The sequence below is a fragment of the Pseudorasbora parva genome, chromosome 23 (assembly GCF_024679245.1).
Source record: "Pseudorasbora parva isolate DD20220531a chromosome 23, ASM2467924v1, whole genome shotgun sequence".
NCBI lineage: Eukaryota > Metazoa > Chordata > Actinopteri > Cypriniformes > Gobionidae > Pseudorasbora > Pseudorasbora parva.
In genome coordinates, this window is record NC_090194.1 from 17,852,825 (window position 1) to 18,406,811 (window position 553,987).

A 553,987-nucleotide genomic window follows, 5' to 3' on the forward strand; every position below is an offset into this window, starting at 1 on the left:
CTAGCCCAAAACAATAGCTTCTCGGGGGGTTCTCTGGAAAAGGAACGGCATTTGGGGGGTAAAATATGTGTTATGTTGACATGGTTGCCTGCTAAAATTCGCATTCATGGGTCTATATCACATAATAGTCGCTTCAACCCGCAGACATGGAAAACAACCCACGGAAAACAACGCAGACTTGGCAACACAGTGCAGTGCAATCATTGCTCTGATTGGTTGTTGGTCTATCCAATTGATGTCTTTCCTGGTTCGGTTGAAACACATCCCATAATCACAGCCCAATGGAATGGTATCAGACTCATATTCTGACTAGATTTGAGTATGTTAATAAGCAGGGAATAAAAAATAACCATATGAAATGTAATAAAATGTAAAAAAATAAAAAAATAAAAAGACCACGCAATCATCAATACTGGATATATATATATATATATATATATATATATATATATATATATATATATATATATATATATATATATATATATATATATATATATATATATATATATATATACACCAGCACAGCAGCCCAGAGATCACAGCTCCACAGGCTATGACAGGATTGACATTGTATTTGGCATGCGATTAGGGGTGATGTGTCGGGTTTAAATGTCAGGGCTATTGGCTGTATTTGTGCATGGCCGCGTGCCATGTGCGCTGTAGCATGGGTGCTAATCTGAGAGATCTGTGATACGACTGGATTGATGGAGGGAATTAGTGTCAGGAGGGGTCTTGGATGCAAGACTTTAATTACAGGATAGGACCTCAGAGTTTGTGTGTGTCAGTATAAAGACTGGAGCCTTTGTGGAAAACTGATTGAGATTTTATCTTTGTATGTTCAGACACATTTAGGGCTGGGTGATATATTGAATATTCATGAAATATGCGTGATCATTTAGCTAGAAATATAAAATTCGACATCATCATGAATATCACAAGTGATTTAAATGCAAACTTTTTATTTGGTCATTAAGATTCTTAAAGGCGTTTCATTACAAGTTTCTCAGTCATTTCTGGCCTTGTAACTATGATTATGACTGACTACTATAAACCAAGATGCTTTAATGGAGTATCTGATTTGAACCAATTTAAAGTTGTAAAAAGGGCATTAAAGTTGGTAAGATTAAACAATTTTTGTTTATCGTTGTGACTTGTGAATTTAAATTGATGCACATCTAAAAATGCTTGCATTTGTTTTCTGTTTCAATAGCGATAAACGCAAAATATGCAATATGAGGATATATCAATGACTTTAGGTGCACTCTAATTACTTGTGAATGGGAAAACGATGGGGGAAAAATGGGAGTTGCATGGCAAATAAGCCTCACCTACTAAATTAAAGAGCAAATTATGGCTGCAATATTAATCAAATTTGTAATCGTGATTACAATTACGGATGTCTCAATAATGTAATCGTTCAATAAAATGTAATCGCAATTACAACAAAAAAAGTCCACTTCTGTGCTTAATGGGTCCTGCACACTGTGTGATTTTTCAAAATCCTTTGTGAATGTCCCTTGTCAGACTGTACGAACATGATCGCCGTGTGGAGACTGCACGATGGTGGAGGCGCGCTAAAAACGGACGCGCACAAGAAAACTCGTCCGGCGTTTTATATCATCAATGAATGACGCGTTCGGTGACAGTGAGCTGCATTACACGCTGGACTGAAATGCTGGCTACAAAGAAATCTCTAGCTCTCGTTTTGGTCATAGTTTGTCTTGAAAAACTAAGATATTTGACTGCTGTCGTAGGAGAAGTCACACTGCAGGATTGTGTGCCAAATCTTCTGACACTGCCCGAATTTCATCTGAGGTTAAATTTGATCGCAGCGCTCATTAATCGGCTGCCGGTGAACATGTCAAACTAACGACCAAAGACGTCAGATTTTAGCCTAGGATCAGAGGAATCTTTTAGGATTTGCTAAATTTGTCTCAGACAGCCAAATCGTGGCCAAAATCGCACGGTGTGCACCCCCCACCCCCCCTGCCCCATTGTTTAATTTTCATATTTTACTTTTTTTTATTTAAAGAAAAAAACCAAACCAATGGACTGTTTTCAGCTTGTTTCTTTTGATATAACAATATGGCATTCAGTCGCTTCAAACTGTTATAGAGCTATTTAAAACTTCATTCAATGCAAATTGTGATCATCGTAATTTATAATCGCAATTACAATTACAGGGGAATAATCGACAATTATGATTTTTGTCATAATCGTGCAGCCCTAGAGCCAATAATTAAAACGTATCGCATTAATGCAGCTGCCATTAGAAGCTCCGGTTCCTATAGAAACAGTCAGTGTTACTGAGTCACTGAGACAGGTTTATGACTGAATATGCACATTAGCTTTGTACCTGCCAGCTTTGTTTTTGTCATGATTCAAGCATGCAGAAACAAAATTTATGAGACCGTTGTCGTCAGATTTCATTGGTGATTTCAAATAGGAAATGTAATCGTAAGCTTGGTAAACGGTTTTGGAAAATTAAATGAAGTTTCCCCATTTAAAGAGATAGGAGCTGTACTTATATGCACAAGAGGCGTTTCAAAGATGGCCGCTGAGTGAAATGACTTGTCTTAAAGGGATTTTGGATTTATATACTATATACTAACAATAAAAAACAATACATTTTTAAAAGTTTAAAATGAATTAAAGCACATACCTTATTCTGAAACTGATTTTTCAGTATAAAACTTTTTAATATTGGTCGAAAATAAAACTCCATACATGTACATGGTGAGCTGTTTAAGCTAAATGCTTTATGTATCATCTTTGCCACTCTAGGGAGACAGCATTTGCTGCTAGAAAGCATTGATATTCTACTGAAGATTTTCAGAGTTCAATGCCATTGGCACTGCTATTTGTATTCAACATGTAGACCAATCCCCATATCCTTTAGGCCACATTGATTCATATTGGAGAATGCTTTTGCAAGTTGAGAGATTTTTGAAGGTAAAGTATAAAAAAAAAATACAGATAATAAAAAGTCTGAAATTTCCGTTCATCTGAGAGCAAAAGGTTTGGTGGAATTTTACTGGCTGGTACGTTTTTGTGATACTTCATACCTTCTTTGCGAGCATTCAGTTCAGGCTTTCCAATTTAAATGCAAATTTTACAGGACATCACAAGGAACCTGAGATGGGTGCAAAAAAAAAAAAAAAAAAATCATTCAGCACCAACGATAAATTATACATTTTAATTAACCAGTGAGAGAAATGCGTCTATTCAGCAGCAATGGCCATAAATAAGAAATGAATAAATAAATAAGACGGGAGATAAAGGCAAGCAAAATGGGTCTCATTGAGCAACATTATTATAAAATCTGCAGTGCCATGGGATGTCATTAAGAGAAGGATCCTGAGCTGTCAGATATCAAATGTATTGTTCACGAGTTTGATAGGCTAAATGCTACTTATGGCCGCTAGAAAAAGGAGGAATTCTGAAGAACTGACAGAGAGATACAATTTTAATTTCACTCCTGTCAGTCCATTTTTTTTCTCCCGAGTGCTGTAATAAATATGAAGTGTCAGTCAACAGACTGAAGAATTTCTCTGCTTTACTCAAGAATCTCAACTGAATAGAGGAAAGCTTTGGTTTGTAAGCAGTGGTAATTGAAAAATGCACTTTCAAATACTCATTTACATACTTTTAATTTGGACATACTAAGTTGAATGTGAAAGGTTTATCTACTTATAAATGTATACAACTCCGTAAGCAGTGCTGTGCAACAACATGTGAGTAATATCTGGACAGATTGTCATCCGTATGTAAATGATGACCTCATGCAATGTTTATGATGGATTTTTGATGAACGACACGGAGACAAACAAACGCGAAGACATTATTCGGCGAGAATGTAGAATATTGACTTTAGTCCGCAACATTGATCAAACAAAGAAAATAGTTTGCTCTCTCGTCTTCACACTTGTGTGTATGTGAACCTTGTGTTTAGTGAGTGACGAATGCTGGGTAAATATAGCATATGTTGATAAAAGACAAGCTAAGTATGCAGACCCATGAATCAGAACATAATAAGTAGCTGACAAAAAGCTAAATATCCACAATATTAAACACCCACATCAATAAAAGCAAATAGTATATGCACAGCACTCCCACTTACGTGTTCGACGGCAGCCAAGACGAGCATGTGCTTGCCAGCAAAAACAATCAAGAACTTTTGCTACAAGTGCGCTAGGTTCTCCACAATTAGCGAGACGGTGTTGTGATTACAATGTTAAATATATAAATAAAGTGTGTATACATTTCGTTTAGCGAGTTAACCATCCTGATAATGGGGTGTTGTTATAATTTCCTGTTTACCTTTAATGAATAACTACCGTTGGGAGCATGGGAGACAATTAAACAAGTGAGTCTACAATAAAATAATGCTCGTATGCCATCCATGGCTTTATGTGTGCATTCATCTAGGATTTTTTTAATAAAAAAAAAAAAAATGTTTTATTATTCTCGGTTATGAATATTCCCTGTCTCACTCTGATGAATGCCTCTCTTTGTGTTTGTTTTAACCGTGGGCTCTTTTTAATGTTTTAAATGGTGGTGTGCTTAGGGAGACAAATTGGTATCCTGACCCTACAATGTGTTGTTTTTGGTCTGGATTTCAAATGTTTCACTGTGAAGTCTTCCCATAGGAAAGAAAACCACTAACATTATTCTGTTAATATCTCAATTATTTCTCCTGGACGTAAATGAGATTGCATTGAGATCAAATTTTGTTTAAGTAGGCTATCCTGCTTCTCAGATTTTCCTAGACTCACATTTCCTGGTAATCTCACATACTACCTCTATTGTTTCAGAAGTGATCTTTGCAATGTCTCAAACTGATTTTCTAAGATCAAATATTAATCATTTGTGTAGTTCCGTTTGGCTCCACTTGTAGTGCATAAATTACACGCTGTATATTTAAATGAAACTGGAGCTCCATTAAAGTAGCTTTCAGCAAACTTTTGCTTAGTTCAACCACATGCCCTTTTTCCAAAACTCTGCCCACCAAAGACACACTAGTGGCCATTGTCTTTCAAAAATACTCAAAATGATTGATGGGCCTCGAGTTTTTTCCTGATTGGTTAAAGAAGTGTATTGTTTTGCTGTTCGCAGAGTCTAGGGCTGTCACTGAGACAGTTATGATTGATCAGTAGACCTGTTTCAGTGATATCTGTCAGGTAGTGGGAAAATTTTAAGTGAGTGTGTTTTGTGCCATTGTTGACACTAAATGGAACTGAAGGCTGCTTGTTTAAATGGCCCAGCTAAGTCAGCCATAACAGCAGCGGCTCAACCGATGGTGTGAGTCTGAAGCAAGACTACCTGTCAGGTGTTGGAGGTCACTCTAAGACTCGAAATGTGTGTGGGAAACACTATACTGAGTTATGAGTTATGAAATAGCAATCAATGCTAAAACAGCATTTCCACTGGTTTTAAAAAATAATTTGAAAGAAAGAGAGCAAGAAAATAAATAGAAGGTCAGATGAAGAGAGACTGAGAAGGTCTTTTTGATGGTGAATACTGGATCCAAACAATCTGGCATTGTCTTTCCTTCTTCCTATTTCTCATATAGGTCTGTCTATCCCACAGCCAGTTGGCCAGAGAGAATATCAGTTCCCGAGGACATTGTTCCACTGATTAGACGCTATAAAGTAGAGAGAGAGAGAGAGAGAGAGAGAGAGAGAGAGAGAGAGAGAGAGAGAGAGAGAGAGAGAGAGAGAGAGAGAGAGAGAGAGAGAGAGAGAGAGAGAGAGAGAGACAGACAGACAGACAGGCAGGCAGGCAGACATAGAGAGAAGTGGGGCGGGGAATCAGCAGGCAGATACATTGGAAGAAAGAAAATGCAATAGAGAGAGAGAGAGAGAGAGAGAGAGAGAGAGAGAGAGAGAGAGAGAGAGAGAGAGAGAGAGAGAGAGAGAGAGAGAGAGAGAGGGAAGGAAGGAAGGAAGGAAGGAGGAAACTGTCCTCCTCATGCTGTCTTGGCATCAGTGCCACCCAGTTTCTCTCGGGCAGGCCAGAAGCCTCACGATCTACCTCTGTGTGTGTCTCTGCAGATGGCCAACATTGTGACGTCCTTCTGCTGTGTGGTTCTTGCAGCCGTGGTGGTGGTTTATGCCCAAAGGCGCAGCCAGCAAGGTAAGTCCACATTTCGGATACTTCCTCCATCTGTTGTGGGTCTCCGGTGTGTGTCTGTGTGTGTGTTTGCTCAGGAACAAGACAATTTCTTAACAATGCTACAGCTACATCTTTTCTAGATTAGGGATCAGTTGGTTCTTTTCTGGTTATGTGTCTTGACTTTCTTTTTACTTGTCGTTTTCTTTGCGTCCCTCCTTGAATCTGTCTGTTGGAGTGGAACAGAGAAGTCACATTGTGAGCAGAGGGTCAGTATCACCTGACTGTGGGGAGGGGTGTGTGTATGTGTGTGTGAATGCTGTTTAACGCATGGCCTGGCTGCCTGGAGACACAGAGACTAGCCTGTCACTGGGTCAAAAACTAGAGTTCCAGAACAAAGCAATCCTCGTAGTGTGTATGAATGTGTCTAAGTTTGGACTAGACATGTTATCTTGCTGACTGTGATGGGTTCTCTCATGCTTGGGTGAATAAGCAACTATGTCATTTCTGCATTCCAATTCAGTGTCATTTTGCGAGACAGCGGGGTGGAAATGCTACCGAGGCATCCTTGATTCTTTGGAAGCTAATATAAATCTATTGTCATTTTTTCAGTTATTATTCAAGCTGGATGCAACAGCATATTGCGCCTTTTCCTAACCAGGTGCAACTCAAGTTTCCATCAACAAGTAATGTGTCTGTTTTCAGTAAAGGCAAAAATGCAACGCCACACAGCCAATCAGAACATATTTCATGGAGCTTGCACACTAGAGAAAACTAAGGGTTTGATGGAAAGGAATGCATGTAATACAATTTAGGGTTTGGAAAGAATGAGTTTGAAGGAAGGAACAGAATTGGATGAACACTTCAGCAGACCTTTTGAGTTGTTCCCTCTATGTCAAGAGTGTATAGTCCTGCTCCTAAAGGGTTACATTCCATCCAAGTTTATCTCCAACCTCTATTAAAAAGACCTGAATACATGAACCAGCTAATCAAGGTCTTCAGGATAAGTTATAAATGTCCTGGCAGGTGTGTTGGAGTTAAAATATTCATGGATAGTTGCCCTCCAGAAGAAAAGTAATAAATATAGGCCTAGAGTGCATACAGTTTTGTCAGACTACTCTAGATGAACATGCTTCTCCCAAACCTTTCACCGTTTATTACTAAAGGTTGAGAATGGGATGAGATGTAATGGTTAAATAGATAGAGTAACCCCTCCTGTTCGCACCGCCCGCCCCAAGCCGAGTCGGACGCTCTAACAAGGAGGTTAAAGGCTGTAACCTCTAGTGTCAGTCACTAGAGTATCTCATGAGGACAGAGGAGTGAAGTTGACTTGCAAAGTGACTACAAGCTGGCCTCCGTTACACTCACCCCCTTAAACCTCACTTCCACCAAGGTCACGGCACCAATGTAACCCCTCCTGTTTGCATCGCCCGCTCCAAGTGGGACTCGAACCCGGGTCAGCCGGCATGAGAGTCGTACGCTCTAACAAGGAGGCTAAAGGCCTCTGTTACACTAGGCTCATAATCAAAACCTTGTAGGTTCAAAACCAGGGCTGTCCAATCCTCCTCCTGGGGAGCCAACGTCCTGCATGATTTAGCTCCAACACTCATTAAACACACTTGACCCAGCTAATCAAGTTCTGTAGTATAGAGGGTATGCATCGCCGTCACTTTCCCAGTGGAACACGCTCCCTCAGCCTGGACTGAGGGCAGAAGAGCTGCTGCATGACTGGAGTTAATAGGTGAAAATGTGAGTAAACAAACGGTTATCATTTTAAACTAAAGGTTGGACTCAATATTGTGCTTCTTACAACTTGGCAAAGATCCAGTGATCTATGGATATTGACATGCAGCCAGGAACCATGTTTTCCTGACATTTATATGAGCCTGATTTCGATACATAAATATTTATCACTGTCAGTCATCACAATTTTGCAAGGGAATCCCCATGTATATGCGGACGGGCATATGTATTGAAGCGGTTATGTGGCCCCTTGTCAAGAATGGAAAACAAAAGTTTTATTAAAATTCTGATATATATATATATATATATATATATATATATATATATATATATATATATATATATATATATATATATATATATATATATATAGGATTAGTGCACGTGCTGAACTCAGGGCTGGACAAAAACTTGTTGTTGTAAAAAACTCTTATAGAAATCAACAAACATGTCTGTGATTGGCTACATTACTCACCGAAGCGAAAACACCTTGAAAATGTAATCATTTGATGAGCGCAAATACTGATACTCACTGGCTTTTTTGACAACTCTTTTATTGCTAAAAATAAGCTATTATTACGAAGAAAACAGATCCTAGACCATAAGTTATGGGCAGCTTTTCCCTCTGAAAGCAACCAGTAGCAGAATCAGCTGGCGGCAGTGGTTTGAGTGAGGAAATTACATGCTATTATCAAGTCTGTTTCCCTCGGTCCGGAGGGGGGCACAGGGATATCCATGGGGTCCATGGCCAAGCCTCCCACAACCAAAGGTTTTGTGTGTTTTCCACGGCATTCACGGTGAAAATCAATGCTGCCTCTCTTTTTGCCACTCTGTAGGCATAACCGCAGTCACTCCACCCATACAAACCCTCTGTTACTAGAAAGTTCCAGGCAGGTTTGTTGGCGCAAGTGTTAGCTAAACTCTGTAGGATGCTCACCCGCCAGGAGCCAGTTTGGACACTTCTGATCTAGAACCTCTACATGAAAGTGTTACTCATTTGTACTATATAGTGTACTTTAGGTCACTTATAATGAGAGTAGCCACTAAATGATTACAGACTATAAAAGGAATCCTATGCTAGCCAAAGCTGCATATGCCAGTTCAATTGGGAACACTTTTTTTGAGAGTGATAAGGGATCTTCTTGGATGTCTCATGCTGTTGTCATCCCCCCCACACCCCTGCGGCGGCCCACGTTTTGTTGAAGCGAGGCTCTCACTAAAGCTGATTACATCGCTATAATGCCAAGTCATTGGCATGTGTTTCTTTGGCAGGGCAGTAGCACTGATACAGTGATGTCATAGTGGGGTGACATCACCACGTCATCCATCAGCAGTGTTTTTTATCTGTTGCCACACTTGTTCTGATTGGTCAGCTGATGGTGTTTAATCTAGACAGCAGTCATCACAAACCACGTAATTCCCACTTGTTCCAGGGTTCCAGGGTTATTGGTCTTATCGGTTTATTTAAAGTCCTCATGAAATCCAAATTGACCCTCTTTACTTTGTTAGCACATATTACAGGTTTTAGGGTGAACAATTAATCCGTGCAAGTTAATACACAGAAAAAAATGTGTTTGCATTGCTAATCTTTAATAAAAATCTGAAAATTTACTTCAGGTCTGGAAATGATGTTTCCTTCTCGGATGACGGCAGTTTGACGCTTAGGTTTGAAATAGCTTAAAGGGATAGTTCACTTTGAAATTAAATGTTGATATGTTTTAGTTTACCTTATGGGCATCCGGGATGTAGGAGTATTTGTTTTCCCAGTAGTTTCAATTTTGATCATTTTGGGTCAAACCGTTCTTGTCTGTGCCTCACATAATGCAGGTCTATGGTCACCACCTCAAAGAGCATACACAGAGAAGTCCAAATAAAAAAAACGATATAAATACTGTTTGTTTTCTCACACAAACCGCTCGTTTCGTGTCTTAGGCCATCAGTGTGTACTTACGATGGGGGATTGTTTAATTTGGACTTCTCTGTGTATGCTCTTTGAGGTGGTGACCATAGACCTGCATTATGTGAGGCACAGACAAGAACGGTTTGACCTAAAATGATCAAAATTGAAACTTCTGGGGAAACAAATACTCCTACATCTCGGATGCCCATGAGGTAAGCTAAAACTTATCAAAATTTAATTTCAAAGTGAACTATCCCTTTCCCTCCAATCGTTAGTCAGCTATGAGCGAGGGGTGGAAAGGAAGAGCGCTGAAGTAAAACCCTGCCCTCTATTCAATATTCCGTTTCACTTGGAAATACAGCACAGCACTGAAAAAAAAAACTCACTCGCTACGGTTCACTTTGGGACTCAATATCACTGACTGATGACATAAAACAAGGCTTTGTCTGTCTTTTGTTTCTGATGGAAGGATGGGGTCGGGTAATGTTCTTAGTTCTAACTTAAAAATACCCCTAGACTTGATCTATTATTGAGAATTTAAAGGATTTAAATTATTAAAAGATTATGAGGGAATTTAAGGAAATAAAGAAAGAGAAATAAAAACAGTAAAAGTTCCAGTTCTACTGTAATTACTCTATGAAGTAAACTATTTGCAAGCAATTATATATATATATATATATATATATATATATATATATATATATATATATATATATATATATGCACACATTCACTCTTATTTTCATCTGCCTAATACTTAATGCAAAATGTAAAAAAGTTGATAAATAATGTCATATTTTCAATTAAAATAAGTAGTTTGCATCACTTGATATTACTGTTGGTTGCTGAATGTTTTTTCTTGTAAAACAGTTGGCAAATATTAAATGTCTAGCTACTAATATTAAGACGCGCTCTGCCAAAACTGTATAAGTGTTGGAATTTGCACAAACAGTAAGCCCCGCCTACTTTTATTTGATTGGCTATGTCACACATTCTTACAGTGACGACCGCTGAGGCAGACCAACCTAAAAATATAACATTTTACTTTGGTCCCCCTAATGTCTATAGTGGTTACGGCCCTGCATTCCATAAACATGCCCATCACAAACATAGATACCAATTAAAGCCCTGCATTTATGCCTGAGCCCGACAGGCCCCGACTTTTTTACGCCCCTCGGGCCGGGCTTCGGGCCAATTTTCACGTCATACCTAAAACGCGGGCCGGGTTTCGGGCCTTTTTTTAGGCTTCTCCTTCGTTTTATATTTATTTTATCAAATAAAAGGAACAATGAGATGTTCTGCGCTGGTGGAAACAACATGAGACCATAATAGCTAACGCGACTGTCAAGATGGCTCGCACAGTGTTCAGAGCATAGGTTCAGAGTCCGCGCCAGCAGCAGCGGCGCGCGTTTCTTCAGCGCAGCTGCTAGAGTTAAGGCCGGAGACACACTGCAAGCGTGGTGTGAGCGTGGCGTTTCTGTTGCGTGTCATCCGCGGGGCGTCTGCTGCTATTAATAAACAGGGAAGCCCTATACTTCATGTTAAATATAAATATATTGCCTATTGATACAGCAAAGACAACGTCGGCAGTAGCCGGCCCATACCATAGGCTATCAATGGTATTGACGGCAAAAGGCTACAGAATATTTCGTTCTGTATTGACTGGTTTAATATTTCAAAATCGATAATTATGTTGTTTTTTATTATTACAATTAGGCTAGGCCTATATCTGCATTTATGTTAACCTACAGACTTTTAAACATGAAATATGTTGTAGTCAGATAGATATGATGGTGCTGCAACACGCATCGCAGCAAATGACTAATGCAAGCCAACGCAAATAGCCGTAAATGAAATTTAAAATAAGTCTTATATGCTCAAAAACACAATCATCTTCAATAAAAATGAATGAGACTAAATGATCTTACCAGTGCGCTTAGGTCGCGCTCTCTCTTATGTGGTCTTTGAATTTGAAATAAGCTGCTGAATAAAATGCATCTTGACTCTTTTGCTTCCGTTGCTGTAAACTCTGTTAAATGAGCATACCCCGGAAATTGAAGATCGAATTTATATTCATTTGTGTAGGTGTAAGGTAAGCTATAAGACAACCTGCATGTTCTTTTTTTATTTCTTTTTTTATTTTTAGATTGTTTAGCTCCGTTTGCGAGAGCCGCGAGCAGAATCAGCTTGCCTCAGCTCGTCAAAAATGCCTTTTAGGCTACTGGTGGTAATAGTTGGCAAAATTAACTAACATTGTGATGCTTGAAGTGTATATGGATTATTCAAATTATATCTATGGATTTTATTATAGGCAAGACAAGTCAAGAGTTGATTTGAGAGACTAAATCGATTAAATATGCGGTTAACTCACTGTCGGCCGCTGGTCACTTAAAAAAATAAAAACTTTAATTTAACAAACAAAAAAATGCTCTAAACATTTTTCTAAATTAACTTAATAAAGAAACAAAACGAAATATGACTACTTTGATATTAAAATCAAAACAGAACTATTTTAATGGCTGCAACAATGTAAAAAAACAAAAAACAAAAAACAAAAAAAAACACGGGCTCCAGTCGGACTCGTGCCGAGAATTTTGATAAGCTGTCGGACACGGGCCTCAGCGTCTCGGGCCAGGGCCGGGCTAGGGCCTAGATTTGAGGCCCGTGCAGGGCTCTAATACCCATCACAAACAACTTTCTACATTTTTACATAAAAAAATAAAATAAAAATAAAAACATCACACACACACACACACACACACACACACACACACACACACACACACACACACACACACACACACACACACACACACACACACACACACACACACACACACACACACACACACACTTAAAAGTATGGAAACAAAAAGATGGACAAAAACAATACACAGATGCAGAATCCCGAGCATTTAATTACAATACACAAACATAGAGAAATGTGTGTTAATGTGATAATTAACCTTCTATTCACAAAGTCACAGAAGATTTGTGTTTAATGCATCATTAGGGTGGGTATAATTATTGTTGAATATCTTTAAAAATTAACCAAGACAAATGCAAAGAGTTGGTGACTATTTTTTTTTTTTTTTTTTTTTTTTTGGACATCTTTGTAAGCCTTTATTAGAATTCTGCCATTCATTTACTATTCGTAGATTTAATGTTATACCACTTTTTCTCAGGAATCTCTGTTTTATTTTCAGGCAAAGCTTGATACTGCACCATATGTCTGTTCTAGTGACAAACTGCCAAAGCATCCTAATTCAGTTGCAGGTGGATCTCTTCTCCTGACAGTGCAAATGTCAGTAATTGCATCTGAGCTCTGTAAACCTTCCAAGTTTGGTTATAGCGTAAGCAGGGCCTGTTGCTCTATGAGTTGAAGTTGACGACCAAATAATGTTCCTAACAAATATTCCAGGTCCATATAATTCTGTCAATCACAAGGATAAGGGTGTAAACCCTGTTTTTGCCCAGAAGGAAGTGTTCCTGCATCAACATCTTTTGTTAGTCCATGAATAACATTCCAGGCTAACAAGTTTTAACCCTATCTTTAACCCCATTTCCAAACAATATACAAAAGCTAAAAGCAGATCGAAATGATTGGATATGAATGTCATTCAAATGCCATCCCTTGCTGCATTCCATCGAAAATTGAATTTTGGTATATTCTTACTTAAAATGTCTGGCATTACACTAATGGATGCTCATGAATGCCTACTATTGTTATCTTTGCAGGTGTTTCCTCCCAGGTGTTTCAAGCTTCCTGCCATCCAAATTACATGGGATAAACAGTGATATATAATGTTATGTTCTGCAGGTGTATGATTATAAACATAGATAATAATTTAGAGTGTTTACCTCACCTGCCTCCGCACATCATGCTAAATAGGTTTAAAAACCACACTGTGTAGGAGCTTATGGTTTGCAGCCAAATACACCCACATCTCACAAGTTTTCAAGTTTCAAGTTCCGTTTCAAGTAGTATTTTATTAAAATAATTCCAAGTTTCCAAGTTAAATTGAACACAGCATAAGCCTAAACCCAATATGTGATCGGTTGATCAAGGCCAACATTATTGACAGGAAAGCCTGGGGCGTGCTTCATTTTTCCATCTGCCGTTACTCCACTGATCATAAATGTATGTGTCTGATGCTTCTGTACGCACAGAATGTGTGGACCCTATGCTTATGTATACACTGTGACATATATTAATGTGCCACAAGATGTAGCACTGCTATTTTCGTTTTATTATGGTTTTAAACCTTTTTTTATTCAATTTTATTTTCATGTTTTTTTGTTTTTTTTTAAAGGCCCACTGAAATCATATATTTTTTTTAGCTTTTAGTATGACAATGTCAGCCTTAAAGGTGCCCTAGAATGATTTCTAGAATGATTTGAGTTTCGACGGACCGATTATACTGGAACACCAACTAGCATTCACGAGTCACGACAACAACAAACCATAGTGAACATGAACGAAGGAGCTGATGAGACCGCTTTGCTTGGTCCCGTGGATGGGAAATTTTGTTTTAAAAAACAAAAGGATGGAAGCGTCGACAAGAGCATGGTTGTGTGCAAGAACATTGCACTAGTCTGCTGGACTGAAAAAAATAAACAGTAGTTTTTCAAGCACCATATTGTGTCGTATATTTACGTTTTAAAGTCATGCGCCCTCTAGCCGGCGTAAAAATAATGACAGTTTTGTGTTACGTCTGACGTCATGAAATGACATGACTGTCATTACCAATCATAATGCGTCTTCATTTTAATGCAATGTGTGACCTTTTTACAACCATTTGTCAAAATTCTATTTAGCAAAAATATATTTATTTAATTTACAACTACACCTACCCCATCCCTAAACCTACCCAGTGATTTATAGTGCATACACACTTTATGAGCACGTGTTCCCTGGGATCGAACTCACGATCGCATGATCACATGTTGCTGTTATATAGTTTAATGCTTTACCAACTGAGCTATGCAAAACATGAGATATTATGCAGATAAAAGGGAAAATGCTTTCAAATGATAGTGTCCTGCTGTCAATTGGGGCACAACTTTAGTAAACGCTCCTATGAGTTGTATTTCAATGAAGTGACAAACGACCTACAGTGTATAGGTGTATTGGTTGGAGAACATGTCGAGTGAATGAGTGCGCTCGATAACGTCCACTATGGATTCTGACACCTCTACAAATGACTGTCCCTTCAAATAATGCCTTTTTGAGGGTATAGGGGGCAATTTCAGGTTCAGCAACTCATATATCATTGGAAAATTCAGTGATGTATTAATTTGAAGTGTTTTGATTGGTCCGTTTTTCTATAATCGCTGAGTTTAAGGGGCGGGGCTTATAATGAGCGAGCAATTCAAACAAGGAATCGAGCGAGTTAAGAAATTTGAGTGAGAACTCGCTCTTAACTTTCAAACATAAAATATTTGATTTCAGCTGGCCACTACCCTGCTTCTGAGATGTTTTGTGCGCACTGTTAAGGTATTATATATTTGCTTATTTGTATAAAATCTCTTGTGTGTAAAGAGAGAGACATGGCTAATCGCAATTAGCATATTAGCATCCTCACACCCTTGTTGTAAGTATGTGTATTTATATTGCCCCTTCTTTTTCTTGGTGGAGAGTACACTGATTCTTTTCCCCCATCTCATTAGTAAATACTGAAACCATTTTTGCTAAAAGACATCTAAACCTTTATATTTTGAGCACACTCATACAGTATATATGTAGTTGATAACCACATGGAGGCAGTAGCCTATTAATAAAGCAAATATGCATTTTGCACCTATGTTTTTGCAGTCAATGTGTATTTATTTTGATCCAAGAGCCTTTTAACAATAAGGAATAAAGGTTTATATTATAATGACATGTAAACTGATAAAAAAAGTGGTTTCAAAACACATTTGCCTAAGACAGTGGTAGGATTTTATGCAAATGGTATGTTTGTTAGAATGTAAAGTAACTGGAAATAGTTCATGTGCATGTGTGTGCCAAATGGCTTGGCTTTTTCTTCTAAATCTGACACCTTTGATTTCTAATACCTTATAATTGGTTAATAACAGACTGTCCTCATTAAATACACATTTTACACATAACAGACAAAGGAATAAACGGTAGAAGTGTAAGCAGTATGCTTGTGAGCTGAAATAATAGAGCAAGTCTAGCAGTATTTTTAAGCTAGAACTAAGAACATTACCCGACCCCATCCTTCCATCAGAAAAAAAGACAGACAAAGCCTTGTTTTATGTCATCAGTCAGTGAGATTGAGTCCGAACAAGCCCATCTCTGGCGGTTTAATTATTCATGCGACCCTAAGTGAAAATGAGAGCAAATATATTTCAGAGCATCCATTGTCCTGGTCAGTTCCAATCCGGCTCAGTGTGGAGATGCTGTTGAATTCAATCTATCACTTGTTTGTCTCTAGTGGCCTAAAGGGCCTCATAATACACAAGTACCCTGTTTGATGACGGCATCTTGATCGAGTATAGCAATGTGGAATGAATAATGTTGGTGAGTGATGTGTCTCATGTCCAGACTTGCTGGATTATACAATTGGCACACAGATCTAAGGCAAATGGACAGCTTTCGGATATTTGCATTTCGACATGCGTGGTTTTAAAACCAGGATTAAGGCTTTGTCTTTAGTTGGTGAGCTGCGATTGGATCTGGCATTTCTCTGCTGGCTCTCTTTGGTAATAGGCGAGTGATTTGGAAGCTGTCTACTAGCCGTACTCCCTAAATAGAAAAAAAAAGCAGCATCCCTTTGAGATGCAAGTGTGAATTTTATCAACTCCAACTTTGCCTGTGTTAGAGGTGTGAGAATATGAACGTATTGCATCCTCAGAGAATTTGCATGGATTTTGTGGCACAATTGCACATGTATGTTTACTTCTAGAGTGGTGACGTTAAAGCTGGGAAGTGTGAACCGTCTCTAATGCCCGTACTTTGAATCAGCGTGGGGGTTAGAATGAAAGCAAAGGCAGTGCTGTTTTATTTTTTTTAAACACGTCCTTTTTCACAAAAAGAGCATGTGAAAGAAGTCAGGTGCATGAACTTCTCACACTGTCAGCGCCCTTCAAAATTCATATCTCTTTTACTACCCTTTTCAAGGTGCTCAAGCGTCGCTTCAAGGATTTATTCTAAACACTGCTTACGTTGGGTGTTAAATGATAAAGCCTTATTCAGGAAAACCAGCCTCAGCTTTACCATGTGCTTGTTGAGCGTCTGAAGGACTGTTTACCCTCGAAGATGTGCAAAAATAAACGTCTTACTACAGTGTATAAATCATTCAAACTCTCCGCTGTCAATAAAGTTCCTTTTCCCAGCATCAATCAATGCGTAAGATGTTCTCCTTGGAAATCCCAACACGGAAAGCATAAAATTGGCATGGCTACACACAGCGCTGAGGAAACAGCTGTTTTGTGTGAAGCTACAGATGTAGGCCGTGTACTTCCCTTCCGTGGTTGCAGTGTTATCCTCTTTTAATTAAACTGTGGAAATGAGGCAACAAAGATGAATCTTATAAATCCTGGCAGGGACATGTCCGGGGCATATTTCATTCTAATATCACAAGAAAAAAAAAAAAAAAAGAAAAAAAAAAGATGAAGCATGTTTTTAATCATTTTGTTTGTTTGATGTTTGGTTGCTTGGCTTTTAGTGGTGAAATATTACAGACATTTTATATTCTTTGTGAATTAATCTCACAAAAAAATGTTCCTTAACAGGGATTATTTATTTATTTATTTATTTATTTATTTATTTATTTATTTATTTATTTATTTATTTATTTATTTATTTATTTTATTTTATTTATTTTATCATAGTCAACCCTAATGTTGTTCCAAAACTGTATGACTTTCTGTTTTATGGAACATTGAAATATTTTGAGAAGTTTTTTTATTATGATGATTTTTTTTTAGGATACAAACAATTTACAAACAAAAGTCAATGCACAACAAATCTATTTAGTTACCCGATTCTTCACTGTAAATTTTTTGTATGTGTGTTCCATAAACTTTTATTTTTGGATGAACTAAAGGAGACTTGTTATGTCCCTTTTCTAAGCCTTGATTTTGTTTTTGGGGTCTTGTAGAATAGATTTCCATGCCTGAATTTTGAAAAAAAAAAAAAAAGTTTTCATATATTTGACATTGTTGCACCACCTCTCTGTCAGTAATGATCTGGGGTGCAAAAGCATCATTAGCCGAGTCAGTGTTTCCTGAAACCATCGTTCAAACAAACTTTCGGAAACAGCATCGGAAACGTGTGGTTGCAACATCAGCTATCGGCCTGTGGTTAAAAGCAGAATTTCTTGTTTGCATGACATGTGGACTTAATAAATCCTTATCTTGAGCAAAATAAGCAAGTTGATATTTTGTACAATCTATATGTTTTATTTCGAATACATACAAATGTCATTTAAGTCTTGTTTGTCAAGAGATTTAAAGCTCTTTTTTGAAGATTGATCATGTGCGGACATGCTGTAGTACGTAAGAACGGTTGATGATTGAAAATAATAATTAGTCCTCAAGTGTCATGTCTGTAATTTATAGCACAAAATTGATAGCATGAATTAAATCTTAAAATATTTAATTAAAAGCAGTTATTACTCCATGTGACATCATTACCAATATGGTTGAACGACAGATTTGCAACAATACGGTTTTGGAAACAGTTGTGACTAGTTGATTAAGAACAATAAAACATACTATAGTAGTTAAGCAATGAGTTATGTCGTTGTTCGGGAAACTGATTAGTTGGCTTGTGGTTTGAATACAGTAAAGTTTAAGTTAGCATGTTACAAACTTTAAACTAGGGCTGCCCCTGACTAAAGATTAGTGTAGTTGGCTACTAGTAGTTAATTTAGGTAATTTGTTGACTAATAACAATTTTATATTAATTTATTGCATATTAACTCTTCCCCGCCAAACACGGAATATTCCGTTATTTGTGCGAAAACGCTTCCCCGCCAATCACATAATTTTTTCAGGGTTTCCGTGTTTTCACTGTTAGACGTTAGGGGGCGCTATTACACACCTTCTGAATGAGTACTGAATCTCCTGAATAAAAACACACATAAAACAAGCAGTTGTATGTAAGCAGATTAGCAACATTAAACATCATTATAAATCAAAACTATCTAACGTTACTGAATGAAATGTGGACCCAGGAGCTACAGGATTGTGCAAGCATTAGCGGTGTTGGGAGACTCGATCGACTCCATCTGTGTTTGATCATCGCTCTGAATCTGATCTGGATGTAGTCTTTCAAATATATATATATATATATATATATATATATATATATATATATATATATATATATATATATATATATATTCTCAGCTTTTTGTTCAAAATGTTACTTTTTTATGAAACTTACCCATACCCAACAAGTGTTAATCAAAAAGGAATGCATTAAGCTGGAATTAAAAGGTTTTATTGTTTGTTTTTGTTTTTCAAGGAAGAGGGTCAGTTCTTTCTTTTGATATATTGTACGCTCAGATATTCATAAAACAAAATATTCTATAGGCTATAAAAATTTTGTCAAAATTGTCAAAACCCCTGGCGATTCATTTTTTGTAAATAACCGTCGTAAACAATTTTGGTGAACATAGCCTTTTCTAGTCGACTAATGTTTAGTCGCCTATTAGGGGGCAGCCCTAATTTACACAACCCGTCCCTAAACACACACACACACACACACACACACACACACACACACACACACACACACACACACACACACACACACACACACACACACACACACACACACACACACACACACACACACACACACACACACACAGTCGTGTTTTCATGTTTAATGGGGACTTTCCATAGGCGTAATGGATTTCATACTGTACAAATTGTACATCCTATCCCCCTACACTGCCCCTGCCCCTAAACCTACCCATCACAGGAGACATTCTGCATTTTTACTTTCTCAAAAAAACTCCTTCTGTGTGATTTATAAGATGTTTTCCTCATGGGGACCTAAAAATGTCCCCACAAGGACAAGGATTTCGGATATTGCCATCTTTGTGGGGACATTTTGTCCCCATAACGTAGGGATTACCAGGTCACACACACACACACACACACACACACACACACACACACACACACACACACACACACACACACACACACACACACACACACACACACACACACTAAGCTTGTTGCAATGCATTCTGGGATAGTTTTACTCTAAAACATTTGCTACCTTAGAATTAAATACCGTTGGATTAAAAATATGCCTCCTACCATTTTGGAACAACCTCTGAGTCTGGAGCATGTCTAAAAGGCCGTAAAATACAGTTTTGCTAGGGTGCTCACTAGGTTTTGGAGCAGAGCATAAGTATCCATCCCCTTGGTCATGAGCCAAATAGCATGGCCATTCTAGGATTTTGCGAGCTCGATAATGGGTAATGTTTACCCGTGGAGGTCAGCACAGTTCTTAATATGTATTCGGGCAGTGGGCTGGAAGACTTAATGGACTTGCACAATGCATTGCAGCTTCAGCATTCTGCTGTGCGTAAATTCATCTAATTGGCAAGGCAGAGTTGAACTCTGGATCAGACTGCTGGATTTGTGTTCGCTCATGCGTGGTTTTCTTGTTCAGTACAGTGAGCATCGCTTAACAAGAGAAAGTCTTAGCATTATTTCACCTTAGTGAGATCAGGAGAGTATCCAAGATATGAAGAGGTTTACTCTTGTAGTGTTCTTTAAATGATCTTGTGAAGACTTAAAATATGTACGTGTTTCCCCTAGTTATCCTGCTTGTTAGTGTGTGTAGAAAAAAAAAAAAATGGCGTTATAATTTAAACATGGTCTTCAAAGAATATTCATTCTCATAGTGGGTGTAGACTTTAAACTTTATTCAAAATGTAGAGTTCCCTGTGCTAAGGCAATCTAACTGCCCGGCTGGCAAAATGATCAAAGCTCTAACAGAAAAAAAAAAAAAAAAAGCTCTGAAATGTTAATGAACTACATAAAGTAAAGCACACCTAATGCTGGGCTAGCAGTGGTTATGTTTGGTTCAGACAGCTCTTAATGATTGTGCCTGGAGAATAAGGAATACAACTGTGCCTAGCCATGACTTTATTAGACTATACAATGAACTGCTAAATCTTTCCAAGAGCAAAAATAATTATCTCCTAACTTGTGTATAGATGAAGAGTATTAACTCTATTTTCTTGTTCATTATTCTCCTACCCCCTATAAACTCTTGGCAGCTTCCTTCGGGGAGCCTCTATCCAGTACTGCGCGTCTTGGCATTGGAATTTCTGCCCATTCCTCTTGGCAAAATTTCTTAGCTGCCATCATGTTGGATGAAGACAGTTTGTGAACAGCAGTTTTTGAGTCATTGCACACATGCTCAATTGGACTGAGGTCTGGGCTTTCACTGGGTTTAAGCCACACCACTGTAGCTTTTGCCCAATGTTTTGGGTCATCACCCTGTTGGAAGATGAATAGTCTTGCAGCTCTTGCAGATAGCGACACATTTTCCTTATAGGATTTTTCCATTATTAGTTTCATCCAGGGTTTCTTGTCTTTAAAGTTTTCCCAGCCGCAGAGTAGCATCACAAACATACAAAGCTACCACCAGTATGTGATGAATATGATGTGCTGTCTTTGGTTTGTACCTTTAATGTAAAAATTTTGCAGTAAAATATCCAAATACCATGGGCAGTGTTATATATTTAGTTCAGTTGAGTTCTTACAATATCCCAAATGTTTCTAACTATTTGTAAATTGTGAGAAAATTGCTATTTTAACCAAGGAGCCGGGACGTCTGAGGGAGTCACCTGTCAATTGCGTAATTACTGCGTCATCCCTTGTTTTTTTATTGTATTTATTTATTTTTATTTAATACAAGTGTCACAGCAGCCTGTGCGAACGCACAGAGTAACGTCATAACATAATTTTAAACACACTTAAATGTATCTAATATGTATCTAATAAGACAGAGCTGCGTTACCTCATACTCATGACCTGAAATGACGCTGGCGACCCATAATAATACATTTATATAGCACTTTTCTAGGCACTCAAAGCACTTTACATAAAAGGGGGAATTTCCTCAACCACCACCAATGTGCAGCATCCACCTGGATGATGCGACGGCAGCCATATTGTGCCAGAACGCTCACCACACACCAGCTTATGGTGGAGAGGAGACAGAGTTGTTAAGCCAATCATTATATTGTGATTATTAGGAGGCCATGATGGACAGAGGCCAAAGGCCAAATTTGGCCAGGATGCCGGGGTTACACTTTATCGAAGGACATCCTGGGATTTTTAACGACCAAAGAGAGTCAGGACCTCAGTTTAACGTCTCATCCGAAAGACGGTAAATAAAATAAAAGAAAAAGTCCCACTGCTCGCGAGGTGTGTGTTTGCATAACAATCGCTCCAGCAGACTTGCTCAGCTCCTCAACACTCGGTCCTGCTCTGCTTCATACTACAGTAATGTTAATAACAGCATCCATGAACATGATTTCTGCCTGAGTCCTATTTTCCACCGGCTGCGAGATAAAGACCACTGTAACGCAGTTCATAAATATGGGAAGGAAGGAGGCGGGAACCGTCGAACGTTCAACATCTTTTATTAAGTAAATAAACAAAACGAAAGTAAACCGCAGGCAGCCCCTCACGGACGATTGCACGCACCAACTTAACAAAACATAAACAAAACATAACATAAATCCAGGCCTGGTCCTCTCTCCTCCTTGACTGGTGTCGCTCGTCCTTATATGCCTCCGAGCTTTCTCATGAGAGGACTGGGGACCGGAGTGCCTCGCAGGTGATGCTCTTTTGCAATTATATCTGCGGTCTCGCTCGCTCCTCCCATGTCTCTCGCTAGTTGACCTTGCCACATACCCTCATCGCTCCTCGCAGGCCAGGGGGTCTGCTCCTCGCTTTCACAATCACGTCACCGGTCTTGCTTGCTCCTCCCATGTCTCTCACTCGTTCACCTCGCCACATACTCTCATCGCTCCTCGCAGGCCAGGGGTACACCCGAGACAGCGCCTATCAGCCAGACAGCCCCACCCCCCCCATGCATGAGACATGTAGGGCAATAGAAGCGGGAGATGGAAACTAAGCGACAGGATGAGACAGTGGAGGGAGGAATTTTTTTTATTTTTTATTCTGGTCCGGTTCCTGGAGACACTGCCGCTCGGTCCTCACCAGCCGAGAGGCTCTTTCTCACGGTGCCATGCGACGGTGCTGGAAGTCCCGATCCTCCTCTGCTCCCATCATGGCGGATGGCAGCAGGCTCCAGCCCATAGCGAACACCGGCGACTCCTCCACTCCCTCCAGGATGGCCGCCACCCCACCTCGACCCAGGGGCACAGCAGCAAGCTCTCCGTCCCACCGGTCTTCACCAGCTCCAGCACCATTGCCTCGGGCAGCAACTCGCGGCCCTTCTCCATCCGCGCCGCCCGAACTCCTCAGCACAGCAATCCCCCTTAGCCGCAAGGTCTCTTCGACAGCATGTCCCTCCTTCCTCCCGGGTTTCACCTTTCTTTCCCTTTCGGCTCTCCTCCTTGACTGGTGTCGCTCTTCATTATATGCCTCCAAGCTCCCTCATGAGACCGGTGTGCCTCGCAGGTGATGCTCTTTCGCAATTACATCCGTGGTCTCGCTCGCTCCTCCCATGTCTCTCACTCGTTCTCCCCACATGTGCCAAGATTCTGAGCTCTAACTTTCCGTTACTAAACTACGCCTTTGTTTTGTTTAGGCGAAATCTAGCGGACAGAAAAATGACATGTTTTGTTTTAAAGTCCTTATTTTGGTCTCAAAGAACATGTAATTTTTCTCCAAATTGTTCACACATCTCACATTCCTTTGGAATTACTTTGCGTGACAGTTGTCCAACCTAGTTGCAATACAATACAATTATTATTATATATTTTTTATGATTAATTAAATAAAATGTTGTTTGTGATAGCTCCTATATTGAAAAGTGCTCGTACACAATGGCTGAGATCTTGGCCATGTAAGTAATTTATCTCAAAGTGGAATGTATATGCAGATAGAGATTCTGCTGAGATCAAATTCAATCTTTATTGAATTTTTAAGGAGTGCCTGTGTCATTTTTCTCACTCCCTTAAAACAATGTCTATAGCGGCACATCAGTGCATCTCCCAAGGGTACTTCACGGACTGTCCAGACAGCTGTTTAAATCACACACGCTTCCACACAGATGTTTTTGTTTGTGAATAGAACCTAATGGGGATGAAAGTCTTATGCAGAACATGAGTAAAGCATTTCTGGTGTGGATGGAAGACTTTCCTCTGTTATTTTCCTTTTGCTGGTTTACTGTGTGTGCGTGCACCTTTAGTGGCAAAATAAATGTCTATAGGCCTATAAGAGATGCAAATGGGGAAATAAAAATATGGGATCGGTATTGCAACATTACAAGAAGGTTTTTGAAGGTTGCACATGCAGTGTTTTCATTACCGTACTGGGACAATCACTCGCATACAAAATAATTCTGTTCATCTTGCCTTAATTTGTATGTACAAATAAAACTCTGTGTGTGCTAGGTAAAATGTAACTTGAAACCATTTAATTGCTTTCTGTTTAAATGTGTTTTTATAGAGGAATCACATTTCCTTAGCCTTAACCTGGAGTTGGTTCACTCTCCGCCTTTGGTTAGGCGATAGAATATACAGTTTGTACAGTAAAAGGATCTTTATGTCTATGGAAAGACCATTGAACAACAGTGTTTTGTGTCTCCACAGGTGCATACTTCGTTTTAAAGTATATATTGAATATTTAAGATGTAAATATAAAATGTGTATTTTTTTTTTTGTGCCAATAGCAGCAAAAACGATTGTAGAATAGTAAAAGTAACTGTTGTTTCCCAAATATACTTAGAGTCCCGTATGTCCTGACCAACAGACCTGCCCCAAACTCACACCACACTCTCCACAAAAGTCTGTAAAATATGGCTCAATTTAATGCTTTAATGAATGGATACTGCTCTGGCAATAAACTAACCTGTATCTTTTCTGTTTTATTCTGTACTGGGAAAAAAAAATGGAGTAAAAACAATTTTGTCGCTTTACAGCGCTGGCCTCGTTGTGTTCCGTCTTCCCATTTGTATTTTCCCAGTATGAAGGTAAGATCTTACTGATTTAGGAATGAGCCGCTAGTTTTAAAATATACTCTGTCTATGACATCCGCTTCAAACATTACAGTGCTTATAATAAAAAATAAAAAAAACGCTACAATAAGTAAATCCCCATCACCAGCTATTTACTCTTCGACAGTGAAGCAAAATGTAGATAGTTACTCTAGAGATGGCTGTATGCTTGTTTCTGTGGCACATATATATTACTATAAATGGAAGAAAGTGCAATATGGCAGAATAAGTCATACCTTTTAAGTAAAAGAGCCAATCACAGATTGGTAAAGTCATCGCATTACTGCAGCTGCCGTTAGAAGCTCCGGTTGCTATACAAACAGTCATTGTTTTGAGACTCAAACTTTGAAACTCAAATTTGGCTAGTCCAGCCTATTTTTTTTTTTTTTGTGTGTGTGTTTGTTGTTTGTTTAGAAACAACATTTATGAGACAGTATTTGTTAAATATTGCTGATTTCAAATTAGAAATTTAATCATAAACTTGGTGAGCAAAAAGATAATGAGCGGTACTTGCAGGATAGAAGATTTCAAAGATGGCCGCCGAGTAAAATAGTTTTCCTTAAAGGGACCTGGGTTTATGCTAACTAATGAATGTAAAATAATTGAGTCTTTTTGAAAAGTGTTACTGAACAATATAAAACAAATCTGAATACTTTAAATCAATATCCAGGGCATGTTGTAGTCCAGATTAAAATGAAAACATTGGGGGAAAAAACAACTAAAAATTTTAAAAAAAGTTTTGTCCAGAAACAGAAAGTAGCTCAGCTGATTGGTTTACAGGGTTACCGGGGTAACGACTGCATTTCTGCTGTTCCCTGAGCGCCATCTGCTGTCAAAGAGGGAATGTGCATTTTCCTTCATTGCGTATCCTTCACTTTTTTCGCCCATGCTACTCATTCATGTTGGATTTATTTACATCATAGTGCACGTGCCTCCTTAACTCAGCAGAGACACAGTGTTGTACTTTTTAATCGGTTTATGGAAAAATATTCTTAAAATAAATTATACAAATCTGAGTAATCCATAATAAATAATTATTCTTTCGCTGTAAAAATAATAATAATAATAATAATAAAAATTCTCCAATTGAACATTTTCTAGTAACTGATCACATCTAAATTTTTCAGTTGGCCGAATTGAAATTGAAATTCTGTGAATTGATGCAATTTAATTCACAGAAATTAAATTCAACCAACTGAAAAATTTAGATGTGATCAGTCACTTGACAATTTTCAATTGGAGACCTGTTTTTTTTTTTTTACAGTGTAGTATTTTGAAATGGCCACAATACCAATTATGTGCTTGTTCATTAACGGCACATGTCTACAACTTATAAATATACTTATGGCTTACTCATAGATGCCTTTGCACATTACACTGGGAGAAGAGAAATACATTCTAAGACTAAAAATATTACACAATTTACCTTTTAAGGTGCAAATCTGCCCAAACCTTTTGATCCCATTTTGTGTATTACTGCTTTACTCCATGCACACATACCCAAACAAACCTAACAAAACATTATAAGCAGGTCCCCAGATGCCAAAAAAGAAGAGTATTAAAAAGGATTTTAGAATTTTAATCCCTAGTGTCCTGAATAATCTACCAGGTATTTTTCAACCCCTGGCCTTGCAGTCATTTTCCATATGCTTTTTTTTTTTTGTAATTGCATGATTAACTTTCCTCTGCCCTGCTTGGATATGAGTGTTTTTCCGGCTGTTGTACTCGGAGCACCACTTTAAAATATGCAGATTAACTACCTGTCAGATGTCAAGTGGTATTACAGAAATGAAATATATGCGGAAGCGGTCCAAATGTACAGTGTTGTACTATAAATCTAAAGTTGCAATTCCAGGACATTTTGTGCACCATATGAATAAGACGACACTGACTAGAACTTGAACCCGAGCCATGCGCAAATAGAAATACTGCAAAGCTCTGGGAGTTCTTGCACAAGGAGCGGAGCTCTTTCAAGATTTGCTGCAATTGATTTGCAGTGATATTCTCTGTCCTCTATGTTAGCTATCAGAGTAAAAAAAACACCCTCGTGCTCTGTCTGTAACCTTTTCAGCCAAAAGTGATTCAAGCTAGGAAATTGGTTCAAAGGAAGGTGGAATTGGATTTCCAAACTATAGCACCCTGGATGGATTGATACTGCTTCTTTAGGGCTAAAGAGATTTCTGAGACGTACAGACAAGACCTCTAGCAGGTAAAACCAGTTCAGCTCAAACATTTCACCAATAAACCATCTGCTATTAACAGCTGAAGTAAAATAGTTTGAGGTAACCAGCTAGACTTTCTTGGTCAATCAGCTTTACAAGTGATACACTTCTGGTCAACAAGATTTTTTGAACAGCAATTCTGCGCTAGTGTCTGGGCTCAACAATAAGGTTGTCCCACTGGCCTAAGACCAGCGTGAGAGAGTATAGGGCCAGGTGACAGAACAGTGACTTTCCCTTGTCGGGCCAGTGATGCATTGTCAGTGATCCTATATCATGTAGCTAGCATACAAGCGTTTGGGGTCAGTGAGATGTTTTTGCTGTTGAAAGAAATGGTTACACTTTATTTTGATGGTCCACTTTAGAAATTGTACTAACTATGTTTAAACTTTTCAAGCTTTTAGAGAAGGATGGATTCCGATTGGCAGTCAATTTGTATCGTTTATCAGCAGGAAAATCATTCTGAAAGTGATTCTACCGATATAATTTCTCGTTGCTTTATATTATAGTTGTAGCCTTGCTATTATTTTATATTTAGAATGATTATTATAACTATATCTATATCATTCTTCATGGTTTTCGTCCTTGATGTGAACAAGCATTTAGGCCACAGGTTAGTAGAATAAGTTGGCATGTAGTTTTCCACAAATATATTAAGCAGAACTGTTTTCTTAAGAATCAAATCGTCATATTAGAATGATTTCTGAAGGATCATTTGACACTGAATACTTTGGAGTGATGATGTTGAAAATTCAGCTTCTGTCACGTCACATACAATGGAAAAGGGTGCGAGGACTCAAGTGCAGAAAATGATCATTTATTATAAAATAAAACATAAACTCAAAACAACAACCCACGAGGGGGAAAAACACATAATAGAATAATATAAATACAAACTTAAACAAACCAACAGAATCACAGGGAGGACGGAAGACGCAGACATTACACAAGGATCCAACCCAGACTGACAAACACAAGGAGATTATAAAGGGAACAAACAAGGCAGATAATGAGGGAGAACAGGTGGGGCAAATAAACCAATAATCAGATAACAAGAAGGGCGGGGTTGACAGTAGACTGGAGACATGACAAAACCCACATGTGCACACAAGACAGGACAGGCATGTGACATTACCCCCTCCTTAAGGAGCGGCTACCAGACGCTCCACTAGGGACGGGCGGGACAGACCAGGGGGGCACGGGCGGGACTGACCAGGGGGGCACGGGCGGGACTGACCAGGGGGGCACGGGCGGGACTGACCAGGGGGGCACGGGCGGGACTGACCAGGGGGGCACGGGCGGGACTGACCAGGGGGGCACGGGAGGGACTGACCAGGGAGGCACGGGAGGGACTGACCAGGGGGGCACGGGAGGGACTGACCAGGGGGGCACGGGAGGGACTGACCAGGGGGGCACGGGAGGGACTGACCAGGGGGGCACGGGAGGGACTGACCAGGGGGGCACGGGAGGGACTGACCAGGGGGGCACGGGAGGGACTGACCAGGGGGGCACGGGAGGGACAGACCAGGGCCGGACGGGAGGGACAGACCAGGGCGGGACGGGAGGGACAGACCAGGGCGGGACGGGAGGGACAGACCAGGGCGGGACGGGAGGGACAGACCAGGGCGGGACGGGAGGGACAGACCAGGGCAGGACGGGAGGGACAGGGGAAACAGAGAAGGAAGGAACAAACAAGGGAAGGGTCAACAAGGAGGGAATAGGGAAAACAAAATTTTCAGGAGGCCATGGTGGCCCACAAAGTTCAGGCACCCAGGGCGGCGTGGTCAGAGCAGGGTGCTGGTTTTGCGCGGGCAGGCCAGTGCGCCGGGGCGGCGCAGTCAGAGCAGGACGCCTCAGCGGCGCACGGAGAGCAGGGCGCCTCAGCGGCGCACGGAGAGCAGGGCGCCTCAGCGGCGCACGGAGAGCAGGGCGCCTCAGCGGCGCACGGAGAGCAGGGCGCCTCAGCGGCGCACTGGGAGCAGGGCGCCTCAGCGGCGCACGGAGAGCAGGACGCCTCAGCGGCGCACGGAGAGCAGGACGCCTCAGCGGCGCACGGAGAGCAGGACGCCTCAGCGGCGCACGGAGAGCAGGACGCCTCAGCGGCGCACGGAGAGCAGGACGCCTCAGCGGCGCACGGAGAGCAGGACGCCTCAGCGGCGCACGGAGAGCAGGACGCCTCAGCGGCGCACGGAGAGCAGGACGCCTCAGCGGCGCACGGAGAGCAGGACGCCTCAGCGGCGCACGGAGAGCAGGACGCCTCAGCGGCGCACGGAGAGCAGGAAGCCTCAGCGGCGCAGGCAGAGCAGGAAGCCTCAGCGGCGCGGTGAGAGCTGGACGCCTGGGAGGCGCGGTGAGAGCTGGACGCCTGGGAGGCGCGGTGAGAGCTGGACGCCTGGGAGGCGCGGTGAGAGCTGGACGCCTGGGAGGCGCGGTGAGAGCAGGACGCCTGGGAGGCGCGGTGAGAGCAGGACGCCTGGGAGGCGCGGTGAGAGCAGGACGCCTGGGAGGCGCGGTGAGAGCCGGACGCCTGGGAGGCGCGGTGAGAGCCGGACGCCTGGGAGGCGCGGTGAGAGCCGGACGCCTGGGAGGCGCGGTGAGAGCCGGACGCCTGGGAGGCGCGGTGAGAGCCGGACGCCTGGGAGGCGCGGTGAGAGCCGGACGCCTGGGAGGCGCGGTGAGAGCCGGACGCCTGGGAGGCGCGGTGAGAGCCGGACGCCTGGGAGGCGCGGTGAGAGCCGGACGCCTGGGAGGCGTGGTGAGAGCTGGACGCCTGGGACGCGAGGTGAGAGCAGGACGCCTGGGAGGCGCGGTGAGAGCAGGACGCCTGGGAGGCATCTCCGGCCCAGCGGCGTCCACCGGAATGCGATCCACCAGCACAGGGACCACCGGAACACTATCCACCGGAACAGAGACCACCGGCATCGGGACCACCGGAACACGATCCACCGGTACAGGGACCTCCGGAACACGATCCACCGGTACAGGGACCTCCGGAACACGATCCACCGGTACAGGGACCTCCGGAACACGATCCACCGGAATAGAGACCACCGGAACACGATCTACCGGTACAGGGACCTCCGGAACACGATCCACCGGAATACGATCCACCGGCACTGGGACCACCGGAATACGACCTGCCAGTATTGGGACCACCGGAACACGATCCGCCGGCACTGGGACCACCGGAATACGATCCGCCAGCATTGGGACCACCGGAACACGAGCCGCTGGCACTGGGACCACCGGCACAGGGACCACCGGCACAGGCACGGAGGGAGACTTCCTTCTCCTCCTCCGTTTCAGGACCACCGGAACACGATCCGCCGGCATCGGGACCACCGGAACACGATCCGCCGGCATCGGGACCACCGGAACACGATCCACCGGCACAGGGTCCACCGGAAGTGGATCCACAGGTACCACCGGACTCCGGAGAGGGGCCCTCCTCCGCTGTCCAATGAAATAATCCACAGTCACCTCGAATGTTGCCCCCTCCAGTGCCCTCATTACAGTCCAATCGAATGGTTTGTCGAGGGCATAATTGAAGAGCTCCTTAAGAGTCTCATCTCTGTATCCCAGTCCCTCTGCAGCCCTCTTAAACTCCTGTGCAAATTCCCTCAGATCAGTTCCTTGTTGCCGCATAGCTCTAAGGGAGCTAAACTGGACTATACGGTCCCAGAGGGGACAGGAGATAGCAGAGGGAGGGGATTGCGGTGACCTCTTTCTCCGCTGAGTCCTCATTGTATGGTTGGATCCTTCTGTCACGTCACATACAATGGAAAAGGGTGCGAGGACTCAAGTGCAGAAAATGATCATTTATTATAAAATAAAACATAAACTCAAAACAACAACCCACGAGGGGGAAAAACACATAATAGAATAATATAAATACAAACTTAAACAAACCAACAGAATCACAGGGAGGACGGAAGACGCAGACATTACACAAGGATCCAACCCAGACTGACAAACACAAGGAGATTATAAAGGGAACAAACAAGGCAGATAATGAGGGAGAACAGGTGGGGCAAATAAACCAATAATCAGATAACAAGAAGGGCGGGGTTGACAGTAGACTGGAGACATGACAAAACCCACATGTGCACACAAGACAGGACAGGCATGTGACAGCTTCACCTCAGAGGAATAGTTATTTAAAATTGTAATAATACTTCACAGTATTGCTGTTTTTATGCAGTTAATACCATCATTTTTCAGCAAAAGGGCTTATTAATTTATGGCTGCCTTGGTGTTATATTACAGCTATATAATTGTCAACTATTATTGCATATTTTCTTTGTAAATGAAATAATTATGAAAGGGGTAAAATCTGATCATTTAAATGTATAAATTATACATTTAAACTATATACATTTAGGGCAGTTGGGTAAAAAAAAAAAAAAAAAAGGCTTGAAAATCCAGACCAGCACGAAACCACCATAAACATGGAAATTAATACTATTCCAATCTGGCATTTCCGGAAGAATAATCTAAATTGTCAGGTTGCCTTGTTTCTTCGAAATCCCAAACATTATACTGTGGAAACCTCTACTAAGTAAAGTCTAGCTTGCTCAGCAGTCATTAGCTCCGTTTCCACCTAAATTACCTGGAACAATTTGTCCCAGGAACTCCCAGACCTGTTGCTGTCTGCCTTTCCATAGCGGTCTAAAGTACCATGAAGATTAATCAGACAACGTAGGACATAAAGACTGAACCTTGTCCTCGGTTCATCGTTCGTAATTTTTTAACTTCATTGTTGATAAAAATTTTTTTTGATTGATTGATTTTTTTAAAAGTTGCGTGAAGTCAACCAATCAGTTCAGCGCCCAAGTCCCATTCCCAAAAGCTCCTGAACTTTAAAAAAGTACTACCTCGCGAGCAGGGTTGTTTTGAGGGGGGATATTTAGCAAGAACTTCATTTAGACCCGGGTTTCTGCAGTCGAAACACAGAGTACCACCTCAAAGTACTTAGTTCCTGGGGAATGTTCCTGCAGTGAAAATGAGGCTATTGTCAACTACCTTCCTCTGTTTGGGATTCAGGTTCCTATTCAACTGTAGTCCCAACAATGAATCTTTAGCCAATCCATTAGTTTGTAAGTTTTTTTTTTTTTTTTTTTTTTTTTTTTTTATCAAGGAATGAGTACCAACATAATGGTAGCACCTTCCATACATTGGGTGGTCTTAAGGTGGGGTTAGCACATTGTTGGGTACACAATGTCTTAGATTGCTTGCCTGCCATAATCTGATGGGACTTACGTTTATTCTTGTGTCTTCTGTACTGCATAATGACCTGGCCATTGTCTCACAGCTTACCAATATTATTTTATACTAATTAACTACTTAATGAATATCCCGAGGGGCTGCTTGGGTAGCTCATTTAATCAGCACACCATTATCTCAATTTCTACCCAGGGGACAAGATTTACTTTTGGATCCTTCTGACCGTGTGACATTCCCCATTTCAGCTTACTTGTCCTGTCTTGACCTGTCTTCAACTTGTCACACATGTCCTCAAGCTCTCTGTCCATGCTTTTATACAACGGGACCTCTTAACGTCTGCACGCACCTCCAGCTGTGCTACACTGCCTTGGTCTTTGGCACTGTTGCTTTTCCAAGACCTTAATGGCTTGAAGGTTAATGATGTGTCCATCTTCTTGCCAGAGGAGAGGCTCCTTTCTTTCAGCAGGTTCTTCTTTTGGATTCTTCTTTTCAGGTTTTTTTTGTTTTTACCAAAGATTTTATCATATCCTAAATAGTTAGTACACTCTAAAAAATGCAATTGGGTTATTTTAACCCAGCGATTGGGTTGTTTTAATCTTGCAGTTGGGTTCAATATTTGCTTAATACAACCCATTTGCTGGGTTAAAACAACCCAACTGCTGGGTTAGTCCATATTTGACCCAACATTGGGTTGTTTTTTAGAGTGTAATAGTTAAAGGACAGCAAAAATGGCACATTGGACAGGGGACAGGAAACGAAACAGGGTAAAATGCAAACTGAAATTCCCATTAATAAAACACCACATGTGACACAAAGCCAGGCATAATGATGTAACTCTAATTTGGTGAAAATAGGGCAAAGAGTCAAAAATTCTAAAAGGTAGGACAATTTTGACAAAAGTAGAACCAAGAAGAAGAAGAAGACTAGAAATCACAATAGGTTCCTATGTACTTGTGGTGCTTGGTCCCTAATTATTTTAGATTAGTGTAAATTTGAAGCATGAAGAAACATGTCAAAATACTGGGATATTGGAAGCTAAAGCCTCTCTCCAGTCTATTTAATGTCCTAACGGTCTTTGAGAAACAATAGAGATATTAAAGAGTTGTCTTATTGTGATTATGACTCAATTATGAATGAAGCATTTCCTGAGAACAAGACAATAACAAAAGCAAACGACTCATAACACCAGGTAACCACGCCGGTTTAAGAGTCCTAATATGGATACATCTTCACCTGCTGCAATATGAGCTCAGGATGAGTTCTATGTGGAGTGCACTGTCTCCTGAAGTCCTGAGTGGATCTCATGTTTAGTGATTCAGTGTCTGATTTCAGGTGATGGGGACTTATTATCTGAAACAGTTCAAGTTGGCTGCTTATCCTCTGGGGTGTATCGATCCAGCAAGCTCTCTGGGACAGCTAGACCATTCTATTCTTACTGATGCATTCTCTCTCTCTCTCTCTCTCTCTCTCTCTCTCTCTCTCTCTCTCTCTCTCTCTCTCTCTCTCTCTCTCTCTCTCTCTCTCTCTCTCTCTCTCTCTCTCTCTCTCTCTCTCTCTCTCTCTCTCTCTCTCTCTCTCTCTCTCTCTAGCCCCGCACGTTCTGCCTTTGTGCTTTCTTCATCCTTGAGAGCATTATTTTACCAACATTGACTGTGGAAAGCATCAGTGTGACAGCTCTTACTGTCACGTCTCTCAGAACAATGCATACATTTAGAGATGCACCAGTCGACCGGCCGTCGATCAGAACCGGATTTTTTTGGGGGCAATCTCTGTTCCGGCACAGACCGCATTGCAATAATTTCCCAAAATGACATTTGTGTGGAAATGTTACGAAGACTGTAAACAGGACATAGACGGCACATGTTGGACGGAAAGTGGAGAGAAGAACACAGGCGCGCCAGCAGAGCAAATACTGTCCTAGCTCACTTTTTGCAAAACTCGAAATATTGGAAAAAATATATAAATATTGAACTGGGGGTAAAGGTTTATGTGGATACGTCTCTGAAGGGAGCTGACTGTCTTCAGGGAAGTTTCGATGGCATTTTCTGTTCCTAACTGAATTAAACTAGTGTTTTTTGCTTCTGTACCTTTAATACTACTTTGTCTAATGTTTTTCACACTGTTGTTCACAAGGTTTGGCCAATTTACTCATGGTTAGGACATCAATACCAAGATTTCGGAATTACCTATATTTGCAATTTATAATAAAATAGTGTTGGGTGCGAGTGTGTGTGAGTGTACTTACATTAGTACAGAAACAGAAAAATAAAATAACAATTAATATAGACTATTTATTCACCCTTGACAAAGAATTGCACAGCAATGACTCAAGCTGTGAATCACAGTGTGAATGTGATTTCCTGAATTAAAGTTCAACAAGGATCAGTTCACTCATTCTATCTGTAAATTACTAGAAAACAAAGAAACAATACCTCAGTGGTATGTTCAATATTCATTCATTATTAAAACTGACACTGTACAAGCAGAATAGACTGAAGGTAATTTCACTTCACAGTTTTTTTTTATGCGAGAGTTTTGTTAAGGTCATGTTGTTGGCTGTAAAATTGTGCAAAATTGTAAATGCACTTTTGGTTTGACTAATACGTTTGCTAAATATTGTCATGTTATTAATAAAGACATGTTTGTACAATATCTATAACATTTTACCATAAGTTTTAAAAGGTTAGCATTTGTTTATTTTTACTGCAATTAAAAAAGCATTTATTAATATTAGTTAATGTTAGCATATATGATATAACATCAGTTATACCATTGGCTGTTTAAAAACTCTATTCTGATTGGCTGGAAGGTGTGCAGTAAAACCGTTTAATGCACAGGTAGTTCCAGTGTTTGATTACAGTTCAAAATTAATCCGCCACTATAAACATTGGTAACCATAGTATCACAGTTACGCTTGCAGACAAAGTGACAGTGGCAGTATCAACCATAGATATGTATACGCATACATATCTGTGGTATTAACATTAAGTGACATGACATATGACACAGAAGCCAATGGCACGTCACTATGCGTATACGTATGCATATCCATGACTATGCGCGCATTGGCACATCAGTGGCACATGCGGTCTTCATTGGCATGTGTCACTGACATTATTGCGACACACACTGACACACATGACACCTGAATGACACCGAGTTGTGTTTTTACAGTCTGGTCGTGACGCCCCCAGTAGACTGACAGATTACTCGAGCGCCTATACTGACATGACACAAAACTTTTAGATGTATTATTTAAGATGTCAATAAAACGCATTAAAGTCATTCATATTTTTTTTTTCAAACTTTTTTCATACATTTGTCCCCACAATGTAATATAAACAAGTACTATAAAAGTATAAAAAGAAAGTATTATACAGAAGTTTTAATACAGTTTTTGGTTTAAACTTCATTAGAAAATAGCTTTAGATTTGATTTTAGATTCAATTATGTTAATCTGTCATTTCAGCTTTTCAGTTAATAGATTCAAAACTCTGAAAGACTTTTGAGTATAAATATATACTAAAGATAAAGATAATTTTCTGCATACACAAACTTCTGTGTCATTATGCGCACAGAAGTTTCTGCACAATAGTTTTTTTTATTTAAAATGTTTTAGTATTTTATTTTATTTATTTTTGTATTTCTATGCGAGTACTTTTATTTAGGTGCATATAAATAAACATGATGCAACTGTCTCTTTTTTGTTAAACAGTTCTTAATTTTAACCATACATTTTTACTATATTTTAATACTTGCGCTAAATATCCTAAATATCTGCAAACATATTATGGCATTTGTATGCTTTAGTACATCAAACACCTACATACAGCACCTTTAATATGGCTAGAATATATCTTCCAGCCAATTAGTAGCCAAAGATAATGAGTCATTTACCCTTTATGCATTTCTCATCTACAGATCTCAGAAACCGTTTTCAGTGAGAATAGCTTGCGTTTGACACGTTTCTTTGAATGCATATTGCTGACTAATGTGAGTGTGATGTGTGTTTGTGTAAAAGCAAAGGGACAAAAACATATTTTCAAACCGGCCGTTCCAAGCGGGATTTGAACATGGGTCCATCAGCATGAGAGTCGGACGCTCTAACAAGGAGGCTAAAGGCTGCAACCTCTGGCATCAGTCGCTAGAGCGTCTCTTGAGGTCAGAGGACTGAGGTTTTACTCACACAGCAACTACTAGTGCCTCCGTTACACTCACCCCCATAAACCTCACTTCCATCCGGGTCACGGAACCAATGTAACCCCGCCTGTTTGAACCTCCCACTCCAAGCGGGACTCGAACACGGGCCCGCTGGCATGAGAGTCGGACGCTCTAACAAGGAGGATAAAGGCTGCAACCTCTTACATCAGTCGCTAGAGCATCTCTTGAGGTCAGAGGAGTGAGGTTTTACTCGCACAGCAGCTACTAGTGTCTCCGTTGCACTCACCCCCATTAACATCACTCCCATTCAGGTCACGGCACCAATGTAACCCCACCTGTTTGAATCTCCCGCTCCAAGCGGGACTCAAACCTGGGCCCGCTGGCATGAGAGTCGGACGCTCTAACAAGGAGGCTAAAGGCTGCAACCTCTAGCATCAGTCGCTAGAGCGTCTCTTGAGGTCAGAGGACTGAGGTTTTACTCACACAGAAACTACTAGTGCCTCCACTACACTCACCCCCGTAAACCTCACTCCCATCCGGGTCAAGGAACCAATGTAACCCCGCCTGTTTGAACCTCCCGCTCCAAGCGGGACTCAAACCCGGGCCCACTGGCATGAGAGTCGGACGCTCTAACAAGGAGGATAAAGGCTGCAACCTCTAGCGTCAGTCGCTAGAGTGTCTCTTGAGGTCAGAGGAGTGAGGTTTTACTTGCACAGCAGCTACTAGTGTCTCCGTTACACTCACCCCCATAAACCTCACTCCCATCCGGGTCACGGCACCAATATAACCCCACCTGTTTGAACCTCCCACTCCAAGCGGGACTCGAACTCGGGCCCGCTGGCATGAAAGTCGGACGCTCTAACAAGGAGGATAAAGGCTGCAACCTCTTACATCAGTTGCTAGAGTGTCTCTTGAGGTCAGAGGAGTGAGGTTTTACGCGCACAGCAACTACTAGCGGACCTCCGTTACATTGGCATCTTCCACTCCTGAATTGTTACAGTGGTGCACGGTTAATGCTTTTTATGATGCTCACAATGATGACACAAACATAAAGGAGAGGGGGCGATAAAACATTGGCAAGTGTGAAGGTACCCTGTGAGTGACTCTTACTGTTTTTCACACGGTTTCCATTCCTTCTTTTTTTTTCTGTTGACTCTCTATGAGCTCATTAAGACGAACAGATTAAATGAAGCATTTGTGATCCGTCTGGTGATAGTTTCTATTTCTGCCCTTCATTAATCCTTCAAAAGATGTTGACGGTGACAAAAACATTCCCCAAACGACTTTGAGCTTTGCACTCTGTTCACCAAGTGTATCGTCAAATTAGTTATGCGAAACAGGCGTAACTCGATGCTGAACTTGATGAAAGTGCTAGACTTTCATTGTCTTATAATGCATTATTGAGGGGAAAAAATGCTATTTGTGGTCCATTGAGGATTAAAGCTGCTGACAAGTGGATTCATCGGAGAATTAAATGTGGGTTGCAGCTTGCATGTTGTGTAAACGGGAGCATTCTTGCAGAGTTGATTCTGAAAGCGTACGCAGGTGTGCTAATGTGTCAGCGACATGACACTCATTGTTTTGACTTAATTGCCTTAATTTATTCCAAAAATGCATTAAAATGTCACTTTATGCATACACTGACTTGAATAGACCTTTTTTATTTAATGTCCGTATTACAATTCAGCCTAAAGTTGTGACATTCGTATATCTTATCTTCTTTTTGAAGACCATTATTCAAACCGATATATTAAAACTTTTCCTTCACATTTTTGTAGGTAAGCTATTAGGTTTAAACGTTTCTTTAAAATGGTATATTATAATGTGACATTTGATGTGTTAAGAGAGCTTTGGGTCTAGTCAGGCAAAAAGAGCTTGGCCAATGATGGAAAAGCAGCTTGAACCAATTAAGAGTGGTTCAAGTGGCTCTTCTCAGCATGGCAGGCCTGAACATAAACTGTAAAAACACTAGGGGTGTGTAACGACACGTCGTTAATCAATATATCTTGATATGAAAATGCGATATGTATCTGTCATAAATTATATTAAAAAATAAGTTTTATCCAAGGCTCACCATGCTGTATTTATATGGTATAATTCACATTAAAATCTAAATGCTGTCATCATGTAGGTTACTCCCCCTCATGCCGTTTCATTTAACTTTAAACCAAACTGTAGATTTTTGATTGGATTATTGAATGTAAAAAGGTTGACATTAAACAAAATATAAATCAAATGTCAGGTCAATTAGTATGAGCAACTCACATTATTAAATGGCAATAAATTATGATGTCAAGTTTGGTGGTGAGGTTCCAATTTACAAGCTGCTGACCACGCTTTAATCACTACACTCTAAAAAATGCTGGGTTAAAAACAACCCAAGTTGGGTTGAAAATGCACCGACCCAGCAATTGAGTTGTTTTAACCCAATGGTTGAGTTGTTTTAACCCAGTGGTTGGGTTAAATGTTGCTTAAGACAACCCAATTGCTGGGTAAGAACAACTCAAACATTGGGTTAAAACAACCCAATTGTTGGGTCGGTGCATTTTCAACCCAACTTGGGTTGTTTTTAACCCAGCATTTTTTAGAGTGTAATAATGATTATATATTATATACTTGTATAGCAGTTGCTCTATTTAACCTTTTCAGTTTGTTGATATACAAGTTAAGAAAGCTCTACATCACTATTATTGTAGTGTTTACTGTATAGAAAATACTGTATTTTGTTTAATGAAAACACAAACCAACTTTAATTGTTAATTTAAGTTATGTATTTATTTTTCATAAGTTCAGTATACTCAAATTCCTGAAACTGGTTGCCTCAAGTATTTTGAGATTCCCTTCTTTCTTTTACAGTGTACAGCCAGAGCATTCTTTCTCTATTCAGCGGAGTGCATCTGCTTGTTCAGCTTCAGCTGCCCCTATACCAGTCACTAAGGCATTCAAATTGAGCCCAGTGACCCAAATGATGACAACAAAAGTATGCATGCCATCTGTTTCAGACTCCATTTGATGTATCATGCCCTATTCACTACACATACAAGCATAGAAACTCAGAGCGGCTCATCAGATTCGGTGCTGATATATGTATAATACACCCTCACTGTTTTTGTAACCCCACTTTTTCTCATAACTTGCAGTTATAGGTGCGTTCTCCTATAAAGAAACTAAAGAGTCTCTTACCTAAACATTTCTGTTTTTCATTCCCATCTAGCCATGCTAATTCATCAAAGTGAAGCTAGCATTGTGTCCGCATGAGGCCTAGCTTGAAAAGAGTGTATTGGCGGACGCGAAAGAACAGAGAGCCCACATATGTCAAATGGCAAAGTCTGGGCATTAATCTTCACGCCTCCATCTGCATGAACTCTCTGAGAGGTGTATGTTGGAGAAATTGGGTCAGGAAATTCACGGCTGTTAAAATTAACCTTTGTTATCAGCTCTCACTCCTCTTACAACTCTGAGTCAACTATATGCAATTAATAGCTTTTTTTCAGTGCTATTATACCAAATGCAAAACAATGCATATTGCAACATAAAAAACAAAAAAACAGAGCAACTTTAGAGGTCAATAGCCAACCTTCAGACTGATAGATGATGCAGCTTTTGCTAAGTATACACAATTAGCAGTTTCTAAATGAGCCTTTGAAGGTCACATTCAATGTCAAGTCCATATTAATATTTTGTATGCTGTATTTATGAATGTCATCACAATTAATGTATGTTGCTTGAATTATGCTCATCAGGAGATGTGCCATGCATAAAAAAAAGAATTGTCATTCTGAGCCTCTGCAATTTAGTATGGAAATAAAGTATACGTTGAGATAAATCGTGTAAAGATAATTACGTTTTAATATCACCATAAATGCCATGACTGTATATGTAGTCCTAATATTAGTGCAATTACTGTACATGATCTAATGTCTCTGTTTGCATGTGTGGCAGCAGTGGTAAATCTACTGATAGATTGCCCTCTTAGATTCCGAGCTGCGTGTGTGCTCGGGTTGTGCACGATGAAACAAACACTGAAGTGAAATGGTTGTTTCCAAAAACTAATGCTTGCAATAAGTTTTAATTTCCTGTGTGGTTTAGCAGCTGTCTGGTGACCCTTAAAACAGAAGCTCAAAACGAAACTCTTAAAATGTAATGAGTGTTTCCCCAAAAGAAGAGAGAAGTCAAAGACATTTCTGAAAGTCTGAGATACAATTCTTCCCAGTTCTTCTCAGTTAATGATTGTGATGCCCCTATAGCATATCATTAAATGTTACCTATATGTTGTCTGAAGGTGTCCAATCATGGTCATGAAGGGCCACTGTTCAATAGAGTGTGTAGCCAATTTCAAATAAACACATCTTAACCAGCTAATCGAGTGGTTCAGAATGAGAATGAACTTCAATGAAAAATTCAACAGCGATTATAACTAACACGTTTTAGTTATCTTTACTTAATGTCTTCACTTAATTATAAAAATCTAGTAATATGTACTGTTTGCATACTATTCCTTGTTTACTAAGAAAACCCAAGCTAAGATCAACTGATTCTCTTGAGTGCCATTTTGTCAAGAAAAAAAAAAAATCACCATTATGGTGATCAGTGTGCTCTTTGGTTGGGCACATGGAACATTCATATCATTGTAAATCTTTTCCTATTGATGCAGCGATGCAACAAAACAAACCACAGTTTAAAGGAAGATAAGTTTAAAAAGGTTTAAAAGGAAGATAAGTAATACATAGGTTTATTTTAAAATCTCAACTAGCTTCTGACTGAATAATAAACTATAGTTAATAATTTAGTAAGAAATCACCTTTTAAAAGTAATGTCTGTAATACTTAACTGTGTGTTGTATACTGATCGTTTATGATTTATATTGTTAACACTTACATCATAAACACCTTGATTTAAAAAAAAAACGTATAATTAAAAAAGAATATAAAAACGTATTATTTGGTTGCTAATATCCATTTATATTTGTAAGAATATCTTGCAGTTGACCATGCTTAAGTCACACACAGACTTCAACATTCAGCATGCAAAACACAACAATGGTAACAACAATGGTAGCTATAATAAGTCAAGAGTAAATCAAAGGAAATTATCAAGTACTCTCTGCAGTTCTTTTTTTTTACTTGTGAAAAAGAATCCTTCTGAAATCCTTGCTTGATAAAACCACCTGTGTTGGTGCAGTCTTTTTGGATCTAAAGAAGGCGTTCAATACAGTAGATCATCAAGCCCTTCTGTCTAAACTGACTCACTTCAATTTCGAGGAAAATGCGCTAGTTTGGTTTCAATCTTATTTGTCCAATAGAAGACAATCTGTGAGAGTTAGTGACATTAAATCATCTTACCTTGAATGCTCGGCAGGGGTCCCACAAGGCTCTATTCTGGGACCAGTATTGTTCTCTGTCTATATAAATGATTTGCCAAATTTCCGTCAAAAAGTCAACAAGATGATTGTCATTTTTACACCTGCTAAAAGCACACAGGAAGCATCATTTATCCTTACATCAGAACTGGAGAATATACAACATTGGCTGTCTAAATCTTGCCTATTATTGAACAAAAAGAAAACTGTAGTTATGATTTTCACTAAAAATCCCATAAAACTGGAGTGGTTCAATGTGTTCCTGGGGGGAATGGAACTTGACATTGTAGAGGAGTTCAAGTACCTCGGTGTCACACTGGACCAAACACTCTCATTTAAAAAACACATTAAAGTTACAGCGAACAGAATCAAATTCAATTTACAAAACTTTAAAACAAATTAGACCATCAATGACTATTACTTCTGCTAAAATGTTTTTACATTCAATGATATTTTCACATATAGATTATTGCATTACAACTTGGTCACTCACTGGAAATACAAATTTAAAACCCATAGAAATGTTATTCAAAAAATCTATAGAAATATTGGATCAAAAACCTTTGTCATTTCATCAGTGTAATATTCTTGGAAAATACAATATGCACAATTTTGAAAATGTTATTCATTTTAAAAACAGTTGCTTAATTTATAAAGTTTTTCATGGACTTTCTATCACTTTCTACATACCCCTATCAGTATCTACACTTTCTACATAAACCAAGACCTGACAGAGGTTATTGTACCAGAGCTTTACTCAGAGGAGATATAGGGATCCCGCTTGGAAAAACTACCTTTGGACAAACTGTACTTACTATCAGAGGAGGAACATTTTGGAACAGTATCCCAACAAACATTAGAGAATGTCCAACGTATTTGACTTTTAAAACCCATCTTAAACAATTTCTTAAAAGTTCCCAGCTCCGTCATCACTTTAACTAGTCTTACTGAAGTAATATAATCTATGTCTAAAGTCTAAATGTGTGTTAATTTGATTCTTGTTTGATTGTATATTGTTATATTCTGTCGTGATGCACTATTTTGTATGTTGTTGTTTTCCTGCCTCGGGACTACAGGTGAAAAATAGCATTTATGCTATAACCTGGCTCATTTACAGTCTTTACAGTAATGTTAGACTGTTCATTAATGTGCACTGTCCCGACTAAATAAAGAAATAAATAAAATACAAAATAAAAAATAGTTATTAGAACTCTTTTGTAAGTGAAGTATACTAACTAACAATTTGTTAACGCAACATACTATTCCTATTTCACTTTAGTTTTTTTTAGTTTTTTTTTTTTAGTTTTTTTACAGCAATCGGTTTGCGTGTTATTATTATTATTATTATTATTATTATTATTATTATTATTATTATTATTATTATTATTATTATTTTAATGTAAGTCTAACAAATTAGATTTTACAGTGTTCCAGGCAGGTGTGTCAGAGCAAGTATGAGCTAAAATCTGAAGGGCATTGGCAATATTGGACACCCTTGCATCTGGTAGTCCTCAAATTTTCCTTCACATGGCGCAAGGAAAAGATGAGGTGGAGATTGTAATGTCTGCTCATGCAGAACCAATCGAGATCAAACCTGAATGAGAGGAACTCAAAACTTAGTGGAGCTAGTCATGCTTTACAGATGATGTGTATGGAATACTTGCAAAAGGTGGCTGCAATACCCTGCAAGGTAACATCTATCATCCAAAATCACTATACCAATGGAAAAATTCTCTGGTGTTATGTCATTAGTAGTTGGAGAAAACACCCACATTTTCCTTTCTTCAAACAGACCTGTTATTCCAGTGACACTCACGAACAGGCCCTCCTTTTCCGGACAGATTAGCCCTGAGTGTTATCCAAACAGGACTTGCACGTTGTTTTCCTTGCGAGTGGCAGTGTCTGGTGAGTAGCGTGCCACCTGTGGGAGCAAGGAGAAGGGCCACTAAGCAGGGCAATCACGCCAGGATTACCCTGAGGTAACAGGAGAATTTGGATGAAGTCACGGCAGGTTTTGGTTGCCCTGTAGTGAGAGGATCCATCCCAGGGTGTGAGCTTAGGGAAGTGTTGTTAGGAGAAAGGAATTGGAGAGATGAATACAATAGAGGAAAAGTCGATGGGAAAGGAGGTAGGATAGAAAAGGGATAAGCATGAGATAACACAAGAGCATAAGACTGTGTTATGAAAGGTTTTCTCATGGGGAGTAATAGTGTGGAATACAAAGCAGGCTTGTCATAGTAGAGCCTGTTGGCCTGCCAGAATGTGTACCCTTTGCAAACGAGAGCATCCCGAAGCAAACAGTTGCAGTTTCCTGTCTGCTGTCACTCCGCAACCCCTGTTACCTCAACTGCTCTCTCTAGAGAATCTCTAGTAAAGGTATGAAGTCTTCATCAAATGGTTTTGCATCATGAATGAGTTGTAACCTCATAAGACCCAGGGGGAAAAAAGTCTTTTGAATTTAGTATGGTTTGCATGTCATTACATTGTTTAGAGCACAATAAACAACTGGGGGATTTAAAAAAAAAAAAAAAATGAACTAAACTTTGTTTAAAGATGATTCTCAACTATGTTATAAAAGATATCATGGAATGAATTTATATATTTTATTTTATGCAATATGTTGGTAAAATGGCCATACATGGGTTTTCCCATTTCCTTGTCCCGGTGTCCTCTATTGAGGACATGTATTAAATCAATGCCAGAAAGTCATCTTTTGATTAGAAAACCCACAACATTGTCCTGAGATGTTGATTCATATCGAACCATTTGAAAATTAGTCCGATTTAAATAATAATTGCAAAATACTCCAAAATATTATATTGCCATTATAGTGTTAAATTTTACAATTCAGGATTTTTTTTAAGACCAAGGACAAATTGTTGTCCTGGTGAAACCGAAAAAGTGTGTCTCTGAAAAGCCCTGAATGTGCTCTTTACAGGAAATCCAGGCTTAAAACTGTATAATGTATGGTGTCTGATAAATTCGCTCAAATATAATGTCCTCGTACGAGGACAGTGGTGTAAACTCACAATCAACAGACACCCCAAAATATGAAAATACAACAGTCAAATCCAAATTATACATTTATCAGCCAAAACCTCAAATTAACAAGATATTGTTACCAGAACATACGACTGACAATATTGTATTAGATTGCTCTCTTCTTCTTTTTTTGTATTATTGGAAATATGATTGTGGCAAGCAGTGCGAGGCAGAAAGCTGTGGGAACGGAGCGAGCATCACTTGTGTGCCACATTGGCCTCAAGTCTAACAGAGAAGCTATGACAGGATGAAAGGAGCAGTGATGACAGCAAGGGAGGAGAGAGGATCAAGCCTGGATTATTTATGTTGGAGTTTTTTATTTTTTTATTTTTTAGTTTAATTAGCAGTTGTCCATGAAGGGCTGTCACTTTACTTTCATTTTGTTGTTTTGGTTTATTAAAGTTAAATTTATTTGTATTTTAAATGAGTGTAATTGAATTTCATTAAAGTTTTATGTGCAATATTAAAGGTTCAGGGAGGAAGAAGGTGGGATAATAGTCCACGCCTGGTCATCTATTTTCTTAGCCTAGAAATCTAGACACACCCTAGTAGCAGAAAATGTAATTTGCAGCCAGGGTCATCGAGCAACTCTCCGTTGTCTTGCAAGCTCTAAGAACCAAACTCTAGTCAGGCCAATCACATCGAGTATACAGTCAGTAGGTGGGCTTAACATAATGACGGCAGAGTTGCAATGGTTCCGCGTACTCATTATGTTATTATAATGCTCATAAGTCATTATGTTTAGCCCACCCACTGCCTCTATACACGATGTGATTGGCCTGACTAGAGTTTGGTTCTTGAAGCTCACAAGACAACGGAGAGTTGCTAGACGACCCTTTGCTGCAAATAAAATTTGCTGCTGCTAGGGTGTGTCTGGATTTCTAGGCTAAGAAAATAGATGACCAGCTGGAGAAGAGCATCCTTTTGAATCGACTTTGGCTGTGACTCTGAAAGACTTGGAGTTTCTTTAAGAAAAGAACAAAGAACGGCACTGAAGTCATTCTTAAAAAGAAAGATGTGTTCGGAGTTTTGCTGACAGGATAAGGCAAAAGTTTAAGCTCCGTTTTACCTTCTCTGTTGCTCTGGTTGGTTGTAGCACTATTCTATTGTGTGCAGAGGAAATTTGAAAGACAACCATTTATCCCGCCTCTCGGATTGAACCCTGCCAATGGTGTGTTCCCAGACCCAACATCTTGATGTGGATCTGGCTTGTCAGGCTACTCTTGTGAGACTCGAGGCCACCGGCCTCGCTCCGTTCCCACAGCTCTCGGCCCAACTCCTGCTTGCCACAATGATTTATAGCACTTTTTTTGTCAGTAAATGAATATTAGAATTAGAAAAGTAGGGATGTGTTCACATGACTGACTATTCTTCTAGTCAGTCGTGCGGACCCATCCCTACTTTTCAAATTCTAATATTCATTTACTGACAAAAAAGTGCTAATCGTAATAGTTGTAGTACAGTATATATTAATCTTATAGTTGACCAATGTGGTCAACTATTACATTGTATTGGGTTTGTAAATCTAGCTGATATTTTTTTTTAGATTAGGGAGTGTACTGTTTACTAGCATGTTAATTGTCTAATCGTAATTTGCACAGTGTAGGCGAGCAAAATCTTCAATAATAATCAAAGATGCTCTTTACACTGCAAACATGCAATGCTGCACTTGCAGTGTAGACAAGCTGTGAAACTGTCAGGATATTTAATATATCCCTCTGAGAAGTCTTTAATTTCATCCCCTTTAAAGCACAACGTCTGCATCATCAAAGCAGTGCTTTTGTTAACAATTTACCCCTTTCAACAAAAAAATTAAGACAATCACCATCAGACTTCAGAGTCCCTGCTGTGAACAATGTTCTTGTTATTATTCATAATCCATTTTTATGAGGGCTATGACAGTGCAATTAATGACTTTGGTTTTGGATATTGCCCTCAGCCCTGATACATCTGATTGGTGTTACCCAAAATCAGACTAAATGTAGAAGTTGTCCTTAAGATCAACAAATGAAGCAATGGTTTACACAACCTAGTGACTAATCACCTTTTAAAAGTTGTTTTTTTTTCATCCCTTGTGTTCCCTTGTTTCTTTTTATGGGGGATATATAGGAATATTCTTGATTGCAGTATATCATCTTCTGGTCTAGAGAAAATTTATAAACCCTGGTCAAAAGGATTTTTTTCTTATAAGAAAAAAAAAAAAAAAAACTTTTTTTGGAGACATGCCTAGGCCTGACATGATAAATGATCTAAAAGTGCTACTTTGGCTGGCACCCTGGCATCATTTCAAACATGCTTTGTGATCCCTTCAGCATAGCAACGTTTTTAAATCAGAGTACATCGTTTGCACCAAGTCATCAAATTCCAGTCGCAAGCATTTCCCCTTTTGACATAAACACATCAGCATCTCAAAAAGACCCTATGCCTCGAGATTGATTGGGGAAATGATAACAACGGCTGAGCAAATGGAGACAAATTACGGCCAGCGTTGTTGGTGCTCTGAGTGGCTGTCAAAACAGACGTAAAAAACGAGCGTTAGGATTCTTTCTGACCCCTGCCGGAGCTCGTTCATCCCCTCTCCCTCCTGCTGCCACCCTGCGAGGAGAATGGGAACAGAGAAGGAGCGACTGTTGGTTTTAGGCCTCAGTGTACTTCCTGTAAACTATGGGAGTGCTTTGTAATGACATCCAGGTATGTTTGCTCTTCATTTTGCACGGCTCATCTGTGATCAGTGCTGGAGGACATGTGTGCTGGTAGAGATGGAGTAAGAGAGGGAGGCGTACAGCAAGCAGATTTCGATCCTTCCTGATGAAGAGGACAGGGGGCCGCAGACACAGGGCTGCCACGGGATGTTTACATTCCACCAGCAAGGCCACGCAATTCCCTCATTCAAAGCAGAGCCGAGGTAAAGCGGCGGAATAAATGTGCAAGTAATCTGGGTATAAAGGAGTGTTTTCTCCAAGGGCCTGGGGGTCAATGCAGCAGGTTCTTGCTTAATTCATACTAAGAATGAATTAGATATTAGAAAATAATTGCAAAGTGGTCTTGGAACTTATTTTACAATCCGTTTATTTCTGCCACAATATATTTTATGGGGCACATCAGTTGTTAGTCTGTGTTTACAAATATTTATAAGCTAGAAGACTTCATAACATGCCATTGGCACTACAGGAATAAGCTTAGTGACTTGAAGGCTCCAAAACATCATCAGTCAACTGTGAATGCTTTTTGATTTGGCTTGTTACCAATGAACATTGCACTCTGGAATATCTTGGCCCAAGGTCATCCATCAAATATGAATGAAACCTAGTTTTTGAATATGTCTGTTTTTACGCTGTGCATTTACACTGTGCTTATTAAGTTGCTCTGCGTAATTTTTGCCTTGCAGGAAAGCACATCCCACTGAAATATTAGTTACACTGCAGTGTTCAGCATTTGTTTTTTTTCTCCTTCCATGCCACGATCTTCACAGAAGTTAAGTAATAGTAATAAAGCAACAAGCAAATCATCGTATTTCTCCAGCTACATCTGCTAAATTTGTCGCACGTTTGGTTTTAGTTGGACCACTCTTGTCAGTGCAAAATCTCATTGGTTCAAAATCTCAAAGACCAAAAACAAAGATAGCCGTGTCACTTCCCACTTGAAAAAAATACTGTAGAACATCACTTAAACTCAGACATCCAACTTGTAAAGCGATTAGGAGATTCAGAACTCCGGGATGCACAAGCATGCAAACATGACAGCACTTAGTTAGATGTACATGGTCATTCATATTTTGTATCATTCACACATATGTATCCCTGAGCCTGTTTAGCTAAATATTTGCAGAGACAGGTAATGCTTGCATTTATCCTCTGCAGTTTGGTTACTGAGAGATCTTTCACTTGCTAAGTTAACAATAATTTTGCTATTTCGTTTCCTTATACTAGGCTTACTGCGATAGTTGGTGTTACCGGTGTTCAGCTGAAACACCAGTTACACCACTTGCCCACCGCGGCACCACACCATTGTCATTTTAATGTTTTATAGTAGTACAAATATTTATTTATTTTTCAGTTAGAGAACAGATATTAGAATTCAAAACTGAATGTGTCTGCTTAACTCGTTCCCCGCCAGCATTTAAAAAAAAAGTTGCCAGCCACTGCCAGGGCTTTTGACCATTTTCATAAAAATTTTATAGCCCAAAGAATATTTTGTTTTATGAATATCCAAGCATAAAATATATCAAAAGAAAGAGATGACCCTCTTCTTTAAAAAAAAAAAAAAAATCATGCATATCTTCTTTATCAACACTTAAATATGGGTAAATTTCATAAAAAAAAGGAACATTTTGAACATAAAGCTGAGAAAATCACGTTTTTGTGAGAGACTGTATCCAGATCAGATTCAGAGCGATGATTAAACACAGATGGAGTAGCTCAAGTCCATCAACACCCCTAATGCTTGCACAGTCCTGTAGCTTGTTCTGGGTCAATATTTCATTCACTAACATTAGATAGTTTTGATTTATATGATGATTAATGTTGATGATCACGTTATTTTACATATGTATTTGCTTACATAGGATCGCTTGTTTTACTCCGTCTTCCTTGTATGTGTTTTGATTAGCAGATTATGTATAGTACTTATTCAGAAAATACGTAATAGCACCCCTTTGCAAAAATTCTGTGTTTGGCAGGGAAGCGTTTTCTCACCAATAACAGAAACTTCTGTGTTTGGCGGGGAAAAAGTTAATACAGTGTGAGCAAAACGAGAGTGGCAGCACAGACTAGCAGCAAGAGTCAGATTTAATTTAGTGGATGGCGGAAGATTTGGTTTCAAAGTGAAATATAAAAGTGCATATTTAAGCGAGTTTTGTTGTTGTAGTTTCCGTTAAGAATAATAATAAACCTACCATTCAAGCAATTGCCATCCCCGAAATGGCACTAATTGTAAAGCAGAAGTAAAATGTGTACAGCCATTCATAATGGTGCATATCCACTGGCAAGGATCACGAGCGTTTTCAGATCATTCCTATGAAAGCTCAACTTTCAAAGAAAATAATTGAAAACAGTAGCTTTCCTCCGCACCGTTATGAATGCCCGTGCGGCCGCCAGTATTAGCAGTGGGAAAATGTCCTCACTGCCACATCCCTACATTATACATAATCTTTTGAGTATCAACACTTACAGTATATTGACCAATTGAACCAAGATAAATATTTCATATGAATGAAACGCATTAAACATTAAATGTCCTGATTGTCTGTTGCATAAAAACTTTAAGTGAAGACCTGACATCGGAATCACCCGGTTGATTGGGACACGGTGTAAGACTAGACCAGCTCCCTGCATACTTCGCAATCATGATAATCACAGCATAGCATCAATACTACCATGATAACATACGGTCCAGTGGCTGCAATAGTGTTATTCTCTTACAGTGTATGATAGTGCTTCTGGCTCCAATTCTGTAATACACAATCTACCTACTTGATAGGCTGAAATTCACAAACTTGCACCAAATCAATGACATGTACACAGCAAGCACAGCCCCATATATCTCCACAGACTGTCAGCAGCAGCTAGATTTCCATTCCACATGTGGAATGCTAAGGATGTATGTTACTGTGTATTAGCAAATGAAGGGGGTTGCTATTGCTGTGGAGTGCATTTCTGAGATTAGGATCCAGTTCAATCAGGGTTGCTTTTGTGTATTAGGGCTTTGGGTGCGAGTGGGATGGGGTGCTTTAATCTCCTCTGGTGCCGATTTGCATTGGAGCGTTGCCTCATGCTGCTCTCCATCACAAGGGGCTGTTGAGTTGTACATCCTGTTTCATCTCCTCTGGCAGGCTGCTCGTGTGTCTGGGGAAACAAAGTGAGACTGAGTTTCTGTCAAAAGTTCCATTGTGCATTGAATTGGGAAAATAATAAGCCTTTATTAAAAATATTTAAAAAAAACTATTTCAAACGATGCAAGGCCCACATCATTACATCCTTGTATCTTTTCTTCTGACTAGTGGAGATATTACATTAAAAAAAAAAAAACTATCTCTCTCCAAAAAATTATCTGAACAAATGAGATATAGGGATTTGTTGCAGAGATTTTACAGTTGAAGGACATTGTTAGACATAGCACTAAGCAGAATAATATGACCAATATTATAGATAGAAAAACATGATCTGAATCTTGAACTGGGATAAAAATAAATTTAAAAAAAAACACATCAATTCATTCCCCTCTCATCAGTAACCCTGTATGTATGTATTATAATATTCATTGTGGTCAGTTTATGCTTTGTTCTCAAGAAATGCATCCGATAACGATCAATTTATGATATTTGCATAAAATTCAACTGGTGGGCGTAAAGTAGTGATTTTACAAAGACTTTGAACTTGGCTCCAGCTGTAATTCTGTAACTCGTAGGCATGGATCGACCATTGGCTTTGAACGTGGTTTGAGCAATAGTTCCATCTCTAAAATTTGACTGGAAAATTATTCATTTGACTTAGTATGCTTAGTATATACCCATTTAGGGGTCTTCGTAGGTCACAAGCTAAAGTAAAACTTGTAGAAAGAGTGTTGGTCTTCAACTAGATAGTCTTTGAAGCATGTGGTGCATCACAGGAGGTCTGGGAGGAGAGAGAAAATCAGGAACAGCGCCAGTGGCTTGGAGTAAGCAAGCACCCCCGACAAGTGTAAGAAAATAAACCAAGTAGCCAAACCCACATTCCCAATGTAGAGCGTCTAAGCCCAGGAGCCCAATGATGAAGCTGTCTGATCCATGTAGTATCAATCTGATACTTTCTAATCCTATTGACCTTTGCAGACTATGTAGCATTTCATGACCTTTGTTTGTATGAAAATCCCTCTGTGTTACAATACAATATCAGCCAGGGAGGGAAAACTTCCATATGCCGCAGTACTACCCAGCCCACCCGCAGCCTGGAGGCTCGAGTCCGATGAGTCCTTGTAAACTCTGGCAGCTCTGAAAGCATACTGATGCCATGAAACCAAGGATGTAACAAAATATTCATGATTTGGGGGAATCAAATCTAGAATTTTAAGACTGAGTCAATGGAAGTCATTGAACTTTTTGCATAGTGGTGTTGATTAAAGTCTTTTTTCAAGCTGATTTATTCTGGTAGCAGGTAAAGCTGGTTGGGGAAGTTTGGCTGGTTAAGTTAGTTAGGAACTCTCTTGGGACAGCAGCACACCAGAATCCCATACTGGGCACCAGTACATCCCAAACTTTCACAAGACAACATCCTGAGATTGTGAATCATAAATTGTATATTTCATTGTCGTTGTAATGGTAATAAATGTATACACATGTACTGCACTCTTATGTACTGTCTTTTCTCTGAGAGTTTGAGAACAAAGGACACTCAGAGGTGGACAAAGTACACGACTTCATAACTTGAGTAAAAGTAAAAGTACTACAGGTCAAATATTACAAGTGAAAGTTGTAAAATCAGATTATTACTTGAGTAAAAGTAAAGAAGTATTTGTATCAAAAGTAAATTTCCTTTTTTTATGTCAACGCATTATTTTATGATTGTTGTATAAATGCACATTATGCCATCATGGTTTAAGCCAGTCAGTGATGCTCCATCCGACATACTAGCATACGACTAACTTTAATTTAAATACTTGTATAATAGTTACAAAGCCCTTTACAAAGCTGCTGTCACTTTAAGGCCAAATGCATGGATCCAATACACTGATACACATCGATTTGACAACTTTGTTTATGTGAATACTTGCCAAAATGAACATTTTGACATCTGTCTACTTCCATTTTGCTATAAACTATAAATCAGTGTTCAAAAAATGCTGAGAAATCTTTAATCTTCACGTGACCCTACAAGAGTGATTCCTGCACTCTAAAAAGTGCTGGGTTAAAAACAAACCCAAAAGTTGGGTTGAAAATGGACAAACCCAGAAATTGGGTAGTTTGAATTGGTCGGTCCATTTACTGAGTTCCAACAACCCATTTTCTGGGTTTGTCCATATTCACCCCAACTTGGGTTGTTTTTAACCCAGCACTTTTTAGAGTGTCTACAAAAACTGAAATACATTTTAAAGAAGAAGAAAACAACCACTGACTTTCAAAGCTGCTACAGAAACGACTTTCAACTTTGAGGATCTTGATAGAAATGTAGTGGAGTAAAAAGTACGATATTTGTCTTTCAAATGTAGTAAAGTTAAGGTCATAAGTTTCCCAAAAAAAAAATAAAAAAATTGAATCAAAGAAAAATAACAGATACTCAAAAAGTGTACTTAAGTAGAGTACTCAAGTACATTTACTTGGTTTCTGTCCACCTCTGCTCATTTACATAGACAGCTTCTGTTCGTGCAGCCAATTAACTGCTTTGTAATTTTGCCGCATGTTTCAGAAGGACAGCTGTTCCTCATCTAGCTAGGAGTTCTTGTTGTCCGTCCGGTCCTCTGTTGGCCGGCCTAGAATTCCCTCCACAAGCAACACTGCATATGCCCTGCTCATAAACCTTTAGCACTTCCATGTGGGTGTAAAGTCCCTCTCCTCTCATCTCTACATGACGCCTCCGCTAACCTCTGCGGCCAGTTTACATCTACATTATTAAGTGTCAGTTTGACAACTGCTTTAAACTCCAACCGCATTTTCCCCTTCCACCCTATTCCTAACGGGACCTTCAAACTCATTGCCCTTGAAGCTGCACGTTCACAGCAAATGTATCGGAAGTTGTATGACTTGTAGTTGGATTTGTTTAAAGTACTGTAATATGCATGTTTAGAGATTTTGAGACGTTGAGGCATGATGTTATTGTGGGTAGTGAAAGTTTGAGGTCTGATCCTGCAATCAGACTAGCTTTTTCAAACTAATTTCCTATCCTAAAGAATAAATGCAGTTATGGTGTATTAACATAGAATTGCCAAGTCCATGCCACCCTGTGGGAATACTTGAAAGGAAGCAAACCTAAGATCTGATATGGCCATAAAATAAGTAGCTTCTAATTGCATAATGGGAATTAGGCATTCTGAGCTATTCTGAGATATGAGGAATTGTTCCAGGGCTTTGTTTTGTTGTGCCAATGCGCCACCATTTACGCGCCCTATCGCTGCCTGCCCACAGCTTCAACAGATAAGCAGGCAGGAAACAAGAAAAGGATTTATTTGATGCTCCGTAATAGCACAGTCTGGAAAAAGTGGGCAGACAAGTGAGAGGAAACCCCTTAATGAGAATCCTCAAAGGGAACAAGGCAGAGGGCAAAGCAATGACTCCCATACTAAAGATATTTAGAGAGGAGATATTTCACAGGCTTACACAACTGAGATTCCTCACAAAGCATCGTCTTCTGAGGGTATCTCAAACAAATAGAGCTATAAAATGAGCATTTGAGAAGTCCAGCTTGAATTCAGCATTACAATTATTCTTTTTTTTAAATATTTAACACATGTCTGAGAATGATAATCAACGGTTACAGGGTACAAAGAAATGATAGGGTACACTCAGAATAAAAGGTTCTATAACCTTAAAAGGTTATATCGGCACTAGGTATTTGGAACCCCTAAAAGGTTATATATAGAACCCTTTTTATATAGATCTTTCAATCTTTGTAACCAGAAAAAAGGTTCTATATGGAACCTTTTAGGGGTTCATTCATTATCATTTGTTTTGTCCTTTCCGGATGAAATACTTCATATTATTGACAAACATTTCACTGCATTATTCAGTGTATTCAAATGAATTTATAAATGCTTGTGAATTATCACAAAATTCAAGATATGGGGGTTAGAAAATGAATATATTTGTTTCGTTTTATGTAGTTAATCAATATCACACGAAGAGTGCCATTTCCGTTTTTCTCCTGCAAAAATCAGCATGATTAAAGTGTGATATTAAGTTACTACAACAGTTTACATTTACATTTATGCATTTAGCAGACACTTTTATCCAAAGCGACTTACAACTGAGGAGTACAGGAAGCGATCTGTCATGAAGAGGTGAAGAAACGCAAAAACTGCCCTATACACGCAAAGATTTCGATATTACTCTGAGTAGCAAAAACTAGAATAGAGAGGGAAAAGAGAAAAAAAATAGAGGAGTTAGATTATTAAACAATTTAATAACAACTACAGAATGTTGCAGAAGGATGTAAAATATGAATGAATAATAGCCTAATGAACCTTTGTGCCAAAAAGGGTTATTTCTTGTCATTATAAAACCTTTTTAGCATAAAAGGTTCTTTGGAGTTGAGTAAAGAACCCTATGGTTCTATATAGATCCCCAATGAAACATTTTTTTCTAAGAGGGTATGGAGGAGTTCTGTTGAATACAAAACACTACAAATGCATGCTAAATGACATACTAATTGTCAGTTTAAAGTCAAGAGAATATAATCACCCTTATTTTTAAAGTTGAAAAAAAAAAAAAAAAAAAAAAAAAATCTATAGCGTGATAATTAGGATGATGAAATCAGCAGACATTCAAGTTAGTTCAAAGCACAAGGTGACCGGAGATTTTTCTTTGAGCTAAGACTAACGGAAGTGATACATAACTTATTCGAAAAGTTACTCCCGTTCTGTCATTTAAAAATGATAGATCACATTATAAAATATTCTGTTTGGATTTAAAAGTGAGGTTAAGGTTTCGGTTGCTTGGCAGACATCAAATTGACTAATAGGATACTATTATCTGCAGGGAAAGTTTCCCTGTAGCAACATCAGCGCTATGCTCCTATCTCAAATATTTTGTCATTGCTTATAGGCTTATAAGTTATTATCTGTAAAGATAGAAATATGTTTTCTGTAAGCAGAAAATTTGCAGTCAAATTTCCACCTGCATAGCACTCTATCTGTACTGCCTAATGGGCATTTCTGTGTTATAGCAAACAGTTGCCACTGTCACCATCCTCCTCTCTTGAATGCAACGGCCTTTTGCTTTCCATTCTACTCAACACTGCTGCATCACAGGCTTTGACATCGGAGTAAATGTAAAATTCATGGATTTGGTTTGCCCAGAGCGTGTGGATCAAGCTACAGGGGTAGTTAGTCAGGTCAGTGGAAGGAAGAGAGATTGCTTTTTCCGACCCCTGTGCATTGTGGGAGTCACGACGCCGTAATGAAAGTCAAAGAGGAGCATTGATGTGTTCTGAGTTTTGTTTGTTTGCCTGTTTGTGTATTCCGAACCTTCTTTTTTTTCTTATGTTTCTTTCATTGTTGCAGCTGTCGCATGACGGCGGACATCTATAGGGCATTACTCGTGGTTGCGACATGAAGAAATGCATTTTCGTTTGATGTCAAAGCCCATAACAACATGCCTTAGGGTGTGAATAAAGATTCTGTAGAAAAACAACTACATCTTCCTTTTCTTGTGAAAAACACAGTAATGACCGAACTGATTTTAAGTAGAAAAATAAACAGACCCAGTATTTTCTCATCACAGGCAAACCAAAAAACCAACTGTGTTCGATAGTCTTAGCCAAAATACATTCATTCATAAAAAATAAAATAAAAATGTTTGCAGACTTTGCACTCAATCTAAGATATTCTCAGACAAGCTTTCAAGAGAATCTCCTCACATTTTGTCATGCATCTGGAGTGGAAAACACAGCGGATGTCCATCTAGTGCATGTTTTTTTTTACAAAACAATGGAATTCAGCACAGTAGAATACAAAAATGTGATCTGTATTGTACTTGAATGTTGCTGGGTTCGACAGTGTAAGCATTTCATTCGCATTTGGAATCATTGTGGAATACGGGACGGATTCCCCCTGGGAATTTTGGAAATTATTTTTTGATACAGCCAGAGAACCACTAATATTACACAGTCAAGGTTAAAGAGTCCAACTAAAGCAAACATTTATCACCATCATGGTGACTTCCAACAAAACTATTATTTTCATTAAAACAGAAATAAAGTCAATCTGGTTAGTTATAAGTTAGTTTACATATTATTGTTAGGTTTAGTAATTTACACATTTTTATTTACCAAATTTAAGGTTGCACACAATGAAAAAGTCTCCATCTTGATCTGAATCATCAACAAGCAGCAGACGAGGCGAAAAAGACTGCCTTTTGTAAATGTCCTCCAATCAGTGAATTAGTTATCTTGTTGCCAGACAGAACTCCTTGCATGGCCAATCGCATTAAAGCAAGACCAGAGTGGGCTATTTTAATTCTTTATGATTTTGAGTTCATACAACTTGAAATCTTAAGTTTATGTATTTTGTAGGTTAATAAGTTATACTAACTTATATGTTTGAGTTTCTGGACTAAACTAGTAATATTTAGTCAAGATTACTTGACTTATTTAAGTAATGACAACATTAGGGTTTACAGTGTGTAAACTGAATGTCTCTTTGAATCCCTCTTTGATTTTCATTGTGCCTCCTTTAGTTCTTTAAATTTGCTCCTAATTATGTCAAGCCATGTGTTGCAATCATGATGACGTTAACTCTCTGTTCTTTTTTCTCAGGTGCCAGGATTCAATATGAAAGAATAGGAAGTGATGTCACTATGCAGTGCGGCTCGCTGGACAACGATGCCTCTGTAACATGGAAGGTGAATGGCACGGACGTGAAGGCCCGTCGGCGAGAAGAAGGACCACGGCTCATCCTGATGGAGGTGAACATGAGTAGCAACGGCTTATACAGCTGCTTCCAAAACCCCGACGGCCAGCGCCGCGACCAGATCAATCTCCGCGTCGGACGTAAGTAGTGACTGTTTATCCCGATTTCATCTTTCTCATGTTCACTACATCCTTCCCAGAACTTTGAATAACCCTGGACTGTGTTTACCCCGACACTTCTTTTTCTAAACAAGCACTGCGCACGTTTCCGCCGCTTGCTAGCCGGTCATCTCATAAAGGCCAGTAACCTCTTGTTTGGATGTCTCCACTGTGTATTTGAAGAGTCTAATTATTAACAACAAACGTCATTGTTTGACCCTGACTGCTCCTTGGTTCTCCTTCGGCCCCTGATCCCAAACCGTGTCTTCTTTAGCAAGCAGCTGCTTCCATCTGTGTGGGAGTCACTGGGGTGCAAGTTTTATGTCTGTTCTATTTGTCAATTGGATTAAATTGTCGTACTGGATCTTTTTTATGAGGATGTACAACATGATGTGAGAGAAGATAGTAGGCCTAGTCCAGATGTGCACAACACAACAGGGTCATTTTTTTAGGACTTCTGAGTGGCCCCCATAAAACTATTGGGACATTCAATCACTCTAAGCTGTATATAAAAGGAACACTCCACTTTTTTGAAAATAGGCTCATTTTTCAACTCTCCCTAGAGTTAAACAGTTGAGTTTTACCATTTTCGGTCTGGGGCCGGATTCACAAAAATGTTCTTAAGAAGGAGGTTCTCGTCCACTATTGTCTTGCCAGTTGGTGCGAGCTATGCTGGTTTTATACTCGTCCATATGGTATAGTTATTAATATTATATTTTGCTAGCTACTGTTATGTTGTGATGCTTAATATTTGAAACAACCCAATAAATTGGTTAAACATCTTACATTTGGGTATTTAAGATAGGTTGGAGGTTATCCTAACTTTAAGAAGTTATTTACGATGATTTTTAAGAACATTCTTTTCGTGACTTTGAATAATTCTTAAATTTTATCTTAAGAACAATCATAAGAAAAAAGATAAGAACATTTTTAAGAATTTTTTTTAGGAATGCAAAACATTCTTATATGTTTTCTTAAGTTAGAAAATAAGAAGAAATTGCAGTTAAGTAGAATTTTATTCTTAAGAATGTTTTGCGAATCCGGCCCCTGGTGGTAGAACTTTTAGCATAGCTTAGCATAGATAAGAATCTGAATCTGATTAGACCATTAGCATTTCACGCAAAAATGAGCAAAGACTTTTTTTCCCTTTTTAAAACTTAACTCTTCTTTAGTTACATTGTATACTAAGACCGACGGAAAATTGAAAGTTGAGATTTTCTATGCTGATATGGCTTGGGACTATACTCTCATTCCTGTGTAATAATCAAGGAACTTTGTTGCCGTACCATGGGTGCAGCCGGCGCAATGATATTATACAGCGCCTGAAAATAGGCTAACTTCCGCAAACATAACCAACGTGACAACCTGCTTACAAAGGGAGCGTGCTGGGAACTATTTTCAGGCACTGTGTGTAATACCATGGTGTCTGCTACAACCATGGTATGGCAGCAAAGTTCCTTTCAATATTACACAGGAATGAGAGCCATGTTTCTAGCCATAGTGGACTAGAAAATCGCAACTTTTCATTTTCTGTCGGTCTTAGTACATTATGTAACTACAGAAGAGTCAAGTTTTAAACAGGCTAAATATCAATACTTTTTGGTCATTTTTGAGCAAGATGCTAACGGTCTAATTAGATTCAATGATCTATGCTAAGCTATGCTAAAAGTATTACCGCCAGATCCAAAGATCACCTGAATGGATCTGAAAACGGTAAAACGCAACTGTTTGGCAGTTGGAAAATGAGCCTTTTTTCAAAGAATGTGGAGTGTCCCTTTAAATATCTGTATAGCTGTTTATTAATCATCAAATTTGTTCAGATAGGCTGTGGATTTTATGAGCGTTTAGAAAAAAGGTGGGCGACTTGGTAGAATTGTAGATTCTTTTTCCATAACTATAACCCCACAGCTAAATTCAGAACAGCTATGCTGTAGCAAATGTGCGAAGCACTGCAATCAATATTATGTGACAAGATGCTACCCGTAACGCCGCCTGACAGCAATTTCATTGACTAATCAAATTAGACGAATGAAGAGGGGAAAAGTGGAGATGAGTCCTCTTATGAGAACATGATGAGGAATACGCTTCATCACCCGCCTCTGCGTACTTCCACGGCCCCTGAAAATGTATGCAACATCACATGATCAATAAAAATAGTCTAATTTCTCTAAAGGAATTTCATATTACATGCATTAAAATGCAACATTTCAAAGAGCTCATTACCATTTTTACATGGCAAAAGCTCACAAATGTTCTATCTCTGCAAGAAAAAAATGTGAACTAAATCTCGATTGTTTTCCCTAAGACAAAATGGAGAGCAGATTAAGACTTGTGTTTACTTAGCTACATGTCGTTCCAAACCTCAATCACTTTCAAACTGGTTTTGGAAAGAAATGATGGTGACTCAACGATGACAGAACTTACATTTTGGCATAAACTATCCCTTTAAGACATTAATCTCACGTGTCTCCGCTGTTTACTTCTGGTATTAACATCTGTTCCAGGTGATCTAAACACAAGTGTTCAACCGAGACAGATTGCCATTTACACCTGGAAGTAACATCTTAAATGCGTCTCCTGTGACCTCTTGTGATCAGATTTCATAACCACATTCTTCACAGTGTGTTACTGCATTGTTGATAAAGCACAAACTGTTAAGAAAAAAAAAAAGTCAGCACACTGACACACTGCATTTTAAGTGGGCTACAGGGTGTTTTCTGTTCAGCAGATGCCGTTAAATTGTTCGCGTCTTAAAATTCTTGAACCAAGCGAAGGTGAGAACAGTATTTCATTGTGTGGCTTTGCTCCGCGAAAACAGATTGTGAGCTTATGTCTGGTGGGCTAGTGGCCGTGTGGCCGCACTTCCTCTCTCACAGCGGCTGGATCACGGGCAATGCGGCTCAGCTAACAAGATAAGTTCTGCAGCTAAGTGTCTGAATGAGAATGGCATGGTCCCAATCCCACAGACAGGGAGAGGCCCCTCCGCAAGTACGTCAAACACTCGGCCTATCTGTGACAGGAACGCTTGCCAGGAATTAGAGGGGAAGAATTGGGTCTGGCCATTTACAAGGATTCCTGTAGCTCCTCTAAACAGTCTTTAGTGGTCTGGCATAACCAAAACAGCTTGTAGGTCAACTTTCACTGAGAAACCATAGGAAATAAGTTATGGTTTCCTTGATAATTACGCTGGTTTCGTTTGTGCCCACGGACGGTTCAAGATAGCCACTGCTTTTGTAATGTATTAGCATCGCCTCTCTTTCTCCATCACTGTCCTAGGTATCCGTTAAATCCCTCAATGTATATTAAATATGTTATTATTGTCTGTGATTTTGTTGCACTGCACGGCATTTCCATTTTCAGTGTGGACCTGTAGCAGGAAACCAAAATTTTTTATGAAGAAAGACAAGGATTGGAATTAGTAAACACCATAAACTTGATGGGAAGCTATATCCTCCACACAAGCACTATGGATAAACGTCTCAAGCGTATTAAAGGGATAGTTCACCCAAAAATGAACACTCATCCTAGGTCATCCTAGGTGTAAATGGCATTCTTCTTTCAGACAATAAGAGTTATATTAAAAAATGTACTGGCTCTTCCAAGCTTTATAATGGCAGCGACCAAAATTGCATCCATCCATTATAGTGCATCCATCCATTATAAAAGTACTCCACACAGCTCCGGGGAGTTAATAAAGGCCTTCTGAAGAGAAACGATGGGATTTTGTAAGAACAATATCCATATTTAACACGTTATAAAAGAAAATATCTAGCTTCCAGCCTTCTGTATTCAGCTTATGGAGAAAGTGTTGCACCTCTGGCAGTTTAAAATGCTTACGCTACGTCCAATGTCATTTACAGTTACACTTTTTCCGTAACTTGAATACGGAAGGCCTTTATTAACCCCCCTGACCAACACCAGCCGTGTTGATTGCTTTTATGATGGGCGGATGCACTTTTTTGAGCTGCCATTCACAGCCATTATAATGCTTGGAAGAGCCAGGACATTTTTAAATATAACTCCTATTGTATTCATCTAAAAAAATAATGTATAATATACACCTAGGATGACTTGAGGGTGAGTAAATTATGGGCAAATTTTCATTTTTGGGTGAACTATCCCTTTAACGTTACTCCAAGATTTAGAGTTTCAGTACATTTAGTAAAAGTAAATAATCTTCAAGAATCCAAGTACCTTTGAAAAGATCCGCAACAACCAGATTTTCTAGATATCTTTATAAACAACGTGCTAGATTGTAACTTTTGTAATGAATGAGTATATGAAGCCCCATGATTTTGGAATAAATAATGACCTCATCTATCATACTTCCATAAAGCTGTCTTGAAACACTCAGTATGATTAATACAGTCCTCTGTAGCATTATTGGTTGGCAGGAAATATGATGCATAAGCATAACAATGTTTACTAATAATGCTAAACTTCTGTGAGCGTGTTTGCTTCCTAAATTAGCTTTTTTTTTTTTTCATTTGCTCTTTCTGAAAGTTGTCCAACACAAATTTCTCACATGCACCAAATAGATCCATGAATTGAAATCGCTGACGGGTCAAATTCTCCTGTTATCCATTGGAGAAAAGTAATGACTACCTGCCAAGAACTTATCTATTCATAAGATGAAGAAACAGACAGGCATTGGCCTTCACTGACAACTAAAGTATAAAATCACACAGAAAGTAATGCCAGCCTAAGGGCATGAAAAAAACATTCGCCAGCAAGTTACCTCTTGTAAAGTTCAAAACTTGCACCATCCTTTTCCCTGCTGTTGATTTTCGGTTGCTTGTGGTCTGTCTCAATTTAGCTGTAAGAAACAAGAGAAAGCCATTAAAGTGGCATGTTTTGTCTGCCCTGGGAAAAAGCTGCTTTCCTGCAGGATAAAGTGCTGGGTCTACAGTAAGCAACGCTGAGGGTTCAGGCAGGACCGCAAAGTATGCAAAGGGAAGCGAGCTGTGCCTTTGTCAGAGATAGCATGCTCGTGTTGGGCTGCTTTGCGGTGGTTGTCAGGGAGGAGGTTGGAGAGAAGACATATGTCGAGGTCATCACCGCTTTACTTGAGTGCTCACAACGCCGTAACTATTAAACTTTTATTACAGCAAGCAGAGGCAAACAAAAACATTAAACTAGTTGCTACAGCACCTTTGTGATGTGAATCCTGGTGAAGATAACAAGGGATCATCAAAAAGTATCTTAAGTCTGAGTGAATCCATACAATGGAAGAATATTGTCTCTCTAAAATGAAAGCCAAAAAAAAACAACAACAAAAAAAACAACAACATTAAGGCCCATACATGTCAAGGACGATAACTATAACTGTAAAGTTAGTCCACAGCTATAATGATAACAGCACAAAGGAATGATATCAAATTCAGATGTTTCGCAAGCTGAGGAATGATAAAAAACATTGATAGCCAATCAGAATCCTTTCAGAATCCAAAGAAACTTTAAAGGGATATTTCATGCAAAAAAAATTCTACTGAAAATGCAGCATTTTATTATCCTAAAGAGCGCAATGCAAAACAATTGTGCCACAATTAATGCATTACAGAAAGTGAAAATCGGGCTGATCTTATATCTTCCAAATAATCAAAGTAGTTTCATACACCATTTGAATTTCTTACATGCTTGCATATTTTTGCTCAACAAAAATTTTGGCAGATTCTGTATCATTAGCAAAACATGCAAAATGGCTTTCCTTTCCCCCCTAAGGGACAGGAAAAGAAATCGCTTTCAACTACAAGCCCCCATTAAAAAGTCTGAATTACCATGTGCTGACCACTTCTGATCATTGCCTTGGCCAACAAAAATTGTTGGTCAATTTCTTTGAGAGATGGCCCCAGTTCTTATTTGTATTTTGTTAAGGCTGAGCTCCTTTTCCCTGCCAGCTTTATTGTCTGTGATTGATATTTTGTTTACCATTGGGATCCTCTGGGATTGTGGAGAACGGGTCGGCCAAATGTAGCATACAGTAATTACATCAGAGCTGGAGAGAAACGCTCTTTGAGACAAACCTAGACAAGACTCACCAGCATTGAGAGGCTAATATTTGCATCTGTTTTTAAAGGTTTTAAAATGGTTTGACAATAAGTTGGCTAAATTGTGCTTTATAATGTAAAAGGAAACCGGCAATATAACAGTTTGTATTTGCTAAATTATGTATATCTGTTCTATTTGGTTGCTATAATACTATAAAAATAAAAATACACTTTATTACCAAGACGCCTTTAGATTAACTTTCTTAATCTGCAGGGTTTAATATAAAGTTGGCCCACCCTTTACTGCTATAACAGCTTCAACTATTCTGGGAAGGCTTTCCACAAGGTTTAGGAGTGTTTTTATGGGAATTTTTGACCATTCTTCTAGAAGCGCATATATGAGGTCAGGCACTGATGTTGGACGAAAAGGCCTGGCTTGCAGTCTCCGCTCTAATTCATCCCAAAGGTGTTCTATCGGGTTAAGGTCAGGACTATGTGCAGGCCAGTCAAGTTCCTCCACACCAAACTTGCTCATCCATGTCTTTATGGACCTTGCTGTGTGCACTGGTGCACAGTCATGTTGACGCAGGAAGGGGCCATCTCCAAACTGTTCCAACCAAGTTGGAAACATGAAATTGTCCAAAATGTATTGGTATGCTGAAGCATTAAGACTTCCTTTCATTGGAGGCCATGTTCCAAGGGCCAAGTCCAACCACTAAAAAAACATCCCCACACCAAAAATCCCCCCTCCACAAAACTTTACACTTGACACAATGCAGCCAGGCAAGTACCGTTGGCAAAAGCAAAACCCAGACTCAACCATAGGATTTTTAGACAGAGAACTGTGATTCGACACTCCAGAGAACATGTCTCGGCTACTCAAGAGTCCAGTGGCGGCGTGCTTTACAGCACTGCATCCAACGCTTTGCATCGCACTTGGTGATATAAGGCTTGGAAGCAGCTGCTCGTCCATGGAAACCCATTCCATGAAGCTCTCTACACACTGTCCTTGAGCTAATCTTAATGCCAAATGAAGTTTAGAGGTCTGTAGCTATTGACTGTGCAGAAAATTGCAGACTTCTGCGCACTGTGTGCCTCTGCATGCACTAACCCTACTCTGTGATTTTACGTGGCCTACCACTTCATGGCTGAGTTGCTGTTCCCAATTGCTTCCACTTTGTTATAATACCACTGACAGTTGACCATGGAATATTTAGTATTGAGGAAATTACACGAATTGATGTATTGCACAGGTGGCAACCCATCACAGTACAACACTTGAATTCACTGAGCTCCCGAGAGCGACCCATTCTTTCACAAATGTTTGTAGAAGCAGCATGCATGCCTAGGTGCTTGAATTTATACATCACTGGCCATAGAAGTGATTGTAACACCTGCATTTAATGATTTGGATGGGATGTCCCTATACTTTTGGCAATATAGTGTATATTAATCTAAATTTTTAAAGTTCCAAGATAAATGGGGTACATTTCATTATCAGATTTGCTGTTGAAATTTCCCATGATGATCAATTATTCAGGGCTTTACACTAAGCAGGAGTGAGAGGAAAAGTAAAGAGAATTATAGAGATGTGATGTGCTGAAGTTCTCTTGAGCAGATTTATGCCGTTTAGCAGCCTGTCTCATCCTCTGGGAGGAAGGATTGCTGAACTTTAGCTGTAATTTACAAGCTTCTTTCTCCAGGATTTTCTCTCTAATCAAATTTTCCCCATTCTTTCCATACTGTCTGCATGTTCTCAAAGAGAAAGACAGATGCAGGGAGAAAAGGGGAAAAGAAAGAGAACATATTGCTAAATACTTACCCGTTCCAGACCATCGGTATATTTTAGCAAAGCGTTTCCATGTTGTTCAGCGTGAATATGGTTACTGTCAAATATATTTTCAAACCTAAGATGGATGTGGGTCTGAAAAGCACGAAAATCAATAACTAATTTGCATTTTTTTGTGGCTCATTTCCTCAGTCATAACCTTAGTCCCTAGTAACATAATAGCGTTGTTATTTATAGCTGAAGTAGATAATATCAGTATAGACCGAACACGGTCGGGGCATCTGGAGATTTCTGGATACCTTGGAATTTGGAATCTATGTTTTTAATCAGAGTTGTGATTGTACTGGGGAATTGCGGCAGTCAGTCTAAGGAAATTAATAAAAGAATACACTGTAAAAGATGTAGCAGAAGAGCTAGTGTAAAACGAGACAAAAAGAAATCTGCAAAATCTCCACCAAAACATCTGCATCCACTCAAACCATCAGAACATTTTCGGGACAGGCTTGAAAACAGTAGCTGAGCTTTAAACATTACATAACACTTGGTGTGCCACCAAGATGAGCCGTGTCAGATTAGCAACTGCTTTACTGGACTGTATATTCTTAACAGAGAAACAATGGGAACCGATGGACTTATGCCCTATTTTTCTTCAAACAAACAACAAGAACTCGGCCCTTCAGAACCCACGCACAAGTACCCAGGCTAAATAAAATAAATGAAACATTACAAAACACAAGAGCTTCTTTTGGATGAGCCTGTTTTATTGCAGAATAACACATCACTATTGATCTTGGCTCGATTGGAATCCTAAATGGTGGGCGCTCGCTTTTTTTCCATCCACCGTCAACATGGAGTGTGTCCCACGTAGAGTTAGCTCATCACTTTGAAAACCTGGTGAAGCTGTTTATCTGTGAAGGCTTAACTTCAAAAGACAGCCCACACACATGCATGCAAACACACTCAGGTTGGAGTTATGAGTGTATTTGTGTCTCTGTGTGTATGTTTATACTGTATGTAGTGGAAGGTTCAGATACCTCAGGCACCTGTCACAACTGAACATCTTCGAAATGCAAATAGGGATACTACAGCACATCCAACGTTGATGACTTTATTATTATGAAAAAAAAAAAAAAAGTTTTATTTGTAACTAAATAACATTTTCAGTACAGATTTCCTGGATTCTGTCTCGAATCAAAACTTTTTCAGCTTCCTAAAGGCATTGACTTTTAAAGCAGCTTTACAAGTAACACACCCTTACAAATTCCCCAGTTAGCAAGCCAAATATGACCTATTACCTATAAACCTATTACTACCTACCAGACCTAAGCTTACCAAACCATCCACAAATCTCCCTATCCTAATTTATTTCTGCATACATGTGATTTCAGCAGTTTGGCAGTTTGTCACGTGTTCCAAACTGCTGAAATCACGTGACATTGGCGATCCGAATCATTGATCGATTCACTGATTCATGGCCGTTTGAATCTTTATTTGAGGTTTGAAAATAAATGCAGAAGAGAAGATTGCATGATGCTACATACAATTTTAGTTTTTGTTATTTTTTGGACCAAAATGTATTTTCGATGCTTCAAGAGATTCTAATCAACCAACTGATGTCACATATGGACTACTTTAAATGTTTGTATTAGCTTTCTGGACATGGACAGTACAGTGTGCATAGACTGCATAGGCCCTTGTACTGAAATATAAAATATCTTAAACTGTGTTCCGAATATCTTACGGGTGTGGAACGACATTAGGGTGAGTCATTAATGACATCAATTTCATTTTTTCCCAAATGCATTGTTAGCCAACTATGGTCGCAAGTTCCGTCATTATCAACGTAGTTCAACCAGTCAGTGTTTCCCGAAACCATAGTTCCAACGGGTTTGGACAAAAATGGGCTAAAAATGGGCAAAGAGGCAGGACGTGGGTGGAGCTAAGGTACATGGTTGCTGAAACCACGCCCACCTAGTTTGACCATAACGACAATCCACCTATCACTCAAGTAGCCATACGTAATAAAATTTAAATGGATGAGTTACTGAACCTAATCTAACTTCCACCCATGCATATATTTGCCCACCCTGCCCACTGACCTATCAACTCTACATAAAAGCACCCACTCAACCACCCTACACTGCCAACTACCTTCCCACCTACCCTACCCCTCTCCCACATTTCCTTGCCTAACCAACTAATTTAACCTACCTACCAAAAGTTGAAAATCCACCTATCAACTGACATACTATACCTACCCAATAATACTGTATAGACCAACCCCCAAGCCTAACCAATACGAAAAATTAGTATACAAAATGAGTTTTGGCGTGCATATGCTACGCAGTTTTTCAAGTGCTTAAAATACGCACTTTATGGCGTGTATATGACACGCTCTTGGGTAGGATGGGGTACTGGGGTGATTTGTGCGTATAATACGCCAAAAAGGGCATATCATATGCATGTGAAAATCCACGAGATTGCACATTTTCAGATTTGCTAATTTTCTCAAAAATTCAGAATCACAAAAAGGAAAATATTATTTGTTCCCCAGCTGAAAAAGGCACTTGAACAATTGCGGCTTATTCGGGCCATAGCGATGGGAACAGGATACACTTTCTTACACCCAACAGAACCGTGAGCCAGAAATAAAAGTGAAATTTCTTACAAAAACGTTTAATTATTCAGATGCCTTTACCTTGATCATATGTTCAGTAAGACTGTCTCTTGTCAACATTTTTGCTCTGATGAATTAATAATTTTAGAAAGAGCCTTAACAAAAGCCACCTGCCTGCATCTAAATTGACGACGTGCGGCTACCTCTGAGGAAACATCTCATTCTGAGCAAGATAGAAGTGCCAGCACTCATTTCCTGTTCCCTTCAGTATGGCACATGCCTCGGGTGTGCCCTCTGCTCAAATCTGGAATTAAACAGCAGTAAAGTGTGTGAAGACTAAGTTTGATGATAAGATAAGTCTAACAACTCTCACACTGTGAAACACTCTTGAAATTCTTTTGAAGTTCAACAAGATAAAAGCAAGCTGTGTGCAATGTTTTCTCTGTGTAGCACTTTCAGTTTTTTTTCTTTCATCTGAAATATTTAAAGACCCCATGAAATGCCTCAGTGAGCAATGGGTCAATAAACAATGAGTATATGTTTTTACTGTTGTGATGTAAATTCTATTAACAGTTTTAGGAAGTTCATATAGAATAACAACAGTCTTTTAAACAGAGCCTACTGTAGCCTTTTGTTTAGTTAGTCGTGAACCATGATTTGCTGCTAGCTGTATTTAACCCTTTAAGCACTACTGTCGAGTGCGAGTACTACTGTTGAGCTGGTGTGCGAGTGAGACGTTTTTATCAGAGCATTGTCAACATCAGCGAGTATTTGCATTAGATTATTATTACTAGGCTGTTATTATTTTCTAATGGCATCAATAAAGCTTACCCGCAATGAAGTGGTGGGTCTTCTATTCGTGGACCCTGATTCTGAAGGGAAATATGAGATGAGTGATTCTGAAAGTGAAACTAACCCTAACGCTACACTAAGCACAAACAGTGATTCCTTTGCCTATTGTAGATGGTCCTTTGCCTAATGTCAGTGGTAGGAACAATGTTTCCCGGGGTCAGCGTGTTCATTGCGCAGTTAGCAGGTGTGTTAGAGTTGGGAACGAGGCGCTCGCCATGACGCGCACGTCTTCTGACTGTGCGTCTGTCTTCAACCGCGGCAACAGTATTGTGGTTGGAGACTTTATCTAATGCCACTGGGTATGTTAGACGAGGTCGAAGTATTCATAGGACAGTTCGGGGACAAACTGGAGGCAGGGTTGGAAGTCAAAATGACATTGACAGTGGTCTGAGCTGTGCACACTCGGCGCGCTCGCAAGGCAGATCTGGGCGCACTGCTCATAGCAGGAGCAGACACGGTGTGCACGGGACAGGGGCTATTACGCATAATATATAATATATATTGTTTCTACCATTTATTATTAATGATTTACACAGTTTGTTTATTATTTACTATTTACCTGAACATTCATTATTGTGCAATATAGGATACAGATGGTGAGGGACATTTTGGGGGGAAAGAAGTGCTGCATTTTATCATTTAAACATGTGGCTTTTCATGAAAATTCTATAATCCAAGATTGCCACCACCATATGATGTCATAATATGCAATTTAGATGGGAAAACCTATTCCCTACATAACCTTTGGGTCATCTTTAATATTTCTCTAATTTACAGAAAGTATCTGTCTTTTATCACTTTTAAGATATAGCCTTTTGAAATTAAGCCTTTTGATGTCAAAATCGAACGTTTTAGGAAAAAACTTCTGGCGCCTAAAGGGTTAAAGGAGTACTTCAGTGCTGGGAAGATGAATATGTATTTAAACTGGGTCATTTATGTAGTAAAAATGTTACATTATTTTTGAATTTGGTGCCTTCTAGACTGAGAAAAGCCAGGAAATGTTTTTTGGCTCATGTAGATGAAAACAACAACTCCCAAACAACAAAAGTAATAAACCTTTTAGTTCAGTTAGAGAACAGAAACCACAAATAAAAACTGAATGTGTCTGTTCAATATAATGTGAGTAACCAGAGTGAGTGTCGAGGCCAAACGCAGCAGGAGTCAGATTACATTCATCACGAGAGCGGAGAGCTGAGATGAGCTGAGGTAAGCGCGGGAGCGGGCGCAGCATACATTCACAGCATGTGTTCAGTCTGATGCAGTTTCAGTTCATGCCTATGGAAGCTTAACTTTCATAGGAATTCCTTTCAACTGTTGAAACATTCACTTTGCTTCTGCACTGCTCCGTTTACATGAATGCCCGCAGCTGCCCGAGCCGAGTGCTGTGAGTGCGATCCCACTCCTCATTGGGCGAGTTGAAAACATGCAGAACTAGCTCCTTCTGGCTGTAGTCTTTAGCCTCTGGCCAAAAAATCCCGGAGGACGATCATTCGAGTATACTGCCGGGGTAGGGTCAGCTATCTCATTCTTGAAGGAATTTAATTGGCAACACTTTACAATTTCAAGAGATGACTAATCATGTACTGTCAAGGGTTGCTGGAGCAATTGTTGCCGGACACGCTGCTCGCGAGCAGCAGGACTTTTCTTATGACATAGTCGCCGGCGCCATTTCCGCTTTTCCGAGTATGAGGTAACGCAGCTCTGTTTATCATATCAGATATATTTAAGTGTGTTTAAATGATGTTATGTCATTACTCTGTGTGTTCGCTCAGCGGCTGCCGTGACACTGGTTGCACACTGCTAAGAGTAAAGCGCTTCTGATAAATAAAACCAAGGGTAACTCTGATATGACGCATATGACAAAATAGCAATTTTCTCACAATTTACAAATAGTTGGACACATTTGGGGTATTGTAAGAACTCAACTGAACAAAATATATAACAATGGCCTGGTGGTTTTTGTATATTTTACTGCAAAAATACTAAATAGTGCACATTTATTCTAATAGTCTTAATTAAGGATAACACTTTATTGGTTCATGATTAGTTTATATCTTCACTAATTATGAGTTCATGATGAAATAACTATTAATTCATGTAGTAGTATGTGATTATTTATGTCCTGCTATTGTAAAGTGTTATGGTCATAATGTGACCAAGCACCTGAGTGATCAGTTAAATCATCAGTATTTTTTTTATTTATTTTTTGTAATTTGTATTTGTATAGCTTATAGATGACTTCAGAGTTAACATACAGTTCAGGGTTTCTCTGTTTGTAAAATAGTTCCAAAATAGTTTACCTTTTCACTGAATATGGAGTACAGCTGGATTAAATTATGAATAATTCAATTATTCAAGCTGCCCAACCTAAAAAAAAAAAAAAAGTACAGGTGTAGCAGCTAAGGCTCTTAGTGTTATTGCGTTTCCAAAAGGAAAAATGATTTCAGAGCATTTCCACTGGGAATCTCTTTCGTCTCGCCTCACTGCCTCATCAGAGATGGAATAATGGACCGCCGTGACACACTCTGGCGGCTCGCTTTACAACACCTTCTTCACGCACAAAAGATTAATCATGTGCTGAATACTAAACTGTTTAACAAATATAATCTCTACAAACCCTAAATCTGGATTAAGTCCATTTCCAAGGGCCATCATCGTAATCATAACCTAGTAGTCATTACACTAGTCCTCTCCAGAAATTTGAAAGCCGTTTCAGTTTAGATGGTGTGATTTTCATTCCGATAAAAGGGGCTTTCATTTATAGATGAAAAATAAACAGTGTTCATTATGATTAGGATCTTAGCCAAGTGTATAAATAATGTAGGAATAATGCTGTACAGCCTATCTCTACTCCCCCTAGAGGTCTTTCACCTCAGTTATAATGAGGGCAGTGCTGGACCCATACTGTGAATTATTAAAACCCAGAGCAATTACAAAAATTACACTACATGCCATAGAAAGGCTATTAACATGAGCCGTATTGGCACTGGCTCCCTCTGATTGTGTTTGAAATGTGCCAAGATTGAGCATTTGCTGCACATAGATTGGCTCGCCAGTTAACTTTTGATTTCTCATCATGAATTATTCTTGTTCACTGAATTTCGCACTTGAACTCCGTTTTGCATTTTTGAACTGCATTTTGCACACCCTATATTCTTGTTAACCAGGTCATATGAGGATCTCTGTTTGCGTGGCGCACATGAGTGAAATGGAGGTACATATCTAGGTAGGCGGTTGATAGCTCACTAAGTTTTGGAACAGTGCGATGTGCATATTGAAGTGCAAGAAGAGGTCAACTTGTTGTTTGTCTCAATGGTTGTCATTTTCCTATGCCAAGACTTCCATGCTTAGCAGCTAGATGTGCACATTATGTGGTTTGACCTAACAGGTCTGTGTTAGTTTGTTGGAGTTAGATTTCCAATGAAATTCTTAGTAGACAGTTGCAAAACGAGGAAAGAATGTGTCTTTGATTTGTGTACAGTAACGGCATAAAGGTTAGAGTTCCCTCTCTTCTGAGACACAAGCATACACAAACTCACTTTATATGGTTACGGAAAGCTTTAACGCAAGAGTGGCAGTTTTGATGAGTTGCTTCGACTTGATGCCCAAAATGAGGGCTCGAAATTGGCCAAGCTTTTAAAACGCAGAGTTCAAAGTACACACACCCTCTTCAACTTTCGAGAGAATTACCCCAACATCCCACTCTGTAGTTAAACTTCTTCAGCTTGTTATTTTTCATACTAAACACCAGCATGCAGCTCAGGACAAGCAGTAATAAGTAGTTAGACGTTTCCTGAGTCTGTCTGGCTCCATGTGATCCAACCTCATAAACCAGCATGGAAGTCAAATCAGGTCCGGATGAAAGATTATAAACGCAGAGCAGCGCATGACTGAGCCAACATGTAAGTGATCTATCTGAAATCTCGCCGTATCCACCACCGTACAAGAGCAAGACTACTTATTTTCAGAACAGAGCTAGGGCACTCCATTATGTTGTATCCCTTTCGCAATCGTAATCATTAAAGAAAAGGCTGCCGATTGATTTGCTAATCAAATTAACTGCTTATCAATGAGCAGGTAATTAAAAAACATTGCATATTTGTGCCAGACAAAAACATTGAATAGACATTACAAAACGTAGCTTTAGAAGTCTATATATCGTTATTTCTTTCATTAACACAAGCCTATCAGTCCACAGCAATCCATTGTGCCATATGTAAGTAGTTCAACACTGAAAACGTGCTTTGGAACCTTACAGACATTTTAACTAATCACACTAAATTAATTATATCCTGTTTTACAGCCCTATTTAATCGGCCTATGTAGATTCATGACTCAAACATCCAGGTTATAAAATGTTTAAACAAACTCTTTATTTAAAAATCACTGGACTACACACATAGAAGCAGGGAATGCCATCAGCTCTGGCAAGCATACTGTGGCTGTGTCCCAATTCAAAGGCTGCATCCTTCCAAGGATTCGGACTTCAAGCGCCACACGTTTAAAGGTCGCAAAGTTCAGATCGTGTGTTGTTAAATTGGACGGTATAGCCTATGGAGGATTCATCTTTTCGTCTAAGCATCTGTGACAGCTGCCATTGATGAGTGACAGTAAAGTTTGTACTGGACTTTCTACTATATTAAACTGTCTGAAAACAAACTAGGTTCAAAATTTGGTTTAAACATATTTACCATGGTCCATTTCTGTATAATATATAAACTATCTTAGTCAGATTCAGCTTTTTAACGACTTTAAAGTTTTTATTTTTTGGTTCCGTTAGACGTTTGAATAAGTTGAAACCTAATACTTATGTTTAAAATCTGCAATTTCACTCAAAATAATTATGTTGTCACTGCCGCGCCATGAATTCTGGGGGAGGGAAGGCCTCTAAGGATCCATCTGTTGCATCATTCATTTCACGGGAAACGTAGAATTTTTTTTGGGGAGGAATTTAATTGAAGGAGCCGTCGAATGTGCCCTTTGAAGGATGCAGCCTCTGAATCGGGACACAGCAACACGATCACATGAGAATGCGTATCAACAGTATGAGTGTGCAATGTCATGGAATGTATATTGTATTTGGTGCATGTTGTACGCAATATTTGCCAGCAGATCAGACTGGGTTTACTACACTTTCATGAACAATGAAACCTCAAATGAAGAGTTTGTTTGTACAGCCCTTGTTTTGAAAGATATCACACTTGGTCTCAACTTTTTATGAAAAATCTTTGTAAAAACTGAAAAAAAAACTCTATTTTCTCATGTGAGTCTAGTCATATTGATTGTATACCTCCAACACAAGCGGACAAGTGGACTCTGCTCTGTGATATTCACAAGTGATTCAGTTGGAGATTTGATTAATTGCCGTCAATAAATCAATCAATGCAAGTTGAGTATGCAAGTAACGCACGCACAGGGCAATGACGGTTCAGTGTTATTTGTAACTTTGATTGTTTGTGTGTGTGTGCTTTAATTACTCCAAAATGTGGCTGTATATTCATACAGCTAACTGTAAATTAGATCTATGAGGTTACAAGGGATACAAATTGGCTCGGTCTGAACAAACAGGGCTGGCAGGTTTGATTGGCAGCAGAGAACATAATTATGTGAAGGAGAGAAAACGAAGAGCAATCGGCTGTCCTCTGCACACGAGCAATTCAATTAGTGGCCTTGTAGCCAGAAGACAATCCTAGAGTGTGAAGCCGTGAATGAATATTCATTATGTGAAAGTTCATTACGAATACAATTATGAGGCAAGGACCTTGAAATAGAGTCTGTGTTTGCCCGAATTATCAAATATACTGTACTGGGGAGGGGGGTAATCTTGTTAGTTTAAGTGAAAGCTAGTTTGGTTTACTTATTATACCACAACAACAACAACAAAATGCTGAAAGTGAGCATCTGTTTTGAATGCCACACGTTTTGATATTGACAGACAGGGTAATTGATGAGACTGACCAGTAAATACAATGCTGTCACCACTTGGTGACAATTTAGAAAGTCACTCTAATCGAATGGAAGTTCACTGAGATTTTATCGCAAATTGCTTCGACTGCTCCCTGTTTGATCTTAATTTAGTTTGCAATTTCAAGGAGTTTTGTATTAACTGAAATCTTAGATGAAGCTTGACTTCATTTAATTTAGTTTACAGGCTAAAGTTTGATTCTTTAAGTAAACAGACGTTTGGATATAAAATAGTAAATATTTCACTGCTAGCCAATGAATATGAAATAGTTTAAATGTTTAGTGTATTATATTTGAAGTTTCTGCTGGCTAAGAATAGAACATAGCCAGGAACGCGTGCGTCTGCTTAGTTGCGATTTCCGTTTGAAGCTTCACACTCTTAGGGTAAACTTTGTAGTTGTACCACTTTTACGAATATATGACGTTTGATGTGTAAATCAATTCTCTTGGAAGCACCGACATGCTAATTATATGTTATTCAAAAAACACATGGCCATTAAATAAGTAAATATTTCTCAGTTTAACCTAATTAAAAATCCTATTTGTCAGACTAATGTTTATTCAGATGTAACCCCTCACTATGCCGTATATTGTGTTTCTCATTAGGGTTTGGCAGCGATCTAGCAGGGGAGTGATGATTATGTGGTCAGATTGTTTTCTCAATAGATCCTTGATGGTACTTTAATGAGGAAACTGTTCCGTGTGCTCATAATGTCTGTGATTAGGAAAATGGCAATAGACCCTTGACAATGGAGGAAGTCATTGAAGTATTGGTCATTTTGATGACATCATCATGCGCAATACACAGCACACACACACACACATGGAAACATTAATCGGTCAGTGACCTCGGTACTTGCTATTTAGCAAATGATGTTAGACCGAAGTGACAGTAAAATCTATTAGGAAAATGTTTCCCGGGGTTAAGTGGCTGCTCAGTGATAATAAAGCAGAATTGTGATATCAATAATTCTTCACTGCGGAATCATGCAATTGCCGATAAACCTAAAACTATTGTGTGGGCACCACAGATCTTAAACTATTATCTTACATCCTCCCCTTAAACTTTAGACAATAGCAAAAATAGTTATAACTTTGCTTTTAAATAATTGTCTATAAATAAACTATGCTTTATAAGTACTAATAAAGTATTTTATATATATATATATATATATATATATATATATATATATATATATATATATATATATATATATATATATATATATATATATATATATATATATATATATATATATATATATATATATATATATATATATATATATATATATATATATATACACACACACACACACACACACACACACACATTCTGAAGATTTGAAAAGCAAAATTGGTAACACTTCAGTTTAGGGTCCAATTCTTATTATAACTAGTTGCTTATTAGCATGCATATTACTATGATATATGATATGTTTATTAGTACTTATAAAGCATAGTTAATGCCTTACTCTGCATTGCCATGTTTTATATCCCTTAATCCAGTCACACTTTAGATTAGTGTTTTAGATTTTCACTATTAACTATGACTTTTTCCCGAATAAACTCATGATTACTACTTATTAATGGTTAGTAAGTTAGTTGTTAATATTAGGTATTAGTCATTCAGAATAAGGCATTAATATGTGCTTTATAAGTAATAAACAGACAATATCCTAAAAATATGCATGCTAATAGTGAGACCTAAATTAAAGTTTTATCTTACCCTATCTAAACTTAACAACAACCTTACTAACTGTTAATAATTAATAATCCGTAATTAGGAGTTCATTGAGGCAAAATGTATTGTTAATAGTTAGGTAATAATGAGAACTGGACCCTAAACAAAAGTGTATTTAGATTTTTATTTTTTATGCATTTTTTATGTATTTTAAAACTGAAATATAATGAACATTATTGGATTTTATGCCTAAAAATGAACTTTATTAATTAATAATATTGTCTCTGAAAACAACTTTTAATATTTTATTTAGCAATTTTATGTTTGAAGAATATTTAAACATTTCATTATGAACATTTTACACTTTATTAAGAAGATGGCAGTCTAACTTTATTACATGCACTTTATTGAACTACTTTCTTCCATTCTGCATGCATTTATATTTATTAAAAAGCTTTACTGGGGCGTTTAGCAAAATATGAACACATGTGGACAGCATACAGTGTAAATCATCAGGCACATGCCTGAATGATGAATATTTCATAAGAGAGCTTTTTTCCGTTTTCAAGATCTTATGTTACCCCACTCACAGTAATAACCCAGAATACAGAAACAGACTATTTTTGAGATGAAAGATACTAGTAGATAGAAACATCTGCATGAAAGATGACTCAAGTCCCAACGCTTTGTGTTGTATTTTATCGGTGATACATTTAATACCTTCATTTAAGCTTTAATTTAAAACTGGGAGGACTTAATTAGTGTAATGACAAGGGAACTAGATTATATTAGCAACAGCGATTGGCAAACCAAAGTATGTGTTGTCTTGAATACAGTTAGGTCACATGAGGACACAACCCTGTTTAATTAAACAAGTTTAAAAAAAATTAGCCGTTGCTTTTCCGTGCTTAGCATGCAAAATCAGCCATCAGTGGATGTGATGATCATAAAAAAACATATTTCTTTATTTTTTTTACTTTTTGAAACAACAGCATACTGGTACGTTTGGAATGATGTTAGGTTGAGTAAGCAATGCCATAATTGTCTTTTAACTATTCTTTACGGAAAACAATTTCATGTTTGGACACAAGCAGATCTGTCATCTTTCCAAAATGTTTGCGGTCATTGTAGCCAACTATGTGGCAAAACCTGTCCTTTCAGACTCGATGCTCGGACAAATCATGGCGATTCCTGGCTGTAGCGCACATTCATGTCCTTTGATTACGCTCCACAAAGGCATGATGATGTGCGCTCAAAAGATTCAGTCAGTGGTTGTCTTTAAGTGTCCAAAGAATAGAAGAGAAACCAGAGGAGACACAGCATGGCAGAGTTGCGAGTGAATAAACTCGGCTCTGCAGGACAGCATTCATGACTTCATCCCAACAGAACAGTACGCTCCATGTAGAGCTTCTCCGACATGTTGGTGATCATCTCCCTCTGGTTTTGTACCTCATTTCTTTCTGTTTGTTGCTCTTTGAATATATGGCGCCATTGATGCGGCTCTTTCTGCCGTCTCGCTGTATCTTTCTGTAAGTTCCAACTGCGAAGCCTTCAAAAAACGTTAGTTTTTTTTTTTTTTTTTGCGGGGTGTTTATGTCTTTCAGTTGCCCTTTCTCTTGCGGTTTCTTATGATTAAAAATCCAACCTAGCTTCATTAGAAAAACATACCTCTATTTACTTCAAAACGTCCCTATGCAAGCTGAAATTAAAGGATAAGTTCATTTTAAAATGAAATTATCCCATGATTTACTCACCCTCAAGCCATCCTAGGTGTATATGACTTTCTTCTTTCTAAATGAACACAATTGGAGATATACTCATGAATATCCTGACGCTTCCAAGCACTGTAATGGCAGTGAATGGGGCCAACGAGTTTAAAGCTCAAAAAAGTGCATTCATCCATCAGAAACATATTTCACACGGCTTCAGGGTGTTAATAGAGTCCTTCTGAAGCGAAGCAATGCATCTGTGTAAAAAAATAATCCATATTTATAACTTTATAATGTAAAATATCTAGCTTTTGCCAGACCGCCTTCCGTATTCAACGTATGGGGGAAAAAAAGTATCGCTTTTAAAGGTATCACAGGAGGTATGTAGAAGAATGTTAACTCTTTCCCCACCAGCCACAACCAGGATTTTTGATCATTTCAATGACTACATCCAGATTGGATTCAGGACGATAATCAAAATATAAGACAGAGGAGATTGAGTCCATCAACACTCACAAAACTTGCACAGTCCTATACCTCATCCTGCGTAAACATTTTGTTTAGTAAATTTAGGCAGTTTTGATTTAGATACTGTCTAAGGTTGATGTCATTTAAAGCTACACTGTGTGATGTTTTCCCCCATCTAGTGGTGCAAAGGTATATGACCATCCAGTGAATATTAGTTTCTGATCCTCTCAATTCTGATTTCATTTGAACTCCTACGGTGGCCGATTTGGAACCAAGATTAGCATGGCAATCCCCCTCTTTACATTCGACACGGTGCTTTTGAGTCTTAAAACGTGAAAGTCGAAGCTTGAATTTACGGATATGTCCCTCTTTGGCTAATGTACTTTCAAGATGGAGGGGCAACATGGCGACCAGCATTCGAACCCCTCACCCGTATGTATTTTCAATGGCATATTATAAACTTATGAGAATACTTTATTACTTGAAAGAAGTACATATACATTAATGAGCACATATATTTTTGACAGAACTAAGTGTTTTTAGCTAAGAATAAACTAAAAAAGTTACACAGTGTAGCTTTAACATATGCATCTGCTTACATATTATATCGCTTGTTTCTGCATCTTCTTTTCCTGTTCAGTATCAGAAAATGCGTAATAGCACCACATACTGTATAACAGTAAAACCACAAAAAGCCAGAAAATTCCGTCATTGAGGTAAATGCCTCAGGGAACCCCTAGTGGATAAAACAGGTACTGTGCATTATTTAAAAAAAACGACAGAGCATTAAAGGGTTAGTTTACCCCAAAATTTAATTTCTGAATTAATTATTCACCCTCATGTCGTTCCATACCCTTAAGACTTTCATTCGTCTTAAGAACACAAATGAAGATATTTTATGTAACCCGAGAGCTCTCTGACCCCTCCATAGACGGCAATATAATTAACACTTTCAACTTCCAGAAAGGTAGTAAAGACATTGTTAAAATAGTCCATGTGACTCCAGTGGGGCATCCTTATTTTTATAAATCAACGAGAATACATGTTATGTGCAAAAAAACAAACAAAAGTAACAACTTTATTCAACAATTTCTTCTTGCCTGTGTCAGTCTCCTAAGTGGTTTACATTGGCCAGCTTCTGCGTCAGCATCACACACATGCATCGTGGAGCTCACGAGAACAGCATGGGCCAATGGACGTAGCTCTGACATAACTCGGAAATGCTGCTCTATATTTATTACATCAACAGCATAGGAGACTGACACAGATGTGAAGAAATATTTGAATAAAGTCGTTATTTTTGTTTTGGATTTTTGCACAGAAAAAGTATTCTTGACAATTCATAAAGCTTGAACCGCTTGAGTCACATGGACTATTTTATCGATGTCTTTACTACCTTTCTGGACCTTGAAAGTGTTAATTGAATCGCTATCTATGGAGGGGTCAGAGAGTTCTCGGATTGCATCAAAAATCTCTTCATTTGTGTTCTGAAGATGAACGAAGGTCTGACGGGTTTGGAATGTCATGAGGGTGAGAAATTAATGACAGAATTTTCCTTTTTGGTTGAACTAGCCCTTCAACCTTTTAAAGCCTTTCACCAGACATTTCATTTCTGTCCTGCCACGACACATACAACCACCAACCCTCGCCAGAGTCACGTTCATCACGTTCATCCATCTTGACAGACATTTTTAAGTTCCTTTTATTGTTTGTTCGACATTGATTAAAAAATATTTTTGCTTCAAAAACAAAGAAAAAGGTTGCTTATTTATTGAACGAAAAGAATGTCGGAGGGGTTTTCACACTAGTGACTCTAGAAGGCGCTTTTGAAAGGAAAAGACTTCTATTATCAGGTGGAGTTGTGGTTTGTGTAGCTTTGCACACAATAATTAGCATTGTCACATTCCATCCCCATCCACAGACCAGCGCGGCGTCTTTTGATTCCCCTAAACCCTCCCTCAATTTCTCGGCCGAAATTAGAATTGTAACACGCATTGAGAAGTTGCTTTTATGTGTGTGGAAAAGTACGAGAAGAAATGTGGTGAGGTAATCCCCTTTGTGCCTCATTCATTTAAGAGATGTCCGGCTACATATAGTGCTTTCAGACAGACTTTTTCCTCCCATTCTCTGCCTATTAGCATGCTAGTGCATAACACAGCGACAAGCTGGCATTTTCATGGCTGCGTTTTTTTTATGTTTTTTTTTTGTCTTGACTTCTTTTTAACATATTCTCTGGAGTTAACGTTTGAGAGCTCTGCATGCATTAAAACTGATAAGTAATAGCAGAAGACATGAATGTGCCAAGCTCTGTTAGTGTGGGAAAACTGTTTTATTTGATTCATTTAGTAGTCCTTTACCCTTTGGCCTACTACTTTATTATATTTGTGAAATTTCATCAGCACAATGTCATTTTTGTGTGTGCACAATGTACATTAACGTACACTAACCTTGGAGGCAGGAAGATTTTTGTTTAAACATTTTTGAAAGTGCTCACCAAGGCTGCATTTATTTGATCAAAAAGACTTTAAACATAGTAATATTTAAATATTATTACAATTTTAAAACACTGTTTTAGTTATTGCTGTATTCAAAGCTGAATTTTCAGCATCATTAACATCAGTCTTTAGTGTCTCCTGATCCTTCAGAAATCATTCTAATTTGCTCATTTGGTGTTTTAGAACTTATGATCAGTGTTGAAAACAGTTGTTATGGTTAATATGTTTATGTAAATTATGAGAGTGCTCAGCATGTTTTTTGGGGAAATATAACATTGTAAATGCCTTTACTGTCAATTTTGATCAATTAAATGCATTCTTGCTTAACCTGTACTTACTTTTGCACAGCAATATATACAATTTTACGGTAACACTTTAGTATGGGGAACACATATTCTTTATTAACTACGACTTTTGCCTCAATAAACTCCTAATTTAATTCATATTAATAGTTAGTAAGATAGTTTTGTAGCATTTAAGTTTAGGTATTGTGTAGGATTAAGGGATGTAGAATAAAGTTATGCAGAATAAGGCATTAATATGTGCTTTATAAGTACTAATAAACAGAAAATATCCTAGTAATATGAAGTGCTACCATTTTTTCATATGAGAATTTGCTTGTTTAAAGATGTTCACTTGATATCTCTTTACACAAAAATGGTCCTTGAACAAATTTTGAGTTCAATACAAGTTAAGTTATATTGACAGCATATGTGGCATAATGTTCATTACTTATTTCAACCATTAAAAAGGTACATTCACAGTAAGGCATTTACACTGGAAGTGAATGCTGCAATGCAAGAGACATTTCTGTTCCTTACAAATCATACGTGTTAACTTGAGACTGATGTGATAAAAGATTTTATACAAATCTCTTATGTCAAGGTCAACTCCATGACCATGTGATTTGCCGACACCAGGAAAGTGTGTAAAAAATAAACAAAAAATACTGACAACATTTTTTTTTGGGCTTTTCTTAACTTTGGTATGAGTCTTAATACTTTTCTATGGTAAATGGCTTTACGCCACAAGAGCTGTCTTGTATTAAACCCGAACATTCATTTAAAATTGGTTTCCAGATGGTGCACTCCTCTTGGCTATGTACATGTTCTTATGGGTTTTGTGTCAGTGTACAGGTACTAAATACTAGTTTTGATTATGCTAGCTTTTATAATTGCAGCTGTTGAGTATATTTGAACTTGTGACTTTAGGAATTTCTTCTATCATACTGATAATCATTAACTCTTCTTAGTGATTCCACTAAGGAAATACAAACTGGGCCATTATCAATGATCTGTTACCAACATATTTGTAATTTCTGCTCTTACATTGACTGATTTATTTACTTTTTTGTCCCATGAAATTTGTCAACAATGCTTTAAGGTTGAATGCTTTAATGCTGAATTGTTCATCCTTGTTTCCTGTCTGTTTGCATTGAGTTCCTCGCATCTAAAGACTGGCGCCTATTGCCCAGAATAAGACGTTGCTCTAACACAGGGGCACACAGCGACGAGATCATGCCGTAAGATAAGTGTAGAGACAGTACAGGCGGTACGGCCCTAGGCACAGATTGGAAGAGCGCTTTGTAATCTCCTAATCCCATTAATTATTACATACTGTCATTATGGGGAGCGACATAATCCCCCACAAGACTCATCTTTTTGGAGACACGACAGCGCTTAAAAGAGAAGCAAGCCATTCGTTCCTTTCCTTTTTGTGATCTTGTTCAAAAACAAATATGTGATCCTGGACAAAAAGCGTCAAAATGCGATTTATACAACATATGAAAACTGAGTAAATAAGCTTTCCATTAATGTATGGTTTGTTAGAATATGAAACAGGATCTGGACTCTGAGGGTGCAAATTTAAATACTGAGAAAATCCCCTTTAAAGTTGTCCAAATGAAGTCCTTAGCAATGCATATTACTACTAATAATACATCTTTGATACATATACAGTTGGAAATTTACAAAATAAATGCATGGAACATGATCTTAACTTAATATCCTAATGATCTTTGGCGTAAAAGAAAAATCGATAATTTGACACATACAATGTATTGTTGGCAATTGCCGCAAATACCCGTGTGACTTATGACTGTTTTTGTGGTCCAGGGTCACATATAAAGCATCAGTCTCTTAAACAACTATTTTCTGAGGTATCCCCCTTCTCTGAATCAGTTTCTAGATCAAGAATCAACATTTTAGGACTGTAAAACCTTCTATTTTTGCTAGTCTGACCTTTTAAGCATCTCGAGAGCAATACAGATCAATGTACTTACTAACTAATGTGCATAGCCTGAGGGCAACATAACTAGAAATTGTAGCAGTTGTAGTGAGTGTTCTCACAAATAAAGAATCCTTTCGATGGGAGATGTTACTCAATAGACTGAGTATACTAACATTTATTGTTGACAGTTATTACTTATTAAATTTGGCATAAAACCAGTAATTGTGGTTGTTGTTGTTATTGTTTTCCATTATACAAATGTAGGCCAGTTAAATCATTTATAATAGCGACTACAAAATCCATTAAAAAAATGAATTTTGCTTTGGATTTCATCGTCTTTGTCTTCTGTGGAACACAAACGTTTTTTTTATTTTTTATTATTTCTCTTTTTTTATACAACAAATGCGTTGTTTGGATCCAAACGTCCATTAAAATATCTTCTTCATACATGCAGATGAAGTTCATACAAATTCATACAGATTTTTTTTTTTTAAATACCCATCTAAAGTTCAGAGTAAGAACCCTCACGGTCCCCCCAAAAATGTGCATAAACCAAAAAAGCATTGGCAAATATTGGGTGAATCTATAAAACGTAAATTATGATGTTACAGATGGTTTAGTCTTCTTCTCTCCAGAGTCTCATTAATTCAAAACTTTACGGCCCGGCTTTATGCGGAAGGCTGTTTTTATTTACTCAAGGATTAAAGGCAGCTCTTTTAAAAGAGCTTTGTTACATGGGGAAAGGGTAATTGAAATAGCAATGCAACATTTAATAAAAGAAGCAAAATTTCGCTCAAAATAACAAGCTTGTATTTTATAGATTGTCTTTTTCTCTTGCTTCTGGTAAACAATATTAATTATGGGCCAGACACACAGAAGTGCAGAGGGGAATTTGGTTTGATTCCTGTAGAATCTTCAGTCTGCACAAAATTCTCTCTTGATGTTTCTTTTTTTTCTTCTTACTCAAATTGCATTTTCCAATTTGTAAATGGACCAGATGTCTGCAAGTGAATCTGTCCGACTCTTCGGAGATGGAAGCCGACTGTCTGGAGACCCCAGGTGATTTGTTCTCATTGTGGACGTCGTTGCCATTAATTGAGACAGAGGACTCTGGGTCTGGCTAGCCCATAACGCCAGACCCTAATGAGAATTGCATATTTTGCCCAAATCACATGATGCCTTGCAAATCCAGACAGTCCTTAGCTTTGTGCGGGGTGAGGCAGACTGCAGAGGCTTTAGTGAAATATGTTAGCACATGTATTAAGATAATGTTGGTTTAAGCATTTCGGGGCAGTGGTTGTGCTTGTATGCGTCTTCTTGACTTCAGGGATTGTAATTTTCCTTACGAAATTGCGGTGTTCATGATGAAATATAAAAACGGCGCTAATGCGCACTATGCTACGCAATTAACAGTGTATCGCAAATTGCACTAGAACAATGTGCAGATAGAACAGAACAATTTTACATTTGTCGAGTTTGTTCTAGTTATCTTTCCATACAATTATATGTTCATATATGTTTTTGCATTCGCTGCGTGTGTTGACCAACCATTTGAACTGAGACATCCTCTCCTCCTTAAGATCCCCGGCAACCTCTTGATCTCATCAGGATAGGAATGCCTGTATGTGTGGGGATAACATGCCTTGAATACAGATACAAGATGCCATAATCCATTCTTAACGTCTGTATAATGTTCCCTACATTTCCCGTTCAGCTTCTGAATGTCACTGGTGGTTGGCTGCCTTGAATTCAAAAAGTGTTTTAAGGCAAGACATGGAAGGTGAAAAGATCGTTCTTTCATGCAGTGGTCAATTTTGAGGTTTTGGGCCAGTTTGCTCCCTTAACATGTAAGATTTCATGTCAAAATAAAAAAAGTAAATATTACACATTAACTCTTTCCCCGGCAAACACATAATTTTCTGTTATTTTTGAGAAAACTAGCCTGACAAGCCAGACCCACATCAAGATGTTTGGTCTGGGAACTCACCATAGACAGGGCTCAATCCGAGGGGCGGGATAAATGGTTGTCTTTCAAACTCCATCTGCACGCGATAGGATAGCGCTACAACCACCCAGAGCAACGAAGGTGAAGCGGAGCTAGTTGACAGATTAAATATTCGCTCTATCCGGTCGGCAAAACTCAGAACACATCTTCCCTTTTCAAGAATGACTTCACTGCCGTTCTTTGTTCTTTTCTCAGAGAAAAGCTTAACTCCAAGTCTTCCAGAGTCGCGGTCAAAGCTGATTCGAAAGACCGCTGTTCGCCAGCTTCTGTGTTCACTAGTAGCACGCAAGCGCAACTCTGCTGTCATTATGTTAAGCCCTGCCCACCGACTCTATACATGATGTGATTGGCCTGATGAAAGTTTGTTTTCTACAGCTCAGACGTGTATTGAGAGTTGCTAGACGACACTCGCAACAGATTAGATTTGCTGCCGCTAGGGTGCATCTAGATTTATAGGCTATGAGAAAACGTATCCAGGCCAAAAGCGGAATGTTCCGGGTTTCCGTGTTTTTTACTGTTATATGCTAGGGGGCGCTATTACGCATCTCCTGAATGAGCGCTGAATCTCCTGATCAAAACACACGCGAGTAAGACGGAGTAAAACAAGCGATCGTATGTAATCATATGCATATGGAAAATAACGTGATCATCATCAATAAACAGCATATGAATCAAAACTGCCTAATGTTACTGAATGAAATGTGGATCCAGGATGAGCTACATGACTGTGCAAGCATTAGGGGTGTTGATGGACTCGATCTACTCCATCTGTGTTTGATCATCGCTCTGAATCTGATCTGGAAACAGTATTGCACAAAAATGGGATTTCCTCAGCTTTTTGTTAAAAATTTGCCTTTTTTATGAAACTTACCCATATTCAAGTGTTGATAAAAAAAGGAATGCAAGAAGCTAGAATAAATCTGTGTTTTTTGGTTTATAAGAAGAGGGTCAACTATTTCTTTTGATATATTGCATTGCTGAAGGCTTTTACAGAGGGATTTGTTGATGTATCATTCCTATCCTGAGTTATAGGGCCTTGTACACCAATATATATATATATATATATATATATATATATATATATATATATATATATATATATATATATATATATATATATATATATATATATATATATATTGAAAATACAAATAATTTGGCAAACATTGATTTGTTCTGATTATATTGATTAACCCTCAGGAGTCTGAGCTGTTTTGGGGCCCTTTAGAAGTTTTGACATGCTCTGATGTGTGTGCTTTTTTACGTTGCTTATAAACACATTAATGGAAATTTGTAATTACACTGTATTCAACACAAACTGTGCTACCATAATATGAGAGTAATATGTATGTACATGCTTGTATTTTTGAGAGAATAATGTTTATGCATGGGTTTTGAAAAAAAAAAAAACTAAAACAAATTGTTTTGAAATTAAGGTCTCAAAACCCACAATAGATATTCTCTAATTTACTAAAGCATAAAATAAGATATCGATAATCCCCTATATAAAAGCCCTCTCATCTAACATGTCAACAAATAGAACCAATGATTTTGAACCTGGCCCTTTCCAATTTTCATATTTTGTTTTTGGAAATGTATGCAAATGATCATATATTTAAGTATATAAGGCCTCATTTGCATATCATATTCGTATGTTTATGCCAGTAACAAACTGGAGAAGTTTCGCCATAATATCTTTTTTTTTTTTTTTTTAAATCTATTCACCTGTAGTGTCTCGCCTTAAGCCCAACACAGAAATTACACAAATTTCACAACATTTTCAATAATTTCAGTGGTTATCAGTTGTTTGCTGCCATTACTTAAATTAATTTCTGTATGCATTAGTCCTAAAAATGTTGTAAAAATCTGTGCAAAAAACTGCAAATGTGGACTGTGGGTGCATGGAAGGAGAGGGTGCTTAACTCAAAAGGAAGTTTGGGTGCAAAGCGGCCGTGGTGGTGGTGGGGTGGGGTGGGGGGGGGGTTAAACTCTCTGAAGTCCATTCATGGTCCAGTGAATCAATGGAATTCATTCTTTCTTACGTCTGGAGCACCCGGAGCAACCCTGGTACACATTCCCAAATGGCCACTGTCTCCCGGCTAAGTGTGTGATTTGTCATTTGGGACGAACCCCTGAATTCTTTGCAATCGAGAATGTAGACTAAGCACAGCATCCTCCGCTTTTTGCCCTTTGCGGGAGGGAATGTTTTCGTTGGGTCTGAAGCTGGCTTGAAAACCTTTACTTAACTTAAATATCCTTTTTACAGAAATTACAGACATCTGTTGAACTGTGACTAATTTTCACTTGGCCCAAGCGTGTTCCAAAGTTACAACAGAGTCTTGATATCTAATTATAAGCAGAGGGATCATTTATGCTGTCGTTGCGATGCAGAAATTAAGTCCCCGATGTGATTCCTGCAGGGATTCTTGGCTTACCCATCAGAAATGTTAATCTGCCTGATATTTTCACAAGAACACCGCAGAGGAAAATGTCAGGCGAAACGGTAAATATTAAGGGGAACCATTCAACTTAACCTGTCATTTTCCTCTCAAAGAAAATTAGACTGAAATTAGAGAGTACTTTGTGCTTCTGCTGCCCCCATTAGAACTATTTCCACCCATTTTTTTAACCCTTGTATCACTTTTCATCTGGCGAGTGTTTCTCGGCTGAAGACGTCGTTCTGAGGCAAACCACAACTCTGGGGTTGCCCTTGTAGTAACAGAATCTTTATCCCACAGCCCTGGAGCAGTCAGACCTATTAAAATTCTGAGTGAAATGAAGGCATTCCATCTTTGGGGAGAAGTGTCCATCTAACAGACTGATAAATTAAGCTGTCAGGCATTGTTCGTGTCAGGAATCTGCCTGCCGAACACCACCGTGAGGCTTGCCATCCATTTGCATGCCAACATCCGTAAGAACTGCCCATCCTTAAATGATTGCCTGAAATGACACCTTTCTGGGTTTCTTTCTCCACATCGAGATGAACTCTGCCATGCATTTAAAGCCTTGAATCTATTCCCAAACCCAGGCTGGTATTTTGGACTAATCCTCTCTCTATGACTTCTAATCCCTGGTTTAAACTTTTAACTTTTAACAGTTACTAATTACACACAGAGTGGTAAGTCCTGAGACCAACTTTGTGCCGGGATTAAATTTGCCAGACAGGAACTGAGCCGTCTACAAATAGGCTTTTTTGGCCAAATGACTTTCCTTATAGGCATATTAGAAGCTATTACTCCACCTCACCTCACTGAAGATGTTAAACTCTTAGCAACCTTCTCCATTATCTAGTGGACTGATGGGCCAAAACAGGATGAAAACTATCCCGCACAACCATAGGTTTCTGAAGCACCCATGTGCCGTTAAATTCCAATTGCTTTTGGTCCCGTCAGAGTAGATTACCTTGGTATTTTAAGCTGATTCACTCTCATCCCTGCTCGACACGTATGGCTTTAAACTGTCTTGGCGTACCAATTTTCAGCTCAATTGCTCAGTCTGCTTGTATAATGAGGCTGCCGCCACACTGTACACATCTGCAGGTGTCTATGGAATATCTGGGCAGCTAAACATCTGTAGGTTCAAAATGCTTAGCCCTGCTGTCATTTTCAATGGATCAAACTCAACGGTCTTCTACCACAAGTCCTCAGGACACATATTGAAATGTCTTCCTCTTTTTTTCAGTCAAAGAGGGCTTTGCATTAGCAAATTCCTGACTGATCAGAAACAATGGCTAGTGATCAGCAGGGGTAGAGTGAATGTGGGCCAGTGTATGAGCTTAGTCGTCTCAGGCAGAAACCCATCATCCTCCCCTCACAACACCCGTCTTTAACCCCCAAACCACTGCCCCTCCTAACGCAAACCCTAATAGCTGGAGAAGCCTGTATGACAAAGGGAACAAACAGGCATGTAATGCCGCCCGCTCCTTGCGGATGACACGGGGGACAGGAATGTGAAGGGGCTGGAGGTAGAGGGGGGACGTCAGGAAAAGGCAAGGAGCAAAGAGCCGACTGCCAGAGCCCACTGTCAGATTAGAACCATTAGCATGACTGTGAAATGACAGGGAGCTCCGTCCACACAATGAGCACCATTTATCCCCTGCCTCTCTTCGGAATATTAGACTTGCCGTCCACTATTACCCACCCTACTGTAGACTGGATCAAACTTCCCAGCTGTTCACAGACATTCATAAAAACCTTCAGCACTGTTCTGTGGGATTTAAGGGGAATATTGGATCTTTGAACAGCTTGATATTTCATTGAGGTATGTCCATCCTCACCGCCAGATAATCCTTGACTAATTGGAGGGCTGTGAGACATTGGAGATGATATGGTCTGTGAGTTACAGCCGGATGCTTACCTCTATCCTTATTATATATCTTAGTTTATTTATTATTATATAAAATATTATATTTATTATTATATATCTTAGTTCTCTGGTTAGGTCGTTCTGTTTGGGTTGTTTTTGGAAATTGCCAAACAGACCTGCTGACCAATCAGCAAAACCAGTTGAATAGCAATTAAACCAGGTTGGGACTTGTGCTAGACTTGCTTGCAACCAAATTAATCAGTCTATGAGATTGTCAAAACCAGCTAAAAACAGATTTTCTAAGCTAGGATACCAATCAAACAATTGTTATATGCTGGTATAAGCTATATTTCTTTAGCTAGTTAGCTAGTTTGTTAAATGCATATGTCATAATTTTTGTGATTTCACCTTTCACTCTAGTTTTGAAGAAGCTATTTTTACCATTTGAAGAATTTTCTAGACTCTCATTAGTGTTTGACTTTCATGCATTCAGATGATATGCAATGTGTGTGTTTTTTTGCATTTGACTTGCTAATATATTTGAGTAAGTGCAAACACATTGCCCAGTGCTCTCGATTAATAACACCCCTGTCAAGACCCATCTATTATAAATACAGACACAGGTATTACCTTACTTGTTTCCTAGTAAGGCATACATGATAATGATTGAACTCTACAAAAGAAACACGCACACTCGCAGGCCGCGCACACACACACACACACACACACACACACACACACACACACACACACACACACACACACACACACACACACACACACACAAACATACACATGTTTGTTTTTGTGAAATGTGGGGAAATTCCATAGGCGTAATGGTTTTTATACTGTATAAACCGTATTTTCTATCCCCCTACACTGCCCCTACCCCTAAACCTACCCATCACAGGAAACATTCTGCATTTTTACTCTCGCAAAAAAACTCATTCTGTATGATTTATAAGCATTTTGAAAAATGGCGAAATGGGTAAGTCCTCATATTTCACCCTCGCCTTGTATTACCTATGTCAAACCCATGTGATTATACACATTGTGTCCTGATATTTCACAAAAACAAGCGCACAAACACACACACACACACACACACACACACACACACACACACACACACACACACACACACACACACACACACACACATACACAGTAAGAGATATTTCGTTTTCCTTGCATTTCAGGGTATTGTACAGACAGAGCTACGAAACACTCCCAGGAAGAGACAGTTTTCTCATGAAAGTACACCATGGCTCAAAGACCACCCAAACACTGCTAAGTTCAGGCTTCACTCTGTCCGCTGTTGTCTACCAGGGCTGTCCATTTACCTCTCCCACCCCTCCTTCATCCATCAGCCCCTCCCTCTTTGTTTTTCAGCCACATGCTCAGCGATCATCAGTCTTCCTCCCCGCATTTCTGTCAAATTAGCCCCTCATGATGGCCCACTTTAGAGGCTAACTCCCCCTGATGACTTACGCCCCCTCCCTGTCCCCATCAGATATGTGTCTACAGTATTGGGTTCTTTAACTTGGTTACTGAACGGAAGGAAGAGATAAAAATAATATCCAATACAATTCTATGAACAAAAAGCTTAAAGTTTCAGAACACAAAGTCACCATAACTATACTTATCACATGATCATAAAACAATACTTTAACTTTGTGTGATTAACATACTTCAAAGTTCACATATCATTGCACTCTGAGGTCATTTTGTAGCTTGACAGCGGCAGTAATACCTCAGTGGTCAGGATATTCTCCATAAATTCTTCTTAAGTGTTCCAACGAAAAAAAGTTATATAACATTTAAGTAGGGGTGTCCATTCCTATTCATGGTGGGCCACCTTCCAGCGGAGTTAAGCTCTAATCTTAATTAAACACACCTGAACCAGCAAATCAAGGTCTTCAAGATCACTAGAAACTTCCAGGTAGGTATGTTGAAGATAAAATCTGCAGGAAAGTTGCCCCTTGGTCGCAGAATTGAACAGCATTGCCTTTAAGGAAGGACACAGTGTAAAAAGCATTTTGAATAACATATAGCCAGGAAGCTGTAAACCATGATTACAACTGTTTACTTTTAAGTGTAAAATGTTGACTGGTAAAATTGCAACATGTCCTCCAACCAATACGCCTATATAGGCCGTTTGTCATGTCCTTGAAATATGACCCATGGGAGTGTTTACTAAAGTTGCGCCTCTATCGACAATAATTTATTTAATGAAATACAAAGCATTGAAGCGTTTTCTAAAGTTGTGCTACTACTGACAGCAGGACACTTTCATTTTAAAGCATTGTCCCCTTTTATCTGCTTAATATTTCAGGTTTTGCATAGCTCAGTTGGTAAAGTATTGCACCATATAATAGCATGTGATCATGCGATCGTGAGTTCGATCCCAGGGAACACGTGTGCTCATAAAGTGTGTATGCACTATAAATCACTGAGTAGGTTTAGGGATGGGGTGAGTGTAGTTGTAAATTAAAAAAACAACAACATATTTTTCTAAATGGAAATATGACAAATGGTAAAAATTCCACACATTGCATTAAAATGAACAGGCATTTTGATTGGTAACGACAGTCATACGTCATTTCATGACGTCAGACGTAACACGACACTGTCATTATTTTACACCAGCTCTAGGGCACCAGGGCGCATGACTTTAAAACGTAAATATAGGTCATAATAAGGTGCAAGAAAAACGACCTATAGAGTCATATTTTTTTGGAGGACAGGTTGTAAAATTCAGTGGCAGAAAAATATTTCTGGAAGTCCTGAAAATACAATGACAGGGATAAAGAATGTCGTCTACTCTGTCAATCTAAACCATGTCCATTTTCAGATACTGCACTGTGAAGTATTCCTGAATAGTCAGATTTACTCTAGAGCTAAGTCACAGTACCAACCCTTATCCGAATAACTCCCTGAGGAGTGAACAGAACTTTTTACGTCCTCAAAATCTCTCAAACATCCCTTTGTCTCAATGATAATCGGATAGTTAAGGGACAGAGCAGGAGAGGGTCTGTGGCAACAGAACTGCTATTTATTTATTTTCACCGCACGCTAATGGCTTCGTTATAAAAATACTGTCTTGAGGTTTAGAGAGTATTATTCATGTATTCCACCCATGTGCAGATGATCCCTGCTCTAGTCGCTGAATATGTACAACTTGTGTTGCTACCTTTGAAATTCACCTTAGAGGATTTTGGATTGCTGTAACAACTTTATTACTTAGTTTCTACTTATAGCGGTTAACAAATATGGGAACATGTCATGCTAAATGGGTTAGAGAATAGTATAAATCTAGTGATCTGAAGCTGTCAATAGCTGGTTTACATTACTAGACCACCCTGACTGAACACACGTTGAGTGAAAACAACATCACCTACCCTGACAAAGCCATTGAGACCAGGCCTTTTTAAAACAAAGTATATGCCATGTTTTTCTACGACTTTCACTGTTAAATGGATTGCTAACCCCAAAGACTGTTAACACTGCACAGTATTTTGCTCTCAGATTTATTGTCACGTACCGTGGTGTATTTTGCTCGTGTGATGCTTTGAAATTGTTTTGCTAAAGATTGCTGACTGGCTTTTTCCTCTCCCATTTGCTCAGCTCTTTCTGTCTCCAAGGTGTGTCGAAACATACGGTCAAGAGGAGAAATGTTTTACCATCAAAACACAGCATGAGTTAAGTTCCACCTTGATTTGTTCATGGAAGGAGGGGAGGACCAAGACAAACCCTGCCGCTTGTGCTCAATTGATGCAATACATACTCAGAAGAGATTGATGATTTATTGGCACTTGCGAGAGAACAATTCATTTAGCTGGTCTATAGCCGTGGTCTTCTATAGGCTTCACCCTCACTCCGATTCATGCACCTCTGTCGAGGATTTATGGGCCTTTTTTTATATTGGACTTTCGATTAGGATCCGAGGCATAAGATGAATTTTCATGCATGCACAGACGGAGCAAAGCTGTTCCTTGAAAAGATGCCAGCCAGGCACTTTCTGCACAGGACGAGCACTGTGACTAATTTATGATGATGGTTTTGCCTGTTTGAAGACTCCGCCTCCCATAACCTGATCTTCTAGACACGATGCAAAAATAAAAGCACAGTTTAGGGTAACTAAAATATGGAAAAATTGGATTTGCAAACCTTAAATCCTACACCAAGCAAGAACATAAAAATGAATCTCTAAATGAACAAATATCTATGTTATATATATATATATATATATATATATATATATATATAAATGTGAAGTTATTGAACAGTGTGGTGTAACATGCAAACGTGAATTACAGATCTAGTAATAACTACTTTATAACATAGTTATAATACAGTAATAGAATGTGTAAAGAACGCTTTATTTTACAGTGTCCTTGGTACATGTACTTGCCATATTAATAACAGTATATTATGCATAATTACATGTAACTATCCCTCAACCAAACCCTAATCCTACTCTAACCTTTAGTAAGTACATGTTGTTAAAGAGTTAGTTCACCAAAAAAATGAAAATTCCCTCATTAATTACTTACCCTCATGTTATTCAACACCCATAAGACCTCCGTTCATCTTCGGAAACACAAATGAAGATATTTTTGTTGAAATCCGATGCTTCAGAAAGGCCTTCATTGACACCAATGTCATTTCCTCTCTCAATAACCATAATTGGCACTAAAGATGTCATTAAAAGTCCAACTCACTACAGTGGCTCTATAATAATTTTATGAAACAACGAGAATCGGTTTTGTGCGCAACACCCATGCAATCCCCCCCCCCCCCCCCCCATATAGTATAGTAATGGGCTGATTTCAAAACAAAGCTTTGAACGGATATGAATCAACGTATCGATTTGTGATTCGGAACGCGTGTCAAACTGCTGAAATCACGTGACTTTGGCGATCCGAATCATGAATCGATATACTGATTCATAACCGTTTGAAGCTTTGTCTTGAAATCGGCCCATCACTATATAAGTCGTTATTTAGTTGTTGTTGTTTTTTGCGCACAAAAACTACTCTTGTCCCTTAATAAAATGATTATAGAGCCACTGTAGTGAGATGGGCTTTGTAACGACGTCTTTAGTGCCTTTTATGGGTCTTGAGAGAAGAAATTACATTGGTGTCAATGAAGGCCTTTTTGAGCCATCGGATTTCATCCGATTTGAACATAAATATCTTCATTTGTGTTCCGAAGATGAGGTCTTACGGGTGTCGAACGACATGAGCGTAAGTAATTAATGACAGAATGTTCATTTATGGGTGAACTAACCCTTTAACTAATTTTACTCATTACTTAAATATATAATTACACTATAAGAGGCAATTTATAAATTCTTTATGAATCTGAAAATATATAAAATGTTGCATGTGTAATCTTGATTTTACAGGCCAAGTGTTGTATAGAATTCCCACACGTTAAAGCAAATACAATAAAAATGCTCCATTTATCATTGTAAAGCACATTTTTGTTTAGAGATATTGTATTCAAATGAAATAAGTATGGCTCTGCAAGCATATAATCATCCACAGCATACTTCCAGATTAAGAACTGCTTGTCCGCTGTGCTTGTCTGACGGCACATTAGGTGCTGGGTTAGACAACATTAGGTTCTTCCTGATCTCCACTTTTTTTGCTGGAAGAGGCCTTCCATGCAACTTGACCCCCTGTCCCCCTCCCCGCATTGCTCTCGCTACTGCTTCCAATTGCCGAGCACATAGCCCACATTCCAGACATGTCATGGAGGGGGGCTCAGAGCCAGCTTTGACAGATCAGCAGTTAGTGATGATAGTGGCGGTCGCCTGGGATTCACTCACTCGCCTTTCATGTGGCCTGGCGATTTGACGTTTGTCAACTGACCCCTGCAACCGTGTCTTTCATTGCGCTGGCCTTTTAATGGCCTCAGATTAGGGAGCAGACAGCCAACAATGCAGGGGGCCAATAGCACAGCCTTCCCTTTTGGGTTTTGTATGACCAGCTGGATTTGTTGAGTGTGTGAAAGTGTTTACCTGATGCGTCTAAGGTCGTAGACACGGTCGGAATCACCCGTGATGCCTTCAGCACGTTGAAAGACAAGTAGGATTCGGATTTAAAGTGGGGTTAAAGAATAAGCAGCCAAGGTCAAAAGCAAATGTTTTCGTATGTTTCATTTAAATTGCATCAATATAGAAAAACAAGACTCCGGAAGACCGAGAAAGACTTTTTTTCACTAGTAAGTATACTACGCCTGACAGCTAAATTGCACCTCTTCATTGGCTTCTCCAATTATCAGCTTTTATTCCAAATAGTACTGAAGTTTCTCTTTTTGTACCAGGAGTTTGGAAGGTATCATTTGCAGGGCCTGCATATGATATGACAGCTCGCTTAAGGGTTATGGCTGCATAAAGCGAGGTCTTGCTGACCATGCTGAGATCACAGAGGTTGGAAAAAAAACTTGTTGGCCTTGTCCCGCCCTAGTTTTTCACATTCTTGCATTCAAATGCAGTCCAGATAAAAAAAAAAGGAGAGGCCTGAGAAATACAAGAAAAAAGCAAGTCTCATTACAAGTCTCATGACAAAACTGGTCATTAGGGTACATTTTTTTGACATTAAGATTTATACATCTTCTGAAAACGAAATAAATAACCTTTCCATTGTGTGTTAGGGTAGGGCAATATATAGCCGAGATATAACTATTTGAAAATGTGGAATCTGACGGTGCAGAAAAGTCTAAATACTGAGAAAATCGCTTTTTAAATTCTCCAAATGAAGTCCTTAGCAATGCATATTACTAATAACAAAACATGTTTGTTGTTTTATATTTACGGTAGGAAATGTACTAAATATCTTCATGGAACATGATATTTAATGAGTTTTGGCATTAAAAGTAAAATTGAACATTTTTGCCCTATACAATGTTGGTTATTGCCCCACATATACCCGTGCAACGTATGGTTTTGTGCTCCAGGGTCAAATATGAGGCAAACCGTTCCAAGCATTTTGCTTTGACTGTGTTGCTAGAGAGCACTTAATATTAACGGGAAATGAGACAAAAGGGGTGATTCTCATAAAAACTGTCAAGAAAATAGTTAGGTCATAACCAGCATATAATCAAGAGAGAGAAATTAGAAATTGTGTTTTTTTCATGAAGAAGATAAAGCCTATCTCCTTTTTTTTTATTGAGATACTAAATAATAATAAGTACAATTTCAAAATAAGCACATTAATTTACTAATAAGTTAATATACATTATGGTGTTTGTGAGTTTGTTTAATCTGAATTTAATGCATGGCAATTGTAGAAGATATCCATCACTGCAATGCAGTTTTGAATTTTTTATTTTTTATAACAAATAACCCAGAAAAATACTTTCTTTGTGAGAATTACCCTCCAAACTCTAACATTTGAAATAACTTTCCCATTTGTTCCTAACAACACTAGTGTAATCAATATGGCTTAAGTGACACTTTTGTGTAGTTTCCCTACATCTCCGGCTAATGCTGTTCCTGGTAGCCCAGATGAAATCACTTGTAAGGAAGAACGCTGAGATATGTCTTTGTTGTCAATTCAACAACATTCTGTCCTACAAAAAGGGTGGGAAAGAAAGAAAAAAGAATAAAGGAAACAATAGAGGTGTTGCTAGGTTGCAAATTCTCTCAGAAAAGCAACCTTCTTTTGTTTTGCCGCTTTTGCCTCTTTGAGATCTTCCACTGTGCGGATGGCCATGCACTTTCTTTTGGGAAGGGTGGGGAAGTAAAGGGGAGGGTTCCGGTGTTTTTTAGTAGCCGGGGATGAGGGTCCGTGAGCTGTCAGTGTGCCCATTTGTCCTGAGGGTGAGGAAGGCCTCCTGCAGGCCGAACTCTAAGGAGGAATGCACTTCCTAAGGAGAAGCTGTCTAAGCACTGAGCTAGCAGCTCATGGTTGGAATGCCAGGTCAAACGCATCATGCTCTGGACCCCTCCTCTCCTTTAACAAGTGTTGTACTATCTCCTGCATTCATATTTTTCTACAAAGCTAATATCAAACGTCTTTTTGTTTAGATTTAACTCCAGCAGTGAACTATGTAACACCGGTCTGTTTAGGTGTGGGTTGCAATTTCTGATCAGTATTCTTGTTTACTTCTTAACAAAGGAGTAAAACTCAATTGGCAATTGATTTCTTCATTGCGGACTGATGACTTGGACAAGATGTTTCAAGTAAGAGCAGAGTCTTTGAAAAAACGAAATAAAAGATGTTTTCACAGCTGTCTGTTTTCTACAGTTCTGTCCTCATTAAAGTAAAATATAACATCATTTTGACAAAGTAAAAATTTGGAGGCATCGATTGAGAGGTTATTGAAGGATGAATTATTAGGTAAATTGTACTTTTTGTTGAATTTTGTTTTTATAGTAAAGATATCTAAGCATGATTTATTTACCTAATGTTAAGGCTTGTTGTCTATCTAGAATGCAGGTCTAATTTGTCTTGTTAGCACTGGCAGATTTGTTTCATTTGTATTTTAAATTTAAATTGGTACCTCATTTAATGTGCATATATTTTTACTGGACTTTTTTGTCCATTTTATCATCTGCCAAGTTGATCATCTAAATGAATTGTATATCATTTGAGGTATCATTCATGTCTGTTACACAAAAAAGTTTTAATAACCACTAAACAAATTGCTCAGTAAAAGGTTTAGTCACTTTCAAATGTTCTTCAGTCAGTGCATTTTATATAAGGCCTTAAAGGGATAGTTCACCTAAAAATTAAAATTTGATGTTTATCTGCTTAGCCAGGGCATCCTTGATGTTGGTGTGTTTGTTTCTTACACACGTAGAACACACGTGAAGATTTTTAACTCCAAACCATGCTCGTATAATGCATGTCAATGGGGTGTATTTCTACGAGAGCCACTATGAGAGTAAAAAACACATAGACATACGAATCCATATTAAACCATGCGGCTTGTGACTATACATTGATGTCTGATGTCTTGTGGATCTGACCATTTTATTTTATTTTATATTTTATATTATTATTATTATTATTATTTTTTTTTTTTATTTTTTTATTTATTATTATTATTTTTTTTTTTAATTACTATATCTTTACGACTGTTTTAACTATGCTTGTTTTTAATTCTTTATTCGTCCATATGGTATTCTTTTTTTTTCTCATGCATTTGCTACCACTGTTTTAATTAATTTCTATGTAAAGCACTTTGAATTGCCATTGGGTATGAAATGTGCTATACAAATAAACTTGCCTTGCCTTGCCTTGCCTCTTAAGACATGAAACAATCGGGTTGTGTGAGAAACCAAACAGTATTTATATACATATATTTTACCTCAAATACAACAATATGTACAAAAGCCACGAGCAAGCCTTCACTTCCGGGAAGCGAGATCAAATGTAGAAGGTACGGCATTTCTCAATGGGATACAATCGGCAGAAGTGATCTCTTGCGCGTATATCTACGTCATATCGTGTAATTTGACCTTACTTGCCGGAAGTGAAGGCACACTTGCGGCTTTTGTACATAATGTTGTATTTGAGGTAAAAATGATAAAAACACTGTTCGGTTTCTCACACAAACAGATCGTTTCATGTCTTAAGACATCGATCACGAGCCACAGGGTTTAATATGGATTCATATGCCTGTGTGTTTTTAACTCTCATAGAAGTACACCCCATTGACATGCATTATACGAGCAACAGTTGGAGTTAAAAATCTTAATTTGTGTTCTACTGAAGAAACAATCACACCTACATCTTGGATCCCCTGGGGGTAAGCAGATACACATCAAATCTCCATTCTTGGGTCAACTATCCCTTTAAGAGCATTGCAAGTTCCCATAAGAACAAAGATACAAGGACCTGCAGCAGAAATCCCCATCAGAAATCTCGAATCCAGCCTCATCGCAATCATATACAGAAAGAAAGTGTGTAAGCTGACAGCTTAGTGCGATGTTTAGCGCAATCAAAGCCAAAAGGGAAGCCCAGAGGTGAGCGTTAGACGTGAATTTGTTTCTTGTGGGCTCTAGTTTGTCAGGCCCCCGGGGGCCGATGGAGATGAGGAAGGAGAAGGCGGCGCTCTACAGCCAACGGAGCTTAAATCACTCTCCATTTCACACACAGGAACACATGGGAAGGGGTAATATTATGCGTAACCCTGGCAACCGGTCCAAGTCATCAGTTTCAATTCTTGCAGTGGTAGGCACGGTCCAGTGGCGCTGTAAGAAAGGACTCTAATCTGGAAGGAGGGCATGGGCGGTTATTACATTTCCTTTCCCACTTGATGCTTGGAATGGGGGAGGTTCAAGGGGTTACACAGCCAAAGAAGCAGGGGATATCGTAATAGCCTCCTGGGACTTGTATTTTGGACCACTGATGGATTTCTGAAGGTGTTGTAGCTGACAAAGTACTTACATTCCCACCCTTCTGCTTTTTCCACAGTTCCTCCGAAGGAACCGCAGGTGACTTGTCGATCAAACACCTATCCCAAAGGCTTCTACTGCAGTTGGCACCTTCAGCATCCGACGTACATCCCTACAGACTTCGAAGTCAATGTCCAGTAAGATATTGTCCTGTCTCCCTTTCCTATTGTTTGCAACTCCATCTGTCAACCCTCGATTTCCGCTCAGCCCCAACTTCCTTCTGCTTTCCTCTCGCTCCGTCTGTCATGCCATGCCCTCTCGTGTTCAGCAGAGGCTTTGAGACACACTGAGCTCATCTGAATCAGTGATCTATGCGGTCAGACGCTGTCTGCCGAGAGCTGATTAGGCCTGTCTGACTCTGAGTGCTGGAACTCAAGGCAGTATAAGTGGACTCTCAACTGAAAGCCCCTGCGGAATAACGCTACACAGCTCTCTCTCTCTCAGTCTCTCTCTCTCAGTCTCTCTCTCTCTCTCTCTCTCTCTCTCTCTCTCTCTCTCTCTCTCTCTCTCTCTCTCTCTCTCTCTCTCTCTCTCTCTCTCTCTCTCTCTCTCTCTCTCCCCCTTCTTCTGTCCACATCTGTCTGGACAACCATAAGGTAGCTTTTTCCACATCAGTCAGAAAATGGGAAACGTCTGAATCCACTAGTATTTAATCTTAATTTTAAAATAGCTACATATAAAAATTAAATTCTTTAAGGGTACATAATCAGTGTCCAGTGATATTATTCTAATATATGAGCATCTGTAGCAATAACCATGCTGTCTAATCAGTATCTTGATATATGCCAAACCTGTGAGGTAGATGGGTTATCTCGGCAAAGGAGAAGTGCTCACTAACACAGGTTCAGACATATTTGTGAACAATTTTTGAGAAATCGGCCTTTTCCATATTTATGCATGTTAAACCATGTGCACGTCTGATCTTGGAAGCTAATGTTTGATTTGGTTGATACTTGGATAGGAGACCACCTGGGCATAGCAGAACCTAATTTCACCAAGTACAACATGTGCCTGGATCCACATTTTTATTGATCCTGGAACAAAATTCCAGATAAGATTTAAGGACAATTTTACAGTTTATGTTAAGCTTAGGCTTACAACCAGGGTTTGGTACTTCTATATCCGTGTTATTCACCTATCATATTCCTCTGACTTTAGGGATAAGTTAGGTTTGGGGGTAAAGATAGATTTTGTGTAAATTTTCAGACAGAAATGTTTTTCCAGGATCAATAAAATATTACTTGGCAAACACACAGTGACCCTTCAGTACAAGTTCTGTAAACCTTTTGATGGATAAAATATTCTTAAAAGCATATTTATAATGAAACATTAATGCCCCAAATTAGACATTTTTCATTATAGTGTTGCTGGCCTCTATAACAGTTTTTTTTTTTTCCCCTTTCAGAAACGGTCAGCCCAAAAGTTTAGAATTGAACTTCCCTGACAATATTTTTTTATGATCCTACCACAAGAAAATGATTCCAGTTTTAATGGAATATGTTTACATTTGTCAGCAAGAAATAAGTTTTTAAGTAAGTTTTCAAACAGTCCCTAAACTTATGCTTAAAATTGAGTGTTGTATAGTTTATTATTATTATTATTATTATTATTATTATTATTATTATTATTATTATTATTATTATTATTATTATTATTATTATTACAAATTGTCAGTACAGTGGACAATAGCTATTAAATATATAAATGAATCACGCAAAACTTTAAAAAAAAAATTATAATAATTATGTGGCTAATGTGTCATATTTTATTTTAAAAAAATTATAAATAACCACTGCTCCAAAAGAGCTAAGTGTTTGACTAAAATATAACTGAAAACTTGACTTTAATCAAATAGCATTGACCTTGTTTTACCTCTATTAATAACAACTTAATAATCCATTAAGTCTCATAAATTGTGCAGTTTAGGTCATTATACAAGAACATAATGTCAGGACTAGACATCTACAAGACAAGTGATTTATGCATGAAAATATGCTGCAAGGGTTGCGACGTATAACCTCAATAAAGCTTATCCCAACCCAATAAATTGTTTTTGCGATGCTCATGCAGAGCTGATATCACGAGGTTTAAAGGTCAGCAACAGGCCTCTGCCCAGATGGTACCCTGGGGGCAAGCAAATGGCAGCCCCTAATTAAACATATCTGCTGTTCTTGTGCCATGCGGTACCACTGCAAAACATCAAAATAGAATAATGATGTTTGTTTGTTTCTTCCGGAAATTATGGACATTTATTCCATACAACAATAACTTAGCATTGCTGTTAAAGGGATAGTTCACCCAAAAATGAAAATTCTGTCATCATTCATTCACCCTAAAGTGTATCTAAACCAGTATTCATTTCTTACTTGTGCTGTAAACAAAATACGATAGTTTGAATAATGTGGGTAACAAAACAGTTTCTGGTCTCCATTGACTTCTTTTGAATTTTTTTGTTTATTTTTATTTTTTATATATACTATAGAAGTAATTAGGGTCCAGTAACTGTTTATACCATGCTTGTTTAGGACAATTTAGGGTTATTAAATGAAATAATTTTAATTTTTAAAGGACTAGTTTGATAAATATGTTGTCTTTTACTGACCAAACATTCTTTTTAATGCCTTAAAATAGTTATTTTTTAATTAACTATTCTTTGTAAAGTAATCAAGCATCAGTTCTGGTAGGTCACACCAGTCATGCTTGCATCAGCTGACTCTCAGGCCCTTTTACACCTGGTATTAAGATGTGTTTAAGTCAATCAGATTTCAAGTGGACGCTCGTGAATACAAGTTTAAACGGGATCTAAAATGTTTTGACCTTGTCCACTTTTAAAACGTCCAGAGATAACCGAAAGGAAAGCAGAACAGAAGTGGCCAAAAGTGGACAAATGTGACGGATTAAAATGCCAGGTGTAAACACCGCCGTGGGTCTCCCTCGTCCACTTGTGATCCGATCAACCAAAACAAATCTTGATAATGAAAACAGGGCCTCAGCTGATCCCTCCTCCATCCCCAGCTCCTCCTCTCATCCAGTCAGGAATTGGCTTTCGTATAGTCATTTATCTTCATTCATATTGTCACATTAAATTACTGTCATTAAGAACATTAATGATTACCCTAAGGGGGTTTTTATTGCCGCTCTCTCTGTTCTTATCAATGCTAGGCTAAATGGATGGGTGGCCGCAACTCAGTCTGGAAAGCTGTACATTCATTTCTTCAGCTTCTGTTACAGTTTTGCGTGAACCAATGACAGACTGGCTTATCTACCTGTCGCGCTATTAGCAGGTTTAACACGATGACGGATAGAGAAGCAATGGTTTGTTGCCCGTTGACCATGCCTCTTGTGGTCTGATTGGTTGAAGGGCTATTCAATTGCGGACAGAGACATTTGAATAATGCTCTTTTATCGTGCCCCTTGTGCAGTAGAAAATACAGAGCAGACTCCCCAGACCAATGTTCAATCTTAAATTGAGCTTGGTCTGGTGATACCCAGACTAGCCTAGAACAGAACCATTCTGCCAATCCAAACGTTACACTAAATGGTAATCATTGTTGACGATACTGGTTGTGACAGAATTTATGTCATGATGTAAGACTGCTTCAGAAGAAGATTTTTTCTTCACCCTTTTCAGACACAACCAGAGGCCCTTAGAGGTAACGAGGGATGAAGTTCATAAGAACAGGTGTCACGTGAAGTTTCCAGAACTCTTCTCCATCTATCCTTACCGGGTCAACGTCACGGCAGTGAACTCGCTGGGTCGAGCTTCCAGCGCCATCAGCTTTGAGGAGTCTTCAATAGGTACAGTTTATATTACTAGTTTACCATCTTATCGGAAAAGGTGTTTTTTATTTTTTTTTTTTTTTTTTTTTAGCTTAAAGTAACTATATGTAAGAAATGTATTTAAATTAATCATAAAATGGCCCTGATATGTCACTAAACATTAAGAAATAATGTTAATGTCAAATACTTATATCACTGACGAAAGTAGTTCAGGGAGGATATTGTCATTTAAAAATTGTTGTTGCAGCCCTCAACTGATGTTGACATGTTGTGTTTTGGCCTGAAGCTCCACCATCCGTCTATCTACCAATCACAAAGTCAGTAGTGTTTTGGCATTCCGGGTTGCCAGATCTGCTCTAGTTACCACAGCTGCAGCTACAGACGTTCCTGCTTGATCCTGCAGCTTGTCTGGCAACCTCGAGTAAGGGGGAGGGGGAGAGGGGATACGCCGCTCTACAGTCATTTGAAAGTGATTGCAGCACCAGTTTTGGCCACAATCTTACACAGACTTCCTTTAAATGTCGACATAAGGAATTTTGTGTGTAGTTTACCCAACAGACACCATCATGAAGTCAGTGTTTGATAGAAACACATTAAAATGAGTCATTTAGTAAATTAATATTCATTGGATAGTTTGCTAGGGATGAGCAAACGAACCTCGCCAAAACATAAAGCGCTAATTTTCCAGACACTCTAGTAACCTACAATCATTTTCAATGCAGACCAACAAAAGTGAAGAAAATGACTTCAGTATATCGGCTGGCTGTTGGTAGTGTTTGTTGAAGTGGCTTCTGGCAACTAAACAGAATACTTACATGCATGGCTACATGTGTGCTTGATAGTAATAAAAATGCTAATGCCGTCTGGATCACTGGATTGACACGAAAATATTTTCCCTCCGGTTCTAGTGTATATTTTATGGAAAGTAGAATCCTTTTAAAATGCATTTCACATGCAACAGCTATTTGATTTCATTTGAAAAAGCAACTTATGATTAGCATACATTTCAGTGACAAGTAGGGAACATATTGATGACAGTATCAAATAAATAAATTGCCTTACAATGGAACTAAAACATGCAGACCATAACATTTGGCACAGGAGAACTAAATCTAATGCATTTTCTTTCATCTACACTGCAAAAAAAATAATTTTCTTAATCAGCATTTTTGTATGATTTTTTTTTTTTTTTTAGAAATATCCAAAATGCATGATATAAGACTTGCTAAACTGCCAAATAGTTTATTCCTTGTTTAGAGCACAAATCTAACTAAATTTCAATGAGGTTTCTGCTTAAAACTAGGCAAAAAAAAAAAAAAAAAAAAAGACAGAAAGATTGTTTGCTTCTAAGTGAGCAATTTATCTCGTCTACAGGATGTTTAGATATTTCATTGGGGGGAAAAAATACCAGAATACTGATTAAGAAAATGAATTTTTGCAGTCTAGTCCTCCATCTCAGCATGCCAAGACGTATAAAAAAAAATTAGCATCCGAATAGCTGACATCTAAACAACATCAACAGTGTTTGAAAGTCGTAAAGAGTGTTTCGCTCAAGCCAGGTCAAGGCCTGAGCTATAAATCCTGAACCCACTATGTGTCTGCTATGAATAGTAAAGGGAACGAGGCTCAGAAACATCTCTTTGTCCTCGTGTGTATGTGTTTGTGTGTGAGTGAAGCTAAAACCGCAGAGCAAACAGAATGATCCTTGGATGCCGCAGCTTGAGAAGAAGAGAAAGGCCACTCTGTTGCTCTCTGCTTATTTCCCATAAACCTCAGGATCTCCTGATATTCAGGGGACGCCTTCGCTCAAAAGACATCTCGAGAAATGTCACAGTGTGGCTTCTTTAAAAGACGTGTGTGTTATGTCAAACTGATTTTCTGCTCAGAGGGACGAGCTGGGGATCATAAAAGGAAATCTCAACGCTATTCATCATTCATCTCTTTTTCCATTGTAGAGTTATGCTAGTGGCATTCGTCATGAGTGCTTCTTTCTGTTCAGCCACTCAAAATGTGTTCTTCTTGTATCGAGCCTTGTCAAAGCTCGTTTACCTTTAGCATCTCAACATTACATGTATTTTCACACTTCCAAGCCATGTTAATTGAGTAGTTCTCTTATTTTCTTACTCTTGTGACATTGCTTCTTCTCTTCCACCGTAATACCAGTTACAGCGCAAAATAAACATGAATGAGATCATGAATGATCTGAAAGTGTGTTAAAAGATATGAGTAAAACTTACCAAAATCCATATTGCCTCATGGAATTGCTCAATCTGTGTTTCAACCGTAGAAATAAGTCAATAAAACAGCTTGTAAACAATGTGTCACGTAAGTTTACATTTACCTCAGAAAAACAATATCCAGTGTCCATAAATTTGTTAGGCAGCAAGAAAAAGAGTTCCAGAGAGAAGCATTTTGATAAATATATGCACCACACTACATACACTCACTGAAAGGATTATTAGGAACACCTGATCAATTTCTCATTAATGCAATTATATAATCAAACAATCACATGGCAGTTTCTTCAATGCATTTAGTGGTGTGTTCATGGTCAAGACAATCTCCTAAACTCCAAACTGAATGTCAGAATGAGTATTTTACAATCTGCTCAGTTAGTGTGATTTTCACGCACAACCATTTCTAAGGTTTACAAAGAATGGTGTGAAAAGAGAAAAAAACATCCAGTATGCAGCAGTCCTGCGGGTGAAAATGCCTTTTTGATGCTAGAGGTCAGAGGGGAATGGGCCGACTGATTCAAGCTAGAAGAGCAACATTGACTGAAATAAACTGTCGTTATAAACGAGGTATGCAGCAAAGCATTTGTGAAGCCACAACACGCACAACCTTGAGGAGGATGGGCTACAACAGCAGAAGACCCCACCGGGTACCACTCATCTCCACTTCAAATAGGGAAAAGAGGCTACAATTTGCACAGGCTCACCAAAATTGGACAGTTGAAGACTGGAAAAATGTTGCCTGGTCTGATGAGTTCTCGATTTCTGTTGAGACATTCAGATGGTACAGTCAGAATTTAGCGTAAACAGAATGAGAACATGAATCCATCATGCCTTGTTACCACTGTGCAGGCTGGTGGTGGTGGTGTAATGGTGTGGGGGATGTTTTCTTGGCACACTTTAGACCCCTTAGTGCCATAGTTTACAGCATTAAGAGATTTGTTTTTCTTAAGACAATTTGGCATATTGTGGATCTATATTTCCAAAATTGAATTTTGGAATCGAAATCGAAATCGAATCGAATCGGAAGCATGTGAAGAAAGAGAAAATTGTGTCAATACTCAGCCCTATTGTTAAACCTATATGATTAACTTAATAGGAAACCCCAAATTAGAAATTTAGCACAATGTTCAAGCTGCCCTTTTCCATATAATGCACAGGGGCTTTCAAGCTTAAAGAAGATAAAGTACCTTAACTCTTTCCCTGCCAAATACAGAATTTGCCTTTATTTGTGAGAAAATGCTTCCCCGCCAAACACAGAATTTTCTGTGTTTCCGTCTGTGTCTCCCGACAATAGAGAGCGCTATTACGCATCTTTTGAAAACTCTGAATCTCTGAATCTACTTTATCTCCTGATCAAAACACACGTAAGGAAGACCAGTAAAACAAGCGATCGAATGCAAGCAAATGCTTACTTAATCTACTCCATCTGTGTTTGATCAGCTCTCTGAATCTGAACTGGATACAAAAAAATGTGATGTTCAAAATGTTGCTTTTGTTATGAACCTTACCCATATTCAAGTGTTGATAAAAAAAGAAATGCATGAAGCTAGAATAATTTTGTTTGTTTGTTTGTTTGTTCAAAAGAAGAGGGTCAGCTGATATATTGCATGCTCAGATATTCATTAAACAAAATATTCTATAGGCTATTACATTTTTGTAAAAATTGTCAAAAAACCTGGCGGTAGCTGGCAACTTATTTTTTAAACACTGGCGGGGAAAAAGTTAAAAGAAACCTAAAAGTTTTCCAGATTCTCTTAAGTAAAGACACTATGTAGACACTGTCTATATTCTGGAGGTTTTCAGACCATATCATTCACCTGGTTTATATAAAATGTTATTCCTAAGAACATTGTGATTATTTATTTTTTTCTGATAAAAAACAAAACACAAAAAAAACAAATCTTAATTTATTAAAAATAACTCTAACATGTCAACAAAATGAAACAAGAATGTTGAACCTTTTCATATTTGTGCTCTGGAAATGTATGCAAGTGTGTGCATATTTTATTAGATCATTCGCATATTTAAACATACCATTTTGGTAAACGATTGTCTTAAAGTACTGCAATTAATCAACTGGGGTTAAATCTATTAGTTTAATCCTGCACCTGCAGTGTCTTGCCGTAAACATTATAATTGTGTGAGTAAAAGACTAAAATATTTTTTTTTTGCATATTGTTGCATATTTTGCTCATTGTTAAGAACAAAACCTGGTTGATAACATCAAACCTGGCAAGAAAAGTTTGTATAAGACTCAATTGAATATGATCGTGTGCGAATACAATTTGAGAACTTTTCTCCATCTTCAAAAGAAGAAATTCAATTCTGATGACAGAATTCATTCGAGGGGATTTATTCCGTTAAATATGATACCTTTCATAGGTCCTGAGCTTAAATCGAGGTCTCTTTGGTCCAACAGTGAAACCTGACCCCCCTGAGAAGGTGGTGGCCAAACCCATAGCCAACAATGCACGAAGACTAGAGGTGACCTGGAACAGTCCCACTACGTGGCCCGATGTGGACACCTTCCCGCTGAAGTACTTCCTACGCTACCGGCCGCTGATCCGAGACCAGTGGCAGCACGTAAGTGTGGATCACCTCTAGCTTCTTGTCTATCTCCACTGCATCTTTAACATTTATGCAAAGCACTTATGCCTAGATTATTATTGATAGCATTTTTTTAAAAACCCGACCAGCTGGTATTTTTAGCAAGTTGGACAGAGAACAGATTCTTGCTGGTCAACTAACAAGCTCCAACTTGTTTAAATGTTTCAACAAGCCCGTTGTTTGTGTCTCAGCATCCCAAAAGCCAAGCACACCTAACTTGTCAGCGTGCAAAATATAACGTGACCAGCTGGGTTAGACTTTTCTGCAGGGTTTTGAGTAGTGTTGCGACCATGTGTCATTTTTTTTTTAACAAGAATACAGCATCCTTTGGGGTCAAAGTGGGCTGGTGTGATTTGGTTCCATTGTCGGGTCTCTGCATGAGTCCAATTGTGTCCCTCATGCTCTACAGAATGAGACCAGGCATGTTCTTTGGAAAATGATTTGCTCACTAAGACGTCAGTCAGAGTTTTGAAGACAGCTGAAAGTAGGTGATTTATATCCCATAGTTTCATTTGTTCTAGACTGCTGAATGTGAGCACGTTACACCAGCCAGTCAAATACTATTTCTTAAGAAGCCCCTTGGGTTTCTTGTATTTATTCCTCTTACATATCAAGGCTGAAAGTAGATGTTGCGTCATGCTTATTTCCATTAAGCTCTTTAAGTAGATGAGCACATCTTACTCTATAATCTAGTTACTGCCTTGCACAAGAAAATGGAGTGTTTCAGAACTACTTCAAATTGATTTGTTTGAGAATCTTAAAATTGTACTACCTTGCTCTGGATGAGTGCAGTACAGAGGAGTGTTGTCATGATACAGGAATGTATAACTTCAATATACAGTAGCTTGAAAAATATCAATATTCCATACCACTTTTGATAACATGTCATAGTATCTAAGTTATAATTGCGGCCAGTCATTCCTACTATCCGCTTTGGCGGGTTGAATTATATATAATATATACATATTTCAGTTGAAGTCTTTTAAAAATGAATCTGAAATAATAAACTAAGTACAATAGTGTTAATGAAAATACTGAAATATCTGAAACGATTCCAATACAAATTTTTTCACAGATACACAATATCAGCTGCGCTTTCTCGCTCTCTCTTCTCTCCAACAGAAAGTTGACACACAAACCTCCCCTTCCCAAAAGTTGACCTCCCCTCACTCGCTTGTTTCATTTGCGCGGGATGAATATTGTTTGGCGTTACTGAGTTTGAATTTTGCATTCCCACAGATTCTGTGCTCACTCCCAAAGTGTGTGCACATAAAGCCGCCTTTCAGTACCAAATTGAGTTCTTTTTGTGCTGCTTATTGCACCTAAACAGTCAAATAGACACAATATAATGTCAAAATATCGGTCTTGGCAATATTCACGTAAACACAGTCAGTTAGGTTTTTAAGTGAACATAAACAGTTGAGAAAGAAAACGCATAAGGGTTCCGAGCATCAAGTATTAAAGAGATAGATCACCCAAAAATGAAAATGATTTCATCATTTACAAACCCTCAAGTTTTTTTTTCCAAACCTGTATGAGTTTCTTTCTTCTGCTAAACACACACACACAAAAAAAGATATTTTGAAGAATTTTTGTAACAAAGCAGATAGAGCAACCATTCACTACCATAGTAAGGGGGGGGGGGGGATACTATGGTAGTCAATGGTTGCTCTATCTGCTTTGTTACAAACATTCTTCAAAATATCTTTTTTTGTGTTCAGCAGAACAAAGAAACTCATACAGGTTTAAAACAACTTGATGGTGAGTAAATTATGATTTTTTTTTTTTAAATGTATGGGCTTATCCCTTTAAAGTGACAGCAGCCTAATATACCCACTGCCAAATTATGAGGTAATATTAAAAATATTGATATGGTAGGTTTTCAGCTTGGTATTATTGTCAGAATTGTGGCCAGTGAAAATGCGAATGGCTAGTTACTTTAGAAAACCATAACCTGATTGTGGCCATAGTCAAATCATTTTCTTATCAACTGAAACTCTGCTGTCTGAGATTCCTTAAAGGTGGGGTAAGTGTTATTTCAAAACCGTTTTAGAAAAAGGACTCAGGCCGAGTGGAATAGCAAACTTGTAGCCAATCAGCAGGTAAGGGGCGTGTCTACTAATGATGGTGAGACGAGCTCTCACTCTGTGCACGTCATTATTCAGAGTCACACATGACGGACAATAGGCGAGAACTAGCCTAATATATGCTGACTTTTGCTTCACTATGCTCTTGTGTCATGTTCACTTGTCCATTTGCGATCATATTGTGTCTCACTGCAGCGATGATAAAGACCCGTTAATTTCCACACCGAATGGAGCATCTAAATCTCCTCCCTGTGTGCTTCAAGCATCAGCTCACAAAATGTGTCCGACAAGTAAGATACTATACTCCTAATACATGTTTGTTGCCTCTTTTTTTATAATCTATATAACCCTCATCTGGTCATAATTGTAATATACCGTCATGCTTGTGTTCTATAGAGTTGTTAATGAGAAAAGTTTGTGTTTTTGTGATCGCTATAACTCTAATCTGGTGATAATTGTAATATGTAGTTAGTTTTACTGTCGTGCTTGTGTTCTATTGAGTTGTTCATGAGAAAGGTTTGTGTTGTGATGGAAGGGGTGACTTTTTCATTGAAAATTCGACCTGGATTAGTAACACAGATTCTGCTAAAGTTGTTGCCTGGGTTTACGTATGTGTGGTGCGGAGCTATCAAAATAGGGCGAGACCCTTTTGGGGGTAGGGGCGTGTTTGTTTTGGTGATTTGAAATATCAACAACGGTTACCAGATAGCACTTAGCTTTAAGCTTGCTAGCTCTGGCATCATATAATAATGACGCATTTGCATATTTAATAAAATATCAATACTTCATAAGCGTATTCCTTATTCCACTCTCCAGTTGTAACTTCACAATACTTATGACTTAATAAATTCATTTGCAAGAATTAAAGCTTGTATTCTGATACGAAACTGCAGGGAAACCTTTATGTTACAGGTTTATAAACACTTCTGATTACAAGTCTAATGAAATGCACGAACGCTTAAAATGCTGTAATGAACTGTCTACAAAAATATGAATTAATGCAAATGTGAAAATAAGCCATAAGTGGTGCATGTTAAACTCTCGGAGATGGAGTTCACGACTTTTACTGTAAACCACGCCACTCTGAGATGCGAAACGCACCGGATTATGAGCTGTGCGCATGAAGGAACAGCTTCACTCTGACACATGCAGAGCAATTATATACTTATTTAATTAAAATACACGCTGCTGTATGTTTGAAAGAAGTGAGAAAGTGCAGCTGGTAGCAAATTATCAATACTGTGGAAAGTGAGCATTGAAACAAATATTCAGAATCGACATTTATATTTTTGAAAACACTACTATTCCTGCTATTGGGCATAAACTACAAAGAATTAATTGTTCTGCTTATGGCATTATTTGATTTCATACATTGTTTTAGCATCCAATTAAATATGCAATGCAAATAATGGGGCAAGCACACACAAATATAAGTACTGAACAAAACTCAACACGATCCTTCATGTAGCAGGTCAGTTCTAAATTAGTTTTTTTTACAGCGTACAGTGAAATTCCACAGGCAAAATGTATTGATATCAATTACTTTTTAGTAAGCAAGCATGTGTTACTAGTGTTGTGTAATAGTAGTCGTGGATGATGTCATACTTCACTACAGAGCACAACTCATCCCTCCTTACACAGATCCCAACTAAATTTCCAAAACAACTATTACTCAGTGCCATACGAATCTTATTTGAGTTCCCGGGACCACTACTCCCCTGAAACAAACCCTATCAACCCGTACACAAGCTCATATCAGCTTGCAGCAAAGACCATATTGAGCTCCATCACGACAAGGTGGAAACCTCATCAGTCTTCTGCGGGGCCGCATTTCAGCTGCGCCTCATATGTGTACTCACGTAGTGCATCACGGCGAGAGGGCTTCAGAGAGATGAAAGAGCCAGTTCGGCACGGGGAGCGTGGTGTAGGGAAGCCATTCATTCTGCTGAGGAATGAGAGGATGGCAGCTGGAACAGTCCTCGCTGAGCGATGGGTGCCTCAAAGCTGCCTGGGATCTGACAGCAAAATGTGGCATGGAAACAATCAAATGCTCACGGCTAGCGGACAATGTCCCTGGGTTTAAGAAGTGGAGCTTTTTAAGTATTATTAAACTGGCTTCCAGTTGTATTTAGGTACAGGTATACAAACATAACTTCGATTTTAGTATCTTCAATTTGTCTAAAAACACATCTGAAGGCCACAATATACTCACAGCAGTGATATTTTAAAAGCAATTATTACACCATACCAGTTTTTCCTTCATTTTTGGCTTCAAGTATATCGGGGCATTCAGACACCCTTTTATCTATTCTTCGTAGTGCAACTTTTTTTCGTTCAGATTTACAGTTTGAACACACACACACGTTTGTTGTTGTGAAATGTGGGGAAATTCCATAGGCGTAATGGTTTTTATACTGTACAAACCGTATTTTCTATTCCCTTACACTGCCCCTACCCCTAAACCTACCCATCACAGGAAACATTCTGCATTTTTACTTTCTAAAAAAAACTCATCCTGTATGATTTATAAGCATTTTGAAAAATGGGGACATGGCTAATGTCCTTGTATTTTACCCTCTCCTTGTAAATACCTATGTCATACCCATGTCATTATACATACATATATATATATATATATATATATATATATATATATATATATATATATATATATATATATATATATATATATATATATATATATATATATATATATATATTTGTGTCCTAATATGTCACAAAAACATCCCCCCCCCACACACACACACACACAGACAAAACTTTTTCTTTTTGAGTTTGAGTATTGACAGCTAGACAGACTGGTATATTAAGGCACAAATTCAAAGTACTTTATAGACAAAACAACCAGTTAATTTAGGTTCCATGATGTAAATAGTCTGATAAATAGGTATTAGTATAGTTTTTGTGTGTGTGTGTGTGTGTGTGTGTGTGTGTGTGTGTGTGTGTGTGTGTGTGTGTGTGTGTGTGTGTGTGTGTGTGTGTGTGTGTGTGTGTGTGTGTGTGTGTGTGTGTGTGTGTGTGTGTGTGTGTGGAGGGGGGTGGGGGGGTCTTCCAGAGGAAAGAACAAAAAATAGTCAGGCATCTATTCTGAAATCCAGCATTAAAGTAACACAGTTAAACATCTAAATTAAGACTCATTTGGATACACTCAGGACTGCTTTGGCACAGAAGATGTTTAATGAATTTAAAGGAATAATTCACCCGAAAAGTTCTGAATGGTCGTTCCAAACCTATTTGATTTTCTTCAGTGGAACACAAAAGTAGAGAATTTGCTTCCAAAGTATCCAAAAATGTAAGTAATTGGGGTCCAAAACAGCATTGGACCCCGGTGAATTTTATTGTATGGATGAAACAAATTTATTCCAAATAACTTATTATATATTCCACGGAAGAAAGAACTGCTATAAACGTTATGAAGGTTAGTAAACGCTTTAAACAATGACCCATAATATATCACAGCTATATTACAAGATCAGAAAAACAAACACTACTTACAAAACATCCCTTCTGTACCTCAAATAATAGTTTGGTATTGATGTATTTATTGAAACCTAACATTAGAAATAATGTTCAAACCAAATTGTGTGGCCTCACATTTACATAATTATAGAGTAGAAATGTCATTTTTGTTGAACAGCTCAAATAAATGACTGGACTGAGAAGTTCAATGGATCAATGTTTCTGCTTGTAATTGATGGAGCTGAGATGAAGAGACATATGGTGCAGCGGAGCTTTAAAAAGCACTGACATTTAACGGACGACTCTAAGAGCAACGGAAGTCTGGAGCAATTATAAACGAAATATGCATACATTCACACCCACTGAAGGATGATCTTTGAAAGTTGTCATTCCCTGGAAGGTGTGAAGGAGAGATTTACTTAAAGTGGGAATATATTTGGTGGCTTTCTCTTTCTTAACTAGAAAATATACAGGGCTGGGGATTGTTTGCATGTTCTGTCTGCCATGTATTTTGTACAATAATTTTGCTTGTGAAAAAATGAAAAATTCTTAATGAACTTTGAATTTGTAAGATGCTTTGGATAACAGAATGCTGTATTGATGACGTTGATCGCTTAAATGCTGCGTTTTATGAGGATTGCATTGATGAATCCCACTTTTACATTCATCCCCCTTGGGATAGTTCACCCAAAAATGAAAATTATCCTATTATTTACTAGCCGTCCTAGGTGTATATGATATTCTGCTTTGAGGCAATTACAATATGAGTTATATTAAAGGTGTCATGAACTGGCTTTTAAAAAAAAAAATGTATACTGTTATTTGAGGTCAAATAATGATGTTCGTGTGGTTTTTACATTCAAAAACATCATAACTAATAAGTAATAGGCTATTTTCTACACTGGTTTTGAGGCTGTCTCCAAAACGCTGGGTTTTGATGAGCGTGCCGCACTGGAGACTTGGAAGTAAATGCCCACGGCTAAGATTGGATAATATTTGCATATTTAATAAGGAAAATTAGCTAAAAAATGCATTCATCCATTATAAAAGGTATAATGGATGGATGCATTTTGGAAAAGGTGGCACAGCTCTGGTAAACCCTTACAAAAATGAACCTTGGCTTTACTACAAATAAAACCAAAAAAAAAAAAAAAAAACATGATCATTGTAGTTAAACCATGGTAACCACAAATTAACCATGGTTTTGCTACTCTAACCACAGTTTAACCATGAACTGTTTTTGTGGTATTTGTGGTAAAACTGTGGTTACATAAATGGTAATTAGTTAGCTAAAAAAACATGGTTACACTTTTATTATAATAAAACCATGGTTATTTTTCATAAGGGAAGGCCTTCTGAAGCGAATCAATGGGTTTTTCTAAGAAAAATATCCATAGTTAAAACTTTATAAAGGACCAGCTTCCATATATTCAACTTACTACTAGGATGGTGAGTAAATCATGGGGTAATTTACATTTTTTGGGTGAACTATCCCTTTAATTGGTAAGAAATCCTTCCTTTAATTGGTTTGTGTAAGAAAAATATCCATGTTTAAAACTTTATTGACTAAAATAACTTCTGGCAGATTTCTGTACATATCGATTTACGACAACAGAGTAACCCTTGAACCTTAAACCTGTGATGCATGAGGAACGAAGCGCAGAGGATAGAGCAAAACAAAACACTGGCCATGAATTAGTGTCTAAAACGAGAATTTTTTTTGGAGAGAATTGGCAGAGGATTTCGATATAAGAGAAGCGGGATTTGCTGCCCAGCAAGAGGCGTGAGGCGTCAAATCTTCAGAAAGCTTCAGAAGGCCTTTATTAACCCCCGGAGCTGTGTGGAGCAGTTATATGATGCATAGCTTCACTTTTGTCGACTTCATAAATGAGGCAACAATTCACTGCCATTATAATGCTTTGATTAGCAAGAACTTTTTTTTTTTTTTTATATAACTCCAATTTTATTCGTCTGAAAGAAGAATGTTAAATACACCCAGGATGTCTTGAGGGTGAGTAAAACATGGGCTAATTTTCCTTTGTGGGCGAACTAAGGCAGTAAGCTGGACAATGGCTTTCTTCTAGAGCTGCTGTACAGCCAAAAAAAAACAAAAAGCCTTTGTTGCATTCATTTCTGTAAAGCTGACTTGAAACAATCTGTATTGTAAAAAGCACCTATTGCGCATGCATTTCATTAGCACATGTATTAGAGAACAGGTGAAATCCTGTTAATCGCAAGTTATTCTGGAGAGAGATGTGAATGATGGATTGAAATAGATGGGAACGTCCAAAAGACACGAGACAGCTGTGAAATGACTGCATATGTTTCACGCTCTGTCTTTTGTCCAGGAAAGCAGCAGCAGCAGCATGGAGCGTGAAAAAAAGAAACGGGGCTGGGGGTGTGGGTGTGGAGGGGGAAAAAATGGTGTGGCGGGCCATTTTTCTTCTTTGCCCCTTTCATTCCCAGAAATGATGTATTTAAACCAGAGCTTTAACAAGCCGCTGTGGTGCCACTCAGCCAAATGAGAAACAATCTGCTCTTGACCAGCGGGGGCTCACAGGAGTCGGCACACCGAATGAATGTGCTGCTTTAGAGGCCAAGCTTCATAGAGCACATCCAGTTTCAGGTGACTGATATGGGCCTGTAGATCTAATGGGGTTTGGCCTACTGTTGCTTTAGGAAACCACAATGATGGACAAGATTGAAGCTATAGGGAAGGAGTGACAAAAAGGGAGTATAGGTTTAAAAGAATAATGGAATTTGCATGAGATTTAGATCATTATTTGACTGAAAATGTGTAGTAGAATAGCTAACCTTTTGACTGTTGGCATAAAGGTGACCCTGGATCACAAAACCAGTCATAAGTCGCGCGGGTATATTTGTGGCAATAGCCAACAATACATTGTATGGGTCAAAATGATCGATTTTCATTTTATGCCATAAATCATTAAAGATCATATTCCATGAAGATATTTTGTACATTTCCTACCGTAAATATACCACAAATGTATTACTATTAGCAATATGCCCTGCTAAGGACTTAATTTGGTCAACTTTAAAGGCGATTTTCTCAATATTTAGACTTGTTTGCACCCTCAGATTCCAGATTTTCAAGAAGTTGTATCTCAGCCAGAAAAAAAACATAAATCAATGGAAAATACATTATTTAGCTTTCAGGTGATGTATAAAGACTGGTTATGAACCTTATGACTGGTTTTGTGGTCCAGGGTCACAAATGTGGCCCACATCATAGTTTATTCTAGCCAAGTGTCGCACACTAAAGGCGTTTTCACACCTGAAAGTCATTGTATTCATTTGGTTAGTTTTGGTTTACTTTCACATTGCAGTTATGCCTGCGCACTAAATAACTTTACATGATGCACTGGCGTCCTGTCGTCATCATCTATGTGGGCTAATCTTATCATTGATTGGTTTGTTAGCAGACCTGTGTCTGACGTCGGTGTTGTCAATTCAGCGGGTAACTTTGACAAGAATGAATGAACAGATGCATATCGTTGCCAATACTGTTAATATTATGGGATTACTATCTGCAGCAACAACTATACTCGAGGTTAGTTCAAATTCACCAAATTAACGTCCTGGTTGTGCAAACATTTTATCGGCGCTGACAGGAAAGTAGGAGAAGACTAGGATATACTTTTTTAGCCAAACAGTGTATTTTGTTTTATAGTTATTTTTAAATATTATAATGTTATTTTTAAATTTCATCTAGGCTATATTGATTATGAAACGTGCACAGATGTGCAATAAATGTCAAAGACATCTGGTCAGAAATGATTTTGATCACTTCATTAAGTTTTGTTTTGTAGAAAGCTTTTTATAAATTGTATCTTAATTGTAATAAATGTTTCATCATTTGCCTGAATTTAATAAATAAGCTTTAATAAATAATATAGCAGACAAACCGTGACGGAGCGATCATTTGCGTTGCACATGAACTGGAATGGTCTCATAAATAAACCGAAACTCAGCATGTAGGCTACTTCTCACAGACATGAGAAATATAACTTCATATATATATATATATATATATATATATATATATATATATATATATATATATATATATATATATATATATATATATATATATATATATATATATATATATATATATATATATATATATAAGGGTGGTTTCATGCCTGTAATTTTGAACCGGACTAAACTGAAAAGTCCGAAAATCCAGACCAAACAAGGTAGGTGTGAAAGCACCCTAAGGTGTCAAGTTTTTGCTGGTTAGCATAGCCTTGTTAGCTTTTGCTAGATGATGCCATAACTACACCATTAGGGTTGCGTCCCACTCCACTTTTAAACATGCACTTGCAAACTTCCCTAAGCACTGTGGGGTATCCCTGCCTTCATTTTGAAGTGTGCTCCACTTCGTGTAGTGGATGAGGGAAGTTCATATGGACAGACCCTCATTCCCTCGATTTGGACTGAGGTAGTGAGTCTACTTCATATGTACAATTCAGGCAGCTCCATATGCCACAATGCAACACGAGTGTGAAGTCACCGCTTATTGCGTTTAATTTATTTCACTACAAACAACTTTTTGATATTGTAATCATTTTTTTAAACATTTAAAACAACCCAAACACACCTATATACATAAATAATGCTACCAATGTTTTGGTTGATCTTTATTGAACTGGGGTGGGTAAGCGATCTCAATAGCTCCAAATATTATACAAAATAAGCATTTATTAGGAAACTGATATAACTTCAGTCGTTTTCTCATGTGAGTGGTTTTACCTATGCTTTTGAGAGTAATGTTCTTTTGAAGTTTCTATTACAGTTTCCACAAAAGTAAATATTAAACAACACAACTGTTGCAATAAATAAATGTTTCTTAAGCTTCAAATCAACATACATATTAGAATGATTTCTGAAGGAATGGGACACTGACGACTGGAGTAAAGATGCTAAAAATTCTGCTTTAATCACTGGAAAAATACAGTTTAATATACTGTATATATTAACATAGAAAACAGTTCTTTTAAATTGTAATATTTCACAATATTACTGTTTTTGATCTAATAAATTCAGCCTTAGTGAGCATAAGAGACTTCTTTTGAAAACATTACTATTATTACAACTTAACAACCCCCAAACTTTTGAACGGTAGTGTATCTACTGTAGACTAGCATCTATGCCCATTCATAATTAATAACTAACTATTATTTTATGGACAAACAAAATCGTGCTTGTTACTAGACAAAAGTCTAGAATATCTTTTAAAGATTTGATGCCATAGTCCTTGCAAACTTGAGCAAACCCAGCTCCGGTTTCTTGTAAACAAAACATTATTTGATTTCACACTGCAATATACATGTGTCCTTGAATGGTGCTGATAACACAGCATTCTCCTCTCTACAGCTTCCTGTTTATTTTTAAAATAATTATTTTAGCTTGCGTTTACGAATAAATTGCAAAACGGTTTTCTTTCATATCTTATTTCATGAAGAAACTGCAAGATTACACAACAGAGTGGTGCAATAATTGCCTTGTTCTTATTTTTCCTTTGTTGTTCTTTTTTCTTTTTTTAATGGAGAGACAGGTTCAAATAACAGTGCACTTATGCTGATTTATTGACTACTAGACCGTGTTTCATAGGACCCATTAGCCATTAGCGTGTGATGTCAGTTAGCAGTCACAGTTATGATATCACTCCACAGCTGGAGATGTCAAACGCCAGTGAGTCACGGCTTTACTCCGGGGAAAATGAGATGGCTGCACAGTTGTCTTGCATGTTCGGGTGTGTGTATGTGTGTGTGAGCCATTATAAACTTCAAAAAAACCTAACTGAGAACTCGGGACTTAATAGCACATGGGTGGCTTCCTGCAAATTAAGCTGCAGCGTGGAGGGAAAAAAGGTACCTCCACACTGTACCTATATATAATGTGTGTTTGGGGCAGTGGGAGACTCTGAGATGTATATGTCTTATGAAAATATGCTCAGTCACGTTGTGGCGTGGCCGCAGGGGCTGTCGTTTTGTTTGTCGAGGCGAGAGCAGGTGGAACGCTATCCTGACCTGCCCCTTCTCACGGCCCCATCGGCCACAGCTTTCATACCCCTTCTTTATTATAAATCTCTTCAGAATTCAGGGTTTAACATGTACGTTCCCTCTGCCCTAGAAGACACATATCCACTGAGGTGTACTGCATGCCAGCAAATACATTGGCTTCTGCTGAGTACATAACAATATTTTGTTGGATTAGCATTTTGCTCATCTCACTTGAAAATGTTATTTTGTATGCTGTTTGAGTCACAGTTTAATGTGTTCTTCAGTTGTGTGAACCATTCCGCACCTTTCATATTTGGGTTAAATGAGAATATTACACTACTGAACATAAACAATACATGAATCTAATGAAACCTGTTAGTTTTCACAGCAGAACCAAATAAGGATATATACTATTAAGATGGAACACTTCTAACTACTGTAAAAAATAATTGATTGTTTATAAATGTATATATGTATTATACTATTGTTCAAAGCTTTGAAGTTTGCAGTTTCTCACCAAGGCTACACTTAAGTACATGATAAAAAAATACAGTTAAAAAAAAAAAAAAAATCTTGTGATGAAAGCTTAATTCACAGCATCATTACTCCAGTCTTCAGTGTCACATGACCATATGGAAATCATTCTAATACTCTGATTAGATGCTCAAGAAACATCTCTGATTATGATCAATGTTGAAAACAGTGCTGTTTAATATTTTTGTGGAACCCACGATGGGTTTTATATATAGGACAGCCCTGATATATATATATATATATATATATATATATATATATATATATATATATATATATATATATATATATATATATATATATATATATATATATATATATATATATATATATATATATATATATATATATATATATATATATATATATATATATATATATATTATTTTATTCAAAAGAACAGCATTTATTTAAAATATATTTTATTATCTATATTATTCATTGGGCCATTGCTAAGCAAAAGTATTAAATTGTCTCTCTCTCAAAAAAAATGGACTCATGAGTATTTATGCATCATCGTAATATTTGTTGCACTGCCTTACATAATATAAAAGCAGAATAAATTAATTAAATAATTAAATTGTATCCAGACAGAATGATTTTCATTAGTGTATTACAGTAATGCGAATATAATGACAATCAAAAGAGAATAAGAAAATTTATAATAATATGCCATTCAAGAAGAAGAATGTGCGAGTCACTGTATTCCATTAAAATCAGAATTTTAAGCTTTAAAAAGAATGCAAACACACCATAAAAGTATCATAACATGCTACATCGTGTGCACTATAATGTAAGTCGTCATTTTAAAGTCGATGAATTCATTTGACTCATTTATGAATTAGACTGATCTGTTCAATCACCTGACTCAATGATCAGTTCGCAGTGCGAGATGATTCGTGAATAACAACATTTCTTTTTTTTTTTTTACACAAACCTTTTGCGCCACTTGAAATTTGGAATGTAATGCACAAGTCTGATGGACAACATTTAGGACGCTTAGTTTGTGTCCTTTTTGAAGCTTCCTTCCCCACTCCACGACATAGTCTTGGGGATTCCTGTTGCGTTTCACTCAAAAAGAAAGTCATAGGGGATTGAAACAACATGAGGGTGAATAAATGATGACAGCATTTTCATTTTGGGTGTGAACAATCCCTTCGCAACAGTTTCGATCCTCCTGAGGATTGTCGAATTCAGGAAAGAACAGCCGTTATCGTTGTCTCGCTTACCATGTGCTTGTTTCCCCACAATTCCCTTCTTTCTTTCATTCATTCACCCCTTGATTTCTCTCTCCCCTTCCCTGACACGCTGCATTCCCCGTCTCCCCTCCGGCCGCCCTGCGTTTAATGGCCTTTTGTGCATCTGCCAAAAGAGTCTCTCATCCTCCAGCCCGCACTTAGATTAATCAATAGCGCCGGCATTGCAGTACCATTAGCATGGTAAAGGATATTAAGGGGAGAAAAAGGGGTATTCAGCCATATTTCATGAAAGTCCCGTGCTCCACCCTAAGCCAGCCCCCATCTGCATCACTCTTGTGGAGGGATGGGCAGTATTTCAGAAACATGTGTTTAAAATATGTATTCGAAATAAAAATATATATCTTGATTTTAAAGGTGATAGTTCACCCAAAAAATGAAAATGTGATGTTTATCTGCTTACACCCAATGCATCCAACATGTAGGTGTGTTTGTTTATTCAGTAGAACACAAATGAAGATTTTTAACTCCAGCAACAACCGTTGCTGTGTGCCAGTCATATAATGGGGTGAATAGGTAACAGTGGTGGAGGAAGTCTCAGTACTTAAAGGGATACTTCACTGCCTTTTCATATTAAACTGTTATTCCCTTAACTTAAACGAGTTGATACATACCTCTCTCGTCTCAGTGCGTGCACTTAATCTCTCTGACGGGCAGTGATGATCTGATAGCATTTAGCTTAGCTCCCTAAGCCCAGTTCATTCACTATGGAACCAAACAGAGATCAAGTTAGAAGTACCAAACACCTCCACGTTTCCCATATTTAAATACAGTTACACGAGTAGTTGAACGATCAAGTATGGTGACAAAATAAAACGTGGCGCGTTTCTAATCGGATTAAAAAGGAGATCTATATTGTATGCCGGAATAGCACTTCTGATAGTACTTCGGCTCGGCGCAGTAAAAAGTCCCGGCCGAAACATCTTCCCTCACATCTTCCTATTGACAGAAATGAGAGAGTGAGGGGGAGGTGTGAGGAAAGATGTTTCGGCCGGGACTTTTTACTGCGCCGAGCCGAAGTACTCTCAGAAGTGCTAATCCGCCATACATTATAGTTCTCCTTTTTAATCCGATTAGAGAAGTACCACATTTTATTTTGTCACCATACTTGATCGTTCAACTATTCGTGTAACTGTATTTAAATAGGGAAAAGATGGAGGTGTTTGGTACTTCTAACTTGATCTCTGTTTGGTTCCATAGTGAATGAACTGGGCTTAGGGAGCTAAGCTAAATGCTATCAGATCATCACTGCGTGTCAGAGAGATTAAGTGCACGCACTGAGTAACAATATTCAGAAGTAACATTTTCATCAGCTTTGATGTATTTAAATATTCATATTTATGAGGATTAATCTTAAATATAGGATATGCTTCAGCTTTTCTTTTATATTCTTAATTTTGATCAGTAAATTAAATTAGAAGAACTGAAAAACTGATAAAATTATTTACACTGACAAATTACAACTGCATTAAATAATGTTATGAGATTGTTATGTTATATTTTTAATACAATAAGAAACGTTGGAAAGAATGTTTAAACATGAAACTAAACTACCAGTAGCTGGCGGCAGGTCTTAATGAGTGAGTCATTGAGTTGGTTCATTCAAGCGGCTGATTCGTTTATGTAGCTCTATTTATTAGCAATTACATCCCCTATACTTCCGTCCGATAAGGTCAAACTGGTGTGATCATATATATATATTAGGGGTGACTCCAAATAGTCAAAGATTCGATGCATCGATATGCGGAGCCTGATTCGACCACCGATCTAACGGTCGAATCTTCACGGGTGTTATGAAACGAGGATCATACCATTTTGGCAATATGGGGGTGCTCAATATTTTAAAGACGTGTCGCGGCGCTGAGCTTCGCACCGCACCTTTAAAATTAGAACACGTTCAATGAGTGTACACCAAGCGGCAACCTCTCGCGATTTCTCTTGAAGCCAATACGGAAGTAATGTAAACTTCAATTCCTCAACTGGCCACTAGGGACAGGCTCTCATTGAGCCCCATGTTAAAATTCTAACTAACATGTAAAAAGAGAGAGAGAGAGAGAGAGAGAGAGAGAGAGAGAGAGAGAGAGAGAGAGAGAGAGAGAGAGAGATAGAGAGAGAGAGAGAGAGAGAGAGAACATCCTCATTTGTGCCTAAGGCATCTACATATATATCTATGATAGTATATATCTATGATCACACCAGTTTGATCTTATCGGAAGGAAGTAATAGGGGATGTGAACACTACATGAGAATCGTCGTGATATGAGGTAAAAAAACCAAAACATAAATACTGTTCGGTTTCTCACAGAAACCGATCGGTTCGTGTCTTAAGACATCAATGTGTTGTCACGAGCCGCAGGGTTTTTGTGCACGATGTCTAGGCATGTTTTTTTGTTTGTTCGTTTTGCTCTCATAGAATTGTTACCTATTCACATTCACATGCATTGCATGACTCACACAACAACGGTTGGAGTTACAAATCTTCATTTGTGTTCTACTGCAGAAACAAACACACCTACATTTTGGATGCCCTGGGAGTAGATAAACATCAAATTACCTAGTTCAGGCCCCCAAACCCGAACTTTCATGCACATGAGTGAATTTTCTGCATTAATAAGGAATGAGATTAAGTGCGGATGTCACGGTCGATTCTACTTGTTGATTAAGGTTCAAACCGAACCTCATTCAGAACCGCCTCCAGTACTCTTTACGTGCCAGCCATACCTACCTTATTGCATTACCTGGGAGTTTTTTCCAGGAGTCTCCCGTATTTCCCACCCATCTCCAGCCCCCTGCCGTATTGTTATTTCTCTCTGGAAACTCACATAGTTTTAATGGCCTAACTTTAACTTTTTCTATGAGTAATCAATTTATGATTCCAAGGTTGTCCAGTTGCCAGATCTCGTATTGAGAGTATCCTACTCACACAATCGACACATTATACAAATTTTAAACCTTCTGTGTCCCCAACCTGGCAACCTACAACCAAGTTTTGCTGTTGATATCTGCACAGGTATTAGACATGGGTACAGGGTGCGAACTATAGGGAAGCTCGGCTCCCCTTAATAAGACATGGGCTCCCCTGAAAACCTGATTTGTGAATTTTTGGGGGGTCTCAAAAAATATTGGCCATGTGTTATTTTCACGTACAATTTCAGTTTTATGTAATGCTATCATTGTGGATTATGGCGATTTAAGCCTAAATACTTCAATAAAGATGTGCTATATGCTGTTCTTGTCATGAGCATCAAGGTGTGGTGCCACTGCAGAGCAAATTCCACTCATGATTAGTAATGCAAAGATTCTTCAAAAAATAAAATAAAAAAATAAACATATATTATTTCTATTTAATGTATTATTTTTTTATCAACACTTCAATGTGGGTAAGTTTCATAAAACAGAAGAGAAAAAAAAATAAGCAAAAAGCTGTGAAAATCACATTTTTGTCAAAGACTACATTAAGAACGGATTCAGAATAATGATTAAAACACAGATGGCGTAGATCGAGTCCATCAACACCCCAAAAGCTTCAGTCCTATAGCTCGTTTTGAGTTGACATTTCATTCAGCAACATTAGATAGCTTTGATTTATATGCTGTTTAAACCTGATAACCGTCACGAGGACGAGGACGCACTGAAGGTCTCTTTGTTTAAATTAGCTCAAAATTACTATCAGATGTAAGTAATTACCTTGACAAACTATACATCATTAAAAAGATCTAAGACTAAAGTTTAATTTTTTTACCTCTGTTTTATTCTCAAAGTCTTATAGTGACCGTAATGTGTTAATATGTTCCAGGAGTTATGAATATGATCTTGGGCGTCGCTACCTTTTGATTGTAATATGCGCGTCATTTGCTCCCATTCATAAAAAAATCCTCCTTGGTCGTCATGAAGACACTCGACAAAACAACTTCCCTCAGGGCTTTTACTTCAAAAGTGTGCAGATGTGGAGAAATATTGATAGATTCTCACACGTTTGAGTCAAATTTCTATACAGAGAAGTATTATTTATTCAATCTTTATCCAAAATCCGCGGATGTGTGATTATGAGAGCAGTAGGCTGTGATATGCTGTGTTTTCAATTCATTCTGGCAGCCGGAGGGCGCTGGAAAGCTGTACTACTGAAAATTCACCCCATGGGGAACACATGAAGAACAGACACACCATGTGACATTCAGGAAGTATCTGACATATGGACATATCCACACAGCTCCCTGGGATCGTCAGATCGCTATTTTATGCAGATAAACACGTTTTAAGACAATAAACACACAATCGCGGCAATATATGGTTGGTCTGTGTTCTTTATGCCATGTTGGGTGGTTTCATAATAGATGATATTTATAATGCAATGCTATTCCACATAGCTTTTAGCATTGTATATTTTCTGTCAGATTTTTTGACCCGAAGCTATATGAGATCACATATTGTTATATAAAACACTCGACTTATAAATTATAAAGTGATATGAAGCAAGTTTTGAATAAAACATGATTTTAATCGTATAAATTGTTGTTTTGCTGGTGTGCTAAGCTAACATGCTAGCTTGCCCTAGATGCACCTGCCACTGAGTAAATACTTTATTTTTATGAACATTTTCTAAATGTAAAACTACTGAAATGCTTATTTGGACGAAATGCATTCAATAGAGTCTCAGTGAGGGTAAAGTGATAGGTTTGATTTAGAAATGAGGTTTGAATAGAACAGTTTGAATAGAGAATCGTTAGTAATTATAATGCAGACAAAAGAATAATAATTGGAGCCATAACCAGTCCGCAGAAGTGTGAATGCCGGGGAGACAAACTGAATGGGACAGTTTGCACCTCTAAACAATAGAGGCAATACAGCGACTGAAAGCTGAGAAGATGTGGCAATAAACATCAGTTGATATTTCAGCGATATCTCAAAATAAAATCACATGAAACGATCTTGTAAAACGTTTAATAAAATGCAGAGTTTTAGACTGATCATCTTCAGATCTGAAATATAACATGGTCAGACTTGTGGCTTTAGCTGTAGTGCATTTCTAGATTTCTCCAAGGCCCACTTCAATTTTATTTTCATAAAGATATATCATACAAATAAATTTCTAATAACTTTACAAAACTTTGAAGCTTATTATAGCTTTTTTTTATTATAAAAAATATTATCATTTTGACTTTACAGTAAACTGCCAGGTGTCTGCTTTCAAATGAGACCATAATTATGCTTTTAGTGCAAAGGATTCACAAACTGTATTTGTTTTAGTCTGAGTATACATTTCTTAGGATTTTTTCAAAATTTAGAAATCAGCTTAACAGGTTAATGTTGATAATCGTGTTATTTCACATATGCATGTTTCATGTGAGATCGCTTGTTTCTGCATCTTATTCCCATGTGTTTTGATCTGGAGATTCTGTATTCTTTCAGAAGAGGTGTAATAGCTCCTATAGTGATGGCTAGGTTTAGGGTTGGACCTTCATGCATGCTTTTAATTATATATTTATTTTTTATCTTAAGTTTTTGTACAAATGTTTTTGTTTTTTTTTGTAATAGGTTTAAAATCTAATTCCAAAATATGCTACTCTCTTTATTTTGCAAGTGTGCGCAATCTGAAATCAAGTTCACTGTACCTTCATATTTTTAAACCCTAAATTTTCGGTCCAGTAGTCTGTCTTTTCTGTAAATGTAGACAGCTTTGTTGATCATCACAGGTCTGTTTTAGTTCTATCATGTCACTCGCTCTCAGTGTAAATGGACTATGTTGTCTTACACACATTCTTACATGCATGTGACACTCCAGGCTCTGGCCGACAGAGGCTCATATCACTGTAATTGCCCTATTGCAGCCCTGTCACCAGAGATGCTGGACTATTTCAGAGACAAGTGATATTGTGCATCATTATCTATCATCAGGATGGTGATGGCACTAGTGTGCAAATGGAAACACATTCATATACACACAATTAAGTGCTGATGGGTCAACCTCTTGAGCTGCTCCTCCTCAGTGCTAGGTTGAATACATCTGCACCCAAAACCATTATTCCCACTCCACAAACATTCTCTCCTTGTACCTTTCCCCCTCTATTAAAGAGAACATATTATCATGACCATGAAACTGCTTTGAACATTTTTGAAAATACTTTATGTCCATTTCATGCATGCAAAAATAGGCTACTGTACACACATACAAAAAAAAAAAAGATGCATACTTACATAAATACATACAAATACATACACCAATACACCACTGAATCCATACACCAATCAGGCAGCACTGACAGGTGAAGTGAATAACATTGATTATCAGTTAATCAACACCAACACCAACATTTTGTCCTCAAAGTTGATGTGTTAGAAGCAGGACAAATGGGCAAGTGTGTGGATTTGAAGAAGTTTGACAAGGGCCAAATTGTGATGGCTAGACGAATAAGTCCGAGCATCTCCAAAACTGCAGCTCTTATCGGGTGTTTCCGGCCTGCAGTGGTCAGGATCTATTAAAAGTGGTCCAAGGAAGGAACAGTGGTGATCCGGCGACAAGACTCATTTATGCATGTGGGGAGTGAAGGCTGGCCAGTGTGGTCCGATCAAAACAGACGAACTACTGTAGCTCAAATTGCTCCAGAAGTTAATGCTGGTTCTGATAGAAAAGTGTCAGAATACACAGTGCATCGCAGTTTGATGTGCATGGGGCTGCAAAGCTGCAGACCGGTCAGTGCCCATGCTGACCCCTGTCCACTGTCAAAAGCATCAACAGAGGGCATGTGAGCATCAGAACTGTTCATGAGCAACGGAAGAAGATGGCCTGGTCTGATGAATCACGTTTTCTTTTACATCACATGGATGGTCGGGTGTGTGTGTGTTGTTTACCTGGAGAAGACACTGGGGATCCAATATAGGCAGAAGGCAAGAGGGCAGAGGCAGTGTGATGCTTTGGGCAATGTTATGCTGGGAAACTTTGGGTCCTGCCATCCATGTGACTTTGACACGTACAACCTATCTAAGCATTGTTGCAGACCATGTTCACTTTTTCATGGAAATGGTATTCCCTGGTGGCAGTGACCTATTTCAGCAGGAAAATGGTTCAGGAACAAGTTTGAGGTATTGACTTGTCCTCCAAATTCCCCAGATGTTTTATATTTAGTCTGAGAGCTTTTCTGTTCCTCCAAAGAAAGTGTATGCACACTATACTGTCTATGTCCAGAAAGGTAATAAAAACATCATCAAAGTAGTCCATATGTGACATCTCTTGAAGCATTGAAAATACATTTTGGTCCAAAAATAACAATAACTACGACTTTATTCAGCATTGTCTTCCAAGTTTTTTTCAATCCTCAAAGATTAGAACTGTTATGAATCAGCGAATTGATTCATGATTCGGATCGCATGTCAGACTGCCAAACTGCTGAAATCACGTAACATTGGCGATCCGAATCATGAATCGATACGCTGATTCATAACCGTTTTAATCTTTGTTTGAGGATTGAAAACAATCCCGGATGAGAAAACGATGAAAACAATAAAGTCGTCGTTTTTGTTATTTTTGGACCAAAACGTATTTCCGATGCTTTAAGAGATTCTAATTAACTAACTGATGTCACATATGGACTACTTTGATGATGTGTTTATTTCCTTTCTAAAAGGCACAGTATAGTGTGCATACACTTGCATACGCTCTTGGACTAATTATAAAATATCTTAAACTGTGTTCCGAAGATGAACAGAGGTCTTAGAGGTGTGGAACAACATTAGGGTGTCATTAATGACATACATTTCATTTTTGGGTGAACTAACACTTTAAAAGATCTACTGCTAACATCTTGGTGCCAGATACCACAGCAGACCTTCAGGGGTCTGTATTGGCAGCAAAAGGGGGACCAACACAATATTAGGAATATTAAAATCAACAAACGCCTGTGGGTATATGTGTCAGTCGCCAGTTGGCAAATAACAATTATTTGAATCTTAACAATACAATGTTTTGACAAAATGAACGTGAACAAACGTGAACGCCGCTCTGTATACCCGACAAGTTAGTGCTCTATCATCACAAAAGTTTCACACTTTCTAATGTAAATATTGAAGCACTGGAACACACTAAAGTAAATTCATTACTCACACGCTGTGTGGAAAGTTTAACCATCCGAAGCACGTGCCCTGAAAGATGTGTCTTAGCATACAAAGTTGAGCTCTCTTGTATTCCTCTTTCACACTTTAATGGATAAATTCACTCAAAATGATGTCAAAAGGTATCCTTCTTGGCAAGTATCCTAGTAAACGTAGTTATCTTTGTCTTAAGTGAATGTAAACAGAAAACGCATTGATCCCTGTATGCATTCGGTCTTAAAGTGACTAATAATCCAGCTACTGTCTGTATTTGTAATGATATTCAAATAACAAAGGACAAAGGGAAAAGGGCTCACTGCTCTTGAACTTTAAAAAGGATATTTGATTAGTCTACTTTATTACATTTCTGTACTTGAAAACTATTATACCTTCCTTAAAAGGCACTGTTTATTTCATTTGTATGCCCCACTTTATATTAGGTGGCCTTATCTACTATGTACTTACAACTACAAAAAAATAGTAAGTACAATGTGCTTATTGTGTCACATTGCAATGGTGGTGGTGTGGGTCAGTTTAAGGGTAGGGTTCGGTTTAAGGGAAGTGTCAGCAGTGTTATTAAATGTAACTAATTACAGAAGTAATTACATGCTGTTCATTTTAAAAAAAAGTAAGTAGAATGTAAAAAAAGTGTACACAATAAGTGCATTGTATCAAATTATTAATTTAAATGTTAGTACATAGTAGTTAAGGCCACCTAATATAAAATGGGTCCCAATTGTATCTTTTTGTATTGTAATTATGTGTGCTCGTTTGTCCTTTTTTCATTATTTACTGTTTACATGTCTTTACAAATGTAGACTATTACATTTATATTATTTAAGCTAATAGTTGTGGTATGGAAATTAGAATAGAGGATTGTGAACTTTCAAGTGTATCTAAAATGCTTTTGTCATAACTGCCTGTTTTTGGCATGCCACAAATGCAAGCACATACATAAATAAATAAAATGACATGCAGGACAAAAGCAGGACACTTAAGCCTCTCTTTGCTCTTCATTAATTTCATATCCAGGAGAAAAACTGAGATATTAAAGAGATTTCACTTCAGATTCTATGTATTTTTTTCCTGTAGGATTCAACGTAAGCCTTGGGTTAAGAAATCGATTTCATCATTTATAATAAAGGAAAGCCATGAATAACTCATAACCGAGATTTTACAGTGTTACCTACAGATTCATCAAATACTTGCATGTCAGTGATTCAAACGGATGCATGGGCCAATGGCAGGATTATACCTCTTCAGTCATCCTTGCATGTCTCTCCTATTGTATTATAGTGCATTAGACATTAAAATTCACCTCTGACAGCTTGAACACTATGATTAAGTAGTTTGTTCAGCTCTAAGGTTATTTTTCCTTGGGGCGCTGTAAGCTGTTTCTTGATGCTCAGAGCGTGGAGATTGAAAAATGCACCTTGGCTTCAACTCTGCCGCCCATATTGATTCTCAGATCAGCCGGGGCATCCTCGAGATGTCGATGGATAAAGGTTTGTGTATTTGCACGCCTTATTCAGTGTCACAGCCCCCTAAGGACTAGTGTCTTGTGATCTGAGACTGTACAGCGTGGGGAACATCTGTCTGGGGCATGGATCGCTTTATCAGTGTGTGTGAGAGATTGAAAGAGGCATAATACAAATTCCTCTCATTGTGTGTGTGTGTGTGGACATGAGGACACGTGTATAATGACATGGGTATGACATAGGTATTACAAGGAGAGGGTGAATGAGGACATTGGCCGTTTTTCAAAATGCTTATAAATCATACAGAATTAGTTTTTTTGAGAAAGTAAAAATGCAGAAGGTTTCCTGTGATGGGTTTAGGGTTAGGGGCAGTGTAGGGGTAGAAAATACTTTGTACAGTATAAAAACCGTTACGCCTATAAAATGTCCCCACATTTTAAAAAAACAAACAAACAAAGATTAGGGTATTGGTTCATGATTTGGATCACGTGTCAAACTGCCAAACTGCTGAAATCACATGACAATGGCCATATTTGAGGTTTGAAAACAAACGCGGGAGAGAAGACAATGCTGAATAAAGTCGTAGTTTTTGCTTTTTTTGGACCAAAATGTATTTTCGATGCTTCAGGAGATTCTAATGAACTAACTGATGTCACATATGGACTACTTTGATGATTTTTTATTCCCTTTCTGGACATGGACATTATAGTGTGCATACACTTAGATACGCTGTCGGGCTAAATATAAAATATCTTAAACTGTGTTCCGAAGATAAACGGAGGTCTTACGGATGTGGAACGACATTAGGGTGAGTCATTAATGACATAAATTTCATTTTTGGGTGAACTAACCTTTTAAGAAAACGGCGTTCTTTTTCAGTTCAAAAACGTATGAGCTATCGAGTTTCCTAAGACGATACAGAACATACAAGACTGGTAAAGCTGTTATTCCATCAGGCCAAACTGTTCTTCTTGTTTGGTAAACGTTCCATTCCGTCACAATCCGAACCGGCCAGTGCACTGTAAAAAAAAAAATTGTTGGTTTTTGTTGGTTTAACTTAAAAAAGTAAGTAACCTGGTTGCCTTAAAATTTTGAGTTTATTGAAATTAAAAATTTGAGTTGATACAATGAAGGAAATTTGTTTAATAAATAGAAACTCAACATATTATTGTATCTGAACTACTGCATCATCAGAAATAAAACACACACAATTACCCAATATGCTTACAAAATCTTTTAATACTCTTTTAATAAAAGTTGTCGAATCTCAATTTTTTTTTTCATTGTATTAACTCAAATTTTTAATTTCAATGAACTCAAAATTTTAAGGCAACCAGGTAACTTTTTTTCGAAATATTTTTTTACAGTGTACAGATATGGTTTCGTTTTCTACTGTAGCGCCGCAATAACATAACTCTTTGCAATGTAATACAAACGAGTCAGTCGTTGCCTTGGAGACACAAGAGTTTACAGATGATAGGCTACATGATAGAAATATCATCTGCATTATGAAGGATGAGCAGTTTTTTATTTCTCTTTTTAACTGAATTATTACTTTTTTTATTTATTAGTTCACATCACTCAAATGGTTGTCTATGGAGAAACTGGCATCCAGGCAACACATAAGTATTCGATCCAAAGTGGCATCCTCACTACACGCATTCTAGCAGCCTGTAGTCAGCGTATGCAGGGAAATTCATCATACTGCTTTGTTCGAAGTGTGGTCCTGAAAAATCTTCGTTTGAAGGGCTATCTGTCCCTTACCCCTACCACTTCAGCCAAAAGAAAATCGAGACACCCCTACCCCTTCACGCGAACGAGCAAAACGAAGGGGTAGGGGAAAGTGCTAAGGGGTAGAAGTGGGATTGTGCCTTAACCAATGAGAACATGACAGCACAGAACACCTGACAAGGGAGCACATGGCAGGATCGCATGACAAAACCAAAAAACATGGCTGAATCCGAAATCGCCCCCCTAAACCCTCATTCACTATTCCCTACACTAGTTAGTCCACTGATATAGTTCACTTGAAGGAGTGAATGAAAACGAGTGTGTGAATTCGGAAAGCCGTTGTGTGTACATCGGCTGCACTAAATCCACTACGGTTTCGGACATCACTGCAAATAGCTGTCCCCCCAAATAATGCCATGTTTAGGGTAAAAGATTAACCCTTGACACATGTGCAACCCCTCCTGTTCAAACGCGCGCTCCAAGCGAGACTCGAACCCAGTTCTGCCGGCATGAGAGTCGGATGTCTAACAAGGAGGTTAAAGCCTGCAACCTCTAATGTCAGTCGCTGGAACGTCTCTTGAGGTCAGAGGAGTGAGGTTTACTCACACAGCAACTCCTAGCTGGCCTCCATTACACATGCATATTGATGAACGCGGAAGCGCAGAGGATAGAGCTAAACAAATCACCGGTCATCAATTTTTTTAAAAGAGAAATTTTGGGCTTGAATTTTGTTGCCCAGCTCTATCTGTGAGAGACATCAAAGCTTGCGATGCTCCTATACATCACGTTTGGGGTTACTCTTTTCCGACTTGCGTACGGCTTTCCGCCGGAAGTTAGTCATTTTAGTCTAGAAAGTTTTAAATATGGATATTTAAAGGTGCACTATGCAACTTTCCATCCACTGGAGGGCGCCTATTCAAAACAAATGCGTAGTTTGATGACGCAAAGTGTGAGCGCAGCATCTTGGGAGATGTGGTCTTCATATCACAGCCGGTGGAAAATAGGACAATAGCAGAAATCACGTTCATGCATGCGGTTATTAACGTTACTGTAGTGTAAAGCAGAGCAGGACCGAGTGTTGTGGACCTGAGCACAGCTGCTGGTGCGATTGTTAAACAAATACCCGCCTCGCGAATACCGGGACTTTTATTATGACGGGACGGGACACAAAAAAAAAGAAAGTCGCCGGGCGCCTGCACTGATCCGCTTTTCCGGTTATGATTTTGAGGTAATGCAGCTCTGTTTATCATATTAGATACATTTAAGTGTGTTTAAAATGATGCTATGACGTTACTCCGTGCGTTCACTTGTTCACACTGTTAAGAGTAAAGCGCTCCTGCCAAATAAAAGCCGAAACCAAGGGTAGCGCAGATATGACGTGATTGACAGGCGACTTCCTCAAACGCAACGCTGAAACATCCCTGTCCTTAGTTAAAATAGCAATTTTCTCACAATTTACAAATAGTTGGAAACATCTGGCATTTTACTCAACTGAACAAAATATATAACACCGGCCTAGTGGTTTTTGGATATTTTACTGCAAAAATACTACATAGTGCACCTTTAAGCATTGGAGCACTTTTATGATGGATAGATGCACTATTATGGACTTCAAAAACTAAACTCAAAACTCGTCTGAAAGAAGAATGCCATAGTCTAGGATGACTTGAGGGTGAGTAAATCATGGGATAATTGAAATTTTTGGGTGAACTAACCCTTTAACCCCCTTATTTACACCAATCAACCACATTGAAAACACAGTAATCAGTGTTGACAGTGTTATGAGAAAATTAGTGATGTACACACTACTTTTGTAATATTTTTGTTTTCTTATCCCCATTTTTTTTTTTGACGAAGCCCTGCCTCCAGTGCCTCTTCAGGTTATTTGTTTACGCGTATGTATTTTCCGAAGGCAGTCTATCTCTTTTGTTGACATTCAACCCATTAAAGAAACACATCTCATTAGCAACTGCTTTGCATGAGTCTCTCTTAAAACGCATAAAACGGTTCACGCACTCAACACAGGCATGCTGAATGAATTCCTGTAGTTTCACAGTCAGTTCTTTGTGATAAGCGCTAAGGTGTTTCCACTACCTTTGATATTAATTGCACCGCTGTTGGTTGGGCATCAAAGGGGGTCTAAAACCGTGGACAATTATCTATTAAACCTGTTGGTCAGCAGTAGTGATCCCGCAGAAGGGGGACTGAGGGAATAGCTCTCATTAGCTTGAGTGACAGAACTTGCGCTGCCAGCTTCTTTTATCCCGTCAGTAGAAAGTCAAACGTGAATTTTGGAAGTGGCACATAATTGGTTTTTCTCTCCACAACAGTAGACACGCTCTCAAACTGGGCTGCCTGGCGTATTTATATTCCCTGACGGGAGGGCGAGGAGGAGTATACGGTGCTATACACTCGAATGAGAGCTTCCTTATCTACTGTAGCCTTAAGTATGCTAATAGCCCTGTGCATGTGTATGTGACTTGTGTTTGTCTAAAGAAGTGGTCCTCAAGTGTTTTTTCCTCAGGACACTGATTTATTTAATGGAAATCAAGTGGCGACCAATAATTGTACACAATTATTAACTCTGCATATTGAGCGTTTTGGTTTATAATAACAAAAAAGGACATGGAAAGCATTTTCAATGAAAACTATATATATATATATATATATATATATATATATATATATATATATATATATATATATATATATATATATATATATATATATATATATATATATATATATATATATATATAATATTTATTTATTTATTTATATTTATATATATAAATCCTGGTCTCATTGTTTATATGTAGGTATTAGTATGTAACATTTACAGGTACAAAATGTACATTTCGGGGGTCGCACTTTATTGTACAGTCCTGTCCCCCATATACATATGAACTTATTATAGTTATTACAATAACTGGGTTATAACTAGGTACTAACCCTGAACCTGTCCTTAAACCTAACCATAACACTTTCTAACCATCTCACCTGCAACTTTGTATTTCATATATAATTTTGTAATGCGATTTTATATCTCAAAGACTTTTTCCACAATTGATACTTTATCTCACTGCATGATTTTATATGTTGCAATGTGACTATCTGGCAACAGTGATTTGATATCTCACAATGTAGTATCTTGTAGTGTGTCTATATCTCACAGTTGCAAGTTTATATATTACAATGCAACTTTAAAACTCACCTGCGACTTTATATATCAGGATGCGACTTTACACAAATGAGACTTTTTCACACTCTATAAGATTTTATAAGGTTTGATTTATCACATTATCTCTCATTATGACTTTGTATTCATATTTTCTCTCATTATGACTTTTCATTGTAAACTTTAGACACAATTTACCTCACCTTTTATTTTTTGGGGTAAAAACAGGCTTCCATAGTTTTCTTTGTCCTTTTTGCCTATGATTTGCATTAGTTGCTTTTTATTTGTAGCTTTAGCATTTTTTTTTTCTTCGCCTAATCCTATCAGAACAGAACTCTTTTTTTTGGGTTGTGTCCCACCAGTTGAGAACTATTGATCTTAAAGATGAAAAAAAAAAACATTAAAAGTTGCCTTTCCCCCCTGCTAGGATACTTGTATTGAATTGTCCTTGGATACACAACGGCAAGTTAAAAGCCCAAGAATTTCAGGCCCCGATAAAAGAATCCACATCCCTTAAAGCCATGATTTCCATACCAAAAGCCTTAAGTCAGGACAGGGTGTAATAGTTAAATGGGACAGGATACTGAAGGGAGAAAGGGGTCACCATGCCCTCCCTTACGTAATCTCTCAAGAATGTTCAAATCTCCCATTCCTCCGGGCCTCCCCTCTGCTCACTGTATAGGCTAAGCTGTTTTTGACAGCCATCTTTGAAGCTAAGATGAAAATACTGTAGATAATACACAATGAGCGGAAGATCTGAGCGCTGCTGCTTTGAGCACCTTTTAGAAATGGCATGAATTTATAATGTCCCCAATGATATAGCTCAACAGATGAGGAAGGTGTTATTGTGTATAGCTTTCAATGCCAGAGGGAACTTGAAAGCTGGAGCAATCACATGCAATTAGTAGATCAAGAGATGATGTTATATTCAAAGAATTATCAAGCACAGGCTTTATTGAGGCGTGAGTAATAACACAATACTGGTATCTATTGGGAAAGGGCTGGTTCACACAGAACTCGCTATTGCTTTGAAAAACGCGAGAGACGCGGACAGTGTCATGTGACGCTGCAAAAGCGCCAAGAAAGGAAGACACGAGCGAAATGCACACGTCCGGAAATTTAGCGCATTGGAATGGAAAAATGCTCTCTGTGTCAACGGTCCCTTACTTAGTGGTAACTGGTAACACTGTTCATTTAAAGGGATAGTTCCCCACAAAATGAAAATTCTGCCTAGCCTGACAAGCCAGACCCACATCAAGATGTTTGGTCTGGAAACTCACCACTGACAGGGCTCAGTCCGAGGGGCGGGATAAACGGTTGTCTTTCAAACTCCCTCTGCACGCGATAGGATAGCGGTACACCAACCGGAGCAACGACGGTGAAGGGGAGCTCGCTGACTGATTAAACATTCGCCGTATCCGTTCGGCTAAACTCCGAACACATCTTCCCTTTTTAAGAATGACTTCAGTGCCGCTCTTTGTTCTTTTCTCAGAGGAAAGCTTAACTCCAAGTCTTCCGGAGGCGCGGGCAGAGCTGATTCGAAAGACCGCCGCCGTTCGCCAGTTTCTGTGTTACTAGAAGCACGCAAACGCAACTCGGCCGTCGTCATTATGGCCCCGCCCGCCGACTCTATAGCCTACCTACACGATGTGATTGGGCCGTCCAGATTCTGAGGAATACAGCTCAGATAGGAATTGAGAGTTGCTAGACCACACTTGCGGGCAAATTAAATTTGCTGCCGCTAGGGTGCGTCTAGATTTCTAGTCTAAATTCTGCCATCTTTTGCGTCCAAATTGGAGATATTGTTCAAAACATCTTTCATTTTCCACAGATAAAAAGTACAGGATATTGTCATATAGGTTTGCAACGATAGTCAGACCAAGTTAATAATTTTAGTATTCCCATTCATATGAATTTAATGCAATTAATAATGTGCATAAAAGTATAGGTTATTGATGGATTGTTTTCTAAGCAATTAGTCATTTGTACTGGATTTTTTTTAAACACTCCAATCTTTGCTTTTAGTTAATATAGCCATGCAAAAATACATAAAATAACACGTTTACCTATAAAATAGCATTTACTCTCTTTTGATTTGGCCATATGCAAAGCATACTGGGAACTAACAAGCCCCGACCAGTTTTAGTCAATGCAAGTCAAGTCACCTTTATTTATATAGCGCTTTTTTACAATGCAGATTGTTTCAAAGCAGCTTCACAGTGTAAACACGAAATGGAATGTTATCTGTAACATATAGTGACAATGCGGGCATATCAGTAAAGTAGTTGAATTGTCCCCAACTAAGCAAGCCAAAAGCCAAAGGCAACACAAATCATGCATGTAATCTCAACACAAAGTACATTTAAATTTGACTTTTATATTTAATTGGATTGAACACAATCAAATTAAGTTAGGACAAAGTGTATAGCAATTGTGTTGCTTTAGCTCATTTTAAATAAGCAATTTGACCAAGCAGTTAACTTTTTTTTTTTCTGTGTATTGCTACAAATAACTCTTTCCCTACCAGCATTTATTTATTTAGTTGCCAGACAACTTGGTTTTATTCTAGCTTATATATTTTTTTTTATCCACACTTGAATGTACCTAAGTTTATTAAAAAAGCTAAATTTTGATTTCTTCGGATCTTGGTCGGATTCAGAAAGAGTCCATCAAAACCCCTAATGCTTGCACAGTCCTTTACCTAATTCTGGGTTTCATTCAGTAACATTAGGCAGTTTAGATTTTTAGATTTTTATTTTATTTTACCTGCTAACATATGATATTTCTTGTTTCTGCTTCTTTTTTCCCTGTGTTTTGATCAGGAGATTCAGTAATCTTTCAGAAGATGCTTAATAGTGCCCCCCCAAAAAAACAGAAAGCTGGAAAATCACGTCATTGAAGGGAAAAGTTCATAAAAATTATTTATTGGTATGGTTCCATGAAGAACCTCTATAATCTATGCAAACTTTTCATTGCATAAAATGTTCTTTAAAGTGAAAAAAAAAAAAATTCTTTAGATTAAAATATCCTTCTTTGATTTTTTTATTTTTGAGAAATCTTCACTGAAAGGTTATCTGGGGAACCAAAAATGTTTCTTCAATGGCATCACTGTGAAAAAGAGCCAAGGGCATTATTTTGGAACCTTTATTACTAAGACTGTGCAGATACGTGTGCAGATTATACAGTTTCTGTAACACTTTATTTTGATGGTCCACTTTAGACATTCTACTAACTATAGGAAACATCTCTGCACCTAAATGTCAACCGTCTGTCATTAGCGTATTAAGAGACTGTCTGCTTAATGTATGCTAACACTTTATTTTGATGCCCACCTACTGACTATATAACTTTGCAACTACATTTCAACTCTCAATTCTGACATGTACTCAAACTCTAGTTGCACAGTTACTTATAAGTAGAAGTGGAAGTGGAACATCAAAGTGTAACCAAAATGTATTTATCAGTTTATCATGCTGTCTTTCAAGTGCATTGCATATAATTACATTAATTGAGCTTAAAATGAAAATTGTAAAACATGAAAATATAGCACTGGATAATGAAATAAGACACAAAGTAAATAGACATTAGAATACATTCAACAAAGTCGTTTTCACCCTGTCCATTTAGGGGATAAAATAAATAATTTATTTATTGAGATGCTATTCAGATCTCGTGCATATTTCATAAGTGCTCATGTTGCATGAATAGCGAAAGACAAATGGGACACTGCATTGGTACTTTGCTTGAAATTTGCAAGTTGGAACTGTGGACTTCGACCCCTGAGGGAAGCTTGTGTTTACTCAGAGATTAAACTGAATTGAACCACATTTGCACTCCTTTTATTGAGCTAGTCTTTAACTGTTTTTGGCATTTCGCTTGTCATTCTCCAATTCTTTGTTTACGGATTACATCCTAAATAGAAAACGGCAGTATTTGCATTCAAATACTTAAAAATAAATAAAATAAACTTTCATGGAATTACTTTAATCTGTTGGTTAGTTTATTCCATCTGTTCCTCCAAAATAAAAGACAAATTTGAGTGTATTCTAGGAACGGCACAAATACTTCCCTCAGTGTGTATTCCAAGCCATCACTGGAAGCAAATTCAGGTTAATGCGCAAACGTAGCAAACCACAGTTTCCAAATCAGTTACTTTGAGAATTACCACAGTTTGTTTTCACTCTCAGTGATGTACGCCGTCGTTCGGAGAAGATGGCCATGGGAGCTGGAAGCCGTTAGCTGGAATTAGTCGTCAATGATCTGTGATACTAATTGTGAACGCTTCCTGTTCCTCTAGACTTCCTGTAGTGATACGAATGGACACATCAAGAAAAAAAGAAGGTTAAAGCTGACAAATTGAGGGAAGTTGTAAGTGCTAATGAAATTAGTGTTTCAAATGTAATGCTCAAGTGTCCAGATACAGCCACACACTTCCTTTTCAACACTGGAGCCTTTGAAGATAAAAAGTGCCGTAATGAGTCGCTCCATACTAGGTTTTGGCTCAGGAAATGGGAGTGATTTTTTTTTTGTTTTTTTGATCTAGTGCTTTGGAGTGATAGCATATTTGAAAGAATAATTTTGTGAGTGAGTACTTAACACGTTTGATTCACACCAAAAAGGCCACTTGTAGACTTGAATGTTTTGATTGGGCCACATACATCAAATATCTATTATTAAAGGGGTCCTGAACTGCATTGTTTTATTGTTTTATGATGTTTCTTGGGGTGCACTTATAATTTTAGAATGCTTTTTACATTAAAAAGTGTCCTAATTTATAAATAAAATAATTTTTCCTACCCTGATTTTAGCCCTCTGCTCTGAACGCTCTTTTTTTGAGAGGCGTGTCTGCTCTAAGACTTCAGTGTAAAAACCCACTGCTATGATTGGCTAACGTCTTTCCTTTTTAAAAATAGTTAAGTAGTACTCTCACTTTTAGCGCTTTTTTACTATTACAGCTCTCATGTTTAGCTAATCGTGAAAAGTGTTGCATTACATTTTGATCTATGGCATTATATTTAGCTCTATGGCATTATATTGAGATTGTGGCATGAAAGGTTGCAGTGATGAACATTGTAGCCGATCACACACACACACACACACACACACACACACACACACACACACACACACACACACACACACACACACACACACACACACACACACACACACACACACACACACACACACACACACACACACACACACACACACATGTTGAGCTCATGAAAGCAGTATCTCATCATTGCAACTCAGTTTTTGTCCACTAAAGAATGCTTTCAGTGCAAACGTGATACAGTTGAGAGATTTGTTGAATAAAACGGGAGTCACTGATAAACTCTCGCTGTTTGATTGACAGCTCCAGAGCGCTGCTCCAACGATTGCAACGAGAGCTTTCTTTGATCGCTTTCTTTATATAATTTAATCACGTTAAACAACAGATTTTTTCATCCTACTATGAGAAACAAAGCAAGTTGACGTTTATTGACTGGTTTGATTTACTGGCACATACAGATAAAGAACATCTGACTGTACATGAATCATTACATTTCAGATCAGTCATTAGAATGAACACAGTTTCTTACAGGTTGCATTACTATAATGCACACTGCACAATACTTTGTAATCCTCAACGGCATGTTTATTGCTCGGTAGCGCCAAAACATTTAGCTCAACGAGTCGGTGGGTGGGGCTACAAAAGCAGGCGTACATATTTATTTGTTGAGGCGGCGTTTTAGAATAAGATGACGTGAAGGGTCGACATCAATCAATCAATCAATCAATCAATCAACTTTATTTATATAGCGCTTTTTGACGATTGTTTCAAAGCAGCTTCACAGTGTTAAACAGGAAAATATTGCAACAGAATTTGATATAGCTCTACAGTCGTTCTGGAGAAAACAGTGATGTTATCAGCTTATTTTAATTTATCATATAGCGACAATGCTAGCAGATCAGTATTATAGTTTATAGAATTAAATAAGAACTAATTAATTTATTTTAATTGTATATTTAGTTGAATAATTTGGATCATAATTTTAGTGTCCCCAACTGAGCAAGCCAAAGGTGACAGTGGCATGGAACCAAAACTCCTTCAGGGCATGATGGAGAAAAATAAACCTTGGGAGAAACCAGACTCAGTTGGAGGGCCAGTTCTCCTCTGGCCTATTAACAAACAGTGTATGATTATTATTTTGGCAACCTTACAGGTCAGAAATCATATTAGATTGGAATATTAAACATGTCTGTGTATCATGCAAGATACGGGTTTATTGGATGGCGTGTCGAGGATGGGGCGTCGATTACACAAGAATATGAATATATGAAAGATCGCAGTGGTCGGGCCGAAGACGGGTTTATTGAGGATGATGTGCCGGTGAGGCAAATTCAGAGGAGACACGAATTGACAGAGTACACTCAGTACAAACTCCTGGATGAGCTGGTCATGTCCAGGTGCAGATCCATCATCAGATCTGTACACGGCCCGGATCCAGCCGACTGCAGTAAACCTCAGTTGCTTCCAGGACAAAGGTAGGAAGACTTTTCCAGAGTTTAGGTGCTAAATAAGAAAAGGATCGACCGCCTGCAGTTGATTTAGAATTATCAACTGGCCAGAGTTTTGAGGCCGCAATAGACGTGATGGAGTATAATGTGTTGAGAGCTGGCTCAAATAATAGGGAGCTAAATCATTTAGTGCTTTGTAAGTAATAAGTATGATTTTAAAATGAATGCAATGTTTAATAGGAAGCCAGTGCAGTGTTGACAGAACTGGACTAATATGATCATACTTCCTGGTTCTAGTCAGAACTCTGGCTGCTGTTTTTTTATTAAGCGAGCAGGGCAACCACCCAGTAGAACATTACAATAATCTAGCTTTGAGCTAATGAACACATGTACTAACTGTTCAGCATTTTGCATATTCTAAGACACATTCTGAGATCTCTTGTTTTCTGGGCCTGGTGTCTATAAAAACTTTTCTTTGACTAACAAGGAAGTTTTCAGGTCCGAAACTTACAGGATATTCTTATATCATGTTGAACTTTTATATATCAAAGTCTCAAGGGAAAGTTGATTTCTCAATTTATCACCCCTTTAAAATTATTGTTAACACGTTACAATAAGGTTTTGTTCATAGTTAACTGCATTAACATGAACAAAACATAATTATAATACAACACTAAAGCATCTGTTCATCTTGCAGTGTACTTACAAGAACATATGTGATACTTGTGAATGCAGTTTCCCGTTTCAGTCTCAAAGGTTATGCAAGGTCAGGGCTTCGAATTGCAATAACGGAAGAGTCAGAAATAAATATTTGATGAAATCACGGCAAACAAAGGATGAGAGTACAGACGAGTTCCCATCCTGACCTATGAACCTTTAAAAAACTGTGCCCTAAACTCCCATTTGTAGCCGTTTCCATTCAAAGTGTCTGCAATGTACTGAAAGTCACTCTTGAAAGAAAACTATTTCTAAAATCCTACTTGCACCTGTTTGGCATTGTACGCTTTCACTGATATATCATCAGCAGAAGCTGTTTACAGCCTTTCATGTCTGGTCAAGCAGGCATCAGGTGGGGCTGCGCCGCACTCCACTACCGTCAGCTTTAAGCACAGCTGGGCTGGAGGCACGAATGCAGGGAAGTGGGCAGAATTTAGAAAATATCACAGCATGGTGGCAGTAATCAGCCAACAGTGACTGCTGGGAGTCTGGCAGCTCCATTTGCTGCTCAGTTGCCTACATGCAAGTCAGAAATTTTGAGTTATTTTCTTTATCTTAGTTGGAATTGCTTATGAGAGATTTAAACCAAAAGATGTCAGGGTTGTTAAAGTGGCTTAGCTGAATAGTAATCATGTAGTGATTTTCAATCTTTATAGCTCTTAATAATATCATTTTTATCTTGTATCTCATTTGTATAGGTGTGTGCGTGTGTGTGTGTGTGTGTGTGTGTGTGTGTGTGTGTGTGTGTGTGTGTGTGTGTGTGTGTGTGTGTGTGTGTGTGTGTGTGTGTGTGTGTCTATATATATATATATATATATATATATATATATATATATGATATCCTTCATATGTAAATAATGATTATTCCAAACTGTAACATTTTCTATGAAGCCTATAATGTATTATACATGTGTTATAAATAAATTATTCAGCATTTATGACACTTTAAATATCAGTTATGAGTTCTAAATAATAATTGCAACTTCATTTGTAATACGTCATAATTACCTATTAGAATTTGATGCTTTAAAATACATGACTACACCACATTCCGTGTGTTGTACAATACACAATATTTCCAATTCTAAATGTCATTTTTAATATTTCCAAAATAAATAATTTTTAATATCTAGTATTATTTATATTATATATTTTCTCTTAAACAATTAGCTTTAATTAGCTTTTTATGTTTCAGTTTTCATTTTGATTATGGTTAAAGTTTTTAGTAATTTTATGATGAGCTTTTTGTCCTTATATTCTAAATAACTTAATTTATTTGTATTAGTTTTAGGTTTAGTCATTTTTAGTACTCAAATCTATTTATTTGACATAGTTACCATAGCTGCATTTCATCTTTTATGTTTAAGGTTTTCATCTAATATTCTAAAATCTCATTTCAGCTTTTTTATTTTTTTATTTAACCGGAAATTAGAAATGATTCAAGATAAGGAACATGTATTATGAAAGTAAATATGTTAAATGTTGATGTCAACATTTGACTTTAATGTTTAATATACAGTTACATGTGGATTTTGGACCAAATACATTTCATTTTAGGTGGTGCTACTCAGTATAGCGCCATATAAATAGAACCCAATAGGTTGTTTAGGACAAAAGCTCAGATTAACATGGAAATATAGCTTTTATCTTGTCTCATAAGTACCCAGTAATATTGTGTGCAGCTGTTTCATTGTTTCGCTGATTGCAATGCACGATGTAAGAGAGAAATCCTCTCCTCGCTGTTCAGATGACACATCTTACACCTAATCTTATTTATAAGCTTTGGCCAAACTGAACGAGGCCCAGAATGCAGTGAGGCGTCTGGGATTGTCGAGGCGTAGCCATGTATGAGGGTCAGAGCGTGTTTGGTACATAGTGATATGGCTATATAAATAACTCTCTCTAATATTATGTCTCAGACATCAGATGCATACTGTCTTGTTCTTTATATCTGCCTTCCACTCTTTCTGCACTATGTGCAATGTTACCTGATCCAGAAGTAGACAAACAGGAAGCTTTTGATAGATATATATAATTTTTTATATAATTATTATTATTATTATTTTTTTTTTTGTATCCTTTAAAGTTTGATTTTAGGAAGGGATTTCAACGGACTTGTAACCTTAGTGCATATGCATTTGTAGGAGTTTCCCTTTCAGGTGCGGAATTCGTGGGAGGAGAGTATTTAAATTAATCCGTCGAGGTGATTTACAAATATTTGCGCTGGTCAATTTACTGGTGTTTGCGATATTATTTACCACCCAAAAATGCACATCTTAAACCAGATGCTAAAGGGTAGATTGAGTTGGTCATTATGGAAATGATCCGGCTGCGTCTGTGTTCATTAACTTGTGTGCAGTCCGTAGATCACGCGCAGAACTGTCCACCGTCTGCGCTTTTATAGGATCGCGCTCTCACGCTAATTTGCCCTGTTTAGTAAATCTAGCCCTAAATGTGCATTGACCGGTCTGCGAATGGTTAAAACAAATCTTAGATTTGATTTATTCATCACAGCCTTGCAAATAAAAATAAGCGGATGTATGTAACTGACCAAACTAAATTATAAAAAAATAACAGTTTCTTGACACATTTCTCTCCATCTTCCATTGTTTAATAAACACACACCATTGGTTTAGCTGGTAGATGTCTACACCATTATTTCTTCAATGGCGCCCATTCAAAGGTAGCCATGGCAGCTAAGAAATTTTCACTAGCCATTTTTTTTCACCATCAGCTCGAATGTGTAGTGACGTCGCCACTCAGAATCCAGATATTTGTGCGATGTGAACACAAGTTATAACCTGAAATGAAAATAAAGCTATCTTTTATTCACCCTGCTGTTGTTCCAATGGCGTATGTTCTTCAATCTTTTTCGGACCTCAAAAGTAGAACTTTAGAAACGTCCTGCACACGCTCCTTCATATAATGGCAGTGAATAGCGACCAGGCTAAAACTTTACAAAAAGGATACAAAAAAGTTTCACGCAATGACACAGTGAGATGCGCCATATACGCATGTTCAGGAGGCATACTATAAGGTTTTGTGAGAAATAAACCTTTTTTTTTGTTAAAATGCTGAGCTCGGCCGTTACTCTGTGCGCGTTCCTGTGAGTATGTGCGAGCCGTCAGCAGCCGCACTGTTGTCATGGCATCCAGAAGCGCACGCGCACACACACACACACACACACACACACACACACACACACACACCATTTTTAGAAATCAGGTTCAATAGAAACAAACGTGATGCTAATCTCTTTTATAACGCAAAAAATAAGAAATAATACAATAATACTAATAATAAGGTCCTCATGAAGTTAATGTTGTGTACTGGTTGTCATGAATACATTGCGTGAGTGGCCACTGACGTCTCGTATGCACTCACAGGAACACCCACAAGTAATGGCCGAGCTCAGTAATTTGATTGAATAATTGGATTTCTTTCTCGCAAGACCTTATAGTATGCCTCCTGAACACTTTCCATATGGTGCATCTCTTTGTGTCATTGAGTGATACTTTTGTATCTTTTTTGTAAAGTTTTAGCCTGGTCGCCATTCGCTGCCATTATAGGAAGGAGCGCGGGCAGGGCATTTTTTTCTTCCTATAAAGATAGAAGAACATTGTAACAACAGCAGGGTGAGTACATTTACATTTACATGTATGCATTTAGCAGACACTTTTATCCAAAGCGACTTTGGATAAAAAGAGTAAAAGAAGTAAAAGTGTAAAAGAAGAGAGTAAAAGAAGGCCATGTAGTTAGAAGGCCACCAAAGAGTTTTTTTTGTTTTTGTTTTTTTTGTCACGTGGCTGGCGTATTCAATTGTTTTCAATTTGGAGCGCCACGTTTTTGGAACGCCATGAGAGTTACGAGGTTCTGAGCGAGCAGCGTTTTTTTACTGGTCACAGAAAGTTGAAGAATGTTTAACTCTGAGTAAAACACAGTGCTCATCACTGTCACTCTTCACCCAGTCGTCCAATCACAGTGGAGGAGGGGCGGGACGAATACAACCCCGACCAACCGCCACATTCTGCTTGTACAACGTCAACAGATAAAAACAAGCAGCATAATAATGGGGGGGAAATTATTTAAAACAAGAGCTAGAGCAACTACTTTATATTGTGTCTGCATTTTTATATCGAATGAATTCAGAAACAAACTATGTGAAATGAGATAACACTTCCGTGGATATTCCATATCATAACAAACAAAGAGTCTCAACTGCAAAAGGCATTTTCAGCAGAGTGCCTAGTGTTTTCAGCTTGCTAAAAAATATTTGGTGGACACTGCCTTATTTTCATTTCAGGGTGAACTATCCATTTAATAATAGAAATACCTGATCATCCTTCATAACACAGCCACTCTTTACATCTCTTGCGTTAACAAGGGAACGACTGGCGCATTTGTATTACATTCCAAAGAGCTCCGTTATCAGCACCACTGTGGAAATTGAAACCATATACGCACCGGCTGGGGCGGATCAGCATGGAATGGAACGGTTAAGCAATGAGAACGGTTTGGCCCGATAGTGGAAAAGCGACTGTTGATATGAATGGGAATTTGGGAATGAAAAGCACACATTTACAATTCAAGGCGATGTTGGTCTATTTCAACTCTAAATATAGTACAATAGACGGACGAAACGCTGCAGTTTGATAATAATCGAATCAAACACTTGACAGCCCAGGTGCTCAGCGGCCGATGTGTGGGGAAGCGCAGAGAACGTGGTTTAGTCTGAAATTAAAAGGATGCAGCTTTTGTTTTGTGGGTTTTGAGGAGCACTGGGGAAATGAGCAATGCTCTCTTTTCCAATTATGAAAGATAAAGTTCAATTAAAATGTAAATGCAGTGACTAAGAGCCACACCGGCTGTGTTTGTCTGAGCACACTAGATGGAAAGACTCGCAGACGGTGCTAGTGGAAATTCAGTGAAGAAAAAAAAAAAGCTCTTTTGGTCTTTGTTCTGAGCAGCTCAGGTGCAGATGAGATATTCTCGAGTCTCGAAGCAAACACACTCCAATTTTCCTGCTTACTCTTTCTCTGTGTTGTACAGCTACACGTAGGAGACCTGGGAGGCAATAAAGGAATAGTACATTCTTCAGAAAAATATGCTCTGCACTTTGTATACTGCAGCAGGATCTTGCTTTGTGGGCAAAGTAATTCTCCCATTCCACTGTTTCATCTCTACCAAGCATGTGTGCGAGAGGTCTGTGCACTGGTCAGAATTGAACTGAGAATTGCTGTTACATTTTAATTGAATTCCTGAGTTTGATTTGATTTTGAATGGAGTTAACAAACAGGTGCAGAATTGTAAAAACTGCTACAGATGGTATTTTAAATAACTCATTACAATACATTTAGGTTAACTATATATTAGTGGTGGGCTGTTATCAGCGTTAACATGCTGCGTTAACGTGAGACTCTCAATGGACGATAAAAAAATAACATTGTTAATCTATTCTCAAAGTTGGGTTGGGAGCTGGGTCTATACCAGCGTTTCTCAACGGGGGTGCCATCTGACCAGACCAGGGGGCCGTGCAAAAGGTGCACTTGCACCGCGGTTGATCTCACATCTGATGACGCATATTTAATATGGGTTGTAACTTGAAAATAATGCTGTATGTATGTTTCTGTCGATGGATACACGTGCTGGCTTCTCAGTGATACATTACAACAGCGATAATAAAAGAAAAACATGGGCAAAACGGCCTCTCTTTGTAAACTGCTCAGTGCATATCAGTGATGCCGTATGTCCAAATATGACCAGTCATTTTCACCGTCATCACCCGGGTATATTCACCAGAAGACGCGAATGAGAACTCGCGCACACTGTGAGAAGATCTGTCGCTGGGCACTCGTCCCAAAGCGTGCAAACGTCTCACAGCGTGCAAATATTGAGTCATCTTTCAAGTCTTGCGCTTGAACGGACAAACTCGCACAAAAAGTATGTCAACATGTCCATCTTGATGACTATCCAAGCAGACATAGTCTTTATATGCTTTAAGAGAACTTTATACAGTCGAGAAAGATGACGCATATCCTTGCATTTGGTCTTAAAGGGGCAGTAACCTTTAAATGGTAAATGGTAAATGGACTGCATTTATATGGCGCTTTCAACAGACCATATGGCCATCCAAAGCGCTTTACATGTTGCCTCACATTCACCCATTCATACACCGACGGCGGTGTCTGCCATGCAAGGCGCCATCCAGCTCGTCGGGAGCAGTTTAGGGTTAGGTGTCTTGCTCATGGACACCTCGACACTTGGTCAGGTGGATCCGGGGATCGAACCACCAACCTTCTGGTCTTTACTGCTGTCTGTCACACAAGAGATCATTCACTGCTCTTGATTGAATAGCTTTTGTAAGTTTAATAAGGATTCTTTTTTAATTTAAACAGTGAAATATGCAATTATTGTACATTTGATTACTTTATTATTATTTTTTTAATAAAAACTCATGTTAGACCCACCTGAACATCTTTGCTCAATAGTATTTATTTGTGCTGCTGCTTGTATTTAAGTTATTTGTTCTTATTTTCTTTATGTTTATTTGACAGTAGTCCTTTTTCCCTGAACACAGTAAATACAGAACCGTACCGAAACCATGAACCTAAAACCGTGATACAAACCGAACTGTGAGCAATCTGTACCGTTTACACCCCTAGCGTAACGTATGTGAGAGGATAGCACACACATTCCAACACGATCTCATGGTCATGCGTATAAATAGTACGAGTTTGCAATCTCGTGGAATGTATACGCCAAAATGAGTTTTGGCGTGCGTATGGTACGCGGTTTTTTGCATGCATATGATACGCACTTTATGGCGTGCATATGACACGCTCTTGGGTAGGTTTAGGGTGGTGGGGTGGGGGGTTCGTATGTATAATACGCCATAAAGTGCGTATCATATGCACGCGAAAAAACGCGTACCATAAGCACGCCAAAACTCATTTTGGCGTATACATTCCACGAGATTGCAAACTCGTAATATTTATACACATTTTCGTGAGATCCGTCTCCACATTCTGAAAGCCTTTGCAGGAATTCAAATGAGCCATTTTAATTTAGATTAATCTAGATTAAAAAATAAGATCTATGCCCACCTCTAATATATATATATATATATATATATATATATATATATATATATATATATATATATATATATATATATATATATATATATATATATATATATATGTGTGATATCCTTCATATGTAAATAATGATTATTCCAAACTGTAATATTTTCTATGAAGCCTTTAAATATAATGTATTATACATGTGTTATAAATAAATTATTCAGCATTTATGACACTTTGAATATCAGTTATCAGTTATGAGTTATATATATATACATACACTCACCTAAAGGCTTATTATGGAACACCTGATCAATTTCTCATTAATGCAATCTAATCAACCAATCATATGGCAGTTGCTTCAATGCATTTAGGGGTGTGGTCCTGGTCAAGACAATCTCCTGAACTACAAACTGAATGTCAGAATGGGAAAGAAAGGTGATTTAACCAATTTTGAGCTTGGCATGGTTGTTGGTGCTTGACGGGCCGGTCTGAGTATTTCACAATCTGCTCAGTTACTGGGATTTTCACGCATAACAATTTCTAGGGTTTACAAAGTATGGTGTGAAAAGGGAAAAATGTTGATGTTTTTTTGGCACACTTTAGGCCCCTTAGTGTCAATTGGGCATTGTTTAAATGCCTCGCCTACCTGAGCATTGTTTCTGACCATGTCCATGCCTTTATGACCACCATGTACCCATCCTCTGATGGCTACATCCAACAGGATAATGCACCATGTCACAAAGCTCGAATAATTTAAAATTTGTTTCTTGAACATGACAATGAGTTCACTGTGCTAAAATGTACCCCACAGTCACCAGATCTCAACCCAATCGAACATCTTTGGGATGTGGTGGAACGTGAGCTTCGTGCCCTGGATGAGCATCCCAGAAATCAGCATCAACTGCAAGATGCTCTCCTATCAATATGGGCCAACATTTCTAAAGAATGCTTTCAGCACCTTGTTGAATCAATGCCACATAGAATTAAAGCAGTTCTGAAGGTGAAAGGGGGTCAAACACAGTATTAGTATGGTGTTCCTAATAATCCTTTAGGTGAGTGTGTGTGTATAGGCCAACCAATGACCAAGCACTGCTCAAATGTGTTTGTCTGTTGTGTAAAAGGTCACATTAGCAATAAAAGGACAACATGTCTGAATAATTTTGGTCCCAAATTTGTATACATTTTACTGGTTGTCCCCTGTATGAAGAAATGTTGGGTATAATATATCACAGTTTACTTTATTTTGCTATCCTCACTTACATAAATTAAATATAGTGTCCTGCACCCACTAGTAAAAAAGGATAGCTGGTGTCTGAGTAATTTTTGGTTTGACTGTGTATTAGTTGATAAAATGTACATCAGTGTCCATCATCCTTTCTGTTATGTGACTGTATTAAATTTTAAGTAAATAAAAAATTCCTGTGCCTTTTTTTTTTTAATTGAACCATTTTGTGGCTCAAGGTCAATTTAATTCAAATTCCAACTCATGGACTGAACGTGAATTTTGCCTAGTCTTGCTGTGTGACAGATAAAGAGCGAGAAAAGCACAGATTGAGCAACTGTGGCTGAGCACCGCACATGATTTCGAGTTCCAGACTTGAGCTTTAGCAGTGCAGGACAGGCCAGTGATGGATGCGCGGGATGAGTCATAGACGCTGGGCCGTCTCTACCATCACTCATCTCCCTCCACAGGCCTCAGCTGCAGTGCATTAGTCAAATTTCCCCCCTCCTCAAAGCGGCCAACACATGCACGGGACTTCCCAGCCTCTTTGTGCCCCCTCCTCTGTTGTGGTAAAGTGACCCTCTCAACCTCATTAAACTCAGACAACGAACAGTCCACAGGTGGTCCTCAGGTGTGTGGAAGTCCACTACAAACAGGAAGACCCCTCACACACCCAATCTCGCTCACCACCAACACCTCAACATTCTTCATCGCATACATCTCGCATGTTAATCATCTCAACAGCACGCATCATTCCCATAAGTTCCATATCCCTGATTGGTTCTCTTTTTATTGATTGACAGGTGGAGCTCTCTGACAGCACCTCCCACACCATTACCGACGCTTATGCGGGGAAAGAGTACATCATCCAACTGGCTGCCAAGGACATGGAGATCGGCACTTGGAGCGACTGGAGCGTTGCCGTCCACGCCACCCCCTGGATGGAGGAACCCAAACCTATAACCTCCACCACTGAGAGCGACGTTATCCCAGGTATGCATGAGCTGTCAAGCGTAGGCCTACTCTTCTATTCACTGTAATGGCAGTTCCGTCTGCCTCTGTGATCTCTGTTCTCTCATAAAACAATAATAGAGGCTGATAATGAGGAGAAAGTGTCTATAGCCCTGCATCTCACAGTCATGCTGCCCTCTGCTGTCAGACAGGATTAACAACAAAGGAATAGTTGATCCACTCTGAGGTTGGATGATGAATTAACATCAGGTTGTGTTAAGTTTATGACTGAAAATTATAAAGTAGATGTCATATTTAATCAGACACCAGCAGATCCCCTTGAGGGACACACATGTCCTTTCAGTATGTCGTACTCTCAGTATGAACCCACAATCAACCCTATTTACGTTCTCAACATGCGTTCCTTTTCAAATTGTGCTCAATTCTTCAGTCCAAGTTATCCAAAAGAAAACAAAATCGGATGCTTCGAAATTCAGACTAATCTCTGACAAAAAGCGTGTCCTTCACAATCCACTGAAAAGGTTTGGATTCTGCTTGGACTTCTTCTATACTCACTTTTGATCATCCAATCAATTCCTCATGGATACCTCTTTTTTTTCTCTCAATGAAAATTCTGTTTTACTCTGAAATGCATTGTACGGTAGAAGTAAATGGATTTGGAATGCCATGTTTCCGAGTTGTTGTCTGTCTCGTCTCCTCGGTTGAGCAATCAATACTCAGGTTCTCAACTAAACAATGTATTTCATGAATTCTACCAGCATCCCATTGTTCACATTAGAGATTAGAGGTGTGACAATATACCATATTGACGAAAATTATGATATTTAATAAAATGAAATATTGATGATTGTTAATACTACAGATTGCTGGACAGTAACAGTACATATCTGTACTTTATAACTTTATACTTTATAGAGTTTTTCTATCCTGTTTCCATTATAAATCTGCAGGGACAATCACAAACTGGCTTATCCACCTGGCACGCTATTGTTTGGTTCAATACGATGATGGATAGAGAAGCGAATGATCATTGGTCTGATTGGCTGAAGGACTATCCAATTGCATACAGAGTCATTTGAACTATGCTCATTGATCACGCCTCTTGTGCAGTACAAATACAGACTCCCCAGACTAATGTTCAATCTTAAAAGATTGAGCTTGGTCTGGTGATAGCCAGACAAGATGAATACATCAATACATCCACTAATCTTGCTTATTGTAGGATGAAGTGTACAGTAAAGTATTTTTACTTGTTTCATTTTTGGGTGAACATCAGTCAGCAGGAAATGCTGAACAGCATAAAGTCTTTTAGTATGCTTTTGTATGGTTTTAAACTCTGTCTCCACCTCCTTTCACGTGTATCATTGGCCAAAAAGATATTGTGTAAACGATTGCCTTAAATATATAGTTTTTGTGTAAACATGGAGTCTAATCGTATGGCCTGTAATCAAAAGTATTTTCACTAACCGTGTCCCAGTGTTTGTTTGTCCACATTTGGGATTTAACAGTACTGATACAACAGTCCTTTTTGGCTGGACATAGAGAATTTTGTCTTGAAAACCCCAGTGATAGCCTATGTACATTTTGTTTTATAAATAGCACTGACAACTTGATGACCGTTATTAGAACTAATATCTAGTGACGGCTGCCCTTCTCAGTTTGATCCAGCAGACGGTATCGAGTTTCTATACACTATACTTGGAACGGAGGAAAGAATCAAAAAGTCAGCAGAAATCCATGCTAGTTTTGTGAGCCATGCGTCAAAACAACAGCTTTCTAAAAGCTTTCTTTTCTCCTGGGTAAAACAGGAGAATGTTCTTCTAATAATTCCTCCTTTGGCTTATGTTATTTCAGGATTTTATTTGCTTAATTTGAGATGAGAGTCATTCCACGAGACAGCTCTTTCTAATTTATCTGAGATGTTTTCCAGGGAGTCATTTCACACATCGCCACACTGCACAAATAATACAATAAACAAGCGATATTGAAACAATAACTAATATCTACTTACACTTGTGACATTCACAATTGCACAACGGAGCAGTTGTTTAGTTAACTGAAAATATTATTCTAACACTATATTGTGAATTACAATTATAAAGTTGATTTTATTAAGTTGAATGTAGCAAGGCTTATGACTCTTGGTTTAAAATGTTCAGTTATTGGGCCAGAACCCATCCACTAAAATAGGAAGAGACTGCCTAACTGATATGTAACGTGAGCAGTTACAGTTTGTTCTTATGTACTATTTGGAGTTTCTTATGTTCAAGATTTTCAAATGTTTCAAAATTGTAAACATTTTCAAGAAATGTTTAAATTTAAAGGTGCACTATGAATGATTTTTGCAGTAAAATATCCAAGAAACACCAGGCCAGGGTTATATATTTTGTTCAGTTCAGTTCTTACAATATCTTAAATGTTTCCAACTATTTGTAAATTGTGAGAAAATTGCTATTTTAACAAAGAAACCGGGACGTCTGAGGGAGTCGCCTGTCAATTTCATCATATCTGCGTTACCCTCGGTTTCTGGTTTTATTCTGCAGAAACGCTTTGCTCTTAGCGGTGTGAACAAGTGTCACAGCAGCCGCTGAGCAAACACACAGAGAAATGTCATAACATAATTTTAAACACACTTAAATGTATCTGATGATAAACAGAGCTGCGTTACCTGAATACTTAGGACCGGAAAAGTGGAAATGGTGCTGGCGACTGTGTCCCGTCATAATAAAAGTCCCGCTTCTAGCCGCATGTTCCAATCGCTCAAGCGGCCTTGTTTAGCTCCCTCAACACTCGGTCCTGCTCTGCTTCATACTACAGTAACAGTAATAAGTCCATGAACATGATTTTTGCCCGAGTACTATCTCGAATCTTTTCCACCGGTTGTGATGTGAAGACCACATGTCCCAAGATTCTGAGCTCAAACTTGGCATCATCGCCGTCGGTGTATGGATGAGTTTATGAATGGGTGAATGTGAGGCAACATGTAAAGCGCTTTGGATGGCCATAGGGTCTGTTGAAAGTGCTATATAAATGCAGTCCATTTACCATTTACCATTTAGCATCATCAAACCACGCCTTTGTTTTGAATAGGTGCCCTCTAGTGGATGGAAAAGTTACATAGTGTAGCTGTAATGTCTATACACTATCAAACAAAATTGGTTTAATAAATAACATTATTATTTTCTTACACCATTAATATATATGAGCATGTTCTAAAACTAACACCTGCCAATGGCCGATGACTTTTACTAGCCATGAATATTTTACCAGCCATAAATTAAGAAAAATAAAAACGATTATTTATTATTGTAGCTTTGAAAAAAAATAATAGATAGTCTTTCACCCATAGAGTATATATAGGACTTGCACCAAGGGTATACAAACCCTTTTCTTGTTCAAAAAAAGTGACCATTTTTTCTTCCCTGGCAGAAACCACCCCTGGTCCGCCTTCAGCCGCACCGCGAGTGGGTAAACCCACAGCGGCCTGCTCCACCCTTCTCTGGTCAACCCACCTGCTCCTGGCCTGCGTCCTGCTGTCCATCATGTGGTATGTGACATCATTACAATGCTATTTCCAGAATGAACATCTCATTCCCTGTTCTAATGTGAGAAAGGATCCCAAGCTTTCAACGAAACAATTAAACGGTGCCTGAGGTATGAACAATGAGCAATGTGCGAACGTAACGTGCAAGCATTTATAAATCATTAGAGGCTCACCACTTTATTCATGCAGCTGGACTACACATTTCCTAATTATGTACCACACATAATGAAAATACACTTGAGACACCAATAACTAACTAATAGTTGGAGCCTTTGCACATAGTTTATTATCATTGCGTAAGAGTCCGAGTCTTGATTTTGTGGACATTGTCTTAGACCTATATACTGTATATACCACATACAAAAACCACAACAACCTTGGTATAGTTCTGCTCAGTCAATGTCAAAAGAGATAAAATGATGCAGATTTTTTGAAGGCAAATACGTCAAATTTCAATACTGTAGTGATATATGAAGAATGGCTCTCATAGAAGTCACTTTTAAACCAAGCAGCTTTCTGTTGGTCAATGTAGCGAAACCGTGTGAGCATCTTGAACCGGGAAATATTTTGCCCTCAAGTGAAATTCTTCTTGTGTTTGAAATGACTAGAGTTCACCCACAAAAACTGGCTGAACGGTTCTTGATCTCAATCTGAACCACAGTCCATGGCACTAATGGTCACAATTTATTTCACCTCTAGTTGGTGTTGCATCTTCACCATTACGGAGAATTTGGAAGAATGCAAATTCAACCACTTTCAGTCATTTGTATTAGAAATTCATTCTTAAATGCATTTCTTGATTCACTTAATTAAAATAGGCAAACCTTTTCCTGAGGTCTTAGTCTGGATGCGGCCCTTGAGGAATCTGGTCTTGACTTAGTTCTGGATCTTAATGGGTCTGGTACTGATCTGGGTCTTGGTACAGTTTGGTATTTGTCTGGATCACAGGCTAGTATTTGGTTGTTGTGATGGTGGTGGTGTGGTGTGTGTGGGGGGGTGTCTTATGGTGGCATACCTCATTTTCCGCATTATGTCCCACCTCGCACACAGTTGCCTTTTTAAAATAGACTCCTTTGACCGTGAACATGGACAGATAACTTGCATTTCGAGCATTTGATGTACTGATGATAAAAAGTATGTCACTCAGACAGTTTGCGAGTCGGAGCGGGAAGTATACTTTCAGCTTTAGTGTTTATTTATCTGGATCTTAGGAGGTCTGGTCTGGGTAATTGGGGGTGTGGTAGTGAAAGGGGTCTGGTATTGTTCTGGCTCTTAAAGGGTCTGGTATTGATCTTGGTCTCATGGGTCTGATATTAATCTTGGTCTTAGGGGGTCTGCTATTGATTTAGGTCTTAGTGGGTCTGGTATTGGTCTAGGTTTGAGGTGGTCTTAAGTCCACTCAGACTTTAGTATCTTTCATGTGGCCATAGTCCTTTCAGAACGTGATGTTGTATCACCCTCAGCAGTTATACAAACTACACTTAATGAACTGGACATCGGCAGACTGCTGATGGAGTTCCACTCTCAAAACAAAGGCTATGGGGCCTTCTTGTAATTATGTGACACTCTTAGACATAATTGAAATGTGGTCAGCCCTGAAAAAAAATATTAGAGATAGTTGACAGCGGGTTACAATACAGGGCAGCTGACTAGAGACCCATCGGTTAATTAAACCAGCACAATCCACCAAGAAACCGCCCAAAAACTGAGAGACAGACCCGGTTACTGGTGCTTACAGCCACATAAACCTCATCGATCCCCTGCAGGAGTCAGAAAGCAATAGGAGATCGCCGAGTAACAAGCCGGAGATTCATTAGCGCTCGGTCCATATGTTTAAAGCATGCCTGTTATCTCAAACTCAGCAACACGGCATAACGAGCCAATCTCTAATTAAAGCAAGCTCATGCATGGAGCTGGAAGGCAGGAGGAAGTGTATGATAGCACCTCGGGGGTAGGATGTGTTCGTCCTCCCGAGACGGCCACGTACATACAGAAATACCTTCGCCTCATACCTCCACACTGAGCCGCTCTGAGCGAGATTTAATTGGTCAGTCTGTAATAAGCCAAGACTAAATTAAAGGCAACACCACGGGTGGTTGCTCACCAATTACATCTTCCCACTGGCATGAAGTGGGAGCCATTTAGATATTGCTCTCATTGGCCCCTGTTTGTTCTCATTTGCAATACTGTTTCGGTAATTTATGCTGTAGTAGGCTGACCGCTCTATAGAAGTGCTCAGTTGGGGAATGTTTTCAAATCTGGTTAAGGAGTTCACTATATTATTTTTTTAAGTCACACTGGCATGATGAATAAATCTAACACTCTTTTCACCTGGCAAAAACATTTCCATGTTTATATTTCAGCCCAAAATCAAAAGTAGAAATCTCAATTTTGTGTCAAGGAAATGTAGGACCTTTTTGATTTGTAAAATATACAGCTCTGGAAAAAAATGAGAGACCACTTTACATTGATTTCTCAATGTAAAGTGGTCTCTTAATTTGTTTCCAGAGCTGTATTTTAATGACAACTAAGCACATTTTCTCTATACTTCTCATTGTAGTAATGCCAACATATAAAAAAGTGTCTATTTACAGAGTGCAAATAGCCTGCATTGTCGACAGAGGCTATTTTCACTAACTCCGCCCACTGACGTCTGGTTGGGCCAGACAAAATGACAGAAGGCGCTAGATTGTCAAAATCAGAAATAGTGTAGGGTTAAGGTATGTTGCAGGAAGTTGATGCAGACCGACCCATGTTCGAATCCACCTTTTGATGAACTCCCTCTACTGCTTTTTCCCATCACATATCAGATCGGAAAGGCATTTGTTTTTAATAAAAATTAAGAAAATAATCGAAAAGTGGAAATAAAGTGTCTAACGTGTTTAATAATAAAGTGTTTATCGATTAGGGGTATAGGTGTAGGGAGGGCTTTATTGTCCCAATAAGGTGGCATCCATTTAATAATTTTACTAAATATAATTCAGTCAGGACCACTTTGAGAATGAAATTGATTGACAATCTTTGGGTTTGGCGAAAGGCTTAGAAAACATAAATCCCCAGCCTTCAAATAAGCAATAGTGCCTTAGCATATATTACAGAAGGAGATAAAATGATAACATAGATTTTCTACACAGAATCCAATTCTCAATTATGAGATGCTAGAAGGTGAAGGGGTTGAGGTGGGTGTAAATGTCTGTGCAACAGATGTGCTTGAATGAGCTTAAATACTATAGTTGATTAGAGTTGGTAGAGTAACAAATCAGCTGAGCGTCAGCTGATATGCTGAATATGTTTAGCGATCAGTGGTCTGCCTGAACTACGCTTGAATTTCATTTCAACACTTAAGCTCTATTAATTTACTCTCTATGTTATTGCATCTACCCACTATGAACACATATTGCAAAGAAAATACTGCAAATTTGCAATATAATGTAAATATAATCTAGCTGCTATTTACACAGTGTAAATATTATCTATTGGTATTTGCACTGAGTGCAAATAATCTCTGTAAAATACAATCTTCATCACTTTAGAGGGATAGTTAACCCAAAAATGAAAATATGATGTTCTGCTTAACCCCAGGGCATCCAAGATGTAGGTGTGTTTGTTTCTTCAGTAGAACACAAATGAAGATTTTTAACTCCAACCGTTGCTCGTATAATGCATGTCAATGGGTTGTATTTCTATGAGAGCCATTATGAGAGAAAAAACACATAGACATACAAATCCATATTAAACCCTGTGGCTCGTGACGACACATTGATGTCTTAAACGGTTAGTACACCCAAAAATGAAATTGATGTCATTAATGACTCACCCTAATGTCGTTCCACACCCGTAAGACCTCCGTTCATCTTCGGAACACAGTTTAAGATATTTTATATTTAGTCAGAGTCACAAAAACTACGACTTTATTCAGCATTGTCTTCTCTTCCGCGTTTGGTTTTCAATCCTCAAATAAAGATTCAAACGGTTATGAATCAGCGTATTGATTCCCGATTCGTATTGCATGTCAAACCGCCAAACTGCTGAAATTACGTGACATTGGCAATCCAAATCATGAATCGATACGCTGATTCACAACCGTTTTAATCTTTATTTGAGGAATGAAAACAAACGCGGAAGAGAAGACAATGCAGAATAAAGCCATAGTTTTTGTTATTTTTTGACCAGAATATATTTCCGATGCTTCAAGAGATTCTAATTAACTAACTGATGTCACATATGGACTACTTTGATAATGTTTTTATTCCCTTTCTGGACATGGACAGTATAGTGTGCATACACTTCCATACGCTCTCGGACTAAATATAAAATATCTTAAACTGTGTTCCGAAGGTGAACGGAGGTCTTACGGGTGTGGAACAACATTAGAGTCATTAATGACATACATTTCGGTTCTGCGAGAAACCGAATAGTATGTATGTTATTGTTTTACTTCATATCAGACGAATCTCCAACGTCATTACTTTTGTCCAATAAGGTCAAAATCCCGGCACGATCATATATATATATATATATATATATATATATATATATATATATATATATATATATATATATATATATATATATATATATATATATATAATATAAAATAGACTTTCTGCACACACACACACTTTAAGTGAATGAGAGGGGGGAAAAAACTAATCAGTTACACAATTCAGTAAATTCCACAAAAACTCCAGCACAAATCTAACAAATATTATCTCTTCTTTGTTTTCAGATGTGTAAGCTTCATTCCTGTGGAAAAAAATGAGGAGTCTTCTATTTCTATTTTGCACATGTTAATAGATATCGTGCATTGATAATTTAATTCAAGTTCTTTTTCTCACGAAAGAAAAAAGACCTAGAAAGATTAATAAATGCTGACAATTACAAAAGGAAGACAAAAGAACAATAAAGCAGTTCAACATCTCTGGCGATGACAGCTGACTGAAGACCAGATGCAGACACAGGACCCGAACCCCAGGGGAGCAAAAGATTTGGGGGGACACAAGACTCACTTGCCTGGCAGCACAAGAACAACACAAACAAAGAAACAAAATTCATCCACCTCATTTTTGTTTGTCACACAAGATTTTTAACTCCATTATGATTTTTGAAACTGTTCCGAGGACAGAAAAGGCTAATTTTGTGTAACATTGATTTCCACGACATACAGCTAACTCATCATGCCAAAGACTTGGACTGTTTTTCTTTTTCCCCAATGATCCCAAGCTTCCCCAAACCTGTGTCTGTAAGGAATTGGAACTGGCAGTACAAAATCTTCACAAGCTTCAAAGACTGAGGAGTTTTTTTTTTGAAGGCCATCGTTTGATATCTGTTGTATTCCTTTTGTTTTCCTCTGTTTCGTTTATCATTTTTTTGGCCCGCGAACACAGAGAAGTTGAAACTGTAAATAACAAATTGGAATGGACTGTTCTGGACCACCTTTTGTAACGGGAAGAACAGTGTGTCGTGTCAGACCATCTGAAGATTAAGCACCATTCGGAACCGTATTATTACATTCTTCGACTATTTGCCTTTCACCATCTGTTTTTGCAGACTTTTCTAGTCAGTATCACAGTTTAATACTACCTTCTTCAAGGAAAATCGTTTCACTTTGTTTTTGGTTATCATTGAATAAAATATAATTTTAGAACTTTAGATATTTTTGTTCATTTGTTTGTGGTTTGTTTTTTGTTTTTTTGCAAACCATAATTGCTTAATTCTCCTTGATCATATTTTGTAAACTATGATATGTATCTTTAACATGAGAAAAAGTTTATTATTTAATAATGTATGTATTAGCTTTAGATTCTTGTAACCTGTATCTGGGTTCTTTTTATAGATGTATATAAAATGAGAAGTTGTTCATTAAATGTGACCATTTCACAATGAGTAGAACCTGTGAGTCTTTTTGTTCATGTTCGTCAATGAATGAGCTGCGTTTCTTAAGTGGTTTTACATTGGACATCAATTGGCGAGCCAACACAATACCAAAATTGTTTACAAAATGGTTCTTAAAACCTGAATTTTAAGGTCCTGTTCGTCACAATCCCATCATTCAAACTTTAGTTAGTGTGTAATGTTGCTGTTAGAGCATAAACAATACCTGTAAAATTATAAAGCTCAAAGTTCAATGCCAAGCGAGATATTTTATTTAATAGAAGTTCCCTTTCAAAGCCTACAGCAAACGGCCGGTTTGGACTACACCCCTGCACTCCCTGCTGTAATGACGTCACTAGAACCGTTTGTTGACTAACCCTCCACCCACAAGAATACGCAAAATAGGGGGAGTGGTCTTGTTGCTCTCCCATGTGTAGAAGAGCGCGCATTGAGCGCGTGCATCTCCCCGTTATGGTAAGAGGCGGGACCTTTCCGGGCAAAGTGTGCTAAGCTGCTGTCGAATTACAACACAGGAACTGCTGGCACAATCAGAACTTGTTACGTATTTACTTCATAGAACAAGGAAATCATCAGGCCGTTTTAAGGATAGAGAAAACAACGGTGTATACAGATAAGTAAACTGTGTGAAAAATACAGTTTTTTTACGTGCAAAACATGAACTGTAAAATGTAAAACTGTAAAAACATTGCACACTGTAAACACAATCAAAGCTTCGAAAACACATGAAAAGTCACCTTTATTTATATAGCGCTTACAAGTCCAGTTGTTTCAAAGCAGCTTCACAGTGTTAACAGGAAAATAATGCAACAGATTTTGATTCGGCTGTACAGCCGCTCTGGAGAAAATTGTGACGTTATTCAACTAATTTCAGTTATCAAATAGTGGCAATGCAGGCCAGAGTGCGTTTCTCAAAACCATACTCTTAGAAGAAAAGGTTCTTTCGGAGCTACGTATTTAAAAGCCCTAAAAAGTTCTATATAGAAGTATAGTTGAGTACACTCCAAAGAACCTTTTATGCTAAAAAGGGTTCTATAATGACAAGAAAGAACCATTTTGGCAAGTAAAAAGGGTTCTATACAGAACACTGCAAAAAATGCATTTCTTATTAAGCATTTTTGTCTTGTTTCTAGTCTAAATATCTAAAAATTCTTACATTAGGAAACAATTACTAGTAAAAAATTATTGTCTTGTTTTGGGGTGAGTAAAATAACATTGTTTTACAACCCGTTCTCACTCCCAAGACATCAAAATCCGAAGCATAGTCAAGTGCCTTCCGCGTCACAATTAAGACGCTAAAGGTGCCCCTGGGCGTCATTTTTCGACGCGCTGGGTGCTCCATTCATTACAATGATAAACCTTTGGCGTCATAAACAGACGCATTTCATTATTTGCGTTTATAAAAGCAGACATGATTTTATTAATATTTAAAGGCTACTTTTATATTTTGGAGCAACTAACTCCACTCATACCCTAAACCTACCCATATCTAAACAATATAAAACACATACCAGGCAAATAAATGTACAGTCACAAGTATTTATTGCAAAAACTGACCAAAGCAGTATAAAAGTATTAACTCATGTTGCATTCCAAGTCTTCTGAAGTCATACGATATCTTCATGTGAAGAACTGAGTTGATCTTGATGTTTTAATCGCTGAAATGATGATCTCGCTGCCCCGTGAACGAACTCATTCATATCTCATTCAAATAATTCAAAAGACTCCTGAGCATGACGCAATCGGTCACAAGACACACGAGAGCCAATGACATTTTACAATCAATGCTGACGTAATGACGCAATTGGTCACAAGACATACGAGAGCCAATGCAATTTCACTATGAAATCTCACGTAACGGGCGCCAATATTTGAAATTTGATGTGTTTGTTGATGATCTTCTGCGGATCTTCATACAAATCAATCGTTTGACCTCGGAAAACTTGGATTATTTAACTTTTTTGAATAACTCGTGGATTCAGTCGTATGTTATATCCAGAGGTGGAAAGAGTAACAAAATATTCTACTCAAGTAAAAGTACTGTTACTTCAATGAAATTTTACTTAAGTACAAGTAAAATTACTGGTCTAAAAATTTACTCAAGTAAAAGTAAAAAGTAGCTCATTTAAAATGTACTCAGAGTAAAAGTTACTTAGTTACTTTTTTAACAGTGGGGGTGGGGGACTCTACCCTGTAGGGTTGTGATAGAATTAGATTTCCACGATATGACTATCTCAGAAAACATCAATTAAACATTTACTGTACCTATTATTAAATGATGGTTATTATCACTTGTTAAAATTATGTTAAATGAATGAAGAAGATTGGTCTTTTTTTATTTGGTTGAACAAATGCTTTATTATAACAAACTTAAAACCATTTGTTTATTTTGTTTATCAAAATTTCAATAAAACATGTCTAATAAACTAAATTCAATAAATTATTATGAATTAGATTAACAACTTATTTGTATCATTAATTCGTAAAAATGTTTAAGAATAATAGAGTCCATATGTAGTAGACGGAGCAGCTCATTCACAGAGAGAGAACAAGCAGATCATATATTCATATAGCATTCAATGTGTAACGAGTAGAAATATAGTGTGGCCCCTTTAAGAGCTGCGCGCGCTCCCTGAAAACGAGTTCTGCATCTTGTGTATGTGCGCACTGAGTTTTGAGCTCCCATGTGTGGGGATTATTCTGTTTTTCTGTTGCTAACAGTCAGTTATTTTGTTTTATTGAGTAATGCTTTGGACGGAAATGGAGTTTGTGATGAGAGTTCAGCAGGAAATAAAGCGCGATCTGTTTGACGTCAATCGCCTCCGTGTTTGAATCCACTCCAGATATATATAGTGAGCTATCCGCATTTTTCACCCGGACACAAGCGTTACAAATGTTGTGCTTTAATGTTCACAGACCATGTCGCGATTTGATTTATTTCTAAGGCCTACAGCTCTACATTCGAGTTTTTCGTTCATCCACCAGTTTGCGTGTATTACACCAAATCTACGTTATAATGTAAAGTTAATGTTCATGACTGGATTCCGGGATTCCCTCTGCGTCACAGAAATCAATCGGCCGTAAGTTATAAACATACCTTTATTTGCACAGAGGGATGTGTGCCCGAACATGTTCTATGTGTTTCTTCATTTGCATCCACATTTTGTGCAAATTTGATATCCTCCAGGACAACACCACATTATTTTTTTCTATATCCAAAGTATTTCCATACTAGCCAGGGGTTCACGACGGTTTTGCTTTCACCTGGGTCTGCGTCACTGACGTCTTGTTCGTCTCCATCTGATATTTGCGCGCATGTTCTCTCCCGCGCCGCGCCCTCTATTCAATATTAGTCATTTCCGGATCGCGGTCTTTTTCCTCCTCTCTTTGCATTAATGATTTATTTTTACTCAGTAACGGATGTGGTTTAAAATGTAGCGAAGTACAATACTTTAATCAAAATGTACTTAAGTAAAAGTAAAATTACAGATTTTTAAAACTACTTAAAAAAGTAGAAGTACACAGAAAAACTACTCAATTACAGTAACGCGAGTAAATGTAATTCGTTACTTTCCACCTCTGGTTATATCCTGTGTTTTATATCATGTTCAGATAAATGGGTAGGTTTAGGGATGGGATGGGGTTGGGTTACATATTTAGCATGTCTAAATAGCGTAAATAAAATAAATGTAAATAAAATTATGCTTTCTGATTAAATTGAAAAACACACACTCCAACATGTCATAATGGCAAAATTATAAACTAATACAATTTCACCATGACGATAACATGACTAATACCCGTCTACTAATTAAAGTCTGTGTATGACGCCAAAGGTTTCTCACTGAAATGAATGGAACACCCAGCGCGTCGAAACATGACGCCTTGGGGCAAATTTAGCATCTTTATTGTGACGCAGAAGGCACTTGACCATGCTTCGGTTTTTGACGCCTTGGGAGTGAGAATGGGTTGTGTTTTAAGATTATTTAACTTACCCCACTGGCAGATTATTTTCCTGTAACTTTTTTTTATTTTATAAAAGAGTTATTTTTTCCTAAACAAGACAATTACTTTTGCTTATCTAGTAAATACTTCTTGTTTTAAGAATTTTTAGATGTTTGGACTACACTGTAAAAAAGGCACATTTCGGAATTTTGCAGTACAATCGACTTGGATGTTTAAGTTATTTCAACTTAAATTTTGTTAAACTGTCTTTAAAATCTTGTATTACAAGAATTTAATCTTGTATAACTAATTTAAAAAAAAAAAGTTTAACATTTCTTAATTATATTGCTGAGTTAAAACAATGTAAAAACAATAAAAACATAAGAAAAGCATTTTTTGCAGTGAACCTTTAGGGGTTCCAAATACGCAGCGCCGAAAGAACCTTTTAAGGTTCTATATAGAACCATTTCTTCTAAGAGTGTAGTTGCTAACCTGTTGCTAACCTGTTAGCAACTTTGGTTGGCAATAGGAAATTACATTGCAACCAACAAAGTTGCTAACTTAGGTTTTGGGAAACGCACCCAAGATCGGTAATAGGCCTATAGTAAAAATTGAAGTGTCCTCAACTGAGCAAGCCAAAAGCCAAAGGATGCAGTAGCAAGGAACCAAACTTCTTTGTCGATGCTGCATTTACATGGGGAGTTTAATTTGACACGCTCTCTGCAGGAACTTCAGTGTTCCGCTGGTCATGTCTAGGTGCAGGTCCAACATCTGGTCTGGATACGGCCCGGATCCGGCTGATTGCACTAAACTTCGGGATAAACAGAGAGACTAATTGCGTAGATTCCACTCTTCTTATGATGTAATGAGTACATCATGTGTTATAGAAAGGGTTCCCGGTCAATCATTTAACTGATTTGAATAATACAAATTGATAACACACATAGCAGTATGCCATACTAAAGAGATGTGTTTTAACAGACAATTTAATTTACTTTGCATAGTTTTGTTAATGATTTTATGATGTTGGCCATGTTACCTTACTTTTGTGACAAATACATTTGCAGAAAAACAGCAGAGAATTGAAGATAAATTCTGATGTTCAACCAAGTTGGTTAATATAATAATAAAATGCTTATGATCACTCTTTAAAAATGGTGCTGTAAATCTCTTGACAAACTTAAAAGACATAAATTACATTTGTATGTATTCGAAAATAAAATATATAAATTGTACTAAATGTCAGCTTGCTTATTTTGTCTCAAGATAAGGACTTATTAAGTCCATGTCATGCAAACAAGAAACTCTGCTTCTAACCACAGGACGAGAGCTGAAATTGCAACCACACAAGATTGCGATGCTGTTTGCGAATGCTTGCGAACGATGGTTTCGGGAAACACAGACTCGTTGAACTATGTTGATAACAACGGAACTTATAGTTGGCGAACAATGCTTTTGGGAAACGCACCCCAGTTTGGAACCACTGAGCTTACGTAAGCCTCCCTTCAGACTATTACAGAGTGTGGAAAAAAGGTCTCATGATAAATGTTTTCTTTGACTGAAATGTACATTGAGGCTGAAGATGATTACAGATTATGGCATTTGAAGCGTTAAATTAAACCATGCTGGATCTCTGTAAAACACTCATTTCCATAAAATCAAAAAACACATTTGTCTCTATTCTATAGGCTGCAATTTGCGTTTGTGCACACTTGAAACTACCATTATGTTAAAGTAATAGTTCACTACAAAAAGAAAATCTGAATCATTTCTTCACCCTCATGTTGTTTCAAATTGAAGCACCACCATTAAGCTGGCCTCAGACTACATGAGTTTTTAAATCAATTATGAAATCTGGTTGCATCACGCACATAAGAAGAATTTTACCCTCAAATTTCAAACATGTCCACAATTCACGATTCGAAAATCATATTGATCTCACAATACAAGATATTATCATGCCAGAGGGAGCATCTCTCAGGATCTCATGTGGAAGTGGGTTAAACAAAATGGATATTGTTTGTTCTTAGGAGAGAACTGGAGGTGAGATTTTAAATGGCATTTTGATATCTGTTAACCCTCTGCTGTTCACATGTCAGTCAAGAATGATTTTTTAATGAACATATTGTATTATATTTTAGTGTGATAATGTTTTTTTATTTAATATTAATAATTTTTAGATTTAATAATACTAAATTATATTTATGCAGTAGTTATAATCCATTTATTCACTATTTGAGCAAAGACCTTAAACTGTAATTTCCAACTTAAACTGTTTTAAATCTTGAATGTTTTGGAGTACAGACTAAAGTATGGTTTCTTTTTACAGACGACACTTAGCAGATTAAGTGAAAAAAAGTTACATGGAAAATGCAAACAAATACAATTTTCAATCTTTAACCCTCAAATACATGACTGTTTCGCCAATCATTCTTACATATTCGGGTCTTTAGTGACCCGGATCTATATCTTACACTATCTAATGGATCTCTACCTGTCGCGATAATATAAAACTTTCCTGAAATTAGCGTAACAATAACAGACGGATGAGATAAAATATATTTTGTTACCTTTTGGAGCTTGGAAGGGTTCAGTTTGAGCAGATGTTGTGTACCATCATCACTGTCCTCATCCTCATTTCCCAGTACATTCAGCATCTGGCTCATATTCGCAATCTAAAACATATTCTCAAAACTATCAGAATTTGTTTGTCAGTAACAAAAGTTTCGACTAGATATAATTAATTTCCAATGCGTTATTTTTGAATTGGAAACGGAGATGTAAACCAACCCCTCCTCCTAACCCCGAGAGCGAGAGTACTTCTCTGTTCGCACACTCCTGAGTCCTGACCAGGGATGTGTTTCTAAAAAGCAAATACTGTATGCAAGTTATGCCGTTACCAACAGAGATTAATGGAACTTACAATCACAGTTGGCAAATGCACCACGGTTAAATGGATAATTGACCAAAATTACCAAAATACCCGGTCGGGACTTAAGGTAATTGCCGCCCCTGTTAGGATGCTGCCCCGGGTGGTCGCCCATGCCCATCATGTTGTGTCTTGTTTCTAGGCTCCAGTGCCAGTTTTGTTTTCATTTAGTTTTGTTTTTTCCTCTCCCTCGCTATCTAGACTGTGTTTGACCTCTGCTTCTGTCCTGCCTTGCTTTCTGATCATCAGAGACCAGCTTTTCTTGCCCCAGCCTGTCGTTCCTCGCCCACCTGCGACCTTACAATTACAATATCTGCTCAAGTAGAAGAAGTCAAGCCCATATTCTATTCATGACTAGTGCCTGTAGCCATAATGACAGTGGCAAAAGTAGCATGAAAGATGGCTATATCTATAAAACAGTTATTTATGAATGTTTGTAAGTTTAGCTATATAAAGCTTATTTTTAAATGTTTGAACAGGCTTGCCCCAGAGCCACTTTGTTTTTTGTTTTTTTGTAAATAGACTACAACGTCTTAGATCCACGAGAGGAGCCACAAGTGGACACTGTAAAGTTCCATTTTGTAGAACATCGTTTGCTCAGACATTTTTTTTTCTGTGAAAGGAGCTATCCAATGGAACTCTCTCCCTGCGGAGATAAAGACTCTAACTAAACTGTCTACTTTCAAAAAACTGACAAAATCCTGGCTCTGTCAGCAACAACAGTGTGACCATGTGTGAAATCTTTTTTTATTGTTTCTTTTTTTCTTTGATATTCTTTTGACCTATTTTATTTTTATTCAATGTATTGTTTCTCTTTTTTTTCCATCTACATTTATTGTAATATCTTAATACAAAAAGCCCTTCTAGGGACAGGTGTTGCGAATTAGCCTAAGGCTATAAACACTATGATGCTGGCATGGGATTGTCTAAAGATAATCTATGTTTACTGTATCTGTCCCTATTAAATACACTATAAATAAAATGTGTTCATCATTTGAGTCCAGTTAAGGCATGAGACATGCCATGTACATGAGTACATCCATCAAATCGTAATTAACTGACTACAACTTTCATAGTAGAGAGTGTTGAGTCGATCGCAGACCTCAAACCTGACGGGAGCTAAAACTTTCAGATAAGACACAGCTCATGTCTATAGAAAGCCTGTTTTTACACTGAACCAATAAAAAGGTAATTGTGACTTTTCACAGTTCTGACTTAATTTCTCACAATTTCAAATTTCACTTCTTACTATTCAGGTATTTCCACTGGAAATTCAAAGTTATAACAGAGTTCTGACTTTATTTTGAATCTCACTGTGTCGAGTTCTCACATTTCTCCTTTTTGCTCAAAATTGCAAGTATATATCTCACAATTTTGACTTTTTCACAGAATTTTTCAGGCTGAATTTAAATATTGTGCTTTGAACTTTTTTCTCTGAATTTCGACAGTTCTGAGACAGTAATTTCCTTCAATTTCGAGTTATTTCAAGTGAGATATCTCACAATTTTGTTAACAAATTATCTCATAATTCTGCCTTTTGTTCTCGTAATCCTAAACTTCTTGCAATTCTGACTTTCTGCAACGTAAGTTAATTTTATCACAGTTCAAATATCAATTGCAAGAAATAAAGGTCAAATTGTGCAACAAAAAAAATTGCAGAAACAGGCATCCATACATATTGCTGTCTCTGTACATGCAGCGCATAGTGACTCTTTCACACTCTATGAGGTGACCGTTGTCCAGTCCAGTTCTGGAAACTTCACTGAAAACACCCTAAAAAATGTACAGGTGTGAATTTAGTTACAGAATTTGATTGTTACTCCTGTAAATTAACGACATTAACGACTCAAATACAGGACTGCTATGTGAACATGGCCTAATATATTTGAAGTCAATGCACTGTATTTGAAAGATCAAATTCTTCAAGATTTTTATTTTTGGTTCTGAAAAAAAAAAAAATTATACAGGTTTGAAATGAGGTTAAATGATAACATCAAGTGAATGATGGCAAAAGGTGTACTTTGGGTGACCCTTTCCTTTAAGCTATAGCACCACGGCACTTGTGTACATGAGGTGAGAAAGAGAGCATTTTCTTATTTTCTTTTTGATAATTCTTCCAAGTTCGACCGTGAACCACTGAGATGAGAGTTACTATATGTCTGGGAGAACCAAAACTCTCCTTCAAGCATCAATCTCTCTCCGCCTGTACACCTGAAGGCATACTGTTGACTTACCCTTCACTTAAAGTCTTCTAAAGTCTAGACCCAAGAACTCTTATTAGCTGGCAAGAGAGAGGAGAAACTTACAGGAAAATCAATGGCTCAGAGGCTTGCGGTCTCCAACGGCCGTCTAGCCAGGCATTCCGATGACTGATCGGTTATGCTAGGCTTGTAGAGTTCACGGGAAGCGGGGGCGGCTTGGTTAGTTATGGGGATAGATTTGAGTTTTCTGATGGACAGCTGCCAGGCTGGGATATTAAGGAGCATTTTTGGCTTTTTTTAAGTGCGACGGTTGGTTTGCACAGAAGCGTGTCTTTGACATAGCTCGTGCTTACTGTTGGCATCTTGATTGACAGATGAAATAGCACTGATATGTTGTAAACGAGTTGAATCAAGATTTCTTGAGGCAAGTAGAAATGATTTTTAGTTTTAGAGAGAGATTACACAAAATGTTTGCAGGCCTTTGTGGAGATTGAAAAGATTGTTAAAATTGCAAAGACCTAAGAACATTTTATTACCATAGACCTCTGTTTCATTGTTTATGTCAAATCTGATCTTCCAATGAGGCATGTAATTACAAGATTTTCTTACAGCTTAACACACATTGTAATCCATTATTTCATAAATAATTTAAAATATTTTACAATTCTTTATTCATGTTAACTCATAACATACAAGTAACCTTATTGTCACATGCAGTTGCTTAATAATGTGAAGAGGATCTAAATTTAGCAGTAAAAGGTTTATTAACACAAACTAACTAGAAACCAAAACGCTTAACTATCAAACATCAACAGAAAAACTGGTAAAACACGACAATAACAGACAAATAAAGGACTTAAAGGGATAGTTCACCCTGAAATTAAAATGAAAATTTTACTCAACCTTGCTGTTGTTCTAATGCCCTATGTCCTTCTCTCTTTTTCAGACCTCATAAGGAGATATTTTGAAAAATGTCCTGCATGCGCTCCTCCATATAATGGCAGTGAATGGCGACCAGGCTAAAACTATACAAAAAGAATGCAAAAGTATCACGCTAAGATACAGTGACACGCACCATACAGCTCTGGAAAAAAAGAAAAGGCCTCTGCAATTTTATCTTACATCAGCATATCTACAGGTCCTTCTAAAAAAATAGCATATGTGATAAAAGTTCATTATTTTCCATAATGTAATGATAAAAATGTAACTTTCATATATTTTAGATTCATTGCTCACCAACTGAAATATTTCAGGTCTTTTATTGTTTTAATACTGATAATTTTGGCATACAGCATATGAAAATCCAAAATTCCTATCTAAAAAAATTAGCATATCAAGAAAAGGTTCTCTAAACGAGCTATTAACCTAATCATCTGAATCAACTAATTAACTCTAAACACCTGCAAAAGATTCCTGAGGCTTTTAAAAACTCCCAGCCTGGTTCATTACTCAAAACTGCAATCATGGGTAAGACTGCCAACCTGACTGCTGTCCAGAAGGCCATCATTGACACCCTCAAGCGAGAGGGTAAGACACAGAAAGAAATTTCTGAACGAATAGGCTGTTCCCAGAGTGCTGTATCAAGGCACCTCAGTGGGAAGTCTGTGGGAAGGAAAAAGTGTGGCAAAAAACGCTGCACAACCAGAAGAGGTGATCGGACCCTGAGGAACATTGTGGAGAAGGACCGATTCCAGACCTTGGGGGACCTGCGGAAGCAGTGGACTGAGTCTGGAGTAGAAACATCCAGAGCCACCGTGCACAGGCGTGTGCAGGAAATGGGCTACAGGTGCCGGATTCCCCAGGTCAAGCCACTTTTGGGCTACAGAGAAGCAGCACTGGACTGTTGCTCAGTGGTACAAAGTACTTTTTTTGGATGAAAGCAAATTTTGCATGTCATTCGGAAATCAAGGTGCCAGAGTCTGGAGGAAGACTGGGGAGAAGGAAATGCCAAAATGCCTGAAGTCCAGTGTCAAGTACCCACAGTCAGTGATGGTCTGGGGTGCCATGTCAGCTGCTGGTGTTGGTCCACTGTGTTTTATCAAGGGCAGGGTCAATGCAGCTAGCTATCAGGAGATTTTGGAGCACTTCATGCTTCCATCTGCTGAAAAGCTTTATGGAGATGAAGATTTGGTTTTTCAGCACGACCTGGCACCTGCTCACAGTGTCAAAACCACTGGTAAATGGTTTACTGACCATGGTATTACTGTGCTCAATTGGCCTGCCAACTCTCCTGACCTGAACCCCATAGAGAATCTGTGGGATATTGTGAAGAGAAAGTTAAGAGACGCAAGACCCAACACTCTGGATGAGCTTAAGGCCGCTATCGAAGCATCCTGGGCCTCCATAACACCTCAGCAGTGCCACAGGCTGATTGACTCCATGCCACGCCGCATTGAAGCAGTCATTTCTGCAAAAGGATTCCCGACCAAGTATTGAGTGCATAACTGAACATAATTATTTAAAGGTTGACTTTTTTTGTATTAAAAACACTTTTCTTTCATTAGTCGGATGAAATATGCTATTTTTTTTAGATTTTCATGAGCTGTATTCCAAAATCATCAGTATTAAAACAATAAAAGACCTGAAATATTTCAGTTTGGTGTGCAATTAATCTAAAATATATGAAAGTTAAATTTTTATCTTTACATTATGGAAAATAATGAACTTTTATCACATATGCTAATTTTTTGAGAAGGACCTGTACATGTATGGAAGCCATTCTATTCCCATGTCTGTTGAATTCCAACACATTTACATTTTACATTTATGCATTTAGCAGACGCTTTTATCCAAAGCGACTTACAACTCAGGAGTACAGGAAGCGATCTGTCAAGAAGAGGCAAAGAAACGCAAAAAGTGCCCCAAATACCAAGATTTGTATATTACTCAGAGTAGCAAAAACCAGAAGAAAAGAGAAATAGAGGAGGAAGAGGGTTTTTTTGTGTTTTTTTATGTAAGATTAAATGCTCATGGAAGAGATGAGTTTTTACCTGTCTTTTGAATGAAGCGAGTGATTCTGTCGTGCGTATGGAGGATGGAAGATCATTCCACAAACCAGGAACAATGAAAGAGAAAAGTCCTGGAGAGGGATGTCATGCCTCTCTGTGATGGTACCACAAGCCTTCGCTCATTAGCTGAGCGAAGGCTTCTGGTGGGGGTGTAGACTCGTAGGAGTGAGTCGAAGTATGTGGGTGCTGAGCTTGTGGAAGATCCATAAGCAAAGGTCAGAGCTTTGAATTTGATCCGGGCAGCGAGTGGTAGCCAATGCAAAGAGATGAATAGAGGTGTGACATGAGCCATTTTGGGCTCATTGAATAAACGACATGCCGCAGCGTTCTGGATCATTTGCAGCGGTTTGATTGCACAAGATGGAAGTCCAGCCAGAAGCGCATTGCAATAGTCAAGTCTAGAAATTACCAGGGCTTGGACATGAAGCTGTGTTGCATGCTCCGTAAGGAACGGTCTGATTTTCCTGATGTTGTGCAATGCAAACCTGCATGACCGAGCACGGTTACACGGTTACACCTCAACACGGTTACTCCTCATTCTACTGACTGAGGTGCTGGTTAGGTGAACACCTGAACCAAATCTTATTTAATAAGGAAAAGTATAAAATAAAAATAAAAATACTTATGTGGTCATCACTATCATCTTGCAGTAGTACCAGCTGGATGGCAAAAACAGTGCTAGTAGTACCTCAAAAGTAATTGGAATCAAAAAATAACTATTGACCATGCCAAAAAGGTAAAGTTTTGAGTGAGAAAAAGAAGGGTTCAATTCTGGCTTTACTTGCAGATAGATACAGTGAGCGACATGTTGCTTCCATCCTTAAAATTTCAAAGACGGCAGTTCATGAGAACAAGGTCAAGCAGCAGACATTGGGCAGAGGGAGAAAACATCTTTCCACTGACCGGAATGACCACCAACTCATTCGTAGGATGACTTCAAGTGACCTACAAAAAGAATGGTAAAAGGCAGCTGGGGTGAAGTGCACAGCGAGGACGGTTCTAAACAGGCTCCTAGGGGCAGGGCTGAAGTCGTGCAAAGCTAGAAAAAAGCCCTTCATCAATGAGAAGCAAAGACTGCAGAGGACTGGAGTAAGGTCACCTTCTCTTATGAGTCCAATTATCCGCTTTGTCCAACACCTGGACGTCTAATGGTTAGACGGAGGCTTGGAGAGGCCTACAAGCCACAGTTTCTTTAACCCACTGTGAAATTTGGTGGAGGATCGGTGATAATCTGGGGGTGCTTCAACAAAGCTGGAAGGTTTTGCAAGAAAAAATAAGGTTTTGCAAGAAAAAGAAAAAAACATATTATTCAGTCAAAAAATTCGCCGCGTTCCTTTGAGTGAGTGCAAGCCGTCAGCAGCAGTCAAAATTGTTATTCCTGAAAAACTGGCAGAGATTACTGTTCTCTGCGGGTACATGAACACTGAATGGCCACTCTAAACAAATAGGAAAATAGGCATTATGTTTATATATGAGTCACATATTTAAGGTCTAAATAACTGTAAGACTACATTTCGTGACACAACAACAGTAGTATTTTTAAAACTTATGGTCGATTTGACATGGTACTAAATTCTCAACCAATTTGTTATTTTGGAGTATAAAAAGCTTGAAGGTTTAAAGTTTGAAGCAGTTTTAAAAGCTTGAAGTTTAAAGGATTTAAATTGGAAGTAGTTTTAAGTTTGAATCAGTTTTGTTTGAAAGTTTAAAGGTTTTAAGTCTCTCAGAAAAAAAGCTGTTCTTGCTATGTGGTTTCTAGGGTACTCAGGCTTGTTTCTAGGGCATTGCTAAGTGGTTGCTAGGGTACACAAGGCATGTATCATTCAGTTCTCTAGCTCCCAAGCTCATAAATCACTATATCGTGCACACAAATTTTGGCAGAGGTAAGGACAGTAAAGAACGCTGACTAACTACACATTGGGACACTGACGCCATTTCCTGGCGACGTGACAAAGTCTTCATTGTACAACATCATTACTGTTTTTTATGAACAATAGCAGAGCTGATATTTTTCTGACATTACTTGTAATGTTATATATAGTATATTATTATACACACTTTGCTTGTTACATATACGTGCAACATTTCAGCCAAATAAATGATTTTGTTACCTAGATTTTTTTCATTACTAGCCTGATCTAGTCAGAATTTGAGTCTGAAACTGCTCCATTGGGCTGTGATTATGGGGCGTGTTTTAACCGAACCAGGAAAGATATCAAGTGGATAGACCTACAACCAATTAAAGCAATGAAACAATGCATAACGTTAGTTGTCAAATATCAACAGAACTCAACTGCACTGTGGTGCCAAGTCTGCGTTTTTGTCCGCGGGCTGTTTTCCATGTCCACGGTTTGAAGGGATCTCAAATATGGGATATATAGACCCAGGAATGCGAATTTTAGCAGGCAACCTTGGCAAAATAACACACATTTTACCCCCCCCCCCACCCCACCCCCCACCCCCAAAACGGCATTTTTTCTCTGTAGAACTTCCGTTAAGGGAGCATAGTGAGCATCGATGCACCCTGGGTTTTGTAGTGCATTGTGGGACTTTTTAGGGAGCAAATGTTTCAGTGCACTGGAAGGATTCTGTGATTGAGATGGTCCTAAAAATAGCTGACTCCCTGACACTAGGGGTCGACCTCCCTGAATACTGAACTTAGTGAGCTGATTGACCACACACACAAGATGGTTTTAAATCAGTATTTTAAATCTACCTCAAAATCTAAATCTATTTTTAAATCTATTTTAAATCATTCATCTCTTTCGATGAATGACCGAATAAACTACCTACCTGAAGAGCTCAGATCCAAACCTGATCCAACACACCTGTCTATATGGTGTAAGTGCTGGCTTCTCAAACCAAAATATAAAAAAATGTGCTGTATTTTTTTCTTTTTACTTTAAAACAGCATGATTTAGTTAGTTTAAGCATAATCCTTGTAGTAGACAACTAGTTTGCTTCCAGGTTTTTCAATGTTCTATTTATATTGCAACTATGCTACAAGTGAAGAGGTTTTTTTTTTTTTTTGTGTGGTTTAGTTTACTGTTAGTTTACAAGCTATATACTTGTATTAAAAAAAAAAAATTCTAAAGCTATATAACAAAAATTCGAGGCAACTATGACTAAGACTAATCAACATGAACCAATCATAAGACAGAAATAATCGGGACATTTAAAATCTGCCAAATGATGTAGCGGGGGGTCAAGGAAAAAAAACAAAACAACAACTACCAAGTTTACTGACATCGCATGGAAGATGGATCATTTTATAAAATACAAGAGAAAAACAATAGATCTCACAGACATTCCAGGCAGGTGCTGGTAATTCAAAAGCTAAATGCAGAAAATATGATATGACCTGTCTTGCTCTCGGATTCACTGTTAATGTGGTTGGCGTAGAGGAGATGCCCATGTGTGTCATATGTCTTAAAACGCTGGCAGCAGACTGCATGAAACCTACCAAATTAAGAAGACACATTGAGACGGTACATCCGAGTTATGTTCAAAAGCCACTTGAGTTTTTTTTAAGGAAAGTCATTTTGTAAAAGTCACTTCAGCGAAAGCGCAACTGGCTTTGTACAAAATTGCTTCTCGTATTCTCACACGATTGCAGAAGAATTGACTCTTACCGCTGCCATGGATATGGTGTCAGTTATGCTTGATGAGGTGAGTGTTATAAAATTAAAGACTATCCAAGAGTCTAATGACACAACATCAAGACCAATTTCTGATATTGTAAATGACGTGGAGGAATAGCTCATTGAGAAAAAAAAAAGGGAAATGCTTTGGACTCTGAGCTGACAAGGCAACTGACAGTTCCAAGGACAGTTTGTTTAAAGCGTATGTGCGCTTTGTTGATAAACTCACTGACTGAAGATATACTGTTTTGCAAGTACATCCCAAACAGAGCAACGGCTGATGAACTTTTTAAGATTATAGATTCTGATTTGACAAAGGCATGGATTTAATGGGAGGACTGCTTGGGAATTTGCACAAATGGTGCACAGACCATGGCTGGGAAACGAGCAGGATTGCAGGCACTTATCAAGAGAGTCGCACCAAAACCAAAATGGACTCACTGCTTTATACACAGAGAAGCGCTCGTATCACAGCAGTGAAGTCCTGCGTTAAATTATGCTTTGTCTGATTTTGTTACCACGGTCAATTACATCAAAACAAGACCGCTGAATTCCTGAATCCCACGCTCTGTCAGGAGATGGGCACCAATCACAGTGCTGTGCTGTTTTACAGTGAAACGAGATGGCTCTCCCACGGCAAAGTGCTATCCAGAGTGTTTGAGCTCAGGGAGCAAATTCAAAAATTTTAAACTTCAATCAAAGAATTGACTGAGCTTGCCAGCAAGTTCAGCAATGAACAATTTCTAATGAAATTGGCATATCTCAGTGATATGCTCGCCAAGCTGAATCAATTAAACCTTCAGCTGCAGGGCAAAGTCAAACACCTTCCACATCTGGCAGACCAAGTCAACTCATTAGTCCAAAAATTGGAGAACTGGACTAGGACATTTGTGCAAGGCAATAAAGATTCATTTGAAAATCGTACAAATTGTTCAGAAATTAACAAGCTCACTGAAATCAATCCTGTGTTTTTTTGGAACACATTTATGCTATGAGAGGTCATTTACAGAAGTACTTCCCTGACAATAGTGTGAGCTCCTCTGAGAAAAAGCAGTTCATTGAGATGAGGTCTGACTCAAACATGAGGCTAAAGTTCCCATCACCCAGACTGTGAATTGTGGCTTGGTGTGGAGAAGGAGTTCCCACTCAGAAGGCAGCTCCAATTCTGCTCCCCTTTGCTATGTCCTATCTGTGTGAAACAGGGTTCTCTGCTGTGTCCTCACTGAAGACAAAGTACAGTTCTAAGCTCAACATTGAAAATTACTTAAGAGTGGGAATATCAAAGCTGCAGCCCTGGTTTGAAAAAAAAAAGTGCAGTGAAAAGCAGGCTCACTGCAGCCACTGAATGTTCATATGTAGCATCAGTTTTAACAGCAACACAGTAGTAATTTCAAAATGTTTAATTTAAATAAAAAAATAATAATAAATATTTCATTTTTTCATAGGTTGAAAGGGAGGAAATGACCTAAAAGTTTGAGAAACACTGCTGTAGGGCCTGTAAGACCAAGGGAAGATCCTAAGAGTGGATGAGGCATTAGTCTCGTTGGATTTAACCTTTGTGAACTATCAGGAATCTAACAATTAGGTTATACTTTCTAGTGACCTGCCACCCACAGGGTTTGCTGATATTGCAGCCATGTACACCTTAAGGCTGGAAGCAGGCAATCACTTCTTTATGGCCTCTTGGAAAATTGAAATAACTAACCCAATGCTACATCTCCGGGTCTTCACCTTAGGAAGAGTACCAAGCAGCGAAAAGGCACCACTTCAAGGATTTGTAGGCTCCTATTAGAGGGAGTATTTGCTTAAGTGATGTTGTCTATTGCTGGTGGTGATACATCCCATCCTGGTATCAGACATGGAATTTCCAGAGGTCAGGGCACAGGTACCAGACTGTGTCCTGCCCCTGAGAAAGATCCTTCCTCAGGGAGGTTCACCATGAGCGTGAGCTCTGAGAACCAGGTCTGGTTTGGCCATTATCTTGCAACCGTTAGGAATTGTTCTTCTACCTCCCTGACCTGGCACAATGTTTGTGCGATGAGACTCGCTGGGGACCCAGCTGTGTACCAGAGAGTCTGTTTTCTGGGGGCCCTTGTTCAGGGAATACCACACAGGACAGTGGGAGGATTCCTGAAAAGCCAACAGGTCTACTGTGTTTCTCCAAATCGACTCCAGATCAGCTGGATCATGTAGGGATGGAGTTTCCACTCTCCCCAGAGCATAATCTGTTGCAAGACCATAACTGCTGCTAAGGTGCTTGCTGCTGGGGAGATGGTGTGTGAGTTGTGATATGCAATTTATATACGCCACGTTTGCATTGTTGTCCATCTTAACCAAAATGTGCTTGCCCTGAATAAATGGCCTGAAAACTCAGGACTAGCAGCACAACCAACAGCTGATGAGAGAGCTGATGTTCCAGTGCAGTCAGGGCTGCATGCTTATTGCATACAAAGCTCTAGCCTTATCTTGGAAGTGTCTGTTGTGATAACAACAGTCTGGACACTTCTTCTAAGGGAACTCCTACCTATAGAAATGCAAGGCCCGACCAAGGGCTAAAAGTACGACAACAAATCTGTTGATCTTGCTGTGGAACAATGACCACCTCGGGACTCAAGTCTAAAGACCTGACTGAAACAGGACTAAACTGATCAGTACTCGCATATCTAGGATGTTCAATGCCTGACCAATGTGATGACAAGGGCCACAAGCATTGAGTTTTTGAGTATGACCTAGGGAAATAGGAAACTGCTCATTTGCTGACCATGAAAGAGCCATTGGCCTTCTGGCATCTGCTAAAGGAAAACGAAAATTCTCCTCCCATCCTTCAAATGGGAGTGAGGCCTGTCCCCATCCTGGGGCATGCAGGTCAGCGGCCTCTCCTCCTTCCCTGGGCTGCCAGTCTCAGGGCCGGATTTTGCCTACTGTGCGATATCCTCAACAGTGTCTCCAAATAGGCCACCTTGTGTGATGGGGGTGTTAAGAAAGCATACCTTCTTGGAATTTTTCATGTCCACAAGGTTCTGCCACAGGTGGCGCTTCCTGGACCCCAAGAGTGGACATCCCCCAACCCAGAGCTAAGTCTGTGACCTTCGTGGCCCATAACGCATAGTCGTTCGCTCAATGCAGCTCCTATATTTAACCTCTGGATCGGAATTACCCTCATGCAAATATTTCAATGCTTTGGCCTTGTAGACTTGCAGGATGGCCAGCACATGCAGCTAGCAGCATTGTAAGCCATTGCTATCATATATGAGGTAAACTTATACACCTTGGACGATTCCTCCACTGTTTTGTGGGCATAGATACACAGCAATCACACTCGCCAGCTGTGGAACCTCTGAGGACCATTAAGGGTAGTGAGGATGGAGGAACCAGCAAAATGTGTTCTGCCAGAAAAAGGTGTCTTCCACAGCTTTTATGATCTCCTAATGCACTTCTGGGAAGAAAGGAACCGGTGCAGAGCGTGGCTGTGCGTTGTGCTCCGACCACAGGAACCAATCTACAACCACAAGTATTCGGGACAAGGTGGAGGAGTCCACTCAAGCCCGTTGCATAAGGCTGGCCAGGCAAACTTGGCTGCCAACTCGAGATCAGCCTCAGACTTCTGAATTGGTTTGTTTAGTGATTGGAATTAAATACGTCTCGAAAGAATCTCGGAAGGCATTTAGGCCTACTCCTAGTCATTTCGCAATCAGATAGATACCTGGTCTGAGAAAACGAATGAAGGAACCTGTTGTAAAGGCCATAACTCTAGCAGCTGTGCTGAAGAAATGCCGCTGCTGCTGACGCATGCTGCTGCATGTCTTGGCAGTCGCGTAAACTATTATGGTCTCTTGTTGTTTCCACCAGCGGTCCTATCATAATAAAAAGGCAAAAATGACAATAATAATATTTATTTATTAAATAAGTAAATAAATAATAAATGAAATAATGTCTGATCACCCGTGGCAGTTGTTTCACAAATTCAAACTTACAAATGATCGAATAGTGTGGAAGAGTAAAATAAGGCTATTTTTTAAAAATGTTAGCCGTGATGTCCGAGAGAATTGAGGACTCCGAGCTCAGAATTTAGCCCAAACCCACAGTTCTAATACTCTGCCTCCCTTTCCTCCTTGGAGGAAACTGCTAGAGGAACATTGACCGCGTTACCATGGCCATTCTCTCACAGTGAGCCATCCACAAATGCTCTCTCAGCATGAGCATGGCACAGGCATTTAAGACATTGATTACGGTTGACTGAAATACAGACACTGACAGAAAGGTTCATTTTATATACCCACATGTTTGGGGTAGTGGCTGGCATGCAAATTCCACCCTTTAATTCTCATTGGCCTTTTCTGAATACGTCAGAGGTGTCTGGGGCTTCCAAGAGCGACCACTCGTGTCGGTCTCAACACAACGTCGAACTGACTGACAGATAGGGAACATAATTTTCCTTTAAATGCAATATCACTTTGAAATGATCATACATTTCTACTTCAAGTTACACCATTTTTCAATCTGTTCTTTCTGTGTCAAATGCTGAAAGTACTCAGGCTAAACCAGTCTGCTATTTTGACATCCTTTGTCAGACCTAAAGTTTAAACCTCCGACAGCACATTGAGAAAAATCAATAGACCATTGCATGCCTGTCTGCATCTCGGCCTGTCTAATGACAACCTCAACCTTTCAGAGGCGCTAACTATATGAATGACACCTAATAACTGCAGGGCAAATTTAGTTTTGCCCCTCCCTCCGTTTTCAGTAGGTTTGGGAATCCAGACGCAGATACAATATCAATCTCCAGGGATAATCTCCAGGCTGATCTTTAATATTTCCTGCTCAGCACTGCATAGCGTATCTACTTGTGGAATAGATATGATATTTGCTTAGAGTAAATGTTAAATATATCTTAAGTTTAACATATTTCAGATAAGTTCAGTAAGCTTGGAGAAAGTTTAATTACTAACTTCAGTTTCTAAGGAAAATCAAAGTGGCATCTGCCAATGCTAACTTTTAATTGAATCAGTTGTTTCCTAAAACACTAAAAATAGAGTATACTGTAAAAAAATACTGTGAACCCATTACAAAAACAATAATAATAATTAATTAATTAGAATTGCCAACATATAAAACTAAATTGATTTATTTATTAATCTTACATTTCTAAAACTGAAAACATAAAATGGAAATTAGTTCACTGTTCTGAAATATTCTGTATAATAAATATCTTTTTTCATAGACATCTTTAAGAAATGTGCAAATTAAGACTTTGATATAATATTGCATTATTAAATAATTTGGACCTACTGAAATATAAATTAGAAACATCCGTTGAAGCACCGACAGACTGTTTAACAAATAGGAATGCGCAAGATACATTTTAAGTTTATAAAAAAAGAGCAGTGTCGGTTTGAAATCAAGTAAAAATACAAGAAACTGGATCTCCAACAGCACAATATCAGTGTTCGTTTTGCAATTGTTATGATCCTCTTCAATAACTTGAGGTTGCATGATGGTATATTCACTTCAAACTTACGATGCACCCTCCCCTTTTATATTAATTAATTTTCAGCATCAGTTCTAATGTAAGTTCCCTGTGGTCATCAAGATGTTTTTTTTTTGTTTGTTTTTTTGTTTTTGTTTTTTTGAACATGATAGCTGGTTTTGTTATTGGTGCAAAGTGGTCTACTAGCCCTAAGCAGCTCGACTTATATGTTTTGCCAGGTTAAATTTAGGTCCACCAGCTAATTAACATTCTAAATCTGCTTCAACCAACTAGAACAGAAAAAAACATACAATATGTTTCATATCTGAACCTTGGCCAGAAAAAAAAAAAAAAAAACATGATTTCTTCATTGCATCTTCATTGCACCTGTAGTAAGAATACAGCAAAGAAAATAAATAAATAAATAAATAAATAAATAAATAAATAAATAAATAAATAAATAAATAAATAAATAAATAAATAAATAAATAAATAAATAAATAAATAAATTAATTAATTAATTAATTAATTAATTAATTAATTAATTAATTAATAAATATTAATGTAGTAGACACATTTGAGGTGACTTCAGAAATCATAAAAAAAAAAAAAAAAAAAATGTGTGCATCAATACCACAATTGTACAAAACTATTTTGAAATGTAAAATTGGTAAAATTGGTTACACAACAATGGAAAAAAAAATAAAAAAATATTTTCGTTTTTGAAAAGTTTCGCATATAGATGAGAACGTCCCCTTTACACAGATCCGCGAACATGACTAAAAATTAGAAGGAACATTATGCTCCCAGGCCAGTAGTTGGCAATATCACTTTTTAAAATTATTTATTATTATTATTTTCGGCAAATGTAAAGGCCATTTCAACCCAAAACTGAAACGAATGAGCCTAGGCCAGGGGTGGGCAATTCCAGTCCTGAAGGGCCACTGTCCTGCAGAGTTTAGCTCCAACCCTAATGAAACACACCTGAACCAACTAATCAATGTCTTGGATTACAAGAAGCCTAGCCTGGATGCCAGACGAATTTAGCCCCGCCCACAACATTTTTAGGTCGGGCAGTAAGGTCTGGCCTCGATCCATAGAGGAGTAATTATCTCCGAACAGAAACTGTTCAGATCAATGAAATCATCAGGGCGGGCTTTAGACGATGACGGACAGATGATCAACAGTATCGTAATCATGCTCGTCATCAAAGGGGCTTGGACTATATTTGCTCAAATCCTAAACAGAGAGCTTGTTTGTATATGCATTCACCTTCACAATTTCTCTCAAAAATGATAATCATGTTGGGTAAGTACTCTGTGTATTATTAAATTATTTTATTTTTTTACAACACCTGCAAAGATCGTTTATTCCAGCGCGCAGACAGGGTTGCCAAGTTTTAATGCAAAAGTAGTCCAAGGCACTCGATGGGTATATTGAGAAAGTTAAAAAGCCTTTATTTTTTCATGGCTTAAACATTTAAAAATTGGTGACAGAGACACCTACGCGTTGCGGCTTTACATGCCTTCGTCAGGGTGTGTATAACAAACAACATCTCAAGCTCATTTCTAACCAGCCATTAATTGATCTAATTACAGACACCTGGTCATTCAGTGTGCGTGTGTGCGAGAGAGAGAGAGAGAGAGAGAGAGAGAGAGAGAGAGAGAGAGAGAGAGAGAGAGAGAGAGAGAGAGAGAGAGAAAGAGAGAGAGAGAAAGGGAGAGAGAGCGAGACAGAGCGAGAGAGAGAGAGACTGAGAGAGACAGAAGAAAAAAAAAGAAAAAAAAAAAAAATTTATATTATACATACATACATATAAACATACATACACATACGCGAACACACACATACATACATATCAAATGAGAAGGGAAAAATAAATAAATAAATAAATAAATAAAAAAGAAGAAAAAAAAAATTAAAAAAAAAAAAAAAAAATTTAAAAAAAGAAAAAAAACAAACAAACAAAAAAAACAATATTGTATATATTCCACAATAACATTAAGTAAAACAGCAATACATAAATCAAGTAATTCATATAATTAAGTTCAATGCAATTCAAATACGTTCAATAATATTACTAGAAATAACTAAATTATATTACAAAAATGGTACAAAATCTAGCTCTCCGTTTAAGCCTGGAAATGTAGTTGCTTTTAGTGTATAGATCCAGAAAGACTCTCTTTTTAAAAGCCTGTTAACTCTATCTCCTCCTCTTATTGATTTAGGAATATGCTCAATGCCAACTATTTTCAGTGTACTTGGGCTACCATGATTTGTATCTCTATAATGTATAGCCATAGGGTACAGAGGGTTACAGACTCGAATAGCATTTTTGTGTTCTGATAATCTTGTCTTTAATTTTCTTGTAGTCATCCCTATGTAAAAGCAGCCACATGGGCACTCCAACCTATACACTACGAATGAAGTATTGCAATTAATAAATGATCTAATTTTGAATTCTAAGTCTGAGGTAACATCTCTAAATGTATTAGTCTTGATCATATTATTACAGTGATTACAGTTGCCACACCTGTAATTTCCTGTACTCAAATTTAGCCAGGTGTTTGATTTCTTTGAGGGAAGATGGCTTCTTACTATTTTATCTTTAATCGTGGGTGCTTTCCGGAATGCAATAGAAGGAGATTCAGGCATGACTTCTCTTAGATAAGGATCACTCATAACTATTTCCCAGTTACTTTTTACAATTTTCTTAATTCTGTTAGCCTCTGTACTATACTGTGTCATGAAATATACTGAATTATCAGGATCTTTTGATTCACGTTTTTGTCGTAATAGCTCATCTCTACTAATGTTTCTCACTTTATTGTATGCTCTGTTAATCACAGTATTTTTATACCCTCGTTCCCTAAATCTTTGACTCATCTCTTGTGCCTTGATGTTAAAGTCTTCTTCCTTATCACATATTCTTTTCAACCTCTGGAACTGACCTACAGGAATATTCTCAGTCATCCATAAATCCAAGGGTTGCCAAGTTTTTACAACAAAAAGTGTTTGGGGGTAAAATGTGTGTTATTTTGGCAAGGTTGCCTGCTAAAATTCGCACTCATGGGTCTATATATCACATGATAGTCGCTTAAACCTGCGGACATAGAAAACAACCCGCGGGGAAAAAACACGGACTTGGCAACACAGTGCAGTTGAGTTCTGTTGACATTTGACAATGCGTCACTTCGTTGCTCTGATTGGTTGTAGGTCTATCCAATTGATGTCTTTCCTGGTTCGGTTAAAACACGCCCCATAATCACAGCTCAATAGAGCAGTTTCAGTTTTATATTCTGACTAGAATTGAGTATGACCACATCAGGCTACAAGAAGGCTACAGGGCTGGAACTAAGCTCTGCAGAACAGTGGCCCTCCAGGACTGAAATTGCCCACCCCTGTCCTACTGTCCTAGGCTGTAGGAAATGCAAAGTCATGCATAGAGGGCACAACTCAAACAAACCTTTCTGGATCGCAGAAGAATAGGCCCCAGGAGAAGAAAGTTCAACACTCTGGCACTGTCCCAAATGGCACCCTAAAAACCCTCAAGGGCTTCCTCTAAATCTGCACTTTCACGAAGTAATGCCGCTTTGACTGACGGGAAGAAGTCCGCTGCATAGCTCGCACCAGTGTGAGCTTGGCTGAAGTGTGCATCGAGGGCGCATAATGGCCACAAAGGGGGGGCGCTCACGAGCACCCTTCTGAGACCTAAAAATGACATATGGGACACCCTGCTGTCTCGTGGACTTAACGGACACGCGCACTGGTCGCCATTGTAAGTCCAAAAGACCGAAAGTGCAAATAAAGTGTGCCATTATGGACAGGGCCTCTGGCTGCGTCAGAGAAGTGGAAAATGCTGCCTTTGGAGGACACATTTCAAGGTAGGTAGGCATCCAGGCATGTCCAAATCTAAAGTTAACTTCACTTCCTGCCTCCTGAGAGACCTTCATATGATTGTTTTTTTTGAAGGCAGCATAGATGTATCCTTCGCTGCCTTTGATATCCCACAATGCATCCTGTGCATTCTGTTCAGTGACAGTTGAGCTAGAAAAAGAAAAATGGCATCTAAAAGTTGTGGTTGCTGCTCAGTTTGTGTGTAAATGTACATTTTTGATCACTGTTTTCCACGTGTGATGTCATTTCTAGCAAGAAATAACTACTGTAGTAATTAAATAGTTGTTTAGTTTTCACCAAAGCTTGCTTTCTTTTGCTGTAGATCCTTAAACTGTTACGCTGCCTCAGCAGTCTGTCCGAATTTTCTGTCCGAATTGTCAGTTTCATGAGGTGCCTTTGTGCACTTATGCTGTCTTACAAGTCTGATAAAGCACTGAGGCAACAAGGCAGCTGCCGGTTTATGGATGCAGCCTTTTAATTCAGCAGTAAAAAAAAGTAAAAAAAAATTAAAAATAAATAAAAAATTTAACACAAATAGTTTATTTATAGTATTTTTTTTCTTGTTAATGTGATTGAATTGGATCATCAATGATCAGCCGCAAAAACATTGTTTGATAAATTGAGAATAAATACAGTATAAGTATTAAGCTATTTAGTTATTTAAGGTTTGTGAGTTTGCATTACACAGTTTTTATTAATTTTGAGGAATACTAAATCTGTTTTTGTGTAAGTGATATGAGTAAATGCATGCTGACATTTAGTCTAGACTACAAGCATCATGTTTACACAGTACACACAACCTCTACACAATTTCTCTCCACATGGGGACAGGAGAGCTTTCAGTCAATAAATGGAATTAATTGCATAACTTTTTTTTGAAATATTAACAGCTTTCAGTCAATAAATGGAATTAATTGCATAACTTTTCTTAAAATATTAACAGCTTTTTTATGTACATTTAAAGGGATACTTCGCTTTAAAATGAAAATTCTGTCATCTTTTACTCACCCTCAAGTTGTTTCAAACCTGTATGAATTGCTTTGTTCAGCTGAACACAAGGGAAGATATTTTGAAGAATGTCAGCAACCAAACAGTTAACTGGAGCCATTGACTTCCATAGTATTTTCCATAGTATTTTTCCTACTATGAAAGTCAATGGCTCCAGTTAACTGTTTGATTACTGACATTCTTCAAAAAATCTTCCCTTGTGTTGAGGGTGAGTAATGGATGACAGAATTTTCATTTTAAAGTGAACTATCCCTTTAAAATTAGTATGTCACTTTACTAGTTACTTGAAAAAAGTAATCTGATCATGTAACTTGCATTACCTCAAGACTGTGTTTCCGCTGAACGTGCAGGAAATCTACACTTGGAGAAGTGAAACGGTAATAAACTCAGCGTCTTGAGCAGCACAAACACAGTCCTATACTTGTCAAGTACTCGCGTATACCTATGGACTGAACATATGCGCATAAAATCACCATTACCACAAATTCACGTTTTTGTGATTTACATAAAGATGATACAAGTATATTTTACAAAATTTATTAATTTTACAAAACGTGCACTTTGAAACCAGTTTTCAAAATATTACTTTTCAGACCCCCAAAACTGCATTGTTGAACCGTCAAAATGGATAAAAAGTTTTGTTGAAAACGGTGTCATGTAACCACATCCTGGACTGCTACACTGCTGGAGACTTTCATCTGGCAGATGCCGGGCCAGCAGGTACACATACTCTGTGCCCATCCAAAATACCTTTTTTATGCAGAGCCAACTGTTGAATATATTTCTCTCTCTATGCTGGGTATTTAGTGGGGGTGTTATTCTTCTAATTGTAGACAGTTTGACAGTTTATTTAATGTATTTTGTGCCCGTTTTAAATCTTTCAAAGGTTAGTAATGTATCCAGCATCCAGCTGTTGTAACCCAGAAGGCATTTGGTGGCTCTCTGCCCTTTAAAAAATGGATTTCAACACCCTTAAATATATCTCTCTGGCATTACAAAATACATCAAATAAATGATAAGATATTTTCTCAGTACTAAATGTACTTTTGTAGGATTTCTTACAACATTTTTCTGACAAATACCAACTGGTATTATAGTGATTTTTTTATGGAGTCAGTTCTCCTCAAGTTCACATACTGTTTGTGTCCACTCTCTTTAAACAATTCATATCAGCTTGCTTGTGATTTACTTATGTTTTCTGTCTATGCATTTAAGCAGTTATGCCAGTTTCATAAAGTGATATATGAGTGTATATGAACTATTGATCTGTTAAGCATTAAACATGCTTGTAAATGTAATTTAATAAAGTTATTAAAATTACAACTAATGCATCTCTTCATATAATGCTTCTTTTTCACCAAATAAGCCTCATTGCTTAATGCACAAGAAATGACTCACAACTTCCAGTAATTCCAATATACTGTAGTTTGTTGTTGCATGTTGCAATACTATATCATGCATACAAATACACAGAACATGCACATATTGCGGTGAAATAAATATTCTACTTTTTATATATGTAAAGAGTACCTGAAAACCACACTTGATTAATAGGCCTATACCTTACAGCAAAAATGGCTGTATTACAAGTTACAAGTCGCCAGTTCCAATAGCACTTGATATTGTTAAAATCTTACCTCCAGTTTCACAAATCTAAAACCTAGTCCCAGACTAAAATGCAAGTTTGAGCTGGCATATCTTAAAATATATATTTCCAATTGTCCAATTCCAATCCAGTACATTATTTTTCTAAGGTTTCAAGGTACTTAAATGCCTGGAACTGTTATATAAAATATGCAAAAGGCTATTTTCTACACTGGTTTTGAGGGTCTTTCCTGAAGCTTGGTTTCGATGGGCATGCTGCACTGGAGACTTGGAAGTAAACGCCTACGGCTAGGATTGGATAAGACTTGCATATTTAATGAGCTTCAGCTTCCCTGTCAGTATTTTGGAAGCGGCAACCAGAATGATTCTCTCTAGATTCATAATTACCCTGTAACTACATGAAACAAGAGGGGAACAAACACCACTTTACACAGCACGTAGATTTATACTTACTCTGTGTCACAAATCTAGTCTTTGTCACCTGTGTTTTCCTCATGTTCTTCCTGGTTTCTGTTTGGTCACATGTTCCTTTGTTCTAGTTTTCCCTCCACAGTCAGTCCCTGGGTGTATCAAGTATTGTCAGCTGTGTCTCTTCATCGGTGTTGCCTGTTCTCCCTCGTTAGTCTGTATTCAGTGTTTGTATTTAAGTTCCTAGTGTTCACCAAGTCGTTGTCCGGTCTCCGTTATACCCACGTGATGTTAACACCTTCAATGTCGTTCTATGTTTGATATGTTCCAAGGAAGTGTTAGATGTTTCTTGTAAAGCCAAGTTGATTGTAAATAAAGTTCCTTTGAGTTTTGGAAGTCTTGGAATCTTCATCCCTGCTACATCTACACGTAACAGAAGACCGGACCACAACGGACAAGTATTCCACTTTGAAGATGGGTATCTTTATAGGCCCATTGGTGGGGAACAGATGGGTGGGAAGTCAGCCCTGGCCAAGACTCTGTAAGGCTGGAAAAACCTAGTAGATGCCGAAATGTCTAATCGCTCTGAGAAAACAAAGGAAATTAGCATCTGAACTCATTCATACAATTAGAGTCTCTGTCCGAGACGACATCACACTAAGTGAACCATCTATGAATGACTCTAATTTGCATGCCTTTCTTTTCCAGGGTATTCTCACAAAAATGCGTATAAATAGTACGAGTGTGCAATGTCGTGGAATGTACGCCAAAACTCATTTTGGCGTGTCTATGGCACGCTGTTTTTCGCGTACATATGAGACGCATTTTATGGCGTATTATACATACGAACCCCCCACCCCACCACCGTAAACCTACCCAAGCGCGTGTCATATATACGCCATAAAGTGCGTATCATATGCACGCAAAAATGAGTTTTGGCGTATACATTCCACGACATTGCACACTCGTACTATTTATAAGCATTTATGTGTGATCGGGTTGTTCTTTTCACATGAAACTTCCCCCAAACTCCTGCTGCCCCTCATATTGAGATCACCTGAGATGCACCAGAAAACTCTTTGTTACAATGTCAATCCTCACGATACAGTATTATATGTGTTTGATATCATTTGAAATGTCTCAGTGCGACTGGTACAAATATCTCAACTCCACAAAAGTAAACTAGAACATCATAAATGTTTTAAGAGTTTAAAGATATCTTTCCTTGGTGTATGGTGGGTGTGGCTTTCAGCCATTTGGCCTCTCTTCCATTCAAGTCTATGGGACTTGATCAATGCAAATTCCTATTGTGAACTCGTGTTTCCATTTGAAAGAGTTTCAAATGGTTCTGGGTATGTATCTGGTTCTGGGTATTTAAGGAAATGTTGCAAAGAGCTCAGGGCTCGATCCTGTAGTCAGGTCAGCCTGTAATGCTGGACGTTTCAAGATAGCCAGCATTATGCAATTCTCAGAAGTCAGGTATATATTTCATTCTTTACTTATGGATTAGGCTACCTTTGAATTGATTATGTAATTGGCATTATACATTTACCTGACTGTTAATAAATTGTTACACTTTGATTGATTCTGACTTGCTCTGGAATTATTCAGGTTACGAACGGACATGATTTCAACAACGGGTTAAACGGAATAATAAAATGTGTACTTAAACTATTAAATATGAATGACCAAATAACCAAATGGCATTCTAACCTAAATTCTAAATTATGATTAAATGGAGTCAGATAACGAGGAATTGGAATAAATTCCCTTTTCCCAGCTGAAAAGACGAACGCGCAGCGACCTTCACCCGCCAATCGTTAGCCTCCATTGGGACGATTTGGGCGGCCTTACAACTCCAGCCCTGGTTAAGTCTCCTGCCCTGTCCAAGACTCCAGCCCTGTCTAAGACTCCTGCCCTGTCCAAGACTCCTGCCCTGTCCAAGACTCCAGCCCTGTCCAAGACTCCTGCCCTGTCCAAGGCTCCAGCCCTGTCCAGGGCTCTAGTCCTGCTGGCCATGCCCTGGGGGTTCATCCTGGGGCCTCCCAAGACTCCAGGCCCGCCATGGCCTCCCAAGGCTCCAGACCCGCCATGGCTACCCCAGGCTCCGGACCCACCATGGCCTCACCTTGAAGGTCCCCAGCCAGCCAGTTCCCAGTCCCCAGGACTTCAGGGTGCCCACCCCCCTCCCCGGTGGACTCGTTAGGCACGAGGACGTGCCTACCGCGAGGGGGGAGTTATGTCACAAATCTAGTCTTCGTCTCCTGTGTGTTCTAGTTTTCCTTCCACAGTCAGTCCCTTCGTGTGTCGAGTATTGTCAGCTCTGTCTCGTCACCTGTTCTCCCTCGTTAGTCTGTATTCAGTGTTTGTATTTAAGTTCCTAGTTTTCACCATGTCATTGTCCGGTCTCCGTTATACCCACGTGATGTTAACTTGATGTGATGTTAACACCTTTGATGTCGTTCGATGTTTGATATGTTCCAAGGAAGTGTTAGATGTTTCTTGTGAAGCCAAGATGATTTTGTAAAATAAAATTCCTTTGACTTTTTGGAATTCTTGGAATCTTCATCCCTGCTACATCTACATGTAACACTCTGTAACAACATGGATTACTACCCCTTAATTAAAAAAATAATTTCAGTATCAATAATTTGTTCATTTTCTTTATAGTTACCCATTTATTCCCCAAATATTACATGTTGTTCCCTTATACAGACACATACTTACTTTATAGTTACACTATAATTAATAAAAGTTACACTGTAAATTCACTTTAATTACACAGTACATTCCAGGCTGTAATCTAAAGCATTACCAATATTTCTTTACTGCTTTATTTGTATTTTGCCATTTAGCCACAGGCTAGAAAATAAACTGATTATATTTGGTCCTGTCATGCATTGACCTGAGCTAATGTTTAAACTATATTAGCATGAATGTGTGTTAAGAGCCAACAGCACTCCACAGCCATTTACTCCACAGCCATTTGGTTAACTCCATCATGCGGTCACATGTCATGAAAAGGTCAGATTTCATGGATTCATTGTTTGGAAAAATCATTGATGGTCCGAACGTGACACTAACTATCAGGACACTATACTAAAGTTAAGGTTAAGTTCAGGGGTTAGTATTTGTTTCAGCAATGTAACTGATATGCACTGTTTGTAAGTTTAACAGTAAAAATGCTATAGGACAAAATGGTTAACATTAAGTTCCCCTATGATATATGGTAAAAGAAACAAGAAAAAAACGAATGCATCTAACGGGACATTTCATGTAATGGAATACTGTTAAAACAAACAAAAGAAAAAGAACAAGTCATCATATAATTTACAGTGAAAAAAAAAAACATAAATTGTAATTTGCAGAATTCCCTTTGTGAAACATTTTATGTTGTTTCTTTGAAATAATGAAGAAGAAAAAAATCCCCAATCAGTTATGTACATTTGGGTTTAATTATTCACCTTAAAGGTGCACTATGTAATATTTTTGCAGTAAAATATCGAAAAACCAACTGTTGGCCAGTATTATATTTTGTTAAATTGAGGTCTTACAATATCCCAATTTTTTCCAACTATTTGTAAATAGTGAGAAAATTGCTATTTTAAACAACAAGCTGGGACGCCTGAGGGAGTCACCTGTCAATTGCATATCTGCCTTACCCTCGGTTTCCGGTATTATTCTGCAGAAGCGTTTTAGTGCATTTTGCAACAACTCTCACAGCAACGCACAGAGTAACGTCATAACATAATTTTAAACACATTTAAATGTATCTAATATGATAAACATAGCTTATTCTTACCTCATTCTCATAACCGGAAAAGCAGAAATGACACTGGTGACTGTGTCCAGTCATAATAGGATCACTGCTCGCGAGCCGTGTTTGCGTAACAATCGCTCAAGCGGCCTTGCTCAGCTCCTTCAACACTCGGTCATGCTCTGCTTCATTCTACAGTAATGTTAATAACCGCATCCATGAACATGATTTCTGCCCGAGTCCTATCCTGATTGTTTTCCACCAGCTGTGAGGTGAAGACCACATGTCCCAAGATTCTGCGCTCAAACCTGGCGTCATCAAACCATGCCTTTGTTTTGAATAGGCGCCCTCTAGTGAATGGAAAAGTTACATAGTGTAGCTTTAAATTGTATAGTTAATGTGCTTTTCATTAGAGTCATTTGCGCTACCATGATGGTGTTTTGTATTGCGCGTATGTGTGCACCTTCTATATATTAGTATTTACCAAATTTTTTGAAAATGTGTGACATTATTTGATTCATTTTGTAATCCTTTATTGACAAGTCCCAAACCCAAATTCTGTATCAAAGTAAATCCAGATATTCCCACTTTTTATGTGTTCTCATTAAAAGCAGCATTATCTGCAATGGTTGAGCTTTCTAAGGCATCCGTATGGAGAACATCTGATGCGCATCAAGTGTGAATCGTGCTGTGTAATCAGCAGCAGAGAGAGGAGAACCCCACGACTGCCCTGCTGGCCACATGACAGATGATCCTGGCCCCCGTAGACGTCCCGGGACAGCTGAGAAGTGCCCTGTTCATCTTCCTCTGACTCCCGCACCTCCCAACAGCAGAAGCGGAGCTTGATGAATTGGTTCTTTCCCAATGCGGATGAAGGCGGCCTCCTTTTATGGCCGGTATTGAGCGCCAAGTCTGGGCCGAGGAAGGAGGGGGGCCGGGTTAAGGTGGGAAGGCGCTAATTAATTTCAGTCTTGGCCAGGTGACCGGCTGGATTCCTGCTTAGCCAGACGAAGAGCAGTGGCAAGCACTCCGGGGTCATGAGGTCAGCAGGGGGGAAACGGGCCAGACGACGAACAAGAAAGGGCGAGTTTCCTCCCTTTCGTCTTACTGAGACTGATTTACAGTGCACTCCATCAGCATGAACTGCGCTTGGCATTCCCAGTCCTGCCAGAACAGCCCGGCTCACGTCTGTGATGTCTGTATCTGGTACCGGAGCGGAGACGGCGCTCAAGGAGCCGCGGTGAAGCCCGACACCTCACAAGCAGGGAGGGCCGCGGGGTGTCCCGTGACAGTCTTCAAAGACTCGCCCTGTCCCTGCGCGCCATGACTGGCACTTTTATGACTTGGCAAAAAAAAAGAGCCGCTGTCAAGAGAGGATATAGCACTCTTCTATCAGGTTTAAGGTGCGCCTGATTCACGGTCACTGTCAGGGCCAAGACACAAATACTAGCAGCTACACTCAGACCCCAAAGCCGCATGTGTGGGCATATACAACCCCGTCTAACAGAAAACACACAGTTACCATGTTCAGATACTTGCTTAAGTGACAGGCGTACAACCGCTATGCTGTTCTTTGGAAATACTCATACCCTAAGGACATCTGAAGGAGCTCTCTGAGATTTTAAAGGAACAGTTCATGCAAAATTCTAAATTTTATTCACCCTCATGTTGTTCCAAACCGATATGCCGTTAAATCATTTCGAATACATTTTCGAGAAGGCTCGACGTCTCATTTGAGGGACCAGCACTGCTTTGAAGAATTGTCACATGCAGCCATTTTTCCCCAAATGATGACAGTTTATGTCTGTTCAGTGCCAAAGTAACCTTTGAGAAAGTGCAGTGAAAGCATGGTAAGCCATCAAACAATACATCAGTATGGAATATAAATTGGCATATGCAGTAGAATTCTCATTCTGGGTGGAATTATCCCTAGGGAAGTTCAGAATCACAGTAGATGGAGTCAAGTGTTCAACTGTCTGTGTCTGTCAGCAATATCAGATGATGCCTTAAAATGGATAATATGCGGTGCAATTATATGACAAACGAGGCACTGTGCTTGATTAACTTTGATTGCTGGCCCATTATCCAGCAAATAACAGCTGATGTGGCCATTAGAGAAACACAGCTTTTCACCTTCTATTTTTAGACTTTTAAATCACATCTCTTAGACAGCCCATAATTATTGCTCAACACATCAGAACTTAAATGCAGCGGCTTATATGGGACATATTTTATTTGTTTTTTTGTTATTTATGTTTATGTATTTATGTTTATGTTCAAAGAGCATCCTTAAATGTGGAATCCAGTTTCACCAAAGTCAGTATCATTTCACGGTTGGTCTGATATAACTAAATAAATTCCTTATAAAACACTGATCTTTATGCATAAGGCCCTTGTTAGAATGTCTTTGAAGTTGGCCTTAAGACACGGCGTAGTGCTCTTTATTAGTTGTGTGTTTTACTCTTCTTGTCTCTGCACTTATAAAAGTGTGCCACTCACTTGAAGCAGTCACCATTAAATTTTACTATCACAGTTACACTGTCTCCTCTATCCAAACATGTCTAAGTTAGTACCCAATAAAACCTGCTTCATCACATTCTCTAGGCGGACACTGACACTTGCTGGACACACACTGAAAATGCATCCTTATCACAAAATTCCACTGACATACTGTATTTATCTCCTATAAAAGGAGTGGCACCAATGCCCACAGCAAATTGATCAAAAATCTGCAACCCCTTTTACCTATTCAGAAATATTTTACATGAACATAAATTAGAAAAAAATGTAACCTTCAAATGGTCCTCGTTGCCTGCAAATGTTGGTTTTGGGATCTGTGACCCCAAAATTGAAAGTGTAATTGTAAAAAAATATATACATTTTTTTAATAATACACATAATATATATTATATCATTTTTTTTGTTCTTCTCTATACACTCCATAAAAAATGCTAGGTTAAAACAACCCAAGTTGGGTTGGAAATGGACAAACCCAGAAATTGGGTTGTTTGAACTCTAGTAAATGTATTGAACCAACCCAATTTCTGGGTTTGTCCATTTTCAACAGAACTTGGGTTGTTTTTAACCCAGCAGTTTTTAGAGTGTACATTAATGCTGTGTTTTGGGAGCTTTGATGTACAAGTACGATTTCAAAAAAGTTGGGAGACTGCACAAATTGTGAATAAAAAAAGAATGCAATAATTTACAAATCTCATAAACTTATTTTATTCACAATATAATATAGATAACATATCACATGTTGAAACACTCTAAAAATGGCTGGGTTAAAAACAACCCAATTGGCAACCCAGCGCTGGGTAAATATTGGACAGAACACATGCTGGGTTAAATTAACCCAGTGGCATTTTAACCCAGAATGCTGGGCTATTGAGAAAACCCAAAATGTAGTCAATAATTTTTTACCATTAATGGATTTGCTATTCTGGGTTATTCTTGCTGGGTTGTTCTAAAAAAATCTCATGTTCATTAGCCTACTGTAAAACTAGACAATCATGAAAGAACAAATGATGAATGCATGTTTAGACTGTTAAAACAATCATTTTTATTGCTTGACAAATGTTACAATACACAAAAGTGTTAAAATTGTAAAAAAAATGTAACCAAAAAGTGTTAAAAAAATAATAATATTTAAATAGTATTTAATATACACAGACACTCGTATTCGGCTACAGTCTGGAGCCCTACGTGATGCGACTGAACGCAGCTGCGGGACCGAATACAGTCTACATGTGAGTCGATGCTATATACTATCGTCACATTTTTAACATTTCAGTATGTACTTGGTACCGAAGTACCGGTACTTGTGACATCCCTACATACAACCATGTTTAATTTTCGTAAGGGGATCATGGTTCTGTGTAATCACAAACTGTATTAATCTATCGTCTACCTAAACTAACACGAGTCAGTACATTGCATCAGATTCTGAGGTAAAACTTTTGTCGTCTTAACGTCAAGTAAGCTTAAGAATTTTTGCCGCGAAGAAGTAAAAAAATATATATAATTATGCTAATTAAAATTATTATTAATGAAAATATATGAACTTATCTTAAAACATCTGCAACCAGTGGCTTTGCCTTTTGCATTGTCCTATCAAAATGACAGTTTGAGAGCGAATTTAAACGAATCAAGGCGGGAAGCACGTGAAACAACCAAGCGCTGGGTAGAATCAACCAAGCATTGCGACCCAGCAGGTTTAACCCAACGACTGGAAATTTGAAACTACCCAATGGTGTTTAAAATGTAATCAAATAAACCAACAAAAATTACCCAACAGTCTTAACCCAGCATTTTGGGTTTAAAAATAACCCAGCATTATTTAGAGTGAAGTAAGACATTTTGAAATGTCATGCCAAATATTGGCTCATTTTGGATTTAATGAGAGCTACACATTCCAAAAAAGGTAGGACAGGTAGCATAAGGCCGGAAAAGTTAAATGTTCATATAAGGAACAGTTGGAGGACCAATTTGCAGCTTATTAGATAAATTGGCAACATGACTGGGTATAAAAAGAGCCTCTCAGAGTGGCAGTGTCTCTCAAAGGTCAAGATGGGCAGAGGATCACCAATTCCCCCAAAGCTGCGGAGAAAAAATGTGGAGAAATATAAGAAAGGAGAAAAACTGCAAACAGTTTGAAGTTATCATAATCTAAAGTGCATAATATCATCCAAGGATTCAGAGAATCTGGAACAATCTCTGTGCGTAAGGGTCAAGACCAGAAAAACATACTGGATGTCTGTGATCTTTGGGACCTTAGACAGCACTGCATCAGATACAGGAATGCTACTGTTATGGATATCACAATATGGGCCCAGGAATACTTCCAGAAAACATTGTCAGTGAACATGATCCACCATTCGCCGTTGCCAGCTAAAACTCTAGAAAGAAGCCATATCTAAATATGACACACAAAAAAAACCCAGACGTTTTCTCTGGGCCAAGGCTTATTTAAAATTGACTGTGGCAAAGTGGAAAACTGTTCTGTGGTCAGACAAATCAAAATTTGAAATTATTTTTGGAAAACTGGGACGCCATGTCATTCGGACTAAAGAGGACAAGGACAACCCAAGTTGTTATCAGCGCTCAGCTCAGAAGCCTGCATCTCTGATGGTATGGGGTGGCATGAGTGCGTGTGGCATGAGCAGTTCTGTGCATATCTGGAAAGGTACCATTGATGCTGAAAGGTATATCCAAGTTCTAGAACAACATATGCTCCCATCTAGACGTTGTCTCTTTCAGGGAAGACCTTGTATTTATTGCAAAAACGAGTTCAGAACATGAATCTTGAGTGTTTTAGATTTCAAATGATGCATAGTTTGTGATAGTTGATTGAACAGTTTGTATAAAACAAAAGTAATTATAAGTAGAGACACGCCCACTTGCATCAGACTCCCCGCCCACGATCCGGTGCGGATTAAGAAGTTAAAACTGTCACCCAGACACCAAAACTTATATTGTTCGAGTTTCATACAATGAATTCTACAATAACTCTCAAAAGTTAAACAATAACAGTTAACAGGGGGAAAATAAATGCCAGTATTACCATCGAATGAATAGTAAATAAAATGCAATGGATACACTGTAAAAAAAAAAAAAAAAAAAAAAAAAAAAAAAATTGGGTTTTGTTGGTTTAACTTAAAAAAGTAAGTAACCTGGTTGCCTTAAAAGTTTGAGTTTATTGAAATTAAAAATTTGAGTTGATACAATGAAGGAAATTTTTTTAATAAATAGAAACTCAAAATATGTTTGTATCTGAACCACATAAAAAAAATTGATAAATCATGAAAATAGCACTATTTGGCATGTTTCACTGCATCATCAGAAATAAAACACACACAGTTACCCAATATGCTAACAAAATATTTTAATAATCTATTAATAAAGTTTGTCAAATCTCAAAAAAACTTCATTGTATTAACTCAAAATTTTAATTTCAATGAACTCAATTTTAAAGCCGCACTTGGCTACTTTTGCTCTCGGGGTCCCCCTACAGTTTGGAAAAAATAATGTCCTCAACTACTGTCGTAAGAGCTGTCATCCTACAACAGGGGATGCCATCGCGCATGCATTTGTTGACATGACAACCCTGATAGCCCTGAACTAGTGATGCGCGGGTTGTCTCATAACCCGCGGACCCCGTATGTCTATTTAATGGTCGCGGGTGCGCGGCGGGTTGTAAAAATATATGCAGTGGTGCGGTGCAGGCCAAATAACTTCATAAAAGCGGCGCCACGGGTCGGTGCAGCACTAACAGTTCCCCTGAACACTGCAAGAGGAGTTCTTCTGGCGTCGCGTGTGAAATGTCTTCATCCCATGTAACCTTACAGTAAGTGGCATATGTTTCAGCATGTCATATGAATATAATTTCATGGGTTTTATTTTTTTCAAACGCCAAATAATCACGATGCTCACGTTTACAAGCCAGCGTTATTATAGTAGTCTATTGGTTACCGTTTAACAGAATCTATATGATACTTCAGTTCAATGTTTGAGTGGTAGCTCACCGTAACAAGCAGGACAGCATCGGTCGGGCACGCCTCCTTCAGCTCACGCCGACGAGCAAACGCTGGTCACATGTTGATTCCCGTCCTGCCTTTAATCATATCACTTTTTCATTTCCTCTTATTGCTTTCCTCCAACAAAACCTTTTCTTTCTTATTTGTCTGTGCTGCTTCGGACATGACTATATTATCCGACGAACAAAGTTGGGCTTGCACGTCCGAATGTAAGGAAGTGTGTGTGTTGGTGGAAGTGACGTATATGCCGTAAAGCAGTCGAATTTTGTAGTTCTTTTTTTTTCTCGGGTTACTACCCGAAACCCGAAGTTTAAAAGTACGATTAAAAACGATACAGACCCCATCAGGCTATGGCAGACGTGTCATTCAACCTATTGTAAGTCGATTTATCATCACAAGAGTCTTAAAAAATATATTATGAAGGTTGAAAAGTTACCTAGTGCTGATTTAAGGCAACCAGGTAACTTTTTTCTAAATATTTTTTTACAGTGTAAAATTACCTTTACATCCATAATTTGCCTGCATGCACAGCAAATGTTTGGAATGTAGAGGAAAATTGTTGTAGTGTAGTCTATTTCTATATGCATTCAGCTCCATGGCTATTTTCTGTAGGACTTCAAAAGTGTATCGAAGATTGGCTGCGTAATTGAGATTCAGGGCTGCATAGCAACTGCAAATGGAACATTATCCAAACCTGCAACATTCCTGCAATGGACCTTTGTTTTAGTCAAACAAATTCTGACCCATAAATGTTGCAAATAATGTTATAAAAGCATATTTTTGGAGCAGACAAAGTATATGTGCAGTTATAAGTGCACCCTCAAAACACTGACTGTTTCTATAGTTGCAATGAGTAGGATGTTATTTAGTCCAGCAGGTGGCAGTAATGGATTGCATAAAGTTAAGTGCACTGGGTAAGGAGAGGTGTGAGAATTTGTAATGGAATAAAGACGCCAGCACCAGCAATTACTTCCTCTTGATTTGTTGTTTATTGAATAAAATAGATTAAAGGGGACATCACACAGAGTTTATGTCAGTCTCCTAACATTGTGTCTACTCAGAGTAGAATTGCATCCTTCATATCCCCGAAGAGTCTTTAGTTTTATGAGATTTAAATGGTAACTTCAGTGATTTGTATTTAAACTGGGCCATTAATGTAGTTGAAACGTGAAATTATTTTTGAATTTGGTGCCTTCTAGACTGAGAAAAGACAGAACATGTATTTTTGGGGATGAAAGACAACAACTCCCAGAATGCACTTGCTTCGCTTCTCTAAGGCTGCGTTCACACCAAACGCGAATTGAGCATCAAAATCGTGTCTACCCCGTCTAGTTTGACGCGTGAACATTTTGAATCCATTCGCGCATCTGCAGCTAATTGGACGCACGTAGAAATCGGGAATTTGAAGCGAAATAGACGCGCGTTAAAGGCGCTCCAGGTGAAATATATTAAGCATTAACAGCCACACATGTGGTTAAGCCAACGCACTACCCATGTATATTTAAATAAAATATAAAGTTATGAAACTTCACTTTGTCCTCAGGCAAATGATTTGGTATGGCAACAATTTGATTAATTGGACAAAAGATCGGCCATTAGATGTACACAAGACGCATACGTCATGTTTAACCTCTACATAGACATCCGAGCCAGCGGCAAACGCCAGAAGGATTGGCCGAGGAAAGGCTGCTCTCGCTGGGGTTAAGGAGCGCTGAGCCCCCGGATATCGCCTGGATCTCACAACTCCAAAAACGCAAGTGTTCTTTTTAGGCACTGTCTTTATAGGTAAACCACATATTTTAGCTTTAAACAACTACATTATCAACTGAAAAGCATTAAAACTACATTTAGTGACAAAATATCAGTATTTTTTTAATTATATGCAGGGTTTCTCATCACGTCACTTTATGTGACAGCAGCAAGCAGGCTCCTCATTGGTTAATGCGGCACTAATTGACGCCAAAGTTCAGCTCCGGCGTTGATGCGAATTCACTTCAAATTCGCGTTATTCACGCAAACTGGACGCGCGAATGAGGCGGAATCGTATCCATCGCGCCGCGAGAAACGCGTCTAGCGTGCCGCAGGACCGCCAGACGTGCGTCAACGCGCCTTTCCATTGACTTGACATGGAAATAATTCGCCCCAGACGCTCTATTCACGTTTGTTGTGAACGTACCTAAAGAGACCACTCTAGCCATGGCTACTGGTTCAATTGCCCACCGTGATCGCTTTCATAAAATTATTTCAGTTAGAGAACAGACAGTACAATTAAAAACTGAATATGTCTGTTCAATAAAGTGTAAGCAAACCGAACGAGCGCCACGGCACAAAAGCAACCCCAGACAGCATGGTAACATTGATACAATGTTGAGTTTTGATCCAAACCATCATTTTGGTTGAGACTGACATTTCAATGTTTAAGTTGAAGTAACAGTGATTTGTAGTTGATGAGCACAAGATCATGCAGGTGTCTATCTCTGAAGAACACTAGTGGGTGTTTCCCAATCAGTGGGGCGTTTTCAAACCACAATGAGCATTTTAATCGCTTTCCCTGATTTGCTCTAATCCACTGGGGGCTTGGTTTAGGGATGGGCCTTCCTGAGTTTAGCAAGTCTGTTGAAAAATGGTTGAAAAACATCTATTGAAGTTTGAAATTGGCCACTGATTGGTAAACAGTTTAGCATGTGTACTCCTCAGTAGTCTAATTGATACTTCATCATTAGAGAAAACACAGGTGCATTCTATACAGTCTAGTGTGTTGAACCACCTGGCATACATGACTTCTCTTGTGCAATTTCAAACAATGCTCCATCTACTTTATCATTTCTGTTCCTTTATTTTGTGATTGTTATTTGCATTTGGTATTGTTACTGATTGTAATTTGAAATATTTGTCTACATTCTTTAAAAAAAATGCATCTAGCGTTGGTAATGTTTATTGGGAAATTCCTGCATGAAGTTCTAACATCATTTAACAGAACTGAAGTGCAAAGAGACATGAACATGAGCAGGAATGTCAAACTGCACACACAGCTTGCAGAGCACATTTCTCTTTTAATTGGAGCGAAGGAAAATGAAGATGGACAATAAAAAAAAATAAGAAGCACCCTCATGATAATGCTGACATTGATTATAAATTGAGTTAGTGTCAACAGCCTCACCTGACCTTTGTCTTATATCCTGCTCCCTTAATTACTAATCAGGTAATTATTCATATTCCCGAATCGCTATTCAATTTAGGGAATGTAACTGATCTCCATTCAGTATCCACTGAAACACAAATGATAAAAAACACCTTGTGTTTATTGAGACATTGACTGACATGCCAACTGTCTGGTTACCAACATTAATTAAAATATATTATTTTATGTTCAGCAGAAGAAAAACACTCATACAGGTTTGGAAAAACTTGAGGGTGAGTAAATGTAATTTTGATTTCAAGGTGAACTAACTCTTTAAATAATGTTTTGTTGAAAATCTAAGCACTTTTATTATTCAAATTTAAGTTGTTATTTGAATGCTATCTAGTTTCACGGAAAATGACCTGAGATAAACCTGTAATGGTGATAGCTCAGAGTTGTTTATTCCTCTGAATTAGCTCAACACTCCTGCCTGAAGTTTTCATTGATCATGATCAGCTGCTTCAGGTGTGTTTAATTAGGGCTGAAGATAAACTCGGTGAGAAAAATCTCACACACTTTCTTTTGATACTGAGATTTTAGAAAACTAAAATAAATATGCAGAATATAACAGTATGATAAAATGTTTTTAAATAATTCATGTCAAATAAAGCCAGAACTGTTGCACACTGTGGATACAACTTTTATCGATATTATTGGTTACTTGAATAACACAAACTTATTGCTGCCTTAAAGAACAAGCCAGTGAATAAGATGATGAAGATGAAGCCGCTGCCACTCCTGAGAGCTCATCTTTACGAACTAGCCTAATACAAAGCACCATGAAATCATTCCACCTGTCTATCAAAAGCTCTTTATCCAACCAGAGTAGATCACTGGTAAGCCCGGCCACGAGAGGTTTGTGTCAAAAGAGCAAACGAAAAATGTCTCGGGTTATATATATAACCCTTGTTCCCTGAGAGGAAACAAGCACTGCATCGGAACAACGAATTTGGGGATACTCCGTTAGCAACAGCGCATCTGAATTCTGAATGAAACTATTCCAATCTTTATCAGTGTTGCGTCATGACGTAGATGTAACGGCATACCCGGAATCTACATAAGGGGGGCCGGCGCATAGTAACGTCAATTATCGCGATGAAGCAAGTGCTCTCAGGTGATACACGGTGTGGTGACGAGATGCAGTGCTCGTTCCCTCTCAGGGAAAAAGGCTTATATACATAACCCGAGACGTTCCCTATATCGAGGGATCTTCGCGCTGCGTCGGAACGACGAATTTGGGGAACGAGTAACCACTAGGCCACACCAAGGATACGCCTGCCCTATTGTGAAGCTGGAGTCCAGGCACAATTAGGACTGGAGCACCCTAGCGCCGGGCGTCGCAGGGAGGTGTTGCTGACCTTCCAAGTATATTCTCAAGGCCCTGAACAGGCATAAAAGGAAAAGCTTCCTTTCTTCCGCCGTCACATGGGGCGAGGAAGAAAAACCTGAAGAACCAATGACCTGGCCACACTAGATGGCACCCTAGGTACCTAGTTTAGGATGTAAAATGGCCTTAACTCCGCCAGGGGCAAACTTCAGGCAAGTTAGTGTCACCGCCAAGGCCTAGAGGTCCCCCACTCTCCTCAGAGAAGTGATAGCAAGGAGAAAGGCCACCTTAAGGGTCAGGTTCTTAGCCTAAGCCGAAGTCAGTGGCTCAAAGGGGGCCTCAGCCAATCCACTGCAATTACCACTGCCAGATCCCTGGTTGGAACTCTGACAGGAGCCGCAGGCCTCTCCTTCCGGGCCCCATGGAGGAACCATACAACCAGATGGTGCCTACCCAAAGGCCCATCACTCACAGGAGCGTGGAAAGCTCTAATGGCAGCCACGTACACCTTGAGTGTGGACGGGGTAAGACCCGCAGAGAAACACTCTTGGAGGAACTCCAGTACTGAAGCCACTGGGCAGTTAACTGGGTCCACCTCACGCTCTCTACACATTCCACACATTCCACACATTCCAACACATTCCAACACATTCCACTTAAGGCTGTACAGTCTTCTCAGTGAAGAGCTGCTACGCAGAGGACTCCCGGGAGCAAAGTGATTGGGGGAAAGTGCACAGACGCAGCCTCTGCCATGTCTGCACCATGGCATCCAACCCCAGCGGGGCTGGATGCGTGAGAGAAAACCCACAGTGGGCAGTGGGAAGTCTCTCGAGACGCAAACATCCACTTCCACTGGGCTGAACCTCTCGCACATGGCCTCCACCACGTTGTCGGATCGTATTGGGACATGGTGGCCGTGGAGGTCCAGGAAAAGGCTCCTCAGAGCTTTGTAGACCGCCAGCATTTCGAGGCAATAGATGTGCCAGGAAGAATGCCAGGCTTCCCACAGACTTCCCTTAAAGCGGCCTTCCATGATTGCGCCCCAACCAGTGAGGGAGGCGTCTGTTGAAACGGATTTCCGGCAACATGATGCTCCCAGCACTGGACCTTGGGACAGAAACCAGGATTTCTTCCATATAACTAGGGAACGAAGGCATCTGCGCGTTACCCTGATCATACGGAATGGATTTCCCCTCGGGGAGAACCCCCTGGTCTACAGCCACCACTGTAGGGGTCTCATGTGCAACAGACCAAAAGGTTTTATGTTGGATGCTGCTGCCATAAGCCCCAGCAGTCTCTGAAACTGCTTCACAGTGAGGCTGCTGCCTAGTTTTTCTTTGGAGACCATCGCCTGTATGGACTCGATATCTGCAGGAGACCATTGTGCCCACATCAAACTCAAGCTCCATACACCTCCCAGGAACATGGTTCTCTGGGATGGCATCAACGCTCTTCTTGCATTGAGTCTCAACTCCAAACACGAATATGGGCCAGAACAACATCTCGATGCCGAACTGCCATTTATCATGACTGGGCCGGTCGTCGATAAAATTCAATATACAGATGCCCTGGAGTCTGAGATGAGCCAGAGCTGCATCCATACTTGCGAGAGGAAAGAGCTAGGCTGAAATAACCCGATACTGGTACGCTTCGCCCCGAAAGCGAACCTCAGGAAATTCCTGTGGGCAGGAAGGATGGAGATGCGGAATATGCGTCCTTAGATCTATCATGACGAACCAGTCCTCGAACCGGATCTGTTCACGATGAGATAGTGAGTGTCTTGAACCTGAATCTCCTCAGAGAACAGTTCAAGTACCTCAGATCTATTATGGGACGCAAATTTATAAAAAAAAATTTTTTATAAAGTAGCCGCCATAAAAGCCAGACTCCCTGTTTGGCGGAGGGACATTTTTTGGCCTCCTTTACCAACAGGGAGCACACTTTATGGGGAGTTCCATAACCTGCCACTGCTAGGCACATCACCATCCAGACCACACCGATGACCTCGGTGGTGGAACACTGAACTGCAGTCTGTAACCTTTGCCCACGGTACACAGGGCCTCAGCAGATATTTTCGGGAGGTATAACCATACACCAAAACATTCTGCATGGGGAACCAGCCTAGAGGCTGGCCTCTGGTACGCACCAATCCTCCTGCCCAAAACCCCCTGAATCGGCCACCCGGCAGAGCTTAGTTGGGGAGGATATTCAGTGTGTGAACACATTCGCTGCCCAGCTGCAGGTCTTACTAGAGGCGGCTGGAGCAGCATTCATTCGCTGGAAATCGATGTGGCCCAAGCGTTGTAGACGGCGGATCGCAGCATCAACTTCCAGAAAACTCCACAAAGGATTTTCCGTATGCGCATGCGTTCACTGCCCAGCTGTAGGTCTTACTATAGGCGACTGGCGCAGCATTCGTTCGCTGGAAATCGATGTGGCCCGAGCATCGTAGACGGCATCGACTTCCAGAAAACTCCACAAAGGATTTTCGGTATGTGCATGCGTTCACTGCCCAGCTGCAGGTCTTACTATAGGCGGCTGGAGCAGCATGCGCTCGCTGAAAATCAATATGACCCGAATGTCATTGACGGCGGATCGCAGCAATGACTTCCATAAGACTTCACGGAGGAGGCAACCTCAATTACTCAGCCTGTGTTCGTGGGTCTGGTGGACCCGCTGCATTTTTGGGTTTTTAATTCAACTCAATCTAAAATGTTATGTTAAAATACTCAACAGATGTTTACTTCATCCCAATTACAAGCAATATAAACAGCATATATGGTTAATATTTTCTCTTTACATTTATTAGATCACATATAAGAATTGCAACTTCGTGTAGGAACGGCAGGGGTAGAAACAAAACTCACGCCCGTTTCACACATACTCCGTCTGCAGTCCGTGTGCGGTGCGTATTTTTTTCAGTACCCATGTTAACGGATGACAGCTTTCACACTGCACGCGGATGCTGTCCGTAAGTCCGTTCCAGGAGCGGTGCGTCTGCAGCAGTGTGGCGATTGTTTCCATACCGAGTCTATTTTTTGCTGTGCTGCACTGCTGTATTAAAGTGACAGAACATTGTTCGCATTAAAATAAACATGTACTGACGCGAAAATCTAGTAATTTCACCACAGATGCATATAATTTAAAATATACTCTTGTTTCAAAGTCAACACATGGCATTTTTTCTCAAGTAAAGCAACAAAACGACACCTTACCTGGCAGGTTTAGGTAAAAAAAAAATGTGCCATAATGGATAGCACTCGTACTTTCTTGGAGGTGAAAAGCAAAGTTATTTTTGACCTGCAGGATTTCTTTTAAAGGGGTGTAAAAACGAAAGAAAAGTCGGCTGTTTTTGAATAGACTATTGTAGTCTAAGTTTCTAATTTAAACTGTTTGTGATTTAAGGCTATGCCACTTGTGTGAGCTTAATCTAAAGTATATAAATATGAATAAATGAATTTAATAAAATGTTGTTTAAATGTAGTAGGCTACGTAACCTGACTTCTATTAAAGAGTAAACAAAGAGAATTGGAATTCTGACGAGGCATGTTCAGTAAAAACTTTTGGATTTTAAATAAAAAAGAATGAATAAATGCTGTGTTTGTGGTATGCAACAGCGGATCAGTTGCGGTCCTGCAAACGCAGCATATGTGAAAGCACTACAGGGTGTGGGGCTCCTGCAACGCACACGCAACGCAACACGCACCGCACGCACTGCAGACAGAGTATGTGTGAAACGGGCATCACTCTTGTAGCTACTCTCACACACTTACACACAATCTCTCTCTCACACACAATCTCTCTCTCACACACACGCACACACACACACGCACACACACACACACACACACACACACACACACACACACACACACACACACACTCATGAGCACACATACAGACACACACACACACACACACAACCATAACACACACACACACACACACATGCACGCAACCCCCAAGCTAGTCAACTTTAAAATGAATTAATCTTTTTTTGAACTTACTTTGCTAAACTGAAACTTTTTTCAATTTACAGAGAGCAATTCAAAACTAGACAATATTTAAAATAATAAGCTGAAATTACCTGTACAGACATGTTGATTGTACTTTAAAAAAATTAAGGCAGCATTTTCACTTAAAATTTTATGTGAAATGTGTGGAAATATTTAACACTGTACAAAATGTGTAGAGCACGATTGAAAACCACAGGTCTAGTGCAGACTTTACCACATGGGATTTGCTAAAATGTTAGTATGATGTTTTATAAGATATTTCCAGAAGATGTCGCCATACAGCTGTTCAGACAACTCAAAGACTGGCAAAAATATATATATATATATATATATATATATATATATATATATATATATATATATATATATTAGACAAACACTTATTTTAATTAAATGGCACACCTGTTATGTGCACTACTGAAATGCTATTACATGAAATGCTAATACAAACTAAGATGGTTTAATGAGTTAATAATGACCTAATAATTGTCGAATAACAAGTTAAACCTAATAATTGTTTTAGGATTTTTAGATAGGCCTAGTTCAAAATGAAATAATGTTGTAGCACATTTCTGATTATTTAAGCTTGAGTACAGATCCTGATACAATTTCAAAAAAAATAAAATGTAAATTGTGTTATGTTCTATGAAAATAAAACTGGACAGAAATGTTCAGTTGTAATGTATCATACCAACCCTTTTTTTGTGATGTCATTTTAGAGCCCACAACACCATTTGAAGATTAATATATATTGGGTAACATATTTGTGGGGATGTTGATGTGGTGAGACATCTGGTGCATATGGTTCTTTTGCTCAGATTACAGACTAGAAATGATTCTTCTGAAATGTAGTGGAGTACAAGAAGTTTGAGACTGTACACACAAACTAGCATCATCTGGATATGCCCTTATAACATATCCAATCCATATCTAAGATCCAAATAATATCTAAGAAATCACCTGTTCTCCAGTGCTTCTGTTGTCAAGATGGAACAGGTCCATAGTGTTTAACGCTGGAAAAATATCCGTTCACTTCTCCACTCTGTGGTTTTGCAGATTAAAGGTTTTAGGTGATTATTATCCACCACCACCAGGTCTGCCACTATACTTTTGAAATGGAAAAACAATAATATTTGCTTAAGGGCTTAAAGGCCTTTTTGGAATAAATGAAGACTTTAATAATAAGTGACATAACACTAAAAGTGCCTAATAAAGGTGGGTTTATTTAGAGGAATGACATTACAGGCTACTTGTATAATTTCTGGAATTATTCTTATTAACTATACTTATTAAAGTTTTTGAAAATAATATGGACACACCCTTGTAATTTCAACAATGCTGGTCACTGATTTATTTATTTATTTTCATCTTTTCTTTTCCCTTTATTTTTTCTATAGATGATTAAAAGATAGCCATTAGATTGTAATAGGTACTGTATTAGATAACTAGATTACATAGCCAGCAAACAAAAAAGTGACCTAGATATCTCACTAACAACTTTATATCCATCTATTTGTGTTGTTTTTACTTTTACACTAGACAGAAAACAGGTATTTAATAATCTATTGAAAGCTAGCTGCTGGCACCGATTCAGCAGAATTAGAATTGGAAATTTGACATTATACTTCTTTTGGGCACTCAATTTGAAAAATTATAATGTATATCCATCTCCAGGTGAACCTAACAAATAATTTAAAAAAATATAGTATGGGTCACACATTGGTTTGTCCATGTCGGGACTATCTGAATTAGCCGCATTATGTGCCTTACATGGGATTGTCCACAAGCAGGTCTGAAAGTAGTGCAACTACACCGGGCCCTGGAACGCGAACGCGCTTCCGCTATCATGCACTTTAATGTTGTTATAGATAATGTGTCCCTTTTCCATTAGGTGGTGACCAAGTGCTTGCTAAGAGTTAAAGCTACACTATGTAACTTTTCCGTCTACTAGAGGGCGCCTGTTCAAAACAAAGACGCAGTTTGATGACGCCAAGTTTGCACACAGTTTACAGATAGGTGTAAACATTTGGAATATTGTAAGAACTCAGCTAAACAAAATATATAACACTGGCCTGGTGGTTTTTGGATATTTTACTACAAAAATACTACATAGTGCACCTTTAAGTTGGAGTGTTCAAGGGATTGAAGTGTTTTTATGTCACATTTTGCTTGTTTGTTCAGTCAAAAGTTTTCATGTTCTTAAAACACACACATTAAAGGGGGGGTGAAATGCTGTTTCATGCATACTGAGCTTTTTACACTGTTAAAGACTTGGATTCCCATCCTAAACATAGACAAAGTTTCAAAAACTAATGTTGGATGTTTGATGGAGTATTTCTGTGTCAAAAATACTCCTTCCGGTTTCTCACAAGTTTCGGAGAGTTTTTTTCGAGTATGGGTCGGCTTGACGTCGACAGAGCGGAAGGTTCTTGTATGGGCGTATGGGCTCTTCTCCCAGAAGGGTGCGCGCGCGCATGACTAGAGCGAGAGACCAAATGCACGCCCATAAACACTGCTCTCAGGTGAAGATCTATGGTCGCGCCACGCGCCGCACTCCACTTTATTCCTATGGGTGACATCAAGTGACTTCAACGCTTCTGCACAGCATTCTGGGATTCGAAGGCAGCGCTGCATTTGAACCAATTTGAACGCAGAAATGACGGAAAGCTTCACAACATCGCTTCAGTCGTGTCGCAAAAGTGGATCTCCATGGTCACTGCTGTCAGGACTTCACAAAATCAACAGTTACCAAAGAAGTGTGTTTTTGATGGAGCGGTCCCGCCGATAAAGGTTCGGTCCTACTTTGGAAGCAGGCGGTGAGTAAAACTGCTTCAAATGTCTATGTTGTTGGCTATCGTCGCGTAAGTAAACATCAGTAAACAACACGATCGTGTATTACGTTAAGTTAATTTATCAATGGAGCATGCGATCTATGGTGTGTGTTTAAATACATTTGTTTAGCTGACCACTATAGGTGATACTATAGGTTTGTTTATTGTAAAACCACCCAAACTTAAACTAGGGGAGGTTCTCACAAAGCGTGCTTCGTCATTCAAATGCGCTAACGGTTACTCCATTGTTGTTCTATGTATAACGTTACACTAGTCTGACTTGCAAAACCGTTTTGCTTGCTACTGCTAAGGTTTAGTCGCATACAATAGTCCATAAACCAAATCATGTCATCATAAACCACGAGTAAACGCACACAAATGTTGACAGGCCACTAAATACAGTACATACCACAGAGACGGACGTCCTGCTGTTGTTGCTTCTCCTGTTCAATTTATTTCAGCCTCAGATCTGATTCTGGATCATATATGTATTAGTTGAATCTGATTTAGGGTAGCGTTTTCTTCTCCACGCTTGAGGACGTCACCTCTTTGTGTGCGCTCGTCATTCTTTAGCTCCGCCCACACGATACGCCTCCAGGCGCTCGTTTTTTTCCGGAAAGACTCGGTACAGCCTATATTTCTTTTATAAATATAACAAAACTAAAGACTTTTCAGAGATATGAAGGATGCAGTACTACTCTATAGGTACTCAAGATTGACATGAGATTGACTGAAACTGAGTGCCCCCCCCCCCCATTTAATAAAAAGACACACCACAAAGAAGACAAAAAAGTTCTTCAGTAGTTGTGGAACTTGAGTAAGTAGGCTGTCATGGCTATTTTATTCACTTTCATATTCACTCTTTAACCCTGAAATGCATGACCCCAAGCATTCTTACATATTCGGGTATTTAGTGACCCGGCTCTATATCTAACACGGATGGATTTCTACCTGTTTCAATAATGTGTAAACCTCCTGATATTACAGTAACAATTACAGAAGAATAAAATAAAGCATATCTCGTTACCTTTTGGTGCTTGAACCCTCCTCATATTAATCATCTCAAACATATTCTCAAATCAGTCCTCAAATTCTATATTTTTAGACCACTTTTTTAAACTTTTTGAGCTTTTTTCATTAAGTGACAGTGATACTAATATTTGAATGTGTTCAGTTCTTGCTCTGCATTACATCACTGAGCCATTTGATGTTTTACAGATTATAATTATTATTGTTTCGTTTTCAGTCAGCGGTAACTATGATTGAAACATCACTGTCACTTCATCATCATGTATCAGACATTTCCACCTTTTGGAATAAAGATGAATTGCATTTATTTTGTCATTATAGTTTAATTTATTGTTGTGTAGAAAAAATACGTACAAACTTATTATTTTATTAGCGACCCTATAAAATTTTACCACAAAAAAAAAAAAACGAATGGAAAAACAGGCTTTTATTTTTTATTTTATTTGTTTTTATATTGTTTATAATGAATTGATTGAGAAATAGCCTTCTACGAATGTTGATGTCTATCTTTAAAAAATTAATGAGGAAGAGGGAATGACATCCCGGGTAAAGACCTAAAGACTAAAGACCTGAGGTATGCATTTAAGGGTTAAAGGGGTTTTTGATTATGATTTCACTTTTAAGCATTGACACCATATAAACTGCAATGCAAATGAACCAATTATATGTCAGAGCAAAGTTGCAGAAAGAAAAAAGCAAATGACACATAACAGGTTGTGACAACTCTTTATCACATCTGGGTGTTGCTAGCACAACATGAACTTGTTAGATTAATAATTTGTGGATTACACTTACTGTCATCTGTCATCCAAATTGCATTGTCTCTGCAGTTAGATTGTGTAGAACCTCGTGCCAGGATGTTTGTATAAAGCGTCATGTATGCATTATAATGCATATAATGCATTATATACAGGTTTCATAGAAAGTGTACACATTATGGTAACCCCACCATAAAAATGTAAATATATTGTTCTTGAAAAGTTGTGAAAACGTCAAACCACAAAACGTCAAAAACTATTCCAAACCAAACTACACTGCTTGTGGAATGTTTTATTTTGAATTTAAAATAACTCAATCTGGACATCTGAATGATATGCTTCAAAAACAGTGAAAACACCCAAATGTAAACAAGGCCACATTACATTTCACTGAAAAAACAAACATAGCTTGCAATGGCATATCTGTGTGTAAACAACAGACAATTTATCACAACTGCCAAACATTTCACTGAAGTGATTATCCGTATTATTTCAGCTCTCTGAATGGAAGAGCTTTTTGCTTGAGTGGGCAAGTTAATGCAAAGGGAGTCTGACAGGAGACATGTTTTCTGAGGTTTTTATTTATTTTATTTTATTTTTTTGCCTCATGGCAAATTATATCAGTAACTGTTAAACATATAATGGAAATATGACAGCAGTGTCATAACATTTCGGAATAGGTTGCCTTCAGTTAAGTGGAATTAATTGAGATTCCAATAACCTTCCAAAGGGAATGTGCTAACAGCATCATAAATGCTATTTCTGCTATGTTGTGAAAGGGTGAAAAACTGACATGTTTGTGTTGTGTATTCAGTGCTCAACACTGTACATGAACTCATTATGTAGTCGTGTTTCCATGGTGACAAATCAAACCTCAAAATAAAATGGACAGAATTCATAAAAAGTATAATATAAAGTCATCATATACAAAATGGCCATTGTTTTTTTATGAACTATTGCATTATTTACTATAAACCATTTATTCGAGCGCACCATTACCAGTATTTGATTTTATTTTTAATTAATGTGCCTCACAATTTTTAATCAATGTTTTACTGGTCCGAGGGTGGAGCAACCTGTCACTCACACAGGATTCACCAATAGCAAAACTCAACCGTCCAACCAATTCCCAACCAAAATCTATTCCCGCCCTACATTTATTTCTGTTCGAGAAGCAGTTTAACGAGGATATGCGACACAATAGAGAAGAAAGGACTATTGCACATGGAAATAATTTGTTGTTTTTATCCTCTGGTTTACTATATTTATTTGTTTGGTCAGTGTTATTGTGTGTTTTGGGTCTTTTGGTTCTTGCTGTTGTAGGCTTTTAGGACCTAGCTAGTTAGGTCCTTTCAAATAACTGAAATCATTTGGTGAAACAGCCTGGTCTCATCCTTAATACGTAGGTATTAATACGTTACTTTCAAAGAGACTAAACGTACGTCTTAGTACGTTTGGAGAAGTGCTAAAATGTAAAATATAGACGTATTTGCAACATTTAAACGTAGTATTATTACATTTTTACAGCTATAAAACGTAAAATATTTACTAATCCATCATGAAATCTTTTTTTTTAAGAATACAAAACTTTATTCTGGTAAAAACATTTTTTTTTTTTTTGTTATATCATAAAGATATCTATATAATTTCCCTTTGACCATTTTATTGATTAATCTACGATCCCTTAACACTACCCCAAACCTAAACCTACCAATTTAATACAGAATATAAAGAAAATAAAAGGTAAAACGTTGGAAAATGACGATTTTGGTAACAATATAGCATTAAAAAAAATATTTTGAACGGCTAATCCTACACTTACCCCTAAACCTACCCATTAGCATTTATTAAAACAACGTACTGTTATAAATCAAAGCATAACAGACAGACCAGTGTAATCACAATCATTTATTTATTGCAAAAATGTCAAAAGCAGTACCAAAAGTAGTTCAAATGAAGATGTGTTGCAGTCGCAGTCCTCTCTGGTGGTATATAACGTTAATAGTTTTGTATGAGGTACAGAGCAGAATGTTAGCTATTAATCAATGAAAATATTAATCCGGCTTCTCTCCGTGAAGTTGCGCGTTTCCCATTTCAAATACAAATCGACTGAAACACGACATGTCAAAATCTGTGACGAAGCAGGCGAGAGCCAATGAGCGTTCGATGCCACTGCCGTAAATCATGTCGTAACGCTTCATGAGGGCGCGTTTTTTAAATTTGAATTTACGAGCGCGAGATTTGATGTTTGCCGTCGCGCTACTGAGAGGAGATGAAGACTAATGGAGATGAAGATCACCGGGCTCAATTTTAGATTTGTTTCTCGCAAACATATGGATTCTAACGATTTGGATTACAGCAAACGAATAAAGTGTTGCGTTTTGTGAATTGATGTTGTGTTTTGGTGTATATTGTAATCGCCAGTTGCTGAATAGGAGAAAATGCCTTTTTATGTCTCACAGCAAACAACAAGCTAAATACTACAAAATGGTTGGCAAGAATGTTATTCATCTGACGGTTTTAAAATTCAGTCTTCTTTTAACATTATCTAGTCACCCGAAATGAGTTTGTAGTGATGTCACGAGAGCAAAATGTTATTTTATATTTCTGTTATTATATATTAGGTTGATTAACTTAGTAAAATGCATTTAATAAATGTGACTGAAAACATGTATTGATGTGACTATTGGATATAAAATAAACAATATTAATGCCACGATTTATGGGAGCCGGTGGCTGCTTACACGTTAACAGATACGTCGATAAATTACTTTTTAGTGCTGTTAATACGTCAATATTGTACATTTTAGTGCTGTTAATAAGTCAGTATTGTACGTTTTATTGTGTGTAAAAACGTTAGTAAATGTACGTGTAGTAGAATCACACTTTACGTAAAAATACTCACGTATTTTCATGAGATCACGTTGGGTGAAATGATATGGACATTCGGTCAATACCTGCCTGGAACTACTTTAGCCGTGCTATTTCCTGAAAATAATTGCACACCTTAGAACGTTCATCAACCAATCAGATAATGCCTTAATTCTACGTGGCATTGATTCAACAAGGTGCTGAAAGCATTCTTTGAAAATGTTGGCCCATATTGATAGGATAGCATATTGCAGTTGATGGAGATTTGAGGGATGCACATCCAGGGCACAAAGCTCCCGTTCCACCACATCCCAAATATGCTCTATTGGGTTGAGATCTGGTGACTGTGGGGGGCATTTTAGCAGTGAACTCATTGTCATGTTCAAGAAACCAATTTCAAATGATTCAAGCTTTGTGACATGGTGCATTATCCTACTGGAAGTAGCCATCAGAGGATGGGTACATGGTGGCCATAAAGGGATGGACATGGTCAGAAACAATGCTCAGGTAGGTTGTGGCATTTAAACAATGCCTAATTGGCACTAAGGGGCCTAAAGTGTGCCAAGAAAACATTCCCCACACCATTACACCACCACCAGCAGCCTGCACATTGGTAACAAGGCATGATGGATCCATGCTCTCATTCTGTTTACGCCAAATTCTTACTCCACCATCTGAATGTCTCAACAGAAATCGAGACTCATCAGACCAGGCAACATTTTTACAGTCTTCAACTGTCCAATTTTGGTGAGCTTGTGCCAATTGTAGCCTCTTTTTCCTATTTGTAGTGGAGATGAGTGGTACCCGGTGGGGTCTTCTGCTGTTGTAGCCCATCCGCCTCAGGGTTGTTCGTGTTGTGGCTTCACAAATCCTTTGCTGCATACCTCGGTTGTAACGAGTGGTTATTTCAGTCAAAGTTGCTCTTCTATCAGCTTGAATCATTTGGCCCATTCTCCTCTGACCTCTAGCATCAACAAGGCATTTTCACCCTCGGGACTGCCGCATACTGGATGTTTTCCCTTTTCACACCATTCTTTGTAAACCCTAGTAGCAATGGTTGTGTGTGAAAATTCCAGTAATGAGCAGATTGTGAAATACTCAGATCGGCCTGTCTGGCACCAACAACCATGCCATGCTAAAATTGCTTAAATCACCTTTCTTTCCCATTCTGACATTTCAGTTTGGAGTTCAGGTTGCTCAAGAAGTATATTCTGGTTCTGATACAAAGGTGTCAGAATACACAGTGCATCACAGTTTGTTGCGTATGGTCTTGCATAGCCACAGACCAGTCAGTGCATCAACAGCATGGAGCAATGGAAGAAGGTGGCCTGGTCTTCATGTTTTTTTTTTTTTAATCACGTGTATGGCGTGTGTGTGTGCATCACTTACCTGGGGAACACATGGCACCAGGATTCACTATGGGGAGAAGGCAAGCCGGTCGACGCAGTGTGATGCTGGGAATGCAGTGTGATGCTGTGATGCTTGGCAGGTGTCCTGCCATCTGCCAAGCATTGTTGCAGACCATGTACACCTTTTCATGGAAACAGTATTCCCTGGTGGCTGTGGCTAGCTTTGCTACGCCCCCCTACGTACTTCCGCTCAGTTTTCATTTTCCTTCAGTACTCCATAGGTTTTCCCCCAAACAAATTTTTACCGGTCCAATCAGCGAACAGAGGGAGTGGCTGAGAGCGATGACATTGATGTCAGTAATGGCAGTGAAGAAAGATGCGAACAAAACCATTAATTCCGTTGTAACAAAGCTGCCGAATATCTAGAAGTTAAAGCCGGAGCAAGAACAATCTTTCCTGGGGTTTGTTGGTGGCCATGATGTTGTGGCCTTCCGCCCCAACAGGGTGAATTCGGGAAAAGTTTGATTTTCCAGCTCGCTCCGTTAGTGGTGAAGGAGTTGAAACTCTCAAAACTCTCCCATCCACCGTGGTGTGAATAAATCACAATCCGAATGCATGAGTTTTAGGTTTTATCACTGAGGTGGCCTGCAGATTCATTTTGACAGATTTCCATGTGTAAAACAGGCGATGGGCGCATGACATACATCACGACCAAACGTTAGCGAATGGTTATGGCAGATCCAATAGTTTTAAAATTCAACAGAGTACCATTTGCAGAAGGAAATGCTTGTCAATGGAGAGTGGCCAGACTCTGTACAAATTAAATGTAAGACAGTCTGGTAAAATCAGGCTAGGCTGTGGCCTCTTTCTGCAGGAAAATGCACCCTGCCACAAAGCAAAAATGTTTTAGGATTGGTTTGAGGAGCATAACGAGTTTGAGCAGGGGCGGCGTTTATGTATGGCAGTTGGGAAATATGCCATACCCTAGGTTTTTTTGAAACGCCGCGACTGAGTTTGAGGTATTGACTTGACCTCCAAATTCTCCAGATCTCAATCCAGCATCTGTGGGATGTGCTGAAAAAACAAGTCCGATCCATGGAGGCCCCACCTTGCAACTTACAGGACTTAAAAGATCTGCTGCTAACATCTTGGTACATCTTCAGGGGTCTGGTCCCCGAAGGTTTAGAGGTGTTTTGCACCCATAGGACTAGGGTAGTCATAATGTTATGCCTGATCGGTGTATATCCTCCTGAGACCCCCAACAAATGTTTTCTTTGACTGTATACTAGTTGTTGTCGTTTTTTCCATGTCATTAAATTGTTTAGAGCAATAAACTTTTTGAAAAATAAAATAAATGTAAACATATGTTGGAAAATGTCCTCTGTAGACACCAGGACTCTATTTAGAAAATAAAATTACACAAAATGACATTTAGGGGCAAAAGCAATGGGACAATTTATTTAATTTTTGTATGATTCTCCACTATGTTATGAAAGACATAATGAACTGACATACCATTTTACAATTTATTTGCAATGTGTGTATAATATATATATATATATATATATATATATATATATATATATATATATATATATATATATATATATATATATATATATATATATATATATATATATATATATATATATATATATATATTTTATTAATATTATCATATTTATTTATATATATATATAATATTTTATTAATATTATCATATTTTGATTAGAAATCATATAACATAATACCATATAACCATACTGTATGACATCAACAGTCTGTTTTAAATGATATTTACAAAATATTATCATATTTACATAAGAGTGCTACATTTGATCACCAAATTAATGTTTAGGACATCCAGACTTAAAACTGTGACATGTAAGAGAAATTATATTGATTCACTATCTATACTGTCAACTACAGTGGACAATAGTCTATATAGGCCTATTATAAGACTGAAAATAAGTTTTATTTATGTACATTATTTTAAATAAATTTTGCATTGGTGGCTAATACCAGATATCAAAATTTTAGTAAGCTTAGTGGAAACTTTAATTAGTTACTAAAGCCTAATACTATTTAATAGTAATAGTATTAAACCTAATACTGCTTTTACTGTGTTCAGATAATCATATTATTATTTAATGCATTGTGAACTAACATAAACCAACAATGATTTGTTTTTTATTTTTTATTAACTAACACTAACAAAGATTAATACTTACTTTTTTAACGTATTAACAAATGTATTTGTCAATAGTTAGTTAATGTTAGTTACTAGTGTTAACAAATGAAACCTTAATGCTGAGTGTACCCTTACAGAATGTGCAGAAGACATAAAAAAATACGCAAAGAATGGTAGTATGCCAGTGGAAACACCGCCCAGGACAGGAAATCCTGGCGCGAGCATGTGTGTACTGACAGAGCTCTTCTCCAATGGGAGCAGCGGAGGGGGAGTCGCAGTTATAATCCTCTGACTTTACTACGAAGGTGAAGCGCAGCCAAAGCAATGGAGAGGAACCGCGTCAAAATGCTCGTTTAATGTTTGAAGAAAAGTAAGGTAAGGATTGACGAGAAACACTTTAAGAACGACATCTCGGGGAAGTGTTTGATGTGTTAGAAATGGCATCATGGTGAAAGTGAGAACAAAGTTTTGCAGACCTCAGGCTGATCGTATAACTGGGAGCTCTGGGAGCTGCGCTTGGAATTTTGTCCGCTGCAGTGAAGATAATCAGTTTCTTATGTTAAAAACTATGTTTTACGCCTTTACATTTGGCAAAACAGAAATAACTCCGCATTTAGGCTACAGTAACTGGCAGCTCGATACCTGTTGAGTAGGCTACGTGAGGATTAATTTATTGTGGTTTAAGTATTTAGTATTGGAACAGATATCTCCTTTATTTGTGAGTACATCCATCTACAGTGTATTTCGTACTACGAAAAAGTTTTTCTACAGTAAATTTACTAATGACTTTAATATTATTTTATTTTTATTATTATTTAATAAATAAATAATCAAACATGTATTTATTTAAGCACCTTAAAATCTATTGGATAATGTTTCTTTTCATTAGCTTTTCTTCTGTTCAGCTTTTTAAAGTCTTTTAAAATATTTTTAAATGTATTTTTATTTTTATTAAATATTTATATCTTTTTTTTTCATCAAAAAAGTTACAATTTAATCAAACGTCTATTTATGTCAGTAATCTTTGTCTTCAATAACGTAACCAAATGAGAATACCAGAAAATATTTGTTGTTATTATTTTCATTTTCCAAAAATTTACAGTTTCTTAATTTTTTACAGTTTCTTTGCGTTGGGAATCTATGGCCATGCAACCAATATAAACACTTTGTGTCTTTTTTAGGTATTTAGGAAAGAAATAACTATTAACAACAGCAATAACATTAGTGTCACATTACTAAATAGGGGAGAGCATAAACAGCAGTTTGCCTCAATAGTCATTACTAAAAATCACTTAAAAGCATAACTTTCAGTTTTAAAGTACTCAAAGGCCAGTGTTACATTTATAACAGTAGTGCTCTATAATTGTAATGGAGATTTGTGATAAATGTAACAGCAAGTTACAGCAAATAAATATCAATATGTTGCGTCAAATGAACCATCCTTAAAAATTGGACTATTTTAAGATTAAGAAGTACGTTTTTAAAAGTTATATGAGAATTTGTATAAAAGCAAGAGCAACATTTTGATATGGAAAAAAGTGTTATGATTAGTTAATAATGTTAAATGTGTTAAAGGCCAATAGAGCTGTGCAGGTATGACATCACTTTATGAAGCGAGTATGAAGCGAGTTAGCATTTTAGCAATTCCAGTTCCCTCATACTGAAGTCAATAGGGTTTTTGAATGGGGTTTTGGTTAAACGCCTGAAATAAGGTCTATGGTGAACACAAGCTCAAGATACTTTCACGTGTTATTTTATGACATAAAATATATCAGTATTACCCCATGCATGATTTTTTTAAACTGTTACGTGTCTTGAAAAAGGCGGTTGCTAACAAGTGGCTAAATGTGACTACAGAGGCTGGCGAGGAGTTTAAACGTCATTACACTGAAAAGGTAAACTCAGTCCGCTTTAACAGCCTTATTATGCTCATAACTGTGCTCTTATGAACTCTGTTAACTCAAACGTTCTGGAAAAATGTTTTTCGATAAAACTGAAAGAGTTGTCGGAAGCTTAGCGATGGTGGCGTTGAAGTCGAGCGACCGTGAGTGCGATTATAGCCTTTAGCTTTATACTTCTGGCGACTGCATTTAGGCTTCAGTATTCATACAAGTTGTGTTCATCTGTGAACATTATCTTGATGGACAAAATGCGTAAGTATCATGAACTGTTGTTGATTACAGAGCTTGTTTTAATCCGAAAGCCTCAAGGGAACCAGTGCGATGCTAACTGCCGGTTGGCCTACAAAGTGACGTTACACCTGCACCACTCTATTCACACTATAACTATCTTTATATAGATATATTTTGAAATGTACATTTTGAAAATTGTTCTAAATGTAAAAGAATAGCAGAGACCACACAACAATTATAACAATAATGGCACAGATATCCTTGGAATCACTTTTTAATGTGCTTTTGTTCTCTGGTTGGTGAACGATAAAAACAATGACAGCCAATCAGAATACAGCCTTGTTTAATGAGCTCAAGCAGATATTTACAATTTACAGTTGCCTTACTCTTCTTCACTCCAGTGTGAATTCATAAGCTTGTCTTTGCAGTTACAGTGGACTGTGAATATAATTGTTTGTACATCTTAGACATAAGACAGATTGAGACATTAATGCTTATAATCTTTTGGAAAGGTCTTTGTTTGGGAACAGTGTCTCCAGTCGTTTGTGCTGAATCTCTTTGTGTATTTTAACCTTGGATCTAGTGCGCCGGCTGAACAGTCCAAATTGTCTCGATTACTTTTGAAAACCTATTTAAATACAGACCTTCGTTTTTCCACATCAGGGCCTTGCTTTAACCAGGCAAGAACATTATCTTTTCTGAAACCTACATAGACAACATATGCCCAGTTGTGCATTCTTAAAATCCAGAAGGTTTATATACGGTAAATACTAGAAAGCGGTATGCAAACATGAGGAAAAAAACGTGAAAAAAGCCCTCTAAATGCAGGAAAGCGATACGCCTGCAAAGTTTGTTTGGCGGTGGAATGCACGTCTCCATCCCGTTCTGAATCCTCTCTGGTTTTCCGACTCACCAAAGCTCTGTTCCTCATTCAGCGCACTGGTTTCCAAGGCATATTTCAGCACGCATTATGAGTGGCTGTAATCAATTTCAAATTAAACTTGAGTGTTCTTTGTTCTGTCAGGGGAAAAGGGCCTCAGCGAAGGGGACGCGGTCGACTATCTCACTGGCACACCAACGGTGTGTTGGCTCTAGGCTGCTCCAAGATTTAACTTGCTTGAGGCCCTAGATGGGATTTCATACTTTTAGCTTGGGCTGCCTAAATGGTTTCATATGTATTTACTCAGGAGCAGTTTCCCTACAAAATATATATGTATGCTCTGGACAGTTATTGGCCGACTAATTATGCAGCGTGATGCTTTAGTTTTTGTCATTTTCAATGAAACTGTAACGCGAGGGCAGGGTGAGTCATTGCAGAAGAGTTCAAGTTCATTAAGGGTTTGTTTATGAGTTGAAAGTGTCGAGGTCTGGTAAAGCCCCACTGTTGGGAAATGCGGCAATTATACCAAAATAGAGGCTGCTTGTCCTGGTCTTTGATGTCCACTTGCCGTAATACAGGACATGGCAGGTTGTACAAAAAAAAAGAAGTGCATTTATTGTTGCGTGTTGAATATCAAATTCGCTTTTTTTGTTTTCTCAGTACACACACTTGACCTGATTGAAGTGTTTCTGTAATGAACTATCCACATGCCGTAACATCAGATATAAGGTTTTTGCATATGCATCATCATCACCTAAAATTTCTATCTGGCATTTATTTTTTAGTAACCCTTTACAATAAGGCTTTAGTTGATAATAAATCATACTTCTACAGCTTTGATTAATATTATCTAATGTTAATTTCAACATTTACGAATGCATTATTAAAAATCAAAAGTATTTGTTAGCAATAGTTAATGCATTGTGATTAACATAACTCCATTTTTAACTCTTTCCCCGCCAGCATTTAAACAAAAAAGTTGCCAGCCACCGCCAGGTTTTTTTTTTTGGATCATTTTCACCAAAATATAATAGTCCATAGAATATTCTGTTTTATGAATATCTTAGTATGGAATATATCAAAATTGATTTTTATGTTTAAGGTTGATGATCACGTAATTTCCATATGCATATGATTACATACGATCGCTTGTTTTACTGCGTCTTACTCGCGTGTGTTTTGATCAGGAGAGTCAGTACTCATTCAGAAGATGTGTAATAGCGCCCCCTAGCGTCTAACAGTGAAAACAGAGAAACACGGAAAATTCCGTTTTTGGCCTGGATGCGTTTTCTCACAAATAACGGAAAATTCTGTGTTTGGCGGGGAAAGAGTAAATAACTAAAATGAACAAAGATGAACAAATGCCGTAACAAAATATTGCTCATTGTTAGTCCATTTTAGTCTACAGTAACTTACCCTAATGTTGTCTTTACTTAAAAAATCAAGTAATATTGACAAAATATTACTAGTTTAGTCCAAAAACTCAAAAATATAAGTTAGTATAACTTATTAACCTACAAAATATATAAACTTAAGATTTCAAGTTGAATGAACTCAAAATCATAGATAATTAAAATAGCTCACTCTGGTCTTGCTTTGATGTGATTGGCCATTCAAGGAGTTCTGTCTGGCAACAAGAACTAATTCACCGATTGGAGGACATTTAGAAAAGGCGTTCCTTTTCTGTTGCTGATTCAAATTAAGATAGAGACTTTTTCATTGTGTGCAATCTTAAAATCAGTAAGTAAAAATGTGTAAGTTACTAAACATAATAATAATAATATGTGAACTAACTTATAACTAACCAGACTGACTTTATGTTTTAATGGAAATAATAGTTTTGTTTGAAGTCACCATGATGGAGATCAGTGTTTACTTTAGTTGGGCTCTTGACCCTTGACTGTATAATATTATAATACAATGTTTCTCTGGCTGTTTTGTGTTTGTGAGACACATTTATGAAGGAACAAAAAGTCAAGAGAAAATATTATCAAGTGATGTTGTTTAATCATTGACGATGATAACATCATAATGTATTGGCAGAATCCCTGATCTAATGCAGAGTCTAATGCTCTGATTGTCAAAGCAGTTATTAATAATTTTGAAATATTAATAAAACTATCCATGAGATTCTTTATTCTTGTGGTAATTGAATAATTTATTATTTTATTTTTTGTACATAAAATGTTTAAGTCTACGGCATTAGTAAGACATTCAAAGACATCAAAAATCCGTGTATGAATCTCTACAATGGTGACAATATTTTTTTAAATTTTTTTTTATTCGATGAACAGATCAACTCTGAACATAAAACAAGCTACAAAAACATCAGAACAAAAGAGCAATAGTAAGAATCAAAGAAAATGTGTCACAATTCAGATGTATAATTTATTCATGCTGCAATGCATGTTGGAAGTTTTGATTGGTTGTACCCAGCATGGTGTACTGAACTTCTGGTGTACCCAGTTTGGTGAACTTAACAATTTAAGTACAGTGAACGTGACACCAAGTTAAGTGAACTTAAATATACAAGTTTTGGGAGACTCCATTACTCAATTGAATTGAGGGAACGAGTTTACTCAAATCAATTGAGTTCAATCAACTTATTAGGGTTTTCAGTGCTTATTGTAAATATTTACCCTGTTTTTTATGTGATGTATTTGTCATATAGAAATCTGGCATATAGGTCAGTTCCGATTTTTCAATTTCTATGAACAAATGCCAAAGTCTTAGGAAATAGAGAAACTAAGAGCGTTTTCAGACCTGTTATTGTTCTGAAACAGGGACTTAAATGGCTACAATGTTGCAGTTTCTTCTTGGTTCGGTTCACTTTCACAAAACAACATTTCAAAGTGTAACAACATGTGTTTATGTAAGTCATATTTTGCTCCTCAAGCTGACACACAAACACTTATGTGATTGTAGCTGTCATTCCTGCTCTAATTGATATTTTTATATTTTTTATATTTAAATACAGCATTCTTGCAATGCACTGATAAGAGCAATTGGACAACATTTTAAGAAGGTTTGTTTGGTGCTTTCTCGCCTTACCCGAATGGCCCCCAGAGATTGTTTTCAATCAGACTGAGATCAACTCATTCAGGAGCCCTTACCATGATGGCAGTTGAACAAACTTAGGGTTACAGGATTAGTTTCAAGGTACTATGACGCTGATCATTATCCTTCTCTGTCAGGTCAGGCTGTGATGCTGAGTTTAGGAGTTTACATGCTGTGGAACAGTTAAACTGCAAATCCCTTCTCACAAGACAAGGCGCGTGATTCACTTATCTCTTCTGCAGAATATTACGAGACTGAAAAATATGAAGAATTGAAACAAATTTGCACAGCAAGAATAAAATCTGTCTATGAAAGATGACAACTAAAAGAACACAATCTTGCAATATTAGTGCAAAATGTGTTATCGGCATTGAGAGAATTAACATTTGTGACCCTGGACCACAACACCAGTCATAAGGGTCATTGTTTTGAAATTGAGATTCATACATAACCTTAAAGCTGTATAAACAAGCTTGCTATGATAGAATATCTGGCTGAGATACAACTATTTGAAAATCTGGTCTCTGAGGGTGCAAAAAAAAAAAAAAAAATCTAAATATTGAGAAAATCGCCTTTAAAATTGTCCAAATGAAGTCTTTAGCAATGCTAATAATACATTTTTTATATATATTTATGGTATGACATTTACAAAACTCATTATACTCATTTAAACTAAGTGCTTAAAGGACTCCGGGGGATTTTTACGTTTAACTTGATCGTTGTATCTTTGTGAGTACAGTCTATAGAAAAAAACCCCCGAACCGGATTGGTCCTTGCAACACGGAGCTACTACAGTTAATGCCCAGAGCCCCCCCTCAGCTAAAACGGCAGCTTTGGGGGCATAAACGTAAAGGGTGTCTTTGTGCCTCTTAACAGACACAAAATGCAATTAAAATGTCTGTCCAACATGAACAGGGCCCTTACATGACAACAAGACTTTATTGCTTTCAGAAATGTCACTTTATTCAGCTGATAAAATTTTGGGTTGAGACCAATTTTGGGTTGAGATCTCTAACCCAGAACATAACCTGTCCTGGAGCAGGTTAGCCGTGGATAGTTATTATGGCGTTAAATAAAGCCAAACACTTTCATGGCTTTCATTGTCTGAAACCCAGGATTGGCGCAAACTAAACTGAAACATACCTGGCTATCCCCTAAAACCGGATTCTGGCAATCTCTAAGTGATTGTTTTGGTGCGGATCCGAGTGCGATTGACGTGTTTTTTTATATGCCTAAATGGGCCAAACTAAGGGAGAAAACTTACCAAGTTTTGAAACAAATGCCTCAAACGAGCCAGGTGTGAAAACGCCCTAAACTTTATACTTTTATAGAGGGTTAGAAAAGAATGGAAGACCAAAAAACTCTTAAACTTAGGAAACCTAGAGATTCAACAAATGAAAAGATATATATTCCATCTTTTAAAACTAGTATCATGCTTTTCTCTTTAAAATCATCTTAAGAGACATAAGGGTTCTAATTACCTCATAAGTGTTGTCAGTTTGATTTTAGGCGGCAAGCATTCTCTCGGCTCGGGCCTGTCATGGCAACTCGCTTTGATTCAGCTAAAGCCTTTTATCTCTGAAGATCTCTTGCTGCCACTCAGATTTAATAAGGGGTTTCAAATGGTTGTACTTCTGAGGAATGGCCTCACTATGTACACATTACAAGAATAAATGTTTGGTAGACATATGACTTCTATCAGTAAGGATATTCAAAGTTCTGTCTGCAGAATGTTCGATTGTGTTGCAGTGCTTGTGCCTGGATGCTGTTAAATATTTTTTTTTCCTCTCATGCCAGAGACCAGCACTCTATGAGCCAAGCATGTTGGAACAGTGGTAACATAATATGTGTGTGTCGTTTCCCAGCAGGTGTGAGTCATAGGCACAAAGAAAGTACTTTATCTTCTGGAGAGAACTCTCCTCTGTTTGGGAACCATATACAAATGCTTATACCTGCAGGCAAAGTCGGATACTGTATCTGTCATGCTGTTTGATGCTAAGCAAACCTTTAACTAATGGATAATCTTCAGACCTTTTCTATATTCAGCCCCTATCACATGCAGCAGGTCAAACAGTATCACCTCCTCAGGGAGTTGTGTCAACCTTCAACCAGCCTGGGACTTGATAAACAACGCTGGAGAACGTTCAAGAAGACATTCAGAGCACTTCACAATGCCCTCCTGGGGTTTATACTCCCCATGACTCACTTGGCATTGATTGAACATAAAGAGATTCTGCCGATCCAATGCCATATTCCTCATGCCAGATACACACTCAAGAAACAGGCTCTTCCAGCTGCTGGTCTGAGTGTTTGTGTCGTCTGACATTTATTTGTTTTCGCTCGTTTTCTGAAATGACATGTTGGCTTTGTGGAGTTTTGTGCCGTTCGTGATGTGGTAGCTTGTCGAAGTGAGCTTTGGCCCGCACGGCCTCCATAATTACATGCAGCGGGACTGTTGGCGCCATTTTAAATGCCAAGCAGTCGAGGCTGGTGTTGAGCTGTCATTGTCGATGAGGTCCTTCTTCGAAGAGATCTTCTAATTCCTTGAGCGCAGCGACGTCTGCTTTCGAAGAGCAGGTAGTGGCTTCCACATGGTGCAGAGGTTGTTGGGTCAACGAACGCTTCCAAGTTTGGCTTCAACGGTGACTCACAGCTGCGGTGTACGGAAACCTCTTGTTCGAGGTAAATGACTGGTGTCATAAACTGAGAAGGCTCCAGAGTGCAACTTCCATGAAAGGTGCTGCTTCCAAGAGAAAGTTTGTGCCATACTAAGTTGTAATCAAGTCTTCAGGCCATGTTTGGAACCACAGGACAAGGCAATCAATCAGTCGAGGATGCTTTTGTCCTTTACTGTTTAATCCTGTGTTGAGTAAAATGAGGGTAAGTGTTCACGCACAGTCTACTTCGAGCAGAACTGGCTGAGGCTGCAATTCTCCTGGGAAACCAGCCAAAAGCTTAGTGAATAGCTGGCATCTGGTAGCCATCTTATTCTGGCCCGTGCCTGAGGAAATTCCAGCTTTGAGTGGCTATGATAGCTCTTGTGCAAAGTGCTGCTCCGCGGCCTTATCCCCGTTTCACGTCAAACTGATGCCTGCTTTCAAAGCTCAAATGCTCGTAATTTGCCCCTTTTGCAAAGACTTTTAGCTGTATCTGTCAAACTGCACAAACATTGACTGTAAGAAGTCCATAAACAGATGCTGTTTTAGTTCTTTGACTTATTAGATCATCAGCTTGCCCCATGAAGAAGGGTATCAAAGAGAGGCTTTGGGTGGGCAGCTTGAAATATGCATTGGCTCACTTGTTTATTTGCTTTCTGTGTCATTACCCAGGTTACATTTTACTTCTACACTTCCTTAGAGACACTGGAGCCTTGCAAGAAAGGTTGACATCTTTTGACAATGTGGATCACTTTTTTTCTTTTTAATGTTTTATCTGCAGCTGTGGATTTTATCCAGTGGACATTGTTTGGCAGCAATTTGCTCTTGAGCTAAACGTTTTCTTCCTTAGAACAGAAAAAGGAAGACTTTGAGTTAAGTACTGGTCATTGTTTTCCACACAATTATGATGAATGGAGACCAGAGCTTTCAGGCTTTAGAAAAAGTGCAAAAGCACAATAAAAGTAGGCCCATCATAAAAGTATTCCATTTGACTTGTATCCATGTGACCTGAGTCACTGAGTCAACCCAATTCAGAAATCAATCATTCAGACTGTAGGCTAACAGACTCAATGAAAAGATCAAAGTACAATTTGTTCACAAATAAAAAAACTTTTTTCAGGACAGCCCCAGTCCTCATTCATATTCTTCAAAAATTAACCCTTTATGTCCCATGGAGTAAATACATTTATAAAGGTTTGGAATTACATGAAAGAGATTAAATAAGAACACAATTTCTATTTTAAGATGAACAGTTCCTATAACCTATAATACGATGACATTGAAGTTGTTTGTACAGATGATAATCTCTGGATAGTCCACGAGTGTTTAATAATCTATCCTGCATATTGTCGAATGTCGATGTTTTAGCTATTAACTAGTAAGAAATTATTGTAAAGTGTTATCTATTGTTCTTTATAATTATTTTGCACTTTAATCTGTTTTAAATATTTGCTTAACATTTGTGTGTATTGCTTCATTGCATTTAAATGTTCAGGTTTTTTTTGTTTTAAGAAAGTTATTAAACCTGTTATAGTATGACAACATTTGTCTTGTAACTTATTTTAATATTGTGATACTACCGTATACCGAGATAACAGCTTCAGCAATTAATCGCAACATAAAAATGTGATACAGGCACATGCCTACTATATGCTGTAAATATTTTTTTTTTGTAAATCAAGATTTTCTTCATCTATAATTTGGTCAAAATCTCATGTTATTAAAGGCAAGTGCTGCACACAAGCTATTTAAAATAGTATTGGCTATGACACTCTTCTCCATTCCTCAAATACATAAAACATTAGTCTTTATATATTTATAGTGTTTCTTGAGTAAAGAAAACACTGTACTTATTCAAAGAACCACTTTATTTACCCCTCCACCGCACATTAGCAGAGATCGTCTAAACGGATCCAATGGAGCTCTTTTTAATAATTTGCACTGGTTAAGTTTTTACAAAACTTACAGAAATACATAAAGGCTGACCAATAGTAATGATTTATGAAAACAAATGAAAATGACGAAATATGGAGAAATATATCAGTAATGCGATATATCATGATAATGAATATGCACGATATTGTTATCGTGGGCACTTCAAAATATTGTAAATAATAATTTATTAACAATTAATAAATTTTTTATAATGCTCTCAAGAATACTTTGCCCATCAACCGTATAAATGCTCAACCCTGTTGTATTCTGCGTCAAAGGGACACGCTCAGATGTCAATGAGAAGCACATGAACGAGTGAAGGAGACGCACTAATGATGCGCCGCTCAGTGACAGGAGAGGGCGCTGACTGCAGAATGCTGCAGTTACCCCGGAAACCCTGCAAACAAAAGCAACCGTGCTAGTGAAGTTTTGTTTTTTGTGGCTATAGTAAAGAACAGCCATTTGTTTTTTGTAATCTCAATGTTGTTCATCACAGCACCAAATACTTAATACTTAAAGACTTAATAGGCTATTTATTGTCAAACTTAAACATTTTTATGTTTTAATCTGGACTACAACATGCCCTAATGATTAGAATTTTTTTGTTAATTTGTTATTGTTCAGTAAAACTTTGAGACATACGACTTCATTAGTTAACATGTTAATTCATTATTACCAAACTGACAATGAAAAATACTTATAAAGAATTAATTATTCTAAGTAATGTTAATTTCTTAGTTACTGTTTAATAACATTAAAATCAAAATAACTTTTTTAATGGACCTAAGATAAAACTAACAATGATCAGTATTTCTTAACTTACATTACCAAAAACATTATACTTTCTGCAACAAATGTAACTATTGCTCAATCTTAGTTAATGCGTTAAATAATGAGACCTTATTGTAATTTGTTACCTGTTGTTGTTTAAAGCCTAATTCTTTTGCACTTTAATCTGTTTGGAACACAGCTAACACAGAGACTTTTACAGCTCTGAAAAAAATCAAGAGACCACTTAACATTGATTTCTCATTGATTTCGCAATGTTAAGTGGTCTCTTAATTTTTTCCAGAGCTGTATATATTTTTGGGGCATTGTATTATTGTATTTTTAACATTAAGTTATTTTTGTTATTACAAAAATAGTTCTTAAAGCTGTTATGCTATGACAACACTTTTTTTGCAACTTATTTCAATATCGTGACACTATCGTATACTGTGATAAACGCTTCAGCAATTAAACGCAACATGAGAAATTGATGTCGGCACATGCCTAATGGAGAATAAGGTTTCTGCCCGACACTGACAATATAAAATGAATTTGGAAAGAACATTGATAGGATGATTTGTGATATTCAAAATTATATCAGGTTGTGTTCCAGGACCATATCCTGAAGAAGTTCAAGTCATTAAGTCTTATTTGCCTTAAAAAAAGCTGGCAGTGCACACAAAACCATTTCAGTGTTGTTCTCATGGAAACAAAAATTCCAATATCTCTGTAAGACCAAAAACTACCAGTTGTTGCCCAACTAGGCTTCAAGATGTCTTTCGTACCTAGTGTTTTAAAGCCTGGACAAAGTCCATATCTTCAGATTTAAAAAAAAAAACATCCCAACTCATTCTTCCTGAAATAGGCAACCTACCTCTCGGTAGACCTGGATCTATCACCATTCTTCTCTAGACTAATTTTGTATATTTGGGCTCATATTCCGCAAGTACTGCCAGTCAATTATCTGTAAACCACACCTTTATCTGAAGGGCCCTGGGTGGTCTATATTTAAGTTACGAAGAGAGAACACAAGCCCATGTCCCCTGTGTATCCACATCCTGGACTGTTTAGCAAACTCTGCCCATTCAAACAACAGGGAAGATTACTTGCAGCTTTATTTTTCTTGAATCCCTTGAAACTCATCTCTTGTTGCGGAGATGTGCTTGAAACGCTCTTTCTTTTTCCGAAGACCTGCAGTGGCCCTGCACCGCAGGCAACTCTGGGAAATCGCATCCAATCATCTCAGACTTACGAGGACACGAGTAGGAAATCAGACACTTTTTTTCTTTCTTTCAAAATTGAGCTGAATGGCTTTTCAAGAAGGGTGTGGTAAAACTACATTAACAAAACATTAAAGAAATGTTTGTTTTTCTATATTTCATGGATTTATTTTCTTGGGCTTCTTTTATCTTTTTCGGTTATATTTCAAGTAGCTAAGCATTGCCAAGATGATGCATTGACAATATGTTTATGTTGTTTAGCTGTTCACAAGTGACGACAAAAAGATTACAGCAGTAAGCCTCAAGAGCCACCTAAAGTCATTTAAGTATGAGGTAGGTTGTTTTTTAATAATAATATAATAGGAAAATATATTATTAATCCCCAGCTAATATAGTGTTCTGGTCCCACTTTAGATTGGGGAACACAAATTCACTATTAACAATGGCTTTTGCCACAATAAACTCCTAACTCAGTAAGGTAGTTGTTAAGTTTGGGTATTGGGTAGGATTAAGGGATGTATAATATGGTAATGCAGAAGAAGGCATTAATATGTGCTTTAGTAAATGTATACTTTTGCTGGTTGGATAGCAACTTGGAATACGGATCATAAGAACTAAGCGAAAATCTAATATAAAACACATGTTCCAAGCTTAGAAATATAATCATGCTAGATTTGCATAGTTTTAAAAATCTGTTTTTCAAGAAAAGTTTAAATTTAATGCCCTGTGTCAAGCATGAAGTAAACACATATTTTCCTTACTCTAAGGTTTTGTGGAGTCACACCACATTACATTTTACAGTCTGAACTTATATTGCTGGTAACACTTTAGTATGTGGAACACATATTCACTATTAACTACAACTTTTGCCTCAATAAACTCCTAATTCACTACTCAGTAATAGTTTCTGCCATTTTTGTAGCGTTTTAGTTTAGGTATTGTATAGGATTAAGGATGTAGAATATGATAATGAAGAATAAGGCATTAATACTTGCTTTTTAAGTACTTATAAATTGCCAATATCCGTATATGCTTGCTAATAAGCAAATAGTTAATAGCGAGAATTTGACCCTAAGTGTTACCACATTGCCTAGTTATAAAAAAGGTAAAATTATCTGATATCTTAAGAGACGTATTTACCTTCACATACAGCCTTAATGGCAGCCATATGATGTAATTTCTTTTTCTAAATAAAGTTCTGCAAGGGAGTTGCACCACCTGCATTTGTTGCTCTCACCGCATGACTGTGATTTGGTCCACAAAGGTATTAGGAGATTAGCACTAAAGCAGTTTTGCTTACTTTTTTTTTTTTTTTTTTTTTTTTAAAGAATAATAAAAGTTAATGCAAATACTGTTTTCTTGTAATAAGGTTTTTTGTCAGTATGAATCAGTCTTACAGTATCACCCTGTATTATTAAAATGTGATTCCAGTCAAAAAGTCTGACAGTATTTTATGTTATAAATGTCAGTTTTGCAGTTGTAATACTAATTAGGGCTAATCATTGATTTGTATTTTTATATGCAGAAAGCATTAAAGTTCACTGTATCAGGTTATTTCACTAAAAAAGGAAAAATCTGTTATTAATTACGCATGTACCCTCATGTCGTTCCAACCCTATCAGATCTTTATTCATCTTCAGAACAGAATATATTTTTGATGTAATCCAAGAGCTCTCTGACCCCTCCGTAGACAGCAATATAATTAACACTTTCAAGGTCCAGAACGGTAGTAAAAACTTTGTTAAAAAAGTCCATGTGACTCCAGTGGTTTATCTTTAATTTTATGAAGCTATGAGAATACTTTTTGAATGCAAATAAACAGACAAAAATAATGACTTTATTCAACAATTTCTTATCTGTGCCAGTCTCCTATGCTGTTTACGTTAGTCAGCTACTGCGTCAGCATCACACACATCTCTTGTGGTGGTCATGTGAACGGCTTGGGCCAATGGTAAGCCGGAGATCTGACGTAGCTCTGATGTAACTCGACAGAGCAGGACTTTAACAGCATAGGAGGCTAACACAGAGGAGTTTTTTCGCGCATAAAAAGTATTCTAGACACTTCATAAAGTAGAACCACTGGAGTCACATGGACTATTTTATCGATGTCTTTACTACCTTTCTGGGCCTTGAAAGTGTTAATTAAATTGCTGTCAATGGATGGGTAAGAGAGTTTTTGGATTTCATCAAAATTATTTTAATTTGTGTTTTGAAGAAGAGTGACATTCGTACAGGTTGGGAACAACATGTGGGTGAGTAATTAAAGGGTTAGTTCACCCAAAAATTAAAATTCTCTCATTCTACAATAATTCTATGAAGCAACGAGAATAGTTTTTGTGCACAAAAACTAAATAACGACTTATATAGTGATGGGCCGATTTCAAAACAAAGTGTAGAACGGTTATGAATCAGCGCATTGATTCATGATTCGGATCGTGTGTCAAATCACTGCTGAAATCACGTGACATTGGAGATCCAAATCATGAATCGATACACTGATTCATAATGTTCAAAACTTTATTTTGAAATCGGCCCATCACTATATAAGTCGTTACTTTAGTGCCTTTTATGAATCTTGAGAGAGGAAATGACATTGGTGTCAATGAAAGCCTTTCTGAGCCATCGGATTTTAACAAAAATATCTTAATTTGTGTTATGATGATGAACGGAGGTCATACGGGAGTGTCGACCAACATTAGGGTAAGTAATTATTGACAGAATTTTCATTTTTGGGTGAACAAACCTGTTATGATATTGTCAGCTTCCATCAAGCAGTTGCCAAAAGTAGGCGCTGGCAAAAGTCAAACACGTTTTATTTTCCTGTTGACTAGGCTCATTACACACAGGAGATTAATGTAAATGCCAGTTTTGTTCAGTGCAACATCAGCACTCACATGGTTATTGTTCTCAACCGCTGCCCTTTGCAAAGGTGATAATCTAGAGAAATGTCACTTGCACCGATTATTTTTTTGTCTGAAACGCTCACCATCTACATGTGGGGCAGGAAACAACTGTCAGAGAAGAATGCATGAAAACCAGGGCAAATGCGCATCACATTCCTCACGTGAGCCGTTCCATTTGTCAGGTCGTCTGTTTTCCATTCAGGCGTGTTGGATGAGTTGGAATGTGCCAAAGAGGGAACACTGTCTATTTTCAGTCGTTCTATCTGCATTTTCCTTTGTAAAAAGACGGCGTGTTACTTCATGAGTCATTTCTGTGATCTGTGCTTAGACTTGCACTGCACTGCACTGCAAGGGTGCTAACAATTAGTTCTGGAAAGAAAGGCAAACAACTTCTGAAATGAGTGAACTTGTTTCCTAGATGTCCACATAGAAGACGCTACAAAGTGTTTGCTTACCATGAAGTGTACTTGGAGGCATTTCAAAAAGGCATTTTTCTTTATTTGAGCAAAACCTCACACAAGGCCCCAGGATGTCTTTACTTCTATGCCTTTTATCAACAATGCCTTTTCAATTTTCCATATACAAACATTGGCAATGGGTGACACGCCTGTGAAGGAGATATAATTGTTGCAGTGCCTCAGCTGACATTGAAAATGATATTATATCAGAAAAGTCTTTCATAAGAGTCTTATCTCTTGTTATCACAGGATTTTGAGAGTTGGCCTTACTTTTGGCAGGCGTAGCAACCCCACGGAGAAAGAGCTGGAATTCAATGGAAAGAAACATAAAAAGTTGGCGAGACTTGTGCATTCCTTCGGACTTTCTTGGCTGTCTTTCCTACTTTGAGGCAACTTGTGTCCCCAAGGTCCTCATTCGCCTCTCTTTCCCCCCCCCCTTCTAGTCCATTGTCCTTTCTGTAAAACAATTACTGACTAAGTACTAAGGACATCATTTGCCCTTTAAGGGAGGTATTTGAAAAAAATAAAATAAAAAACGTTCTAATGAACAGGACTTAATCGTTTTATAAACTATGCTATTGTTGGGGGTGTGATGATATTCTGTTCAACCATGGACATATATTAGCAAATATGTTGCTATAATGTTTTTTTAATATATACCACATATACACTCACCTAATGGATTATTAGGAAACCTGTTCAATTTCTCATTAATGCAATTATCTAATCAACCAATCACATGGCAGTTGCTTCAATGCATTTAGGGGTGTGGTTCTGGTCAAGACAATCTCCTGAACTCTAAACTGAATGTCAGAATGGGAAAGAAAGGTGATTTAAGCAATTTTGAGCTTGGCATGGTTGTTGGTGCCAGACGGTCCAGTCTGAGTATTTCACAATCTGCTCAGTTACTGGGATTTTCACTAAATATTGTGAAGCCACAAAACGCACAACCTTGTGGCGGATGGGCTACAACAGCAGAAGACCCCACCGGGTACCACTCATCTCCACTACAAATAAGAAAAAGAGGCTACAATTTGCACAAGCTCACCAAAATTGGACAGTTGAATACTGGAAAAATGTTGCCTGGTCTGATGAGTATAAATTTTTGTTGAGAGATTCTGATGGTAGAGTCTGAATTTGGCGTAAACAGAATGAGAGCATGGATCCATCATGCCTTGTTACCACTGTGCAGGCTGGTGGTGGTGGTGTAATGGTGTGGGGAATGTTTTCTTGGCACACTTAAGGCCCCTTAGTGCCAATTCGGCATCGTTTAAATACCATGTCCTAACTGAGCATTGTTTCTGACCATGTCAATACCTTTGTGACCACCATGTACCCATCCTTTGATGGCTACTTTCAGCAGGATAATGCACCATGTCACAAAGCTCAAATCATTTTGTTCTGCCTATTATCTGGTCATGGTGTATGAGCTCCACCTAGTGGACATTTTCGATGTTGCAGTTTGTTATTTTCTGCACATACGCAGTCGCAGTGTTGATTTAGTGGTTCGGCAGCGGTTCAACTTGCAGCAGCGATTTCAATACAGCATAACAGTCTTCACCTTGGAGAAAGATATGCCTGTAAGTTTATTTGCTATTTGTTAAGATCTTTTAAAGTGTTATGTAGGTACATAGCTAATATTTCCTATTGAAAATAAGTTTGTGATCAATATGAAAATGTCGGGAAGTTTTCTATTACATGTACGCATATGTATAACGGTACGCACGTGCAGATTGTAGCGCACACGTTTATATTATATCCAACTTATTAATGTACACGTTGTAATTTAATTTCTTGTTTATTGTATTTCAGTTTTACAAAAGAAAAAGGATCACATAAGTAAACATTCTGAAAAGGATAAACTGCTTCATGTGTATTTGTTAGCTAGCTGTCTAGCTTCTTCAAAGTGACGCAGTTGCAAGGACTGCATACATTTCAAATTGGTTTCTTGAACATGACAATGAGTTCAATGTACTAAAATGGCCCCCACAGTGACCAGATCTCAACCCAAATAGAGCATCTTTGGGATGTGGTGGAACGGGAGCTTCGTGCCCTGGATGTGCATCCCTCAAATCTCCATCAACTGCAAGATGCTATCCTATCAATATGGGCCAACATTTCTAAAAAATGCTTTCAGCACCTTGTTGAATTTATGCTACATAGAATTAAGGCAGTTCTGAAGGCGAAAGGGGGTCAAACGCAGTATTAGTATGGTGTTCCTAATAATCCATTAGGTGAGTGTATATAATAATAATAATAATTTGAAAATCTAATTGAGCTTTAGTAAAGGTATTCACTAAAGTGGTTGAGCTACTTTACAACTTGCCGCAGCAAGTATTTTGCTATTAACTCGAGTTGTATAATGTGAAGCTGTTTTTTATGCTAATGACAAACTGGTGTTTACATCAATTAATAATAATAACAAGGATTGTATTGTGAATTAGGGGTTGCACTGACTAGTCGACTGATGGACTAGTCGACCTTAATGCTCTGTCATGACGCTGTAAGCTGACGCTGTAAGCTGCAAGGTTGCACCGACTAGTCGCTGGTCTAGTGCGCAACAGGATAAACAATTTCCATTGCGCTAAACTAATGCGTGCTGCTAACGCACACACATAGCCAATCGCGCATCACGCGGAGATCGCGCGCCTCACACAAAACCATTCAGTAGCGCAGAAATGTATCAACACAGTTCTGTGATTTATCAATAAAATAGCTTAGAAACTGAAAAGTTCTAGCATATATTTCTTGATAACTAAAACTCACAGCTTCACTATTATTATAGAGACGCTGCCAGCTAGAAGTAACTCACACTCAGTTACTCAATAATGCTTTCATATACATGTAATCTTTATTGTGCTACTTATCTGTTTCTTATTCAGAACCAGCAGAAATCTGTGAGAAATATAACGACCAAATGACAAAAACTGATACAAAAGCTGTTATGTAGGACCAATAACCTTATGGGCAGTGCTGTGTCAAATGCCATAGCTGTCCTGTGCACAAGAAGACCCGTGTTTGTGTCTCAGCTCAAGGTTCAGGCTTATTTGTTCATTAATGACAATCATCAGTGACTAGTCAACATCGACTTGAATTTCATCACATAAATGTCAACTTTAAAAAAAAAATGGTATTCTTTCAACCCCTATTGTGAATACCATAAAACACTATGCCTTAAAGGTGCAGTCAGTGTGTAATATTTATGATGATCTATAGACATAAATGCAATATTTACATTTACATTTACATTTACATTTATGCATTTAGCAGACGCTTTTATCCAAAGCGACTTACAACTCAGGAGAACAGGAAGCGATCCGTCAAGAAGAGGCAACGAAACACAAAAAGTGCCCTAAATACTAAGATTTGTACACTGCTCAGAGTAGCAAAAACCAGAAAAGGAAAGAAGAAAGGAGAAATAGAGGGGGAAATAATTTTTTTTTATTTTTTTTTATTTTTTTTAATTTATTTTTTTAATGTAAGATTAAGTGCTCATGGAAGAGATGAGTTTTTACCTGTCTTTTGAACGAAGTGAGTGATTCTGTTGTGCGTATGGAGGATGGAAGATCGTTCCACCAACCCGGAACAATGAAAGAAAAAGTTCGAGAGAGGGATTTCATGCCTCTCTGTGATGGTACCACAAGCCTTCGCTCATTAGCTGAGCGAAGGCTTCTGGTGGGGGTGTAGACTCGTAGGAGTGCGTCGAAGTATGCGGGTGCTGCGCTTGTGGAAGATCCATAAGCAAGAGTCAGGGCTTTGAATTTGACCGGGCAGCGAGTAGTAGCCAATGCAGAGAGATGAATAGAGGTGTGACATGAGCCCTTTTGGGCTCATTGAATACAAGACGTGCTGCAGCGTTCTGGATCATTTGCAGCGGTTTGATTGCACAAGATGGAAGTCCAGCCAGAAGCGCATTGCAATAGTCAAGTCTAGAAATGACCAGGGCTTGGACAAGAAGCTGTGTTGCATGCTCCGTAAGGAACGGTCTGATTTTCCTGATATTGTGCAATGCAAACCTGCATGACCGAGCCGTCTTCGAGATGCGGTCTTTGAAGGACAGCTGGTCATCAAAGATTACTCCAATATAACATTACTATGTTTTCAGTGGTGTATACAGACCTTACTTAATGAATCGTTATGTTTTTATTACCTTATAATGAGCCATTTCTATCTCCATACACCGTCGGTCCCATTACAGTGAAGTCGCCATTTTGCACCATCATGTTTCTACAGTAACCCTAAATGGACAATCGTATCTACAGAGCACTCGCTACTCTCTGCTGTCTCAAATGCCACATCTTTGTCCTGTGTCGGCCACTGGAACTTCTCTATGTGCTTCAAAAGGGAGGGGTGAGCAGTGGGTGGTTGCAATTCACAACCTCATTGCTAGATTTTCTTTTTCTTTCGGCTGTTCCATTCAGGGGTCGCCACAGCGAATCATCTGCCTCCATCCATTCCTATCCTCTATATCCTCTTCTCTCAGACCGACTACCTTCATGTCCTCCTTCACTACATCCATAAACCTCCTCTTTGGTCTTCCTCTTGATCTCCTGCCTGACAGCTCTAACCTCAGCATCCTTTTACTGATATATTCACTCTCCCTCCTCTGAACATGTCCAAACCATCTCAACCTGGCCTCTCTAACTTTGTCTCCAAAACATCTCGCATGTGCTGTCCCTCTGATGTACTCATTCCTGATCCTATCCATCCTCATCACTTTCAAAGAGAACCTCAACATCTTCAGCTCTGCTACCTCTAGCTCTTCCTCCTGTCTTTTCCTCAGTGCAACTGTCTCCAAACCATACAACATTGCTGGTCTCACTACTGTCCTTTTGCTTTCATTCTTGCTAGTACACTTTTATCACACAACAGACCTGACACTTTTCTCCACCCATTCCAACCTGCCTGCACACGCTTCTTCACCTCTTTTCTTCACTCCCCATTTCTCTGGACTGTTGACCCTAAGTACTTAAAATACCGCACTTTCTTTACCTCTTCTCTCTGTAACCTCACTGTTCCACTTGGTTCTCTCTCATTCACACACATGTATTCTGTCTTGCTGCGACTAACCTTCATTCCTCCACTTTCCTCCACCTGCTCCCTGCTCTCACTACTGATCACAATGTCATCCGCAAACATCATAGTCCATTGAGATTCCTGTCTGACCTCATCTGTCAGCCTGTCCATCACCACAGCAAACAAGAAGGGGCTCAGAGCCGATCCTTTATGCAGTCCCACCTTCACCGTGAAGTCCTCTGTCTCACATACGGCACACCTTACCACTGACCTACTGCTCTCATACATATCCTGTAGCACTCTTAACGTACTTCTCGGCCACTCCAGATCTCCTCATACAATACCACGGCTCCTCTCTTGGCACTCTGTCATATGCTTTCTCTAAATCTACAAAGACACAATGCAGCTCTTTACTTCTCCATTAACATTCTCAAAGCAAATAATGTATCGGTAGTGCTCTTTCTTGGCATGAAACCATACTGCTGCTCACAAATGTCCACTTTTCCCCTTAGCCTTGCTTCCACTACTCTTTCCCACAACTTCATTGTGAGGGCTCATCAGCTAAATACCTCTGTAGTTTCCACAACTTTGCACATCTCCCTTGTTCTTAAAAATCAGCATCACAACACTTCTCCATTCCTCAGGCATCCTCTCACTCTCTAAAACCTTGTTGAACAACCTAGTTAAAAACTCTACTGCCATCTCTCCTAGACACTTTCATATCTCCACTGGTTTGTCATCTGGACCTCTCTTCATCCTCTTCAAAGCTCGCCTAACTTCACCCTTGCTAATACTTTCTACTTCCTGGTCAACAATATTTGCCTCTACAACTCTTCTCTTCCTGTTGTTTTCCTCATTCATCAGTTCCTCAAAGTACTCCTTCCATCTTTCCCTCACCCTCCTCTCACATGTCAAAACATTTCCATCTCTATCTTTAATCACTCTAACCTGCTGCACATCCTTTCCATCTCTATCCCTCTGCCTCGCCAACTGATACACATCCCTCTCCCCTTCCTTACTATATAACATTGAATACATCCTCATATACACATATAACGTCCTCATACGCTTTCTGTTTGGCCTTTTGGCACCTCTATCTTAACCTCACGCTGCATCAACCTATATTCCTGTCTACTTTCCTCCATCCTCTCACTGTCCCACTTCTTCCTAGCTAACCTCTTCCTCTGGATACTCTCCTGGACTTCCTCATTCCACCACCAAGTCTCCTTGTCTTCTTTCCTCCTTCCAGTTGACACACCTAGCACCTTTCTACCTGTCTCCCTGATCAATTTGGCTGTAGTAGTCCAGTCATCTGGAAGCCCTTCTTGACCACCTAAAGCTTGTCTCAACTCCTCCCTGAAAACCACACAGCACTCTTCCTTTTCCAACTTCCACCACTTTGTCTTCTGCTCTGCCTTTACTTTCTTCATATTCCTCACCAACAGAGTCATCGTACACACCACCATCCTATGTTGTCTAGCTACACTCCCACCTACCACTACTTTACAATCGCTAATATCCATCTGATTACAGCGTCTACATAAGATATTGTCCACTTGTGTGCTCCTGCCACCACTCTTATATGTCACCCTGTGTTCCTGCCTCTTCTGAAAGTATGTGTTCACCACAGCCATCTCCATACTTTTAGCAAAGTCTACCAACCTCTGTCCTTCTGGGTTCCTTTCCTGAAGATCAAACCTGCCCACCACTTTCTCATCCCCACTATTCTCTTCCCCAACATGTCCATTCAAATCTGCCCCTATCACTACCCTCTCACCTCTGGGAACAGTCTGCATCACTTCCTCCACTAATCAACTCGCTCCAGAATCTGTCTTTCTCATCTTGCTTACAACCTACTTGTGGAGCATAGGCACTAACAACATTCAACATCACACCTTCAATATCCAGCTTCAGATTCATCAACCTGTCTGACACTCTCTTTACCTCCAGAGCATTCTTCACAAACTCCTCCTTTAGGATCACTCCAACTCCATTTTTCTTCCTGTCCACACCATTATAAAACAGTTCAAACCCTGCTCCAATGCTTCTAGCCTTGCTCCCTTTCCACCTGGTCTTTTGGACACACAGAATGTCAACTTTCCTCCTCTGCATCATATCTGCCAGTACTCTGTCATTGTACCAACTTTTAAAGTCCTTACTTTCAGTCCTAAACTCCTGCCTTTCCTCTTTTCTCTCTTCCTATAGACACGCTTTCCTCCTCTAACACACTTCCCTCTCCATCTTTGACTAACAGTAGCCCAATTTCCACCAGTAGGTCAACGGCACTGATGGCGGTTGTTGTTAACCCAGGACCCAACCAATCCGATATGGAAGCCATATTCGCGATTCGCATAATGATTCTGGCAAAAAAATGTATGTCGGATGCCCTTCCTGACACAACCCTCTGTATTTGTCCGGGCTTGGGACCGGCACAAAAGGTACACTGGCATGTGACCTGTGGCTAGATTACCTCATCGCTAGATGGCGCTAAAATTTACACAGTGCACCTTTAATAAACTGTTACCTCAATCCAGTGTTGCTAATGTTATGTAAAACAATTTTAAAAAATTGTTTTTATTAATTGAAGTCAAGCTTACATAAAATAAAATAACAGTATTTATAATATTTAATAAGGCAGCAGCTATTAAGTGCAAATAACGACATTTCACTTTTCTCCCCTTGAGTGACAGCCCTGCCCGTAATCCACATTAATTAAATTTTTTTAGTATTTTCTTAATTTTATTTAAAATAAATGCCTCTCTGAGCTGTTATGCGAAGGGAAGATAGAAGAGAATTAGTTTGGAAAAATCTGGTTTCAAACGCAGGTTTGTTGCGTTTAAAAACAACACCACCCATCTTACATTCCTCGTCACTGGTCCTGTTATCAGACAGGTTTTTTTGTCATTTTCTCTTGCTTTATCAGACAATGATGGGCGGAGTTAGTATAAATAGCTTCTGCCAATAAGGCGGGCTATTTGAACATGGTGTAAATCAGGAGTTCCCAAACCTGGTCCTCGAGGGCCATTGTCCTGCAGAGTTTTGCTCCAACCCTAATCAAGCACACCTGAACCAGTTAGTTAAAGGGTTAGTTTAAAAAATGAAACTAACCCCCAAAAATGAAAATGGATGTATTAATTGCTTACCCTAATGTCGTTCGACACCCGTAAGACCTCAATTCATCTTTGGAACACAAATGAAGATATCTTTGTTGAAATTCGATGGCTCAGACAGGCCTTCATTGACACCCATGTCATTTCCTCACTCAAAACTCATAAAAGGCACTAAAGACGTCATTACAAAGTACATCTCACTACAGTGATTCTACAATAATTTTATGAAGTGATGAGAATAGTTAATAAATACAAGGCCCAGGTATTTAACCTCCTGTACCTGCTGAATCTTTTGCCAAATTTAGTTCATCTGGTATGGACTTGAATCTTGAGGCAAAGCAAATAGACATAGTCTTTTTAACATTCACTGTCAGACCTGCCTTTTGCAACCACACCGCCACATTTTGCAGATGTAATGTAAGCTCATTAGAAACTGCCTGCACACTTCTCCCTCGCACATAAACCACTGCATCATCTGCATACATTTGAAATCCTGCTGTGGGACATGAGTCTGGCAAATCATTAATATACAATGTAAAAAGCAAAGGCCCCAGAATGGAACCTTGCGGTACTCCTGTGTTCATTTTTAAAAATGTGGACATTTCATTATTAACCACCACACATTGATCTCTCTGTTCCAAATATGATTTGAACCACTGCAAAGTTGACGGCTTAAAATTAAAATTGGACAATTTGCGAATCAGAATTTCATGATTTAAGTCAAACGCCTTTTTAAGATCCAAAAAAAACGGCACCAACGATTTCACCACTATCTATAGCAGATTTAAGTTGTTCCACAAAAAAGCAGTTGGCCGTTTCGGTGGAGTATCGATTTACATGATTTATGGGAGATTTTGGGAGGGTTATGCGTGTGTGTGTGTTCCAGAACCTGATATTTGCTTGCTATTCTGAGTTTTTCCCATGCATTGTGGTCGTAAATTTTCTATTTTTTTTTTTTTTTTTGCTTGCTTGCTTGAATATGCAAACTCAACATCTGGTTGGCATGTGTGTGTGTGTGTGTGTGTGTGTGCGCGTGTGTGTGTGTGTGTGTGTGTGTGTGTGTGTGTGTGTGTGTGTGTGTGTGTGTGTGTGTGTGTGTGTGTTTGTGTTGTTTTGGCATTTAATATTCAAATATGAAATCTTGTGGTTGGAAAATTCTCCAACCACAAGGCCATCAAATTTTCATAAATGGTAAATTTAGGAACATTTGGTACCACTGTGCAATAAGTTCTTGTAAAGGCATATAAACAAAATGTGAAACTGTAAATGACTGTCTTTCACAAAAGAGGTTTTGCTGCAGGATATTCATAGAATGTTGATTCTATATTATTCTATCACAATTTATATTGTGAGTGATCTTAATGCAAATCCAATGGTTACCAATGTGTGCTATTGTTGGCACTAGTTTTAAAATATGCATGTTGAAAATCTAATTGTAAAAGGCTAACATAAAAGGGTAATGGGTATTGTTGATTATAACCCACACTTTTCCAGTATTATTATTTAAAAGCTATTAGAACTGCAAAAGTAACATAGCATTGTCACCCTGCCCATAATGTTGGGAAAATGCTAAAGGATGTTATGAGTACTGAGGAGCTGATTTTAACATAGATTAACAGCTCTGTGTCTATCTTCACCAGATGCTTCGTCGTTCTGTTGCGTTCGAACCAGCCGTCCTGAACAACAACAGGCAACAGACTAAATAATATATAAGGATATGCCCCTGATATATAATTTACCACTGGCTTGTGGCCACCGTTTAGCTCTTGGTTTTTCTCGCTGTGGGTTTGACATGTGGAAGGTAGAGGGCTTGTGTGGAGTTGCATTTTTGTGGTTAAGGAAAAGTCAAAGCATTCCTTTGGGAGGGGGTTGATGAAGCTGGAGTCATAACTCTGCCGCTTTTGGCTCTGTCGCAAAGAGCCGCAGGTGCATCCACTTTGAGAGGTTTTGAAAGGCAAACGAATCATATGGCAGAAGAATTTATGCTGTATTAGGATGTGATCCTGTCTAACATGCAACGTGTGTAAATCCATTATATTTGTATAATTTCTAGATATATTTTACATGACATGCATAAATAATGCATTAATACAAATAATACATTTTTACATAACGTACGCACGCACAGACACACACGTCAAATGTTTGGAATAATTAATGTTTTGAAAAGGATGTCTCTTATTTGATCAAAAAATGTATTAGTCTAAAAATTAAAAACTAATAAAACTAAATAAAACTATTTTCTATTCATAATTTACAATCATTACTGAAGTCTTCAGTGTGTGTCCTTCAGGAATCATTCTAAAATGCTGTTTTGATGCTCAATTATTATGAATGCTTATTAACTTATTAACAATGTTTTTTATCGTTATCATTGCAGATTTTTTTTGGATTATTTAATTAATGGAAAGTTCAAACTAACAGCATTTATTTCATATAGAAATCTTTTGTAACATTTTTAATGTTCTTTTTTAAAAATCTTACTTACCACAAACTTTTGAATCATAGTGTATCATGGTTTCCTCAGAAATATTAAGATGCACACCTGTTTTGAATATTGATAATAATAATCAGAAATGTTTCTTGTGCAGCAAATTAGCATATTAGGATGATTTCTGAAGGTTTGTGTGACACTGATACTGAAAATTCAACTTTGATCCCAGGAATACATACTATATGGACTACCAGCGCATCCGGGAACTTAACTGTCAATTTCGTCAACGCCCCTTTTTTGGAGAAGACTTCCCATAGACTTCAATACAAAATAGCGGGACAAAACAACGTCCCAAAACAGCTGCCAGACTGTTAATTATTTAGGAAATCACTAAGATTAAACATGTAAAGTAATTATATGTCCAGCCTGCCTGCCAAGAGCGTGAAAGATATATCCACACACTTAAAAAACATGTCCCTTCATTCTCCCACCGTCAAGCTGGTGTGACAAATGAATAATTTTACTTTGTTTTTGCAAGTAAAGTAAAGATCTTTAAATGTATATATTATGTCTTTATATTTAGAGTACTGAGTGCACCATACAACTAGCCTGACTTAGCTTCCGATAGCATTATCCGTAGGCTACTTCATGATTCAAAAACGAAGTTAAATTATTCACTGCCTTACATGGGGTCTTGATGAGGTGCAAGTAAATGTCTGGTTAAGACACGTCTGGCCACTGAGTGGGCTTGTTACAACAATTTGACGGTGGGAGAATGAAGGGACATGTTTTTTTAAATTGACCAAATTAAAGGTGCACTATGCAACTTTTCGTCCACTTCAGGGCGCCTATTCAAAACAAAGGCGTAGTTTGATGACGCCAAGTTTGAGCGCAGCATCTTGGGACATGTGGTCTTCACCTCACAGCCGGTGGAAAATAAGACACGGGCAGAAATCATGTTCATGGATGCATTTATTAACATTACTGTAGTATGGAGCAGAGCAGGACATAGTGTTGTGGAGCTAAGCACGGCCGCTGGAGCGATTGTTATACAAACACCCGCCCGTGAACACTGGGACTTTTATTATGACGGGACAGGACGCACCCACCGCTAGCCTAGCTTAGCACAAATACTGGAGGTAAACAGCTCAATCTAGCCTATTGCTCATTATGTGACAAAATAACACAAACATTTTCTTATTTAGATGTTGTGATGTGTATAATTGCATCGTGTTCTAAGACCTTTCTGTTTCTGTTTTCAATGATATTACATAGAGCCTGAAAATAGGCTAACTTCCGTAGACATAACTAACGTGACAACCTGCTTGATACTTTTATGGTATCGAATAAAAAACTCTGATACTATATGTATCGAAAAATTATTTATCTTTTGGTGCCAAATTCCAGTTCCAAAAGCCAAGCGGCTTTGTCTATGTGAGCCTGTAGCATACTTGTATGTAAGGACGTGACGGGGAGGATTTCTGAAGGTATACTCGCTGTCATAGTAGACACAAGTGTAGTTGTTTTTTCTCATGTGTTCTACCGCGTCTAAAAGTAAATGCCAAGTGCGATGCGATGAGAGGCAACCAAAGGAGCACACTAGGTGCTCTGATGCGCCAGAGTGCGTTTGGGCCCAAAAGCCAGGTTCGCTTGACAAGTGTGAGTGCTCCGTTCTGTGCCCTTGTGCGGTTCGTTTGGCCGGCCATGGCCCGCTTGGAAGACATGGACCAGAGCACAGAACAGCTCTGCACTATTGTCATCATTACGACAGCAAACACCGAATTAATACTACTTGGATACACGTTTTGATTAAATCAAATATATATTTAGGTTTATAATGGTCCTGGTTATCACCTTATAGATTAACATGAGTTGTAGTTTGTGAGTAAAGCTGTAAATTCCTCCATCAATTCAGCTGCCTCCATAATAATCTACTGATACGTGCAGTGGCGCCTCCAGAAATTTTTCATAGGGGTGGCCAGATGGGGCCACTTAAAATCTTGGGGTGGCACACCAAAACTAGAAACCATAATTTAAGAATTGTATTCTACTGGTGTAGTAAACCAGCCTGTAGCACGTCACGACACATAATTCCACGTCGTCTTTTACTAAAAAATATTTTTTGACTTATTTACTTACCAGTAGTCATTGTCTTCTAACGTTAACTTCTTTTGAAATTGTTGACTGACGGGCATGAGCTGACCTGTTGCTGTCTGAGCGAGCAAAGTTTATTAATAAGTCTATTAATTTATGAGGCTCTTCAGTTCAAATTATCCAGTAACAAAATAATAATACTCTTTATTTTCCAAGTTCATAAATGATTTTCAAAACGGATTTGAAAAAAAAAAAAAAACATACACACAAAATGACTTATTTTAAATATAAAATACATATATAAAAGTCTTGGGCATGTCAAAGATTTGTAACAACTTTAGCTTTGATGCATTGTTAGTTTTTGTGCAGCATCAGATTTTTTTTCTCCCTCATTTACTGTTCGTGGCTGTTTTTGCCCCATTGACTTCCATTATAGCCACAAAAAAATTATTGGAAAGCCATGACACCATATAATCATGCATTCTTGATTGTTGGTGGTTTTCCCAGTTGGGAAGAGGTAAAATGTGTAATTTTTACAGTTGATAACCAGGTGGCACCATTAACCCTTTAGATAGGCCTGTGCTGAAGAAGAAAAAAGAAGCTTAGTGTCTGGCATTTGTATAGAGTATAATAACTGCATATAAATGAGGGATTAAAAAAATGTAAATCTGATGCTGCACACAAACTAACAATGCATCAGAGCCAGTGTTGTTACTAATCTTTGACATGCCCAAGACTGTGATAAAAGGTCAAAAAATATCCAGTCCACAATCACTTTTTATATTGAAAATAAGTTATTTTGTGTGTATGTTTTTTTTCCAAATCCGTTTTGAATCCGTTTTTGAAAATAATTTATGAACTTAGTTAAAGAGTTAAAGAGTGATAAGAGTGACAATGAAACAATGACAGCAGCTGAACAATAAACATGGAATCAAGTATGTAAACTTGCAACAGAACACATTTTAAAGTATTTTACTTTTGATTATTTTATTTATTTCTAAAGATCTCTTTAGTAGCCTGTATTGGTGTACTTTAAAGGGATAGTTCACCCAAAAATGAAATTTCTGTCATCATTTACTCTCCCTCATGATGTTCCAAACCTGTACGAGTTTCTACGTTCTGTTAAACATAAAATAATATATTTTGAAGAACGTTTGTGACCAAATGTTTGCTTTGCGGGCAACATTGACTTCCATGGTAGGAATGTGTCTTCATATGTATTCTACATAAAGAAATGCATACAGGTTTGGAACAACTTGAGGGTGAGGAAATTATGACAGATTTTTCATTTTTGGGTGCACTGTCTCTTTAAGCAGTCATTCTGAACCAGTAACCACTTTACTGACAAATCTGAAATTCAAAAATGTTTAATCCTCTTTATTAATTTATTATTATGACTATATTATTATGTAATTATTTGTCCCATTTTAATCTAAATATTTTTTAAATATCAAACTGCTAAATGATAAATTGATAACATTAATATGCTATAATCTATTATTTAATCGTTCTAATATCTAGAAAAATAAGTCTGCCAAGCTCTGATAATGTATGAAATATTATATTATCCATTAAAAAAAACAATAGGCCTACCTTTAGTTCACAGATGTGTCTGTCATCGCATGCTTTCAGTCAGACAGTCTGAGACACTGAAATGCTTCTCTGCAAAGGGTGCAGTTTGTCTTAGGTTCATCTTAAGTTACTGGACAGACCCACTCATGATACCTTTTTTTTTCTATTCAGCCCTATATCTGGAAATCCTCTTGCGTTCAAACTGTGGACGCGAGCTCGACATGTTTTTAAAAAAACGCGCAAGTTTCCAGCGCATGTTCTCGAGACTCCGTCGCTATGGCAGCAAAGCGCCGCTAAAACGCAATCTTGAGCATCGCGTCCGTATTGGTTTGATACGGGACGCGTCATTTTGCTTATTCTAAATATTGATTGGGACTAGTACCTTGCGTCCCCCCCAGTGGGGTGGCCAGGGATTGGCCAGGGGTGGCCGTGGCCACCCCTGGCCACCCCCTGGTGGCGCCACTGGATACGTGCAGTGCAGTCAAGTGTAAATCGCTGGGCGGTATAAATGATAAGTCTATTAGGCAGTCTATTATTGAAAGCGCTTTACTTCTGTTCTTCTTCAAAATAAAAAGTTGCATCGTGAATGACGCAAGCGTGCACTAAGGTTTGTTTAATGTTTTTAAAAGAAGTCGCTTCCTCTCACCAATACTGCATTTATGTTATTAAAAATACAAAAAAAGCTGTAATATTGTGAAAGATTATTAAAATGTAATTTATTCCTGTGATCAAAGCTGAATTTGCAGCATTATTACAGTCTTCATTGTCACATAATCCTTCAAAAATCATTCTAATATGATGATTTGTTGCTCCAGTTTTGTTTTTTTGTTTTTTTACTTTTATTAATAAAAAGTTCAAAAGAAGGGGGGGAAATCTTATCTGGCTATCACCAGACTAAGCTCAATTTAAAGGGGTGATGAATTGAGGAATCAACATTCCCTTGAGCTTTTGATATATAAAATGTCCTGGTAATATAAGAATATCCTGTAAGTTTCAGAGCTGAAAACTTCCTTGTTTGTCAAAGAAAAGCTTTTATAGACACAAGGCTAAGCAAACAGTCCTGCGCTTCATACTTGCCTCACTGTGCGACGAAACACACACCTCTACAGAACGTATAATTCAGTAGCTCCGCCCACCGACTCATGGAGCTGTTCGGTCGATCACTAGCCAGCAGCAATACACATGTGGAAGAAGATAGCAAGCAAGATATTGTGGAAGAACACAGTCGCTGCATAAGCTTCTTTCAGATCCTAAAATTAGGAATTTGATACTTCATTTGTTTTTAATGAAGTTCCAGCTCACGTGGGGAAGACAGTGGTGTTCACTTCAGTTCACTGCGGAATCGTTTGTTAACAAATCTCCGGTCGATGCTGGATTTGGATCCGACAGGAATGGTGCAACACACTGATGTGAGTAAAAAGTGTTTTTATATGTAATAGTATTGCATTGTTATAGATCGTTTTGCTTATATGTACGTGTCTAACAGAGAGTCTCAGAGCATACATTTAGCACGCTGGACTCAGACACGTATGGGCCAAGGCTCGCAAAGCCCAGCAGGCAGATGAATCTCATTATATTCCGTTCTTGTTCTGCTATTCTCTCTCAGTCTCTCTCGAGTTGACATCTGAAGGGTGGCGCGTGCGCCGAACGTGTGTGTGTGTGCGCGCGGTTCACGCTCATATCGTCTGATCTTGCGGGCTATGTGTAATATAAAAATAATAATCCAGTCAATCGCGGGTCGATGAGAAATAAATAATTGTGTTTGTTTGATAAAGACGTTTACGAGCCCTGTGATCGAGAGAATCATTCTGGTTGCCGCTTCTCCCTCAATCTCTTCCTCATGTGAACTGACAGGGGAGCTTAAGCTCATTAAATATGCAAATCTTATCCAATCCTAGCCGTGGGCGTTTACTTTCAAGTCTCCAGTGCGTCACGCCCATCAAAACCCAGCGTTTTGGAGAGAGCCTCAAAACCAGTGTAGAAAATAGCCTATTACTTATTAGTTATGATGTTTTTGAATGTAAAAACCACACGAGCATCATTAGTTATGATAAAAAATAAAAAAGCCAGTTCATGACACCTTTAAAATTGAACATTGGTCTGGGGAGTCTGCTCTGTATTTTCTACTGCACAAGAGGTGTGGTCAACTGACATTATCAGAATAACTCCATTAGAAAATTGTACGCAATTAGATAGTCCTTCAACCAATCAGACTACAAGAGGCGTGATCAATGGGCAATGGCCCATCATTTCTCTATTTGTCATCGTGTTAAACCCGCCAATAGCACGCCAAGTGGATAAGCCAGTCTATGATTGGTTCCCGCAAAAGTTTAATAGAAGCTGTAGAAATTATTGTAGAGCTTTTTAGACTGAGTTGCCAGGCGAAATCAGATCGGCGGCATATCAGGCTGGGTTTACCCAGTCTAGGGAAAATTGTGCACGAGGAAATACTTGACAGATAAGTGTAATTGCACTTTGCAATTTAACCGAATGCATGCCCATAATGTTGACTACCACTTATGTTAGCTAGCTTGTGCGGCTAGGCGGTTGTATATGTTTTTTTTTTTAAAGTATCGTTAATAACCGGTATCGAAACTGAGGTATCAAAATTGGCCCAGGATCGAAAGATTTTGAACAACACCCACCCCTTACTGTGAATAAGCTAAAGTCCTAAAAAGTCGCCTTTACTTACAGTTGACAGTATATTTAGTTTAAAACAGGCAAAACTGCATAGATTTATAAAATCATTTACCAACAACAACATAAAAGTAATTAACATTTTGAACATTTCTCTCAGAAACATCCAGTCCACACTGTCCAACCACTGTTATTATAATCAGGCAGCCTTTCAGTGGTTTAAAGTGTGATGTCCCATATCAGACAAACAGAAAAGCACTTTACTCTTGCAAATGCTTGATGATAACACGCGGAAGGCCTTTGTGGAACGTGACAGGAGCTGCACCTCAATGCTGAATTTGACAGTCTTTTGAGAGTTCAGAACATTGAGGCCATCCAGATAACAAACTACGTCAAATAAGAGAATGACCACTGCTTGCTTGAGGCTGCCCTCCGGTTTGGCATCCTAAGATACACGTGTACAGGATTTATTGCACATACTGTGAGCTTAATGTTGCAACTCGCATTATGAGACTTTTTAAAGTGCCCAATTATGCTATTTTAAAGGTTGCTAATTTTGTTTTGAAGGTCTACTGCAACAGGTTTACAAGCATCCAAGATTAGGGATTTGGTATTTCTAAACCCCTTTTTTTTGAGAGTGTACTCTGCTCTGATCGGTCAGATGGCCTAGTCTGTTGTAATTAGTCTACTCTGGTCTGATTGGTCAGATGGCCCAGTCTGTTGTGATTGGTGTACTCTGCTCTGATTGGTCAGGTGGTCCACTTTGTTGTCAGTCTGTGTTTCAAGCTAATAGTTTGTTAATAGTGGAAAAACACTGCAGATTGGCGCAGTCCTGCAATAAAGTAGAATAAAACTACTGGGGAACAACTCCAGCCTGCGGTTTTGAGAAGTCAAACTCTTCTGGTGTAGTGAGGAAAATTCCTATATTCTGAATTACCAAGATATAATATGATGGCTAAACCATATGGAAATGAAAATGTGTGTTTTCACTGCTCTCTGAGTTTTAGTCTTACTTTTCCCCTCTGAAAACTGATTTACTATGGAGGATGTGTTTCTTTATTACTACTACAAATAATCTTCTACAATAGGCTACTCGGTTACAACTGCCAAGAATGTTGACCCAATCCTGAGCATTTCTCTGACCCATCTGCTTTGAGAAACACACATCCCATAAGGCTCAAGTTGAGAATGATAATATAATAAGGATGAAGCCTAGCGGATAAATAATTGGTCATGCGTTCATTCTTGAACTACGAAATCATGACATTCAGCAAACACGCATTATATAAATGAAAAGTCTTTGAATATGTAATACATTTATGGCCACAAACTTCAGTGAATCCATTTTTTATATGTTCTTAAGTTTATTTTATTACTATACTGTACATAGTTGGCTGCTTAATGAGTCGATTCATTTAGTAATTTATTTAAAGGCCTGATTCATTCAGTAATTGAACTATCCATTAAACAGATTTGTGCACAAATTGTGCATTTATTCAGTAACAAAGAACTGCTATGTGTTGCTCTGAAATGCACAACAGTTCTGCTGTGGTTTCATTTGGAAATTTAAAGATTGAAAATAAAGCCGAAACAGACTTCATTGACAATATTGTGTCTAAAATCCCTGTTGAAAAAAAAACAGCAAATGCTGGTTATGTATGTTTCAAAGCATGTCTTAAATCTACACTGGGTAACTTTTTTAGTTTATTCTTAGCTAAAAACACTTAGTTCTTTCAAAAATATATGTCCCCATTAATGTATATTTACTTCTTTCAAGTAATAAAGTATTTTTGTAAGTTTATAATATTCCATTGAAAATACATACGGGTGAGGGTTCGAATGCTGGTCGCCATGTTGCCCCTCCATCTTGAAAGTACATTAGCCAAAGAGGGACATACCCGTAAATCCAAGCTTCGCTTTTCGCATTTTAACACTCGATGGCAGTCATGAACGAGGTTGAACTGGAAGCCATGGTAATCTTGGACTAAATCGGCCACCGTAGGAGTTAAAACGAAATCGGAATTGAGAGGAACAGAAACTAATATTCACTGGATTGTCATATACCTTTACACCGCTAGATGAGGGAAAATATCACACAGTGTAGCTTTAAGAAACTTGTCCAGCTCAGGACCAGCTTAAACCAGCTCATGACCAACTAAGGACCAGCATAAACCAGCTCAAACCAGCTGCCATGCTTCAAAGCTTACCAAACCAGTATATTTTTAACAGGGATGAAATTCAAAATTATATTTAACATTTTTATAAAATCAATATGACAATCACAATCGTACTGATATGAAGGAATAGCACTCTTGTGTGGCATTGCTATCACTTGATATAAGACAGGCTACGTCGTGAAGTGAAAGGGTTTATTTGGTTCTTGCAAAGCAACTGACATACTTTCTTTATAATGACAATTCCGGATATTATCATAGATGATACATTTCGCACACCTCTATGGCTCGCTCATATTTAGCGGATGTAGCGGAAATGGTTTCCAGGTTCTCACTGGAAATCTCAGTGGTTAAAAGGTCATTGTTTGTTTTTCTTCTTTGGATATCAGCACACATTGTGGTTTTAGCACGTTAGTTTGCCAAAATTACGGTGGTTAATGCGTCATTACGTGCGAGTCATCGAGACAACGTGTTTTCATTAAAAAAAAAATCTTTCTCTATGAAGCCCTATCTAAATATGGGAAGGTGATGCTTTTAGTTAAAATTAACATTGAAGTAAAACACTTGTCTGTGTGTACTGCAACTTTCAGTAAACTGGAAATTTCCGTGTGTGTGTGTGTGTGTGTGTGTGTACTTGTTTATATTACATTGTAGGGGAACCACACAATTATTAATGCGAATTAATAAACTCTCTTGAGTCTTGTTGTGAGGTGACCTCAGCTATTGGAATGTGAAGATATTTCCTGCACTTCGCACATCCGTTTGTCATAAAGCGATGCCTGCCAGGCAAATCCCAGCCGCACAATTGACAGATGTGTCCCGTCAGTTACAGTATCTGTTTAAAATGTTTACAGTCTGTTGATACAAGTCTCCTCTGGGCCGTATGTCTGATAGCGGTCTCTTTTCATTTGACGTCATAACCCAGAAACCTCGGCTGTCCATTAATGCAAATACACTTTAGCAAAATAACTTCCCCGAATTCTGCAAAACTCCTCAAATCAACCATCATTCATGGCACCAGCTTTTTGCAGTGATGTTGATTCTCTGTGCAATTTATATGGAAATATCAGATTGTCACGCACGTATTGCCATGGTGTCTTGTTTGCCTATATCGTAATAAGAGCGGTTAGTTGTTAAGTTGTTTCAAAGCCTTGCCGGTTGCTAAGCAGGTGGACGTTTTACACATTAACTTCCCCTTCACTTACAGCCTAAAAATGTTTTTTCTCTCTCTCTCTCTCTCTCTCTCTCTCTCTCTCTCTCTCTCTCTCTCTCTCTCTCTCTCTCTCTCTCTCTCTCTCTCTCTCTCTCTCTCTCCCCCTCACAGATGCCCGGTTTAGTGTCATGCCTTGGCGATCTAATAGTCACTGGAATCATCATCCTCGTCTCTGACCACGTCAAATCAGAGATATGGACCAATGAAGGTACGGATTGCTTTTATTTGAGCCAAAGTGCATCAGGATAGCTAGTCACGTTAGCATACATATAATTGTGTTGCCGCTAGTATTTGGATTTGAGTTTCGGCATATGGGATTGTTCAGAAGTCTTTGTAGCATGTCTTTGTTTAGTCAAAGCAGGGTGAAATTATACTGAACAGCTACTCCAGATAGCAAAAAGATTCATCATGTGAAAATTCATGTTTAATCCATACCAGAAACATAGTTATGGCCTTGTTTTGTAGAACAATAAACATCTGTTTAAAACTCCCAGTCTCCATTGCCCTACATATGAATTGCTCAATCAATGCAAGCCACTCTGGCGTGTGTGTGTGTTATGGCTGCAATTTCGCTGGCCAGAGAAGGAGAAATTTGAGAAATGTGGTGGGATTTCAAATAATATGCTTTTGCCAATATTTCCTGAAAGCCGACATTGAGCACGAGCGTTTCTTGAGCGCAGTTAGACCCTGGCCACTGGAACGACGCCACTCCCAGTGTGTGCAACTCTGTGCGTGTGTGTGTTTGCCCTTCTTTGTTTAACTCTTGGCAGTAAATGTCTGATATAAATACTGAAATCTGACTAGGCAGAAAGCACAGTAACGTAAACACCTCGATTCTTGCTATAGAATCTCTGCTGGTCTTTTTTAATGGTGAACGTAGGAAGCAACTATTAAGCTAGCATGTCAAGCTGCAAATAATTTAAAGTTATTAAACTACAATTAGTGGCAAGGTTGAAAAAATGTTAGCAACTGACATTAAAAAAAAAAAAATGATGGCAGCAAGATAAGATCTGAGTATATGTATGGAGGTTTTTACATGATACAACTGTAAAATGGAATGTATATGGAATTAAGATTTTTTTAATGAGCATAAGAAGTGTCTTATGCTCAAAAATCACCCAGGCTGAATTTATTTAGTCAAAAATATAGCAAAAACAGTAATATTGTAAAATAGTATTCAAAATAACTGTAATATACAGTACTGTGCAAAAGTCTTAGGCATGTTAGTATCTCCCCCCCCCCCCCCCCCCATTTTTTTTAAGCCGTGGAGGTGTTTGGTCACTTCAAACTTGATCTCTGTTTGGTACCTAATGAATGAACTGGGCTTAGTGGGCTACGCTTAGTGCTATCAGAATCTCACCGCATGTCAGAGAGATTAAGTGCACGCACTGAGACGAGAGAAGGATGTATCAACAGACAGACTCGATGATGGTGAGATTAGATCTCCGTGTGGATCAAACAGCTGTCGTCAGACTCCTTCTGCATACACAAATCTCAGTGGAATGGATTATTACAATTAATTGGCAAAATAATTGTTTGAAAATGTAAACTGATATTACCTACTGACACACTATTGCAAAATATATAAATAACTAATGTGAAAATAATAATGTAAAGACTTTTGCACAGTACTGTATATTAAATTATTTTTCCTGGTAATTTATTCCTGTGCTCAAAGATGGATTTTCTGCATTATTATTCCAGTCTTCAGTGTCACATGATCCTTCAGAAATCATTATAATATGATTATTAATTATTAGTATTATTATTAATGTTGAAAACTGTTTTATTTCCCAAAAACAATAAACACATCTTGAAGATTCCAAATGTTTTAATCATTGTGTAATAAATCTATAAATAATCTGTCAGTTTATTAAATGGATTGGTATTTTTTAAGGGGGAAAACTACAGGTCCTTCTCAAAAAATAAGCATATTGTGATAAAGTTCATTATTTTCCATAATGTAATGATAAAAAATTAAACTTTCATATATTTTAGATTCATTGCACACCAACTAAAATATTTCAGGTCTTTTATTGTTTTAATTCTGATGATTATGGCATACAGCTCATGAAAACCCAAAATTCTCAAAAATAATAGTATTCCATCCGACCAATAAAAGAAAAGTGTTTTTAAAACAAAAAAAGTCAACCTTCAAATAATTATGTTCAGTTATGCACTCAATACTTGGTGGGGAATCCTTTTACAGAAATGACTGCTTCAATGCGGCGTGGCATGGAGTCAATCAGCCTGTGGCACTGCTGAGGTGTTATGGAGGCCCAGGATGCTTCGACAGCGGCCTTAAGCTCATCCAGAGTGTTGGGTCTTGCGTCTCTCAACTTTCTCTTCACAATATCCCACAGATTCTCTATGGGGTTCAGGTCAGGAGAGTTGGCAGGCCAATTGAGCACAGTAATACCATGGTCAGTAAACCATTTACCAGTGGTTTTGGCACTGTGAGCAGGTGCCAGGTCGTGCTGAAAAACCAAATCTTCATCTCCATAAAGCTTTTCAGCAGATGGAAGCATGAAGTGCTCCAAAATCTCCAGATAGCTAGCTGCATTGACCCTGCCCTTGATAAATCACAGTGGACCAACACCAGCAGCTGACATGGCACTCCAGACAATCACTGACTGTGGGTACTTGACGCTGGACTTCAGGCATTTTGGGATTTCCTTCTCCCCAGTCTTCCTCCAGACTCTAGCACCTTGATTTCTGAATGACATGCAAAATTAGCTTTCATCCGAAAAAAGTACTTTGGACCACTGAGCAACAGTCCAGTGCTGCTTCTCTGTAGCCCAAAGTGGCTTGACCTGGGGAATGCGGCACCTGTAGCCCATTTCCTGCACACGCCTGTGCACGGTGGCTCTGGATGTTTCTACTCCAGACTCAGTCCACTGCTTCCGCCGGTCCCCCAAGGTCTGGAATCGGTCCTTCTCCACAATCTTCCTCAGAGTCCGATCACCTCTTCTCGTTGTGCAGCATTTTTTGCCACACTTTTTCCTTCCCACAGACTTCCCACTGAGGTGCCTTGATACAGCACTCTGGGAACAGCCTATTCGTTCAGAAATTTCTTTCTGTGTCTTACTCTCTCGCTTGAGGGTGTCAATGATGGCCTCCTGGACAGGGTCGGGTCGGCAGTCTTACCCATGATTGCGGTTTTGAGTAATGAACCAGGCTGGGAGTTTTTAAAAGCCTCAGGAATCTTTTGCAGGTGTTTAGAGTTAATTAGTTGATTCAGATGATTAGGTTAATAGCTCGTTTAGAGAACCTTTTCATGATATGCTAATTTTTTGAGATATGAATTTTGGGTTATCAGGGCCAAAATCATCAGAATTAAAACAATAAAAGACCTGAAATATTTCAGTTGGTGTGCAATGAATCTAAAATATATGAAAGTTTAATTTTTATCATTACATTATGGAAAATAATGAACTTTATCACAATATGCAAATTTTTTGAGAAGGACCTGTATATGATTATGTTTAGCAATACATGTGGCAGTCTTTGTGATACATGCATATCATCAACAGATCTCTTTACTTTTCTGAATAATTGCATCAAAACGCACATTACATGCAAATCTACAACAAATCAAATAAATAAACTTTCCCCACCTCTTTATGCACATAATCTTGTGTATAAAAGTGTTTTTGCTGCTGTCAACCAATGATGAAATTGGTTGCACTTTGATAATATTTCAATAAATGTATAAATACATTAGAGACGACCGTTTTAAGCATTTAATAAATTGGATGTGTTAAGATCTTTACTTCGACAACCATATTTATGATCTTTATTTATTTTATAATAAGAAAAAAACTTGAATGCTCTGACCATAGACTGTAAAAAAGATGGGCAACTTCCTACCACTGTAAAAAAAAGTCAGCCAAAATGAGACCAACATATTCCCAAAATGGCCTATACTTGCAAGCAGAGTTGTCAATCATAACATTAGACTCCATTTTTATAGCATCAAATAACTAAATAAAACCAAACTTAGAAAATTGGACACTTGAACATACATCAATGTGATGAGAACTACCTAAAAATCATCTAATGAAAAATGAAATTATGAAAAAAAAGAGGGCGGGGTTTATGACCTATACTGAAGCCAACCACCAGGGGGAGATCAAAATGTTTTGGCTTTATTTGACAGGATGTGTGCGGGACACTTGGCTCCAAAGAAATTCCAGTGCTATTGGCTTGTTGATAACATAATCACTTGACAGCTCTAGAATAGAACAGCTCACATATCTCCTGCTTTCAGTTTCAGACGTCCAGTTCGGTGGACTGGGCTCCAGGGTCACCCTTACATGCGGAGGCTCACATGGCGGGTACGTACTCCAGTCTATATTAAGTTTTTGCTAGAACTCCATCAGGCTCCAGAGCTAAGCTTTCCTGTAAGCAGTGATAATAGTGTGCTTAACCACCCTCTGTAGGGGCACAAGGCCAGGCCTTATAGGGTTTGGACACATTGAGGCTATTTGGGGGGGTGCGCTTGATTCCCTAGCCTCAGATATTGGCAAGCCTTGTGTTTCATATAAATGCAGTTGTTGAGAAATCATATTTCTTGCCAAAAAAGATGCTATCCAAGAGAATACGGCTGCCAAAAATAAGATTTGCAAGACACACAAATGAGTAACATGATACGTAGGTCCAGTTGGCGTTGATAGCTGTTATTTGGTCAATCGTATGCACAGCTTTGATTAGAGCGGGTTCGCAAGAAAACTAGGTGAAGGATCTTGACTGAGATGTTGACTCTGAGTTTTGGATGGGGTCGACAGGTCTCCGGTGGAATGGCGGTTCAATGGGAGCTCAGTACCGCCGTGGCAAACACACGAGGGCTCGCTTACACTACTGAACACCACACGCTCAATGGAAGGCAACTACAGCTGCCATGATGAACGAGGAACTTTACTGCAGTCCATCAAACTACGCCTGGGCCGTAAGTCAACTTCAGTGATACAAGAGTCCCTTGTTTCATGTTTTGACTCACAATGTGAATCATTTGATGAATTATATGACAAAAAGAGTTGTCTCAGGGAACATAAATAGGTATATGGCCTCAAGGGATGGATTTACAATTAATTTAGATGAGAACGCTCAACCAACAAAGCATTGAAAATGCATCTTTTGTTGGGCCATGCTATGCGTATGGTGATAAACAGTAATGGTCAAATATTGTATCCATTTTCTTTCAATTGTATATTTTTCTTTCTTAAGCTTTACTTAAAGCTGCAGTCCGTAACTTTTTTGGGTTAAAAATGATCCCAATTTTTTTGGAGCAAGTACATAACCAGTGTGTATTCAAAACTATCTTCTTACCTTGGAGCGATTCACAACGGTAAGCTTGTAATAATGAGTTATAATTTGAGTGGTGCTGGTAGCTTTCCGCGGGAAATTCAAGTTCGTTTTTGCGTCATTTACGTCACGTTTGTATAAGGAGTCCTGTGTAGGCTATAACGCATGTGAGGCGGATATCTCATGTTTTTTTTGTTCTCAGTTGGTAAGAACAAAAGTGTGTTGTTCAGATGACATTTTCCAGTGAAAATTATTATTTTGTTCATACTTCCAAGATGCAGAATCTGTGATTCCAAATTACAGTATCCACACCGGTGCGGTGAATGAATGGCAGCCACATAAACTCCTCAAAACATTAGAGTCATACGTGTGCAACCCACGTAACCTGCAAATAACAATTACACTTTTCAAACAGAGATGGCGACAAAGAAGCAAAACGTACGGACTGCATCTTTAAATACCCAGTACAAAAGAGCTGTAAATATTTACTCCACAAACGTTTTTGGTATTTTGTTGGGCCAATGCATGTGCCCTAAAGGGTTGCACCTGGATTTGTGGGAGAGGAGCAATGGTTATCAGAGACCTTGACGGGGCACCTCCCACAAAAGGAGAACAGAATTCTACCGAGTTTTCAGTCTTTCTCATAATATTGACCGCTGTAAAATTTCACCAGTTGCTATGAGATATTAAAAAAATGATACCAAACCTGAAAGGGAAAAAACAAAAAAACAATAGATTCACATGATAAATCATACATGGTAATATATATTCATTATTAGTGAACTTTCAGGGGGAACGAAGAGAGGGGGGTAGGGAGAGGGGGCAAGGATAAGCGGAGAGAGAAGTTTGGGCAAGACAATGTCCTATGCTCTATCTATCTATCTATCTATCTATCTATCTATCTATCTATCTATCTATCTATCTATCTATCTATCTATCTATCTATCTATCTATCTATCTATCTATCTATCTATCTGTCTGTCTGTCTGTCTGTCTGTCTGTCTGTCTGTCTGTCTGTCTGTCTGTCTGTCTGTCTGTCTGTCTGTCTGTCTGTCTGTCAGACACTTTCCCATTGAAGCACCATGTTAAAGGCCTCAAGCACTTCATATGCACTTCTTGGATATATAATCCGAGATGAATGGACATGAGGCTGTGAGGGATAAATGTAGTTGCATGGTGTTTTTTGATTTGTCCTAAAAGTATAGACGGACAGATGGACTCATGTCCATTTATCTCGGATCATACTTCCAAGCAGTGCATATGAAGTGCTTGAGGCCTTTAAAATGGAGCTTCAATGGGAAAGTGGTTTTAAATGGGTGGGCTGCAACTCGGATCACATAGGAATGAAATATGGATCACAGTTCTGTTCTGAAATGGTCACGAACAGCAGAGACTATGAACAATATTTGGCTGTTAAGACCTGTTAATGTACACTTGAAATGTACTTAAAATCTTAAAACATATTTTTTTTTACAGAATTGTTCCTGGAGATATTATGAAATCAATCAAATAACAGACAATTAGAGCTGGGTACACACTGTGCGATTTTGGCCACGATTTGGCTGTCTGAGACAAAATTTGGAGTCTTTGATTGCTAGTTTGACATGTTTACCGGTAGCAGATTAATGACCGCTGCGATCAAATTTGACCTCAGACGAAATTCTGGCAGTGTCAATATTTGCCGCACACTCCTGCAGTGTGAGTTCTTCTATGACAACCGTCAAATTATCTCAGTTTTTCGATACAAACTGTGACCAAAATGAGCGCTAGAGATTTCTTTGTAGCTACCATTTAAATCCCGTGTGTAATGCAGCTCACTGTCGTGAAGAAGAAGCACAAATAAGCGATAGCATATGCATATGTAAAATAACGCGATCGTCAACATTAAACAGCATATAAATCAAAACTGCCTGATGTTGCTGAATGAAATGTCGACCCAGGGCAAACGACAGGACTGTGAAGATTTAAGGGTGTTGATGGACTCGCTCTACTCCATCTGTGTTTTGATCATCATTCTGAATCTGATCCAGATGTAGTCTTTGACAAAAATGCAAATTTCTCATCTTTGCTCAAAATTTGGCTTATTTTTTATTAAATGTGCTGAATTTTATTTTTTCTTAAATTCAGGTGATAAAAAACAATGTATGAAGATAATATATATATATTTTTTAAAAGTGGGTGGTAATTTTTTTTTTTTGTAAATGCTGGCGGGGGAAGATTTAAAATACTTTTTTTTTAATGTTACATGATATTAGTTTAATTAGTAAATAGTTATATGCTGTACATTTAGAACACTTTTAATAATAAATTGCATTCAGCAGCATATTATATTTTGCTGTGGTGTTGATTTTGATATTGAGGATCATATTTGATATTGAGAATTAATGGTATTGACAACTAAAATGTTAGTATCATGATTGCGTGATGCCTCTGAAACGGAGCTTGTACTAGGACAAGTTCTTGGAAAGCCAGGAAATGTACTAGTAAAAAGGAAGCACTTTGTGTCCCGGGGGCTGCAAAAGAAAGTGTGCGGTTGTACGCCCTTTCTGTTTAACTCGGGGCACTTCCGCTAACAGGAAGTCACTACATCACAGCTCCAGAGTTTCCTGAGAGGAAGGGTGAGATTGCTGGTTCCAGCATGTGTGTACATTTAGTCTACTGTATTATGGGCCCTCGTGTCCTTGAACCAGGGCCGGCCCTGCCTTGAACACAGCACATGAGCTAAACCGTTCTCTTGTGCCATCTGTCTGTTTGGATGTTTTGGATTGGGTGCACAGATAGAGTTTATTGTGTCTAAAGTTCATCTCATGAGATATTTCTGTCTTCTTTTAGATCCGCCTCATTTCGTCAATGTTTCTTGCAATGTGCCAAATCATATGAAAATCTACTGCTCCTGGGTACAAACTAAGATAACACTTCTGCCCACAACGTACAGAACATCCTACAGGTGCAGTCTCATCTTGTTTTATATAAATTAGGATTTCTTTTTATAAAATATTTATATATTTAAATGACTATTACTGTATTTTTGATCAAATCAGCCTTGGTGAGGTTAAGATTCTTAACCTCTTATACAATATATATATTATATATATATATATATATATATATATATATATATATATATATATATATATATATATATATATATATATATATATATATATATTGTATAATAAGAGGTTAAGAATGTATTATTACAATTTTTATTAACTGTTTTTTTTTTGTTAAAATTTTGTTGTAATGATTCTTGTGATCAAAGCTAAATGATCAACATCATTATTTCAGTCTTCAGTGTCACATCACATGATCTTTCAGAAATCATTCTAAGATAATTTCTTATTATTATCAATATAATGATAAAAGATAAATAAATGAATACTTTTATTTAGCAAAGGCACATTCAGTTGATTAAAAAAGACAGTAAAGATATTTATCAAATTAACAAAACTCTTAAATGCTTTTCTTTTCAACTTTTTCATCCTCAAAGTATCCTGAAAAAAAAAAATCTCAATTTAAAGTTAATTTTATCAGTTAATTTACATTTTTATAATTTAATTGCAAGTATTACTATTTTTACTGAGCGAGAGACTACTTTAAAAAAAAACATAAAGCAAATTTGCCCGGAATACATAAAGATACAAATTTAGCACAAAATTGTTTTCAACACTGATAATGTTTCTTGAACATGAAATCGAGAAATGATGTTGAAAATTCAGCATTGATCATATGAAAACATTACATTTAGCAATATACTCACATTGAAAACATTTAAATTAATACATGTTTAATCACCTTTAAATTGTACTAACATTTCAGAATATTACTGTTCTTACTGTATTTTTGATCAAATAAATGCAGACTTTTGAGATTCACTTCCTCCACTGTTACTTCTGCTGCTAGTGTTAATGACAGAAGGGTTGAGTTCTGCGAGCAGCAGCATATCGGGGTGAATGAGTGCACGATTACTAACCCACCGTTCTGGAGCACCTCCAAGATCCTGGTAAACATCACCGAAATCAACCCACTGGGATCCAACTCCACCATTATCCAAATAGATAATCATGCACTCTGTAAGTGTATATAACTTCATATTCAATATTCATATAATCCTTTTCCCAAACTCCCAGTCTTTTTCTGCTCTACACAATAAGAATCGACATGTTTGAATATGTGTGTTTAGTAAAACCAGATCCACCGGAGGATGTTCAAGTTTTTCAGGTGGAAGGTCTGCCCACACAGTTATTGGTCCAGTGGAGTTATCCTTCATCCTGGCCGGCTGAAAGCATGATCGCTTTTCCCTTAACTTTCCTACTGCGCTACCGGCCGATCGGCTCCAACTACTGGTCAATGGTAAGAAACGTACACAGTACTAACAGTCTTTTCACACAAGTTAAAATCATAACATATCTCTTCTGATATTATTTACTCTCATGTAGTTCAAAAACAACACACACACACATATCTCTGGTTTATTATCTTTATGGGGACTCTCCATAGACATAATGGTTTTTATACTGTATAAACTATACATTCTATCCCCCTACCCCTAAACCCACCCATCACAGAAAAAATTCTGCATGTTTACTTTCTCAAAAAACTCATCCTGTATGATTTATAAGCCTTTTGAAAAGTGGGCTGGCTGGTCCCCACAATGTAGGTGATCTCGGGTTTTACTATCCTTTTGGGGACATTTGGTCCCCACAATGTAGGTGATCTCGGGTTTTACTATCCTTTTGGGGACATTTGGTCCCCACAATGTAATATAAATAAGGGCGCACACACACACACACACACACACACACACACACACACACACACACACACACACACACACACACACACACACACACACACACACACACACACACACACACACACACACACACACACACACACACACACACAGAGACATACACATACCCTGCTCTCGTATCTCAGAGCCCCGCAGTCATGGGCTGATCTTATCTGCTTTCACCAGGCAGCTTGGCCTTTCATCAGACAACCAGATGTTGGCTGCGTTCAGAACTGTGTGTGTGTGTGTGTGTGTGTGTGTGTGTGTGTCCTTGGATATTACATTGTGGGGACTCATGAGGATGTCCCCATAAGGATGTCCCTCAAATGTCCCCATAAGGATAGTAAAACCTGAGATCACTTACATTGTGGGGACCAGCCAGCGGTCCCCACTTTTCAAAAGGCTTATAAATCATACAGGATGAGTTTTTTGAGAAACTAAAAATGCTAAATAATAATAATAATAGTGTGTTCGATTTATATAGCGCTTTTCAAGGCACTCAAAGCGCTTTACATTGAAGTATTTACTCCTCAACCACCACCGATGTGCAGCATCCACCTGGATGATGCGACGGCAGCCATATTGCGCCAGAACGCTCACCACACACCAGCTGATTGGTGGAGAGGAGACCGAGTGATGAAGCCAATCAGGATATGGGGATTATTAGGAGGCCATGATGGACAGGGGCCAATGGACAAATTTGGCCAGGATGCCGGGGTTACACCCCTACTCTTTTTCCGAAAGACATCCTGGGATTTTTAAATGTTTCCTGTGATGGGTAGGTTTAGGGGCATGGGCAGTGTAAGGGGATAGAATGTACAGTTTGTACAGTATAAAACCATTATGTCTATGGAGAGTCCCCACAAAGATAATGAACCAGACTTTGTGAGTGTGAGTGTGAGTGTGAGTGTGAGTGTGAGTGTGAGTGTGAGTGTGAGTGTGATCCTGTTAAACCCTACGTTATGGAGGCGAAACAAAGATCAAGTCAATGTGGGGACATTTATTTGATGGAAATGGCTTATAAATCATACTAAGTGACAGTTTTCTGTTATGGTATGTTTAGCTTTTGGACATTTTGAAGAGTATAAAAATCATTATGTCTGTGGAAAGTCCCCATCAAACATAATGTGTGTGTGTGATCCTGGTAAGCTTTATGTGATAGGGACGAAACAAAAATGAATTTGTGGCAATTTCTGAAATCCTTGTCAACGTGGGGACATGTGTTGGTCTCCGTGAGAAAAACATATTATAAATCACACTAAAATATGTTTCTTGAAAATGTAAAAATGAGATGTTTTTTGTGATGGCTAGATGGTTTAGGTTTAGGGGATATAATGTAGATTTTGAACAGTATACAAATTATTATTACTTTCAGCTTGTGTGAAATCCGTCTGTCTGAATCAGTATGGAAATTGTTATCCATTCTTTGTTAAGTGGATGTATTGATCATCCCTCAGCTGGAGACGGAGGAGAACACGAGTCTGAAGATCATGGGCGCTCTAGTGGGTCACATGCATCAGATTCAGATCAGAGCTCAGGACGCCCTGATCAACCACAGCCAGTGGAGTGAATGGAGTCAAGTGGTGGAAGCACGGCCGTGGATAAGTCAGTCTACACACACACACATACACACACACAAATATATAATACATTTTCTATGTACACAAAAGGCCTATTTCTCATATTGTTCACAAATGTGTCTAAAGCCCTATTTCAGGCGGTAATTGTTTCTCGTGGGTTCGTAAGTTGTTTTTATAATTTACAGGGGCTAGTCTGTATTTTATTGCCATCCGAATCCAGAATTTCAGTGTTTTTCTCCCACCGCCTGCGTAAAAATCCCCGGCCAAATTGCCTACCGTTTTTGGACAAACACCAAGGTCGTGTGGTGATTGAATTGCCATCCTAATCCACATCTCTTTTTTTCAAGAAAATCAAAACTCACTGTTTATATCATTTTTGACCACAGCGGAGCACCGTATCGTTGCGCTTCCCTGTAATTTGAATGCATTTTAAAGATCTAGCCTACACTTCTATTACGGAAATGCTGGAAAGTATTTACACTAATAAGCTTTCATCACCGCTCAAAAGAGAAAGAAAAAAAAAAAAAATATGTAAACATTTTAAATGAGGCGTTATTACAGCAGTTTTTTTTTAAAACAGGAGATTTAAATGAATAATTTCCAATTATTAAATGAAATAATATTTTATTCCAAGCATATTATGTTGCCTAGCAACGAGGGGGAGAGGACGCTGGCGTTGTCTGTTCGCCGCTTCTCCACCCAAAAAATCATGTGAACTGTACTATTAGATTTAGATTTTATTTCCTTATGACTGTGACTAGACAAAAAGTCAGAGCTACAATTGGGACTGTTTTTCATTGCTGGTGGCCACTGAGAGGACGTTTTTCGCCCATTTTCACTGCTTCTCTGCTGTTTTTGTTTGAATTGTTGCGGTTGCTTCTGGTTTGACGGACATTTTGTGTTGCTCGCTGCGGCTGCTCTCTCTTCTGGGTGTCTGCTGCTCACTGGTGGACTCCCTTGGGGCTTGAACTACATGGTGGCTGAGGTTGCCGGTGTATTGGAGGCGTTTGCACCGGGCTAGCGTCATCAGTGTCCGGCATAATGTTGAGATGTTCCACGTCTCGGCTGCGTCACTGTTCCGTCTTGCACTGCGGGAACACTTTGTTTGCCTCCTTCTTGGTGCTGCAGCGATCCCCTCCATCTGGTCTTAAGCTGCGCGTCATGCCTCGCCGACGTCATTCGGACACTGCCGAATTGGGATTATGTAGCAATAGAGCCTCTAGCGCTGGGAGAAATGTAAAACATGGAGTGGCACACCATCAGCTCTGTTTTCTGTTCAGAAAAGCTTTTAAAGGGGGGGTGGAATGCTGTTACATGCATACTGAGCTTTTTACACTGTTAAAGACTTGGATTCCCATCCTAAACATAGACAAAGTTTCAAAAACTAATGTTGGACGTTTGATGGAGTATTTCTGTGTCAAAAATACTCCTTCCGGTTTCTCACAAGTTTCGGCAAGTTTTTTTCGAGTATGGGTCATAGACCGTAAAAAATATGGACGACTCGACATCATCCGTTTCCGCTTGGCAGATTTGAAGCTTTCAGGTGCCCTTGCACGGCGCGGACATCTTGGGACCGAGTCTGCGCAGTAGCGATTTCGGGACCGGAGTTGCGCAGTAGAGCACAGGAAGTAGAGCAGGAAGTACAGTCGCGATATCAAAAGCCCGCCCACACTCTCGCAGATGCAGAACAATTAATAATGTTGGTGTGAAATAAACAGTTATGGAAATGTAGAAATTAAAGCTAAAGCTCTAATCTGCACCCAAAAATTTTGAAAAAAGTCTGTTAGTGCCTCAGTGACAACTTCACTCAGAGAAGCCGTCAGTCTCAGCTGTCAATCATGACGTCACACACCCCGTTTTTATAGCATCAAATAACTAACTCAAAGTAAACTTATTTTTAAAACGAACACCTGAAATGAAATCATCGTGATGATAACTGCCTTCAGTGACATAAACTAGCTTTGGGGAAACATTTTTGAAGTGTAATTTTATTATTTAGTTTGCCTCGCGTCCATTAGAAAACACAGAGGGGCGGCTATACTGGGACCGGTCACCAGGGGGCGATCAAGGCGTGAAAGCTTCAGTAAATGAGAGGGAGACTGCAGGCTTGGTATGGGTCTACTTGACGTTAATAAGAGCGGAAGGTCCTTGTATGGGCCATACGGGCTCTTCTCCCGGTAGGGTGCGCGCGCGCGCGTGACTAGAGCACTCTCGGATGCAGATCCAGTCGTCCATGAAAACTTATGTGGCGCCGCGCTTCTCTTTATTCCTATGGGTGACGTCGAGCGACTTCAACGCTTCAGCACAGCATTCCGGGAAGGCAGCGCTGCATTTGAACCGATTTGAACGCAGAAATGACGGGAAGCTTCACAACATCGTTTCAGTTGCGTCTCAAAATGGATTTACACGGTCACTGCTGTCAGGACTTTACCAAATCATACCAAAGAAGTGTGTTTTTGACGGAGCAGTCCCAGCGATAAAGCTTCGGTCCTGCTTTGGAAGCAGCCGGTGAGTTAACTTAAACTGCTTCAAATGTCTCTGCTATTGGCTACCGTCGCATGAGTAAACATCAGTAAACGACACGATCGCGTGCTTCGTCATTCAAATGGGCTAACGGTTACTCCATTGTTGTTCTCTGTATAACGTTACAGTATTCTGACGTGCAAAGCCGTTTTGCTTGCTACTTCTAAGGTCTAGTCGCATACAATAGTCCATAAACCGAATCATGTCCTCATAAACTGCGAGTAAAGACACAGAAATGTGGAGAGGCCACTAAATACAGTAACTTACATACCACAGAGACGGACATCCTGATGTTGCCGTTTCTCCTGTTCAATTTATTTCTCCCTCAGATTTGATTGTAGATCATTATCTGTATTAGCTGAGATAGCGATGGGTTTTTCCACGCTTGAGGACGTCACCGCTTTGCGCGCTTGTCATTCTTTAGCTCCGCCCACACGATACGCCTCCAAGCGCTCGTTTTTTTCCGGAAAGACTCGGTACAGCCCATATTTCTTTTATAAATATGATAAAACTAAAGACTTTTCGGAGATATGAAGGATGCAATACTACTCTATAGGTACTCAAGATTGACATGAGATTGACTGAAACTGAGTGTTTCACCCCCCCCTTTAACTGTTATGTGTTGTTTGATTGTTTGTATTATTCTTTTACTTTTCATTCATTTTTTTGTTATTTTTCCCTTTCCCACTGTTGCACTTTGAGATTCTTCGGAATGAAAAGTGCATTATAAATAAAGCCAATTATTATCCCAGGTGCGCAAGATCACAAAACTCCTTCACCGGGAATAAATCACCATCCGAATGCACGAGTTTTATCACTGAGGTGGCATGCAAATGTATTTTTACGGACGCCCACATGAGAAACAATTACCGTCCGAATAGGACTAATATCTGTGTTAGTGAGCACTTCTCCTTTGCCGAGATAATCCATCCACCTCACGGGTGTGGAATATCAAGATGATTAGACAGCATGATTATTGCACAGGTGTTCCTTAGGCTGGCCACAATAAAAGGCCACTCTAAAATGTGGAGTTTTATCACACAGCACAATGCCACAGAGCGTGCAATTATCATCTGTCAGCCGACCCTTCTATAGAGCCTAGAACCAGGCCTGACTGAAATTAATAAACTGAGACTATCAAATGCTGTAGAAGTATGGTTAGTTCATGTTAACTAATGGAGTTAACTAATGTTAACACATAAAAACCTTATTTTAAAGTGTTACCACGTTTGTTTTAGTAAATGTTGAAATTAGCATAATCTAAAATTACAAGTGTGTTTTCATTGTTAGTTTAGGTTAATTTATAAAAGAGTATTGCAAAGTATTACAAATATTTCTATATTTATTAATTTGCCATATCAATGGACCATTCAAAAATAAACTAGTCTTGTGAATTGAGCCACCCATATATATACAAATTAACTATGTTTTAAACAGATGCTGCTTTTAATTCAATGGTTATAATGCTCTGTTTGTAATTAATTTGTAATTAATTTTCTTAATTCAAATAAAGTGCAAAAACATTAGAAGTTTTAGAAAAATCATTATCTCCTGAACAAAATCTTAAGACCAGGGGATGCATTGCAAGTTTTACACATTTCGCAGTTGTGGATCATAACCGGGTTGTAAGTGTTGCTTCAAAATGCCAAAAGAAGAAACAGGAGCAAGGGAGAAAAAATAGAGAGTAGGCAATTTATTGAAAACTGCATTTAAACTGAAACAGGCCGTTCATCAGCTGATCAAAAGTTTAAGACCATAGCCCAAAAATAAACGCACAACAGTACTAAAAGTGTCAAAAAAGGACTCAGTAGTGAGTAGCCCCACCGTTCTTGTTGATCACTTCAAAAACTCGTTTCGGCATGCTTGATGCGACTGTTTCCAGGAGGCTGGTGGGAACGTTGCTCCATGTGGTGAAGATGGCTTCACGAAGGGCATCCACGGTCTGGAACTGATGTCCATTTTTGTAAACTTCCCTTGCCACCCATCCTCAAATGTTCTCAATGGGATTTAGATCAGGAGAACACGCAGGATGGTCCAAAAGAGCAACGTTATTCTCCTGGAAGAAGTCCTTCATCAGGCGGGCTTTGTGAATTGCAGCGTTGTCCTGTTGAAAGACCCAGTCATTACCGCACAGACGGGGGCCCTCGGTCAAGAGGGATGCCCGCTGCAACAGATCCACATAGCCAGTCTCCGTTTGACGCCCCTGCACAACCTGAAGCTCCATTTTCCAATTGAAGGAAAAAGCACCCCAGATCATGATGGAGCCTCCTCCACTGTGCCGCGTAGAAAACACCTCAGGTGGGATCTCCTTGTCATGCCAGTAACGTTGGAAGCCATCAGGTTAACCGTCCAGGTTAAAAAATTTCTCGTCAGAGAATAAATAAAAAAGAACTTTCTTCCACTTTTCAATGTCGCATGTTTAATGCTCCCTTGTAAATTCTAAACGAGCAAGTTTGTGTCGTGGGAGGAGACGTGGCCTTTGAAGACGTTTTTTTTTCTTGAAGCCCTTCTCTAGCAGATGACGTCTTATGGTTATTGGGCTGCAGTCAGCATCAGTAAGGGCCTTAATTTGGGTTGAGGATCGACCTGTGTCTTCACGGACAACCCGTCGGATCCTGCGGCTCAGTGCAGGTGAAATCTTTTTGGGTCTACCACTTGACTTTGTTGTCCCATAACTCTCAGGAATTTTTAAGAAATGTAAAATGACTGTCTTACTGCGTCCAACCTCAGCAGCGATGGCGCGCTGCGAAAGGCCTTGCTTGTGCAGCTCAACAATCCTGCCACGTTCAAAGAGAGAAAGCCTTTTTGCCTTTGCCATCAGGAGATCTTGACAGTATGACTGCTTGAAGGACAATGACATGAAAGCCATATTTTTGTGCAGATTTGACCTTTTTATGGCTATGGTCTTAAACTTTTGATCAGCTGATGAACGGCCTGTTTCAGTTTAAATGCAGTTTTCAATAAATTGCCTACTCTCTATTGTTTGTCTCTAGCTCCTGTTTCTTCTTTTGGCATTTTGAATCAGAACTTACAACCCGGTTATGATCCACAAGTCCGAAATGCGTAAAACTTGCAATGCATCCCCTGGTCTTAAGATTTTGTTCAGGAGTGTATTTACAGAGCTTTGAATATATAAATAAAAAAATGAAAACTACTGTAAAAAAAAGAAAAGAAAAAAGAAATCGGTTTCTATTTTTCTTTTTTTGTTGTTTATTTTTTTTACAGTGTAATTAACCCTTGATCCACACAACCAATCACGAAAAATGCATATGTATGAAATAAAAACCTCTGTTTTTCTTGAAGTAGTGCTTTAAATGTGCTATATATTACTCGTCATCTATCAAATCCTTCAGATAACTAATGTAATAATAGCGTAAATCAAATTGTGCACAGCTAGCATGATTCTTCAGGATATTGGACTGTGTTCTGTGGCAGATATCTGATAAATCTAATAAAGGAAGATAATTATATTTAGATGTTGGCAACTCATAATCATCAGATTTCCTTATGAAAAATGTCTTGTTGTTTGCTCTGTGTAGAACACAATAACCTTAGCATACTAAAAAAACAAAAAAGTAGCAACATACATACATAACGCTAATTAGATGATTTGGATCGTCAAGTGGAAAACTGTTGAGGAAAACTTATGACATGACTTTTGAGGGGAGCTGGTCATGAATATTTCAGAAGTCGTATATTAATATATATTTGTTTTGCAATTTTAGAGCCTTGGGAAGAAACAACAGAGGAACAAGTGGATTATAACTTTTCAATTTTCAATTTGTCATTTCCAGTGAGGACAACAGACAAGTCCCCAGGTATTTGCTTTACAGTCTCATACTCCATAAGATGTATTTATTAATTTAGTTAAAAATGCATTGTGCAACAAATTATATTTTTACGTATAGTTACTGAGAAGTCTTGGCAGGGACTGTTATGCATTCCCAGATTGAACACAAAGTATCAGATGTATTTGAGATCTTAGCAAGATTTTTTTTTTCACCCCCTAAATGTAATCCAGATGGTTTGGACTTGTTTGTGGTGGGAGGAGTTTTCCCCCCATCATCTGGCCTTGACCAATCAAAGCGTACCAGCCTCCCATAATGCAGTCATGTGGCAGACACCAACATGACTCATTCTGCTCTTCATTAGCTAACTGTTTCCAGGCCTTTTAATTATAGCTACTCATCTAGCATGTGTACGTGCTGTACAATTGCAAGAGTCATATTTATCAGCTCAAGGCTGGAATGAAGTAAATATATTTGACCTATAAAGTGCTCTTGACAATTACAAAAAAGTATCAAAATACATCTTGTTGTGAGCAGACAGACAAACGAATTATAATTTGTTTTGTGCTTTTCAACGTTGCCACCTTGTGCCTAGAATAACTGGAGCACGAAAGCTTTTGCTCTCACAGGATGTTTTCATTTCTTGAGCGTTATATGCTAAAGATGGCATTATAATGATGTCATTAATGGTTGTAGACACAGCAAGTTTGAGGCAAATCGAAAATCAATTCAAATGAAATCAATTTAAGAAAATAAATAATGATTAATGTTATTATTATGAATATTTTTTTTAAATGTTTTTATGGTATTGTACAAATGTTATTCACAGTAATATTTACAAAAACGTTTAGCAGCAAATGTTTATTTATATGAATATTTATCTAACTTTCTTTTTATTTATTCATGGTTTTTTTTATATTGTTTTGTTGTTGTGTTTTGTGTATTGTCTCATTTCATGTTTTCCTTTTTTTTCGTTTTGTCATGTTTAATTTTATATTTTGTTTGTTTTTCGTTTTGTTTGTTTTTTGTGGTGTGTTGTATTTTGTTTCGTTTTGTTTAGTGTAAAAAAAAGTGCGTTTTGTGTTTTGTGTTTTTTGTTGTTTTGTTTGATTTTTGTGTGTTTGATTTGTGTGTGTGTGTGTGTGTGTTTCGTTTTATGTGTTATATGTTGAGTGTGTTTTTTTCCATGTTTTGTGCTTTTTGTTTTGTTTATGTTTGGGGGTATTGTGTTGTGCTTTGTTTTGTATTTCATTTAGGTTTGTTTGGTTTTTTGCTTAGATTCATCATTAAAATCAAACGGAAGCCTTGGACTATTGTTGGGGCTGTTTGCAGCATTCATGGTGGCTGTGTTATTAACGATCATCGTGCTTCTATGGTGAAAATTGTGCTAGATTTACATATATTTCATAACTAAATATATACAAATTGGTTGGAGCAATATGACAGACAATTTGTTAATTGATCTCTTAACTGTTCCTTTTATAGGACGAGGCAAAGGAAACAAGACAATGTGAAGAAACAGGAACTGACTTCCATGGTGAAGATGAAGTCCATACCGATCTAAAGTAAGCTGCCGCAGACCTCTGTCTCCGTTCTTACATTCCTCGCGTCTGCTGTTTTGGCGATTGGCCCATCTCGGTTTAAACAGTCTGGAAGAGACTGCATGCTCAACGATCCATTTATGGTTACTATGTTGATACTCGGAGTATATCATCGGTGTCCTTCCCTCCGGTTTTATTGCATAGAAAACAAACGCAGTCAACAAAACCAACTGTACTACGTCTTAACTTTTCCTTAGCTTCAAGGAGGGCCAAATACACACTTCAGATTTTGGAACTGACGACTGCATATAAAAATGTGTGAGTGAATCCCTTTAATTTATACTTTCGGGTGTTTACCGAATATAATAGACACTCTTGAACACAGTGTTTGACATAGTTATAGCCAAAACAGTGTTTTTGTATATTGCGGCTATGAACAAGAAAAATAGCTTAACCCATTTTGAGTAATATTAGCGACTTTGAGATGCTTTATTGCAGGTAAATCACCGTCAAAAGGACACTATGTGTTTGTTATTGTTGAGCTGCTGCTTTAAAATAGCTCTCTCTCTCTCTCTCTCTCTCTCTCTCTCTCTCTCTCTCTCTCTCTCTCTCTCTCTCTCTCTCTCTCTCTCTCTCTCTCTCTCTCTCTCTCTCTCTCTCTCTCTCTCTCTCTCTCTCTCTCTCTCTCTCTCTCTCTCTCTCTCTCTCTCTCTCTCTCTCTCTCTCTCTATCTGCACTGTAGTTTAATGTGGTTTGCAGCTAGACCGCAGGGCTGGTGCGAGAAACGTCTGTGGAGACAGCAATTTACAAACAAGTCAAGACAAATACCTTTGATTCTGTATTTTTATAGCATCACCTCAGCCAAGTTGTTCAAAAAAGAGACCATTATGTTTAAAATACATCAATCCGTGTCATTGTAATGGCCATAGCAGCTAAAGAGTTCACATTATCATAGTGAAATAGAGCGATCTGTTTGTTTGAGGTAGTAACGTGGGTCAGTTGACGGAGCTCAGTGATTGGTCTATATCACATTGAGCTGGATGTGATGATAGGAATTCCTATTTACGTAGGAACGATCTTACATATGATTTACAGACAATGGGTTTGCTGTTGCTTTTATGAACGAGGCATTATGTAGATAATACAACATAATACAGGCTAAACATTTGCTATTATTGATTACAACAAAAACGTATTAATATTAGAGCAGGTGGTACATTATCCATTTACAGTAATAGCTAGTCTATTTGATATGAATTATATGAATGCTGTAAATTAGTCATGCTAAAAAACTGACGAATAAGTCATTAAGCATCTTTTCACTTTGAACTGTTTATTCATCTTTAGCTCTAAATGTGTGACTCAAGTGGGAAAGTGTGAAGATGTAAATACGATGATGATTTATTTGAGAAATGTCTGCTCTATATTAGCCTTCCAAGCTCTCTCACATGGTGATTAATACTTGGATGAAAATTAATTCTGTCATTATTTGCTCACTCTCATTCCAAATCTGTATGCTGTTATTTATTTGTTGTGGTTAAAAAAAACAGCATTCATGTTTCAAAACACATGAGGGTGGATAAATCTTTTTTTTTTAAGACAATATAAAATATCAGTCAAAGCAAATGCAAAATATTCAACAACATACACTACCAATTAACAGTTTGGGGTCGGTAAGATAAAAAAAAAAAAAAAAAAAAAATCTTATATGGAAGAATGTTTATTATTATTTAGAATAATACATTTACAAAGTAATTTACACTTTTTATCTCACAATTCAGACTTTTTCTCCTGCAACTGTGTGAGTTATATCTGACAATTCAGACTTTTTTCTCAAATGTGCAGTTAAATATCTTGATATTCTGAAACTTGCAACTTTTTTTTTTTTAAACAATTCAGACTTTTTTCTAGATTTGTGAGATATAAACTCGCAATTGCATGAAATATGATCAGACTAAAATGGAAATTGTCTATAGCTGCATCCAAAATCGAATACTTCTCTACTATATAGTATGCAAAAAACAGTAAGCCAACAGAGTAGTTTGTCCGAATTCATAGTATTCGAAAAACAGTAGGTGAAAAGTACCCGAATGACCTACTACTCACGGCGAAATTCTGAAATGTGCATACAATGGACACTTTACTGTCCCATGAGACAACCGGAGACAAGTTCTGAATGGAGGTGAAGGGAGTAACGGACGCTTTTAGGTCACATGATTACGACAACATGGTGGATGTATGTCTGGATTACATTCATACTACACTCAATAATATGTAGAACGTACTTTTTATCAGTCATGAAGTTAATTCAAATTCAAATGTAGTACCTACTCACATAGTACGCGATTTGGGACGCTGTGTTTTGTTTTTGTTTTGTTTTGGAAATGAGCTTCCATGATCTTAAACTTACCAAGTCTGCATTTATTTGATCAAAAATACATTAAAAACAGTGGTATTGTGAAATATTGACACTTTAAAATAACTTTATTTAAATAGATTTTAAAAAATAATTCAAATTTTCATTTTATTTGAATAAAATGAAATACTTTTTTTATCATAATTACTTCAGTCTTCAGTGTCACATGATCAGCATTTATTTAAAATTGATTTGTCTTTCTGTAGCATTATAAAATATATCTGTTGTTTTTGATCAAGCGGCAACCTCCCGCGATTTCTCTTGAAGCCAATGCGGAAGTAATGTAAACTGTAATTCCTTAACTGGCCACTAGAGGCAGGCTCCAGAAGGGAGCAGAATCTCATTGAGCCCCATGTTAAAATTCTCAACTTTACAGCAGAAAAAAAACATGTTTACAGCCTGGTACATATTGTGGTTTTGGCCTATAAGGCTAATTTTGATCTTCATGACAACTGTGAGGGGGGTGAATTTTTTTATAACTCATTCGTTTACGTTATATAAAGCCTTAAAGTTCTAGTGGATAGCCATTTATCTGCCGTCTATAGTCATTGCGTCACCTCAGCTCCGCGCACATCCCTCCTTTTTGCCCATTTTCTGTTATCCGGGAGTGACACACGATGACTCGCTCACAAGATGGCAACGCCCAGCTCGCCCCTACTTTACGCTTCAGAACGGCTTATCGGAATCCTATGGGTGACGTCACGGACACTACGTCCATATTTTTTTACAGTCTATGCTTTTGATCAATTCAATAAATCCTGGCTAAGTAAAAGCGTTCATATCTTTTCAAATAAATAAATCAAATTGGCCCGGAACTTTTGAACGGTAGCAGTATTTTTTGTATTTGTATTTATTATATCTGTTCTTTGGGATCTTAAAGAGTTTAACTTTCTTGTTTACCTCTAGATTTGAGAAGTTGGCCGTCTCCAGTTCAGCTCTCATTGGGCATCAGTATAGGGAATCACCACCACTGCCACCGCAGCTGACAGACTCCATTACCCACAATCCACCTCTCCTCTCAGCAGAGCTCTGAGTCCCGTCAACTGTGAACATGTACAGTCTACAATGTAGCACAACGCAATGGAAAAACAAGGATTACTTTCTTTCTTTACTTTCTTCTGCTCACAGCAGATTCTTGGATGATGAAAAGCATATTTTTGTATAATTCTTTCTTCCCGATATTCTCCACTGGACTCCACCGGGGACAAGTGGAATGCTGTGAAAAGGCTCGGCTTTGTGCGCAGCATACAGGGCATTATGGAGAAAGTGGCTTATTCAACTTTTCAGTCCTCAAACTTACTCGTCTGGCGAAAAAGACACTCTGTAACTTTTAGACAGCTGCTATCTTTGGAAGACAGACAGACTCGGCACTCCAAGGATGGACGCGGCGGCCTTTCATCTGAGACACAAAGATGGCTTTGTCTTTCATCCCGCAATAGCTCTTCTCAAAAAACTGAGTTCATGACAGGTGGACGCATCTGCGGTCGATTGTTTTCGTCCGGTTAGTTTTCTAGCCAGATGTGGCATCTAAAGCATCAAGTTCTCGGTAATAAAATGCATTTCATCACGGGTTCATGTCTTGAAAGTTGACGCCAGTTACGATTCGAAACTTCCGTTGAGCTGGTGTTCAATGCAATTTAGTGTCTCCGACTTTTCTTCTATAAAGGCAAATCGGCATTTTCTCTGCATTGAATCGAGACATGAATGTAAATCAGTCTTACGATTTGTAGGGTGATTAAAGCTGATTGTTTCTGTTGAAGCTAATAGATATTCACGATATTAAATTCTATTGAAGCTCATCTATAAAGTTATATTGTTTGTTATACATTTATGCCATTATTGCATAACTATTGTATTATAGTTTCTACACAGCATACTGCTCTGTTGTACATTGCTCTCCAGTGACATAAAGCTCAATGCATGCGTTTATTTTGTAATTCTTTTAAAATATATGATTTGATTGAATTATAAGATTTTAGCATACGTATCTTTCCTATAGGTACAAACAAAAATTATTGTCCAAAGTCATAAAGTGGTTATTGTCTATGTATTAGTTACTATCTTCAAATGTTATCATTGTGCAATTAAAAATAACTAGGGTCATTTGTGACGTTTTTGTTAAGATGTTATTGTGATATTTTCTTCTAATGCCGGGTTCAGACTACACGATGACTCCCGTTTGACGTAGGGTGTCGTGGGGATTCATAAACAACAGTGGGGACATAATAATCCATCATTTCATCTTGCATAGTGTGTCATGATCAACGACAACAAACGTCATGACTGTGTTCGAAATTGTCCCCCTTACCCTCATTCACTATTCCCTACATTTACTCCACTAATATTGGAAGGAAGGAGTGAATGAAAACGAGTGAGTGAAATCGGACACCGAGTGCGCAGGAAGGGCTTACTGTAAAACACAATTGTTGGTTTAACTTAAAAAAAGTAAGTAACCTGGTTGCCTTAACTTTTAGTTTATTGAAATAAGACATTTGAGTTGATACAATGAAGGAAATCGGAAATTTTTTATAGTTTTTGCTTGCCGTTTAATAATCATTTGAAACTTGGCAAACTGGCAGCTCTAGAAGTAATGAAAAGATTCTTAGATCTATAACTCTGTCATGGAAACTATGTACAACCATTAATTAAGCAATACAAATAAATTCATACCTGTACACTGTAAAACAATTTGGTTGTTTTTTGTTGGTTTAACTTAAAAAAGTAAGTAACCTGGTTGCCTTAAACTTGTCATTTTGAGTTTATTGAAATTAAAAATTTGAGTTGATACAATGAAGGAAATTTGTTTAATTAATAGAAACTCAAAATATTTTTGTATCTGAACCACTTAAAAAATTTGATAAATCATGAAAATAGCACTATTTGGCATGTTTCACTGCATCATCAGAAATAAAACACATACAATTACCCAATATGCTTAAAAAATATTTTAATAATATTTTAATAAAGGTTGTGGAATCTCAAAAAATGTTCATTGTATAAACTCAAAATTTCAATTTCAATGAACTCAAAATTTTAAGGCAACCAGGTAACTTTTTTTCTAAAAATTTTTTTACAGTGTATGATATTGCGCTGTACCTATTTTGAGTGGTATAGGTATTGACGCCAGAACCCGGAAGTCTAATTCGCCGCTGGTTCCCTCAAGATTTTCCAATGGGGTTTCTCAATTTATGAGTAAAATAAACTGGTGCTATATAGTACTAAAAGTGTCTCTTTGGCTGGCTATCACCAGACCAAGCTCAATTTAAGATTGAACATTGGTCTGGGGAGTCTGCTCTGTATTTTCTACAGCGCAAGAGGTGTGATAAAGAGCACTATTCAAATGACTCTGTCCGCAATTGGATAGTCCTTCAACCAATCAGACCACAAGAGGCATGATCAACGGGCACCGACCCATCGTTTCTCTATCCGTCATCATGTTAAACCCGCCAATAGTGCTCCGGGTGGATAAGCCAGTCTGCGATTGGTTCCCGCAAAAGTGTAACAGAAGCAGTAGAAATTAATGTACAGGTCTCGAGACTGAGTTGCTAGGCGAAACCAAATCTCCGGCAGATCAGGCTGGGTTTACCTAGTCTATCTCTGGCTCGTAATCATAGAAGAACCACTTTAAGTGCTATATAGCACAACATCTTGTTGATTCAGCAGTTCTTCAGCGGTTCTTTGGGATGACTAATACCCCTTTTCCACCAGAATCAACCGGGTGCTAGTTCAGAGCCAGTGCTACCGGTTCAAAGTTGGTTCGACTGACGAGCCTTCTAAGAACCGGTTTGCCTTTCCACGGGCTAGAGAGCCAGCACCAAGCCAGGTCTTTCGTCACTGTATACGTCTCATCTTTTTCAGCACCGCAAGCGAGGCAGCGGGAAACTCCAACACTCCAGGCTTGTTCGAGTTGCATCGGCGCTGTGCCGACCGACCCACGTATGATATCAAAATACCGCACGAGCGATTCAAAAGCGTAAGGAGTCGTATGATCTCGCTGTTAGTTACTTTGATGTCATACGGCGATCGGTCTGCAGCGCAGACGCATCTCGAACAAGCCTTCCATCAACAACGGCGAACTTTGTGTAGTCCGAACCCGGCATAAATATTGACTGAATATGTTTGTCAGTTGTTGTTTTGTGCATATCTCTTTATGTGTTTTGCACCATTTGCTTGTAAATGGTTCAAATTCCTTACCCTGAACCTTTTTTTTTTCTTGTTGCCTGTTTCTGTTCCACCAGCAATATATTTTTGTGTGTTTTTAGAGCCAGCAGTATTTATGCTGAAAGTGGCTTCTGGGATCGGTGCTCTTATGATACCACCCTTTAACATAGATGTTGATTCTCCAACAGTGAATCACCTATGCATCATGAAATTTTCCAACGCAAGTTTGAAAAAACAAAACAATGTGTAAAGAAAATTTACAAGTGTTTGGTTGTGTCAGTCATTCATATTTGAAGACTAGGCAATCTCTTGTCTGTCCCTCGCACTGTGTGACAAATCAGTCCCTCCCGGTTCAAAATGAGCCGAAGCCGAAAAATTAGTTTGTTTGTTTGCTTGATCCAGAAAGCTTACACACTCTTTCAAACCTATATTTCAAAATAACTCAACATTTCAAGCATAACCCTGTTACTTCAGCTCAGAATAACTCACATTGGGGTGTCTCTGCTGTTTTCTTATGGGAAAAAGAAATTGCATAGCATACTATTTCATGAATCTTGCCACCAATAGATGGCCTTATAGCTCTATATGGAGCAAAGGAGCGGTTCCGCTGCACTCAGAAAAAAAAGGTACAGTACGGTCACCGGGGCGATACCCTAAGGTACAAAAGTGAAAAGGTACATCTTTGTACCTTACTCACCCCTATATGGTAAATATTAGTACCTTAAAAGGTACATATCAGTACTTTAAGAGTGCATATTAGTACCTTTTCGGTTTTGTACCTTAGGGTATTGACCCAGTGACAGCTATGTACCTTTTTTTTTTCTGAAAGTGTGGATCCTAAAGTTACTTCATGAGTTCATGAGCTTAATTATGCGTTCAGATACACATGTAGACGTTATGAAATATTTTTTGTGGTAAAGTTTAGTTTTAATTTTGAGCATTTTTATAGGAGTTTCTAGAGTACTGCAACATTTCTTGCATTCGATTCATTCCTAAGGGGGTCAAATTGACCCGTGAGGGACTGATTTACCTGTTTTTATTATTATTTCAACCACACAATCTTCTTGGATCCATTTGATCATTTTTTTTTATGTTTATTGGTGTGTGTATTCGTGTTTCAAGTGTGACAAAAGTCCTAAGGTTTTGGACCACAGATGAACACTTCAAAAAATACATTTGACCCGAGGGACGGATGGAGGGTAAAATTTTAGTCAGTCATATATTCCTTCCTTTCTTCCCTGCTTTGGTTAAAGTTGTCCTGCATGTTAAGAGCACATAGATCTGGTTAGCATGTTATTCTAAACTTAATTTTTTATTTGATTCATATTTTGATTATCAGTCAAATCTGGGCTTCTCAACTGGTTTTGCTTCAGGTCCCAGAATTTACATTTGACTTCATGTGGCGGCCAATATAGTACCAAACTGTTTGTCATACAAAGTCAACAAAAATGATTAAAATCAAACATTGAAATGTATGAATATATCTATAAACTGCACAGGCCCAACAACACACACACTATTAGGTCCCGGAGCCATAAAAACGAGCCCCACAAATTATGTTTGTCCTCATTGCAAATAAACCTATATTTAATCTAGTCTAGGTCATATTGGTTTTTCCCTCAAATTTAATGTCTAATTTTGCCAGTGTGCATTTTTACTAAAATACAAATTGATTGCAATTGATATGCACATGGTTTTGTTGCAACTCATTTTTAGCATCCAGCATTGTTTGGGTCATGACCAGTTGCAGTTGGGAACCACTAAAGCATCCAAACACTGCCGAAAAGGTCGGATTTCTGTGTATTTTTAGACCTCCATCTGTTAAATGGCTCATTATTGTGTGTTATTGGCCTGGCGTGAAGGTCTAGTCACTCCACACTGACCGTCAAGTCTTGCGTCAGAAAAACGCAACCTCCCGATTCCAGAAAACCGAACCAAAGGAAACAAGCCGATCGATGGGAAATCATCTGTTCCTGGCAGGATGGAGGGACTGTAAACTTCAAGCAGGACAGGTTCTTGGAGAAAAATGTGTATATTTCCCGTTTGCTCTTTGCATTTTTTTTTTTATTTCTTTTTATAATGTTGCATGCCTGGTGTCAAATCCAGATGTATTGGGGAGATGCGTATCCTTGGACTACTGTTGCCTGGTAAAGAGGGAAAGGTGAACATAAAGGCATCCACAGTAAATGTACATAGTATATTTTTCTGTACAACATAAGCTGTTTTATTATTCCCGTTTCTATTTTTGTGAAATAAACGTTATTTTATCTGAAGAAACGTGTCAGATCTTTTCACTGATACTGTCAGTTTGTTTCTGGAGGGAAATTCAGCAACTCGCTTCCAACCAATTTACAAATATTTAATCATGAAAATCAGGCAAGGGATTTAGTTGCTCGAGTTTATACAGCAAAATTAGCCTACTGTTACTCGGCCAAGGTTCTGGTAAAATAATATACCTCCAATATTTGAGTGTGGCCATTTGCTGTCTGTTGGGATTTACACGCTATACTGACATTAAATCATGTCCTAATATTTACATGCTCATCTGAATCATTTATGCTGCATATTAAGACCTTGATTATGGTGTTTTAAATAGTGTCAATATCTTCTCCGTTTTAGATTGTCTGGCTGGCCAATGGAATAAAGCCAGTGTGATATACGAACAAGACCAAGATTGAATGTATTTTTGTGTAGGGGGTTGATGGAATGTGAAACTCCTGATGAAGGTCAATAAACATTATTAACCGTATTAATCTAATCTCTGCTCTAATTGGTCAGATGGCCCAGTCTGTTGTGATTGGTATACTATGCTCTGATTGGTCTATTCTGCTCTGATTTGTCAGACGTCCGTCTGTTGTGACTGGTCTTTTTGTTATAAGAAAATTATTAAACCTGTTATAGTATGACAACACTTTTTTGTAACTTACTTCAATATCGCGATAATACCATGATAAAAGCTTCAGCAATTTTTCGCAACATGAAAATGTGATACCGCCGGCACATGCCTAATTGTGACTGGTCTACTCCGCTCTGATTGGTCAAACGTCCCAATCTTTTGTGACTGGTCTACTCTGCTCTGATTAGACCCAGTCTGTTGTGATTGGTTTACAACATGTGTTGGAAACCAAAGGCTATTACCATGTCTGAATTTAAAGGGTTACTTCAGCGATTAACATATGGCTTTGTATCAGTAGAAACCCTGGAATATATTCAAATGATCGTGCTCCCCCCTCTTATATCCCCCTGAGACGAGAGATTTATGCATTTTATTTCTGGAAAAATTCCTCTCGTGACGCAAATATCGTCAATTTGCGTCACGAGAGGAATTTTTCCAGAAATAAAATGCATAAATCTCTCGGATCTCTCTGCATAAAGCCTCCCAGAAGCTAAAGACTACAGCCAGCAGAGGGAGCCATTTCCGCATGTTTTCAACTCGTGCATGGGGAATGGAGATCACACTTACAGCACAGCTCAGCTACAGGCATTAATTTAAACGGATGCTAAGCAATGTAAGTGTTTTAACTTCTCAAATTAATTTCTATTAAAAAAAGTTAAGCTTCCAAAGGCATGAACTGAAAACGCGTTGTGATTGTATTCCGCGAATGTGGTCGCGATTACCTCAGCTCTCATCACGAGAGCTCATCAACTCATTTATGACGTTAAATGTAATCTGAGTCTGCTGTGAAAATCACGCGGCAACTCGCTCGTTGAACAGACACGTTCAGTATTTAATTGTAGGAACTCAGTCTCTGTAATCCAGTAGCGGTGGCTTTGGGAATGGCCTCACAGGGCAGCGAAGCATTCTGGGAATTGTAGTCTTTCATCCCCATGAGACAAAAATAAATTTTCTGTCTTTTCTCAGTCTAGAAAGCACCAAATTATAAAATAATTTCACATTTCTACTACATTAATGACCCAGTTTAAATACAGATTCATCTTCCCAGCGCTGAAGTACCCCTTTAAGCTCGGGTTCTTTCTCAGCGTTTGATACACAGTGACTGTGATACAAGTAACAATGTTGTTCCGTTTTACTGTATCAATTTGAGCGCAAGTCCTCATCCTTTGGAAGTTCATACGAAATGGATCCGAGACATGTTGACAACATAAACCAAACTCTTCCAGTCTCAGCTACAACTAGTTTTGCGGCAATGAAGTTGTCCGCATGGAGCCAACGAAGAGGCTTTCTGTGTTACAAACCTTCGTTGAAGGAAGACTCACTTTAGGTTGTTCAGAATCAGTTTTCTTTTGGGAGACAATACCTCCATTTATCTGCACTTTAATCTTTGAAATGTTGCCGATATTTTACATTCACAAACAGATAAGACACTATATTAAAAGTAATATCTGAAAAAGGTTGCTGTTGAAGTGAATCATACCGGTTTGGAAGTACATGGGGGTGAGCAAATGAAGACAGAACGTTGCTTTCTGGTAAACTATCCCTTTAATAATATTTTGGATGATGCGTCACCATCCTTTACAAGCTGAACTCATCTCGAAATGTTACAGTTTACCAGTAAACACACTGTTTTTAAGTGTGACATTTTGCCCTACTATTACCTTGACTTGACTGTTTTTAAATGAATGCCTGAGAAGCAACCACATTTTCAAGCATATCAAATGAAGCTTTATGTTTCTCTTCTAAACTTTTTTCTTTCGATTAATTTAATTCTCTAAAATGTGCAATCTACTAGATTGAATCATTTAGGGCGAAAAAGAACCAGTAAAGTCCTCAAACGATTATTTTTGCTGAAACTGTAATTCCCAGCATGCTTTGCTTGGGACTTGAGGCCTACAAATGTTGAAATTAAGTGTTAATATTTTATGTGTTTTTGAGCAAAGTGAGACTTGATTAGTTTAATTTTCAATTATGTTGGAATTATTAGAACTGTTTCAAATTACATTGGGTTAATTACCATTGTGGAGCATTTGCTCAGGCTGACTGACACAGCACGTTATTACTGCTTTGCCCATAAAGCATTTTGCGCTTAGCATTTAACATGCTAATAATTTGAAGCTAGCTAGTAGTCTTGTAATTTAGTCATGTGATGCAAAAATATAAGAAATCGAATTAATCCCTTTAGGGAACCATATTAAAATAATGTATAGACTATAGTATACTTAAACTTCATTCCATGCATTTTTAATTACGTGAAAAAAAACACATGTTTACGTTAATTTATGTGGAACCGATGTACAAGATTAAATAATGTAAATTCCCCCCAAGAATATGGGTAACCGAACAACTGTTGGAACCTATTGCCTTCCATGGTAGACTGTGCACAACTCCAACAACTGTTTATTTTTTAGTTTTTGTTCAAAACCAAAGGCTTCAGAAGCAACAAAAGACAGAAACCGTTTATAACAGAAGGGTGCATATGCACATTTAGTGTGACTGGTGACAATTTTCAGGAATAATGTTGTAATTTCTTGACAAAGCATCAACATCACATTGACCTCAAATAAGTGCAAAAAAAGCATATAAATAAAATAAATATTTACAGCAATTATGCATAGTAAAAAATAAATAAATAAAACAAAATATAACCAAAAACATTGTCTGGAGATTGGTCTACAGCTCCCTCTGCAGGTTTGAAAAGGCCATGACAAACTGATTTAAGCAGTCGAAACAAAAATATAACTGTAAACAGTTTCCCTTAATACCATAATGAACAAATGTGCAATACTACCACTACTTATCAAAATAAGCATATTAGTACACAAGTTTCCACTGCTGTAACTCAAAGCCAATCACGTGTTTTGACAACGATGATAAATGTTCCCTGATCCATTTAAATGAACATTTGACAAAAAAATGCAGGCATATTTTATATACACCACCAGTCAAAAGTTTAAACACACATTATCAAAATCTATAGGCCTACACTTATATCAATAAATATACCTAAAACATTCTCAAAATTAAAACTAAACTTTAATATATATATATATATATATATATATATATATATATATATATATATATATATAATTTATAATGGACATTGAATTAGAAAAAAATCATGCCCACCCCGAAGTGTAACTCCGCACCTCGAGTGTGCATTATTTTTCTAATAATTCAATGGCCCATCATCAATTACTCCGTACCTAAAATATTGATGCACAATGATGAAAATAAGCAAACAAATTTGCTTGCAAACAAATACAAACTGTGTCCATTTATGCATTTCTAGACAAATATTTTTTAAATTTAAAATAAATAAATAAATAAATAAATAAATATAAAAGAAGTGTGTGATATTAGCTGCAGTGACTGTATTTTTGATTACAGTCATTGATTGAATTATTGATTCATTTGGGCACAACACTGTAAATATATATATATATATATATATATATATATATATATATAAACTTTTGAGTGGTTGTATACACAAAGCTAACTGCACTGCACTGTAGGCCTACTCTAAACACCATTGAACAATGTCTGATTTATAATTTGATCTGTAAAAAAGTCAAGATGAGCATTTATTCCAAGATCTGTAGCTTTAAGGAGCATGGTTTACACTTCACATCGATTTTAAAGAATTAAAACAACTATGATGGCACACAACTGAATAAAAACATGAACGGGTGAAGGTCGATTCATTTCCAAGAAGCATTGCTTGTATACAAATAAGACGTTAGAACAGTTGTAATTTAATCATTTAAAAGTTCTAAATGGTTCGGAAACCAAGCCCAAGTCGTCAAGTATTTACAGTCATCTCAAAGCCTGTGGCTAAAGGCAGCGATAATCTTCTGAAAGTATTTCTGTACCGTTTTAAAAGACCAACTAGGTCTATCAGTGTTTTTCGGACACTAGAGAGAACCACGTCCTTCGAGTACGCCTACGCCGACCTTCAACTGCAAACACACAACAGCCCCCACAAGCACAAAGACCGTCAACACGCATCCATTCTCAAAGCCTATTCCTGGACGCATGACGCATCATGAGTCGCGGTATGAATCCAGCCTTGTGTCTGTGGTTCATTTGGAAAATCAATGCAATAATATTGCATTATTTGAAAGGAGAAGTCTATACCCCTAAGCTAACTATGACAACGCAATGCTGAAGCTTTCAAATGAGGTTTAAGGGTGCTTTCAGACCATCTACACGAGCGCAGGGCGACAATATCGAACATTCACAATGATTTTGCTGGCAATGTAACTTAGCACACTAAATTTAAAAGCATTATTTAGCCATTTAGTTTAAGTCACTTCGCAATCCTTCGTTTCCCATTCGCATTAATAACATTACAAGGGCGTACAGTAACATTCAGTGAATTTTTAACGGAATCCAAGTGATTGTGTTCAGGTTGGTCACACAGATTTGACGCATTGTTTAATGGAAAGCCGCTCGTTTTGAAAGTGCCTTTTTTGCCGACTAATTAAAAAAAAAAATTCTTGAATTTATTCAAAACTGTAAATCCGCAATTGGTTCACATCCTCACTCACTGAAGCGTTTGTGTAGCGTCCTAATATATGTAGGTAAATGTTTTTATATTGGTACAAATAAATCAATTATTAAATATTTGCCACGATTACATATTAGCCTAGCTACTTCACTATTATGAAACTATCGGAAACAAAAGCAGAGAAAACATAGAAAGTATGCTTTCAAAATAGTCTGTATTTTAAAGCCTTTTGACCATTTCTTTTTTTTTTTTATTGAGACACTGGACCAAAAAACAGTCATAAGGGTCTTTTTTTTATTATTGGGGTCAATACATCACATGAAATCTGAATAATTAAGCTTTCCATTGATGTATGGTTTGTTAGGACAGGACAATATTTGGCAGAGATACTTAGGGGGGAAAAATAAAAATAAAAACATAAAATAAAATTTAAAAATGAAGTCCTTAGCAGCGCATATCACTACTAATATTTTTTTGATGTATTGCTGTAGGAAATGTACAAAATATTTTCATGGAACATGAGCTTTGCTTAATATCCTAATGATTTTTGTCATAAAAGAAAATCGATAATTTTGACCCATACAATGTTTTGTTGGCTATTTCCACAAATATACCCGTGCGATTTATGACTACTTTTATGGTCCAGAGGTCACATAATTTTTTTTTTTTTTTTAAACAATTCAATATGTGTATAACCTGTATTTATATTCTGAAATGCTTGTTGACATGAAATGGTCAAAAACCTGCACTAGTTCTTATGTTACTTCTCTATTTGCTCTGAGAGATTTTTATAGGAAATATTGTACTAAAATTGCTGCAAAATAGATCTAGATTTTATCATTGCCCAACACTAATCTACGCCATACATATTAAAATATTCACAGTCTTCACAGTCAATACAACCTGATTTCACACTGATACCTGAACGACTACAGTAGTTAAAAGTATCAAACAGACTGGAAATCTCTGAAGGATAAAGGACAAACAGTGTTGGAATGCTAATGATGCAGAGGAGAGCTAATGGAACTATTTCTAGTGACTTTTTTTTTTGTTCTGGGAAAAATAAATAACAACAAACATCCACAATTAAGACGGTGTGTCAGACGTCTATGGCGACTCCGTGTTTGGTGGAGATCATGTCTCTAGTGCCGGTCAGATACATGAGCACAGAGCACAGGTGCGGGAGGGTGGCTGTGATGGTGACGTACAGCCAATAGGAGATGGGCGCCGTGTTGCCGAACGGACACACCCAGAGGCCGTGGCGAACGCCGTCGCGGATGTGGTGCGACGTCAGCGAGATGAACAGCATCCAGGGCAGGGAGCACCAGGAGTCTTTGAGCCGACAGGCCCACATGAGGATGCGCAGAGAGAAGCACAGCACTGGGATCAGGCTGGAGCAGTGCAGCGGAGGCCTGTGCGGCAGATTCACAGCAGCCTGGTTGAAAGGAAGAACACAAAACGTAGGTTAAAGGGGCATGTTTCTGTTTTAGTTTATCACATGCAGTGAGAATGTAGCAAAAAGGTTCAGTTAGTGATGTCACTGTAGAAACGCGATATTTGCCGTCCTCAACCACGATTTTATCTACTGAACAAAAGTGATAAAACAGGCCAATATCCAGTGAACAAAAGTGATAAAACAGGCCAATATCCAGTGAACAAAAGTGATAAAACAGGCCAAATCCAGATGCACATTTATATTAAATACATCTATGATATAGAATTAAAAACAATCAATAAAATAAAAAAAATAAAAATCAATAACCATGTTGTTCCAAACAAGTCTTTCTGTCCCTTGACAGCTATGCAACTACCACTTTGACACTACCACATTTATTAAAAGTCCATAAATAGATCGTAAAACGAATTAAAATGAATTGAGTGGTTTAGTCCAAATTTTCAGAAGTGCTCACTTAATTTGATGAACAGATTCAATTTACTCTTTTATTCACATATAAACATTGATCAGCGAACAAACAGAAGCTCAACTGAACCTGTTTGAAGCACAAGAACAAACCTCATTGGTTCTTGCTGAAGCTCAAATGTGCTGTGTTAATGGGAGAATGAACCTCATTGGTTCTTGAGGAAGTTCAAACATGCTGCATAACACGAGAATGAACCTCATTGGTTCTTGAGGAAGTTCAAACATGCTGCATAACACGAGAATGAACCTCATTGGTTCTTGCGGAAGCTCAAACATGCTGCGTAACATGAGAATTAACCTCATTGGTTCTCGCAGAAGCTCAAACATACTGCGTAACACAAGAATGAACCTCATTGGTTCTTGTAGAAGCTCAAACATGCTGCGTAACACGAGAATGAACCTCATTGGTTCTTGAGGAAGCTCAAACATGCTGCGTAACACGAGAATGAACCTCATTGGTTCTTGAGGAAGCTCAAACATGCTGCGTAACACGAGAATGAACCTCATTGGTTCTTGAGGAAGCTCAAACATGCTGCATAACACGAGAATGAACCTCATTGGTTCTTGCGGAAGCTCAAACATGCTGCGTAACACGAGAATGAACCTCATTGGTTCTTGAGGAAGCTCAAACATGCTGCGTAACACGAGAATGAACCTCATTGGTTCTAGAGGAAGCTCAAACATGCTGCGTAACACGAGAATGAACCTCATTGGTTCTTGAGGAAGCTCAAACATGCTGCGTAACACGAGAATGAACCTCATTGGTTCTTGAGGAAGCTCAAACATGCTGCGTAACACGAGAATGAACCTCATTGGTTCTTGAGGAAGCTCAAACATGCTGCGTAACATGAGAATTAACCTCATTGGTTCTTGCAGAAGCTCAAACATGCTGCGTAACACAAGAATGAACCTCATTGGTTCTTGCAGAAGCTCAAACATGCTGCGTAACACAAGAATGAACCTCATTGGTTCTTGAGGAAGCTCAAACATGCTGCGTAACACGAGAATGAACCTCATTGGTTCTTGAGGAAGCTCAAACATGCTGCGTAACATGAGAATTAACCTCATTGGTTCTTGAGGAAGCTCAAACATGCTGCGTAACATGAGAATTAACCTCATTGGTTCTTGCAGAAGCTCAAACATGCTGCGTAACACAAGAATGAACCTCATTGGTTCTTGAGGAAGCTCAAACATGCTGCGTAACACGAGAATGAACCTCATTGGTTCTTGAGGAAGCTCAAACATGCTGCGTAACACAAGAATGAACCTCATTGGTTCTTGAGGAAGCTCAAACATGCTGCGTAACACGAGAATGAACCTCATTGGTTCCTGAAGAAGCTCAAACATGCTGCGTAACACACAAATTAACCTCATTGGTTCTTGAGGAAGCTTAAACATGTTGTGTAACACGAATGAACCCTATTGGTTCTTGAGGAAGCTTAAATGTGCTGTGTAACATGAATGAACCCTATTGGTTCTTGAGGAAGCTTAAATGTGCTGTGTAACATGAATGAACCCTATTGGTTCTTAAGGAAGCTTAAACGTGCTGCGTAACACGAGAATGAACACTATTGGTTCTTGAGGAAGCTTAAACGTGCTGCGTAAAACGAGAATTAACACTATTGGTTCTTGAGGAAGCTTAAACGTGCTGCGTAACACGAGAATGAACACTATTGGTTCTTGAGGAAGCTTAAACGTGCTGCGTAACACGAGAATGAACACTATTGGTTCTTGAGGAAGCTTAAACATGCTGCGTAACACGAGAATGAACACTATTGGTTCTTGAGGAAGCTTAAACGTGCTGCGTAACACGAGAATGAACACTATTGGTTCTTGAGGAAGCTTAAACGTGCTGCGTAACACGAGAATTAACCTCATTGGTTCTTGAGGAAGCTTAAACGTGCTGCGTAACACGAGAATGAACACTATTGGTTCTTGAGGAAGCTTAAACGTGCTGCGTAACACGAGAATGAACACTATTGGTTCTTGAGGAAGCTTAAACGTGCTGCGTAACACGAGAATGAACACTATTGGTTCTTGAGGAAGCTTAAACATGCTGCGTAACACGAGAATGAACACTATTGGTTCTTGAGGAAGCTTAAACGTGCTGCGTAACACGAGAATGAACACTATTGGTTCTTGAGGAAGCTTAAACGTGCTGCGTAACACGAGAATTAACCTCATTGGTTCTTGAGGAAGCTTAAACGTGCTGCGTAACACGAGAATGAACACTATTGGTTCTTGAGGAAGCTTAAACGTGCTGCGTAACACGAGAATGAACACTATTGGTTCTTGAGGAAGCTTAAACATGCTGCGTAACACGAGAATGAACACTATTGGTTCTTGAGGAAGCTTAAACGTGCTGCGTAACACGAGAATGAACACTATTGGTTCTTGAGGAAGCTTAAACGTGCTGCGTAACACGAGAATTAACCTCATTGGTTCTTGAGGAAGCTTAAACGTGCTGCGTAACACGAGAATGAACACTATTGGTTCTTGAGGAAGCTTAAACGTGCTGCGTAACACGAGAATGAACCTGCTTGGTTCTCGGACATCAAGCGAACATGCGTGAGCTTCTGTTAATCACAACGGATGTGTGAGTTGCATTTTTATATGTGAATAAAAACCTTAATTCAATCTGTTCATCATATAAAGCGATTGTGACTAATTAATTTTTACGATTTATTTATGGTAGTTGTGTAGCTTTCAATGGAGGAACAGAAAGCTCTCAGACTTCATTAAAAAAGATCTTAATTTGTGTTCTGAAGAAGAATGAAAGACTTGCGGGTTTGGAATGACATGAGGGTGAGAAATTAATGACAGAATTTTCATTTTTGAGTGAACTATCTTTTTACGGTCAATTACATTTAACTGACCTTAAAAAGTTAGTTCACCCCAAAAATGAAAATTGTCATTAATTTATCAACCTCATGTCCAGTGTTATACCGATTCATGATAAAAGGTAATTTTTGTACAAATACACATTGAAAATCAAATATCCACTGCACAAAGAAAGAAACAAATGCCTGTCATTAATATGACTCTCCTATTTTAGCCAAAAAACTGGTCTGTTACGTGTGAGGCTTGAGGAGTATTGATCAGCTCTCAGTGAATGAGCAGTCAGCCTATTGATTGAGTCTATATTTAGATGCTGCTGTCTCACAGGCAGAGTTTATAAAACTTTCTGAAATGCTGGTAAACCTAAATCTATTCACAAATGTTTCAATCTGAATTGTTTGTATACCTTTCTTGGCATTTTTGGAAGTCAGACTTGAACTTAATCTTTTTCCATTATCAATCATGTAATGTTTACATCCTATAGATGCGGTCATGTTAGCAAATATTCCTGCGGAAATTCACAGGCAAATAAAGTACATTGTCAATATAAAACTCACACAGAAGTCACTGCAATTTTATCATGGCAAAATTGCCAATGCTAATGGATTTCACCTGTAAAACCCGCTGAACGATGATAAATGTGACCGCACCTTATAAATGAGGAGAAACCCGAGTTCATGTCAAAAGCTTGTAAGCAGAGTCTAAAAATTAACATGAGAAAAATGATAATAGAAACTGGCAGTATAAATAACACAAACCAGCTACTTTCTAATAGCCATAATTATAAGATTTACATCTAATTGTAAAGATAATAGTCTGAACTCAGTTAATGTAGGCAAGACATGCTGCAGAGAAATTAAAACTGTCTAAAGAAAACGGTGTGTTGTCTACAGTGAAAAAATATCTATGGTCCATCATAACTCATGTTGCAACATGGATGTTGAATATTTCCTATTTTTAACCACTGTTAGTCGCAAATTTTTATAAAGTGATGAAATGCATGAATGATAATATAAAGAGTACGCGTGTGCACGAAAGTCTGCACGTCTCTCAGCATGAGATATGGTTATGTCTCAAGTGAAAGTAAACAGTTAAGTGAAAGTTAAAGTGACAGCAGCCTAATATACCCACCTTCCCTTAATATTATTACTTACTGATAACTTATAAAATAACTTACTGCCCCTGACTGAATAACTATTTTTTTGTTTGCTTTTTTTGCTTTAAGTATACATTTACAGTGAAGACTATGCAATATTTTATTTTTTACATTTGATAAAAATGATGTACTAAATAATTCCAATGATGTTAAACCTATTATACGTGACACTAATATTTTTGTTATATTGTGTCCTATTATCTGTAATGTGTTTTTTTTTTCTTTTTTAAATAACATAAATTAGATAAAATAACACTAGGGGTGTAAGAAAATATTGATATACGCGAGTATTGCGATATAATGTTTGGCGATACTATTTCGATATTTATATATTTACATCCAAAATTTGTGGCTTTGTGTTTGAAATAAACTACAGACTGTATAAAACCCAATCACTAGATGGAAGTGTTATCTCAAAACGTAACTGACGCGGAGCTGGAGAAGCGCAAGGTGAATGTGTGAGCATTAGCAAACCTCACAAGATGATAGAATCATTGCGCTCCCGCGGTTTACAGAGCTGAAGTGGACTCATTTTGGCTTCAGCTACAAAGAAGCCACTAAGGAAATCGACAAGAGTCATTTTGTTTGCAAGATAGGCCAAGTTAAAATCCAGTATCCTACTCGGGAAACATTGAATCGGACAGCTCGCTTAACATCCCGACGTCATCCGCGCTGCTGAGAAGCATTTCGATAGAACATAGCACATTTCCTCTCAGTAACAAAAAAAACACACACCAAAACGGACAGCCGTGGCAGCAGAATGAAAGGATCTAATCATAGTGATGTGGATATGGATGCAATAGCTCTGCAGTTCAGTAGCCTACTGGAAACAAACAATTCAGTTATAGAATGGACTGCACTTTCTGTTGCCAAATAGAAAAACTGCTATACTGTGAACCTTTAAAACATGTACACATCAAGAATCATGCAGTCACTTTACTATTTCCCTTTACTTAATTGCACAAAATAATGATTAGTGATATAAATTAAAATGAAATAAAACAGTTATTGTCATGTTTTATGCATATGGTTGTGTTCTTTATTATTTTAAATTAATCTTTCTAAAAACAAATATTTAAAAAAATGATCTTACAATATCGCAGCATATCGTATCGTAAACCCCTGTATTGTGATATGTATTGTATCGCCAGATTCTTGGCAATGCACAGCCCTAAAAATAATTAATAATTTGATGTGCTAAAAAAAGCCGATAGTTCTCTCAAGGTTAACCTAAATATATAGGAATCAGCACACATAAGCCATTACATTTCAGTGCACAAAACAACACACAACAAAGCCTTTTAGATGCTAATAAATACATAAATAGTCTCACTTTGAGCGATAATGATCCAGCCAGGTAGAAGTGGTCCAGATCAATGATGGAGGCCAGAAGCCCAGCCAAGACGACTTCATAGAAGTCACTTTTCTTCCTCAACCCAATCACGATGGCCCAGGACCAGAGTCCAATGATGCCATGGACGGAGTTATCAAAGACAGCCCTGAGCCATAGATGGTTTTGGATGAAAGGGAGCGTCAGAAAGTGGTCAGCTAGGAAGCAGAAAGCACCCAGGCCTGTGCTGGCTAACAAAGAGGCGGTGCTGAAGGTCTGGAGCAGGGCCTGAGCTTTCTCAGTCTCCACGGCCAGGTTCAGAGGCACAGACATGCCCAAAGATGAGGAATCCAGCTTTGAGTAAAAGCCCCTCATCGCTGGCCTCTTCCATGGAGGGGTCAGAAACCTGATCTACTGGAAGACACAAGCACACACAAATTAAAGCACGCACACTTGCTAATGTGACATTGTTTAAAAGTTCTGACCTGACTTAGGGAAGATGAGAGACATGGTGCTTTCCGTTTTTCCTCTAAATTACTGTTTTAAATGTATTGACTCTCCTATTAATCACTAGGGGTTTAACGAGACCATCATGTCTCCATTTGATACAAACACAACACTGAACTCGCAATACAATCATTGCGATACTCCAAGACATATGGTAAAAGGTTAACAATTTTTTTTACTGTTGATTAAAATTTTAAATGTGGTATTACATTGGGGGTGAAAATTAACAGGCTTGGTGCACAGGACAATAGTGACGCCAAAATAAAAATATTCATGACTCTGAGCTGAGCTGAGCTGAAAATACAGACTTATTTTAGACAAATATGTTGCTGAATATTGTAGATATATTAAACACAATGAGGACACTTTTTACTAGTAACACAAGACATATTTGGCATTATCAGGATTCACAAATATTTCCCAATTATACATTAGTAGTTTAATGCAGCACCAACACTTTATAAAATTGTCATGACTATTTAATATATTGTTTGATTGTTTATATTGATTTAATCACATATCACACATAATTTTTCAATAGACAAACTGGAACCATCAACTGTTTGTCCAGGACTGGTTTAAATCCTCCATTATCCTGTGAATCATGATTACATTATATTTCCATGTCAATAACATCATAGATAAAGGCATGAACGGATCAAACATTTGTAAGAATATTAACAGCTGATGTCTACACACATATTTGCGTTATGTAATGTATGTACTGTGTGTGTGCGTGCGTGTGTAATTTCATTGTGCTAAAAAAGAAAGACAATACGCATAAAAAGCATGTCATTGAAGTATAATGTCAATAAGGTTGTCGAGATATGTCGCGTACTATTTTAAGTCTCACGAAACTGCAACCTGCACTACAATGTTGTTTTAATTTAAATGAATAAAAATATAATAAACACTGCAATATGATACCTTTGCCGAACGAGGTTTATTTGGAGAAAATAAAATAGCATTAGCTTTGCTGCTAACTAGCTCATCAGCTAATCCACTGCTCAAGGAAAGTGTCAACATTTATTAGCCAACATAACAACAGTTGCATAAAACCTAATCAGGTACTGTTCTCCTAAAGCTACAGATAAAACGAAAACACCCGACAGAGTGTATATTAACACATGCCGTTTCCTCACCTCATTTCATTCAGCTCACCGGTTTGACGGACTGTTTGTTCTTTTAGTGATGTTTGATTCGTGATCGAGAATCACTGAATCGGTTCCTATGAATTAGCGAATCGAACTGGGACGAGACCAGAGGAGGCCCTAAACATGCCGTTTCATAGATGCTTCAACTTTCTTATAGTAGCCTATGTCCTCAACGTATGCAGGACATTAGATACCAGTAACGTTACTTAAAACAAGGACCAGGGAAAACTCACATATAGGCCTACAATAATGTTCTTTAGCTAGGCCAACATGCAAACCATTTTTGCACTTTCTCATACATGTCTCACTCTCAGGCATGGTTTCACAAACAGGTCTTAGATTAAGCCAGGATTAGGCAGTAGTAGTTCAATAATGGCATTTAAGTAGCTTTTATAAATGTGCCTTAGAAAAAAACAAAACAGCCTGCTGTTCAATTATGTTCACTATTAATCCAGCTAACAGGGAACGTTCTCAAAACGTTGTCTAATGTTCTCTGAAAGTTCTCTCAACGTTATCAAAAAACGTTCTAGCAGTAACGTTATTAGAACGTTGTGCCAACGTTATTTGCTATTGAGAAACGTTCTAGAAACGTTAGCTATAAAACATTATTCTTACATGTTAGTGGAACGTTTTAAAAATGTTACTACATTAAAACAAGTATTAGTCATTACAAATTAGTCATACAGCTTTTTTCTCAAACTTCAGATACATAATTTGTATATCCAGAGATAACTTAATGACACTTAAATGCTATTTTCGTGTATATATTAATTTTTTTACAATCAGAAGAAAAATCTATTAAACTAATTATGTACTAAATATAAATGTAATATAAATATAAAAGTCAATTATAAAAGTGTTTTTAGCTTTTTTTTAAGAAAGAATAAGATGTCAATAAACAAAAGCAAGTACATTAAGGGAGAAAACAGGAATATTTTATTTGATCATACTCCACACCCTTATAAGAACGTTATTTAACGTTCTTAGAACATAATGAGAACGTTAATACAGCGTTCCACAAACTGGACATTTCAACGTTCCTAGAACGTTCAAAAACGTTTTTAGAACTTAATGGGAACGTTAGGGAAACGTTCTTATAACCTAAAATTGTTAGCTGGGTTAATGCACTTAACATCGCAGACCTGATTAAATGGTCAGACATGCTTAAAATGTTATGAAACTCAATTTCTGTTCAGGTTAAAAATAAATAATAGCCTAGCCTATGAAATGAAATCTCCACAAATTGCAAATATTTTTTCTTAAAGTCCTAGGCCTAATGAAATCAAAATGGACCCTTTTTTACTTTGTTTGCATCAATTCACAGAAATTCAAATTTGCCAACTGAAAAATCTAGATGTGATCAGCAACTAGAAAATTTTCAATTGTAAAGATTTTTTTTTTTTTTTTTTTTTTACAGTACAGGACATCAAACTGAGATCATCTGAGAACGTATCATCCTTCTCAGATGATCTCATGTTAGTTTGATGGCTTAGGTTTGATAATGCTCCTTAATACAGTTAAAGGAACTGTATGTAAGAAATGTATTTCAATTAATCATTAAATGGCTCTAATATGTCACTAGACATTAAAGGGGTGCTTGCATGCAATTTCACTTTGTTAACTTTAGTTAATGTGTAATGTTGCTGCTTGAGCATAAACAGTATCTGCAAAGTACAGTGCTGAAAGTTCAATGCAAACAGAGATATTGTCTTAGTTATGGCAGTTTATTGCCTACAAAAACGGACGGTTTGGACTACAACAAGCTTCTTTTCCGAGTTGGTGACCTCATAAACCCTTGCTTTTAAAGGGGGGGTGAAATGCTGTTTCATGCATACTGATCTTTTTACACTGTTAAAGACTTGGAATCCCATACTAAACACAGACAAAGTTTCAAAAGTTAAGGTGGACGTTTGATGGGAGTATTTCTTTGTCAAAAATACTACTTCCGGTTAGTCATAAGTTTCGGCAAGTTTTTTGAGATCATGCGTCCCCATTGACGTTAGTGGGGGCGGAATTTCCTTGTATGGGCCTTACGGACAATTCTACCGGAAGCGCGTGAGAGAGAGCGAGGGATAGAGCGAAAGCAACAGCCTACGCCCATCAAAGCGCTGGTTTGTAGATTGCTGGACAGGTGACAATTACACATAATGTCACCAAAAAAGTGCGTTTTTGGTTGCCAGACCAAGACAGTCTTGCACAGATTCTCCAAAACCCCGCGTTAAGGCAACAGTGGATGTAATTTGCTTTTCCGGATCAGCAACTGAGTTGCGCGAATGTTTATATCTGTTCGCTGCATTTCGGTGCCGACTGTTTCATAAACAAGGCCCAGCTCGACGCCGCATTTTCCCAATCGCCTAATGCTGAAGGATGGAGCAGTCCCAACGTTAGAAGGGTGAGTGAGACTGCTTCAAATGTCTCTACACAAACCACGCGTAAACACACAAACACACGTGCACAACTGCACTTCCCACATGTACACCTTCAAAGACAAAAATACGACGATATAATTCAAGTATAAATATGTAAATAACACAAGCCGCTAAGCATATTATATAGTTAGTGTATAACTTGTAACTTACCACATACAGACGTCCTGCTCTAGTCGTTTTTGCTGCTGCTCCTGTTCAACTGCAGCCTCTGGGTCTGATTCCGGATCATAGATGTATGGCTGTATCTGATTAAAAGCCATATTTTTATTTTGAATAAAGTTTTTTTCCCGCTGTTAGGGATGACGGACTCGACTCAACACTACAGCGCTGCTGTACACGTCATTATTTAGCTCCGCTCACACGACACGCCCCCACCCGCTCGGCTTTTTTCGGAAAGACTCGGAACAGCGCATCTTTCTTATATAATTATTAAAAAAATAAAGACTTTTCGGAGATATGCAGGATGCAATGCTACTCTATAGGTACTCAAGATTGACATGACACTGACTGAAACTGAGTGTTTCACCCCCCCTTTAACATAAACACTTCCCTAAAAATATATTTCTAGAGTTATATAACAGGTGGGAAAGTGGGAAATTACCTAGCAAATGGAAAGAGGCAATACCAATACATAAAGCAGGAAAGGAAGGTAATAGTCCGAATGATTATAGACCAATCACTTTAATGTCTCATATATGTAAAGTTATGATAAATGATTAATAAGAGATTAACATACTATATAGAAACAAAAGGATATTTTTCAAAGCAGCAAAGTGGTTTTAGGAAAGGAAGAAGTATATGGATTCGACAAATCGACAGTATGTTTAGAATATGAAATAAGAAGAGCACAGATTAATAGAGAAGTGTAGTGGTTGTATTTTTAGACATTGAGAAAGCATACTATATGATGTGGAGAGAAGGTCTGATAATTAAATTAAATGATTTAATTAAATGAAAAATGATTAGATGATAAGAGATTTTTTATTGGACAGATCTATTCAAGTCAAAGTAGGGGAGAACTTTTCTAGTAACATGATATAGAGATGAATGGTACACCACAGGGAAGCATAATTAGTCCCTTATTATTTTCTATTATGATTAACAATGTATTCTCAAGTATTGAGAAAGAAATAGTAATAATAAGGGGCTAAAATTATATGATCAAGATATAGAAAAAAAATAGGAAATGATTTGGCTGATTAATGGGCTAAGGAAGCTACGTAAAAATCAGATATAGACATGCAAGTAAATTATAGTAAGACTGAGATTAAGTTTTTAATTAAACAACAAGTAAGAAATAGATGGCAGAAACAGTGGGAAGAGGAGAGAACAGGAAGATGCTTTTATAAAGAAATGTTGGTAAAGGTAGAACAACAAGAACAGGCAGAAAGGAAGAATCAATTTTATCAATACATATATATGGAAATACAGCACTTAACAGTACCTTGAACAAAATAGGGAAACATCAGACAGGAGTATGGGAATACTGTGATCAGAAATAAACTGTAGACCATATTATAATGAAGTGTCCAAAAAAGTACATAAATGAAAGAAGAACATTGGTTTATAATTTGAAAAGAATTAAGATGAAGCTTGATTTAGTAAATATATTGCAAAAGAGTTCGAATGACGACTGTATTGATTTTTTAATGCTATATTTAAAAATGACTCATTTAGCTAAAGGATATTAAGTATGTTGCGATCTTGATCCATACTCATAATTAGCTGTAATGAGTGGAATGTTGTTTGGTCCACTAGGTGGCAGTAATGGGTAGAATAAAGTGAGGTGCATTGAGTGAAGTAGTTGGTAACGTGTATGTGATAGAAGTCCCATGTGGAATAAAGAAGCCAGTTCCAGCAATCTCAAGTTTCTCTAATTTGTCTGATGCCTAAATGATAACAGAAGAGGCGGTGGCGGTAATGCACCTTGAAGTTGCCAACCGCCATAAAAAAATCAAAAGAAGAAGAAGAAGATCTGCCCCAGCAAACACGCAACAAAGTGGACGGGGCCACGTCACAGTCATTATGAAAGAGAGAGAGCTGTTGCAGTAGGCTGGAGTGTTGCAGACATGCCATCAAAACTATGTTATTTTCACCCCAAGTGCAAGACTTCTGGGTTCGGCCTTCCTCAGGACACTGGACTTCAGAAGCAATGGTTACAATTTGTGTTGAAGTACCTGTAACTTGTCTTTTAAATGTGTAGTTTCCGTTGTGGTTGCATCAAGACCAACGTGATTTGTTTCATACTTCTCCAAAAAACGGCTTCAAACACCAACAAACTTACACTCACCTAAAGGATTATCAGGAACACCATACTAATATGGTGTTTGACCCCCTTTTGTCTTCAGAACTGCTTTAATTATATGGGGCATTGATTCAACAAGGTGCTGAAAGCATTATTTATAAATGTTGGCCCATATTGATAGGATAGCATCTTGCAGTTGATGGAGACTTGTGGGATGCACATCCAGGGCACGAAGCTCCCGTTCCACCACATCCCAAAGATGCTCTATTGGGTTGAGATCTGGTGACTGGGGGCCATTTTAGTTCAGTGATCTCATTGCCATGTTTATGAAACCAATTTCAAATGATTCAAGCTTTGTGACATGGTGCATTATCCTGCTGGAAGTAGCCATCAGAGGATGGGTACATGGTGGTCATAAAGGGATGGACATGGTCAGAAACAATGCTCAGGTAGGCTTTGGCATTTACACAATGCCCAATTGGCACTAAGGGGCCTAAAGTGTGCAAAGACACCCCCCCCCACCACCACCACCACCACCACCAACACCACCACCACAACACCACTACCAGCCTGCACAGTGGTAACAAGGCATGATGGATCCATGTTCTCATTCTGTTTACCCCAAATTCTGACTCTACCATCTGAATGTCTCAACAGAAATCGAGACTCATCAGACCAGGCAACATTTTTCCAGTCTTCAGCTGTCCAATTTGGGTGAGCTTGTGCAAATTGTAGCCTCCTTTTTCCTATTTGTAGTAGAGATGAGGGGTACCCGGTGGGGTCTTCTGCTGTTGTAGCCCATCCGCCTCAAGGTTGTGCGCGTTGTGGCTTCACTAATTCTTTGCTGCAGACCTTGGTTGTAACGAGTGGTTATGTCAGTCAAAGTTGCTCTTCTATCAGCTTGAATCAGTCGGCCCATTCTCCTCTGACCTCTAGCATTAACAAGGCATTTTAGCCCACAGGACTGCTGCATACTGGATGTTTCCCTTTTCACACCATTCTTTGTATACCCTAGAAATGGTTATGCATGAAAATCCTAGTAACTGAGCAGATTGTGAAATACTCAGACCGCCCCGTCTGGCACCACCAACCATGCCACGCTCAAAATTGCTTAAATCACCTTTCTTTCTCATTCTGACATCCAGCTTGGAGTTCAGGAGATTGTCTTGAACAGGACCACACCCCTAAATGTATTGAAGCAACGGCCATGTGATTAGTTGATTAGATAATTGCATTAATGAGAAATTGAACAGGTGTTCCTAATAATCATTTAGGTGAGTGTATATGTAATCACACACGCGAACATTGTTTATGTATTTATTTTTGACGTTTCTGTTATTAGTGACACTTTGTAGGCCAACATGGAAAAACGCGGAAGTGAGTTAGCATTTTGTTAACGTGGTGTAGTCTGTTTATAGCTTGCCTTTAGCTTTTTACCATGGCGACAGCATTTAGGCTTTAAAATATCACAAAAGCTGTGTTTAAGTGATAATTGTCTTGATGGACAAAACGTGTAATTGTCAATAACTTTTGTTGATCACATAGCTTTTTTTCACAGAGAAAATCCTATTGGGTCTTTCTCAAGGGTGCTATGCTAACTGCCCGTTGTCCTACAAAGTGACGTCTTACCTGCACCACTCTATCACTGTTTTAAAAAGTAAAACATCAATAATTCATCTCATATTAATTACACGTCACAAAATATTTTTCAATTGATAAACTGCCACTTTGTCCAGCACTGGTTTAATATTAACCATAATCATTAAATCACCATAACTTTTTATATTACAGTTCCAAACACATTCCACTAGAGGTCGCTCTGCACATTCTTGCGAATCAAGAGCACACAGCTCCTCAGTTTATATCTTCAGATCTGGCAGGATGGGGCTGACTACTACATTATCCTAGAGCGGCCCATGCCCTATGAGGAACTGAGTGGGTTTGTTCTGCAACAAACAGTGATCTAAAGACGATTTAGCATGTTATATGGCAAGCAACATTCACGGCTCAATTCTGCTGTCAGCGTGGAGTTTTACATGGTGATATTACACTGAGAAACTTGCTGATTAACCAGGACACCATCAAAGTCAAATTGATCGACTTTGCGTGTGGCAATGTACTCAGAAAATGGGGTTATGCACATTTCAGTGGTATTAGCCTCAAAGCTGCATGCAAGGTGGGTGTCAAACTTCACTTGAGTGAGTCAATCTTTCATCATGGATTGCACTGATTTAATCAGTTAGCATTAAAAAAGCAGGGCTGTTGCATTCTAGTCAAAAGAGGAAAAATGTCCTTCTTCTACACACGGAAAGAGTACAATTCAAACAGCAAGTATCACAAGAATCCAGTTTGGTCACTCGGGATACTCTTGTTCATAATTCTATGTGAGGAATTTGCCAACATAAATGATAACCTCCAAACCACCAAATATGGCCTGTCACAAGGTGAGACTTTAGCAACGGTATTTTTGCATTAATAAAAATTAAAACAACCAAGGACCATCTTAGTAAGTGGCTTAAAGGTGCACTATGAAGGAGGTTTGCAGTCAAATATCCAAAAAACACCAGGCCAGTGATATTTAATTTGTTCAGCTGAGTTCTTACAATATCCCAAATGTGTCCAACTATTTGTAAATTGTGATAACATTTTCCAGAAAAAAGCGGACCCTATACGAGGCTCTGATAGACGGGCCGGCATAGAAACTGAATCCCAAATCTCCCCCCAAATACGTGATCATCTGGACTGGCGAAAGCATGCTCTTCTTGTAGTTGAGCCTCAGACCCAACCCCCTCATGTGAGCGAGCACAGCATCGATGCTGGGCCCCCACACGAGCTGAATGAGCGAGAATCAACCAATCGTCGATGTAATTGAGGATCCGAATCCCCTGCATCCGCAAAGGGACTAAAGCCGCATCCACACACCTTGTGAACGTGAGGGATGAAAGAGCTAGACCGAAGGGAAGTACCCGATATTGGTACGCTTCTCCCCCGAAAGCGAACCTCAGATACTTCCTGTGCTAAGGAAGGATGGAGACATGGAAATATGCATCTTTTAGATCTATAGTCACAAACCAATCCTCGGACCTGATCTGTGACACAATCTGTTTGAGTGTGAGCATCCTGAACTTGAGCTTTGCCACCGAGTGGTTCAGGACACGAAGATCTAAAATAGGGCGCAGCCCCCCATCCTTCTTCGGCACAATGAAGTACCGGCTTTAAAACCCAGACTCTCGGTCCGGCAGAGAGACTTTCTATCTGAGGACAGGCTCCCGAACCCAGAGAAACAGCCGTGGATCTAACGGGTGAAGGCTGAGAAAGGGCAGGCCCGTCTCAAACCCCTCCGTTAGATCCAGTTGCGAACCCCACGACATGAGCCTCCGCTGTGCCTCGACAGCAGCGGGACCCGTGCCGCGGGGAGCACGAGCCGGGGCGCTCTCCTCAAAGAGCGTTCGGCGGGATCGCAGCACGCGAAGAGGCAGCGCCTCACAATGCTCGCAGCCGGCACCCTCGACCAAACAAACAACGCACATCAGGTGTGTATCCCCGCTCGAAAGAAAAAGCGAGCAGGGAGGAACACACCTTCTGAACGATTGTTTATCCGCCATTCTCTCTGTCAGTAAGTGTGTGTGATTTTGTGTGAAAAGTAACAAAGTCTGAACTCAGACACAACACAGAGACAGTTCGGACAATGAAACTTAGAGCACTTGTTGAAGGCAACAGAAGCTGGGGGCAGGCTTTATAGTTTCCGGGTCGATGACGTCACCCACCTATGACGTTCCGTCTCTCTATTGGACTGATTACATACGTGCTTCACGACGCAATCACGCAGGGGCGTTCCCAGAACGGTGACGCAGCTTGAGTTCCTTGAACGGGAACTGCTGCAGTTCAGTCAGATTCCTGGGATGTCTGGCATGAATTGGTGTCTTGAGGTCCTGCCACAGCATCTCAATGGGGTTCAAGTCAGGACTTTGACTTGGCCACTCCAGAATGTGTATTTTGTTCTTCTGAAAAGATTCTGAAGTTGATTTACTTCTGTGTTTTGGGTCATTGTCCTGTTGCAGCATCCATCCTCTTTTTAGCTTCAACTTTCTGACAGACAGCCTCAGCTTTTCCTCCAAAACATCCTGATAAAAGTTTTGAATTCATTTTTCCATTAATGATTGCAAGTTGTCCAGGCCCTGAGGCATCAAACCAGTCTCAAACCATGATGCTCCCTCGACCATGCTTCATGGTGGGGATGAGGTGTTGATGTTGGTGAGATTTTCCATTTTTCCTCCACACTTTAAGGTTGTGTGTTCCTCCCAAACAGTTCAACTTTCTTTTCAACAGTCCACAAATTTTTTTGCCAGAAGTTCTGCGGACTGTCCAAGTGCCTTTTTGCGAACATTAAACATGCAGCAATGTTTTTTAGACAGCAGTGGCTTCCTCCATGGAGTCCTCCCATGAACACCATTCTTGGCCAGTGTTTTACGTCGATGTATGCACAGAGATATTGGACTGTGCCAGTGATTTGTGCCAGTGAAGTCTTTAGCAGACACTCTAAGGTTCTTCTTTTACCTCTCTGAGTATACTGTGCTAAACTCTTGTTGTCATTTTTGGGGGACAGCCACTCCTTGGGAAAGAAGCAACAGTGCCTAACTCTCTCCATTTGTAGACAATTTCTCTAACTGTGGATTGGTGAACATCCAAACTTTTAAAGATGGTTTTGTAACCTTTCCCAGCTTTATACAAATCAATTCTTGATTGCAGGTCTTCAGAGAGCTCTTTTGAGCGAGCCATGGTGGACATCAGACAATGCTTCTCATCAAAGAAAAAGACAGTTCTCAAGAAAGACAGTTCTTCTTTTTTTCTTTGACAAGTTTTTTGCCAGTTGGCTTTTTTAATTATATGATGTCATTATGTTGTCTTGACGCCAGCCAATCGCTGAATTGCTGATCATGGTTTCGAGTATCAATGCATCTGCCCTCTTCAGGGAACACAGGCACGAGCAGTGATCTCAGATAACTTAATGCAGATATTTTAATCCAATCCGCAAATTCATTTGAAGAACCAAATTAGCCAGAGATCAGTTATCACGATTGAAAGATCTGGGATCTGTCAAATCATCTCAGATGTATGAAGTAGACACAATGTTGTGCCTTCTATATTGGAACCGACAGGAATGGTGCAACAAACTTATGGGAGTACAACTTTTTTTTTTTATATGTAGTAATAGTAGTCCGGTGGCTATGTGTTTTCCGGATCTACCAAAACGGACGCCCGTCAGCAGAAATTCTTTCTAGATCTGGTTGTGCACGTATATGTGTGTGTGTGTGTGTGTGTGTGTGTGTGTGTGTGTGTGTGTGTGTGTGTGTGTGTGTGTGTGTGTGCGTGTGCGTGTACGTGTGGGTGTGCGTGCGCGCGTGGTTTGCGCTTATATCGACCGATCCTGGCCATGTAATACAGAAATACTATTCCAATCAGTCGCAGGCGGATGAGAAATAAATCATTGTGTTTGCTTGATAAGGACGTTTACGAGCCCTGTGATCGAGAAAATCTTTGCAGTTGCCGGTTTCAAAATAATCTCTCCCTCATGTGAACTGACCATAGACTGTAAAAAAAATTGACAGGGGCTAGATATGACAGTGAAGCTGAAGCTCATTAAATATGCAAATCGTATCCAATCCTAGCCGTGGGTGTTTACTTCCAAGTCTCCATTGCAACACGCCCATCAAAATCCAGCGTTCAGTAGAAAGCCTCAAAAACAGTGTAAAAAAAAGTCTATTACTTAGTAGTTATAATGTTTTTGAATGTAAAAACCACACAAACGTCAATAGTTGACCTCAGACAATGGTATAAAAAAGAAAAAAAAAGCCAGTTCATGACACCTTTAAATATTTTTATTTTGAAAACTAATTTTTTGCATTTGCCGTTTTTTATTACGAATAAATAAATGCAATTTTATGAATAGATAAGATATGTCCTTGCATGAAAAATGGAAAAACAAGCAAACAAACAAACAAAAACATATGCTGCCATCTGTTGGGGAAATATTTGTTTGTTAGTAAAACTTTTTTCAACATTTTACATTGAAATTGATATTATTATGTATTTAAATTGATATTATAGAGTAGGACTTTCTGTTCATGTTAGTCATGATTATAGCACAGTAAAATATATTGATTTGTCTGAAACTATAGACTACAACAAAATACACAAATGTTGTCCATTACACAACAATTCCGTTGTGATCAGAATCAGAAAGACCTGTTCTAAACACAAGTAGCCTAATGGAACACTATTAATTCACTTATGAATTACTTTTGAAAACTCATTGCTTATTAACATAAATACACAGGCCAATCATTCTGCGTATGTCAGAGGGGTTTTAAGAGTTCATCACCCGGTCAAGTCCTCAAGGAAGCTTGTAGAACAGAAGAGCTTTTTAACAGCATCGGGCTTAGCTTATCACTGCGACTGTAAACCAACATGACAGGGTTAACTTAGGTAGTCCTTAAAAGAGATTGTATTCATCTGATATACTTGATGAGATAATTAACCTTAGAGAATGAGTTTCCCATTTGCTCCCTGACAAAATAAAATACTTAGGTCTGATAAGGCCTGTTTGTATACCATTATATATAAATCAAGCTATACAAACATTATGTGGGTATATTACGCAATCAATATAATACCATAGTGCATTGCACAGTGTAATTACAAAAGCTAGGATGTCATCAATGGTCCGAAATCCAGTCACATACAGACATGACCTAATGCCAGATGAGATAACTGAACTATTACATCGCCACAGAAATGTGCAATAGTTTATTCTAAACAAAGTAAAAAGTACAAACTGTCTATATGAATAGTATTTTATAAAGCACTGGTGATATTTTTATAAATCTAATCTATTGTGCCCTGTCAGCATGGCCTTTATGTGACTATGGCCTGGTTGTTTTGTCTGGGCTTTTGTTATGCAGTGAGGGTGTGATTTTTGTAGGACATGTTCCAGATTGTTTTGTTTTTAAATGTGGCCGTGGTGAGAGGTATGTGTACGTCACTGTTCAGGACAAATGACTGATTATCCTACTGAGAGCAGCAAAACATGTTTTTGGAATTTATAATGATTATAAGGATAATGATTATTTTTTTTTCTTTAAAGAAAATATTAGCGGGCACCATATTAGACACTATAGCAACTTCTCTTTCTTATTCAGAATTAAATGTTAAAAGCTGCAGTTTGGTTTACATCTTTATCTACGTGCAATACGGATATACAATGTTTCTTTAAGATGTGATAGCGGTGTTCTTGTATGCAAGATACTTTAATTTTGATTAAAGATCCATTCATTATATTACTTAAATGTTTTTTTTTTAGCACTTTGGCACAGAAATATCAACCTAACAATTTAACTTTTAATTCAACTTATTAACTTAACAACCATAACCATAATGTAATTTGTAAACATTTTAAACAATGTCACCCATAATCAACAAAGGCTATATATATATATATATATATATATATATATATATATATATATATATATATATATATATATATATATATATATATATATATATATATATATATATATATATATGTGTGTGTGTGTGTGTGTGTGTGTGTGTGTGTGTGTGTGTGTGTGTGTGTTATTTGCTGTAACGCTTTTTTTCAGTTTTTTATTGTAGCCTAATTATTTAAAATCAAATAAACATAAATAAAATCAATCACATACAATTTACAAACGCAAAAATATACATTTCTCGTTCTTGGTTTCTCTGAAAAGCCCAGAATTTTAAAAAGACGGCATCTCATAAATAGCCCACAAATAATAAATTAAAATTAAGTAAATCATAAATCTATGCCTCAAAAAAGTGACATGTTAATCAGACATGCTAGGCATGAATTAGCAATGACGTTTGTTCTCAAGTGTAAGCTAGTTACACTCTTTGTAAGCGATCACATGTAAGTAACAAGTTAAATTACATGGCGAAAAGCTGTCTTAAGCAGATTATCCTTTATTTCCTAATTTTCTGTAGGCCTACTAGGACACACACACACACACACACACATGTTGGTCTATGTGGTTTACAGGGACTCTCCATAGGCGTAATGGTTTTTATACTGTACAAACCGTATTTTCTATCCCCTTACACTGCCCCTGCCCCTAAACCTACCCATCACAGGAAACATTCTGCAGTTTTACTTTCTCAAAAAAACATCATTTAGTATGTTTTTAAGGCCATTTGATTTATGAGGACATTTGATATGTCCTCATAAACCACATTTATAGTGTAGTACCAGTGTAATACCCATGTAGATATACAAATTTGTGTCCTCATAAACCACATAAACAGGCTCACACACACACACACACACACACACACAGTTCAATACACACACAATGCTTTCACTTGACTCACCGTCTGTGTGGATTCACCATTGGATTCATCTGTGGGCGTCACTCGAACTCCACCCTGACGGGCGGGATGGGCGCGTGCGTGCGGCACCAGGACGCGTCAGGCATTCTGTGCCTACATGGCAGATTTCTAAAAGCGTCTCTGTCCACATTCACTGGATCATTCTCTCAGAGATCACGCAGCCGAAGTCATGGATGTCTGCTTTCTTCTCATTGTGTCTTTTCTCTCCGTGTTTCACTTCAGCAGTGCTGACCAGCCTTTGGAGGAAGCAGTAGTTGTAGCAAGTATGCTCTTATTGAATTATTTACAAAATGACAAATGTTTAAGGTGTTTGATATTTTCGTGTACATTGAATGTGAATAGTTGTAATAGCAGATTGTGAACTGTGATAGAAAGTAGAATATAGACTAGCTACTTGTTTTATATTAGCCTGCTGTGCTGTGTAGCTATTGTTATTGAGAGATATAACATATGTACATTCGTGTGAGAGAAAAAAGTCTCAACATTTATAGCATGACACTTTACAGAATACTTTTGAAACATTTGTATCTATATAAAAAAGTATCTTCTTTGTCGTTAAAACGTATATCATTTGATTAATGCATGTTTTTCATGAACAAAACACATTTGGGAGCCTGTTTGTGAACCACAAAACTGCTCATAAGGTAAATTATTATTTAGATTTTTGTTAGAATAAGATTTCAATTGATGTGTGGTTGGTTAGGATAGGACAATAATTGTCCGAGATGCAACAAATTTAAATTCTGGACTCTGAGGGTGCAAAGAAATCTAAATATTTAGAAAATTTCGTTAAAGTTGTCCAAAGAAGTCCTTAGCAATGCATATTACTACTATTAATATATATATATATATATATATATATATATATATATATATATATATATATATATATATATATATATATATATATATATTGATATATTCAGTAGGAAACATGATCTTTACTTAATATCCTAATGAATTTTGGCATAAAAGTAAAATTGATCATTTTCACTCGCGCAATGTATTGATGGGTATTGCCACAAATATACACGTATGACTGATTTTGTGCTCCAGGGTCACATTTCTTCAAAACCAAGTGCTGTCATTAATATTCTCTTTTCATGTCTCATAGGAAATGTGGAGCTTCTCGGTGGCTGGAACAACGCCAACCCAGAGAGGGAAGATGTTCAAGAAGCTGCTAAAGAAGCTGTAGAGATATTCAACACAAAGTCCAAAGCAAAGAAATACTTCAAACTCATCAATGTAATATCGGCTCGCACTCAGGTACAGATTGAATACAGTATTTTTATACTGTTTGTGTGCAAATGTGTACTAATCCACAATGAATAACAGTGCGTAAACCATTCTGTGCAGGTAACAAATATGATAAACTACAAAATAGAGGCTACCATTGGAAAGACAAAATGCCGCAAATCAGAAGATGCTAACATTGAAGCTTGTGGCATGACAAAAAAGGCAATTCCTTTTTATGTGATTTATTCATATTTAATTGTTGTAATCAAAAACATTTTCCCAGTGAGTGTACTTTTCATATATTTGACAAATATTTCATGTTTTTTTTTTTTAGCTATTGGCATGTAAGTTTGATGTAACCCTTAACCCAATGAATGATGACCACACGGTGGAGAGGATGTCCTGCAAAAGATCTTCTTAAATTTCACATGAACACCAAGTTGCCACAGTTTTGCCCTTTTGGATAGTTGACCAGACCACACATTATTTTTCTTGACATAGTTTTTTTATGTTTATGTAGAATTAACTTTTGTAAAATCGTATGTGGATAGAAAAAAAAAATCCCTTTGAAAGGAATTTTATATTTTGTTAAGCACCTAAAATACTTTTTTTATAAAATGTGAGAATTTTATAATAAAGTAAGATCAGTATTTATATATAAACTATTCAAAAACAAATGATGTAATGACGAAATATGTGATTTTCAAATGATACATTTTGCCAAGAAGTGTTTTAAAGTTACACTTAGAGTCTGCCATTGACAGAGATGTTTTCCAGAATTCTACAGTAAGCCAGTTGGAACTTATGAAGTCATTTTTTTTTTTAAAGTTATAAGTGTTATAACATTTTCAAGAGTACAGTGTTGATAGGAAACCACAGTATAGCCTATATTTAGCAATACAAGCATAGTTAATTCACAAATAAACTGCAAATCAAATACCAGTATTTTATTTGGTGTCTTTCATGATAAATATTGCAATTACATTCATGTGAAAACTATTTTACATTATATTTACACCACAACCACAAACTTTCCAACAGTAAAGACATGTTTGACATTTTCCATCTTATTTTCCATTTATTTTTGTACCCTGTGGTTGACTTCATTCCTATTGCCATCTGACTTCATTTATACAGTTGTCTCAGTTTTGACCGGCATCTTTTTTTTCAAGCACTGCGACAACAGACTCCGTTCCATTTTATATCTGTGTGATAAAAGCACATGTTAGCCTATCAGGCAACACTAAAGCCAATGACTTAAACACATTTTGCTTTTCTTAAAGTACTACCTTGCAATTATTTTTTGTTCTTCTAGATGCTCTTGCTCTTCCAGCTTCTGCAAAATTACTTTCAAAATGGGCATCTCTAAATTGAGGTACTGAGCAACCTGTTAAAGCAGTGGGAACATATTAGTTTAGCTTTATTTGAGTTGGAAATACATATTTCTGTAATGTCTGGAGAGCTAGTCTTACATCAAGGCTAACTTCCTGTTCGTCTGCATCCATGAGGAACATTTTCATAATGCTGTTTGATGGTCCCTGTAGAACACGTTCCCACAATGGCAGGTCTGAACTGCTCAACCTTCGTTTCTCTGTGAACAATGGATATAATGATCAGAAATGTAATTCTGTAAATGTAAGCAAAGTCTAAACTATAGGACAAAGCATTTTGGAACAAATGTAACTGAATGATGGAAGAATTCTTACCAAACAAATATGGATCAAATATTAATTTATTATGTATCCAAAAAAAGAAACTCCTCCCACAATTAGAACTAAATTAAGCTTTACAACTTTGTATTGGGTTTTTAAATTAATTGAGAGTGAAAACATAAAGCTGAATAAATGATTCTACATTACCTCCACTTTGATGAATGCAGTAGAGAGCAAATTCATTTGGACTGTTTTCTACCTGTATTACAAAAAGGTTATCAGTGAATTTGTTGAATTTTGAATCAAAATTAAAGGTGGAAATCGTCAATCAACTACAAAAAAAATGAAAATAGACTCAAGCCGGGTTTCCGAAATTTAGGAAACGAAGGAGTATTTTTGGCAAAGAAATAATCCATCAAATGTCCCAACTTATTTTTTGAAACTTTTTCCATGTTTAGCATGGGAATCTTTATGGGAATCCAGTGTAAAAAGCTCAGTATGCATGAAATAGCATTTCACACCCCCTTTAAGTGTAAAAAAAAGTAGCACGTGGTCCTGCGTCACCGGACTAATCTTCCTAGTGCTTCAGACCACGATGAAAATCTAGTAGCAGGTCTGGGGGAAAATTGTTCCTGGGAAAAAAAGTTCCTGGGACAAATTGTTCTGGGTAATTTAGGTGCAAAACAAGGTTTTATATAATCATTAAGGGGCTTCTGTTATCTTAAATTGACAGTAGTAAAAATAGTACCTACTTTAAATTTCTGAAGCAGCTGTGTAATGACCTCTTGTGTTGTCATCTTGCTGGTAATGTGCACATTTGTGGTTGCTCCATATGCTGGTGTGAAAATAGATGTCTGCGTAAACAAAATGAACCAGAATGCTATAAAAAATTATTATTTTTTTTGTATTTTATAGAAGAAATAAATTTGTACAGGTTTTAACATACGGGTGAATTAATGATAACTTTTAATTATTGGGTGAACTTTTCATTTAAATATCTTACGCCGCATTCACACGGGGCGTAGGCGTTAACGCTTCCCATTTACTTTGAATGGGTGACATCATCTGTTGCCAAACTGAATTGTGGGTTCCGTCGCGGCGCTTCACTCGCGTTGCAAGCGGCAGAAGTTGAAGAATTCTCAACTTTTCAAGCGCCAGCGCAGGCGTCATCCAATCAGATCGCCGTATGTAAATATCCTACAGCAGACGCTAGCCAATTGCGTTCATTACTGCTCCGTGAACCATCCAGACCATAGACCGTTAAAAATCCAGACGCAGCTCCTGGACCACTACGTGATATTCTTCCCGCTGTCGGCGCTTTTTCAGGATTTAATGTACTTAACAGCTTCGTGCACCTGTGCAGTGCGCTGACAACAACTACACGGGCAATCGCACTCGCACATACAACCAAAAAAGGCGCTTTTTTGTGTTGTGTTTTGGTCCAAGCGGCAAGTTAATGTGATTGGCTGTTGTCACTATGACGATCGCGTCAGCACCCAGCTTCAGCCACGCCCTCCGTCAAGCGTTAACGCCTACACCCCGTGTGAATGCGGCGTTAGTCTGCTTTACAAGATCCTCAAAATTAAGGCCGTGTGTCCACCAAAGCGTTTTTAGCCGGCTGAAAACGCTAGGCGCTCTGCTGAAAACGCCTCGCTGTGAGCGATTGAGAGCGTTTTGGCAGGCAGCGTTTTTTTTTTTTTTTCAATTGAGACTATTGTTATGATACGGAAAATCTGCAGGAGTCTTACTAATTTCACAGGTAGTTTGTTTCTCTATTGATTCTATATAAAAATGCAGATCCAATGTAAGGTATTTGCTTTGGCTTTTGTGTGTAAATCATTTTGTTCCATTATTATTGCTTGTTTTCATCTGATGACGACACGCAGAATGTGGCAGTTGGTCTGTGTTGTATTTGTCCCGCCCCTCCTCCACTGTGATTGGACGACTGAGTGAACAGTGACAGTAATGAGCGCTGCGTTTTACTCAAAGTTGAACATTCTTAACTCTCGGCGACCAGTTAAAAATGCTGAGCGCTCAGCGCTTGAGCGTGAAATATTCGCTCAGCGCCTTGTTGCGCTCCAGAAACGCGGCGCTCTCATTGAAAACGCCAGCCAGCAGCGTGAAAAAACACTTTGGTGGACACACAGCCTAACTTTTTGTTTGTTGATTCCGTTACATTAAACCTTTTTAACTAAAATAAAATAGTTGCCAATCAAAAGCTAGCGCTTTGTTTAGCGCTGTGGGGAACAGCTTTGCTTGACCTGTTGTGAAGCATGTGTGGCAAACACGCCAAGAATCTGTCTTAAATTACATTTCATGAGTTCACACTTACAAATAAGTCAGATAGAATAAACGGTATGCGTATTTGACGCACTGTCCGAGGAGAGGGATCCGAGCTCAGCATTTGGCCTGAACTCAGAGTAACTCTCCCTGTATCTCTGGTTAGGAAAGTAACCAGGTGAGTGTGAGGAAGACGGGGTGGTGAAGGGATGCTGAAAACCTGTCAAGAAAAATTGGTGAGTTGACTGGGTATTTATGTGCTCCTCTACTTGAGCTGTTTGGTAGACATGTTGATTACTTATTGCTGACAGCTGGTTGGAATGACATCATAGGCCTGTTGCATAAAGCTAGCTGAACAAAGTAGGTTTAGAGTTGACAAATCCAGATAAATCCCACCTGGTTTAGATCAAGTTCAACCGTTTCTCAAAGCTCGGTACAAACTTTCTCTGTCAACTCAGGTTTAATCCAGAGTTAGTGATCAAGAAGCACTGAAGTGCACAAGAAGCTCTGAAGCGCGAGCACCTGAAAGTTTGACGTGCGACAAATCACTGGGTCCGTTTGATTCACTTCTCTTCTGAAGATTAAGAGATTGTCAGGCAGGAATAAACACTGCTGCTGCAGCGAAAGTTTGAGAAGGTAGCTGAAAGATGATCTGACTATATTAATGCATGATGTGAATCAAAGAAATATGCCTAATAATTATAGGTTCACAAAGAGCTCAAATGAATACACAGTGTTTTAAAGATTTATGAATGCATGTATATGCATATTACTATTTGGCTACTTGTCAATTAATATAATATTTATATGAACATATATGAATTAAAAAGTGATTATAATTCATATAAATATAATAAATAATTAGCACCAAAAGATGCACACTTTTATTTCTAAAGTTCTCCTTGTATACTGCGTTAATTTGGAACGAGAGATACAGGGGGTGTGGCATAATTAAATCTTTACTTGCCGCTGCTTGTCCCAGTTTGGGTTTGCGATCTCTAACCCAAAATAAAACCTGCTCCAGAGCAGGTTAGCCATGCAGTGCAAGTTACCATGGTGATGAACACAGATAAAAACCAATCTATCTTCTTGAGCCCGAAAAACCAGAGTTTACTCAAACTAATCTCGAACTTACCAGGGTAACAACTGAAACCAGCTTTGTGCAACAGGCCACATGAGTGGATAGATCATTTGAACGTGCTCCTCCCAAACTTAGTTTTTTTAATGAAACATCATGTCATTTGAATGCGCATGTCAGAAGCTATAAATAGACATGAAACAGGTGCGCTTTCAGGTTTCCTTGTCCTCAGAGAACCGCATTGTGCTACCTCTCTCTACAAACTATCCATGTGTTAGGAGTTTGTTTTGTCAGGCAAAGCTTTGTATATAACAAAAAGAATGAGTGTTATCATGTCGAGAGAATCCATTATGAGATGTCTGCTGCCACGGCCTATCTCAGAAGATGATCCACGTGAGTTCTGCATCACTTGTTTGGGGGAACATGCTGTATCAGCCCTCAAAGACGCAGAGTGTGGCTTATTTGCCATCAAAGTGGTCCACTCCAGACTTGCTTTCTTTCCGGAAGAGCAAGCCTGCCGTCCTCGATGAAGAGACCACAGGGCTTGCGTATCAATCTGGCTGAAGAGCAGGAGACGGGTCCTCCTTTCTCTTGTCCTCTCTCCAGATCAAAAGAGGTCCTTGAGCCCACTTCTGGAGCACGCTCCGTCGATTCTTCAGAAAGGGCTGAGGACATCAGTTATCTTGGGAAAATGAACTTTGCTGCCTCTGAGTGCTCCTCTCTTTTCGACATATACCATGAGCTGCTCGAGGTGACTCATACTTTGGAAGTCTTCAGTTATAGTTACACTAGCCAGAGGAAAAAGAGACCCCCAGAAGATTGAAGTTAGATGACCGATTTCTGTCGGGTGGCCAAGGAGAGGCACCAGGGCAACGGTACCTGTCGTTCTTTCAAGATCTCCATGACGAATTATCAAAGTCATGGAACAAGCCTTATTCTTCCCATGTCTTTGTGCCTGCGACGTTGGTTTATTGGATTATCTTTACTGTATTTTTACATTATTTGATTATCTTTACTGTATTTCTGGTCCTGAAGTATTTCCTTCAGCAGTTAAGAAGGGGCCACCATGTCCTAGTGCGGGTGGACAACACTGTGGTAGTTGCTTACATAAATTACAATGGCGGACTGCATTTGCGCTGTTTGAACAAACTAGTGCAGCAGGTTCTGCTTTGGGCTCAGGACAAGTTCCTGTTCCACAGGGCGATTCACATTCCTGGATGCATGAATGTGAGTGCAGGTTTACTGTCAAGACGGGAGGTGACACAGGGATCGAAAGCTCCACCCCATCATAGTCAGTCAGTCGGATCTGGGAAAGATTTACAAAGCAGAGGTTGATGCTTCAACAGCGCAATGTCCCCACTACATCTCGCTGACTCCTCCAGCCCCCCTAAGTCTCCCGGGCCAAGGTTCATCAACATCTTTCATCAACGGTCTTTCTTCTCACTTAAAGCGTCTCGTTGGTTGACCAGTGTTTGGTTCAGTGTTGACCAAGCTTTCTAGTCTAAGCATTAGGGCTTATTGTACCGGGAGACATCCTTCAGGGCTTTAGCAAAAGGCGCCTCCTTGCAGGATGCAATGTGGCAGGCTGGCCCTCTTCGCATGCATTTATCAGATTTTATAGTTTGGATGTTCATGTTACTCCGGGTTCACATGTCCTTGAGTCCACATCCCAAGCTCATGTCTGAGGTCTTTGTCGTGTTTGTGCGCACACACTACACAACCTTGAAGGGTCCAGGCACTTCCAGTGTGGCGGCATTTGTATTCTTGTTCCCATAGATGTCAGCAAAGAAATGAGTGTAGCTTCTGATAGGGAACGTCTCAGGTTACTTGATTGTAACCCTGTTCCCTGAAAAAGTGGAAATGAGATGCTGTGCTGCATTTCCGCTCTGGAGGCATGTCCAGGTCGTCTTTTCAGACAAGGTGACCTGAAAGCACACCTTTTTCACGTCTATTTATAGCCTCCAACGTGCGCATACCAATGACGTCCCTGTTAAAGGTTATTTAAGCCAAATTCTTGCCGTGTTTGCCACACATGCTTCACAACCGGTCAAACAAAGATGTTTCCCATAGCGGAAAACTCGGCGCAACAACTCTTTCCCGCTTTTTCAGGGAACAGGGTTATAGTCAAGTAACCTGGTTTACAATTCTCAGAACGTCACCTATCAACACAACATTTATTTAGTGTTAAAAGGTAAGCCGTTGAAACAATGTTGGATTATCAACTATGATTCAATTTGCAAAATCAAAACCTAATTCAATGTTAATTCAACATCAGCACAAGACCTTATTTCACCCATGTTAAAAGGTGAAACAACGTCACAATACCAATACTGATTCAATTAACAAAATCGAAACAGGCATATTTCAGTATTGCCAAATTACACTTTTAAACATAAGTATTGGGGTTTTAACTTACTTAAATATATTGTAAAAATAAAATTTTAAAGGGGTTTAAACGTTGACCTAAATCTTACTACGATGCGATTATATATAGTTTATACTCATTATTACATATAGAAATGGACCATGGTGAACATACTGTATTTCGAGATATTTTATATATTTTGTGTACCCTGTGTCTGTTTTCCAACTGTTTTTTTTTCTTTTTATAAAAGTTTAGGACAAACGTTACTGTCAATCATCAATGGCAGCTGTTACAGTTGCTAGGTGAAAAGAACAATCCTCTGTAGGCTAGACCGTCCCATTTAACAATACTCAGTTTGACCTTTGCTTCAAAGGATGCAGCCTTTGAATTGGGACACCAGTAGCTTATTTTTGTTTGCTGATGGTTAATTTACATAAAACTTACATCGATAGATGCTAGTACAATGATTTATTGAATCATTAATGAATATTATTGAAAATTTACATCTAGCTTCAATGTCATGCTTGATGAGCTACATACCTTGTAGTTGTAGAAGTGTCCGTTGATGGAGAAGCGATTATTTCTGTTCCTCTGACTTTCTACCATCTTCTTACTTTTTACCCTCATTTTCACCAGTGAGGCATCACTCATGGTACGGATCAGATATGAACTTTCTTCACTGATAGGCGCTTTCCGGGAAGGCCTCAAAGTTGTGGTCTCGTATACGATGTAGTCTTAAAGAGAGATGTAGTATTGTGTTAATTAAAGGTGTAATGTTATTTTTAACACATAAACCAAACGGCAAGATATTACAGCTTTTTATATGTACTGCATTTTCTTAGATTTAAGTTTATATCAAAATATTTAATATGTTGCCATAGTGCTATTTCCACTTTCATTAAATAGAGTGCAACAGCAGGGTTCGGGAAGTAAAAACTCCATACATTTTCTGTATAGAGAAATTGATTTTGAATGGTAACTTATAAACCTTTAAAAACAGACCTACTGTGTGTTTTACCTATTTTAAATCAACGGTATTTGCTTCAGCCCATATTATTTCAGCTTTTTTTTTTTTTTATTGTCATGTTTAACAGCTAAATTCCTGGTGATAAACTACATTACCCATGATGCTGTACAGAAAATTCCACCAATCAGAAAGTTGAAAAAACAACATGCAGCAAAAGATCTTGTTAGCTCCACCCACTCACAAGAAGTACTGCAAGTGACATAATCAAATTGTCCTCCCTACAATCTCAAAATACGTAAAAGTTTGTATATTTAAATAAGCATATTTAGCAATAAACTTAAAATATATTGTTTAAATTAAACTTTTTTTTTTTTTTTTTTTTTTTTGCTTCAAATAAAAATTTGTAGTGTTGTGATTCACATAGCTGATTGTCTGGGTTCATGGCTTTTGACTCTTAAACAAAGACTTTAAAATCACTATTGGGAAAATTAATGGAAAAAATACTTTTGGAACCAGCGTCTCTTAAAAAGAGGCTGGGTGCTAATGCACTCTATACTGACTGTGCCTGTTATTGTAGCATAAGTAAAATAAATGGAACCTTCAGTAGTATTTTCAGGTTTTGTGGAGCCAGCTTCATCCAGTTCATCAATACGAAGATCATCAAATTCTCCCCAACGTGTCATACCCCTAATGAAACATTTGATAAAATCGCAAACATATACTCAAATGAGAATGCATAAAAAGACAGAATGTGTACAATGCATTTACATGCGCACCAATAATACGACTATTTATAATAATCAGAGCCGATCGGATTAACCTTGTCTGATAGCTGCTCAAACTTCAGCAGAGGGCAGACACATTTTTGAGATACATCATTGTCTGCATAGACAATCATGTCACCTCGACAAAGACACTACATGCCAATTTTCAGTCAAAATAAACAAACAAAGCCACAAAATGCATTTGTACGTATTGAGCCAAGGATTCCAAAGATATAAGATACTTGAGCCTACGCCTAATGTTTCAGGGCCCGTATTCATAAAGAATCTTAATGCAAAGAGTAGCTCCTAGTGACAAAATTCTAAGAAATTTCTTAGAAAAGTACTTCAGAAACCATCTTAACCTTTAAAAGAGGTCTTAAGGTCAAATTTGTTAGGAGCACTGACGAGGACTTTTAAGAGGCTTAAGAGTTTCTTTAACAGCAGAGAAAATGGCAGAAAGACAAAGACGGAGAAGAAATATGTTGCAGACAATGGATGACAGTGAGTTAATAAGACGCTATAGATTAGATCGTGCAGGGATCATGTTTGTGACGGATCTTATTAGAGACACGCTAACATCTCCGACACAGCGCAGGAATGCCATAGCGCCAGAAATGAAAGTAATCGCTATATTATGATATTTGGTAACTGGGAAAATGCAACAATGCAGCAGTGATGATTTAGGTCTGTCACAACCTTCTGTAAGCAGAGTGATCACACAAACAATTACATAGACATGCCAGCAATCAGTGCAATTGAAAAGAGTGGAACAATGTTTATAATTCTAAGCCAATCAAATACCTTATATTAAATGCATGGTAAATAAAAAAAAAGGATTATATATATATATATATATATATATATATATATATATATATATATATATATATATATATATATATATATATATATATATATATAATGTGTGTGTGTATGAGTGAGAGAGAACGGTAAAATAGAACAATTTGTGCTTGTAATTTTTAATAAGTGAAGGCTTAGAATAGACCCTATACTTAAAAGCGCTCCTTTTTTCCCTTTTTGGACAAACAACCAATCACAGTCTTAAGTAAAAGTAAAAGACTGTGTCATGTGTAGCAACGGGGTCAGCCCTGCCTCTTCACTAAGATAAAAGTTTTTGTATTTTCCTTGCTCACAGTTGCTCTCAGATCGGTCCCGAACAGCTCTTAAGCTTAGACTCCTACGTAAAAGTTTTTAAGCTAAGTTAGGAGTTTTCTGAGGGGACTCTTAGAATCTTAATGAATACGGGCCCAGGAGTTTTGAGTTCTTTTGCCTGTCAGGCCGATTGTGGTGAGCCTTTGTGACATTATACATGGTGTGAGTACTACTAGCCCTCAAAGTTTCAAGTCTCTTCCACTTACAGTTTGGTATGCTCAATCACTTTTAGGGGAGAATGCTGATCCTTGGAAAATGTAACAATTACAATAGGATTTTAGCGCTACATGCTTGATCCCCTAAAAAAAGGTTCTTTGGGGAACCTGATATGGTTCTGTACTGCATCAATGTGAAGACCCATTTGGATCCTTTGTTTTTATAGTATTTGTTGACAATAATGTCATGCTTATTTAAACAACTCAGAAATAAAGTTTCTTATTGACATCTATGGTTCTGTGAAGAGCCTTCAACATCCAAAGAGTTCCATTGCTCAAAAGGTTCTTTAGCATCACTGCGAAAACCTATTTTTGGTTCTTCCTGGTACTTTTATTTTTTACAAGTGTCAAAACGTGCCAAATATCCCTCCGATATATGCCACATTAGTGAAGAAAAGACTATTGCAACTTCTGTTTCACGCCGGATTTAAACTCTTGCCCCATTATACATCCATTGTACAGTACAGTACCAAGTCAACTTTTCATGCCACTGCCATTGTCGATAAAGAGTTAAAAGTTAGCATAAGTCAATATAAGACTTTAAGCTTCATTGAACCTGGAATATTGCTTATAAATAGACCAGAACATCATAACATTATTTTGCAGCTTTTCTCTTTAAAGCAGCACTAGGTAACTTTTGCTCTCGGGGTCCCCCTACAGTTGGGAAAAAATATTGTCCTCTACTACTGTCGTAAACTCTGTCATCCTACATCAGGGGATGCACACGTGCATTTGTTGATATGACAACCATTATACAACGAGCAAACGCATGCCCAATGTTGATCCTCGTCCTGCCTTTAATCTGTTCACTTTTTCATTTCCTCTTATTGCTTTCCTCCAACAAAACCTTTGCTTTCTTATTTTTCTGTGCTGCTTCGGACATGACTATAACATCCAACAAACCAATGGTAGTTGGGCTCGCACGTCCGAACGTAAGGAAGTGGGGGTGGTGGTGGAAGTGACGTATATGCCAGTCGAATTTTTTTGTTCTTTTTGTTCTCGGGTTACTACCCGAAACCCGAAGTTTAAAAGTACGATTAAAAACGATACAGACCCCGTCAGTCTATGTCATTCAACCTATTATAAGTCGATGTATCATCACAAGAGTCTTGAAAATATATTTTGCAGGTTGAAAAGTTACCTTGCTGATTTAACTGAAAAGAACATGTGGCATGCAACACAACACTGGGTTAAAAAAAAAAAATCATTAAAAACATGAGCCTACTAACCTTTTGTTTCCAAGTGGACTCACAGGGTCTGGTGACTTGACCAACGACTCATTTGTAAATATCTGTTTCTCATCTTGTATTTGTAACCGAATGGGTTTCTTCACACCCCAGGAAATGACAAGGATGCCTTCAAATGTCACCTTCCCTTCATTCTATAAAAGCAGACACGACACTGTTCTTACCCATATGCTGTACTGTTCTGTGCCAGCAGAGGGCAGCATAATGCTGTTTTATGGCAAACTGTAATTATTAGCCTCAAATTGTTCAGAGCACAAAGTCCATACAAGGGTGAAAACCTCAAGGTATGTATGTATTAACATGTATTAATTGAGCATTATTATTGTAATGAATGCATTATTGTCCATTAAGATAATAAGAATGATGTTTTACCTCATATACAGTGAGCTGCAGGTGTTCTGTGTCTTTAAGAAAACAGTTGTAGGTGTTCAATAAAGTTGAAAATTGAGCCCTTTGAATTCAAGAGAAGAAGAAAAAAACACAGCAACACTTTATTTCGAAGGTCCACTTTAGACATTCTGCTAAGTAACTCTGAAACTACATATCAACTAGCAGTCGTTAGAGTATTAGTAAACTATATGGCAAGCCATTTTGACTCTTATTCATTCCCAAGATATGAATTCTTGAAACAACAATTACATTTTCTCTAGTTAAAATGCTAATTCTTGATATCAGGAATTAGATTTCCACTAGTAACAATATTAATTCTTGATATCAACAATGACATCATCACTTATAATAATCAATAATTGAATTTGAACTAGTAAAAACTATCATTCTTGATATCTGTAATTGTATTTTGACTAGTTAAATGTCAGCATAGGCTGCCATTCAAATTAAATTGATTTCTCACCTGTTGAAATTCCAAATTCACATATCAGAAATACAATTATCGTCATTGTAAATCATAATTTTTATCTCAATGGTTACATTGTTAGTAAATAAATTCCTGATATCTACAACTCTGTTTATACTAGTTAAATTGTTAATCCATAAATGCATACCTTAGGTCTTTAGTGACCCGGGGCGTCATTCACTACCCTCATCCTCATATATTTTTTAAAGTTAGACATCAGCCTTAGTATTCCTTAACCACTTCAGCTCTGTAGCACATTTTGCATTTTTTTGAGAATTAGGAGTATCTGAATTTAAAAGAGCGCCCTAACCACATACATTGGAGTAAATTGATAAAAATGGTCTCATTTTGCAGAATAAACTCTAAATTTTAACACAGTGGTGGAATATTGCATATATTATATTGTATCTATTCACAATCTTATGATAAACATAGATAAAAAATAAATATTTTGATTTATTTTTAATTTATTTATTTAAAAATCTTTATTTTTTTTTAATCATTTTGGGATCCAAGCTTTTTGGAAGTTTCTGTTGATTCTATAATTTGGCACTAAACAGGGGAAAAAAGAATTTTCTTGATATATCCTTTGCAAATAAAATTTATTGAGATTTATCTGACCAAAGTGTCTAACAACTCCTACTCATCTCCATTGACATCAACTGGCCACTAGGAAATCGAAAAGAAGGCTCTGCCTCTTCAAATTTGTAAAGGGAGATCTTGGGCTCTGATTGGTCTAGAATCATGATCCACATGTCTATAAAGAGCTTAGATTCTCAGCTTTTCTGTAGCATGATGCAATATGTGATGACATCATCAAAAATCGTGGCTAACACCGACAATCAAAACTAGCAATAATAAGAGTATTTGTCTGCATCACATGTTTTGATCTGGACATCGGTGACATTTTACAGTGTCATTTGGCCATACTTGCTCACAGACATGTAAAAATAGTCTCATTTTGAAGCAAACAACCTAAGGAACAAGCTGATATAGGGTTGAGGCTAGTAGCTTTACAACGAGTTTGTGATCCGAACAGGAATATGACTCATGTGTTTGCTTGTTCAAAGGAGTCATTTCCATCTTTGTGATTCTTTTGATAATAAATTTACTGTAACATATTGGATCGGTGAAATTAACTGCTCAGAGATATTCCTGAGGCCGATAGCTTTCATTTGATATATGACTTGTGTATTTTAGGTGTGTTTGTGTGATAAAAATATGAAATTTTATATTATTTGCATGATTTTCTCAAGGGGTGGTCGTTGCGGGGGCGTCGAATTCAGACCATATTATTTTCTTCTATGTAATATAAATGCAGAAGTTATTGGGTTATTAAGAAAGCTGAGGTTCTAATCTTTCAAATGATACCATATATGTCTAGCTTTGTGGTGCGCGAGTTATAGATTTTTTTAAAAGATTATGATGATGCAATTTTGGACCCACCGGTGGGTCCAAGAGGGGGTGCAGAGCTGAAGTGGTTAAGCAATTCATTATAAACAATATAACAAGAAATAAGAATAATCAAATGATAAAAGAATGCCTGCTTTTCCAGTATTTTTGTTTGTAAAAAATTGTATAGGGTTGCTAACGTAAGAGTGTACATATATATATATTTTTTTTACATGATGATGTAATAAGTGCAATTCATTTTTATTCCACAAAGTGGGCCACAAGGTCTTATACGCAATGATGAAGTGACATTTCAATCATAGTTACCTCAGACTAAAAACGGAACAATAATAATTATAATTTGCAAAACTTGAAATGGCTCAGCGATTTACAGCAATGCAAAAGAACTGAACACATTCAAAGATTAGTGTCACTGTCTTGATGGATGTGGTCAAGAAGCTGTCAGTGATCAAAATATTGATTTTGAAGATGCTGAAAATGGTCATTTTGAGAATATGCTTGAGGTGGCAAATATGAGCCAGATGCTGAATGTACTGAGAAATGAGCTCTGACGAGGACAGAGGTTATGATATAAAACATCTGCTCAGACTGAACCCTTCCAAGCTCAAAAAAGGTAATGAAATATGCTTTATTTTATTCTTCTGTAATTGTCACTCATATATCAGGAGAGTTTTTATATTATATTAGGTAGAGCTCCATCCGTGTTAGATCGGGTCGCTAAAGAACTGAATATGTAAGAATGATTGGCCAAACAGCCATGCAAGGATTTATTCTTGATCCATATAAATGTATTTTTAACATGTTACATTTGGCATATCTGATATCTGAAAATGTATTTCTGATATCAATAATTAGGAGAGTAATTTAAGATATCTAAAATGACTTTCTTACTAACATCCACTATCATGATATCAAAAATGAACGTTAGTAGTCTGTCACAGGTTATTTTGGTGTTGGTTAATGGGCACGGTTCATGTTCATGTTTTTGAGTTTTCTCATTGTCTCATTTTGGAAGGCTGCATCCTCTGGAAGTCTTATTCGAAAGGCTGCATACGTTATAAGGCTGTCTCATTTTAAAAAAAAGTGAGTAGGACACTCCAAATGCGACCTTCGGATGCGCCCTTCTTTCACAGGAATCCGAAGTGTGTTAGGTGTATGCTTCGCTGCTGCACAATTCTTTGTGTCGCCTTTAATAATTGTCATATTTTTTTATATTATATAAAAAAATGGCACCACCATCAGATATACATGCCAGCGTTTATGTGGTGTTTAAATCTAAGTAGTTTCAAGCTTGTTTTTGTTTTTAAGGCAGTATTACCTTAAACAGATAGTTATGATATCCTGATTGGCTTCATCACTCGGTCTCCTCTCCACCATAAGCTGGTGTGTGGTGGGCGTTCTGGCGCAATATGGCTGCCGTCGCATCATCCAGGTGGATGCTGCACATTGGTGGTGGTTGAGGAGATTCCCCCCTTCTATGTAAAGCACTTTGAGTGCCTTGAATTGCGCTATATAAATTGAACGCATTATCATTATTATTATTATGATAAACAGGATTACAAGTGTTTAGCGTTTTGTTTTTAAATGTTTAGAACAGTACATTGCTGTCAAGGCAAGAAACTATGGCAAGCCGTTTTATCTTAAATTGTTCCCAGCATTACTCGTCGCAATTGCATTTTTACTAGTAAGAATTCAATTAGAGATCTCTACAATTAAATTCTTACTAGTAACAATTACAATTAGAGAGCTCTATAGTTTAATTATTACTAGTAACATTTATGATTAGAGAGCTCTAATTCAATTCTTACTAGTAACAATTCCAGTTAGAGAGCTCTACAAATTAATTTTTACTAGTCTTATGTCTCCATTGATTGCCATTCATTTTTAATTAGAGAGCTCTACAATTCAATTCTTACTAGTACAAATTCCAATTAGAGAGCTCTACAAATCAATTCTTACTAGTAGCAATTACAATTAGAGAACTCTGCAGTTGCATTTTTACTAGTAATAATTACAAATAGAGAGCTCTCTAATTCAATTGTTACTAGTAAAAATGCAATTGCTGAGCTCTCTAATTGAATTTTTACTAGTAAAAAAACGAATTCAAGATGTGTATAATTGTAGAGCTCTGTAATTGAATTAGAGAGCTCTACAATTAAATTCTTACTAGTAATAATTGAATTAGAGAGCTCTGCAATTGCAATTGTTGCTAGTAATAATTGGATTCGAAAGCTCTACAATTGGAATTCTTACTAGTAAAAATGCAATTACGACGAGTAACGCTGGGAACAATTTAAGCTAAAACGGCTTGCCATAGTGCCGAGGCTTCGGAGCATGTGTCGAGAAATCCTAGGAACTTTCAGTGAAGCGCATTTTGAGGCTTGTATTGTTTAGACCAAAGACGTTATTGATGATGTCCGAAGCTTCGCTTAAAGCCTGGCTGGTTCAGAAAGCGGTTCGGCCCTCTTCCCAATTAAACCCAGCCAATTTCCATTTTTATAGTAATAATAATATTGCCCCTCCATGTCCATATAATTGATTTACACACATTTGATAGCCCCATTCATTTCAAGCCAATACGTTTATTACACAGTTATGTTATCCAATCATTATATACCACCAAAAATACACATAAATAGATTATTCTATGTGGAAATGTATTTATTTTTCTTCACTGTTATATCTAAGCCTGAACTGATGCAAAATACAGTGCATCACAGATCACATCATGGTCAGCTCTAGACTAATGTATCTGTTTTACACTCTTTGACCACCAGGTGGTATGGTGAGCAAATGAAGCCTCGAGAAATGAACCCTTTGTTGAACCATTTGGCTGAAAAGCTTCAATGCTTTGTGAGGCTTTATCTCACCACCACTAGTAATTTTCAAGTTATAAATCATTTTCATTCATATAACTTGCGTGAAAGTGCAACAAAGCTGAATGTGTTGGCATAGCAACGTGATACGTCCTGCCTGTGTGTCCTACAAAGGACGTCTCATTTAATTCTGAATGAGGACACTCCGTATACCGCATCCTTCACAGGACGTGTCCTCTGGAGGACGCAGCCTTTGAAATGAAATGAAATGAGACACAGCTAGTGTCATGTTTTTAGTTTGCTTTGTTAACTGTCATGCACTTCATGGTTTTGTCACCCTCATGTTTCTGCCATGTTTTCCTGCGTCTTGTTGTCATTGGGTTATTGGTTGATTATTGTTCACAGGTGTCCCTTGTCTTGTCATTAGCCCTTGTGTATTTAAGCCGTCATGTTTGCCATAATCTTTGTCTGATATTGAATGTGTACCCCTTGAGTGGTTGAGTTTAAGGTTCCAGTTTATGGTTTGTTTCCTGTCATGATTCATGTCAAGCTTTTTGTTTATGTTTGAATTTTGCTAAATAAAACTGCTTTTGGGTTCCTCTCATTTCAATTGATGATATCAAGAACAGACTTTTGCAATAGTATCCACATAATAATCATTGATATTAAAAATGATTTTTATTAGTAAGAATTGTATTTCTGATATGTGAAATGTGATATGGAATTTCCAATAGTAAAAAAAAAAAAAATTATTGATATCAAAAATTGTATTTAAATGGCAGCCTTTGATGACATTTAATTAGAAAAAAATACAATTACTGATATCAAGAATTAGCATTTTAACTGGAAAAAAAGAATGTGTAACTGTTGATGTCAAGAATTCATGCCCTGAGAATAAATAAAAGTCAAAATGGCTTGACATATAGATTGTCAGCTTAAAGAAAAATAATCCCATAATTGACTCACCATCAAGCCCTATAGGTGTATATGACATTCTTCTTTCAGATGAATACAGTCAGAGTTATATTAAAATATGTCCTGGCTAATCCAAGCATTATAATGGCAGTAAATGGCAGCCCAAAATGTAAAAAAAAGTGAATCCATCCATTATAAAAGTAGGCCTTCTGAAGCGAATCGATGGATTTTTGTAATAAAAATATCCATATTTAACACATTATAAAGTAAAATATCTTGCTTACGGCGGACCGCCTTCCATATTCAACAAAGAAAGTGTTACGTCTCTCGTAGTTCAAAATGCTTGTCTGACGTAATTGTTGCGTCAGTTGCACATTTTCTGCCGAATATGGAAGGCAGTTGTCTGGCTATCACCAGACCAAGCTCAATTTAAGATTGAACATTGGTCTGGGGATTCTGCTCTGTATTTTCTACTGCACAAGAGGTGTGATCAACGAGCATTATTTAAATGACTCTGTACGCAATTTGATAGTCATTCAACCAATCAGACCAAAGAGGCGTGATCAACGGTTAAACTGTAACGGATTCACAGAGGCAGGATTCAAAAGCAAGTAATTAGTTTATTTGACGGATAGTGTCACAGAAGTCAAAACTCAGAACACTGAAGAAGTCCGGATAAGACAGAGCAGTGAGAGAGGCTCTGTTGGCGACACGGGCAGGCTGTGAGCAGCTGTGACTCGGGAGGTCGGTACAGGTAATCCGGGAAGGGATCCAGCGTTTCACGGAAGGGGGAAACGACAACCAACACGGAGACACAAGGGGAAACATCCAACAACGCTCTGACAAAGACAAGAGAGAAACAGAGAGACTAAATAGGGTGAAGGTGATGAGTTGCAGCTGGTGCAGGTGATCAGCCACAGGTGCGTGATGAGCCAATCCCAGGCTCCGCCCTCACCTACATTCAACACGCACCCAAGAGTGAGACAGGGAATCCATGAACCGTGACAGTACCCCTCCCCCTAGGAGCGTCCCCTGACGCTCCCAGCCGACCTTACCTGTTGATTGTAATCATCAATAAGGGAGTGATCCAGAATGTCCCTAGCAGGAACCCAACCTCTCTCCTCCGGACCGTAACCTTCCCAGTCCACCAAGTACTGGAAACCGCGTCCCCTCCGTCTAGAATCCAGAATGCGATTAACCGAATAAGTTGGTTCCCCATCTACGAGTCGCGGCGGTGGGGGAACCGGGACTGGCGGATTAAGGTGGGAGTGAAAAACAGGTTTGATTTTGGATACATGGAAGGCGGGATGAATCCTCCTGTACGCCGGAGGGAGTTTGAGGCGGACTGTCACCGGACTAATGATCTTGGTGACAGTGAACGGGCCGATAAATTTGGGAGCAAGTTTATTAGATACGGAGCGGAGAGGAATGTTCTTGGTAGAAAGCCACACTTTTTGACCGACGACGTAAACGGGAGGCTTAGACCGGTGGCGATCGGCTTTAGCCTTGGTGCGCGCTCCCACCTGGAGCAGAGTCTCACGGGCTCTGGTCCATGTGCGATGACACCTCTGGATAAAGGCGTGAACAGAGGGGACCGCGACCTCGGAATCCAGACTAGGAAAAATAGGTGGCTGGTAACCTACACTACACTCAAATGGCGAAAGGCCCGTAGATGACACTGGTAAAGAGTTATGAGCGTACTCAACCATAGAGAGTTGCTGGCTCCAGGATGAAGGATTCTTGGATACCAAACATCGCAACACTCTTTCCAGATCCTGATTGGCTCTCTCGGTCTGACCGTTGCTTTGGGGGTGATAACCCGAAGACAGACTAACCGTGGCTCCTAGTAATTTACAAAACTCCTGCCAAAATTTGGACACAAATTGGGAACCTCTGTCGGAGACCACGTCCATCGGGAGGCCATGTAACCGAAAGACGTGGTCTACTACAGATACCGCTGTCTCCTTGGCTGAGGGTAATTTGGGCAAGGGAATGAAATGTGCTGCCTTCGAGAATCGGTCCACGACGGTCAAAACGACCGTCTTGCCCTGGGAGGGCGGGAGGGCGGTAACAAAATCTAGAGCGATGTGGGACCAGGGTCTCGAAGGAACAGACAGCGGCTGAAGTAACCCCTGGGGAGGTTGGTTAGATGTCTTACCAACCGCACAGACCGAGCAAGCCAAAACGAAACTGCGAATGTCGCGAGCCATAAGTGGCCACCAAAATCGTTGCTTTATTAAACTGCCAGTGCGGTTTACCCCTGGATGACAGGCAATGTTGGAGCAGTGACCCCATTTGAGGACCTCGGATCTTAACCCCTCCGGAACGAACAAACAACTCGGTGGGCCGCCGGGCGGGGGCGTTACCCCTTCTAAGGCCACTTTGACCTTCGATTCGATCTCCCATGTGAGTGTAGAGATAACTATCTTCTCTGGCAAAATACACTCGGGAGTAACCGGGCGTTCGGAAGCATCAAAAATACGAGATAAAGAGTCGGGTTTGATGTTTTTAGACCCGGGGCGGTACGAGAGAACAAAGTCAAAACGTCCGAAAAAAAGTGCCCACCGAGCCTGCCTGGAGTTGAGTCTTTTAGCAGATCTAATATATTCAAGGTTCTTATGATCCGTCCATACAATAAAAGGTACCCCCGACCCTTCAAGCCAATGACGCCACTCCTCCAACGCTAACTTGACGGCCAACAACTCTCTGTTACCAATGTCATAATTGCGTTCGGCAGGAGAAAGACGATGGGAGAAAAACGCGCACGGGTGCATCTTGTCATCTGAGGGAGAGCGCTGTGAAAGAACCGCTCCTACCCCCACCTCTGACGCGTCAACCTCTACCACGAACTGACGTGTGGGATCAGGGGCGACTAAGATGGGAGCCGAAACAAAGCGGCTTTTCAGTTTGGCGAATACAGCCTCAGCTGTATCGGACCACCTGAACGTCATTCGGGGAGAGGTCAAGGCAGTCAGAGGTGCGGCTAGTTGGCTGAAATTGCGAATAAAACGCCGATAGAAATTGGCGAACCCCAGAAACCTCTGTAGGGCCTTACGGGAATCTGGACTTGGCCAATCCATCACAGCCTTAACCTTGTCGGGATCCATGCGCATTCCCTCCGATGACACGATGTACCCTAAAAAAGGAACAGACTGTGCATGAAAAGCGCATTTCTCCGCCTTGACAAAAAGCCCATTCTCTAGCAACCTCTGAAGCACTCGTCTGACGTGTCGAACATGTTCCTGGAGAGACGAAGAAAAAATCAAAATGTCATCCAGGTAGACATATATGAATTGGTCGACCATGTCTCTCAACACATCATTGACGAGTGCCTGGAAAACCGCTGGGGAGTTGGAAAGGCCGAAAGGCATGACCAAGTATTCAAAATGCCCCCTGGGGGTGTTAAATGCGGTTTTCCATTCATCCCCCTCCCTGATGCGAACCAAATGATAAGCGTTACGTAAGTCCAACTTCGTGAAGACGGATGCTCCCTGTAACCTCTCGAAAGCTGAAGACATCAACGGCAAAGGATAGGTATTCTTTACCGTGATGTTATTCAGCCCTCGGTAATCAATGCAAGGTCGCAGAGAACCATCCTTCTTCCCCACGAAGAAGAACCCCGCCCCCGCTGGAGAAGAGGAAGGGCGGATGAATTTGGAGGCTAGAGAATCAGAAATATATTTCTCCATGGCCTCCCTCTCTGGAATAGAAAGAGAGTATAGTTTGCCCTTAGGCGGAGACTTACCTGGGAGTAAATCTATAGCACAGTCATAGGGACGATGCGGAGGGAGAGAAGCAGCTCGGGACTTACTGAACACTTCTTTCAGGTCGAGGTACTCCGGAGGCACGTTAGACAGATTCACCGTCTCACTCTGAAAAACAGAACGAGAAACAGACGAACAAGCAGACACCAAACAAGACTCATAACATTTATCACTCCACGCAGACACAGAGTTTTGTCCCCAGTCAACCCTTGGATTGTGTAACTCCAGCCAAGGGTGACCGAGGACAACGGGAGCCAAAGGGGAGTCCAGGATGAAAAATGAAATGCGTTCTGTGTGGTTGCCGGAAGTGATCAGTGTAAGTGGTTCAGTGGTGAATGAAATGTCAGGGAGAACTTGTCCGTTGAGTGCGTTGACAGAAATGGTGTTCTTGAGTGCAATGGTGGGTATGTTAAGTTTGTGAGCAAGGGCAGAGTCAATGAAGTTACCTTCCGCTCCCGAGTCGAGGAGGGCGAGGCTGGAATAATCCTGAGCTGCCCACAGCAATCTTACCGGGAGGAGAGTGGAGGATGAGGTCTTTTCCACGGAGATCCCGCCCGACAGTAGCCTTCCTTTTACCGCCGGGCGTGGTCTTTTACCGGGCAGGAGTCTAGCAGGTGTCCGTTCCCGCCGCAGTACAGGCAAAGACCACGGGATCTCCGTCTCGCCTTCTCCTCCCGGGAGAGCCGAGCTCGACCCACCTGCATGGGCTCCGGGTCGAAGGTGTAGCTGACCGCATCCGTAGCGCTGGCCTGAGGGCATTCGACACTCCCATGCTGAGGCTCCATCCTGGACCTCAGCCGACTCAGACGAGCGTCCACCCTCAAAGCAAGATCAATGAGACCGTCAATCTTCTCCGGAAGGTCGATGGCGAATATCTCCTTCTGGATGCGGTCAGCCAGCCCATGCAGGAACATGTCCCACTGTGCCTCCTCGTTCCACTTGCATTCGGCGGCCAGGGTGCGGAACTCGATGGAATAATCCGAGACCGAGCGGTTACCTTGGCGGAGCTCTGCGAGTTGACGTGCCGCTTCTCTTCCGGTCACCGCTCGGTCAAACACCCTTCTCATCTCTGCCGCCAGCGTCTGGAACGAGGAGCAGCAAGGATGTTGGTTCTCCCACACCGCCGTTCCCCAAAGTGCGGCTCGTCCGGAGAGCAGGGTGAGGACGAATGCCACCTTGGATCTTTCCGTGTTGAAAGTCTGCGGTTGAAGAGCGAAAAACAAGGAACACTTGGTAAGGAAGGCTCTGCAATAATTGCTCTCACCGGCATAACTCTCGGGGGTAGGCAGACGTGGTTCCGGTTGCCGCGATGCAGATGGTGTGTGGGGAATCGGCGGTGGGTCGGGCACAGTGGGACCGACGAGTTGTTGCATCTGTTGGGTCAGCTCGGCCACCCGTGCCACCAAGGTGTGTACTGCCTGTCCTGTGGCAGTTAAGTTCGCCTCCTGCTGGTCCAGTCTCTCGTTGCTGCTGGTCAGTAGGGCGTTGATACTCGCTGAATCCATGGTTGGTCAGAGCGTTCTGTAACGGATTCACAGAGGCAGGATTCAAAAGCAAGTAATTAGTTTATTTGACGGATAGTGTCACAGAAGTCAAAACTCAGAACACTGAAGAAGTCCGGATAAGACAGAGCAGTGAGAGAGGCTCTGTTGGCGACACGGGCAGGCTGTGAGCAGCTGTGACTCGGGAGGTCGGTACAGGTAATCCGGGAAGGGATCCAGCGTTTCACGGAAGGGGGAAACGACAACCAACACGGAGACACAAGGGGAAACATCCAACAACGCTCTGACAAAGACAAGAGAGAAACAGAGAGACTAAATAGGGTGAAGGTGATGAGTTGCAGCTGGTGCAGGTGATCAGCCACAGGTGCGTGATGAGCCAATCCCAGGCTCCGCCCTCACCTACATTCAACACGCACCCAAGAGTGAGACAGGGAATCCATGAACCGTGACATAAACCCGCCAATAGCATGTGAGGTGGATAAGGATTCCAGACTGAGTTGCAGGGCGAAATCAAATCGCCAGCAGATCAGGCTGGGTTTACCTAGGAAGGCAGTTCACCGGATGCTAGATATATGACTTTATGATGTGTAAATATGGATATTTTTAACAAAAACCCATCGATTTGCTTCAGAAGGCCTATATAACCCCCCAGAGGCATGTGGATTACTTTTATCATGGATGGATGCACTGTTTTGGGCTTAATTTTGGGCTGCCATTCGTTTCCATTTTAATACTTGGAAGAGCCAGGGTGTATATTTTAACGGTGCCCTAGATTGAAAAAATGAATTAACCTTGCCATAGTGAAATAAGAATTCAGTACATGGACATCACAGTCAGTGAGTCTTAAACACCATTGCCTCCTGATTCTTATGTAAATCTTGAGCATGAAAAACACCACAGAAAAATAAGTGATTTTCAACATAACGCCAACTGTGACGCAATCACTGGGACCATTAATATATACGCCCCTCATTTGCATATGTCAGAAATAAGCCAATCAGAGCAGAGCTCAACGTTAATATTCATGACCCTTTCAAATAAGGCAATTTGTTGCCCTTAAATAAGCCACATGCCCAGATATCAGAGAACAATTTAACATATTGTTTCAACTCATTCTAGGGCACCTTTAATACAACTCTGATTGTATTCGTCTGAAAGAAGAATGTCATATACACCTAGCTTGAGGATTAGTGAATCATGGGTTAATTTAAATTGTTGGGTGAACTAACCCTTTAATATTGGCTAACACTTTATTTTGATGCTCCCCAACAGACATTCTACTGACTAGAAGTAACTTTGCAACTACATGCCAACTTATTCCATCACTAACCCAACAGTCTACTAATACTCTAATGAGAGTTAGTTGACATGTTGCAAAGTTACACATAGTTAATAGAATGTCTAAAATGGACCATCAAAATTAAGTGTAACCAATAATAATGAAAAGATGTAAAGCAGTGTATACCTATATTGCATTGCAAGGAAGCTGTGCAACAATTTGAGTGATGCAAAAAAAAAAAAAAATGTCAGTGTGGTCTCAGACTTTATGTAATACTGCTTATTATAGTCTTCTATGTGTTACATCACATATATTTCTTTGACTGAAATAAATAAGATCTGTGTTTTTGTGTATCTAAAAACAATATTCAAATATATGACGACTCACCTGGAGCAAGATTTTCCAGCACCAATTTGAACAACAGAGTCTGACTGACCTGCATTCATTTCAACAAACCAACCGGATCTACAAAGAAAGTAAAACAAATGAATGTGCCATTGAAACCTACTAATGACTGACAACCAAGCCATGAAGACTTTCAAGTCAAGACTGCAGTATCTATCTCAAGATATTTATTCAGATGAGTTCCGACTGTGCCCAAACACGTTTTTGTCAGCATTATTAGTCTCTGGTATTTGAGTGAAGGCAGCTGATGCGTCCACGCTAATGTGCTATTAGCAAACATGCCCTTTTAAAATGCTGTGCTTTCTTTCTTTAAAAACACTGGCCTGAGGCCATTGGAGAGAAAAAAAAATAGACTGTCGGGCTTGTGTGTTTAGGATTGTTTGAGTTGTACTTTCACTTTACTCGCTTAATCAGACCTGGAACATTCGGTGAGCTTTTGCATTAGAGGGAGTGGTGTGGTTTTTCAAGTTAGAGCACGCTCTCTACAAACCACAGATACAAATCCAGCTCCGCAGCAAGCAGATTTGACTGACAAAAGATGTGCATCTGTATGTAAATAAGTCTGTCAGCAGTGCTTTGCGAACACCATCAAACAAACAATGGCACAAGTCTCAAATTAAGTAACACTTAAGTTTAAAGCCACACTGTGTGTTTGATCAAATTCAGAACTCATTTTAGATAAAGATTTGAACTCCCTTGTGTATATCCATAACATGCTTTCCATTGAATTTCTTACTGTTACCTAGTCATTTTATAATACATGTAGGCAACTTTCCACTTCAAGCCAACTGCCAGCAACATACATAAAAGCATACTTCTCATAAACAAACTTGCGTACCGCTTTAAACATAATACTGTAGTAGCACATAAACACTCTAACAGTTCACTCACCTGCTGTCTGCTTAGATCCAGTGTCAGTGGACTTTACCAGGAAGGGGTCACATATCCCTTCCCAAACCGCCGTGGCTATAGCAGTGTCACAGCCCGGGACAGAATAAAGAGCTACAGTCCTTGTCAGGTGTTTTTCTGGTAAATTATGACAATGTAACTTGATCCAACTCACCTCTTCTAAGTGCATTCTGGGAATGCCTGTCAGTGAATGCATGAACACACCCACAGGTATGAATCCCATAAATTTGAATTTGTCTGCTGTACAGGAAGTTCTGCTTTATATGTGAAGCAGTGGTCATATAGATACTTTCATTTTGTGCAGGGTGTGAGATTTATGCGAAATTAGTTTAATGACTCTTTCTTTTGATAAATGAATTTGATTAATACAGTCTTTCAAAATGACTCACACATTTGATAGGGTTATCATACACTGTAACAAAATATTTTCATGATTTGTTATCACAACTTTTTATCATTTGTCAAATCAACTTAGATAATTAATGTGGTTCAGAAAACATAATATTTTGAGTTTATATTTATTAAACCAATCCCCTTTGTTGTATTAACTCATTTTTTTATTTCAATGAACTCCAAATTGTAAGGCAACCAGGTAACTTATTTTTTGTTAAAGTAAAACCAACAAAAATATTTTACAGTGTAATAGTAACATTTCTACAATAATAATAATAATACCAGATAAATATATTTGTAATACACACTACACTGTAAAAATATTTGATCAGTAACTTATGACAACATATGTTTTTACATTGCTTTAACTTTTTTGGAAAGATGTTTCTTATGCTCAATCATTTATTTGATCAAACATACAGTAAAAACAGCATTGTGAAATATTATTTAAAATAATAGTGTTCTCTTTGAATATGTTTTTTAATTGTAAATAATTCCCTTTGTGAAAAAAGCAACATTAATAATAATAATAATAATAATAATAATAATAATAATAATAATAATAATAATAATAATAATAATAAATAGTAAAATAAAAAGTACTTAAATTAAGGTCATATTTTAAATTGGTAACACTTTAGAATAAAGACTCATTTGTTAACATAAACAATGAGCAATTTATTAATTAGAATAAAAACTAATATTTATTAATGTTTAAAAATGGTAATGTTATTTCACAGAGCATTAACTCATGTAAACAAACACAGCTTGGATTTAAAAAAATGTATTAATAAATGTTGAGATTAACATTAACTAAGATAAGTAAATGCTGTAGAAGTATTGTTCATTCTTAGTTCATGTTAACTAATGTAGTTAACTATGTTAACAAATAAAACCTTATTGTACAATGTTACAGTTTTATTATAATTTAAATAATAATAATAATAACTTAGGCTATTATCTTTCAGATCTTGATATAAAACAACCCAATGCTCTCTTGTATTTCAGACAAACTTCTATGCAAACGTTACATTTAAATGAATCTTGACCTTAAATTTGCCTTTGCCCATTTGGAAAGGTTCCAATATAATAATCCACTAACGTGTGTGTGTGTGTGTGTGTGTGTGTGTGTGTGTGTGTGTGTGTGTGTGTGTGTGTGTGTGTGTGTGTGTGTGTGTGTGAGTGTGTGTGTGTGTGTGTGTGTGTGTGTGTGTGTGTGTGTGTGTGTGTGTGTGTGTGTGTGTGTGTGTGTGTGTGTGTGTGTGTGTGTGTGTGTGTGTGTAAAATGTGTTAACTTCTGATATATAATACAAACAGACACTCCCAAAAGCTGCAATATTCTGAAAGAATGACAAAACACAAGTGCACTTTGACCCTCAACCTTTGTCCAGCCTTTCAAAGACCCATCAACAACTCCACACTATTTCAAAATATTGCAAAGAGGTTTGCAATATACCGCATTTTGAAACCTCTTCTTCACATATTCACCATGCTTTTGTTTTAGCCATGCATTTTAATCATTAGAAAGTTGCTACATTACATTAAATTTAAACCGCAATTGTTTCACACACATACACACAGCTTCTAAAATGTCTAAACAGCTCCGCAACCCAGAGAGGCTGATTTTCATGTTAGCCCACATTAGAGATTAGAATACCTTTTAAAATGTATGGGTTTGCTAAATATGAACGTGCCATTACTGAAATCTCTTCTCTAACCGTACAGGAGATGGCAGTATAACTTAAGTGACATGAAGACCTATGGAAACTATGGTTGAAGTGCTGTTTTCAGCCTTAAAGCTGGATTCATAGATAGGCCTACATAGATTTGGACCTTTTGAAAGATAAGTTTGAAGTCAGACTGCATTGCATTATAGTTCTGCCCCCTCTTACTGTATTGCAAAATGCTTGTTGTGCGATCATTGTGATATCTCAACGTCTGCCAAAACTCTGGGTGACACTGTTAGGGTTACGAAAGGAACATCTGAGGAATCGCAGCTGTCTTTACAATAGACTCCGTTTCATGAACCTCAGTACATACTGTTCCAAAGATTGGGGTCATGGGATTTTTTATGTTTATTTTAATTTTTTTTAAATTAAAGAATTGTTTAAGAAATGTGCAAGAAATGTTTCTTGAGCATCAAATCTGAACATCAGAATAATTTCTGAAGGATCACGTGACAATAAAGACTGGAGTAAAGATGCTGAAAATATATATTTGATCACTTTAATGAATTATATATATGTATATATCAATTATCTAATCAACCAGGTAGTTGCTTCAATGCATTTAGGGGTGTGGTCCTGGTCAAGACAATCTCCTGAACGCCAAACTAAATGTCAGAATGGGAAACAAAGGTGATTTAAGCAATTTTGACCGTGGCATGGTTGTCGGTGCCAGACGGGCCGGTCTGAGTATTTCACAATCTGCTCAGTTACTGGGAGTTAATGGGACAGTTGAAGACTTGAAAAATGTTTGCGTGGTTGGATGAGTCTCGATTTCTGTTGAGACATTCAGATGGTAGAGTCAGAATTTGGCGTAAACAGAATGAGAGCATGGATCCATCATGCCTTGTTACCACTGTGCAGGCTGCTGGTGGTGGTGGTGTAATGGTGTGGGGGATGTTTTCTTGGCACACTTTAGGCCCCTTAGTGCCAATTGGGCATCGTTTAAATGCCGCGGCCTACCTGAGCATTGTTTCTGACCATGTCCATCCCTTTTTGACCATCCTGTACCCATCCTCTGATGGCTACTTCCAGCAGGATAATGCACCATGTCACAAAGCTCAAATGATTTCAAATTGGTTTCCTGAACAAGACAATGAGTTTACTGTGCTACAATTGCCCCTACAGTCACCAGATCTCAACCCAATGTGGAATGGAAGCTTCGTGCCCTGAATGTGCATCAGACAAATCTTCATCAACTGCAAAATGCTATCCTATATCCTATCCTTGTTGAATCAATTCCACGTAGAATTAAGGCAGTTCTGAAGGCAAAAGGGGGCCAAACACAGTATTAGTATGGTGTTCCTAATAATGCTTTGATGGATCCTTGCTTTCATGTTCTTTATGCCAATATCTGACTTTACCATCTGAATGTTGCAGAAGAAATCTACACTCATGAGACCAGGCAACATATTTACAATTATCTGTTGTCAAATTCATTGTGAGCCCATGTGAATTGCAGCCTCAGTTTGCTGTTCTCAGCTGACAAGAGTGGCACCGGTGTGATTTTCTGCTGGTTTTACATGTTGTGCATTCAGAGATGCTCTTCTGCAGACCTCGGTTGTAGCAAGAGGTTATTTGAATTACTGTTGCCTTTCGATCGGCTCATTCACCTCTGACCTCTGGCATCAACAAGTCATTTTCTTCCACAGAACTGCTGCTCACTGGATATGTTCTGTTTTTCCCAGTAGATCAGCAGTTTCTGAAATACTCAGACAAGCCCGTCTGGCACCAACAACCATGCCATGTTCAAAGTCACTTAGGGCACATTTACACTGCCCAATTCCGATTTGTTGTCTATATCTATTTTTGATGAACAGCTTACATCTTATTTTAAAAGTGACCCTTTAATCACCCTTCTTCCAAATTCTAATGCTCAGTTTGAACTTGACCATCCCTGCGTCCCAATTCACATACTATCCTTACTAAATAGTATTCGAAAATAGAATTAGTATGTCCCAAATCATAGTATGTTGAAAAGAGTATTCCAAAGATTCCCGGATGGTTTACTATTTCCGGTCCGAATTCAAAGTATGGATCAATGTGCACTCTAACGGCTGATATTGCCCACAACCCATTGCGAATTGGACGAGGATTCGATTAGAACTACAAACGCGGATAAAAAGCGTTAAAAAACTACAAACATGATGAGCGAGTCCGGCGGTTAAGTAGAGAAGTTTAGATAAAGGGGTTTGATAGCCTAGAAATCTAGATGCACCCTAGCGGCAGCAAATTTAATTTGCCTGCAAGTGTCGTCTAGGAACTCTCAATACCCTTCTGAGCAGTATTCCTCAGAATCTGGACGGCCCAATCACATCATGTATAGACTCAGCGGGCGGGGCCATAATGACGACGGCCGAGTTGCGTTTGCGTGCTTCTAGTAAACACAGAAACTGGCGAACGCCGGTCTTTCGAATCAGCTTTGACCGCGACTCTGGAAGACTTGGAGTTAAGCTTTTCTCTGAGAAAAGAACAAAGAACGGCACTGAAGTCATTCTTAAGAAGGGAAGATGTGTTCGGAGTTTAGCTGACTGGATACGGCGAATGTTTAATCTATCAACGAGCTCTGTTTCACCTTCGTTGCTCTGGTTGGTGTAGCGCTATCCTATCGCATGTAGAGGGAGTTTGAAAGACAACCGTTTATCCCGCACCTCGGATTGAGCCCTGTCAATGGTGAGTTTCCAGACCAAACATCTTGATGTGGGTCTGGCTTGTCAGGCTAGGGGTTTGAGTGACCAACTATCAATATTTAACCTGACAAAAATATATTTATCCAGTGTTGTCCACATTATATTTCACTTCCAGCAGCATTGTGAACTTTTGTAATGACACGTTTGGCCACTTTTAAATGCATCATTATATTTAAACTGCAAACACATGAGGAGAGTCTCTGCATTAAAGACCCATGCATGGCAGATCGACGTGCGGCTACTTTTCTCTCCGATACAGTAAGAGATTAAACTGAATGTGGAGGATTTGAACTGTGACGAATCTGACGATGATTGACAGGGCAGTTAAACGGTGACGGGATGCTCGTAACTAAGCGACAGAGTCCGTTAAAGATGGCGAAGTAGTATGTCCCCAAGCTTGCATACTTTTCTGCTACACACTCAAAAGTATATACCGTTTCTTCACAAAAATAGTACATACTTTTAGGACGTAGTATAAGTAGGCGAATTGGGACGCAGCACATGCAGCCTAAATGCATTGAGTCGCTGCCTTGTGATTAGACACCTGCGTTAATACGTTAATACCTGTGTACCTAATAAAGTGTCCAGCATGTGATAGGCTAGATCCGATATTGCCTACTTCCATACTAGGCCTACTAAGTATGTGAAAAATGAATACACAGTACTCATTAACAAGTAGGGAAAAAGTACTCGCATGACCTACTCCTTCCTGTGAAATTCTGAAGACTCTTTACTATCCCACTTCATGCAATGGGAGAGGATTTATGAACAGCAGAGAAGTGAAGTATCTCACATGATAGACAACATGGCAAATTACAAATCCGGATTACATTCATACTACACACACTCATATAGAACATACTTTTTTAGCGGTCATGAAGTAATTATTTAAAAGTACCACCTACTCAAGAGAGCATGCGATTTTGTTTGGATGCAGCCTTAGCGTGAGGGAGAGAGAGAGAGAGAGAGAGAGAGAGAGAGAGAGAGAGAGAGAGAGAGAGAGAGAGAGAGAGAGAGAGAGAGAGAGAGAGAGAGAGAGAGAGAGAGAGAGAGAGATCCAACACACAATCCATGGCTGAATCTGGAATCGTCCCCTAAACCCTCAATCACCATTCCCTACGTTACTCCACTAATACTTGAAGGAGTGATTGAAAGCAAGTGAGTGAATCGTTATTGCGGTGCAATGTGGGATAGAATGAGTGCACTTGATAATGTCCACTATGTTTCCGGACACCACTAATAATGGCTGTCCGCTCAAATAATGCCCAATTTGAGGGTATAGGGGCGATTTCGGATTTAGCCCACGTAAACTAAAAGGTTATAACCACTGAAACTACACTGTAAAAAAATTATATGTTCAATAAGTTATGACAACATATGTTTTTACATTGTTTTAATTCATCAAAATAAGTTAAGAAATGTTAAACTATTTTTTATTAGTTATACAAGATGTAACTCATTTTTTAAAGCCAGTTTAACATAATTTAAGTTGAAATAACTTAAACATCCAAGTCGACTGTACTGCAAAAGTGTAAACATTGCCTTTTTTTTTTTTTTTTACAGTGTACTAGAAATGATAGAAATACATTGAAGCTTTAATGATGCATGCACTTTCAGGACATTCTAAATTATATGTATAAAGAAACTGTCAAAACAAACGCCACTTCAGAAGTGATAATTAGCAGATTTCTCTGCATATCGTGCGTTGCGCGCACTCAGAATAACATTTTTGTTACGCAAATGACCCTAAAAGGCAAAAGCGCAGAGGATGGGGACATAAACAGTCACTTTGGGAAATGTCACTCTCCAGCTTAAAATAAATCAGTACATACGGGCCAGTGAGCAACAGGTGGGTCCTTCCATACAAAGGCGACTTGAATGCAAAGGCTTTGCCTGTCATGCTATTGCTATGAGTGAGGGAGGGCAAGCAGGCGTGCGTATCTGAGTGCCGTCCAAGTCACAGAGAAACGCATAACTTCTTACACTGACTTTTAAAAAAAAGGAATCATCAGTTAAAGTGGATCCACAGTGTGAAATTTGCAAATACCACTAAAACACATCTAGTTACTAAACCTGTGTTGAAGTGAAATGAAGCATTTTTATAAAATGTTACATTATTTATTATGCAGTGTAGATTCTAAACTGAATGCTGCTATAGTGATATTAGCGCAGACACTGCGATTTACAATCATTTCAATCATGCCATGAACCATCACTGTTCATGCTAAATCATATGAGCTCTGAATTTTGGCAGTACAAACATACAAACTACAACATCTTCACTTGGTAAAATGGCATTATTGGTATTTTCTGGGCACTTTCTGTACCTCGTCCCCCTCATATCACTGTAAGCATATCCAGCAGCTGGTCCTGTCTATCTTCAGCTAACCGCACCAGCACAGCGACTCGAACGGAGTGCAGGCCTGTCTGCAGCACACACACTCTCTCACACACACTATACTGTCTGCAGGGACTTCTTTTCACAGCTTTGATATGAGGCTGACAAATGGATTGTAAAGCTGATTCGAAACAGGACGTTCTAAGGTGAACATGAAGGTCCTCAAAAACATTCCACTGATACTCTTTCTGATATATTTCAGCCCGAGTGAAGGGATCCAGAGAGGTGAGTCAAGCCTTCTCATTGCGAATAACTAACTTGTGTTGTGCAAGAATTAACCACATGGCGAACTATGGCAGTTTGTTGATTATTGAGAAATTAGGATTAAGGATCTGTTGAAGTGTGGACACATGCTTATTGGAACAATCTCAAATCAAGCTGGATAACATGAATCATAAAGGTTATTATATATATATTTTTTAAATGTGCGTATGTATGATATGTACAATGTGTATGTATATATACACACAGCTAAGTAAAATATGCTCCAATATGGAATTGATTTTCTTAAATTACTTTTGTTTTGATATGTATTTTTTATTTTGAACATCTATTTTGTATGGACACATTCCTAGGCTATAATAAAAGTTTGTTTTGTAAACAGTTTATTGTCACACTAATTTAGAAATTTGGCACAATAGAACCACAATTAAACAGCCTATTTTTAGGATTTTTAAAAATGTTTTCTTGACACAATGACAATTCAGCAAAATGCACTGTAAAAATACATGATCAATAACTCATCAAAATAAGTTAAGCTATTTGTAACACTTTAGGACATTAACACTATTTACTATGACTTTTGCCTCAATAAAATCCTAATTTACTGCTTATTACTAGCTAGCAAGGTAGTTTTTGTAGCTTTTAAGTTTAGGTATTGGGTAGGATTAAGGGATGTAGAATATGGTCATGCAGAATAAGGCATTAATATGTGCATTATGAGTACTAATATACAGCCAATATCCTAATATGCATGCTATAAGCAAAGTTAATAGAGAGAGGGTAACAGAATACTGTTCCATCATTAAAGGGTTAGTTCACCCAAAAATGAAATTTATGGCATTAATGACTCACCCTAATGTCATTCCACGCCTGTAAGACCTCCGTTCATCTTCGGAACACAGTTTAAGATATTTTATATTAGTCCTAGAGCTTTTCTGTTCCTTCAATGAAAGTGTATGCACACTAAGTATAGTAGTACAGTAGTCCATGTCCAGAAAGGTAATAAAAACATCAACAAATTAGTCTATATGTGACATCAGTTGGTTAATTGGAATCTCTTGAAGCATCGAAAATAGGTTTTGGTCCAAAAATAACATTTTCATATGGATTAAAATGGTGATGAATCAGCAGATTGATTCATGATTCGGATCGCCAATGTCATTTCAGCAGTTTGACACGCGATCCAAATCATGAATCATTCTGCTGATTCACAACCGTTTTATTCTTTATTTGAGGATTAAAAACAAACAAGGAAGAGAAGACAATGCTGAATAAAGTGGTAGTTTTTGTTATTTTTGGACCAAAATGTATTTTCGATGATTCAAGAGATTATAATTAACCAACTGATGTTACATATGGACTACTATGATGATGTTTTTATTCCCTTTCTGGACATGGACAGTATAGTGTGCCTACACTTCCATATGTTCTCGGACTAAATATAAAATATCTTAAACTGTGTTCCGAAGATGAACGGAGGTCCCCTAAAGACCTCTGTTCATCTTCGGAACACAGTTAAAGATATTTTATATTTCGTCCAAGAGCGTATGGAAGTAGGAACAAGGAACAAGTGAATAATGCACTATTAACATTCTAGTAACTATTCACAAGGAACTATGATTAATAAATGAGTAAGTAATAGTGCTAAGTCGAATGTGGTAGTTCAATATTAGCTAATCAATAACTACTATTTTTCTCATACCTCCCAGAGTTCTAGGAACTACAGGTTCATAATTAATGTGAATAATGCATAATTATTTAATTCTAAAGTGAAGGTCATGGTACCCACTAGTAATGACTTGTGTTACTATATCCAGTAGAAGGAACTAATAACTATTTGGATCAGTATTTTAAAGTAAAAAACATAATAACTCACTAGTAATTAATTACTTAATTGTCACTATCCAAAACCTTACAAAAAAGCTTGCAATGATTTCAGTAAATACTATAGTTGTATTATGTTTTTCACTATAAAATACTGATCAGAATAATTAGTAATTCCTTTAGAAAGATGTAGTAACACTTGAGGCATTGCTAATCGGTTATGATTACCTTCACTTCACTTCCTTCAGCAATAATAATATATTACACATTATTCATGTTTATTATGAACCTACTTGTATATAGTACTCTTAGTAGTCCTCCGGGAATTATGAACAAAGTAGTAGTTATTGATTAACTAATAGTGAACTGCCATATTCAACTGAACGTTATCCATATTAATTTGTTAATCAGAGTTTCTTGTTTGGTAATAGTAATTACTATAATGTTAATATTGCATTAGTCATTTGTTCCTGTGTTATTCATTAATGAAGGAACAGTATTATAAAGTGTTAACCAAGAATTGAACCTTAAAATAAATTTAGTTGAAACAATTTTCGACTTTTTATAGACGTAAGATTCAACTCATAAGTTATACAATAATCAGTTTAATATATGTTGAAATGACTTTAACATCCAAGTTGATTGTTCTTGTTTTGTTTACAGTGTATGAAATGCACATTAAGATCTAGAAAGCATTACATAAAATATTTCATGCATGGCAATATTTACAGTAATGGACAAAGTGTCAAACGTTTGTTATGAAAGGATCTGTTTTTGACAGCACCCACTATGCCTTGATACAACATGTGCGGCTGTATTAATAATAGCAGTATCAATGGCCATTCATAACAAATTCTTTGTGTCATCATAGATTAAAGCAGAGGACGAAAGCTTCCAATATGTTCGTTCCACAATATGCACACCATGTTCAAGCGCTTCAAACCTTTCATTTTTAAATCAAGGAAAAAAGAAAAAAACAAATCTCACATTTTTCTTTGCACCCACAGTGAATAAACATTTATGCTGGTTTTCCTGTCCATTTGAGAGAAGCTATTACAGACCAGAATTGTAGAATCATTTACAGTCTTTTACAGTATCAATCTCAAAATTGTTGACAGATGGGTTTTGATTTGTAATTATGATTTAAATAGTGAGGTCACGTCAAGCCTGAAGTATAATTTTTGACATATGACTTTTGGAGAACCATAAAGCATAGTTGTGACCTCAGAGCTTTGAACCTCAATGTCTTCCAACTGGAAATGTTTATGATGATTTTGGGTTCCAGATGGGGAAGATACACTATATGGCAAAGGTTTTTTCTTAAGATGCATTCATGTGGTTACTAATCGACATCTTAAAATAACGTATGAGGTCATAAGTAAGGCATATTGGTTTTGAACAGCATGCTACAATCAATATTTCTACTAAGAGCAAACCCAGTAACACCTTGGAATGATTTGTAGAATTTGTTGAAAAAATATTGATTAAGATTGTTTAGTGTGGCACTGCTGAGGTAATGTATTGGATGCATATGGAAGGCTATGCTTGAGAGATATGGAATGTGTATTTCATAGAGCCAGAAACACAGTGGTGAAAATGTTATATTCTTCCAATCCAACATATATCATTTGTGCACACTATTGCTTCAAATTCACCAAAAACGACTATAAAGAAAGTATACATTAAAGCAATGGTTCAAAACAGAAGGGTCACAACTAGGGATAAGAATCATATCGATTTTATTAACAATTTTTTTAGTACTTGAAGAATAATTGATAACTAAAAACATAACAAATATAGTACCAAAACTAGTGGTAATAATACAATTTATTAGGACAAAACTCTTATATATCTTTCCCCGCCACTGACAGAATTTTCTGGCATTCCACGTTTTACTGTTTTATGGTAGGGGATGCTATTACACATCTTCTGAAAGATCAAAACACAGGAAAAGAAGAAGCAGAAACAAGTGATAGACACATTGCACATGCAAAATAGTGCGATCATCAACGTTAAACAGCATATAAATCAAAACTGCCTTACATTACTGAATGAAATGTCGACCCAGGACAAGTTATAGGACTGTGAAGCATTGGGGGTGTTGGACTCGATCTACTACACCTATGTTGTGATCATCATTCTGAAGCCCCGCCTTCAGATGTAGTCGTTGGCAAAAAAAAGAGTCTCAGTTTTTTTTCAAAATGTTTTTATTTTATTTATTTAAAAAATAAATATTTTTATGGAAACCACATTAAAGCATGCAGCTAGATTTTTTGTTAACGTGGTTATTTATTTTGTTATATTCTATGTTCAGATATTCACACAACAACATATTCTGGTGGCCATGAAAATTTGAAAATTCTCCAAAACGCTGGGAGGAAAAATGTTAACACTAATTTGAAATCTCTCAGTAATGACAATGATTTATGGCCCACAAGCCTTACATAGATAGTTCACCCTAAAATGAAAATTCTGTCATCATTTAATCATGCTTATGTAATTCCAAACTTGTGTGAATTTCATTCTTCTGCTGAACACAGAAGAAGATATTTTTAAGAATATGGGGAACTAAACAGTTGATGAATCCCATTGCCTTACATAGTAGGGAGGGACAAAATACTGTGGATACTATGGAAGTCAGTGGTGTCCATAAAGTGTTTGGTTACTTACTGAAAGTCTTCAAAATTTCTTCTTTTGTTTTCAGCAGAACAAAGAAATTCATACAGATATGAAACAATATATAAGTAATTAGACAGTCTGGGCAAAACTAGGTCACAGGTACTTCAACCAAAAACCAAGCGGCAACCTCCCACGAACGCTCTTGAAGCCAATGCGGAAGTAATGTAAACTGCAATTCCTAAACTGGCCACTAGGGACAGACTCCAGAAGGGAGCAGATTCTCATTGAGCCCCATGTTAAAATTCCCAACTTTACAGCAGAAAAAAACATGTTTACAGACTGGTACAAATTGTGGTTTTGGTCTATACGGCTAATTTTGCCCTTCATGACAACTGTGAGGGGGGTGCATTTTTTTATAACTTATTCATTTACATTATATAAAGCCTTAAAGTTCTGCATAATTAAAGGTGTGGTTACTTTGAGTGGCAGGTGGATAGCCATTTATCCGCCATCTATAGTCATTGCGTCACATAAGCTCCGCCCACATCCCGCGTCTTTGCCCATTTTCTGTTATCCGGGAGTGACTTGAGATGACACGTTGCCAAGATGGCTACGGCCAGCTCGCCCCTACTTTACGCTTGATAACAGCTTATTGGAATCCTATGCATGACGTCACGGACACTACGTCCATATTTTTTTACAGTCTATGCCAAAAACACAATGAAAACAAAGATATTACAATAGAAGTCCCTTTTATATCAAGCTTTCTGTTGGTTAAAGCAGCACATTTTTGTGACCAACTGAACAATTTGTGTGGGAAATGTTTAACCCTCATGTAAAAGTGTGCAGAGTTCTATTGAAATGACTGAATTTCACTGCCAAAAATGTAACAGTTCAGTAGAAGATGAAGATGAAAATTAATTTGACACTGCAATAGAAATATTGGACCAACTTTATATTAAGTATGTCTTTAATACTAGCATTTAAATTAAGCATTTGATACAATGCTCTTATTGTGTACACATTGTGTACATGCGTTTGCATTTTACTTAAAAATACTTGTAAATCTGTAGTTCATTTATATAATTACATTTACACTGTTGACCCTTCCTTTACATTATCCCACGCTAAACCTACCCATGCCACCAAACATGCCCCTGTAACCCATCTCTTGATCAGCAAAAGTGTTTTGCAACATCAACACAAGATAGTAGTTAAAAACACCTAATATAAAATGGGACTGAAACATATTTGTTTCATATGTTATTTTTAATTGTCTTACTTACACTAAAATGAACAGCATAGAATTTGTTTTAACAAACATAAATGCTTCTAAATTCCTATAATCACCCAAAATAGTTTGTCTGTTGTGAATGCAACTAATAAAAATAAACAATTTAACATACATTTTTGCATAGTTGGATACAGTGTCTAAAAAGGGTAGACGAAAATATTCCTCATACATTTTTTGTTGTTGACATTAAAAGTTGCATCTGATCAAACAACAGTATTCTGGCACAAATTAATCTGTTCCTTGGTTCATTGACATGCATTTATTCCAAACAAACCATGAACTATGAAAGGTCAAAGGAAATATGACCCTGCCTTCATTAATTGTAGGTTACATTCGGTAGCGCCACCACTTAATGTCCACTTGGATCCTGAAGGAAAATCAGTTGAGAACCGCTTCTATAAATCACTCTCTCAATGGATGATGCCAAAATAGTATGCGATCAGATGGTTAGGTATAAATTTGATATTGACGTACACACTACCTCTGTCAAATTAATAGCATCAGTAGCTGTTACACACATCATCTGGCTGTCAATGCCCTGCAGAATGAAAATTAATGTTCCTTCCCACCCTTTGCATACAGTGTCTTACTTGGTATCACACCAAATGACATTCACACAGGAAGGTACTCGTGAAACAGGACAATACTGATGGACAATACTGGAAGCAGGAATTAAAAATGCAGCAAAAGTAACCAAAACTAACATTCATAGCACAAGGAATCCTTAAAGGAGACAAGTGTTGGGTGCATCTAGTTACTTAGTAATTAGTTACTTAAGTTGTAACTTGTAATTTAATCATTTTCCCTTATAAAAACTGTAAAGTAAAAGATTTCTGTAATTGAATTACAGTTACTTCTGATGCAATTGTATAGACTGTAGAACTATTATACACTATACCAGTGGATTCTTGCGTGGTACCGTAATGGGTTGCCACCTGTGAAATAAGTCCATTCATGACATTTCCTCACTGCTAAATATTCCACGGTCAAATGTTAGTGGTAATATAACAAAGTAAAAGCAATTGGGAACACAACAACTCAGCCACAAAGTGAGACAACAGAAACCATGTACTGTGGCACACAGTGTGCAGAATTCGCCAACTTTCGGGAGAGTCAAGCGCACAGACCTACAAAACTTTGTGTGGCCTTCAGTTTATCTCAAGAAAAGTGCATAGAGAGCTTCATGGAATGGGTTTTCATGGCTGAGCAGCTGCATCCAAGCCTTACATCACCAAGTGCAATGCAAAGCGTCAGATACAGTCGTGTAAAGCACGCCGCCACTGGACTCAAGAGCAGTGGAGATATGTTCTCTGGAGTGACGAATCATGCTTCTCTGTCTGGAAATCCGATGGACAAGTCTGAGTTTAACGGTTGCCAGGAGAACGGTACTTGCCTGACTGCATTTTGCCAAGTGTAAAGTTTGGAGAAAGGGGATTATGTTTTTTCTTTTTGAGTTGTTGGGCTTGGCCCCTTAGTTCCAGTGAAAGGAACTCTTAATGATTCAGCATACCAATACATTTTTGACAATTTTATGCTCCCAACTTTATGGGAACGGTTTAGTGATGGCCCCTTTCAACATGACTGTTAACCAGTGCACAAAGCAAGGTCCATAAAGACATATGAAGGAACTTGTGTGGAGGAACTTGACTGGCCTGCACAGAGTCCTGACCTCAACCTGATGAGAACACCTTTTTGGGATGAATTAGAGTGGAGACTGCTAGCCAGGCCTACTTGTCCAACATCAGTGCCTGACCTCACAAGCGCACTTCTAGAAGAAGGGTCCAAAATCCCCCAAAAGTCTTCCCAGAAGAGTTAAAGCTATTATAACTGCAAAGGGTGGGCCAACTGCATATTAAACCCTACAGGTTAAGAATGCTCACAACAGCCCTGCTTAGTTTCTGTCTCTATTGGTTGTCTGGTCCAGTGTGTTGTGATTGGTCAACCACTTCGAATGTGTATGGAAATGCCATGCCCTCTACCATAGCCACACGCTTCAACTCACTACTAATGCAACTCAGACAGGCCTCAACCTGAATTTTTTTTTTTTTGCACTGCTCTTTACTGAATTAAAAAAAAAACATCGACCAAAAAAAAAAGGCGACCTGAAAAACACATTCTGTCTTATCTGGGCCTTAGGAGGGACTTTGTTCTTTGTAACTTTGTAGACCTTTTTCATGCTCAAACATTTAAAAAAAAGATGAATATGTAAAATAGCAAAATAGGTCCCCTTCAAGACTTTCCCCAAACGTATCAACGTTGAAGTACAAGGTAGTTCAATTATCTTTTCCTAAAAACAGTATTCAGTATTCTATATATGGTCTCCAAAAAGTATTTGGACATTTGAGTCCCTTAACAATGTCTGAATGTCAGATAACACATTATAAATGCTACTGGTATCTGCAAACAAATTATGCTAAACCTTCTTAAATAGTTATAAAAAGTACTGAAGTAATTTGAAGCTTATCATAAAAATTGGATAAACAAAGACGGAGGCTGTTATACAACCCTAGAAGCATCTTAACATGAGCTGTTGCTAACAGGTCAGGGATGATGATGTCCTTGGAAGCTCTTGCGAGAAACAGGTGATATATCCGCTGATTCACACTTGGGAAATTGGCAGGTTGTGTCCCTGTGGAGTGCTAATGCATCCCCGTGAGAAAACGCAGCCAGCAGCAAACAAGGTTTGCACAGTCATGGTGTAAATTAATGAGGCTCCAGCTTCACCACTCATCTGCAAACTAGACGGAGTAAATACCTTAAAAAGACAATAACTTTGCATTCCCTCCCGAAAAAGAAGAAGCTTGAACCAAACTAAAGTGCTCAGCTGGTCTCCCAGAATGGTTTCAGATTAGTTGTGTGCAGTTGTCAGCAGGCCTAAATGGGAGGCCAGCAGGCCGACCTGTTCAATCCTTGTTTTGCTAATTACTTATGCCCTTTTAACACTTGATGGTGTGATGTAACTACACCGTCTGATTCACAAGAAAAATCTTTCTGATGACAATTCAATGAAATATTCCATGTCAGTAACACTTTACTCCGATGGTCCACTTTAGAGGTTCTACTAACTATAAGCAACCACCGGCTCTGCACCAATATACCAACACGATCTCATGGTCATGCGTATAAATAGTACGAGTGTGAAATCTTGTGGAATGGATACAGCAAAATGAGTTTTGGCGTGCAAATGCTACGCAGTTTTTTGCGTGCATATGATACGCACTTTATGGCGTGCATATGACACGCTCTTGGGTAGGTTTAGGGTGGTGGGGTGGGGGGTTCGTATGTATAATACGCCATAAAGTGCGTATCATATGCACGCGAAACTCATGGCGTATACATTTGGCGTATACATCCACGAGATTGCAAACTCGTACTATTTATACGCATTTTCGTGAGATCCGGCTCAATATAAACTCGGTTAATCCGGCTAAATCCGGCTAAACTCGCTTTTTCAGACTTACACACCCTCCAGAAGTTTCCCTAGAAGTTTTTATGGGGAAACTTCTTTCAACTATCAGTCATTAGAGTATTAGTAGACTGTCTGCTTAATATCTGGTAACACTTTATATTGATGCTCCCCAACAGATATTCTACTGACTATAAGTAACTTTGCACCTATCAATTTATTCCACTTAGCCAAATATTAAAACCTAACCCCAATCTAACAGTCTACAAACAGTCTAATACTAAGAGTTAGTTGACATGTTGTTATAAAGTTATTAATAGTTAATGTCTAACATGGATACGCGACATCCAAGTGACTGAAAGAGCACAACAGTGGTATTTGTTTAACTAAAACTATTAAAAATCATTATTTCACTTGTTAGTTGTAATAAAGCTGAAATAAAAATTAAAATATTCGATTATAAACTAAAAAAATGTTTGCCAACTAACTGATGTCATTTAAATTAATAAATTGAAGTAGTTAGCTAAAAATACTCAAATGAATACAAAAAAATTAAAGCTGAAAAAAAAAAAAAAAAATTGTAAAAAAAAAAAAAAAATGACTACAACACTAAAACATACACTAAGATTAAAATTAAAAGGTTACCTACAAATGTGAAATGTTGTCTTGGCAATTGTCTGAAATAAATAAGTTTAAATTATAAAAATAAAATATATATATAAAAAATATTCAAACTAAAATGAAAATGAAAACAAAATATAAAAGCAAATTAAAACATTAATAAATACTATAATACTATACTAAAAAACACAGAAGTGCAGGGATGACAACAGAAGTGTCCACATTATCTTGCTAATAATATTACAAAGCTGAAATTAGCACAAGTCTCATACTGTATGTGACGTGATCCAGTGATAATTACATTAGTGAGCACAGTATAGTGCATCCATTTTTGGTCCATGTTTCTAAATGTGAGAGGAGCTTATGACCTCGAAAGGGAAGATTTGGAGTAATACAGAGGTTTTTTTTTGGTTTTTTTTTTAAGCTAGTGCTATTTATCTTGTCGCATTTCCCTTTGAAGAAACAAATCTTTGAAGAAAATCAAGTGTGATTGCAAAATAAATAAAAAGACGAGAACTTCCTGGAGGTGATGTGGCTTGACATAACAGTGCCAGAATAAACAATGAAACTCCAGCTAAAACATTTATTACAAAACAGACAGACGGGGAACTACAACAAACTGACCTTGAATTTTATAGTGGATGTTTAATGCTGTTTTAATGACTCTTAACACAAATATTATATAACATTAAAAGCAAACATTTCAGAACTAAATGGCGATACCATTTTAAGTTTACATAAAATTACTTTAACAATGTCTTAGAATAATAGTAAAAGATACTATTTAAAATAAGACTAAGACTTAATGTAATTAAAATAAGACTAAATGTTACTCTGTGCATCTAAAATGAATGTAACATTAATATACACAACCATTGGTTCTGTTCCAAAACCTGAGCTGTCTATTTGCTTAAAAAGGGCAACATGAAATTAAATCAAACCTTACTGGTGACTACATACCACCCTACATAGGCCACAACTCCATGTGACAAACAAATAGCAGCACTCATGAAAAGATTTGACAACTCATTTCAACAGTCTGTTGAATAAACAGCCATTTTGCTAAACTGACAACACAGTACTCATAAAGATAAAATGTACATAGCACACATATGTTAGTTTTAATAATATTTAACTTTGTTAATATTTTACATATTAAATTCACTGTGAGCACGTTTTGCTCTCAAAAGCCCCATTTACAAAAAAAGAAGTGTATATATTCTAGGGGTGACCCCTAATAGTCGAAGATTCGGTGCATCGATATGCAGGACCGGATTCGACCACTGATCTCATGGTCGAATCTTCGCGGGTGTTATGAAACGAGGATTATACCATTTTGGCAATATGGGTGTGCTCAATATTAGTGTTATAAAGACGTGTCACGGCGCTGAGCGATCGCCCCTTTAAGGTCACTGAGCTTCGCACCAGACGCGCCGTGCCTTTAAAGTTCGAACACATATACACCGACGGCGGCATTTGACGCCTGTCCGCGGCGATTAAATGTATATTTCCCTTAAATCGTGAATGTATATACTGATTTCACCCTGTACTACAAGATAGACTCATCGTGCAGTGATTCAAAATTGAGCTTGCGCGTATATAATATTCACGTCTGCCTGGTGTGAGATACCTGAGACACGGCACTGAGCTTCAGTCTGGTGTGCGACCCCCTTTAGGCACAATCGGCTTAAGAACGCGCATATAAACGCACTCAAAGTGTTCTTTTCCTCTCTAGGCAGGTATTTGTTTAGGTTTATTTGTCAAAATGTTCTTTTATATATTTGTGGGATGTTCTGTGTTTCGATCGCGGCCTTTAAATGTTATGAGAGAACGGTTCATTTACGAATGTGTAGTGTATAGTTTTGATCACTTTATTAAAAGTGGTGGCTGTGTGCCGTGTGTAAAGTAAAATAAAAATAGTCTTAGCCTCCTGCTGACTAGTGTCCTGCCCTTCCCAACCCGTTTATTACGTTAATTTTTTTCCAGTCTGGTTTACACACACATAGATGATTCGACTATCGGTCGACCATAGAGAGATTCGAAAATTCTGATTCGAATGTGTAAATCCTTAGTCGGGGACACCCCTAATATATTCATGTGTGCTGTTAGTATACTTATTTTAAACAAAAAATGAGGAACTATACTTTCAGTTTCTTTCAGTATTTTATGTAGCCTGACAAGCCAGACCTGCATCAAGATGTTTGGTCTGGGAACTCACCATTGACAGGGCTCAATCTGAGAGGCGGGATAAACCGTTGTCTTTCAAACCCCCTCTGCACGCAACTGGATAGAGCTACAACCAACCAGAGCAACGTGAAGTGGAGCTAGTTGATAGATTAAACTTTCGCCGTATCCGGTTGGCAAAACTCCGAACACATCTTCCCTTTTTAAGAATGACTTCAGTGCCGTTCTTTGTTCATTTCTCAAAGAAAAGCTTAACTCCAAGTCTTCCAGAGTCGCGACCAAAGCCAGTTCGAAAAACTGCCGTTCTCCGGCTTCTTTGTTTACAACTCTGCCATCAGCCCGCCCACCGACTCTATACTCGATGTGATTAGCCTGACCAGAGTTTGTTTTTTCCAGCTCGCAAGTCTATGTAGAGTTGCTAGATGACCCTGGCTGAAAATTAGATTTGGTGCCGCTAGCGTGCGTCTAGATTTTTAGGCTAAATGTACTTCTCAGAAATATACATACAATTAAGTATACATGTAGCCTGGATGCCAGCCGAACTCAGCCCCGCCCCCACAACATTTGAGAACGGGTAATTCGATCTGGATTCGATCCATAGAGAAGTAATTATGCCCGAACAGAAACTGTTCGAACCAATGAAATTCTCCGGTAAAAAATGGCGTTTGGGGGGTAAAATGTGTGTTATTTTGGCAAGGTTACATGCTAAAATTCGCATTCATGCGTCTATATATCACTTAATAGTCGCTTCAACCCACGGACATGGAAAACTTCCTGCGGAAAAAAAAATGCAAACTTGGCAACACAGTGCAGTTGAGCTCTGTTGACATTTGACAACTAACGTAATGCGTCGCTTCGTTGGTCCGATTGTTTGTAGGTCTATCCAACTGATGTCTTTCCTGGTTCGGTTGAAACACACCCCATAATTACTCTTCTTCCTAGCTAACCTCTTCCTCTGGATACTCTCCTGGACTTCCTCATTCCACCACCAAATCTCCTTGTCTTTTTTTCTTATCAGTTGGATTTATTCTTAGGATAACATTAGCACTGTATTCTCACAGTTTTTCCATCAGAAGCATGTTTTACCCAGGGACATTTCTGTAGTCAGATGTGTGGAGTGTTCAGAAAGTTAAATATATTGTTGAGAAAATGTAGTTTCACAACAGTTAAAATGTCTGATTTATTGTTATTTAGGGTCAAATTCTATACAGCATTTCTTGTAAGCTTGTCCTATTTCATAACATGATTACTGAAAGTGAATAATAATAATAAAAAACAGTTAGCACTATTTTACAGTGGTCTTGTTACACTTTATTTGTTCTTACAATAGTAATAACAGTACATTATGCATAATTACATGCAACTTACCATAAACCCAACCATAACCTTAAAGTGAGAACTTGTTGTTAATTAATATTATTACTTTACAATTAATACTTAAATGCAATTGTTACACTATAACCAAAAATCTCTTCCTTCTCTATTCCAGCACCCAGAATCACAACATTGCTTGAGACAGTGGACGCCTCTCTGGATCATAACGCTACTTTCATCTGTGAGGTTGATTCATACCCTCAAGCCGATATTACATGGACACGGAATAATTACCCAATACGGTCAGAACTTTCTTCATAAATGTGATTATTATCCATGAAGGTCAAAAAAGATTCTCCAAAACAAGGTCCTACACCAGTGTTTTGTGAAGTATGTTCAACATTTACTTTTTGCATGCAGGTATTACGATTCCAGATACATTATACGAGAAAATGGCCAAATGCTGATCATTCCCAATGTAAAGGATTTGGACAATGGAGAATACTGCTGCATTGCTAACAATGGGGTGGGAGAACCAGCCAAGAGCTGTGGAGCTCTACAACTGAAGATGAGTATGTTCAATTCTCATAACTCATACCATAACTGTGAGCACTGATATTGCTAAAAAGGTTTTGTCATTTGATTGTTTGTATGCAGTGCTTTGAGTTAGGTATATAGATCAGTCCCATTATTATTATTATTTTTTTTTTCTTTTCTTCAGAGCCTCAAATCAAAAGGCATCCCACTAACATGACATTGGTTGTGGAGTCCAAAGCAGTGTTGCCATGTTTAACATTAGGATATCCCAAACCAGAAATATCCTGGATTAAAGAAGATGATTTGATTAAGGTAAAAAGGAATATCTTTAATATTCTTCACAGTATTTATTTATTGGGTCTGTAATATGGTTTTCAATCATTGTGTGTATTCTGAGCATCTCCATCTTTCATGTGTCTTGTAGGTTAATAGTCGAATATCAGTTTTGGAATCTGGTTCCCTGAAAATCAACAGCATCAAAAAAGAGGACGCTGGGCAGTATCGCTGTGTGGCCAGAAACAGTTTTGGAATCGCTTACTCCAGACCAGTCACTATTGAAGTACAGGGTATGTCATAAAATAGCTTTGATCCTTAATTCAAGTATTCTTGTACTATTCAGTTTTTTTTAAATGCAATGATATTCAGACAATTTAAGTATCAATTTAAGTTATTTTTATAGGTCAGTGATAATGCTGGCTCACTTATCAATTTTTACTTATAAATGTATTCTTATTTTTTTGTTCATCTCCATTATAATTTTTTATTATTAAAAAAAATATATATTCAAATTTTCAATCAGTGCCTTTAAAACATAAAGTGCATAAAGTGATTAGTCTATTATTGTTTGTTTTAAAAAGATTTCCTGTTTTTCTCCTTCACTGCTTATTAATGGTCAAATTTCAATGTACCTGGGGGGAAAATATAACATATTGTGTGTGGTGCAGCCAACAGTTAATATTCAGTTAACAGTTAAACGTTCATAATTTTTGACATAATTTTACTTTTTTATAACAAGGAAAAGTTAGTTTGGGTTGTACAATGTCTTATTTATTTTTTTGCTAATAATTAATGGTATTTGTACAAAATATTTTTAACTTAAAAATGTTTTTAAACATTTAAAGGGATAGTTCACTTTAAAATGAAAATTCTGATACTGTGCAATATTCAGTTTTTATCGGAGTTTACTGATTATTGGAGTACGTTTTTACAAGAAAATACTATAGATTTTTTTAAACTATATAAAATCAACATGTATACAAAGGACACATTTATAAGAACTTGAAATGTGTTTTAAGCTTTTTAAAACATTTTCTTTTTTTAATTAGTCATTATCTCTCCTATAGCTCCTGCCAAGTTACTGAAAGTTCCCAAGGAGAAGAAAGTTCAGATTGGATCAGAGGTTACATTAGAGTGTAACGCCACTGGCAACCCAATCCCATCTATAACTTGGCTTGAAAACGGCAATACGGTAAGTCCTCTACTTTATAAGATACTTTACAGTCATTTTTCTTTCTCCTCCTTAACCTTCCTCTCAACCTATCTCTTGCTCTTCATGCTTGCTTTGGCTCTATGAAGCAAATTAATTGTACTTTCATCTCATCTTACTGGAACAGAGAGCAGAGCTCGGTACATTCATGTTAAATGTCAGAAGGCATATCTCAAATGTGCTGCCAGTACAATGATGGGAGGCCTGTGTTCTGTAAATGCTTAGGCGATGTCACTATTAACAGGATTCAAACTACAATCATTCCTCAGTGCGCTGATCGGACCTCAGCAATAAAGTTTAAGCCATATCGAGATCAAGAAAAGAATTCAAAACACCTCTGTACTGTTATCATTATTCAGGATTGTTTTTAGATGTTGATTTTGGTAGACAGAAACAAAGGGAACTGAAAACTGATCAGCAGTCTTATGTGAAGATATTGTCTGCAAACAAGCGTGTAAGTCTTTAAATCCAAGAGAGTCCAAGATTAACATTTCTCAGGCTTCTGTCAGGGGGTGCAAAGAGTAGATCTGAACAAGCTGTGCTGTCTTTGTTTTCATTTGGATACCAGCAATCATATCTTAATGCAATTTCTTTTTAGATCTGCGTAGACAAATATTGGTTTGGTTTGGCTAAGGGACAGTGGTGGAAACCTGTTTTTTGGTCACGATATGCAAAAACAGTGTGAGCAGTAAGGACTAAAGCAGAGACTGACCTCTTTTGGGTGAGGTTGTAAAGATGCAGAAGGCTTTAACCCTTGACTACCCAAACATATTTTTTTTCTGTTTTGCATGATTTTCTCATTGATTTTCAAATTTTTCTCCACTTGCTTTTCTGTTGAAGATTTTTGTTGCAGAATGTGCGCTAGGGTGTGCACAAGATTTGCTTCCATGCATGTGCAAAAAAAAAAAAAAAAAAAAATTTTTATGTTGACACATTTCCATTCTAAACATATTTTTTGTTGTTGTTGTAAACAATCACCCTTCCCTCACTAATTCCTTCCCTCCATCTCATTCACTCAGATGTATATAGTGGTGTCCAATGTACACAGTGGGTTGAGGTGAATTAAGCGTGATCTGCTGTGATGTTACAATCATGTTGCATTGTGGTCTAAGGATCTGCCTGAAGTGTACATACTGAGTAGACTCGCTCCCTCTGTCAAATTCAAGTGATCAAGGGTCTGTCCAAATAAACTTCCTTCGTTACCAACTTGACAAAGTTGAACGCACTTCAAAATGGCTTTAGGGATTCTCCAGAGAGAACTGGCTTAGGGAAGTTTGTGAGCGTAGTTAAATAAAAGTCACAAACTTGTGTTTGAACGCAATTATATTGTTATCCAGTGGCAGTTCATAATGTCACTACCTGTGCGACCATCAGTGGAAGGGCGCCATTTAGTAAAAGTAATCAACTTCTTTGTCTGAAGGAGATGTAAGCAGACAAGCATGAGTCAAGCATCAGCAACAAGACACTGTCTTCTCCTTCTCAGGGAACCAGGGTTACATTTGTAACTGAGACATCCCCTTTTCGAATGGGAACTTACACTGCATCTGGCAAGACGCTAGAGCAAGCTCTACCCCTAGACACCCCAGGGAAGCTAAAACACTTTACTACCTCTAGAGAAGTGTTCACACCTTTCTGATTACAGTCACAATCTCAAAAGACCAGCACTACTGAAGTTGCTTGCCAATGAGAGAAAATAAGGCAAAACCCACTTCTCATCAAGGCTCAGAGATGGGTAGCTCTAGGGAGCAGATGCATCAGCATGATAAACCCTCAGTTATGAAGGGAGGACCATTCACACTCATCTCTAAATACACACTTACTAAGCTCTCAAAAGTGCAAGCTACGGAGCTCTCAAAGTGCAAGCTACTACTATTCGTTATCGTTGTCTAAAATATGTGATTCCAGGAATCGGACTGAGCTCATGCTAGGGAAGCAAAAGAGCCCACTTAAAGACCCTAAACAGTAGGAAAGGGCAACTCCATTCTCACACTGAGGATCTGCTTATCAAGCTTGCTTCAACGAATACTGTAGTCACGTACCAAGATCTGATGATTCCAGCACTCCCAAAGGGGCGCTACAAAGAATGGTTCACAGAGTGGGGCGAAATACCACTTATTTTGGGTTCTAGAGATCGGCCCGAGCTTCTCCCAGGGCACGGAGGACCCTAATGAAAGGAATTCCATTTGTGGGGAAGGGTTCCACTCTACACTGAATCCTGAAGACTGGTGAATCAAGGGAAGCCCACAAAAGTGCTAGCTACCACCACTTGAAGTCACCATCTAACCCAGACCGCAAGACTCCAACAGTGCCGGAGGTGCCCTACAACAAGAATTGTTTAGCATAAAGAAGAAGAAGAAACACAACTTATCATTGAGTTTATGTAATAATACTCATTATTTTAGTACATAGAGTAAGCACTGTGTGTGTTTGGTTATCCACTTGTTGTTGAGAAGAAGTCATCTATACTCGTTCCAACCCAAACTGCTCAAGATCCTCCAGTGGTCCAGTTACAGCCCAAACTAGAGCTCAACCCACCATCATCCTGCAACACAACGGATATGGAGTCAAGGCTCACCGCAGACCAGTAAACCCAACCATTACCTGCCACAGACATTGAGCCTGAGCCTAAGCCCGTAACGGAGCCAGAGCCAGCTGCCAAGTCAGTCCCAGAAGATGAGCCTGAAGTCCCGGCTGACCAGGTGTGTGAGCCTGCCACCAAATCCATGCCTGTGGGAATAATGGTGGTGATAGATAAGGAGGATAGCCTTATCGACTGTGAGTCAGGTGTAGTGCCTCCCACACTGCCCACAAACCTTCTCTGCTGTTGGCCCCTTCCTGGATTTTTGTCTCATCTGTCTTCTTCGTCACCAATGGTCCTGCCCAGCTCTGAATCTTCAATGATTTCATTGAGGCTGGACCTGTCCAGCACTAGTTCATTGTCACCACCAGTCCTTTTCATCACAGAGAGATTGTCATCCCCGCCAGTCCGGTCCATTACAGAGAGTCCTTTGTCAACACTAGTCCTGTCCATCACAGAGCCTTTATCCACACCCAGTCTACCTCTTCTGTATGCTTCACTAAAGCCAGCCATTCCCTCAGCTTTGCCTCTGGTGGCTCTCTTCTGCCCCTCACATTCAGCACTGCCATGCAGCCCTGATCCACCTGGGAGCTTCTGGTCCACGACTCTGCTCTGCTGTGAGGAGTCCCTGGTTCCGCCACGTCCTTCTGAGCCCTCAGTTCCACCTCAGATTATTGACCAATTGGCCATGCCAATCGCCCCCTCAGCTGTCCCTTCAGCTCCACCAGGCTCCTTCGTCCCATCGTCTGGCTATGCCCTTGTCAGTCGTCACCCAACCAGACTTCTGGGCTGTCTGAAATGCTCCATCCCTCCACCCATACAGCTCCATCAGGCTCCTCCATCCTTCAGGCTTCACCGAGATACTCTGTACACCAGCATCACCATGCTCCTTCTTCCCCTTGGTTCCACCTCAGCCACTCGTTGCCTGGACTCCACTTTGGTCTCCCTGTCCATTAGTGTCACCTGGTCTCTCTGTCCATTGGACCTCACCTTGGCCTCACCATCACCTCAGTCGGTTGGGCTCAAAGGTCAACCTTGGCTCCTCCCTTCATCACTGCCACCATGGTCGCCTCCATCATGGCCATCTCCTGGGTCTTTCTTCTGTTTTGGTGCAAGGTCGCACCCTCCAGGAGGGGGCGTTATGTAATGTTTATGTTCTGTCTGTTAAATTACATGGTATTTTCAGTCACATGTGTTCCTTTGTTCAGTTTCCCACCCCTTCCCGCACCCGCATTCTTTTAATGTACTCAGCTGTTTGTCATTGTCTTTCATATTTCTGATCTTTTTAATGTCTTTTAATTTCTGCTCATTATTGTTTGTGTATATTTGCTGCATGCTGTTACACAGTTGGAGCATCTACATTTTTTATTATTTGATTGCTTTATTTTGTTATTTTTTTTAACATATTCAACATTTCAAAAAATAATAATAACGTCATCATTATGTTATATAAACAAAACTCTTTTAACAAGCATTTAAGCATACAATTTCACATCAAATTCAGCTGTTGATAATGATTTTTTATTAGAATAGTTTGTCCATCCAATACAATAGATCCAATCGTTTTGGTATTTGTCAAACATTTGTTTTTACATCCACTAATTACTTGGACTACATTATTAAACACACTATGCCCTTTGCCTTTGGTGTTCTTTCAAGGATAATTTTATTTAATAATTTAGAAAATAAATGTTATACATAAAACATTGCTATTATAAACAGCTTTAGCTGTCAATGCTGATTATGATTGATAAACGAACTGTGACCTCTGACTTTCAGAGTACCTCTGAAACCCATGAGATGTTATTAGACCATTGATTAAAATTACACTGTCTGAGTGTCATTCTGGCAGGGCTCTCAGCTCATTAGTTTTCTTGAGCCAGATGAAGTGCCTTCTAAAATCGGCTTCATACGCACTTTGTCAAATATAGAGCTGTGATCGCAGCATGAGACTGACATTCCTACAGGCTCTCATAATGTTCTCATAAACTCAACAAATCACATTAGCAAAATAGCAGGAGTCTTAACACATCCAAACGATAAATAGAGGGATTTGTTATATTTGTTGGAATAATTATGCAACTTGCATTTGACACATCTATTCTATTCTATTCTATTCTATTCTATTCTATTCTATTCTATTCTATTCTATTCTATTCTATTCTATTCTATTCTATTCTATTCTATTCTATTCTATTCTATTCTATTCTATTCTGCAAAAGTAAAGCACACTGGTTGCTATTCTGTAATAATTACAAATACAAATAGCCTTCAATTACAGTGCATATGCTGGAATCTCTGTGCTATTAAAAATAATATCATGAATGTTTTAATTATGAAGTTGATTGGATAAGTCATTTTTGAAAAGCCTATGCACACCTGTGATCGCACATCAGCAGAATTGTATATTAATTCAGCTATATTCCTTTCTAGTTGCCACATTGTATGGATATATCACTTGTCAGAAGAATTGTTTGTGATTGTTATTATTGATATCAACTTTTCCCTTTTGTTATCATTATCATTTTGAAAGAAGTAATTTTTTGCTCCCCAAGCCTACATTTATTTGTTCAAAAATACAATACAAACTGTAATATAATAAAAACATATTGTTACATTTTAAAATAACTGTTTTCTATGTGAATATGTTGTAAAATGTCATTTATTCCTGTGGCGTAAAGCTGAATTCCAGAATCCTTACACCAGTCTTCAGTGTCATGTTATCCTTCAGAAATCACCCTAATATGATGATTTGATACCATGTTATATTTCTTTTATCCAAAAATTATTTGTGATCAAACATTTATTGGCGGATCCCCTGCCTAAGATCCCCTTAGGGGTCGTGGGCCCCTGGTTGAAGACCCATGCTCAAAAAATGTATATATTAATTTCTTTAAAAAAAAAAAATGGTAGTATATGTCACAGACACGCCAGGCTCCCACGTCACAGACACACAGCGCACGCTTTCACCGGAATACTAATCACTCACACCTGCAACCCATCATCACCCCAATCACCCACAGTATAAGAGTCAAAAACACACATGCAGTATTTGTACGGTCTCGTTTGAGAAAGGAACTAACCTCTTCTGCTTACCTTAAGGACTCCCTCAATAATACTTACCCGTCTCCAGTGTCTTCTCCCCAGTCTCCAGCGATCTCCTGTGTCCAGCGTGTGTGTGTTTAGTGTTCCCCATCGTTCCTCTCCAGCGACTACTACGATCTCCAAGTGCACCCTGAGAATCAAAGACCCAATCAATCACCAGCATATCTACACCCCATCAAGTTATTACTCTACTGGTTGCTCAATAAACCTGAATAACTCACCATCTTGTCTCCGTAGAATCTGTACCATAACAGAAGACCGGACCTTAACCGTGAGCACCAGTATGAGCCACCCGGATCCCTTCCAAGAAGTGGTGGATGCAGTTTGCCACGCTCTACCATCCAGGCCACCATCCCCAACGCCGGCAAGCACTTCCGCATTCACCAGCATCTCTTCCATGTCACCCCTGTTCACCAATCCCATGGCCAAGCCAGCACCCTTCTCTGGATCGGCGGAGGACTTCAATGGATTCCTTCTGCAGTGCAACCTGGTCCTGGAGATGCTACCGCACCTATATCCGACCGATCGTTCCCGTGTGGCTTTCATCGTGTCCCAACTGTGCGGCAAGGCCTTGCGTTGGGCGGAAACACTGTATGCCCAGAATAACTTCATCATGCAATCACTGTCCAGTTTCACCGCTCACTTCAAGGAAGTCTTCAGAAAGCCCGCCTGGGATGCTTAAATGGGTGAGCAACTGTATCCCTTCAAGCAAAATCATATGTCTGTAAATGAGTATACCTTGCAGTTTCGGACCTTGGCAGCCGCCAGTGGATGGAACGACCAATCCCTTCAGACCACCAATCGTCAAGGATTGGATTCATGCATGTGGTTGCATCTCACCGCATACAAGGATTCCATCGGGCTAGAATGCTTCATTCAGTTATCCATCCGCTTCGCCACTCGTATGCAGGTGTGTCTCGAAGAACACCAAGACGAGTGTCTGAGCCTGCCGTCCCTCCACTGACCAGAATCCGTCAGCCCTCCAGAACCAATATCTGAGCCCATGAAAATGGAAAACACAAGGTTAACCCCAGTGGAACGAAGGAGATGGCTGGCGCAAGGTTTATGCTTATATTGTGGAGCTTCGGCTCACTGCATCGCCAAGTGCCCCACACGTCCTCCTCGTCCTCTGGTGAGTGTGATCTATCCTTCTACTTACAAAAGTTGTCCACTGACCACTGTTGTGAACCACATTACTGCCGAAACATCCATGTTTCCCTGCCAGTCTCCGCTCTCCTCAACTCCGGTTCCGCTGGGAACTTCATCTCCAGCGCCCTCTGCCGTCAGCTCCACCTCAAGACGACTCACACTCCGTCCGTCTACCAGGTCGCATCCATAACCGGAAAACCGTTAAGCTGATGGCAGGTCAGTCTCCTTGCCGGTCCTCTTTAGATCCAAACTGGTATTTTTCATGTGGAAGACATTCATCTACTGGTTCTGGAGGAGTCCACCGCTGACGTGATCCTAGGGCGCCCATGGCTAAAGCAGCATAACCCTGTCATCTCCTGGAAGTCCGGTGAGGTCCTCAAGTGGGGCGATAATTGTTTCTCAAGCTGCTTGTCTGCACTGCCTGTTCCTTCCACGTCTCATTCCAGGAATATTCCCGTCTGTGCAATGTCCATTGAAAGTCCCCTCGAGCAGCGGTCAGGGAATGTTCCACCCTGCTACGCCCACTTTAGTGACGTGTTCTGCCCTCATCGGGCTTCCAAGCTGCCTCCCCATCGGCCATGGGACTGTGCCATTGATCTGCTTCCAGGTGAGCCAGTGCCCAAGGGGAAAATCGATCCCCTCTCCCTGCCGGAGGAGAAGGACATGGAAGAATACATCCAGGAGACACTCGATCAGGGCTATATTCGACCATCCATGTCCCCTGCTGCATCCAGCTTCTTCTTCGTGGCCAAGAAGGACGGAGGCTTGCGGCCCTGCATAGACTACAAGGCCCTCAACAAGATAACTGTTAAGTTCTGCTATCCCCTTCCGCTGGTCCTGTGCTGGAACATCTCCGTGGCGCCACTGTCTTCACCAAGTTGGACCTCCGCAGCGCCTATAACCTCATCCGGATACGTGAGGGGGACGAGTGGAAGACCGCTTTCATGACCCCCACTGGCCACTACGAGTACTTGGTGATGCCCTATGGCCTAGCTAACGCCCCCTTCGTATTCCAGGACTTCATTCACGAGGTGCTCCGGGAGTTCCTCCACAAGTCTGTATTGGTATACATTGATGACATCCTGATTTACTCCAGGAGCCTGGCCGACCATCGCCACCACGTTGCGGAGGTTCTGCAATGCCTGAGGGAGTTCCATCTGTATCTCAAGGCAGAGAAGTGCTCCTTCCACCAGCCCTTAGTGCAGTTCCTTTGTTACAACATGGACAGCAGTGGCATCTGGATGGACGAGGGGAAGGTCGAAGCCATCAGGACCTGGCCAGCACCTTCCACCCTCAAAGAACTCCAACGCTTCTTAGGGTTTGCAAATTTCTACCGAAGATTTATACAAAACTACAGTGTCATCTCCAGTCCACTCACTCACCTCCTGCACAGTAAGACCAAGTCTCTGTCCTGGAACCCAGCGGCCATGAAGGCGTTTGAAGACCTGAAGGAAGCCTTCACCACCACTCCCCTCCTAGTCCATCCCGATCATGCCAAGCCATTCATCGTGGAAGTCGACACATCCACCACAGGAACCAGAACGGTGTTGTCCCAACAGCGGACACCCAGTAAACTCCATGCATGTGCCTTCTTCTCCTGGAAGTTCAGCTCGGCAGAGGTAAACTACGACATCGGGAACAGGGAGCTGCTTGCCATCAAGCTGGCCCTGGAAGAGTGGAGGCATTGGCTGGAGGGACCTAAACATCCATTCCTGGTGCTTACTGATCACAAGAACCTTGAGTATTTGAGAGATGCCAAGCGACTCAATCCCCACCAAGCTAGTTGGGCCCTTTTCTTCACCAGGTTCAACTTCTCAATCTCCTATCGACCTGGTTCAAAGAATGTGAAGGCTGATGCCCGAACGGTCCGAACCCATTCTGTCAGAAAAGATATTCATGAGTCCCATCGCCTGGCCAGAGGAAACCCTGCCCTCCTACAATGCCTCCGCCACTGCCCCGCCGGGCTGCCCAGGGATGACTCCAGTACATCCCACGAACCCGGCGCACCCCTCTTATTCACTCCGCTCACACTTCATTGGGCACTTGCCTTCCAGGGGTCAATGAAACCCTCTCGTTGCTACGAGATCGCTTCTGGTGGCCCAACATGGCGGGAGAGGTCAGAAGGTACGTGAGAGAGTGTCGGGAGTGTGCCATCTTGAAGAGTCCCCGGCACCTCCCTGCCAGTAAGCGCCTTCCTCTGCCCGTTCCGAATCGGCCATGGTCACACCTAGGAGTAGATTTCATTACCGCCTGTGTCCGATGGTTACACTTGTATTCTTGTTGTTGTGGACAGATTATTCAAGTCATGTCGGCTCATCCCCCTTAAGGGCCTGCCTACGGCCTTGGAGAAGGCCGAGCTAATGTTCAATGTGATTTTTCGATATTACGGAATCCCTGAGCACATTGTGTCGGACAGAGGGCCACAGTTTATCTCCCGAGTCTGGAAGGCAGTCCTGGCAGGAGTCCTATCGCTCCTAGGTGTGACCGTAAGTCTCTCTTCTGGTTACCATCCACAGACCAACGGGCAGACGGAGACGAAGATCCAGGAAATCGGCAGATTCCTCCGTACCTTCTGCCACGGTCACCAGAACTCTTGGAACCAGTTCCTGGTTTGGGCCGAGTACGCCCAGAACTCCCTCCGTCAAGCGACCACTGGACTCACACCCTTTCAGTGCATACTCGGTTACCAAACCCCATTGTTCCCTTGTCGCGGGAACCGTCAAATGTTCCAGCGGGTGACTACTGGTTCCTGAAGAGTGAGAGGGTCTGGGACTTGGCACATCACCAACTCCAGCAAGCCCTGCGCAGACTCAAGATGACAACTGACCTTCGGCATTCCAACACTTCCACCTTCCAGCCAGGACAGAAGGTATGGCTGTCCACGAGGGACATCAGATTGCGTCTGCCATGCAGGAAGCTCAGTCCCAGGTTCATTGGCCCCTACACGATCATGAAGCAGATCAACCCCGCCACATACCAGCTTCAGCTTCCACCTGAGTTTCGTATTCACCCCACGTTCCACGTATCACTGTTGAAACCTCACCACCCTACTGTTTCGTCCTCCACAGAGCCTGGCACTGCCGAAGAAACCCCCCCTCCCACTCATCGTGGAAGATTGAACTGCCTACTGAAGTGAAGGAGATCTTGGACTCCTGGCGCCGTGGTGGTCTCCTGGAATACCTCGTAGACTGGGAGGGCTACGGACCAGAAGAACGCTCATGGGTACCCAGAAATTATATTCTTGATCCAACCCTGCTTAAAAACTTCCATGCCTCTCAGCCCAACAGACCTGCACCTCGGGGCAGAGGTCGACCACCACGACGTCAGACGTCAGGAGCAGTCCGTGGAGGGGGGTAATATCACAGACACGCGAGGCTCCCACGTCACAGACACACAGTGCACAGTTTCCCCGGAATACTAATCACTCACACCTGGAACCCATCATCACTCCAATCACCCACAGTATAAGAGTCACACACACACACAAACAGTATTTGTACAGTCTCGTTTGAGAAAGGTAATAACCTCTTCTGCTTACCTTAAGGACTCCCTCAATGATACTTACCCGTCTCCAGTGTCTTCTCCCCAGTCTCCAACGATCTCCAGTGTCCAGGGTGTGTGTGTTTAGTGTTCCCCATCGTTCCTCTCCTGCGACTACTCCTACGATCTCCAAGTGCACCCTGAGAATCAAAGACCCGATCCATCACCAGCATATCTACACTCCGTCAAGTTATTACTCTACTGGTTGCTCAATAAACCTGAATAACTCACCATCTTGTCTCCGTAAAATCTGTACCATAACAGTATAGTCTTTTGTTTATTTTATATTGTTAGCATTTGCAGTGGCCGGACATTACAGTGATTTTATCATGGTTGTTAGGGTGTTGCTAAATGTATTTTGTTATCTGTAGATTTCAGGAGCGTCAGTGGAGGAGACACTGGTGAATGAAGTCATACTGTCTGTTTTGCGTGTAGTGGTGCATAAACCAGCTCTCTACACCTGTCAGGCTACTAACCAGCACAGCGGAGGAGCCAATACCGTCAAAGCGACAGCAAAAATAACTGTTTCAGGTCAGTTTCAATACTTTTACTAGTTTCAATATTTGTCTATTGCTTTGTCCTGTAGAGTCTCGCAAAATTGTATAGATACTGAGATATTGATTAGGGTAAAAATAGGGTTTACTGTAAACAGCATTTGAAGATTTCAGAATGTTTATAATATTGGTACTACCAAATAACAATTTTTTTGCAGTAACATTCCCTGTAGTAAGTGGTATTTAGCATTTGGTACGCTTATATGGGTTATTATAACACATGAATATAGGTTACATGAAGCATATTCGACAACTGCATAACCATTATCACTGTCAAATGCATATTATTTGTTTTATATTGGATGTTGGAACAAGTATATAATATACCTCAAAATATATCAAATGTCACTTTTCTAAACAATTGATTTAAAATGATCTCCAAATAATAGTACATGCATATGCATTTATAATTGATAATGCTGACGTGACAAACTGCACTTACAAAAAAACATTAATTTGCAAACCAAATTTATCATGGTAATACTATGGTATTTGTTGAAGTACATTTGTGTACACTACTGTAAAAGTTGTGGGTACTTTTTTCTCTTTGATCACAGGAATTAATTAAATTTTAAAATACATTAAAATAGAAAACGTAGACCTGAAGACGTGGCGTCGAGAGTGACCGACTGAAAGCGTTTTCTCACAAATAACAGAAAATTCTGTGTTTCGCAAGGAAAGAGTTAAGACCAATGATATTGGACCCACTCACTTTTATCCTGTCTAAGTGAGCACATGTTTACTTAAAATAAACGCCTTCCCGATCTGATATGTGATGGGAAAAGGGTGTAGAGTGAGTTTGGCAAAAGGCAGATTCAAAACCTTGGGTTGATTTGCATCAAAACTTACCTCTACACTATTGCTGCTTTAAATAACTCTGTATTTTTTTGTAATTGTATCTGCGCCAAACAGACGTTTAGTAAAAAAGGTAATATATTTGTACTTTATGTAAATAGAATAGTGTGAGAAGCTCAAAAAAATCAGCTTTCAGTAAGATTTTGTTTGTGGGCAGTACCACTAGATGAAATTTGTCTCCCATTCATTTCCAGTGCAGTCATTTTTGACAGTGAATAATACAAGGGAGACTTTTACGGACAAATACTAACCCTTTTTCGAATCATGTCCATGATTTCTTTTTTTTTCACGTTTACACAGCAAGTGCCAAAACCTTTAATAAGTTAAGTACCATTCAGGTTAAGTAAAAAAAACAAAAAAAAAACAACTATTTTTCTAAAATCAAAATTGATCGAACTGCACCAGAGGGTTAAATTGTAATATGTCACAATGTTACTGTTGTTGCTGAATGTTTGGTCAATTAAAATGCTTAATTTAATACCATAAAATATACTTCTACCAACTTTTGAACTGTAGTGTACCATGCAAATAAAGAAACATTTTCATTTAGTATCCATAGCACTAACTAACACTTTTCCAGGTTACTGCCACGTAAAACTGATGTCATTAGTCATAATGTTTTAGCAAAATCAATTTGAAATGCTTCTGTTAATAAAGGCCCATGAAACGGAGCTTTGTAAACACTCACCCACTGTGACCTACTGTTTCAGCCATATGCTTCTCTGGCTGTTTTGTGTAAATATGATGTGACTGCTCTCTAAGTTTCAGCAGCTGTGTTTCTGGTGCCAGGACTTCAGTTAGCTTCCCTTGTGTTTGCATAGCTGTTCTTTTGCCTCCTCAAAGTCCCGAAATTCATCCCTGTGCAAACATGCACCAATGATGTATTGTGGCACTTTAGCCATGTAGAGAATGTACACAATGCGATTAGGCAATATGGAATTAATTCTGGAAGTACTTCTGAGTAATGCCTGTGTCTATCTGATGTTCATTTCTACCACATATTCCATATAAATGGCCCTTTAGACTACTTGACTCTTATTGGTCTGTCAGCATCTGCAAAGTCAGATATAATGTATCATCATTGCTAAACCAAATATTTGATGTATTCGATTTATTATATATCTTTGCTGGTTTCATATAATTTTTCCTTCTTCTCATATAGTAAAACAGAACAATTTCAACTTTAATCAGTATTTCATGTCCGTATATTAATTTGATTACACTTTATTTTAGTGTCCTTGCTACTGTTATATGTACTGTAATAATATGCAAACCCAATCTCATGGCAATTTGTATGTATTTTACGAGGTGGCTAATACATACAAATTTGTAAAGTCTCACTTCTACTAATTGGTACAATTTTTGCTAAATCGTATGTATTTAATGAGTTGGTCAATTTGTATGATTTCGTTTTTTCGTATGGACCTCAAACCCGCCCCTAAACCTACCTGTCACTGCGATTTGGTATTTTCTTGTGAACCTCAACCCCCCCAAACCTACCCGTCACTGCGATTTTATATTTTCTTATGAACCTCAAACCCCGCCCCTAAACCTACCCATCACTGCCGTTTCGTATTTTTGTTTGAACCTCAAACCCACCCCTAAACCTACCCGTCACTGGAGATTGGTATTTTCGTATGAACCTCAAACCCGCCCCTAAACCTACCCGTCACTGGAGATTGGTATTTTTGTATGAACCTCAAACCCGCCCCTAAACCTACACGTCACTGCGTTTCCGTATTTTCGTATGAACCTCAAACCCGCCCCTAAACCTACCCGTCAGTGCGGTTTCGTATTTTTGTAAGAACCTTAAACCCCGCCCCTAAACCTACCCGTCACTGCGGTTTCGTACTTTCGTATGAACCTCAAACCCGCCCCTAAACCTACCCGTCACTGCAATTTCGTATTTTTGTATGAACCTCAAACCCTGCCCCTAAACCTGCCCGTCACTGCGGTTTTCGTGTTTTCGGATGAACCTCAAACCCGCCCCTAAACCTACCCATCACTGCAATTTCGTATTTTTGTATGAACCTCAAACCCCGCCCCTAAACCTGCCCGTCACTGCGATTTCGTATATTTGTATGAACCTCAAACCCCGCCCCTAAACCTACCCGTCACTGCGATTTCGTATATTTGTATGAACCTCAAACCCCGCCCCTAAACCTAACCGTCACTGCGATTTCGTATATTTGTACGAACCTCAAACCCGCCCCTTAACCTACCCGTCACTGCGATTTCGTATATTTGTATGAACCTCAAACCCCGCCCCTAAACCTACCCGTCACTGAGATTTCGTATATTTGTATGAACCTCAAACCCCGCCCCTAAACCTACCCGTCACTGAGATTTCGTATATTTGTATGAACCTCAAACCCCGCCCCTAAACCTACCCGTCACTGAGATTTCGTATATTTGTATGAACCTCAAACCCGCCCCTGTGGTTTTGTATTTTTGTATGAACCTCTTAACCCCACCCCTAAAACCCACTCGTCACTGCAGTTTTATATTTTCATATGAACCTCAAACCCGCCCCTAAACCTACCCGTCACTACAATTTAGACAAATCATACGAATTCATACAAATTAGCCACCTCGTACAAATGCATACGAATTGGTTGAGATAGCGATGCAATATCTGTAAATTATGCATAATTACATTCAACTAACCCTAAACCAAGCCCTAATCTAACCTTAATCCTATAGGAAGTATACATGTAGTTAATTATTATTACACAGTACTTAAATGTATAATTACAATGTAACACTTTATTTATTTGGTAAGTACCCGTTTAATAAGTGAGATTACAATACTCAATCAACATGGGTTAAATTTGTGATAATGCCTGACTAATGTTTTATTTCACATGATTGTGTATCCATAAAATGTTGTGTGTGTTGAAGAAAGATGGTGTCAGACTGGTTCATTCTTTGAAATGTCTTGAATCCTGTCACATGAAATCAGGAGGGGCTGTTAAACTTCACACCTGCTGTATCTCCAGAAAGACCCCCCAAGTTCTGTCTTTGTCCTCCTCTCATACACACAAACATTGAGCCAAGCACTGCATGACTGAAGAATGGCCGGGCCAACAGAGTGGATGTGTTACGCTCCAACATTAAACAGATATTGTTTGTGCTTTTCTCTCTTCTCGGGCCTGTTTCTGGTGGCCGTCTCTGGATCCTGTAACTTTCCCATAGAATGGAGGTAAGGATACATTTGCACCCCATGAGTCAGTGTGTGTGTGTAATGTAATCACTATACAATAATGACCTGCTATTAATACATTAGAGAGCTATTTCTGCTCGATTTAACTCTTTAAACTCAGGTATTGCTGTACAAACTTTAAAGTGTGTTTGTGATGATAAGAAATGTCACAGCAAACACACAGGCGTCGTGATTTACTATTAAGTGGCACTTCAACATACAATATATACACTCTTAAATTCTTTATTGAGTTCTCTTAAGTTCTTTATTGGCATTGATGGTTTCATGAAGAAGCATTAACATCCAAGGAACCTTTCTATTCCACAAAAAGTTCTCAAAAATGTTCTTTTCACCTAGAACAAAATGGTTCTTATAAAAACTGTTAATTGAATGTTTTTGGTGGGGAAACGAGGATGGTTCTTTTGTAGCAGCACTGTAAAAAACTATTTTGGAAAGTTTATTTTAAAGACTGGGTTTCACTTTATATGAGTTGGCCTTAATATGTACTTACATCAACATGTAAGAACAATTTACTTATTGTGTTCATATTGCATTGCAAAAATTCTTGCTGATTTGAGGTGGATACGGTTAAGTTAGGGACAGGTGTGGTAAGTTTAGTTTTGTACATTACATATATGTTACACGTATTTACCATAGTAATCAATTCTAGTAATTGATCGCTAATCATAGTACCAACGATGCATAATTACATGCAACTAAAGCCTAGTTCACACTGCCCGATTTTTGCCCCGATTTTGAGTCGCAGACAGGTTTTGTGAAATCGCCGACAAATGCTCGAGATCACAGGCAAATCGGTGCTCGTGCACGTGAGTGACAATCGCGCAGTGTGAATAATCAAATACGCGATCAGAGAGAATCGCCGACGAGTCGCAGACGCTGGTGAGATATTTGGCATGCTAAATATCTGGACCTGCCGGCGATTGAAACTCCTGCTGTGTGAACAGCGTTCTGACTGAAAATTACACCGACAGCCAATGAGTGAGTGAGATACAGTGCAGCAGGAGGTTCAGGGAGGAGTTATAGAGCAGAATTTCAGTATTTTAATAGATATATTTACGATTCTATCAAACAGAAACCAAGGCCAAACATTTGCACATCCAGCCACAGCATCAGCACATTACAAAATTGTTTATTTACCTCAAACTGTCTTTGCAGAACACAATCCTGGCTCCCTGTCTCTCCAACAATTTCTTACGCCATAATCTTTTTTCTTTTTCTCCACAAATCAGCACACATGCAATTTGAAGCAAACTTTGTTCAGTTTATCATTTTTAATAACAATCCCAAGTCTCGCGCGAGAACTCCGGTCTGACGCATGTGTGATCTCGCGTTGTTTACTTGTCACATCGCACGTGTGTTTGGGAAACGTAGTTTGCGCACCGGAGAGAGAAAGAGTTGTCGGCGATTCTTCCTCTTGTACAGTCATGCAGTGTGAACTCCTCTGTCGTCAAACCATCGTGCAGTGTGAACACAGCAGTGACTGAATGATACCTCAGATAGTCATGCAGTGTGAAAAGAGCAGTGACCCGACGAGTTTGAAAATCGTGCAGTCTGAACTAGGCTTAACCCTCAACCAAATCCCAATTCTACCATAACTTTATAATAATGTAGTGGGGCAGTCTGGGTACCGCCCCTTTTAACGCGACTATCGCCTGAATGACTGGTGTGAGAGCCTATTGGCTGTCACTCCATGTGTATTTAAGACGTAGTTTACGCACCTGAATGGGCATGATACAATCATTGTCATTTGTGGCTGTGTGCACGCAGCTTTGCGGGAGGTATGTAGCTGTTTGGCTAATGTTGCTTCTGGTGTTTATGCACTGTTAAGTGTGTGTATTTATTTGTAGCCAGGTTGTGTTTAGGATTGGCGCGACGTTGCTGTTGGGTACGGGCTGTCTTTCACTCCAGGTATGTTGATTCCGGTGGATTTAACATTTGTGGTGTGATTTGTAACTTATGCCTCGATCATATTGCAGTCTGTGTATGCGCTGATGGAACACCCGCATATTTGCCGTTCGTTGAGTTTTGGGATAAAAACCGCGAGTAAACTGAACCTGTGTGTTTAGCAATCTACTTCTGGGTATGTATATCGAGTCCCTTGAGCATTATTGGGTTGATGTCTGACTGATCTGTCTTCATTTGTGTCTATTTTAGTGGGGGCAATTTCTCGTGAGCATTTTGTCACTGGACTGCAGGGGCAAATAAATTACTCCTTATACAACACGCTCAACATCTCGTCACTGTGGACTGCAGGGCAAATAAATTACTCCTTATACAACACGCTCAACATCTCGTCACTGTGGACTGCAGGGCGAATAAGTTACTCCTTATACAACATTGAAGACTGCATTGTTTGTTCTGCTGCTATATTTGTAGTATTTTTGTGACCATTGGCATTTGATTTGTTTTTTTGTTTGTTTTGTTGCTTCGCGCTGATGCTGGTGGCTTGAGAACGGTGGCCAGTTCGAGCCGTCACTTAACGAGAGATGTGCCGTTAATAGAGCACATTTGCTCCACTGGTAATCGCCATCTGCAGCGTGTTGATTTGTTTTTTTTGTTTTCCTCTTGGCCTGTGTTCTTCCTAGGGACGCCTTGGAAGAACATTTATGATCTGGCCCTTGGGAGGTTTAATTTGTTGTTTTTGTTGGTTTGAATGTACTGATTTGAGTATTTGTTAATGTCTTTAATGTTTTCTTCTTGATTAATTTTTGATTTGAGCTCCGATTGTTTTTGCTTCTTTTATATTTTCAGTTTTGCTTTTGTTCTTTTCTCGAGATTTGTCGTTGTGATGAGGTTCGTGAGCTTTTGGCTTAAACGTAACAGGTTCCGTCTTCGTTTGGGCCATTGTGGCCAGTGACTTGTCCATATTCATCATCTGTGGTTTGGGCTTGATCCAATGCGGATTGTGAGTTCTGTGTGTTGATTAATTGTTGTTTGTTTTTTTGTTTGTTTCGGGAGCTGTGGGCCTCCGGTGGGGGAGGCTGGCTGTTTGGCCCTGTGGTGGTGGTGTTTCTCTCGCAGAGTGTTTTTGCCGTGGCCGTTGCGTCTCCCTCACTTGGTGTGTGTGTGTGTGGTGTGGGTGTTTTGTGTGGAGCGTACTTGGGCGAGTGGTGTGCCCTAAGATACTCACTGTGCAGCTAGCCACCCTACTGGTAAGCCTCAGCCTGAAAAGTGTTTGATTTTCTTGATTTCATTTGTCTGGTCAATCGTTTTTCTACAGTTTTAACTATTATTGTGAAATAAAAGTGTTTTGTATTTATACCCCCGTCTCTTGTGCTTAGTGGAAACTAACCTGTGTGCTTTATTTTTGGGTCTAAATCTCCCCGTTCATAGAAACGGGGTGGCGTAGTCTGCGTTGTTCTAGTTGTGCACTAGTGTGAATCTTTACCAATTACCGCCCCGCCACACTTTGGCGCTGTCGGCAGGGTTCCACTTTTGACAGAGACGTGGGTGTATATATAGTTGTTTTTTTGTTTTTCTTTTTTTGTTCAAGTTTGCAGGATTGGTTTTTCCTTGGTGTGGAGTGGCAGCAGGACAGCAGTGCACGTCTTGTAATAACCTAGCCCTTATTGTGGGCGTACTTTCATTGGTAAGTGCCTCTATCGTTCAAGTATGGAAGAGGAGTTACAAGAGTTAAGAGAGATGATTGCTCAGTTAAGAGCAGACAATGAGAGGTTGCGTCAGGAGCGTATTCTTGTGCCCCCAGGTCTCAGTGACATATCTGCCCCTGCCCCTGGGCCTTCTGTTCTAGCTCAACCCAGTAATGTAGATGTCACTAGACCAGAACGATTTGTTTTTGTACCACGAGATCGAAAGTGTCCAAAGTTTAATGGGAGGGTCGGCCTCAGTATTGAAGAGTGGGTTGAGGAGGCCCAGGCTTGTATGCGTGCCCGCCACCTTTCTGATACTGACAAAGCGTTTTATCTATTTGACCACTTAGAAGGGGAAGCCAGGGAAGAGATTAAGTACCGCCCAGAGGTGGAGCGTAAAGACCCAGACAAAATTATTTCGGCATTGCGGGAACTGTATGGTTGCTCGCAGTCATATGTGTCTTTGCAGATGGCCTTTTTCTCGAGGAAGCAACAGGAGGGTGAGAGCCTGTTGGAGTTCTCCCTCGTTCTGATGGGTCTCCTTGAGCAAGTGAAACAACGATCACCTCATGGTATGCCAAATTCACATGTTTTACTGCGGGACCAATTCGTTGAACATGTTTTTGATAGCGCTCTGCGTCGTGAATTAAAGCAGTTGATACGTCGTCAACCTACGTTAACTTTGTTGGAGGTACGTAGTGAAGCCATTAGATGGGAGCAGGAGGGCATGCCGGGAACCACAAGGCCCAGGAGTCATTCTGTTCCATCAGTTCATGGGCTTCAATATAGAGTACAAGGGGATCCATGTGTTGGGGTGAGTGGATCACCTGGGAATTCTGAGTTGGCTGAATTAAGGGATATGCTCAAAAGCCAGCAAGCACAGTTGACTAAACTCACACAAAGCTTTGCCCGTTTACAGGCTCCCTCGTTTCAGGGTCAATCTTCCCGGCAGGGACCAGTTATTTGTAGAAGGTGTCAAAAGCCTGGGCACTTTGCCAGAGACTGTGACGAGGAACGTGTCCCTTCTCGCCCTCAGCTTTTCTCACCCTCTATCCCATCAAGAGCTGGAGGTAGGCGGCCTGGCCCATCAGCAACGTCGGAAAACTAGCACCCACCGTGCTTCAGGGCCATAGCACGGGTGGGGAGGTAACTGGCTCAAACGTTTCAAATATGTCGCACCTAATGTCATCGTGCCCACACCTTGTTGTTTTAATTGGTGGGGTTCAAGTGCCCTGTCTGGTGGATACTGGCTCCATGGTAACTACGATTACTGAGAGTTGTTTTCGTGAACATTTCGAACCATGGGGCCAGGATCGACTTAAATCGTGTCAGTGGTTGCAGCTTAGAGCTGCTAATGGTCTTTCAATCCCCTATATTGGATATATGGAGTTGAATATCGAACTCTGCGATCGAGTAATTACAGAGTGTGGCGTGCTTGTTGTTCGGGATCCTCCTGGTGGCTTGTGTACACGGGTCCCAGGTGTTCTGGGAATGAATGTCCTTAGTCGATGCTACCAGGGGCTTTTCGGACGGCATGGCCCGGCCTTGTTTGATTCACTCTCAACCATAGATGTTCCAAATTCTGTTTTACAGGCACTGCAACATTGTCGTCAAGTCGATAATCAGTCGCTTGTGGTACGTTCAGGAAGAGTTAGAGTGCGAGGGCGGAGACCTTGTCGCATCCCAGGTGGCACGATGAAGTTTGTGGCAGCAACTTGTTCCGAGCAGTATGCCAAAAGCACTGTTCTTTTTGAACCCCCAGACTCCGGGTTACCAGCTGGTCTGTTGGCTTCTCCTGTACTAGTGCAGGTTACACGAGGTACTGTTTATTTACCTGTGGTAAATGTGGGAACCACTGACGTGTTGCTCTATGCTAACACTGTTCTTGGTACACTGAATAATGTTTGTGTGGTTAGTTTGCCATCAGGAGTTAGTGAGGTCCGGTCTGTGGCAGCCACAGTACATTCCCCCGCTGGTGAGGTCATCCCGGGCGTTAAAGAACAGATTGACGCACTCGATTTGTCTGTTTTATCAGAAACAGAACAGGGTCAGGTAAGGGACCTACTTTATAGGTTTCAGTCCGTGTTTTCCACTCACGAGGGTGATCTAGGATGTACCGGCCTGATTTCGCATGATATTCCCCTGCTAGATAACGTTCCCGTCCGGCAGCGGTACAGGCGTATACCACCGTCGGAATATGAAGTGGTAAAGTCCCACATTAATCAGCTGTTGGAGGCTAATGTTATAAGAGAGAGCTGTAGCCCATATGCATCCCCAATTGTTCTTGTTAAAAAGAAAGACGGTAGTCTGCGTATGTGCGTTGACTACCGCCAACTGAACGCAAAGACCCGTAAGGACGCTTTCCCTTTGCCGCGCATCGAGGAGTCGTTGGACTCTTTGACGGGGGCCTGCTGGTTCTCCACTATGGACTTAGCCAGTGGGTACAATCAGGTCCCCGTCACTGAGAAGGACAAGTCTAAGACCGCATTTTGCACTCCTTTCGGATTGTTCGAATGGAACCGTATGCCCTTTGGGCTTTGCAATGCCCCAAGCACGTTCCAACGTTTAATGGAACGGATGTTTGGGGACCAGCAATGTAGGTCTGTACTTCTGTACCTTGATGACATCATAGTCTTCTCTTCCTCGGTGTCACAGCAGCTAGAGCGGTTGGAGGTGGTTCTACGTCGTTTAGAGCATGAGGGTCTGAAGGCTAAATTGGGTAAATGTGCATTCTTCCAACATGAGGTAAAGTATCTGGGACATGTTATCTCAGCTCAGGGAGTATCCACAGACCCCAGTAAAATTGAGGCCGTAGTTAATTGGCAGCGCCCCACTAGTGTGCAAGAGTTGCGTTCATTTCTGGGCTTTGCAAGCTATTACCGGCGCTTTGTTGAGGGGTTTGCGAAATTGGCAGCCCCTCTCCATAAGTTGGTAGCTGAATGGGCCGCTGCGAAGCCTAGAATACGAACGGGACAAGGTTTCTCTGGCGCCTGGACTGAGCAGTGCCAGCAGTGTTTTGATGAGCTGAAGAGTAGGCTTACTTCTGCCCCAGTACTCGCCTATGCTGACTTTTCCTTGCCTTTTATCCTAGAGATAGATGCCAGCCATGGGGGTTTAGGAGCGGTCCTCTCGCAGGAACAAGGAGGTAAAGTACGGCCAATTTCTTATGCTAGCCGCAGTCTTAGGCCCACTGAGCGAAATATGTCCAACTATAGCTCCATGAAGTTGGAGTTTTTGGCGCTCAAGTGGGCCTTGACTGAGAAATTTAGGGAGTACTTGTTAGGGCAGAAGTGTGTTGTCTACACGGACAACAACCCTCTCAGCCATCTGACCACTGCGAAGCTTGGGGCTACCGAGCAGCGCTGGGCTGCTCAACTTGCAGCATTTGATTTTAGTATCCGCTATCGGCCAGGGAGGAATAACCGGAATGCCGATGCCCTTTCCAGACAGGACCCTGCTAGTTATAGTGAGGTGAGAGGCTTGGTACCAGGGACTGAGGTACCAAAGGTCCTGGCACACGCATCAGGGGTAGATCTAGTGATGCCAGCTACCCAGGCTGTAGTTTCTGTGTTTCCTAGTCTGGTAGGTGACATGAAGGCATTGCAGGAGGCAGATCCAGTGATTGGGGAGATTTTGGTGTTCTGGAGACTGGGGGCACGTCCCAGCTCTGAAGAGCGACGCCAGCTGCCCAAACAAGCCCTAGTTTTACTGCGTCAGTGGGATCGATTGCTGGAGAAAGAAGGGGTTCTGCATCGCCGTGTGTTTCGTTCTAACGGTGGTGAGGAGATTCTCCAGGTAGTCCTGCCAGCTGTTTTGCATAGTGAAGTTTTGACACAAGTGCACCAGGGACATGGACACCAAGGGGTCGAACGGACCACCGAGCTAGTGCGACAGCGTTACTATTGGCCAGGACTGACATCCGATGTAGCCCAGTGGTGTCGGGAGTGCGAAAGGTGTCAGGTCGCCAAGGATACGCAGCCAGTAGCTCGTAGTTTCATGGGTCATCTGTTAGCTTCTAGGCCAAATGAAATCTTGGCCATTGATTTTACACTGCTCGAACCATCTCGCTCGGGGTTGGAAAATGTCTTGGTGATGACCGACGTCTTCACAAAATACACCCTGGCAGTCCCCACTCGGGATCAGCGAGCTGAAACTGTGGCCCGCACGTTGGTGGCGGAATGGTTTTACAAGTTTGGTGTCCCTGGACGCATTCATTCTGATCAGGGCCGTAGTTTTGAGTCTTCTTTAATACAGCAGCTCTGTGGTCTCTATCAGATTGAGAAATCTCGCACTACCCCTTACCACCCAGCAGGTAATGGGCAGTGCGAACGTTTTAACAGGACCCTGCATAATCTCCTGCGTACCCTACCTCTTTCTCGGAAGGCAGATTGGGTCTCGGCTCTCCCTCAGATGCTCTTTTGCTATAACACTACCCCTCATCAAGCAACTGGTGAGTCACCTTACTTCCTGATGTTTGGCCAAGAGCCAAGGCTCCCTATTGACTTTTTGCTAGGTAGAAGCCAGGAAATGGTAGCAGGTGGTGTAAATGAGTGGGTGTTGGAGCACCAAACCCGCTTGCAGGTTGCCTTTGAGGGGGCGCGAGAACATTTGAAGGTGATGGCCGAGCGTCGCAAGAAGCAGCACGACCTGCAAGTTCGTGATACACCATTGGGGGAGGGTCAGCTGGTTTACCTTCGTGATTATGGCGTGAGAGGGCGCCATAAGATCCAGGACCTGTGGAGCCCAGTGGTGTATCAGGTTTTGAGAGCGCCTCCGGTAGGTGGGTCGGTATACACAATTGCGCCAGTAGATGATTTGAGTAAGGTAAAACGGGTTCACCGCTCTTTGTTGAAGACCCGTATACAAAGAGATTCTCCTGCTGTTAGTCCTGCAGATGGCCCTGTAGTAGTGGAGGTTCCACCATTGGATGACTCTCCGTCTGAGGAGGTCGATCTGTGGGTCTTGGTACCCGAAACTCCACAGGGTGTTGGTGGGTCAACATTAAGGGACCCAGCATCTTTTCCTGCCCTTGTTCCTCGACGCCTAATCGAAAATACTGCCCCTACAACTTTAGTGGTTCCTGGACCATCTGGTGTGGTATCTTCAGATTTAGAGTCCGTCAGGGAACCCTCACCTGTAAGTCAGTCTGGTAATGGTGAACTGGTCTTGCGGCGGACGAGGCGAGCTAACGCTGGTCATCATCCTAATCTGCACCACCTCCCTCAGGCAGTAGAACCAGGGAGGAGTGGTGTGTCTACCATAGTTCCCGCATCTAATTCTGTTTTTGCCCTTTTTAGGCCCTGGCACTAAGTCTTTTTTTTGGCTGTAGTGGGGTTTTGTCCACCGTCGGGGCGACGATGCAAGAACCAGGGGTAGATTGTAGTGGGGCAGTCTGGGTACCGCCCCTTTTAACGCGACTATCGCCTGAATGACTGGTGTGAGAGCCTATTGGCTGTCACTCCATGTGTATTTAAGACGTAGTTTACGCACCTGAATGGGCATGATACAATCATTGTCATTTGTGGCTGTGTGCACGCAGCTTTGCGGGAGGTATGTAGCTGTTTGGCTAATGTTGCTTCTGGTGTTTATGCACTGTTAAGTGTGTGTATTTATTTGTAGCCAGGTTGTGTTTAGGATTGGCGCGACGTTGCTGTTGGGTACGGGCTGTCTTTCACTCCAGGTATGTTGATTCCGGTGGATTTAACATTTGTGGTGTGATTTGTAACTTATGCCTCGATCATATTGCAGTCTGTGTATGCGCTGATGGAACACCCGCATATTTGCCGTTCGTTGAGTTTTGGGATAAAAACCGCGAGTAAACTGAACCTGTGTGTTTAGCAATCTACTTCTGGGTATGTATATCGAGTCCCTTGAGCATTATTGGGTTGATGTCTGACTGATCTGTCTTCATTTGTGTCTATTTTAGTGGGGGCAATTTCTCGTGAGCATTTTGTCACTGGACTGCAGGGGCAAATAAATTACTCCTTATACAACACGCTCAACATCTCGTCACTGTGGACTGCAGGGCAAATAAATTACTCCTTATACAACACGCTCAACATCTCGTCACTGTGGACTGCAGGGCGAATAAGTTACTCCTTATACAACATTGAAGACTGCATTGTTTGTTCTGCTGCTATATTTGTAGTATTTTTGTGACCATTGGCATTTGATTTGTTTTTTTGTTTGTTTTGTTGCTTCGCGCTGATGCTGGTGGCTTGAGAACGGTGGCCAGTTCGAGCCGTCACTTAACGAGAGATGTGCCGTTAATAGAGCACATTTGCTCCACTGGTAATCGCCATCTGCAGCGTGTTGATTTGTTTTTTTTGTTTTCCTCTTGGCCTGTGTTCTTCCTAGGGACGCCTTGGAAGAACATTTATGATCTGGCCCTTGGGAGGTTTAATTTGTTGTTTTTGTTGGTTTGAATGTACTGATTTGAGTATTTGTTAATGTCTTTAATGTTTTCTTCTTGATTAATTTTTGATTTGAGCTCCGATTGTTTTTGCTTCTTTTATATTTTCAGTTTTGCTTTTGTTCTTTTCTCGAGATTTGTCGTTGTGATGAGGTTCGTGAGCTTTTGGCTTAAACGTAACAGGTTCCGTCTTCGTTTGGGCCATTGTGGCCAGTGACTTGTCCATATTCATCATCTGTGGTTTGGGCTTGATCCAATGCGGATTGTGAGTTCTGTGTGTTGATTAATTGTTGTTTGTTTTTTTGTTTGTTTCGGGAGCTGTGGGCCTCCGGTGGGGGAGGCTGGCTGTTTGGCCCTGTGGTGGTGGTGTTTCTCTCGCAGAGTGTTTTTGCCGTGGCCGTTGCGTCTCCCTCACTTGGTGTGTGTGTGTGTGGTGTGGGTGTTTTGTGTGGAGCGTACTTGGGCGAGTGGTGTGCCCTAAGATACTCACTGTGCAGCTAGCCACCCTACTGGTAAGCCTCAGCCTGAAAAGTGTTTGATTTTCTTGATTTCATTTGTCTGGTCAATCGTTTTTCTACAGTTTTAACTATTATTGTGAAATAAAAGTGTTTTGTATTTATACCCCCGTCTCTTGTGCTTAGTGGAAACTAACCTGTGTGCTTTATTTTTGGGTCTAAATTTCCCCGTTCATAGAAACGGGGTGGCGTAGTCTGCGTTGTTCTAGTTGTGCACTAGTGTGAATCTTTACCAATTACCGCCCCGCCACAATAAGAACACTTGTTAATTAATATTACTCTGTATTTTATTACACTGTAACAATGACACCTTAAAAATAAACTGTAACCCTTTATTTTAAGGTGTCTTAGGCCTACAGTATAATTATACATTTAAGTACTGAGTAATAATAATTAACTATGTACTTACTTTAGAGTTAGGGTTAGTATTAGGGATTGGTTTAGGACTAGTTGCATGTAATTATGCATAATTTATAGTTTCCATAATATATAGTAAGAACATGTAACAAGGTCACTAAAATAGTGTGATTTCAATGTAGAAAAAAAAGCCTATTTTTATACCAGGCATTATTTGAATGACATTTTAGCACATTACCACATCTGACAAGGCAAACAAATAAAAAAATAATCCTATGCTGTTGTTTTAATATATATATATATATATATATATATATATATATATATATATATATATATATATATATATATATATATATATATATATATATATATATATATATATATATATATATATATATATATATATATTAAAATAATATAATTGTCTTAATATACAAATTTTCATAATTATCTTTTGGTAAAATAATATTATTTACATTTTTGAGGTTGGTCAGATTTTTGGAAGAAAAAGAAACCTTTTGTTCATCAAGGATGCATTTAATTGATCAAAAGTGACAAAAGGCATTTATAATGTTATAAATTATGTTTTTACCAAATGTGATTTCTAAAGGCTCATGTGACTGAGTACACTAGATGCTAAACATATAGCTTTGATCACAGGAATAAATTACATTTTAACCCTCTAGTCCTCTTCGTTTAGGGGTCACACTTGTCCTCTTCCCAGTCAAAAGACTAAAACCTTAAAACTGATGTAATGCCCTGTTATGACCACTATGGTTCCTATATAACTCTCTATAAAGTGGCTTATAAACTCTTTAGTGTTTTTAAATACTTATTTGTATTAAGTTGTGGATTTGGATTTATACGTAGACATTCTCAAAGACTTTTTTTTGTCAAGCTTTAGAATAAAATAAAAAAAAATGTTGATTTGAATGTCATTTTTTGCATTAATCAACTACATTCAAACTACATTCAAACCTGAGCACAAATGATAATATTTTGAATGTATAAAAAATTTAAGAAAAAGGAACAGGTATGTTATATCACCGCATAATCAGATCTGATTTTAACCTCATATTTGAGACTTTTGGCTCAATTTTACCACATTAATAACAGCCATGCAAGTTAATTTGTATGTGTATCAAATTGTGGTTCGTGTGTCTCTGATTGCATGTGTGTGTGTCTGAGTGTTTGTGTCTGTTTTGAACTCTTAATGTTTTAGAGTGTAACCTTTTCCTTTTTTTACCTTTTTTTACTGCATTGTGTCTAAACTATTGATTTTGTTTCACATATTTGCAAAAATGTGCTCGGTGTTATAGTCACACTATTTATGTGTGTGTGTGTGTGTGTGTGTGTGTGTGTGTGTGTGTGTGTGTGTGTGTGTGTGTGTGTGTGTGTGTGTGTGTGTGTGTGTGTGTGTGAGGGGGAAGCAGGGGGGGTGCACTTTTAATATTTTTTGAATAAACAAAATTTGAATGGGATGAGCTCATAATCACGACTTCAAAAGTTGTAATTATCAAGTTTCCGATAGCACGTGAAGGCGGCATAAGATTCAGTGAATCATGTTAACAGGCCTTGTCATTCAATATGACGTCATCTTTGGACTGAGAGCTATGGAAATACAAATGATAAGAAACCTGTATGCAATACAACAAATGAAAGACAGATCTCAACAGTGAACTGCATGACTCAAGTCAGTCGGAAGTTTTTCAAAAACTTGCGTTTGCGCTGACGGGAGTTCTTTCACTGGAAAGAGCCACTCAAATTGAATCATCATGTTTCTGTTGATTTGAAATGATAAACGCAAACATATACACATGTGCTGGATAACGCAGTTCACTCCTGCCGTAAAAGCCAGACACGCCATATGGTCTAAGTTACGCATGAACTTAAATAAACCTAGCTATTTTTCCAACGATTCAGATTCAGCATCTGGATGCAATTAGAGCTAAGTTAAACAGAATGAACTAATTGTAAGAAGTGCACTTTATTCTTGTCAATTGTGCAGAGTGTATACATGAGTCAGCACTTATAGTCATGAGGCGAGTTATGTATGGAAATCTTGAAGCAGCATCTTTATATGACTTGAGTCCAAAACAGCCATTCAGAAGTCAATAATGAGGGTAAAGTTACTCTTTGACAACTTCCAAACCCCACTACATATCTCATAAACACAGTTTGCTAGGTAAGCATTACATTATTATTTCTCAGAGAGCTATGGTTTGTTCCTGCACTATTTGTACTACAAACATGAATAATGCCTCAGATTATGCAGTTTGTTGAGGAGAGGTGAGCTGTTACTTTTCAAAGCCATCAGACATTTTAACTGGTGTACATTTAAACAAGTAAAACAAAGTAAAAATGTATATTTAAGGAGGGAGCCAAGTCATGTATCGGCCAGAATATTTAAAGGTGGGCCCTTTTCTTTATTGAAACATGCTTTTAAAACGAGTACTTATTACAGAAATAATATACTTTAAAAATATAATGACAATTTATTATAGCTTACATGTGTGTCAAATGCAGTTATTTGAACCCACTTTATTTTTTACTTCTAAAGCGTGCGTTGCGAGTGCACTTCCGAATTCACTTTTGTAAAAAAAAAAAAAAAAAAAAAAAGGGTATGCGCGCCCAGTGCATGGTCTAAACGGTTCTCCCTATTAAAGGTGCACTATGTAGTATTTTTGCAGTAAAATATAAAAAAAACACTAGGCCAGTGTTATATATTTTGTTCAGTTGAGTAATTACAATATCCCAAATGTTTCCTACTATTTGTAAATTGTGAGAAAATTGCTATTTTAACTAAGGGGGACGTTTCAGCATAGCTTTTGAGCGAGTCACCTGTCAATCGTGTCATATCTGCATTACCCTCGGTTTTATTCTGCAGAAGCGCTTTTCTCTTAGAAGTGTGAACATGTCACAGCAGCGCTGAGCGAACGCACATAATAATGTCATAACATCATTTTAAACACACTTAAATGTAAATATGATAAACAGAGCTGCTTTACCTTATAATCATGACCGGAAAAAGCGGAAGTGCACGCCCGGCGACTGTGTCCCGTCCCGTCATAATAAAAGTCCTGGTACTCGCGAGCCGTGTGTTTGTATAACAATCACTCCAGCGGCCGTGCTCAGCTCCACAACATTCGTCCTGCTCTGCTTTACACTACAGTAACGTTAATAACTGCATCCTTGAACATGATTTCTGCCCGTGTCCTATTTTCCACCGGCTGTGAGGTGAAGACCACATGTCCCAAGATACTGAGCTCACACTTGGCGTCATCAAACTACGCCTTTGTTTAGAATAGGCGCCCTCCAGTGGACGGAAAGTTGCATAGTGCACCTTAAAAGCTACACTGTGTAAATTTAAAAAAAAAAAAAAGTTTGTTTATTCTTAGCTAAAAACACTTAGTTCTTTCAAAAATATATGTGCTCATTAATGTATCTTTACTTATTTCAAGTAATAAAGTATTTTCGTAAGTTTATAATATACCACTGAAAATACATACGGGTGAGGGGTTCGAATGCTGGTCGCCATGTTGCCCCTCCATCTTGAAAGTACATTTTAAGTAAAGTAACTTGTACATTGAAAGTAAATTCAAGCTTTGCCTTTTGCGTTTTAACACTCGATGACACTGTGTCAAATGTGAAAAGGGAGATTGCCATGTTAATCTTGGACTAAATCGGCTACAGTAGGAGTTAAAACAAAATCAGAATTGAGAGGAACTGGAACTAATATTCACTGGATGGTCATATACCTTTTAACCTCTAGATGGGGGAAAATATCACACAGTGTAGCTTTAAGTAGCTGAGTTGGTTAATGACGCAGCCGTTTTCAGTTGCCTCAAAATAGCAAAGCGTCAACAATGCGCCTGAACACACCTCATTTTCAGACCAGCAAATCCACGGGCGCATAAATAGGCGCAAATACATTTGCTATTTGGCGCTGGACATGAAAATGATAACTGATAAATTATCTTGCTGAAACTAGCAAAAAACACTTGCGCCACGCCTGGTGCCACATTGCACGTGACACGCACATGACATCACCATTTTCACAGATTTGTGCATCTTTGTAAAAAACCTTTGTAGAAACCCTCTTTCAAAAGTTTGCCATTTTTAGCCAAAATGCTGTGTAAATGAACATCCAAAACGCATACAATTTTGTGTTTAAAACTGTTATTTCTGAATTGCACATTCTATTGAATTAAGTGCACTTCTTTTTCACAAGGGTTTACTTGAACAGTTAAAAGCGCATAAATAACATCCTTGCAACCATCCAGAGGTGCGTTTCCCGAGAAACGATGTTACTCACTGCTAAACTACCATAATACGTCGCATCGTTGAAGAAATCAACGAGCTAGTCACGACTGTTTCTCAAACCGGTAATTGTTGCAAATCTGTCGTTCAACCACGTTGGTTAATGATGTCACGCAGGTGGTGGAGTAATTAATTAATTATTTTGAGATCGAATTCATGCTAGATTTTGTGATATAAATTATGGCACCTGAGGACTAATTCTTATTTTTCTCAGTTATTTTGCTTTATTTCCAGATTCAATCATCAGTCATTCTTGCGTACTAGAGTACGTCTGCACATGCGCACTCTTAAAACAACATGCTGTAAATCTCTTGACGTACTCAAAAGACATAAATGACATTTGCATGTATTCAAAATAAAATATATAGACTGTACTAAATGTCAGCTTGCTTATTTTGCTCAAGATAAGTATTTATTAAGTCCACGTGTCATGCAAACAAGAAACTCTGCTTCTTTGGAAGTTGGACACTGAGCACCCTATCATTGTGTTATGTCATTGTTGTGTTGTGTTTAATTTTGCATTGTGATGTATCTATCTTATTTATCTTATGTAGACTATACAAAGGCAGCGCTGGATATTGCAGCACATACCGAGGCGACGTGTGTCAGAGCGTGCTCCGTCGCGACGCTCTGGTGTTTTTCAACTACTCTCTCCCGAACCCAGAGGATGCTCAGGAGTACCTGGCTCAGAGCGTATGGGGGGAACTGGATGGGGTCAGCTCATTCTGCAGGCCTGCTGCCAGATCGCTGCTCTGCCACGCAACCTTTCAGGACTGCAATCCTTCGGGAATAGGACCAGCACCTAAACCTGTCTGCAGGTCATGTTCTACTCTGTTGTGCATTTGGGGTACATGGTTATGCACCATATATAACATACCTTTTTCTTTATACTCTTTATAGTATAGGAAAGTAACCAAAACGAATAAAAACAATTGAGTCATTATTTGTATGTGGCTTTTCAATCGCCTGACAAGCCAGACCAAAATCCAGATGTTTGGTCTGGAAACTAAACATTGACAGGGCTCAATCCGAGGGGCGGGATAGACGGTTGTCTTTCAAACTCAATCTGCACACAATTGGAATAGCGGTACAACCAACTAGAGCAATGAAGGTGAAGCGGAGCTGATAGATTAAACTTTTGGTGTATCTGGTTGGCAACACATCTTCCCTTTTTAAAAATGACTTCAGTGCCATTCTTTGTTCTTTTCTCAGAGAAAAGCTTAACTCCAGGTCTTCCAGAGTCGCGGTCAAAGCTGATTCGAAAGACAGCCGTTCGCCAGCTTCTGTGTTTACTAGTAGCACGCAAGCTCAACTCAGCCATCATTATGTTAAGCCCCACCCACCAACTCGATACATGATGTGATTGGCCTGACCAGAGTTTGTTTTTTACAGCTCAGACGTGTATTGAGAGTTGCTAGACGATACTTGCGTCTGCCGCTAGGGTGCGTCTAGATTTCTAGGCTGGCTTTTCAACCCAATGTGGAATAAAATGTTACTTTCTTAACATTTTACAGATGTTCTAACTAGCAGAGCAAGTATTGTACGCAGTCAAATATTAGTTATAGCGCTTTCAACAGACCCTATGGCCCTATCTTGCCTCACATTCACCTGTTCATAACCGACGGCAATGTCAGCCATGTAAGGCACCATCCAGCTCGCCAGGAGCAGCTGGGGTTAAGTGTCTTTCTCGGCACATGTTCAGGTGGAGCCGGGGATTGAACCACCAACCTTCCTGTTTGTAGGCAGCCATGAACCACTGAGCCACTGCTGCCCCAAATATGATTAATATGCTGAATGTACTGGGAAATGAGCTCTGACGGTGACAAATTAAACCCTTCCATGATTAAAAAATATGCTTTATTTTATTATTTTGTAATTGTTAGTAAAATATCAGAGAGTTTTATACTATTACAGCAATTATAAAGCCATCCATGTTAGAACTGAAACATTCATGCATTTAAATAGTTAGTTTACCCAAACAATTAAACTTATCCCATAATTTATTCACCCTAAAGCCATCCTAGGTGTATATGACTTTCTTTTTTCAGCTTTTTTGGTAATGGCTGTCCGCGAATGTGCCGTGAAGTATATACAGACGAGGAAGCGCAGAGAATAGAGCAAATTCTAACTTACCGGAAGCCTGTGATTGTAGTTTATAAAGTTATGAATATGGATATTTTTCTTACAAAAAAGCATCGCTTGGCTTCAAAAGGCCTTTATTAACCTTCTGGAGCTGTATGAATTACTTTTATGATGGATGGATACACTTTATTGGGCTTCGAAATATATGCTTTTACAAAAATTATAAAATGTCAAGAAAGAAAACAATCTAATTGTTGTTGCTCTGTACACATACTATACTGTGATGGATTCTGTAAAGGTTCTTAGTATTTTAAAAAAAAGAAAATCATGGGTGCTTAGGTATGTACAAATGTATTATATAATAGGAGAATGGAATGGACTCAAACTTAGGACTTATATTTAGTTATTTGGTTTCCTTTTGGAGTCTCCAATGATCCTTGAAGCTTGCATAAAACAGTTTTCTGAGAATTACCCTTCAATCTGATTGCTTACTTTGGTTATAGCAAATTATGACAAAATGAATGTGTTTAATAAGATAAATGGCGACTGCTTAAGCACAACACACGTGTGATTAATCGCGATTAAAAACATCTATTGACAGCCCATATACATAGTGTGTGGACACTCTTGCTGTTGTTTCACAGGGAGCACTGTCTCGCAGTGAAAGAGCTGTACTGTTATAAGGAGTGGCGTTCTGCTGAGGAAAGTTCTCATCGAGAGTTCCCCCATAGCATCACTCTCCCAGAATGCACCTCTCTACCCAGGCAACAAACAGACCCATCCTCATGTACAGCAGTTCCTTACGTTGGTGAGCGACATACTATTATATAACTGTACATCTTCCTGTGGGGTGCCATTCGACTCAATCTTTGTTTAGTTATGAAAATCTTGTGATATTTTTGGGGCTGATTGTCTGTGATGTTCATAAAGAATCCGTCCCATAAAAACAATGGGTGTTAGTGGAAAAATGTCACGTATGGTTCTTGGCAGGACAATGCTGGAGGATTATTTTTTTTTGTTTGTTTATGTGAAATGACTTATGAGGAATGTGAAGACAGCAAACCTGTAGATGGACAAGATTAGTGTTTTATAGCCAAAGCATGTGAGGAAGGATCAGTTGGACAGCTGAGTAAATGTTCCCATTTAATAGTTTCCATGGCATGTTTGCAAACTGACGTCTTTCTCGCAAAATTCAGTGTGAAATGGCGATGAAATGGTGAAATATTGTAGGAAAGTGGCAATTGTGTTGTGTATCTTTTAGAAACCTGCATGAAAAGTCACACAATTGGTTAATTACAATTAATATATTAAGTTTCAATGAAAAACACATTCTTTTTTTTTTGCTTTATTCAGATATCAATAAAGACCAAGTTACATGTAAGTACGAGTTTTATATTATCTTCACATATAGTGGGGTCTAAAAGTCTGAGTGCTATTATTTATTAATTTATTTCAAATTACACAAATTATAATGTTTACTAATGGCCTCAGGCCTTTAGGCTCCACTACAATTTTTGAAGTTTCTGTCAAATTGCAATAATGATCATCTAAACACAAATTTCAATATATTTGACCGGTTGTGATTTATATATCTCTATTTATATATGCATATATAGCAACGTGCTACAATGACAAAGGAAGATTTTACCAAGGAACTCAAAATGTCACAGCATCTGCCATTCCCTGTCAGCAATGGAACCAGCAGGTAAATGTTTGTATTCAAGTCAGCATAGAACTTTTTTTGTTTGTTTGTTTGTTTTACTTTCCTAAACAATGTTCCTGCTTGTGTTTTGTGAGATTATTCAATGTATGTTACTCTAAATAATGTTATGTCTTTGTAATATTTAATCAAATTTGCAATAAGTACTGCTTCTTATTCACCAAGGCTGGTATCACTTTGACTGCATGTGCAGGGAAAATAATGTTAGCTAATTAGCCAAGTAGCTGTTTATGCATTGCTTTAGCCTACCATTGTAGGTAATGCAGCATTTTTTGACATTAGATAATGCAGTCGTGCATAGAGATCGAGGGGGAATAATTAGAAATGGGCAAATGTATATTTAATATTTTTATAGTCAATATTTTATATTCTTGATGTTGCTCTGCTGTCGTCCATTACACACCGCCCTGTTTGTTTTTAAGATGACAAAAGTAAAATGTTATATTTTTAGGCTGGGCTGCCTCAGTGGTCTTACAGCGCTCCTCACTGTCAGAACGAGTAAGATGTAAGAATCAAAGAAGGCGGGGCTAACTGCTAATTCTAGCACCAGACTTTAGTTATAGCAGTGAAAGAGTGTAGCTAAAGAGAGTAGCTAAACATGTTATATTTGACAACTTTTTTACAATAAAAATGTTCAGCAACCAACAGTAATATCAAGTGATGCAAACTATTTGACATTTTTTATGAAATTTCACCAATTTGAATTGAAAATAGGATATTATTTATGGAAATCATAACTGAATTTGACGTGACAATATGTGTATTTACATATTAGGCAAACAAAAATAAGAGTGAATATGTGCATACGGTTATTTGCAAATTAACAAACTTTACTTCATAACTACAATAGAACTGGAACGTTTACCGACCACTCTTATTCATTTTTCTTTATTTCCTTAAATCGATTTAAATCCTTTAATAATTTAATTCCTTTAAATAAACCAATAAGACCAATACCCCCCTCTTCCCCACACACACACAACAACAACAACAACTTTGGTCTCCCCAAATTTTAAGAGATGGTTAGGGCCTTGCAGTCATGAAGCAATGATAGCAAATAGCATTTCGCAAAGAAAATCTACCATTGTTAACAAACTGTATATTGAGATGCTCTTAACACAACACAAAACTCAAATGTGTAACTGAAAATGTGAAGATAAACAACATTTGCATATTGGACAAAGGATTATAATTGCACAAATTAATAAACCAAATTTAATTTTCTTTTTTCATGCATTTTAACGTGCTACCATTTTCCACTGCAACTGTAATCAAATATACCAGCTTGTTTAGGTTATTATTATTATTATTTCCTCAAACAATACCCTAACCCCAAACAATCTGAATGCTGCATGTTGGCATGCGCTCAGTGACCTTCAAACATTATGTACACAGGAAACAATGTTTTTACAGCAAAAACAATGGAGGGTCAAAATACACAAATCCAGAGGTTTCCTTTGAAATGAAGTTTTGAATGGAGAAGATCTTGTCTCTTTTCAAAACAGTGTTGAAAGATTAATGCATGCAGTGGGTTTCAAACTGGGAATGGTGGAAATATCAGGGATAATGGAAATTTAGCCGCAGAAGATATGAAAATTACCACAGGTTTGAGTTTCTTGTTTGACCATTCTCTTTTTATCCTATTCAGTATCCCCATCAACATAGACTCTCTGTAGATGTGATTCCTGAGTTGCGAAATGCAGAAAACTACTGTCGTAACCCAGGCGGAGAGAGTGACAGGCCATGGTGCTACACCACAAACCCCAATGTACGCTGGGAGTACTGTCGTGTGCCCAAATGTGGAGAAGGTATGTACACCTGAGCAATAAATAAGATACATTGTTGACTGGAGTAGTTAATCCTAGATTGCTGGCTTACTCTGACACAATCATCTGCATCAACAGTATTATTCTTTTCTACAGTTATCGGTGTGAAGACTGCACCGACAATTCCAAAACCAGTCCAGTTTTACCCACCTCCTCCTGTGTCCACAGCCTACTCAATGAGTGTTATCATCATTATCATTGCTGGCTTTGCTGGGGCAGCCTTCTTCACCATACTCATCCTCATGTGCCACAGACAAAAGAAAATGTGGAACAAGAGGAAAAGGTAAATAATGAACTGATTATTTTGATTTAAGTCATATGGTCATTTATATAATTCATAGAATTACCTGTGCGGGTAAAATGTTGAAGGCTCAAACCCCAAAAAGGGTTATTTATAAGGTCCGATGTAAGAGATGTACCAAGTAGGGTGTGAATTAATATTTAAATATTTTGTTAGTCATGAAATAACATTTCCTATTAAATCATAGTCCCAACCCTAAATCTAACTCTAGCAAGACACATGATCTAAGGCTGAGGTCTTCAACCCTGCTCCTGGGGACCCACTGTCCTGCAAAGTTTATTTCTAACCTGCTTCAGCACATTTGCCTGTGTATTTTCAACAAGTAATCCTAAAGAGTGTGATTAGCTTCATCTGTCTTCAATTAGGGTTAGAGCTAAACTTGCTGCGTTCCACTCCACTGTTAGATACGCACTTGCAAACTTCCCTAAGCAATTTCCCCCGGGGGGAATCCCCGCCACCATTTTGAAGTGCACTCCACTTCGTGAAGTGGGCAAGGTAAGTTTATATGGACAGACCCTTGCTCCCTCGATTTTGACCGAGGGACCAATGCAACGCGACTGTAATGTCACCGCATATCACGTTTAATTTACCCCACCACAAACAACTCTATGACATTTTAATTATTTTTAAAAACATTTAAAACAGCCCAAACACACCTATATACATATAGAATGCTGTATTAATCAATTTCGTAAAGGAACAAATAAATAATAAAATACACTACATAGTGGATTCCAAGTGATCAAGGGCTTAGGGCATTCGTTCAGCTCATTGCGAAGGTTCCGCCAGTAGTGGGCATTCATGCAACGTAAGCAATGACGCACATCTGAGTGAACGTTACTGAGGGAAGTTAGCGAGTGAAGGGCATAATAAAAACAAATTGGAATGCAGCATCTGAAGGAGAGTTGGTCCCCTTTAGCAGTGATGAAGACCTCTGATCTAAGGAACTAGAACAGGGGTGTTCAAATCTTCTCCAGGAGGCCACTGTCCTACAGACTGTAGCTCCAACTTGCTTCAACACACCTGCCCGGACGTTTCTACTATGCCTTGTAAGACCTTATTTAGCTGGTTTGGGTGTTTGTAATTGGGGTTGGAGCAAAACTTTGCTGGCCAGTGGCCTTCCAGGAGCAGGATTGGAAACCCCTGCTCTAAACATGGGTAACCATTGGCCACCAGGTCAACCATCCTGCAAAGTTTAGCTCCAAACCTGGTCAAACACACCTAAACCAGCTAATCAAAGTGCTCAGGCTTACTTGAAAGTAACAAGCAGGTGTATTTGAGCATGGCTGGAACTGATCTGCAGGAATAGCCCTCCAGAGGCAAGACTGGCTACCCTATCTCTTAGATACACACAATTATATAGATTTTACCACCAATCCTTTCCCACACATCTTCTTGTAATTTTCAAGTACACCTGGACATCTTGGTAAGCTAAACTCTGCAGGAAAGTGGTCCTCCAGAAGTCTCCTTGAGAGTAGAACACACCTACTACTGGGAACTCTCACAAAAAGTGTACTTAAAGTTGCTTTGGAAGTTGAATTACTTAAATTATAAGATACATATGTCAAAACAAACAAGTTGTGCTTCTATATTCAGTAGGGTACTGGAGACACCTACTCTGACCACCCTCCCCTCGGAGCTCTTGTTGGACAGACTTCACCCAAACCCCATGTACCAACGGCTGCCTCTCCTCCTTAACTCCAAGCTCCTCGGTCTCGAATATCCACGCAACAACATTGAATATGTCCGTGACATTGGAGAGGGGGCTTTCGGTAGGGTGTTTCAGGCAAGGTGAGAGCTACCAAATGTTACAAGCAAATTTAACACCAATGGTGATAATGTCTGCCCTGGTTTGGCACTGTCCATGTTTATACTGATCATGATTTCCTTTGCATGTTTTTCACTATGTGAATGATTAAATTAATCAATTTTATAGAACAATGACTAAGTTCTTAAAAACTCTTTAGTGACTCACCAGTTACATTTGGGGGAGAAATGAGCCAATGGTGAATCAGCATACAAAGGTCTGACGTATAAAGACCAAACCACAATGTAACCCTGATATAATGTATATAGAGACCCCTGGGAATTACAGCAGTGGGTAAAATATATACACCATATGGCTGTCTCCTGAAATAAGATACTGAATCGGTCACACTAAACATGTGATGTGTTTCAATATGAAACTTCCCTGTAGACACTATCGTGTGAGCAAGCCCTGCTGAGGAGGTTATTTATAGACACCCATTAGAAAAGTGTTTACTTCTCCAGGAACACACAGGAGCCTTTAGCACAGGAAGTGTAATCTTAATGGAATTCTAAGATGGTTCTTGAGAAGCTGCCGTTTTGGTTCTGTTTCCACAGTTTTGCATCACCATTTAAGCTATTTTAAAATGCATTATGACCTGTTTGACAATTTATGTCAAGATGTAGGGAGGAATTTGGTTTGAGATCAGTGAAGATTGCCTACTACTGCTGCCCAGAGTCAAGTGTTTACCATTACAGTAAATATTGTAGCTATACGCCTATTGCCCAGTTCTACAGGATTGTGCATGTGTGTAAAGAAACACATTGCTTTGGCTGTACAGGAGCAGTCATGGCCTGATCGTTTGAGAGTCAGACTGGTAACCCAAAGGTCACAGGTTCAATTCTCAATACTGGCAGGAAATGTGTGAGGTGCCCTTAAACAGGGGAACCTAACCCCGATTTGCTCCCCGGGCGCCACAGTTAATGGCTACCCACTGCCCTGTGTGTGTGTCCACTTTTTGCATTGTGTGTTTGTGTGTGCGTGTGTGTGTGTTGACAACCCACCACTCGCAATTTGTGTGGATTAGCTTGGGTGGGTTAAATGCAGAGGATAATTTCCGAGAATGGTTTACCAAACTTAGCCATCATATATCACTTTCAACTGTACAGTCATTTTACATTTAGGCTAGTTGTAATGCTCTGCCTAGTACGATACTTCAAACAGTAGATAAAGCTGCCCAAAAATTCATTCAAATGACAGTATTGTTTCAAATACATTAGTTGGATCAGGAACTTTTAGCTAAAATTACTTCACTGTGACGCAAGCAAACTGTCACTACTACTTTCCAATGTGCCTGTTGTCTTTTAGGGCCCCTGGTCTTTTGGCAATAGAGCCGTTCACCATGGTGGCTGTGAAGATGTTGAAGGAGGAAGCTTCGGCCGATATGCAGAATGACTTCCAAAGAGAAGCTGCTCTCATGGCTGAGTTTGACCACCCCAACATTGTCCGTCTCTTGGGTAATGTATCACAATTGCATGCCTTCAAAGGCTTGCACTTTTAGAATACATCTGCTTAAGGACTTTCCTAAAATGAACCACATCTGCTTCCTATTACATGTATGTCCTTTCCCCAAGGGGACCGCAATCAAAAAAGCCTTAAAATAGCTTGACTCATCCATTTCAGAGTTGACCCAGTGTATAACCCTGGATCAGTCCCCTCTGTGGCATTCCGGAACCAGATTCAACGGCTCGACCCAGTGTTAGAATAACAGAAGTGTATTTTTGTTTAGGTATCAACAGTTGGAGGTGTAACTTAACCTGTCATTTGTGTATCTGCCATGTAGGAGTCTGTGCGGTGGGGAAGCCCATGTGTCTCATGTTTGAATACATGGCCTATGGGGACTTGAACGAATTTCTGCGTCGGCGCTCTTCAACCCAGCAGCCCAGTCTAAGTCGGGATACCTTGACTTGCAGCAGCCTTGTGTCAGAACCTGAGCGTTACCCACCCCTCAGCTGCCTGGAGCAGCTCTCCATTTCCAAGCAGGTGGCGGCAGGAATGGCGTACTTGTCAGAGCGCAAGTTTGTGCACCGTGACCTAGCTACCCGCAACTGCTTGGTAGCAGAAAACTTGGTTGTGAAAATTGCAGATTTTGGTCTTTCACGCAACATCTATGCGGCTGATTACTACAAAGCCGGTGAAAATGATGCCATCCCGATTCGCTGGATGCCACCCGAATCTATTTTCTACAACCGCTACACCAGCGAATCAGATGTGTGGGCTTATGGCGTGGTATTATGGGAAATCTTCTCATATGGCATGCAGCCTTACTATGGCATGGCCCACGAGGAGGTCATCTACTACGTAAGGGATGGAAATGTTCTTGCCTGTCCAGAAAACTGCCCACAGGAGCTGTATAACCTCATGCGCTTGTGTTGGAGCAGCCATCCCACTGACCGGCCTAGTTTTGCCAGCATTCACAGAATCCTGGAAAGAATGCATGACCAGATGCTCAAATCTGGCCTTTCTTGAGGATTTTAAAAAATGCGGTTTAAAGAATCAAAAAGCTGCAACTATCCAGGAGCTCATTAGTATCTCAAAGCGCCCAGAGGGATCTTGACGAAGGATAAAACACTTTAAGGTATCGACACTAGCTCCAGACAACCCAGAGGAGACCTTGAAGAGTCCTAACAAACCTTAAAGTCCCCACAAATACTCAAAAAAGCAGAGGGACATAAAGGCATGTGAAAGAAGCCTAAACTGATTGAAAAGCTCACATACCTTAAGGAATACTGATCCCTCAAACTCTTTGAAGATGAATGCTTGCGTCTGTTCATATGATCTCAATTGTTTTTTTTTTTAAAATGACATGGATGTACGGTAGGCATCAGATGAGAGATAGTCAAGCTTTGAGATGGTTTCATAATAACAGAATCTCCAATAAAGAAGGTCCATGTCTAGTAATAAGGTGGACTGAAGCCTCTGCAAGCAGAGGCATACGGTATAAATGTCCGACATTTTTACTTTTCCTTGCTTTTGGATCTACTATGATTTAAGTTGTAAGAGTAATGTGCATCTGGTTCTTATTGTTTAAGTTTAAAGCATTTACGTAGAATAGCTTATTCCAATGTGGCACATCATCACTTTATTGTTTTTATGTTGTAACTGAATAGTTTCATTTACTTTTTCACTAACTGATATTCCAAATTAAGATGTTTCTGTGCTTGTTCTTAGTTATATTTTCTGTAAGTAGAAGTGAGTGAAACAATATATCAGAAAACATTGTAGAGAAGTGTATGCAACAGTATTGCATCCTATCATAGCATATCTCATAATCCACTCAGATTAATTGGTATGAATTAAATGTATATTGTTAAAAATAGAGACAAATATATCTTAAAATTAACTTTCAATCAATTATCTGTTTGACAGTCCCATACACTACCAGTCAAAATCTTGGACAGAAGTTTATGACTAGTTTTCACATTAAATAAAAATAAGAAGCAATAAAAATGATGAAATATCACAAGTTGAAATATGTTTAATATGTAGTGACCAAAATGTTAAATATATCATAAACTTGTCCATGTATGCTGGTGTCTGTTACCTTACCCATTTAATTTTAATTCAGTTCAGTTCAGCATGTCCAAACTTTTGTTAGAAAATTTGACAGAAATTCAGAAAAATATGGTTTGGGAATTTGTTATTACACACAGTTAGCATGACTTTTTTGTGTTATTAGTATGTTATAATTTTACTATTACATCATTTAACCAAAAATGTTAATATAGTGGTTATATTAGCTATATGAATAGATGTTGGAAATTGATATTTGCTTGAAATAAAAAAATAAAAAAAATAAAAAAATCTTTGTTGTCTTGAAACCCGGATCATAAATAAATACACCCATCCACAATTCCAATAGTAACGTTTGTAGGTTGGTAGGTAACTGTTAAGAAACTTAAAGTCTATTGGACACTTGTTTTTCAATTTAAAAGTGTGGTGTACATCATGTAGCAGGTAGGGGGCAGTGTTACATCACAGGAACTGAAATGACCTCATGGAACATGATTTACGACATTACCTTTCCCTGCATTTGAGCCAGTTTTTGCTCTAAGCATTCAAAACAGGAACTTTCAGAGACAGTATTAAATCACGCTGGCATTTAATGAAGAGGGATGGTGAAGGATTTACTTTCAACGTGTGTGGGACAGTTTCTCTATTCCAGCATTTGAATTTATCATCTAAGAATGTCAGGACATATCTGATAATCCTAGAAATACATCGTCTTGGCCATGAGTTATTTTTTTTATACGATTCAATTTCAAGGAATAAGCAAGGCAAAACCACAGACGACCGAGTAGTAGGCCAGGAAAAACAAGTGACGAATGGATTCATGAGCCAGAGCATTTAGAAGACGGAGAGCCCACAACAAAACTAAGCGGTGAATTTGGACTTCAGTTATTTCTATTCAAACCATACACTTTCTCTGAATCCTGTGATGTAACTCCCTGATTCTTTCTGATCAGGCTAATAGACTAAGAAGAAAAACTTTGATTCTTTCTCACTGTAATACAAAAAAAAAGTCCCATTGAAATTGAATAGGATATTGGATTCCATGAGGGAGAAACAGAACAAATATCTTTTTTCAGCCATGAATTAAAAACTGTATTTTGCTCCGAGGTTATGTTTAGTTTAATAATCAGCATCTCAGATGTTCCTCATAAAATCCCTAATGAAACAACATAATGAATGTACGGACAACATAGGTCAGATCATTTAGTTCATGTTTTCTTTATTTTGACATTTTGAGACATTGAGATCTTATAAATTCAAGTGGAGACACATGAGATTACTAGGGTCATTTTCTCAGGAGAAAGCAAGAAACTTCAGTGACCTGCAAGTCTCCGTTTGATCGCCACGTAATCTCGCTGCTGTCTAGGAATAACAACTGAGATGCTGATGAGATCTTGTTTGTGATTTTTCTCCTCTATTGCTAAAACTGGATTCCTTTTATCCTTCGATTTATGTCCAAACCATCACACATTTTTGGTGTTTTTCATGGTTGGACACAGGGTCTTTGACTGAAAGGGTGGAGTATAAACCTGGAAAATGAACAGTAGGTAGACTGTTCCCATTTTGGTTCGTTTATTTTGGACTTGAGCACACAACTTATTATAGCTGTGGTATCCTAAACTTCAGAACAGTAGTATTTGGATACTTGTAGTAAAAGCTTATTAAATTACTTAATGGATATCACATTATGCATGCATGCGCTCTTGTACAATTTAAAAATGTATCTTTTATAAAATAAAAAACATATTTTTGGAACTGATTTGCCCTGCCTCATATTCATATTTCCTGCATGACTATAGTGTTTTTAATATTATAAAAACTTGAGTAGCGAGTAGCAATTTTCAGGGCCAAGCACAACAGAGGCAAACAAACATGACATGGAGCATTAAGACTAACTGTAAAATTATACATTTTAGACATGTTTACATAGTTTTAGGCAGACTGGTTGAAAATGATTTAATTGCTTGTCAAGTTTGACCAAAAGGTGGTGCTGTCACTAAATTGATATTGTTATGCCAGTGTGGCATAACAATGCCACAGAGATTTTGGAGTTAATATCCAAAACTGTTGCAGAGTTACAGCGTTGGTTTTTGTCATTTGGCAATTAAAAGGACAGCCATGTTTATCAAAGTACACCAATGGGATAACGGACTGTGATAGCAACTTTTGAAGTCAATCAGAAGAATGGTACTGTAGTTAAAGCTACACTATGTAACTTTTCCGTCCGCTAGAGGGCGCCTAATCAAAACAAAGGCCTAGTTTGATGATGCCAGGTTTGAGCAGAATCTTGGGACATGTGGTCTTCACCTCACAGCCGGTGGAAAAGAATCAGATTGGACTCGGGCAGAAATCATATTCATGGATGTGATTATTAACGTTACTGTAGCATGAAGCAGAGCAGGACAGAGTGTTGTGGGAGCTGAGCAAGGCTGTTGAAGCGATTGTTAATGAGTTGAACAACACGCCTAGCATGCAGCGGGAATTTTATTATGACGGGACACAGTCACCGGCGCTATTTCTGTTTTTCCGGTCAAGAGTATGAGGTAACGCAGCTCTGTTTATCATATTAGATACATTTAAATGTGTTTGAAATGATGTTAGGATGTTACTCTGTGCGTTCGCTCAGCGGCTGCTGTGACACACACTGCTAAAGTAAAGCGTTTCTGCAGAATAAAACCGGAAACCGAGGGTAAAGCAGATATGAAGCAACTGACAGGCGACTCCCTCAGATATCCTGGCTCCTTGGTTAAAATAGCAATTTTCTCTCAATTTACAAATAGTTGGAAACATTTGGGATATTGTAAGAACTTAACTGAACAATATATATAACACTGGCCTAGTGTTTTTTTTGAAATTTTACTGCAGAAATAATACATAGTGCACTTTTAAAGCCAATTTCATGTTTTTTTTTCAAATATAGCGCCACCAAGTGGCACAGTCCCACAACTTTTTTTGTCTGCTCTCAGAGTGCCCCCATACATAAGCATGTCGAATTTGGTGGAAATTTCTCATTTAGTTTTTGGAGTCATAAAAATGTATATTTATGAGCACATAAAAAATGACCCACATCCGACTTTGATTGCATATTTTGCGCCACTTACAATCAAAATGTTGACGCTATGATTTCGATATATAAGATTTGGTTTTGGGCTAGTTCCTTGTGCTTGTGCATAATTGACGGTTATTACTATATTAAGCACATGCAATGTGAAACAAAGCGAATGTGAAATACAAAGTTAAACATTTCTAATATATTAACTTTAAATGTAATACTGAATAACACACTAGAGTAAAACTTACAATAAAATAAGTTTACTTAAGCACAAGTAACAATAAATAATTATACTGTAAAGTATTATATTATCTGCAATTACAGTTTTATTTAAATAAATAATTTTAAGAATATGGTTATACTTTATTTGGTAACATTTTATGTTACAGTGTCTTTTTTACATAGAAATCTAGAAATCCTAGAAATCTAGACACACCCTAGCGGCAACAAATCTAATATGCCGCGAGTATCGTCTAGCAACTCTCAATACACGTCTGAGCTGTAAAAAGCAAACTCTGGTCAGGCCAATCACATTGTGTATAGAGTCGGTGGGCGGGGCTTAACATAATGATGCCAGAATTGCGCTTGCATGCTACTTGTGATCACAGAAGCTGGTGAACAGCGGTCTTTCGAATGAGCTTTGGTCGCGACTCTGGAAGATTTGGAGTTGAGCTTTTCTCTGAGAAAAAAACAAAACGGCACTGAAGTCATTCTTAAAAAGGGAAGATGTCTTCGGAGTTTTGCCGCCCGTATATGGCGAAAGTTTAATCTATCAGCTCCACTTCATGTTGCTCTGGTTGGTTGTAGCGCCATCCAGTTGCGTGCAGAGGGAGTTTGAAAGACAACCGTTTATCCCGCCTCTCAGATTGAGCCCTGTGAATGGTGAGTTTCCAGACCAAACATCTTGATGCAGGTCTGGCTTGTCAGGCCACTTGTTACAAGTACTTACAATAGTAATAACAGTAAAGTATGCATAATTACATGCAACTAACCCTCAATAAAATGATTACTCAGTACTTAAATATATAGTTACACTGTAACAATGACACCTTAAAGTGTAACCCTTTATTTTACAGTATATGTACTCACAAGTGTACTTATCCAAGAAAATACTAGTAATGTAAGGTGAGGAAGGTTCAGGGTTAGCACCTAATTATAACCCAGTTATTTAAATTTCTATAATAAGTACATAGTATGTACATGCAGACTGTAAAATAAAGCACTACCAATATTTGAAGTACACTACAAGTGCACACTAAGCTAACTTCTTATTCAGCAGGGTAAATAAAAAAAAGTAAAATAGAAATATTTTAACAAGTGACCTTTTGGATCCCAAATGTACTTTACATTTTGCTGTGGCCAGTCTAAGTTGTGGCCAGTCTTGTAGAAATAAAATTGGATGACCACCTTGTAAAACTAGTCTAAGCAGTTTATGAAACAGGCCACTGGCGTTCAAAAGGCCTGCAAATGACAGGAAACTGTTCTCCTTCACAGCTTCACCATAGCTGTTTGAAAGACTCCATGTCTAGTATCACACATGACTAAAGAGTAACGCAAATACAGAGGAATTCTGACCCCAGCTGCTCTGGTTTATAGACTTGGCTATCTCCAAGCAAAAAAAAAAAAAAAACTGTAGTCCAATTGTCCTGTGGAATCTCGTTGGCCGTATGTTTAACATACCAGGCATTGTTTTACAGATATAAGGCATGTTCCATACGGCAGCCAAAAATGAGGCCGGTGAAGGTTTGTTTTAGAGTTCTTGTAGATTAGTGACATCATCACGGGTAACATCCCCATCACTCTTCGACTTGCTCTGAGCACGAGGATTTCCTACCAGTTTGCAGGAAATCTGGAAAGCTCCATTTTGTTGTAATTCTGGAAAATATCTGTCAACTGTGAGCCATCACGTTATTGGGTAACTGACACAATTTTCCTTTGCAAAAGAACAAAATGAACTAAAATGCCAGTTTTGCAGAAACTTTGCCACGTATATGCTTTTCCATTGAATGTGTCGATATGCTAACGAGTTCATAATTTCATAAGCGCAAAGTAGTGAACGTTGTAATTTAAAACAAGACAATGCGAATAACACATGACAGACGAGGATTTGACTCATATACAGATTTATTTAAAGAAGGTTCACTAATTGAATGACATTGTTAAGTGGATGTTACCATACAGGATTTCAGACTTCAGACTTCACGGTCACATTTGCTGAAATGAATAGGAAACATAGCATCGTTTTTCAACCTAGAATGAACCTATGGCCCATGACCCGTCAAGCACAGCTGTCTCTTCTGGATGGACGTTGTTTGGAGCACTGGACTGCTTCAAACTTGCTTTCACAACAGAGTAAGACTTGCAGAAATGCTGGAACATTTGCTACTTGGTTAACAAAAAAATAATAATAATAAAGAGGTTTTATAGGTTGTTTTCCTGGAAAGACAAATAACACGAAAAGCTCTCAAGAAACTTAAATGTTAACACTTGATCAATGCATATTTTCAGTGTAATATTGATAATAACAATGTTAGTATTTTTTCTTTTTTTTTGGTCTTTTTTTCTTTTTTGTATGACAACTGGTAATACTGATATGTTTTAAAATGATATTATCTCAGCCCAAAATCTCCCATTCGTCTAAAGAGTGCAAATCTTCAAATTTCATTTTCAGTCTCTATGCACAATGCCATTTTAAACATGAATAAACATTAAGTTCAAAATGTTACAGGGTAAAAAAGTAAAATCCTTTTGCTACAACACTCATTTTACATCCGTTTTAAACTGGAGGTTATTTCATGAAAAGCATTCCCTCTTATAAACAATACATCATATACAACTGTTAACTTCACAGATGTTAGAATTATATTATGAACTTTCCTACAGTGGCCCCAACAAGTTTTGGACACTTACCAGTCACATTTACAATGAATTAGTTGATTTTTTTTTTTTTTTTTTTTTTTTTGAGGATCTTTTGAGTAACAGTTTATATGACATTGTCTTTGTTACACGTTACATGTAGTTACTGTAGTAACAATGGTGAGTTATACATAATTATATTAAATTTACCCAAAACCAAACCCTAATCTTAACCCTAACCCTATAGGAAGTATTGTTAATTAAATATTACTTAGTATAATTACACTGTTACAAGGACACATTAATATAAAGGGTTACACTTTCTTTTAAAGGACAACTCTGGGGAATTTTTTAAGTTTATCTTGATTTATACCTTTGTGAGTACAGTCTATATAAAAAAAACGAACCGGATTGGTGCTTGCAACGTGGAGTTATTACAGTTAATGCCCAGAGCCCCCCCTCAGCTAAAATGGCAGCTTTGGGGGCATAAACGTAAAGGGTGTCTTTGTGCCTCTTAACAGACACAAAATGCAATTAAAATATCTGTCCAACATGAACAGGTCCCTTACATGACAACGAGATGCGTTTAGCCACTTAGCCATTGTTTAAATTCACCTGTTTTAGACGGCTAACTGTAGTCTCGCCCTGAAGTCACGTGGGAACGCCGTTGTAACTGGAAAAAAGGGCTTAAAAATGTTCAGCTCAGTATCAGCTGCTCGTGAGTTCATCAGATCTCTCAGCAAAACATGTCTCAGTTCAGTGAACGGTTGGAGTTACAACATACAATTTAAGACATTAATATATTTCTATTCTGAGGGACTGTCACTCATGTCAGAAAGTGAGTAATTAAAGTAACTTGTGGGATCAGCGATGATTTGAGACGCGAACCGTTTAGAATGATTCGGTCCGATTTGTTGAACTGGTTCGCACGGTTCACTAAAAAGAACCGGTTAAAAAGAACGATTCGTTCGTGAATCGGAGATCACTACAGTGATGATCCGATCAGGCTCACAAGTGAAAAGTAAATTGTTCACGTTTGTGCCTTTCCGAATTGTGGCAACAGAATGTGAATTTTTTTTTGAACACTTTGACAAGAATGACACAACACACTTACACAGACACAACATAGCAGGGCCGGTTGTGAAGAAAAATGCAATCCCGTGGTCAAAGACGGGTGCAAGCACTGTGGAGGTAATGGAAACTTTATTTATCCTTCCATTTGGGCACACACGGCTTGAGGAAAGATGTGCAGTAATAAAATAATCATGCTTTACACACACGACGCTCTTCCCAACTGGACTATTTGCCATTTTTTCCGGCTACAGCTAGCCGTCTAAAACACTAATTAGGTGAATTTAAACAATGGCTAAGTGGCTAAACGCATCTCGTTGTCATGTAAGGGCCCTGCTCATGTTGGACAGACATTTCAATTGCATTTTGTGTCTGTTAAGAGGCACAAAGACACCCTTTACATTTATGCCCCCAAAGCTGCCGTTTTAGCTGAGTGGAGGCTCTGGGCATTAACTGTAATAGCTCCGTGTTGCAAGCACCAATCCGAATAGTTTTTCTTTTTTTTTCCTTTTTTTCTATAGACTGTACTCACAAAGGTATAACGATCAAGAAAAACTTAAAATAAAATTCTGTGGAGTTGTCCTTAAAGGTGTCTGTGTTACAGTGTAATTATGCATTTAAGTACTGAGTAATAATAATTAATAACATGTACTATTGGGTTAGGGTTAGGATGGGGATTTGGTTTAGGGTAAATTGCATATGATTATGCATAATTTATAATTATTACTATAGTAACTATACACTGTAAAATATAATATTGTTGGTTTAACTTTAAAAAAATAAGTAACTTGGTTGCATTAAATTTTGTATTGAAAGAGTTTATTGAAATGAAAATTTTGAGTTGATACAATGAAGGAAATTGGTTTAATAAATATAAACTCAAAATATTATTGTATCTTATCCACATAAAAAAAAAGTCATAAATCATGAAAATAGCACAATTTGGCATGTTTCACTATGTCATCACAAATAAAACACACGATTACCCAATATGCTTACAAAATCTTTTAATAATATTTGAAAAAAGGTTGTCGATTCTCAAAAATGTTCATTGTATTAACTAAAAAAAAATATATATAAAAAAAAAAAAAAACTCAAAGTAAAGGCAAACCGGTAACTTATTTTTAAAATATTTTTTACAGTGCATGTAATATATGTAACAAGGTCGCTGGAAAATAAACTGTTACCATTTTTTGTTATGTCTTTTAATAAAATGGTGTCTAGGGGGGTGGATGTGTGATTTCACAGGGACATTTCATTTCTTACACTCTCAGAAAAAAGGCACAACTTTGTATATTATTTAACCCTAAAGGGTGCACATTAGTACCCACATAGTACATATTAGTACCTCTTTGAAAGGGTACTGCCCCAGTGATACATTTTTTACATTATTTCTGAGAGTGTCCTTCTGTCTGTCTGTCTGTCTGTCTGTCTGTCTGTCTGTCTGTCTGTCTGTCAGTTTTCCACAATATAAAAAAATAAAATAAAATCAGGCCCCAATTGAACATTTTCTAGTGACTGATCACATCTACATTTTTCAGTTGGCTAAATTGAATTTCTGTGTATTAATGCTATTTCTTGCTATTTCTTAGATCTTCTTGGTAACAACATTTTGGGTGAACTATCTATTTAACAACATGTACTTAGTATAGGGTTAGGGTTACAAATATGTTTTGTTTTAGAGCTAGTTGCATGTAATTATGCATAACATACTGTTATTACTATAGTATATACATACTAACAGTAACTGAGACAAATAATGTTTTACCAAGGTGTCATATTTATGATTAAATGTATCTTAAATGTCCAAATACTTTTCTGGGCCACTGTATGCACTTGTCCTTCCATGTTTGATTTAAAAAAAAAAAAAAAAATATGATGAAATTAGAAGTTTAGAACCAAAAATATTTTAAAATAGCTATACCTTGGTTCAAATATTTTAAATTTAAACAATAAACATTCCCCTTTTGACTAACATATGAATATATACACTTATTATATACATACGTACATACGACGGTATATGAAGTAAAGGCGCTTTTCGATAATTTAATTTCCTTATGTTGAACCTTTTTTGTTTATTTATGACGTTTAATTTTGATTATGGCCATGATGTAAGGTATGTTGCATCACTTCAATTTAACATCCAAAAAAATACTGTTCATTTGTACTATTATTTTGCCTTGTATGTTTTAGAAACGTGTACAGAATACATCAAAAACTGAATATAATTCATAAAAATGTGTCAGAAATAATAAAAAGGCATGGATGTTTATCCCCATTGTAAATGACTGGGAGTGATATAAGATAGAAAAGGTAATTTTGTGTCAGGAAAAATACGATCTACATTGTGTAAATTAAGCTGTTTCAAGTTACTGAGGTAAAAGTTTACCCAGCTTCACATAAATATTTAATGGTCCTCATGTTCAAATTCAAGCATTCATCTACATTCTCAGCCCCTTGGACCCATAAATCATTCAATGGGCAGAAAGACAGATTTTTTGGGGGTATTATATTTGGTGACAGCTCGGTATCAGAGGGGTGAACCTGCAGTGCAAAATAAACTTTGCAAAATAATAATAAAACCAAAAAATCAAGTACTTCGCAAAATTATTTCCCAGTGGTCTCTTACGCGCACTCTTTCTTTCTAGTGCAGATTCACTGGACACTTCACTACGTCCTTCACTTTAACACCTGCTGTACAAGACGAAAAAGAAAAAAAAAGTGTAACTCCTCACTTTACAACAATCTGGTCAAAAAATTACAACTAGCCAAGATACTCATCCAACTTTTTTCCATACTTAAGGCATAACGGGAACAAATACAATTTGTGTTAAACTGGCTACTTAAATCCTCTTGGATTAGCCTTTAAATAGTTTCTTTACTATAGTGTCAAAACATTATAAAGAAAGAATAAAAGCTCAGAAAACTTCATAATCACAAGTCTTTTGCTGATGAAAATGCCTTTTTCACAGTCTCTGCGCGCTAATACTATGTAGGCACCTGTTGGAGCTCAGACCACTGAATGGTCATTATGGTGACCCCCGCTCAGGACCGTGTGGTTGATGGAGGACGCGGATCGGTCTGAACCCTCTGCAGTACCGTTCACGTTCTCCTGGCGCTGACAGCACAGGATCTGTTTGAATGTGATGCTCATCTCCTTGTCCCGGTAGGAGTATATGATAGGGTTCATGGCGGAGTTGAATTCCGCTAAAAGGAGGAAGAATTTCTCATAGGTCAGGATGTTGCATTTGGAGCAGACCACGTCCAGCAAGAGAAGCACCAAACCAGGCGTCCAGCACACGATAAAAGCACCTGAAAAACAAGAGGAAACGGATGTGATTCACGAGTATTTGAGGACATGTTCTGTAATGCAAAAATAGGTTAAAAAGTAGCACAGTCAAGCTTAATAACTAGCAGTAAGCAATTTCTGAGAAACGCTGTTGAAAGTGGATCAGACCGAGCAGCACAACACACTTGTAGCCAGTTAGCAGTAGGGGGCGTGTCAAATCATGAAGGTGAGGAGTGAGAGTGAGCCAATCAGCAGTAGGGGGTGTGTCCACTCATGATGAAATAGGAGAGAAAATGACATTTGAAGAAATACTGTAGAAAAGTACTTTATCTGTACTTTTAGAGTGTGTATTAGTACCTTAAAAGGTACATTTTAGTACATTTTTGGTTTTGTACCTTAGGGTATACCGCCCCAGTGACAAACAATGCAGCTTTTTTTCTGACAGTGTATGATAAGGAAGCTCTTACATTGTGTGAATTTATTTCGGGAATCTGGGCTTTTTTGGTGCGGAGCAATGAAGGGAGGGATGTGTTTCAGATATCAACAGTGTTTCTCAGAAATAGCTTACTACAACTTTAACATGAGAGTTCTCGCAACACCCAAATATCCTAGCCTGGATGCCAGCCGAATTTAGCCCCGCCCACAACATTTTTAGGTTGGGCAGTTTGGTCTGGCCTCGATCCATAGAGGAGTAATTATCTCCGAAGAGAAACTGTTCAGATCAATGAAATCATCAGGGCGGGCTTTAGACGATGACGGACAGATGATAAACAGTAACGTAATCATGCTCGTCATCAAAGGGGCTTGGATTATATTTGTTCGAATCCTAAACGGAGAGCTTGTTTGTATATGCATTCACCTTCACAATTTCTCTCAGAAATGATGATCATGTTGGGTAAGTACTCTGCGTATCATTAAATTATGTTATTTTTTTTTACAACACCGGCAAAGATTGTGTATTCCAGCGTGCGTGCAGACAGGGTTGCCAAGTTTTTACATCAAAACCCGCCAACTACTAGCCCTAAACAATAGCTTCTCGGGGGGTTCTCCGGGAAAAAAAATGCCTTTTGGGGGGTAAAATGTATTATTTTGGCAAGGTTGCCTGCTAAAATTGGCACTCATGGGTCTATATATCACATAATAGTCGCGTCCACCCGCGGACATAGAAAACAGCCTGCGGAAAAAAAAAACGCGGACTTGGCAACACAGTGCAGTTGAGCTCTGTCTGTTGACATTTGACAATGCGTCGCTTCATTGCTCTGATTGGTTGTAGGTCTATCCAAATTATGTCTTTCCTGGTTCGGTTGAAACACGTCTCATAATCACAGCCCAATGGAGCAGCATCAGACTCATATTCTGACTAGAATTGAGTATGACCACGTCAGGCTACAAATATCCTTCTTAGTTTGGAAGAATTTAACATTTCCTGTTGTATTTTTCATTCAAGCCACACTGTGTGATATTTTCCCCCAACTAGCAGTGAAAAGGTATATGACCATCCATTGAATATTAGTTTCTGTTCCTCTCAATTCCGATTTCGTTTTAACTCCTACAGTGGCCGATTTAGTCCAAGATTAACATGGCTTCCAGTTTGACATCGTCCATGAGTGTTCCTTCAAGTGACGAGGTTACTTTAAAAAACTTTTATAATTTGCAGTTATATAATTATATATATATCAGTTAACATGTAGGTTATGACATCTATGTAAAAATGAATAATATTTTTACGTTTTCGATATTTTTTTACCATTTCAATGCTAAAATCTAAAGTGCTAAAAGCTAAAATGCTAGCTAAAGCTATCAGGTTCCCAGACGAATGCAAGCCAATCTTAGTAAAGTAACTTTTATCAGTGCTATCGTTATTCTGTATATTGTATGACATACTAGCGTAAGGCAAAGTTTACATTGTAGGCTATATCATTTTCTCCGTGAGCAGAGATCAGTTGATGTGACGGAGGTGCGAGGGAGAGCTTGAATTTACGGGTATGTCCCTCTTTGGCTAATGTACTTTCAAGATGGTGGGGCAACATGGCGACCGGCATTCGAACCAGTAGCAAGAAGTATTGACATAGTACACTTACAACTCACTTGTGAGTATACATATACTTGGATTTTATTTAAGTTTGCATAATAAAATAAACTCTAATAATACTTATATATAATGCATATTTTAATATTTATACCTCTACAATATCTTTCCTGAATCATTTGAAATGCCTACTAGCAAATGTTACGCAAGCATAGCATATGGTTATAATGATTAGCACAGAACATCTTGAATGTTTCATTCATGTTTTGCTGTATATCCTGTTTTTAATAATAATTTGGGTGTGTTTTATTGTACATTTTTGTGTTTTTCAAAATAAATGACTCACTTTGAGTCCGCATTCCTCATTCACAGCTGTTTAGCAAATGAGGACATAAATTAGGTTAAACTACTGCACGTCTGCCTATTCGAAAGTAAATGCATATAAAAATTACAAACTGATTACCAACTATTAATCTGCGACATTGCCACGATGTCGCAGTTACTTGTGCCAATAGAAACAATTGTTGTAAGTTCTGTTGTAGAGGGGGCCAGAGAAAAGAGGGTAGACACAGGGTAACCTCATGTCAAATGTGTGTAGGGTTCACAAGTTTATATTAAAAAAAAAAGTCAAGTTAGTCTTTATTTAATAGAAAATGACACATAAAACATGGTGGCAGTGGTGGAATTCAAATCCATGGCCTCTAGCAACATTGCAAAGTTATGTTGTGGCAACAAATCCAGGAATTTCACTTCCTTCTGATTGCCACGATGTAACTAGTTACGTCGCCACAATGAAAGTTTGACCACCAGATTAAGTTGCAGTTACGTAACAGTCATGTTTTTTTTAGCTGGGATGTGCTTCATGTGAAGACAGGATCTGAATGTTTCCTTCAGGGATGTTGCCTTAGAAGGTAGTTTCCTATGTAGGCAGTAGACTGCTGCATCCACAATTTCATGCTTCCCTACTATAAAGTAGGCAACAGATGCCGGTAGGTCATGTTAATGACAACATGGTGAATGTGGTGTGTCCGGATTACACTCAAACTACACGGATTCATTCTTAATAGAATGTACTCTTTAGCGGTCTTGAAGTAATTTCTTATTCAAGATAAGTACCTACTCAAGAGTATGCAATTTCCGATGCAGCCTAAGTTTTGGACAGAGCCCACATCTCATAATACAAGGCAGTGGATATCTGGCTTTTCCATTACTAACAGAAGGGCAGGCAGGCATCCCAGTGCTTAAAAAAATCTGTCTAGTAAATGTTCTTTGTGCCAAACTTCTCCTATCATATCCTTTGTCTTATGAATCTAACCTAACATGACTTTGTCAAACAATAAAATATTTACAGAAAAATAACATTTTGGCAGCAGTTGTTATTTTGCAAGACAGAAATACGTTTGCAAGAGCACTACTCTTTCCTTTTAGTCAAACGCAGCTGCTCTTGAATGGTTTACATCACTTGAAAGTTATGTGGAGACTCTCAACAGTTAGATAAACTGCAAGCTGTTTCCAGCATGGCTTTGCCACATGTTTTGCTCTCTCTGAACAAACCCACCAGAGAGACGTGAACGAGGGGGACTGAAAACTGCGTTTGAAGTGAGAGATTCTGATACTTTTGTACGTCAAAGGCGAAACTAGTTTCCTCAATACTGATCCCTGCACCCAAACGTCCAGTTTGTTTTACCCGGAAACTTGATGCTACTTTAGATTCATAGTTTTTCTGTGAATAACGAATCTCTAAATAAAAATACACTTGAAGCGAAGGCGATTTTCTTCACTGTGGGTTCAGCAGTGAGAATGGAAGCAGCATCGAGAGGTTTCTTTTACACAAACAGCCCAGAAAACTAATTCGAAACAGAGGATCAGCTTGTTTTGGAAGAGAGAAAAATCCCAGAAATGTGATGAGCTTGTTTGAGTTCAGGAATCCGAGTCCTTGTCAGTCCTTGGATTCAGGAGCATGTGGATTCAGACTCGACCCTCTTCTGGTCTCGATCCTGACTTGGACTCAAATAATTTTGACACAAAAGTCTTGTGGCAAAGCTAATATATCAATCTATTACCCTACTTTTCACATAACATATAGTTAGTCTGCTGATGTCATGCTCTCTCAGAAGCATTTTACTAGATTTTCTTAAGTAATATTTATGTTATCTAATTTAGGATGAAATTCGACATAGGTTAAATTGGATTTTAATCCACCACAACACCATTTTGATTTAATTCAGCTCTTTTGAGTGATTCTGTAAGTGGCACAATTGAGACATGATACCACCAGACACATTTCCTATTACAACTAGATGTAATAATTAGATGCACTATATCCTTAATCAGAGTCTCAAGTAAAAGTAATTACTTTGATGGATAACTGTGCGTTTGGGGTAAGTATTCCTCACAGTGCTCCAAAGACACACAAATAAAGCCAATAGTATGGGTGTGGACGAGTTAAAACTGAGTAAGTTTGGACTGATGTCATCCTAAACAGCAGTATCAGCCAAAGCCTTGTATGTTGTACCTCAAAAATGAATCATGCCCAAATGCTACATGGATTCACACTTACATATGAACACTTTTCATTTAAAAAAAGCACCCAGTTAAGGCACATTGGTTATTTCAACCTACATTCTGCATGTCATAACTGCAGGATGTTAGGTACAAATAGGGCTGTAACACCCCTCACCCTCCATTAAAAGCTCTCTCCCATTTACAAGCTGAATAAGCAGTTAAATTGGCAGCTGCTCAAAGCCTTGCTTCATCTTAGAGCAGGATTTCAATTTATTACTTCCGCAAAGGCTTATTAACACCATCAGGCACAATGACTGGGGTGTTCAGACGAACACTGCAAGAGATTCAGGTTCAGAGGCGAAATAACTTTGCTAAGTCACTTGAATGTTGGATTTGTCTAGGAGGTATTTTTTTGGCTTTTCTTGACAAAGGCAAGGGACTGGCTGTATCTAAGGGAAAACATGGTCTCATGCCTTGAAAGGAGAAGTCAAAAGATTGGTTGTTTTATTGTATTTTAGTTAATAGTGAGAATTGGACCCTAAACTAGTTCATTTATAGCATTACAATTGTATGTTTAATTGGCACTGGAAAGTTCTAGAATCTTGTCAAGGAGCGATTGAAGCAGAACGCGATTTTGCATTTCACACAACAGATCTTACATTGATTTTCTATACAAAGATGCTCTAGACAGACATGTTGGACCATTGGATTCAGATCTTTTGGAGTATTTCGCGCATTATATTTCATTCTTAATACGAGGAGCTAAAAGACTTTTTAAAAAAAATGTGTCTTGTGCAACATAATACCAAAATGTGTTTCGTGTGCATGACCACTCAAAGCATTTAGCACGATAAAATCAACACTAGGTACAACAGCTGTCTCTGGGACGGTACCCTTTCAAATGGTTTAATATGTACCTTTAAGGTACAATGTACAAGGTACTCATGTCAATGGGCTGACTCCCTGATCAGAGCCCTGACTACTGAACTAGGGAGCTGATTGAGACGCACGCTACGAGATGCGTTTTCAAAGTCAAATATCCAATATACTTTATTGTCCCAAAGGGAAATTTTCTTAAGCACAGTGCCACAGCAGCAGTAGAACATACGGTACACAGATAAACAACAAAAAGTACATACGTAAATGTACGACATACGACAAACATAGATACAGCAACAGTACTGTAGCTGCCCAACAGTAACTGCGTTTCAAACTTAGAAACGCAAGTGGTTGCCATGGTAACGGACAACAATACTGTAACGTGCTAGTGTATATAGTCTAACTTTGAGGAAATCTGTTTATAATAGGCTATAAACAAAACTTATGTTTTGAACTTATTGGTCCTCCGCTGCTTATTGATTCAGTTCAATTGAATAAAAATACACCGCATGTATCTGAATTATTTTTAGCGCCATTCAGGGTTTGTCTGTTCATAGATTAGGTCAATGGTCACATTCTGCTGCTTTGCTAACATTGTCGGCATCGGGAATTAAGACGGCAGTTTGAGCCAGCAGCTCAAACTGATAAGGCTTTGGCTCTTTCACCTTGTCTGGCTATCATTAGACCAAGCTCAATTTAAGATTGAACATTGGTCTGGGGAGTCTTCTCTTGATTCTCTTGATTTTCTACAGCACGAGAGGTGTGATAAACAAGCATTATTCAAATGACTCTGCATGGAATTGGATAGTCCTTCAACCAATCAGACCACAAGAGGGGTGATCAACAGGCAACGACCCATCACTTCTCTAGCCGTAATAGTGTTAAACCCGCTAATAGCGCACCAGGTGGAAAAGCCAGTCTGTGATTGGTTCCCGCAAAAGGGTATAAGAATCAGTAGAATTATGTTCGTTATTTACAACAATAATCCCATATTCATTTGATCTTAAACAGATTAATTTAGCAGATTTTATTACCTCAGCACCAGTGTGACGTCATTAACAACAGTTCTATTGTTGAACCAGCATGGTTGGAACAGCAGACGTGCAACAGTTACTAAGGTTAAGCAGCAAGTTACATCATTGTACTAGAAGTAGGTGAGAGCGGGGCACAAACTAATGCTGTTTGACTTTCTCAGCTTGTGCAAATCCACTTGGGTTTCATAGTATTTATTTTTCCCCACATTAATTTCACACGTCTAATACAATTATGTGGTTGTGTCATTAATACAGTGTATATATTTTTTTTGTGATTTAACCCAAATGGAAGTAAAGTGTGAACTTTTAAACACAGCCATACAGCATAGTTCAAAACATAATAATAATAATGAATCATTTCTGAACATTGACTATTAGATCAGCATTAAAGAACTCAACTTTTAAACAATAGATATAAGATTAAAAATAATATCGGATTTGTCTAGTTTTACCTTGTTTCCCCGCAATGATGCATCATGCGCAGATGAATGAGGGACACGAGCTGGCTGGACAGAATTTTATCTTCCACAGGGTCAAGACTTTTAGGCTTTGTTTGATTATGCACTGCTAGGCATAGTAAACGGATGTGTGGATAGTTTTAAACCAAGTGTGCTACAATTAAGGTTATGCCCCACTCACCCCTAACTGATTCACGGTCTGAACTGCAAATCATCATAACTTGTAACTTCCATGTTTTGTGAGACTTAAATAGAATAGTTTTTTTTGAAAAACTTGTCAGAAATTATATTAATTTGTCCTGTAATTTTACAGCCACTATCTGCTGCGTACAACAACACTGCATGATTTACCGTCACATGACAAACCTTGACGCAAATCCAACATACGTCATCTTAAAAAAAAAAAAACTAGAAGTGTCTATCAGCATTAACCACCCACGAGGAAAAGTTATCTCGGCAAAACAAGTGCTATCTTTTTTTAATGGCAAACTCAACAACACATGGCCAAATGTTTGTGGTCAAAAATATGCAGCATTAGCAAGAGGTTGATGGGAACTCAGTGAGACAGCAACACCTGTGGAAGTGCTTAGTGCATGCTTTGCATAGCTAACAGCAGATTCAGGACTGAAGGGTTTAGCAAAAGCACGACCATTTGTTCTGGCCCTCCCAGTTAAGTTAGCTTTTCTACTAATTTCTGGGGAATCGGTATATTTAGACCAGATTAAATCAGATATATACAATGGAGTCTGCCAGAATCCTCCTGACTAAAGGGACAGTTCACCCAAAAAAGAAACCTATTGTTATTAATTCCCCTTATGTCATTCCAAACCCAAGACTTTCGTTCATCAACTAAAACGAAGATATTTTTGATGAAATCTGAGGGTTCTCTGATATGTTGTATATAGTGCGTAGGAGACTGGCACAGGCCAGAATGAAATTGTTGAATAAAGTCATTATTTTGGATTGTTTTTGCGCACAAAAAAAATTATTCTTGACACTTGATAAAATTAAGGTTGAATCACTAGAGTCAATGTCTTTCTGGGTCCTGAAAGTGTTATGCTGTCTATGGAGGGGTCAGAGAGCACTCGGATTTCATCAAAATCATATTAATTTGTGTTGCAAAAATGAACAAAGGTCTTATGGGTTTGAAACGACATGAGGGTGAGGATTTTAATTTTATTTTAATTTTATTTTTTTTTTATTAAGATTTTAATTTAATTTTTTGGGTAAACTATCCCTTTAAGTGTATGCTTTTATTCAAATAATATAAAGAACTGTTTAAAACGCAACTGATATTTTATAGTGTTTATTCAGTATTGAATAAAAGTCATTATGAAAGGGATGGGTTGAGATGTGAATGCAATTTTATATAGACGTCATGATTGAATTACGAATGGAAAGCTGATATTCAAACCATCACTTTCATAAGTTGTTATGATGGTTATTTGTTGTTCATATCTGACATAGATGAATAAATCACCCTTTTAATGAACTGTTGATAAAAAGATATGCTGATATTCCATAACCATGAAATCATTGCTTCATGGGATGTGATGTTTACATTTCTTATGAATTACGATTATGGCCGTTTCTGAGATTCACAAGGGGCAAAATGCCAGTAAAAATCAACAAAATATTTCCACATGATAAATGTAATGGTCAGCTTATCATAATCTATGTTTTTTTTTCAGGGCTGGTCACTGACTTCAAGAAACTAGGATGAGCGGAAAAAGAAACACTGACTATATATTTTTTTAATTATCTGTATGCCATTTAAGCATACATGTCATTGACTTTGAATGTTGGTACAATGACAGTTAAAGGCAGAGAACTGCTAGATATGATGCAGATGAGGAAAGTTGACATTCTGTTTGTCCAGGAGACCAGGTGGAAAGGGAGCTAGGCTAGAAGCATTGGGGCAGGGTTTAAACGTTTTGGTGGAACTGATGAGGATAAGACAGGGAGAAAAGAGTTGTAGAGGCAGATATTGTTGACCAGGAAGTAGAAAGTATTAGCAAGGGTGAAGTTAGGAGAGCTTTGAAGAGGACGAAGCGAGGAAAGGTAGTTGGTCCTGATGACACACCAGTGGAGATATGGAAGTGTCTAGGAGAAATGGCAGTAGAGTTTTTAACTAGGTTGTTCAACAAGGTTTTAGAGAGCTAGAGGATGCCTGAGGAATGGAGGAGAAGTGTTTTGGTGCCACTTTTTAAGAACAAGGGAGATGTGCAAAGTTGTGGAAACCACAGAGGTATTAAGCTGATGAGCCATACAATGAAGTTGTGGGAAAGAGTAGTGGAAGCAAGGCTAAGGGGAGAAGTGGACATTTGTGAGCAGCAGTATGGTTTCATGCCAAGAAAGAGCACTACTGATTCATTATTTGCTTTGAGAATGTACTTGGAGAAGTACAGAGAGGGTCAGAAAGAGCTGAATTGTGTCTTTGTAGATTTAGAGAAAGCATATGACAGAGTGCCAAGAGAGGAGCTGTGGTATTGTATGAGGTCTGGAGTGACAGAGAAGTATGTTAGAGCATTGGAGGATATGTATGAGAGCAGTAGGACAGTGGTACGGTGTGCCGTAGGTGAGACAGAGGACTTCACGGTGAAGGTGGGACTGCATCAAGGATCGGCTCTGAGCCCCTTCTTGTTTGTGGTGGTGATGGACAGGCTGACAGATGAAGTCAGACAGGAATCTTCATGGACTATGATGTGTGCGGATGACATTGTGATCTGTAGTGAGAGCAGGGAGCAGGTGGAGGAAAGTCTAGAGGTGGAGGCTTGCTCTGGAGAGAAGAGGAATGAAGGTTAGCCACAGCAAGACAGAGTGCATGTGTGTGAAGGAGAGAGAACCAAATGGAACAGTGAGGTTACAGGGAGAAGAGGTAAAGAAGGTGCGGGATTTTAAGTACTTGGGGTCAACAGTCCAGAGCAATGGGGAGTGTGGAAAAGAGGTGAAGAAGCGTGTGCAGGCAGGTTTGAATGGGTAGAGAAAAGTGTCAGGTCTGTTGTGTGATAAAAGTGTACCAGCGAGAATGCAAGGAAAAGGACAGTAGTGAGACCAGCAATGTTGTATGGTTTGGAGACAGTTGCACTGAGGAAAAGACAGGAGGAAGAGCAGAGATAGCAGAGCTGAAGATGTTGAGGTTCTCTTTGGGAGTGATGAGGATGGATATGATCAGCAATGAGTACATCAGAGGGACAGCACATGTGAGATGTTTTGGAGACAAAGTTAGAAAGGCCAGGTTGAGATGATTTGGACATGTTCAGAGGAGGGAGAGTGAATATATTAGTAAAAGGATGCTGAGGTTAGAGCTGCCAGGCAGGAGGTCAAGAGGAAGACCAAAGAGGAGGTTTATGGATGTAGTGAAGGAGGACATGAAGGTAGTCGGTCTGAGAGAAGAGGATACAGAGGATAGGACTTGATGGAGGCAGATGAGTCGCAGTGGCGACCCCTGACGGGAACAGCTGAAAGAAGTAGAAGAAGATCTGTATGCCATGTAAGCATATCCGAGTTTGTCATGTGGTCCAATAATGCTAATGAGACAAGAAACAATGGCCAGGGAAATAAAAATTCAACACTGGCAAAATGTATTCAGAATGAAACACCCTGCTGTTTTACACCACAGTCCCGATGTCTTGTTTTCTTGAGGAACGGAAACCGATCCAATGATTTCGTCATCACTGTAACTATGTTATTCAAACATACTTCATACGCCCTTGAGTAACTCTCAACAATGGATGAATCATGCCTTTGAGAAGCAACAAAACTGATTTCATTTTAGCTTGTGGAAGGTATTTGCAACAGTATGGAGAGAAGCAGAGTCTCATTGTTTCCTGGAAAGTTCTTTTAAGTGAATAGAACATGAAACCCTGAAATTGTAGCGGTGTTTTATGCAGTGATGTGACAGTGGACATCAGTGTTTCCAGATCTTACTAGCAAAAAAACAAGCAACCTGGTCCGACAGAACAAGCTCAAGTCATTTATAATTAATGGATATGGTGAATGTAGAGCATTAAAGATAATTTTTGGATATATCAATAAACTCTAATACAAACAGACCAGGGAAATAGAGGATGTATCCTATCTTTAATAACCAAAACAAGACGATGATAAGAATGAGAATGATCCAAGGCAAACTCAAATATGATGACTTTGTATAACAAAAAGATAACAACTGACAGGAAACTAGAGACTATATACCAGTGGCGAGCGTTGAACTATGATCGAGATTACAGTTACAGCACATTTTGCTAGTTATTCCCGGACAGATTTTCCTGCACATGAAATCCCCCATACGCCAGCAAACCTATGAGAACGCGGGACAGTGATGGCCATACGTAACGACAAGCTTCTGTGGATCCACTTACATGAAATCTATAACTTGCGCAGGTTTAAAGAAAATAAATCTGTCAAATGTATTTATTTGTCAAATTAATAAATGACGGAGAGTTGCATATGGGTTTCCATTTTATTATGCAAGCGTTATGTTACACCTCAAAAGACAAGGGAATTTATAGTTTATAGCCTGGTTTTCACCTAAATTACCCTGAACAATTTGTTCCAGGAACTGGAACACAAAAATACTAAGTACGACAAACATTTTTTTATGCAGTGTAGTTCCTGGGGAAAGTTCCTGCGGTGGAAACACGGCTATTTATATTGTTAATATTATATATGTAATATTACATACTATACATGTGACCTTTGCTGGTAAAATGAGTCAATGAGTGATGTATGATTTGTTGTAATCAAACAAGAGTCAGCAAAGTCAATTTTGAGGACAAAGTTTATGTTGGACGCTTTGAATCTGTAAGTCAGCGTGAGTAAGATTGTTTTGTTTACATCAAAAAGCTGAGAAATCAGTCAGAGAAATCTACTAAATGAGAACTTTTACAGGGAACAGAAAGAAAGCAGCTTATTTTTATGGTAGCTATGCCATAATGTGTTTATTTTGGTATTTTGGTACATTTTACCAGTATTTACCATACTTTAAATACAGAAATTTATAATGATAACAATTGAAAAAGTATTTGAATTAATTTAATTTTTCTTTACTGGAACCCTGGTTGTAGAATACTCGTTGTATACCTAAACCGCCAGTGAGTAAAATGTAACCATCCACACTGCTATGGCTAAAAGTAAATACATATTTGAGTGGTGTAATATAATAATAAAATGTCATCAATCACATATTAAGATAATATTTCTTTCATTGTTTTTTCATTTCATTTTTTTCAAATTCATTACATCATATGTAGCAACACAGTAGCAGACAGTACACAGTAAAAATTGCGAAGCAAAAATGACTCATTAATCCAAAGTTTAAACGTTTATGAGTAGGCACATCTTCATTTGAACGTGCATTGTGTGACTGTCTACAGTAAGCCAACACGTTGCTCACACACAGCGCAAAAATAAAGGAATTATATAAAATAGGTGTATATTTGACCTGCTGGCAGTTTTAGGTATAAATGCCTCCTTTTTATATGGGTTTATAAAAACTATTTTTAACATGCGGGAATGTAAATAACACAATTTTAGTAAAAGTCAGTGACTGGGAGACTTGGATATTTTATTAAAAATCTGTTATGTAGCCTACATTGGAAAAACAGCCATGGTTAAATTTTACCCCCTGGCAGTTCTAGTGTTTAAAGACAAGATTTGGTCTTCAAAAGCTTTTTTTCTGAAAGGGGGGATCGTCGTCTATTCAGGGTTGTCTTTTTTTCTAAACAATACGTTACATCTATTATCTCCAGGGTGAGATCACAGTCTACAAACCATGCTTTCATCCAGACCCCTTACTTTCCATCCTCCCCAGAGGTTTGAGACAAGCTCTGCCCGGTCCAAACAACAACAGTACTGTTTCCTGCCCAGCACTTGTGCAGCGGGATGCAGCACCATGACTGGCTTCCTTTTTTCCAGGCCAGGCTTCACTGGGGGAGCCGGCGAGGCATGACACTGAAGCAGTGCAAGGCAAACAGTGGAACTGGCCGCAAGACCACTATGACGGTTCCTCAGCTGTAGACTACTCAAGGGCTACATTGTTCGTCGACTTGAAGTTGGCACAATAGAGTGAAGCGTAACTTATTACGTAGCATTTATGTAAAGCTGCTTATGTATGTTTGGACCCTTGGTGACTTTAAACCACAATTTGGAGCCTGGTGTGTAATTGTGTATTATCATTAAAGGATCTCCCTTGACAGGAAATGGACAAATGGAATCTCGCCAAAAAAGCAATGAGTGTGAACAGCAATTGGAGAGGAGTAATTGATCCCCAGAGCAAATGTCCATGTCATTGTGACATCATTAAAGGACAGATTCTCAGAGATCATACGAAATTTGGCTCCGTGATGCTCATATCCACAATGTGGTAGACTAATAAAAGGATTAATGTTTGTTTCATGTATTCTTTTTGCAAATATTTACTAGTCAAGAGTATTGACCTTTAGGATTCTTCCCAACATTTCAAAATAAAATTTAATATCAGTGGGGACAGTTTGTTTGTTGAACACGCCATTGTGGTTTTAGGCCATCTGCTTATGATCGTAATAAAGGATATGATGGCTATTTTTATGTATGTAAAATCTAGCTGCAATTAAAATAGTGTGAGAATTGACCCACACTGGACAATTCATATACAAATCCTTGTGTTTGAATATACCTACTTCCTAACAATATAGTAGGTGAAAAACAGTACTTGAAATAGTATGTCCTAATTTGTAGTATTCATAAAACAATAGGTAAAGTATGTAAAGCCATTAGTTAAAGCAGCACTAGGTAACTTTTCAACCTTCATAATATATTTTTTAAGACTCATGTGATGATAAATCGACTTACAATAGGTTGAATGACATGTCTGCCATGTCTGCCAACTTTGTTCGTCGGATAATATAGTCATGTCCGAAGCAGCACAGACACATAAGAAAGAAAAGGTTTTGTTGGAGGAAAGCAATAAAAGGAAACGAAAAAGTGATGGGATTAAAGGCAGGACGAGGATCAACATGTGACCAGCGTTTGCTCGTCGGCATGAGCTGAAGGAGGCGTGCACGGCCGATGCTGTCCTGCTTGTTACGGTGAGCTACCACTCAAACATTGAACTGAAGTATCATATAGATTCTGTAAAACGGTCACCAATAGACTACTATAATGACGCTGGCTTGTAAACGTGAGCATCGTGATTATTTGGCGTTTGAAAAAAATAAAACCCATGAAATTATATTCATATGACATGCTGAAACATGCCACTGACTGTAATGTTACCTGCGATGAAGACATTTCACACGCGCCGCCAGAAGAACTCGAACTCCTCTTGCAGTGTTCAGGGGAACTGACCCGCGGCGCCACTTTTATGAAGTTATTTGGCCCGCACCGCACCACTGTATATATTTTTACATCCCGCCGCGCACCCGCGACCATTAAATAGACATACGGGGTCCGCGGGTTATGAGACAACCCGCGCATCACTAGTTCTGGGCTATCAGGGTTGTCATGTCAACAAATGCACGCGCGATGGCATCCCCTGTTGTAGGATGACAGCTCTTACGACAGTAGTTGAGAACATTATTTTTTCCAAACTGTAGGGGGACCCCGAGAGCAAAAGTAGCCAAGTGCGGCTTTAAAGTGCATGTTTTGTCCTTTGAAATTCTAAAATAGCTAAAAGTGAGACTGTAAGTTGAGCTTTATTCAGTCCATTTTAAATTCAGCCTCTGGAAACCAAAGATATTACCTAAGAAGTTCATGTAAATACCCTAGAAAGCCACGCTCATTCAAGGATGTGTATTTATTGCATGCATGGGTGGGGAAAGCACAGACGCATGTAGGATTTCATCCACCCAGATAGCACACGCACGTCGCGCAGACATCTGTGTGACGTCGTCATTTTCATCTGGAAGATGTTTATATTAGGGCGTTTGCTCATATGCTTTACGTCGCCGAGACGTCCCTGCCAGCTGTTAGAACGACGTCTAGGGTATGTATTTTAGACGTAAAAAATTTAGAACGTCGGCAAAATGCTCTTTAAAAGATGTTCATCAGATGTTCATACAGCTGCAAGACATCTGATTTATGTAGCCCAGACATCTTTTTAAGGTATGATTCCACAGTAAACAAAACAGTGTTTCCTAGCAACGACAACCCGCTTTAGAAAGCTAATGAGAAATGAAAACTAAATTTAGGCCTATCCTGTCCTCCTCTGTTGCTCGACTGCTTCTTCTAACAAGTACTTGCAAACACAGCAAGTAATTTTACCTGGCTTTGGCCACGACTCTTCCTGCGTAAGTCTAACGATACGTACTGTAATGTGCTGCTGGGTGTCCTGACGAGTTGTGAGAAAAATAGCATAAAACAATATATTTGTAATATGTTGATTGGGTCATATATGACAATCACCTGTTAGCTAGCTTGTGAACAAATTTTTTACTGCATGCAAAGTAAACCAAGCTTCTCTGAACATGGTGTCGTTTTCAAAAAACACATTTATTAATATAGCAAAAAACAACACTGTAACACTGTAATTTATTATTTAAGATTCATTTAAGATATGTCAGTGCAAACTACTTTCAGTTATAATCTGTAAAACTGGGTTAAAGTGTAATGTAAACTCCTCAACCATGATATGATGCGCTGGTGATCAACATCATAGCTCTGATATATTTTGGATATATCCATTGAACAAGTTTTTATAAATTTACAAGTTATTAACTTTAATGCTGTGGACCAATATGAATCAACTGAGTATTTGTAGTGTTTTTCTCCAAAGGCTTCTTCCTGAACATCTACAAGGATTTTCTTTGCCAGTGTCATCTTTGACTTGCTCATTGGAGTTTGTAAACATAGTTATTTGGAAAAAGATGGGAAAAAATAGCTAGGAGTGTATTGAACATAGCTGTGAATCAGCCCTTACAGACCATGGTATAAACTGAACTGTTACTCCAATCACAAAGCTTGTAATATTACACTTGGTATTGTAAGCAGCAGTCAAGCATGGTAAGTTAAAGAGTAATTTATTATGCTCTGCAAAATATGACAAAAAATGTAAACCACACCTATAACTAATCAGGTGAAATAGCAGTTGGCATGAAAGGAGAGACACCTCAAATGTGGAATAAATATATATTTATATACATTCACACACGTTTCCCCCCTATTAGAGGTATCAAATAAGGCTGTTGTGAATGATGGGTTACAGAAAAGCGTTCCCATGCTTGTTAATTTATATAACCTAAACCTAAGGGCCTAAAGTATCCGTTGCTAATTATTTATAGCATTATTAAAAAGTCCATGTGCACAATGCTCATCCCGAGTGCCTTTTTGATGTATTCTATTATCTTACACAAAACGCAATTTAAGTGAAGGTGCCCTCGTAATCATTAATATAGTAAGACAAATGAAAGCAGTGGACGCAAAATTAAAAAAATATTGGCATGACGTTTTTACACGTATTTGGGGGGAAACGCAATTTCAACAGAATATGGTTTTAATTCAATGCTTGCACGAGTTAAATGTAAATATATTATGTCATGGAGTGTATGCATTGTGATATAAATAGGTATTTTCACTATATATATATATATATATATATATATATATATATATATATATATATATATATATATATATATATATATATATATATTTTTTTTTTTTTTTTTTTTTTTTTCTTTTATTACTGAGCTCTGCTTGCTTGCTCTGCTCCACCGGCGGTGACGCGCGCGGTGCGCAGCACTGGATTTCGAATGTTTAAGGTTAGTCGTATAGACGTCATTTAGAGGTAGGGAAGACGACTCATTTAAAAACGAACAACAGTCGAACTATAGAAATGGAATGCGATCTTAATCAGACGCTACGGCCTTTCACAGACGTCTCCGCGACGTACATGTGCTATCTGGGCATTGATATGCATAAAGTGTTTTTATTTTTTTTAATTTTTTTTTACTATTGAACTAGTGTAACCTACATCTTGACAAAAAGCAATTGTCATACATCCATTTAGCACATGTTCACAGAGGAAAACAACTGAAAAACGGCACTGGGTATTCTGTTGATACTGTATTTTAGCCTGACGTGGTCATACTCAATTCTAGTCAGAATATACCGCTAAGTCTGATACTGCTCCATTGGGCTGTGATTATGGGGCATGCATATACAAACAAGCTCTCCGTTTAGGATCAACCCAAAGCACCTTTGAGGAAGTGGGTGATTACGTTACTGTCTATCATCTGTCCATCATCGTCTAAAGCCCGTCCTGACAAATTAATTGGTCCGAACAGTTTCTGTTCGGGAATAATTACTCTTCTATGGATCAAGTCAAGACTGAACTGATCAAGTCAAGACTGAACTGACTGAACTACCCTGTTGTTAAGTTCGGCTGGCATCCAAGGCTAGTATTTTTGTTTTACTGACTGTAACATCGCATCAAGATTTAGTCAGCAAGTGGATTCAGAACATTTTGAAAATGCTTTTGACCAATTCATAATTCAGAACATAATTTAGCCTAAGCTTCAAAGATGTACGTGACCCTGGACCACAAAACCAGTCATTAATCACACAGGTATATTTGTGTGATTAATATTTTATTGCCAACAATAAAATAATATTTTGATGCATGTAAGACATTTTGTAAAATTCCTGTGTATAAATATATATATATATATATATATATATATATATATATATATATATATATATATATATATATATATATATATATATATATATATATATATATATATATATATATATATATATATATATATATATATATATATATATATATATATATATAATATAAGTAGTATATATTAGATATATATCATTAGTAGCAATATGCATTGCTAAGGACTTAATTTGGACAACTTTAAAGGTGATTTTCTCAATATTTCGATTCTTTGGCAATCTTAGATTCCAGAATTCCAAATAGTTTTCTACATTTTGCCAAATATAGTCCTATCCTAACAAACCATACATCAATGGAAAGCTTGTTTATTCGGGTTTCAAAAAAAATTATGACTGGTTTTGAGGTCCAGGTTCACATATGTGTGCGGTTCAGTTACACAGCTATTAAAATGAATATATAAAACAAAGCACACTTTTTTTTTCACAAACACAAACAACAATAGTAGATCCCCTTGTGATGGGCCTGCTGGTCATAAGACAATGACAACACGAGGGATGATGTACGGTACCTCTACATTTCCTTCATACTACACACACATACTTTTTAATGGTTTAATGGTAAAGTTTTCCTCATCAAATGTTCTACCTACTCAGACAGCATTAGCTGTATAAAATTTTGGATGCACCATCTCAAATTGCTTATGAACAAAAGGAACCAATTACTAAAATCGTCTTCAAATACCCAACAAAATTATTTTTTTTGTTTTTTTTGTTTGTGTTTGTTAGCAGTGAGGCCATCTATATTGAGGCCATCTATACAGTGTTGTCAAACCTTGATCCAGGAGTGCAGTTTAGTTCCAACAACAGTCCAAAAAAAAAAAAAAAAAACTTAGCTGGTTAATCATGATATTCAAGATTTCTTGAAAATAACATGTGTAGCTGGGTTGGAGCTAAACTCTGCAGGATGGTGGATGTCCAAGAGAAGGGATGGACTCTAGGGTCTACATGCTAGTGCAGGGGTGTGCAATTTTGCTTCCGGAGGACCACCATCCCAAGTTGGGCAGGCTGGTGCTAAACTATGTAGGACCCCTGCTGAAAAACCCAGGAATGCTGGTCAACATTGGTTTTGTATGCTGGGACCAGAATGGGATGCTGGTTGCTGTTTGAACTGATACACCAGCTCAGTTTTGCTTGAGAATAAGTAAGACTAGCTCTAACCAGCTTAAACCAGCAACATGGAATTCATGCTGGTTTATGCTGGATTTTTCAGCAGGGACGTTTGCCCTCCTAGTATAAAGTACTAATGACGAAACGCTGAATGATATCAGAACTTACCCAACACAATCACGACCGTTTTCAGCAAGCTCATCATAGTATCCCGGTTCCGCCGTTGACCTGAGCTGTGCCGTGACATCCTCATGGTTCGCTGACGTACATACATAAATATGTGGGCGTAAAGAACGACCATCACCACGAAGGTCACCAGGTTGAAGATGGCCCAGAAGCCCAAATAGGAGTTGCTGTAGAGGGGGGCCATGTTGGAGCAAGTATCTATGGCACAGATGCAGTTCCAGCCCACGCTAGGAATGGCGCCCATGATGATAGACATGGTCCAGATGATGACGATAACCACAACTACTCGTCGATTGCTCATGCGGGTGTGGAGCTGCATGCGGAACACAGTTATGTGGCGCTCAATGGCTATAGCTAACAAGTTAGCAACTGAGGCCGTTAGGCTTGTATCGATGAGGCCTTGGCGGAGCAACCACGTGCTGACTGTAAGCCTTCTCGTATTGGGTCCCGTGTTAAACATCAAGTAAAAATAGGCAAGTCCCGCAAAGAAGTCTGCAGCTGCTAGGTTAGCCATTAGATAGTAGATTGGAAAATGAAATCGACGGTTGATGTAGATGGCCACCATCACCAGCAGGTTAGCTAACATAATGAAAATACATACTGTAATCCCAAGTCCCATCACTAGCTTGCTTACGCCGTTCCATTCTTCGGCCAGATACTTCTGACTACGATTGTAAAAAAAGGCTATGGTTTCGTTGTAGTAGCATTGTCCTTGATCCATCCTGAAAGGTTATGTTTCTGAAAAATAAAATAAAAATAATAATCAAAAAAATGTCAGAGCTTCAGCATTATTTGAAATCTAATGAAAGGTCACATATGGCACAATGGTTTGCATAATTTATGAAATGTAATTTCACATTGATGAAATACACAGTAGACTTGCCACCCACATGCACTGAGGCCAATTGGTTTCTAGCCAAAAGCACAGTGATCATCATTCTGCAATAGAGTTTTGATGTATTATTTTTTTATTATATATATTTTTTTTTTGTGACAGTGCTGACAAGCATTTAAAATGCATGATACATCCACCAAAATTAACTGGTAATAAAACTCTCAACAGTGTGTAACAGTTCATTTAACTCAACAGCATGTCCAGAACCCAGTGAGATGTTTCACAAATCAGCTTTTTAGCATGCAGTTTCCATCTGGTCCCGTTTTATTAGCATGTCAACTCATAATGTTGACTAGGAAAGGCCGACTAAACACAGAGAGAGAGAGAAAAAAAAAAAGACAGCTTGCATAAACACACAAACAGGCTCAATGGAAGTCTGTCACATGGGATTCCAACTCTCAAAAATAACTATTAAACACATCAGCGCAGGACTGAATTGGTTGATTCTTCCTCCCCAAACACCCAGCACAGGAAATAGGCCTCATTTGTACAATGCAAGATAATTTACCCTTATTATGTGTAAGAAAGTAATCAGTGAAGTTCAGCAGGGTTCCATTATTTTCCAAGAGTCATTGTGGTAGCAGTATGTCTCAATATCCAAAGTTATTCAACCTTTAAAATTCAAATTCATTGTGCTATTAATGGTTTACTTTTGGGTAAATTTGTCATCATTTACCAAAACATTTGGGATAATCTACTACTGTTGCCATTTTCCCAGCAATTGCATACAGATAGGGAACACAGCTATTAATCGTCAAAAATCATGCAACATACTAACAAAGTATCATAATAGTGGTTCATATCAGTTGTGCATATTAAAAGGCTTTTAAAGACATATGATCATTGAATCAGACCTTGAGAACCTGGTCAGTGCAAGTTTTCTGAAGCCATACAAGTGACACTTTTTCAATAGGACAATTTCTTTTTAGCCATCACTAAAACTTTAAAACAGACATTTCTTTCAGCTCAGATGCCGCTATCTCAGGCTCAGCATGCTATCAATTGTTTAGAATTCAAATGCCAAGCGAGAGTGGATGACCTTTCCACAGTTATTGTGTACTTCTAAAGCTATCATCACCACACATTGGTCCATAGTTCTGGGAGACAGATCCTGTCATTGTGTGTCAATGCATTTTATCATATAGCCTCAGGCCTCTGATCTCACTAAACTAAAGGCAATGAACAAGAGCGGTCTGTGCACACATGTCTGTGAACTTCCTCTCTCTGCTGAAACTGTGGCTTTGAGCATTGCTTCAGCTCTGTTGTAGAACCTATCCTCAATGGATAACGACAGCGAGAAGGAAATTCCAGAAAGGCCTTGGCTGAGTGCATTTGATAACATTGTATCTTCATGGTTCTTCTGTATCTCCTGCTTAAAACAACAGTGCAAGACTAGCACTCAAGGAAACACATGAAAGTAAACACATTTTAAACAGTTTTTTTTTTTTGGAAATAAGTTACTCATTTGCCAGTTGATTCACCCAAATGAGCTTTTCTCAGAAATTTGTTTTCTACTTGAAATAATGCCATTTTGCAAGTTTTTTTTTCTTTTTCAAAATATATATATATTTTTTTTTGCATTGGTTTTTAATACCTCCAACACTGGATGACATGCAAACATATCCTCATTAGTGCATGTGTGGATCAGTCGAATGAGGTATCTGTGTAAATATATCTATGGTTGCTCCAGGATTTTTACCTTCTTCGAGGTAAGTAATGACACTGGGTAATACTAGATGAGATTCGTCTGATATGGAGGTAAAAAATAACAAATATTGTTCGGTTTCTTGCAGAAAACGATCGTTTTGTGTCTTAAGGCATCAACTGCAACAGGGTTTAATATGGATTTGTATGTCTATGTGTTTTTTTTTTACTCTCATAGAAATACACCCCATTGACATGAATTATACGAGCAACGGTTTGAGATAAAAATCTTCATTTTTGTTCTACTCAAGAAAAACACACCTACATATTGGAAGTCCTGGGGGTAGACAGATAACCATCAAAATGACACTTTCATTTTGGGGTGAACTATCCCTTTAAATGGCATCAAAAGCAAACATTTCTGTGCAATATAGATACTGTGCAGGGAAACTTTCTGAGAATGAGGTTAGGGAGCGAGCTACGGCACCACACTTGATTTATTTCAGTATTGGTCCCTTGCCTGAATGAAATTACAATACAGGCATTGTTCTGCACCCATCCTATCAAAAAAAAAAAAAAAAAAAAAAAAAAAAAAAAAAAAAAAAAAATTACAATGAAACTATTACAAAGAATAAATTGTTCACATTAGTCCATAGGCTCTGTGAGGCAATAATCCATTGTGATTCAGACCCAAATGTTGCTAATGTATGCCCATAATTATGCAGGCATCTGAAAGCTGTTAACAAGGAGGAAGAAGAATAAGGAATTCAGGTAAAGCGGTGGTGGATTCAAGTCATTACACGTTACAATTACACGTTATATTTAGTATATGTAGTAACTTGTAAAGACTTGAATCCACCACTGCTTTACCTGAGTTCCATATTTATCTTCCTCCTTGTTAACAGCTTTCAGATTAATTAAGCATAATTGCAATTAACTGAGCCTAAACCAAACCCTAACCCTAATCGTAACTATATAGTAAGTACATGTAGTTAACAATGTAATGTAACATACAATTAACATAACGTAACAACGTAACACAATGTGACGTAACGTAACAATGCAACAATTTAAAAATGTAACAATGTACTCTAATGTAATGTAACAAAACAACACAACATAATGTAACCAAGCTCTTGTTGTATTCCTCTTCCTCATTTGTGAGTTGCTTTGGACCACTGAAAAAAGTGTTACTGAGCAATCAGTACATTTCTGCCTTATCCACTTTAGACATTCTACTCACTGTAAGTAACTTTACAACTACATGTCAACTATCAGTCATTAGACTCTGCTTAATGCTTACTATCTGTTAACACTTTATATTGATGTTCCCCAACAGACATTCTACTGACTATAAGTAACTTTACAACTACGTCAAGTCATTCTACTAACCCAAACCCTAACACCTAACCTAACAGTATACTAAATAATATTCTAATGAGAGTTACTTATATAGTTAGTAGACTGTATAAAGTGGACCATCGAAATAAAGTGCAACCAAGTGTTCTATATGCTAAATGAATATATAAAATACTATAAAACCATCCGAATATATGCTGTGCATTTGTTAGACACCACATATATCCACAATAACTTTACCCAATTAAACACTTCAAATTTGGAAGGAAGTTTCCGTTTCAACATTACACGCATCACCCTAAAGCAAAACCTGTTCTCAACAACAAGTGCCATAGAATCTGTTTTGACACGTTCTCCTGCCGTGGACTTGAACCTCAGGTTTAACAGATGTGCTAACGGTATCTTTCCCCCAATGTCTCTAGCCCCTTTAGGTTCATACAAGCCTGCAAATATTTGGTTCAGAGTGTAAATAAGGGGCATACTGTAGGAGTGTCCCTATATAACATGATTCTATGCAAACAGAAATAAATAAATAAATAAATATATAAATAAAGTGCAATGTTGTTCTAAGCAACAAATGGTCATTCTTGAGTAAAAGTAAAAATACCTTCAATAAGCATAGCAAAGCATATAAGCATAGTAAAAGGTACTAATCCGGCAAATAAATCAAATTTATTTATTTAAAATATACCTAAGTATCAACCCAATCTCACAGCAAATTGTACATATTTTATGAGGTGGCTAGTTCGTACGAATATCTATGGGTGAGGTCGTACGAATTGGTGCGTTTTTGCTTAAAATCATACATATTTGTATGATTTCGTACGAATGACGGTAACCTCAAACCCCGCACCTAAACCTGCCCATCACTGCAGTATATAGACAAATCGTACAAATGAATGCGAGTGAGGTCGTATGAATTGGCCACCTCGTACAAATACGTGTGAATTGTTTGTGAGATGGAATTATTGTGTACAGCCCCAAGCAGGTTACACAATTATAGATGCACTGCATAGATTATACAAAAGCAGTACCAACTTTCTTTATTCTTGCTTATAACAATGAACGGGTTACAACCTGCTTAATTCCTTCAGAAGCATCAATCCATAAACACAACGTGTTTAAATTTGGGCTTCAGATCCCACAAAAAAAGATTTTACAGATCTCCAAACAATTTTTTTGTTCAGCTAAAGAAAGGGTTTAATGTTCTTGAACCACAAATGTGTTAAGTTTGAGTATGCTATGAAGTTCAGTTTGCTGAGATATGTGGGCAGTTTCACATTCTAGTATTCCTTGAGATGTTAGATGCTAGATGGACTTGAATCCTTCCTCTAAAACACAAGAGGTAATGAGAAAACATTACCTAGCTCACTTCTACCAACCAGCTGATGACACCTAAACCTAAATAGCCTAATGCTAAATAGCTATTTACATTACTACTATGTACTTAAAACTGATACGTTTTTTCTTTGAGTTGTCCGTGTACAGAGGACACATTGTCAAAACGATCTCCATTCACATGGATTCACAAAAACAACCAACTCTGTATTCTGCTGCTTGGCAAATAGATGCAGATGAAACACTATAGACTGAACATGTAACAGATTTGCGTTTTTATCGGTAACTCAGAGACCATTTTCAAAAGTTTGAATTTTCAGGCACCCAAAACTTTGTTGTCGTGTAAACGAATAGCCAAAATACATACAAGTTTTTAGTTTAAAACGGTGTCGTGTGAACAGCCACTAAAGCCCCTTTCACACTGCGATTCCGGCAAATACACGGATAATGCGACCCGGCATTTGTTCCCGGGCCGCTAGTTTTGGTCCATTCACACTGCCAGCGAAATACCGTAATATGTGCGCTTTCACACACAACCCGTAATGGTCCCGGATCGAGTTGACACGTGACATCCGGATGTGACGTTTAATGGCGAGCGATCTCAGCTTCAGCGTGGATAGTAAGGAGCTCCGTGGTCTCGACTTGTGTCCAGTTTGCGCACATTTCTGCTTGTTTAATTTTAATTTCTTTTGTATACGAACACTCTCTGCGTTTAAAACAAAGACTAGCTCTTCTGGCACTGCAGGGTAGTATTATTGAAGAAACAAGCTCTAGGAGTCGCACGATAACTACGTACACGCTGCGGCATTAGTTTTGGCTTTTGTTCACAACAGTGCTCGTCCCGGATCGAACCGCGCAATGTTACTAGGTCCCCGACCCGGGTTCAATTCGGTAATCAATTCCCGGGACGTGGTTGGTTTCACACAGAAGGCGACCCGGCAATGTTCCAGGAATATTGCGGGTCCGACGTGCAGTGTGAAAGGGGCTTAAGTTAAACAGCACTAGGTAACTTTTCAATGTTCATAATATAGTTTCAAGACTCTTGTGATGATACATCTACTTATAATAGGTTGAATGACACGTCTGCCATAGCCTGACGGGGTCGTATTGTTTTTAATTGTACTTTTAAACTTCGGGTTTCGGGTAGTAACCCCAGAACAAAAAGAACTACAAAATTCAACTGCTTTACGGCATATACGTCACTTCCACCACCACCCCCACTTCCTTACATTCGGAAGTGTGAGCCCAACTATAATTTGTTTGTTGGATGTTATAGTCATGTCCGAAGCAGCACAGAAAAATAAGAAAGCAAAGGTTTTGTTGAAGGAAAGCTATAAGAGGAAACAAAAAAAGTGATCAGATTAAAGGCAGGACGAGGATCAACATTGGACCAGCGTTTGCTCGCTGGCGTGAGCTGAAGGAAGCGTGCCTGACCGATGCTGACTGGGCTGTCTTGCTTGTTTTGGTTATTACCTACCACTCAAACATTGCATTGAAGTATCATCGATTCTGTAAAACAGTAACCAATAGACTAGGCTACTATAATGATGCTGGCTTGTAAACATGAACATCACGATCATTTGCCGTTTGAAAAAATAAAACCCATAAAATGCTGAAACATATGCCACTGTACCTGGGATGAAGACATTTCACACGCGACGCAAGCAAAACAACTACATGTGAACAGTGTTCAGGGTAACTGTTAGTGATGCACGGGTCGGCTTTTTTTCCAACCCGTGGGTCCCGCTTTTATGAAATTATTTGGCCCGGCCCGCACCACTGCATATATTTTTACAACCCGCACCGCACCTGCGACCATTAAATAAACATACAGGGTCCGCGGGTTATGAGACGACCCGCTCATCAATAGTTCAGGGCTATCATGGCTGTCATATCAACAAATGCACGGGCGCATCCGCTGATGTAGGATGACAGAGTTTACGACTGTAGTAGAGTTTTTTCCCAACTGTAGGGGGCCCCCGAGAGCAAAAGTTACCTAGTGCTGCTTTAATAGTACCCTAACAAAATGAAAGCAGAAGTAAGCAAAACCAGAAAATGGTCAAACTGCTAAAAAGCAAAGTGACACTTTTCCGTGGCAATTGCTACATCCTCAGGTGCTCTTCACGACATATTGACTCATCATATTGGTGCCATCAAAAAACGAGTAGAGAGCCACCATTCGTGTGTCTTCTATTATGGTGGAAGGAAAGAGCTGCTTTAACTACTGCCTCTAACTCCATTTCTGATCCTATTTCTGAAACCTGATTGTTCAGCTGTGGCAGCATGGTGATTGGAGTGCACTCAGCTAAAAGTGTATTATGTAACTATATATAAAAACACAATGTCATCAACTCATCTTGGAACCCAGTGAAAGGAAATAGTTTGACCTAGACTGACTGATCACGCTTCTATGGAAACCAGTCACAAACAGGGACACAGGTTAAAGCATGTAACCAAATAAAGGAAACACAAATGCACAAGCGCATAGCAAGGAATTTGGAATGGTACTCTGTTACCCCTTTTCCATCAAGGCAGTGCTGGTGCTAGTTCGGGGCCAGAGCCCAGAGCCTAGTTTCAAATCGGTTCTTTGTATTTCCACACCCAAAGCACCAGCTCCGAGCCAGGAAAAAATGTTCTTAAGTTGCACCAAAACATTGCTGGGCTAGAATTAAGAACCGATTACGTGAGGCGCTGGGGGCGGTGTCAACAAGATGAACACAAACTTGAGATCCACCATTTTTTAAATAGCAGCTAATGGAGCTAAAAGCTGCTGCTTGTTTGGATTCACTGTCTATACAAATTACTGCAAACTGCATGAATGCGTTGGATTCGCTGTGTGTTGATGCAGATGAGTTACGATGTCGTAAAGCCATGTGAATCATTAGTGACGCAACATTAGCCATTGTTGATGGAAGGCTTGTTCAAGATGCATCGGCGCTGTGCTGACCAATTGCCGTATGACAGGTCCAGCGAGAGCATATGACTCCTTATGCTTTTGATTCACTCATGCGTTTTTGTTTTTTTTTTTGATCAAAAGCGGGTCGGTCAGCGCAGCGTCGATGCATTAGAAAATGCCTGGTGTGTGTGTGTGTTTGTGTTTCCCGCTGCCTCGCTAGTATTGCTCAGAAAGATGAGACGTATACAGTGATGTAAGACCTGGCTCTGTTGTGGTTCTCAGCATGTGGCAAAACAAATGGTTCTTCAGTCGAACCAACTACGGACTGGCACTAGCACTGGCTCTGAACTAGCACCCAGTTCATTCTGGTGGAAAAGGGGTGTGTGTTTCGACTGTAGGAACTGGGGTCTCAATGAAGTTCCGGGTAAAAATGTCCCCTCAAATCGTCTTTACTCGCGAGGTACTACCTTTTTAAGTTCAGGGACTTTCAGGGGTGGGACTTGGGCGCTGAACATGCTGATTGGTTGAGTTAACGCTGCATTTTGATTGTCTCACTCCACGCAACATTTCATTTCAACCACCATTTTTAAAAGTCTGTGGCAGTAAGCCTTGTTTGCTATTCGAATAAACTATGAAGTTTAAAAATATGACTGATGGACCGATGGACTGATGGAGCTTGTATGCGGAGGATGAAATCCAGAGGGAACTAAACATGTTACAAGCAGTCCTACGTCACCGGATTAATCCTTATTGTACCTGAAAGATTAAACTGAAATATAAAAGATGAGTAACGCTATGCATTTTGCCACCTTTCCTGTGTTGCCATTACCAAGAAACAGGTGATGCAAACACTTTGCGTTTCGGACCAACATAATGTAATGTGAACACAATCCTGCAAGGGGAGAGGGGAGCAATCGAACTTGGGTTTGGACCAGGCAATCAAACCAAGTGTCAATCAAACAAGGCAATCAAACAAAGTGTAAAAGCACCCAAAGATACACTGTTCAACAAATGTATAACATTAAATAAATAACGAGAACCACTGTCAGTACAACTAACCTTAAAGGTGGAATAAGTGCTTTCCGATCTTGATATTTAAAATCAACAAAACAAAACACACCCCTACCCCAAAAAGTTCTACCCCCCCACACATATATACGCAAAGCAGGCAACGACTATGGCGAAATATGCTGTGCCAGCTGGCCGAGGGTATGATATCGTCAACATGATCACATGGTAATGCGTATAAATAGTACAAGTGTGAAATCTCGTGGAATGGATATGCCAAAATGAATTTTGGCGTGCATACACTACGCAGTTTTTCGTGTGCATATGATACACACTTTATGGCATGCATATGACATGCTCTTGGGTAGGTTGGGGGGTGGTGGGGTGTTTGGTTTGTATGTATAATACGCCATAAAGTGCGTATCATATGCATGCAAAAAAACATGTATACATTCCACAAGATTGCACACAGGTACTATTTATACGAATTTTCGTGAGATTGGGCTCGAAATCTTAAATAAGTGAATGCAATGTCTGTTACTACGGTCCAGGTCGAATATCCAATGAAAAGTAATTCCTTCCATATCCAAAAACACAAGTCTCATGAAAAACTCGATAGACCGAGCACACCAGTCCAACAAAAGAATTACAATTGTGATTAGAGAGTTACATCGATCACTAAAAGAGGAACCACAGGGAATAAACATATGTTAGGAGTTTATGATCATACTTTTTGGACACACTGCAAGCTGACACTTGAAACAGACATCAGATGAAAGCGATGGTTTATAGTACATGGAAACTAATTGGTCTATATCATAACTGAAGCGAACGGCGATAGTATTGCAAATGAACAAACAAGCGAACATGACAGAGCATATTCAAGCAAAAGCATTAGTTCTGTGAAACAAAACCAATGTTACTCGCCTATGGAGAAGAAATAAAGCAAACTCGGCATCCAATTGCAGGTCTTAGCGCTCCTTGAGTTCTCCCCAGCGCTGGAAGCTAATACTTCTTGCCTGATCGCAAGCCTTCTTTTGTTGCATAGACATTTTCCACGTTTTTTATCTGCCATCTCTGTCTTTCCGTCATCACTCGGCTGATGTCTGTCCTGTGTGCTGTGTCTTTTGAACAAGAAGTGCACTGAGCACTCTTCTCCCTGCCATTAGTAAACACGCCCCTTACTGCTGATTGGCTACAAGATTTTTTTGGTACTCGATCCGAGACACTTTTATTAAAGCATTTTTGAAATAACACTTACCCCACCTTTAAAGGTGCACTATGCAACTTTCCGTCCACTAGAGGGGGCCTATTCAAAACAAATGCGTAGTTTGATGATGCAAAGTTTGAGCTCAGCATCTTGGGACATGTGGTCTTCACATCACAGCTGGTGGAAAATAGGACTCGGACCGGGACTTTTATTATGAAGGGATGGGACACATTCGCCGGGCGCCTGCACTGATCCGCTCTTCCGGTTATGATTATGAGGTAATGGAGCTCTGTTTATCATATTAAAATCATTTTAAACACACTTAAATGTATCTATGACGTTACTCTGTGCGTTCACTTGTTCACACATGAGTAAAGCGCTCCTGCCAAGTAAAACCCAAAACCAAGGGTAGCGCAGATATGATGCAATTGACAGGCGACTCCCTCAAACGCAATGCTGAAACGTCCCGGTCCTTAGTTAAAATAGCAATTTTCACACAATTTACAAATAGTTTTAAAAACATTTGGGATATTGTACTCAACTGAACAACATATATAACACCGGCCTAGTGGTTTTTGGATATTTTACAGCAAAAATACTACATAGTGCACCTTTAACATACACTGTCAAAGAAATATCTGGTTTCCAATTGAAAATTTTCTAGTGACTGATTACATCTAAATTTTTCAGTTGGCCAAACTGAATTTCTGTGAATTGATCCAAATTTATTCACAGAAATCAAATTTGGCCAACTGAAAAATGTAGATGTGATCAGTCACTAGAAAATGTTCAATTGGAGACCTGGGCCCGTATTTATCAAACATCTTAGAATTACTCACAAGAACACTGCTAAGAATTGACTTAAGAGTAATAAAATTCTTGGCTCAAAGCTGCGCTTAAAAGTTAGTTATCAAGCGTCCCAATCATACTTTAAGTAAAGTGTAGGACAAAATCTTAAGTGCTAGTCTTAGAGTGGATTTACGACACTTTGCTGTGCCACAAATGGAATTTTGGATGATGCCATAGGTATGAACCAATCACTGAATAGATGTCCTTATTTAAGAATATAAAGATAAATTCACACTGAATGGTGAAATTCCTAAGAGGAGTTTAAATTCTATACACATTTGACAATAAAGAGTTTTCAAGAGAATACATTATAATATACACATTTTAAATGAAAGATAAACATGTTTTCATCCATGTAATTTTTTTTTTTAACTGGTGTGCTGTTAAATTATATATATATATATATATATATATATATATATATATATATATATATATATATATATATATATATATATATATATATATATATATATATATATATATATATATTTTTTTTTTTTTACAGTGTAAACTATTATAATAAAACTATCCAAGACAAGGAAAACAAAAACAAAACAAAAACACACTCAGACGTTTTCAGTTATTCAAACTAATTTCACAAATTATTTAAACACCTGATAAAGTCCTTGCTATCTTCTTTATAATAGCGGTAATTTTTTGGAATGCTGACATGCAAGTCAACCGTTTATAGTGTGATATCACACAATTCAATCATAAAATCCGGGATTGAATTTTTAATTTTTTGAAAAAACAATTTTCAAACATAAAAAGTTCAAGAAATTGTGTCATTTCTTGAGAAAGCCGAGATGATGAAATCTACGTTTGGCTGTTCATGGTTCAGTCATTTTAAGATCTGGGTATGAAATCAACCTTAAAGTTATTTAGCTGTGGCATTATTTAGCTGTGGCATTATCTCCCTGAATTATGAGAATGTCATGGCAGAGCAGTGTTTGCATCTGAATAGGAACCACCTGGTCCTACAAAGTGGTCTCATATTCCTTGGAAGCACAACCTTGAAAAAACAATCATCAGACATAATTACTCCCACAAGATGGCTGCCCAAATCATTATGAAACACAATGTTTAACATTTGGCAAACTCACTTGGATGAAGGTAATGGGATAAAATATAGTTTCTATTTTCCCCCATCGCTCAGGGGTCGTTTTTTTTTTTTTTTTTTTTTTGTGCTCCTTAATCCAGATTATCCTTCATGGTGCCTGGTTTTTCGCTAGGGCTTCCAAATGGCAGACCTCTGACATAATATTGCTCAGAGTGGGTCACAGGGGTTCAATTTTGTGGTAAGTTTTGAGGTTATACTTTTGCGGCATTCACAGCCAATACTGTAGAGTATCCATCTGTCTCTATTAAAGCTATGGTTCATCCAGAATTGAAAATTCAGTCATTAATTCTAAACTCATATGTCTTTCTTCCTTCATAGAATGAAATAGAATATCAAAATGCCCTGACTACTCTTAAAAATCAAAATGAAAATGAAATGGATGTTCAGTAATATTTTTGATTATTTCTTATTTTATTTTAGGTTTTTGTTTTATTTTGTTTAATTTGTAGTATTTTTTTGTGCTTTTGTCATTAGTGTCTATTTATGTTTAATTTTATTTTTATATCTAGTAATGTATCATTTAATTCCGTTGTCAAAGCAACTTTTCAAATTGAAGCTTTAGTTAATTTTAGTTTTTAAAACTTTATTTTATGGTAATTATGGTACATTTTTGTAACTACATGGGTTAAGGTTAGGTTTAGGGTTAGTATCAAGTTATAACCTAGTTATTATAATTGCTATAATAAGTACATAACATGTAAATGTGGAACAGGACTGTAAAGTAAAGTGCTACCAATTTTTAGTAAATGATAACCCTGTGATGAATATCAATGCTTTCATGCTCCAAAAATTAGAAAAAGTAGCATAACAATATCATAGAATAAGTTAATATGATATGTATGCTGTATTCCAAGTCATACAAAGCCATATAATGGATTTGCATGAGGAACATACCAAATATGAGATGGTCAAGATCCATTACACCAGGTTTACTTTAACCACACATCAATGGTTATCACCCGACATCATTGGCATAATCTAGTGTCACCATAAGCAGACCTGGTGTCAGTGCATGTTGACCATTCAAGAACGGAGTGAACATTCTTCAAAATTTCTCCTTTGGGTTAAAAAGAAGTCACGTCGAACAACGGGAGGTTAAATATATGTATTCTTAAGATTTAAAATCAGGTTTTTCTTAACAAATCTAGTGAAGCAGGGAGCTGCAATTCTGTCAGAGTTTGCTTTGAACTGCGAGTTTTCATTTTCATTTTGCACATACAGCTAATTGGCAGTCAACTTAGTGATTCATCTCTGCAGCTGCATTTGTTATTCTATGTAGTTACTTTTAGCTCTTATGACATGGTTCTGTTATTTTAAACACCCTTATATGTCAAAATTGTTTACTCTTAAGTATATTAAAGGGTTAGTTCACCCCAAAATGAAATTTCTTTCATTAATGACTCACCCCAATGTCGTTCCACACCCGTAAGACCTCTGTTCATCCCCGGAACACAGTTTAAGATATTTTAGAATTAGTCTGAGGGCTTTCTGTCTTTTGAATGTAAGTGTATGCCCACTTGTGGTCCATGTCCAGAAGGTAATGAAAATATCATCAAAGTAGTCAGTTGGCTAGTTAAACTCTTTTGAAGCGTCGACAATACATTTTGGTCCAAAAATAAAAAAATACGACTTAATTCATCATCGTCTTCTCTTCCGCGTTTGTTTTCAAACCTCAAATAAAGATTCAAATGGTCGTGAATCAGCAGATTGATTCGTATCACCTATGTCACAAGATTTCAGCAGTTTGCCAATTTGATTCATGATTCATGACCGTTTAAATCTTTATTTGAGGAACACGGAAGAGAAGACAATTCTGAATAAAGTCGTAATTTTTTTTAAATTTTTGGACCAAAATGTATTGTCGACGCTTCAAAAGAGTCTAACTAACCAACTGATGTCACATATGGACTACTTTGATAATGTTTTCATTACCTTCTGGACGTGGACTGCAAGTGGGCATACATTTACATTCAAAGGACAGAAAGCCATCGGACTATTAGGACTATATTTAGCAATAAAATAGGACTAAATCTAAAATATCTATGTTCTATGTTCAGAGGATGAACGGGTGTGGAACGACATTGGGGTGAGTCATTAATGAAATAAATTTCCTTTTTGGGTGAACTAACCCTTTAAAAGTAGGGTAAAACATAGGGTTGCCACCCGTCCCGTGAAATACAGAATCGTCCCGTATTATCAGGAAAAATGACGTGTCCCGTATCAAAGCAATACGGGACGCGATTTGTCCCGTATTTTACATAGGTCCACCCGCATTGTGTGAAGACACGTCCTATTCTGCCCCTAGTTGGGTCGCTGCCGTCGTTGGTTTGTTTGATTGGTTTGTTTGATTGGTTTGTTTCAAGTTCACGGGCCGTGAATCACGGCCAATCAGAGTCAGAAGAGGAGGGGACCCCGCCTCGCCGGTTCTTTTCTATATGGGCAGAATCCATTTGAAACGATGGCGGAGGCAGGTCCAAATACCCGATATCAAAATAATTTTTTGATTGATAACGTTAGATTTCATATGCTGCCTATTAAGAAATAATGTTAATAATGTAGGCTACATTGATGTTATGGTTTGATTTGTTTATTAAGGTTAAGTTGTACAGTCAGACACAAGCATTACTTTAATAAGAGATACGATGTATATATATATGATTTCAATAGCACTTATCCTATTATAATGTCCATTGGTATCAATCTTAATATATATACAAATTATGAAAACATGTTTTAAGTTATGATATACGACCACTGCCCTGGCACACCATCAAGACTGCGGTCATCGTGGCCCCAAGGGGTGTGGCCACCGCTGTGGCAGGCATCCCTTATTTTTCTGTATTGAAGGTGGCAACCCTAGTAAAACATATACACAACTACTTTAGTAAATATAAACAATTACTTTAGACCTTGCTACTTACACCTTAACTTAAACTTACAACTCAACCACAATTCAACTAACTTGGCTTACCACACAACTTTAAGAGACAAGACTTCCTGTGTAATTCACAGTATTTTAAAAAAACCCAGCTTGATCTTATCAGGGTTGTCAACTCTCATGTGGTTCATGGAGCTCTCAAACAAACCAGCGCTGTATCGATACATTTGAATGGCTTAGGTGGATAGACAAAAGCTTCACTATGCAGGTTTTTGTTTGCCTGGCTATCACCAGACCAAGCTCAATTTAAGATTGAACATTGGTCTGGGGAGTCGGCTCTGTATTTTCTACAGCACAAGAGGCATGATAAGCAAGCATTATTCAAATGTCTCTGTATGCAATTGGATAGTCCTTCAACCAATCAGACCACAAGAGGCGTGTTCAACAGGCAATGACCCTTCTTTATCCATCATCATGTTAAACCCGCCAATAGCGCTCCAGGTGGATAAGCCAGTCTGTGATTGGTTCCTGCAAAAGTGTAACAGAAGCAGTAGAAATGAATGTACGGGTTTCCAGACTGAGTTGCAGGGCGAAATCAAATCGCCGGCAGATCAGGCTGGGTTTACCCAATCTAGGTTTTTGCTGTATTTTTTTTGTAAACGGTACAGCATACTGTGCATCGATTATTACATCAACCACATTTACAGTATCATTTTATTATGGAGAGTGATGGAGATTTCTTGTATTTAGCCCTGTTGCTTACTAATTGGTCACGCTTATACTCATTAGTGGTCAAATGTGATCATACTATTTCCAATTAAATAAATGTTCTATATTTAATATCAGTAATATTATTGAATATTTTGAGGAGATATTTTGGTACTAAATACTATTTGTGCAATAATTATGGTCCATTAATGACCACTTAAAATATTTGTCTTCTAATATTTGTATTTATCCTCTTACACTCAGGGCCATTTTTTGGGATTTCCGCCTGGGTTTGGCCTACCCAAATTGAAAAGCTTCCCATTCACACATACAGTGGTGTAGGTTCAAAATGTTGGTGTCATTTTACAGGAAACCCTTTGAAGTTACACAAAACACTGCTAAAAGGGATAAACATGTAAGTATATGTTGTCTAAGCTGTAATAACCCCCCCAAAAAGTAGACGCTTTTTGATTTTTCTTTTCATAAATTCATTTTTGAAAGTGTGTAACTCAGGCCCTGTGTGCTCTAGGAACCTGCAGACACATTGGGCTGTTTCCACTAAATTACAGAAAATAGTGGAAAAAAGAATTGTCTGTGTCATGTTGTATGCCAGATTTACTCAAATGGGTCTGAAGGGATGACCCCCCTTTTTGCCCCTTTTTTCCCCCTTTTTTCCCCTCCCCCGACCCTGCTACCCCCTTCCACCACCCCCTTCCACCACCATAAACAGTGATATAAATGCAATATTCCAGTGTCATTAAATTAATTATACATGCTGGAAGCAGCCCATAGTGTCTGCAGGGTCCTAGAGCACACAGGGCCTGAGTTACACACTTTCAAAAATTAATTTATATTAAAAAAAATCAAAAAGCGCCTAATTTTTTGGGGGGGTTATAACATCTTAAACAACATCTACTTACATGTTTATCACTTTTAGCAGTGTTTTATATAACTTTAAAGGGTTTCCTGTAAAATGACACCAACATTTTGAACCTAGACCACTGTATGTGTGTGGGAGGCTTTTCAATTTGGGTAGGCCAAATCCAGGCAGAAATGACATCAGAGTAATTTAGTGTAAATACATTACTGTGTGTAAAACAAATGCCAAAGTGATGCATATCTCCAGAAAGTAGAGACTCTAAGCTTTCAAATGGTACAACATATGACATCATAGTTCCTCCACAGACATTTAAAATGGAAAGTAAATATATGACGATGTAATTTCCGACCCTGTACAGGGTCCTCAGAGTTTAAGTGGATATTACAATTAGTGTAGTATTTAAGGTTAAAATAGAGAATTCCAATGCAAAGAGGCAAATTAGAGTCCTTTTGTGGCTGGAAAAACAATTTGATCTGTAATGACATTATCCACTAGGTGCATGTATGGTCCTTTAATACATGTAGGCCTATCTAGTCTAGTTGCTCAAAAGTATTGCAGATTACTGCTTATGTATTTTTAGGTTTAGCATTTGAATAAATATGTAGACACGATCAAAATGATCTAGATATTTATGTAAGCACACAGAAGTGAATATTAATGAAAGTAAGCAAATATAATTTAACACAAGAAAAGTTTAAAATTGTGCTAAAAAGGCAAACTTATTTTTCCTTATATTAATAGTAGGCAATATACATATGAATGTATACTAAATCAAGATCGAAATTGCAAATCTCACTCCAACCCAAACTTAAAAGTTGACAATCCTGGTCTTATTAAGCTGGCATCAATTATAACTAAGTGTATTACAACATGCTAACTAGAAGGAACAATTATAGCCTTGACTTTTGAAGCTTTAAGAGGGTTATGTGATCTTATGAACTTAATGTGTTGTTTTAGAAATGATCTAAATGGAGTATTCACTGACATCAAAGTAAGAAAACTTTAGGAAGAAGCCAAAAGGTGATTGAATGCACTCTTCTGAACTATTAAACTCAAGTTTCCCCAGAAGACATAAGGCTGTTTGTGTGCGTCGCAGTTGTGTATGGGTGTGTCTTGGATTCAAATGCGTTGCACACTCCACACTGTTTATATTAAATCTTTATATGGCAAGTGAGACAAGACACACATTTTAATACAAACAAATAACTTGCAACTTTTTAAAATACAAATTATACTGATTAGTGTGTGACTTTCATAAATCAAGAGCAGGTTAAATTTTCTGAAAAAGGTAGATTTTGAATATTAAATCATTATTAGGACAGTTAGTTGTTTTCTTATTATTATTATTCATATAAAAGGCAATTATGTTCATAAAACATTATAATGTCCTTTCATATAATTATCTACCACAATTTGGACAAGTCTAATATTTTTTACTGTACTGAAATATATAATTTTAATATTCATTATTTATGTATAACTACAAGTAAAAGAATGTTCCATTTTATTCCAACATTTAATCTGATTAATATTAAACCAGAGAAATATATATATATATATATATATATATATATATATATATATATATATATATATATATATATATATATATATATATTTTCATGAGTTGAAGTTGAAAATTAATATTACAGTTAATTTGTTACTGTATTGATTTTAAATATATCATGCATTTTACTGTTTTAAATTCCCATGCAGATTTTTTTAATGACTGTATTACAGAAATGCTTTACTTGAATATGGTTTTTAAAAAAGAAAACAAAAGAAAATAAATATATTTTTTTTTAAAATCAGAACAGAGTTTGGGAGGAAACATGCCCATTTAGCTCCAAAAGCGCCCTTTACACCTACATTTTGGTGTATACGGTCAACACGATCTCATGGTCATGCGTATAAATGGTACGAGTTTGCAATCTCGTGGAATGGATACGCTAAAATGAGTTGCGCCGTGCGTATGGTACGCGTTTTTTCGCGTGCATATGATACGCACTTTATGGCGTGCATATGACATGCTCTTGGGGTGGTTTAGGGTGGTGGGGTGGGGGGTTCGTATGTATAATACGCCAGAAAATGCGTATCATACACACGCCAAAACTCATTTTGGCGTATACATTCCACGAGATTGCAAACTCGTGCTATTTATACGCATTTTCGTGAGATCCGGCTCATACGGTATAAAACACCCCATGTATTGTGTGTGTGTGTGTGTGTGTGTGTGTGAGACCTGGTAATCCCTACGTTATGGGGACAAAATGTCCCCACAAAGATGGCAATATCCGAAATCCTTGTCCTTGTGGGGACATTTTTAGGTCCCCATGAGGAAAACATCTTATAAATCACACAGAAGGAGTTTTTTGGAGAAAGTAAAAATGCAGAATGTTTCCTGTGATGGGTAGGTTTAGGGGCAGGGGCAGTGTAAGGGGATAGGATGTACAGTTTGTACAGTATGAAATCTATTACGCCTATGGAAAGTCCCCATAAAACATGGAAACACGACGTGTGTGTGTGTGTGTGTGTGTGTGTGTGTGTGTGTGTGTGTGTTGTTACACCCTACAAGTAAGCAAGTCATCACAAAGTTACATCAGCCTATACCACAATTCATATTGTGAGCTTTACTTTGAAGTTAACCAGACGGGAGCCATAAACTCCAGTAAGGACATCAAATAATCTAAATATAACATCTTGATACCAACCCCACAACAAATCATTATCCTATGAAGATAATACACAATTTAGAAATCAATAAACCTCCTAGTTGAGCTAAACCGTTTTGACAACTGCAACTTCTCACGATCAAAGCAATAAACCACATACCTCAAAAGATCACATATATCAAAATAGCATGTCTTATTTATACTACCGTATGGGTGGCCATTAAAATAGCACACAATAGAGCACAACATCCAACCACAACCTGTCACGGGACCTCCCAGCCATGCCCATCCGACCCATTTATTTAGAGAGCACCATTGCACCTAATTGAAGGCCACAGAACACATTTTAGAGTTTGATATCTCCCTTCAGCAGCTCTGACACACAGCAGGAAGGGCAGTAACCAGCACTGGCATCCCAGCTCTGATCGGCTCCACAGCTGCACCCAGTCCTGACCTGGGAGGTGATGGAGTACCATGTGTGTTTTTTGTAAAAGGGAGGCTTTCCTGTCTCTGTCTAGCTTACATCAGACCAACCACTGGATATATTAAAAACTTGGCACTACATATGTTAAGTCTCCCGATCTTAAAAGAGCACAATGCATGATTAAAAGTACTGTATTTTTATTTCCATGCCTCAAGTATTGTACTCTATAAATGTGAGGGCCATGTTGAATGTATTCAGCGGACACAGAGTTCAAACAAACACACTGTAAACCCTAACGCTCAAAATATAATTTATTTGTTTGAGTTGGGCAACTATTTAGAACTTTTATTTTGAGTTCACAAAACTGACACATTTTAAGTAATCTAAATTGTTTCATCATTTTGAGTTCTATGAACTTCTTTCTTTTAATTTAGACAAACTTAAATGTACCTTAAACCGGGCTACTTCCCAGCATGCTTTGCCAGGACATTCGAAAGGGAGAGTGTTTAATTGCTATACTAATTTAGAAACGTTTCTGTTATGTGAGTTTTTCGGGAAACCATCATGGTGAAGAGTGGAGCATGAGCTGACTAAGCAAAAAATTGCTTTGAGAACAAAAAAGTGAGAATAAAAAAAATATTTAAATTGAGATTACATGATTATTTTAAGTTAAATGTATGGATTAATGTATTTTAAATACTCTCATCTTAAACATTTTAAGTTCTGCTTACTTAAAATTTCCTAACTTAAACAAACTTGATGTAACTGAATTTTTTTTTTTGTGTTTTTTTTTTTGTCGACTTGTTTGGGTTTACAGTGCAGTCAGAAGTTTGAGATACACCTTGCTGCACATTGTAAACCCGAATAAGTTGACAAAACTCAAAATTTGCAGTAATCAGTTACATTAAGTTAAGAAAATTGGGTAAGCCAATTAATTAATTTAACTTAAAATGATCACGTTATCTCAACTTATATATTTTTAGTAGAGGAGACTTAACTAGCTAAATCAGAACATGCTAAAATCTTAGTCCAGTTTAAGTCAAATTTAACTTTATTAAATGAAAATAAACATGTTCATAAAACTCAAAACTACTAATGTGCCAGTTTTGTAAACTCAAAAAAAAAAAAAGTTTTTATAAAGTTCACTGTTTGAATTGCCTAATAAATCAAATTTAAAATCATCAGGCAGCTCAACTGTGGTTTTACTTGTAATCTTACTACAACTACTTAACTGTGTGACCACATCATGACTCAGGGTAATGAAATGAAAATAAATGAAGTACTTGACATGATTTTCAGTTTTCAGATCGGGACTAACTGTAACATACTAAAGCCAGTACTTTAAACCGCATCAAATGGCTTGTATGTGGTATAATATGGTGATTGACCTGCATGAGTCCTTTCTGATTTGGCATACGTTATTCCAAGGCGTGTTTTTTTGAGAGCTGGCCAGAAGGGTCAGGAATGTTTGACTGCTATCAATCTAAATTTACAACAAACCAGAACTGGTTGTTAGACCAGTACCTACACACAACCCAGTATGAACAAATTCCCCTTTTGTTAGGTACATGTTATCTTTTTGTGAGTGTTTAGTCTGTGTGGAAGTGAGGGGGAGGTATGGGACAAACGCTGAAGTTTGACACCTTTGGGGGATAGGGTGGCACCTATTCACACACCTAAAATGCAAAAATGCAAAAAAAGAAATAAAAAAAGAAAGGAAAAAAAATATTTGTAAAGGGTATTTTATGCCTCGCTAAACTAATATGAGAAAGCAGGCATTATTTAGAGGGTAAAAATAAAATTGTCTTTTCTTTTTCTTTTTTTCAGTTCCTCAGCCTCTTCTTTCGGGCACTGCCACGCGTAACCATCTCTGAGATCCGAAATTTGCTGATCTTACTTATGCATACTTGCTTAGCAAACATTAACGTTAAACAAACCTTCTGTATCATTTTCATATATTAAACCTTGACATTAAATACTTACTTGCAGTAGTGAAAGTGAACTCCAAGTTATTCCAAAACTGAAAGGTAACTCCTTAACAAACAAACAAACAACAAAAAGCTCCAAAAACACGCGCGCGTCTGTTTAAGAGAGATGGCTCGATTGTTGTTCAGCGCGGTTTAGTCCACGGCTGTTTGTGAATATTCATTTTATTTCCTCGCAGTTGCGCGCATATAAGGCATGTGAGCTGGGATAATTCACCTCTGTCCCGTTACCCGGAGAACAACTGCCGCACTGAGACTCAGCAGCAACACTCTCATACAGCAGACAGACAGAGAGAGAGAGAGAGAGAGAGAGAGAGAGAGAGAGAGAGAGAGAGAGAGAGAGAGAGAGAGAGAGAGAGAGAGAGAGAGAGAGAGAGAGGTGAGAGTGACGTCACGTCACACACAGACCCGCAAATGCAAACACTCACTGTAGGCGCGCTAGCGTGGTGCGTATAATTGAAAGCACATTTTCAGCTCACTCAGTAAATTTTATAATCTGTGAGTGAACTACCTTTCTAACAGTGTATGTGCTTGTGATTCATGATGATAACTTTTTAAAACTGTTTAATTAGCCTGTTGTGAATTCTGGGGATGATTGCCATATTTTACTTTTGTTCTGACTTAAAGAACATTTACCATCCATCTTATTTATTATACGTTTTGTAGGTAGGCTACTTTTGACCAGTTTGCATCAATGTGATTTCCAATAACACAATTTACATGTAGAATAATTTGAATTTTCATCATTTAAACCTATTAAATGCATTACAATTGAGATGGATAGCATGCACACACACCTTAAACACAAAATCACACCCATACAATTCTCCAGTTTTCAGTCATGTGACTGGCGTGGAGCCCTGGAGGGAAAAAAATCCATAGAATTGCAGCAGTCAGTTTTCTGTTTGTTTTAAGCCACAAATACAGTATTTAGTGTTATTTATTTGCACACAAGTGCTTTAATGTTCTAAAACAGTTATATTAAAAGCTCAAATTCAGTACACGCCTTATAGATTACTCATACTATACACATGTGAGCAGATGAGTCCAGAATATTTTAGAGAATATAATCTTTATAATGGTTTCCTATAAAAAAATAAAAAAATAAACAAATAAAAAATCTCTCTGAACATTGCATATTCTGGGTTAATATGTTCACATGTGTATGCATCATTAATAAGGTGTATATTGCATTCGGTCTGTAATAAAATGGTTTTATTACCTTGGTACTTAAAGGGTTAGTACACCCCAAAATAAAAATTATCTCCCTAATGTCGTTTGACAACCGTAAGACCTCTGTTCATTTTCGGAACACAAATGAAGATATTTTTGTTGAAATCCGATGGCTCAGACAGGCCTTCATTGACACCAATGTCATTTCCTCTCTCAAAACCCATAAAAGGCACTAAAGACATCGTTAAAAAGTACATCTCACTACAGTGATTCTACAATAATTTTATAAACTGACGAGAATAGTTAAAAAAAAAAAAAAAAAAAAAAAAAAAAAAAAAACCTAAATAACGACTTATATAGTGATGGGACGATTTCAAAACAAAGTTTCGAACGTAACGAATCGGTGTATTGATTCATGATTTAGATCGCCAGAGCCACATGATTTCAGCAGTTTGTCACGTGATCTGAATCATGAATCAATGCGCTGATTCATAACCGTTCTAAACTTTGTTTTGAAATCAGCCCATCACTATACAAGTTATTTAGTTTTTTGCGTACAAAAATTATTCTTGTTGCTTCATAAAAGTATTGCAGTGCCTGTAGTGAGATGGGCTTTTTAACGACATCTTTAGTGCCTTTTATGAGTCTTGAGAGAAGAAATGGCATTGGTGTCAATGAAAGCCTTTCTGACCCATCGGATTTCAACAAAAATATCTTCATTTGTGTTCCGAAGATGAACGGAAGTCTTACAGGTGTCGAAAGACATTAGGGTAAGTAATTAATGACAGATTTTTGATTTTTGGGTGAACTAACCTTTTAATACATACCGGGTAAAAATGACCAGGGGGTAATTAAGGAAACCCTTGTTTTGCTCTTCAGGTGAGAGTTTCTTAAGAATGTGATGTAATGTGATAACTATAAATAGAAGGCACAACACAAACATACCTGTCAACTGTGATGCCCCTGTGAAAAGCAGAAGAACAGCATGAGGGATTTCTCCCTGAATCCAAATATGCCAACTTTTCTACTATATACGCTTTTTTGGTAAAAGTTTTGGGACGCCTGCCTTTACATGCACATGAACTTTAATGACATCCCATTCTTAATCTGTAGGGTTTCATTTGGAGTTGGCCCAACCTTTACAGCTATAGCTTCAAGGCTTTCCACAAGGTTGAGGAATGTGTTTAAGGGATATTTTGACCATTCTTCTAGAAGCGCATTTGAGAGGTTAGGCACTGATGTTGGACAAGAAGGCCTGACTCTTAGTCTCCGCTCTAATTCATCCCAAAGGTTTTCTATGGGGTTGAGATCAGGATTCTGTGCAGGCCTGTCAAGTTCATCCATACCAAACTCACTCATCCATGTCTTTTCGAACTTTGCTTTGTGTACTGGTGTGCAGTCATGTTGGAATAGGAATGGGCCATTCCCAAACTGTTCACACAAAGTTGGGAGCATGAAATTGTGCTCCTTTCACTGGAACTAATTGGCCAAGCCCAACCACTGAAAAAAAACCCATACCATAGCCCGTCCTCCACCAAACTGTACACTTGGCCCATTGCAGTCAGGCAAGTACTGTTATCCTGGCAAACGCCAATCCCAGACTCGTCTATTGGATTGCCAGACAGAGAAGCTTGATTCGTTACTCCAGAGAACGTCTTTACTGCTCTAGTTCAGGGGTGGTGTGCTGTATACCACTGCAGTCGATGCTTTGCATTGCACGTGGTAATTTCCCAATTCCATGAAGCTCTCTACGCACTTTTCTTGAGCCAGTCTAAAGGCCACACAAAGTTTGGTGGTCTGTAGCTATTGGCAACTTCTGCACACTTTGCGCCTCAGCATGCGCTGACCCCGCTCTGTGATTTTACGTGGCCTACCACTTCTTGGCTGAGTTGCTGTTGTTCCCAGTTACTTCCACCTTGTTATAATACCACTAACAGTTGAAAGTGGAATATTTTCGTTGTGAAGAAATAGATTCATGAATGGAATTATTGCACAGGTGGAAACCTATCACAGTACCACGCTTGAATTCACTGAGCTCCTGAGAGCGATCCATTCTTTCACAACTGTAGAAGCGGTTTGCATGCCTCTGCGCTTCATTTTATACACCTGTGGCCATGGATGTTATTGGAACACCTGAATTCAATGATTTGGAGCAATATAGGCAACAATTTTGGCAATATAGTGTATGTTGAAAAGCAGTATGTGAAACGAGTACTAAAGCCGCATTCCTGTAGCCTGACGTGGTCATACTCAATTCTAGTCGGAATATGAAACTGAAACTGCTCCATTGGGCTGTGATTATGGGGCGTGTTTCAACCAAACCAGGAAAGACATCAATTGGATAGACCTACAACCAATCAGAGCAACGAAGTGACGCATTGTCAAATGTCAACAGAGCTCAACTGCACTGTGTTGCCAAGTCCGTGTTTTTTTCTGCGAGTTGTTTTCTATTTACGCGGGTTGAAGCGACTATTATGTGATATATAGACCCATGAGTGTGAATTTTAGCAGGCAACCATGCCAGAATAACACACATTTTACCCCCCAAATGCCATTTTTTTCCGGAGAACCACCATAGAGAAGCTATTGTATAGGGTTGTAGTACTAGTAGTTGGCAGGTTTTGTAAAAACTTGGCAACACTGTCTGCACGCACACTGGAATACACGATTTTTGCCGGTGTTGTAAAAAAATAAAATAATTTAATGATACACAGAGTACTTACCCAACATGATCATAATTTGAGAGAAATTGTGAGGGTGAATGCATATATAAACAAGCTCTTCGTTTAGGATTCGAACAAATATAATCCAAGCCCCTTTGATGACGTGGATGATTACGTTACTGTTTATTATCTGTCCATCATCGTCTGAAGCCCATCCTGATGATTTCATTGGTCCGAACAGTTTCTACCGAGATAATTTCTCCTTTATGGATCGAGGCCAGACCGAACCGCCCGACCTAAACATTTTGTGGGCGGGACTAAGTTCGGCCGGCATCCAGGCTAGCGTTCCTGGCTACTCGTAACCCATGTTTTTCCAACCTTCAACCCGGGAAAGTGCACTGGAATGGCAGTCAAACCAGTGACTTCCCACCTGTGAACTCGTACTAGATCGATGTACTCCCAGTTACGAGTTCTGAGACTGACGTCACATAGCCCGCAAAATAACAATGGGAGACCCTATGGATGCAGTCTTTATGAAAGTCGTACATTAAAACCAAATTGTTTATTAAAATAAGGTATTACTCTAACATTATTTATCCACAAATGTTATGCATTATCAGCAGCTTTTATAGCATTAGCTAGTTTTCAGTTGATTGAGTGCAAGAATAAATTAATACCAAATACATTTCCAAACATACAAATAAAAGGTATACAAGCTTCTCTTGCTTTATGCACCATTTTTTCTCCTCTGTTTTCTTTAAATAAGCAACGAGTAAGCACCTTTGGAAATATACATTTTTGTAAATGAGCATAAACCCCATACGGTCCACCATGTTACGTTTACATCTAGATACCGCAATTTCTTGCGCTCAGGAAGTTTGGCGTGACTTTGCCTGGAATGCTTCAAAGTCGTGAGTCGTGGTTTGAAGTCATAACTTACCGGTTCAAAAACCTTCCTGGAACGCAGCATAAGTCCAACTTTGTATTATTCATAAAACCAGCCTGTCCTCCTCCGAAACACGACCATATAGGTCGTTTGTGCATGCAGCGTATTACGACCTATAGTCACGTTTTAAAATGAAGCGCCCTCTAGCTGTCTGATTAATAATGACAGTCTCGTTTGTCGGGTGTGTCGTCATCAAATGAACTTTGACCGTCGTTGTCAATAAAAAAATGAGATGAGAGGAAGGAGTCATCCTGAACTTTGTAATCCAGGTGGGTTTTATTTTGTTCTTTTTAAATTATCATTCTGATTGTCTGCAATTCATGTGTAAGTGCAGTATGATGTTTACAAATCAGTTGCAAATGCCACCGAACGAACGCGATTTTACCATAGTAACGTTAACTGTTGCTCAATCCTGTTAGTAAAAGCCAGGTGACCACAAAGCTTACCATGTTTTTACCACAGCAACTGTGGTTTCACTGTGTACTATTTGAAAAGCATAACACAACTATTGTTTTACCTCAGTATCCATAGTTTTACTGTAGTATTTGTAGTTAAAACATGGTACCATACCATGATTTTAACACAGTAACTGTTTTTACTGTGTACTATTTGTATTTAAGCACTATGACTACAACACTTACAATGGTTTCACTACAGTAAATGTAGTTGTACTGTGGTACGTGTAGCTAAAGCACAGTAACCATGGATCTTACCATGGTTTTACCTCAGTAATCATAGTTTTGCTGTGGTGTTTGTAGTTAAACAGTAACCAAAACATATACCATCGTTTTTACCACAATAACCAGAGTTTTATTGTGGTATTTGTCATTAAAGCACTGTAACCACGACACTTGCCATGCTTTTAAAGCCATAACCATAGTTTTTTTTCTGTGGTAGCTGTAGTAAAAAAGCATAGTAACACAAAACCTTACCATAGTTTCACAACAATGACTACAACACTTGCCATGCCTTTAATGCTTTTTTGTTATTCAATATTTATGTTATTGTATTGTTATTGTTAATATTTTTCTGTCTTGCAGTTTCTTCAGATCACCTGCTCCTCCAACTCCATCTCCCACAACAACCTTAAATCCAACAGTTATTTTAAGAAGCCATTTCTTGCAAAAGCTCACTAACTGTCTGTCAGCTTTTTTTCTGAACTGTATTTTGTAAATCATCTACACATATCTTGGCATATTTTTGTTATTTTCATATTTTCTACACATTCTTGGCAAAACTCAAAATCTAATTTTGACCAGTTATGTCAGAAAGCTGCTAGTATTAACAGGGAACTTGAACTCAAAGCTCCCAATGCTGATCTTGAAGAAGCTGCAATGGAGGCTGAACAAGTCCTTTAAAGGTTCAGCCCTTCACAGGTAAAGGTGAATACATTTAGCTTTAACAGATTTGTTTTTAAGGAATGCATCTTTATTATGTTATGTGTTATTAACTTTCCTTAAAGTCCTTCCTCTTATATATATTGGTCACAGATAATTTTTAACACTGCCTCAACATGTATATATTTCTCTTTGATTCAGCTGAAAAGGAAGTGATGTCAAGGGCTTGTTTAACCTGTCTTGTTCGTGGAGTGGGATGAATTTGGCGGTTTATGGAGAAGAAGAAAAGAAAAGAAGAAAAAGCTGCAACGGTAAATATTTCCAGTGGTATGTCTGTTTTTGTCGTAACCCTTGACTGAACATCACTGCATTTACATTTCGCACAGCATTGGAGGTTTCTTAGGCCCTGTCCACATGAAGCCAGCGCTTTCCTAATCCGATCTTTTTTTTCCCTCGTTTCAAGAAATATCTGCGTCCACACGAGATGAAGAAAACGGACTAAAAACGATGTAGTTTGCATGCCAGGCCAGTGTGTGGCGCTGTAATTCTGCCACAGAAATACACTAATAACGGAGAAGAAGAGTTGTGGCTAGAGGGGGTATAGCAGTGGTCGGAGGTGAGGCAAAATCTCACAATAAAATAATAAATACATTTGCTACTTAACAGATGTGTTTTATTAATGCCTACACTTACCCCAACCCAAAACATACCCTTACAATAATGCAGATACGTTAATTAAATCACGCGATATTGATGTACGCGTGCCCAGTTTCCGTAGTTGTATCCCTTTAACTCTTCACCGTGCCGGACGTAGTGTGATGACATCACCGTTTCAGAAAATATACGGATTGGCTGTACACACGAAGACGGAAGATGATCGTTTTCAGATTTACCCACTTTGGGACCCGGTTTCGAAAAATATCGTATTCATGCTTCTAAAACGCCGGATCCGTGTGGACGAAATGCTGATACGGTACAAAATTTATACGTATACAGCTAAACGCGTCTCCGTGTGGACCGGGCCTTAAACTTTACATATCACACTGCTCCATCAGTAAGAACCTAATAAAGCATGGTTAGTCAAACTCGGTCCTGGGGGGCCACTGTCCTGCAGAGTTTAGCTCCAACCCTAATCAAACACACCTTCCTGTGATTTTCTAGTGATCCTGAATCTAGCTTGCTCAGGTGTGTTGGATCAGGGCTAGAGCTAAACTCTGCAGGACAGTGGTCCTCCAGGACAGAGTTTGAGGAACCCTGTAAAAAGTGTCATGTCGACGTAGTAGTAGTTCACACAGATTGTTTATATATGTAAATACGCACTACACCTTACGTCTTTTGCAATGTCTCGTGCATGACATAACATTATAAAAAGTCGGGGCTCAAGTTAAAATCAGTTCAACTTCTCATCTCGAGACCTTGCGGGTTATTTTCCCATTCCACTGCCCGCGACTCGCGTTTTTCAAAGCAAACACGCTTTCTGTGTGAAAAAGGCCATGATTCATTGTCTCGCTATCACCAGAACAATCTCAATTTAAGATTGAACATTGGTCTGGGGAGTCTGCTCAGTATTTTCTACTGCACAAGAGGCATGATCAATGGGCCTAATTCAAATGACTTTGTTTGCAATTGATAGTCCATCAAACAATCAGACCACAAGAGGCGTGAGCAATAAGCATCGACCTATCGCTTCTCTATCCGTCATCGTGTTAAATCCACCAATAGCTCACCTGGTGGATAAGCCAGTCTGTGATTGGTTCCCGCAAAAGTGTGTAACAGAAGCAGTAGAAATGAATGTGCAGGTTTCCAGACTGAGCTGTAGGGTGAAATCAAATCGCTGGCAGATCGGGCTGGGTTTATCCAGTCTACATACTTCATACAACCGCAATAGGGATATTAGAAAATGTCTGCAATTTTAAGTGATAAAGCTTTATAAAGTCAGGATTCTGATTCATTGTCAATGTTTTTATTGTTTCTCATTTATTTTAATAAAATTATCTTTCATCCTGTCTTGCAGGTTTTCTCATGGATTGTTCATTCTCTATCAGCTCTCTGCATTATCAAACCCAATGGCCCCTTTGCTAACAGTAATCGCTCGCTCACTCACTCACTCACTCACTCACTCACTCACTCACTCACTCACTCACTCACTCACACACACACACACACACACACACACACGCTCATACACTCACACACTCACTCACTCACTCACTCACTCACTCACTCACTCACTCACTCACTCACTCACACACACACACACACACACGCTCGTACACTCACTCACTCACTCACTCACTCACTCACTCACTCACTCACACAAACACACACACGCTCATACACTCACTCACTCACTCACTCACTCACTCACACACACACACACACACTCAATCACACACACACTCATACACTCGCTCACTCGCTCACTCACACACACTCACTCGCTCACACACACTCGCTCGCTCACTCACACACACACACACTCGCTCACTCATACACACACACGCTCACTCACACACTCGCTCATACACTCACTCACTCACACACTCGCTCATACAATCACTCACTCACACACTCGCTCATAGACTCACTCACTCACTCGCTCACACAAACACACACTCACTCACTCACACACTCGCTCTTACACTCACTCACACACTCGCTCATACACTCACTCACTCACTCACTCACTCACACACTCGCTCATACACTCACACGCTCACTCACTCACTCACTCACTCACTCACTCACTCACTCACACACTCGCTCATACACTCACACGCTCACTCACTCACTCACTCACTCACACACTCGCTCATACACTCACACGCTCACTCACTCACTCACTCATTCCCTCACTCGCTCATACACACACTTGCTCATACACTCACTCACACACTCGCTCATAGACTCGCTCGCTCGCTCGCTCGCTCGCACACACACATACACACATACACACAAACACTTTCTGCCAACTTCTGCTTATAGCATCTCTACTTGTATTAATTTCTCCTCTACAGTGAACAGTCCCAAATTATAAGCAACTATTTTTGTTTTTACTTTTTTTCTTCTTTTCTTTATAGTGGCACAATCTGGAGAAGTACCTGGGTGACAGAGGATGCTGTGCTGGGCACTTATGTTTGTCTTTAAACAGTTTGACATATCAATAAACATTGTGAAATGACTACAAAATGTGTGCATTCATTGTTTTTTTTTTGTTTTTTTACTTTTAACTTTTTTTTTATTCTTATAGTTAAACTAGTAGAGTTAAGAATGGCAAAAGGTTTTCAGGAAACACAGTGATTAAATGTATACTGTAAATACACTATAAATACACTGTAAATATTACATAAGCACTTTATTTAAATATTAGCTGCACTTATCTTAGGTCTTATCTTTAGATTAGTAGTTTTTTTGTAAAACAAAGGACATTTTTTTATTTTTATTTTAATGTTTATTTGTCATACAGTATACAACTGCAGAATGTTTGAAATTAAAAGTTGTGCATTAATTAATAGTTGGGTAATGTATACAATGGAAACCATTAGGCCCTTGCTTGGGGTGAATAAAATCACTATAATCAACAAATCTATTGCTGCATCAGGTCAACCCCCCAAATGCAATCTGTCATTTTAGTTGTATTATATTTAATGGGGACAAATACATGTTTAACTGATAATCTGTTTATTCATCACAAGCCCCTGAAAGAACCTGTCATAAAATACCATATATGGGCAAGGAAGTGTGACGCATCTCCTCAACTGAGTTGTTGTCATTGGCTTTGACTTTTTCCGGCACCGACAGGACTGGTTGTGGTTGGACAATCTTTAAACCCGCATTAAAAAAAAGTTAATGTTGCAAAGTACGTTTTGTTGTTATTATTACGTCAGTAATGCATTCAGTTAACAATGCGGTGTTGCTATGTTGTGAGAAATTACCTCTCTACCAAGATCCTAACCCTAACCCTAAGTGTAACTTCACTGAACTACAAACTAAGACAATGGCGTTCCATCGATATAGTGACAGAGGCTTATGGGTAATGCAGTTTAAAACGTGTAAGAAAGAAATTGGAAACATTACTATCTTTAATGAGCAAAGGGATATCTAATCATGTTCATTGTGTAAACCTCTATGAGGTATTTGAGAGGCAGGCTGAATTTGGTATTTTACTTGAGCATTTAAAAAAAAAAAACCTTTATATCACCTTTTGATAGATAGATAGATAGATAGATAGATAGATAGACAGACAGACAGACAGACAGACAGACAGACAGACAGACAGACAGACAGACAGACAGACAGACAGACAGACAGACAGACAGACAGACAGACAGACAGATAGATAGATAGATAGATAGATAGATAGATAGATAGATAGATAGATAGATAGATAGATAGATAGATAGATAGATAGATAGATAGATAGATAGATAGATAGATAGATAGATAGATAGATAGATAGATAGATAGATGGATTTGAAAACGGTGACCAACATTATTTAGTTGTCATACAAATTTTCTTTTTGAATCTATCATCAGACTTTGATGCTCTTCTAGGGGACTATACTTGGCCCCTGGGGATGGCAGGGCAGTAAAACACACACAGATGTATACTTATCATGGACATGTGTGAAGTGTCACATTAATATTGTCTTTTAAACGACTTTCAATCTTTAATTCAGTCATAGTTAACAACAGAACGAGAATATACCCCCAAAGTTATCAAATGCTCATATAGAACATGCTTCTCAATGTATTTAACTAGAACAAGAATACAGTGTTAACAATAAACGAAGACATCTATTTAAACAACCAATACACCTTGTGACACTTCATTGTACTATGTGCATGCTCATTTTGCTTGTAGTACAGGGTCCATGTTGATCTTTCTCTGGTGCATCGCCCTCAGTGTGTCTGAAGTGTCTGTAACAATATAGCCGATACAATCTCTTCAAATGCATCTTTCAACCTCCCCTTCACTGTAATTTGTCATATTTACTGTATTCGACTCAGCATCTAGGCAGCATCTATATGCAGTGGTTACATTCTAGCAAATTATTGTCCTAAATGACATTAATTAAACCAATCATGGTTATTTTATGTATTATTTATTTAAAATTGTGTATTTAATAAACACCATGCTTAATACAGAATATCAACCATACTTTATCCAAAACTTTACTGGACAATACAGCTAATGTTACATATAAAGACATTTAAGAGAAATAAAAATGGGTTATGTTAAAACCATATGATGTTTATTAGTTCACAAATGAAGCTGCCACACAAATTCATGCATTGTGAAATCACATCCAGTTTCCTTTTCATTATCAGAGCTATACTGGTTTTATTCCTCTTGCTTGGCTGTCCATATCTCTAAACAATTTGCAATTGTTATCCATCATTGTACAGAACAAATGTTGAACAAAAGACGTGACCAATTCAAATAAAATCCCTTTATTGTCACAATACCATTTTAAATTATTTTAAAATTAAATTAAGAGTGAAATTATTTTGTGCAAACTCCGCAGCATGACAGTATGGATGACAAGTATAGAACACATATACAGTATTAACAATGTACACATAAGGGACTCGATACAGGTAGAGAGAGAACAATATACGGTACAATATTATACTATACAGAGAGCACTAAATGAAAACAATAATAAACACAATAATTACAGTATACATATACCACTGTCGCCTTTTTCAACTAAATATTCAAATACATTTTCAACTAAATTACTGATCTGCCTGCATTGTCACTATATGATAATTAGTTTTCTTCAGAGCGGCTGTATAACCAAATCAAATTCTGTAGCATAATTTTTTTGTGTTAACACTGTGAAGCTGCTTTGAAACAATCAGCATTGTAAAAAGCGATATATAAATAAAGGTGACTTGACCATTGCAAAGCAGCATGAATTAGTGCAAATATATTGTTAGGGTGCAGTATAATACTATGTCAGAGTCCAGTCAGTGTAACTGATGGAGAGCAGTGCATATGAGGTGTGCTGTGTGTGGTGTTACTGGTACGAGTTCAGTAGTCCGATTGCCTGTGAAAAGAACTCGTCTCGCAGTCTGCTGGTGCAGGTTCTGCAAGAACGTCTGCCTGATGGTGATGGTGAAAGCAGGCCATGGCTCGGGTGGCTGGAGTCTGATGATCCTCTGTGCTTTCCTCACAAACCACCTGGTGTAGCTGTCCTGGAGGGAGGGAAGCTCACCTCCAACAATGTTCTGTGCAGTTCGTACCACTCTCTGCAGAGCTTTGCAGTTGAGGGTGGTGCAGTTCCTGCCAGGATGCTTTCCACAGTGCATGTGTAACTGATTTTAGGGTTTTGGGGCTCACACTGAACTTCCTCAGCTATCTGAGGAAGAAAAGACACTGATGAGCCTTCTTTAGCACAGCATCAGTGTAGATGGGCCATGTGTGGTCACTGATCACTGGAGATATGAACACAGAGCTCAAATAGTTCCTCAGCTCTACTGATGCAGTGTAGCTTTTTCTCAACCAGGGGATGAAGACCTAACATAAGAAAACATGTATTTAGGAGGTGGTAAATAAATAAACAATATATTTTATTATTTATACACATTTTAAATATATATATATATATATACACAATATATATACACACATACATATATATGTATAGGAGGTTGTTGGAGGTATGGGCCAAAATAATTATTTCATAACTGTCTCTAACTGATGATTTAACTGATGACTTGGTGCCTACAGATTTCCCCCGTCAACAAAGACTACACCATATCTGGCCTCAAAGCCGCTTCTCTTTAGTCTGGGCCATACAAACTGACCAACTGTGTAAAGACTGACCTGACCATTGTGTGTGTTCAATGCCAGGTAGCAGCTCCTCTACTTCTTGATGTACTATTTCTGTACAAGTAGAAAATGAGAACATAATACAAGCAGTCATAACAAATCAGTAATCTATTGAAAACTCTTTAGTACATATGTACAAAATGCATATTTCTTTATCAACTGGCTTTATCCTCCTTCAAACAAACAGAGAAAATAATAAGTCAATAAAAATTCTAGAAAAAAAAGAGTTTTGGTGAATAACAGGTGTCTCACAATATTAAGTAATTTCCTGCCCAAATTACAAAGATAATGGCACAGCTGATTTGCTCATTCTATAAAAAAGATTTATAAGTGAAAAATGATAACTGCTGACTTGAACAGTCCTTTGAGAGATCAACATCAAATGCTGTACTACATATAATTGCATTGCTTGAATACAGACATACCAATGGAAATGTGGACCTTTTCGTCATTCTGTCTTTTCTCTTCGGGCACAAGATGGCCATGTTCATTCTTCATCCCCAACAGGTCTGGTTTGGATTGCTGTAAGCAGTTTAAAGGCCTTTTTACACCAAGGAACAAGTCCACACAGCAGCTATAAAACATTTAATGACACAAAGGAACAATATCGTTGGAATCATTTAAAAATATTTTTCCAGCTGATGAAAAATAAAAACCTTGACAGCCAATTAGATCACTTAAAATGGCAGACAACATAACCACAGCACGTGCTTATAATAAACAGAAATGTATTGTCCGTTGGTGTTGATGTTAAAATAGTTATCATTATAGTTATCGGTCTTGGTGTGAACAAACTTAAATGATCTGATGTGTCATGTGACATGTTAAACTATTATTTCTAGACTCTTGCTTCTTAAACAGATGTGTTCAATAAAAAAAAACATTGAGAAAAAAGGCAGACTATGAGGTGTGTGCAGATATGATGTACTGTTGGAACGGCAGAAACATTTCCTATTTGTAAAGGTTAATATAGAATAAAATGGACTTAATATAAAATGTCTGATATAAACTGTCTGACTACTTACAAGGGGCACAATCGGCACGAGACTTGAGACAATAGCCAATGACAGCAGCAGGAATAAAGCCATAGAATTTTGTACAAGTTTGCTTGTCCAATATCTTATGAATTTGCTGACTTGGTAAATTGCATGAAGTATGTAGACTGGATAAACCCAGCCCGATCTGCCAGCGATTTGATTTCACCCTGCAGCTCAGTCTGGAAACCTGCACATTCATTTCTACTGCTTCTGTTACACACTTTTGCGGAAACCAATCACAGACTGGCTTATCCACCAGGTGGGCTATTGGTGGATTTAACACGATGACGGATAGAGAAGCGATAGGTCGATGCTTATTGCTCACGCCTCTTGTGGTCTGATTGTTTGATGGACTATCAATTGCAAACAAAGTCATTTGAATTAGGCCCATTGATCATGCCTCTTATACTGAGCAGACTCCCCAGACCAATGTTCAATCTTAAATTGAGATTGTTCTGGTGATAGCGAGACAATGAATCATGGCCTTTTTCACACAGAAAGCGTGTTTGCTTTGAAAAACGCGAGTCGCGGGCAGTGGAATGGGAAAATAACCCGCAAGGTCTCGAGATGAGAAGTTGAAATGATTTTAACTTGAGCCCCGACTTTTTATAATGTTATGTCATGCACGAGACATTGCAAAAGACGTAAGGTGTAGTGCGTATTTACATATATAAACAATCTGTGTGAACTACTACTACGTCGACATGACATCCCCATCTTACTGATGGAGCAGTGTGATATGTAAAGTTTAAGAAACCTCCAATGCTGTGCGAAATGTGAATGCAGTGATGTTCAATCAAGGGTTACGACAAAAACAGACATACCACTAGAAATATTTACCGTTGCAGGTTTTTTTCTTTTCTTCAGTCTTCTCCATAAACCGCCAAATTCATCCCACTCCACGAACAAGACAGGTTAAACAAGCCCTTGACATCACTTCCTTTTCAGCTGAATCAAAGAGAAATATATACATGTTGAGGCAGTGTTAAAAATTATCTGTGACCAATATATATAAGAGGAAGGACTTTAAGGAAAGTTAATAACACATAACATAATAAAGATACATTCCTTAAAAACAAATCTGTTAAAGCTAAATGTGTTCACCTTTACCTGTGAAGGGCTGAACCTTTAAAGGACTTGTTCAGCCTCCATTGCAGCTTCTTCAAGATCAGCATTGGGAGCTTTGAGTTCAAGTTCCCTGTTAATACTAGCAGCTTTCTGACATAACTGGTCAAAATTAGATTTTGAGTTTTAAAAATATGCCAAGATATGTGTAGATGAATTACAAAATACAGTTCAGAAAAAAAGCTGAGAGACAGAGAAAGACAGACAGACAGAAAGATAGACAGACAGATAGTAAGTTAGCTTTTGCAAGAGATGGCTTCTTAAAATAACTGTTGGATTTAAGGTTGTTGTTGGAGATGGAGGAGCAGGTGATCTGAAGACACTGCAAGACAGAAAAATATTAAATTACAATAACATAAATATTGAATTACAAAAAAAAAAAAAAACATTAAAGGCATGGCAAGTGTTGGGGTAATTGTGGTAGAACCATGGTATGCAGTGCTTTAACTTCTAATAGAACACAGTAAAAGTACAGTTACTGAGGTAAAACCATGGTACGTGTCATGGTTACTGTGCTTTAACTACAAATACAAAAGTAAAACTATGCTTACTGTGGTGAAACCATGGAAAGTATTGTGTTTACCGTGCTTTAACAACAAAATACCACAGCAAAACTATGGTTACTGAGGTAAAACCATGAAAATAGTTTTTTATTGAGCTTTAACAACAAATACCACAGTACAAATATGGGTACTACTACTGTGGTAACTTTAATAGATTAGCAAGTGTTGTGGTTATCGTGCTTTAACAACAGATACCACAGTAAAACTATGGTTACTGTGGTAAAAGCATTGTAAGTGTTGTGGTTACCATGCTTTAACAAAAGATACCACAGTAAAACTATGTTACTGTGGTAAAAACATTGTAAGTGTTGTGGTTACCATGGTTTAACAACAGATACCACAGTAAAACTATGGTTACTGTGGTAAAAGCGTTGTAAGTGTTGTGGTTACCATGCTTTAACAACAGATACCACAGTAAAACTATGTTACTGTGGTAAAAACATTGCAAGTGTTGTGGTTACCGTGCTTTACCTACAAATACCACAGTAAAACCATGGCTACTGTGGTAAAAGCATTGCAGGTGTTCTGGTTACCGTGCTTAACTACAAATACCACAGCAAAACGGTTACTGAGGTAAAACCATGAAAAGTGTTTATTGAGCTTTAACAACAAATACCACAGTAACAATATGGTTACTGTGGTAAAAGCTTAGCAAGTGTTGTAGTTACTGTGCTTTAACTACAAATACCACAGTAAAACTACAGTTACGCTGGGAGAAGCATGGGCTGCTTTTACTACACGACATGCTCGATATACTATGGTAAAAACATGGTAACATCGTGTGCACTTTTAACATGATCCCTTTCCCATCACTGGGGAATTTCAAATGAATATTACAATGAAAACTTACTATGCTGGCGTCCGTATTAATGATTTGAACGTCACCGTGCTTGAAAAATCGGACAAAATGTCCCATATTTAAACAAGACGCATGATTTCATTCATAAATACGTGACGATCGACTACTTTACGGGATGTATGGAACCCCTACCTGTACGTGTCTCGAAGTCATCTAAAATCCATATTTTTATAGGAATAAACAAACCACTTCGAATAGCTGCAAGAGTTTAACAAAAGAGCAAGTAGATAGAAAAGCCACAATGAATTGAGGCGAAAGTTTCTTAAAGTGACATATCTCCAGCTGCCGGTAGGGGCACTATTATAGGAAACGCTTGTATTGGTCGTATTTAAAGGTATGGATACACGACTTATATGGTCGTATGGGTTGGAGGACTTGTTGCATAAAACAGCTGGCGGAAAGTACCCATATATCCTACTGCTTCTGATGTGTGCATCCAATGGACACTTTACTATCCCATGAGGCCATTGCAGATGAGTTACGAATGTCAGTGAAGCAATGCATCTGATGCTGTAATTCACATGACAATGACAACAGGGTAGAATAAGTACACATGGATCGCATTCACCTTTTTAGCCATCACAAAGTTCAGTGCAAGATGCAAAAGTAAATAAATGAAATCCCAGATGTGGTGTTTACAGAACCCAGCACATGAGACGAGGACAAATACGTACAGTATATATCCCATGAATTATAAAGTCATTGAACTAAAACAAGGGAATAAATTATTACAACATGGCCACGATTTAGTAAAATGAAAGAATGAATTAGTAAAACATGTTGACGTATAAGTGAGTCGTGGTAATGAATTGCTCATTTATGGATACGATATACAGATTTTTATATGTAGTACGTTTAACTAAACTAATTTACAGTTATTTGGATGATGACGTTTGAATATCAAAAGTTAACCACAAAGACACTCTGATAAAGTGAGATTAAATGCATAAAGTATATTTGCATTATATTCGTGGAGATATATTGTATATATCACACAAGGCAAGAGTGTCAATGCTTGTCAATGCTTGTCAATGCTTGCCATCCCCAGACTGTTCCAACAAAGTTGGGAGCATGAAATTGTGATTCTTTTACTGGAACTTAGGGGCCAAGCCCAACCACTGAAGAAAAAAAACCAAACAAACAAACAAAAAAAAAAAAAAAACCCACCATAACCCATCCTCCATCAAACTGTACACTTGGCCCATTGCAGTCAGGCAAGAACTGTTATTCTGGCAACCGCCAATCCCAGACTCGTCTATTGGATTGCCAGACAGAGAAGCTTGATTCGTCACTCCAGAGAACACGTTTCCACTGCTCTAGTTCAGTGGTGGTGTAAACGAGAAACCAGTGATGGTTTAGTAAAACGAGAGAATTAATTAGTAAAACATGCTGACTTATAAGTAAATTGTGGTAATGAATTGCTCATTTGTGGATACGATATACAGATTTTTATATGTAGTATGTTTAACTAAACTAATTTACAGTTATTTGGATGATGAAGTTTGATCATCAAAAGTTAACTGCAAAGACACTTTGATAAAGAGAGAATGCATAAAGTATATTTGCATTATATTCGTAGAGATATATTGTAGATCTCGCACAAGGCAAGAGTGTCAATGCTTGAGGAATATTTGATGCAAACACCTCACCAATTACTTCAGGTATGCAGTTCAATGGTTCATGAACTGCTCATTTTATGTAGAGTAATTTTCAGATTTGTGATCAAATGTAAAATACCGTTTTGAGTCGTGCCACTAAATGCATCTGCAGCAATGCTAGGCATGTGAACCAAACTTCAAATCTAATTTGTCACCACACTTAAAATGTGTGAGACAAAGAGACAAAGAACTAAGTGTAAAAAAGTCCCTAAAATAATGCACCACAAACTCCTTTTAGGGATAAATGCTGTTTCACGTTGCATAAATTGTCTCTTGCCTTTGCTCCAAATTGTGGTCCAACATGTTTTCATGAGAGCCCTTCACATGAAGATGGATACAGTCTACAGTGTAATCAGTTGTTTGATTGAAACGGAGGTTACTTTTTTCTTCTTCTAGAGTTTGCACAACAGCATGCAAAGAAGCAACATCTGACGTACAGCTGGATTTAACAAGCTTTCCATCTTTTCATAAACTGTTAAGCTTCAAGCCAATAGCACCAATGTTTCTTCATGCAGTTAACATTGGTAGATTGTCTGTTTAGTGCATTCATAACACGAAAATGTCAAATGTCCTTGTAGTGCCCAGTTTAAGATGTGAAACAAGTAATTTAACCCATTGATTCATCTATTGATACACAAATAAATAAATAAAAATTCCCAGTAAAATACCTGTTAGGGTCTGTGTTCAGCCTCAACATCAACCTGTGTTCCCCTGGTCTTGTGTGGACTTTTATGATATTTCCTGTTTCACACCATGTTTTGTAGTCCTTTGTAGTTTTTCTTGCTGATTAGTTCTTTGATTTTTCCCAGTTGTGTCTTGTTTGCCAATTACCCCTTGTGTATTTGAACCCCAGTGTTTCTTGTGTTCATTGTCAAGTTGGGTCCTTCAAGACTGTATGTTTGGTGAGCTCATTCAGTTTCCTAGTAACATGATGGTCCAGAACCGAGCCACATCTGGTAAACACCGATTACATGTGTACCAGATGTGGGATGGATCTGGGATGACGCTATTTTGCTGCCTGGGAAACTTTATTACAATTTTGTTGTTGTTGTTGTTGTTGCTAAAAACTAGAAATTTTAGGTCATGGTAGTTTTTTATTCACATATCTTTTCTTAAAGTGACAGCAAATTACATTATTTATGTATTCATTTAACTTTTGACCTTCATCAAATGCCATAATCAAATGTATGTTTTTTGTTGAATTTGCATAATGCACTATCATTAGGAATAGTTCAAGAACTGAATGAAGTCTGCATCCTATATCAACTAAAAATAGAATTGGGGAAGTATCGGAAGATGATATTTGTAGATTTCTCAGAAAACAAATCTCTTATGAATAGTGAGCTTCTGCAGTGTCAAAAAAATACATCGACAACAGCATCATAGTAGGATGACAGTGAAATCACAGCCACATTTTCCTCATTCTTTCAGGCATGTCAAAACTCAACTGGCTTCTTGCTCCATATTTTTAGGGGGAGTAGGGACATTTCTAAACATGTATTTGGAGGCCAGGGGAGTTGACAGGAGACCTGGAGTCTCTTTTCCTTGCCAGAACAGGCTGCCCAAACAGTTAGAACAAGAGTTCAGGACATGAGGGCGAGAGAGTGAGAGGAAACAGGAGGTCATATAGTGGTGGGGTTAGCAACCCTCTGTACTGCTGTCAGAGACAGATTAAATAAACTGTAGATAGAGGCAATGAGCTCTGGTGTCTTAGTAGTTTCCTGGCAAATGACAAAGGACTTTTTCTGAAGGCATATTTGATTGAAAACCATTTTACTGGCATCTGTAGTAAACACAGATGAGCTAAGAACTGGGTCAAACAAGACTAATGAGTTGACTCCCACAACTATGCGGTAATGAGTTTTTCAAGCTTAAAGAAGTGATGCTAACATCTTGATAGCAAAACACAGTTAACAGTCAAGCCATAGGCTACTATCCATAAAACTCTTACAGTCTCTGCCCAATAGATCTCCTAGTGTAAGTTTGATTTCAGTCGGACTGAAACAATAATTAGTTGTTTAAAATGTCTACTGTATACTCGAGCTAAGTCGAGTATAAGTAGTATTTATAAGTCAAACTAAGAGATCTAGATAATGTGATTGTTATTGTGATCTTCATCCAGTACCCATCAAGTAACTGTTATCGACTTTAGTATGTGGCATTTACACTTTGGATAAAGATTGTAACTTGATTATCTACAAAAAGGTAAAGAGGCATGGACTCCACTCGACCCCTGAAGGTGTGCTATGGTATTTGACATCAAGATGTTTGCAGCAGATCCTTTAAGTCCTGTAAGTTGTGAGGTGGGGACTCCATGGGTCGGACTTGTTTGTTCAGAACATCCCACAGATGCCCGATTGGATTTAGATCTGGGAAATTTAAAGGGCAATTCAACAAGTCTGCATGGAAACCCTGACAGCCCCATACGCAACTAACTGCAATGCACTGTGTATTTTGACACCTTTTTTATCAGAACCAGCGTGAACTTCTTGAGCAATTTGGCAGCCTTCGCTCCCCACGTGGATCAACGAGCCTTGGCCACCCATGATCCTGTCGCCGGTTCGCCACTGTTCCTTCCTTGGAGCACGTTTAATAGATACTGACTACTGCAGTCCGAGAACAGCTCACATCACAGTTTAGGTGGCCTGACCCAGTCATGAGTCCATGATGGGCCCATTGCCAGTATGAATCAGAACTAGAACCATGAAGAAGTCTATTTGAAACCAAGCAGCTTTCTACTGATCAAAGCAGTGAATTTGCGAATGAATGTCCAAATTGAACCGATTGGGAAATCTGCATTGGGAAATCTTTAGCCATCACAGGAAATTCCCTATTGCTTGGAATCCTTTTGGAATTAATGTATTTTACCACTTCATGGACAAGAAGTGCAGTTCTATCAGAAAGACTTGGGAGGCCAGATGGAGTATGATAACATAGCAAGTTTATTAGGAGACCAGCAAGTATTGTAATTAGAGGCTCTTTGGCGTAGGCCCCGTCCGTAGCGCTCGTCACGAGGGTAGCGTTTCTCTGCATTTCCTGCCTGAAGATGAAGGCAGGGGCGCAGCCGACCTCCTGGGAGGTATAGGCAGGGACCGACCTAGTGGTAGTGGGGAGGATGGAGGTAGTGTTGGCGTCAGCATCTGTGAACTCAGACATGTGTACTTTTATACTCTTAGAATTATGACATGATTGGATAGGTCTGAATGTGAGAAGTGACTGAACATTGAATCTTCCTGGCAGAACTTACGCTAGAGCTTCATTTCCACACAATGCCACATCTTGATTAACATTGATACGAGGGCTTTGACTCCGGGGGCTGTTCAAAATCCTGCTGCCCCACTTGTACATATTCTTTAGATAAGGCTGGCCACACGCTTGAAGATTTTAAACTCAATTTTGAGCCTGATTTGCTTCCCAAAGTGATCAGAGGGCTTGGCCCAATTTGATGCTTGTTGCAATCAACTTTTTGTCCAAAAAATCTTCAATTGTGTTGTGTCATTACATTTATTCTACTGCTCCCGATCACGTCAGAGCCCACACAATCCCAAATCGACTCTTGATCGGGATGCCTCTAATGTGATGCCCGCCAATGACTATCCCTTCACCAACCAGATGTTGTGTCCTTCTTTAGCTGAAACTTGGCAGTCACAAACAAGCCATGTAAGTGGAGTCTTTAGAAAGATCACCCATGTTCTTTTTTCCATTTTGTTTCTCCTCCCGTAAACAAAACTCACAGCAGGAGAACCAGCTGACGACGTCGATCGTCCTCCATCTGTTTTTTTGTTTTGGTTTTTTTAAAAATCCTCAAGTCACACGAGTCTCCGTGAGATCTTGTCTCACTGTGAAAATATTACTACAATCGACAGGTGTGTGGTCTTGCGGTCCGGAAGTATCATCTAGTGTGTGCATTCGTACATTTATTTTTTCTTATAAATTAGAATAGATTAGTCCAAATTTGTTGTTTAATACATGTTGACTTCCCCCTAGGCTGGAAGATTGTGTATTGTGCATTTTTTTCTGTGGCTTGAATGAAGTCTGTATGCTTTATATGGAGAGATATAACAATATAGATTTCATTTAAATTCATACAATGTGCATCCAAAACACATATTGTGTACCTGCATGGTTTTACAATTTACTTATATTTTAAAAATACATGCATGTAATTATACATATATAATTACATTTCTGGAATTTTATCTATAATTACCATGTTAACCCTTTCTGTACAACTTAACACTCCCTTAAACCTACATACACTACCAAATGTTTCCCTAACCATACCCGTATCCCACCGGGTACCGGGGTTAATCAATGCTCTCCGTGCTTTTATCCATGCAAACTGAGTTCTTGCCCAGAACACAACCATACCGCCAATCCAAACTGTATGCAAATTGTCAGTCATCTTTGACGATAGTTGCCCTTACAGAAATCAAACTCATCAACACTACTTTGTTGAGTCTACTTTTTGTTAAAGTTATGATCCTTATCTGGTGATGGCGGATTTTTTTAAACGGGGGTGTGTGACGGTTCCGTCAGTTTGTTTAATCCTGAGTTACAGGTGATTGGCTGAGGGAAGGCGTGGTTTCGCACCTGAACCTAATCATGTCACTTTAAGAGGGACTAGATCAAGCCGAGCAGGAGCGAAGTGCACGTTTGGGCCTGGCATTGAATGCAGGAGTGGTTTGTCCGTCGTTTGCTCATCATGAGAGTGCCTGAGATCTGACGTTACGTGGGAGTTGGAGGGAGACCACAGCCGCATCGGAGTTCATGTTGATTCTCCACAAGTAGTAACCGAGAATACTGTCTAACACTTGATGAGTGCTCTGTCAAGCCCTCGTCGTCAGTGAGGAACCTGGGTGTGCTCTTTGATACCAATCTTTCATTTGAAAGCCACGTTTCTAGCATCTGTAAAACCGCATTCTATCATCTTAAAAATATATCTAAATTATGGCACATGCTTTCAATGCAAAATGCTGAACAGTTAGTACATGCGTTCATGAGCTCAAGGCTAGATTATTGTAATGCTCTACTGGGTGGTTGCCCTGCTCGCTTAATAAACAAACTCCAGCTAGTCCAAAATGCAGCAGCTAGAGTTCTTACTAGAACCAGGAAGTATGATCATATTAGTCCAGTTCTGTCAACACTGCACTGGCTCCCTATTAAACATCGCATACATTTTAAAATCTTGCTTATTACTTACAAAGCACTAAATAGTTTAGCTCCCCGGTACTTAAGCGAGCTCTTAACGCATTATACCCCATCACGTCGATTGCGGTCTCAAAACTCTGGCCAGTTGATAATACCTAGAATATCTAAATCAACTGCAGGCGGTCGATCATTTTCCTATTTAGCTCCTAAATTGTGGAATAGTCTTCCTAGCATTGTTCGGGAAGCAGACACACTCTGTCAGTTTAAATCTAGACTAAAAACACATCTCTTTACTATGGCATACACATAGAACATTTTTAACTTTCATTATTCAATTCAATTGACTGATTGTTAGGCTGCATTAACTAGGTCAGCCGGAACCGGGAACACTTCCCATAACACCTGATGTACTCGTTACATCATAAAAAGAGTGACATCTACGCTAATGTTAGTCTCTCTGTTTATCCCGAGGTTTATCCCGGATCTGGGCCCTGTCCGGATCGGATGGTGGACCTGCCTGGACATGACCAACGCATCCTGGAGTGTCTGCTGAGCCGTGTCAAATGGTGTCTCCTCCGAATTTGCCTCACTGGCACGACATGCTCAAAACCCGTCTTCGGCGCAATAATTCCGATCTTTCATGTATTCATACTCTTGTGTAATTGACGCCCCATCCTAAATAAATCTGTCTCTTCCGTGATACCCTGAAAATTTTGAATAATCCGATCTAATATGATTTCCGACCTGTAAGGTTGCCAGAATAATAATCTTACACGGTGTGTTAATAGGCCAGAGGAGAACTGGCACCCCGACTGAGTCTGGTTTCTCCCAAGGTTTATTTTTCTCCATCATGCCCCGATGGAGTTTTGGTTCCTTGCCACTGTCGCCTTTGGCTTGGCTTGCTCAGTTGGGGACACTAAAAATATGATTAAAGTTATTCAACTTATTATACAAATAAAATATATGAATTAGGTCTTATTTAATTCTATAAACTATAATACTGATCTGCCAACATTGTCGCTATATGATAAATTAAAATAAGCTGATAACATCACTGTTTTCTCCAGTACGGCTGTACAGCCAAATCTAATTTTGTCGCAATATTACCCTGTTTGACACTGTGAAGCTGCTTTGACACAATCGTGATTGTAAAAGCGCTATATAAATAAAGTTGATTGATTGATTGATTGATTGATTGATTCATCTTCCCCGTGTCGATCCGCATCACCTGTTTGTTATTTGGTTGGATTGATTACATGCATTTCATACTTGCACTTGCCTGTGTCTTACCTGGCATGTGACTGCCTTTAAAGCCTGGTGGGGACACCACAATAGCACTTTATGTTATGGAACAGAATCTGAACCACACCAGATGACCAACTAAAACAGGAAATGCTGGTTCATTTAAAATTCTGAAAACTGTCTGTCAAAACAACTTGTTTTCCTCACTCTAATATTCCTTGCTGGATGTGAGCTCTTCTACATGAGGGTTGTACGGAACTGCTGAGTGACTCACGGAGCCTGTTTCTTTACAGATGTTTGTTATTGAGTCAGTGAGGTCAGTAATCACATTTTCACTGCGTGTTAGCGATACCTCACCGTGGGTGTGTCCTGGGGGTCATGGCAGGATTGGCGAATCTCTTTGAAGACAACTGCAACTCCAAATCCCACCATCTTGTCAGTTTACTCACAGATTCAAAGGAATTTCTGAGTTAATGCCTTCCATATAGGCACATAAACTGGGGTGCTTCGATATTACCGTTCTAACGCTTTCTTCTCTCCGTAGGGGAAAAATCGAAGAGAAATGCTTGGTTGAAAAAACATAAAACAGGATCTTCAAAGACATATGAGGTCTGGTCCGTATTACCCCAAGTATCTACATGGTTTTGATCAACTAGTCAATTCCCATGCTGAGCAAACAGGTGCTATGCAGCCATCTAATAAAAATTATTTTCCCCATGTTGGATTTGGGTAAAGCTACTGTTGCTTTTTTGCAAAAAGTACCATTAACACAGTTATTAAAAATTATTAATATATTAATAATTATATAATTACATAGTTATTATAAATTACTTAACTTTGAAGCAATCAGACTTTCCCCAAGCAGACTATCAAATGTTTGAAAGCATCGTTGAATATGGATACTTTTAACTTGGACCAGTAGGCAAGCATCTAGCAATCTTCTAGCAATGACATAGAAACCACACAGCAATGCTCTGGCAACCATCCATAACATCCTAGTATTGTGGCAGTGAGTTTTACATATGCAGTAAACACCTACATTTTGCAAAAATAAATCTCCATTACTTTAGTATGTGTAATACCCAAATCCGTAACCTGACAGAAAAAGCAATAGCAATGTGAACTACTGATCTCTTAATTCCTGAGTTTGTTGCTTCTCCCTCTACCACCGCACATAGAAAAGGATGGAAAAGCCATTATTTGAAACAAAAAAGTCCTGTTATTTAGAGGAAAACGTGGTGCAGTTGGACATAAGGAACCAATTAACCCCCCTCTCTTTCCCCCTCTCCAACCCCCTACTCTACCTCTGTCTCGGCGATCCGAGAGAGAGAGAGAGAGAGAGAGAGAGAGAGAGAGAGAGAGAGAGAGAGAGAGAGAGAAAGAGCAGAAGAACTTGTTGGCACTAGACATACCACCAGGTTATGAACATCTGCGTTTTTGTATTAATTTAGTATTTAACAACAGCAACTGAGCCTCTTTTTTATTTTTATTTTATTTTTTACATTGTGATAGAGAAAACAATATATTGGTCATGACTATTTTGTGTTCAAATCGACTAAACAATGAATATTTTGATTTATTGATTTATTGATTTATTTACTTTTATTTATTTGCACTTCTAAGTGGTGTAACCAGTATTGGGACACCCCTCCAAATAATTGAATTCAGGTGTATAAAATCAAGCACCTAGACACACAGTCTGCTTTTACAAATATTTGTGAAAGAATAGGTCGCTCTCAGGAGCTCCGAGAATTCAAGCGTGGTACCATGACAGGTTTCCACCTGTGGAATAAGTCCATTTGTGAAATTTCCTCACTACTAAATATGCCACAGTCAACTGTTAGTGGTATTATAACAAAGTGAAAGCAATTGGGAACAACAGCAACTCAGCCACAATGAGGTAGGCCATGTAAAATCACAGAGCGGGGTCAGCGCATGCTTTCTGCAGAGTCAATGGCTACATACTTTCAAAATTTGTGTGGCCTTCAGATTACTGCCCTACAAAACAAAAAGGCAGTAACTGCATTTTTGGTCAAAAATGAGTTATTATCATTTTCATGACATTCAAGGCATCCTTTGTTATGTGACAAAAAATATTATCTCAAATGTGTGTCGTTTTGGTGAAAAATGGTAGTCGTTTGTACAGTAACTGCAAAAAGGCCTAGTGAAACAAAGCATGAGTACAGTAACATCCATTACTGTATTCTTGTTTTGTTTTACCCAACAAAAAATAACCGTGTTGCTACGCAGCGCAGTTACTGTTTCCATGGTGAACACACACAGCTGATTTAGCGGCATCCTCACGAGACGGTTTTAACATTTGCGATTTCACCCTTCTAACTTCCCACAAATTTTGTTTGAGATGGCACAAAGCAGGGGAAAGAAGATGGTCGAACTGGCGTTGAAAAGAAAATACCCGGAGAATGGTAAGTAACAGTGACAGATTAAACATTTAGAGGCTAGGCTATCACAATATAAACACCTGTCAGCCGCCAGGGCGGGACTTCCTCTCAGAGGTCCATTCAGAAAGCATTATGCTAATTAACAGGCGATGTTTCAAATAGCTTTGCTTACCTCCCCCTGATCCTCCCTGCTCCTAGCTGTAACTTTATCCTCTGTAACTTCACATCATCGCCGATGCCATGTCATCATTTTGTTGTTCATGACACAAAGTTATAATCCAATCAGCGGTGGAAAAATATTCAATAACTAGAAAAGCACTCGGAGAGCATAATAACCGCGGTCAATGTAGCATTACAAATTCCAAATGTCCCGTGTTCCGGATCACCACCAAAATGTAGTCATCTGTTCCTTGTCCTAATACCCATGTTGTCCGAAAATGTCATCCAAATCCGTACAGTACTTTTCGAATTATCTTACTAACGAACAGACAGAGAAACGGCAACAGGTGTCTGTTCAACTTAAAACGCACTCTCTTCGCGTCCGCTGTTTGAAGACTATGTCCGCTGTTTAAAGACTATGTCCGCTGTTTAAAGAAATTAGTGAGTTGTGAGCAAAACTGACACCTTTCTCTTTACTGTAAGCATCATGCTTTCAACAAAAACAAACTTCTGCAGAGCGAGTCGGCAGTTATTTACGACCCCCCTTAGCGCTCAGGCTCAACACATTGGTTCCTGTTCCTAAGCATTTATTTATTGCACGGTTTGTTCTTCTAAATATAAAATTATATATTTAATTTGGATTCCCCTTAATTATATTAACCTATGAAAATGTTTCCCTCTGCATTACTGCAAGCTTCTGTTTTATCCTATTATTGTAGGATAATACAACTTACAACCTAATGTAACTTATAAAGCCAGGCTGCGTTTTTTGTATGTTGGCTTTTCTTTCTTCATTTTCATTAAGGGTTAAAAATTATATATTTATTATTGTGTTAGTCATTATTTAGGCATTTATTAATTAATTAAACTTTATTAAAATTATTCCCTGTACAATTAAATATTATGATATACAGACATCGATATATAGCCTACATATGTTGATCAGAGTGAAGATGTTGTCCTGTAGGTCCATATAATAATAATTAATAATAAATACTAATAATACTAATAATAATAATAATAATAATTTGTTGCAGTAGCCTACACAGACAGACAGACAGACACAGACAGATGTGGATTTACATTCATGCCACTAATTTTCTCTCTTTTTCATTTAAGATACACATGTAGGTATTCCATCAAAGAGGCAGCAAGTCCTGCCCCCCGCTGAAACAATGGAGTGGACCATCCTGGACACTTTCCTGGATACCACCAGCGTGGACAGCTTATATGATGACATTACAGACCTAGATTATGTCCCAACCCCTACGATGGCACAGACTGAAGTGGAACTTGGAGACCCAGGAGAACAAGTGCAAGAGCCCCAGCCAGAGCCCCAGCCAGAGCCCCAGCCAGAGCCACAGCCAGGGCCACAGCCTGATGTTGAATCACGTCGACCACCAATGAGAGAGCCATGTGGTGCCAAATGTCGAAGAAGGTGTACAGACCATATTTCAGAGGAAAGACGGAGGGAGATATGGAGTCAGTACTGGGAGATGACCTACACAGAAAGACGATCATGGATGTTTTACTCAGTTACCCCAATGCCAACCAAAAGAATAACAACCGGCCCAGAAAGTCGCCGTGGCCGCTCATTTATCTACCGCCTGCAAAACCAGAAAGGAGAGCCAAGACAGGTCTGCAAAATGTTTTTCCTGTCATCATTGGGCTACCACCCTAAAAATGACAGTCTCGTTATTTCCATGATGGGGAAGTCGAACACCAGGCCACTGGTTCCATCCAAGGACCAGAGAGGAAGGCAGGCTGCAGTCAACAAGATAGACGTGAAGACCCTTGATGACCACATTGAGTCCTTCCATCCTTGTGTGAGCCATTACAGACGGGAGCATGCCCCAAATCGACGGTACCTGCCAAGTGACATCACAATTAAGATGATGCATTCAGACTACCTGGATAAAGGAAACGCCTGCTCCTATGAAGCATACAGGAAGATGGTAAAAGACAAAAAAATCAGCTTTGCCAAACTTGGGGAGGAGCAATGTGAGGACTGTTTGGAACATGCAGAACATGTGAACTGCCACACAGGGGAGACTGAAAGCTCAGATTGCCCAGAGTGCCTAAGGTGGAACAAACATAAGCAGTCTGCCCTAGAGAGCCGCCAAAGCTACCAGGCAGATGCAGAGAGGGACTGGCCGGACATGACATCAGTTCGGAGTGTGGACCTCCAGAAGGTGATAATGCTGCCACGGATGCCAGGAGTCAAGTCAGCAGTATTTACTCGTCGCATCGTGGCATACCACGAAACATTTGCCTCAGTGGGGAAAAAAACAAACAAAAAAAACACCATCTCTGTATTGTGGCACGAGGGAATGGCTGGGCGAAGTGCCGCGGAAATTACATCAGCATATACAACTGCATTGGAGAAGGAGCGGGATGTACGCCACACCATATTCTGGGTGGACAACTGCAGTGCACAGAATAAGAACTGGTGCCTTCTATCCTCACTTGTCACTCTTGTGAACAGTGACACCATTTCACAGGAGGACATCACACTAAAGTTTTTTGAGAGGGGACACACGTTCATGAGCGCAGACAGTTTCCACCATGGTGTCGAGCAGCAAATGAGGAGCCGTCCAGGTGGTGTGGTCTACGACTTTGAGGACTTTGTGAGTGTTGTGGCAAGCTCCAACTCCAGGAAGGTGGATGTTATCAAATTGGAGAATGCCAATGTGCTAGATTGGAGGGATGGCCACTCCACCGTCAAGGTCAAGAAAGCGCAAGCACCAAAGCTTGGGGAGATGGCGGAGATACAGGTGCGGCGTGGCTCCAAGAGCCTCTTTTACAAGCTGTCCCATACGGAGAATGAATTTATGGAATTGGACTTCCTCATGAAGAAATTCTCGCTGAAGGTGCCCACTCTTTTGCGACCACAGAATAGAGGGGTTGAGGAGGTCAAGAAGAGAGACATCCTCTGTAATCTTTGTCACCTCATGCCACCAAACAGGAGGGTGTTCTGGTATTCCCTGCCTGTGAGCAATGTTTTGGAGGATGAGGAGTAATAACCATATGAAATGTGGTGTTCATCAATTATTTGTATTATTATTATCATCATTATTTATTTATTTATTCATTCATTCATTCATTCATTTATTTATTTATTTATTTATTTATTTATTTATTTATTTATTTATATATATATATACACACACACAATCTATTATTAAATGTATGTTTACTAATTTGAAATATCTGTCCCATGTATTCATTTCATTCAGTACTTTATGTTTATAAACCTACTGAAACAGATACTGCACCATATAAAATCATCAACTTGTTTATCTTAGTTATCATCATAAGAGTACAAAAAGCGTTAGAAACACTTAGGCAACATGATTTTGTTTTGCTCTGTTGAATTGGAGTTTAACTTGCCTATATTGCTCCAAAGAAAAGTTGTTTTGCAATGCTTTAACATGAATGTGATTTGTAGGTATAGCAGATACTACATTACAGATTGAGAAACACCCCCAGAGACACATTAATCTAATACTCACACATAATAATGTGGTCCTATTCAAAATAAATTGTCCCCATTTGGGCCTTGATACAGCTTAGCAATGTGAGACTTTAAGCAGCCGTTTCAGCACCAGAACAGCTTCCGGGTGGAAAATATTGACCTAAAATGGTCAAATTAATTTGGGTTTGGTATATCCATGTTCAGAAAAACAAATGGTTCCAATTATTTCAAATACAGTAAAATACAGTAATATATCTAACACACCCAGAGCCCAAGTTGTGGCAAAATAGTTCTTGGAGAATCTGTAGTTACTGCCTTTTTCCTTGGCATGGTGCCACGTTTTTGGTAAGTAATACAAAGCAAGAATACAGTAACTGCAAAATAGGGGTAAAATACCAAATTAAAAATGAGGATTGATATGTACAAAAATAAAACTAATATAAAGTAACAAAAAAGCCACATGTCCAATAATCTACCTACAACTACTTAGGCTGGATGACAGGATAACTTTAAAGTCATTTTTCTCAGTTCTGCACTCTGCGTAGTTACTGCCTTTTTGCTTTGTAGGGCAGATTAGCTCAAGAACAGTGTGAAGAGAGCTTCATGGAATGGGTTTTCATGGACGAGCAGCTGCATCTAAGCCTTACAGTGTATGCCAGTGTATGTATTTACATACCTCCATGCACCTGCTCACACTTATACTGCTTCCATACCATAACTACTGTAATTGGGAAGAGATACCTGGGATGTTATTCTCGGAGCGATTTGTGACAATTTTTGCACTATAAATGGAAACACTATCAACGTTGCAATTAATCTGCAGCAGTCATGTGGTACATGTCAGTGCTTTGTTGTTTATGTTCCTTACAAATATTATTATTTGAGACATGAGGTAGTTTAACAGCATTCTTCGTGACACTTTTGTTTTGCTCCCTGTTGTATGCGTTCATGTGTTTTAGGGCTTTTAATGCTCTGAAGGGAGGGCGGGATCTTATCCTTTTAAAACAAGCTAGCTTGCTATTGCTAGCCTTTCCGAAAATTGCCTTCCCTACCTTTAATAAAAAAATATTGGGTCCCATTTTATATTAGGCGGCCTTAATTACACTTACATCAAAAAATATGTACAATGTACATATTTTGTTCATATTGTATTGCTTTTGCAACACTTTTACTGATATTGAGGTGGGATACGGGTAGAGTTAGGGACAGGTGTGGGGGTGTGGGTAAGTTTAAGGGTAGGTGTAAGGGAAGTGTCAACAGTGTAAATAAAAATGTCATTACAGAAATGAATTACAGATGTTATTACAGGCAGGTATTTAAAAAAAAAATTAAGTACAATGTAAAAATACATGTACACAATAAGTGCATTGTATCAAAAGATTAATAAATATGTAAGTACATAGTAAGTACATTACTATGCCTTTTTCACTTAGTGCATGAGGACGAATTCTGGATCCTATCTGTCAGTTTGACAATAGTATTCTGCATTTCTCAGGAGAGTTCTTTCACACATCACCATTCCAAACACGCATACCTTCATATCCATTCACGCAAATCAAGGTCAGATCAAAAACTGTTTTGATACGCCTCATCTCCAAAGTTACAGATACAATTATAAGCTCCATTAAAATGATTCTTCAGCTCAAAACAATTGTATTGGTCTCAAACAGTCCTTTATAACACTTCATCTTTGTTATACTCTATCTCTAATGCCAAGTCGAAGAAGAATGTTAAAAGCCTTTGCATGAGAACTGGTGTGTTTTGTATAAAATCACACGCTCTTAACCCTTGGACATGTGTTATACAGATGGTTCGACACAAAGCACACTCCTTATAAAGTTTATGAAAGAAAAAAAGAAGGAAAAGAAAAAGGGAGCTAAATGCCCTTTTTTGTGGCAATCAATCCTAACAAGTTAAATTTCCTGACAAGAGGCTAGCCAAAACACTTGTTGCGTCAAATTTTGCTCTGGTCTCTGGTTAACTCTGTCAATTTCAGGCTGTGCTAACAGCTTGTAGAACTTCATTTCTGCATGTAGCCCCGCCCTGGTGTGGTTTGTCTACATGCTAACATGTTCACAAGCTAACATGTAGACCCGCAAAGCCCGACTTCTGACTGCCGGGCTACAGTCAGAATTCTCAAATGATTGAGATGGTATTGCGCTTTGTGCCAGTAATTTTACCAGAATTTTACCTTGGAATTTTACCTTGGAAGTCAATCCAGACTCATTGAAAAAAAAATTGATATACGTTGCTTCTTGCATTTTTTTGCTAAGTTGCTTTAAAAACACGTTTCTCAAACAGATGAACGTGAATCTGGCAACATTTTATTATCATCCAATTTTAGTTTGCTTCTATGAGTCTTTGAGCTCTTTGATCGTAGCTCGTGTTTCACGGGACTCGTACCCAAGAGCTTTGCGTTGCAAGTGCAATACTACCTGGTGAGTGACTGAGCAAGTTTACTGTATCATTTGACTTTCTCAGATTGTGTAAATCCATTTAAGGTTCAGAGTATTTATTTTTTCCCACATTAGTCACACATCTAGTTCAATTATGTAGTTTTGTTTTATTAATACAGTCTATACTTTTTTCTTGATATACCCAGAAAGAATATAAGTTAATGTGACAACATGCCCCAGGTGGGACACAATGTAATATGACAGCTTAAAATGTTATCTGTTATGGTAATAATTATAATAATTATAAATATATTTAAATTATTCAAAATTGCCTTATTTTATATGGAAAAGTTGATGATTGTATTTTATTGACTATATATATATATACAATATATATATATATATATATACAGTCTTGTTCAAAATAATAGCAGTACAATGTGACTAACCAGAAAAATCAAGGTTTTTAGTATAGTTTTTATTGCTACGTGGCAAACAAGTTACCAGTAGGTTCAGTAGATTCTCAGAAAACAAACAAGACCCAGCATTCATGATATGCACGCTCTTAAGGCTGTGCAATTGGGCAATTAGTTGAAAGGGGTGTGTTCAAAAAAATAGCAGTGTCTACCTTTGACTGTACAAACTCAAAACTATTATGTACAAACATTTTTTTTTTCTGGGATTTAGCAATCCTGTGAATCACTAAACTAATATTTAGTTGTATGACCACAGTTTTTTAAAACTGCTTGACATCTGTGTGGCATGGAGTCAACCAACTAGTGGCACCTCTCAGCTGTTATTCCACTCCATGATTCTTTAACAATGTGAGGGACCGAACAGTCCAAGAGAGGCAAATCATAAAAAATAGTTTCCAAAAGAATATTTAATCAATCCAAGCTGTTACACAAAGATTCAAAACAAAGAAACTAAAGTCAAAATAATCAAATCAAATATTTCGGCCTATAAAGGAGGTCAACAGAACAAAACTAAACTCAAATAACTTAATATATTTGAAACCAACCTGAACTGACCTCCAAAGAGAACATTTGGGCCACATTTATACCAGTGGACTAATCCATATTAAACACACAGGGGGGAGGGGAGACAAAACACAAACTTAAATCTAAATACAATCACAATTCACAGGCCAGGCCAATGATCAAAATAAACCTAAACTCCTCTTACATCAATATAGAACCAAAGGAAAGAAACAAGACATTAACTTAATAAACCTAATATCAAAACATCCCATTCCCCCCCACAGTCTATCCGTTGATTGGTAGTGGCAAGCGGAACCAAAATGGCAGACGAAGCAGCAGGCCGGTCCTTTGCCTGCACGGACAGCGTACCGGAAGTCCCCGCTCACCACCAGCAGCGCCGACTCACCGCAGCTCAATGGTAACTTAAACTCAAAGAAATCAATATTAATGCGTGTACAATCCCCAAATGATGTACTACAACCGCAAATAAATATCTAACTGAAGCATTAAGTGTCCTTGTTTTATTATCGAGCTGAAAATTATACATACTGAATCATTATTGAGAGAACAGAAATACTACCCTATAAACTAACTAAACAGTGTGAGTGTGAGTGCGACACATTACCGCTCATTGATGTGTGGCTGCATCGTGGGCCATCACATACTCCCTCCCTTTACCAATGTCACTGGCACAGCGGGAAAGATAATCCGCAGTCAGGTTCTCTTTGCCAGGGACATGCTGAATGGTAAAGCGAAAGGGCTGCAGGGCCAGACTCCAACGAGTTATTCGGCTGTTGGTGTCTTTCATTTCATGAAGCCACTTCAAAGCCTTGTGGTCAGTCTCCAGGACAAATTCCCGCCCCAAGAGGTAGTACTTTAAAGAGTCCAAAGCCCACTTTATCGCCAAACATTCCTTCTCCACAATGGAATAACGGGTTTCTCTGGGGAAGAGCTTGCGGCTAAGAAAGGCAATGGGTCGGCGAGCACCAGAATGACCCTGCAATAATACAGCTCCCAGTCCTCTATCTGAAGCATCTGTCTGAAGAATGAAAGTTTGATTAAAATCCGGATTATGCAATTCAGAATTCCTGCTCAAGGCCGTACGAATGTCCTGGAATGCTGCCTCTGCTTGTTTCGTCCATCGGACCTGGTTGGGACACCTTGAACCCACCATATCAGTCAAAACTGCCGCTCTGTTAGAGAAGTCAGGGATAAATTTGTTATAAAACCCAGCCATGCCCAGGAAGGATCGCAGCTCCTTGCGAGTCTGTGGCTGAGGGCACCTCTCGATAGCCTGGACCTTGTCCACCTGAGGCCTTATCACCCCCCCACCAATGACAAAGCCCAGGTATTCTGTCTCGGCCTTTGCAATGGCACATTTTTGCGGATTAACTGTCAACCCCGCCCTCTGAAGACGGTGAAGCACCTCCTGGATGTGTTGCAGATGTTGCTCCCACGTGTTGCTGTAAATCACCACGTCATCCAGATATGCAGCGGAAAAGGTCAACCCTCGTAACACATGGTCCATGAGTCTTTGGAAACTAGCAGGGGCCCCGTGCAATCCAAAAGGAAGGACCCTGAAATGGAATAACCCCCATGGGGTCTTGAAGGCAGTCAGCTCTCGGGACTGGGAAGTCAAAGGTATCTGCCAGTACCCCTTGGCAAGGTCAATGGTTGTCAACAATTGAGAATTACCCAGGCGATCAGTGAGGTCACCTATACGAGGAGTTGGGTAGGCATCAAATTTGGTCACAGAGTTAAGGTAACGGAAGTCTATACAAAACCTTATGGAGCCATCCTTTTTTGGAACAAGAACCACCGGGTGGCACCATTCACTTCTGGAGGGCTCTATGACCTTCAACCTCAACATCAAATCCACTTCCTTCCTTAGTGACTCTTGCAAACGCTCAGGAACCCGATAACTCCTCCTCCTCACAACAGCATCCGGCTTCAAAACAATGTCATGTTCTACTAGCGTGGTGTACCCCGGATATTCCGAGAAGACCCCTGGCGGACAGAGGGCCCTCACCTCAAGCTGGTGCTGTGCTGACAAATGATCCAGCCTCACATTCCCTAGAGCCGGCTGGGGTAGGTATTGATCATCGGAGTCTTCCTCTTCCTCCACTTGCCTTATCATCAAACTCTGTGACGGCAGGTCAGGACGAGAAACCCATTGCTTAAGAAGGTTAATATGCAGCCTTCGCGTAGGACCATCTGAGCCGGACAGGGAAACTTCATAAGTGGTAGGGCCCAATTTCCTCCTGATCTCAAACGGGCCCTGCCATTTAGCCAGCAATTTACTTTCCTTGCTGGGCAGCATCACCAACACCTTCTGACCAGGCTCAAAACTTCGCTCACGGGTGGACTGATCATACCAGGTTCTCTGTCTGGTTTGTGCTTCAGCCAGATGAGATTGGGCCAAAGCGGTCATCCGCTCCAAGCGTTCTCGCATCTGCACCACATAGGACACCACATTCATCGGCTCATTCTTTCTCTGGCCTCCCTCCCACATTTCTCGAAGCAGAGCAAGGGGGCCTCTCACCTCATGTCCATATAGAAGTTCAAATGGAGAAAACCCTGTCGATGATTGGGGCACCTCTCTATAGGCGAACAGGAGATAGGGGAGCCATTGGTCCCAATCTTTGCCGGATTCACAAACAAACTTGCGTAACATCTGTTTGAGGGTCTGGTTGAACCTCTCGGTGAGCCCATCTGTCTGGGGGTGGTAAGGAGTTGTTCTCAGACTCTTGATGCCCAGCAATGTGTACACCTGCTTCAAAAGGGTAGACATAAAGTTAGTCCCTTGATCTGTCAACATCTCACAAGGAAATCCAACTCTAGAGAACAGTTGCACCAGACAGGTTGCTACATACTTTGCTTTGATGGACCGCAAAGGAAACACCTCTGGATACCTGGTAGCATAGTCAGTTACAACAAGCATAAACCGGTTACCTGAGCTACTTTTCTCAACCGGCCCGACCACATCCATTCCCAGCCTTTCAAACGGCGTACCTATGATGGGAAGTGGTTGGAGAGGAACCCGACACGGGCCTTGTGCAGAAACCTTTTGACACACTGGGCAACTCCTACAATATTGGGTTACCTCTGCCTTCAAGCCGGGCCAGAAAAAATGCCTTCTAATCCTTGAAAGAGTTTTAGATTTCCCCAGGTGTCCAGCCCAGGGAATGGAATGGCCCAGGGCAAGGATAGCATTGCGGACACCGTGTGGTACCATCAGCTGTGTCCCAGTCCTAAATTGACGGTAAAGGATTCCATGTTCAATGAAGAAACTTCCCCTGTTGCAGTCAGTGTCAATAGTTCCTGCCTCCTCTTGCTTTGCCCTCTCCCAAAATGGGACGAGGCTGGCATCCTCCTGTTGCAACTGAACAATGTTAGTCGGCAGCTTAAATTCTAGGGGACAGTCAGAGACAGAATCAACTGGCATTTTAGAAGCATTATACTTAATTTTTTCCAACCTTTTCTGTCGACAGGTTTTCCTGGGTTTTGCAGACTTGACAGTTTCTATCTCATTGTCAAAGAAAGGTAAGGCTCTAAGCGACTGCTCTCCTTCTTCCCCTTGACTTGCTCTTGACCGAGTGATGACCATATTACAGGAGAGTACTGGCTGTAACAAGTCCCAGAGCACTGGCAAGTCATGTCCCAAAACCACCGGATATGGTAGGTTGTCGGCCACACCCACATTTAGGAGATATGTTTGTTCTTTTACCTTTAAATACACCTCTGCCGTAGGCAGCAGCTTTTCATCACCATGAACACAGCGGATTGATTTTTCCCTACTGAAGTTGAGTAAATTAGATGGGATATGCTTGTGATGTACAAGGGTCTGATCACTTCCAGTGTCAACCAGGGCCTGCAGCTCTCTTCCATTTACCTCCACGGTGGTCGTCGGTGGCAACCAGTCGCCAGTCACTGGTGGACTCGTGCGACCCCTGGGCACATAACACAGATGAGTTGTCTTCGCAGAATTTTTAGGGCACATAGGTTTTGTATGGCCTTCCTGACCACACAAATAACAGATGGGCACTTTCCTCTGGGGTTTAAACGGAGTCGAAAAAACCAGTCCTCCTCCCGGAGGCTTACCAGCACTGGGGAAACTTCTCTGGGTTTGCTGATGGAGGCTTTGTCTATGATCATCCTTGCTCGTTTCCCACACCCATGGCTGGTTCCTCTTACGTGCGGCCACGAACACGTCAGCCAGCGTTGCCGCTTGGGCAGCAGTCTTAGGGTCATGCTCCCGGATCCACACCTGGAGCTCAGAGGAAAGCATTCTCAGAAATTGTTCAAGAATTATTATTTCACCAACCTCCTCCACTGTTTTACCCCGTGGCTGGACCCACTTCCCATAGAGTTCTTTCAATCGCACATATAATTCTTTAGGACTCTCCAGAGGTTCAACCTCTAGTGCACGGAACTGTTGTCTATAGGTTTCTTGATTTATGTCATATTTTCTTAAGATTGCTGATTTCACCTCCTCATAGTCAAGTGCCTCCTCGCTATCCATATGGACATACGCAGCTCTGGCCTTCCCCGTCAAGAGTGGAATTAAACGGAAGGCCCAATCCTCCTTTGGCCACCGACAAACGGCTGCAATCCTCTCAAAAGTAATTAGAAAGTGTTCAATATCGTCAGAATCAGCCAATTTCTCAAGTCGGGGCTCTTTAAACTGACACTGACCTGCATCACGGGTTTCCGACAGATCCTTCCGACCCGTAGTAGACTGAGACAGCGGGCGGCCAGAGACTGCGTCCTCCCCTTCCAAAGGGTCCCCATCAGTCAGCAATGCATTAGACATTGGAGTTGTGCGAGCCTGCACCTCCAGTTGTAACAAATTAAACTGATGCTGCAGAGATTTAAAACGACGCTCTTGCTGGGCATATTCTTGAATCCGGTGAGTTTCTCGGCTATCCACCTTTGCCATGTGGGCTCTAAACAGGCCAGTCAGGTCTGCTATGGTGGGCTCTCTGCTTTCAGACTCAAGCTCAGCCACGGCCCCATCTCGTGACTCTCCATCCTCCCCCAGATTCTGCCACACTTCTTCAGATGGCTCTACTGGAGCAGATCTTAGAGTGGCTTTCCTTTCGCCTCGATTCATTGCTCATGGAATACAAAGTTCAAGTTTTTGTTTTTTTTTGGGGGGAAACTATGCCTCCTACTGGATGATCCCACCGCTGCCACCACTTGTGAGGGACCGAACAGTCCAAGAGAGGCAAATCATAAAAAATAGTTTCCAAAAGAATATTTAATCAATCCAAGCTGTTACACAAAGATTCAAAACAAAGAAACTAAAGTCAAAATAATCAAATCAAATATTTCGGCCTATAAAGGAGGTCAACAGAACAAAACTAAACTCAAATAACTTAATATATTTGAAACCAACCTGAACTGACCTCCAAAGAGAACATTTGGGCCACATTTATACCAGTGGACTAATCCATATTAAACACACAGGGGGGAGGGGAGACAAAACACAAACTTAAATCTAAATACAATCACAATTCACAGGCCAGGCCAATGATCAAAATAAACCTAAACTCCTCTTACATCAATATAGAACCAAAGGAAAGAAACAAGACATTAACTTAATAAACCTAATATCAAAACATCCCATTCCCCCCCACTTGATTGGTAGTGGCAAGCGGAACCAAAATGGCAGACGAAGCAGCAGGCCGGTCCTTTGCCTGCACGGACAGCGTACCGGAAGTCCCCGCTCACCACCAGCAGCGCCGACTCACCGCAGCTCAATGGTAACTTAAACTCAAAGAAATCAATATTAATGCGTGTACAATCCCCAAATGATGTACTACAACCGCAAATAAATATCTAACTGAAGCATTAAGTGTCCTTGTTTTATTATCGAGCTGAAAATTATACATACTGAATCATTATTGAGAGAACAGAAATACTACCCTATAAACTAACTAAACAGTGTGAGTGTGAGTGCGACACATTACCGCTCATTGATGTGTGGCTGCATCGTGGGCCATCACAAACAACATTCCACAATTCATTCACATTTCTTGGTTTTGCTTCAGAAACAGCATTTTTGATATCACCCCACAAGTTCTCAATTGAATTAAGGTCTGGAGATTGGGCTGGCCACTCCATAACATTAATTTTGTTGGTTTGGAACCAAGACTTTGCCCGTTTACTAGTGTGTTTTGGGTCATTGTCTTGTTGAAACAACCATTTCAAGGGCATGTCCTCTTCAGCATAGGGCAACATGACCTCTTCAAGTATTTTAACATATGCAAACTGATCCATGATCCCTGGTATGCGATAAATAGGCCCAACACCATAGTAGGAGAAACATGCCCATATCATGATGCTTGCACCTCCATGCTTCACTGTCTTCACTGTGTACTGTGGCTTGAATTCAGAGTTTGGGGGTCGTCTCACAAACTGCCTGTGGCCCTTGGACCCAAAAAGAACAATTTTACTCTCATCAGTCCACAAAATGTTCCTCCATTTCTCTTTAGGCCAGTTGATGTGTTCTTTGGCAAATTGTAACCTCTTCTGCACATGCCTTTTTTTTAACAGAGGGATTTTGCGGGGGATTCTTGAAAATAGATTAGCTTCACACAGACGTCTTCTAACTGTCACAGTACTTACAGGTTACTCCAGACTGTCTTTGATCATCCTGGAGGTGATCATTGGCTGAGCCTTTGCCATTCTGGTTATTCTTCTATCCATTTTGATGGTTGTCTTCCGTTTTCTTCCACGTCTCTAGTTTTGCTCTCCATTTTAAGGCATTGGAGATCATTTTAGCTGAACAGCCTATCATTTTTTGCACCTCTTTATAGGTTTTCCCCTCTCTAATAAACTTTTTAATCAAAGTATGCTGTTCTTCTGAACAATGTCTTGAACGACCCATTTTCCTCAGCTTTCAAATGCATGTTCAACAAGTGTTGGCTTCATCCTTAAATAGGGGCCACCTGATTCACACCTGTTTCTTCACAAAATTGATGACCTCAGTGATTGAATGCCACACTGCTATTTTTTTGAACACACCCCTTTCAACTAATTCACCTAATTGCCCAATTGCACAGCCTTAAGAGCGTGCATATCATGAATGCTGGGTCTTGTTTGTTTTCTGAGAATCTACTGAACCTACTGGTAACTTGTTTGCCACGTAGCAATAAAAAATATACTAAAAACCTTGATTATTCTGGTTAGTCACATTGTACTGCTATTATTTTGAACAAGACTGTATATATATATATATATATATATATATATATATATATATATATATATATATATATATATATATATATATATATATATATATATATATATTAGGGCTGTAACGATACACCAAACCCACGATTCGGTTCGTATTTCGATTTTTGACCCACGGTATGATACAAACCTCGATATGGGGGGAAACAAAACAGTTCAAAAGATATTTTGAGGAAAAAAAAAATAATTTATTAAATAACATTTGAAGAACCTGTATAAACTGAACACCAAATAACAATATTAACTATGCAAATTATTAACAAAATACCTAAGTAAATTAAACTATATAACCAAAGCTATAACACTTCTGTTTTCTTTGTAATAAAATACTGTTGAAAAACAAACAGAACTAAAGTCCATAGTGAAGATTATTCGAGCATTTTGAAAATTCTTCTTCAATCAATCTTACATTTACAAAGAAAAATGGTTAATGTTTTTTCGCACTGAGGTAACTGAGGCTTACTCTCTGTGGCTCTCTAGCGCGTGTTTGGGCGGGGTTTGCTATTTGCCAATTGGCCGTGATATAGTGTGCGGTTATGGTCATATAGCTGTCTGTGGCACGGGACGTCCATCCATCGGTGGTGATTGTGATGGATTCAGCAGTACTCAACCCTTCCTCCACCTTAGCCTTCGTTTTCTCCAGAAGTTTTGGCAGCGCATTTTGAGAGAAATGCGCCCGGCTCAGTAATGCATAACGGGGCTCGAGCACACTAAGTAAATAGGCTACGTGAATCCCTCGTTTTCAACAACCGAAAAAGGGCGCATATCCAGTGACATGATTCCAATTGCATCCGTAATTTTTTGTGCTCGATCTGAATTGGCTGGAAACTTTGCTTGGAATAAACTAGGCAGTGTAGGCTGCTGCTGTTGGGTTGTGGGGACACACTGCAAGCGTGTCGTGAGCGTCTCGGCTGCGTGGCGTGTCCGTTTTTATTTCGGCTCTCATGTTAACCGGTTAGAGTTTGCATAATGCCTGCGTGACACGCACGGAAAACGCATGCATGCTTCAAATAGAAGAGAACGCCTATTTTTAACTCGACACGCGAGCGTGTTGGAAGCGTTTCCAGGCAAAATAGAATAGGAAAAGATGTTTATATGTCATTTTGACACGAATGCATATTAATAAAATCCGGTTGGGGAAGCTTCTCGAAACACTTACGGCAAATTGTGTGGGTCTTGTCAACTACACGGTTGCCATCCTTGTTCTCCACTGGCAAAATGTTGCCATACTGCTGACTTAAAAGTTGGACCTGGACAGGAAGGATAATTCTGGGAGTTGGAAGGGGTGTGTCGCGATTCTGCCTTCACACATCGCGATACAGGTTCGTGGACCTGCATATTGCGATTTCGATTTCATATCGCATATCGTTACAGCCCTAATATATATATATATATATATATATATATATATATATATATATATATATATATATATATATATATATATATATATATATATATATATATATAATATGGATCAGTTTATAATATATACAAAACAGTTTACAAATCATGCCCTATGGTTAAAGTGTTTTAAGGTCATAATAGCACAAGGACACTAAATCACAATGTCGCAATGAGCAAATTAAAAAAGTTATTGTTATTTTCACATTCTCTATTTAAAAAAACCTTCAACATGATGTATGATTTGTTTGAATCGGATTTAAAAAAATGACTGAACTACACACATAGGGGACATATTATGCAAAAATGAACACAGATGTGTGTCCACACTGTGTGTAAACAACCAGCCTATAATGGTAAAAACCCAGCCAATATTTTTTATAATCCACATCAATCATTATCAATCTCAAAACATGCTGTTCCATATTTACCCCTACTTCTACATAAGAGTAGGGAATCCCATGACTGTTGATGATCTGCCCTTTTAGCATAGAGTGAGAAGCACATACACTCCCACATACACTTCTGTTCACTTGCTGTATCGGCTAGCTAGAGTATTACAATATTTTTAAATGCACTTTCTGAATGAGCCTTCTAGAATGATGTACTGCTAATATGGCTAAAGTTACCATTCTCTGACTGTATAGAGACTAGAGCTATGTTGTTTATCCCGAAAATGCTCACTGTCTGCTTAATTCATAAATGCACATTTATTGTGTAGTCAGGTGACAGACTTGTTTACGATCCCGCACAAGCACCTATACAGCAATTTATAGATTAACATGACCGTACATGCTAATAGATGAGATGAATCAATGTAACTCCACAACAACTATCGTTACATAAAATGTACCCACTAACATCCAGAAACATCCAGGTGCAGACTAAAAGTTGCAACATATTCCTAAATCTCTCCATCAGTGATCAACTCCAGATCAAACATGTTAGGCTGCACTCACAGCGGGTTATTTCTGACATTTTGGCTGAGTGAGATTTGCCTCTGTTTTGTTTTTGACTGAGTATCTGAAGATCGCGCTGGTCTGGAAGGGGGCGGGGAGCAGTAGCTTATTTGCATTTAAAGAAACACACACAAAAATTGCATGCTTTTGCTCACACCCAAATAGGGGCAAATTTGACAAGCTATATTAAATGATCTAGGGGTAGTTTGAGCTGAAAATTCACAGACTCATTCTGGGGACACCAAAAATTTATATTACATCTTGTGAAAAGGGGCATAGTATGTCCCCTTTAAAGTTTTCAGAAGCTTCCCAAACAAAATTACCTAGCAACCATACCTTAAAATCCCTTGTTATAACACCACATTTGGCACTTTGATATTCTTTGGAGTTAAAAGTGAGTTATAAATAAAATCTATTATTATTATTATTATTATTTGGCACATATCAAGTCAAAACCTAGACTGGGTAAACCCAGCCTGATTATGGAAGTAAAACTGTGCCACTGGATTTTGAATTCTAATTTTTAGCACTGAATTTTTTTACATCGAATTTTTAACACTGAATTTTATTTTGCATCTAAATCAGACTTTGAATTTTAAAAGCCATCGAATTTCTAGCACTGTTTTTTTTTGCCTATGACATTTTTTCAATGTTTTAAAAAAATTCAGTGTAAAAAGAAATTCAACGTCTCAAAAAATTCAGTGTAAAAAAAATCAATGTCTCAAAAGATTCAGTGTAAAAAAATTCAACGTCTCAAAAAATTCAGTGTAAAAAAATTCAGAGTCAACATCCGGGTAACCAAGGAGAAGCAATCGATCCCTGTATCAAATCATCCAACATCCAGCCAATCATTTACGCTCCATTGGTCATGTGACGCTGAAACAGGAAGGCGGGGAACAGGGCCGTTTCTAGCCTTTCTGGCACCCTAGGCGAGATTCATATGTTGCACTTCCCCCCCCCCCCTCTTTTTTTTTTAAAACTACAACTTATTAAGTAAATATGACTTCCTTATTTCATGGGCATATTGTACATGCATTAATCGAATAATGTAGCTAGGTTTATTATCTCTGAGATCACAGATGTTGGGGGGTTCGGGGGCATGCTCCCCCGAGAAAAATTTGATTTCTATGATCTACATATGTGTATTTTAAGATGTTCTGAAGGCCAAAAAATTAGATAACAATAGCTTGAAAACCATGTCACTCGGCGCCGCTGCGGATTGAAGAACACAGTGACACAAAGACTAAAAGACGGGACGAAGCCGTAGCCGAAGCCTTGCGCCAGTTTCATGTTTTAAAGGTTAATCACATATTTTTTAGGGGGGGGGCTGATGCATAAGTTCATAAAAAAGGGCCTAGTGACGCCCATGGTTATGACAGTATTAGCCTACTTGATCAATTTACACTAAACAGCTATCTCTGATGTAAAAAAAAAAATATTCAAATTAACTGCTATAATGTTCTGCACCTGAAATGAGCATGGCGTGTGGTCCGTCCAGTACTAATATTCAGTGTAATGTTTTGCTCAACGTTATGATAGAGGGACCAGCTTAGTAGAGAACAAGTAACCAATAAGTAGGCTATACCTGTATATTTCGCTTTCTTTTTACGATACTGAGCCCCTGATGGCTTTGACCTTTTCATGATGATGAAACTAAAGCACGCTGTAACGAGTAGAAATATAGTGTGGCCCCTTTAAGAGTTGCGCGCGCTCCCTGCAAACGAAGTCTGCATTTTGTGTATGTGCGCACTGAGTCTTGAGCTCCCATGTGTGGGGATTATTTTCTGTTTTCTGTTGCTAACAGTTTTCTGTTGCTAACCGTTATTTTGTTTTATTAAGTAATGCTGTGGACGGAAAGGGAGTTTGTGATGAGAGTTCAGCGGGGAATAAAGTGCGATCTGTTTGATGTTAATCGCCTCCGTGTTTGCATCCACTCCAGTTACATTAAGTGAGCTATCCGCATTTTTCACTCGGACACAAGCGTTACAACGCCACGGATGACGACGTTCCCTGCCGCCCTCTACATGATCTCATTTCATTACAGCAGCTCCACTATCACCATTGCGACTTCACTCCAATAATCGCAACTAATCATAATGCCTTGAAATAGCAAAAGTACGAAATATTAATAATAAAATCTATATGAGATAACTAAAAAATCTTGTTGGGGCGGGGACTCATTGACGCCCCCCAGCTGTTGGCGCCCTAGGCGACCGCCTAGTTTGACTATGCCTAGAAACGGCACTGGCGGGGAAGTTCACTTCAGGTGAGCTCCAGAGCTCAGCAGCATGGCTCAGAACACACACGATGGCGCTTCGGTGAGTTTACTCATGACCAATGGAGCATAAATGATTGGCTGGATGTTGGATGATTTGATACAGGGATCGATTGCTTCTCCTTGGTTACCCGGATGTTGACTCTGAATATTTTTACACTGAATTTTTTGAGACGTTGAATTATTTTACACTGAATCTTTTGAGACGTTGAATTTTTTTACACTGAATCTTTTGAGACATTGATTTTTTTTACACTGAATTTTTTGAGACGTTGAATTTCTTTTTACACTGAATTTTTTTAAAACATTGAAAAAATGTCATAGGCAAAAAAAAACAGAGCTAGAAATTCGATGGCTTTTAAAATTCAAAGTCTGATTTAGATGCAAAATAAAATTCAGTGTTAAAAATTCGATGTAACAAAATTCAGTGCTAAAAATTTGAATTCAAAATCCAGTGGCACAGTTTTACTTCCATACCTGATCTTCCGGCGATTTGATTTCACCTTGCAACTCAGTCTGAAAACCTGTACATTAATTGCTACTGCTTCTATTACACTTTTGTGGGAACAAATCACATACATGCTTATTCACCTGGCATGCTATTGGTGGGTTTAACACAATGAAAGATAGAGAAACAATGGTCGTTGCCTGTTGATAATGCCTCTTGTGGTCTGATAGGTTGAAGGACTAACCAATTGCATACAGAGTCATTTGAATAATGCTCTTTAATCACACCTCTTTGTGCTGTAGAAAATACAGAGCCGACACCCGAGACCAATGTTCAAACTTAAATTAAGCTTGGTCTGGTGATAGCCACATACTTTTAGATGTGTAATTGCTATTTGGAGCATTGAGATAGCTTGACAATGGCTCGTTTTTGCGAAAACCTCAAAATCGACCCGTTTCACTTGTTTTGCTTGTAGCTCGAAATTAGCTGTGCACATTCCGACTCATTTCAGTAGCTCCTCGCTGCGGAAGATGAGATCCAGGGGGTGCAATTGGAGTAGGTTTAGCTTTGGGGTAGGTGTAGTCTAAGCCTCAGACATCACACACAGTTGGCTGAAAGTCTGATGCAAATGGTACACTTAACTGGAAACACTTCAGGATTTTTAAAGTAGTCATCTGGTTGGTTGAATTCTACAGAATGTCCAGGAGACATGTATGTTAACTGTCTGCCTGGAAACAAATGCTGTGATGTCAAGCTCCCTCTTGGAAGAAGAAAGCCATCGTGTTTACAACTGTGACAAAGCGCTTACCAGGACCAAATACATGCTGGTAAAGTAAGTTTGTGGTTACATTGTTGCAGTAATATGGCATAGTAATATAGCATGATATATAAAGTGGGAGGAGTTGGATCTTGATCCAACCCTGCGCCTTGGATCTCCTGTTCTGCAGAAAGGACCATCTCACTCATTCTGCCAAAACGGATCACATTTGTGTTTAAATGAATAAAAGTTGTTGGTGTTTTAATGTCTCTAGTGTTCATTTCAGTCTTAAACTGCAATTAATTATATGTATAGATATGTTTTTTTTATTTTTTATGTATAGAAGAGATTTGCTCAAATGTAGCCTAGTTAGAGGCCTGTTTTTCCAATGAGCCTTCTTTGGATTTCTCAAATGACTGCAACACATTTTAGCCTGGAAAATGGTTCAAATTATGTCATATCAACATGTGCCAAACTGATTAAGCTAGCTAAATAACTGGATGTGATTGTTCTACCCAAAGGCTCATTGATGCAGTAGACCTCCAATTGACCTGCTAGCAGGATGTACAGCTCAGGGTTGTCTCTCGGGATGACACCCTCCTTAGCCCAACATAATATCCATGGCTTCCACATGAAAAGCTGCCATACAGCTTCACTGGGCCCTAGAAAAGATTGCATGCAGAGTTTGCATCATGTACAACATCACTGCAAAAAAATAAAAAAAAAAAAAAAAAAAAAATAAGAAGAGCATTATGACAAATCTATTCTATTAGACTAGTCTTGGGGACTGTAAATTGTGTACAGTTTTTGCTGTATAGTTGCTTATCAAAGTCATAGAACAGCTATTAATCCTCTTTGCTGTAATGGATGCTATAATGTTACAGGGAGTATAGCTCAGTTATATATTTGATACATAAATAATAGAGACAAGGGGAGCTCGATGGGTAGAACATCTTATTGGTTGTTTGGAGAGGGGCCAGCGATCTCGGCTGGGAGGCCTGTTCAGTAAAAGCTCTGACAGTGTGGGTTGGAGCAAAAAGGAGGCTTTCATGTCCTGGGTGGCCTGTTTAGCTTGCATTGAAGTGCAAGACAGAAGATGACCGTTTACTTCTACAGTCCATCAGGGAAATTATTGTCTAAAAGACTTGCACAAGCTTACACAGCTGGATATCTACCCTTGTTGTCCAAGACAGAGTCATGCAAATCCATTCAGATGGACATCTGCGCTGAGTTTGTTCGCTGAGATATGAAAGTTCTGTAATTTACTCCCCAAACTCAAGTCATTCAACAGATCTTGAGAATAGTAGCTCTTCTTCTTCATATAATCAATTTAAAAATTCTCTCCTATGAGATAGTAGATCTACAAGAATCTCACAGTACATGGTCATCCGGGTACTTTTCACCTGCTAATAAATGGATACAGTGAATTTAGAAATACTATTTTCAAATACTGCTTTACCCCTACTCTCAATGGTTAGCTTAGGGTTTGGGTTAGTATAAGGTGACAACATAAGTCAGTAGAATGTCTAAAGTGGACCACTGAAAAAAAAAATGTTACCTACTTTTTTAACAGTACTTTAGCAAAAGAAGTAGGGGAGAGCGGGGCACAACCTAATGGGGAGTTAGTTGTAACACACATGGCTTAACGCTTTCCACACATGCCATGATGATGAAACTTAGTGTATTTTCTAGCTGCCATATCAACACTATATAGAGAAAAAAATATGCTAACATTAAAACATATTTTGAAAGATATCACTGGCAGCCCTGGGTTTTTGCAATCAATCTATGACATTATTTTGCCATTTTTGAGTAAAACATTCTGCTAAACATCTTAAAATTCCCAACACAATATTTTGAGAAAACGATTTAAAGCATGAGGGTCCACCCCTAAATCTTATATGTGGGCAATAGACAGATTGTACAGGGTGGTGATTTTGTATAAATCAAATAAACATATGATGTGATTCACATAGTACTGATTTTTTAGCATAAAAAACAACATCGTCAGTAAGCTGATTTTACAAAAACATACAAATAAGATTGTATGCATTTGCATGCTTTATTTACTACTTCTCCAACATGTAAAAAAGTTGCCATTAAAATGTGTTGAATTGCCTAATGTTTAATTAGTAATAAGTTGGTCCCACTTTATATTAGGTGGCCTTAATTACTATGTACTTACATAAGAAGTACAATGCAATTGTTGTGTTCATATTTTATTGCTTTTGCAACACTTTTGCTGATATTGAAGTGGGATACAGGTAAAGTTAGGGACAGGTGTGGGGGTGTGGGTAAGTTTAAGGTTAGGGTTAGGTGTAATGGAGGAGTCAGTGTATTTATAAAATGTAACTACAGAAATTACAGATGTAAAGAACATGGAGATATCGCAGGCTTTGGCGACCGAAAGAGGAGAGAGGAGCCATGGTGGAGGTGAGGTGGACAAGTGATGGGGCAGAGCAGGTGACGCAGTTGTCACCAGACGAGCCAGGAAGATGATAAGGACCCGGCGGGCCATGGAGATACCGCAGGCTTTAGCAACTGAGAGAGGGGAGAGGAGCCCAGAGCCTGAGGGATGGAGGGACAAGACAAAGCCAGAGGAGGGTAGTCCCGAGGTGAGGGCATATCGACGAGCAAACAAGGCAGAACCGGTGAGACGAGGGAGCCCGGTGGAAGTGGTGGACTGAGGGGCCACGGTGGAGATGAGGGGGGTAGGAGCCAAAGTGGAGCTACTGGCACGGAGCCGGAGGCTGTGGACATCATTGTGCCAGAGCGGGCATAGACAGGGGACGTTTCTGTCTAGAAGTCAATGGGCTAATTTTCTCCAACTGTACTCTGGACGGGAACTGGAGACATCAAATGACTCTGGACAGAGACAGAGAACGTCACTGGGCTCTGGATGGAGACAGGGGATGTATTTGGTCTCTGCACGAAGACAGGGTGTTTCCAGGACCGGGGGGAAACGCAGAATTACCGTCTCTCTTCAGCTCAGTCCCATAGTGTCTGGGAGGTCGACAGGGTGATGAATAGTGTCCTTAATCCTGTACAGTGTTCAGCATCTCATCCTCGAGCTCACTGGCAAGGGCAACAGAAATAAAACGTGGAATAAAGGTAAAAAGGTTTTGGCTGTCCAAAATTAGATTAAAGATTAAAGAAGATTAAAGTTCAAAAAAGGAGTTTAAATCACAGGAACAGGTAGGTACACACACCATTACACAACAGAGATCTGACATAGACTTAGGGAAACAGCAGAACTAATATAAGGAACACAAACAAGATATACAAGTCACAGCTGGAAGAAACTTAACTAATGAGGGTTGCCGTAGGGACAGACAAATGGCGGGAAAACTGAACAAAGGACAAAGTGACAAAAGAAAACAGGAAGTGCATCGAACAAAACTGTGAGAACCACCTAATATAAAGTGGGTCCCAATAATTTAATATTAGCATTTTGTAATCCATTTGAACACTTTTGGAGTGTACTGTAAATCTTAAAATGCGTTCTCATGAGAAAATTTAACTATTTTACGAAATTATCATTTGGTACACAGTTGTATATGATGTGATGTGATTCATGGAAATGTATGCTTTTTAGCAACAACAAAAAAGCATAAAGGTCCACGTCTAATCCTTATCATCAGTGAGGCATGAGCATATAATGCACAAATGAGATTGTATTAATTTGTACCATTTAGTCACCATTTTACCAATAAGTAAATTAATTATGAGTTGCCATGACAATGTGTTGAAATGCCTAATTATGTCTGGTCATTATGTTTGTCAAATTATCAGCGAGTAAACTATTCCTTGTACCATAAAAAGCAACTACTTTACAAGATGGTAATTTTGTATGAATTTGTATGATGTGATTTGGTATAGAAACACAATTTTTGCAACAAAAAAACAAACAAACAAGTAAGCATGACATTTTTAATCCTCCAAACTTGATCTTCAGTGTGGCGTAAGCAGATTGTACGAGAACACAACTTCACACCAAATAGCCAAAATGTTAAAACAGTTACAAATTGTCATGAGAGTGTGTTGAAAATGACGAATGACACCAGTTTAGTAGTCCATAAGATTGTTGTAGACCATTTTAGATATTTTCGAATTATTCCTGTATTCTGTACATCTTAAAATGCCCTTAAACCCCAGCACACCACAAGTATATCCTCAGTGCAAAATGAAATCAATGTAATCATTTAGTCAGCTCAGTGCTGAGGTTATAACATTAGTCAGTCTTAAAACGGCCCCAATGGGTGTTAACTCACATTGTAGGCACATTAAAGAGAGTGAACTGGTTCATGTGTCTGTATTTGTTTAGAGTCTTTCAGAGAGGGTGAGAGGCGAGCATATGGCCAACCACCTGTTGTGATGCAATGTAGAAATTCCATCTTACCCTGAACTATAAAATCATGGGACATGCGAAAGAGGAACAAACCAAAGAGGGGTGGAGATCTCAGGCTCGAGTCCAAACTACTTTTGCAATCCATATAAAGCCCTTTCGTTTTTTTCCCTCGCCTTCCTTTCGTTTTTTCGCCACTGTTTGTGTAACGCACGTTTGTGTGTGTGTGTGTGTGTGTGTGTGTGTGTGTGTGTGTGTGTGTGTGTGTGTGTGTGTGTGTGTGTGTGTGTGTGTGTGTGTGTGTTGTTCTAAAAGCTGAGAAAGGTCACTCCCATCCATCAATCTAATACTCAGTATGAAGTCTAGTGTCCAGACTTTGATAAATAGTGACTTCAGTGTTGGCTTGATGATTATGAGGCTGACAGGTTATAATCGCACATCTCCATGAACTAGATATAAGGTTGATGTTATCTTTGGGAAGTCAGCTCCCTTGCATTCCTGCATATTCTCAAAGACGAGAAATACCTAGCATTCTCCAACAGGCTCAGCGGGAAGCTCTCCCCCTCGCTGAGATGTCCTTCCTTAACCCCTTTACGGACTTGTGGCCTTAAGTTGCTGTGCCGTGAACCCCCGACCATATTGGGCTTTCATGATAACCTGTAGTATTAAGAGTAGCTCGGCAGTTGGATAGACGCTTCTCAGAGTTCATCTTTTATAGCTCAGGAGACTTATTTTCACTTATCAAATCAGGTGTTTCTTCTAAAACTTCCCAACACTTTAAACCTGAATAAGTTAAAGCAAAACGACTGCAGACTTACTTTTAACTGCTCTTAACTTCAAATATTTGAGTAAGCTAATTCATACATTTAAAATAAAATTATCAACTTAAACTTGGTGACACAATGCTTTGATAGCATTAGCATAGCACTTGCTGAATTAGTTTCAGCAATATAAAAAATATATAACATATCTGTTCATACTAAACTAAGTTCAGCCATTTTTCAAATTTTAGCATTTAATCTCCATTTTGAGTGTTGTGGCAAAGTATGCTGGGAAATAGACATTTTCAATTAAATTTAAGTTTGTCTAACCTAAAACAACAAGTTCATAAAACTCAAAACCATGAACCAATTTTTGAAACACTTTTGAAACAAAATCTGAAACAGATTACTATTTCAAAGTTTCCTAATTTAGTTTTTGAGTTTCCTACAACAGGTTTCAATGCATCAAAGGTCAAAAAATGTGAAACATTGATGAAACATTTCATTTTTCTTTTCTTTTTATTCCACATTATGGCCTTTACCGTAACTGACCTCCAGCTCGGTCCAGAGGCTTTCTAAAGCTCAGCAATAGTATACACCGTAAAGACAGTAATGATGATGTTGATTTTACATAAATCTCAGCACGAGTCTGAATTGATGATGAAACATTAGAAGAACTAGTATTTAACCCAAACCTTATGCAGGATGTTTCTCAGTGATGCTACTCAGTTTGATGTACATTATGAGATGTTTCAACTGTAATTCCTCATTGTCAGCATTAACAAGTGTATGCCCATCCACAAACCTGTGTGTGTGTGTGTTTTTCTACTTTACTAAGCCAGCACATACGTTGGCCCAGCACTGCCGTGAATGACTAATGTAACATTAAACTTTGCAAAACAAATCTTGCTTCATCCCTTATCTTTCCTCAAAGTAGTAAGAATGACAGACAATCTGTATTACTAGACACAGTTTTAGGTAATACTGCAGCCCACAGCCAGTTTACAGTAGTATGTCAATAAGACGGTAATAATGTGAGTTAGCCGGTCAGCTAGATACTTACACAATATGAAACATGATGCTATCCAGTATTATTTGCAGTGTTTGAGGTGGTTCAAGTTTTCCCTCGTGTCGGCACGCACAATAAGTTGACCGGCAATATACTAATGTTTCGTCTCGATGTCACAATGAAACAGCTTTTGATTCGTTTGAAAAACGATTCGTTTAAATGATTTTTACTTTTGAGAGACAATAACTTTATATGCAGTGTACTTTCAGATTTTAAACTTTTATAATGTTTTTATACACTTAGAACTGTTACACACTACATGAAAGGTCATTTAAAAAAAAGAGGCACTTTAAAATGTGTCAGTTCTGTGAACTCAAAAAATTATTTCTAAATACTCTTAAATGTTAATTTGATTGAACTGATTTGTTCAATTTGACTACTCAAACCAATGCATTATTATTTTGAGCGTTAGGGTTTACAGTGAGGGGAAATGCAAATTATTCGTAAATAATTATTCGTAAATTGCATTCGTAAAGTATTCACAGTGCTACACTTTTTTCCACATTTTCTTATGTTACAGCCTTATTCCAAAATGGGGCGGCAGAGGCTCAGTGGTTCAGGTTGTCTACAAACCAGAAGGTTGGTGGTTCAATCCCCGGTTCCACCTGACCAAGTGTCGAAGTTACCATGAGCAAGACACCCCAGCTGCTCCCGACGAGCTGGATGGCGCCTTACATGGCTGTCTGACATCGCCGTCGGTGTATGAATGGGTGAATGTGAGGCAAAAATGTAAAGCGCTTTGGATAAAAGTGCTATATAAATGCAGTCCATTTACCAAAATTGATTTTTTCCCCCCTTAATTCTACAAACAATGCCCCATAATTAAAACATGAAAGAAGTTTGTTTGAAATCTTTGTAAATGCATTAAAAATAATAAGGTAAAAACCACATGTACATAAGTAGTCATACCTTTGCCATGACACTCAAAATTGAGCTCAGGTTCATTATGTTTCCACTTATCATCTTTGAAATGTTTCTACAACTTCATTGGAGTCTACCTGTGGTAAATTCAGTTGATTGTACATGATTTTAAAAGGCACACACCAACATTTCTGCAGAAGTGAAGGTCCTAATGACCACAGTGGCCTCCATCATCCATAAAAGGAAACATTTTGGAACCACCAGGACTCCTAGAGCTGGCCACCCGGCCAAACTGAGCGATCAGGGAAGAAGGGCCTTAGTCAGTAAGGTGACCGAGAACCCAATGGTCACTCTGACAGAGCTCCAGCATTTCTCTGTAAAGAGAGGAGAAACTTCCAGAAGAACAACCATCTCTGCAGTACTCCACCAATCAGGCCTGTATCGTAGAGTGGCCAGAGGCACATGACAGCCCGTCTGGAGTTTGACCAAAGGCACCTAAAGGGGTCTCAGACCACGAGAAACAAAATGATCTGGTCTGATAAAACAAAGATTGAACTTTTTGGCCTGAATGGCAAGCGTCATGCCTGGAGGAAACCAGGCACTGCTCAACACCTGGCCAATACCATCCCTACAGTAAAGCATGGTGGTGGCAGCATCATGTTGTGGGGATGTTTTTCAGTGGCAGGAAATGGGAGACTAGTCAGGACCAAGGGAAAGATGAATGCAGCAAGATTCATCATCCAAAAGGACAACGACCCTAAGCACACAGCCAAGATAACAAAGGAGTGGCTACGTGACAACTCTGTGAATGCCCTTGAGTGGCCCAGCCAGAGCCCAGACTTCCGACAGTCCCCATCCAACCTGATGGTTCTAGAGAGGTCCTGTGAAGAAGAATGGGAGAAACTGCCCAAAAATAAGTGTGCCAAGCTTATAGCATCATGCTCAAAAAGACTTAAGGTTGTAACTGGTGCCAAAGGTTCTTCAAAAAAGTAAAGAAGGTGTGAAGTAGAGATTAGGCCTAGCTGTTTACAGCTGCCAAGCAAAGTCACAACTTGTCATATTAAAGGAAGTGTATGTAAGATTGTGGCCAAAACTGGTACTGCAATCACTTTCAAATGACTATCGAGCAGTGTATCCCCTCTCCCCCTCCCCATGACTTGTGGATGCCAGATAGGCTGCAGGATCCAGCAGGAACATTTGTATCTGCAGCTGTGGTAACTAAAGCAGATCTGACAACCCAGATGCCAAAACACATTGTATGATTAATTGAAATACATTTCCTTAATACAGGTCCTTTAATATTTCTTTCTTAGAATTGTTCTCAGTGAGGGCTTTCTCTGTTACTTTAAAACATCATATATTTCCACAGCTTGTTCTGCTCTTCCTTTCACTTTTGTTGCCCCTCTCTCTTTCTCTTTGGGGTTTGTCTGTTTCTTCCTCTCCCCTATTTCACTTGCTTGTTTTCTCAGTCGCTGTGTTTGGCCTGTCTCACTCCCCTCCGCCCCCCTAAACACCCAGTGAATGGTTTATTTGATTTATTGTGGAGTTGCAGAGAGACTCAGGTTACGTCTTTGAAGTCAGCAGTGACTGCAGGACCCTTGGCTCCCAAACGCTCCTCCAACATTAGCCAGACGGACTCCGCTCGCGAGAGAGAAAGGAAAGCCTTGTTGTGCTGCTAAGCACTAAAAAGCAAACTCAGGTTTTTCATAAATGGAGATCTTGGCAGTCTGAGGTTTTGTAAAATGTGGCCCGTTTCAGTGATGTGGACATCACACGCTTTTGGAATACATCAAACGGTCTACTGAAGGTCCCAGGTTTTCAAAAGGGAACGTTGTGAACAAAAAAAACTTTCTCTTACTAGTGGACTATTATTTTTTTAACCACAGTTTACAGTAGCTATTAATGAATCTTATTTAAAAAAAAAAAAAAAAAAAAATATATATATATATATATATATATATATATATATATATATATATATATATATATATATATATATAACAATAATAACAATAATGTCTAATGCATTTATATTTGTATTGTTTTCTTTTTTCATAATTTAAACCCACAAAGAGTAAAACAAGTGCTGAAAGAATCCCGAAAAGAATGTAATGATTCCCACAAAATATTACCGTTTTGATGACACATTTTGAAATCGGAATTAAGATTTATGCCTTGTAACCTCAAATCAGTTTTGTTCTGATGTGTTTATGTATTTATGTTGTGCTGTAGTATTGTTTTTATTCATACAGTAGGCTTACTGCAAATATTTTAACAAGAATTTCATTATGCTTTTAGCAGCAGTTAATGAGCACGTTTACATGCACACCAGTAAGCTGATAACTCACAAATATCAGCTTGAAATAACCAGTTTTCCCCATTTACATGGAAAACCAGTAAACTGACAACGCAAGTAAATCGTGTTTACATGACTTTATTAATACACCTGGTTATTTCCTTGTTGTGCCGTCAAAAATAATAATGTCCGTATCTGACTAGGAGTATTCCAAATGTTACATTTTGATGTTAAATAAAGCGTGCACCGTGTCAGCGGGAGATTTACGGCTCATATTATCCCTCATGCAGTTACAGCAGCCTTTTGACTGAACCTCTTCTACTTCTGCTGAATGAGATGAGAACACATCTTTACAATTTTCTGGGTTTTAAAAGAGTCTGCTTTTGTGATATATTGTATGTCCTTATGCATGTCATGCAAAACTCTTGGTTGCTCTGTGTGGATGCGTTTAAATCTGCTTGAAGTTTGCATTTTGTCAATGCGCACTTCAATAAGCCGACAGAAAGCAGGTCAATGCGTTTACATGCAGCACAAAAAAAGGCAAATACCACCTGTTCCGACCGGTTTATGCTTACGCCGTTTATGACCTTACACCGATAAAATAAAACGGGTTACCACGTTTACATGACCGTATTCATTGTTGGCTTATTAGGCTTTAACCATCTGTTAATTACCCCTAGGTTCATTTCTCACCAGAGTTGTCCTTTAGCTCTGATGATAGCAGAGGATCAGGTGAATTTATCTTAGATTAAAGGTTCATTGCTGATTCTCTTTATCTGCTTGGTATTCCAAGTTGTATTCATGTTATATTAAAGGGATAGTTCACCCAAAAATGAAAATGTTATGTTTATCTGCTTACCCCGAGGGCATCCAAGATATAAATTGTGTACATTGGACCTCACTTACTGATCTTGCACCAAAGGCTGTTGGACATAGTGTTGTATTAGAGGTAAAAAAAAAAAAAAATAGATAAAAACTGTTCGGTTTATCGCACAAACCGATTTTTTTCTGTTTTAACTCTTTCCCCGCCAAACATGGAATTTTCCGTTATTTGTGAGAAAACGCTTCCAGGCCAAAAACAGAATTTTCCATGAAAATGCGGTAGGGGGGTGCTATTGCGCATCTTCTGAATAAGTACTGAGTCTGTAACTCTTTACTCATATGGAAACTGTAAATGTCATAAATTTGCGCTGTCTTTAAGAGTCTGAAATAGAACATTTTGTTAATATGTATATGCAAAACACACGCGAGTAAGACGCAGTAAATGATCATATGTAATCATATGAATATGCAAAATAACGTGATCATCATCATTAAACAGCATTTGAATCAAAACTATTCAATGTTACTGAATGAAATGTTGACCCAGGACGAGGTGTAGGACTGTGCAAGCATTAGGGGTTCTGATGGACTCGATCTACTCCATCTGTGTTTGATCCTCACTCTGAATCTGATCTGGAAACAGTCTTTCACAAAAAAAAGTGATTTTCTCAGCTTTTTGTTCAAAATGTTGCTTTTTTATTAAACTTACCCATATTCAAGTGTTGATAAAAAAGAGTGCATGAAGCATGATGTTTTTATTTTTTGTTGTTGTTGTTTAAAAGAATAGTGTCAGCTCTTTATTTCGATATATTGCATGCTCAGATAAACAAAATATTATATGGGCTATTTTCCCTGCAAAACATAATTTTCAACAAATATCCTTAACAGATTAAATACAGTTAAAAACATTACCAACTGAAGCAAATTTACAAATTAACCACACCGTCTCTCTCACACTCTAGTCTAAGCATGGAAAACTTGCACATGCATTGTAGGACTTACTAACTGCAACGGTTGGAGTTAAAAATCTTCATTTGTGTTATAATGAAGAAACAATATATCTTGGATGCCTTGGGGGTAATCAGATAAACATCACATTTTTATTTTTGGGTGAACTATCCCTTTAAAGGTCAATCATTAATTGAATATAGTTCAATAGTATCAGATGTTGTCAGGTTTTCTACAATAGAGATAGCCTCTTGCTTGCAAGATTGCTTATCTAAAGTTAAATGATAAGAGAAATTCTGAATTCAGAAGGTTTATGTGGAGGTCAGTTTTTGCACAGAATGAGCTGCATTCGGTCATCCCATCCCCCTGTAAAACATCCCACTGCTCCAGTTCAGCAGATGCTAGGATGTCTCCACTCTCACTGATGGCTTATTAGCGGCTGGGTGCTAAGTGCAAAGCTTTGATGTCAAAACAAAAGCAGAAGTGTTGAAAGAGCCCTTCATACTGCCCACTGACAATGTCAACAATCAGGAAGAACAAATGGTTATGTAGTTAACAGAGGTTGTGTGAAATGCTGCACTTTTCAGTCTTAGGTAAACTTAGGAAGAGCAAAACAAAATGTGTGGTTATAAAAACCATTCATGTCCAAAACAAAACTTATTTTTAACACTGATAATTATTAATGTGTTTCTTAATGGCAACATTTTTTTTAAAGCTTTTAAATTTCTTCTGCAACTCAAGGAAATATTTGCGACTTAACTGTAAAAGTCTGGAATGGGTTGGATTGAAATAGGCCCAATGACAGTAACATGAAATCAAATGCCATGTTTCCATTACAGAATTACAGATTTTCTAAATGTTAATAAAAAAAACTATCGCGAAATGACGTGTACACTACTATTTACATACGTCAAAAAATAAGTGGTAACACTTTACAATACGAGTGCACTAATATGCAATTCATGCTTAATGAATGCACAGATAATCATGAGTTAATGTATTACTAATGGTAAACTAATCCATTTATTAATGATTACTGTATCACCAACCAATGAAGATCATACATGATTAATATATTAAGTAATCATGAACTTGTTATTAGTTAAATGTGTCACAATGTATTTATTCCTTAATAACATATTATATTAACTAATAATGTAAATTAATGTGTTAATTACCACAAGGGGTCAATGCCATGCATTTCAACTTCCAGTTGTCTGATTTAATTAATCATTAGCTAATGGTTTATAAAGGTATCATTATGTTATGACTACTTGTTGGGGCACATGACTATTAACTAATTCAAAATTAATTCAAAAGCCATAACCACAATTACATATTACTTAATCAGTTATTTAATTTGGCCACATATGAGGTGTTTCTCCCTCATATCTGCTTCAAGGTCTTCATAAAGTGTTGTCTTTATGAGTTCAATATACAAATCTGTCTCGTGTTCTGTCCAAACATACCGTGCCATCTTTAAAGAATGACATTTAAGTAGGCCAGGTTTCCATTGCAGTTTTGCGAAATATTCCTTTTTCAAATTGCCTGAAAAAACACTTCATATAAGTGTAAAAATCTGTTTGCGATATATGAGAGTTTTTGCAAAAGTGACGTGTTTCCATTGGGCGCATTTTTAATTCTCAATTTGAAGGGTAATAGAAATGCGGCTACTGTTCAGGAGTCATTTTCCTTTCAGTGTTTTATATGAAAGACTGCATGGTGTGAAGCTGCCACCTCCTTGTTTAGATTATGTGGGTTAAATTTACCCAAGTAGCTAAACTAAATCTGCCACACTGAACTGCCGGCAGCCATGCTAAATATTGACAGTTCGAATTTAGAAACCTCAGAGAGATCAGAAGAAATACGTAATTACAGTGAGACTTAGATCGTAGACAGGGTGGCAGAGGACACAAATGAAGGGATGTGGTGTAAAATCTGTCTCCCTGTCTCCTATTTCACATTTGTTTGTGTGGAGTTCTCCTGCTCTACACTGGATTGTACAGGAAAGGAGAAAAGAAAAAAAAAACACCCACCAAACATCAGCCAGATCCAGACTGGCAGCATGCACCATGTGGTTTCACGGGCAGACAACAATTTGATTCGAATTATATTTGAGGTTCTATGTGTCGTATTAGAGTGGGAAGAGAAATGATTCATGATAAGAGTCTATTAATGACCATAAAAACACTAAACAACGAATAATGAAGCAGAGGATTACACTAACAGTGTGCTTACTCAACGTGGACTGTTCCTGAACTTTGTACTGACAGTGAAAAAGCTTTTGGATGGGTTTATAACCCTCTTAGTGGAGACAGTTTTCCTACTTCCATCTGCTCTAGTGTTTGTTTTGTCCATATGAGTAGTAATTATTTGAGCAGAATCTATCCTGGCCAGTCTAGATGGTGCCATTGTCATTTTTTTAATCTTGTGATTCGGCTATTACAGTTTTGCATCATTCTGAGGAATCACATAGTGAAACTGGAAAGAATCAGGGACTGCTGAGCTTAAGTGCTTAATGAGTGCTTGAGTGCTCAAGTGCTTGTTCCTCAAGGTGAATGCATACTTTGACGCTAGGGGTCTAAAAACTCAAATTCAAGTCTGGAATCTTTGGTGTGATTTTAGAGTCGGGCCTTAGTTTCAATGGTCATGCAAAAGCAATAACTAAATCATTACTATCATCTCAAAAATATTGCAAGTATTAGATGTTTTGTTTCCAGGCAAGACTTAGAGAAACTTGTTCATGCTTTCACCAACCAGCAGGTTGGACTATTGTAATGGTCTTCTCACGGCCTTCCCAAAAAGACTATTAGACAGCTGCAGCTCATTCACAACGCTGCTGCCAGGATTCTGAGCAGAACCAGACAATACCAAGGGTTCACTCAAAGCAAGGAGAGTCTGCTTTTAGCTATTGTGCCAGCAGTATCTGCATCCAGCTTCATGAACAAATCAGATGTGCTCCAACAGTAGTCACATTCAAATCTGGACCCAAAACACATTTGCTTAGTGTAATAAACGACTCGTTGATGGGAAGGAAGGAGGCGGGAACCGGCGAACATTCAACAACTTTTAATAAATAAACAAACTAAATGAAAGTAAACCGCGGGCAGCCCCTCACGGACGACTGCCCGCACACACATAACAAAGCATAAACAAAACTCAAGGTAAAATCCAGGCCTGGTCCTCTGTCGTCGTTGACTGGTGTCGCTCGTCCTTAAACGCCTCCAAGCTCCCTCATGAGAGGACTCGAGACCGGTGTGGCTCGCAGGTGACGCTCTTTCGCAATCACGTCCGCAGTCTTACTCGCTCCTCCCATGTCTTTCGCTCGTTCACCTCGCCACATACTCCCATCACCCCTCGCAGGCCGGGGGGTACACCCGAGACTGCGCCTACTCCCCCCCCGGGGGGCCCAATCTCCGAGTCTCACGCGTCTGGGGTATGGGCAGACGAGACGACAGAAGGAGGAGACGGAGACCGAGCGACAGGATGAGAGAGTGGAGAGAGAGAAAAAAAAATCTGTTCCGGTTCTCGGACACACTGCCGCTCGGTCCTCACCAGCCGAGAGGCTCTTCCTCGTAGTGCTATGCGATGGTATCCGGTGGACGGCCCGATCCGGTGGACGGCTCACTCGCTCCTCCCATGTCTCTCGCACGTTCACCTCGCAATGCTTAGCTTGTGCATTTACACAGTGCCACTGTACTTCCGAATGAATGCACTTTATCCTAATGTATCATCTTTTTATTCTTTGAATTCTTTTTATTATTGTCTTTACTGTGCCACTGTAAGTCTGCATTTTTTTACTCTTTTAATTTTTTTAAACCTGTATCATTTTTTTATTTATTTTAAATCTTAGTATAACTGTTTTAATTATCCTTGTTTGGTTTTATAAGGCTGTCTGGGTGGAAGAGTTTGAGAGAAGGGAGAGCAAACTTGTTGGCCCTGGAGTTGGTCCAGGAAGATTTGTCTCCAAGGGTACTGTTTAAACACACGGTTACCTGACAAATATTTTTAAACCGAAATCCCTCTGGTGCGAGGATGATCCGTTTAAGTCTGCTTTGACAGAAACATATAGCCATGGTGGTTCCAGGAAGATTTGTCTGCAATGGTACTGTCTACGGGTGCTTTCACACCTACCTTGTTTGGCCAAGATTTTCAGACTTTTCAGTTTGGTACGAACCAAAATTACAGGTGTGAAACCTCCCTCGGACCATGGTCCGGACCAAACAGACGAAATTTGGTCAGACGAAAAGAAGTAGTCCGGTCCGGACCAAAATGAACAAAGGTTTGGTTAGTTTCTAGCGTGAAAGCATTTTCTGTATAGTTCGGACTTTCAGACAATTTACAGGAAGTTCTGGTGTAGGATTAGTGAAAAAACACAGATTAAACTCACAGCACATGCAGTGATGGAGCGCGCAGCATTTTAAACAGAACCGCTTGTGTAGTCAGCTCGTGTGAACAGATTTTCTTTACTGTTTTGACTGTCAGTGTGCTTTGCTTGACTATTTATTTTCGAGCATATATATTTCTCATGTCTGTGAGACAAGCCTATATGCTGAGTTTCGGTTTATTCATGAGACTGCTCCAGTTCATGTGCAACGCAAATGATCGCGCCGTTATGGTTTGTCTGCTATATTATTTATTAAAGCTTATTCAGGCAAATAAAGAAACATTTATTACAATTAAGATACAATTTATACAAAGCTTTTTACAAAACAAAACTTATAATGAAGTGGTCAAAATCATTTCTGACCCGATGTCTTTGACATATATTGCACATCTGTGCACAGTAGGCAATATATAGCCTAGATGAAATTTAAAAATAACATTATAATATTTAAAAACAAAATACATTGTTTGGCTAAAAAAGTAAAAAAGTATATGCTAGTCTTCTCCTCCTCTTCTGTCGGCGCCGATAAAATGTTTGCACAATGAGGACGTTTATTTAGTGAATTTGCCTCGAGTATAGTTGGTGCTGAAGATAGTAATGCCATAATATTAACAGTATTGGCAACGATATGCATCTGTTCATTCATTCTTGTCAAAGTTACCCGATGAATTGACAACACACTGATGTCAGACACAGGTCCGCTAACAAACCAATCAATGTTAAGATGCAGCCCATATAGATAGTGAAGACGTGAAGATAGTGAAGACCGCAAGTGCGTCATGTAAAGTTCTTCAGTGCGCTTGCATAACTGCAATGTGAAAGCAAACCAAAACTAACCAAATGGATACAATGTATAAAAACTCAAACTTTGGTTCGGACCTTGGTGCGGACTTTCAGGTGTGAAAATGCCCTAAATGCACAGTTACCTGTCAAATATAAATAGTGAAGTTGCGAACCTGACTCTCTATTTTCTTTCACTTCAGAAAGGGGGATTCAGTATATTAATTTAAATTTTATTTTTTAATTTTCTTATGAATATTTTAAATCCATTTATGAGTAAAGCACAGTGAATTGCCACTGTGGATGAAATGTGGTATATAAATAAACATGCCTTGCCTTGCCTTGCCTAAAGTAATACTAAAATAACAAATATATTGTTTAACATAATGCCATGTTTAGAGATTAAGAACCAAAGCTCAAAAAGTAAGGATACTGATGAAAACAACTGGATGGATGTATAAGTTATAATACACCATTCATAATTTTATTGAATAGAAGGACATTTCTGTTTCTACCTCGGAATGCTACTTACTTCCTCACAATTTTTAATGAACAACTTGCAATTCTTAAAATATTGTGTTGTTCCCCCTTTTGCTGCCAAAACAGCCCTGACCCATCGAGGCATGGACTCCACTAGATCCCTGAAGATGTGCTGTGGTATCTGGCACCAAGATGTTAGCAGCAGATTCTTTAAGTCCTCTAAGTTTCGAGGTGGGACCTCCATGAATCTGACTTGTTTGTCCAGAACATCCCACAGATGCTCGATTGGATTGAGATCTGGGGAATTTGTAGGCCAAGTCAACACATCAAAGTCGTTGTGCTCCTCAAAGCATTCCTAAACCATTTTTGCTTTGTGGCAGGACGCATTATCCTGCTGAAAGAGACCACAACCACTAGGGAATACCGTTTCCATGTTAGGGTGTACATGTTCTGCAAGAATGTAAAATCCACAAGGACAGCAAGACCCATTGTTTCCCAGCAGAACATTGCCCAAAGCATCACACTGCCTCCGCGAGCTTGTCTTCTTCCCATAGTGCATCCTGGTGCCATGTGTTCCCCAGGTAAGCAACGCACACACACCCAGCCATCCACGTAATGTAAGAAGAAAATTTGATTCATCAGACCAGGTCACCTTCATCCATTGCGCCGTGGTCCAGTTCTGATGCTCATGTTGGCACTTTCGGCAGTGGGCGGGTCAGCATGGGCACCCTGACTGGTCTGTGGCTATGCAGCCCCATACACAACAAGCTGCAATGCACTGTGTATTCTGACACCTTTCTATCAAAATTAGCATTAATGAGCTACAGTAGCTTGTCTGTTTGATCAGACCACACGGGCCAACCTTTGCTCTCCACGTGCATCAGTGAGCCTTGGTCGCCCATGACCCTGTCGCTGATTCACCACTGCTCCTTCCTAGTAGAGTGCGGATCGGGCCGCATTTTTCTGTCCGAGCCCGACCCGCGTCCGACAGACCAGTAACCGAACCCGACCCGAGCCCGACAGGCATTAAAATATTTATGTCCGAGCCCGACCCGAGCCCGACAGTTAAAATCTATTTTTTTCCCCCTCATATACTAATGACACGCACGTTTGTTTGTGTGGAAAGTCCGCTTTTATTAAGCAACTGTAAGGAAGGCATTCTGAAATGTTTAACGTTACAGACGAGCGCATCAGCACGCGCATGGGGCATCAAACCTCACACAGAGCCCAATCAAATAGCCAACTGAAATTAAATGAACAAAGGTCTGCTAAAAATGGCCCAAGCTAACAGAACAAAACATTAACGTAACACAATTGACATGCTTATTGAAATTAAAGTCATCTTACCAATTTTCTCAAACTGTATGGTTCCTAAACTGCAACATGGGATCTATTTACATAATCTATCCATCAAAGTTTAGGCTAATCGAGGTTTTATGCAGAAAAAGGATTGCATCAACTGTGGATGGCTTCAAGGCTGTCCTGCTGCCAGCAGCGCTGAAGTTGCGCTCACTGGAATGACGAGGATGCCGCGGGCAATATGCACGTGTTGCGCGTTGTTGTCACGGCGACATAAACAAATTTCTGCATGCTGGAAGACGGATGTTAGGGTAATATTTTACATTTATTTTAGTCACAGAAACAAACCATTGCATCAAGTTTAACAGGCCCATTGGCTACTTGCATAATAAGCAGTTTTAAATTTAAAAGGTTCAATGCCTTATCGCGCTGACGTGACCGAGCCCGACCCGAACCCGAACGTCATTTCTAAATATCTGTCCGAACCCGGCCCGACCCGTCAGGTACCGTCGGAACCCGTCGGGCTCGGGTCGGGTATCCATCCTCTACTTCCTAGGAGCACTGTGAATATATATTGCTGATTTCATATCACTCAAGTGTGTGTCATGATTTCTATGAATACATCAATAAAAATTTAGTATGCAAATCAATGCAAGAAATAATGCAATTCATTAATTTTAAAAAAACTGCATTCTAACAATGGCAGCTTTTTTAAACTTTAATTAAAAATTCTATATCAGAGTTAACAATGATCCATATGATAACATCTAGCATATGGTTTTAAAATGTATTCATTTTCTAGTAGACTAAACTAGTGGAAAACATTGATGACTCATCTTGCGCTCAGGGGTGTGTACTGTCATCTTGCACTCAAGGGTGTGTATTGTCCAATCAAATACTGTCTAGAATGAGAATATCCCTCCCCTTAAAGGGACAGTTAACTGCATGACTCTTTCTTCTGTGGAAGTCAACTAATGTTGTTTGATTCCCAATATTCTTTCAAATATATTCTGTTCAGCAGAAGAAAGAAAAAAGGTTTGAAACGACATTAAGATGAGCAAACAGGGACATGTTCATGACATGACAATGTTTTCCTTTTCTTGTATAAGTGAAACCTTTGTTGTATCAAGTTTGAAAAGAATCTGAACATTTAGCTCGACAGCTTGAGGAGAAAGAATATGAATTCCATAGGCTGCTGTGATGTCTTGCAAGCAATGATTATTGAAGCTCCTGAAGTGTTTTTACACAGTTTTTTTAGGCATTCAATGTGTCTTAATTAGTTTAGAGGTCTGTTCAGTCTGGGGCATATTAGATGTGAGAATGGTTGAGTGCTAGGCAGGGCAACATGTGGGTTTTTATGACTTCTTATGGTTAAAGGCCGCACAGCGAGCCTGCGGGTGACGTCTGTACCACATCACTGGAAAGGAGTGTTTTTGTGTGTGTGTGCGTGTGTGTTTGTATGTGTGTGTTGCTGTTTCTTCCACAGCTCTCTTGCTGAGCAGATTCTACATTTGATTTAATTTCAAGTTTCAGTGTTTTCCCATCAGGCAGACAGATCCACCCGTAAAACCAATAAAATCCCTTGAACTCCTATGTGGTCCTCTGTCATCTAGAGTTTGTCTCAGAAAAATGCAGACAGTTTGTCCTGCCTATTAAAAGCAGTTAGCGTTCTGGTATTAATGCATGACTTGTTTATACTATGTAAGCAATTATCAATTTTTAGTACAGTTTTAACTGGCAAACATGACAGACTTTATAAGATTTGGCTGGTTAAAATGACAAGTTCGCCAAATGCCGGAAGTTCACCATTTTTTCACAAATTCTTTTGGCGGCCATTTAAAAGAAGCTGTATATCAAGCAACAAATAAAATGAAAAAACAAAACAAAAACATCAACAACATTATTTAACAGTATTATAGTCAATACTAATAGTCACTACAAAATAGTTGTGCGCATGAGGAAAGATGGCAGAAACAAAACATGTAAATATAACTTTAATTTTATTATGAAATTAAACATAACTACTGCACTTATAAGGGTCAAAATAAAGTGCTTTTGGTGTCCTCAGATGTCATCATAAATATAATGCAAAATAATTAAATTCTGAGGTTTTATGATAAATGACCAAATATTTACGCACAAGTACATTCCCATTTTATGCCATTTTCTTTAATTCGAGGTAAATTATTTTGGAATGTCCCACACGCTGCTCAGCTAACTTTTGTGAGTGTAAAAAGTGGTTAAATGACACAAAATTAAAATATTCGTATTGTCAGTATACAATTTTTATGATAATATTAAACATTTTGCATGTGTCCCTGAAATTGCTGTCCACCTTGTTATTATGGGGTAACTGCCCCTTTAAGAAACCCACTGATGTATTCAGTGACATCGACACCCCATTTGGTCTTTCTTTAGTTAAGGTTAAAACTTCTGCTGCAAGTACACCAAGTATCTACACTTAAATTTCCTAATTTTCATCATGCCATGTTTGTAGTTGAATGTTGTCCACCCCAATAGTGAAATATATGTTTTATAATAAACTTTTCAAAATTCTAAATACACACAACTAAAGGATTATTAGGAACACCATACTTATACTGTGTTTGACCCCCTTTTGCCTTCAGAACTGCCTTAATTCTATGTGGCATTGATTCAACAAGGTGCTGAAAGCATTCTTTAGAAATGTTGGCCCATATTGATCGGATAGCATCATGCAGTTGATGGAGATTTGTGGGATGCACATTCAGGGCACAAAGCTTCACTACAGTTCCACCACATCCCAAAGATGCTCTATTGGGTTGAGATCTGGTGACTGTGGGGGCCATTTTAAGAAACCAATTTGAATGATTTAAGCTTTTTGACATGGTGCATTATCGTGCTGAAAGTAGCCATGGATGGGTACATGGTGGTCATAAAGGGATGGACATGATCAGAAACAATGCTCAGGTAGGCCGTGGCATTTAAATGATACCCAATTGGTACTAAGGGGCCTAAAGTGTGCCAAGAAAACATCCCCCACACCATTACACCACCACCACCAACCTGCACAGTGGTAACAAGGCATGATGGATCCATGCTCTCATTCTGTTTACGCCAAATTCTGACTCTACCATCTGAATGTCTCAACAGAAATCGAGACTTATCAGACCAGGCAACATTTTTCCAGTCTTCAACTGTCAAATTTTGGTGAGCTCGTGCAAATTGTAGCCTCTTTTTCCTATTTGTAGTGGAGATGAGTGGTACCCGGTGGGGTCTTCTGCTGTTACAGCCCATCCGCCTCAAGGTTGTGCATGTTGTGGCTTCACAAATGCTTTGCTGCATACCTCGGTTGCAACGAGTGGTTATTTCAGTCAAAGTTGCTCTTCTATCAGCTTGAATCAGTCGGCCCATTCTCCTCTGACCTCTAGCATCAACAAGGCATTTTTGCCCACATGACTGCCGAATACTGGATGTTTCCTTTTTCACACCATTCTTTGTAAACCCTAGAAATGGTTGTGTGTGAAAATCCCAGTAACTGAGCAGATTGTGAAATACTCAGACCGGCCCGTCTGGCACCAACAAACATGCCACGCTCAAAATTGCTTAACTCACCTTTCCTTCCCATTCTGACATTCAGTTTGGAGTTAAGGAGATTGTCTTGACCAGGACCACACCCCTAAATGTATTGAAGCAACCATGCTATGTGATTGGTTGATTAGATAATTGCATTAATAAGAAATTGAACAGGTGTTCCTAGGTGAGTGTATATATTAAACAGTACGCAGTACACCATGAATCACTTTGCTAACTGATGGTACACCATGTGTTCATTAATGCTAAGTTTAGCGAAAATTTTCAACTCTGTTATTGACATGTGCATATTTTTGTCACATTCTGATATTTCGTGTTTGTTGTAAACTTATGAAAATGGAAATGGGAATGATTAATGCATTTAACGTTTCCTCCCCCTCAGCCCAGACCTGTACACCATCTTAAATCAATGATGTAACCTATTAGAATGCACATAAAAATCAATGTATGAGGGCAAAAAATTCCCCTATATTGTCTTGTATTTAAATCATATAAAAATATATTGCAAAAATAAATTGAGAAAATCACCTTAAAAATTGTCTAAATTTAGTCCTTAGCAATGCATATTAATACTAATAATACATTTTATATATATATATATATATATATATATATATATATATATATATATATATATATAGGATTAATGGTAGGAAATTTATAAAAAAATCTTCTTGGAACATGATCTTTACTTAATATCATAATGATTTTTAGCATAAAAGTAAAATCGATAGTTTTGACCCATACAATGTATTGTTGGATATTGCCACAAATATATCTGTGTGACTTATGACTGTTTTTTTCTGTCCAGCAACACAAATATAAAGTTGAATGAAAAATCTCATCTTTTTATTTTGGAAAATATGAAGTCTCAAAAGCACTTGTGGTGATTTAAACCCATAAAAGATACAGCAATAATAAAACATACAGTATTAGGATTTTCAAAAACAGCTTTCCCAAACATGTTTGCTATTGGACAAATAAACAGATAGTCCCGTCCCAAACTCACATCATTAAGGGTTAATGGGAATGTCTACAAACGTAACATATTTAACATGCTGGTAATTTTCTGCCAGTGCATTATTATTTTTTCTCACAGTATAAAAGACAAACTGAAACAAGTAAAATAATGACTAAAAATAAAAACATGTAACTAAATTAAACTGCAAATAATTAAATGAATAAAATAGCTTAAAGATTTGTCTAAATATTAATAAACACTTCAACAGTATCACAAAACTAAAATAACACTGCACAGTTGATTGGGAATTATCCTGCCAATGGCTTACTAATAGCTGTGTCTGCACATTATATTTCCGTCTCTAGAACAACATACTGTATAGTAGCCAAACGAACAATAGATCATTCTGTCTGAAAACAAAGTATGGGATCCCCCCCCCCCCCCCCCCTTATATAATAAATAATCAAATAAAGCATTCTACTTCATTTCCTTTAAAAGTGACATTTCAAGCAATCTATGAACTTGAAACCACTCTTCTCATTGCCAAGAACAACAGTCAAGTGCAGCAAAGGATGTGGCTTTTGTGGGATACATCAAAATCCGAAATTGAAACGAATGCTTTCATCCCATTGTTGTGCGGTTATCGCACACACTTAAATATTCTGACAATGCTGAATTGTGAAACAAGATGAAATAAAATGGTCAGAGAGTTAGTCGGGACTTGCTGCATTTGCTTCCATTTCTGGCTGGGTGTTCTTATTTTCATGGTTTACAAGATAGAGAAAGCGGTAAGCAGGGCTGTAAATAAACAGCAACCTTAATGTATTATTCATTAAAAAAAAATCTGTGGAATCACTTTTGCTATGGCTCTAAGGTTTATGATATCCATTGCCATTATCCTTATTTTCTTGAAGCCGTTTATTCAGTCTGACTTCTTATTGCTGTAACTGGCAAGGATGAGATCATCTTTCTTAGCTTTGCACTTTCCTGTCTGAAAAGTTGTCTGTGAAGCAGTTCACAGCAGGCCCAAGATGGAGGATACATCTGGAAACAACTATTCGCAGAGACAAAATTATTTTCCCTTTGCTCCAGCAGGCTGGGGGTTGGGCAGCCAGGTACACAGGAAATGAACACAGAAAAGAAGGTAGTGTGTGAATGGGGAATACAATCACCGTTTTGGACGTAGTAAAATGCTATAGCTGTAAAATTAAATTGTTTAAATTAGATTGAAATCATCAGTGATGTCATCTAAGATTACATAATAATTGTGCTCTGTAACAGGCCTCCTGTAATGTGTTTCCACGCATATGTTGGGTTTCCATGTTATATAAGAGTTTTCCATAGTCATAATGATTTTTATACTTTACATACTGTACATTCTATCCCCTATCCCTAACCCTACTTATTACAGAAAATATTACATACAAAATATCACATGGTTTATAAGCTGTTTCCCTCATGGGGACAAAAAAAGGGTTCAGGTCAACCTTATGTTATGGGGACAAAAGGATTTCGGATATTGACATCCTTGTGAGGACATTATGTCCACTTTGTAATCTAAGATTAATTGTATGTAATAAATGGACATACATAAACACACACAACCAATAATTTGCCCCTTAGTTGTATTTGTGGTTCGTCTCAGCTATGATATTTTAATTGCTGCCATACTATAAACATAGTACTAGAGAGATTGTAGTTATTTTCTATGTTATTTTATACCAGACTGAGTAAACCCAGCTTGATCTGCTGGCGATTTGATTTCGCCCTGCAACTCATTCTGGAGCCCTGTACATTCATTTCTACTCTGATACCCTTTTGCAGGAAACAATCACAGACTGAATTATCCAGCTGGCATGCGATTGGCGGGTTTAACACGATGATGGATAGAAAAGCGATGGGTCGATGCCCATTGATCACCCCTATTGTGGTCTGATTGGTTGAAGGACTATCCAATTGCATACAGAGTCATTTGTATAATGCCAGTTAAACATGCCTCTTGTGCAGTAGAAAATACATAGCAGATTCCCCAGACCAATGTTCCATCTTAAATTGAGCTTGGTCTGGTGATAGCCAGATACATTTTATACAGAATATATAAGCATTTATTTGTATTACTGTCAAGTGACCTAACAGCACCATTTGCGTCACTTCACTACCATTCACAAATCTTCTCCTGTGGCCTCATGGGATAGTAAAGTGGCCATTGAATGCACAGTCCAGAATCTTGGTGGAAATAGTAGGTTATCCATGCACTTTTCACCTACTGTTTTTCGAATACTGTATGATGTCATTAAAGGCGTACTTCAGCGCTGGGAAGATGAATCTGTATTTAAACTGGGTCATCAATGTAGTAGAAATGTGAAATTATTTTTGAATTTGGTGCCTTCTAGAGTGAGAAAAGACAGAAAATGTATTTTGTCTCATGGAGATGAAAGACTACAATTCCCAGAATGCTTCGCTGCCCTGTGAGGCCATTCACAAAGCCACCAACTTGATTACTGTGACTGAGTTGGAGAAGACACTACAATTAAAAACTGAACGTGTCTGTTCAATATAATGAGTGAGTCACCGCGCGAGTCTCACAGCACTGAGCACTAACTGCAGGAGTCAGATAAATGAGTTGAGCTCTCTTGATGAGAGCTGTGGTAATCGCGACTACACTCGCGGCATACATTCACAACGCGAGTTCAGTCTGGCACGTTTCAGTTCATGCCTTTGCTAGCTTAACTTTCATAGAAATTAATTTGAGAAGTAAAAAGACTTACATTGCTCACCATAGCTCCGTTTAAATGAGTGCCTGTAGCTGAGCTGAGCTCTGAGTGTAATCTCCCATCCCCCATGCGCGGGTTCAAAACATGCGGAAATGGCTCCCTCTGCTGGCTGTAGTCTTTAGCCTTTGGCCAAACATTCCTCCTATGATGCAAATATCGTCAATTTGCATCATAGGAGGAATTATTCCAGAAATAAAATGCATAAATCTATTGTCTCAGGGGGGTATGAGGGGGGAAACACAATCATTTGAATATACTTTTAATTCTACTGGGTTTCTACTGATACAAAGCCATATGCTAAACGCTGAAGTAACCCTTTAATTATTCACGCTCATGCCGTTCCAAATCCGTAAGACGTTTGTTTCTTCTTCAGAAAACAAATTTAGATTTTTTTGATGAAATCCGAGAGCTCTCTGACCCCAATATAATTAACACTTTCAAGAATTATAAAGGTAGTTAAAACATTGTTAAAATAGTCCATGCGACTCCACTGGGTCAACCTTAATTTTATGAAATGTCGAGAATATTTTTTGTGCGCAAAAAACCCCCCAAAAACTTGATTTAACAATTTCTTCATGTCTGTTTCGGTCGCAGTTTACGTTGGCCCGCTCCTGCGTCAGCATCACACACATGAGTTTTGGTGCTCACGTGAAGAGCTCCGGCTGCCCTACAACTCGAAAACGCTGCACTGTTGCGTAAACTACGCAGGAGACCAACGCAGACGAGACAACATTTTCTAAAGTCACTCTTTTTGTTCGTTTTTGCGCACAAAACCATGAAAGTTTTAATTAAATTGCTGTCTATGGAGGAGCCTGATTTAATCAAAAAGATCTTAATTTGTGTTCTGGTGTTGAAGGAAAGTTTACGGGTTTGTGAACGACATGAGGGTGGGTCATTTATGACAGAATTTTCATTTTTGGGTGAACTAACACTTTAAGACTACTCATTTGGTGTACAGTTTTTTGCATACTACATAGTAGGGAAGTATTTAATTCTGGACATAGTGTTAAAATGTTATAATATAGGCATTTCATCACCTCTTTTCTTATAGTTTCTGAAACAATTCAATAAATGATCCGGTCTCTCTAAACCCCTCCTTTCCGAGAGCCTCTGCTCAGTCTTTTGTGATTGGTCTACTCTGCTCTGATTGGTCAGGTGGCCCAGTCTGTTGTGATTGGTCTCTTGTCTGATTGGTCAGATGGCCCAGTCTGTTGTGATTGGTCTCTGCTCTGATTGGTCAGATGGACCAGTCTAATGTGATTGGTCAGAAGGATTAGTCTGTTGTAATTATTCTACTCTGATCTGATTGGTCCGATGACCTAGTCTGTTGTGATTGGTCTACTCTGCTTAGAGTAGTCAGATTATTGGTCTACTCTGCTCTGATTGGTCAGATAGCCCAGTCCGTTGTGATTTGGTCTACTTTGCTCTGATTGGTCAGATGGCCAGTCAGATATGATTGGTCTACCACTAACAGTGCAAGTCGGAAAGCAAATGTCCATTGCCATATCTGAATTTCAGCTCTAAATCTTCCTCAGCACTTTATACACACTCATATGAAGAGTAACAATCTTGTCTGTATTAACAAATTAATTTAAGCCTGATTTCTCATCCTTTGGAAGCATATGCAAAGTTGATTTGCTTTCACAACGCTGAAAACAACATCTTCTTGACATGTCGATGCCTTAAACTAAAGTATTGCTGACCTCAGTTACAACTATATATGCTGTATACAGTTATTGTGGGCGGGTCAAAGTAGATGTTAATCGCAGGCAGCCAATGAAGACCACCAGCTCGCATTATGCAAGTTTTTCCCAAACCTAGGTAATTTCTGTTGGGAGACAATATCTCCATTTATGTGCACTCTAATCTTTGAAACTTTGCAGACCTTTTACATTCACAAACAAATATATATTACACTACATGATAGATAATATATGCACTTTAAACATTTATATATGTATTTATACACATTCAGTACTGTTCAAATGTTTGGGAACACTTGCCATTTTTTTTTCTAATGATCTTAACCACCAAAGCAGCCTGCGCGTGTCTAATACTCTATAAAACATCCCAGTAATGCACTTCATGAAATTGTTGAGAGAATGTCCAGACTGTGCAGAGTTGGAATCTAGACAGAAGGGTGTCAACTTTTGAAGAAGCTCTAGGATTACATCATCAACCTCAACTGCAATGATCATAACAGTAATAATAATAAATTCGACACCAAAACACCTTAAACATGTCAATCTAGAGAGAAAAAAAAAAGTGATAAGAGCATAACACTTCTCGGAAGGAAGTAATGCAAGTGGAAAATGAGAATATTTAGACTGTGCTTTTTGTTTTTCTTTTCTTTCTTTTTTTTTTACCCTGCAGGCATTCAGTGGAAAGTCTGAGGTAATGTTAATTTTTTTGCCTTTCACAAGAATCTATAATGTGTCATTTATCTGAGCTAGGAGCTGATTTGTGCTGTTTTCCTTAGCCAACCCCTACCACATAACATACATCAAGTAAAATGCACAAGAGGCAAGACAGTAGCATTTGCTGGTCAAGTCAAATCACCTTCATTTATAGTGATTTTTACTGTATAGATTGTTGTTTTAAAGCAGCTTTAAAGAGAGGACATTAATGAAAGAGATATTGCACATTTTATTGCAATAATAAAATAAAAATAATGGATATAAAAATATTAATAAAAATATGGAATATGTACTCAAGCACAAATTATATTTGACAACTACAGCGTAATGGAAGATTTTCAGTAAATAACAATGACATTTTAACCTTTTCTCAAAGAAATAGTCCTACAGCCAGGGCAACAGGCCCTGAACAATTTGCTGCCTAGGCAAGATGTTACTTGCTGCTTCTTGTTTCAAGGTTTAGCACTAATGTTACATGTTATCAGTCTAAGTTTTGGAAACCTTGGTTATGTTTTTAATTTTGGCATACATGTTGTTGTTTTATATTTTGGTTGTGTTTTAAAAATTACCCTGAATCCAGTCCATTCTACCCCGTCGTGTTCATAATGTGTGTGTGTGTGTGTGTGTGTGTGTGTGTGTGTGTGTGTGTGTGTGTGTGTGTGTGTGTGTGTGTGTGTGTGTGTGTGTGTGTGTGTGTGTGTGTGTGTGTGTGTGTGTTTGTGTGTGTGTTTGTGTGTGTGTGTGTTTGTGTATTAATATATATCATTTTTTTAAAGGCTGATGAAAGTTAAACTATACAAAATTAGCACCTATGCCAAATTACAGCCTAAACACAAATGGCAAAGAGTAATTGCATCTAACAAAAGTGCACAAACTATTACTTTAGACATTGCTAAAGTGTTTGTTTTCCAGTAGATGACATCAATGTTTTTAAACTAAAAATTAAAAATTAAAAAAACTAAAAAAAAAATTCTATTTTAAATAAGCTTGTATAAATATCATTACTAAATTAGGAAAAAATTTTTTTAAAGGTGCCCTAGAATGAAACATTTAATTAACCTTGCCATGGAGAAATAGGACATCACATACTGTGAGTCTCAAACATTGCCTCCTACTTCTTATGTAAATCTTGTGAATCCATAACACCAGGGAAAAAAAAGTGCTTCTCAACATAAACCCAACCGTGACGCAAGCGTTGGGGATCATTTAAATGCACAGCCCCAACATTTGCATCTGTCCAAAAATGTGCATTGTCAGGCGGAAATGGGAGCGAATCATCAAAACAAGCTGCTCGCATGGACACACTTAATGTTCCAGGCTGTTCAGGAGACTTGTCTACCCTTCCCACAGATAAAAAATCTCAACAGTCATGGTTGATGTTTATAATCCGATACCACAACAATTTAATTCAGGATCGCTCGTTTGTTTGGCCCATTTTGACGCTTCGCTCAGCGTCTTAAACTGAAGAAAGTGGCAGCTATATTCCTGCAAGCAGTAAGTAGTGATTTTATCCACTTATTGACTGTTTAAACAATTTCTGATTAAATTGGAAGTTTCTTAGAGAGACAGCATTGTCTAGATAACGCAAGATGCTTACAGTAACAATAGGAAACACCAAGTACCATACAAAACTAAATAGTGTGTCTAATGACAAAGGGTAATATTATTTTGTATTACAAAATACAACCGTAGATACTTTGCTTAGATCGTTCACTCGATCCTTCTAGCAAACGTCACCTTTTCCACCATATAAGTTTAAACAATAGTCATTGGACAAGGCTATTCATTTTGTAAAAATATAAGTTATATATTTATATGTTTGAGAACTGAAGTATGGTGTTTCCTATGATGTTTTTGCCTATTTGTATTTCAGATTAGGCTACATCCCAGTCACTGCGTAACGTTAGCCTACATTGTGACTAACGTTATATAAACATGCAATATCATTAACAAAAAAAGACAAGTCTAAAATGTAGGCTGGATGACACACTTTAAGCAGAACATCTCAAATGGAGATTGATAAAATGAAGCTTACTTGTTTATTGGTATTTTTTCAGTTCACTGTCGTGCAAGAGAAAGCTTGTGTGCATATGTTTGCCAGATTGGACATATTTAGGTATAACACTGGATATCATTCAGGTTTTTTTCAAAGAAAAGCTCTGTTTGGGGGATTTAATTACTGAAATCTGCCAACCGCACGAACGTGAGTTCTTTCTCATGCACGGATGATCTAAAAAAACGCCAATAAACAAGTAAGCTTCAAAATCTCAGTCTCCATTTTAGATGTTTTGCTTAAAGTGTGTCATTTAGTCTGTCTGTGTTCTGTCAGGAAGGTCAGGACTCACGAGCTGAACATCTACACTGCTGTGAGCTGTGAGCTGCTGAAACAAGCCAATCAGAGCAAAGCTCAACATTAATATTCATGACCCTTCCAAATAAGGCAAAAACAGAGCATTACATCCTAGGGACAATTTTTTCCCTTAAATAAGCCACATACCCTCTATGTAGATATCAGAGAACAGGCTATTAAAAAAGTGATGTGTTAACAAAAACTAACATGCATTTTTACCATTTTAAATCACAAAATCAATCTATGGCAAACTTAGACAGATGTTTGAACTGGCTCATTTGGTTCCCTTTGAGTCCTCGGTAATCCTCGGCAAACTTCGACAGATGTTTGAACCGGCTCATTCGGTTCCCTTTGAGTCGTTGGTAATCCTCGGCAAACTTCGACAGATGTTTGAACCGGCTCATTCGGTTCCCTTTGAGTACTCGGTAATCCTCGGCAAACTTCGACAGATGTTTGAACCGGCTCATTCGGTTCTTTTTGAGTCCTCGGTAATCCTCGGCAAACTTCGACAGATGTTTGAACTGGCTCATTTGGTTCCCTTTGAGTCCTCGGTAATCCTCGGCAAACTTCGACAGATGTTTGAACCGGCTCATTCGGTTCCCTTTGAGTCGTTGGTAATCCTCGGCAAACTTCGACAGATGTTTGAACCGGCTCATTCGGTTCCCTTTGAGTCCTCGGTAATCCTCGGCAAACTTCGACAGATGTTTGAACCGGCTCATTCGGTTCTTTTTGAGTCCTCGGTAATCCTCGGCAAACTTCGACAGATGTTTGAACTGGCTCATTTGGTTCCCTTTGAGTCCTCGGTAATCCTCGGCAAACTTCGACAGATGTTTGAACCGGCTCATTCGGTTCCCTTTGAGTCCTCGGTAATCCTCGGCAAACTTTGACAGATGTTTGAACCGGCTCATTCGGTTCCCTTTGAGTCTTGGGTAATCTTTGAAAAACTTCGACAGATGTTTGAGCCGGCTCATTCGGTTTCCTTTGAGTCCTCTTTAATCCTCGGCAAACTTCGACAGATGTTTGAACCGGCTCATTCGGTTCCCTTTGAGTCGTCAGTAATCCTCGGCAAACTTCGTCAGATGTTTGAACCGGCTCATTTGGTTCCCTTTGAGTCCTCGGTAATCCTCAGCAAACTTTGACAAATGTTTGAACCGGCTCATTTGGTTCCCTTTGAGTCCTCGGTAATCCTCTGCAAACTTCGACAGATGTTTGAACCGGCTCATTCGATTCCCTTTGAGTCTTCGGTAATCCTCGGCAAACTTCGACAGATGTTTGAACCGGCTCCTTCGGTTCCCTTTGAGTCCTCGGTAATCCTCGGCAAACTCTGACAGATGTTTGAACCTGCTCATTCGGTTATCTTTGAGTCCTCGGTAATCCCTGGCAAACTTCGACAGATGTTTGAACTGGCTCATTCAGCTTTTTTTAGTCAGACATGCTACTTCGGCTTTTGTGTCTTGCGTCATCAACCTGGAACTAATGTTCGATTCAGTTCGATTAATGAACCGGCTCAACCGGTTACTTGCTGAGAACCGGCTCAAAAGAGCAATTAGTTCAAGAATCAAACATGTTTGTCAGTCCCACCGCTGGCCGTCTTGATGCCCTAAACATCATTACGACTACGGCGGTTGCAATTTTGTTTAGCGTGGGGGGTTGCTTAGAAAATGTTCTTGTGGTGCCCCCCTCAGCACTTTGTGCCCTATGCGCAGCGCGTGATGGGAGCAGTGGTGGGACCACTGATGTTTGGAATGACATACTATTTGTTACGGCAAATCTTTACTTGGTGTGTTATAATTTAGCTGAGCGATCCTAAACTTTAGCCAGCTTTAGAGGGCCAAGTTGACATTTTCCAAAAATATGGTCAGAATGTGAGAAAATGTTTCAAGTCAGACTGGATTTTTGAAGAACTAAAACATTATCCTCAAAACAAAAGGATACCTCATTATATTGTCAAGAAAGAAAAACAAGTTGTTCTGAGGTTATGCAGTCACTGGAGTACATTCAGACAGACAAACCGCAGTCACAGTTTGGCCATCACACTTGCTTTGCTCTCAGACGACCATAACCAGCCATGAGTCAGCACGACATCTACTAACACATTTAATGACTGTCCCTTAAAACAATGGAAACACAAGGTCGTAAGTCTCCAGCGAGCACTTCACCTTGTTTTGCAACAGTTGCCATGAGAACTTTTCACATGTATTGTAATGATTTACTTAATTTTAGAGAGTGTCTTTCCTGCATTGGTGAACACATAAAAGATCTTGCTGTACCCAAATATAATCAGTTCAGGATATGGTGGGGCTTTCCTTTTTTTTTAGAGACAAGGACCAAATTGCTTGTAGATATAGGCTACTGAGAGGAAGGGAGGGAACCATAAGCTTTCGCCTGAATGCAGGTGCACTATGAGTTTCATGTTTGAGTGTTTTAAAGACCCTCTGAGGAGCAATAGGGAACATAGTTTAATAACCTCCTAACCTCGAACAGAAGAACACTTTGAGGCTTGGACTTCACACATGGCTTCATGGGTTGGGTTCATAACACTTTATCTCATTGTGTAAGAAAAATCTCTCAAGTTTCAGCCAGGCTGTTTGGACCAGGGTCAAATTTTCAACAGATGGTTGGATGTCAGTTGCTTCATTGCTTCATTTTCTGTGACGAATACATTTGGAGTTTATCCCCTATGCCTGAGGGTAAAATCATCTAAATTAAACAACAATATACTTGATATACAAACAGCATTAAAAACACATTGTGAAGAAACATTTAACATACTTATTGATACGCCATGAAAAAAAAAGTCAAGCGAATCAAAACGAAGGTAATAAACAAACAAAAACAAAAATTGCTGAGAAGTGCCAATGCCATATCATCCTCCCTTGACAGTAGGAGTTCCCCCACATGCACTGCTGTTTTCCATGAATTTTCTCTCTGGCGGGAACGACGTAGCCATCAACACTGCTCTTTTTTCCTCTCACGTGGTACAGCTGATTGGGTGGAGGCAGAGTTCAGTCTGAGCGTGTGTGGTGTGACTGCTGGATAAGTATAAGGCCTGTCTATAGAAAAGGGAGGACAAGGAATACCTTCATACATTTTAGTTGAGAACACACCTTGGCAAAGGAGCTTTGTGTGGAATCGGGTGTGTGATTTTTCACATATGCCTCAAATTTTACGACTTCAAGAACCGAGTCTGAATTCCCCCATGAACTGGCATCTCAATTTTTACATAGCTTATTCATTTAGTGATAATTGATGGTTTGCCTTTTTTTTTTACTCTTATAAATATATTTTTAATTTTACCCTCCTAAAATTTTCAAAAATGTACTCTTTATGACCATGAACAGCAATAGTGTCTTATCTTGTTTAGATCTTTTTTGTGTGTGTGCGTGTGTAATTTTAAATGTGCACATTTTTCTATTTCACCTTCATAAGCACATATGCAAACTTTTGGAACTTCACTACAGTAAAAAGATACACTTATATAAGCTGAAACAAATAGTATATAATATATGAGCATTTATTCATGTCAGGTTAACTATTATGATATAAAAAATGTAGGCATATTTGTCAATTAAGCCTTAAGTACTTATATTGTAAGTTTAATGTATTTTTTAATCTTTTTTTTTTTTTTCTTTGTTTGTTTTATAATATGTTTCCAACATATTTATGCCAATGCCAACTAATGCAACTACAAAGTAACACATTTGATGTTTCTTCCACAGATAAAGTTATGTACTGCAGTATTTCAGTTTTTCTCAGTCACTTTGGTACATTTCTCGAATCAAACTCACAATTTGCAAAACAGTAAGTGCATTTCGCGAAAACAATTTGTACAAATAGCAAAACACCATGGATAACCTGCAAAAGCCACTCTCTTACTCCAAATCCTTAGTTCATCTCTCAAAAGTAAATATCTGTGTCAATGAACACATCAGTGCCATCAGAATGACAAGTCCTTGTGTCATTGTGTGCGGATAAGACAGTCAAATTGTTTAGTCATGTTATCAATATAACAGTTTACTCTGTCTGGAGGAATGTTCTGATGGAAACTATGGCTAAAGTTTTGATGACAATTATTGTGAATTGTAAGTTACATCTTAGTGTATGTGTGAGTGTAATCGCAAGAGAATGGAAAATATTCAAATTTACACTCTTACTGTTTGTACTGTTTTTTATTCACAGAACATGTCATTGAGATACAGATATGAAAAGACAGCACTGAATAGCACACCAAAAAAAAACCTAAAGAAGAAATGTGAACATAGGAAAGTGCAGTGCTGTAGAAATTTATATATATATGGACTGCATTTATATAGCGCTTTTATCCAAAGCGCTTTACATTTTGCCTCACATTCACCCATTCATACACCGACGGCGATGTCAGCCATGTGAGGCGCCATCCAGCTCGTCGGGAGCAGCTGGGGTTAGGTGTCTTGCTCATGGACACTTCGACACTTGGTCAGGTGGAACCGGGGATTGAACCACCAACCTTCTGGTTTGTAGACAACCTACATGAACCACTGAGCCACTGCCGTATATATATTATATAATAGGTATATAATATATATACCTATTAGTTGATGTTTCATGAGAAGCACCTTCGTTAGAGAAACTCAAGATTCACCTGGGAGAAATTTACCAATTCAGGACAGATTTAGAAAAAAGTCTAATGGAAATATAGAAAGTATAGAAATATACTTGATATATTATGATAACTTGTTCAACCAATTTGCATGTAAAGACTTATGCTATGAGCTTGTGCCTAAATGTTGTGGGGGGGGGGGGGTGAGCCTATTCAACAGAGACCCAATATAATACATTTTGATCAACATGACATAAGCAAGTGATAATGTAAGAAACAACAGAGAATTGTACGTAATCACTCGCATGGATGTACCAACGCATTTGCAACTTGTTTAAAGAAATGAGAAACTTCTTTTTTGATGTGCACAAATGACACAATGATGTGAGAATTGAACAGGTAGTTTTGAGAATTTTAATTCTGATCTGAGAAATGTACCAAAGCGACTGAGAAAAACTGTAATATTCCGTGAATCTCTCTTAATTTTCAACCTTTCCCACGCAACTATTTTCAATGATCAGTTCCTGATGTATAAAACCAAGCTCTATATTAATTCTTGTCAAATATCCTGCTTCACTCATAAACTTCAAATTATAGAAACAAAATGGGTTACACATGCCATTCACATTGACCTTAAAGGCTTTCAAAGATTAGAAATACAGACAGAGTCTGTATTATTCAACAATGTTCACCACAGAATGGCAAATGGGCATTTGACATCTTTCACATAAATGTAAACAACTGGTTATAGTGGAAAGGGTTTTCATTTTGTGGTAAAGCCACATGTACCATTTTACCACATGTCAACCTCAGACACGTCTCACAAATCCTGCACATAAAAAAAACAAAACAGGGTACTATGTTTTTTTTGTGGTATTATTTCCTATTAAATAATAATTAATTGATGTGATATTAATATACTTGCTTGGCATTGTAATAGACTTTTAGTCCTGCTAACATGGACCATTTACCATGTTCCAAAACAGAGCTACCAGTTTAATAGGGATTTTCCAGCAGGGTTTAGTTTACGGCTAACTTCAAAAAGTACTAGTTTAAATAAGGGCTTTCTGCCACACCAAAACACAAGGAATAAATCAAGCAAGGGTGAAAAATGTTAAAAGGGACTAAAAGCCCTTCGTTCTAATACTGAACTTGTAGGTACAAAGTGGGATTGTTCCATTCCTGGGTGTTAGCTTACTGGACAGGAAGTGCATGTTAGGGTCACTTGGGAATGATCGGCTACAAGCCTGCCCACATCTGTTAAAATAAGAAAGACCTTTGAATATAAGGGGAAACTTAAAAAAAAAAAAAAAATTCTATTCACAAAGTGAGCTGTGTGACTGCCTGTCTGATCAAGCCTTTCCAAGGAAAAGGTTATGGATAATACTGGAGGGGTAATACACAATTAGGTATAACAGTGGCCTTTCATTCTGAAACATCAGACAAATAACAGGTTTGAATATATGATGTGTTCTGTGAGCTGGTGAAACTAATTACTCTTGCAATTGTGTTATTTTGTGATTACATTAATCTGATCTTTACTGTTTATATAAGACCGATACCTGATAATCAGACAAAACATGTTGCAGTGGTTAAAACATTAGCAGTGGTTCTCAAATGGTTTTGTGTAACTTCTATTTAACCCATGTTTAATGTCATCTGGGCTGAATTTCAGATGAACTTGTGCCAAAATTCTGTAGAGGAGAGTTTCCTGACTTTAACCCCCACCATGGTTCCCAATGCTGACTTGATATATTTCTAATTACACATTAGTAATGATAAACTGGCAATTTAGTACACTAAAACATTTAACTTGAATGAAATATCTGACCCACTTTATATTAGGTGGCCTTAACTACTACGTACTAACATTTAAAGTAATAATTTAATACAATGCAATTATTTTGAACAGGCATGTTTTACATTGTACTTATATTTAAGGCAAGGCAATTTAATTTGTATAGCACATTCCATACACAATGGCAATTCAAAGTGCTTTACATAGAAATGAATTAAAATAGTGATAACGCATAAGAAATAATGTGTAAGAATTTACATAAAAACAAGGACAATTAAAATAGATCCCTGTCTGTCTGGTTCTAAATTCTGGTATCATTGTCTTAGATAGAAGAGATGGAGCAGGTTTGCAATGTCTACTGGAGCTTACAAGTCGGTCCAAGATGGGCTTCTGTAGGGGACGTTACCTATGCCCCGCAGTGCCTCCCCTTTCTTGAGTCCGCTTCTTTTCACTGTCTGCTACCACAAGCAGAATGAAGCGAAGCACACTGCTCTCCTTGTCCAATCTCTTCCAGTCAGACAGCCATAACCAAAAATAATGATCAACAGATGCATAAGAAATAGTAATATACAGTTCTAAAAGAAAATTAAAAAGAATAAAGTGATGATATATTGATAAAATAACAATAACCAAAGATAAGAACAAAGGTAAACTAAAACAGTTACACTGCAAAAAAATCCAACTCACAAAAAGATAGGCTAATGATTATGTTTTAGTTAACTGGACAATTAAATGCAAAAATTTGGCTTAACCAGTGAAAAGAAGTTGGTTCAACAATTGTTGGACCAACCTAGTATTCATTGTAAATTCAATTTGTAATTGCAAGGTAATAAGCATACAAGTTGGAACAAGTTAACAATGCATTCTGGGAGCATCACAGAAAACTCATCCACTGCTCCCAGCATGCATTGCGGCATGAATCATGTCACCATTGTTGAGATTCATGGGCTGATTATTGATGTCTGTGGGAGAAAATCTCATAGGAGGTCAAAGTGCTTAATGTACAATCAGTTTTAAACTAAGGTTTCAGCTTTTAAAATTAAAACCATGCTGTATATTTTTCTAGAATCACAATTAAAAAAAAGTTAATAATATATTGCTCATATTAAACTCATCATGAAATCAGTGAATTAAACCACAACACAATGATTCAATTCTCATTCAGCAGCCAGAGAAACACTCTATTATTAAAAAGTTTTCAAACTGCCCAACCAAAGAAAACACTAATCACCATTATGGTGACCAAACAACAACAACAACAACAAAAAAGATAAAAACTCAGTCAGCTGAACAAAAGATCTTAAATTGGGAGACATGCAACCTTACTCAGTTATTTGAGTTGAGTGAACTACTTTGTGTACAATTTTAAGTTATGTCAACTTTTCTTTTTTACAGTGTATAACAAGAATAAAAAGATGATGCATAGATAAGATAAGGTGCGAGCAGTGGGATGTACAGTGGCACTGTGCTCATTCAGTAATTGCACAGCTAAACAGATGTGTTTTGAGTCTGGATTTGAATGTGGCTACTGTTGGAGCACATCTGATCTGTTCAGGAAGCTGGTTCCAACTACGGCTGGCATAATAGCTAAAAGCAGACTCTCCTTGCTTTGAGCGAGCTCTGTAATCTATGCTGGAATAAAGAATTATTTAATCTTTACTGGCTAGCCACATGGTGGAGTTAATAATAATAATAATAATAATAATAGATTTTATTTATAATGCACTTTTCATTCCGAAGAATCTCAAAGTGCAACAAGGGGGGGGGGGGGGGGGGGGTCCACTCCATGTTTTAAATTTCTTCCAGCGGCAGTGTGTCCTGATGACATTGCCGAGGCAGGACAGCTGAAGACCAGATGATGGGTCTTCATGACGATTCAAACGATGGGGATCGCCGCAGCACCATGCAGGAGGCAGAACATTTTTCCGGGAACTTCTGTGGACACACCAGGGTCGGCGCAGAAGTCCAAGCCGCTCCACGGCCGCAATGCAGGACGGAACAGCGGCGCAGCCGAGAAGCGGAACATCCCAACATCATGCCGGACGCCGATTACGATGGCCCAGATGACGCTAGCCCGGTGCAAACTTCAGCCACCATGCAGCTTAAGCCCAAGGGAGACAACCAGTGAGCAGCCACGGCGAGAAACATCAAATGTCCTCCAAACCAGAACCAACCGCAGCAATTCAAACATAAACATTAGAGAAGCAGTGGAAAACGGCGAAACGACGAACAACGTCCTCTCAGTGGCTGCCAGCAATCAGCAACAGCCCCAATTGTAGCTCTGACTGTTAGACTAGTCACAAACATAAGGAAATAAAATAAAATCTAAATCTAATAGTACATTAACATGATTTGTGGGTGGAGAAGCGGCGAACAGACAACGCCAGCGTCCTCTCCCCCACGTTGCCTAGCAACGTTTTCAATGACTTCTTCCATGCATGCGTTTGAGCATTGTTTACTTGAAAGAAAGATTTTTTACTGCACCACTGCTTGAAGAAAGTGTTTTCTAAAAACTGGCAGTAGGTTTGAGAGTTGATTTTGAGTCCATCTTGAACCTGAAAAGGTCCAACTAACTCATCTTTAGTAATACCAGCCCAAACCAGTACTCAGTATCTGAGTCGAAGTGGACCTCTGTGCCCGTTACTGATCCAGCCATGGGTCCATCCATCTGGTCCATCAAGAGTCACTCTCATCAGTCCATAAAACCATTGAAAAATCTGTCTTCATATATTTCTTGGCACAGTCTTGACATTTCAACTTATGTGTCTTGTTCAGTGGTGGTTGGGTTACAGCCTTCCTTACCTTGGCAATGTCTCAAGGTAGGTTGCAGTTCTAGAATATAACAGCACTGGAGGATAATGGATTCCTGGTAACTTCACATTCGATTCTTCTCAATCTCAAATCTGTGGCCGTTAATTTTGCTTTTTTTTTTAGTTGACTATATTTGGAACACAACGTTTGATGGTTCTGAGATCACGCCCCAATATCTTAGCAACTTCAAGAGTGCTGCATCCCTCTGACAGTTCAGAGTCAGTTAAATCTCTTTTTTGGCCCATTTTGCCTGAGGAAAAGAAGCTGCCTAATAATTATGCACACCTTGATATAGTGTGTTGATGTCCTTAGTCCATATCCTCCCATATTACACTAATACACATCACCTGATATGCTTAAATCCAATAAGCATTCAAGTTAATACAGCTTGGAGTTGGAAAATATGCATACAAATTACGATATGGTAATACTCACTTGCCTAATAATTCTGCACACAATGTTTTTCTCAAGTCCTATAGATAAGGTAAAATATGTTTATTTCTTGTAAGGGATTTCAAAGAGTGCCATGCTTCTTATTTTTTTTTCTTTTTTTTTTTTTTTTGGACAAAAAATAGATTATTGTAATCTGCTTTATATGGGTATTATCAAGCATCTCTTTCCCATCTGCAAATGGTACATAATGTAGCTGCTATAGGCTCCTTGTCTGTGTTTGTTTTCTGTTTTGTTGTATATGGTTTTAACTTTTATCCTACAGTGCCTTGGTCAACAATAGCTGAGTATAATGGTGCTATATAAATTAAATTGCCATTGATATTAAAAATATTTGAACCACTCTTTGAACCTCTGCAATATTAAATATTTGCATAAATATTTTGTTACATATGTGCTAAGGCCTAGATCATAGCAAAGTTTTAAATACTGAACAAGTCAATGATTCATTTATTTATTTTTTTATCCTGAATGTACAGTTACGTGGTAAGTTTTCCCTCACAACCCACCAATTGAGATCATCTCATTTATAGTCATTTCCCATTCTTGACTCTATTTGAGCTTGTATGCTTAAGCATGCATTGATGGTAGCAAGACGTCTCTAGTTCAAACAAACAGCATCAGCCCAACTTGCCACAGACTGACAGATCCAAACATTAGTTGGCAAGCTTTGGTAGGGTATGATCTTCTCTTCTGTGTTTCTTTTCTATCCCAAAACAAATGCCAACATTCTGCTTTAGTTGTTTCAACACAGCAAACTACTTTCCCATGGAGCTCCCATCAGCAGTTGAAGAAAGCTTAGCATGTGTGAAGAGAATGGGAAGTTAACAGCCCTTACCTCACACACTATTTAAAAAAGTACAGTAGTAGACTATCCATGAAGGATCTGGGCTGCTGACAAAAATGTATTTTCAGTTTAATATGAGTGACTAGGAAACTTGTACAAACAAGCATCCCAGTCCTGCACATCCCTCCCTTAAGCAAGGCATTTAACCTCAGGATGTCCCATAGGAAATGTTCTTAAAATTAAAACGCCTTGCCTAAGGTTCTGCTAATTGACAACTAACACCAAACAGATAATTTTGTAAAAGCATATAATAGTTGATGCTATAATCCAAAATGGTTATCTAGCATTAATCCATATTTGCTCTTTAAAGGTTTCAACACACTCACCCTACTGAGAGCAGCATTTAGATAAATACGTGCACATTCCTCTTAATAACAAAATACACAATACAAATTACAACAGTGAGTTAAGAAAGCATCTGATCATCGCGATATGGACCGATGTTTGAACCAGCTATGCAATTCAATTTTCCAGTCGTCACGTCAGATTTATAGCACTTTTTTAGTCACCTTTTTAGGCAAGTCTGACCTCGATGGATAAAACCGAAGAAATAAACCGCAGAAGGTTTCCATGTAAAGGAAGGCGGAGCCTCAGAGCCACACCTACTTATTACATCATCGCAACAAACCAATGGCAGTTCAAAGGTTGTTTACCAGCAGGATTAAACTTTTACAAAACATTTTTTTGGCAAGTTGTTTTAGACTGCAGAAATGAACTACCAGTGTTAATTTTGACAGCAAATTGTGATTTATTCACAATTACTAGATTTGACTAAAATGACATTTAGTTTTATTCATATTTTAGTCACCTGAATTGTTTCTAGTTTTAGTCGACTAAATACCATACATCAGCTAAAATCTAATGAGTTTAGTTCAGCTGTAATGCATTAATTGACATTTACGCGTGACATAACCGACTGTTACTTGAATACATCAAAACTGGCATTTCGACATAATTGTTTTTTAACCGTTCAAACGCAAAAACAGACTAAAGGGAGATCAATTCACTTTTTTAAGCATCTATATAGTTTTTATATTTTTGTATTTTTGTTTTCGTTAGTATATCAGGTTAAGCTAAATGGCAAAATAAAAGGAAAAAAAATGGCGTTTGGAGGGTAAAATGTGTGTTATTTTTAACTATTATTTTTTTTTTAATTACTATATCTTTACGACTGTTTTAACTATGCTTGTTTTTAATTCTTTATTCGTCCATATGGTATTCTTTTTTTTCTCATGCATTTGTTACCACTGTTTTAATTAATTTCTATGTAAAGCACTTTGAATTGCCATTGGGTATGAAATGTGCTATACAAATAAACTTGCCTTGCCTTGCCTTGCCTTGCCTTGCCTTGCCTTGCCTTGCCTTGCCTTGCCTTGCCTTGCCTTGCCTTGCCTTGCCTTGCCTTGCCTTGCCTTGCCTTGCCTTGCCTTGCCTTGCCTTGCCTTGCCTTGCCTTGCCTTGCCTTGCCTTGCCTTGCCTTGCCTTGCCTTGCCTTATTTTGGCAAGGTTGCCTTCTAAAATTTGCATTCCTGGGTCTATATATCACATAATAGTCGCTTCAACAAGCGGACATGGAAAACAACCCGCTGAAAAAAAAACACGGACTTGGCAACACAGTGCAGTTGAACTCTGTTGACATTTGACAACTAACGTAATGCGTCGCTCTGTTGCTCTGATTGGTTGTAGGTCTATCCAATTGAGGTCTTTCCTGGTTCGGTTGAAACACACCCCATAATCACAGCCCAATGAAGCAGTATCAGACTCATATTCTGACTAGAATTGAGTATGACCACATCAGGCTAATATCATGGCCTTAAAGGCGTACTTCAGTGCTGGAAAGATGAATCTGTATTTAAACTGGGTCATTAATGTAGTAGAAATGTGAAAATATTTTTGCATTTGGTGCCTTCTAGATTGAGAAAAGACTGAAAATGTATTTTTGTCTCATGGGGATGAAAGACTACAATTCCCAGAATGCTTCGCTGCCCTGTGAGGCCATTCCCAAAGCCACTTACTTGATTACTGTGACTGAGTTGGGCAAAACATTACAATTAAAAACTGAACGTGTCTGTTCAATATAATGAGTGAGTCACCGCGCGAGTATCACAGCACTGAGCACTAACTGCAGGAGTCAGATAAATGAGTTGAGCTCACGTGATGAGAGCTGAGGTAATCGCGACTACACTCGCGGCATACATTCACAACGCGACGTCATTCTGGTGCATTTCAGTTCATGCATTTGCAAGCCTAACTTTCATAGAAATTAATTTGAGAAGTAAAAAGACTTTCATTGCTCACCATAGCTCCGTTTAAATGAGTGCCTGTAGCTGCGAGCTGAGCTCTGAGTGTGATCTCCATCCCCCATGCGCGGGTTCAAAACATGCGGAAATGGCTCCCTCTGCTGAATGTAGTCTTTAGCCTTTGGCCAAACATTCCTCCTATGAGGCAAATATTGTCAAGGTGCATCATAGGAGGAATTTTTCCAGAAATCAAATGCATAAATCTCTCGTCTCAGGGGGGTATGAGGGAGGAAAGCACAATCATTTGAATATACTTCAGGGTTTCTACTGATACAAAGCCATATGCTAATCGCTGAAGTAACCCTTTAAGAATAAAAAGCTCAAGATATTCTTGAAGATATTTTGGTGGAAACCTTCTGGACTAATTTCTCCAACGAATATCAGCCTAGTTTCTGTTATACACAATAAACTCTTATATGGATTCCTAAATTACTAGATTTCGCCAGTGGTAGCGCAAAAGAAAATGTGACTGTGATTCTCATAAGACGCAATGAGGACTGTAGTATGCATATGACTTTATGCAATAATTCAAAAGTCTGGCTAAACAACACTACACATATATTTCCCTCCCTCAGAGTCAAACTGAATAAGTTAGAGGTGGAAATTAGCATGGGAGGCTATCTGGCTTGGCAAAGTTCAAGCTTCAAAGACAGACCACAAAGCTTGGCAGGAACTTACTAAAAAAAAAAATACATGAGTGGTGTCAAATAAAGGAGTAATTCACCATTGCCGTACACCTGCTATTTCAGAATCCACAGAGCTAACCATGACTTTCCCCTCTGCAACAGTTACTTAGTCAAAGAATGTGTTGTATGCCCATAGAATAGGGGAGTATTGTCTGTCCATGTAATTGTGGAAACAACTGCACATCCTCTGACAAATGGACTGCTGTATATATGTATGGGAACACAATATTGAATTTGCTGTGCTTGTTACTTCGTTTTTTCTTCGTTTAGGGTACAATAAGAGGATTTTGACATAATGCACTTTCAAACAATAGGCTCTCACTGCAAAAGGGTTTACTGGATCCACTGACAATGAAGGTCAACAAACAAGCAAGAAAAACTGTAGAATATAAACAGTGATGAGTAGATCACTTACAGATTTGACTCACAGCCAACACAAATGGATTCTAAGTTTTGAGCGTGCAATTATTTTACTACACACAGTTTAGTTAAAGGCACAATTCACTTTAAAACAAAGTGTTTTTTGGACACTATTGACTTTAATTCTATGGAAAAAAAAAAAAAAAAAAACTTTTAAAAATATATTTGGTCAGAATTGCTGTCAGGTGGCCTTAATTATTATGTTCTAACATTAAATACCTAAAAGACTATGCATTTACTGTGTAACTATGATATTCTGGAAAATGTCCACATTTATTGATGAGTTTGAGATGGGGTTAGGTTTAGGAGTAAAAGTAGGCTTAGGGTTATCTGAGTTATCTGACAGGGTTATCTGGGAACTGTTGACACCTGGTACTAAGATGCATTTCGGTCAATCGGATCAACAGCAGACGAGGAAGACACATTCCCGTTTACACCTGTGTTTAAAGGGATAGTTCACAAAAAAATGAAAATTAGCCCACGATTTACTCACCCTCAAGTCATTCTAGGTGTATATGACATTCTTCTTTCAGACAAATAAAATCAGAGTTATATAAAAATGTCCTGGCTAATCCAAGCATTATAATAGCAGGGATTGTTGCTCTGTTTTTGAAGTCCATAAAATGCATCTGTCTGTCAAATAACTGCTCCGGGAGGTTAATCAATGCCTTTGGAAGTGAATTGATGCATTTGTGTAAGAAAACTAGTTTAACACTTTATAAAGTAAAGTTACGGCCAATTGCCTTCCGCTTTCAGTTTATGGAAAAATTGTTGAAAGTGCCTCTGCAGTTCAAAGGCTTGTACGCTACCAGGTACACTAGTCAGATGTCAAGTATGCATCTTGAACTCTGAGAAGGCACTTTCAACACTTTTCCAGGGAAGGGGATGGGCTGGAACTTTAATTAAAACAAATGTAAATACAGATTTTTCTCACACAAACGCAATGATTTGCTTCAGAAGGCCTTTATTAACCCCCCAGAGCCATGTGGAGAATGCTATTTGATGGACAGATGAATTTTCTTGGACTTCAAAAACAGAGCAACAATATATAAAACTTGAATAAAACTTGAAAATTATATTTTTTTAATATAACTTTTATTCGTCTGAAAGAGGAATGCCATATACATCTAGGATGACTTGAAGGGTGAGTAAATCATGGGCTAATTTTCATTTTTGGGTGAACTATCCCTTTAATCCGTCTGTTTTGTCTACTTTCAACCACTTGTGTCCTGATTTCTTTGAGGGAAGATTCTATGGATGGGTAAATATATGGGCTTTTTCAGATTAATGGATGAAATAAGCTAATTAAATTTACATACGAATATGCAGAGATTACGGAAAAACATAGAGAGCATCAGCTTTAGTTTCTGCTCTGATAGCCGCAATACTTTAGAAATTTGCGTAGATTTCATCCTAAAAGTGTACGCATGTACAAAAGCTTTTGCGTACGCACAAAGAAATTCAGATTTATAAAACCATGCGTGTGCCAGAACCTGTGCAAAAATCCCTTTATAAATCACAGCCAGCAGCAGATTGTATGTGCATCTCCACCCTGTCTCCTCCCTGAAATCACCTTATATGGAGCTTACAACACCTAGTTTTACTATGTATGTCTTCATCTGCATATCATTTGCATGCATATTCCCATCCACGTGACACCATGTTTAACAGGTCAAAGGTAAAAGACATTGAAAAATATTAGATACGGACTATAAATGCCATTTGTGCTTTACACATTACACTGCAGAATATCATTCAATATCCTTTTTATGTTGTAGAATAAATATATCAAAATATTCATAAAAACATAAATAAATAAATAAATAAATAAAAGTGTTATTTCATAAATTCATGCAGTTTTGGCATGATAATGTCCTTAGATGAAAACTCGTTCTCTTCTTATTCTGCCATTGGCGTAATCCTCCAACAGTGGCATCATGAAGCAAAGCCTACCCGGGTCATCGAATGATTTATGTTTTTAACAAATAGACTGAACGTTAACACCTTTACAAAATCACAGAATTAATTTGGGGGGGGGGGGGGGGAATTGAAGACGAATATGTTATAGTCACATGCTTCTTCATGACGGTTTTGTAATGAGCACCGTAATAGTTAGGACTGATGATGAGCGATTGCGCTTCATGACTGTATTTGCAGACTCTGACATTTTATGATGTAGCCTATATTAAGGACAATATTCAGTTTTTACACTGTGTTGTGCAGTTCTCTAATAAAAGGGTATTTCATGCTATTCTGTATCAAATTTAGTCGCACCATCTCCTCCTGCGCTTCCTTTGTGGACGATATGACTGTAAGGCAGCAATATATTATTTTAATACATTTTGAATTACGTTTGGATTTTACTATATGCATTTAGCCTAAACCAATCGGCACAAATAACACTGTTGGATTTAATCTTCATGACAATGTGGATATAACGTTGTCACGTACACACAAAGGAAATGGTGCGAGGACTCAAGTGCAGAAAAGGATATATTTATTTATAACAAATAAAACATAAATACAAAACAAACACCCACGAGGGGGCAAAACACATAATAGAACATAAACTAAAACTCAAAACATACCAACAGAAGTCACTGGGGGAACGGGAGACGCAGACATTACACAAGGATCCAACACAGACTGACAAACACAAGGAGATTATAAAGGGAACAAACAAGGCAGATAATGAGGGAGAACAGGTGGGGCAAATAAACCAATAATCAGATAACAAGAAGGGCGGGGTTGACAGTAGACCGGAGACATGACAAAACCCACATGTGCACACAAGACAGGACAGGCATGTGACATTACCCCCTCCTTAAGGAACGGCTACCAGACGCTCCACTAGGGACGGGCGGGACAGACCAGGGCGGGACGGGAGGGACAGACCAGGGCGGCACGGGAGGGACAGACCAGGGCGGCACGGGAGGGACAGACCAGGGGGGCACGGGAGGGACAGACCAGGGGGGCACGGGAGGGACAGACCAGGGGGGCACGGGAGGGACAGACCAGGGGGGCACGGGAGGGACAGACCAGGGGGGCACGGGAGGGACAGACCAGGGGGGCACGGGAGGGACTGACCAGGGGGGCACGGGAGGGACTGACCAGGGGGGCACGGGAGGGACTGACCAGGAAGAAACAGACAAGGGAGGGGTAAACAAGGGAGGGACAAGGAAAACAAAAAGTTCAAGAGGCAACGGTGGCACACAAAGTTCGAATGGCCAGGACGGCCCGCCGAGGTCGGGAGGCCCACCGAGTTCAGGCGGCCCGCAGAGTTCAGGCGGCCAGGGCGGCGCGGTGAGAGCAGGACTCCTGGGTGGCGCGGTGAGTGCAGGGGGCGCCAGGGAGGAGCGGTGAGAGCAGGACGCCTCAGCGGCGCGCGGAGAGCAGGACGCCTCAGCGGCGCGCGGAGAGCAGGACGCCTCAGCGGCGCGCGGAGAGCAGGACGCCTCAGCGGCGCGCGGAGAGCAGGACGCCTCAGCGGCGCGCGGAGAGCAGGACGCCTCAGCGGCGCGCGGAGAGCAGGACGCCTCAGCGGCGCGCGGAGAGCAGGACGCCTCAGCGGCGCGCGGAGAGCAGGACGCCTCAGCGGCGCGCGGAGAGCAGGACGCCTCAGCGGCGCGCGGAGAGCAGGACGCCTCAGCGGCGCGCGGAGAGCAGGACGCCTCAGCGGCGCGCGGAGAGCAGGGCGCCTCAGCGGCGCGCGGAGAGCAGGGCGCCTCAGCGGCGCGCGGAGAGCAGGGCGCCTCAGCGGCGCAGGGAGAGCAGGGCGCCTCAGCGGCGCAGGGAGAGCAGGGCGCCTCAGCGGCGCAGGGAGAGCAGGGCGCCTCAGCGGCGCAGGGAGAGCAGGGCGCCTCAGCGGCGCAGGGAGAGCAGGGCGCCTCAGCGGCGCAGGGAGAGCAGGGCGCCTCAGCGGCGCAGGGAGAGCAGGGCGCCTCAGCGGCGCAGGGAGAGCAGGGCGCCTCAGGGGCGCAGGGAGAGCAGGGCGCCTCAGCGGCGCAGGCAGGGCGTTGGGGAAACTTCTCCAGTCCAGCAGTATCCACCGGCACTGGGACCACCGGAATACGATCTGCTGGCATTGGGACCACCGGAACATGATCTGCCGGAACTGGGACCACCGGAACACGATCCACCGGCACAGGGACCACCGGAACACGATCCGCCGGAACTGAGACCACCGGCACACGATCCACCGGAACTGGGACCACCGGAACTGCCTCCGGGGCTTCGGATAAAGCCCTGTGCTCCTTCCACGCATGCAGGACTGCCACCACAATGCATCCCATCACAGCCCTCCAGGCCGTTTCCGGACTCGGGACCACCGGAACGGAGTCCACCGGCACAGGGACCACCGGAACATGATCCACCGGCACAGGGACCACCGGAACACGATCCACCGGCACTGGGACCACCGGAGTGGTGGATGACACCCTGTGCTTTTCCCAAGCATGCAGGACTGCCACCACAAACCCTCCCATTACGGCCCTCCAGGCCATGTCCGGACTCGGGATTCCCGGACTCGGGACCCCCGGAACTGGCACCGAGGGAGAACTTCTCTGCTGAGTCCTCATTGTATGGTTGGATCCTTCTGTCACGTACACACAAAGGAAATGGTGCGAGGACTCAAGTGCAGAAAAGGATATATTTATTTATAACAAATAAAACATAAATACAAAACAAACACCCACGAGGGGGCAAAACACATAATAGAATATAAACTAAAACTCAAAACATACCAACAGAAGTCACTGGGGGAACGGGAGACGCAGACATTACACAAGGATCCAACACAGACTGACAAACACAAGGAGATTATAAAGGGAACAAACAAGGCAGATAATGAGGGAGAACAGGTGGGGCAAATAAACCAATAATCAGATAACAAGAAGGGCGGGGTTGACAGTAGACCGGAGACATGACAAAACCCACATGTGCACACAAGACAGGACAGGCATGTGACAAACGTATGAAATGGAGTGAAAATGAAATGTCATTAATTAATTATTATAATCGTTCTTCTCACTTTTATTTTTTTTACAATCTAACTTCAGTTCACGACCTCACCATCTGTGTCGCCAATTCCCCTTGTCTCCAGAATGTGTGTACGCACAGCTCAAAGTTTGCTTAAAGGTGCGCTCATTCTCCCATCAAGTTTGTTTTTTTATAGATCACAACCTTTGCGTGGGAACTGGCGTACGTACGTTTCCAGCCCCGTTTTGTGCATACACACGCTTTATAAATGAGACCCCAGGAATGGTGAGCGAACACCGTGTTTAAGTTTTTCATCTTTTAACAAAACTTGGGTCTTCAGTCAAAAAAGTGTAAATCCCGTCTGGCTATAGTGCGTCCCATAATGTTTTTATTCTACAATATGCTTGCTAATAAGTAACTAGTTAATAGTGAGAATTTGACCCTAGACTAAAGTATTACCACAATTTTATAAAAGCAAGAAGACTTGATTTACAGTGAATTTAAAACAGCTAATGGGGTTTTAGGCACTCTACGTCATGTCTAACAACGCACCAGCTATTCTAAATTCACCTTATTATTATTATTATTATTATTTATTTTTTTATTTTTTTTATTTAATAATACATACATTAAGTTATACATAATACATACAGTAAATTCACCTTATTATTGCTTTATTTTGTTTTGAGTAAACTCTTTTGCTACATCAGAAATAGAGGTCAACCGATTCAAAAAAGATTAAAATATTTTTTACAGGAATGTCCTGGCCAAGATAGGCAGCTGAGTTTCGATGTACAGTTATGCATCAAAAAATACATAAAGGCATACAACATACAACCAATTAAAAACAATTACACACCATTAGTTTACTTTCAAAATTATGTAGTACAATTTTCAAATGACTACATGTCACCAGTTCTCTTAGCTTCAACACAGTCTGGAAAAAAAATCCATTCTGAGGCAGAAGCATATTTGAAGGATGTTTTACCGAGCTCAGTTCTGACAAAGGGCACACAAAGATTATAATTTGATTCAGAACGTAATGTATAATGGCCTTCTTGTTTCTGTTTAATCAAACGACAAAGATAAATTGGCAGGTAACCCAATGTAACTTTGTAGATCAGCATATAACAATGCATTTTTCTTCGGGTGTTCAACGATGGCCAGGCAACCCTTTTGTATAAATCACAGTGGTGTGTCGAAAATTTACAATCAGTGACAAATCTCCACCCCACATGGTACAAAGCATCCAAAGAGACAAGAAGATAAGAGGGAGAATGCTGGTAAACTACTTCCCTGTTATCTATAACTGGTAAAAATGTGGCAGACACTAATTTCTGTATATGCACTTTTTATGGCGTGTTTATGACACGCTCTTGGGTAGGATGGGGGTATAATGCGCCATAAAGTGTGTATCATACACTCTAAAAAATGCTGGGTTGTTTTAACCCAATGTTGGGTCAAATACGGACTAACCCAGCAATTGGGTTGTTTTAGTCCAGCGATTGGGTTGTTTTAATCCTTCGGTTGGGTTAAATGTTTGCTTAAGACAACCCAATCGCTGGTTTAAAACAACCCAACTGCTGGGTTAGTCCATATTTGACCCAACAATGGGTTGTTTTTAGAATTTTGTATATGCACACGAAAAACTGCGTAGGCCTACCATATGCACGGCAAAACTGCACACTCAACAATTTTTTGTCTGTGATCGGGCTCGAATACATAATGTAAATAGTAAGCGAAAAGTCTCCGGATGACCTACTATTCCACAGAGATTCTGAAGTGCGGATTTGATGGCCACTTTAAATTCCCATGAGACCACAGGAGAGGATTTGTGAATGGAAGTGAAGTTGCAAAACATGGCGGATGTAATTTCATTGACACTACCCATATTCATCCTATATAGAACATACATTTTTAATGGTCGCAAAGTAATTTTAAATTTAAATGCAGTAACTACTCAGACAATACTTGATTTTGGACGCAGTGTAGGCCTATGATTTGTTCAGCAAGTCATTTCGGATGAATTGGCAAATGAGTAATTATAAGTTTAAACATCAGCTGCTCTCTAGAGGAAGAAGCCATGTAGTTAATATTATTCCGAAACTGACTTCTCAACCAGAACAAACACACCATGTGTATTTGGGCCACATTTGCAGTTTGCGTGCACATCCTGTTTCCACTTGGTGTTTTTTCATGGGGGTGATAGTCTTAATTGGCTCAAATTCAAATGAGAATGTCTCGACAACCAAGAATCGATCCATGCTGTTAAGTGAAGTCCTGAAGAGAGCTAGCCAGAGGGAGTCTGTTTTGGAACAAGATGTTCGTGCCGCCACCCATTATGGCATTGCATTGCTGTCTTTTTTGTTTTTTTTAAACACCAAACTTCATCAAACTAACCTTCCTTCGTGGGATTTTCTTTTGCCCAGATGTGCTATATAATAATGTTTTGTAAAGTCTTATAGCTCAGATATAGTGTGTTCCTCTTTCATACCTCAGGTAACATAATGGAGTTTATGTTTTTTTCATGAATAAGTACTTTAGCAGAAAATAAGGTAATAGTTTAGTTTAGGGTCCAGATCTCAGTGCTTATCAGCATGCATATTACTAGGATATTGGCTGTTTATTAGGACTAATAAAGCACATATTAATGCTTTATTCTGCATGACTTTATTCTATATCTCTTAAAGGGTTAGTTCACCCTAAAATGAAAATTTGAAGTCAAAATACCGGCATGATCATAGACATATTTAAATAGATGCCAACGTTTTTTGTTTTTTTTTTAACACAAAGTGGTACTCCAATAGAGAGAGTAACTTCCTACAAATACCTAAGTATTTGGTTGGATGACAAATTATCTTTTGCGGTCCATATTGAGAGCCTTTTAAAAAAACTCAGACCTAAATTAGGTTTTTATTTTAGATTAAAGAAGTGCTTTACTTATTCCGCTAGGAAAAGGTTGGTGCAGAGCACATTTCTATCAGTTTTAGATTATGGTGACCTAATTTATATGCACTCTACCTCATTTTTATTAAAAAAAGCATACATTTATTTAATTAAAATCGGAGCCTTTACGCTTTCATAATAACACATATGCAAAATCGCGATTGCGGTTCAATTTCGTGCAGCCCTACTTTACATTAAATTGAATGACATCCCATTCTTAATCTGAAGGGTTTAATATGAAGTTGGTCCACCCTTTGCAGCTTCAACTCTTCTGGGAAGGCTTTCTGCAAGGTTTAGGAGTCTGATTACGCAAATGTAACCATTCTTCTAGAAGCACATTTGTGAGGACAGGCACTGATGTTGGACGAGAAGGCCTGGCACACAGTCTCCGCCAATAATTATCCCAAAGGTGGTCTATCGTCTTGAGGTCAGGACCAGTCAAGTTCGTCCACACCAAACTCACTCATTCATGTCTTTATGGACCTTGCTTTGTGCACTGGTGCGCAGTCATGTTGGAAAAGAAAGGGGCCATCCCCAAACTTTTCCCACAAAGTTTAGAGCATGAAATTGTCCAACATTGTTGTGGTATGCTGAAGCATTAAGAGTTCCCTTACGTAGAGCTAA

At 38.7% G+C, this 553,987-nt stretch overlaps 8 protein-coding genes and 4 long non-coding RNA genes across 15 annotated transcripts in view; 6 read left to right on the forward strand and 6 right to left on the reverse strand.

Annotated features, from left to right (window-relative positions):
• Nucleotides 1-162,516, forward strand: part of cntfr (ciliary neurotrophic factor receptor) — a 238,069-nt gene extending 75,553 nt beyond the window's left edge. The window contains exons 2-9 of the mRNA XM_067432680.1: nt 6,057-6,138; nt 57,380-57,613; nt 100,169-100,286; nt 103,781-103,947; nt 108,586-108,749; nt 152,963-153,152; nt 156,561-156,678; nt 161,405-162,516. Coding sequence (XP_067288781.1) covers nt 6,057-6,138; nt 57,380-57,613; nt 100,169-100,286; nt 103,781-103,947; nt 108,586-108,749; nt 152,963-153,152; nt 156,561-156,678; nt 161,405 — 1,074 coding nt within the window. The 3' untranslated portion in view covers nt 161,406-162,516. The remainder of the gene's footprint in view (nt 1-6,056; nt 6,139-57,379; nt 57,614-100,168; nt 100,287-103,780; nt 103,948-108,585; nt 108,750-152,962; nt 153,153-156,560; nt 156,679-161,404) is intronic.
• A 58,249-nt stretch (nt 162,517-220,765) lies between these two features.
• Nucleotides 220,766-280,839, forward strand: il11ra (interleukin 11 receptor subunit alpha). 2 transcript variants are annotated; one of them, XM_067432468.1, is made up of 12 exons: nt 220,766-220,897; nt 256,894-256,990; nt 261,053-261,119; nt 261,570-261,730; nt 264,919-265,033; nt 265,990-266,159; nt 266,270-266,439; nt 268,339-268,486; nt 274,710-274,802; nt 276,051-276,147; nt 276,258-276,337; nt 279,636-280,839. In XM_067432468.1, the coding sequence occupies exons 2-11, from the start codon at nt 256,894-256,896 to the stop codon at nt 276,334-276,336; spliced, it is 1,197 nt and encodes a 398-aa protein (XP_067288569.1). In that variant the 5' UTR covers nt 220,766-220,897; the 3' UTR covers nt 276,337; nt 279,636-280,839. The 2 variants fall into 2 exon arrangements, with proteins under 2 accessions (XP_067288569.1, XP_067288568.1); XM_067432467.1 differs by lacking the exon at nt 220,766-220,897 and adding an exon at nt 233,486-233,504.
• Nucleotides 280,840-289,358: 8,519 nt separating this feature from the next.
• Nucleotides 289,359-299,314, reverse strand: tmem267 (transmembrane protein 267). Of its 2 annotated transcripts, none has more exons than XM_067432720.1 (3): nt 299,197-299,314; nt 297,551-297,961; nt 289,359-291,737 (listed from the first exon to the last, which is right to left on the reverse strand). In XM_067432720.1, exons 2-3 carry the CDS (start codon nt 297,920-297,922, stop codon nt 291,402-291,404), a joined length of 708 nt encoding a protein of 235 aa, XP_067288821.1. In that variant the 5' UTR covers nt 297,923-297,961; nt 299,197-299,314; the 3' UTR covers nt 289,359-291,401. The 2 variants fall into 2 exon arrangements, with proteins under 2 accessions (XP_067288821.1, XP_067288822.1); XM_067432721.1 differs by having other exon boundaries at nt 297,551-297,958; nt 299,197-299,295.
• Nucleotides 299,315-312,318: 13,004 nt separating this feature from the next.
• On the forward strand, nt 312,319-314,487 carry si:busm1-57f23.1 (uncharacterized protein LOC368621 homolog). The gene is made up of 4 exons (XM_067432598.1): nt 312,319-312,572; nt 313,424-313,575; nt 313,666-313,767; nt 313,880-314,487. Exons 1-4 carry the CDS (start codon nt 312,479-312,481, stop codon nt 313,964-313,966), a joined length of 435 nt encoding a protein of 144 aa, XP_067288699.1. The 5' UTR covers nt 312,319-312,478; the 3' UTR covers nt 313,967-314,487.
• A 9-nt stretch (nt 314,488-314,496) lies between these two features.
• On the reverse strand, nt 314,497-339,284 carry rassf6 (Ras association domain family member 6). Its single transcript, XM_067432597.1, has 11 exons — nt 339,128-339,284; nt 338,219-338,296; nt 325,659-325,737; nt 325,269-325,420; nt 322,486-322,574; nt 321,461-321,654; nt 315,946-316,051; nt 315,405-315,452; nt 315,018-315,136; nt 314,835-314,932; nt 314,497-314,750 (listed from the first exon to the last, which is right to left on the reverse strand). Exons 2-11 carry the CDS (start codon nt 338,275-338,277, stop codon nt 314,675-314,677), a joined length of 1,020 nt encoding a protein of 339 aa, XP_067288698.1. The 5' UTR covers nt 338,278-338,296; nt 339,128-339,284; the 3' UTR covers nt 314,497-314,674.
• A 6,699-nt stretch (nt 339,285-345,983) lies between these two features.
• musk (muscle, skeletal, receptor tyrosine kinase) lies at nt 345,984-405,003 on the forward strand. The gene is made up of 17 exons (XM_067432599.1): nt 345,984-346,575; nt 360,010-360,136; nt 360,255-360,406; nt 360,556-360,683; nt 360,796-360,937; nt 361,715-361,839; nt 372,601-372,760; nt 376,834-376,840; nt 392,613-392,876; nt 394,785-394,948; nt 395,494-395,517; nt 395,757-395,845; nt 397,509-397,668; nt 397,783-397,969; nt 399,584-399,778; nt 401,103-401,251; nt 401,578-405,003. The coding sequence occupies exons 1-17, from the start codon at nt 346,503-346,505 to the stop codon at nt 402,261-402,263; spliced, it is 2,832 nt and encodes a 943-aa protein (XP_067288700.1). The 5' UTR covers nt 345,984-346,502; the 3' UTR covers nt 402,264-405,003.
• Nucleotides 397,545-398,310, reverse strand: LOC137061928 (uncharacterized). The gene is made up of 3 exons (XR_010901186.1): nt 398,034-398,310; nt 397,837-397,925; nt 397,545-397,678 (listed from the first exon to the last, which is right to left on the reverse strand). It is a non-coding gene; the product is annotated as an uncharacterized lncRNA (long non-coding RNA).
• Nucleotides 405,004-412,155: 7,152 nt separating the features above from the next.
• On the reverse strand, nt 412,156-454,576 carry lpar1 (lysophosphatidic acid receptor 1). The gene is made up of 3 exons (XM_067433575.1): nt 454,315-454,576; nt 432,430-433,185; nt 412,156-413,601 (listed from the first exon to the last, which is right to left on the reverse strand). Exons 2-3 carry the CDS (start codon nt 433,166-433,168, stop codon nt 413,300-413,302), a joined length of 1,041 nt encoding a protein of 346 aa, XP_067289676.1. The 5' UTR covers nt 433,169-433,185; nt 454,315-454,576; the 3' UTR covers nt 412,156-413,299.
• Nucleotides 454,577-460,143: 5,567 nt separating this feature from the next.
• On the forward strand, nt 460,144-463,624 carry LOC137062971 (uncharacterized). 2 transcript variants are annotated; one of them, XR_010901321.1, is made up of 4 exons: nt 460,144-460,474; nt 460,637-460,762; nt 462,450-462,519; nt 463,516-463,624. It is a non-coding gene; the product is annotated as an uncharacterized lncRNA (long non-coding RNA). The 2 variants fall into 2 exon arrangements; XR_010901322.1 differs by having other exon boundaries at nt 460,637-460,746.
• Nucleotides 463,625-466,163: 2,539 nt separating this feature from the next.
• LOC137062683 (uncharacterized) lies at nt 466,164-467,783 on the reverse strand. Its single transcript, XR_010901266.1, has 3 exons — nt 467,702-467,783; nt 467,271-467,330; nt 466,164-466,961 (listed from the first exon to the last, which is right to left on the reverse strand). It is a non-coding gene; the product is annotated as an uncharacterized lncRNA (long non-coding RNA).
• Nucleotides 467,784-469,142: 1,359 nt separating this feature from the next.
• LOC137062681 (uncharacterized) lies at nt 469,143-471,111 on the reverse strand. Its single transcript, XR_010901265.1, has 3 exons — nt 470,993-471,111; nt 469,424-469,760; nt 469,143-469,261 (listed from the first exon to the last, which is right to left on the reverse strand). It is a non-coding gene; the product is annotated as an uncharacterized lncRNA (long non-coding RNA).
• Nucleotides 471,112-480,946: 9,835 nt separating this feature from the next.
• Nucleotides 480,947-484,633, forward strand: LOC137062301 (uncharacterized). The gene is made up of 2 exons (XM_067433156.1): nt 480,947-481,337; nt 482,592-484,633. The coding sequence occupies exons 1-2, from the start codon at nt 481,274-481,276 to the stop codon at nt 484,490-484,492; spliced, it is 1,965 nt and encodes a 654-aa protein (XP_067289257.1). The 5' UTR covers nt 480,947-481,273; the 3' UTR covers nt 484,493-484,633.
• The last annotated feature ends 69,354 nt before the right edge of the window (nt 484,634-553,987 follow it).

Coding starts and splice junctions, on each gene's coding strand:
- LOC137062301 (XM_067433156.1), top strand. CDS start 481,274: ATGGCACAAAGCAGGGGAAAGAAGATGGTCGAACTGGCGTTGAAAAGA. Junction 481,338..482,591: donor AAGAAAATACCCGGAGAATG/GTAAGTAACAGT, acceptor TTTTCATTTAAG/ATACACATGTAGGTATTCCA.
- tmem267 (XM_067432720.1), bottom strand. CDS start 297,922: ATGAGGGGCTTTTACTCAAAGCTGGATTCCTCATCTTTGGGCATGTCT. Junction 291,738..297,550: donor CTGGATCATTATCGCTCAAA/GTGAGACTATTT, acceptor CCTTTCAACCAG/GCTGCTGTGAATCTGCCGCA.
- rassf6 (XM_067432597.1), bottom strand. CDS start 338,277: ATGAATGCAGGTCAGTCAGACTCTGTTGTTCAAATTGGTGCTGGAAAA. Junction 325,738..338,218: donor GCTGGAAAATCTTGCTCCAG/GTGAGTCGTCAT, acceptor TTGAATTCAAAG/GGCTCAATTTTCAACTTTAT. Junction 314,933..315,017: donor AACAGGAAGTTAGCCTTGAT/GTAAGACTAGCT, acceptor CTGCTTTAACAG/GTTGCTCAGTACCTCAATTT.
- si:busm1-57f23.1 (XM_067432598.1), top strand. CDS start 312,479: ATGGATGTCTGCTTTCTTCTCATTGTGTCTTTTCTCTCCGTGTTTCAC. Junction 312,573..313,423: donor GGAAGCAGTAGTTGTAGCAA/GTATGCTCTTAT, acceptor CATGTCTCATAG/GAAATGTGGAGCTTCTCGGT. Junction 313,576..313,665: donor TAATATCGGCTCGCACTCAG/GTACAGATTGAA, acceptor CATTCTGTGCAG/GTAACAAATATGATAAACTA.
- il11ra (XM_067432468.1), top strand. CDS start 256,894: ATGCCCGGTTTAGTGTCATGCCTTGGCGATCTAATAGTCACTGGAATC. Junction 256,991..261,052: donor AGAGATATGGACCAATGAAG/GTACGGATTGCT, acceptor TCCTGCTTTCAG/TTTCAGACGTCCAGTTCGGT. Junction 265,034..265,989: donor ACGTACAGAACATCCTACAG/GTGCAGTCTCAT, acceptor TTCTGCTGCTAG/TGTTAATGACAGAAGGGTTG.
- lpar1 (XM_067433575.1), bottom strand. CDS start 433,168: ATGGATCAAGGACAATGCTACTACAACGAAACCATAGCCTTTTTTTAC. Junction 413,602..432,429: donor AACGGTCGTGATTGTGTTGG/GTAAGTTCTGAT, acceptor CTTGTTTTTCAG/GTGCTTTTATCGTGTGCTGG.
- musk (XM_067432599.1), top strand. CDS start 346,503: ATGAAGGTCCTCAAAAACATTCCACTGATACTCTTTCTGATATATTTC. Junction 346,576..360,009: donor GAGTGAAGGGATCCAGAGAG/GTGAGTCAAGCC, acceptor TCTCTATTCCAG/CACCCAGAATCACAACATTG. Junction 395,846..397,508: donor GTCAGCAATGGAACCAGCAG/GTAAATGTTTGT, acceptor TATCCTATTCAG/TATCCCCATCAACATAGACT.